Raw genomic sequence first — 418,194 nt, 5'->3', positions numbered from 1 at the left:
GAAATTGACTGGATCACGGGTTTCCAGTTGATTTCACTGACAACAACTGCATCACATGTGTCTGGTTGGTTTTGCTGAAATCAACCAGAATATGACTATCCAGTTGATTTCATCAAACACACTGCAAGAAGCTTCCATCGTTATGGAATGGGCCAATGGACTACAAGGAAGCAACAGGAGACTTGACAGAGAAGGTCTCCATTGTCAAGGGAAAGGACAGGACAACAGGAAAGGTTTCACATGCAAGGAGAGGGTCCAAGTTCAGCCAAGAAGAGGACCAAGCTCAGGAGTACACAGTAGGTTACCACACAGGGGGATGTGCTCACAATCACATGGAACTAGCCACCAGGAAGACCACATGGACAGGAGTGGGACAATAAGGATGGTCACACAGTCAGGGAGAGCCATCAGATAGGGGCCAAGAGAACAGCCATGGATTGAGAGGAGAGGGAGCTGGGCCAAGGGGACTGGCATGGGAAACATGAGGAGGATGGGCAGTGTTGAGAAGATTGACACACAGCTCAAGGGGGAGGAGGAGACAAGAGGAGAACAGGAACACTCCTCAAGAGGGGCAGGGGCAGTATTGCAGGCAACACCCTCCAAACACATAAATACTACTACTTCACCATAGCATACAAGTGGATCCTCATCCACTCTACTCTATATCTTACCTATTCTTTACTTGACTCTAACTTATGTATCATTGCAATAGCAGAGCTTTGCAACAACATCTTGATTGTGTGTGTTGTATCACCATTGGACATCAAACTGTAGGTGGTGTTGCTCAATATCTGTGGTCCAGTCAGTTACTGTAGGCAGTGTCTAACACCTGTGGTCCAGTACCTCCTGTCATCTGTAGGCAATAGGTTTATTGTGGTCCAGACAATGTCAAAAGCATCAAACAGCAGTACTATGAACACACATGCTGTATTAGGAGAGTTGTATCTAATACCACTCTCAACCAATGTGTTATGGATGTGCCACATAGCCTCTGAATGGAGTGTTCAAGGTGGTTAGTTGAAACCTACTATCACTCAACCTTACAGCTTATCTTGTGGAGATCAATCATAAGGGAAGTTTTCTGCACCTTTTGGGGAAATCAGATATATTAGGTTTTTATAACAGTTTTCATGTTTCTGGTGCATGACCACTTACAGTGGGTCATCAGCTTGTAGCTGGAGTCCAATCTCCTTTGCAATTGCAGACTTGTTGGCTCCCTGCACCAGATCATTGCTTTGATTGTCTATGAGGATTTCTGCACAGTCAGTGTGCTCTGAAAGGATGTCAGCTAGATGTTGCTCTTCAGCTCAAGTCCAGTTGCTGCACCTCCTCTTGTGAGCATCAGCTGCTGGTGTTGGTTGACATGCAGGTTGGTGTTCTTGGGTTGCTGACATGATTGCTGCTTGTGGTGTGCTGTGTAGTCAGAAAGGATGTGTGCAGAGATGAATCAAGGTATGTTTGAATCCAGGCTGACCTTTTTTTGCTGCCCAAAATGCAAAATCCAAAATGCAAAATCAGTTGAAGTAGATAAAGCTACACAAAGCGTAGAGACAGTGATGGTAGTGCTTACGGCCGAGTAAAAGGCCTGAGCATCTTAGCACGGACCACATGTGTCACAACCTACTCAAGACAAATGCTTTGTTATGTTCTGCAGTCAATGCGGCTCTCTGCTGCTCTTCTTTTGTATATATATAGACTCCTTCTCTCTCCTTGCTCTCTCGCTCTCTCCCTCTTACCATCATCATCAACAAAACTCCTCAACTCCAACTACTGACAAATGACTTTAACTGATTAAGAGTCTGAAACTCAACGCAATGCTGCCATCGACAAGAGCTGGACAGACAGGAAGGGGCGATGATGATCAAACAACCACAGGCAACGGACAGGAGGAAGGATGGCTCATGCAGGTAGTCAGGATCCTCCAGCTGGCGAACCCAGCACTAACGGCCGAGGAAGCGATCATGCGAGCTATGGGCCTCATCAGCATTAGCAACCAGACCCCGTGCAGGGAGACCAAGAAGATCCCCAAGGAGGTGTCGAGTGCCATTGCGCACATCAAAAAGCTCAGCAACAGCAACTGGCACACTTGGGAACCTACCTTCATCGACTGCCTCCAAAGAGTACATAATGCGAAGGAGATACTGTATGGCACGGTGGTGCCTGGAAACAAGGAATACGATGAAGACTTGGATAAAGCCCTCGTGGGCCTCATCCACGCCTGCTGCAACAACAGTCCAGACAGCCGTATCGACACCTACACCGTCAGGGGAGTGGATGAAGAAGTCCAGCTCGGTAGCACACTCTATGCCAAACTCAAGAAGGCACTAACACTGAACGACGCTGTAAAGCGAGCAGGACTGCAGGATTGTATTCACACAGTGCGCTTGCACAATCGAGACATTGTCAGGCTAGGCAAGGAACTCGATTCGATCTGGAACGATGCGGCACGCCTGGGAAAGCATTTCGACGAGGACCTCAAGAAATCAACTCTCTATCGCTGCACGGCCCAAGATTGGTTCTATGCCAACGCCGTCGACACACTGAAGATGGCCAGACCAGACTGTAAGTATGATGAAGCCTACCACGCACTCGCCAAGAAACAGCAGGATGGTGAGGTCACTGGCCGTATTAGAGGAGCAGCAAGGGTGGCCACAAGCACGGAACAGGTGAGCACCAACCAGGCGGAGCAAGGACCCAGGGGCAGGCGCGATCCTCGCAACCCCTCGGCCCCCCCAAAGTGCTATGCTTGTGGAGGACCTAATCACATTGCTCGGAACTGCATGAACACCAACAATAACCCTGCACCGAGTAGGGACGGACCCACCACCAATCCAGCACAAGAAGCGAGTCGGTAGGAACTCGGGTGCACCCTCCTAGCGATTGGCGGGGATGAGCAACCAACATCGGACACCTGGATCGTCGATTCGGGTGCGACGCACCACATGGTGAACGATGAAAGAATGCTGCTCACCTCGACATGCAAGGACGGTCAGATCCGTATGGCTGGAAATGAAAGGCTTCAAGTGAAGGCCATAGGAGATGCCTCCCTTCGGGTTGGCGATGTAACCATTCAGCTATTGGATGTGCTCTATGTGCCGAAACTTAATTCTAATTTATTATCAGTACAAGGCTTGATCGAGAATGGTGCACGGGTAACTTTCGATGAGTTTGGAACCATCATTAAGCAAAATGACGGCACACAAATACAATACAAGAGGAACAGAAGAAAAGGGCGGTTCGAAGTACAGGGAAAGGCACTAGCCCTGGAGTTGGAAGAGACACTCGACGACGTCCCAGAGGACAACCAGAACACAGGAAAACTAGATAATGCCCCAGAGGGCAATAAGGACACGAAGCATCAAGACAGCTACCTATGGCATGAGAGGTTCGGACACCCAGGACGAGACAAAACGAGACAAATCTGGGCTCATTACCTAGGTACCGATGAGGAAATGGAACATGAGTCGAAGCACTGTAACGTGTGCAGCCAAGGAAAACAGACTCGAGCACGGATGGGCCAATCAGAGTCGGAAAGAATGGAGGCACCATTAGAGCTGGTACATGTAGACCTGATGACAGATTTCAAAGGACATGCCAACTACCACTATGCACTAGTTGCTGTGGACGACTTCTCCTCTCTGATCTACGTGGAACCACTCTGCACAAAGAGTGCCGCACTCACGGCACTGAGGAGGTGGATAGCCAGGATGGAATGGGCAACGGACAGGAAACTCAAAACACTCCGCAGCGACAATGGAGGAGAATGGTGCAGCATAGCAGCCGAAGACTGGCAAACTCAAGAGGGTTTCAAGTGGCAAAAGAGTGTCCCGGGGATCAGCGTCCAAAATGGACGGGCGGAGAGAGCAATCAGGTCGGTCCAAGAAAAGATGCGCTCGATGCTGATTGGTCGAGCTTGCCCCAGAGAGTTGTGGCCATATGCAATCACAGCAGCAGCACACGTGATGAACCTTACCCCGTCAGCCACCAAAACCATCCCCCACGAGGCCTTTTATGGAACCACCGCACACAAGCTGGCCCAGCAGCTGCGAGTCTTCAGATGCTTGGCATGGGTTCATGTTCAACAGAAGGACCAGCAAGGCAAGTACGGGGCTAGAGCAAAGCCAGCCATCATGATTGGGTATGACGATGAACACAAAGCATGGAAGTTTTGCAACCCGGACCAGCCTGCGTCAATTCAATGGAGCAACTCAGCAATGTTCCATGAGGACAAAGGATGGAGTGATCGCCAACAAGAGGCAGTCAGGCCCGTGGTGACCGTGGAGGTCAAGGAGGAAGGTGTCATGCCAGCCATAGTGGAGGAGGAGACCAAATCAGAGGCCACAGTGGAGGATCTCCTACCAGCCGTAGACAGCACAGTAGGCGCCACCAACACAGCAATACTGAACCTGGACCCAACACTTGGGGAAGCAATGAACGGTGAGGACGCCCAGCTCTGGAAGGAGGCAATATGAAAGGAGCTAGAAGGACTCGAGGCAATGGGGACTTGGGAGGTGGTGCACCAACTGCCAGGAGTACCACTTGTGGACTCTAAGGTTGTGCTTCAGCTGAAGCTTGACGCTGATGGTGTACCTGTTAAGCACAAGGCACGACTGGTTGCAAGGGGCTTCACACAGAGAGAGGGGATCGACTACCAAGAAACCTTCTCTCCAGTAGCACCCCTCGGAGCGATCAGAGCCATCTTAGCACTAGCGGTGCAGAACAACTGGGAGGTACATGCTCTGGACATCACTATGGCTTACTTGAACTCCACGTTAAAGGAAGCAATCTACATGAAGCCACCAGAAGGATCAGGAGTAGCACCCGGCAAGGTGTACAAGGTAGTCAAGGGTCTATATGGCCTAAAGCAGTCTGGGCGAGAATGGAATCAGGAGTTCGACAGGTCTTTGTGATGCATGGGATTCTTCCAGGTAGAGTGCACTCCCTGCATCTACACCAAGGGACAGGGTGAAGATATGGCCATTGTGGTCATCTACGTCGATGATACATTAGCCATAGCACCACGGCTGGAAATGGTCCTAAAGGTTAAGAAGCAGATTGGTCAGAGATGGAAGATGGAAGATAGCAGTGAGGTCTCTCACTTCCTGGGCATCAAAATCAGTCGAGACCGTGCGATGCGCACCATGATGATTGGTCAGTCAGGGTACATTGACCAAGTGCTGGCAAAGCACCTGGACAAACATACGAAGCCGACCATGGTTCCAATGCAGAGCATACCAGAGGGAACCCTTGTCGCAAGCGCAGCACAACAGAAGGAGTATCCGGTGATTGTTGGCAAGCTGCTCTGGGTTGCCAACAGCACCTGGCCCGACCTTAGCCTTACCGTGGGTGTTCTTGCTAGGCACATGCATGAACCATCACAGGAGCATTATCAGGCAGCACAAAGGGTCTTACACTACCTCGAAAGCACAAGGCAGGTTGGATTGGTTTATAGGGCAAGTGAGTTGCCAGAGCCACTGGTCGCGCACAGCGATGCAAACTGGGCGAGCGATGCCACCATACAGAGAAGGAGTACATCGGGGTCAGTGGCATTAGTGTACGGGAATCCAGTAGCCTGGAAGTCAGCGACACAAAAATGCGTGTCATTGTCTGCTGTCAAGGCAGAGTTCATTGCAGCCACAGAAGCAACACATGAGGTGCTCTTCCTCAAGCAGCTGCTACGCTCAATTGGCATTGCCACAGGCACACCGACGGTCTACTCGGACAACACTGGTTGCATACAGGTTAGTAAGGACCCAGCACAGCACTGGAAGCTTAAGCACATCGACACCAAGTATCACTTCGTCCGTAACAACGTCCAAGAGGGAAGGGTGCAGATCAAGTACGTAGACACCACAAGAAACTTGGCAGACATACTCACAAAGCCCATTGGGAGACAGGCAATGCAGCAAGCAAGATCTGGGCTACACCTGCAAATACCAGCAGCAGTGTACGAAATGGGGTCCCCGAGCTATGCAACAGTGTTGAAGAACAGAGGTCACACCTTGAAACAACAGCATAATGAACAGGGTACATATACTGTTGAGGGGGGGAGTTGAAGTAGATAAAGCTACACAAAGCGTAGAGACAGTGATGGTAGTGCTTATGGCCGAGTAAAAGGCCTGAGCATCTTAGCACGGACCACATGTGTCACAACCTACTCAAGACAAATGCTTTGTTATGTTCTGCAGTCAATGCGGCTCTCTGCTGCTCTTCTTTTGTATATATATAGACTCCTTCTCTCTCCTCGCTCTCTCGCTCTCTCCCTCTTACCATCATCATCAACAAAACTCCTCAACTCCAACTACTGACAAATGACTTTAACTAAATCCAGGCTGGCTGAACACAGGTGCTGCTTTACTCTAATTTCTTTAGCCTGGCGCGACGACTTGAAGATCCGTAGTTTTTGGAAATAATCAGGCCTACTGTTCTGTTCAGCTGTCACTAATTTAACACGTTTCCACATGGAAATCGCTAAAAATAAGGGGAAAGATTTGGTACAGCAGAGCGCAGTAGGGGGTTTCAGTTATCTCTGAGTTTTGAAAACACAATACTTTGAAAATATGTTTGGGCCCAATTTTTGACACCCCAAGAAACTGCACAGGCCTGTGACATGTGCATCTTGGAGTTTCACTTGACTCGCCTGGTAAAAACAATCTCTGATTCCCTACACCAGGTCAAGATCAAAGTGATCATATCAGACATTGTTGAACACTATACTGAACAATGCCAAAACCTTTGATTGAAAAGCTAAAGCAAATAGCTTAGATCACACCTGTTCTGATCACTGTCTTCTGCGAGCCTCATGCTGTTGGTTTTGTCTCTCCTGCCATTTGGCAAAGGCCAATGTTGTCATTCCCATCCTTTGAGATTCTGCTGTTGTGTCCTCAAAAGGGCAGCCATGAGAAGCAAAGAGTGCAGTGAGCATCTCCTCCCTTAGATCCAGTGCTTTCTCCTGCCTGAACTTCTGGACTCGGTTCTGAGACATGCCCTCCATGGCAGCAGCCTGTTCCTGTTTGTATTGCTGCTGGTTTTCCCTTCGTTGTATCCTTGCATCTTCAGTAGCCTGCTGATATGCTTCCATCCCTGACGTGGTCTCCAGCACCTCAACTTCAGATAGAGTTTCTGATGCCTTAAGGTATTCTGCCACCTCATCTGGTCAATCATAACAGCTTGCGAATGTATGTGCAATGATACAAGCCTGGACCATATGTGCAGCTTTCTTGTGGTCCTCTTCTCGATACAGGTTGCCTCGAAATCCCATGAGACATTGGAAGCGGTTCTTGAGGTAGGCAATGCCATGTTCGGCCTTGACACGAATGCAGGAGAGTGAATAGTTGAAGTAGTGGAGATCTCTGCTCTTTGCAGCTGCAGTGTTGCTGTATGGTCCAACTGTGTAGCTGGAGTAGCCATAACCAGCATCAACCCAGACAAACTCGCCTTCATCAAGATGCAAATGAGGCTTCACAACAATACCACTGCCTGAAGCCCAGACTCACGCATCATGTGATGACCCAGGATGTCCAACCACCAACTCGACAATGCACAAGGAATGAGGGAGGAAGACAAGGGCAATGTTGAATGTATAATCACCCTTGTATGAGTAATGCTCACGAGCATTGAGTGCTGGCTTCCAAGCAAGATTGATGTGTGTACCATCTACCACCAACCATCCTCTAGACCATTCCTCAACTCCACTCTTATCAGCAACCCATGCTTTTGCCTTAGCATGCTCATCCTCAGTTGCAAAGGTTACTACCTCGCTGTTCAGCTTGTATAGGCCTGCAATAGTCCTATCTGTCCACACATGAACTGAGCCCCGACTGCAACCACAGGCAAATGCAACATCACAAACTCCACCACCATTTCCTGACCATCCAAGCCGATATAGACCAACTGCCACTTGCTGCTGAACACACCGAAAGCTTGATATTGATCTGAAGGCATTGGTTGTGCTGAGTCTGTAAGTGAGAGCTTGGAATGCATCTGGGGTCATGTGAACAGCCCCTCGAAAGAGCTTGCAGTTGATGACAGCATATTGATCAAGCATGTTGATGAGGGGATCCTTTCATTGCAGCAGTTGAAGGCATTCAACTGTGTATTGAGACTGGCTGATGATGTTGTAAGTCCTGATGAGCGCGAATGAGATAGCATGATTGAACATGTCATCATCAGAATCTTCAAGGTCATCATTAGGGTGCCAAGTGGCATCGACATCCATCAGATCAAGTTGCATCTTGGATTCCACCATCAATGAGTGCATGATGGTGGTCTCAATGTCGTCCAGGAGGTGCTGTTTGTCGGAAGTGCACACCATGGTTGAAGTAGAGGGCCAGAAATAGGAGAGGATGATGTGGTCCGAAAGAGAGTCCAAAGCTACAAACACAACACAGCTGAGTTCTGCACAGCTGGGTTCTGTGCAGCTGATTTCTGCACAACATGCATGCTCGGAACCGGGGCTACACTGATCAGCATCTTGTATGTGGAACAATTCATCACATTGAAGCAATCTACATTTGAGAGATTACTGTCAGGGGTCTCGCGCCTGAAACCCAGGTCGGTCTGTCGAGATACTCGGTGACTATCAAACTGTGCGACAGCTATTGTCTCGGTATCGGTGACTATCAAATTGTGCAGTGACAGCAGGTGGCGTTCGTGGTATATACTATCGTAGGTTTCGGCTGACCTCTGTGGACACTCCATTCAGGGGTAGCTCGGCACGATCAATATCAATGTTATGATGACACCAAGGTCTGGTGTGAGTGTTGATGATGATGAGGTTGATGGTGTTGGTGATGAGATTGGTGATGTCGATGATAATGAGGTTGATGGTGTTGGTGATAAGGTTGGTGGCGTCAACATGAGTGTCCAGTGTGTTGACTTGATGCTTGAAGTGATCCCCGGACCGCAGTGGACTACTGCCTTCGGTTCTATCTTGATCCAGACTGCTAACCTGCTATGGGCACCTTCGGACATCAGGTAGTGGTGATACAACACACACACTACGATGAGGAGCAACCTTTGATGGATTGCTGCTATGCTGACTGAAACTAATATATACTTATGCTGAAGTGATAACTAGTTATGGTGAGTAGAGTGGATGAGGATCCACTCGACCTATTGATGATGAGAAAGCATGGTTATATACCTCTTCTCAGCATCGCCAGCGATGCTGCTCCTGCTCTCTCTCCAGAGAGTACCTTCTTCATCGAGTACTGCTCAGGGGCCTCTCCTGCTTGGCACCCCTGTGCCTCTTGAGCTGTGTCGACTCCTTCGACACTGCTCCTCCTCCTCATGACCTGATGTCAACTCCTTCGACACTGCTCCTCCTCCTCATGACCTGATGTCGACTCCTTCAACACTGCTCCTCCTCCTCATGACCTGGTGTCGACTCCTTCGACACTGCTCCTCCTCCTTTGATCAGTGTCAGTTCCTTTGGCTCTTGTCTCTCGAGCCCCTGAGTGGTAACCATCTGCATGCTCCTTGAGCTTGGTCCTCTTCGTGGCTGTGCCTGCTCCTTGAGCTTGGTCCTCCTCGTGGCTGTGCTTGGCCCTCCTTTGCATGTGAGTCCATAGGAGTCCATGGTCTCCATGGAGACTGCACTATGACCATGCTCTCTACTGATCTCGACTAGATCTTCGATACCTGTGCTCCTTCCATATGAACCTGTGACCCTCCTGCTTCTTGAGCATCCAGGCCCATGACACTACCCCCTCTTAAGAGCCGAGCTCCGTCGAGGCATGCTCTGGTCTGGTCCATGCTGACTCCTCCTCCTCCTCCTCCTCCTCGACAACATCGCCAACATCATCCTTCCTCCTTTTCTCAACATCATCCTCCTTCCTCTTCCTCTCTCTACTCCTCCTGTTCTCTCCCCCTTTCTCTACTTTGTCTACTCACTCGTCCCCCCTCCGACACCTCATACTCCTGGATGAGGTCGGGACAGTTGAGGTTCTCTACTGGTTCCCATGAAGCAGCTTCCTCTGAGTACCCTCTCCACAACACCTTGTACTCTGTAGTCCCATTGTGTGAACGCTTGTCGATGAGTGCTTCGACTTCGAAGTCGAGGTCCTCATCTGGAAGTGATGGTATGGTGGGCTGTTCAGCACGTTGAGGAAGAGAACTTGTTCTTGCTGGCTTGAGCATGGAGACATGGAACACATCATGCACCCTAAGGTTTGCTGGCAATGTGATTCGATAAGCTCGGCGTCCTACCCGTTCCTGAACTGGGTAGGGTCCTGCAAACCGGGTATCTAACTTGGGTGTGGGTCTCCGTGTCTTCCAGTTATGACGGTTGATATAGACCATATCACCCACCTTAAACTCGATGTCCTTGTGCTTCCTGTTATACTGGTTTACTGATCTATGTTGTGCCTCTCTGATCTGCTCCTGGAGGTACTTGCAATGCTCCTTTCCATCCATGAGGTACTCGAAGCGACCTGGATCATTGACTCCTAGTCGTTGAGGGATGTCAGGATGAGCTTTGGGGTTCCATCCATAGCATGCAAAGAATGGTGAGACACCAATGCTGTTGTGGACCGTGTTGTTGTATACAAAGGCCACAGTGTCCAGCAGGTTGGCCCAGTCATTCTGCTCATAGTTGCAGTACATCCTGAGGTATTGCTCTATGACCTGATTGACTCTCTCTGTCTGACCATCAGTTTGAGGATGGTAAGCCATGCTAAGTGAGTGCTTCACACCCATTTGCTCTGCAAATGCCTTCCATGCTCCTGATATGAACTGCCTGCCTCGGTCCGATACCATGTGATCTGGATATCCAAAGAGTCTAACCATGTGTCCATATAGCAATACTGCAGTCTGTTTGGCCATGACTGTCTTATGGGTTGGAGCTAGTATGGCAAACTTGGTTAACCTGTCGACAATGACTAAAATAGAGTCATAGGTCTTGGAGTCATACTTCTTCGATGGTGGTAGTCCTTCAATGAAGTCGAGGGATATGAAGCCCCAGGGCCTGTCTGGTGTTGCTAGTGGCTGTAGCAAACCATATGGACGATGACGAGGAGCTTTGTACCTAGCACATACAGGACAACTTGCTACATAGTCTGCAATCCAAGCTGTCATGTTTGGCCACCAGTAATGTCGTTGAGCTGCCTTGATGGTAGCATCTCTTCCTACGTGTCCAGCAGTGATACCATCATGGCATTGGGTCATCACCATGAATCGCAGATGCTCTACAGAGAGAGACTGTCCATCTACCTCTTTGGCACTCCTCGAGTGTCGGTTGTTGGTCCTCCCTGGCATGATCACTTTGGGGATAACCAACCTTCCTCCACTGTACCATAGGTCGTCCTTGAGTTCAAAGGGCTTCTTCCTATGTATCTCCTGTAGCTCTTGGTCCAAGGGCTGGAAGATCTTGACCAGGTCTTTGAGACCTTTTGATGTTATGGACTCCATCGAGAGCATAGGGGCCACTAGGGTCGAGTCATGGTCTGCTGTCTCCTTGAACACTCGAGGAGGCAGTAGTTGCCTCACATTGTGATCCTGCTCTTCACCAGCTGGTTGCATGTCTGTCCTTCTGGTGAGAGCATCAGGTTCACCACCTTTGTCTCCTGGTCGATACTGCAATATGAAGTCGAAGTCTGCTAGTAGTATGGCCCATCGAGCCTGTCGACCTGTGATGCATCTCTGTGACTTGAAGTACTTGAGGGCTTCATGGTCAGTGAGGATGACCAGTTGGTTCGGTAGTCCAGCTAGCATGTGTCACCACTGAGTAAGGCAGGCAACCACAGCTAGGAGCTCCTTGTCATGGATTTCATAGTTCTTCTCGGCAGAAGACATCTTCCTAGAGTAGAAGGCCACTGGATGCCATCGTCCTTCATGCTCCTGCTTGAGTACTCCTGCTATAGCAAAGTCACTTGCATCAGTCTCCAACCTTGTTGGAAGATGGTAGTTGAAGTGCTGAAGCACTCCTGCTGATGTGAAGGCCTGGATGAGCTTGTGGAAGGCCTGTTGGGCCTCCTCTGGTAGCTCAAACTTCTTGAACCGTTCTATAGGCTTTACCAGTGCTGTCAAAGGCTTGGCTATGTGAGCAAAGTGGGCTATGAACCTTCGATAGAAGTTGGCAAAACCCAGGAACCTCTGGATGTCATGGATTGACTCTGGCTTTGGCCACTCCTTGACAGTGCGCACCTTTTCTGGGTCCATCTCTATGCCTGTCGGCTTGATGATGTACCCCAGGAACTCGACTGTCTTGGTGTGGAACTCACACTTCGACAGCTTAGCAAAGAGCCTGTTGCTCCTTAAGCGAGTGAGGACCTCAGTGACATGCTTCACATGTGCTTCTTCAGTGTCACTGAAGATCAGGAAGTCATCTAGGTATACTACCACATATATCCCAATGATGTCTCGGAAGATGTCATTGATGAATGACTGGAAGTGAGCTGGAGCATTGGCTAGGCCAAAGGGCATCACTAGGTACTCATAGAGTCCCAACTGAGTGCCAAAAGCTGTCTTCCATTCATCTCCTTTAGCAATCCGGATGAGGTTGTATGCTGCTCTAAGGTCTAGCTTGGTATAGATCCTTGCCTTCCTGAGTAAGAACAGCTGCTCCTCGATGAGGGGCAATGGTGCCCTGTTCTTGACAGTGATCTCGTTGAGACCTCTGTAGTCCACACAGAGTCTGAGACCTCCATCCTTCTTTGGTACGAAGAGCACTGGTGATCGTGCCGGGCTCTTCGATGGTCTTATGAACCCCTTCTTGAGGTTCTCATCCAAGTACCTCCTCAACTCAGACATCTCCTTGGGTCCCTTAAGGTATAGGGGCCCTTGAGGTGGCTTACCTCCTTCTATCAACTTGAGGTGGAGATCATGCTTGGTATGATGGGGCAGCTTGTCTGCTTCCACCTCATCAAACACATCTCACAGGTGTTGGTATGGCTTTGGTATGTCTGCAGCTGTCACCACCTTGTCTACCTCCACCTCCATCTCGACTCCTTTGTCTGCGCCTGTAGGTACAAAACCAAAGGCTGGGAGTGATGATGGTGACTCCTCCAACAGCATGAATCCTATGGGTCCATCTTCTAGAGCTGCTCGTAGTATGTGCTCTGCTGAGACAAACTCGTTACCATGAAGGGTTGGTCTCCTCATGGTTAGATCCCCTGCTCTTGCTGCTTCAGGGGGTCTCCTAGGGGGTTGGTCCTGCTCCTGAGTCTTGAACTCCAGCTGGCCTGTATCCCATTGTATGGTGGGTTTGAGCCTCCGTAGCTCAGTGAACCAGGATGAGGTCATAGTCCGCAGTGTCGGCCACTGAAGCTTCGACCACACCCAGATTGTGTGTACCAATAGATACCTGCATGCTCGCAGAACTATTGATGGAGAGTTGGTGCCTGGTGACACCATGGATCGATCTTGTTTTTATGGGTTTTGTGGGTATTTGGTACTTACTAATGAAAGAATCTGAGACTATGGACAAACCAGCACCGGTATCAGCTAGTATCCGAGCAGGATGGTCTTGAACCATTCCAGAGAGCTCCAGTACTGCTTTGCCTCCACTGGTAGAGAAACATACTTGACAATCTTGATATATACAGAGTGATGGCGAGGAGGTTTGTAGAGCAATGCATGCCATCAGTGCATCACCCCACTGACATTTCCCTCATCGTCATCATCATCATGCTCCTCCTCGTGATCAGGGTCCATGGGTTGCTGGTATGAGCTGAGGTCCATGGCCTCAGGGTCACCCATCTCAGTGCTGCCTGTATGGCCATCTCCTGAGTCGGTGGCCTCCTCGAAGGGGTCTGCTGTGGTGACCATAACCTTTGATCCCATGGGTCGAGAGCTAAGAGGGTCTACCCTCCTGCTGGGGCAGTCTCTGGCCCAATGGCCGATACCTTTGCATACATGACAGGTGTTGATACCTGATGGAGCAGGGCTTCCTTGCTTCGAGGTTTGGGTGGGTTGATGAGGAAGGGGTCGGTTGGTTGGTCTGTTTAGGTTTTGTGTAGTTGCTTGTGTAGTTGCTTGTGCTGGTGATCAAGCTGGATAAGGTTGAGTGGGTTGTCAAATGGGGATCGAACTTTGATTTGGCCGAGACCCAGTTCTTAGTGGAGGTGACGTGGCGTTTGGGAGTGAGTGTCTAGCCGAGGACTGCTGTAGTAGCATCCTCTGTCGATTGATCTCCTCAACCTCTCGATACCACTCCCATCTCTTCCCAGGTGGATTCCTCTTGAACTTCTCCTGTATGCTACGAGTGAGGCTACCTCTGAAGAGATCAATCACTAGCTCATTGTCATCTAGGTTGACCTGTCCCTCCAAGTCTCTGAACCGCTCTACATGACGTGTGGCAGCACCAGGAGCATCACTTGTGAGTCTGAGAGCCAACAGCTTGTTGTATGCCTCCATCCTAGCATTGCGTGGGTTGAACTGCTCTGACAGTCGCTCTGTGAAGTAGTGCCAATCATTGAACAACCTTCCTTCTCTAGCTCTATCAATACGGAGCTTGGAGGTCCACCACTCTCTTGCTGTCCCTTCCAGTTGAGCACCCATGTGATTGATCATCCTAGACTGCTCATACACCTGGTTGAACTTAAACCATGCTTCGGCTTCTAGAATGAAGATCTCCATGTCTCGGGGATTGAACTTTGGAAAGGGGGTGGCGATGGGCTTTGACCAGTTAAGCTCTGCCATGATGCTGGTATCCTCCTCGTGGTCCAGGGGGTAAGGGTCCGTCCTAGTCCTGCTGTAGGGGTCCAGCTTAGTCTTGACATATCTTGGCCCAGTAGGTGAAGCATACTTCTCATAGTTGATGTCCTCCTGCTCATCCAGGTTGAATGAGACTGAACGTCTTGGTCGTGGAGCTGGAGTAGGAGTATGTGGGTCTCCTATCATAGACTCATCTCCTCCTCCTGCTTGGTCTTCTGAGTGAGAGAGGTCCATTGTCTCCTCCCTGCTCAGTTGAGCTCGTTGTAATCGTTCCTCTCGATGACCCTGTCTGGTAAGCTCTAGCTGTGCTTCCAATAGAGTGAGTAGTCTATCGAGCTTATTGTTGAGGTCTGGGTCTGTCATGGTGATCGTGAGGAGCTGCTTGAACGATCCACTCTAATGTCAGGGGTCTCGCGCCTGAAACCCAGGTCGGTCTGTCGAGATACTCGGTGACTATCAAACTGTGCGACAGCTATTGTCTCAGTATCGGTGACTATCAAATTATGCAGTTACAGCTGGTGGCGTTCGTGGTATATACTATCGTAGGTTTCGGCTGACCTCTGTGGACACTCCGTTCAGGGGTAGCTCGGCATGATCAATATCAATGTTATGATGACACCAAGGTCTGGTGTGAGTGTTGATGATGATGAGGTTGATGGTGTTGGTGATGAGATTGGTGATGTCGATGATAATGAGGTTGATGGTGTTGGTGATAAGGTTGGTGGCGTCAACACAAGTGTCCAGTGTGTTGACTTGATGCTTGAAGTGATCCCCAGACCACAGTGGACTACTGCCTTCGGTTCTATCTTGATCTGGACTGCTAACCTGCTATGGGCGCCTTCGGACGTCAGGTAGTGGTGATACAACACACACACTACAATGAGGAGCAACCTTTGATGGATTGCTGCTATGCTGACTGAAACTAATATATACTTATGCTGAAGTGATAACTAGTTATGGTGAGTAGAGTGGATGAGGATCCACTCGACCTATTGATGATGAGAAAGCATGGTTATATACCTCTTCTCAGCATCGCCAGCGATGCTGCTCCTGCTCTCTCTCCAGAGAGTACCTTCTTCATCGAGTACTGCTCAGGGGCCTCTCCTGCTTGGCACCCCTGTGCCTCTTGAGCTGTGTCGACTCCTTCGACACTGCTCCTCCTCCTCATGACCTGATGTCAACTCCTTCGACACTGCTCCTCCTCCTCATGACCTGATGTCGACTCCTTCAACACTGCTCCTCCTCCTCATGACCTGGTGTCGACTCCTTCGACACTGCTCCTCCTCCTTTGATCAGTGTCAGTTCCTTTGGCTCTTGTCTCTCGAGCCCCTGAGTGGTAACCATCTGCATGCTCCTTGAGCTTGGTCCTCTTCGTGGCTGTGCCTGCTCCTTGAGCTTGGTCCTCCTCATGGCTGTGCTTGGCCCTCCTTTGCATGTGAGTCCATAGGAGTCCATGGTCTCCATGGAGACTGCACTATGACCATGCTCTCTACTGATCTCAACTAGATCTTCGATACCTGTGCTCCTTCCATATGAACCCGTGACCCTCCTGCTTCTTGAGCATCCAGGCCCATGACAATTACATGGAAGACTGGGTATGGGGTATGCTAGTCATACATATTGAGAGCTAGCTTTACAGAGAGCAATGGTACAACAAGTCGGAAACACAGGAACAGAACTTGGAGAACTCAAAAGGAACACCATTCTTGCCAAATGGTCTACTCACAAGCTGAATCGCTATTGTCCTGCTGATCCATGGCAAGAACCAGTGGGTCAAGATCAAGATTGCTTTGACTACTTCCAGCAATGTTGCCAAAGGGTAGATTAGGGTTCATCATCTGCACCATCTCCATGAGCCAACCATGCTCTTCAGTTTGCATGCACTCTTGTCTCTCACTTTCTTCCCTGGCAAATTGAATGCACATTTCCTCCCTCTTCATGCATTCCTCCTCAACCTTGATTCGTGCCTGAAGCATGTCTTGGGTGCAGGCCTGCACAATTTCTGACAGCTCTTCTCACTTGCTCTTGGAAGTGAAGGGTCGAGACTTCTTGGGTGTTGTACCTGTGGCTGGAGAATGGTAAACAGAGTCACCATCACCATTGTCCACTTCATCAGCCTCAAAAGTGGTGCTGGATGAGCGCTGGTGGGTTGGAGTGTCTATAGGGGTAATGGTGAAGGGGGTGGGGCCAATCGAAGATGGGTTGGATGAGGAAGAGAAGGGCGAGTGGGATGAAGATGAAGCAGCAGCTGGGGTGGCTGCAACCAAAGAAGAAAAAGATGAGATAACTCTTGCTCCAATGGGATCATTTTGCAACTCCTCAAGAATGGATTCCATGCCAGGAATGTTGCATTGCTGAGGGTAGTGAGCATCGCTGGCATCATTCATGTTCACATCAGCATCAACCGAGTTATTCTGAGAGGAGGCAGGGGTGGCATCATATGGGTGGCCAGTGAGAAGAACAACTGGACCAGTCTGTGCACAGTTGGTCATCATCTTGTGCCAGTGCTCAAACCAAGGGCAGCTTTGAGCAATTGATTTGCATGTGGCATAGTCCTGCAAGTTGATAAAGAAGCATAGACAGAGATATAAAGTATAAGAATGTTGGCACACTTAACATGAATCAACTAAGTTGTACTTACCAAGCTGTTGTGATCCATGTCTTGAAGAAGTACTCCAGCACCAGTCTGCTGCGAGATGGTCTTCTTGATGTTGTTGTATTGTTCAGTGAGCCAGTGAATCTTAGTCTTTACTCGACCAGCACCACCAACAGTAGACTCGTCTGGGAACAGCTCCTGCCATATCTGCCTGCAGATAACATCTTTGTTTGTCTTCAGACCCTTTTCCTGTTCCACAGTCAAACGTCCTGGCAATAGAACACATTGGTAATGATCATTATTGTAGATGATATCAACGAGGTTATTTATGTTGCTAGGCAACCAATTGAAGTAGGCAATATGATCTGTTTTGTTGAACCTGCTGCCACGAGTACTGGCTTGATGTCTGCAAGTTGCAGAGATTCAAGTTGGCCGGGTAGAGGTTTGGCGAGGCAAAGAACCAGCAGATGTGGTGGCATTGGAACCAGAAGGAGTGGAGGAGGACAAAGGGGAAGCAGGAGAGGTTGCTGGCTGAGTCGACTCAGCCCCAGCCAAGGTGCTGGAAGTTGCAGAAGGGTGGTGCTGACGAGAGCAATCAAGGTTGGACTGAGCTGACATTATTGTGTTGTGCTGTGAAGCAGTTGAAGACTGCTCTGATGCTGGAGCCAATCCAGAGGCTCGCTGCAAAGCTGTGAATAGTGTAATGTTGTTGATATGGTTGTGAGGGGATGGCATGTCCATGTCCTGGCACTGACAGGGAGGAAATGCTACTGGAGATGGTGATAGAAGTGAAGCAAGGACAGACATAACTCAAAGCATGAGAAAGTGTAGACAGTGCAGAAAGTGGAGGTCAAGGGTTGTGCACAGAATTGTGTTAGAATCACGTGATATCAGCACATGACAAAAACTCCTGCTGAAAACTCAAATATTCAGAAACCTGGGCTCACGGCAAAAATAAGTAGGGGTTTTCAAAACTTCCGAGCTTTTCTTTCCTGGCAGAGCTTACTTAAGCAGCAAGCTTTCAAAATCCAAAAAAACCATGAAAACTCGGAGTTTTGAAAACTCAGAGAAAACTGAAACCCCCTAGTCTCAAAATTACACTTGCTCAGCGAGACAGAGAAAGAGGGATATAGACTGACACGCACACACACACACGTGCTGGCTGGAAACTGTGTGTGGTGTGTGTGTGTGTGTGTGTGCGTGTGTGTGTGTGTGTCTCTCTCTCTCTCTCGTCCGAGTGTGACTTTTTCTTCTTCTTCTTCTAATCTTCCAGATTTGCCAAGTGACACGCAGACCTTCTCATCGCATTCTCAACTCAACTCGATTCACTTGATACCTCACCTCCATCCTACTTCACCTCACCTCGCCTCACCTTCAGCGCTTTGTCTTTCCATCCTTTCTCCAGCTCAGCTTCGTCATAACGGGTTCATCCACGGTCTCTTTCGCTGTTCGATCCTGTCGTACCACACTCGCTTCAGGCTTTTGGGAGAACACTTCGAACTCTCGTCGGATCGATTGTCGACTTGCTCACCCGTTGCGATCTTCATTCGCCGGACTCGTCCGCCGCTGACAACGCAGTCACTGCAGCCTCACCCCCCTCCTGACCATCAGCTAGACCTGCCACGGCACTAGGATCACGCATCAGCACCACCTTCCCTTTTCCTCTTCGCACACTACTTGCGTCCGACCTTGACCAGGTCGTAGCAGCTGAGAGATCGAAAGACGAATCGAAGCTCGATTGCTCGTCTTCTTTGAGGCCTTCACACCTGCCAAGTCGCAGGTCATTTGGCACTCCCGGCCAACTCGTGTCACTTAGCACGCTCACATATCGACAGAGCTGCACACACACTCTCTAGGTCGATTTGAGCTTCTTTTTTTTTCTTCTTTTTTTCTTTCTCTCTCTCTCTCTCTCTCTCTCTCTCTCTCACAGCCGATATACCTATCGGCAGCTGAGCATTGGCATCTCTATACATTTCCTCAGCCATGTCATCAAATTGGCAGCCCTCCCAAGAGGGGCTCACCGAGCTCGTCCAGCTCTTTCGAGACTCGCAGAGCCCTCAGATGGATGTGCAAGAGAGAATCGCTCAGGTACGTCTTGCCCAATCCCCGCTGCTTTCATCATTGCGACATTGCACGCCTTTGTCATGGTCTTTTCATACTAACCACCTTCTCCTACTTCTGTTCCAATTCCAATGTCCTCGCTGCTTCCTTCCAACAGCGCCTTGATACCGTCGGCCAGATCCCAGATTACGCAAATTATTGTGTCTTCACCTTGACATCTCTCACGACCGAAGACCTTGCGACCCGTTCCGTCGCAGGTCTCATCCTCAAGAACCACATTCTCTTCCACAATGACCTCATCTCGCCCGAATCCTTCGAATATGTCAAGCAGGCCATCATCCCCGCTCTCAGCTTGCCCGAAGACATGCTCCGTCGCACAGCTACCCAAGTCGTCTCCATGCTCATGACCATCCTCACCCCACAAGGTTGGCCAGAAGGTCTCTCCAAGCTCGGCGAACTCATGGCTTCTCAAAACATCGACGAAGCAGAAGGTGCCTTTAGCTCGTTAGCCAAGATCTGCGAAGATATCCCACGCGAGCTCGAACTCTGCGAACTCAACGGTGTCAAGCCTATCGACATTCTCATCCCCAAATTCATTCAGGCTACTCAGCACAACGATCCACGCCTCCGAATGCACGCGCTCAACTGTCTCAACCAATTCGTCCAGATCGGTTCGGCCGCGTTGCAAAACCACATCGATACTTTCCTGGCTGCTCTCTTCAAGCGTGCCAGTGACGAAAGCGCCAATGTCCGCAGATACGTCTGTCAGGCTTTGGTGCTCATCCTAGGTGTTCGACCAGATAAGCTCATTCCAGAGATGGACAACCTCGTCGAATACATGCTCTACTCAACCCAGGACAAGGACGACGATGTCTCGTTGGAAGCATGCGAGTTCTGGCTTCAGTTTGCCGAAGAACCTTCGCTCAAAGACAAGCTTCGTCCTTATCTTTCCAAAGTCGCACCCGTCTTGCTCAAAGGAATGGTCTACAACGAGCTCGACCTGCTCATGCTTGGTGGTGATGAGGATGATGCCGCTGTGCCAGATCGTGCGGAAGATATCAAGCCAAGACATTACGGTGGTGGTACACATAGAAATGAGCATCTTGACGATGCTGCTGCCAATGGAGGCGCATCCGGTACGGGCAAGTCGCGAGCTGCGATTGAGGCACAGGATGATGACGAGGATGACTACGACGAGGATGAAGACGATGAAGAAGACGACGATGGTATTTCCGATTGGAACTTGCGCAAGTGTTCAGCAGCAGCTCTCGATGTGATGGCAGTCAACTTTGGCGACGAGCTTCTGGAGATCCTCTTGCCTTACTTGAAAGAGAGGCTGTTCAGCCAAGATTGGTTGCAGCGTGAATGCGGTATCCTTGCTCTCGGTGCCATCGCCGAGGGATGCATTGCTGGCATTCAGCCTCACTTGCCAACTTTGGTGCCCTTCTTGATCAATAGTCTGAAGGACTCGAAACCTCTCGTTCGTTCCATCACCTGCTGGACACTTGGTCGCTATTCGAGTTGGTGTGTTGCAGCCGAGACTCCTGAACATCAGCAGCAGTTTTTCGTTCCCGCCATGGAAGGTTTGCTCAACATGGTACTCGATAACAACAAACGTGTTCAGGAAGCCGGTTGTAGTGCCTTTGCGACGCTCGAAGAAGAAGCAGGTCGAAATCTGGAACCTTTCCTGGAACCAGTACTCAAGACTCTCGTATTTGCCTTTGACAAATACCAGCAAAAGAACCTACTTATACTCTACGACGCCTTGGGAACTCTTGCCGACTCGGTTGGCTCTGCATTGAATCGTCCAGAATACGTCGAAATCGTCATGCCACCATTGATCGCCAAATGGCAAGGGTTGCACGATACAGACCCGGATCTGATCCCTTTACTCGAATGCATGTCATCCGTGACCATTGCAGTTGGACCTGGATTCCTCCCCTACTCTCCCCCCGTTTTCCAACGTTGCGTTGGTATTGTGCATGACAATCTGGCCGCAGCGGAAGCAGAATCCCAAAAACCAGCAATGGAACAAGACATACCCGATCGAACCTTTATCATTGTCGCTCTCGACCTTCTTAGTGGTTTGACACAAGGTCTCAACACAGCAGTGAGAGATCTTGTTGCTGGCTCCCAACCATCGCTCTTACCTCTATTGGGACATTGCATCACCAACGTCGAAGCACCCGTCCGGCAATCTGCATACGCACTGTTGGGTGATTTGGCAATTTCCTGCTTCGACCTACTCAAACCATTCCTACCGCAACTCATGCCGGAGTTGATAAGACAAATCGAACCGGAACCGAAGATCGAGAACGTCTCGGTATGCAACAATGCTGCTTGGGCTGCCGGGGAGATTGCATTGCAGTATGGATCCTCGGATCCTGAACTGGCACAGTGGGTTGAGGAGCTTGTTAAGCGTCTTGTGCCCGTGCTTTTGTCGACGAAATCGGTCAAGTCGCTTTCCGAGAATGCCGCGGTGACGATTGGGCGTTTAGGCTTGGTCCAGCCGGGATTGGTAGCACCGCATTTGCATGTGTTTATTGAGTCTTGGTGTCAAGCTCTATGGGACATTAAAGATAACGATGAGAAGGATTCCGCCTTCAGGGGCTTGTGCGAGATGATTCAGGTCAACCCAAACGGTGCTGCCAAGGGATTTGTTTATTTCTGTAACGCGGTGGTACGATGGAGCACTCCAAGTGCAGAGTTGAACGAGATGTTTGGCAAGATCTTGACCGGTTTCAGGGAGATGAGTGGAGATGAGTGGGAGGTTCAGAAACAACAGTTTCCTCCCGTCATTGTCCAGAGGTTGGCTGATCGGTATGGGTTGTAAGACTCCCGCCAAGTTGATTTTGTCGGCATAAGCGCTTGCGTTGGTAGCATTTCCTTTGGTGACAGTGCAGTTGCAAACAACAGGCAATATGTTTCTCAACAAAGCTTTGTCATTCTTGGTCTGTGTATGAGATCGGATCTGATGGCGTGAGATCATGTACTGTAGTCATACATCTGATAAGATTTGACCAAGCCATGCGGGTGGCACTGGATTCCAAGGCTCAGACTGAAATCGGTATCACTTCCTTCCGGTAACACTTCCTTCTCTTGCCAACGACGCCATCTGCATCATCCTGCCAGACTGTCGATACTCCCAAAAGGGAGCTATATAAAAGCATCGGTCACCTGCCACGACCCGTGCTCCTAAACCACGTGACGCGTCTGTGGGATTAATAAGCATGAGCTCAGCAACTGGCCGCCCGAGGCACCCACTAGGCTGATGGGTCTGTCTGAATTAGATAAGCACAACAATTACCTAAGCATAAAAAAATGCATCTAACACAGCCACCTTCCAATGCCTGCAACACCAATGCCATCACCATCACCATTGCCACCTTCCCAGATGACTGCCTCCCTCCCAAATGCTATTTTGAGCCTCAAGAAGCCTTATTTGAGTCAATCAATTCATGGGCTAAGCCAAGAGGCTATGCTTTTACCACTCAAAGGTCAATGAAGGAGAAGAATGGTACTAGGACAGTTATCTACACATGCAATCAAGCTTGCAACCCTCCTAACAGCTTAGTGGAGCATTGGAGAAAAACAACAACTTGAAAAACAAATTGCCCTCTCTTGGTTATTGCAAAAGAGATGACTGATAGCAGCTGGGCACTGAAGCATTGTCCTGATCAATGCTTTGCTATACACAACCATGAGCCAAGCCAGCACCCATTGGCCCACCCAGTCCACCAGCAACTCTCTGGAGGCATGTCACAACTTGCAAGCTTATTGAATGCTGGAATCTTGCTGAAGGAGATTCAGACACTTGTACAGCAGAGCAGCTTGCTAGCTACATGGCAAGATATCTACAACTGGATTGCAGATATATGTCAAGGTACTTGTGAAGGCCAAAGCCCAATCCATGTGCTAGCCAATCAACTCAATAAGGAGGGCTTTTGGAGCCAAATTCAATTTGCACCAGATGGCCAGGTTACAGCAGTCCTTTTTGTGCATCCCAACTCTCTCAGCTATCTTTGAGCATACCCTAACCTCCTCCTCCTCAATTGTACATACAAGACAAACAAATATGGGATGCCTCTCCTCAATATGATTGGTGTCAATGTGGCTCAGCAGTTGTTCTGTATTGCATTTGCATTCCTCAGCAGTGAGGCAGAAGAAGATTACACCCTGGGCTCTAGAGCAGTTGCAATTGCTATATGAGCAATGTAATGCTGCCCTCCCATCTGTTATTCTAACAGATTGGTGTCTTGCACTTATGAATGCAGCTTTGACTCTTTTTCCCTCTGCTGCAACACTCCTTTGCCTTTGGCATGCAATCAAGGCAGTCCTTGCCTGATGCCAGCCAGCATTTTCAGAGGCTGAGAAGTGGAAGGAGTTCTATAACTCCTGTCACTTGATCATCAACTTGCCAACCAAGGAAGAGTATACCAAATGCATTGATGAGTTCCAGCAGAAGTACATTCCAGAGCACCTTGAAGAAGTTGGCTATATCAAGGCTATGTGGCTTGTTCCATTCAAGGAGAAGCTTGTATGTGCTTGGGCTGACCAGTTGACTCATTTTGGCAATACAGCTACCTTGTGAGTAGAGGGAATTCACACACTCCTTAAGTCATACTTGAAGAGATCAACATTTGACCTTTTTGAGACCTGGAAAGCAATCTGCCTTGCCCTCCTCAACCAACTCTCTGAGTTACAGTCAATACAGGCAAAACAACAGATCTGAATGCCTCTTGAGCTTTCAGGGACTCTATACAGAGTTGTATGAGGATGGGTATCTCATGAGTCATTAAGGAAGGTTGAGGAGCAATGGAAGTTACTGGTGAAGAGCAATCCCCCTCCATCTCCAATTTGTACAGGCACTTTCTCTTGAGTCTATGGGCTCCCATGCTTACACACATTAGATGCTCATCGAGACAAGGCTCTTCTACTCAGCCATTTCCACCTGCACTGGCATTTGAGGTGGAATGGGTCACCACAGTTGCTTCTTGAGCCTTGCCAATGCATTGAGCCAATTCAAGCTCAGAGCATACTCCCAAGGTTGAGTACTAAGCAGGAACCCAGTCAGTTTGAAGTGGTTGAGGCCCAGGCAGTATGTCCATGTTGAGCTCCAAGCCAGTGCACCAAGTGTAATGTGATTGGCCACACAAGGACCTTGAAGGCATGCCCCTTATGCTATTCAGATATACTATAGGTAGTTAACTTATTCTGTTGGCATTGGTGTTGTGCATGTGGGAAGGTAGCTGTGTTAAATGCATTTTTTGGTGCTTAGATAATGGTTGTGCTTATCTAATTCAGAAGGACCCGTCAGCCTAGTGGGAGCCGCCGCCCAAGGAAGGACAGTCATCATTAGTAAGCAATATATGCTACACGAGTAAAGCACGCCAAGACGGGATGAGCGACGATATATAGCGGCTACGGTATCCTGTTTCTCGTACAACTTGCTTCCAATCGTATCCCACCTTTCTTCCCACCATTCAAAAAGGGCATGGGATTCAACAAGAAACTCGTCGTAGCAGGTCTAGCAGTCGGTGTTACAGCCTACATGCTTTATAAAGCCTCTAAGAAACATCAACAACAACAACAACAACAACAACAACAACAACAACAACAACTCGCTCACGCATCCCCTTGCCACCACCAACAGTCTTACTCGGCCGCACCCATGTCTTCGTCTGGCTCCAACTCTCATGCCTCTTCCTGGGCTGGTGCTGCTGTCGGTGGAGCTGCATATGCTCACCACCATCACCAACAGCAGCTTGCACATCCTAATCCTGACGCCAACTCGGTTGTTGCTGCAGCGAACAACCCCAACCTTGGATGGGATTCGCTTCGTGATTGGAAGCATATCGCCAACTTGCTTGCGACGTGTGTCATGGATCAGTATCTGTATGCCTTCTATAGGTTTGCTGATGTAGCGAGGATCGCTCAGGATATTGCTAGTTCCGGTGCACTGGCACAGTGTGCGGATAGTTGGCAGTTGCCTCCGTATCTCGCCCAGGATTTGGTCAAACTGGCGTTGTTCGATGTGATGTTTTTGCTGGATGACTCGGCGAGTATGCGATCCGAGGGTACACGTCGACGAGACGCTCTTGCAGGCATTCTCAAGAGAGCAGCGGACGCAGCAGCAAGGTTCGACCCGGACGGAATGGAAGCTGCTTGGATGAACTCGTCTGTTCAAACGCGCATTCATAATGTCGCCGAAGCAGACCAACTCACCTCGCAATGCGCTTACGACGGTCGAGCAACCCCGATGGGCGCTTCACTCGAGAGCAAAATCATCCAGCCTCTCGTCCTCACCCCTGCCACCCAAGATAGACTTTCAAAACCAGCTTTCGTACTCGTCATCACCGATGGTCGACCCACAGGCCAGACCGAAAGGGGAGAAAAAATCGTCAAAGTTCTCCAACACGCCAAACGTACGCTCGCCTCCACCCGTTACGGAGAAGATGCGATCTCATTCCAGATTGCAGCTGTTGGCAACGATCGTGAAGCCCAAGAATGGCTCGATGGCATCGACAACGATCCCAACGTAGGAGACTTGATCGATGTTTGTTCTGATATCGCCGTCGAGTCTCATCAAGTCCAGAAGAGCACTGGCGTGGAGCTCACCCAGGAACTCTACTGTCTCAAGCTTTTGCTCGGTCCCATCGATACGAGTTACGATGCTAGTGACGAAGATGCCAAAGAAACTCGCTTCAATGTTAAAGCTAGGAGGAGGGCGGAGAAGAAGCAATTGGACAAGATGGAAAAGGAGAATAGGTTTAGAGGTCAAATGGAAGCATTCAAGAGGGAGAGGGATGCGGCTTTGCAAGGAGCAAGTCCCTTGCCTAGTGCTGGTGGTGCGCTGCCTCCGCAACAGGTGGATGAGGGGTTGAGCGGGTATAGTCATCAGCCTTCTTATCCCGGGTCGCAAGTGCAGGCGCAAGGTGGATATCCGGGTTCGGGTGGAGGATATCCGGTACCAGGTGGGTATCAGCCATATGGGGCCAACTCTTGGGCTGCTCCCCCTCCCTATGCTAACCCGTATGGAACGGCACCACAGCCAGGATACGGGCAGAGAGATGCTACTGCTGATGGAGGAGGATCGAGTTACGCTTCTCCTCCCTCCGTAGCTCCTCCCCCCGTAGTTCCTCCCCCTGGAGCTCCTTCTGCAGGTGGTGGTGATGGTGCGTTTGTTCCTGGTGCGGGTGGATTCGCTATGCCTAACCCACACGTCAGTGGCGGTGAACAAATGTATGGACGGCAGCAGCAACCTGGCGGTGCGCCATTTGCGTTCCCGCAGGCTCGACCTTCGGCTTAGTAATTGATACCTCTTGAATGAATGATACCTTTGCACTGCAACGTATCGTCTTGTTTCCATTCCTCCTATTGCAGTGTATTCTCATTCGGAAATCATATTTCGCTCGAGCGTCGCAAGCAAGAGAAGCATGTTTGAGACTATGTTGTTTGAGACTGTGTTGTTTGAGACTGTGTTGTTTGAGACTGTGTTGTTTGAGAAGAACTAAAAGTACGGATCGCTTCGGGTATAGGAATGCCAGAACAGCAGCAAGTATAGAAGGGCCATCGATTCAAATCTTGCCGATCTTCTCCTTCACCGCCTGCAATCGACGGAGGAGCTGCCTGCGTCTCTCATCCCATCCATCATCAAACTTATCAATCTTTTCATCCACTTGATCTTCCTGTTGATTCAACTTATCTTCTTGCTCCGGCAACGTTTTCCCGGGCAAAAAGTACAATGCATATCCTCCCGCATCTCCTGCCGCTGAAGTCGAAGTAGGAATCTCGGGTGCCAACCTCTCCGCTCTCTTCCTACCGCTAACGGCAGAGGTTGTTGGGGGAGTGAACAAAAAACTAGCCATCCTTCTCTTCAACCCCCTCAAAGTCTTTCTCTGCGCATCGCCAGATGCAATTTGCTCGGCAATACCTCTCGCTTCCCATACAAGATCCTTTTTGCGTTCGGTCGCAGAGAGGACAGAGTCGGTCTGTTTGAGTTTGGTTGCTAGACGAGCTTCTATTTCTGCTCGACGTTGAGCGGCGCTGGTGGAACGGGTGGATTCGGATTCAGCTTTGAACTGGGTGAGCGTGGATGTTAGCATTCCGAATAGACGTTGGCCGCGACGTTTGACGGCTGGCTCTGGGGGTGGACGGGAGCGCTTCGTTGGGGGATATGCGTCCACCGCATGGGGGGGTGGGGAGGTGGAGGTGGTGTTCGATTCTTCGGGGACGGGGGAGACGGATGGGCTGCGTTTGGTGCCTCTACACGATGAGGGGCGGCGAGCGGGGGAGCGAGGTGAGATTGGGGCTGATGTCGAGGTTGATCCTGTTGCTGCTGGCTGTGATGGGTCTTTCGCAGAGGTAAGCGTGTCGTGAGGAGACTCGGGTGACCTTGTCGTCGGTGCTCGCGGGGAGGAGGGACCTGCTTGGGACATCTTTCTGCCTTGCTCTTCTTCCATCCTGATTGACTTTGCAGAAGGACTACGACGTTCTCAGCTGTCCACCAAGGTGATGATGGTGTTGAGCAGTAAGAAGCAAATCAAAACAGCGCTTTACAAGGGTCCAAGCGTCTCCCGACTTCCGAGAAACTCGACTCGATCTAACATGCTTTAGATCTAACATGTTTTAGATCTAACATGCCTAGGATCTAACATGCTTTAGATCTAACATGCTTAGGATCTAACATGTTTTAGATCTAACATGCTTAAGAAATAGCCAGACTTTCTGGCGGGGCTGCGTTTTAAGCTCTGCTCTGCTCTGCTCTTCTTCTTCTCAACACCATCATACTTGACTCAACAATCTTTCGACGCATCCGCAAACCCAGAAACATCATTCGACTAAGCACAGACGGAGTAGGAGTACTATCTCGGTGGGTCAAAGATCAGGAGCCGTCATCTTCTCCTTGTGTCCTATCTTCTACCGGCGCTTGGATCTCTCTGCAGTGATTGGTACTTTTTCCATGTCAGAATAGAAGTCCAGAAACAGACGGAGACATGGCCAAAATGGACGACTTTGACGACTTTGTCGGGCCCACTTCAGGTCGCGCACATGCCTCCTCCCAACAACAGCAACACCACCAAACCGATCCGTTCGCCGATTTCCACCAATCCCACGACGACAGCTTTGGCAGTCTCGGCGTCAATCAACACCAACAGCAAAGAACGAGAGGATCAGCTTCGGGCCCATCACATGTCCTCGTTGATGCAGACGATCCTGATTTGATGGGAGACGACGATTTTGATGATTTTCGTCGAGGTTCATCTCGCAATCAGGCTTACCCTCCCACTTCTTCCAGTTCTGCGCGGTACAACGATCCATTCGCTACATCAACTCTCTCTTTCGACCAACATGATACCGCCATGGGTCTCGACGCTCCTAGACCTAACTTTGGTAGACACATGCAAGGCAGTATAGACTCTGGCCTTCCATTAGCAGCCAGCGCACAGACACCGGCCGGCTACGAACACGGTCACAGCACAGAAGGCCCTTTTGCCGATGCGTATGCTGCTAGACATAGCTTCAAGAGTATCGAAGCCGATGATGAGATCTCGCCTATGGATGATGGCAAGTATCTGCCTTTTGGTGCAGGTCCGGCTGCTTCTGGTGCTCCACCTGGCAGAGGCAGCGCAACAAGAGGGTCAGCTGTTCCAGGAGCAGGTCCTACTTCCGGTGCCAGTCGCAGACCACCCCGCGATGGCCTGCTAGATGGCTTGAAGAGGAGTATGAGGACACTCAAAGCCGACGTTGATACTGTGCTGCGTCGACGCAGGCAACAAGAGAAACGAGAAGGAGATCGTATCGTCCAACTCAACGATCCGCTTGCCAACGACAAGAGCGATTTCCTCGACAACTACGTCAGCACTTCCAAGTACAACGTCCTCACTTTTGTGCCCAAGTTCCTCGTCGAGCAGTTCAGCAAGTATGCAAATGTCTTCTTCTTGTTCACTTCTTGCATTCAGCAAATTCCAGGTGTTTCGCCCACTAACAGATGGACTACCATCGTCCCTCTGGCACTCGTATTGCTTGCATCGGCCTTCAAGGAGATCAAAGAGGATATCAAGAGGCATCAGTCCGACTCGGAGCTCAATGCGCGTATCTCGCATGTCCTTGACCCTGGCACGGGCTCCTTCGAGCCTCGCAGATGGAGACACATGCGCGTGGGTGACATTGTGAGAGTGGAGAACAACGAGTTCTTCCCCGCTGATCTCGTACTGCTTTCCAGTTCGGAACCTGAAGGTCTCTGCTATATCGAGACAGCCAACTTGGATGGGGAAACCAATCTCAAGATCAAGCAAGCTTTGCCCGACACGGCGAAACTCACTAGTTCCAGTGCAGCGTCCACTCTCCGCGGCAATCTTAGCTCAGAACAGCCAAACAACAGTCTCTATACTTTCGACGCTACACTCAACATCCAGCTCAGCTCCACGCCTGGCTTCAGCGGCACACCGATGCGCAAAGCTCCACTCAGCCCGGAACAACTGTTGCTACGAGGTGCACAGCTACGAAACACACCTTGGGTCTACGGTCTCGTCGTCTTCACAGGTCACGAAACCAAGTTGATGCGAAATGCGACTGCAGCACCCATCAAGCGCACCGCCGTCGAAAAGCAGGTCAACGTGCAGATCTTGTTTCTTTTCATCTTGCTTCTCGCGCTCTCCATTGCTTCTTCGATCGGTGCTATTGTGCGCAACACCGCCTACGCATCAGAAATGAAGTATCTCTTGCTCAACGAGCAAGGCAAGGGAAAAGCAAGACAGTTTATCGAAGATATCTTGACCTTTGTCATCGCCTACAACAACTTGATTCCCATCTCGCTCATTGTCACGGTGGAAGTGGTCAAGTATCAGCAGGCCATGTTGATCAATTCGGATTTGGACATGTACTATGCGCCTACCGATACTCCTGCGCTTTGCAGAACGAGTAGTTTGGTGGAGGAGCTGGGTCAGATTGATTACATCTTCTCCGATAAGACGGGTACGTTGACGAGGAACGAGATGGAGTTCAAGATGGCTAGTATCGGTGGTATCTCGTTCACTGATGTTATTGATGAGAGTAAGCAAGGTACAGGTGAGATTGGACCAGATGGTAGAGAGATCGGTGGTCAGCGAACTTGGCATGAACTCAAAGCGATCATGGATGGTCGCACCCCGGATGATGGTAGTAGTGCTGTGATCGAGGAGTTCCTTACACTTCTAGCCGTTTGTCACACCGTCATTCCAGAGCGAAAGGGCGATAAGGTCATCTTTCAGGCTTCCAGTCCTGATGAAGCTGCTCTTGTCGCAGGTGCCGAGTCACTCGGTTACCAGTTTACCACCCGCAAACCTCGTTCCGTGTTCGTCAACATTCGCGGCGTCGAACGAGAATGGGAGGTTCTCAACGTATGCGAGTTCAACTCGACGCGTAAACGTATGTCCACCGTCGTCCGTTGTCCCGACGGCAAGATCAAGCTGTACTGCAAAGGAGCAGATACCGTCGTTCTTACTCGTCTTTCCGAAAATCAGCCTTTTACGGATCAAACGATGATCCATCTGGAAGATTATGCCACCGAAGGCTTGCGAACTTTGTGCATTGCCATGCGCGAGGTTAGCGAGCAAGAGTATCGTCAATGGTCGAAAATCTACGATCAAGCTGCAGCAACAATCCAGAATAGAGGAGAAGCGTTGGATAAGGCAGCCGAGATGATCGAGCAGAATCTGTTGTTGCTAGGTGCAACGGCTATTGAGGATAAGCTGCAGGATGGTGTGCCGGATACGATCCATACGCTGCAATCGGCAGGCATTAAGATTTGGGTTTTGACCGGCGACAGGCAGGAGACGGCGATTAATATTGGCTTGTCGTGTAGGTTGATCAGTGAATCGATGAATTTGCTTATCATTAACGAGGAGAATCTGCATGATACGGCCGAGGTGCTGAATAAGAGATTGCTGGCCATCAAGAATCAGCGCAATACGGTCGGGGTAGAGCAGGAGGAAATGGCGCTAGTCATCGATGGCAAATCGCTCACTTTTGCTTTGGATAAGCAACTTTCAAAGGTGTTTTTGGAGTTGGCAGTGCTGTGTAAAGCGGTCATCTGCTGTCGAGTTTCGCCGTTGCAAAAGGCGTTGGTGGTGAAGTTGGTCAAGAAGAACTTGTCTTGTTTACTACTTGCCATTGGAGATGGAGCCAACGACGTTTCGATGATTCAAGCAGCCCATGTTGGCGTGGGTATTTCCGGCGTGGAAGGTCTTCAAGCAGCCAGATCGGCGGATGTAGCCATCTCGCAATTCCGATACCTTCGTAAGCTTCTTCTCGTTCATGGAAGTTGGTCTTATGCGAGGTTGAGCAAGATGATTCTTTACTCTTTCTATAAGAACATTACGTTGTACATGACCTTGTTTTGGTATTCCTTCCAAAACTCGTTCTCGGGTCAGGTGGCCTTCGAATCTTGGACTCTCTCGTTCTACAACGTCATCTTCACCGTGCTTCCACCTCTGGTCATCGGCATCTTCGACCAATTCCTCTCAGCAAGAATGTTGGATAGATACCCGCAGCTGTACGGCCAGGTGTACTTTGATAAGACAAGGTTTTGGGGATGGACAGCCAACGCATTCTTCCATTCTCTCATCACCTATCTCTTTGTGACGATCATCTTCTGGGGCTCTCCACAGTTGAGCGATGGATGTGCAAGCTACAGCTGGATCTGGGGAACGACACTGTTCATGGTCGTCCTCCTCACCGTCCTGGGCAAAGCTGCACTTATCTCCGACCTTTGGACTAAATACACCTTTGCTGCTATCCCGGGCTCGTTCGTGTTCACGATCGCTTTGCTTGCTATCTACGCGCTCATCGCCCCGAGACTAGGGTTTAGCAAAGAGTACGATGGCATCCTCGGCCCTCTGTACGGATTCAGCGGCTTTTGGCTATCCATCTTGGTCGTACCGACGGTCTGTTTAGCGAGGGACTTTTGCTGGAAGTATTGGAAGAGAACGTATAGGCCGGAAAGCTATCATATCGTGCAAGAGGTGCAGAAGTATAATCTGCAAGACTACAGGCCGAGGATGGATCAGTTTCAGAAAGCAATTAGAAAGGTAAGGGCGGTACAGAGGATGAGGAGAACGAGAGGCTTTGCATTTAGTCAGACCGAAGGATCCGCCGATCTGATTCGCAAGTACGATACTACGATTGCCAAAGCTAGTGGGCAGTAGAGGGTGAGGAAGGGGGAGGAGGGGGGGGGGGGGGCAGGGGATATGTACCATTGGCCTTGAGAATACAGAGTTTTGATGATTGTAAAGTGTATGAATGTTAAGTTTGAGCTTTTGATGCGGCGCCGGCACGTGAGCAAACACGTCGCGAAATTGGACCCTGTTTGGGAGTGGTGTGTGTTGTTTAGAGGCAAATTTCATATCAAAGTGGAGGAATTGCCGTCTTGCGCTCCTCGACGCTTTGGGATGGGAGATATCTGTTTGCTTGGACTGCATTCAGCTTGACCTTGACTAACACCAACCACTGTGGTGTTGAAGATGGACATCTCATTTGCCGCCTAATCAAGAAGCACAACCCCGGACGTTGATCTCCAATCTCCGTCCTCGCGTCCCACAGGCACCGCATCGACTCATCCACACCTCCCACAACCACCATCCCAGACCCCTCTTTCGTCCAGCAAAGTGAAGCTATAGTGCGCGAGGCAAAGATGATGTCCGAACTCTCCTTGGACACCTCGGCGCTCGACGCTACACCCCCTGCGGAATCTCGTCGAATCTTGATCCCCGCCATCGCCCACGCTGACTTGTCTAGCCCCACTTGTGCAAGTGCAGGATTTCATAAGCTCAAGTTGGAGAATGTTGGCCTGTCGGGGGAATTAGCACTTACAGTGGAGGAGATTAAGAGGTTGAACCATGAAAATCAGTCGTTGCGGATGCAACTCTCTTCTTCCACTTGCTCCAGTTGTAGAGCTTCCGTGGTGGCAGGAGAAGGGGAGCAGAAATTCAGTGCAGAGGTTAAGAGTGCTAGAAGACTGCTGCACAGATTAGCGACTTTGATCGCCGCACAAGATCCGCTCACAACTCCATCCGAAGAGGCCGAGGTCGGCGAGGAATGGAAATCCTTCAACCTCGATCAAAGCCTCTACCCTGATGCAGAACGGTCTTTTATTAGCCCCACCACCCTAGTGCTCTCAACACCGAACAAAACCCAGGTGGCAAGAAGTATCAACTCGGATCTATTGGACGACGTCGAATCGGTTCGTAGTGCTTGGGAGGAGTCGGCTCGAAAACACTCTTTCGTTGCCACCGAACAGAAGATAGCTCTTGAAAATCTTACTACCATCAACCAACACCTCGCTTCGCAACTCAGCAAAAAACACAGCGAATGGCAGGCAAAGCTACAAGCCAAAGAAAAACAATTCAGCACAGTCCAAGAGAAGTTAGACCAAACCCAACTCGAACAACGCCTACCACAGCAAGCCGCAGCGACAAAATCACAAGCTAGAATCGAAGGCCTTGAACTTGAGATTCAAGAAATGCAAGCTCAATCCATGCCCAACGAACATGTTCTGCAGCTTCAAGCACAACTGACAGAAGCCAACAAACAAATCGAATCGCTTCAAGCCACACCCGTGCCACTGCCGACTTGGACGATGGAGGATGCTGAGATGAAAGCTCTCCGATTGCAAGTCACACAGTCAGCAGAGCGTGTTGGTGAGTTGCAAGCACAACTAGACTCGACACGTTCCCAACTGTCCTCTGCCAGAAGACAAGTCGAGGAGTCAGGTGCACGAGTCGCAACCCTCGAGCTTAGACTGGAGCAGCGTAATGCCAAGGCCGCTGATCTTCAGAGCATCTTTGCAGAGTTGCAAGCCAAGAAAGATCGTCTGCATTCGATCCAGATGCATACCTCTCAGATTTCGGCACTGGAACGGGTGGTTGTGCAGCAAGAGAGGATTGTTGATTTGGTGAACAGGTCGACGCAATTAGCTGAGGTGCGGGTGGAGTGCAAGGTGTATGCGCAGGAATTGCGTGCTTCTTTGGCCATGTTGAAGGGTGGGATGGTGGTGGAGAAGGAGGTGCAGAGGCTTGACGCTAGCACTTCTACCGATGCCATCATGCTCGACGAATTAGAAAAGGAAGAAGAGCATGAGGAAAAGGAGGCCCTGATCAAGAAGCTGGAGCAATCGGAAGCAAGAGTGCTAAGAAGAAACGAACAAATCGGCTCGCTTCAACGTCAACTCAAGAATGTCGAGATGGATCTGGCTAGGACTAGGACAAATCGGGTGGTGGCTGAAGAGATGGTGGCGGATTTGGGCGCTGAAAGGTCGGAGCATCTTTCTCTGATTAAAGAGCTGGAGGGTCAGATCGCTTCGTCGCAGTCTTCTGCTCCTGCTCACACTCAAGTGCAGGAGACGCAAACGACGGAGCAAGGAGAGAGGGTGGCGGAGCTGCAATCTGCGCTCACTGCCGCTGAATCCCGTATTGCCGATCTCACCTCGGTACTCGAAACTCTTCAAGCGAGCCACACGGCCCTGCAATCCCAAAAGTGCCAACTGGAGGACCAAATCTCCACCCTCACCTCTCAAGTGCAAAAGCTGCGATCCACGCTCTCCACCACAACCACCCAAGCAGCCGAAGCTGAGTCAGAACTCGCCATGCTCAGCACAAACTTTCGCAAAGCCCAAGAAAGACTCTCCTCCACCACTTCACAGCTCGACTGTGTTCAACTTGCACTTGCCGAACAACGCGAATCGTCTTCATTGGACTCGGATCGAATCGAGTGTCTCGAGACGCAGCTTTCTGCTCTTGAATCTGAGCACGACGCTCTCCTCGTCTCCTCAGCGGCGGACAAGGCAAGTTGCTCAGAGCTTCACTTGCAGATCAGGGCAATACAAACCGAGCTTCGCACCTCTACCGCAAAGCTAGCTGAACTGCAAGCCGAACAGCAAAGCAAGGCAGCAGTAGAAGCAGAGCTGGTAGAGCTCAGATCTAAACACGCTGAGCTAGAGAAAGTATCAGCCGAACGAGATGCTGCCATTGCTGTTCGCAACACCGAATACTGGAATCTCAAAGAAGAGCTTGCTGAACTGCAGGAACAAGCCGAACGTTCTCTTGCTTCTCCTCTTATCACACCGCAGGCTCTTGCCGAGTTACAGTCTCGATTGACATGGCAGGAGAATGCTCTGCTGAAGTTCAAGTCGGATCTTTCTGCTGCTCGAAGTACTGAAGAGTTTTTGAATGAGCAGTACAGCGCCGCTCAGAGGAGAGTTAGGGATCTTGAAGATTCTCTTGCTACCCAGAGTCCCCTTGAGGACACAGAAGCAAAGGAAAAGCTGAAAGCAATGGAAGAGGAGATCAAATATCTGCAAGAAAGAGTTGGCCAGTTGGAGCAAGAGCTGGGTCGGAAAGCGGAAGAAGTAGAAGAGGCTGATAGTAAGATTCTAGATGCGTTGAAAGAGAGTAAGAAGTTTGCCACTCGATATAGCAAGTTAAGTGGCAAATACGAGGTACTCCAGAAGGAGAAGAAGCAAGAAGAGCTCAAGAGGGTTGAGGTTGAGGAACAGCTTGCTAGGGTAAAGTTGCAGGCCAAGTCTCAGGTCCATGGAGTCGAGGTGGTTCGTAGCAATTCCCGATCAACCCTAGCTGGTAGAAAGCGAGCCAAACCAGACTCAGAAGAACAAGATGAGGCGAGAGAAGCACAAGAAGCTGCTATTACCCCCTCGAGCACTGCTACAGGTGGTGTGCCAGTCAAGGCTATATTTGCTCCCTCGCCCAACGCCGCCAACTCAGGAAGAACACCGAGTTCGTTCACCCCAATCCGAAGAACAGCGCTCTCCAAGTCAGCTTCTCGTTCGACTACTAAACATACCCCGATCGTAATTGCCACTGGCCTCGGTCTCGGAACACCTTGCACTACCAACATCAACACGAGCGCAACGCAGCAAGAGGGTGGGATGGTTAGGAGTACTTCAAATCCATCCGAACTCATTGCAGCCCGTTTACTCCATTCACCTGGAAAACGTTTGTTGAGTGATAAAACCAACACGGCCAAGAATGGCGGTTCGGGAACAAGCAGGTTGAGTTCAAAACCGGCGACCCTTGGAGGCCAAGTGTTGGTCAAGCCGGTAACTACACTCCTACCGAGTGAGGGGGAAAGGGAGAGGAGAAAGGAGAAAGAAGCAGGGGAGAGAAAGAAGATCTCCATGCCAGTACTTGCGAGTGCTGGAGCAGGAGCAGGAGCAGGAGCAGGAGCAGGAGCAGGGGGAGGAGCAGGAGCAGGGGGAGGAGCAGGGGGAGGAGCAGGAGCAGCGGATTTCTTAGCAAAGATGAAAGCTCAACGTGCTGCTCGTACCTGAACCCAAACGCTCGTCTCGTTCTCACATTACAATCGTATCATACTCGCTCATGTTCTTCTATCATCCATATCGTTATTGCATCAATCGCATACAATCGTTCCACTCTCATCCCCATCGCTACCTCTTTGTCTCGCCTAAAGGATTGTGTGAAAGGATCAATAATAAGCTCCTTGACCAGCATAGGCAACCCTCCCGCCTCCCCCATCACCACTTGTCGCCTCCCCACTGCCACCACCATCCATGCCCACCAAGTTGCGTCTCGCAGGATGTTGGTCACCCAACAAATGCATCTCCTCTCTACTCAAGCCTTCCCCACCTCTTCCCCTATACCCTTGGCTACCGGGACCCCACTCTGGACTCGGCAAACTATATTTCTTGACCAACAGAGCTGCCCTTCCCGCTGGAACTTTGGCTTGCACTTCAGCTGCTGGCGGGATTGGTTGGAAGGACACTGTATCGTTGAGCTTTTTGTAGCTTTGTAACCAGTGTTCGACGGTGGCGAGTTCTTGGTCCACTACTCCGCGGTCACCTGTTTTCCCGCGCTTTTTGGTTGGGAGGAGGGTGGAGGAAGAGATGGAAATGTTGCATAAAGAGGAGGTGAGGTTGCGCAGGGTAGCGGAGGAAAGAATCGAGGTCGAGAGGGAAAGCAAGGTGATAGCAGTGCCGATTTTGTTGGAGGATTCAGCGGCATCGATACCGAGCCATTTGTAGGCTATTGCTCGATGGAATTGTGAGGAGAAGGAGAGGTATTTTAGCAGGGAGGAGGTGATTTCGAGTTCCGAATTAGAGCTGGTGGTGGTTGATGGGGCGGAATAGAACCCCGCTCCCCCTCCTCCCGCTCCCCCTCTTCCTCCCCCTCCTGCTGGTGATGGTGATGGAGATGGTGATGGTGATGGGGCATCGTTCTTTCCTTTGTGGCCCAACTTGAATTTGCCAAAGAGCTTTCTCTTCCCTACCCCACCTCCCCCTCCTCCTCCTCCCGCACCACCTTCCTCGGCATCACCAAGACCCATACGAGCGATCGCATCATTAGTCTCACTTATCCGACTGGACAATTCATGTTCATAATTGGCACTTAACCCGGCCTCTCCCCCTCCTCCCGCTCCCGCGGCCTTCCTCCCCCCTACACCAGCCTTTTTGGCTTTGGATCTACCTCTTTCCCGCACAGTCCGCATCAAAGCCAAAGAAGCCTCCATCTCCTCCACGACAGACAAATGTAACTTGGCCAACAAACTTGCACTCGGATGACCCTTCTGCAAGGGTGGTCCTGGAGTAACTCTATCGACACTTGAAGCGAGACTGGGAGATACTAACTTACGAATTGCCAATGCCTGTGCTTCTGCCAAACAAACTTTGCTCAACGCCAACGTTGCTTCTTGAGTCAAATCTGGTGGCAAAACTTCCACTGATCCTACCGAGACTTTCCATTTTGGTAACAACTCTGTGCTGAGCAATAAAAGGATACCTGAAGCACGACAGAGAGTGTCTGCTGCCCATCGTAGTTTATCATCCTTGTCTTTTCTTTGTTGCCAAGAAAGCGAGCGATTTGTTTCGAAGGAGCCTAAACCATCTACTGCAGAAGCAGCCAAGTTGGATAAAGTAAGCGAATACGTTAGCAGCGTCGATGCAAGTTCGTAATACAAGCCAGGAAGTTGCATTCGGCCTGCACCACCCAAACGGGAGCAAGATATCCATGTACGCCAAGAAAAGACTGGCTCGTATCGAAGGAGGAGATCATCCGTTTGAACCGAGTTGAACACTCCTAGTAGATGCGGTAGATATTCTTCGATTCTTTTAATGATCGACAACCAATCCGTATTTCCAACGGCTCCATCCTTACACTCTGATTGACTAGATGAAGTAGCAGAGGAGGAGAAGAGGATGGAAGTGGCAGCACGATTTTCCTTCAATACCGCTCCAAGTCGTGCTCGCAATTGTGTAGTTTGTGAAACCTGTGAAACGAGATCAGTTGTAACGAGAAAGTCGGAGAATGAGATTCTTCCCGTTGTGGCTAGGTCGTAGATGTACATTCCGACGGCGACGAGAGTGTCCGAGGAGAGTGTCCCACGATGACAACCAAGTTCGAGAATGATAGTGGTGGTGATCTCAAGAGAAAAGAAGAGGGATCATGTCGTGTTCAAGACCAAGGTGCCAAGCATTGCAGCTCAGCAAGATTTACAACAGCCGCCACAGACTTGCCCACAATGACGTCCTTCTTGAAGCAGTTCGCCAAGACTTGCGCTTGGACCATCAGTATGCTCACTCTGTTCGACACACCAAAATGCAGCATGCCACTCTTGTATCTTGTATCTGCAGTCAAGTGTGAGGTGCGGGTAAGGAATGCAATGCTATGCCATTTCAAGGAATGCCTGCTCAAAGAGTGTGTGTGATGCTCGAGACGGCCTACATGGCTCTACTCATCTCGACGTTTTCCCCTTCTTGATCTTCTTCTCCCTCGCTGCGGGCCGTCTGTTGTGTGCTTGAACGGTGTATGCGCATCCCCATACTAGAATGACTGGCATTACTCTCAGCTTCGCGACTGTCCACTGCGTCCATGTTGAGATCTTCTTCATCATCGTCGTCCATCTCTCCAACCATCACTTCCTCGTCATCCTCTTCGTCCGGCCCAGATCCATCCATCATCTCAACACCACCACGCTGTGATCTTGCTCCCAGACTTTCAAGTGTGTGCGAAGGCTGCATCCTGTCCATGCGTTCTTCTTCATCTTCAAGAGCGCTTGTGACCAGTGCCTCGTCTAGCACCTCAGCAGGTGTGATGCGGCTAAAGGTGACCGGCAATGCTGTTGTAGCAGATCGTCGGCGCATTCCAGGACGTGGTGGCAAGGGATCAAAGGCTGATGATCCAACCCTTGCTTTGCCCTCTGCATTGCTCTCTTTCTCGGCGAAAGACGACACTGTGGCGCTCTGACTCTGTCTAGGCGACGTCGGATGTGAAGGTGGTGTTCGTAATCCGAACACACCCGACGAGTCGGTTTGCGTAAGAATGCGCTGTCCAGCAAGACTGGTGGTCCGGTCCATCAATGTTGGCCCCCGTGGCGATCTCCCCAAGGTCGGCAGTCGAGGCAATGTCGCCGCTTCGTATCGCCAAGAGCCGGGCCTGGACCTGTGCATGAACTCATTGTTGCTAGCAGCCAAATAGACTGGTGCTTCAGTCCAAGAAGAGTTTGACTCGCGCGCCTGATCCTCGTCCACAGTCCCAAGGGCCTTGGATGTCTGCAAATTGGAACAAGCTGGCTCGGCCCTCTGAACAGCTTCCGCTGCAGCAGCTGCATCGCTTGACGGATCTTCGTCGATCTCACCCACAACCGACATTCTTCCTGGGTAACGCGGTAGATCTTCACCCTCGTCTGCCAATCGTGATCCATCGTCGCGGAAGAGTTGCGCATAAGCAGGCAAAAGAGGCTCAGCAAATGTCGCTGGCAGGGCTGAGCTTTGCTGTGAATCAGTTGCATCCGATGCTGCCGCTGCAGAGGCCACAGCTCCTCGGACTTGGTCAGCGGTGATCGCTTCACCAGTAGCCGCAGATCGCCCACCGTCAGGCACGAGGCTGACAGGACCAAACTGCTCTTGCACCTCCTTTGGAGGCGCTTCGGTGAAACGCACTGGTACACACATGACCAGAGCCTGCGCCCACTCTTCGCCGTCCTGAGCCGTAGCAACATTCGACTTCATCCCAAAGCCGAGCTTGACTTTGAGCTTGTGTCGGACTCGCACGTAAGGGCTTTCAAAGTCAGGCATGAGTTGCGCACTGCCAGCCTTGCGAGCCGCATCCACGTCGCTAGGTACCAAGGGAAGATTGATGGTCATACGAACGCGACCCTTTGTAAGGTCCACCCCTTGACCATCATCACCTGCAAAAGCATAGGTAGCACGCAGACTCGCTGTCGCCGCTCCGTTGCTGGCAGATGATCCGGCACTAAGAGCTGCTCGAACGTCTTGGCTACTACCGTGGGTCGACGACGTTGACGGCTCCATGGGCTGCTCCAGCATCGAGCTGGCGAAAGTCGACAATCGACTGATTGCGGTCTCGAAGCGGCTCCTCCTAGGTGCTGGGCGATTTGCCGATCTTGTAGCAGTCACACTCGAGCTGACGCCCATCCTCGTAGCAGCAGACGACGACGACGACGACGATGCTGCTGCGGTCTCTCGATCACGAGACGAGCTCTCCGGCCTATCCCACCGGTCCAGGCTGTTGTCTTCGTCCGAGTTAGAACGCGCGGGAACTCGAAGTTGCTGTGAGCCAGCTTGGGAAGACGAATTTGTTGGTGTCTCGTCAGACTCTGCAGCGTCCGCGCCACTGGCGTCGACTGTGTTGCTGAGTCCTGCTGTCACCGTTGTTTCCCTCACGCCAATGTCGAACGGGATTGGTCGCCGGCTACGGCTAGGCGCGTTGGGCGATGAGCTGAACCCCGAAAGTGCAGCTGCAGTATTTGCACGAGGAGCACGCTGTATCCTGTTGGAGCCATCTGAGCCCTGGAACGCTTGTCTGAGAGACGAGCTGCTGGAGTTGTTGCAAGGTGCCAAAGCACGCGGCAGCGGTTGCATCACGCTTGCATGCGAGCTTGAGTTGACTGGTGCAGTGGGAGCAAAGGCAGCTCTGAGACTGCTTATACCGGCGCTCTGTGAAGTGCCATCAGGAGTATGAGTGCCGGAGCCTGCAGGACTGTCTCGCGTTGGGCTTCTTGCGAACCCGCTCGACCCTCGGGCGAGACTGTTGTTGATATTGACCCTTGTCTTGCCCTTTCGTGCCTTGTCTGAGTCTTGCTTGTTTGCCTCCTCTCCTGGCTTGCCAAGGGGAAAGGGCGGTGGCCCGACAATGGTGGTGCGAATGCGCTCGACATTGTGCTCGACTGGATGAGGCGCTTTCCCCTGGTTTGCGAGCGAGATATGGCTCAGAATCAGGGAGCGATCGTAGCTCTGACGAAGACGCATCTCGGCTGCTGCGGCTTGTGCATCGTCAGAGGCGACTGGCGTCTTTCGTGTAGACGTCACTACAGGCAGGTCAGCTGCGTCGACGCGGTTGGGTGGTGGCGGAAGAGGGAAAGTAGCACAGAAGGAGCGCGAGGGCATAGAGCTGTGCCTTTCGGTCTGCAGACACACCAACTCCATGTCCTTGAGCCGCAGTCCACCCCATTTGCGCAGGGCATCCCAGCCTTCTGTCCTGCCGACTTCAATCTGGATGCCGAAGCTGAGCACGTCGCTCTTGGGACCAGCAACGTGAACATGTGATGGCAGTGAGAGGGTCAGAGAAAAGTTGAGCCCGCCAGCAGCGTCCTTGTCTGGCGTCACACCAAGCTCAGGAGGCAGTTGCAAGGTGGGACGATGGACAAAGTGTCGCAGTGGCGCGGAAGATCGGCCGAGGGATGCTGACCTGGAGGATGTGCGTGGAGGCGAGTTGGCATTGCCAAAGCGGGAGTCAAAGAGAGACGAGGCGCGGCTCATCGAGCTTGGCAAGTTGGGCAGCGTTGCTGAAGGTGTCAGGCTTGACGCCGCGGCGGCGAGCTTGGCTGGATCTCTGGGTGCATCGAAAGCACTTGGGGCAGGTGGCATGATCACGTTTGGCTCTGCGCGCTCTGCCTGTCCCCAGTTGGTTGGATATGCATCAATCCTGGGAGATGGCGCAAGGGCTGGCGGAGCAGATGTGGCAGCAGCAGCGTCGGTGGAGTTGAGGGCCTCGCTCGCACTAGCATTGGGCGACAGTGAGCCACTCTCAGCACAAGGTTGAGCAACAGATGTCGGCGCGGCATGACCAACCTGGGATTGGCGATGAGCGGCTAGAGATGCGAGTGAAACAGGTGCGGAAACGGAAGCAGAAATGTGAGGGCGATTGGTAACGGCTGAGAGCGAGGAGGTGACAGCATCGGGCATCTCCTGGAGTCTGGCGAGAGCTACGATGCTCTGTGAAAGGGAAGGTGGAAGACCATCTGCGCGCAACACTTGACTTGCAGTTGCTAGCCTAGCGAGCCTTGCAACAGGCACTGGCACAACATCTCTGCAGCGCCTCACCAGGATAGCGAGACATGCACTCTTGATGGAATGCTTACCGTTCGGAAGAAGCTGATTAGAGGCTTCGGATGTCTTGGTGAAAAGTGGGTCGCTTTCGCCAGGTAGGGGCGAGGCAGTCTCCTTTGAGGCCGAGGCGGATGGGCGGCAGCTGCTACTGTGAGAGCGGGCCTGATCGGCGTCCGGACCTGTGGATTTCCTAGAGGTCCTAAGCTGAAGCTGTTTTGCTGTCTTGTTGAGCCAGGTGTTCTTGGACTTGCTTCGACTGCTCTTTCGCTCCAATGTGTTCTTGCTGATGACTGGCTCGACGAGCTCAGACTGGAGCGAGTGCGCCAGGTGCATCGCCAAAGGTTGACTGGACCCACTGTCAGAACCAAGGGCATTGAAAGCTGAGAAAGCCGAAAGAATGGCTTGACCCTCGACGATAGCCGTTGCTTGAAGACAGTAGAATGTTGCTCCGAAACGCGAACGTTGGGAGGCTGGCAACCAACCGGGGATGGAGAGGTCGAACTCAGTCTCGTACTTGAGCGACTGCTTGTTAATGTGGCACTGCGCTGCCTTGGTGGCAGGATCGTCGGTTGGAGAGGTGGCGCGCTCTTCTGTGCTCGTCTGGAGGAGCTCGACAGGGCATGAGAAGCCTTGTGGCTGAAGGAGCTCCTGAGATAGTTCTGCCAACTTGATGGCGTTGAATCTTCCTGTCGCATCGACGTAGAGAGAATAGCCGATGAAACGTACTGTCAGCGCCTCGACATGAACTGTAGGACGATCGGTGGTTGTGCCATGAGGTGCGAGCGCGGCAGCAGCAGCAGAGAGGCGTGGAAGGTTGAGTTTAGGCACTTGGACAACGACGGTGCCGGCCAGAGAGTAGTTGGAGCTAGACTGCATCGAGCCGAACATTGTGAGACGATCGAGAATAGGCTCGACACTGACATTTACGTGCTCACAGAGATCGACCTTGCTTGGCGGAAGCGTCTTGGCACGAGCGGCAGCCGCTTCAAGCCTGAGCTGTCGACTAGCTTGAACCAGAGGAATGGATGCGGGAGGCCGTTGAGCAGCTGGAGTGGAACGAGGTAGGTGTTCTGCCGAAAGACTAGCCTGTGCCAACTGGAGGGATGATGCGGCGGTTGAGTCGGCGACGAGGAAGTTGAGCATGCTCATGCAACGTTCTGCGCGAGCTTGGACCTGCTCGGGAGAGGTGGGTGAATCGAGCTCGTCAGTGATGTCGCGAGCTGCGGTTCGAGGAAGTGAACGCGGATCCGGCAGGTCAGGAAGGAGGGTTAGGCGAGCAGGCGATCTCCTGCCGAGGCTAGAGAAGCGCTGCGGAGAGGTGGCATAGGCAGAGGTGGCATAGGCAGAGGTGGCATAGGTGGAGGCGGAGGTGGATCGTGGGAGCTCTGAATCGACGAGATTGTCCTGCGATGCCGATGCGTGAAAGAGCTTGATAGGCGGCAAGTGTGATGGCTGTGTTGGAGCGGCCTCTGGGAGAGGGATGGTAGTGCTGTCGTCAGGCTGGTTGATCATGTGCGTAGCGCCAGAGTGAATGCTTGCCTCTGTTACAATGCAAGGTACAATGATAGGTGTCGGAATCGCAGAGGGATCGCGACTGCATGGCGGCGCAAGATGCAAAGGTAAGACCTCTCTTGCAGACGAGGAGGAAGGTGGGTGAGCGCTGCTCTGAGCTTGCATCTCCAGAGGACTTTGTGAGTTGGTAGAGGCATCGAGGAGATGGCCTGGAGTCGACTGGGCTGTGGTGGTGGCGGAGTCTGGTGTGAAAGGGGTGCTCGTCAATTCTGGACTCTGAGCGCCATCCTGAAGCTGTGTCTGTGCTGGTTCAAAGGCGGCATGCATGGAAGGAGGCGAAGGCTGACCTGAAATGGCGGCAAAGTGGATGCTCTTGGCATTCGCGGAAGAGCAGGTGGAGGAGGATCGTTGCACAAGCTCTATGGGTGAAGGTGATAAAGTGTTTGGTGGTGAGGAGCGGCCATGGTGAAGGCAGCGTCGCTCCGCCTCGGTTTGCGATGGGTGATGGGTGCGAGATGAAGACTGAATCTGTTGACAAGGAGATGAGATGGCGGTGCGCGTATCGCCGTGTCGCTTCATTTGCTCGGCATGATTGGAGGAACCACTGTCAGCAGTTTGGAGAGTGCGGATGCTTTGGTGAGATGTGCTTGGGGCGGCCATGGGCAGTGAGTGAGTGTGCTTGTGGGAAATGGCACTGGAAGCTTGTGGTCTGGTAATGATCGGAGCGAGCGGAGGTGAAGTTGTCCAGCTCGACTTGCCGAGCTTGTGATGATGATCATCCTTGGACTTGAGCATAGCGCCGAAAAGCGAGGATCGGCGTGACTTGAAGCTAGGCTTGGCTCTGAGCTTGGGATCGTGAGGATTGTGTTGGCGGTGATGGTTGGCCACAAATCGGATCGCTGGATGAATCGAAGCAGTCTCCCTTTCGCGGCGGGACGAGTGCGGGATTGCGTCAGCACTCGAGCTGGAGCGAGTTGAGGAGCATGCCACCGCAGCGGATTGCGATGGTGGAGGTGGATTGGCCGCTTGCATCATGTCTTGTGCCACGGGTCAAAGGAAGCAAGAAACTCTACTTGATGTGCGTCCTTCTTGCCCCGACGGTGAATTCCATGTGAGAGGGAGATGGTGGCAGAGGCAAGGTGGTGGCAGAGGTTGCGGTCGAATGGCCAGCAAGTGGTGCTTGAAGGTGAGAGAAGTAGGTATTTGCGCAGTCAGCAGTGCTCGTCTGCTTGGTACGGCGATGGCCTCGCTCCGAGTAACGAGGGCCTCGTGCCAAGGTCAAAGCGAGAGAGAGAGAGAGAGAAAGAGAGAGAGAGAAAGAGGTCAGAGTGGACAAGATAGTGACAAGAATGACGGCAAGACAAAGGGCCAAGTGACAGGGCCAAGTGACAGGGCGATGCTTTGAAACCTCAAGACAAGGATGAAGCCAAGCAGGTGCGTGCGTCATGGCCAAGCACCTCATTGTCACTACCCCAACAGATAGCGAGGAGATGGTGTTCATCTCTCGCTCTTAACCACCAAGCCTACACAGCCAATTGCTTGCGTAGCCAACAGTGCCAACTCCTTCCAGAATGTAATCACCCTCCCAATCTCAAGCACAGAAGCCTCTCTGAGATCCTTGTGACAAAGAACACAATCAAACCCTCTCTTATTGCCCTTAACCACACATACCAAAAGGAGCTGCCAACTTGAGCAAGAATGTTCATTTGCCTAACTCCACTGACTTGCCAGCCATGGCCATTACAATGCCAGCAGCATACCTACCTGAGCCTCCAGGCAAGCAGTCAGAGGTTCACAAATCACACCAGGCTCCAGTGCAGAGGTCAAGAGGTTGGTCCATATTTTTCTACAGAGCTGTGGCTGTGGTTGTCACATATCACTGCAAGCAGTCAGTGCACCAGTGTCCATGCCCTTGGATGGTAGCATCATCAGCCTTTCTTTGCAAGGAATGCCCAGAATATCCCAGGGGTGATATGCTGCAAGGGGTGAGGCAGCAGGACAGGCTGTCAGGAAACACACTTTGGGCAAACAGGAGGCTATCATCAAGAGCAAAGAGTGGAGCAGGGGATGAGCAGCCTTGGCAGATGACTGTCAGGGGTTGCACACCTGAAACCCAAAATCTGTAGTAAAAAAGACAACTACTACTGAATCTAGCAAGATCTGTGGTAAAAGCCCTTTATTATTATTCTTGCTGAAATCTGTCATAAAAGCCTTCTATGACTTTTCTCACTCAAATATGTGGTTGCTTGAAAGTTATCACAGGTTTCGACTAACTGCTGTGGACACTCTGTCTAGAGGTAGCTTGGATGTAAGCAGTTGCATGCCTGAAACCAGATTGGATGCTTCCAGTTGATTTTGGTGAGATCAACTGGGTACACCTTATTTGTTATGTTTCAGGTGAAAGTAACCAGACAGATGAGTTCTGGTAGGTTTTGGCTGACTGCCTTGAACACTCTGTTCAGAGGCTATGCAGCACATCCATAACACATTGAGGTGAGAGTGATATCAGACACCACTCTCCTATTGCAGCACAAGTGTTTGTAATGCTAGATGCTCTTGTTGTTGTCTGGACCACAATAAGACTTATTGCCTACAGATGACAGGAGGTACTGGACCACAAGTGTGTTGACACCACCTACAGTAATGGATGGGACCACAGATTTTGAGCAATGCTGCCTACAGTGATGATCTAGACCATAGGTGTTGAGGAACACTGCCTACAGTTGATGTCTGACAGTGATACAACACACACATTCAAGATATCAATGGAAGCAATCAACTTGTGATTGTGACTTTGCTGACTGGTGTCAGGGGTCTTGCGCCTGAAACCCAGGTCGGTCTGTCGAGATACTCGGTGACTATCAAACTGTGTGACAGCTATTGTCTCGGTATCGGTGACTATCAAGTTGCGCAGTGACAGCAGGTGGCATTTGTTGTATATACTATCATAGGTTTCGGCTGACCTCTGTGGACACTCCGTTCAGGGGTAGCTCGGCACGATCAATATCAATGTTATGATGACACCAAGGTCTGGTGTGGGTGTTGATGATGATGAGGTTGATGGTGTTGGTGATGAGATTGGTGATGTCGATGATAATGAGGTTGATGGTGTGGGTGATGAGATTGGTGATGTCGATGATAATGAGGTTGATGGTGTTGGTGATACGGTTGGTGGCATCAACACGAGTGTCCAGTGTGTTGACTTGATGCTTGAAGTGATCCCCAGACTGCAGTGGACTACTGCCTTCGGTTCTATCTATATCCAGACTGCTAACCTGCTATGGGCGCCTTCGGACATCAGGTAGTGGTGATACAACACACACACTACGATGAGGAGCAACCTTTGATGGATTGCTGCTATGCTGACTGAAACTAATATATACTTATGCTGAAGTGATAACTAGTTATGGTGAGTAGAGTGGATGAGGATCCACTCGACCTATGATGATGAGAAAGCATGGTTATATACCTCTTCACAGCATCGCCAGCGATGCTGCTCCTGCTCTCTCTCCAGAGAGTACCCTCTTCATCGAGTACTGCTCAGGGGCCTCTCCTGCTTGGCACCCCTGTGCCTCTTGAGTGGTGTCGACTCCTTTGACACTGCTCCTCCTCCTCATGACCTGCTTGCCAGTGTCCTAGGACTCTTGTCTCTCGAGCCCCTGAGTGGTAACCATCTGAGCTTGGTCCTCTTCATGGCTGTGCCTGCTCCTTGAGCTTGGTCCTCCTCGTGGCTGTGCCTGCTCCTTGAGCTTGGTCCTCCTCGTGGCTGTGCCTGCTCCTTGAGCTTGGTCCTCCTTGTGGCTGTGCCTGGCCCTCCTCGCATGTGGCTCGGTTCTCCTTTGCATGTGAGTCCATAGGAGTCCATGGTCTCCATGGAGACTGCACTACGACCATGCTCTCTACTGGTATCGACTAGGTCTTCGATACCTGTGCTCCTTCCATATGAACCCATGACCCTCCTGCTTCTTGAGCATCCAGGCCCATGACACCTGCTTCATCCAGTGGCGACCCCAGCCATCCTCACCACTACTCTATTTATTGTGCAATTCTCCTTGCTGTTGATCTCTGTGGAATATGTCCTATGACCTTGTGTACTGCAGATTCTGGTGGGATTTGCTATACCATTATGGCTTGTGCTGATCTAGCTGGGATCTGCCCTAGAGCCTTTCCTCCTACAGATCTTGGTGAACTCTACTGCAAGTTCCACAATCTGCCTGATTCCTCAATTCCCATGCTCCCTTCATATGACTTCCCAGATCTTCCTGCTTTCTGCGCATCCAGGCCCATGACATGCTCCTCCTCATAAGACTTCCGCTTCTCATAGGGCTTCTGCTTCTGCGCTTCTAGTCCTATGACACCAAGTTGACTTGGTCTAACCCTGACAACTCTGTCCCGCAGGTTGGCTCCATCACTTGGTCCAAGACTTATGCCGCTCTTTGCCTTGCCCACTCAAAGACAGACCTGTTTGAGATTGCATCAACCTCATCATCCCAAAAGTCAGTGGCTCTGTGTCAGAGGTCGCGTGCCCAAAACCTGATATCTGTAATAGAAATGCATCTATTACGAATCCTGTCGAGATATGTGACAATGCTAGTGGTATTATGATTCTTGTTGAGATATGTGGTAGAGGCATCTCTATCACTTTTCTCACCCAAAGATGCAGTAATGGGGTTGCTATTGCAGGTTTTGACTGACCACTGTGGACACTCTGTCCAGAGGTAGCTCAGCATGATCAATAACTGATATGAACTGGTACTAACACCAAGGTCTGGTGTGATCAAGATTGTTGTTGTCATCAACATGAGTGTCCAGTGTGTTGACTGAATGCTTGAGGTGATCCCCAGACCACAGTGGACAACTGCCTTCAGTTCTATCTTTATCCAGACTGCTGGTTTGCTATGAACCACCTTTGAACATCAGTGAGCAGTGATACAACACACATGCTACAATAGAAGCAATCTACTTGATTGCAACTATGCTGACTGAAAACTAATATATACTTATGCTAAAGTGATAACTAGTTATGTATGGTGTAGAGTGGATGGCCATCCACTCTTCTCCTACAATGGGGAGCATGGTTTTATACCTTTCTTGCAGTGTTGCCCATGACACTGCTCCCTCTCCTCATGCCTCCTTTGCTCTCCATCCACCTTGTGATGCTACTCATCAGCACCTCCTCCCTTGTCTCCTGTGGGTGGATGGGCCCCTGACTGTCTCATCTCCATCAGGGGCTAGTCCCACTTCATCTGAGTGATGATGCATGCTCCTACTTATCTTGCCCACCAGTCTCCCTTAAGTTCATCATCCAGTCAGACCCCTCCTTCATCCAGTGGTGACCTCTCCTTGTTCATTGTCATCCTCTTGCCCTATTGGCAATAGAGGCCTCTGTCAGGGGTCTCGCGCCTGAAACCCAGGTCGGTCTGTCGAGATACTCGGTGACTGTCAAACTGTGTGACAGCTATTGTCTCGGTATCGGTGACTATCAAGTTGTGCAGTGACAGCAGGTGGCGTTCGTTGTATATACTATCGTAGGTTTCGGCTGACCTCTGTGGACACTCCGTTCAGGGGTAGCTCGGCACGATCAATATCAATGTTATGATGACACCAAGGTCTGGTGTGAGTGTTGATGATGATGAGGTTGATGGTGTTAGTGAAGAGATTGGTGATGTCGGTGATAATGAGGTTGATGGTGTTGGTGATAAGGTTGGTGGCGTCAACACGAGTGTCCAGTGTGTTGACTTGATGCTTGAAGTGATCCCCGGACCGCAGTGGACTACTGCCTTCGGTTCTATCTATATCCGGACCGCTAACCTGCTATGGGCACCTTCGGACGTCAGGTAGTGGTGATACAACACACACACTACGATGAGGAGCAACCTTGATAGATTGCTGCTATGCTGACTGTAACTAATGAGTACTTGTGTTTCTAAAGTATTGACTAGTTGTATGGTGAGTAGAGTGGATGAGGATCCACTCGACCTATGATGATGAGAAAGCATGGTTATATACCTCTTCACAGCATCGCCAGCGATGCTGCTCCTGCTCTCTCTCTCCAGAGAGTACTTTCTTCATCGAGTACTGCTCAGGGGCCTCTCCTGCTTGGCACCCCTGTTCCTCTTGAGTGGTGTCGACTCCTTCGACACTGCTCCTCCTCCTCATGACCTGTGTCGACTCCTTCGACACTGCTCCTCCTCCTCTTGACCTGTGTCGACTTCCTGTCTCTCGAGCCCCTGAGTGGTAACCATCTGCATGCTCCTTGAGCTTGGTCCTCCTCGTGGCTGTGCCTGCTCCTTGAGCTTGGTCCTCCTTGCATGTGAATCCATAGGAGTCCGTGGTCTCCATGGAGACTGCACTACGACCATGCTCTCTACTGGTATCGACTAGGTCTTTGATACCTGTGCTCCTTCCATATGAACCCATGACCCTCCTGCTTCTTGAGCATCCAGGCCCATGACACTACCCCCCTCTTAAGAGCCGAGCTCCGTCGAGGCATGCTCTGGTCTGGTTCATGCTGACTCCTCCTCCTTGACAACATTGCCAACATCATCATTCCTCCTTCTCTCGACGTCATCCTCCTTCCTCTTCCTCTCTCTACTCCTCCTGTTCTCTCCTCCTCTCTCCACTCTGTCTACTCACTCGTCCCCCCTCCGACACCTCATACTCCTGGATGAGGTCGGGACAGTTGAGGTTCTCTACTGGTTCCCATGAAGCAGCTTCTTCTGAGTACCCTCTCCACAACACCTTGTACTCTGTAGTCCCATTGTATGAACGCTTGTCGATGAGTGCTTCGACTTCGAAGTCGAGGTCCTCATCTGGAAGTGGTGGCATGGTGGGCTGTTCAGCACGTTGAGGAAGAGAACTTGTTCTTGCTGGCTCGAGCATGGAGACATGGAACACATCATGCACCCTAAGGTTTGCTGGCAATGTGATCCGGTAAGCTCGGCGTCCTACTCGTTCCTGAACTGGGTAGGGTCCTGCAAACCGGGTATCCAACTTGGGTGTGGGTCTCCGTGTCTTCCAGTTTCGGCGGTTGATATAGACCATATCACCCACCTTAAACTCAATGTCCTTGTGCTTCCTGTTATACTGGTCTACTGATCTACGTTGTGCCTCTCTGATCTGCTCCTGGAGGTACTTGCAACGCTCCTTTCCATCCATGAGGTACTCGAAGCGACCTGGATCATTGACTCCTAGTCGTTGAGGGATGTCAGGATGAGCTTTGGGGTTCCATCCATAGCATGCAAAGAATGGTGAGACACCAATGCTGTTGTGGACCGTGTTGTTGTATACAAAGGCCGCAGTGTCCAGCAGGTTGGCCCAGTCATTCTGCTCATAGTTGCAGTACATCCTGAGATATTGCTCTATGACCTGATTGACTCTCTCTGTCTGACCATCAGTTTGAGGATGGTAAGCCGTGCTAAGTGAGTGCTTCACACCCATTTGCTCTGCAAATGCCTTCCATGCTCCTGATATGAACTGCCTGCCTCGGTCCGAGACCATGTGATCTGGATATCCGAAGAGTCTAACCATGTGTCCATATAGCAATACTGCAGTCTGTTTGGCTGTGACTGTCTTATGGGTTGGAGCTAGTATGGCAAACTTGGTTAACCTGTCGACGATGACTAGGATAGAGTCATAGGTCTTGGAGTCATACTTCTTTGATGGTGGTAGTCCTTCAATGAAGTCGAGGGATATGGAGCCCCAGGGCCTGTCTGGGGTTGCTAGCGGCTGTAGCAAACCATATGGACGATGACGAGGAGCTTTGTATCTAGCACATACAGGACAACTTGCTACATAGTCTGCAATCCAAGCTGTCATGTTTGGCCACCAGTAATGTCGTTGAGCTGCCTTGATGGTAGCATCTCTTCCTACGTGTCCAGCAGTGATACCATCATGGCATTGGGTCATCACCATGAATCGCAGATGCTCTACAGAGAGAGACTGTCCATCTACCTCTTTGGCACTCCTTGAGTGTCGGTTGTTGGTCCTCCCTGGCATGATCACCTTGGGGATAACCAACCTTCCTCCACTGTACCATAGGTCATCCTTGAGTTCGAAAGGCTTCTTCCTATGTATCTCCTGTAGCTCTTGGTCTAAAGGCTGGAAGATCTTGACCAGGTCTTTGAGACCTTTTGATGCTATGGACTCCATCGAGGTCATGGGGGCTACTAGGAGCGAGTCATGGTCTGCTGTCTCCTTGAACACTCGAGGAGGCAGTAGTTGCCTCACATTGTGATCCTGCTCTTCACCAGCTGGTTGCATGTCTGTCCTTCTGGTGAGAGCATCGGGTTCACCACCTTTGTCTCCTGGTCGATACTGCAATATGAAGTCGAAGTCTGCTAGTAGTATGGCCCATCGAGCCTGTCGACCTGTGATGCGTCTCTGTGACTTGAAGTACTTGAGGGCTTCATGGTCAGTGAGGATGACCAGTTGGTTCGGTAGTCCAGCTAGCATGTGTCGCCACTGAGTGAGGCAGGCGACCACAGCTAGGAGCTCCTTATCATGGATCTCATAGTTCTTCTCGGCAGAAGACATCTTCCTAGAGTAGAAGGCCACTGGATGCCATCGTCCTTCATGCTCCTGCTTGAGCACTCCTGCTATAGCAAAGTCACTTGCATCAGTCTCCAACCTTGTTGGAAGGTGGTAGTCGAAGTGCTGAAGCACTCCTGCTGATGTGAAGGCCTGGATGAGCTTGTGGAAAGCCTGTTGGGCCTCCTCTGGTAGCTCGAGCTTCTTGAACCGTTCTATAGGCTTTACCAGTGCTGTCAAGGGCTTGGCTATGTGAGCAAAGTGGGCTATGAACCTTCGATAGAAGTTGGCAAAACCCAGGAACCTCTGGATGTCATGGATTGACTCTGGCATTGGCCACTCCTTGACAGTGCGCACCTTTTCTGGGTCCATCTCTATGCCCGTTGGCTTGATGATGTACCCCAGGAACTCGACTGTCTTGGTGTGGAACTCACACTTCGACAGCTTAGCAAAGAGCCTGTTGCTCCTTAAGCGAGTGAGGACCTCGGTGACATGCTTCACATGTACCTCTTCAGTGTCACTGAAGATCAGGAAGTCATCTAAGTATACCACTACATATTCTCCAATGATGTCTCGGAAGATGTCATTGATGAATGACTGGAAGTGAGCCGGAGCATTGGCTAGGCCAAAGGGCATCACTAGGTACTCATAGAGTCCCAACTGAGTGCCAAAAGCTGTCTTCCATTCATCTCCTTTAGCAATCCGGATGAGGTTGTATGCTGCTCTAAGGTCTAGCTTGGTATAGATCCTTGCCTTCCTGAGTAAGAACAGCTGCTCCTCGATGAGGGGCAATGGTGCCCTGTTCTTGACAGTGATCTCGTTGAGACCTCTGTAGTCCACACAGAGTCTGAGACCTCCATCCTTCTTTGGTACGAAGAGCACTGGTGATCGTGCCGGGCTCTTCGATGGTCTTATGAACCCCTTCTCGAGGTTCTCATCCAAGTATCTCCTCAACTCGGACATCTCCTTGGGTCCCTTAAGGTATAGGGGCCCTTGAGGTGGCTTACCTCCTTCTATCAACTCGAGGTGGAGATCATGCTCGGTATGATGGGGCAGCTTGTCTGCTTCCACCTCATCAAACACATCTCGCAGGTGTTGGTATGGCTTTGGTATGTCTGCAGCCGTCACCACCTTATCTACCTCCACCTCCATCTCGACTCCTTTGTCTGCGCCTGTAGGTACAAAACCAAAGGCCGGGAGTGATGATGGTGGCTCCTCTAACAGCATGAACCCTATGGGTCCATCTTCCAGAGCTGCTCGTAGTATGCGCTCTGCTGAGACAAACTCGTTACCATGAAGGGTTGGTCTCCTCATGGTTAGGTCCCCTGCTCTTGCTGCTTCAGGGGGTCTCCTAGGGGGTCGGTCCTGCTCCTGAGTCTTGAACTCCAGCTGGCCCGTATCCCATTGTATGGTGGGTTTGAGCCTCCGTAGCTCAGTGAACCCCAGGATGAGGTCATAGTCCGCAGTGTCGGCCACTGAAGCTTCGACCACACCCAGATTGTGTGTACCAATAGATACCTGCATGCTCGCAGAACTATTGATGGAGAGTTGGTGCCCGGTGACACCATGGATCGATCTTGTTTTTATGGGTTTTGTGGGTATTTGGTACTTACTAATGAAAGAATCTGAGACTATGGACAAACCAGCACCGGTATCAGCTAGTATCCGAGCAGGATGGTCTTGAACCATTCCAGAGAGCTCCAGTACTGCTTTGCCTCCACTGGTAGAGAAACATACTTGACAATCTTGATATATACAGAGTGATGGCGAGGAGGTTTGTAGAGCAATGCATGCCATCAGTGCATCACCCCACTGACGTTTCCCTCGTCGTCATCATCATCGTGCTCCTCCTCGTGATCGGGGTCCATGGGTTGCTGGTATGAGCTGAGGTCCATGGCCTCGGGGTCACCCGTCTCAGTGCTGCCTGTGGGGCCATCTCCTGAGTCGGTGGCCTCCTCGAAGGGGTCTGCTGTGGTGACCATAACCTTTGGTCCCATGGGTCGAGAGCTAAGAGGGTTTACCCTCCTGCTGGGGCAGTCTCTGGCCCAATGGCCGATACCCTTGCATACATGACAGGTGTTGATACCTGATGGAGCAGGGCTTCCTTGCTTCAAGGGTTGGGTGGGATGATGAGGAAGGGGTCGGTTTAGGTTTTGTATAGTTGCTTGTGTAGTTGCTTGTGATGGTGATCGAGCTGGATAAGGTTGAGTGGGTTGTCTGATGGGGATCGAACTTTGATTTGGCCAAGACCCAGTTCTTAGTGGAGGTGACATGGCATTTGGGAGTGAGTGTCTAGCCGAGGACTGCTGTAGTAGCATCCTCTGTCGATCGATCTCCTCAACCTCTTGATACCACTCCCATCTCTTCCCAGGTGGATTCCTCTCAAACTTCTCCTGTATGCTGCGAGTGAGACTTCCTCTGAAGAGATCAATCACTAGCTCGTTGTCATCTAGGTTGACCTGTCCCTCCAAGTCTCTGAACCGCTCTACATGACGTGTGGCGGCACCAGGAGCATCACTTGTGAGTCTGAGAGCCAACAGCTTGTTGTATGCCTCCATCCTAGCATTGCGTGGGTTGAACTGCTCTGACAGTCGCTCTGTGAAGTAGTGCCAATCATTGAACAACCTTCCTTCTCTAGCTCTATCAATACGGAGCTTGGAGGTCCACCACTCTCTTGCTGTCCCTTCCAGTTGAGCACCCATGTGATTGATCATCCTAGACTGCTCATACACCTGGTTGAACTTAAACCATGCTTCGGCTTCTAGAATGAAGATCTCCATGTCTCGGGGATTGAACTTTGGAAAGGGGGTGGCAATGGGCTTTGACCGGTTAAGCTCTGCCATGATGCTGGTATCCTCCTCGTGGTCCAGGGGGTAAGGGTCCGTCCTAGTCCTGCTGTAGGGGTCCAGCTTAGTCTTGACATATCTTGGCCCAGTAGGTGAAGCATACTTCTCGTAGTTGATGTCCTCCTGCTCATCCAGGTTGAATGAGACTGATCGTCTTGGTCGTGGAGCTGGAGTAGGAGTATGTGGGTCTCCTATCATAGACTCATCTCCTCCTCCTGCTTGATCTTCTGAGTGAGAGAGGTCCATTGTCTCCTCCCTGCTCAGTTGAGCTCGTTGTAATCGTTCCTCTCGATGACCCTGTCTGGTAAGCTCTAGCTGTGCTTCCAATAGAGTGAGTAGTCTATCGAGCTTATTGTTGAGGTCTGGGTCCGTCATGGTGATCGTGAGGAGCTGCTTGAACGATCCACTCTAATGTCAGGGGTCTCGCGCCTGAAACCCAGGTCGGTCTGTCGAGATACTCGGTGACTGTCAAACTGTGTGACAGCTATTGTCTCGGTATCGGTGACTATCAAGTTGTGCAGTGACAGCAGGTGGCGTTCGTTGTATATACTATCGTAGGTTTCGGCTGACCTCTGTGGACACTCCGTTCAGGGGTAGCTCGGCACGATCAATATCAATGTTATGATGACACCAAGGTCTGGTGTGAGTGTTGATGATGATGAGGTTGATGGTGTTGGTGAAGAGATTGGTGATGTCGGTGATAATGAGGTTGATGGTGTTGGTGATAAGGTTGGTGGCGTCAACACGAGTGTCCAGTGTGTTGACTTGATGCTTGAAGTGATCCCCGGACCGCAGTGGACTACTGCCTTCGGTTCTATCTATATCCGGACCGCTAACCTGCTATGGGCGCCTTCGGACGTCAGGTAGTGGTGATACAACACACACACTACGATGAGGAGCAACCTTGATAGATTGCTGCTATGCTGACTGTAACTAATGAGTACTTGTGTTTCTAAAGTATTGACTAGTTGTATGGTGAGTAGAGTGGATGAGGATCCACTCGACCTATGATGATGAGAAAGCATGGTTATATACCTCTTCACAGCATCGCCAGCGATGCTGCTCCTGCTCTCTCTCTCCAGAGAGTACTTTCTTCATCGAGTACTGCTCAGGGGCCTCTCCTGCTTGGCACCCCTGTTCCTCTTGAGTGGTGTCGACTCCTTCGACACTGCTCCTCCTCCTCATGACCTGTGTCGACTCCTTCGACACTGCTCCTCCTCCTCTTGACCTGTGTCGACTTCCTGTCTCTCGAGCCCCTGAGTGGTAACCATCTGCATGCTCCTTGAGCTTGGTCCTCCTCGTGGCTGTGCCTGCTCCTTGAGCTTGGTCCTCCTTGCATGTGAATCCATAGGAGTCCGTGGTCTCCATGGAGACTGCACTACGACCATGCTCTCTACTGGTATCGACTAGGTCTTTGATACCTGTGCTCCTTCCATATGAACCCATGACCCTCCTGCTTCTTGAGCATCCAGGCCCATGACAGCCTCTCCCAAACTGATTCCTGTGAGATCTTATGTCATGAGCATGATATTACTAGTCCTACCTACCCTTGTAGGAGAACCCATGTTCCTACCAATCTTGACAAGTTATGCCATAGAATTGTTACTACTACCAACTTCAGTGAACTCTGCCATAACCTCCCATCTAGCCCGATCCCACAATTTCTGCACTCCTCTTCATATGAACCCAGTTCTTCCTGCACATCTGTCTGATCCCATGACACTCTGCATGCCCTTACACTGCTCTGTTCACTGTCTGCAGAATCTGACCACCACAGGTGCCCCTCTTTACCTTGGACAATGACATGGGACCCTTCCCCTGTGATAGGGTCATTGGCATCTTACGACAGCTCCTGAGTACAATGGGATTGCCAGACTCAGCATATGCCAGCCACCCCTCCTGCAGGGGGGGGGTGCCACCTGGGCTGCACACCTCAGCACATTGACCAAGGCTATTCAGGAAATGGGATGCTGGTACATTGACCACCCCCCTTCTGCGCACAGCAAACTTGCTGCCTCCTACCTCTTCTTGGCCTCTGCCCCTCCTCCCCCCCTCTTGATCCTTCCTCAGTTTGGTGTGTGACCCCTCAGTCACTGGTTCCTGTCTCCTCCAGCAAAACGGGACCTTGCTGTGCAACTGGTTTGCCCCTTGCATGTTTGGCATTTAAGGAGCCTCTCAAGCCTATGAGCACACTCATGCTCACCCTGCAACCTTAACCTCCTTTATGCTCTCCTATTGCCCTTGCTATGGTATGAATTGAAGGTTCGGATTTATGGAAAATGGGTTGGTGCTTTGGCTCGTTGCCGTGTCTCAACGCAATTCAGAAGGAGTTGCGATCGGTGATGCAACCATGGCTTGAGACAGCGACATAGATGGGAGAACACACACTTGCAATCTGGGCTCTGTGGCGCTGACTCACACGGCCGTAAGATGAGAGTACGGTCGAAACAGAAAACGATACGGGAGTCCTGTTAAATTGCAGGTCAGCGAGGTTGGCTCGCTGGCTCCAAGGCTCAAAGGCTCCAAGGCTGCCAGCCTGCGGTGAAGGTCCAGCTCAGATGGGCACGCCAAGTCACGTGCAGCACACACACTCACACTCACTAAATCTTACTTTCGTTTCGCGTAACTCTCATCTCCACCTTCTCATCTCCACCTTCTCATTCATCGTCCTCCTCATCCGCTTGTCTTTATCATCTACATCCGCCATCTTTCTCATTCACCTCTTCTTTTGGCTTCTAACCGCTCTCGTGATCGAGATCTTTACTCTGTCTCGATCTCATCCGATACGCTCTTATCCGATACGCTCTTTCCCATCCGCTGTTCCGTTTTCGATCGCATCTTTATTACAGTTCTTTCACCCCTCTAAGTTTTGCAATCCTGTTCAGCACTCGTTGTGTCGAGCCTTGGCATCTACGAACGTGTCTTTCTTCGTCACTGTCCTCGACTACGAACATCTCTCTTCCTCTACTCCATTTTGAATCTCTACCGCCAAGCGATCAGGTATCGATAACTCCATACTTGCCCACAATGCAGTCAATCATGGGTGCAACGCCCATGGCCAATGCGCCTTCCAACCTCGGCATCTCCGCCAGTCCAAATGCTTCCAACACAGGCACAATCACAAATGCACTCAAAGGCTCCAATCCACCCGTCTACAGTAGTGCAGAGGCAGCCGCCAATGCGCAAGGTCTCGTCTACCCTTCACTTCACCTTCACCCTCTCAACGACACTTTCGCACCAAAACAGATCAGCCTTGCACCGCCAGGTCCCAACAACCGCATCAAGATCGGCCGTCAGACGAATGCAAAGACAGTGCCAAATCCCACCAATGGCTACTTTGACAGCAAGGTCCTCTCGCGTATGCATGCAGAAGTATGGAGTCAGAACGGCAAAGTCTACATCAAGGATGTCAAGTCTTCCAACGGCACATTCATCAACGGCGAGCGTCTCTCGCCAGAGGCACAAGAGTCGGATGTCTTTGAGCTGCACAACGAGGATATGGTCGAATTTGGTATTGACATTGTCGGCGATGACAACAAGACAATCATCCACCACAAGGTCGCCTGTCGTGTCTACTTGGTCTTGACTGCAGAGGATGCGCTCAGCCTTCGTCACGACTTTGCAAGCCTGTACAGAGGTGGCATGCATGGAGGTCCTCTCGGCAGCAACGGCGTTGGCCCCGGTGCCGAAGGTGGACTTCGCAGAAGTAAAGCCGGTTTCAGCTTCGATCATGTGCTCAGCAAGCTGCAGAGCGAACTGCAAAGGAGCAAGGACACCTGGAACGATCTCGGTAGCCTCACCACAACGATGCACGACATCCACGAGACACTCGGTGGCAGTGCACCTCCGCTTTCGTCAGCTCCCTACCCACACCTCGTGCCACTCCTCCCCGGCGCTGTCAACGCTCAGCAGCAGCAACAGCATGAACAGCAACGTGCCAAAGATGCCGAGAACCAAGCAGCCACCAACGAATCACACTCCGCAACCATCTCGGCCCTGCAAACACAGCTCTCAGAGACGCAGTCGTCCTTGGCTGCTCATGTCGACAAGATCCGCAGCCTCGAGTCCATTCTATCCGAGCACGACTCGATCAAGCGCGAAGTTAGCAGTATCAAGATGCAGATGGAAGAGGCAAAACGCGAGATGGAGGCAGCTGCCATGTCTTCTGGCTCCCAGTCCAGCATCAACGGTTTCGGCACCATCCGAGGTACGCCCAGTTTCAACCGTTCGCTTGAGCACGATAACTTTGACGATGGTGCTAGCGTAGCCAGTGTCGAGACGGTGACGCAGAACAACGATCAAGATTCGTTCGGCCCTGGTGCTTCTTCAGGTGCAGACCATGTCGGACCTCGCGCACCGCCCGACATGCCATCTCACCTCGTGTCGGAGGATGCCGCTGACGTGGGCTCTATTCGCGCTCCCGAGGTGTCTGAAGCGTCTTCTGCCAACCTTGGCAAATCAGATTCTCACTCTAGAGATCTTGCACCAGCTGCAGCCCTCACATGGCAAGGTCTTGGCAAACATGGCGAAGAACGCGATGTCGAGCTTCGTGCACAGAACGAGGCACTCTCGGCGAGACTCGAGCAGCTCGCATCGCAGCTCGAGCAGGCTTTGGCACTCAGCCGTGGTCTTCAAGACCAGCATGCACTGGTCAACGACACTGTCAAGACGTTGGAAGAGCGTGTTCATACTCTCGAGAAGCAAGTGGAGCAGAAGGCTGCTACTGCACCGCCGGAAGAGGCGACAGCAGCGCTGCTCAAGGGCATTGAGGGTCGATGGACTGAATTCCGCAGCGACTTCGAGGAGAGCTGGCGCAAGGAACGCGAAGGAATGCAGACCGAGCGGGAAGAGCTTCGTCAGGTGGTACGTGCATGGGACGAGGCCAATCGACGTATGGAGGACGAGTTGAATGGCGATGCTGCCGATGACTCGAGCCAGCAAGGCAAAGAGAGCAGCGGAGCCGACGCAGTGCCGGAAGATGCTGCGCCGTCCGGCAGCAGCGTCGCTGGACCGTCTTGTTTGCCTGCTGCAAACGGCCCGAGCAGTCGAGGCAAGAGAGGCAACGGCAGCCGTGGAAAACGACATGTCAACAGTGCGCTACGTTCGCTTCTATACGGTAGTTCCGCTGCCGGTCTCATTCTCGAGGCAGACGGCAGAGATCTGGACGAGGATGAGAGATGGAGTCACACAGCGCGATCACGACCTTTGGGTCGGAATCCTGACGACGATGCCCTGTCCACCAGCCAGTCCGTTCGAAGCATCGCCGACTCGACATCTACAAGACCGTCGACATCAACAGAATTGACGACGCCTGACCTCGGCCCTGATGCGTCAAGAGGAGACGCTGTCTTGGATCCTCCTTCACAGAATAAGCATGATGGTCACTACAATCGCTCGCGTCACGGCCGAGAAGGCGGAGCAGACGGCAGCCATCGGAATGCGCAGGCTGTAGCGCCTCGGACAATAGCTGCTGCCGGTGTCGTCTTTATCGGTGTCACAGCATGGATCTTGGCCGGCAAAGATTTGACCCGACTCAATGTGGCGTTATCGGGCAAGTCTTGAGACCTTGGCACTCTCCCTCTTTTGACTTGCACATTCGACCATCTTTGCAACTGTCCCAGTATCTATTCTTATCAACCCATCGTATTATTGACTCGTCTGTTGACTCGTCTATAACAGTGTTTTTTGTTCTCATGCCCTTCCACGTCGATACCATATCAATCATGATCCTGTTGTTCTACTGCAAGCCAAGCCGGGCCTGAGCGTGTCTGAGATCTGGATTGCAGTGCGAGCTGTTCAGAGAGCAAGGTATCAGTCTCTGTGAGTCTTGCAAAAGCTCTCAGAGCAACTTAGGCTGGCTGAGAATGTGAGAGGCCAATTTCGGCTCCGAAATGAGGAAGCGCACAGGACACGGACGCGTCTCGAGATCTCTCTCTTTCTTCTCTTCCCTTTTCGAGCGTTGTTGAATTTCCCGATTTGCTGCCGATCTGCACTTTGGCTTCGAAAAGATCTCTATTTGTGTGTCAGGGCTGCTTGACATTCAGACCTTCAACCATCTCCATCACTCTCTGCCTTTGTAGCATCTCTCCTTCTCCATTACGGATTACCATCTGACACATTGACGAAACATTCAGACGAAGCGACGAACTCAATACACACACATACACACACACACACACACACACACACACACACACACACACAAAATCTATAACCACAATGGACGTCAACATGCGAGACGCAAACCGTAGAGGTAGTGGACGCAAGAATGGACCCGCAAACTCCCGCGCTACTCGTCGCAGTGATCCATATGCTCGCGACTCTCGAGTGCGACCCAACGCCCCTATCGCCCAGGCTCAAGAATCCAGCCAAGCTCAACCTCAGGCCCAGTCAGGCATATCTTATCCTCCCCCTGAGCTCAGCATTCGCGGTTCTAGCGGACCCACTTGGATCATCGTTTCAAACCTCGTCGTTGGTACATCGAACGAAGATGTTCGTCTCACCTTCAGCGCTTTTGGTCGTGTTGATGAAGTCAAACAGCGACCTCGTCCGTCGGCCAACCATCCCACGGTATCGTTCGAAGTAGCCTTCGATCGTCGAGAAGACGCCGAAATGGCAGTGGACAAATTCAACGGAGCTCTTGCCGACGGAAGAATCCTACAAGTTTCAATCAAGAAAGCGGAAGTGCCTCGGGATGCTTATAGCCAATTCAACCGGGCTACTGCACAAGCAGCTGCACAGAGACCAAGAGAAAAGGGAGGGGCTAATTTGATCCCAGCTCCTACTCCTTTACCTTATACACCTACTCCTGCGCCTGCGGCAGCGGCGGCTATTCCCACTGGTCCTGCTAGTATGCGTTCTCGTGCTAGAACAGCCGGTCTTGTTGAACCCAGTGCTAAAAAGTCTAACGGTGCCACTTCTCAAAAGGCCACCGCTGCTGGCAACAACAGGCAGCAACCAAGCAAAGCAGCCATTCCCACAGGACCCAAAAAAATGCTCGTCGCACAGCAAGCCGCTGCACCAACAGCTCCCAAACCTAAACCTTTGGCACAACGCATCCCAGAACCACTGGCAAACCGTCTTCTCACCCCAGCTCAAGCACAGAAACTTCGAGCAGAAGAAGCGAAGAAAAAAGCTCAACAGGAGCAAAGAGCTAAAGCTATTGCTGCAACAGGCAAAAACACCGTTTTGGGTAAAAGGTTGGCTGGTTTGCCACTGGCACAACGATTGACGCAGCAGGCGGGAACTCCAAAGTCGGATCAAACAGCAATCAAGGCTGCAGCAGAGAAGAAGAAGCGAAAGAAGGAATTGGTTAGGGCGAAGAAGGCTGAACAGCCAAACAAGCTTGGTAGTTCGGCTGCCATGGAACTTGATGGTTGAGGAGCAGAATGACGAAAGGTTATGATAGTATACAACACCATTCTCGATCGTAGGTTTTTATGAACATCAAGTCGAGCCCTTTTCAGCATAGCCCTTTTCAGCATAGCCCTTAATGATGAAGCTTCGAGTGGGTGAGATGATGCAATGTGAGTGATTGGTGACTATGGTGATGGTGATTATGGTGATGGCAGCCAGTCATACAAAAACGTCACATCGCGTCGCGTCGCGTTTCCACTTTACGTCGCCATTTCGCGTCGTTCAGAAAAAGTGTCACTCGACTGAGCCTTGGAACGTGTTGCTCTCTTCCTCAGCTCTGCCGCCTTGGGCTCGCGTTGATTCTCTCCACTGTCCAAGTGCCTGTTGGTTGGTCATTTCTCACCATCTGCCACTTCTCTCATCATCATCATCATCCTCCCACTTCCCTCCTTTCTTCTCTGGGCCGCTCATCTCACCCAGCTCATCAAGGTCCGCGCTCATCGTCTCCCCAACTATCTATCCTCGACATCGAGCCACGCTCCGATACCTTTTTCGCATTATTCTAGATCTGGTCAGATGCACATCAAGACTCTCACCATCCAGGGCTTCAAGTCCTATAGAGACCAGATTGCCGTAGAACCCTTTTCACCACATCACAATGTCGTCGTCGGTAGGAATGGTTCGGGCAAGTCCAACTTCTTCTCGGCCATTCGATTTGTTCTTTCTGATGCATACACCTCCATGTCTCGTGAGGAACGACAATCACTCCTGCACGATAGCTCCAGCTCCACCTCAGCAACCCTCTCCGCATTCGTAGAGATTGTCTTTGACAACAGCGACAACCGTTTCCCTACCAACGGAACCGAAGTCATCCTCCGCAGAACCATCGGTCTCAAGAAGGATGAATACAGTATCGATCGCAAGTCAGCCTCCAAAGCCGACGTTGCCAACCTTCTCGAGTCGGCTGGCTTCTCTCGCAGCAATCCATACTACATTGTACCGCAGGGTCGAATCACTCACCTCACCAACGCCAAAGATCACGAACGTCTCGGCTTGCTCAAAGAGGTAGCAGGTACTCGAGTTTACGAACAGCGCAGAGCAGAGTCCATCAAGATCATCGAAGACACTAGCGCCAAACGATCCAAGATCGATGACCTTCTCGAATACATCCAGAACCGTCTTCGCGAGCTCGATGATGAGAAGGAGGAGCTTCGTGAATACTACGAAAAGGATCGAGAGCGCAGGTGCATCGAATACAGTCTCCACCAACGAGAGCTCACCGAATGCGCAGAGCTGCTCGAGAAGCTTGAAGATGAGCGAAGACGCGATGTGGATGCTTCCAATGTCCGAAGGTCCGAGTTCAACGAGCGCGAGAAGCTACTTGCACGACTCGAGGCCGAACTCGCCGCGACCGGTCAAACCATCGAGCAACGCAACCTCGAAAAGAACCAGCTCGAGCAGGAGAGACGAGACATTGCCAAACACCTCGCTCAGATCGAGTCACTCGTCGAAGAGCTCGAAGAGGATGGCGAGAAGCGAGCCGATCGACGTGGTGCTCTCGAAGCCGAGCTCGGTCGTATTCGCACCGAGATTCAGCAGAAGCAAACTCAACTCGACCAGCTCCGACCCAATCTCGACACTCTCCAAGCTGAAGCCGAACAGCTCCGTGCCACCTTCGAAGAGACCAAGGCCCGTATCTCTGCTCTCTACTCCAAGCAAGGTCGATCAGCTCAGTTCCGTACCCAGCGCGATCGTGACGAGTACCTACGCTCTCAGATCGGTGCCCTTGATCAGTTCCTGCGTTCGCAGCAAACACGTATCGACGAGACTGCTCGTGAGCGTACCAACATCACCCAACGACGCAACGCCGCCTTGCAAAAGATCGACGAGATCGAAAGCAACCTCGACGGTCGTAAAGAGACCTTCCAGCAGCTCGCAACCGAGTATGCAGCCAAACAAGCTCGCCGCGATGAGCTCTCGGAAACACGCAAAGATTTGTGGAAGGAGGAGGAGTCGCTTCGATCCTCGCTTGCCTTTGCTGGCAATGAGCTTTCCAATGCCCAGCGCAAGCTTGCTGGTATGATGGACAAAGCCACCGTTCAAGGTCTGCTCGCTGTTGAGAAGATCGCTGCTAGCTTGGGACTTGAGGATAATGTCCGGGGTCCCATCTACCAGCTTTTCTCTGTGGATGATAAGTACAAGACTGCCGTGGAGACGACTGCCGGTGCCTCTCTCTTCCATGTCGTCGTCGACACTGACGAGACTGCAAGCAAGCTTCTCGAAGTGATGAACCGCGACAAGAGCGGCCGAGTCACCTTTATGCCTCTCAACCGTCTTCATCCTAAAGAGATCGATTTCCCCGCAACACAGGATGCCATCCTCATGGTCAAGAAGCTTCAATTCGACAGGGCACTTGCTCCTGCTTTTCAGCAGATCTTCGGTCGCTGCATCATCTGCCCCAACCTCGAGATCGCTGCCGCTTACGTTCGCAGTCATGGCGTCAATGCAGTCACTCTCGACGGTGACAAGGTTGAGCGCAAGGGTGCTCTATCCGGTGGTTATCATGATCCCAGACGTAGCCGATTGGATGCAGTCAACGAGGTACGCAAGTGGAAGACGCAGAGCGAGCACGACACAGCCAAGCAGAACGAAATCCGACGTCGACTCACGGAGATCGAGCAAGAGATCACTGCGCTTGTCGGTGAAATGTACCAGCTACAGCACCGAAGAGATGACGCAAGAAACTCGCGTGGTCCTTTGCTTGAAGAGCTGCAATGGGCTCGTACCGAAGCCGAGGATCTGGCTCAACGATTGCAGAGCATCGAGCGACGTGAAGCTAATCAGAGTTTGGAACTCAGAGCGAACCAGACCAAACGTGCTGGCCTTGAAGAGGAGTTGCGTACACCCATGACTCAAGGTCTAACACGACAAGAACTGGCTCAACTCGAAGCGCTCAATGCACAAGAAGATCAGCAGAAGCGAGAGCTAGCCGATAAAGCCAATGCTCTGGCTGAGCTTAGCAAGCGTCGTTCGATTCTCGAGATTGATCTCTTCGAGAACTTGCGCAGACGGAGGGAGGAGATTGGATCGCAACTCGAAGCGCTTGGAGAGTCACTTGGTGGTGATGATGCGGGTACTGCTTCTGGTGTTCAAGATATTTCGGCACGCAAGCGCGAGATTGATGCCTTGCGACGCCGTATTGCTGATCGGGAGAAGCGTATCAAAGCAATCGAGAAGGAACTCGACCAACTCATGCAATCCATTCAAGATACGCAAGGCAACTACGACAAGACCAAAGGCGATCAAGCCGAAGAGGCGCGTAGCATCGCACGTCAGCAGAAGAACGTCGAACGATATCTCAGCAAGCGTTCGCGTCTTGTCGAACAACGCGATCGATGCAACCAAGACATTCGTGATCTTGGTGTTTTGCCGGAAGAAGCGTTCGAGAAGTACATCAACACGAATCCCGATCGACTTGTCAAAAACCTACACAAGGTGAATGAGAGTTTGAAGAAGTTCTCCCATGTCAACAAAAAGGCGGTTGAACAGTACAACTCGTTTACCAAACAGCGAGATCAGCTTTTGGAGAGACGAGGAGAGTTGGAGCAGAGTGCAGAAAGCATTCAAGAGCTGATCGATGTTTTGGATCAGAGGAAAGATGAGGCTATCGAACAAACTTTCAAACAAGTCAGTAGATACTTTGAAGAAGTGTTTGAAAAGCTTGTTCCAGCTGGAAGAGGTAGGTTGATTATGCAACGAAGAGTTGATCTTGCGCCTACCACCACTGGCGCCGCGGAGGAATCGGAAGAAGAAGGCGCACGTGGTCAAGTGGAGAACTATACCGGAGTGAGCATCAAAGTTTCTTTCAACTCGAAACATGACGAAGGACTACGTATCCAGCAGTTATCTGGTGGACAGAAATCCTTGGTGGCATTGGCGACGGTGTTTGCGATCCAAAAATGCGATCCTGCACCTTTCTACCTCTTTGATGAGATCGATGCGAATCTCGATGCACTCTATAGGACGGCGGTGGCGAATATGATCAGGGAGCTGGCGGAGAATGCTCAATTTATCACGACAACATTCAGACCAGAGATGGTTCAGGTGGCCAGGAAGCATTACGGTGTACTGTTTGATGTGAACAAGGTTAGTAGTATAAGGAGTATCAGTAGGGATGAGGCGAATGAGTTTGTAGAGGCTGCGGCTACCACTGAGCCTGCCAGGTAGAGATGGTCAGAATGGGCTTCAGTTTTTCTGTCTGTATCTCCAATGTCATGCTTTGCTCGTCTTGATTGTATATTGTTCCAACGTTGGAGTGTGCGATGTATGAGGTGATGTTCGATAGGACCTTCGAGGGGAGACTCAGAGCACGATGTCACTACTACTTTTACGGCAGAAACATGTATACTCAATTCACTAAACAACATGGTGAGGACCTAGTGTGCTCAGCTTGATATATATACAACTAAGAGGTGCCTGCCGAATGTGCGAGTATGCTCCCTTCATGTCCTAGCTTGACAACGAGGTGGGACTATGTAGCACCCGATCTCCAGACAGATCTGATCGATCCGATCTTGATTGCATTTATGTCAGCATGCATCATCATTTCGGAACGCTTCCTTCGGCATAGTCCGGCAGCGAAATTTAAAACTGGATGCACGGGCCAACTGAGCGCTACTTGAGTTGCACGCTTCAACGCTCACTTGTGCCTTAGACTTTGAACACGCCACCATCACTCAGCTCTTCTAGCAACTTTGCCGTGCTTGCTTCGGTGTTCCTCCTTGTCGCCATCGCTTCTGCGCTGCTTTGGTTCCACCTTGAAACTGCTTCGAGCCTTTCAGCAGGGGAAAGAGTGAGAGAGGATGTTAGCAAAGGTGGAATTGATCGTTAACCCGGCTTCAGGCTCTCAGCTGGCAACCTCTCTCTGCGAAAGAGACATACAACCTCTGATCCTCTCCGCTCTGTCTTCGCCATCACAACTCAGTATCCGTAGAACAAAATGTGCACAAGATGCAGTCAGAATGGGTCGCGAGATCATTGGTGATTACATTTGCAACGTTGGTTCAAAGCGCGAGTATTTAGATTTGGTGTTGGTGGGCGGAGATGGAACAACGCATGAAATTCTTAATGGTTTCTACATTGCCCCTTCTCCCTCCTCCGATGAGGGGGACGAAAATGTTGTGTTGCCGAGGGTGAGGTTGGCAATTGTACCAGCGGGAACAGCAAACGCTTTGTACTCGGCAATGTATCCCAGCGAATGGACACAGGAGGTACAACAGAAGGTAGCAGCGGCTAAAACTGTTGATCAACTGAGCGAGGAGGTGGTGCAGATAATGCTCTCTTCTGTTCGTGCCCTTTGCAACTGTTTGAAAGGACAAGAGGATCGGTCAAGGTTGCATGAACTACCGTTGATGCTAAATCAACTACGACGAGAGGAGGACGAGGAGGGGGAGAGGCTAAGTGTCAGTCATTTAGTCACATCGCATGCACTCCATGCGAGTATTTTACATGATGCCGATAGGCAGGAGATGAGGGATAGATATGGTGGCATTGAACGTTTTAAAGTTGCTGCTCAACTTAATGCTACACGCTGGATTGAGGGCAGTTTGATGCTTTTACCCCTTGCCTCTTCCACGGACGAAGGAGGTGGTGCCGTGTTACAGTACTCGCCCAAAAGCAAAACATTCGAACAGCTCAAGTGCGGAAAAGTTGAGCTGCAAGGCCCATTCCTCTACCTCACAACAATGGTAACAGATCGGTTGGAAAGTTCATTCATCCCTGCACCCCTCTCTTGCGCGTTGAAAGGCAAAGCTCTACCCACCGATGCCGTCGATGTGATTGTCATCCGACCCACTCGTGACCCAAGCCTAAACGGGAGGGATACTCGAAAAGCCAAACTGGAATTCGCACAATCCAGACTAGTCGCAATCACTCAAGCAATGTACAGCGGTGGATCCCACATCGATCTGACCTACGACGGGAGGGAATCGATAATCGAATACCTCCGTTGCTCAGGATACTCCTTCAAGCCAGAAGACAAAGGAGACCAGGAGGAATGCAAAAAAGCTCGACTAGTTTGTACGGATGGCTTTATCTCATCTGCTTCTCAGACCCAGGTTCGAAGGTGGACCGCAAGTTGCACCTACGCATTGCCAGAAGGTCTTGGACGTTTGCATGCTCCTTTGATCTGGTGTTGAAAGCTTGCTAGGACGTGCAATGCAGTTGAATGTTGTCTGTCAATGTCTTTGGTTTTGCTGTTACGCCGTCTGGCCACCTTTCTCAAAAGCTGTGTAGGTGTCGCTGGTGTAAGTCGGAATGGTGAACAGCTTCTCTGGGAGGGATATAGATGCTAAAACAGGATCCTTAGGTCACCTCGCTTCTTTTAGAAGAGTGACTTGATGCTTGGCTTTAGAAGACCAATCGGTGATAACTTTTTTTTTTTTGACATTAGCGCAGGGCGGGGTTAGGATTTGGTGTTGCTACGCATTATTACATTTGGCTTGCTCGTGTCTGTTGATGCTGGTTTGGCTGGCCAGCACCATTCTCTGACGTCGCAATAAGGCTTTCTGTTTGCAACCTAAATAGCACCTTGCCTCTTCCATCCAGGCGCCAGACAGAGCGTGTAGGCCTAAAGGCCAGAGTATGCAGTGAACGCAGACGAGCCAGGCAAAGGGCAAAGAAGGCGGATGGTTTTATGCTGGCAACTCGAACTTTTCCCCCTTCATAACTTTTGTGAAGTAGACTATCGTTGGCAACACCGACAAAGAAGAAAACCAAGGCGATCGTGTTAGTCGTCAAAAACACTTTCACTTGGGCATGTAGCTACGGGCAAATGCGTTTGTACATACCATAGAAGAAGTCGAGATAGAGACCGGTTTGAACCAGACCACTCAAGATCGAGATTGGGTCGATTTGATTTTCCGAGATGTACCTGCCATATGACATGCAAACGTCCAAGAGCATTAGTGACTCTTGCCTTATATCTCTTGCCGCTTTGGTTGAGTTGTTGGGGATGGGATCCTCGCTTCGGTCGGAAGTACTTACCTATACAGCCAATTGGGGATATAAAGCGCCCTATAAGCACCCAAAGCAAAGATATAATGGGTTGTTATCGCCTCCGCTTCTCCCGTCCTCTGCAACATGAATAACTGCGGCAAGATGGCGACAGCTTCCAGATAAATGCTGAAAGTCCACAAAATTTCCATCAAGTCAAGATGATAATGGAACAACAAGGCCAGCAGAGCGCAAGGACCGATCAAATATTCCAACCTGATCGTATCGATTGCTGGATCATGAGTTGGGCGGAATTTAACTTTCATGAGGTAAAGGACGTAGATGGAGGAGCCGATGAAGAAGAGCTTCATCAGAAATCGATAGAGTGAGCTTTCATGGAATATATCGAGATAGCGAGTGATAAAGACGACGGTGTAGAGAAGTTGCGTTCTGAAGGAAATACCACGACATGATCTGGATAGTTGAATTTTATGGAGAAGGATGAAAATCGAGGCGAGATGGGCAAAGTCTCCGGCCAAACGGAAGATATTCATTTCGAGCAAGGCAATACGAGATGATGCAAGTGATCGAGGTGATGGTGGAGGTGATGGAGATGGTGGAGATGGTGGTGGAGAAGAGGGAGGAGGATGGAAGGAGTCAATCCTCTCCTCTTCTCGCCTTGTGTGAGAATCGCACGAGAAGAAAGAGGGGATGGTCCGTGCCTTTCTTCATCCCTCGCCGGCATGGGCATTTCCTGTACTGAGCTCCGAGGTGCATCGGCGTTTTGGCTGCATTTCTGACACGTAACAGTTGAATTTTGCTGCGTGCCAACCAACTGTAGCCTACATCCCTCATCTGATCGGGCCCCCCCCCCCCCATCCCAATTTCAACCACATCGGGAGATCTGTCCTCAACAGTCGTTCAACCGCACAGCTTGACACACACCAACACCAACTTGAGCGATTGGGCAGCAATGACATTCCAACCAGAAGCATCATACAAGCAGCACAGAAGAAGAGAGCATCGCACCTAGACCTTGCGCAAAGGTGAAGGAGCGAAATGATGCAGTATCGTAGCTCGAGCTTGATCAAGTGCAGTCTGTTTGCGAGTACGACGACGTTGAGCCAACCAGAGGATGAGATCGAGCATGACGATCCACCAGATTCGGTGCATTGAGTCGCCTTTTTCAAGTAGCAAGAGTGAGCTGCTCGTGTTCGAAGCTGTCGTGGAGCAAGGTGCAGCGGAGGAGGAGCTTGTGGGTGCAGAGACTGATGTTGACGTAGGCATCGGCGGGAAGAGAGACGTCGACAATGTGGCAGAGGCCGTTGGGTTAGGAGGGGCGCTGGAAGAAGCAAGAGACGCTGAACTGCTCCAGACAGTCGGCGACACGGCGGGGAAGAAGTTGTTCTGCCGCTTGTCAAGTCTCGTCATGGAAGCAGTTGCACTACCTGCTCGCCCTGGGTCTTCTGACGGGCGCGGTGATATGTCTCTGTCTTGTGTTGGAGCGGGATCAATGTTGCTCGTTGTGTTGGTTGCATTTGAACTTGTTCTCTGTCGAGTGCTACTGGCAATGTCGCTGGCTAATGCAGTGGGTGCAGCATCACTTGCACTGCTACTAGTGCTAGCATTCAAGGCCGCCATCGATGTTGAGCTGGATGAAGCTGCGGCAGCAACTGTCGTGGAAGAGCCCAAGCTGGTGGGCAAAGTATTCACTGGACCTGCAGCAAACTTGGAATTCAGCACGACAGCGACCCCAATCGAGCCCAACGCTGAAAGAAGCAGCAGCGGAACTAGCAATCGTTTCGCTTTACGAGAGATGCTGATCAGTGCAGGAGTTGGCATCGTCGCATAGTCACGCTGAGCTCTTGCAACAGGAAGAGCGGCCGCCGCTGCTGGCTCAGCGTATCCCGGCGGATCAACAACCTTTGCATCCGCATCAACATGAGCCTTTTGCACAACCTCGGCGTCTACAAGGGTCGCTGAGCTCTCCTTGGGCGGCATAGCATGACTTGGCAGCATAGCATGACTTGGCAGCATAGCATGACTTGGCAGCATAGCATGACTTGGCAGGACAGAGTCTTCTGGCTGAGGATGTAGTTTGGCCGCAAGAGAAGGCAGCAAGGCATCCAGATCGGAGCAGATGTGCAAGACAAGTGCGATCAGATGCACCAGAGCAGCACAAGCAATCGTGAGACCCATCCACAGAGGCAAATCTGTCGCAAGTGTTTTGCTACTCGCACTCGACCCCAAGCCCAACGCTGAGGTGTTGCCGAAGAAGCTACCATTCCCAACTGCAGCCCAAGTATCGTTGACCGTCGCTTGACCAGCAAGCGTCGAGTTGGTAGTCGGAAAGAGCTGTTCCAGCTGTTGCTGCAAAGTGCCCAACGCATTGAGATGCTCAGTGTAGTCGGGCTTGAATGTCCATGAGTAGGGAGAGCAAGAGCTTGAAGTAGGCAAGCTGGTCAGCCATGCTTGCACTGCCGAGTTGGAAAGGTTTGCGCTCCAAGCAAGCTGCTTGGCGGAGAGATCGGGTAAGGTGATGCAAGAGGACATCGGTCCAAAGGTGAGCAACGTTACCAATGCCTGATTCGAGGGACTGGTGGTGGCGTTGGCTGATGTCATGTTGGCTTGTGTACTGTTGCCCATCGTCGTACTGGTCGAGTTGGTGGCGAGGGGAGGCACAGAGGAGGTGGTGTTGGTGTCGTTCGACATGCTGACCAATCTGAATGCGGCGTAAGCTTGTCAAAGCGCAGAGCAAAGTTGACAAAGAAGGGCCAAAGAAGGGCCAAAGAAGGGGCGTCTCGAGTGCTTGGAGTCGGTTGGCTTGGTTGGGAGTAGATGAAAGCGACTCGTTTCTACTCGAGCGCTTCCATTATATGATGCATTGCCCTTCTGCGCCCTGTCGGTAGCCCTTGGTCAGCCATGTTTCCAGCTTGCTCGGATGAGCTTTGAATGCTTGTGAGGAGAAAGGACAAAGGGAAGATCTGGTATCAACGGCTTTCTAGAAGGAACAAAGGGGATATCCCGATTGCATTGACACCTGCGATGCGAACCAGCTGCACGCCCTGCAGCCCCGGATGAAGTCGACAACGGAACAAGTTCAACAAAGGGCATATCCAAGCTCAAACGCTTTGACAGCGCTGTGAAGAAGTTGCAATGTTAGTGGGACAGGAACAAAGACACCAAGACGTCTAGTGACACCTGCGTTTCTTGAAGCTTTCAAACTGCCATATGGTGGGGCAGAGAAAAGCGAGACAAAGACTGCCATCCCTTTGTCCTTATTCACTGCTTCACTGATGCACAAAGGGTAAGAGTATGAAAGATGTCCATGGCCAAGCTCGTTGTCCAAAACCGGAGTACAAGAAGGACACGGAGGTTGCTGTTGGACGGAACCAAGGCATCCAAAATCCTCGACACCATCACCTTGCAATATGCTGACCGCCATCCGAGGCAGTCCCGTCATCAGAGCCAAAGAGCGTATCGTAGCATGGCTGCTGCTGATATTGCACGCTCTCGTCCTCTCTATCTCGGTGCTCTTACTCCTAAGCCCGAACACCATCTTCAATCGTCACAGCGGCTTAGCAAGTGTCAGTCTAAACATGGCGGCGCTTTCTCAATCGTCGCCACTCGAATCTTCACTGTCGAGCAATCTAACATGCTCTCCCTCTTGATCAACGGTCCATAGACTCCATCTGCACAGCCTTCACAAGAGCACACTCTCACACGACGGCAATGTCCTTCAAACCGCCTTGGTCTTCTTGCTACTACGATGCCCAGTGCGTCAGCTAAAGCAGCGCTTGGGAGCACACTTCCCGACAAGCTCGTGACCGCTTGAGGCCATCCTCCTACTTTCAGCACTGCACACACCATTGTGATACCCATTTGATTGCCATCCATCTCTTCTTGGCTCTCAGCGAGTTGGATGCTGTGCATCATCAGTGAGCGTTTGGCATGACTATGAGGCCAAAGTGTCGTGACAAAGTAGATGTGGGCCTTCTGCATCCTCCCTTGAACAATGCGAACAAGGCCAGATTTGATAGAAGCGTGGGTGTTGAAGGGCGTGCGACAGATAGCGTTGGTCACAGGTATTGATTGCGATAATAGTTATCAACCAAGTACTGAAGAAATTGAGGTCGTATGAGGTCCCGATACTGGTGATCGGGGATGGTCTAAGTACAATGTCACTACTTTGTTACAGCAGAAACATATACTAAATTGACCTACCAGAATGTGGCAAGAGCCTAGTGCTCTCTGTGAGATATATATACATGTGAGCAGCACAAGCCAAAGGTGGGACTGCTCCTACTTAATGATCTAGCCTGACAATGAGCAAGACTTGGTTGTACCCAATCCTCAACAAGCTCAATTGTCCCTGATCTCCAATCTCATTGCCCTAGCATCATTTGTTAGTGTCATCACTGGATCATTACTTTCAGCACCCCCTCTCAATCCAGTATGCTTCTTTGACACTATCAGACCAAACAGCTCCCATATGTGCACCAGCATCAGCATCATGAGTGGCTTTGTCAATATGTCAGCAATATTCTTGCAACTCTGGACTGGGGCAATCGTGAGTTGCTGACTAGCCACTTCATCCCACAAGAAGAAGTGAGCAATATCAATGTGCTTTGTCCTCTTGAAGTGTTGTGGGTCACTTGCAATGGCATGCACTCCTGATGAATCACTGTACAGGATTGGAACATTTCAATTGAAGGCTAGCTCACCCTCTTGTGAGTAGATGGTCATAGTTCCAGCACTCATGCATATTCTGGTCATCAGCAGTGTTTGTTGTTGCAGCTCATGTAGGAACATCAATGTCCATAGTAGCTCTCTAGCAGCTCCTGCTAGGGCTACATATTCAGCTTCCACTGAGCTATTTGCCACCATTGGTTGGAGGCATGATGACCAACTACACACTAGTCCCTCAATCATGAAGATGTATCCTGACATCAACCTCCTGCAACTGTGCGATCCTGCCCAATCACTATCTGCCCACCCAGTGAGTGTTTGCCTGCCAGTGTGTGTTCCTACAGAGAGGCTGATTCCTATTATTCCCTTGAGGTACTGTAATATGTGTTTGGCAGTGGTGAGGTGTTCACCAGAGGGGTTCATGACAAATTGGGTGCAGCAGCCAACAGCAAATGTAATATCAGGTTGGCTGCCTTGAGCGATCCATAATAATGATCCTATAAGTGAAGCATAGTGATGAATTTCTTTGGCACTAGCTGGATCACCTTCCCATGGTCCAAGAGTATTAATGGCTTCAGTGGCTGATGTCAATGCTGCCCAGGCTTTGTCCATCCCAAACTTCATTAGTATTCCTTCAATGTATCCACTCTGATTTATCAATAGCATACAAGCCTTTCTATCATAATCCACATTCAGGCCAATGATATGTGACACATTTCCTTGGTCCGTGATATTGAAGACACTTGCGAGCTGCTGTCATACAGATTTGACATGTGATTCTGTTGCCCTGATGACTAGGAGGTCATCAACATAGACCACGAGTAGTGTCATTGCATTGTCTGATCCATGCATGTATACACAAGGTTTGGCCCTGCAATGCTTGAGACCAAACACTTGAAGTTGTTCATCAAGTGCTGCATGCCACAATCTGCCAGCCTGCTTGAGCCCATAGAGAGCTTTCTTCAACCTATAGCATTTGTTCTTGGTTGCTTTTGTTTCAAACGTCAGCAGGATCCATACGTACACATCCTTATCAATCTTACCATTCAGGAATGCCATACTGACGTTGAGTTGAATGGCATGCATTCTGTATCGGTGGGCAACAGCAAGTAAGATTCATACTGTTTGTAAACAAATGACCAGACTGAAGGTCTGGTCGTAGTCTAATCCCTGGTGCTGAGCATATCCCTGTGCAACCAGGCATGCTTTGTATCATGTGGCATGGTGTTGGGTGTCAAGCTTGAGTTTGTATACCCAGCAAACGCTGATGAGTCTGCCATTTGCCAGTATGTCCACCAGGTCAAAGACATTCATTTTATGCATGCTGTCCATCTCGCTCATCATTGCCTCTTGCCATTTCGGCCAGTCATTGTGTGCTTTAGCTTCATTGAGAGATAATGGTTCCAACAAGATACCATCAGCACTCTGAAGGTGTTGGCCACTAGCAATTAATGCAGTACTGTCCATTATTGCAGCTGCAAATGCCATGTGGTCCAGATGGTGACTGCTGACTACAGGTATGCAGGTAGCAGGGTTTGGTGTGAGTGAGCACATTGTAGCAAAAGCCATGTATTCAAGGTCAATTGACAGGTCCAGTGGTTCTGTGTGGGTGATGTCGAGCACAGAGACATCATCATACATGTCTGCTGTCATATCACTTTGTGGCATATTGAGTGGGGACACATTCTCATGATTCTCATCATGTGGCAAGCCTAGTATCATATTCCCCCTTTTGGGTTGCACCATGTCGAGTTCTGCTCCGAGTTCTGTAGCAATTGCATCTATGTCTATAACGATCTCACCAGCCTCTTCAATGTCCCCCATCATTTGGTCCCATTCATGGCTGTAACTTGAGACGTTTGAAGAACTTGAATTGGAATTGATGGTATGCTGATGAGAATACATTGGTTGTGATGAGTGAGTCATAACACCTGTTTCCATTTCGTCCGTTGCTTCATCTTGGGGGAACCAGGTGTAGGAACATAACAGCTCATGATCGCCTGCAAGGACACATCTGTGGAGAGGTTGAGGATCTGCACCTGGCTGTTCAAGTTCCGAGAATCTAACGTCTTTTGCAATGACCACATGGTCAAGCTCTGGAAGCCAGACTTTGTGGCCTTTGACCCCATGTGGTTCATCTGAGAAACCTGTCAGGGGTCTCGCGCCTGAAACCCAGGTCGGTCTGTCGAGATACTCGGTAACTATCAAACTGTGCGACAGCTATTGTCTCGGTATCGGTGACTATCAAGTTGTGCAGTGACAGCAGGTGGCGTTCATTGTATATACTATCATAGGTTTCGGCTGACCTCTGTGGACACTCCGTTCAGGGGTAGCTCAGCACGATCAATATCAATGTTATGATGACACCAAGGTCTGGTGTGAGTGTTGATGATGATGAGGTTGATGGTGTGGGTGATGAGATTGGTGATGTCGATGATAATGAGGTTGATGGTGTTGGTGATACGGTTGGTGGCATCAACACGAGTGTCCAGTGTGTTGACTTGATGCTTGAAGTGATCCCCAGACTGCAGTGGACTACTGCCTTTGGTTCTATCTATATCTGGACCGCTAACCTGCTATGGGCGCCTTCGGACGTCAGGTAGTGGTGATACAACACACACACTACGATGAGGAGCAACCTTTGATGGATTGCTGCTATGCTGACTGAAACTAATATATACTTATGCTGAAGTGATAACTAGTTATGGTGAGTAGAGTGGATGAGGATCCACTCGACCTATGATGATGAGAAAGCATGGTTATATACCTCTTCACAGCATCGCCAGCAATGCTGCTCCTGCTCTCTCTCCAGAGAGTACCTTCTTCATCGAGTACTGCTCAGGGGCCTCTCCTGCTTGGCACCCCTGTGCCTCTTGAGCTGTGTCGACTCCTTCGACACTGCTCCTCCTCCTCTTGAGCTGTGTCGACTCCCTCGACACTGCTCCTCTTCCTCAGGACCTGCTTGCCAGTGTCCTATGACTCTTGTCTCTCGAGCCCCTGAGTGGTAACCATCTGAGCTTGGTCCTCTTCGTGGCTGTGCCTGCTCTTTGAGCTTGGTCCTCCTCGTGGCTGTGCCTGGCCCTCCTCGCATATGGGCTCAGTGCTCCTTTGCATGTGAATACATAGGAGTCCATGGTCTCCATGGAGACTGCACTACGACCATGCTCTCTACTGGTATCGACTAGGTCTTCGATACCTGTGCTCCTTCCATATGAACCAGTGACCCTCCTGCTTCTTGAGCATCCAGGCCCATGACATGACTCTCCTGCTTCTTGAGCATTCAGGCCCATGCATCGGAGACAGGAGTGTCAGCTCGAGACGGCGTATCCATCTTGTTGATGTCAACTCTAATTGGGCTGGGCGTCTCCACCTTAGTATGATGTTGTTGCTCAAACGGCCCCTCGATCTTGAAGGCAAGAATGTGACCAGCATTCCATTCTTTGTTGGTGAGGAAGTTATTTACTCTGGTTCGCATTGCTCTTCCTATTTACTCTGGTTCGCATTGCTCTTCCTAGTTCGATTTGGCTCGGGAATGGGCCTAGGTCATGCATTCCATAATACAGTTCACTGACACACTCAATCATGATGGAGAGAGGTGAGATGACTTGTTTGTTGTCACTGGTGATGGTGAATTCTAGAAGACTCCCTTCCTTTGGAGTGTTGGGTGTGCCATAAACTTCACCAGCTATCATATGATTGAACTGATTTTGAAGCATTTTCAGTAGTTGTGGGAGGAGGTCTTCCATTGGACTAATGAAGTCATCATAGAGGGAGTAGTTTACATTGTTGAGGGTGAGTTCAAGGATGAGGTAGGGCTTTGGTTTGGGCTCATAACCTGAAGAAATTGAGGTCATATGAGGTCCTGATACTGGTGATTGGGGATGGTCTAAGTACAATGTCACTACTTTGTTACAGCAGAAACATATACTAAATTGACCTACCAGAATGTGGTGAGAGCCTAGTGCTCTCTGTGAGATATATATACATGTGAGCAGCACAAGCCAAAGGTGGGACTGCTCCTACTTAATGATCTAGCCTGACAATGAGCAAGACTTGGTTGTACCCAATCCTCAACAAGCTCAATTGTCCCCAATCTCTGATTTCATCGCCCTAGTGTCACTTGTTAGCGTCATCACTGGATCGTTACTTTCAGCAAGTACAAGATGATTCGAATGTATATACATCTCCTCCAGCGTTCTGTGTATATGTGTATGATACAAGGATGATAAGGCTGAAACACGATGGGGAAACTATGTCGGATGTCGGATGTCGGATGTCGGATAGCCGATATGCCAATGCCTATTGCGACAGTCGATCCAGGCATTATATTACCTATCCGATTGAGCAAAGTTGGTGAAAGTGTGAGATCGAACTAGGACTCACATGCAAAATTCATCGGAACTCGGATTGCTGTTAACGTCGCGTTTAACTTGAACCCTTTTTCACCCAACTTGCTTCTCCTTCCTCATCAACCACTCCGACCCACCCCCATCACTCACCCCTCGAACCGTCACAGCCATGGCACCCACAGCAACGGGTCCAACTCCCTCCACCACCACTGCTGGCACCACCACTGCTGGCACCACCACTACCTCCGCCACCCCTGCCACCGCCTCCACCTCCAGCCTAGAAGAAGCAAACCAACGTTACCAAGCCACCAAACTCTCCCTTCGAACCGGTCTGGCCACTAAACGTCTAATCGATCGATCTCTCATCGACCTCGAATCTCAAATCTATCTTTTTGAAGGCTCCTACCTACAATCCACCTCCACATCCGGTGGTAACATTGTCAAAGGATTCGATAGCTATCTCAAAAACTCTTCTTCTGGTGCAGGTGGAGGTAGAAGTAGTAGTTCGAACAATGTTTTACTTGATATCCCGCTCGAGGATCGCATTTTCAGTTTGTCGTCAGCAACGTATCAGAAAAGTTTAGAGTTGAAGGCGAACGAAGGCTTAGAACCGGAGGAACCCGCGTCCAGTAGTAATACGCCAAAGGCGAATAAGAGTGGGGGTATCGGAGAGGAGGGGATGGGGACAGGGGGGAAGAAAAAGAAAGAGAAAGAGAAAGAGACGGCGGTGGGGACTCCGGCGGGAGGGAAAGAGGGAGGAGCGGGGGGAGTCGTGGTAGGGGGAACGGGGAAGAAGAAGAAAGATAAGGATGGGATGAAGGAGAAAGAAAGAAGCCAAACTCCTAATCTCAAACTAACAAGTGGTGGTGGCAAGGCAGGAGATGGAGGCGGTAGTGCCAGTGCTACTCCTACAAAGGGGACATGTGGGGGTGGGAAAGCGATTGGCTCCACTGGGACAAAGTTGAAGCGCAAGATCACAGATGTAGGCGCCGGTGCAAGTGAAAAAGGTGGAGCGACGCCCGGTGGGAAAGCTGGCAAGCGGAAGAAGGATGATGATTAGCCTCGTACGCCTTCTTGGTCGTGCTCAGGGCTGCTGTTTCGTCTTTTATACCCCGATCGATCTCATTGCCTGCGAACGATGCTTGAGTTGAGCCATCATGTCCCTTTAGGCCTCTACGTGTATTTCTACTTGTTCCCACTCGAACCACTCGAACCATTCAGATTTGCTATCACCCTTTTGCCACACTTGACCAACATAACTATGCTATGTGTTCCGATTTGGTCTTGATGTTACACAGAACGAAGAGATTGGTTTGATAATACATTGGTAGCCATCTCCTAGACTGACTATCCCACAGACCTCCTCCCGACGCTTTCTTTCGACCCCAGAGTTTGGCTTAGTCAAAAGCTCCAGGACGATTGTTGAAGCGATCCTGTCTCCTCTGGTTAATCCAAGCTTTCTTGCATTCCCTATACTGTTTGAAAATATCTCCGCATTTGCTCCTATCGTAAGCGTTATCATCGAGACACTTCATGGAGAGTTTTGCAGCATGTGCGCAAGGGTCGGTGAATTTGGATGGAGTTTTGTGCGACATTACCGAGATGAAGTCTTCTGGTTTTGATGGGTCTCCTTCTCTTGCCTTTTCAGATGAGCCCGAGCTTTTGGAGCGTGGGGATGAGGAAGAGAGATAGGATGAAGTCGAAGGGGTGGTCGCTTCTTCTCGTGTTGGTTTGTATTGGGATGACATTGTCTCGTGTCGCAAGCAGCAATGCTTCAGGGGTGATGATGGGGGGTTGCAAGAGAAGGGTCCAAGAGAAGGGTCCAAGAGAAGGGTCGAAGAGAAGGGTGCAAGAGAAGGGTAGAAGAGAAGGGTAGTACTGCTACCAGAAGAGGATCTCGAATTTGAAGTCGAAGCCATTATGGACAAACGAGTCCATAACCACCAACTGGAATACAAAGTGCTCTGGCAAGGGTACCCGGAAGAAGCAGCATCATGGGAACCAATTGACCTTCTCAATTGCCCAACCCTCATCCAGGAGTATGAGGTGTTGGCAGGGGGACGTCTATAAAAGCTCCCAGAGACACCAGAGACACAGACAGAGAAGAGCAAAACAAAACCAACTGGAGGCAAAGATTCTGGTTAATTTCAGTCGAGATCAATCAGACAAAGCACATCTGTTACATCTCACAGAAGCCAACAAGAACAACTCATTCAGTAGAACCTATGGAATGGCCAAAGAGGAGAAGATTGGCAACCACACCACATGCCAGGGACAGGACACAGTCTCGAAGGAAAGGAACAGGGAAAAATGGAATTAAGGATGTGGGAAAAAATGGAATTAAGGACATGTTGCTACACATTGCCATCACCAACAGGGGCAGAATGGCCACCAAGAGAAGGACAAACCCACCATCTATCGAAGGTAGGGCCAAGATGTTCACCGGGAGCTGTGACAGATTCATGTGGACAATGCTCCAAGTGCAACTTGTCGTGGTGGTCAAGGTACACGAAAAGCACCCAGAGGATAGGAAGTGCCAATGATCGGTTGGGTAGGCACCAGAGGTCAGCCATAGCTGACACCCAATCCTCAGAAGTAGTGGGATCAGTCAGTTGATCATTGGCACAAACGAAACCCAGACCATAACCATTGGCCACAGTCAAATGTGCATGCTCTGCTTGATGAGCACCTAGAGGCTGCCTTCCAGGGGCACCATCACCTAAGTACTCCATGTCCGGAGGAGTAGGTTTCATCTGATAGCAATGTGCCATGTTGCCGAGGTGGCAATGAGTGCAAGAATGAGGAAGACAACTATGGCCACTGAATGGGTTAATGAATGCAGAAGGGAAACAACTACAGAAAAAGGGTGAGGTCAATAACAAAAAAAAAAGGGAAAAGTCAAATGGAAGGAGTACTTATGGAAGACTAAGGTCAGAGCACTGGTTACACTGCCAGCTAGGCCAGGGCATACAACCCTCAGTCAAATGAAGCATGACCAAGCGGTGCAGCCACCACTCAGTTGCAGAACCTTTAGCCACCTCCCAGCCTGGAGGGTAATCCCCAGTAGTGACCTGCACCACCAGCCTAGCCACCATCAATCCTTCAGACCAACCAGCTATCTCACCATTGGTTGGTACATGACAATCAGGCAGAGGCAGGGATGGGGTACATACCAAATCTACCTCCTCAGCATCACAATGGTCTGAAGAAGTCGAGGTCACGTGCTCCATATCGATGTCAGGAGAGTCGAGTGCTGGAAGAAGGGGTCCAAGGGATGAACACAGTGAGAGCAAGGAAGCAGTTGGACTCAGGAGAGCAGCGTTGTCATCAGGGAGGGAAGGCGAGGCCAAAGGGGGGGGTTGCTGATAGATGGAGTTGGACTTGGGAGAGTGGCGTCATCATCAGGAAGGGGAGACGAGGCCAACAGGGGGCCGGGGGGGGGGGTATTATTGGGAGACTCTGCCTTGCCCATCGCAGCAGGAGGGGAGGGGGAAGTTTTCGTAGGCCGAGAACGAAGGTAAAGGGGCATACCGAACAGGGTATTGTTGGTTGCATGGAATGGTAGGAAGAGAAGAAAAGAGGAGATGGAAAGAAGGACGAAGGAGAGCTTATAACCTCGACGGAGCTCGGCTCTGGAAGGGGGGGTAATGTCACAGGGTCAGCAGGTCAGCATATGAAGTGTGTGCCAAATTGATCGGTGGCAATCATCGGGAATTGATGATCTAATTGGGTTGGTAGCACATATGATTGGCAAGATCAACCAAACTCTGGGATCCTGGTTAATCTCACAAGGATTGATCAGAATCAGCCTGATCAGCATGTTTCAGCAAGTCGGCTGTTATGAGCAAGCATCAGGAGATCCAGGAAGGAGGAAACTGGCATCAGAAGGAGAAGCATATGGGAGATAGCCACATGCAGGAGTGGGGACTGAGCTCAGCATCACGCGGATGGTTACCGCTCAAGGGGTATGTGCATATAGCCACATAGGACCGAGCACAGGGGTGACCAGATGATCAAGGGGCTCGGCAACAGGGCCCAACAGCTGGCTAAGGGATTCACAAGATAAGGTCGAGAAGGTGGTCACCAGTGAAGAGAGAGGGAGCTGTGTCAAGAAGACTGGGGATTGGCTATGAGGAGGAGGAGCTGTGTCGAAGGGGTCGTCACACATCACCAGGCAAAGAAGAGCACAAAGGCGAAAGGGCAGTGTTGCACAAACCAATACGCGGTGCAAACAGTAGAGGCACAGCATCAAAGGGATCAACACCAGCAGGAGAGAGTGTGTCAAAAGGCGACAAAGGCCTCTCAGGAGGAGCAGGAGGGGTGTCGCGGGCGACACCCATCAAATGCATAAATACTCTCATTCTATCATAGCATACAAGTGGATCCTCATCCACTCTATATTCTATACTTTACATACTCTTTACTTGACTCTTAGTTACATATCATTGCAATAGCAGAGCTTTGCAACGACACCTCAAACATGTGTGTTGTATCACCATTAGGCGTCAACTGTAGGTGGTGTTCCTCAACACCTGTGGTCCAGTCCCTTGTCATGGGCCTGGATGCTCAAGAAGCAGGAGGGTCACTGGTTCATATGGAAGGAGCACAGGTATCGAAGACCTAGTCGATACCAGTAGAGAGCATGGTCGTAGTGCAGTCTCCATGGAGACCATGGACTCCTATGTATTCACATGCAAAGGAGCACTGAGCCCATATGCGAGGAGGGCCAGGCACAGCCACGAGGAGGACCAAGCTCAAAGAGCAGGCGCAGCCACGAGGAGGACCAAGCTCAGATGGTTACCACTCAGGGGCTCGAGAGACAAGAGTCATAGGACACTGGCAAGCAGGTCCTGAGGAAGAGGAGCAGTGTCGAGGGAGTCGACACAGGTCATGAGGAGGAGGAGCAGTGTCGAAGGAGTCGACACAGGTCATGAGGAGGAGGAGCAGTGTCGAAGGAGTCGACACCACTCAAGAGGCACAGGGGTGCCAAGCAGGAGAGGCCCCTGAGCAGTACTCGATGAAGAAGGTACTCTCTGGAGAGAGAGCAGGAGCAGCATCGCTGGCAATGCTGTGAAGAGGTATATAACCATGCTTTCTCATCATCATAGGTCGAGTGGATCCCCATCCACTCTACACTCACCATACAACTAGTCAATACTTTAGAAACACAAGTACTCATTAGTTACAGTCAGCATAGCAGCAATCTATCAAGGTTGCTCCTCATCGTAGTGTGTGTGTTGTATCACCACTACCTGATGTCCGAAGGCGCCCATAGCAGGTTAGCGGTCTGGATCAAGATAGAACCAAAGGCAGTAGTCCACTGCGGTCCGGGGATCACTTCAAGCATCAAGTCAACACACTGGACACTCGTGTTGACGCCACCAACCTTATCACCAACACCATCAACCTCATTATCATCGACATCACCAATCTCATCACCAACACCATCAACCTCATCATCATCAACACTCACACCAGACCTTGGTGTCATCATAACCGAAGCATTGATATTGATCGTGCCAAGCTACCCCTGAATGGAGTGTCCACAGAGGTCAGCCGAAACCTACGATAGTATATACAATGAACGCCACCTGCTGTCACTGCACAACTTGATAGTCACCGATACCGAGACAATAGCTGTCGCACAGTTTGATAGTCACCGAGTATCTCAACAGACCGACCTGGGTTTCAGGCGCGAGACCCCTGACACCGATCTGATCAGAGATTCAGGGGGACTGATCTGGGAAGAGATCAGGTACAACACAGTCCTGCCAGTTGTCATGGTAGGTCATTAGCTAGGGGTAATCCCACCTCTGGGAAGTGCAACACAGATGTATATATAGCACACTGAGAGCACTAAGCTATCAACACTTCCCTCTAGTCAATCGAGTATATATGTTTCTGCCTTAAAGAAGTAGTGACATTGTACTTAGACTCTCCCCGATTGCCAGTATCAGGATCGAAACTTCTTCAAACTTCAACAACTACTTGCTTAGGGGGTATCAAAGTTTTTGCGTTTTTAAAAACGCGGGTTTTTTGCAGAGCACGTTTTTCAAAAAAAACGCAAAAGCTTACATAAGCTGCGCCAAATGAAAAACAAAACTGCGTTTTTGAAAACATGGCTTTTTCGTGCGTTTTCAAAAACGCAAAACGAGTTCACTCCACAACAGTGAAAGTATGTGAGCACTACTTCGATCTCACACCTTCGCCACCTTTACACACTCGGATCCATAGCAAGTTGTCGAAGCCAGTCCCGCGTATCGGCATGCGTCAGGCCCGATCATCGCCATCGGCATCGGCACACCGGCTATCTGATACCCGAGGTGGAGAAGATAGGTGCCACATCATGTTTCATATGCTTATTGTTAGGTTACGTCTCTTATCGGCCGTATGATTCATGCTTCATATGCTTACTTTTAGGATACGTATTTTATCAGCCGTATGATTTCATCGCATTTTTGGAAACCCGCTTTTCCTTAAATGGGGGGTTCAACTTTGCTCCAAAAATGCGCTTTTCAAAAAACCCGCGTTTTTAAAAACGCAAAAACTTTGATACCCCCTCTTGTTCGTGTGCATATAGTTGAAGTCATTCGTCAGTGGTTGGGGTTGAGGCGTCTTTGTTGATGATGATAAGAGAGAGAGAGAGCGAGAGAGCGAGGAGCCTATATATATATACAAAAGAAGAGCGGCAGAGAGCCACATTAACTGCGGAACATAACAAAGCATTTTGTCTTGAGTAGGTTGTGACACATGTGGTCCGTGCTCAGATGCTCAGGCCTTTTACTCGGCCGTAAGCGCTACCCTCACTGTCTCTACGCTTTGTGTAGCCTTATCTACTTCAACTCGTATCGCCAAAATCGGAAGAGTCGATCGGATCGGGCAAAGTGTTGGTTGCGTGTGGTGCGTGTATGTGGAGGCTCAGTTTTGGTCGACAATATACCGCCACCATCACCACCACCATCACCGCCACCATCACCGCCACCATCACTGCCAGCATCACTGCCAGCACTGATTGCGCTCCTACCCTCCCTTCCAACAACTGCATCGCACAATTTGATTCCAATGCTTCCTCCTACGCTCAACCCCGGTTCTTCTCCTGCCTCTCCCGTCGTGTCCACTCCGCCACATGACGCGCCGTCTTTGCCGAGCCTGCCAGGCTTGCCCGCATCACCACAAAAGAAGCTCCTTTATGATACACTCAAGAAGCCATTCGATGATCAGGATTTCAGCGTCATAATTTGGATTCAGATGCTCAAAGCAGCAGCCCTGCCCAATACTGATCGCCAGATACGTCTATATACACTCAAGTGCTTTCTCGATCACGCATACTTTGATCGGCTCATCAATGAGCTCAAATCCATAGCCGATCGGCTTCCGGAAAAGTTTGTCCATAGCTTCTTGCACGTTTCCGGCTCCGGAGCCGATCCCTCTGCAAGTCTCAGAGATCGGTTCGACGCCAAAACTCTCTTGACACGCATCGAGAAATGCGCCTTCTTTCAACCTACCTTCGACCCTGTCGACCGCCTTGCACATGTCTTGCAGTATGCTTTCATCCCAGGTCCCCTTCGTATGCCCAGCCCTCCGGCCCGTGCGCCTCTCTACGACTTTACCTCCACCTTCAACGGTCAAGCTCTCGAAAGACTTGTCGACTACATCAAGGTACACAACCAGCTCTTTCCCCCTTCCTCATCATCTCCGCCTCCCGTGCATGTCGCCCGTCTTGAGAACTCTCCCCCTTTAGCCGACCACACTCACCACCAACAGCATCAGTCCGTGCCCGAGCAGACTCGCAAGCATCATTGGTCCCTGCCCGAGCAAACTCGCAAGTACTATGCCAAGGTGCTCCCCATAATCCAGTCCTCAGGCTTTGGCAAAACCAGGCTCTGCGTCCAACTCAGCACCGTCAGTCCCGGTATGCTCGTTTGTCTCAGAGAAAGCTCTCTCCTCACACAAAACTATGCTGTCTCGGAGCCCCCGCAGGACAAGCCAGTCTATGACTACTTTCAACGCATCAAGCGACTCCTCCCTGGGTCATTAGAAACCAAGGATCAGCCCCATCCCACGCCCAAAGGCGACCAAGAACACATGAGGTTCAACCAAGCACACCTCTCCATCCTCGCTTGGCTTTCCGTCTACTGCCAGACTACAGCCTATTACCTGATCCAGCTCCAACATGCCTCTGGTTGCTTTGACCCGCCTGCTCACCACCAAGATCCTGCCGCGTGCTGGCGTGCCGTCGTCTTCTACTATGCCCGAACTACCGGCTTGAAAGAGGGCTCGCTCTTCGAGACTCCCTCTAACATCTGCCACCAGAGCCGCCTCCCACATGTCTGTTCCACAGACATACCTCCTAGCACCGACAATCCGCTCACTCATGTCCACCCCGCCAACCAAGCCGCCGATCCTCCGCCTAGCCTTTTGGCAACCCCGCGAGTTCGTGAAAAGATCCTTGATTACATCTGTGAAACGGCCACCACTCTCGCGTCAACCATGAAGGGACAGTACTCTTGCCAATTGTCTGATCATGAGTTGCTCACCCATGCCATTCGAGATCATCTCAAGCCTCGCCTCCAATTAGTGGAGCATCTCCTTCGCAACGCTGACCCTAACTCGTTCTTTTTCCTCGCATTGGACGAATGCAGTAGCATGGATACATTGCTGCCATACATACGTCGAGTGTGGTTCCATGCCATGCCAGAGACCACGTGGATCCTCCTCATCGACACTAACTCGGATCTGGCACCGCTCGCCGGCAAGGAAGCTCGTCAAGGCTCGCGACGCATGTCAGAATTCGACACGCATTGTCTCACCCAGGCGTTTTCGGCGATGCCTCTCGACCTCAACTTGACTAGTCAACATCTTCGCACGCTCTCCCCCTCGGGTACCTGCCAACTGACCATGCGAGATCTCGACGCATTCCTTCCTCGCTTCGGACGACCGCTGTGGATGGACTCACGCTATCACAGCGACGGGTTCATCATGCCCACGACCATCTTCAGGAAACTAGTCTTGCCGAGCGAGTGGACGTGGCCGGAGGTATTGCAAGACATCCAGCCCGATCCGCTCAACGAAACCAATCAGAATCTGATCGCGCTTGCCTCCCGACGCCTTCACCTCGACCTGTCGAGCAAAGCTGGCCCGCAGCATTGGTACCACTTTGTCTCTCGCCAGATTGCTCACCACCTGCGCTTCGTCGGTCGAATCTATTCCACCTCGGACTCGATCAAGTCGGGTACACCTAGTGAAGCACCTCTTAGCCTTGCCGTTGCTTGGAGCGTTCGATCCAAGCCCGAACTTGTAGCTGTCAAGTGGTCCATGATGGTGCAGGCTATTATCCATGCCAGTGCACCCGTTGGTCTCAACGTGGGCGCTCAAGGCGAGCTCGGCGTCGCTCTCCTATCCACCATGGCCATCGACCTGGCTATGAGCCAGAGGTACTCAAATCACCTGCGTTACTACATTTCCTCATGGCCTGTTCCCTCGGCCGAAGCCAAGTATGCCGCGCTCTACGGCCTGGTCAGTGTCCACGACTGGCTTTGCACTCTTACCGGCTCCAAGTATGTAGAGTGTGCACCAGCAGTCAGCGGGTCCAGCAGCGGCTACCCTGGAAGTGAGGATGGCGACCAAGTCATGGCGGATCAAGACCAAGCCGATCAAGGCTTGCCGTCGCAACTGGCTTCGTGGGCCCGACGCGCATGGCTCAACTTTACGCATTCCGCCGTTCTGCCCAATCAGATACCGCATAACCGTCGCATTGGGACAGATTTGCTTTTCGAGCTCTGGATCCGTCACGCCACAGCGCAAGGCGTTAGCAATCAAGTTGGATGGGATTTGCTCATACCCGTTTATGAGTCTCACAGCGACCAGCCTCCGAACGGCGCTGACAAGTTTGACGAGACCAAGTTGTCGTACATTGCTATCCAAGTAAAGAACTGCATCAACCGACCTACCCGAGAGGTCAAAGAGGCGGCAGTAGGGCCCCGTCTTGCTGTCAACCAAGAGAAGCAGTGCCTCGAGCTCTTCTTTGATCTCAAGGGCCCAGAATCTTGCCGCGGTCACGAGTACTCGCAGCGACGTCATCCAACCCGAGCATCCAACAAGCAGCGGGCGCCCAAGATGAAAGAGCAAGAGGAAGAAGATGCAAAGAGTCGTCTTCTGCTGCGACATCACGTGTTCATAAGTGGTCTCACACCTGAAGGCTTACCATTGCTGAAGCAGCTCCAGGGCCCCGCCGCTAAGCAGGTGAGCTTGCTATTTGGCGATGCAGATTCGCTTGACACGGTCGAGTTCGACGAGACGCATGCCAACTACGTCCGCCGCTTACCATCGGAAGAGCATCGCAGAACTTGGGATGAAGCACAGACGTGCGTGGAAAACAGACTGATGTTCTTTCGTCATCTTTGTTGACGTGATTGATTTTGACACTGATCGAGTCGGAGCTGGACCAGTCAATAGCTTCTGCACTGTTATCTCATTGCTGGTGAATGATGGACGAGAAAGAAGATTGAAAGCAAATAAGATTGTGATATATGCATGTCGCCACCAACGCTCAGCCATTCGCTGTCAACTCATCTTGAGAAAACACACATCAGCCAAAAGGAATGGTAGTTGGTTGACGTCTTCCAACGTCATCGCTACTCTGATTCAGGCCCAGGCAATCGAAACAAAACAAAATACTAAAACAAGACTGTGATGGTGCAGATGACAGCGACCAACCGATGGTGATGCAACAAGGCATGCAAGAAAAGAAAATGGCAGTTCAATAACTGACTGTCCAACTTGGCGTCCAAGTAAAGCTACTCGTGCAAGAGAGGGTTATCGAATTGGAAATTCGAATCATTTTCAAGAAATTGGAATCGCCAATTTGGATTTGGGTATTCCTTGCAATTTTCCATTTTTGACCTCAAATGCAGACACGTGTCTCTTTCCTCTCTCGTGGCTAACTACTCACAAAGGTAATGATCAAACATGACAATGGAAGGTGACGCAAGCCAATGGTGGAGGAATCAGGACAAACTGATCTGATCAGAGATTCAGGGGGACTGATCTGGGAAGAGATCAGGTACAACACAGTCCTGCCAGTTGTCATGGTAGGTCATTAGCTAGGGGTAATCCCACCTCTGGGAAGTGCAACACAGATGTATATATAGCACACTGAGAGCACTAAGCTATCAACACTCCCTCTAGTCAATCGAGTATATATGTTTCTGCCTTAAAGAAGTAGTGACATTGTACTTAGACTCTCCCCTATTGCCAGTATCAGGACTGAAACTTCTTCAAACTTCAACAGGTTATGAGCCCAAATAGCCCTACCACATCCTCGAACACACCTTCAATGATGTCTAACATAGACTACTCGATCTATGACAACTTCGTCGACTCCATGCAGGATCTCCTCCCACGCCTGCCAACAATAGTCCAGAACCATTTGTCATGGGCCTGGATGCGCAAGAGGTAGGAAGAACCATCAGCTCATATGAAGGGAGCACAGGAATCAAGGAATCAGGCAGATTGTGGGATTTGCAGCAGAGTTCAGTGAGATCTGTAGTAGAAATGGTTCTATGACAGATCCCACCAAGATCTGCACAAGCAAGGTTAGTATCACGAATTCCACCAAGATCAGTGGTAGAAGGGATCATATAGCAGATTCCACGGAGATCAGTGGCAAGGATGATCATATGACAAACTCACATGCGAGGGGGACCAAGCTCTGCCAAGACAGGGACCAAGCCCAGAAGCATGCAGCTGGTTACCACTCAGGGGTTCACAAGATAAGAGTCAGGAGAACAGTTGCCAGTTAGGAGGGAGGAGAGCTGTGTCACTGACACCAGCATATAGGTCATGAGGAGGAAGAGCTGTGTCAAAGAGGTCGACACACAGCTCAGGAAGGACAGAGGGGTTGTACAGGGACTCCCACACAGTACTTGACGAAGAGGGTACCCTCTGGAGAGAGGGCCCAGGCAGTGTCGCAGGCGACACTGCAAAGAGGTATAAAATCATACCTTCTCGTCATAGGTGAATGAGTGGATCCCCATCCACTCTACACCATACATTACTAGTTATAGCTTTACACATAAGTATACATTAGTACTCAGTCAGCAAGTTGCAATCTCAATAGGTTGCTTCCATTGTAGCGCGTGTGTTGTATCACCACTCACTGACATCCAAAGGCAGTTCATAGCAAACCAGCAGTCCGGATAAAGATAGAACTGAAGGCAGTCATCCACTGCAGTCCAGGGATCACTTCAAGCATACAGCTGACACACTGGACACCCATATCGGTGTCACCAAACATATTGCTCACACCAGACCTTGGTGTCAGTACCAGTTCATATCAGTTATTGATCGTGCTGAGCTACCTCTGGATGGAGTGTCCACAGTGGTCAGTCGAAACCTGCAATAGCAAAACCATTACTGCATTTCCGAGCGAGAAAAGTGATAGAGACATCTCTACTACATATCTCGACAGGATTCGTAATAGACACGACTCTATTACGGATATCAGGTTTTGGGCGTGCGACTGCTGACATAGATGAGCAATCCCTCTCGGTGGAACATTTACGATTCATGGTGATGTCTCATTGTCACGATGGCATAACCGCTGGACACATCGGACAGGATGCCACTATCTGGTCTACCCAAAGGCACTACTGGTGGCCTAATATGACAGCTTGGATCACAGACTATGTAGCAAGTTGTCCCATGTGCACACGATACAAGACACCTCAACACCGACCTTACAGTCTTCTCCAACCATTGTCCACACCAGAAAGGCCATGGGGATCCATATCATTGGATTTCATCGAAGGACTGCCATTGTCAAAAGGTTATGATTCCATCTTGGTCATAGTAGACTGGCTGACCAAGTACACAGTCATGATCCTGACGACAAAGTCCATAATGGCAGAACAGACAGCTGTATTGCTTAAGACAAATCTCTTCCCTCTATTCGGCGCCCCAGACCACATCATCTCAGACCATGGACAACAGTTCATATCCAAGTCCTGGTCTGCATTTGTTAACAGCCTCGGTGCAAGACACTCACCTAGCACAGCTTACCACCCACAGACTGACAGGCAGACCGAATGGTTAAACCAGGTCATGGAACAGTACCTTCGAATGTACTGCAACTATGAGCAGAATGATTGGGCCAATTTAATTCACATGGCGGCATTTGTGTATAACAACACTGTGCACACCAGTATTGGCATATCCCCATTCTTTGCTTGCTATGGCTGGAATCCCAAGTCGCACCCAGAGATACCTGGAAAACTTGGGGTAAACAATCCAAAGCTTGCTGAATACTTTGTGGACAATACTGATTGCACCAAGTACCTTCAAGAACAAATCAGACATGCACAAAGTCGAGTGGTCGACCAATACAACTGCAAGCGAAAGGACATTGAGTACAAGGTGGGTGACTTAGTATATACAGCTCATGCGTAAACTGTCCCATGAATTTACATGTCACCATACATCACTCTAATGCTCAATAGCCATAAGTTGTATTGCCACACTGTCTGATATCATCTGAAAGCCCTGCTTTGTCTCTCCAAGACTGTGTAATTGATATTGACATTGACTGAGAAAATTGTGCTATGAAGAAGAGCCGAGATTTTTTTTATTGTGGGACAGATTATGGAGCACTCCTCAACAACACCTTAGTACTTTGTATTCCCTCCTTTGGCCTTCAGAGCCACCTTGATGTGGCCTGGCATACTCTCTATTAGGGTCCTACATGTCTCTGGAGTGATCGCTGTCCATTCAGCTTCACATCTCTTGAGCAGTTCATCCCTGGACTTTGCAATTGTACTATACTGTGAAAGTTGCATTTTGAGATGGTGCCAGAGGTGTTCAATTGGGTTTAAGTCCGGTGACTGCACTGGCCATTGCATAACCTTAATGCTATTGCTTTCCAACCACGTTGTTGTCTTCTTTGACATGTGTTTTGGGTCATTGTCTTGCTGAAATGTGATGTCAGTGTATGCATGCTGAAGCCGCAAATCTGAGATCATTTTCACAAGCTTGTCATTCAAGATATCAATGTATTGGTCTGAATTCATTGTACCCAGCACCAAGCGCATGCCTCCCACCCCTTCCCATGTCATACAGCCCCAGATCATGATGGAGCTGCTGCCGAACTTGACTGTCAGCCTGACAAGCTTGCTATTGAAGCTGGCATTCTTAATCCAACAGAACTGCTTACCATCCAGTCCAAAGAAGTTGATCTTTGTCTCATTGGACCATATCACATTCTTCCAATCCTCAACAGTCATGTCCTTGTGCTCATTAGCAAATTTGTGATGGGCTTTGTAATGTCTCTTGAGTAGCTTTGGTTTTTTCACTAACCTCTGTGCTTTGTAACAACAGTAATGAAGTGCTTTTCTTACTGTGGTTGGGCATGCTTTGACTTTAAATGTCTCCTGCAGTGCATGACATGCTTTCCTGACTGTGGAGGTGGAATTGAGCTCGAAATAGTGGTCCAGGAAGCAAACATGATGATGCTGGAGTTTTCTCAGCTGGCCCCCCTTTGACTTTGGAACATCAGCGGAGGCGCTTTTGCTGATGCGATTCACAGTAGACTTGCTCAATCTGAGTTGCTCGGCAACTGAATGGGTAGATTCCCCATTTTGGAGGTGAAAGATTGCCGATCAGCACTTCTCTGGGGTGGTTTTTGGCATGATGGTATAGATATGATGGTGTCAGACTGGAAGCACTGCTGGATCACTTACAGTCATCTGATTGAGCTGAAACTTTCCACATCACTACTTTTGATGTGTATGAAGGTGCCCACCAAGTTAAATTGCAAGTTTCATTGTAGTCAAAAGCCCACAAGGTCAGGAATGGAGCAGTGTCACTATTTGGGAGCATGCTCCATAAACTGTCCCACAATAAAAAAAATCTCGGCTCTTCTTCATAGCACAATTTTCTCAGTCAATGTCAATATCAATTACACAGTCTTGGAGAGACAAAGCAGGGCTTTCAGACGATATCAGACAGTGTGGCAATACAACTTATGGCTATTGAGCATTAGAGTGATGTATGGTGACATGTAAATTTGTGGGACAGTTTATGCGCGAGCTGTATCAACCAGAGGAACTGGAAAACAAGGCGACCGACTCCAAAGTTGGACACGAGGTTTGCAGGTCTGTACCCAATCAAGGAAAGGATTGACCGGAGGGCATATCGCATCAGTCTACCAGTAAACCTTCGAGTCCACGATGTATTTCACATGTCAATGTTGGAACCAGCCAGGACGAGCACACTCGCACACCGCTCGCAGGTGCCAGTAGACCCGCGGAGGCAAGAGGAAGGATTTGTGGAGTAAGCAAAGGAATTCGTGAGCATGTTAGATTAGGGCTGGGTAATCTCGTGCGAGAAAAGAGGTGAGAGTCGTGAGCTGGAACGCTCAGACAGCAACGTGGGAGACATATTCTTGGCTGTCTTGGTGATCTATCTTGTTGCTCATCATCATCATCCTACTCCATCCTTCATCGGCCTCACCGCCAGTCCTACACCTTTGCTCGCGCTCATCACTGAGTGTGCTTGTAACCGGCAGCCGGCTGCACCTTTACCCTCCGCTATCACGAGCAACATCTCATCGAACACGTGTCACACGACCAACCTCCTTCCTAAAAGTTAGCGCAAAGTCCCCACTGAAACCTATCCGAAAGGGCCTCTTAACGATCGACGGTCGAATTCACTTGGCATCGCACGAGATCCTACCGCATACGGACGAGCACTCGGTTGCAATCATGACCGTCACAACAACGACGCCGTTTCGAGCGGTGCTCTCCCTGCTCCTCGCTTCTCTGATCATCCTCGTGCTATCACCATCCCAAGTATCGGCCGCAGCACTAACAACCCTCGTGGAACCCCACGAACGATCCTGTTTCTACGCGTGGGTAGATGCCGCAGGCGAAAAAGTAGGTTTCTATTTCGCCGTTCAATCCGGCGGTCAATTCGATATCGACTACACCGTAACCGACCCAGACTCGAAACTCATCATCGGTGGGCACAAAGAAAGACAACTGGATATCATCTTTACCGGCAACACTGTCGGAGAATACACGTTTTGTTTCGAAAACGCAATGTCTACCGTCGCTGAGAAACTTATCGATTTCGATATCACCGTCGAATCCGAACCCAGACTCGATCTTCCCATTACTCCAGCGAAACTCTTGAAAGAGCACAGCGCACCACTGGAAGAGGGGATTTCAAATATGGCCGACAAGCTAACGCAAATCACAAGGACACAGAGATACTTTAGGGTGAGGGAGAATAGGAATTTCGACACGGTCAAGAGTACGCAGAGGAAAATCTTTTGGTATTCAGTGGTGGAAAGTGGAATGATGGTAGGAATCAGTCTTGCGCAGGTTTGGATTGTCAGGGCGCTGTTCGAGAAGGGAGGTACTAAGCGCTATCGCGTTTGAGCACGAGGTAGCGAGGATAGCGTTGGCAAGCTGGCAAGTGTTAGAAATGTTCCCTTTCTAACAGCTCCTTGGACAGAATCTTGCTCTCCGTTTCGCACAACTTGCCCAGCATATCGTTGGTTCAACACGATTGTATCCAGTCAATTCACATGTAATGGCAGGCGAATTGTATGAGATCATGTCAGTTGAGCCCATGTCGCCAAGTGTTGCTCGCAGATCGAAGCCAAAGATTCGCTTTTCTGTCAACATTCCATCACACAGACACACGCTTCAAACCACGTTCGTCCGTGATCACACTGTTGCTCATACCAACACTTGGCTGTTTCTATATCCTGTACACTGAAAAATAGGCAGCCTCTCTCTCTCTCTCTCTCTCTCTCTCTACTCTACTCTACTCGTCGCTCTTAAACACAACCAATCGAGTCGCCTCGGCCACCATGCCCCCGACCTTGCATTTGCCACTGACACTCTCAACAACAGCATCCCTATTCGCCTTGAGACTGATCTCGGTCTTCATGGCTTCCAGAATAATCAGGGTCTCGCCTTTCTTCACTTTCTGTCCTGCTTTGACCTTGCAGTCGACAATCTTGCTTGGCATGGGACTGATGAGCGCGTTTTCGTTTGCGACTGCGGCAACATCCGAGATTTTCGAGAACCAGCAAGGCGGTTGGAGGGTAAAAGAGGTTACCACACCTGTTGGTAGGAATACGGTATGCTTTAGTGCAGTCGTTGGGATAGTTGTTGTGCCTGTTGTTCGCAGACTTTTGAATTGCACTTGATCTTTTTCGTTGTCGTTTTGAGTGCCGGAGTGGGAGGAGGGGGGGGAAAGGGTTACGTCGAAAGTACCTGAGATCGTTTGTCTCACAGAAACCGAGAGGTCGCCTAGGGTTTTGTGGTGTATGGGCATCGTTCGAGTTTGAAGCCGAGTGAAAGCAGGGTTTGTCCAGATGGAACCTTTGCCTTGGGCACTAGCCAAACCACTCTTAGCAGAAGCCTCGAGATGGCGTTGGTAGAGATAGACGGCACCTTGGGCGACGGCTTCATACAACTCGGACTCCTTGGTATACGGATCACCAAACAAGCCTTCTTTGCCATACTTTTCAATGAAGCCAGTCTCCAGGTCAGCCTGGAGGAACTTTTCATGTCGAACGAGATTCTTTAAGAACTGGATATTGGTCTGCGGCCCCACCACTTGATACTTGTTCAACGCATTCTCCATTATCCGCAGAGCTTCTTTTCTATCTCTACCCTTAACAATGAGTTTTGCAATCATCGGATCGTAGTGTACGCTGATTTCATCGCCGCTGATAAAACCAGTATCCACCCTTACTACCGCTTCTCCCCTTTTCCCGCTCTCAACCTCCCCTGCTGCTCCAGTAGGCGAAGTAAGCGCCGGGTTGGAATGGGTGATGGTAGTAGTAGGCGGGAGAGAAACGTGGATTAATTTGCCGCTATCAGGAAGGAAATTTGCCTCTGTATTCTCGGCATAAATCCTCGCCTCAAACGCATGGCCTTCTATCTTCAACTCATCTTGGAGCAGCGGTAGTCGATTACCCGCTGCTACTTCCAACTGCCACTCGACCAAGTCAAGACCGGAAACCATTTCGGTGACGGGATGCTCGACTTGGAGACGGGTGTTCATTTCCATGAAATACAAGTTCTCCGGTTTTTTAGCATCGAGGATGAACTCTACAGTTCCAGCACCTACATATCCCACAGCTTTGGCTGCTGCTACTGCCTTTTCCCCCAACTCTTTACGGAGGTGATCGGAGAGGTTTGGCGCGGGAGCTTCTTCGATGATCTTCTGATGTCGACGTTGTACTGAACAATCACGTTCGGAGATGTAGACAGCGTTGCCGTGCTTGTCTGCGAATACTTGTACTTCGATATGGCGTGGTGCGGTAAGGTACTTTTCGATCAGCACGGTAGGGTCCCCGAATGACTTTGCAGCCTCCCGTTGCGCCGAACTTAGCGCATCAGCAAACTCGCAAGTGTCTTGGGCAACTTTCATCCCCTTACCTCCGCCACCCTTTACCGCCTTGATGAGCACTGGGTACCCAATCTTTTCCGCCTGAGCTGCCAAAAACGCTTGTTCTTGGTTGCACCCATGGTATCCCGGCACACAAGGCACACCGGCATCCAACATAATCTCTTTGGACGCGGACTTGCTTCCCATTGCATCAATAGCGGATGATGGAGGACCGATGAACGTAACGCCCTCGCACAGCTCCAGCAGCTTAGCGAATGAGGCGTTTTCAGAAAGGAATCCATAGCCCGGGTGGATCATACTGGCACCAGTCTTTTGAGCGATAGCAAGCATCTTATCTTGGCGAAGGTAGGATTGGGAAGAAGCAGCTGGGCCAATACAGTATGCTTCATCGGCGAGCAGGACGTGCTGGGAGCGAGAGTCGGGTTCGGAGAAGACTGCGACGGTGGAGATGCCTAGACGTCGACAGGTGCGGATGATTCGACATGCGATTTCGCCACGGTTTGCGATCAAGATCTTTCGAGGTAAGGCGTTCAGGCATTCGGAGGCGATGGTGGGAAGAGTGGATGCATTTCCAGCCTGAACAGGTGCAAGCGAGAGTGAAGCACTAGCACCAGCAAGACCAATCCCATCTTGACGAGTGCCCGTGTGAAGCTGTTGCAAAGCAACACGACTAGCGATATGAGCGCCAAAGCCCCCAGTACGAGCAACGGCAAAACGAGGCTTAAGAGCCAACTGCCAAATGCGCAACATGATTGGTCGAGACGATCGCTTCAATTCTGCTTGAGTCTGAGATGGCCCTTGTAGATGAAAAAGATAGACCAGACTTGAGGTTGCAGACGAACGAGCAAGATGATGGACGCAAGAGAAAGAGACGACCTTGTGTGTGTGCAACTCTTGTTCCTCTGTGTCTTTCTGCGTTTGCAAGCGCCAAATCCAGCTGAAAACTTGCCGAGAGACAGCACAGAGCGAGCAAAGTCCGTGTAACGTCCAACAAAGCCGGTGCCCCGCAAATCAATTCCCGCCCACCCATTCTCCGCAGAACCAAACGTGTGTCCTGTGCGTTCGGCCCCGGTTTACGGCTTAAACGGTCCTTGCCTCATCTCGAGCCGCACTTGACCCCTCCTCCTGATATCCCTCAACAGCCCTGGCTCTTCTATCTCACTTGACACACTGTCGAGCAGTACAAGTGTCGCAAACATAATCTTATCTCGAAAAGGAAAACAATAATACAATAATCCCCCCTCATGGAGGGGCTGCATTCCCAACACTCGGACTCTTCTGCGCATCGTTTCCCCCCTCTCCACCCGCTGTGGAAGGAGGCCCGCTATTGCCATACACCCTCTTGTTGACGTTTGCCCTATGCAGTCTGTTTCGTAGATGAATTTCAAAATTGTTGAGGCTTTCACCTGGTCCAGGCGTGTAGAGTTTGCCGGGACAGTCGAGACATCTTACTCTCCATTCCGGTTGGGGAGGTGCAGGGACACCAGCCGGTCGAGGTCGAGCTTGGATTTCGAATCGATCGTTAGGGTAGCGAGCTTTCAGTGCTGCGCCTGATTCTGAGAGCCAGTCGGGAGGGGTGGCGTTGCTGGCCATGGAGGCTAGACGGGGGGAGACGTTGGAGGTGACAGCCGGAGCGGTGGTCGAGGTTGAGGTGCGGATGGACGAGTGAGAGCCAGCAACACCAGGAGCTGAAGTGGCGGTCATGCTGGATTCTGTGCTGGTAGCAGAGGCATCAGCGGTGCTTGCTGGTGCACCACCGCTTTCGCCAACAGCAGCAGCTTCAGAGGTAGTCGTAGCTTCTTGCTTGACCTCACCTCGCTCGTTCGCTGCTGCTGGTGCAGCCTCTGCAGTGGCGGAAGCATCACCATCAGCAGTAGTGGTGGAAGCAGACACTTTCTCCCTCGCATTCTCCGCCGCAGCCCTCCTCGCAATTGGCGCCGCTCCACTCTCATCATCATTCCCCTGCGAAGCCGACGCTGACTTCCTCGACCTCTGCACCGGCTCGGCACTGCTCGATCTCGAACTCGAATCACTATCATCTGGACTACCCACCATCTCAAACGGCAGATCCTCTTCATCCGATCGATCGCCTCCATCTCCATCTCCACCCCTACTGAGAGCGCTAGACGACGCTGGTGGCCTTCCTTTCCTCCTCACACCATTCCCCTCTCCACCTGCCGTAGCATCATCCGCCTTAGGCGTATCCGCAGCGCTCGTCGGCTCTGTCGAATCCTCCTGTTCACCTAACGCATTCAACAACGCAGTATCGATCAAAGGATTCGAGATACCCATCTTGCGGTTCAACGCTTGCTGCTGCTTCATATGGAACACCGGATCGCGCGTATACTCGAGGAAAATCACCTTGCGATGTCGGTGGTAGTACTTTCCGCAAGGACCGCACAACGATTTGTCTCCCAAAGGACCTTTTCGTCGTCCTGGTGCAAGCGTGCCGGGAATACCGCAGTTCGAGCAATACCACATTCCATCGTGGAAGTTCGGGTGTTGTCTCTCCAGATCCTCGGGTCGGACGTTGTTACGTTGAGCATACGACAGAGAGACGAGCTTGGGTGCTGCTTTCTCTGCTTGAGAGCCAGTCGCCTGGTTTTCGGGCGATCGAGCACGCTTCTTGGCCTCTTCCTCGGTGTATTCGGGTGCGAACTTGGGTCCTCCTGGATCTGACTTGCGTCCCAAACCACCGGGGAAGTCAAAGTGGATGGCGTGATGGTTGACCTTGGGCTTCTTCCGATCTGGCAGGCCAAGACCCTCGGGACCTGGTGTAGGCGTTCCGTGATCGTGGGCTTGCGAAGGTGCGATCGATGCATTGGCAGCAGCTGCAGCAGCTCGTCGTGTTGACATGCCTCCGTATCGGTCGCTGAGGCCATTCGCGTTCTGCAGAGCCGAAGCCGAGTCGGTTTGAGCAGTCTGAATGCCGAACACGGCGGGTGTCCGTTGCGTCTTTTGCGGATCGCGATCAGGCAAGTTGACACCACGACGTCCACGTGTCTGACGACGCTTTCTTCGCGCTTCGCGCTCGCGTTCGCGGTCCAGACGCTCGATCTCGGATTCGGTAAGCTGCATCAAACGAGGCGTAAAGCTGTACGACTCGAGCTCGCTTCGCGACAGGTTGGCTTTGCTGACCGGTCCAAGGAACGCAGCACGCAGTTCTTCGTCGGCGATCGGTCGTCCGTCGAATGTGTGCCCGGTCATGGCAAGCGACTTGACATGCACTGAAACCTGCTCGCGAATCGAGTGAGCAATGGCCGTCTTGAACTCGCCAGAAAGACCCAAGTCGGCAGCAAACGTCTCGGCAAACTTCTCAGCAGCGGCAGGATCCGAATCATTGGCGTCCCATTCGAACTGGTCGACCAGGTTCATGCTGCCAACGGTGATGTCGAGCTTGATCATCATGCGCAACTCCTCAGCTGGAGTTGTGTCGACGATCTCTGGCGGTTCCGATCGTGCCTCTTCCTCCTCGCTGCTGTTGTCGTCCACGTGCATGGCGACATCTTGTCCATCCTCTCCTTTGGCAGCAGCAGCATTCGCAGTGTTGCTGGGCTTGTTGCCGAAAGGCAAACGCTCGACCTGACGTCGCCACTTGGACCACCAGCGCAGGTCCTTGTCCTCGAGAGATCCCTTGCCCTCTCTCGTGTCGGCGTTAAAGTCGAAAGTAGGCTTCGCCTTGAACGCGCTCGTCGTCTGATGATCCATGATCTGCGTGGTGATCTGCTCCTTGATTTGAGGAACAAACACTGTCGCAGGCAATCCAATATCCTCGCAGATCGACTGAGAAAAGGCCTCGACATTGATGTGCGAGTCCTGAGCATTCCACGTAAACGTGTCGCGCAACTTCCAGTGCTCGTGATCGATCTCCAGTCGGATGGGCACCAGATCTTCGCCCTGCTGCGAAACAGACTCCATGATGGATCGCTTGAGAGGGATGTGAGGACGGGCACCACGCTGACCTTGGTCGAGGTCGGCACGCTTTTGATTGGGGAAAAGCACGCCGAAGGGCTTGAACATGTCGCGAGCCAAACCCGAAGTGTCTTCCTCCTCGGGACGCTCCCACCAGGCTAGAGGCTTGGGCTTGGTGATGGTGCCGTCCGTTGCTTTGCGTCGTGGAGGTCGAACAGCATCGATGCGTTCTTTCACCGATTTCTCCATCTGCTGCTGTTGCTGTCGGAAAAGCTTCTCGTACTCAAGGTCTCGCTTCATGATCCCGACCAACTCTGCTTCTTGCTCTGCACTGAGTGGCTTCCAGATCTCATCGTCCTCCTTGTCATCGCCGTTCTTGCTGCCGGCATCGCCCTTGCCATCAGTAGCGGCACGCTGAGGTCGCATAGCATCGTCGAGCTTAGTCACGCAAGTGTTGAAGTGAGTGATGGGCGTACCGACTGCGGACTCCTTTGGTGCAGGACCACCGAGGAGCATGGGCATGTTGGCCAAGTTCGAGGGCACAGTCTGTGCGAAAGCTGGAGCACCACCTGCCAAAGTCGTTGGCTTGCCTGTCGCAGACGCAGCGGCTGCAGCTGCATCAGGGAGCGACTGTGGCTCGCCTCCAGGGATGGCAGCGCCGGGCGGTGTGGGAACGACTGGAACACCAGGAGCACCTGAATGAGTCGGCAGTGCAGCCGATGAGCCCTTTCGACCTTTGGGTGTGGGTGTAGCTGCACCGCCAAAGCTTCCAATCAGTTGCTGCTGAGCCGATGGCTGTCCTGCCGCTGCGTTGGCTGCAGCCATCATCGTCGGGTCGGGTGTAGTAGCAGCGACGCCGTCCATACCGGGCGGGGCTGTACCTGGGATACCACCAGCAAGGGAAGGTCTCCTGTTGTCCGGCGTGCCCATCATCGAAGAATCCTGCACCATCGAGGGACGACGACCTTGCTGCTTGAGCATCTGGGGAGTTCCATCGGGACCCATCTGAGGTGCGCCGGTCCCCCCGAATCCTGGTGGCATTTGACCAGCCGGACCACCTGGCATCATTCCCTGCAGTGGCATGGCCATTCCTGGAGCGATGCCTGGTGGCAATTGACCAGGAGCAGGTGGTGGTGCCATCAAGCCTTGTGGCCCTCCCTGTTGGAAGTTGGGTGGAATTGGTCCTGACCGCGAGTCGGGCCTGCCCGATCCACTTAGAGCAAGACTGGATTGACGAGGACGGGACTTGTTGGCCATGCCCGGGCTAGATGTGGCTCCTGCGGGTCCCATAGGCGAAGGAGCTCGCATGCTGGAAGGTGAGGCATGCTGACCAGCGGGTGTGGAAGGACGCTGACCGTGCGGGTGACCAAGTGAAGGTGCGACGAGGGGTGGCTGGGGTTGTTGATGCTGTTGTTGCTGCTGTTGCTGCATTTGTTGCTGTTGCTGCTGCAGGTGCTGTTGTTGCTGCTGCTGCATGATGAGTATCTGTTGCTGCTGCTGAGGCGTCATGGGAGGCGCTCCGAAGCCTTGTTGCTGAAGCTGCTGCTGCTGTTGCAATGTTGGCGGCTGTTGCTGTAGCTGTGGTGGCTGCACTGGCATGGACGACATGGAGGGTTGTCGCTGCGGCTGTCCCGGCTGTCCCGGCTGTCCCGGCTGGCCTGGTTGTCCACTTTGCTGAGGGATGAGACCAAGTCCACGAGCTTCATTGATCGTCAAAACCATACCTCCGTTGGGCATCATGGCTGGATGAGATCCACCAGGCAAGCTGGAAGCCTTGAGGAATAGGTAACCCATCTGCATCAAAGTGTGCACTGGAGTGAGACCGGAACCTTCCTGCGCCTTAGCAAGTGCCAATGCTCTCGACAGAACCGCCTGCTGCTGCTGCGGGTTGAGACTTGGTGCCCAGTTGGGTGGTACGATCTGCTGAGACGGCGGTTGTTGAGCCGGTATGCCCATCTGCTGCGGCTGCAGCGGCTGTGAGATAGCCTGCATCCCTGGCGGCAAAGTGTGCATCTGAGAAGGAGTACCTTGTCCACCAAGCGAGACACTAGGAGATCTTGTGTGACTTCGAGAGCGCTCAAACGCACTGCCGGGTAGCGAAGCACCTTGAATGCCAGCTATTGACGAAGCGCTCGGTGACTGCTGCATGCTGGAGGTACCTGGAGCGTTTGCATGCTGCATCACAGGTGTCTGGGATTGCGACGCTTGCGCTTGTGCCTGTGCTGCTTTGGTCGAGGACTTTTTCTCAGACTTCTTCCGTGGCGGCTTAGGCTTGGAGGCTGGCGTGGGAGTGGAAGGGACAGTGCCATTGTTGCTATTGGCTCGGCGCTGCTGCTGCGGTGTTCCTGGTTGCTGATGCGAGGGAGCGGGCGACGACTGACCAGGTTGCATTGGGTTCTGGTTACCAGCCTGCAAGTACGACGGAAGACCGTTGGGAGCCTGCTGCTGTTGTTGCTGTAGGGCAGAGTTGGGTCGAACCGGAGAAGCACCACCGGGGAACATGTTCATCTGCTGTTGCTGCGGTTGCTGTGACTGCTGCTTTGGTGTACCGCCCATGAGCGCCGAAGGATCTAGCATACCTTGCATGTTTCCATTCTGTGCTTGCTGAAACATGGCAGCTGACTGACCCGGTTGTGACGATTCGCCGGCCTGATTCTGCTGCTGTTGTTGTTGTTGTTGTTGTTGCATCATGAGCTGGTTGAAAGCGCCTGGTGGGATGGCTCCCGGATTGAACTGACCAAGGGCTTGCATAGCCTGCAAGGCTTGCATCGGATTCTGCTGGAACAAAGCCATCGTCTGAGGATTGAGACCGAAAGCAGCAGGGTTGAATTGACCTGCACCGAACTGCATTTGCTGCGGTGGTTGCTGTTGAGGCTGTTGAGGTTGTTGAGGTTGTTGAGGCTGCTGCGGTTGACCCATGCCAGCCATCTGACCAAAATTGTTGAACATGCCTCCTCCACCGTTCTGTAGCTGTGCGAGTAAGTTCTGCTGCATCTGTTGTTGTTGTTGTTGTTGTTGTTGTTGTTGTTGCTGCTGCTGCTGCTGCTGCTGTTGTTGTTGTTGTTGTTGCTGTTGTTGTTGTTGGTTTGGCTGTTGCTGTGGAGGCCACCGCGACGCTTGTCCACCAGGCGGTTGTTGCTGCTGTTGCTGTTGTTGAAGTTGTTGCAAGAGCATCTGTGGATTGAAGGTGCCCATAGGACTGTTGACGCCACTGGCAGCAGCGGCCTGCATGTTGATGCCGCCTGCACCAGGATTGTTCGGATCGAGACCCATCATGGCAGGGTTGAACATGGCAGGGTTGAAGCGTGACTGCTGTGGTGTGCTGGGCTGTGAGGGCTGCTGTTGCTGTTGTTGCAATAGGGCTGCGGCCAGCTGTGGGTTGTTCTGGAGCGTGCTCAGGTCGAAGCCCCCGAACATGGCAGGATTGACCATGTTAGGGTTAGAGCCGTCCATCTGTCCACCACCAGCATTGGGCTGTGGTTGCTGCTGGCCAAATATGTTGGCAGCAAAGTTGTTGCCAAACATGTTGGGATCCATGACGCGCCAGAGAGCGGGGAGGTCGACTCAGCGCGCGTCGGCTGATCGACGAGGAAGCAAGGGTATCGGTGCAAGAGGAGTTCCGGTGAGACTGAGGAGTAAGTGTAGTTTGAGCCTGGAGTAGACGCTTTTCGATAGATCGAGATTCGGCGTTTCACAACGTCAGCGTCGTGAAGAGAAGAGATGCTGGTGAGCGACACTTGCGAGCATGTAGGTTGAGACTGATTGATCTGAGTAGAGAGAGACGCAAAATGAACAAGGACAGAGGATGGTGCTCATCGACAGTGTCGTCGAGATGTTTGCCGCGTTGAAGAGTGGTAGGTGGGGTAGATGCGACGGAGGATGCAGCGATGCACCGCTCTATCTAGTGACGCTTGCGACGGTTGAGCAGACGTGACCTGTAATCGATTGCAAATGCTGACGGATGCAGGGCCCTGCTATGAAGATGCGATCAACCAAGATTGAGAGCCGAGGTGAAGCAAAAGGAAAGGAGCCGGTCGTGTTGTTGAAGCTGGGATGACCAAAGAACAGAGACCGAAAGAAGAAAGAGAGGGAGATGAAAGGGCGGGGGGGGAGGGGTCGGATGATGAAAGCGGTCGAGGATGGCGATGATGATGAGGAGGAGGAGGAGGAGGAAGGAGGAGGATGATGGTAATCAGGAAGCATTGGCAGGCATGTCTCCAATTCGGCGTCTCTGGCTCACTCTCTTGCAACTCAACGCGCCTTTCGATTTGACTCTCCAGAAAGGCGACCGAAAGCGAGAATCTGACAGAACCGCCGACGCGCTGAGTGGCCCCAAAAGACCCTCCCCCCCGATTCGACCTCAAAGATTGGGCAGCAGCGCAGAAGAGAGCGTCCAAAATCCTGCCAATTCCATCTCATTTGGCTTGGGCCCCGATCTACGACTGAGCCAGATCGCAGCTCCGTCTCGCTCTGTCCTATCGCATCCCCCCCCCCCCCGCTTTCTGCTCAGTTGCAACGCATCACAGCATGCAGCCTTATCCCTCACAAAACACATGCATAGGTATCAATGATCTAGGCTTGCTTTGTACAGAGCCACGAGTATACTTGCTTCCATTGTAACAAGATGAAGGAGGTGGATGAGCAAGTAAACGCTCTACCATCGACTGGCAGCAGTCGTTCCTCTGCCTTTGTAGATGTGATCCAGCAAATCCTTCACCTTGGCTCCACCCGTCGTTGTCGTTGTCGTTGTCCTTGTTGGTGGCGCATCCGACTTGTTCATTCCATTCCCGTATTCATACTGGCACGCTGCACCTGCAACTGCATCGGAAGGAAGGATCGAAGCTGTACTAGCTTGGACAGGATCCCAATCTGGATGATTCGCTTTGAACCCAAGGATGCTTTGCTCTATCTTGCCCTCCTTGATTCCATTTCTTATCGCTCGTCTTCCGTTACGCTTTGGATCTTGGTACATCTCCCTCGCCGCAGCACCACCCGTCGTACTGGCTGTTGGTTGACGTGCAAAGTCAAACACGGCAAACCAACATACATGTCCCAACCCGTCCACATGGATCGTATACTTCCTTAAAAAGTCGATCAGCTCGGGCGCACATGCTGGTAAAGTCAGCCACAGTACAAACGGCGTTGTCACTACACTGAGCAACTCTTGCAAGAAGATGTAGATCTTGAGCGTATACAGCTGTCCGAATGCCTGATGCACTTCAGCTGAATGGAAGCGACCCTTCCACTCCTGGGGCAGGTAGTGGGTGTGTTGAATCACTTCGCGCAGCACTGCTTCGGGTTCGAACACCAGATGTTCGTCCGGTATCATACCGCGAGCAACGGCTAGAATGGCACCAAACACCCCGATGTAGAACAGCACGTTGCGCTGAGGTGTAATGTCAAAATGCAGGAACAGATCCGGATCAATCACCGATGCAAGGATAAGCACGGCAGTAAACGAGCCAGCGACGAATGCCACGAACCGCGCAACGATGGCTGTCTTCTCCTTGGGGAATTGGTCAATGTACTTTTGCGCAGGCGCATAGGAGGTATGACATCGTCTCCGGAAGAGATGCGGCAGCTCGTTGAACTCGCGCAACTTCCATCGTGCGTATTGCGTGTATTGTCGAGATCCCAAGTTGGACGGGTCTTTGTGATACTCTTCAAAGTAGCGGAAGAAAGAGTAGACCAACAAGTAGAGCACGATGAAAGGTGCAAAGATGGCATTGACCATCGCCATGAACAGCAAGCGTCGTCGTAAACCTTCAATCAGATCAGCTCGATAGCCTTCCGACAGGAACTGGTGCCGTACTTGTCCATTCGAGTCGAAAAGGAAGCCTAAAAGGCAAAAGTTGAGATTCCACTCGAGACTTCGCGTCAGCGCTGGACTACGATTGCGTAGGCCAGGCACCGAGAGGTCAAGGATGTTCTCGTTGAACAGCGCGATGAGATAATTCTCCTGACGCATGATGCGGTTAGCTACATCGTGTGCGTCCAGTCGCTGTTGCTGTGATGCACTTGCTCGATCCTCAAGCTCAATCTCGTCCGCTGAGCTGAGCGAGGTGTTGGGATGCTGTTCACGCAGAGCCGAGATGCGGTTGACTACTTCGTGCCACGGGATGGACTGCACATCCGCGTCCGGGATGCCGAGAAGGTGTTCGTAAAATCCGTGCATCGCTCTCAGTCTCGATAGGCCAAGCAGGAATTGTACTACTTGCCAGCCGAATGCTGCGACCAGCAGAAACACCATCACCCTGGTACCTGGAGAGAAGCGGGCTACGCAATGGCCCACAATAACATCGCCTAGTTGACCGTCGTGTCGAATCGCCGAATAGTCAATGCATCCTAACAAGAAGGTGGAGAAGGAGATGACGAATGCAACTGTGAGGAGGTTGAGCGAACGTGAGAGTGCAATGCAGATGGCACCTCGTCCAAGATAGTAGGCGTATACTTCTTGCAGGAAAGCGTCGAGATTGTCGACGTTAGCCCACATCCACAGTGCCTTCTGCTTGGCGTTGAGCCCTCCGACCGCAGATGCTCGAGAACGTGGATCTGATGTGTTTGTGCGGCGCCTGCTGGATCTACTCGAGGAGCGAGATGATCTGGTGGGCAGTAGCGATGCTTTCGACCTTCGAGCATCTTTTGCGATAAGGCCGATTTCTTCATCTGAAAGTAGGTCCTCGGGATCTTGGTCGTCGGCATTGTCACCTTCTGCAGGGCCGGCAGCATCGGTACTGTGGCCCTCGATGCCATCCCCATTCGTGGCGGCGTGCCGACTGCTGGATGCTCTGCCAATGGATGCAGCACTTGCTTGCACGCTCTCGTGAAACGACTCTTCGCGGATGTCATCCTGTCGAGACCGACTTGGGCTTCTGTGCTGACTTGTTGATGGATGGACGATGCGCGACTGCTCAAAGATACAAGACTTGAGGCTGCCCGAAGACGTTGGCGGTGGCAATGGCTCTGGACCATCTGGGTCCGCAAAGGGCGAGTTAAGATCCATCCTGGCTCATCCTTGTCGTGGCCAGTCGCTTGTGCAAACGAGATTTCCGCTGCAGGAAGGGCAGCGGAGCTTTGGCGCTGAATCGAGGGATCGAGAGGTGTTGATGAAAGCTGTTGAGGGTGGTGGTGGTGGATTGGTGATGAATGGCGGTGAGGTCTATGCTTTGGACCCTTGCTTGCTGCTTGAATCGTCAGGGTCTGCAAAGAGCACGTGATAACAAGTCACGCGCACAGCCTCTTTGTTTCGGTCTTTGCCTGCAATCCACTTAGTATATACGATTTCGATTTTGTTTCGTGCGATTGAGTCCAGGCGGTAAATTTTTGGTCACGCGTGCCTCCACTTTTGGCTGCAATTTCGCACCTCCGCTTTCGGCGACTGTTTTTTCTTTTTCTTTTTCTTTTTCTTTTTTTTGCGCTCCAGGGTCTTTGTTTATTACTTTGATCTCACATGTTCATCTTGTGGCAGACACACGTGATGCTGCTGCGGTTTGCTTTTGAGAAGATTTTGGCAAAAGTTGCGAGAATAAAGGATCAGCAGAAACCGTTGATCCTCCTTTCTTCTTCTCCTTGTGCAGCAAACTTCTGACCGCCTAGTGTTGCTCCCTCGGCCTGAAGTGGTGATCTGTTCGCGGATCGCTACTTCGCAGCACTTCCATGGCCATGAGGTGAGCGTCAAAGGTGGTCTAGATCAACTCGCGACTCCAGGGGGCTCGATATCTTATTCCGTTTGCTGAGCCCTCGCACCGTCACCGCCCAGCCGCTTGACCTTGGACGTTCTCTTGGCAGGGCACGTTCAAGAGGTTGGGTTAGGTCCGCGATCCAACGTCTCAGCACCCGTGCTTCCTTTTGCTCCCCTTCTATCAGGCCGGGCAAGGAGGTGGGTCGGTGGTTGGCACATTCCTTTCTTCAACTCTGATACATCTTTGTTCTCTTTTCGTTCGCATTGCAATCGATACAATCCTTAAGCAAGCAGCAGGAGCATCACCAACGTCTGCCTCAAGACTATGTGCAAGATACTGGCCATCCAAAGACAGTCATGCTCTCAAACAGACTTTATTATCCTTCCTGCCTCTCCTCTCCTCTGCACTGCACCGATCGATGCAGAGACATCAAGGTCTCTTGAAGCGGTGCTGTCTTGCGTTAGTGACCCCAAGGCTATGCTAGGACCTGAGTCCCCTTCTACAGGCTGAATCAGGCGAGCGTATACCGGGACCCTGTCGCATTGGGTTCCCACTGCGTAGAATTTCGTATACCTTAGCGCGGTCTGAGTGTGCAGTGTCAACAAAGCGCAAATCACGAGGACCTTTTCTTGATTACGAATTATGTCAGGTTTTGATAAATGCAATGTGCTCCTCCTCTCTTATCGAAGGCAAGATGGCCGAGTGGTCTAAGGCGTAGCATTAAGGAAGATATCCTGCACAAAATCAGGAAGACCTGCTATCTTCGGGCGTGGGTTCGAATCCCACTCTTGTCACCATTCCTTTTTCTTGTCCATTTCTTTCGCCACCATGAACGCGGAATTCTGAGGGGAACACCCTCACCAAATTTCGAACAAGATTCATCAGACAATGAATGAGTAATGGTGTTTAAACCCTTTTGAGATGATGGTTCTTGATGCTTGTTAAACTCTGCCATCTGCAACACTGCAAACCCCTTACACACCAACTCTTCTGGCCTAATACAATCATCTTGACAACACTCAGTGCAGGCCAACACCACAGATCTGGGGCTCCAACCCCCCCCCCTTTTCCACCACACACTGCCCACCTTGACTTTCTCATCCAAGACCCACCTAACATGATTGAATCTTGAACAATTCCCACCCCATTTTTGGCTACACACGACTTTAGAGCGACGTTGGGGTGCTTGCTCTCAGATGGAGTTTAAATGGCATTGTTTCTGGCTTTCTCGCTCCTTTGACCAGGCAGTTGTCATAGGGCTGGATGTGCAGAAGCAGGAAGATGTCACAGGGTCAGCGGGTCAGCATATGAAGTGTGCACCAAATTGATTGGTGGTGATCATCGAGAGTTGACAAGTTAATCAGGTGTCATGGGCCTGAATGCTCAAGAAGCAGGAGGGTCACTGGTTCATATGGAAGGAGCACAGGTATCGAAGATCTAGTCGATACCAGTAGAGAGCATGGTCATAGTGCAGTCTCCATGGAGACCATGGACTCCTATGGACTCACATGCAAAGGAGGACATGAGCCACATGCAAGGAGGGCCAGGCACAGCCACAAGGAGGACCAAGCTCAAGGAGCAGGCACAGCCATGAAGAGGACCAAGCTCAGATGGTTACCACTCAGGGGCTCAAGAGACAAGAGTCAAAGGAACCATCACCAGTCAAAGGAGAAGGAGCAGTGTATAGGAAACTGGCAAGCAGGTCCTGAGGAGGAGGAGCAGTGTCAAAGGAGTCGACACAACTCAGGAGGCACAGGGGTGCCAAGCAGGCAGGACAGCAAGGAGGAGGAGCAGTGTCAAAGGAGTTGACACAGCTCAAGAGGCACATGGGTGCCAAGCAAGCAGGATAGCTCAAGGAGGACAGGAGTGGTGCTAGAGGGGCCCCTTGTACAGTACTTGATGAAGAAGGTACACTCTGGAGAGAGAGAGCAGGAGCAGCATTGCTGGTGATGCTGTGAAGAGGTATATAACCATACCCTCTCATCATCAAAGGTCAAGTGGATCCTGATCCACTCTACACCCATCATAACTAGTTATCACTTCAGCATAAGTATATATTAGTTCCAGTCAGCATAGTAGCAATCTATCAAGGTTGCTCCTCATTGTAGTGCATGTGTTGTATCACCGCTACCTGACATCTGAAGGCAGTTCATAGCAAACCAGCAGTCTGGATATAGATAGAACCAAAGGCAGTAGTCCACTGTGGTCCAGGGATCACTTCAAGCATCAAGTCAACACACTGGACACTCGTGTTGCCTGGCCCTCCTCACATATGGGCCCAGTCCTCCTTTGCATGTGAGTCCGTAGGAGTCCATGGTCTCCATGGAGACTGCACTACGACCATGCTCTCTACTGGTATCGACTAGATCTCCGATACCTGTGCTCCTTCCATATGAACCAGTGACCCTCCTGCTTCTTGAGCATTCAGGCCCATGACACCGAGCTACCCCTGAACAGAGTGTCTGTCATGGGCCTGGGTGCGCAGAACGAGGAAAGACCGAAGTTCATATGAAGGTAGCGCAGGAATCATGGAATTGGGTAGATTGGAGGAGCTGTGACAAAGTTCACTGAGATCGGTAGTAGAATCAGCTCTATGGCAGATCACAGCGAAATCGGCACGAGCATCATCAATATCACAAATCCCACCAGAATCTGCAGCAAGCAAGATCATGTGGCAGATTCTGTGGAGATCGGTAGTAAGGATGTCCGTATGATGATTCACATGCGAGAGGGACCGAGCTCAGCGACATGCAGTCAGTTACCACTCAGGGGCCCACAGGACAGGAGTAGAAGAGAACTGTCGCCAGTCAAAGGAAGGAGATCTGTGTATAGGACACCGGCGAAAGGGACATGAAGAGGAGGAGCAGTGTCAATGAAGTTGACACAGCTCAGGAAAGACAGGAGGGACAAGGCTTGAAACAGAGAAGGTGCCTCCTTGGAGATCCCTGTGCAGTACTCGATGAGGAGGGTACCCTCTGGAGAGAGGGAGCAGGAGCAGTGTCACTGGCAACGCTGCGAAGAGGTATATAGTCCTACCTCCTTGTCACAAATGGTCGAGTGGATCCTCATCCACTCTACTCTCATCAAATGAACTAGTATTACTTCAAGCAATAAGTATCATTAGGTCACAGTCAGCATAGAAGTAATCAACAGATCGCTCCTCATCGAAGTGCATGTGTTGTATCACCATTTCCTGATGTCTGAAGGCAGTTTGTAGCAACCAGCAGTCCGGATAACAATAGAACCGAAGGCAGATGTCCACTGCGGCCCGGGGATCACTTCAAGCGTTAGCCAACACACTGGACACTCGTGTTGGCGTCATCAACCCATACTCACACCAGACCATTGGTGTCAACATCAAGCTCACTTAGAGTTGTATCATAGTCTGATTGTGCCGAGCTACCTCTGGATGGAGTGTCCACAGCGGTTAGTCAAAATCTGTCATAACGATAATACAACTACAGATTCTAATGAGAAAGGTGACAGAGAAGGCTCTGTTGCATATTTCACTAAGAATCGGAATACCATTAGTGCTGTTGCATAATTCGACAGAATCGGTGATAGTACTGATACTACTACTGATCTCAGGTTTCAGGCGCGCGACCGCTGACAGTGTCCACAGAGGTCAGCCGAAACCTACGATAGTATATATAACGAATGCCACCTGCTGTCATTGTGCAACTTGATAGTTGCCGAGCGACACAGCTTGTCAAGACCGATACTGAGACAATAGCTGTCACACAGTTTGATAGTCACCGAGTATCTCGACAGACCGACCTGGGTTTCAGGCGCGAGACCCCTGACATCAGGTTGGTAGCACATATGATTTGTGGGATCAACCGAACTCTGGGATCCTGGTTAATCTCACAAGGATCGATCGGAATCACCCTGATCAGCATGGTTCAGCAAGTCAGCCATCATGAGTAAGCATTGGGAGATTCAGGAAGGAGGATACCAGCATTAGAAGGAGAAGTGTACAGAGATAACCACACATGGGAGTGGGGTCCAAGCTCAGTATCATGTGGATGGTTACCACTCAAGGGGTATGTGCATATAAGCCACATAGGACCAAGCACAGGGGTGACCACATGATCAAGGGGCTTGGTCACAGAGCCCAACAGGTGGCTAAGGGATTCACAAGATAAGGACGAGAAGGTGGTTGCTGGTGAAGAGAGAAGGAGCATTGTCAAGAAGACTGGGGATTGGCTATGAGGAGGAGGAGCTGTGTCAAAGGGGTTGTCACACATCACCAGGCAGAAAGAGCATGAAGGTGGAGGGGCAGTGTTGCACAAACCAATATGCTGTGCAAATGGTAGAGGCACAGCATCAAAGGGGTCAACACCAGCAGGAGAGAGGGTGTTGAAAGCAGATGAAGGCCTCTCAGGAGGAGCAGGAGAGGTGTTGCAGGCAACACCAATCAAATGCATAAAAACTCTCATTCTACCATAGCATATGAGTGGATCCTCATCCACTCTACTCTATACTTTACATACTCTTTACTTGACTCATAGTTACATATCATTGCAATAGCAGAGCTTTGCAATGACACCTCAAACATGTGTGTTGTATCACCATTAGTTGTCAACTGTAGGCAGTGTTACTCAACACCTGTGGTCCAGTCCCTTACTGTAGGCAGTGTTTACTCAACACCTGTGGTCCAGTCCCTTACTGTAGGTGGTGTTTGCTTGACATCTGCAGTCCAGTCAGTTATTGTAGGCAGTGTCCAACACCTGCAGTCCAGTAACTCCTGTCCTCTGTAGGCAATAAGCATATTGCAGCCCAGATGACATTAGAGAGCATTAGCAGCAGTACTATGAACACTTGTACTGTAAAGGAGGGTGTATTACTCTCCCTCCAAAGAATAACAGATGTGCCATGCAACCTCTGAATGGAGTGTTCAAGGCAGTCAGCTGAGACCTACCAGTACAAAGCCATCTGGTTACATTTAGTCAAAACATCCCAAGTAGATCTTACTCAATTGTCCTCACCGATACCAATTGGAGGCACCCAATCTGGTTTCTGGTGCATGACCGCTTACAGAAGATTAGAAGCCATATGAGGAGGAGTGCAGGAATCACAGGATTGGGCTAAGCGAGAGTTTAAGGCAAAGTTCACTGAGATCTGTAGTAGAAAAAGCTCTATGGCAGATTATGACCAAATCAGTACAAGCAGGAGGTTACAGCAAAGCCCACCAGAATCCATAGTATCACAATTGTACAACACATCCTGCAGGGGACACCAATCTCACGAATCTCACCACAAGGCAGACATTGAGGACATTGAGTTGCCACCCTGATGAAGCAGGGGGCCGACTTGATGATGAACTCAGGAGCAAAGGATGGGAGAGATGAAGGAGGGTGTGAGTTGCCACTCCAATGAAGTGGGGAAGGCCCCTATTGGTAATAAAGTGGCACAAAGGCTTTCCATCTGCTAGGAGCAATAGATGCAGTGTTAAGGAGCAGAACAAGCAAGACTGCTAGGAGGAAGAGTCAAGAGGAGGAGGAGCAGTGTAGGAGGAGATCACAAGGGGTACAAGTGGTGTTGCCAGTGATACAACAAGGACATCCATATAACACACACTTGTTCCTCATTGTGGTAGTTGAGTAAATCCCCATCCACTCTACACCATACATTACTAGCTATCACTTTACAAATAAGTATACTTAGTATTCCATCAACAAATTGCAAACACATAGCATTGCTTCTACTGTAGCGCATGTGTTGTATCACTGCTCGTTGACATCATCCGAAGGCGGTACCAACTGCGGTCCAGATATCGATTGAAACCGAAGGCGGTGTCAGAGGTCGCATGCCCAAAACCTGAGATCTGTAATAGAAACGCATCTATTACAAATCCTGTCAAGATATGTGGTAATGTGCTTTGTATTACTATTTCTATTGAGGTATGTCATAGAGAAGCCTCTATGACTTTTCTCACCCAAAGATGTAATAGCGGTTTTGCTATTGCAGGTTTTGACTGACTGCTGTGGACACTCCATCCAAAGGTAGCTTGGCATGATCAATAGCTATAGGAATGTGGTACTGACACCAAGGTCTAGTGTGAGTGTGATTGTTGGTGGTGTCAACATGAGTGTCCAGTGTGTCAACTGAGTGCTTGAGGTGATCCCCAGACCACAGTGGATGACAGCCTTTGGTTCTAATCATTATTTGGGCAGCTGGTTACTATGAACTGCCTATGGATGTCAGTGAGTGATGATACAACACACACACTACAATGGAAGCAATCAACTTGTGATTGTGACTTTGCTGACTGGAAACTAATATATACTTGTGTGAAGTGATAACTAGTTATGGTGTAGAGTGGATGGAGATCCACTGAACCACTTATGATGGGAAGGCATGGTTTATATTCAACTTTGCAGTGTTGCCTGCGACTTTGCTCCAGCTCCCTCTCCAGAGGATATTGTCTTTGTCAAGTACTGTGGTAGAGGTCTCTACTGAAACGTCTCATCCTTGCTGAGCCCTGCTTCTCCTGCTCCTGGGTCAAGGAGAGCCAGCATCATCTCATCGTTGATAGGGGTCGCCCCACCTCATCCTAATGATAATGCACACCCCCTCTTCCATCTACCTCCTGACTTTGGCACCCATCTCCTTATGCTGACTTCATCATTGTGTAGGGTCCCTACCTCATCCAGTGGTGACCTCAAATGTCCTTGTCACTAATCCCTACTGGGTCTGTCATATGATCATTCTTGCCACTAATCTCTGTGGTATATGCCATACATTCTTGTTTACTACCAATCCTGGCAGGATTCATGATACCATCTTTTCTTGTGCTGATCTGGGTGAGATCTGCCATAGAGCTGTTTCTTCTACAGATCTTGGTGAACTCTTCTGCAAGTCCCATGATCTGCCTGATTCCTTGATTCCTGTGCTCCCTTCATATGAGTTGACAGATCTTCCTGCTTCTTGCGCATCCAGGCCCATGACACTTGCTTCCTGCGCATCCGGCTCCCATGTCACCAATGTCCTCAATGTCTGCCTCGTGGTGAGATTCGTGAGATTGGTGTCCCTTGCGGGATCTGTTGTACAATCATGATACTACAGATTCTGGTGGGCTTTGCTGTAACCTCCTGCTTGTACTGATTTGGTCATAATCTGCCATAGAGCTTTTTCTACTACAAATCTCGGTGACTTTGTGTCATGGGAGCCGGATGCGCAGGAGACAGGAAGAAGTGAAGTCATATGAAGGAGCACAGAAATCGTAGGATCGGGCTAAACGAGAGCTTAAGGAAGAGTTCGCTGAGATCAGTAGTAGAAATGATCCTATGGCATAACTCAGTAGGATCTGTAGGAATGATGTTGTTACAACAGAGTTTGGTGGGGATCATAATATCATGCTGGGTATGACAGATCTCATGAGAATTGGTCAGAGAGGCACCCCATCACTGATAGGATGAGGGGAGGACACTGTACAAAGGGGGGACATCACTGGATGAAGCAGGGACCTGGCATGATGATGAAGTCAGGGCCAACAGGTGGGTGCTGATGACAAGAGAGTGATGAGAGGGGGTGTGAGTCACACTCAGATGAAGTGGGACTGACCCCTAATGGAGATGAGACAGCAGGAGATCCATCCATCTGCAGGAGGCTAGGGAAGTGGTGCCAACGAGTGGCATTACAGGGACAGATGGGGAGGATAGCAGGGAGGAGGAGAAGGAGCAGTACCATGGGCGGCACTACAAGAAAGGTATAAAACCATGCTCCCCATCATAATAGAGGAGTGGATTGCCATCTGTCATGGGCCTGAATGCTCAGGAAGCAGGAGGGTCACTGGTTCATATGGAAGGAGCACAGGTATCGGAGATCTAGTCGATACCAGTGGTGAGCATGGTTGTAGTGCAGTCTCCATGGAGACCATGGACTCCTATGGACTCACATGCAAAAGAGGACTGGGCCCATATGTGAGGAGGGCCAGGCACAGCCACGAAGAGGACCAAGCTCAAGGAGCATGCAGATGGTTACCACTCAGGGGCTCGAGAGACAAGAGTCAAAGGAACTGTCACCGGTTAAAGGAGAAGGAGCAGTGTATAGGAAACTGGCAAGCAGGTCCTGAGGAGGAGGAGCAGTGTCCAAGGAGTCGATGCCACTCAGGAGGCACAGGGGTGCCAAGCAAGCAGGATAGCAAGAAGGAGGAGCAGTGCTAGAGGGGCCCCTGTACAGTACTCGATGAAGAAGGTACTCTCTGGAGAGAGAGAGCAGGAGCAGCGTCGCTGGCGATGCTGTGAAGAGGTATATAACCATACTTTCTCATCATCAAAGGTCGAGTGGATCCTCATCCACTCTACAAACATCATAACTAGTTATCACTTCAGCATAAGTATATATTAGTTTCAGTCAGCATAGCAGCAATCTATCAAGGTTGCTCCTCATCATAGTGCATGTGTTGTATCACCACTACCTGACATCCGAAGGCGACCCATAGCAGGTCAGCAGTCCAGATATAGATAGAACCGAAGGCAGTAGTCCACTGCAGTCCAGGGATCACCTCAAGCATTCAGTTGACACACTGGACACTCATGTTGGCACTACCAATCATCTCACTCACACCAGACCTTTGGTGTTGTGCAATACATTCAAGTTATTGATTGTGCTGAGCTACCTCTGGACAGAGTGTCCACAGCAGTTAGTCAAAACCTGCAATAGCAAAACCATTCCTGCATCTTCAAGTGAGAAAGTGATAGAGACATCTCTACTACATATCTCGCTGAGAAGCATCATAATACCACAAGCGTTGTCACATAACTTGACAGAATTCGTAATAGGTGCGGCTCTATTACAGATATCAGGTTTTGGGTGCATGACCTCTGACACTTTGCCTTAAACTCTCGCTTAGCCCAATCCTGCAATTCCTGCACTCCTCTTCATATGACTTCGGATCTTCCTGCTTCCTGCGCATTCGGTCCCATGACGAACGAGTTCAAGGTCAGCGAGCTGGTTTACATCAACTGCCAGAACTGGAAGATGAGGCAACCTGTCAGGGGTCTCACGCCTGAAACCCAGGTCGGTCTGTCAAGATACTCGGTGACTATCAAACTGTGCGACAGCTATTGTCTCGGTATCGGTGACTATCAAGTTGTGCAGTGACAGCAGGTGGCATTCATTGTATATACTATCATAGGTTTCGGCTGACCTCTGTGGACACTCCGTTCAGGGGTAGCTCGGCACGATCAATATCAATGCTTTGGTTATGATGACACCAAGGTCTGGTGTGAGTGTTGATGATGATGAGGTTGATGGTGTTGGTGATGAGATTGGTGATGTCAATGATAATGAGGTTGATGGTGTTGGTGATAAGGTTGGTGGCGTCAACACGAGTGTCCAGTGTGTTGACTTGATGCTTGAAGTGATCCCCGGACTGCAGTGGACTACTGCCTTTGGTTCTATCTTGATCCAGACTGCTAACCTGCTATGGGCGCCTTCGGACGTCAGGTAGTGGTGATACAACACACACACTACGATGAGGAGCAACCTTGATAGATTGCTGCTATGCTGACTGAAACTAATGTATACTTATGCTGAAGTGATAACTAGTTATATGGTGAGTAGAGTGGATGAGGATCCACTCGACCTATGATGATGAGAAAGCATGGTTATATACCTCTACTCAGCATCACCAGCGATGCTGCTCCTGCTCTCTCTCTCCAGAGAGTACCTTCTTCATCGAGTACTGCTCAGGGGCCTCTCCTGCTTGGCACCCCTGTGCCTCTTGAGCTGTGTCGACTCCTTCGACACTGCTCCTCCTCCTCATGACCTGATGTCAACTCCTTCGACACTGGTCCTCCTCCTCATGACCTGGTGTCGACTCCTTCGACACTGCTCCTCCTCCTCATGACCTGGTGTCGACTCCTTTGACACTGCTCCTCCTCCTTTGATCAGTGACAGTTCCTTTGGCTCTTGTCTCTCGAGCCCCTGAGTGGTAACCATCTGCATGCTCCTTGAGCTTGGTCCTCTTCGTGGCTGTGCCTGCTCCTTGAGCTTGGTCCTCCTCGTGGCTGTGCTTGGCCCTCCTTTGCATGTGAGTCCATAGGAGTCCATGGTCTCCATGGAGATTGCACTACGCTCTCTACTGATCTCGACTAGATCTTCGATACCTGTGCTCCTTCCATATGAACCCATGACCCTCCTGCTTCTTGAGCATCCAGGCCCATGACAGATTGCTGCTATGCTGACTGAAACTAATATATACTTATGCTGAAGTGATAACTAGTTATGGTGAGTAGAGTGGATGATGATCCACTCGACCTATGATTATGAGAAAGCATGGTTATATACCTCTACTCAGCATCGCTAGTGATGCTGCTCCTGCTCTCTCTCTCCAGAGAGTACCTTCTTCATCGAGTACTGCTCAGGGGCCTTTCCTGCTTGGCACCCCTGTGCCTCTTGAGCTGTGTCGACTCCTTCGACACTGCTCCTCCTCCTCATGACCTGATGTCAACTCCTTCGACACTGCTCCTCCTCCTCATGACCTGATGTCGACTCCTTCGACACTGCTCCTCCTCCTCATGACCTGGTGTCGACTCCTTCGACACTGCTCCTCCTCCTTTGATCAGTGACAGTTCCTTTGGCTCTTGTCTCTCGAGCCCCTGAGTGGTAACCATCTGCATGCTCCTTGAGCTTGGTCCTCTTCGTGGCTGTGCCTGCTCCTTGAGCTTGGTCCTCCTCATGGCTGTGCTTGGCCCTCCTTTGCATGTGAGTCCATAGGAGTCCATGGTCTCCATGGAGACTGCACTACGACCATGCTCTCTACTGATCTCGACTAGATCTTCGATACCTGTGCTCCTTCCATATGAACCCGTGACCCTCCTGCTTCTTGAGCATCCAGGCCCATGACACTGTGCTCCTTCCATATGAACCAGTGACCCTCCTGCTTCTTGAGCATCCAGGCCCATGACACCGTCACTGGTCAAAGGAGAAGGAGCAGTGTATAGGGAACCGGCAAGCAGGTCCTGAGGAGGAGGAGCAGTGTCGAAGGAGTTGACACCACTCAGGAGGCACAAGGGTGCCAAACAAGCAGGATAGTAAGGAGGAGGAGCAGTGTCGAAGGAGTCAACACAGCTCAAGAGGCACAGGGGTGCCAAGCAAGCAGGAGAGGCCCCCTGAACAGTACTCGATGAAGAAGGTACTCTCTGGAGAGAGAGCAGGAGCAGCATTGCTGGTGATGCTGTGAAGAGGTATATAACCATGCTTTCTCATCATCAAAGGTCGAGTGGATCCTCATCCACTCTACACACATCATAACTAGTTATCACTTCAGCATAAGTATATATTAGTTTCAGTCAGTATAGCAGCAATCTATCAAGGTTGCTCCTCATCGTAGTGCATGTGTTGTATCACCACTACCTGACATCTGAAGGCGACCCATAGCAGGTCAGCAGTCCAGATATAGATAGAACCGAAGGCAGTAGTCCACTGCAGTCCAGGGATCACCTCAAGCATCAGTCAACACACTGGACACTCGTGTTGATGCCACCAACCTTATCACCAACACCATCAACCTCATCAACATCAACACTCACACCAGACCTTGGTGTCATCATAATCTAAGCATTGATATTGATTGTGCTGAGCTACCCCTGAATGGAGTGTCCACAGAGGTCAGCTGACACCTATGATAGTATATACAATGAATTCCACCTGCTGTCACTGCACAACTTGATAGTCACCGATACCGAGACAATAGCTGTCGCACAGTTTGATAGTCACCGAGTATCTCGACAGACCGACCTGGGTTTCAGGCGCGAGACCTTTGACAGACGGTTCCTTTGACTCTTGTCTCTCGAGCCCCTGAGTGGTAACCATCTGCATGCTCCTTGAGCTTGGTCCTCTTCGTGGCTGTGCCTGGCCCTCCTCGCATATGGGCTCGATCCTCCTTTGCATGTGAGTCTGTAGGAGTCCATGGTCTCCATGGAGACTGCACTATGACCATGCTCTCTAATGGTATTGACTAGATCTTCGGTACCTGTGCTCCTTCCATATGAACCAGTGACCCTCCTGCTTCTTGAGCATTCAGGCCCATGACACTGAGCTAGCTCTGGATGGAGTGTCCACAGCAGTCAGTCGAAACCTGCAATAGCAAGACCATTACTGCATTTCTGAGTGAGTAAAGTGATAGGGATGTCTCTACTACATATTTCGCCAAGAACTGTAATACCACAAGCACTGTCACATAATTTGACAGGATTTGTAATAGATGCGACTCTATTACAGATATCAGGTTTTGGGCACATGACTGCTGACACTACCTTCTCGACCTTATCTTGTGAATCCCTTAACCACCTGTCAAGCCCTGTTGCCAAGCCCCCTTGATCATGTGGTCACCCCTGTGCTCAGTCCTATGTGGCTGTATGCACATACCCCTTGAGTGGTAACCATCCATGTGATGCTGAGCTTGGTCCCCACTCCTGCATGTGGTTATCTCCTGTATGCTTCTCCTTCTAATGCTGGTATCTTCCTTCCTGAATCTCCTGATACTTGCTCATGTTGGCCAACTTGCTGAGACATGCCAATCAGGCTGATTCCAATTGATCCTTGTGAGATTAACCAGGATCCCAGAGTTCGATTGATCTTGCAAGTCATATGCACTACCAACCCAATTAGATTGTCAATTCCTGATGATTGCTGCAGATCAATTTGGCACACACTTCATATGCTGATCCGCTGACCCTGTGACAGTGCCAACCTAAATTTCAGCATATTCTTTTGTGGGACCACCCTTTTTTTCTCACATATTCTGATAGCAGGCTATCCAAGCTTTGCAACCATACCATACAAAGTGGGTGTTGCCAAAGAGAACAAAGAGTACTGGTCACCATCATGAAAAGGACCTGAGAACACCATATCAAATTAATTAGATGCCGGGCAATTTTGGATGCGACTGTACTTAGAACAGCACCATCACAGCAATTCTGAATGCCTCAACTTTCTGTCATCCTTTTTTGTTTTTTTTGTTTTTTTGTTTTTTTGTTTTTTTGTTTTTTTTCCAAAAGATCGTCGTTGTGGCACGGACCACAAAAAAAGGCCGCCGAATCGGCAAGGGTCTCTCTTTGGTTCTTGTTTGGAAGCTGGAGACCATCGCACGCTCAGATCCATTTTGGAAGACTTGCAACTGCATCGTATCTCCGCACTCGTTCTCCCTTCCTGCCACCACCACATCTTTACCCTCAAGATTCCTTTGAGAGGAGAAAGGCACCCAGCAAGGATGCCTTCTAACAAACGAAAGGGCAGCACGCCCAAGAAGCCTTCAGCAGCAGCAGCGACTCCTGCTTCCGCTTCTGCCTCCACCCCAGCTGCTATCAACGGCGCCACACCCACCCGCGGTACTACCAGCGTCAACGGCAAACCTCTGACAAAGACCCAAGCTGAAGTCGTCGCCGAGTACCGTCGCTATGCAGAAGAGAAACGAGCTGGCCAGATTGACCCCAAAAACTACGCCCGCACTCCCAAGTCGGGTCTTGTTGTCCTTGTCATTCTCGCCATCTTCTCATTCCTTGGCGCCGCCACGCTTCATCTTCACTACAAGCTTCCGACTCCTCGTGCCTCGACAACCATTCTCGCTTCCGGTGTGACACCTGCTGATGCTGCTGCGTACCACCCTCCCATTCCAGGTGTGGTCCCTGCCAATGCAGCCGATGAGACCGACAAATTCCACGAGCTCTTCTCTGAAGGCAACGCCGTTGGCGTCATGCACCACCTCTCCGTCGATGTAGGCTACCGTATCGTCGGGACAAAGGAGCATTTGGAAGCCGAGAATTGGCTCGAAGGTGTTCTCCGTCGCTTCCAAGGTTACCACAACACTGGCACTCCCGACAAACCAGGTCGAACCCAAGTCGAGGTGTACAAGCAGATCGGCGATGGCGCTCATCGTTTCGATTTCATGTCCAACGTCGTGTGGAAGCGATACTACTCCATGTCCAACCTCGTCGTTCGTATCTCGGACGGTACCGATGAAAGCAAGACCAACAGTCTCCTGCTGAATGCTCATCTCGACAGCACCCTCCCCAGTCCAGGTGGAGCTGACGACGGCGTTGGTGTCGCTATCCTCCTCGAAGCTCTTCGTGTCTTGACTCTGCCCAACACCGGTCGCAAGCTTTACAACTCTGTCGTGCTACTCTTCAACGACGGCGAAGAATCGCTTCAGGATGCAAGCCATCTTTACATCACTCAGCACAACGAGACCAACTCTGGCGTTAAGGCGGTTGTCAACTTGGAAGCTTGCGGTACCAGTGGTCCTGAGCTTCTCTTCCAAGCTACAAGTCAAGAGATGATCGAGGCCTACTCGCACGTACCTCATCCCTTCGGCACTGTTCTTGCCAACGACGTCTTCTCCACTGGTCTTATTCTGTCGGATACCGACTTCCGCCAGTTTGTCGAGTACGGAAAGGACCTCACGGGACTGGACATGGCTCTGGTCGGCAACTCCTACCTCTACCACACACGCAAAGACATTCCTACCTACCTTGAACCAGGTGCGACCCAGCATTTCGGCGAAAACACATTTGCTATCATCGAACATCTCTGTCTCAAAAACTCCAGCTCCACTCTCCTCCGTAACATTCAACCCTACCAATCACGTCACACCCTTCCCGTATACTTCTCGATCGCAGGAAAATACTTGATCCTTATCCAGAACAAGGCCTTCAAGAGTCTCGTCATGGGTTTGTCCGCGTTTATCAACTTCCAGCTCTCCTCGATCGTTCGTTCGGAGAAAGATATTGGTGCGCTCAACCTTACCATCTTGAGTGCCATCTCTGTGATTTTCTCCATCCTCGGTGCAGCGCTAGGAGCCAACGGTGTTGCATTTATTATGACAAAAGTGCTTGGAAAGGGAATGTCTTGGTACACGCACGAGTTTTTGCCTATCCTGCTCTACACTCCTCCCGCGATTGCGGGTCTGCTTGTTGCCCAGCTGCTCACTTCGAAACTTGTCAAGCCTCACCGACGACCCTACTTGGAACGATCGAGTCTCTCGGGCTTGGCGATTTTCTTCAATCTCAGTCTGCTCGCGATGAACGCGTTTGGGATCGGTAGTGCCTATCTTATGATGCTTGCTTCCTTGACGTTTACTTTGGTTACAACCATCAACGACTTTGTGCTGATTGGGATGGGACAGATAGAGGAGAAGCTAGTGGCACCTGACAACCGCGTTTCGCCGTGGGTGTATGGTATTATGACCATCATTCCCGGTATTGTTGGGGTTGAGGGTATGGCGAGTTTCTTGGACCTTTTCGTTCCTCTGACGGGTAGGATGGGAGAGATTTCACCTGCGGATCATATCATTGCCAGCATTGTTGCTGGGTTGGCGTTTATGTCTTTCCCCTTTGCGATTCCTCTTGCGCATAGGTATACTTGCCAAAACCTGAAGAAGACGATCCTGGCGCTACTGGCTATCACTGCGGCAGTGATGGCAGTTTTCGCCAGCCCTGGGTGGAAGCCTTTCGATCAAGCCCATCCTAAGCGACTCTTTGTGCACCAGGTGGAAAACATTACTTCAGGAGAATGGTTTATGAACGTTGGTGCAGCAGACCCTGCTCCGGGATTCAAGAACCTCGCTAACGAGTTGCAATCCGAACTCGGCATCGCCACTGAAAGCCAAGCCCAGCTGAAGGAGATGAACGATTACAACTCGGACTTTGACATTCTCTATCCCGTCTCCGCCTTTGTTACCCCTTACAAGTTTCAACTCCCCCCTCCTCCCTCCTCTTCTGGCTTCACTACAAAATACGCCTCCCCTGCGCCGGAATCGAATCACTTCACCGTCAAAGCCAGCAACGAAATCCTCGATCTTGAATCCAACACACGCAGTCTCACACTTGAAATGAAGCACGCTGGCATCATTTGGCCTGTCGTTGCATTCGATGCTGAAATCCTCAGCTGGAACCTTCCCTCTGCTCCACCTACCGGATACCAACGTCATCACCTAAAGAGTGTTGCGAGACACGGCATCCATTCTTGGTCTGTAGACCTCGTTCTTCGTCTCCAACCAGACGCGGCTGAAGCGGCGAAGAAGAGAAGCGGTATCGTTTCCAAGTTGAAGAAAGTTGTCGGCGGAGAAGGAAAGTTGATCTCGACAAAGCAGGGAGAAGGGAAGGTGGATAGAGATCCTTCCAGACTGTGGATCGACGCATCTGGGTTGGTGGCGGATGAAATGTTCCCTCAGCATAGGGAGGTTGCTGGGAGGGAGAGACCTGCGATGAACACTTTTGTGAAGATGGACGGGTGGATGCAGGAGAAGCATCCGGAGGTGGATGTGATGATGTTGACTGTTGTTGCTGGTGTCTTTGAGGCCTGATATCCTGGCTATTGATAACATAGTATGTACATTATTCGTCTTGTAGATGTATTCAGACGATGCAAAGATGCGCCGGCATCACATCAGCCTGAGAAAGTCCGCTTCTGCGATGCAAACTCTTGCCCATATGCCTCTTATCAGCCCGAGATCGAGATGATGGAGTCTAGCATGCGCCGAATTTCTGCCAAACTTAACAGTCATAGACCCGGCGCAAAAAAAAAAAAAGAAAAAGAAAAAGAAAAGAAAAAAAAGAAAAAGAAAAAAAAGAAAAAGAAAAAGAAAAAAAAAAGAGGGTCCTTGCGAAGCTCAAAATTTCCACACAGGCACAAGAAGAAAGAAAAAAGTGGCCCGTTACTTCTCCACACTTTCTTGTCACCTTCAACACTCTCTTCCTCACTACCCTCACAACCCTCACAACCCTCGCCAATCAACACTCACCCAGGTTTGTCAAGATGGTGCACAAAGACTCCGAAGGATACATCTCCGACTCCTCCTCTTCCGCCTCTTCCGCCTCGGAAGACCTCGACAATGACTTTGGCGATTGGCAATCCGATGCCTCCAACCCACCCTCCCCTACCTTGTCCCTTTTTCCTGACCCATCCACCGGCAAACTCCTCTCTTTCAAGTCTCCTATCGAAGCTCTCTCCCACTCGAAAACCCTCGGGTGCGACTTTGTTGCGCTCGTCTCCCGTCTTGAGCTCGACACTTTGCAGGTCATCCGATTGGTCAATCATATTCGACGAAACAAGCTCACCCCTGACCAAGTCAACGCCGTTCAACAGGACGATAAGCTTCTCATTGACGATGCAGAATTGAAGCCGGTGGAGGGGTTCGAAGATGACGGATTGCTTCAAGTCAATTTCGATCTTCTCTCCACCCCCGCTGCCCCTACCGGAAAGGAAGTAGGAAGTGAGACAAGGCGGGTGAAAGAGTTGGAAGAACAACTCTCCAACACCCTCTCTGCATACAACGAACTTCGTTCGATCCACGCTGCCACCCTAGGTCTATCCTCCACCGATCTCACTGAATCTTCTGGCGATTCGCTCAACATGGAACAACGCTGCAAACTAGCCTCCTCCTCCCTCGCCCGCACAAAACGCGGAGCGAACCAAGCAGAAGATGACATGCTCTATTTCGACTCCTACTCCACCAACTCGATCCATCAGACTATGATCACTGATTCCGCCCGTACTCTTTCCTATGCGCAGTTCCTCCTTCACCCTGCCAACTCGGATTTGATCCGGGGGAAAGTGGTAATGGATGTGGGATGCGGTACAGGCATCCTATCCCTCTTTGCTGCCCGAGCGGGTGCGAAACAGGTTATTGCGATTGATGCGAGCGCTATTGTAGAGAGGGCGAGAGAGAATGTGGAGAAGAACGGATTCGGACATATTGTAAAGGTGCACAAGGGCAAGTTGGAGGATTTGCAAGGAGAGTTAAAGCAGTGGGAGGGGAAAGTGGATGTGTTGGTGAGCGAGTGGATGGGGTATTTCTTGCTATATGAGAACATGTTGCCTAGTGTGTTGGTTGCGAAAGAGAGGTATCTCGAGAAGGAGAGCGGTGTGCTGGCTCCGAATAGGATGACAATGCATTTGGCGGCCTTTAGAAGCGATGCATTACTGCAGACCAAGTTGAAGTTTTGGGATGATGTACATGGCTTTAACATGGCTAGTATGACGACCGGCTTGTTGGATGAAGCGTTTGTCGACGTTTTGGATGCGAAAGAGGTTGTGTCAGATAGCTACATCTTTGCTGATCTCGACCTTCCTACCCTCCCCCCAAAGCAGCCAGAGCCGGAGAGTGATTTCGAACTCAACATCACGGACGAAACCGATACGGTTCACGGGTTCATTTCTTGGTTCGACACATTCTTTTACCCTTCCTCCACCGTGGCCCAGGGCGACAGTACGGATTGCTCGGCGTTCGATTTGACAGAAAAGGACGTCTACGGGCTAGACCTGAAGAACAACCAAACCACCCAGCCTCAAGAAGGAGGCCAGGGCAAAAGAGTACTAGTAAAATTCTCCACTAGCCCATACAGCAAAGAGACGCACTGGCAACAGACGCTTTTTGTCCTCAAAGAACCCATGACAGATGTAAAGAAAGGCGACAAGATCAAAGGAAGAATTGTCGTACGCCAGGATCAGAAACATCTTCGACAGCTGCAGGTCGATCTGCATTATCTGCACGTCAAGCCGGAGAAACAAGGTGGAGCGGAGGGAAAGAAGAAAGTAGAAACGATGCTGGTTCAGATGTTTATGGTTCGTTAATCAATACGGCCGCTTTCGCATCCATACAGTGCATCGTCTGTTCACCCCCTCGTGTCAAGGTGGTGTTGAGCAGAATAAAGCAGTCTGATGAGCAGGCTTGAAGTTTTGCAGCAACATCCGAACGACAATCGAAGCACGCAAGAATAAGTGAGACTGAACCAAGCTTTTCGTAAGGTTGCACAACAAACGAAACAAAGCTGCATGCTGTATTCACACAGGCCATACTAGCTACACTAGCTACGGAGGAAAGAGTCTACAACTCAATCTTGCCCTTGTTTCCTCCAATAGCATTCTTGTAAACAAAGTCAAAACTCTCCTTCACGGTCACCGCAATCTCCTTTACCGTCGACCAAGCCTCTCTGGTCACTGTTTCATACATCGCCACCAAGGCCACCCGAATCGGATCAGGTCCATCCATAGTCCAATACCAAGCCGCTTCCCAGGTAATCAACGCGACCAATCCCATGAACAAGGTCATACCTCCTAGCATCAACACAAAGAACCACATCATTTCATCTTTATCTTTCTTATCCGCCACTCTCCTCTCCTCTTCTGTCATTAGTTCTCTTTGGTTGATGGGTTGTAGTTGCTCACTTTCTGGGTTGTTGGAGTATTTGAGTGCGAGTGCTTTTGCACGGCGGTCTTCAGACCAGGTTTTGAGAGACGCAGCACGAGCATCGGAAAGGTTGCCCTCTGCTGCATCGGCTACGTAGGATGGATAGTAGGTTTCGCACCACTGTTCGATGCGTGCCAGTTCAACAGACCATCGGGTGAAGTTGGGGTCGGAAGGGGAGAGACGACTGTGGATACGACGGGAGTAGTCGAGGAAAACATAGGCTACATCGCGAGGGTTTACCGCCTTGAGGATGAGGCCTACGGCGATTCCTTTTCGGATTTTAACGTTTTTCTTGAATACGTCCGGGTTGTTGAACATCAATTCCAACGTAGCAATAGCCATTACTTGCGGGATGGCGCAGAAGTTGAAAATGCTTTGCTCTCTAAGCAATGCCAAATAGTCCAAGGCGGACGTAGCGTGGGACATGGCATCGAGTAGCATCGAAGATAAGACGTACATGCTTCTTTGTCCTAGCTCTCCCTCCTGCGGCTTGAACTTGTTGCTTCCAGGTTTAACCTCTACGATACCAGATGCGACTTGAGCTTGCGAGGAAAACCGAGCGTAAGAGTCACCCCAACATCGTCTTGGCCAGAAATGTCTGCCTTGTTGGCAATCTTCGGCGTAGTCTCGGATGATGTTTGTTTTCTGCAAGAACAATCCCATGTGGTTGGAAAGTTGCAGCTGGTGGCCAAGCCAGGGCCGTTCGAGTCTAGACTCACTAAACAACCTCGACAAACCTTCACCCACCAAGCCTGCAACAAAGTGACAGTACAAATCAAAATCACCCCAAGTTGCCACACTCAAATCCTTTCCGGCACTGAGCTCGATATAACTAGCCATACCGGCACCCATCTTAGCGGTGATATCGCTGATCACTCTCCTGTACCCTTCATCCAGCAACTGATACTCCGCAACGACCTTGTCGAACTCAACCAAAAGCAGTCGATCCTTTTCGTTCGGACCAGATTCGTTGAAGTTCCAACCTGGTTGTTCGAGATACTTGAAAAAATCGACGAGGAGAGGGATCTTGCGAGAAGCAGGGATCGTCATGTCGTCTTCAATAGTGTCGAGAGCGCGAAGGACGAGATAGAAGAGACAGACGACTCGGGAAAGGTCGCCTTTGAGTTCTTTAATGACAGCAGCAAAGGAGCGAGAGGTGAGATCGAGGAATGTCCAGCAATCACGCATTCGTTCGCGATCCCAACCGGATTCGGCGGGGTTGGCTTTGATATCGTTGAGAGGGTCTCGCCAGACTTTGTATCCGATCATTGCTCTGAGTTCGGATGGATGGGTCATGCCCAGAAGGATATAGGAGAGGATCGCCATCTTGAATGATCTGAAGGGATGAGGTTGAGGGAGGTGGTGTTGGTGTGGAGAAGAAGAAAGCGGCGAGGGGAAATGCAAGATCACTTGAGGCAGTTCAGGGCTCGGTCAATTCTGGTTGGTTGGCTGGTGCGCGCGTCGATGTTATGTTTCTTTTCGGTGACAATGCTCTGCTGAAAATGACGATCCAATGAGATGGTAAAAGAACGACACGGAGTCGATCTGATCTTCGATCAGATAGGGCCGATCTGGTTGAGCTACCAATTCGATCGTAGATTAGGTCAAGTAGATCTCAGGAGAAATCAGGTGCAACACAGTCCCACTTGTTGTCATGATAGACCATGAAGTAGTAGTACCCCCACATCAGGCAAGTGCCACTCACATGTATATATAACTCACAGAGAGCACTAGGCTCTCGCCACATTCCCTAAGTCAATTGAGTATATATGTTTCTGTCTTTTAGCAGCAGTGACATAATACTTAGACTCTCCCCGATCACCAGTATTGGGACCTAAACGATGTTTATATTCAACAGGTTATGAGCCCAATCTGATAGCCTCCTTCACACTATCAGCAACACCAACGAAAAGTATCCCCTTCAATATGTCTAATCCAATCTACTTGGACTATGACAACTTTGTCGAAACGATCCAGGATCTCCTACCACATCAGCCAAAGATCCTCCAAAACAGGTTCAATCGAGAGATAGCGAATGAAACCTATGGTACCCCTACTGCCCCAAAAGATGGCACACTACTGAAGTATGCTATGGAGGAAGGCGATGAGGAACAAACCATCTCACCTCTATCCATCCTAATCAAATGTGTTAGTAGCCTTTACAAAGCAATGCACAACCTTGGCCCATTCACTAGCCAAATTGAACTTGGTAAAGGGATGCAAGCTAGAGTGGTCCCCTTCCTCACCAATGAGGAGTGGGATGTGAACTGTATACTTGACCTCAAGGTTGAGGGTCTGGTTGAAGCTGCCTGGAATATTGAACAACACTACCACCCCATTAAGAGTGAAGCGCCAACGTCAGCTAGAGGCAACACTCCTGCTCTAGACTTAAATGTCACCAGCCGTCATCTCGTTGGGTATGAAGCTACGCCAGGGCCTACTCCAGAGCTTAATGCCATCACAAACCATCACCTCAAGGTACTTTCAGGTCTCAATGACAGAATGAAGTGGGACGAATGAGACCTCCTCGATCTGAGGGCAGTCTCCATGCACATTTGGCGACGCAAGATATTCACCTTGTTGTCAGTTGTCCCTTTCGCACAAAATGTTCTTGACCGAAAAGTGGTGACTTTTGAGGATGCTGATTCTATACTTAGCCCAATCATCATGCATAGCTTCTCAAATAAGTTGTGCACAGAATACTTTGCTGAATATGGTGATCGACCAATACTGATCACTGTAGATCTATTCGAATGGGCACTAAACAAGTGTAAAGCATACTCCGCTGCTAAAGAATATGAGCTCTGCAGCACCACCTATGGGTTACATTGGGACCAGATTGGAAGTCATGCTTATGACTTCCTAACCAAATGGGAAGCCCATGTGTCGGAGCTTCATATGTACCTACAGGAACCTTGGATGCCGGATAATTGCTACAGGACACTCAAGCATGCCCTACCTTCAGACAAGAATGCACTATTTAACTCAGTGTTTATATTGCATGAGAAACTCAATGGAAAGGATCAAACAGCCGAAAGTGTGGCTGACATCCTAAGTCAGTGCTATGAGCTTGCCGCTGAGAGTGCACCTGTGCATCTATCCCCTATAGCCGAGGTGTCTGAACTTACTGCATTGTGAGCAGCTACATTGATTAACTGCTGGGCTTGCGGGGACCTTGGCCACGCAGCTAATAGATGTCCAGATGCCGAAGCCCATGTGTGATGGAAGCAAGAAAGGATCAAAGCGACACCCAAAGGCCATGCAAACGCCTGCATCGTGTTGCCTATGGAAGGGAACCGGGAAGACTAGGATGTGGCACCGGTCTTGGCTTTCTTTACCAAAGTTAAACCGGCACCCATTAACCTACCTCCCTGGTTCGTTCCCTTTGTATTTGACTCAGGAGCATCCTGTGTCATGGTCAACTCTTCTTGACACAGGAAAGGTTGGAGGGATATGGAGGGTTCAGTCAGCATCACTACTGCTGATGGAGGACAACTGGTTGCCACCAAGATGGGGGGCACAGTCAGCCTTCTGAGCTTCAGCCCTCAGAAGCGGCAATGGGAACAAATGATCTATAAAGACTGTCTGCTTGTACCCGGCCTTGTGATGAACCTTATCAGGACGAAGTCGGTAACGCATGCACAAGGAAAAGTTACCTTTGAGAAAGAGGTCATAATGGTACAGGATAAGGACAGACATGCAATTGGTGTACCAACAAGTGGGGATGGCTACCCTGCCATTGCCATGATGATATGGGACGACAGCATGCCCAAGCCCTCTGTCTCCCTCACTTTCACATCCAGGATGGTGAATGCAACCCACTCCTATGGGTCCTGCAATAAAGCAGATCTCTGGCACCAGCGATTGGGTCATGCCAGTCATGATGCCATCATGCAGACATGCACAGTGACCCTCTTGCACGATATCCCATTGTTTACTGCCACCAAGACTGGAACTCTATGTGACATATGTGTGCATAGCAAAGCCACAGCAAAGAATACTGCTCACCCCAGGCAATTAGAAACACCACTCGAGCTGGTTTCGATGGATGTGATGGGACTACTTTGTGGTAATGAGAAGTTTGTATACAGGCTCATCATACATGATGCATATTCAGGCATGATCTGGGTATGCGGTCTGACAAACAAAAAGGAGGCATCTCAAGAAGCCGCATGGTGGCTAGCGGAAATGCATGTCGCCATGCATAGGAAACCATTGGAGGTCATCATTGACTATGGAATCAAGGAAGTCAGGGTTGACCAAGGCGAGCTATGGTCAAACGCCTTTCGAGATGTCTGCTCATCAATGTCAGGGGTCTCGCGCCTGAAACCCAGGTCGGTCTGTCGAGATACTCGGTGACTATCAAACTGTGCGACAGCTATTGTCTCGGTATCGGTGACTATCAAGTTGTGCAGTGACAGCAGGTGGCGTTCATTGTATATACTATCGTAGGTTTCGGCTGACCTCTGTGGGCACTCTGTTCAGGGGTAGCTCGGCATGATCAATATCAATGTTATGATGACACCAAGGTCTGGTGTGAGTGTTGATGATGATGAGGTTGATGGTGTTGGTGATGAGATTGGTGATGTCGATGATAATGAGGTTGATGGTGTTGGTGATAAGGTTGGTGGCATCAACACGAGTGTCCAGTGTGTTGACTTGATGCTTGAAGTGATCCCCGGACCGCAGTGGACTACTGCCTTCGGTTCTATCTTGATCCGGACCGCTAACCTGCTATGGGCGCCTTCGGATGTCAGGTAGTGGTGATACAACACACACACTATGATGAGGAGCAACCTTGATAGATTGCTGCTATGCTGACTGAAACTAATGTATACTTATGCTGAAGTGATAACTAGTTATATGGTGAGTGTAGAGTGGATGAGGATCTACTCGACCTATTGATGATGAGAAAGCATGGTTATATACCTCTACTCAGCATCGCCAGCGATGCTGCTCCTGCTCTCTCTCCAGAGAGTACCTTCTTCATCGAGTACTGTTCAGGGGTCAGGGGCCTCTCCTGCTTGGCACCCCTGTGCCTCTTGAGCTGTGTCGACTCCTTCGACACTGCTCCTCCTCCTCATGACCTGTGTCGACTCCCTCGACACTGCTCCTCTTCCTCAGGACCTGCTTGCCAGTGTCCTATGACTATTGTCTCTCGAGCCCCTGAGTGGTAACCATCTGAGCTTGGTCCTCTTCGTGGCTGTGCCTGCTCCTTGAGCTTGGTCCTCCTCGTGGCTGTGCCTAGCCCTCCTCGCATATGGTCTCAGTGCTCCTTTGCATGTGAATCCATAGGAGTCCATGGTCTCCATGGAGACTGCACTATGACCATGCTCTCTACTGGTATCGACTAGGTCTTCGATACCTGTGCTCCTTCCATATGAACCAGTGACCCTCCTGCTTCTTGAGCATCCAGGCCCATGACACTACCCCCCTCTTAAGAGCCGAGCTCCGTCGAGGCATGCTCTGGTCTGGTTCATGCTGACTCCTCCTCCTCCTCCTCCTCCTCCTCCTCCTCGACAACATCGCCAACATCATCCTTCCTCCTTCTCTCAACGTCATCCTCCTCTCTCTACTCCTTCTGTTCTCTCTTCCTCTCTCTACTCCTCCTGTTCTCTCCTCCTTTCTCTACTTTGTCTACTCACTCGTCCCCCCTCCGACACCTCATACTCCTGGATGAGGTCGGGACAGTTGAGGTTCTCTACTGGTTCCCATGAAGCAGCTTCTTCTGAGTACCCTCTCCACAACACCTTGTACTCTGTAGTCCCATTGTGTGAACGCTTGTCGATGAGTGCTTCGACTTCAAAGTCGAGGTCCTCATCTGGAAGTGATGGTATGGTGGGCTGTTCAGCACATTGAGGAAGAGAACTTGTTCTTGCTGGCTCGAGCATGGAGACATGGAACACATCATGCACCCTAAGGTTTGCTGGTAATGTGATTCGATAAGCTCAGTGTCCTACCCATTCCTGAACTGGGTAGGGTCCTGCAAACCAGGTATCTAACTTGGGTGTGGGTCTCCGTGTCTTCCAGTTTCGACGGTTGATATAGACCATATCACCCACCTTAAACTCGATGTCCTTGTGCTTCCTGTTATACTGGTTTACTGATCTCCGTTGTGCCTCTCTGATCTGCTCCTGGAGGTACTTGCAACACTCCTTTCCATCCATGAGGTACTCGAAGCGACCTGGATCATTGACTCCTAGTTGTTGAGGGATGTCAGGATGAGCTTTGGGGTTCCATCCATAGCATGCAAAGAATGGTGAGACACCAATGCTGTTGTGGACCATGTTGTTGTACACAAAGGCTGCAGTGTCCAGCAGGTTGGCCCAGTCATCCTGTTCATAGTTGCAGTACATCCTGAGGTATTGCTCTATGACCTGATTGACTCTCTCTGTCTGACCATCAGTTTGAGGATGGTAAGCTGTGCTAAGTGAGTGCTTCACACCCATTTGCTCTGCAAATGCCTTCCATGCTCCTGATATGAACTGCCTGCCTCGGTCCGAGACCATGTGATCTGGGTATCCGAAGAGTCTTACCATGTGTCCATATAGCAACACTGCAGTCTGTTTGGCCGTGACTGTCTTATGGGTTGGAGCTAGTATGGCAAACTTGGTTAACCTGTCGACAATGACTAAGATAGAGTCATAGGTCTTGGAGTCATACTTCTTCGATGGTGGTAGTCCTTCGATGAAGTCGAGGGATATGGAGCCCCAGGGCCTGTCTGGTGTTGCTAGTGGCTGTAGCAAACCATATGGACGATGACAAGGAGCTTTGTACCTAGCACATACAGGACAACTTGCTACATAGTCTGCAATCCAAGCTGTCATGTTTGGCCACCAGTAATGTCGTTGAGCTGCCTTGATGGTAGCATCTCTTCCTACATGTCCAGCAGTAATACCATCATGGCATTGGGTCATCACCATGAATCGCAGATGCTCTACAGAGAGAGACTGTCCATCTACCTCTTTGGCACTCCTTGAGTGTCGGTTGTTGGTCCTCCCTGGCATGATCACTTTGGGGATAACCAACCTTCCTCCACTGTACCATAGGTCGTCCCTGACCTCAAAGGGCTTCTTCCTATGTATCTCCTGTAGCTCTTGGTCTAAGGGCTGGAAGATCTTGACCAGGTCTTTGAGACCTTTTGATGCTATGGACTCCATCGAGGTCATGGGGGCCACTAGGAGCGAGTCATGGTCTGCTGTCTCCTTGAACACTCGAGGAGGCAGTAGTTGCCTCACATTGTGATCCTGCTCTTCACCAGCTGGTTGCATGTCTGTCCTTCTGGTGAGAGCATCGGGTTCACCACCTTTGTCTCCTGGTTGATACTGCAATATGAAGTCGAAGTCTGCTAATAGTATTGCCCATCGAGCCTGTCGACCTGTGATGCGTCTCTGTGACTTGAAGTACTTGAGGGCTTCATGGTCAGTGAGGATGACCAGTTGGCTCAGTAGTCCAGCTAGCATGTGTCGCCACTGAGTGAGGCAGGCGACCACAGCTAGGAGCTCCTTGTCATGGATCTCATAGTTCTTCTCGGCAGAAGACATCTTCCTAGAGTAGAAAGCCACTGGATGCCATCATCCTTCATGCTCCTGCTTGAGTACTCCTGCTATAGCAAAGTCACTTGCATCAGTCTCCAACCTTGTTGGGAGGTGGTAGTCGAAGTGCTGAAGCACTCCTGCTGATGTGAAGGCCTGGATGAGCTTGTGGAAGGCCTGTTGGGCCTCCTCTGGTAGCTCGAACTTCTTGAACCGTTCTATAGGCTTTACCAGTGCTGTCAAGGGCCTGGCTATGCGAGCAAAGTGGGCTATGAACCTTCGATAGAAGTTGGCAAAACCCAGGAACCTCTGGATGTCATGGATTGACTCTGGCATTGGCCACTCCTTGACAGTGCGCACCTTTTCTGGGTCCATCTCTATGCCCGTTGGCTTGATGATGTACCCCAGGAACTCGACTGTCTTGGTGTGGAACTCACACTTCGACAGCTTAGCAAAGAGCCTGTTGCTCCTTAAGCGAGTGAGGACCTTGGTGACATGCTTCACATGTACCTCTTCAGTGTCACTGAAGATCAGGAAGTCATCTAGGTATACTACCACATATATCCCAATGATGTCTCGGAAGATGTCATTGATGAATGACTGGAAGTGAGCCGGAGCATTGGCTAGGCCAAAGGGCATCACTAGGTACTCATAGAGTCCCAACTGAGTGCCAAAAGCTGTCTTCCATTCATCTCCTTTAGCAATCCGGATGAGGTTGTATGCTGCTCTAAGGTCTAGCTTGGTATAGATCCTTGCCTTCCTGAGTAAGAACAGCTGCTCCTTGATGAGGGGCAATGGTGCCCTGTTCTTGACAGTGATCTCGTTGAGACCTCTGTAGTCCACACAGAGTCTGAGACCCCCATCCTTCTTTGGTACGAAGAGCACTGGTGATCGTGCCGGGCTCTTCGATGGTCTTATGAACCCCTTCTCGAGGTTCTCATCCAAGTACCTCCTCAACTCGGACATCTCCTTGGGTCCCTTAAGGTATAGGGGCCCTTGAGGTGGCTTACCTCCTTCTATCAACTCGAGGTGGAGATCATGCTCAGTATGATGGGGCAGCTTGTCTGCTTCCACCTCATCAAACACATCTCGCAGGTGTTGGTATGGCTTTGGTATGTCTGCAGCCGTCACCACCTTGTCTACCTCCACCTCCATCTCGACTCCTTTGTCTGCGCCTGTAGGTACAAAACCAAAGGCCGGGAGTGATGATGGTGGCTCCTCCAACAGCATGAACCCTATGGGTCCATCTTCCAGAGCTGCTCGTAGTATGCGCTCTGCTGAGACAAACTTGTTACCATGAAGGGTTGGTCTCCTCATGGTTAGGTCCCCTGCTCTTGCTGCCTCAGGGGGTCTCCTTGGGGGTCGGTCCTGCTCCTGAGTCTTGAACTCCAACTGGCCCGTATCCCATTGTATGGTGGGTTTGAGCCTCTGTAGCTCAGTGAACCCCAGGATGAGGTCATAGTCTGCAGTGTCGGCCACTGAAGCTTCGACCACACCCAGATTGTGTGTACCAATAGATACCTGCATGCTCGCAGAACTATTGATGGAGAGTTGGTGCCTGGTGACACCATGGATCGATCTTGTTTTTATGGGTTTTGTGGGTATTTGGTACTTACTAATGAAAGAATCTGAGACTATGGACAAACCAGCACTGGTATCAGCTAGTATCCGAGCAGGATGGTCTTGAACCATTCCAGATAGCTCCAGTACTGCTTTGCCTCCACTGGTAGAGAAACATACTTGACAATCTTGATATATACAGAGTGATGGCGAGGAGGTTTGTAGAGCAATGCATGCCATCAGTGCATCACCCCACTGACATTTCCCTCATTGTCATCATCATCATGCTCCTCCTCCTCGTGGTTGAGGTCCATGGGTTGCTGGTATGAGCTGAGGTCCATGGCCTCAGGGTCACCTGTCTCAGTACTGCCTGTGTGGCCATCTCCTGAGTCGGTGGCCTCCTCAAAGGGGTCTGCTGTGGTGACCATAACCTTTGGTCCCATGGGTCGAGAGCTAAGAGGGTCTACCCTCCTGCTGGGGCAGTCTCTGGCCCAATGGCCAATACCCTTGCATACATGACAGGTGTTGATACCTGATGGAGCAGGGCTTCCTTGCTTCGAGGGTTGGGTGGGATGATGAGGAAGGGGTTGGTTTAGGTTTTGTATAGTTGCTTGTGTAGTTGCTTGTGATGGTGATCGAGCTGGATAAGGTTGAGTGGGTTGTCGGATGGGGATTGAACTTTGATTTGGCCGAGACCCAGTTCTTAGTGGAGGTGATGTGGCGTTTGGGAGTGAGTGTCTAGCCGAGGACTGCTGTAGTAGCATCCTCTGTCGATCGATCTCCTCGACCTCTCGATACCACTCCCATCTCTTCCCAGGTGGATTCCTCTCGAACTTCTCCTGTATGCTACGAGTGAGACTACCTCTGAAGAGATCAATCACTAGCTCGTTGTCATCTAGGTTGACCTGTCCCTCCAAGTCTCTGAACCGCTCTACATGACGTGTGGCAGCACCAGGAGCATCACTTGTGAGTCTGAGAGCCAACAGCTTGTTGTATGCCTCCATCCTAGCATTGCGTGGGTTGAACTGTTCTGACAGTCGCTCTGTGAAGTAGTGCCAATCATTGAACAACCTTCCTTCTCTAGCTCTATCAATACGGAGCTTGGAGGTCCACCACTCTCTTGCTGTCCCTTCCAGTTGAGCACCCATGTGGTTGATCATCCTAGTCTGCTCATACACCTGGTTGAACTTAAACCATGCTTCGGCTTCTAGAATGAAGATCTCCATGTCTCGGGGATTGAACTTTGGGAAGGGGGTGGCGATGGGCTTTGACCGGTTAAGCTCTGCCATGATGCTGGTATCCTCCTCATGGTCCAGGGGGTAAGGGTCCGTCCTAGTCCTGCTGTAGGGGTCCACCTTAGTCTTGACATATCTTGGCCCAGTAGGTGAAGCATACTTCTCGTAGTTGATGTCCTCCTGCTCATCCAGGTTGAATGAGACTGAATGTCTTGGTCGTGGAGCTGGAGTAGGAGTATGTGGGTCTCCTATCATAGACTCATCTCCTCCTCCTGCTTGGTCTTCTGAGTGAGAGAGGTCCATTGTCTCCCCCCTGCTCAGTTGAGCTCGTTGTAATTGTTCCTCTTGATGACCCTGTCTGGTAAGCTCTAGCTGTGCTTCCAATAGAGTGAGTAGTCTATCGAGCTTATTGTTGAGGTCTGGGTCCGTCATGGTGATCATGAGGAGCTGCTTGAATGATCCACTCTAATGTCAGGGGTCTCGCACCTGAAACCCAGGTCGGTCTGTCGAGATACTCGGTGACTATCAAACTGTGCGACAGCTATTGTCTCGGTATCGGTGACTATCAAGTTGTGCAGTGACAACAGGTGGTGTTCATTGTATATACTATCGTAGGTTTCGGCTGACCTCTGTGGACACTCCGTTCAGGGGTAGCTCGGCACGATCAATATCAATGCTTCGGTTATGATGACACCAAGGTCTGGTGTGAGTGTTGATGATGATGAGGTTGATGTCGTTGGTGATAAGGTTGGTGAGTGTTGATGATAAGGAGGTTGATGGTGTTGGTGATAAGGTTGGTGGCATCAACACGAGTGTCCAGTGTGTTGACTTGATGCTTGAAGTGATCCCCGGACCGCAGTGGACTACTGCCTTCGGTTCTATCTTGATCCGGACCGCTAACCTGCTATGGGCGCCTTCGGATGTCAGGTAGTGGTGATACAACACACACACTATGATGAGGAGCAACCTTGATAGATTGCTGCTATGCTGACTGTAACTAATGAGTACTTGTGTTTCTAAAGTATTGACTAGTTGTATGGTGAGTGTAGAGTGGATGGGGATCCACTCGACCTATGATGATGAGAAAGCATGGTTATATACCTCTTCACAGCATCGCCAGCGATGCTGCTCCTGCTCTCTCTCCAGAGAGTACCTTCTTCATCGAGTACTGTTCAGGGGTCAGGGGCCTCTCCTGCTTGGCACCCCTGTGCCTCTTGAGTGGTGTCGACTCCTTCGACACTGCTCCTCCTCCTCATGACCTGTGTCGACTCCCTCGACACTGCTCCTCTTCCTCAGGACCTGCTTGCCAGTGTCCTATGACTCTTGTCTCTCGAGCCCCTGAGTGGTAACCATCTGAGCTTGGTCCTCCTTGTGGCTGCGCCTGCTCTTTGAGCTTGGTCCTCCTCATGGCTGTGCCTGGCCCTCCTCGCATATGGGCTCAGTGCTCCTTTGCATGTGAATCCATAGGAGTCCATGGTCTCCATGGAGACTGCACTACGACCATGCTCTCTACTGGTATCGACTAGGTCTTCGATACCTGTGCTCCTTCCATATGAACCAGTGACCCTCCTGCTTCTTGAGCATCCAGGCCCATGACATGATGGTTCTTCCTACCTCTTGCGCATCCAGGCCCATGACAAATGGTTCTGGACTATTGTTGGCAGGCATGGGAGGAGATCCTGCATGGAGTCGACAAAGTTGTCATAGATCGAGTAGTCTATGTTAGACATCATTGAAGGTGTGTTCGAGGATGTGGTAGGGCTATTTGGGCTCATAACCTGTTGAAGTTTGAAGAAGTTTCAGTCCTGATACTGGCAATAGGGGAGAGTCTAAGTACAATGTCACTACTTCTTTAAGGCAGAAACATATATACTCGATTGACTAGAGGGAGTGTTGATAGCTTAGTGCTCTCAGTGTGCTATATATACATCTGTGTTGCACTTCCCAGAGGTGGGATTACCCCTAGCTAATGACCTACCATGACAACTGGCAGGACTGTGTTGTACCTGATCTCTTCCCAGATCAGTCCCCCTGAATCTCTGATCAGATCAGTTTGTCCTGATTCCTCCACCATTGGCTTGCGTCACCTTCCATTGTCATGTTTGATCATTACCTTTGTGAGTAGTTAGCCACGAGAGAGGAAAGAGACACGTGTCTGCATTTGAGGTCAAAAATGGAAAATTGCAAGGAATACCCAAATCCAAATTGGCGATTCCAATTTCTTGAAAATGATTCGAATTTCCAATTCGATAACCCTCTCTTGCACGAGTAGCTTTACTTGGACGCCAAGTTGGACAGTCAGTTATTGAACTGCCATTTTCTTTTCTTGCATGCCTTGTTGCATCACCATCGGTTGGTCGCTGTCATCTGCACCATCACAGTCTTGTTTTAGTATTTTGTTTTGTTTCGATTGCCTGGGCCTGAATCAGAGTAGCGATGACGTTGGAAGACGTCAACCAACTACCATTCCTTTTGGCTGATGTGTGTTTTCTCAAGATGAGTTGACAGCGAATGGCTGAGCGTTGGTGGCGACATGCATATATCACAATCTTATTTGCTTTCAATCTTCTTTCTCGTCCATCATTCACCAGCAATGAGATAACAGTGCAGAAGCTATTGACTGGTCCAGCTCCGACTCGATCAGTGTCAAAATCAATCACGTCAACAAAGATGACGAAAGAACATCAGTCTGTTTTCCACGCACGTCTGTGCTTCATCCCAAGTTCTGCGATGCTCTTCCGATGGTAAGCAGCGGACGTAGTTGGCATGCGTCTCGTCGAACTCGACCGTGTCAAGCGAATCTGCATCGCCAAATAGCAAGCTCACCTGCTTAGCGGCGGGGCCCTGGAGCTGCTTCAGCAATGGTAAGCCTTCAGGTGTGAGACCACTTATGAACACGTGATGTCGCAGCAGAAGACGACTCTTTGCATCTTCTTCCTCTTGCTCTTTCATCTTGGGCGCCCGCTGCTTGTTGGATGCTCGGGTTGGATGACGTCGCTGCGAGTACTCGTGACCGCGGCAAGATTCTGGGCCCTTGAGATCAAAGAAGAGCTCGAGGCACTGCTTCTCTTGGTTGACAGCAAGACGGGGCCCTACTGCCGCCTCTTTGACCTCTCGGGTAGGTCGGTTGATGCAGTTCTTTACTTGGATAGCAATGTACGACAACTTGGTCTCGTCAAACTTGTCAGCGCCGTTCGGAGGCTGGTCGCTGTGAGACTCATAAACGGGTATGAGCAAATCCCATCCAACTTGATTGCTAACGCCTTGCGCTGTGGCGTGACGAATCCAGAGCTCGAAAAGCAAATCTGTCCCAATGCGACGGTTATGCGGTATCTGATTGGGCAGAACGGCGGAATGCGTAAAGTTGAGCCATGCGCGTCGGGCCCACGAAGCCAGTTGCGACGGCAAGCCTTGATCGGCTTGGTCTTGATCCGCCATGACTTGGTCGCCATCCTCACTTCCAGGGTAGCCGCTGCTGGACCCGCTGACTGCTGGTGCACACTCTACATACTTGGAGCCGGTAAGAGTGCAAAGCCAGTCGTGGACACTGACCAGGCCGTAGAGCGCGGCATACTTGGCTTCGGCCGAGGGAACAGGCCATGAGGAAATGTAGTAACGCAGGTGATTTGAGTACCTCTGGCTCATAGCCAGGTCGATGGCCATGGTGGATAGGAGAGCGACGCCGAGCTCGCCTTGAGCGCCCACGTTGAGACCAACGGGTGCACTGGCATGGATAATAGCCTGCACCATCATGGACCACTTGACAGCTACAAGTTCGGGCTTGGATCGAACGCTCCAAGCAACGGCAAGGCTAAGAGGTGCTTCACTAGGTGTACCCGACTTGATCGAGTCCGAGGTGGAATAGATTCGACCGACGAAGCGCAGGTGGTGAGCAATCTGGCGAGAGACAAAGTGGTACCAATGCTGCGGGCCAGCTTTGCTCGACAGGTCGAGGTGAAGGCGTCGGGAGGCAAGCGCGATCAGATTCTGATTGGTTTCGTTGAGCGGATCGGGCTGGATGTCTTGCAATACCTCCGGCCACGTCCACTCGCTCGGCAAGACTAGTTTCCTGAAGATGGTCGTGGGCATGATGAACCCGTCGCTGTGATAGCGTGAGTCCATCCACAGCGGTCGTCCGAAGCGAGGAAGGAATGCGTCGAGATCTCGCATGGTCAGTTGGCAGGTACCCGAGGGGGAGAGCGTGCGAAGATGTTGACTAGTCAAGTTGAGGTCGAGAGGCATCGCCGAAAACGCCTGGGTGAGACAATGCGTGTCGAATTCTGACATGCGTCGCGAGCCTTGACGAGCTTCCTTGCCGGCGAGCGGTGCCAGATCCGAGTTAGTGTCGATGAGGAGGATCCACGTGGTCTCTGGCATGGCATGGAACCACACTCGACGTATGTATGGCAGCAATGTATCCATGCTACTGCATTCGTCCAATGCGAGGAAAAAGAACGAGTTAGGGTCAGCGTTGCGAAGGAGATGCTCCACTAATTGGAGGCGAGGCTTGAGATGATCTCGAATGGCATGGGTGAGCAACTCATGATCAGACAATTGGCAAGAGTACTGTCCCTTCATGGTTGACGCGAGAGTGGTGGCCGTTTCACAGATGTAATCAAGGATCTTTTCACGAACTCGCGGGGTTGCCAAAAGGCTAGGCGGAGGATCGGCGGCTTGGTTGGCGGGGTGGACGTGAGTGAGCGGATTGTCGGTGCTAGGAGGTATGTCTGTGGAACAGACATGTGGGAGGCGGCTCTGGTGGCAGATGTTAGAGGGAGTCTCGAAGAGCGAGCCCTCTTTCAAGCCGGTAGTTCGGGCATAGTAGAAGACGACGGCACGCCAGCACGCGGCAGGATCTTGGTGGTGAGCAGGCGGGTCAAAGCAACCAGAGGCATGTTGGAGCTGGATCAGGTAATAGGCTGTAGTCTGGCAGTAGACGGAAAGCCAAGCGAGGATGGAGAGGTGTGCTTGGTTGAACCTCATGTGTTCTTGGTCGCCTTTGGGCGTGGGATGGGGCTGATCCTTGGTTTCTAATGACCCAGGGAGGAGTCGCTTGATGCGTTGAAAGTAGTCATAGACTGGCTTGTCCTGCGGGGGCTCCGAGACAGCATAGTTTTGTGTGAGGAGAGAGCTTTCTCTGAGACAAACGAGCATACCGGGACTGACGGTGCTGAGTTGGACGCAGAGCCTGGTTTTGCCAAAGCCTGAGGACTGGATTATGGGGAGCACCTTGGCATAGTACTTGCGAGTTTGCTCGGGCAGGGACCAATGATGCTTGCGAGTCTGCTCGGGCACGGACTGATGCTGTTGGTGGTGAGTGTGGTCGGCTAAAGGGGGAGAGTTCTCAAGACGGGCGACATGCACGGGAGGCGGAGATGATGAGGAAGGGGGAAAGAGCTGGTTGTGTACCTTGATGTAGTCGACAAGTCTTTCGAGAGCTTGACCGTTGAAGGTGGAGGTAAAGTCGTAGAGAGGCGCACGGGCCGGAGGGCTGGGCATACGAAGGGGACCTGGGATGAAAGCATACTGCAAGACATGTGCAAGGCGGTCGACAGGGTCGAAGGTAGGTTGAAAGAAGGCGCATTTCTCGATGCGTGTCAAGAGAGTTTTGGCGTCGAACCGATCTCTGAGACTTGCAGAGGGATCGGCTCCGGAGCCGGAAACGTGCAAGAAGCTATGGATAAACTTTTCCGGAAGCCGATCGGCTATGGATTTGAGCTCATTGATGAGCCGATCAAAGTATGCGTGATCGAGAAAGAAGTCGAGACTTTTTACACGTGTCTTGCGATCAGTATTGGGCAGGGCTGCTGCTTTGAGCATCTGAATCCAAATTATGACGCTGAAATCCTGATCATCGAATGGCTTCTTGAGTGTATCATAAAGGAGCTTCTTTTGTGGTGATGCGGGCAAGCCTGGCAGGCTCGGCAAAGACGGCGCGTCATGTGGCGGAGTGGACACGACGGGAGAGGCAGGAGAAGAACCGGGGTTGAGCGTAGGAGGAAGCATTGGAATCAAATTGTGCGATGCAGTTGTTGGAAGGGAGGGTAGGAGCGCAATCAGTGCTGGCAGTGATGCTGGCAGTGATGGTGGCGGTGATGGTGGCGGTGATGGTGGTGGTGATGGTGGCGGTATATTGTCGACCAAAACTGAGCCTCCACATACACGCACCACACGCAACCAACACTTTGCCCGATCCGATCGACTCTTCCGATTTTGGCGATACGCACACGAACAAGAGGGGGTATCAAAGTTTTTGCGTTTTTAAAAACGCGGGTTTTTTGCAGAGCGCGTTTTTCAAAAAAAACGCAAAAGCTTACATAAGCTGCGCCAAACGAAAAACAAAACTGCGTTTTTGAAAACACAGCTTTTTCGTGCGTTTTCAAAAACGCAAAACGAGTTCACTCCACAACAGTGAAAGTATGTGAGCACTACTTCGATCTCACACCTTCGCCACCTTTACACACTCGGATCCATAGCAAGTTGTCGAAGCCAGTCCCGCGTATCGGCATGCGTCAGGCCCGATCATCGCCATCGGCATCGGCACACCGGCTATCTGATACCCGAGGTGGAGAAGATAGGTGCCACATCATGTTTCATATGCTTATTGTTAGGTTACGTCTCTTATCGGCCGTATGATTCATGCTTCATATGCTTACTTTTAGGATACATATTTTATCGGCCGTATGATTTCATCGCGTTTTTGGAAACCCGCTTTTCCTTAAATGGGGGGTTCAACTTTGCTCCAAAAATGCGCTTTTCAAAAAACCCGCATTTTTAAAAACGCAAAAACTTTGATACCCCCTAAGCAAGTAGTTGTTGAAGTTTGAAGAAGTTTCAATCCTGATACTGGCAATCGGGGAGAGTCTAAGTACAATGTCACTACTGTCATGGGCCTGGATGCTCAAGAAGCAGGAGGGTCACTGGTTCATATGGAAGGAGCACAGGTATCGAAGACCTAGTCGATACCAGTAGAAAGCATGGTCGTAGTGCAGTCTCCATGGAGACCATGGACTCCTATGGACTCACATGCAAAGGAGAACCGAGCCACATGCGAGGAGGACCAGACGCAGCCATGAGGAGGACCAAGCTCAGATGGTTACCACTCAGGGGCTCGAGAGACAAGAGTCCTAGGACACTGGCAAGCAGGCCATGAGGAGGAGGAGCAGTGTCGGAGGAGTCGACACCACTCAAGAGGCACAGGGATGCCAAGCAGGAGAGGCCCCTGACCCCTGACACAGTACTCGATGAAGAAGGTACTCTCTGGAGAGAGAGCAGGAGCAGCATCGCTGGCGATGCTGTGAAGAGGTATATAACCATGCTTTCTCATCATCAAAGGTCGAGTGGATCCTCATCCACTCTACTCACCATACAACTAGTCAATACTTTAGAAACACAAGTACTCATTAGTTACAGTCAGCATAGCAGCAATCTATCAAGGTTGCTCCTCATCGTAGTGTGTGTGTTGTATCACCACTACCTGATGTCCGAAGGCGCCCATAGCAGGTTAGCAGTCCGGATCAAGATAGAACCAAAGGCAGTAGTCCACTGCGGTCCGGGGATCACTTCAAGCATCAAGTCAACACACTGGACACTCGTGTTGACGCCACCAACCTTATCACCAACACCATCAACCTCGTTATCATCAACACTCACCAACCTTATCACCAACGTCATCAACCTCATCATCATCAACACTCACACCAGACCTTGGTGTCATCATAACATTGATATTGATCATGCCGAGCTACCCCTGAACGGAGTGTCCACAGAGGTCAGCCGAAACCTACGATAGTATATACAACGAACACCACCTGCTGTCACTGCACAACTTGATAGTCACCGATACCGAGACAATAGCTGTCGCACAGTTTGATAGTCACCGAGTATCTCGACAGACCGACCTGGGTTTCAGGCGCGAGACCCCTGACACTATGCTGACTGAAACTAATATATACTTATGCTGAAGTGATAACTAGTTATGGTGAGTGTAGAGTGGATGAGGATCCACTCGACCTATGATGATGAGAAAGCATGGTTATATACCTCTTCACAGCATCACCAGCGATGCTGCTCCTGCTCTCTCTCCAGAGAGTACCCTCTTCATCGAGCACTGCTCAGGGGCCTCTCCTGCTTGGCACCCCTGTGTCTCTTGAGCTGTGTCGACTCCTTCAACACTGCTCCTCCTCCTCATGACCTGATGTCAACTCCTTCGACACTGCTCCTCCTCCTCATGACCTGGTGTCGACTCCTTCGACACTGCTCCTCTTCCTCAGGACCTGCTTGCCAGTGTCCTATGACTCTTGTCTCTCGAGCCCCTGAGTGGTAACCATCTGAGCTTGGTCCTCCTCGTGGCTGTGCCTGCTCCTTGAGCTTGGTCCTCCTCGTGACTGTGCCTGCTCCTTGAGCTTGGTCCTCCTTGTGGCTGTGCCTGGTCCTCCTCGCATGTGGCTCGGTTCTCCTTTGCATGTGAGTCCATAGGAGTCCATGGTCTCCATGGAGACTGCACTACGACCATGCTCTCTACTGGTATCGACTAGGTCTTCGATACCTGTGCTCCTTCCATATGAACCCGTGACTCTCCTGCTTCTTGAGCATCCAGGCCCATGACACTTGGTCCTCTTCGTGGCTGTGCCTGGCCCTCCTTTGCATGTGAGTCCATAGGAGTCCATGGTCTCCATGGAGACTGCACTACGACCATGCTCTCTACTGATCTCGACTAGATCTTCGATACCTGTGCTCCTTCCATATGAACCCGTGACCCTCCTGCTTCTTGAGCATCCAGGCCCATGACAATCAACAGGTGTGAAGATAACCGCTTCACCCACCCAACATCATAAGGACAATGCCTTCGCTGAACAGGCCTTCCAGACTGTTCAGAAGATCACACGTAGTCCACTGTATGACTCAGGAATGAATGAGCCCTGGTGGCCCCATGCTGTTGCACAGGCGGCATTCATCCACAACAGACTAGCAGGCAGTACTCATGGCAATGTGACTCCATATGAGCTATTCTATACAAAATGCCTGGAACTACACCACATACGACATTTCAGATGCATGGCATACGTTGTACTCAGAGGGAGCACTCGCTCGACATGGCTCCGAGACCATGCAGTTGTGAGCAAACATCTCCATCCATGTGCCCTCTGGGGGAGATACTTGGGTTTCTCAGATGCACCTTGTGCAATCAAAGGCCATAAGGTTTGGCTACCTGAGCTTGACCATGTTGTTGTTACCAGGGACATCCGTTTCTCGGAACTGGAACCATCAGACACTGTCGCCCCCCCCCCCACACACACCTATCTTCGTCGGCAACTGCGATCTCCTGTGATCTTACACCTGGCTCTCTCCCAATCCCACATTGGATGAGACAGAATCGGACAATGTCGTACCTTCCTCACTGCAGCCATACTCTCATCAATGACACTTGGCAACTCATTCAGAACCCCCGAGCTTCGATCATGAGTGGGATTGCATGATGACGGCCATCGAAGAGGCTGGGGAGATCATCATTGACCTCGATGCTATTGCTGCCAATCTGAGAGTAGACCTGGAGGTGATGATGTCCGAGGGGGGGAAACACTTACTGGACCTCACAAGCACTCTCAATGGCACATCACTGCTCAAAACCCCTCACAGTGATGCTACGGCAGACGTGTATGATGACATCTCCATGCTCGAGACACCTCACACAGAGTCACCCGGTCCTGTCAGCTACACAGCCTTCACCACGGCATGCTCTGACACACTGGCACCCACCATCAGCGTTCACCACTTAGATCGTATGGTATTTGTGACCACCGTGATGACCAGCACTGCCCTCATTGCAAGTGGACAGCAGATATGCAGTGCAGACGGCATCCTGCTGGAACCACTCTCCCTCAACGAAGCTAAGACTCGCGACAACTGGTACAAATGGCAGGAAGCCATGGTCAGCGAGATGGACAGCATGCACAAGATGAATGTCTTTGAGCTAGTCGACATTCCCAAGAGTGGCAAGTTAATCAGCGTTCGATGGGTTTACAAACTCAAGCTCGATGCACAATGATGAGCGACAAGGTACAAAGCACGACTCGTTGCACAAGGATATGCTCAATGCCAGGGTCTGGACTACGATCAGATGTTCAGCCCAGTTGTCCGTCTGCAAACAGTCAGGATACTGCTTGCCATTGCATGATGATATGGTTTACATGCAATACAACTCGATGTAAGCACTGCATTTCTGAATGGAAAGATTGACAAAGACATGCATGTCCAGATACCTCTGACATTTGAAGTAAAGGAGACTGAAGGAAAATGCTATAAGTTAAAGAAAGCCCTTTATGGTCTTAAGCAAGCTGGATGACTGTGGCATGCAGTGCTGGATGAACAACTACAAGCATTTGGTTTCAGACGATGTAGAGCAGAACCATGTGTGTATACACGCAGCTCAAAGGATGCAATGATACTCCTAGCCATATACATAGATGATCTACTCATCATCGGAGCAACTGTTTCACAAGTACAGTCCGTACATCAACAACTCTCGAGCATGTTCAGCATCACCGATCAAGGAAATGTATCTCACATTATCAGGCTGAACGTAAGCTACAATCAAGAAGCTTGCATGCTCTCCATCGATCAGAGCGGATACATCGAGGGTGTCATAGCAAAGTTTGGAATGGACCAGGCTTGGACAGCCTCGACACCAGTGATGGAGAGCATCAACTCCCTCAAACCGCAAGGAGGAAGCATAGCAAGCGCTGAAGAGACTCGTTACTATGCCTCACTTGTAGGATCACTGCTGTGGATAGCTCAGGGCACAAGGCCAGATATTGCATTCGCAGTTGGTAGATGTGCACGGTTTGTAGCGAACCCATCTGGAGAACATCTTGTGGCTGCTAAGCACATGTTAAGATACCTGAAAGGGATGATAGGGATTGGCCTCTCAACAAGAACATCAGGCAGTGGACCATTACTCTCAGGATGGGCAGACAGTGATTGGGCAGGATCATGTGACTGTAGAAGGTCGATGACTGGTTACGTTTTCACAATTGACAGTTTCACATGCAGCTGGGCCTCATGACTACAACAGATGGTGGCAAACAGCTTGGTAGAGGCCAAATACATAGCATTGGCAACAGTGGCCAGAGAGCTCTTATGGGCCATGATGTTCCTGCAAGAACTGGATCAACCAGTGTTGAAGACGACAGGAATACATGTCAGTATCCGAACATTGAATATCTATTCCCATGATGGAGAGCTCACCTTCGATCAAGATGTACTGGTCCTACATAGCGATTCATCAGGTGCTTGGGTTATAGCAAATGACCCTCAACACTTCAAGAGGACAAAGCATATCGACATAGCTCACTTCTTCCTGCGTGACGAGATTGCGAACAAACGACTTGTGATTGCTCCTGTTCAGAGTTGCGAAAACTTGGCCAACATCTTGATGAAGCCACTCGCCACGCCAATGCTCACACACATTCGACGACTACTTGGATTGACCATTTCATTGGAGAATGTTGGATTGAGGGGGGGTGCTGAAAATGACGATCCAATGAGATGGTAAAAGAATGACATGGAGCTGATCTGATCGAAGATCAGATAGGGCCAATCTGGTTGAGCTACTGATTCGATCATAGATTAGGTCAAGTAGATCTCAGGAGAAATCAGGTGCAACACAGTCCCACTTGTTGTCATGATAGACCATGAAGTAGTAGTACCCCCACATCAGGCAAGTGCCACTCACATGTATATATAACTCACAGAGAGCACTAGGCTCTCGCCACATTCCCTAAGTCAATTGAGTATATATGTTTCTGTCTTTTAGCAGCAGTGACATCATACATAGACTCTCCCCGATCGCCAGTATCGGGACCTAAACGACGTTTATATTCAACATGCTCTCCGCTCTGCTCTTAGATCTCCTTTCGACAGTATCGGGCTTTTTCACCTTCCCGATACCCCCCGATTCCCCCCCCTAAACCCCCTTCTCACACAGTCTATCACTCAAACCGTGGCGATGCTATGGTATTACGTCGTCAAATGCTGCTGAATCCAAGCTTTGGCCTCCAGACTACAACTGTAAGCGGCATCCAACCGCTTCATTCCGAACTCCACCCCCTCTTGCCCTTCTGCTGGTTGATGAAGTGAGAGGGAAGCAAGTCCCAAATACGTATGCAACGAATCTGGATGTTCACCAGGAACTTTACTTATCCCTCCTACTCTACTTTGTGCGCTTAGCACGTACGCAGTATCCTTCTGTGCGTCGATGAGTGAGTGGTGGGAGAGGATGGAGAGTGCGGCACCGTTCCAAAATGAGTAGCAGACGTCTGCGGGAAGTTTCGAGGGTCGTCCTTGGAAGCCGCCTCCCAACTCTTCTTGCTCTTCTTGCTCTTCTTGCTCTTCTTCTTCTTCTCCGTTATGTGTTTGAGGATCTGGAGGGGAGGGGGAGACTTGTCGGTGTATTATCCACGATAGAGTTTCGTTCTGACGTGGGAATGGGGAGGTGGAAGAGGGGAGAAGTGAGAGGGCAGCAACGCAACAATACGTCATCCCCGAATGAGACTCGTGCATGCCACTTGCTCCAAATCCTCCATCATACCTTTGACACCCTTCCAGATACTCCCTTGCTTTCGCTATATCAATCGAACTCCACTCTCCTAGCATTGAACAAATTGCTATTGCGCAATAGGTGAATCTTGGATCCCTATCCACCCCTACCCCCATCCCTTTACCCTCCTTTTCTGTCCCTGTAACCTCTTCGGCTGCAAACCCACCTCCTTCTCTATCCTGCAAGGAACCGATATACCGCTGCAATCCCACTCTGTCCAGTCTTTCGAAATCGTCTTTGAGGATGGCCAGAATGAGTAACGCACTGTAAGTCATAGCAACGTTTGCTCCTGCCTCGCTCGTCGATGGCCCACCTCGAAACCCGCCGTGGAGGCTTTGTTGTGCGTAAACCCAATTAAGAAGCTCCTCTCGTTCATCGCGAGGTATGCGGTCCATGCAACTGAGCAGGTCGAGCGAGGCGAGAGTGAAGTAGCCTAAAGTCATACGTTGGTCATCTGCCGAAGTGTAAGGTTGTGGGAGGAGGTGAAGGCATCTTAGCAGAAACGAAACGTGCCTTTTGACTTCTATCTTATCGTTCAAGAGCATCCTTGAGCCAAGTGGAATGAGCTTCAAGTTGTGCTGAGAGCTTGAGGTGAGGGGGTGGCGGAAAGAACAACACTTGCAAAGTGACACTTTTGCAAGCACGAGCCTCGCTGCGGAGCAGAAATTCGGAAGTCGGACGTCGTAGTTCGGAGTTCGGAAGTAGGAAGTCAGAATACGGAATTCGGAATTCGGAATTCACCCTCTCTGCCAACTTTTCGGATGAGACGATTTCAACACCTCGCCAACCCTTCGCTTCTTCGTACAACAATACGATCAACTTCCGATAGCAACAAGGTAGACAGCATGTCGACACCGAGACCCAGTCCAAGATGGTTCGCCCCGTCATCAATACCACCCATCTTGCTGTTGACGGCGGTTACATCGTTTGCGTTTAACCATGCTCTCATCTCTACGCAACGCAAGCAAGATTTGCGTGATCATCGTATACGCGTTGCCCTTCTTACCGATACTATTGGCTACAATTCGAGGTTGTTACACCACCTAAACCCACCCTCTAAGTCCAATTCATCTTGGTTCGGGACCAGAACTCCAAAACAACGAGAAGTGGTGGAGGAAGAATGGGCGAAGGGAGAATGGGCGAAGGAAGAAAGAGCGGTGTTGATGCGACGGTGGAGAGCGTTGGGAACGGACCCTGTGCGGGAGAAGTTGCTTCCTCAGTCAAGACAAGGAGAGTCGGTGGAGGGAGCTGAGAGGGTATTAGAAGGAGGAGTAGGGGAGGGAAAGAGGCTGGGGCCAAAGGAGGTGACATGGAGTGAAATCTTCCTTGGCAGTAAAGAGAAAAGATCAAGTTTGACGGAGCGGTGGAAGAAGGTTACAGCGGGAATCAAAGATTCATTTACCCTTAACACCAACTCTACACCACCAGAAACAAGAACGACGGAAGAGGAGGAAAAGGAACTGGAACAACTGTCAAAGTTATGGTCCAGCGCTACTAAAGAGCAATAGACCCACAACCCCTCACAAACACTCACTTATACCCGCACACCACACAATGCAAATCAGTCAAGCGTCATAGAACCAAGATCCCTTCAAGGTAAAAGTGAGATTCACGATGCACGCAATGCAACAGCTCGTTGAGCGACCCTATTCGCCTCCACGCCCTCTTCGAACTGCAATCTCGTCGCAAACAGTGCTTGACTCCTATCTTGGTTCAAATATACACTGAGCAACACCCTCTTCTCCCCGCCTTGCTTGTTGGCTTCTTTCTTCGGCTCCCAAACCAACCCACAAACCCCCAAATTTGTCACTCCACCATCATTCAACCTCACCTTTCCCACGCCACCGTCCCAATCAGCACCTTGCAATTTCAATCCTCTTAACGCGAACACTCCCTTTTCCAACCCCGCCGCTTTATCATTCAACCTCAGTCTTAATTCCAAATTCTCCAAACTGACTTTGCTTTCCTGTGCAACGCTCTGTCGTGTCGCAGTAAGGTACGCACCGGGGGCGAAGAGAAGTCCGAGTATTACCTCTGCCATATCGTATGTTGAGCCGAGGGAGGAGGATTCGCGGATAATGCGACCGAGTTGGTCCAGACGTGCGCGGAGGTCGAGGATCCATTCGGCCAGAGTCGTGGATTTGGGCACTGCGTAGCGACGCCATGTTGACGGGATCGTGGATTTGGGCAGGTCCATGAGCAGGGTTCGATTGTGGTTCGTTTGGCGGGAAAGGCCGTCACATACCGAGACAACTTCTTGGAGATCCGAACGGACCGTAGAGAGGAGCGAGGATCCGGTACGGTGCTCTCGTGCCCAGAAACGATACAAAGGGTCTTGCACTGAGCCGGAATCAGAAGCAAGAGGCGGAACGGTGGAGGGAAGGAGTGAAAGCCACTGTTGAGCGTTTGTTCGGAGAGATTTCATCCATCCAGGTTGAACCGATGCCGCACCCGCACTCGCACCCGCACCCGCACCCTCTCCCGCTGCTGTGTTCGCAGAAGAATTCTGAGCTACACCATCGATGTTCTCATCATCATCATCATCATCATCATCATCAGCCAGCTGTTTCATCTTAACCAACTTATTCATCAATGCTGTACCCTGCGCTGCTGCAATGACCTTCTCCGCACTCGGTGGCAACGCAAGCCACTGCGGAGGCTGCTGCTCCGGCAAAGCCTGCACCCAACTTATGAACGTTTCCATCTTGGTACCCTCCGGAGCCACCAATGGATCCTTCTCATGCTTCACCAGCTGAAAATCAACATCATACGCCGCAGCACAGAACAACTCGTCCACAAACGAATCCAACAACGTCTGATCCGGCGCATTATCGATCTTACCACCATACACACTCTGCTTCAGCAACGACCTAATTGCATCCCAAGGCAGTTGCTGCGGATCAACATTAGCTCGACCTTTTGCGACCTTTGCCACCCACCCTTCAATGATATCCAGTGCCGCTTCCGCATCTGAATCGTTGAACTCGAACGGTTTAGACCAGCCCAATGGCGTGTACCGCAACCGCTCAGTCAAAGTTGCGTGGAAGAAAGCAAGCAAGAAGTAAAGTCGTGGTGTTTCGGCAGGTCCACGTTGCAACCGACTAGGTGCAATGGATTTGAGACTGTCGAGCATGCTAGCGCGAATCCCCGGTGGTGGTTCGTTCATCAAGATGCGTGATGCGCGCAAGAAGTTGACCGGGATTGAAAGCGAGGTTTCGCAGGTGAGGAAGAGCCGGAAGTTGCGGTTAGGATTGAGGCCGTGCATCTTCTTTTCCAGCTGTGAGAGCCAGCTGGGTGCAAGGTGAACGTTCTTGAGCAAGACCCAATTGCCTGTGCGTGCGGCTGAGGTGATGGCATGATCTGCTAGAGCAAAACCTTCTTGAGATCCCATGGCGACAGGCGTACATCTTGCGCTGACGAGCTTGACTAGGTGGTCAACACGGTAACTCGCGTCGTAGCCTGGGACGGAGCAGAGCGCGATAGATGTGCTTGCGTCCACCTCTTCGTGAACGATCTTCCCCAAGTCATATCCGGGATCACCGAGAACATCCTGACCGAAGATGCGCGAGGTGAAAGCAGCCATAGCTTGGACGATGCGGTCAGGACGCAGACACTTGACGATAAGCATCTTGCGGACCTGATCCGCCAAGTCGTCGCTAGCGTCTCCCTCTTGTGACCAGAAGTTAGGTACAGCTGTTTCTGGACTGTTGGAGGTGAGGAAGGCGAGCCACTTTTCCGTGTGGGCTTCCATGTGCTCTTCAATGGTGCGGAAGAAGTTGAGACGTTTGAAGACCTGAACTCGGGCCAGCTGCTCTTCATCAAGCATAGCTTCGACCACGCCGTCGCCTCGACGCTGTGCGCTGCCATTTGTCTGTGCAATATCATTGCTCCCACTAGCAGCAGCCGCAACATTGCCGCCCTCTAGCAAGAACTCGTACTCCTCGCTGTCGAGTGTATCTGCGTGACCCTCTTCACGCGCCTTGATCTGAGCCAGTAGCATAGCAAGCATGACGTGGTCGTGGTGGGCAAGCGCCTTACTCGTCCTCTGGAAGACGACAAGGAAGAGATCACGCATCAGAATATCAAGTCGCTGCTTGGGATCTGTGACACCATTCAAGTGCGGGTTGCGACGCAAGACAAAGTCGAAGATGTCAAGGAAGAAGCGCAACGAGAACTGGTAGAAGTGCGAAATAAGATGAAGCTGATCAAGCACAAAGAAGACCGAACTGCATGCTTTTGCGAGCGGAACGTATTCGGCAGTGACCTGGTCAACCTCTTGCATGATGGCATCGGTCTCCTCGACCTTGGAAGTGACTTCAGCTGCCTCCTTCTTAAGCGTCTCGAGTGTGTCAATGACCTTGTCGTCGTCGAGGATGTTGCCTTCGGACTGGTTGAGAGCTGTGAGAAGCGAGCGTTCGAGATGCCTGAGTCGCAGACGGAACTCTCCCTGCAGCTTCATAAGATCGGTTCGCTTCCGGTCGGTGTCAGGGCGTTCCACCTTGAGAACCTGATCAAGCGACTGACTTTGCAGACTGCTCCGTGTCATGGTAAAGTTGACAAAGGTGACTCGACTGCAAATGTCGGGCGAGAACTCGACCGAAGGATCACGTGTTGTGAGGAACATGTTGAAGGAGGGCGAAAAGTCGATATCTTGACTGCCGAGACGGATGAGAACACGACCACCAGTCCTTCGAAGCTCTTTGTTGAGGACAGGGTTGAGAATGGGATCCAAGTACTCGACATCCTGGATGAGTAGCGGATTGCCGAAACGAAGCGAACTCTCAAGAGCTTTGAGGAAAGCCTCGTCGAGGAAGCTGGTCACGGTGAGCTTTTGCACTTTGTATTCGTTGAGCAAGAACTCGACAGCCTGTCCAGAAGGGTCGATGATGAGCGGATATCGGTTCCAGCGCTTGAGCATGATGGCATTTTCTGTGCATAGGGTATCGGCGGGAAGTGACTTTGCTTGCCATTCGAGACGCTCGTCTGCTGTGGAGAGATAATCGGCGAAGGAGAGCTCTGGCTTGAACTTGATCTCGGCCTGTCGAAGGTAATCTGACCAATACTGCCACATAGATTCGCGATACTGCTGATCAAAGTAGCCAGCGTAGGCAAGCATAGCAGCCGAGAGCAAAGCATCACCGATAATGGTGCTCATTTGATCGTCGAATGTTCGACTGCCTGTTTGCCAACGGTGCTTTTCGGAAGAAAGACTATCGAGCAGCTGCATGGAACGTGAGACACGGTTCTGAACACGCTCCATCTCGGCCTTGATGGCTTGTGTCTCGCTGATGAGAGCAGCATACTCGTCTTTGTATGTGGCGATACTGTTCTCGAGCTCTGCAATCATGTCGACGATTTGACTTGCTTGGAGTTTGGTGTCTTCTGCCTGCTGTTCAAGCGACTGCACCTCATCACGAAGGGGGCCGACTTTGTCGAGGATCTCGGAGAAGCGAACTTGAGCAATGACCCATTTGGCAAGTGGACCACAAGCCTTACTTGCACGGTTGATAGTCTCGAAGTTGTAATCTGGTTTCGACAGGTAGTCGCGGATCATCTTGTCGCGGATCTGACGAGTCATCTGACGATCGGTGTCAAAATTGACGATGGAAGCGATGAAGTCATCTCTGCGAATGATAGCCTGGACCGTCTTCCAGCTTTCGATCTTATGACCGAGGATGATGCAGACCGACTCCATGGCGTTTTTGACGGGAAGAGGTGGGTTACCCATGGATCGGACTTCTGTAAGGTGTTGCTTCTTGATGTTGCTGACGCTTGCTTGCGCATCTTGAACGGCGGGTTCCGCATCTGCCAAGTCGGCCATGACGACCTGTCTACGCTGTCCAATCTCTTGCTCCTGATTTGCTAGAGCTGCTTGGATCTCGATGGAAGCTGCGCGCTTCTGCTCTGCCTCTTGCTGGTCTTTGACCATACTCTGCAGCTTCTGGTTGGCCTGGGCATCCTTGGCTTCGAGTTGGGTTCGTTTGACTGCAAGGCTCTTTTGAAGCTCTTCGACCTGGTCGACTGTGGACCGAAGCTTGTCGAGACCGACGAGAAGGAAGCGCTGCTGATCTTCCAATTCGTCTCGTTTTTGGTTCGAGACTTGGACATAGTATTCGATAAAGCCGAGGAAGTGGCGTGGTGATTGATGGAACCTTCGACCTTGGCGTCGTCGCAATCGCTCGGCAAAGGTATATACGGAGAAATGGATAAAGACGAGTGCTTCGACGACGGACTGACGATTCGCCCCTAGATCGAGTGTATTGGTGAGTTCGGCAGCAACAGTACGACAGGCATCGGGCGACCAGTCACCTGGCGCCTTTTTCGCGCCATCGACGTGGACTGCGTCCATGTTTGGACGTTTGCGTTGCTAGCCGCAGTTGCGATACGGCGAGGGACAAGGTGACGAGGATGTGGTGGTGATGGTAAGCAAAGTGAGACGTGCTGAGCTGTGTCAACGTGTGAGTGTCAAAAGAAGCGTTGGTCTGTGCGTTTTCGAGTGAAAACGTGTGTGCGTGCCTGTTGGAAATAATCTCATTCAAGAATGTTAGGCTATCCATGCTCACAGAAATTCCAAAAAAAAAAAAAAAAGCTTGGCTCTGTTCTCGTGAATACAACAGCATCGCTAGTCATGAATACGCCATCACGTGCAAGATGAATTCGAATCAGCCTTGACATTCACAACACTGAAAGAATTCTTCTTGGCGGCAAATGCTGAAGAAAAGTTAGCACCATACTGAAGCTGAAACAGCTATCCTTCTTTCTCTGTTCTCCTCGTCATTCTCAGCCCTATCAACTCCTTCACGGAACAGCATTCTCACACTCCACACGTCATCCTGCCCTCGAGGAGCGTCGCACGCATCTCGGTCGTACTAGCCACACATCTGCACACTACTGGACTGTAGCAAGTGCTCCTCTCCCTAACCTTCTACAGCTGTTCCTACGACCTAGATCGGCATTCGCCTGTTCGTCATGTCCGAACCATCTGCAGTCCCTGTCACAGCCAGCGAGGCTACCACTCAATGGGCCTACCGAGCTCAAAAATCCATCGGTCTCAACACCGGCTCCCCCTCCTACACTTCCGTCAACGGCTTCGACCAGGTCCAAGGCAGCACTCGTGTCTTTCAATACAGTCCCGATGGATCCACTTTCGCCGCTGCCATGGACGATTTCACTCGTCTCGTCGACACTCGTTCCGCCTCCACTTCTTCCGTCAAACGTGATCTCCCCTGTCCCAGAGTCGTCGATCTGCAGTTCTCTCCCAAAGGTGGTTTCCTCTCCACATGGCAACGTCCTTCCAAGCTCGAAGATGGTTCCGCAGCACGCAACCTCAAGATCTGGGACACTGAAACTGGCGAGACTGTCGCTTCCTTCGAGCGCAAGTCGCAAGAAGGTTGCTTTTTCCAGTTCACTGCTAACGAGCAGTACTGCGTACGACAAGTATCGACCGAGTTACAGATCTATGAATCTCGTCATATCGCCGACAAGGGTGTTATTGGCAGATTGCGTCTCGAGGGAATCACCAGCTTCGAAGTCGGACCTGGCGATAAGCCCAGCATTGCAGTGTTCTGTGGTGAGAAAAAGGGCGCACCTGCTTCAGTCCGCGCGTACTCGCTCGCCTCACTTGTTCCATCCCCCGAAACTCCACCTGCGCCTTTCTCGCAAAAGACCTTCTTCAAAGCAGACAAGATTCAAATCAAATGGAACAAAGCAGGCTCTGCACTCCTCTTCATGACTTCCACCGATCACGACAAGACTGGCAAATCCTACTACGGCGAAACCAACCTCTACCTCATGTCCGTCCGCGGCGACTTCGACTGTCGTGTAGCCCTGGACAAAGAAGGTCCCATTCACGATTTCGAATGGAACCCCAACTCGAAAGAATTCATCGTGCTGTACGGATACATGCCTGCCAAAGCCACTCTTTTCAGTCACCGAGTCAACGTGATTGCTGAATTGGGAACACAGCCGAGGAACTTTGTCGCATTCAACCCGCAAGGTAGACTGTTCTGCATTGCTGGATTTGGTAATCTTTCCGGTACAGTGGATGTTTGGGATCGGGAGAATATTGCAAAAGGCAAAGTGTATTCGATGGATGCCAGTAACAGTAGTGTCTGTCAGTGGTCGCCGGATGGTCACTTTCTGTTGACGGCTACGCTTAGCCCGAGGTTGAGGGTGGAGAATGGAGTCAAGATTTGGCATTGTACGGGAGAGTTGGTGCATGTGGATATGATCGATGAGCTGTATCAGGCTGGTTGGAGACCTGGGTCGAATGCTGGGGTGACTGCTTTCCCTGATCAGATTCCGGCTGCGCCAAAGCCGTCGGATGCTGCTGCTTCTTACCTTGCGACGAAGGCGGCGACCAAGCGCCCCACTGGAACTTACCGTCCACCTGGAGCAAGGGGACAGAATACGCCTGATATGTACAAACGTATTGATGAAGGTGGTTCGGGTGTTACTACTCCTACTGGTGGTGCTTCGGCGAATGGGACTTATCAAGCTCCAGGTTCGGGTAACAGGAAGAGGACTGTACCCGGTGCTCCGGGTGCTGCTCCCAAAAACAACGGCGCCAATAACACTAATGCGAAGGAGGGCAAGAAGAAAGGTGGAAAGCAACAACAGAACGGTAAACCGACAGCTGCTGCTCCTGCTGCCGTCGCAGAAGCTGCTGCGGCTCTATCTGTATCTTCAGGCGCTGCTGAGGTAGGAGGTGACTCAGGCGCAGCCAACCTGGAGAAGAAGGTCAGGAACTTGAACAAAAAGCTGAAAGCGATCGAAGAGCTCAAGATGCGTCAGGCGGGAGGTGAAAAGTTGGAAGCGATGCAACTGGCAAAGATCGCTGCTGAGGATGAGGTCAGGAAGGAACTTGCTACCCTTGAGTAGACTTGCTTTGCATTCGGTTAGACGCTCCATTGAGACTGGAAGCAGTGCAATCCTACAGCCATCACTTGTAGGGATTTGAGAAATGTTTGACTTTCAGATGAGAAAGAGGATGTGGGGTTTTAAGGGCTGGTGGCCTTTATTCCCCATCGAGAGGATAAGTGGGCTTAGTATCATCAACCTGAATTCCACCTCTCCTCTTCAGTGCGTTATCAGGATAAGCATTCTCCCAACCGCCTTGTTGCGTCGGGACGGCCAACCATAACCTGTATAGATGTCTCCTCGGCGCTGGCGGTGCAGGATCCTTGTACTCCGTCCTAGCATGCAACACGTGTACATCACTAACGAACTGGATATCTCCCACATCTAGCACCATGTGCAAGCTCAGCTGCTTTGCTGTCTCTTCCAACACTTGCATTGCTTCTTTCTGCTTTTCCGAGAGCGGGGGGATGTGTCCAGCATCAACGTGGCGCTGGATCGACTTGAGGTAGTAAGGGTCGTAGGTCAGGATGAGACGGTTTTCAGGCTGACCCTTGACGAGGTGAAAGATAGGTCGGGTAAGCCATTCTTTCTGAGGCTCGTCAGGGGAGTAAGGGTTGGAGGAAGAAACTTCTCCTTTGCGATCGAAATGCCAGATGTTGGATGCGAGAAGTTCGGCAAGATCTGGTCGGTGGGCTTGCAAATGGTTCCAAACAGCATGAGAGGAGACAATATCGCTCTCTCCGCCTTCAATCGCTTTGTGAAGACAGAGAAGGCCAACGATACCACCGGATGAATCAGTGTGGAAGAACTGGCGTGCGTTGGTGCGGTAGATTCTAACCTTGTCGATCTTGGTTGGGTCCTCGCCCAAGTCCTTGACGTGGCCCAAGATGTGGCCGTATCGGTTCTGCGATACTACATTACCCAAGTAGGAACCCAGACCGAGGTATGCAATCGCGGATAGGCGGTTACCCCATCGCTTGGTGGGCAGGCCTTTGAAGAGGTAGAATCCATGGCCCTTGACCAAGCGTTCTCGAAGTTGGGTAAGAGTAGCAACAAGGTCAGAAGGGAGTGGGAAAGTGGAACGTTCAACCTCGCCCAGTTCACGACCGGATTCGAGCCAGAGTTGAGAGGCAGATTCGAGTTGAGCAATTTCGGTTTCGGTGAAAGTGTGCACCCATTTGGAACGGTTCGCTTCACCTGAGTACGAGGCTGCATCCCAGACGGTAGGGCCGGCGATTTGTTTGGGCAGTTCTGAGTAAGTGGTGAGGAGAGAGGGGATGGCATCGTGCTGACCGGAAGTGAGCTCTGGGATGGAGGATTTGAGAGAGCGCTGAGCTTCGATTTGCGAGACGGAGAAACCGCCAGATCCACCACCGCCTTGGCCGGAGCCTGTGTTCGAGGCAAAGTGGTCCGTGTTTGGTTGGAGAGTGGACAACATCTTGCGAGTGTCAGCCAGTGTGGGGTATGGTTGGTGGAGGAAGGAGGAGAACAAGTGGACAGCAAGCCTTATAACGGCGGTGAGCTGCCAAGAAGAACAATCGGAGCGACAGAATATAGCACGCAACTTAACCCACTGTCTCTCGCTCACATGGCTCTGCTTCGGACAACTAGGCCAGGCACAAAGCTTCCTTGCTCATCACCTAGATGCTGAGCATCGGAATGTCATCATCAGAGCAGAAAAGTCGGTCAGAAAGACAGCTGCACCGCAAGCCGGCTATCTCTCTTCACCTCGGTGCAGTCACGAGGCAAGCCAACCATATTTCACAACGGCGTCGGATGGCGTGCCAGGATGACACAGACTGTGCAAGCGCTGCAGGTTGGGCTGTGCGCCATAAGCGGTGGTGAATGTCTGAATAAGGTCTCCTTGAGCCGAGGTCAAAGATGGCGTGCTCAGATGTCAAGATGGAGAAAGGAAAGCGCACTCTTGGACGTTTTCCCCGCACGCAAGAGCGACGGCCGCGGTGGAGAAGATCACGTGCTTTTGTAGAATGCCGCCGCTTGCAACTATTACTAAGCTTGACAGTACTGCTAATGGTTGGTCTTGTCTTTGTCGATAATCGCGATCTAACATGATAAATAAGTAAAACAACTCTGGCAGCTGTGACCATGTCTTTTCATGACAAGAAGCAACTCAAAGACGAAGCCAGCGCGAACACAAACTCAAGCAAAGAGGAGAAGAATCCGATACATATTTGCCTTGCACGACAAGGAACACATCCGAAGATGGTCCCTACATCATGAGAAGCGCCGAGAGAGAGAAAGAGAGAGAGATCTATGCTACATATAGAAAACGAGAAACGAAACGATTTCAAAAGAGGTTGGAGAGGAGGGAGGGATCTGGGGCAAAAACATTACAGGCTTACTCAAGAACCAGCCTTGAAAGTGACTGTTGTCTTCCCGACCAGACACACCATCCCTATCCTTCCTTTTGCTTACTTAGTGCGTTGAGTCTGATAAACTTTCACGCTGTTGATCAACCAGTAAGCCTGGCTAAAGTCAACATCCTTACTCTGCACATAAGCCTGGCAACTGCTGTAGCCTGTCATCGCCGCACAACTCTGCTTCTGTCCGTTCCATGCGTTGTTCCAAAGCTGCTTATCACCCGCCCACTCACCGCAGATCGTGTTACTGAACACGCTAACGTGGTTGAAGAAGAACTTTGTCGGATCGCAGTCCTGCGCAGGCCAGCTTCCCTGTGGTGGACCCCAACCAGACGGATCCGGCTTACCAGCAGCAATATCAGTCGGAGCAGTAGTTCGCGGGAAGAACCAAGACTTGATACCCAAATCCTTGTCCCATACCATAGCATGAATACCACCACCGTTCGAGTTGTATCCAGCACCGAAATCAGTGCGCAGGGAAGACTGAACACCGCAACCTTTATTTCCAGTTTCGGAAGAGGCGCAGTTGGTTGCCAGGGTGACGTTGGAGAGTTGGTAAGTACCCCTTTGCGCATTTGTGGTTGAGTTGACTCGGCAACCGGGGACGGTGTGGACTGAGTAGGTGTTTTGGTTGGTGTAGCCGATTCCTTCGACAATGTCGATCTCGCCTCCGTTGGGCCAACCACCAGCAGGGTTGGTAGGGACAGTCCACCAGGATGGCCAGATACCGCAACCAACGGGCATGTGGGAAGCATCGAGGATGAAGACGCCGGTGGTGAAGCTGTCGAACGAGGAGATCCGGATGGATTTCATGTAGGGGATAGGAGCGGCCGAGGTGGTGGTGGAGGCCGAGGTCGAGGTCGAGGTGGAAGAGGTGGTAGAGGAGACGGTGCCCGTGGGGGAAGAGGTGGTGGTTGATGCTTGCACGCTTACAAAGGAGGCAGTGGAGGTGGATGAGGCAGAGGAAGAGGAGGAGATCCGACGCCGCTGCATAGGAGCCACTGCAGTCGAGACAGCGGGGTAGACACGAGAAGTAGCATAGCCCATGTAAACCTGACCACCGTTAGTCGTCTTGATCAGACCCAAAGAAGAAGCTTCATCCTTGCCAACAAAGTCAACAAGACCCTTGGTGGGGTCCTTGAAAGTGAAAAAGTACATGTTGTCGTAGAAGTTAGCTCCCTTGTAGTCCGCCATCAGGCTGTAGACCTTGGGTGTGGGAGCCGCAGTGACGGTGCTCGAGCTGCTTGACAAAGTAGTGGTCGAAGAAGAAGTAGTAGACGACCAAGTGGTAGCAGTGGAGGAAGATCGTGTAGTGGGAGCAACTACGACAGACCTAGTCGAGGACGAAGAAGTGGTGATGGCACGGTTGGTGCTCGACGAGGAAGAGGTCCAAGTCGAAGTGCTCCTGGTCGAGGTCCTCGAACTTTTCGTCCAAGGCTTAGGAGAGGTCGAAGTAGTGCTGCTCGAGCTTCTCCTCGTTGAAGTCGTTCTGGTAGTAGCTGGCTTGGGCGTGGTCGACGTGGTCCTAATCGAAGTGCTGCTAGTAGTCACCGGCTTAGGCGTAGTCGAGGTAGTCTTGACAGAAGTAGTAGCAGACTTGATAGGAGTCGAAGTGGTCCTCTTCGAAGTAGTACTAGCCCGCTTGGGAGTAGTGCTAGTAGTTCTCCTCGAGCTTGTGCTTGTAGTCCTCCTCGGGCTTGTGCTAGCCGGCTTGGGAGTAGTGCTTGTAGTCCTCCTCGGGCTTGTGCTAGTAGTCCTCTTCGAAGTAGTGGTAGCCCTTCTGGTGCTGGTAGTTGACCTCCTCTTGCTTGTGGTGGTGGGCTTCCTTGTACTCGTGGACCTTCTCTTGGTCGAGGTTGTCTTTCTCTTAGTCGAAGTAGTCCTTCTCTTGGTGGTAGTAGCACGCTTGACGTATTGAGTGCACCTTCGATAGACAGTCTCGTAGATAGTCTTGGTTTTCCACAAGGTGACGGTGCGAGTCCGGGTTCTGTACTTGACTCGAGGATCGCGCTTGTCGTGTTGACCAGGGTGAGCGGTTTGGGCCGCAAGCTCGCGGCGTTGACGACGAGTGTGCTGAGCAGGGCAAGGTGTGGGACCAGCACGCTTGTGGAGAGGGTTGGTACCTTCTTCCTCTTCACCCTCTTCAGGAAGGAAAATGGTGATGATCTCGAGCTCGTCGTATTCGTCATCTTCATTGTCGTCTAGGGTCGAGGAAGGAGGAGGCTCGCGCTTAGCAGGCATGTCAGCGTGTTCGAAGACAGCCGGAACAGCAGTGTGAGCTTTGCGTGGAATGATCATACCGTCGTTGTTGCCAGCGCCAGCTTCGAGACCAACTGGACGACCGCGTCCAAAGAAACCCATGGCAGGCGCAGGGGCGTTTTGCAAGGCGAGCAAAAGAAGTGCTGCCTGCACCATTAAGGTCAGTTTGACCGTAATATTGACCATCTTGAACTGTTCTTTCGAATGTGTTGGTCTCTGTGTAAGTGAAGTATCAAATAGCTAGCTGGGGTGGTGGGTGGAATAAACGAATGTGGTTGATCGGTTGATTTCGATCTGTGGTAAATGGATAAGAGAAGGGAAGGGGGGAGCTTGGAAGGGAGGGGTCAGAGATGGGGGGAGGATGGTGGATGGAGGGAAAGATCAAGCCCCTTCCAAGAGCCGGACTCTGAAGGCCTTTCTATCTTATACTCTGATCGATCCTTCACCAGCTATCGCTCACGGAACGGGATAAAGCCTTCCAGGGGTGGATGAACTCGAGCAAGTTTCTTGCTCATGCAACGCTGGCATAGCGACAGGGTATCATCGGTCAGAACGCCAAGTCGGGACAGAGAAGCAAAAGGAACTCATGCGTCCTGTCTCTCTTGCCACTTTACGAAAGAGGATGTGGATGTGCCGGTAAGCCTTGATTCCTGCCGAAGCGGAAGCCACCAGACTGACCGACTCACCATACTGCAAAAAAGGGACAAGGGACAGCGCTAAAGTGTCGGAGTCAGCTAGTACAGTCTGACTACAGGGTCTAGCCTAGAGTACTGCTATAGTAGCTGCTGAGCCCGGAGAGGCTGGCAGCAGAAGCCCGAGCAATTGCCACACCTCATGCGTCAAATATGGACAATTGGAGCAGGGACATAATTAAACGCACTGTGGCTTTCAAGTATTGGGGCCTGGCGACCGAGGTCGTATCATAGACGGGTACTTCTTGCCATCATTGTGCCAGCCCAAAGAAGCAGAGAGAGGCAGAGAAGGGATCTACGACAGTGTACCAGTGTGGTAGCGATGCACACCACGTGAAATGATCGTCTGTCGACCATGAAATGACACCGAGCTGCTTCTCTTCCTGGCTATCCAGATGGCGTTTGGAGGAGATGGAAGCATGTTGGCCGAAGTGGGACTAACCCTTTGCGGCAAATTTTCACTGCCTTGATACTGCCATTTTGAGCTCCGCCCATCTTAGCTTTCCTCGCATGGCCATTGCTTTGCCTCGGCTTCAACTTCTTCCTTCCTTTTCCGGCCTTTCACTGCTTGCTTGAAGCAAAGACACCTGGTTTTACGACTTTTGATGTTATTTAGCGAGCTGATAGTCTTGCCATGGATGCGAGCTAGAAAGTGAACAGAAGTGAGAAGGATAAAAGGATAGAAAGAGGAGGAGGTGTCAAAGAGAAGGCGTGGTGATAAGCCTCGGTGTTTCGGAGAAGTCGCATTTTTTGACAGCTGCACTTTCACCAAAATCTAATAACCACGCGCCTCTGAATACAAAATCGACCTGTCGTGAATACAAACCGTCCCCAGTAATTTGAATTCGACGTCCGGACGCAGTGCATCTTTGCCTCGGAGATCTTCTCCTCACTATTGCCAGCCCTAAGCATCCATGACACTATCACCTCTGATGCTCAGAGCAGACGTGCTTTTCCAAGGCCAAAGCCCATATCGGGCCGATCTGATGTTCTAGTCATCAAATCAGACAAAGACTTATGTTAGCATAGTGACATTGCCACAGGAACAATAGGAGCAAGGACAAAGGTCCCATACAACGCAGAGTGCACTAACGAACCTCGTGGGCAGTCTGTTCATCGTGCGGCGTTCTAGAAGGCCTCCTGGCGACATTGACCACCGCCACATCCTGCTGTCCTGCTTGCTTCTCTATTTCCGCTGTAAGCGTGTTCACCACTGCAGCCTTCGTCATCTCTTCTCCCTCCCTCTCCGCCTCTGCCTGAGTCTGTGCGGTTGCTTCGTCATCCAACAAAATCTGTTGACCTTCTCCTCTCAAATCCACCTGACCTCCGCTATCCTTCATGAAATTTTCTTTCAACCAAATGCATCTTTCATCACCCTTCTTTTCCATCTCTACCAAATTCGGCTTATGGCTGTGGTTCGGGAAGAATACCAACATGGACCTCAATCCGCCCAGAATACACACTAGACTGTACATGAGCTTGTAGATCCCGAATGTGAGCATATCCAGCATGTGTGGATGAAGATCGGGCCTATTTCTCGTCTTGATGAATCTATACGGAAGAAGAGGTACGATGGGGAGGAAGAAGATAAACGCAAACGAGCGTAACCAGAATTGACCGCTACCGCCGAGTAGAACAAACATCGGCAAACGGATCCAGTCGATGAAGTTAGTGGTTGAGTTGTAGAACTGTGTGAACTTTTGCCATCCTATTGCGACCGGGGTGCGTGCACCATTGAGGGAGAAGAGGAAACGTTTGGAGAATTGCCAGTAGAGGGTGTGGCGGGCCATCTCCCAAGAGCGGACTCGTTGGTGGTAGTAATTCGCCGTACCATTCGTGGGGGGACCCAGGAAAGTTTCAGGAGCGACGGTTTCGAATGAGATACTTCCATCGATACCCATTCTCTGTCCCAGTGCTTGGAGTTCGAGACCCATCTTTACATCATCTGCGAAATAGATCAGATCGTGTCTGCGTAAAATCGCGATCATCGTCTCCCGCTTCCAGAACGAAGCGGCACCGTGGGGGAAGAGTACACTGCACATCTTCGACTCTGCCATCTTCGCCAATGCTGACATCTTATACTCGATATCCTGCCATCCCACGAACAAAGGACGGTCACCTCTGTGATCTACGGCGGTGATGGGGTAGCAAACAGCCGTGACGGTTTCCGAGATAATATGCATCGGAGCAGCGAAGTTCGCAGGGACGATAACGTCGTCGTCGATGGTAAGGACGTAGTCGAGGTTGAGAACTGCAGCTGCTTTTGCACCGACGAATTGGGCGATGTTTTTGTTTCCGACCGGAAGCCAGATGTAGTTGACACGGGAGAACATGGGTTGGGATCGGATAGAGGATTCCATGTCTCTGGGTGGGAGAGGAGAGTTGCCGTTATCGACGATGAAGATTTGCCAGGGTTCGAAATGGACGAGAGCTGCGAAGAGAACTGCTTTGAGTACTTCGACGTCGGCGTTGTGACAGGGGATGATGAGGGCGGTGCTGCAGGTGAGGGAGGGGTGGGTGAAGGTGTCCATGTCGATGCCGATGTCGGCGGCGTCGGGCTGGGAAGACTCGAGGGGAGCGGCGGATTGGATTGCTTTCTTTTCGTCTTCGATCTCGTTGCTGGAAGTGCTGTTGGTGGGGAGGAGGTCTTTGCCTTCCTTTTCGTCGATTATAGCATCAGTAGGTTGGGCAGGAGTAGTGGCGCCAAATCGAGCACCAGCAGAAGCAGCGACAATACCAAAATACGATCCTCTTCTCGAATCTCTACTTGCCGTCCTAGCCAACATCATCTGATGCGAAGGATCACTGGGCCGACGGGACATCTGTTTCTCCAGCTCAGGACCAATGTTGTTGAAGTTGATCGGCTCGTGCAGGATGATAGTACTTCTCCTGTTCTTTGGGTCGAACCCGGGTGTTCTGGGCACCGGTGGAGCGTTGTGTGAGTTGGAAGTCGCTTCACTTGGTCTCCTCTCCCCACCAGGCGCGTCTCCAGTGTTAGCTGACGCAATAGTGACACGTGTCGACAGCCTTCGCATTGAAGGTTTTGTCATTGCAGACCACCTTTTCGTCGCCAGACCCTCTCTGTCCACAATCCCGCTTTCCTGGTCTTGTATCTCGCTTCCACCCTCAAATTTGCTTTGGCTGTCGCCATGTTCCTCTTCAAGAATAGTTGAATACATCTGAGCTGCCATATCTTCCGGCGCGACGTAATTCGAGTCGTCATTGCTGATACTATGCCTCGATCCATTCTCCTGAACGGGATAGGAATCGGTGCTGTCACTTCCACGAGGCACGAGCACAGTTCGATCAGGAACAACCCTCGCATCCGGGACCCTAGCTACCAGCATAATAACAATGATCATCATCGGTTCGAACCCATATAGCACACCCATAATCGCCAGATTCTTCCCGTGCACTGCTCGATCGAGTTTGTCCCACCAGTGATAGTGCTTGTCTAGCAGGACTAGCAACGTAATAACACCACCGTAGATGAACCATAGCGCAACTTTGCGGAATGTGATCGGGAAGAGGATCTCTCGGAGATCGCACATCGACATTACGTACTTTGAGTCGATCTGCTGCTTGACCAGTCTGCCTGGAGTGCAGATGTAGTGCAGAGTCTGCTGCTTCCATGTCAATGGCTGGACCTGGAGAGGGTGAACAGAGACAGCAACAGTAACAGGGTCTCCGAGGGGGTTCGGCTCTTCGACTTCCAGAATGCCTTGCGGGAAAGCAGTTGCGGGAGTCTTCGGGAAGAACAGTTCTGGTGTGCGAGGACCAAGAGGCGATGGTGTACCTGGAGGCAGATGACCGACATTAGCGGCGGATTCGTTGACGGGAGCATCGTTAATAGCAGAACCAGAAAGAATAGCTCCAGCTGCAACACTAGCTTGTCTCTCCGCCTCCATCAGTCGAGCTTGCTGGAAGACGGAAGCTGCGTAAGTGGGGCGACGCATAGCAGTGGCTGGTCTCTTTTCCTCCATGATGTCCTGTGCGGTTGTGTGGTTGCCGATGGAAGGTCTGTGGGTAAGGATCCATCGTTTTGCATCGGTGATGTTATGGACTCGTCTGTTCATTTCATCGACGATGTCGTTTTTGGTTTCGTCCTCGTTGTCGGGTTGCATTGAGCTGTCTCTTCTACCGCGCATGAATGTGGGCGCTAAGGACATACGTAGGTCTACGGAAGACTGATGATACGACTTGGCATCGTTTGTAACGTTAGGCATCGAGACACGACGTGACATCTGAGAGCGAGTTGAAAGGGCAGCAGTGGTTGTTGCTCCTGTATCGCGTCTCTCGCGACGAGAAGATCGGTAGGCGGAAACGCTGTTTACTGCGCTACTTCCTCGGCGGAGAACTGGCTTACCACTCACAGAGTTGAGCTTTCTGGTGAGTTGCGAGAGAGCTTGCGACCTAGCAAAAGCAGAAGTGCGAGGAGAATAGTCTTGGTCCTGTCCCTCCTTCTCTTCGCCCTCCTCTTTCTCGTCGGTCTGGCGAGCAGTAGCAGCAAGCGAGTACCCCTGGCCCTGCGGTCCACCCATAGCGTAGAATTGAGACGCACTAGGACGCTGCAACACGCGCAACTCAAGACGAGGAATGACCTCGTTCGCACCACCCCTGACGAAGCTGCGCAACTCGGTGGCGATACTTGCACTTCTGTTGCTGGTCTTTCTTGCTGCAGCAGTGCTGGACTCTGCAATGGAGCCCTGCATCGGTACCTTGGGATCAGAAGGAGCATGGGTAACTGTAGTGAGCAGCACACCTTGGTAGCTTGCACCACCAGCAGACCGGGGCGTCTGTGGCAAACGAGCAGTCACTGGTGTCCTTGGCGTCTGAGGTGTACGTGGAGTGCTGGGCATTTTGTTCGACATTGGCGAACGATCGATTGGCGCACGAGGACTTAAGGGTGTGGAAAGCATACGGTTCGCGTAGAGCATAGACTTGACTCCTCCTTGCGAGCTGCCTCCGTTGTAGGTCGGAGAAGGTTTAGCTGGCGGAGTGTCATCTTTGCTCTTCGATGTTGTGGAAGCACCCAACGCAAATTCTGGGTTGAAGCCGTACCTGGGAGTAGAGAGAAGAGGCTTATCTGAACCACCACCACTGCTTTGCCCACTCGAGCCAGGACTGGTCGTCGCAGCAATGGGGCTGAACTTGGTAGCATCAGCAAGAGGACTGCTCTTGGCAGGAGCCCACCTGATACCAGCACTATCCGGAGTTTGTGGTCCCAAACCGGCACTACCCGTAGGAGAATCCTTCTTGCTTTTACTAGGCAAAATCTCTGCCGCATTGTCCGATCGGTAAGATCTGCTTCGAGTAGCAGCCTTGGTCCGCCTCGCAGGCATCTCAGTCGGCGGTGTTGTTCGAATAGCTGGAGTGCTTGAATCACTTGCAACCCTTAGACTGCTTGAGCTGGCTTTCGGAGGACCGTGGACGCTGATAGTGAGCTTCTTGTCGTTGATCATACCTCTTCTGCGCACTTTTAGCGGCGTAGAGGCGTCAGAAGGATCCGAGGCCCCGGAAGCGTTGGCCGCACGTCGATCCCATGTTGCTGAAGAGGGTGGCTCGTCGTTCCATTCTGAATCCTCACTGGCAATTCCTCTGCCATAGGAAGAGCCAGTGGAGATGTCTTGACCATGGAATGCTGGCTCAGGTGTGTCTTGACGGAGGTGGAGAGGACGAGCAAAGCTGATGGGGGCTGAGGATTCGGGTGCGCTTTGACGGATGCGAGAATGACGTGCGCTTTGAGAGGGTGTTCTTGCTGGCGGTGAGGATGTGTTGTCAGCGGGTGGTGCCTGGGGCTGTTGGGAGGACGCTTCGTCCTTCATGTTTGCACTTGTTCGACTGCGGCGAGCAGCAGAGATAGGGGAGAATGAGTCCTCGCAATGTCTATTGTTCCCCCTATGTTGCCGAAGGAGTGAAACGAGATGTTGGGGAGCGATTTAGAACAAGGATAGGTTGGGAGCGAAAGAGAATGGTTCTCGCGAACTTGTCACATCGGCTTGAGCTTTTAAGGAACCCCCTCCTCTTCTCTGGAACAATGGTCCGGAAGGGCAGCGAAATAGCCCTGCTCTGGCAATTCCCTCCTTCCGACGGACCACCTCGTCACATCCACACATCACGAAGCCTGTAGCATAAAAACGCTGCCACAGCTGGGGAAGGGGTGCAGAGAAGAGGGAGGGGGGCTTGTCTGGCCGGAAGGAGCGAACCAAGAGCGGAGTATAAGTCGGAGCTCAACGAGATGGTGGGAGTCGACTTAAGAAAAGGGTAGAACTCATGGGAAGGGGGGCTTTTGTATGACATGTGTTCTTTCGCTTGTTACAGTATGACAGGACAAAGGAGAAGGATACATTCGAGAAAAGAATCAGCTGAACAAAAGGTTTTAAGCGAGGGTTAAAACCCCGGTCAAGTCGGAGAGTTAATTTGCCCATGGTGATCCTCATTGTGCAGAGAGCAAGCTTGCGGGGATTGGAAGGATAGAGAGGGAGGAGGAGGGAGGGAGGGAGGGGGGAGGAGGGAGGAAAGAGTGAGGTGAAGTTTCAGACGGCCGGATATGGGAAGCCTGTCTTGAGCTGCAGGTACACGATGATCATCAGCGCCTAAGCAGAGTGAGCTCGGCTGGATGCGTCCGTGATGCTGGATTTCAAAGCCCGAATCCATCGTCCTCTCTAACTTACCTCCCTCTCTGTCCTCCCTTCCCGGCTGTTGTGACTTTTGAACAGAGCAAACAAGTGTTTGGAACTAATTGAAGGATGGTTTGAGACGTCTGCGCTATTGTTGAACTGATTGGTGGTTTGAGATGAGCTAGAATGTTGGTGCAGGAAATGGCGATCAAAATTGAGGTCGGGGAATCAGAATTTCCTCGCTTCCCTGTGTCATGATGCACGCCATCGCAATTAGGCTCGATCAATAGAGGATGACGTCTCGCTATCGGGCATATCAAGCGCCGAAGACCTTTACCCACAGTTCCTTTTCTGAGATGGTATTGATCTGCATTACTACGAGAGAGAGGGGATAATGTTACATGATACAGGCGTGGTCATTGTAGTCTTTGTTTCCATTCCTTCGGTCCAAGATCTGCTGGTTCTGAAGAATCTAAGCTCTTCGCTTCTTGGCAGTTGTCGCCCCCCCATCCTGCTGATCCTCTTCACCATCATCGTTCGCCCTCTTACTCCCGCTATTCCCATTCTCACTCTTCCCTACTGGAAACGTACAATTGGGACAATGCCATTCACCATCCGGGATCTCGGTCAGTTTCGGTCTCAAACAACCCAAATGCCAAGGATTCTCACATTTCTCACATTCCAACAAGGCATCACCCTCTCCACCCTCCCCTTCCTCCTTGCCACACACCATACACACCTCTTGACTCTGCACTACCTCTGGCCATCTTGGCAGTTCTCCATATCTCTCGCCTAGATTCCTCGCAAGATAGAAGGTTGTGTTTTGACCGGCGGCGAGATCGATGATGGCAATGCCGTCTAATGTTTCGTTGCGGAGTGGTTTTGTGGCGGAACGAGGTTTGCCTTCGCCGAGACCGAGTTCGCCGCAGTTGGCGTTCTGGCCCCAACAGATGTTCATTGTCGCTCCGTGCTCGCCTACGACAGAAGCCTCTTCAATTGCGGTGCAGAGCAGAGTAACTCCGCCAAGGGCGGCATTGGTGATTTTGACACCCATTAGATCGGGAAGATATTTAAAAGTCATAAATCCTTGACCAGCACTTCCGTCTCCAGAAGTCTTCCATTTGCCCGCGAGCCAAAACATGCTCTGACCGTCGACGACGGCTGAATTCGTTGGCCCGGCATAAATCGCTTTTGCTCGCATCACCACATTCTCCCTCGCGAACTGCGGCACTAGCGTCGGTGTGAGTTGATCTTGTTGTGAGCCCAGCCCCAATCGGCCGTAACCGCCGAACCCCCAGACGTAGACATATCCGTCTTCGTCCATCGCAATGGTGTGTTGCTGTCCACAGGCGATCTGAGTGATTTTCTTATCTGCGAGCTGTTTTACTAGGAAAGGTTCGGAGAAGGTGTTGAACGCTAACCTGTTGCTGCTGGTAAAGTGTTCGCCTGTTCGCCCGTTCCCCAACTGACCCTTTTCGGAAGAGCCCATGGTGTAGACTTTTCCGGAGGCGGTGAGGAGCATGGAGAAGGTGAGACCGCAGGAGGCGGCGATGATAGGATCGCGTTCTTTAATGAAGGGTGCTGTTTCGATGCGGGTGAAGATGGGGACGGTTTGGGATTCTGGATGAGCGCATTGACCGGAGGTGTTGAGGCCTGCGGAGTAGACGGAGCCGGAAGAAGTGATGAGCAGGGTATGCGATCGACCGCAGGCTGCAAAGACAATTTGGCCTTTGGATCCGGAGGGGAGGGCGGGGGAGAAGTCGGTGGATGGGTCGAGGAGGTAGGCATCCCACACTGCAGGCCCGGAAGGTTTGGAGGAGGTGGGGATGCGTTGGATAGGAAGACCGCATTGACCTTGTTCGTTGCGACCGATGATGTAGGCGTCTCCATCGACGGAGAGGAGGACGGCGTGACAGGAAGAGTGAGAGGAGAAGACGCGCTTCATGCGGACATTGGAGACTGAACGGAGGATGTGTGGTGCTGGCAAGTCGGGATGGTCAGGATTGACTGTGAGAGGTGGACCGGCTTTGGATGCTTTACGACCTAGTGTAGGCCAGTCGATACCGCCGGCGACGAGCACTCTGCCCCATTGGGGAAGGTCTGCTTTCGACATGTTGCTATGTGTATGGCGGATGCGGGCGATACTGTCAGGAGCAGAGGCTACGGTGTAGGGAGCGTTCTGTGCCGGAGATAAGTAGATGAAGTGGAGATAGGAATTGAGAGGTGTCGAGAAGAAATGATCGAGAACGAAGCGCGGCCTTAGAACAAGAGAGACGGCGGCCTCGACGTTCGAGAGTGTTGGCCTTTTGGCTTCCTTTCATTTGCCACGGAAAAGAGACGCGTCGCGCAGAGTGAGCAATCTCGATATTCAACATTCTCGTGCGAGAATGCGACGCGTCTGAAATTTGTAATTTCATCTGTCCAAAAATGCCGTCGGAGCCAAAGCCAAGATTATTCTGAGAGCGTGTTATGCGTGTTGATGTGTTGGTCTCTCCTCCATCCTCGCACAGGCAAGCAAACAACAACACCACCACCTCGGTCAACACCATCTCGGTCAACACCACCTCGGTCAACACTACTCGGTGTCGCCTAACTCAGCTCCAACGGCTCTGATCGGGATGCGAAACATCTGCATCGGGTCGCCTGTCGAAGCTATTGTTCGGTATGGGCGACAGAGACGGTTCTCGCAATGCAATGTTGTGTCTGGTAGGACGACGCTATGGAATGCTTTTGTTGCGTCAGTCTCAGTTGCTTCTTCCGTAAGAGGATAGAGGGAAGGATGATGGGGGATAGAGGTGAGGGAGGGGAACGTGGGAGCAAAGCAGGGTAGGACAAAAGGCACGTGGCGTGTATACTGTACCATCATGCGCCCTCGACAACTCTTGCGGTTTGCTATCATTTGCATCTCCCCTCCAAAGTCCCCTCCAAAGTCCCCTCCAAAGTCCCCACCAGTCCCCTCCAGTCCCCTCCAGTCCCCTCCAGTCCCCTCCAGTCCCCTCCAGTCCCCTCCAGTCCCCTCCAGTCCCCTCTTCTGAAATTGATCTGCATAGATGCAAGTTTCAGGAACGCTCTTGCCCCTCCCTCCCTTCTTTGCTTGCAGAAGTTGAAGATACGCTGAAAATTTCCAGGGTTTATTCAACGTGGGGCGAATCACGAGCTGAATCAGGCATGTGAAATGCATCAAGGTTGACATGGCAACGACTCAGGACTCTGCAGGAGGCACTCGACTTATCTCAGTCCAACGTTCTCAGAGATAGTGCCAAGGTATATACTGTATGTGCTCATGTAGTTCCACTCCTTTATAGCAATGTGAAGAATCCAAGTAGCTATACATCTGTACGAAGGGAGCCTGATCGTGGCCCCGAAGTGGGGTTTATACTTCTCTATATTTCAACTGCAGGTCTCTTTCTCGTGTTGCGCAGAACCCTGCATCCCCGCTTACCCTCTTCTTAAGGCAGAGCATTTGAATATATACAACCCCGACTCTCCGTTCCTGCTTTTCTTTCTTCTTCATCCTCTCCTCTCTCTTCTCCACTCCCCTCCACTCTCCTCCCCCCCAACCCTCCTTCCCTGCCTGCTGTTCGCAGCTCTACACTCATTAGCAATGAAATTCGCCACCCTCCTCACCAGCGCAATGCTGGTAGGCTCAGCCCTAGCCGCCATCCCCTCTGACGTCGCCGTCAAAGTCCAAAACCCAGTCACCACCGCCAACTCCCTTGGCACCTCGGACATCAAACCCAAAGTGATCGTCGACCAGACCATGGACATTCCAGGCATGAGACGTTATCGTCGTAAGCTCAACAACCAGGCCGAGTCCACGCACGAAAAAAGAGCTCTCCCGCCCCTCCGATGGCCTTACAACGATAACAGTCGCAAAGTCCGCGGTGTTTCGCTCGGCGGTTGGCTTGTAGTGGAGAACTTTATCACTCCCAGTATTTACGGTCAGACTGGAAACGATGCTATCATTGACGAATGGACATTCGGATCTCTTCAGCCTAGGGACCAGGCGAGGAGGATTCTGCAGAAGCATTTAAACACTTTCGTTACTGAGGACGATATTAGACAGATCGCAGCTGCCGGGTTGAACCATGTTCGTATCCCGATTGGTTATTGGGCGTTCGAGGTAAGGTCTGATGAACCATTCTTCAAGTTGAACCAGTGGGATCTTTTGAAGCAGGCTGCTCTTTGGTGTGGGAAATACAACCTTAAGGTTCTTGTTGATCTTCACGCCGCACCGGGCAGCCAGAACGGGTATGACCACGGTGGACGTCGTGGTGTTAGCGAGTGGGCCGGTAACGCAACCGACGTTCAACGCACGATCAATATCCTTCAGACTATGTCGAGCGAGTTCAGCCTTGCTAAGTACCAAAACTCGGTTGCTGCTTTCGAATTGCTCAACGAACCCGTCACAGACCGAAACGTAGTGATGGACTTCAACCGGCGAGCATACGAAGTTGTACGATACCCTAACGGTCGTAACGCGGCCGAATCTCCTCTTCTCATTGTAGTCAGTGACGAATTCACCAGCCCAGCTTACAGCGATTACTGGAACGACAAACTCCTCCCTCCCAAATACCAAGGTGTTTCTATCGACTCGCACATTTACACTATCTTCAACGACAAATCTCTTCGTCTCTCCTCAAAGGACCGCATCAACTACTACTGCTCGCTCAAACCCAAATGGGCTGCTGCCAACAAAATCCACTACCAAATGGTCGGTGAATGGACCCCGGCCTTCACGGATTGCGCTCAAGGCATTAACGGTCGAGGCAGAGGTAGCAGATACGATGGAAGCTTCAAGCATAGCCAGGGTAGGATTAACAGCTGTTACGCTAAGAGTGGTGATGCTAGGACGTTCACCGCCAACTACAAAAGGTTGTTGGGTAGCATGTGGGAGGCGCAGGTGGACGCGAACGAGGGTGGTATTGGTTGGATCATGTGGACTTGGAAGACGGAAGCAAAGGCGGCGGAGGAATGGAGTTATCAGAAGGGTTTGCAGTATGGTTGGATTCCCAGGGATCCTACTAAGAGGCCTAATGGGATTAGGTGCTAAGCCGACAGCCCCGGCGCTCGAGTTGAAGTCGTTTAGGCCAAAAAGCTCCCTTGGAAACAGCTTGAGCGCCCTATCATCGCATCGCATTCCGAAGAATTTTCTGTCTCTCTCACTATCTTTACGAACTATTCATCTATTCACCTTGTAGAATCAGAGATCGCACTTCAGTCTTCTATCCGTGTTCAATCCTGTGAAAGGTGCGATATTGCAATGCTGAAGCTACATCAAGCAGTCGCTGCATTTTCGTCCTCTTCAACTCCCTGTTCATTTGCCCTCCGAGACCGCAACAATTCCACCAGAGTCTTAGCCAACGTCTGCGTCCCTTGCTTCTTCTTAGCTGACAGAATCACCACCTTCATCGGCTCCCCCTCCTCTCCTTTCACCCCAGTATCCCACTTCTGCAGTGCCCTCTGGTCCTGCCAAATCTCCCTTGCCTGCCTCTTAATCTTGTCCACCTTTTCTTTCGCCATCTCGATCTCCTCCGGCTTCTCGAACTGGTCTGCTTTATTCACAATCACCAGTCTCGCCTTCCCTGGCAGATCCTCCCTGTACTCCGCAAGCTCGTTATACAGCACTTTCAAATCCTTCCACGGTTCCGGTTCCGTCAAGTCCAGTACGTATGCTAGGAGGGAACATCGTTCGATATGACGCAAAAAGGTATGTCCCAAACCCCTATTTGCCGCCGCTCCATCGATCAACCCGGGGATGTCGCTCAGAACTAGCCTGAACTCCTCTTCTCCCTCTCCACCCTCAGGGGAGAGGAGCAGGTCAGCACCGTACCCTTCGCTCACCTCAGTATTGTCGACACCGATGACAGAGCCATCAGACCCAAGGCGGACGACACCGAGATTGGGGCTGAGCGTGGTGAACCTCCAATGACCCACCTGAGCTTTTGAGGCGGAGATGGAACGGAGGATGGTGGATTTACCCGCGTTAGGAAGTCCAACTAGACCAATATCCGAGGGACGTTTGAGTTCCAGTGTGATTTCAAGACTTTCACCGTATTCTCCGCGAGTGGCGAATTTGGGGGAACGGTTGGTGGAGGATAGAAATGTGGGGTTACCCAATCCGCCGCGACCGCCGGCAGCGAGGAGGACGCCAGCAGAGTCGGGTGGGGTGGGTTCGTCTAGGTCGATTCGCCATGGCTCTCTATCCTCAGATGGCGGAGGAGCTTCGGAGTCTTCATAGGGAGTAACAGACGCAGCTGAAGGTTGATCCGAAGAAGAGTTGGAGAGGGTGGAAGCGGCGGTAGATTGTGCTAGGTAGCGGCGACGTCTACGACGGTCAAGAGCAAGCCGCATTTCAGCTGTTCGGAATTCGGTTCGACGATAGTTGGTTTCTTCTGCACGGGGATAGTGGCGCCAAACGCGATCTCGGAGGATTTGGAGTTGATGTGCGATGGTGGGTTCGAGAAGGTCTTCTCCGTCAATGTCCTCCTCTTCTGAGTCTTGCTCTTGGGTTTTCTCCAGCTCACCATCCGCGCTGGCCTCGTCTGAATACTCAATCTCGGGTGGCGGAGGACGCGACCGCGCCAACCGCTTGCGTTCTGCTTCTTCAGCGGCCAACACTACATCCTCTTTCGCAACTACTCCTGTCGGGTCCCAATTGGCTTTCGCGGCACGCTTGAGAAGGTCAGAATAGTACTCTTCTGCCTCCTCTTGCTCAGGTATCCTCAACCTGCGCGTTGCGGTTACAACCGTGCCGACGGGAACGTCGATGTACTTGTCTTCAGCTTTTCTGCCATGCAGAAAGCTTCCTTGACCATGTGGGCCATCCGCACCACGAAAACGACGTGAGATACGAGCTAGCGTAGTGGGACCATCAACCGCACGAATGTAGATTGAACCTCCTGAACCACCGTTACCGCCAGAAGGTGGGCCAAACTGAACGAACTTTTCGCGATGAAAAGAGACGCAGCCATCACCGCCCTTTCCGCCTGTGACGCGGAGAAAGATTTGATCGACAAAGTTGGAGTGTCGGTTGCGTTGCCATTCCGCCTTACGTCTTGCTTTCACGATCTCAGCGTTGTGAGTGATGGAGGTGGTTGAGAATGATCGAGAGGATCGGCGGGAGAAGGGGGTAGAAGACGAAGATGAGCGACTGCTGGGTCGGCGGTCGGACGCTCCGCCTCCGACCGAGCGTGGTTGCTGTTTGGGTCGTCGAGGCGTGTCGGAAGGTGTATTCGTATCTCTTTTTTCAGTAGCAGAATCACGAAGAAGATTTTTCTCGGTGATGACATTGCTGAATCCGCCAAACTGCTGCAGCGCTGCCCGTACAGCACGAAGTCGACTACTGAGGAAGGGATTTCCATTGATCCTATCACCCGGTCTGGACACCATGGGGGAAGTACGACGTTCTATCTTGATCTCAATCGGTACGGGATCTGTAGAAAGGTAGAAATCAGAATCGTGCTTAATGATGGCATCTTCCGGTGTGTCGTCTTTGGCTTTTTTCTGGTCGACAAAATAGGAGGTTTGTGTTGCAGCTTCCATGTTGCAGAGTGGTGCTACGTCGTTCCAACCTGGACGCATTGCTGCGGGATTCTGAAGCGAACGAGAGGAAAGGAATGTTTGAGAGGCGGATGCCTGTTTACTGGGAGCCTTGCAGCTGATGAGTGGACCCATGCCTACCAGCATTTCGTGCTCTTTGTTTGGAAGGTAAGAGCGAGGAGCTCGAGAGGGGACGATCGGTGGGAGGACGACCGTGTGGATGCCATCGTTGGTGAGTGCTTTTCGTAGACTCCCCTTTTCGGCGAATGTGACACTGCCGTACCCTAGCAGCCTTTGTGAGATAGGACTGCGGGGGAAGTGAAAGTGTTGAATAGGACCGAACTTGGACGCGAGCTGAGATAGGAGGGAGAGGGTGTGAACGACCGAGATGAGATGCTTGCCGTTTACCGTGCGGACAAATACGGATCGCGCCAAGCTTGTGTCTGAAGCTGCTGGCTCACGCTTCTCTGGGAGAGTGGATGAGGATGAAGCCAATGGCGATCCTGATGAAGAAGAACGCGAGGGAGGATGCGGTGTCAAGTACTCGTCGAACTTCCAGTTATCCGAGCGCGTTGCACAAGATGCAAAGTGTCGTACCGAACCAAGTGCGCCATGCTGCTGTTGCTGAAGGACGAGCAAAGGTTGCAGCCTTAGCAGGGTTCGCTTTGCTGCCATACCTTGTTCTGTAGAGTCTTTGTACAAGGTTGTTGGATGGCAGGCAAGAAGGACGATGTGACGGAGCGACTCAAAAAGCTTGACATCTTCTCAAGCTTGTTCAAGGGTCCTTTCTGAGTAAGAAGATTTTTGTTTGCGAAAAGAAAATATCGGCCCGATTTCTTTCTAGAGACCGTGTCACGTTTTCCGATTTCCGATTTCCGTTTTCCGAATGGAAGATCTCGAAGCGCAGTGAGATGGTACTGAGAAGATGCTTTTCCTGACCATCACAGTCTAGAGCATTGTGGTCTTGGCAATTGTTGATTGCCAAGACTGGATGTCAAGGCAATGGTCCTCCTCATTGCTGAGTGATCATCATACACATCATTTCAATGAATACATTGCAATCCTCCAAGCAAACACATTCTTCACACTCCCTTTCCTGAGCATGAAGACATTCTTCTTGCTCCCTTTCCTTGCACTTGTGCTGTAACCACAATTCTTCCTGCTTGGTGTGCTCTGCTTCTTGCTTGGTGCACTCCTGTGCAAGCTTGAGGCAAATTAATAGGCTTTCTATTGAAGGTTGATAGAAAGCCTCTGCAAGGGAATCCTGCTTCTGTTCAACTTTGTTATGCTTGCACTTGTAGCCATTTGCTTGTGAAGATGAGGCCCAGTTTGAGAACATTGATGGACTTGAGACCAGGGCATCTGATTGGATGGGATGTGGGGGTGGTGTTGAGATGTCAAAATTGGTGCAATCTCCAGCATTACTGGGAGCAGCATCCACCAGGTCATGGATTGGGGGTAGGTTCCAGGCATGCACTGTGTGGTTGAGGTCTGCATCACTGGATTCCTTCATGGGATTGCTGCCAGGGAGCACATTATTGGAAGCCTCATTGCCAGTAGCATCCAGGCTAGGTGTTGTGAGGAGGATGGCTGGCCCTGCCAACACATGTTCATTCATCATCTCGTGCATCTTCTCAAACCAAGGATACTTGGCTGAGAGAGCAACCCAAGACATGTAAGACTGTAGAGAGAAAGTGTCAGCAAGTACATATTCACAAGTAATATAACCAATGGTCTTAAAGTACTTACAGGATTCATTGCATCCATGTCCTTCAGCAGTGTTCCAGCTCCCATAAGCAAGAGAGCTTTCTTCTCCCAATGGTAGGTTTCTTGAAGCCAGTATACCTTGAACTTGATGCAAGAGGGATCAACAGACCTGGCAGGGAAGACTGACCTGCTGAGGTCATGATAGACCATATCCTTGTGAAGCTTGTTGGTGGGCTCATTGGCTTCATTGCGATGAGAAGGGAGAATTGTGCACTGATATGACTTGTTGATGTAGATCATGTCTACAAGGCACTCGATGTCCTGAGCCTGCCAGACAAAGTTCTTCTTTGCCCCATTGTCGGCAGGCCTGGTGGATTGGGTGGAAGGTGTACCAGAGATCTGATTGATTGGGGAAGTGACAGGAGAAAGCACAGGAGGTGCACCTTGTTCTTGCTCTGTGTTGGATGGGGGAGTTGGAGAAGCAGGAAGAGAAACATCCCAGCTTCCAGCTTCAAATACTTTGTCAATGAATGACATGGCACACCAGTGTGATGAAGTAGTCAAGTTGAGGAGGTGAAGCAAGCAGATGTGCATCCATCCACAAATGTGCACACTTTTCAAAGGTGTGCACAGCACTCTACATGCACAATGCTTTGTGCAATGCTTTGCACCATCTTTCTCGCTCCTCTCTCTTCCTTCTTCCTTCTTCACCAACACCATCACCTTCACCTTCCATTCCAACCATAACCCCCTTCCCTTCCTCATGGTCCTCTACACCATGGTGTGCTTCAGCACATAACAGGACCAGCTCAATAGCATCATTCAAACTCTGGAAGTATCATTGCCCACTGAACTTGATCAGTATGCAGAAGAGTTGCAAAACCCAGACTTTGATACAGATGATTATGATAGCAGCTCTGACACTGACAATGGCCCAACACCTCTTTCAGCAGGCCTCATTCACATGTATGCCCTCATCGCCCAGCAGTGATACTTGTCATGGGCCTGGATGCTCAAGGAGCAGGAGGGTCACTGGTTCATATGGAAGGAGCACAAGTATCGAAGACCTAGTTGATACCAGTAAAGAGCATGGTCGTAGTGCAATCTCCATGGAGACCATGGACTCCTATGGACTCACATGCAAAGGAGGACCAAGCCATATGCGAGGAGGGCCAGGCACAGCCACAAGGAGGACCAAGCTCAAGGAGCAGGCACAGCCATGAAGAGGACCAAGCTCAAGGAGCATGCAGATGGTTACCACTCAGGGGCTCAAGAGACAAGAGTCAAAGGAACCATCACTGGTCAAAGGAGAAGGAGCAGTGTATAGGGAACTGGCAAGCAGGTCCTGAGGAGGAGGAGCAGTGTCGAAGGAGTCAACACCACTCAGGAGGCACAAGGGTGCCAAACAAGCAGGATAGCAAGAAGGAGGAGCAGTGTCGAAGGAGTCGATAGCTCAAGGAGGACAGGAGTGGTGCTAGAGGGGCCCCCTGTACAAGTACTCGATGAAGAAGGTACTCTCTGGAGAGAGAGCAGGAGCAGTGTCGCTGGTGATGCTGTGAAGAGGTATATAACCATACTTTCTCATCATCAAAGGTCGAGTGGATCCTCATCCACTCTACACACCCATCATAACTAGTTATCACTTCAGCATAAGTATATATTAGTTTCAGTCAGCATAGCAGCAATCTATCAAGGTTGCTCCTCATTGTAGTGCATGTGTTGTATCACCACTACCTGACATCCAAAGGTGGCCCATAGCAGGTCAGCAGTCCAGATATAGATAGAACCAAAGGCAGTAGTCCACTGTGGTCTGGGGATCACCTCAAGCATCAGTCAACACACTGGACACTCATGTTGATGCCACCAACCTTATCACCAACACCATCAACCTCATCATCATCAACACTCACACCAGATCTTGGTGTCATCATAACCTACACAGTGATATGTGTCAGGGGTCTCGCGCCTGAAACCCAGGTCGGTCTGTCGAGATACTCGGTGACTATCAAACTGTGCAACAGCTATTGTCTCGGTATCAGTGACTATCAAGTTGCACAGTGACAGCAGGTGGTGTTCGTTGTATATACTATCGTAGGTTTCGGCTGACCTCTGTGGACACTCCGTTCAGGGGTAGCTCGGCATGATCAATATCAATGCTATGATGACACCAAGGTCTGGTGTGAGTGTTGATGATGATGAGGTTGATGGTGTTGGTGATAAGGTGGGTGGCGTCAACACAAGTGTCCAGTGTGTTGACTTGATGCTTGAAGTGATCCCCGGACCGCAGTGGACTACTGCCTTCAGTTCTATCTTGATCTGGACTGCTAACCTGCTATGGGCACCTTCAGACGTCAGGTAGTGGTGATACAACACACACACTATGATGAGGAGCAACCTTGATAGATTGCTGCTATGCTGACTGAAACTAATGTATACTTATGCTGAAGTGATAACTAGTTATATGGTGAGTAGAGTGGATGAGGATCCACTCGACCTTTGATGATGAGAAAGCATGGTTATATACCTCTTCACAGCATTGCCAGCGATGCTGCTCCTGCTCTCTCTCCAGAGAGTACCTTCTTCATCAAGTACTGTTCAGGGGCCTCTCCTGCTTGGCACCCCTGTGCCTCTTGAGTGGTGTTGACTCCTTCGACACTGCTCCTCCTCCTCATGACCTGGTGTTGACTCCTTCGACACTGCTCCTCTTCCTCAGGACCTGCTTGCCAGTGTCCTATGACTCTTGTCTCTCGAGCCCCTGAGTAGTAACCATCTGAGCTTGGTCCTCTTCGTGGCTGTGCCTGCTCCTTGAGCTTGGTCCTCCTTGTGGCTGTGCCTGGCCCTCCTCGCATGTGGCTCGGTTCTCCTTTGCATGTGAGTCCATAGGAGTCCATGGTCTCCATGGAGACTGCACTACAACCATGCTCTCTACTGGTATCGACTAGCTCTTCGATACCTGTGCTCCTTCCATATGAACCAGTGACCCTCCTGCTTCCTGAGCATTTAGGCCCATGACAATATGGATCATGCTGAGCTACCCCTGAATGGAGTGTCCACAGAGGTCAGCCGAAACCTACAACAGTATATACAATGAACACCACCTGCTGTCATCACACAACTTGATAGTCGCCGAGCAACTAGCTCTTTGAGACCGATACCGAGACAATAGCTGTTGCACAGTTTGATAGTCACCGAGTATCGTGACAGACCAACCTGGGTTTCAGGCGCGAGACCCCTGACAATACTCAGTCTCACAGATTCACACACAGGGCCGCTCCGAAAAGCTAATCGAGCTCCTGGACCGATATGCCACAACGAAGCCAGCCCTTTTCCAAGGCTTGGTACAAATGACACCTTTGGCTTTTGAGGAGCTGGCAAAATGCCTTCAACAAATGAAACCATTTAACTCTGGTCAGGTCTTGATCAAACAGTGCAGATAAATCCTGTCAGTGGCTCTTTACCAGCTTGGGCAATCAGGAAATGGAGCTGGAGAGTGTGATGTTTCCCTGCAATGTGGCTACAGCATTGGAACTGTGATAGGCTGGACTGAACAGAGTGTCTGCAGACTTCTCAAACTCAACAAGGAGGTTATGCGATTTGCATCAGAAGTGGAGAGGCAAAGTGCTTCTGCATGGGTGCAAAGGACTACTGGAGTAGAGGAATGGGGAAAAGGCTGGCTTGTGGTCAATGGTACTCATGTACTGCTTGCATGGAAGCCAGGGATGATGAGCCAGGAGCACTTTAGCTACAAGGGCTTTTACAGCATGAATGTCACCCTGGTCATCCTACCTCATTCTCTTTGCATTGTGGAGTCAGTTGTTGGACAGCCTGGTAGTGTCCAAGACTCAAAGGTTTGGACTTCAGGCAGCAATATCCTCAAGAAACCTTGATTGTACTTGGATGATGGTGAGTTTATCTGGGTTGATGGAGGGTATGGTCACTCTGCCTTCATGGTTGGACCTTTCTCACACATAGCTGCTGTGAAAAGCCATGACCTGCATTTCTTCAACCACTCTCTCTCTCAAGTCCAGGTCTGGGTTGAACATGCCATTGCCTACCTCAAGAATCGATTTCAGTGCCTGAACAGGTACAGAGGGAACATGTATCATGTCAAGGATTGTATGACAGCAGCAAGGACTATCCAAGCATGCATTGTCACCCATACATTTGCAAGCCAATATGATGGTCCAGACATGGTTGCTGAACTCCTTTGCCCATCCTTCTCTGAGGAAGTAGTCCATGATGTTGTTCAGACTCTCAGCACCAACCCAAGCCAGAGTGGGAATATGCAGAGTCAATGGCAGACAAATCAAACTCAGTATGAGGAGGAGAGCATGGCAAGTATGCAAAGCATGATGCAGCCTGCCTTGACACAACTTTGCAGCTCATTGGCACATGATCTTCAAGAGCAAATGTTTCAGGTGCTGTTCACTTCCACTGGCTGACAGCAGGAGGACACAACCACATGCTCCAGGTGCCATGAGAGGATGGCCAAGGACTACAATGCAATGTTGGCACAGGGCCAGTTGTCCAGGCAATGTCACCAATTGTCAACACCTTCACATCCCTAGCACCTGTTCATTTTCATCCTTAGTGAAATGTTTCCACAAAAGACTTGATTGACTATGACCATCTGTAACAGTGTGAAGCACATGCTAACATGATACTGATGAGCTTCAGTATTAATAACATACATGTTAAAACAAACCAAATGTCACATTTGCTGCAGATGTGTTTTTAGAAACACATGTTTTTTGGATCCTTAAAAGGGGTGTTCAAAAATGGGAAAAAGTCATCAAAATTGAGAAACACGTGTTTCTAAAAACACTCGAAAATTGATACCCCCTACTGCTATTTTAGACAGAAACATATATACTCAATTGACTGAACAAACGTGGCGAGAGCCTAGTGCTCTCAGCTTGATATATATACATCTATGTGGCACATGCCGAATGTGGGTGCTTCCTACTTAATGACGATGTCTGACAACGAGCGGGACTAGGTTGTACCCGATCTCAGACCAGATCGGGCCTCAGTCCAGATCGGCTCTGCGTCATCCTTTAGCATCTTACTGGATCGTAATCTTCAGCATGTATGTGTGCTTATGCTTCGCAAGAGCGTGGGAAAAGAAGAGCAAGAAAGTTAAAGTTTGCGCAAAGCTCCTAATTTTTCCCACGTTCTGCGCTCCGATTTGGCCTGCTCGCTGACGCCACAAATGCTCGTCGGGCGTGCCGGTAGCGCATACACAGGCTCGATTCGATACAGCTTTCCATCTGGAAGCTTCCATGTCTCACAAGGGTCTGTCGCCTAGAAAGAGGAAGCGGCTATGGAGGGGAAGTGAGGCAGGTTGCAATGAGGCTGAGGAAGGATAACGGGACAAGGCATGCCAACTTGAAGCATAAGAAGGAGGATGGGATGATGGTGTGCGCCTGTTTCTGCGCTTCTACCAACCCGGTGCAGCGGAATACTTTTCAAGGAGACGAGAGGAGAGGCTCAGTTCGGTTCGGTTTCTTTTCCGACCACCACCATCCCCATCGACCGCACCCATCGACCGCACCCATCGACCGCCGGACAAGATATGTTAGATCTTCAACTCAGTCTCTCATCCCCAGCCCTACTTGCTGCCTTGCTCGCGCTTATTGCCAGCTACCTCCTTTTCTCTCGATCAAAGCTCAGCAGCGCCCCATCTCCCTCATCTTCCCCCTCTGACGCAGTCCCGCTGATCCCTCTGGTCGCCGACCTACCCTCCGCCGGCAATTTCCGAGATGACTTCCTCCTCCGACGTCGCATCTACGGTTCAGTCCATCGGGTCACCGAACCCAACGGAATGATCAACACCTACATCGGCGACCCTCTTGCCATCAAGGACATCATTGAACAGCCCGATATTTTCGAACTGGGTCCTCTCCATTCCGGTGCTGCACCCATGTGGCGTATCTCCCCCACTGCCGGTCAGTGGTTCGCTCAAGTAGGTGGACAAGCTACCGTCCGTCATTCCTCCCATCTCTTTTCCGGATCCCGACTGGCAGCTTTACAGAAGCGATTTGTGGAAGCGACCAGGAGGCAGTTTGATCGATTGAAAGCGGGGAGGAAAGAGGATCTCTTCGCAACAGTGAGCGAATTGTTTTTTGAAGCAACTATGGAAGCTTTGTTTACGGATAGATGGCCCAAAGGTGAATATAAGGAGTACGAGAGATGGGATGCCGAATTGACACCCTTTTGCATGGGAATGGCGAGTGAGAGAGCGATAGAGGCGAGAGATAGGTTTTGGAGATTGACTAAGGAACAAGTGGATGAATGGCTAAGTGACTGTTCCTTGCAGGCCAGGGAACAGCTGTTGGAGTTGGAGAACAAGTATTCGCTTCCGCATGATGATGCAGTGGCCATCGTGCTCCGTACTGCATGGCTGGGGTCGACACAATCGCCACTCTCTGCAGGCTGGTTGCTGTGTTTGCTCTCCCATCGACCTGATGCGATCGACAAGATCCGAACCGAACTCTCGCAGCTCCAACAGAAGCTAGCAATCAACACGGACGATATTGCTTCCAATCCTGACCTTCTCAAAGGCGAGAACCTGCCCACGCTCGATAACTTTGTCAACGAGCTCCTCCGCGTCTTCTCCGCCCAAAGTGTTCCTCGATTCTGTCACAAAGATACCACCATCCGCGCTCTCGGGCCCAACAACACCGTCCTCCATTACCAAGTCAAGCAGGGCGACATCCTTCAACTTCTCTACTGGAACGTACACGATGCTTCCTTCAACCCCCAGTTCTGGCCTGGAGGAGAGCAGGGAGAGACGTACCAAGAGACCCTCCAACCTTTCGACGAAACTCGGTTTGACGACGCAGACCGCAAACTACCCGTGTTTAGGATCAAAGAGAACAACGAGACGGTCAAGACATGGACGCCTTTCGGGTACGGTGTTAGGGTGTGTCCAGGGAGATATTGGGCTGTGGCGGAAATCAAGGCCTTCGTCTTGATGTTTTTGCAAAGGTTTGATGTGCGTGAGATGGGCAAGCTTCCAAGGCCGGATGCTGGGAGATGGTTGGGTGTCTTACATCCCAAAGATGGGATGGCTGCTACACTGAGCGCTCGCTCATAGAACCGTCTTGTTCACACACAACACTCACACTGGGCTTTTGAGAAGGGACAATGCAATGGATGAAATGAATTGCAAGCAATACAAATGTTGTGGGTGCGTGATGAGGGACCTTACTTCTTCTCCCCCTCAGCGCCACCCTCATCAGCTTTGAGACGCATTCTTTCCTTCTTACCCAATCTCTTCTTCTGTGGTTTCTCCTCTCCCTCCTTGTTCTTACTTGTGTTTCCGTAGACTTCTCTTCTGAACTGACCCAACTTCTTACCCAAGTCCATTGGCCTGTTCTTTCCTCGCTTATACGGCTGCAAGTTCTTCAACCCAACTACGTTGTTCAACTGTTCGTCCTCAGCGAGCAAGATGTCGACAGCAGACATACCGTAGTCTGCAGGAGCGACTTGAGCGTATTTGAAACGCGTTGGAAGATCGCCGATCATATCTTCATAGTCGAGGTTGTAGTATGAATCGATCATCTCCTTCGCCATTGCCTTTTTATCCGCAGGCTTGGAGGGGTTGGCGGATGAAGAAGGGGCTGCGTCGGCGTCCATTGCTTCTTCGTCCACCCCATCCGCTTCGTCATCCGAGTCAGAGGCATCGCCTTGGGTGTTGGAAGAAGACTTGGACAACGCAGCTTTGAGTTTCTTCTTCAGCTTCTTCCTATCCTTCTTGCTCAACTTCTTATCCGCTAGCCTTGCCCGGAGAGCAGCTTCTTTGCTTCCTGCACCAGCACCAGCATCGGCAGTGGCAGAATCGTCGAGGAAATCAGCATCCATCTCAATCCTATCCTCCCCGTCCTCACCCGTGTGACTCTGCTTCGCCTTCTTACTCTTCTTTCCGCCGGCTCCCACCGTCGCTTCATGCTCCTGAATAATATCATCAATCTCAATATCATCATCCCAAACCGGCTTCTCTCCCTCATCCTCCCCCTCATAATACGCATCCCCAAACGCCTTCTGCATCGCCTCATCGTGCGCATCTGGATCAAACTCCCCCTCTAGATCCAAATTCTCCAGCTCTACCGCACTTGACCCAGTGACCTCCCTCAACTTCTTCAGCTTATCTACAATCTCCTGCCTCTTCAGATTCTTCAAGCGCGAAAGCTCTTGCATCTTGAGACGCTTCTCTTCTTCTTTGCGTGCAGCACGTTCCTCTCGCTTGCGTTTGCGCGTGTTGTCTTCACGACGAGCAGAGTCTTTCGGTGTACGAGAGTAGGTGGGGATGGTGAGCGATTCAGGGCCTTGTTCGAAACGGAAGTTGTAGGCGGTTTCGAATGCGTCTGCTTTTTCGTCAAAGTCGGAGTCGTCGGATTCGAGAGCGGCAGCTTCGGCTGCCCAGTCTCGACCGTATGCTTTGCCTTCTTCCTTGGCCTTTTTCGCTACATCGTCGGCATCGCCGTTTTCAGCGGGGGCGGAGGAGTCAGCGTCGTCGGTGGATTTCGACTTGAGCAAAGACTTGTTGAGGCGAGGCTTGACCGGTCGTTGCTCATCAGCAGACTTATCGATCCAACCGCGATTGAGGATGTAGTTGAGCAAGAAATCTTCGTTTGCCTTCTGATCCGTCTCGCCGTGAACAGCGATAGGGGTGGATGCAGAGGCTTCCTCGTCATCAGCAGCTTTCTGACGTCGAATGGCTTGTCGAATCGTTTCTTCGTCTGCGTCTGGTCCAAGCGATGCGATCACTGCATCGCGATACGAGGTTGAACCATTAGTCTGAGCTTCAGAACGCTTGACGAAAAGATCGTCTTCGTCATCCACGGTAGAGTGGAAAGCTTGGGAGACTTGCTTTCTCAACTCCTCCTGTTCTTGTGCAAATGGCACTCTTTCCTCCTCCGCGTCGTAGAAGATTCCTTTGGCTTTGTCGCTAGTGGTCGCATCAGCAAGTGCTTCGGCTGGGTTCTCTGATGTCTTTATCAATTCTTGCACTCGTTGACGCTGGTAGTCTTGCAGAGTGACTTTCTTTTCTTTCTTTGTTGTGCCTTTCTTGCCTGCTGCTGATGCTGCTGAAGAGGTACCAGAGGCACGAGCGGCTCGTTCAGCTGCTTCTGCCTCCTGTGCAAAGATATTTGTCTTGGAATTGTACAGTGCTGCATCCTTGTTGCGAATACGTTGCAGCGTGCGGAAGATAGCAGCATCAACATTGGCATTGATCTGATCACCATCTTCATCTTCTGTTACATCACTCTCGCTATCGGTTTCGGAATCGAGACCGTCGTCGTCGGAGGCGAGAGCATCTTTGCCATACTTGGCTTCGAGCTGGTGAAGTTCAGCACGCTGTTTGTTGTGGACGTAGCGCTCAGCAAACTCTTTGTTGATGGTGAAGTGGTTGAGTGATTCTTCGGGTTTGGTGCGGATGTCTGGCTTTGGAGCCGAGTCGTTCAAGTCGGCGAAGAGATCCATGGCGGTCCAGATAGTGAGCTGAGAAGCTCTGTGTGGGTGGTGGCGCTGCTTTGCTCCGAGAGTTGTTCACTGGGTGTGTGTATCTGCAGGTCAGAGCAAGAGATGGGCGGCTACGTCTTGCAAAGCGGTATCGATTGTCGCTTGCTGTTGGGGTAGGGTATGCGATGGCAATTGCGGTGCTTGCTGCCTCTAGCGTCGATGAAGAAAGGTGAGCTGTAGGGTGCGGTACGAAGGTGAAGTCAAGGCAGCTCATAGAAGCCAACACAAATTCCAAAAGTCAGGGTCAAAAGAAACTTTTTCTCACACTTTTTTGAACGTTGTTCTGTTACGGCATTTTCGCAGAGATTCAGATCAGACACACCAAACCTGTCTGCCCCGCACTTTACCCCCAGAGGGGGGCAGGACCCCATGCCCAGGGCCCCATGATAATGCTATGTAATGCTACATCAAAGATAAAGGAGTCCTACAGATAGCCTTGATAAGCATATTGAAAGTGCTGTTGTGGTCACCTTCTGCCAAGTAGAGGTAGGTTGGGCATTGGAATTGTTTACTTGAACCTAGCCTCTCATTGAGATTGCCACACTGAGAGCAGGTCTTTGATGTATATGCTTCTGGCTGTGTAAGAAGCACTGTTGGCTGCCCACATTTATGCAGGTAGCACAGATCATGAGCAACATTGTGGCATTTGACCAGCAAACGGTTGATGAAGTTGCAGTGTCCCCAACCCAACAGCCTCTGATGGGTGTTTTGGTGCAAGTTCCCATTCTTCCTTTGTATCATTTTGCAAACCTCCATTCTTGGCATGACCACAATCTCAGATGAGGTTGCTAGATAGTTTGCCATCTGGCAATGTAGTTCATCAATAAGCTGCTGCAGCTTTTTGTGGACCTTTTTTGAGTGCTTTTGAAGCTTGCAGCATTGCACAGATGACAAGGCAAATTGCAGGGCTGGATGGCATTGGCAGGCTTCCTGAGGCTGAGCTTGGGCTTGCTGAGACAATTGAGGAGTGGAAGTCATTTGCAGTGGTGGCAGTGGCTGTTGATGATTTGGTTGATGTTGTCAGGGGTCTCGCGCCTGAAACCCAGGTCGGTCTGTCGAGATACTCGGTGACTATCAAACTGTGCAACAGCTATTGTCTTGGTATCAGTGACTATCAAGTTGTGCAGTGACAGCAGGTGGCATTTGTTGTATATACTATTGTAGGTTTTGGCTGACCTCTGTGGACACTCCGTTCAGGGGTAGCTCGGCACAATCAATATCAATGTGTAGGTTATGTTGACACCAAGGTCTGGTGTGAGTGTTGATGATGATGAGGTTGATGGTTTGGTGATAAGGTTGATGAATGTCGATGATAATGATGTTGATGGTGTTGGTGATGAGGTTGGTGGCATCAACACGAGTGTCCAGTGTGTTGACTGATGCTTGAGGTGATCCCCAGACTGCAGTGGACTACTGCCTTTGGTTCTATCTATATCCGGACCGCTAACCTGCTATGGGCGCCTTCGGATGTCAGGTAGTGGTGATACAACACACACACTATGATGAGGAGCAACCTTGATAGATTGCTGCTATGCTGACTGTAACTAATGAGTACTTATGTTTCTAAAGTATTGACTAGTTGTATGGTGAGTAGAGTGGATGAGAATCCACTCGACCTTTGATGATGAGAAAGCATGGTTATATACCTCTTCACAGCATCGCCAGCGATGCTGCTCCTGCTCTCTCTCCAGAGAGTACCTTCTTCATCAAGTACTGTTCAGGGGCCTCTCCTGCTTGGCACCCCTGTGCCTCTTGAGTGGTGTCGACTCCTTCGACACTGCTCCTCCTCCTCATGACCTGGTGTCGGTGTCCTATACACTGCTCCTTCTCCTTTGACTGGCGACAGTTCCTTTGACTCTTGTCTCTCGAGCCCCTGAGTGGTAACCATCTGCATGCTCCTTGAGCTTGGTCCCCTTCGTGGCTGTGCCTTCTCCATGAGCTTGGTCCTCCTCATGGCTGTGCCTGGCCTTCCTCGCATATGGCTCAGTGCTCCTTTGCATGTGAGTCCATAGGAGTCCATGGTCTCCATGGAGACTGCACTACAACCATGCTCTCTACTGGTATCGACTAGCTCTTCGATACCTGTGCTCCTTCCATATGAACCAGTGACCCTCCTGCTTCTTGAGCATCCAGGCCCATGACAGATGTCTCCAATGACAACTGCTTTGGACCTTGTTGTTACATTGGTGGAGTTGCTCCAAGCAGATACTGTTGTCTTGAGAGCCTACATCGAGCATGTGTAAGCGGTCGCACACCTGAAACCTGAGTTTGATGATCTGTGTTGATCTTGGTGAGGTTGTCCAAGTGAACTCTTTCTGAACTGTTTCGATGAGAAGGACCAAGAGACTTGATCCTGGTAGGTTTTGGCTGACTTCCTTGAACACTCTGTTCAGAGGCTATGTGGCACGTCTGGGGATTTAGGTTGGGAACACTATAAGGTGTAGCCTTTTGTATCAGCATGAGTGTTTGTAGTGCTGTTTGTTGCTTGTGTCATGGGCCTGAATGCTCAAGAAGCAGGAGGGTCACTGGTTCATATGGAAGGAGCACAGGTATCGAAGAGCTAGTCGATACCAGTAGAGAGCATGGTTGTAGTGCAGTCTCCATGGAGACCATGGACTCCTATGGACTCACATGCAAAGGAGCACTGAGCCCATATGCGAGGAGGGCCAGGCACAGCCACAAAGAGGACCAAGCTCAAGGAGCATGCAGATGGTTACCACTCAGGGGCTTGAGAGACAAGAGTCAAAGGAACTGTCACTGGTCAAAGGAGAAGGAGCAGTGTATAGGAAACTGGCAAGCAGGTCCTGAGGAGGAGGAGCAGTGTTGAAGGAGTCAACACCACTCAAGAGGCACAGGGGTGCCAAGCAAGCAGGATAGCTCAAGGAGGACAGGAGTGGTGCTAGAGGGGCCCCCTGTACAGTACTTGATGAAGAAGGTACTCTCTGGAGAGAGAGCAGGAGCAGCGTCGCTGGTGACACTGTGAAGAGGTATATAACCATACCTTCTCATCATCAAAGGTTGAGTGGATCCTGATCCACTCTACACACACCATAACTAGTTATCACTTCAGCATAAGTATACATTAGTTTCAGTCAGCATAGTAGCAATCTATCAAGATTGCTCCTCATTGTAGTGCATGTGTTGTATCACCACTACCTGACATCCAAAGGTGGCCCATAGCAGGTCAGCAGTCCAGATATAGATAGAACCAAAGGCAGTAGTCCACTGTGGTCTGGGGATCACCTCAAGCATCAGTCAACACACTGGACACTCATGTTGATGCCACCAACCTTATCACCAACACCATCAACCTCATCATCATCAACACTCACACCAGACCTTGGTGTCATCATAACCTATGTATTGATATTGATTGTGCCAAGCTACCCCTGAATGGAGTGTCCACAGAGGTCAGCCGAAACCTACAATAGTATATACAATGAATGCCACCTGCTGTCATCACACAACTTGATAGTTGCCAAGTGACGTAGCTCATTGAGACTGATACCGAGACAATAGCTGTCACACAGTTTGATAGTCACCGAGTATCTCGACAGACCGACCTGGGTTTCAGGCACGAGACCCCTGACAGTCCCCCGCTCCTACATGTGGTTATCTCCATATGCTTCTCCTTCTAATGCCAGTATCTTCCTTCCTGAATCTCCTGATACTTGCTCATGTCAGCCAACTTGCTGAGGCATGCTGATCAGGCTGATCCTGATTGATCCTTGTGAGATTAACCTGGACCCCAGAGTTTGGTTGGTCTCATAAATCATATGTGCTACCAGCCTGATTAGCTTCATTGATTCCCAATGATTTGGTTGATGTTGTCAGGGGTCTCGCGCCTGAAACCCAGGTCGGTCTGTCGAGATACTCGGTGACTATCAAACTGTGCAACAGCTATTGTCTTGGTATCAGTGACTATCAAGTTGTGCAGTGACAGCAGGTGGCATTCATTGTATATACTATTGTAGGTTTCGGCTGACCTCTGTGGACACTCCATTCAGGGGTAGCTTGGCACGATCAATATCGATGTGTAGGTTATGATGACACCAAGGTCTGGTGTGAGTGTTGATGATGATGAGGTTGATGGTGTTGGTGATAAGGTTGATGGTGTTGGTGATAAGGTTGGTGGTGTCAACACAAGTGTCCAGTGTGTTGACTGATGCTTGAGGTGATCCCTGGACTGCAGTGGACTACTGCCTTCGGTTCTATCTATATCCAGACTGCTGACCTGCTATGGGCTGCCTTCGGACGTCAGGTAGTGGTGATACAACACATGGACTATGATGAGGAGCAACCTTGATAGATTGTGTCAGCGATCGCATGCCTAAAACCTGATATCAGTAGTAGTATCTGTACTATCACCGATTCTGTCGAATTATGTGACAGTGCTAATGGTATTTCGATTCTTAGTGAGATATGCAACAGAGCCTTCTCTGTCACCTTTCTTGTTAGAATCTGTAGCTGTATTATCGTTATGACAGATTTCGACTAACCACTGTGGACACTCCGTCCAGAGGTAGCTCGGCATGATCAAACTATAATATGACTCTAAGTGAGCTTGATACTGACACCAATGGTCTGGTGTGGGTATGGAATGTTGACGCCGACACGAGTGTCCAGTGTGTCAACTAAATGCTTGAAGTGATCCCCGGGCCACAGTGGACGTCTGCCTTCAGTTCTATGATTATCCGGACTGCTGGTTGCTATGAACCACCTTCGGACATCAGGAAACGGTGATACAACACATGCGCTTCGATGAGGAGCAATCTGTTGATTACTACTTATGCTGACTGTGAACTAATGTTACTTATTGCTTTGAAGTAATACTAGTTGCTTGATGAGTGTAGAGTGGATGGATCCACTCGACCATTCATGACAAGAAGTTATGCCTATATATCTCTTCGCAGCATCGCCAGCAACACTGCTCCTGCTCTCTCTCTCCAGAGAGTACCCTCTTTGTCAAGTATTGTACAGGTGTCTCCAAGGAGGCACCTCCTCTGTATCAGACCTTGTCCCTCCTGTCTTACCTGAGCTGTGTCAACTTCATCGACACTGCTCCTCTTCTTCATGTCCCTTTTGCCAGTGTCCTTTACACAGCTCTCCTTCTTCTGACTGGCAACAGTTCTCTTTTACTCCTGTCTTGTGGGCCCCTGAGTGGTAACCATCTGCATGTCACTTGAGCTTGGTCCCTCTCGCGTGTGAATTGTCGTACGGACAACCTTGCTACCGATCTCCATGGAATCTGCCACAAGGTCTCGCTTGTCGCAGTTTGTGATATCGACAATGCTCGTGCCGATTTCGCTGTGATCTGCCATAGAGCTGATTCTACTGCCGATCTCGGTGAACTCTGTCACAGCCCCGACGATCTACCCGATTCCACGATTCCTGCACTACCTTCATATGAACTTCGGTCCTTCCTCGTTCTGCGCACTCAGGCCCATGACAGATTGCTACTATGCTGACTGAAACTAATATATACTTATGCTGAAGTGATAACTAGTTATGATGTGTGTAGAGTGGATCAGGATCCACTTGACCTTTGATGATGAGAAAGTATGGTTATATACCTCTTCACAGCATTGCCAGTGATGCTGCTCCTGCTCTCTCTCTCCAGAGAGTACCTTCTTCATCGAGTACTGTACAGGGGGCCCCTCTGGCACCATGTCAGGGGTCTCGCGCCTGAAACCCAGGTCGGTCTGTCGAGATACTCGGTGACTATCGAACTGTGCGACAGCTATTGTCTCGGTATTGGTGACTATCAAGTTGCACAGTGACAGCAGGTGGTGTTCGTTGTATATACTATTGTAGGTTTCGGCTGACCTCTGTGGACACTCCATTCAGGGGTAGCTCGGCACGATCAACATCAATGCTTCGGTTATGATGACACCAAGGTCTGGTGTGAGTATTGATGATGATGAGGTTGATGACATTGGTGATAAGGTTGGTGAGTGTTGATGATAATGAGGTTGATGGTGTTGGTGATAAGGTTGGTGGCATCAACACGAGTGTCCAGTGTGTTGACTTGATGCTTGAAGTGATCCCCACACTGCAGTGGACTACTGCCTTCAGTTCTATCTTGATCTGGACCGCTAACCTGCTATGGGCGCCTTCAGACGTCAGGTAGTGGTGATACAACACACACACTATGATGAGGAGCAACCTTGATAGATTGCTGCTATGCTGACTGAAACTAATATATACTTATGCTGAAGTGATAACTAGTTATGGTGAGTAGAGTGGATGAGCCTCCACTTGACCTATGATGATAAGAAAGCATGGTTATATACCTCTTCACAGCATCGCCAGCAATGCTGCTCCTGCTCTCTCTCCAGAGAGTACCTTCTTCATCAAGTACTGCTCAGGGGCCTCTCCTGCTTGGCACCCCTGTGCCTCTTGAGTGGTGTCGACTCCTTTGACACTGCTCCTCCTCCTCATGACCTGGTGTCGACTCCTTCGACACTGCTCCTCCTCCTCATGACCTGGTGTCGACTCCTTCAACACAGCTCCTCCTCCTCAGGACCTGCTTGCCAGTGTCCTATACACTGCTCCTTCTCCTTTGACCGGTGACAGTTCCTTTGACTCTTGTCTCTCGAGCCCCTGAGTGGTAACCATCTGCATGCTCCTTGAGCTTGGTCCCCTTCGTGGCTGTGCCTGCTCCATGAGCTTGGTCCTCCTCATGGCTGTGCCTGGCCTTCCTCACATATGGCTCAGTGCTCCTTTGCATGTGAGTCCATAGGAATCCATGGTCTCCATGGAGACTGCACTACGACCATGCTCTCTACTGGTATCGACTAGTTCTTCGATACCTGTGCTCCTTCCATATGAACCAGTGGCCCTCCTGCTTCTTGAGCATCTAGGCCCATGACACACCACTCCTGTCCTCCTTGAGCTATCCTGCTTGCTTGGCACCCCTGTGCCTCTGTCGACTCCTTCGACACTGCTCCTCCTCCTTGCTATCCTGCTTGCTTGGCACCCCTGTGCCTCCTGAGTGGTGTCGACTCCTTCGACACTGCTCCTCCTCCTCAGGACCTGCTTGCCAGTTTCCTATACACTGCTCCTTCTCCTTTGACCAGTGACAGTTCCTTTGACTCTTGTCTCTCAAGCCCCTGAGTGGTAACCATCTGCATGCTCCTTGAGCTTGGTCCTCTTCATGGCTGTGCCTGCTCCTTGAGCTTGGTCCTCTTCTGCATGTGAGTCTGTAGGAGTCCATGGTCTCCATGGAGACTGCACTATGACCATGCTCTCTACTGGTATTGACCAGATCTCCGATACCTGTGCTCCTTCCATATGAACCAGTGACCCTCCTGCTTCTTGAGCATTCAGGCCCATGACACCGATCAATTTGGTGCACCCTTCATACACTGATCTGCTGACCCTGTGACATTACCATGATTGCCGTTGGTCAATTTGGTGCACCCTTCATACGCTGGCCCGCTGGCCCTGTGACACCTACCTCATCAGGGTGTGGAACCCAATGTCATCACTGTATGTCCCATTGTGAGATCTGTGAGAGAGGCATCCTCTAACCAGTTTCTGTAAGATCTGTCATACAGTCATGATACTACTGATCCCAACAGACTTTGCTGTAAGATCATGCTTGTACCGATTCTAACAAATTCTGTCATAGGGCCTCAATACTACTGATCTCGATGAACTCTGTCAGAACCCTTCATTTGCCCGATCCTGCGATTCCTGCGCATGGTCTTTCCTCATATGATTCCAGTCCTTCCTGCGCATCCGGTCCTATGACACAACACCACCTACAGTGAGAGACTGGACTGCAAGTGTTAAGGAACACCGCCTACAGTTGACGTCCGACGGTGATACAACACACACGTTCAAGATGTTGTTGCAAAGCTATGCTATTGCAATGATACATAACTACGAATCAAGTAAAGAGTAAGTAAAGTATAGAGTAGAGTGGATGAGGATCCACTTGTATGCTATGGTGAAATGAGAAATCCTCTGGTCCCTTATCTTGTGAATAGTATAGGGTTCGATAGAGCTTGAGGAGATAAAGAGAACGAGCAGTATATATACGACACTGCTCCTGCTCCTTCTGAGGGGAGCATGGCCTCTGCCATACTGCTCGTCCTCCTCCTGTTCCTCTCACTCGGTGGTTGGGTGAGATCGATTGACCTCATCAACCCCTAGGGGTCTCTCCTACTTGGCGTAGTCCTCCTCTTTGTACTCTCCTCATACGTTCTTTGTCACCATCAGCGATGGCGATGCTCCTCTTGCGCCGACTTCATTCGATGTTCTCAGGAGTTCCTCCCACTTCATGCGAATTGGCGTAAGATGACGAGGTAAGGCCAGCATAAGAAGCCGAAGTTGCTTGCGGAAGGTGGGCTGTCGAATCACATTCAAGCGTAACATCACACACAGAACACAGTTCGACCATCTACTTGGATACCCATTCCACTATATTGACCAAATGCTGCGGAATACGAGACTGGCGAAGAAAGAAACGAATGCGTAAACTATCTATTTGACGGGTAAGGACTACTGAAAAACGAAAGTATCTGTGATTAGAGGGAACCTCGATGGGCTCCCAACTTGTTGAGGATGTTGGAGCTGAGCTTCTTGGTCAAGATGTGACCTGCGGAAGGTCTCCTCTGCTTGCTGCCAAGAGCGTTAGAGTCAAACACCTGGCTCTGGTTCTGGTGAACAAAGGAAGCAGATGGCGAGGGAGCGGGAGATTGAGTTGCAGCAGAAAGCTGAGAGAGTGGGCTTAGGTGATGAAAGAACTCTCGTGCTGCTGGTTTGGCTGGGCCAACATCTGAGCGTGGGCTCGGGACCCGAGTCGGAGTCGAGTAGCCAGAGACCACTGCGCCTTCCTCAGGGATGGCAAGAGGAGGCGAGGCAGAGGGGCCGAATTCGATAGAACTCATTGCTGGACTGTTGGCAGCTGAGTGCGAGCCTTCTCCGCCAGCACGAGGGAGGTTCCTCTTGTGAAGGGAGGGAGAGGTGATCTTCTTCACCTCTTCCTCGGACATCTCGACGGAGCGAAGATCGGCATCAGCAGGAACGGTGAAGAATCTTCGTTGGGCCGGTATCTTCCTGTGGAGGCCCTCTGGTCGCAAGGCTGGTGTGGCACCTTTCTTGAACCTGGCAGCAAGCGGGACATCGACTGCAACGACGTGGGTTGTCGAGTTCTCCCAAACGCACGCAGCCATTACAGGCACCATGTCCTTGCTCTTACCCTTGCCGCCCTTCAGCATCACTGCCTGACTTCGAGCCTCGGTGAGCTTGAGGATCGAATCCCACAATGTCAGAGTTGCTGCAGCTCGAACCTTGTCGTAGTTGGGCTCGAAGTTCAAGGAGTCGTCGAACTGAGGGAAGAGCGTCGAGACCGGCACAGCTGGCATCTCGACACGCTTGACGAACACATCGACGAAGAAGCCGTACTCGCCTGTACCAGTACCCTCGCACGAACGGCAGTCCGACTTGAGGCTACCGTGGCAGGTGTTGCACTTCAGCACACCGGCACCTTGGCAGCGGCGACACCAGGCTTGGGCGCGAGTCTTCTCTCGGCCCGTACCAGAGCACCAGAAACATTCGTCAGCCTGTTCGGCCTTGCAAGTGACACAAGCACCGAGTCCGCTCCCGTCGCACTTGACGCAGCAAGCGTTGATGCGGAGTGAGGCAAGCTCGATTGTCTTCTTCGACTTGCCCTTGATCTGGGCTACATCAAGCTGTTCGTGGTGGATCTCCATCGACCATGGGCTGGGCATGGGTGGAAGGCGAGCGACTTCAGTTGGGGATCGGGGCGACACCTCACGCGACGGCTGCTGGTGAGAGATCACCGATGCAGAGGCGCTGTTCGTGTTGTGGTTCGAGGGGTTGAAGGGTCCGATCCGCTTCCAAGATGCTGAACGGGACTCCATTACCACCATTGCCTTGATCAATGAAAGACGCTGCTTGGCGCAGAACTGTACTCGAAGCGCTTGCTTACGCGCCTGACGCTCTTCAGCGCTAGTCTCTTGCTTCTTAGTGGGAGGTAGAGGCTGGCCATCTTCGCCAAACTCGCGAAGAGGAGCATCACAAAGCGTTGGGTAACGCGAGACAATGCTATTGACGCAGTCTTCAGCTGTGAGACGTTGTTCCGGGCTGTGGTTTATGCGATCGGAGTCAAATGTAAGTTGTCGTCGCATCAAAAGCTTGAGTGAGCAAGGCATATCCAGGTTTCAAGTGGTGGAGCTGAGAATTGCGCACAATGACATGTCCGCATGAACGCAGCTCAACGCCACGGTATGTCATGCCTTGCCATCCGCGGGTCAGATCCAAGCTGAGCCAACGGCGGCAATTAACAAAACCGGATCGGATCAAGTGGGTTGCAGTGAAACTTACATTGTTGTAGCGCTGAATGCGATGTCTTGAGGACCTAGTCGACTGAAAGGCTTGTTGCTTTCGTGGATAGCAAAGACCGAGGAGCTGTGTCGACTGAGCCCGAGGCTGTGAGCAGATTGCGAAGAAGCGACAGACTCGTTTTGCCAAGGAGTCATCTTTGCTTTACCTGCCGCACGTCTCAGTGCGTGAACATTGTCGCTGAGCAACTCGATCTCGGAGCTGTTGCCAATCTGGTAACGCGAGAAAGCTTCCTGTGGTTCGGCACGATACTGCGAGAGGTGTGCCTGGCGGAACTGAGGTCGAGAGGGCTGGAAGGGCGAGCCCAGCTGAGGAGCTTGTGCTGCTACAGGTGTGGCTTGGTTGGAAGACGGGGTCGAGGCTGGAGCCTGGTGTGATGGGATGGGCGATCGCTGGGCTGATGACTGAGGAATAGCCCTTTCGTGCGAGGCGGGACCATCAACCGGCTCGAACCTCTCGTAGCTGGGCTCGGGTGGTGTTCGGAGCTCATCGTCATTGGCATCACTGGAGCTCCTGCCCAAAGTTAAGCCATCAGAAGGAGGCGAGTCCCTGGTTGAAGATGCCTCGAGACTACCCTTGTCCTGGGAGTCTTGACTACGCTCGAATGACCTCTGATGGTGACGAGGACGCTGCTCTCTGTTGGCATTATTGCCATCCTGAGCAAGCGATAGCTGCGCATACGAGCTGTTGATCCAAGCTGTCTCGTTGGCATCGTCGACTGCCTTAGCACCGTAGTCCACGTTAGGATCCACGTAACTATCCGCTGTATATGCGTAATGATCCGCGCTGTTGCGTGTGAGTGCTTCGAGATTCATCCTGATCGAATCGGTGAAGCTGAGTGCACTGAGAACTTTGAGGTCTTCTTCGTCGTCCTTTGATCCGTGAAGATTGAGAGGAAGCGAAGCGAAACCAAAATTGTTGGTGTTGTCTTCGTCTTCTAAATGTGTTTGAGCAAGGCTCGAACTTTGAGGTGCTGCAAAGCCGTCGAAGAAAGAGCTGTAATCTTCTGCTTTAAATGCTGGCATGCTTGAAGACGAAGACGATGAAGTGCTAGACTGTCCTGGCTGGCTGTGCTGGTGACCGATGCGTTGTACGGGTGCAGCGAGAAAGTCGAGGTCGGGAAGCCTAGGCGAGCACGTGTTGCGAAGATCTAAAGTTTTTCGTGTGGTGGTATGAAACCTGGGTACACTAGCGCCGGAAAATGTGAGATTAGCGTGCGATGGTGATGGAGATGAGGAAGGAAGAGGAGAGAAGGTGCGAGCGGTAGCATTCGCCATCTGCTGGCTTCGATTGGCGGGAGATCGAAGCGCATGAATGGACGACTCTGGCGTGCGCATGCCTATCTCCGGAGGTCTATTCGTCTGTGCGGCAAGCATGATTGCGAGCGTCGAGACTGCTGTGCAAGGCTACTGATGGGTATCAGAGACAGGTGAAAAAAGGATGAGCAAGGGGCAAGCCAACGGAAGAGGAGAAAGTTTGGCGAGATAAGGCGATCGTCGATGCTCAGAGCATGTACAAGCTGCTACGATTGCCTTTGCAGAACAGCTCTATGCACGAGGAAAACGTTGCCTTACAACATGAGCAACAGGGCTTGAGTAGGGAGAACGTTTGTGCTGGCAGAAGATAAGGGCATAGAGGGTATTGTCCGCGGCTGGAGAGGGTGATGTCGTGGCGCAGGGTCGGGAGGAAGAAACGAGGGTGATGGTGATGTTGTAGGCTATGCTGGCATGATCAACGATGAGATCACAATAAAAGGTTGCCATCCGTGCTGCAAGGCGTTATGACAAAGCAGCGGTTACCGGGCAAGGAGAGTAGACCTCGAATAGCGCTCTCGCAATCGAACTGTGACTTCGTAGAGAGGGTTGCAACTAAGACAGACTAAAAAGTGCTAACGGTGACCGACTGCTATCTGATGATGGCAAAGTTTGCTACAGTGCAAACTTGAGATGAGTCTGAGAGTTGGCGGCCGTAGTCGAGGTGCTGAAAGGAGCAAAGGTGTAGGTAGGGACCAAGTAGCCTTCTCATGCGCAAGGTGCGAGAGAGGTATAAGCGGTTCAATGATGCTGCTCCACTTTCTGAAAATAGTAGACAAGGTTTTGAGGGTGCCGTAGGTAAACGAGTGATGTGACTTTGCGGCAGGGAGGCAGGGAGGCAGCAAGGTGGAGAGGAAGGAGGGGGGTATCAGACAGAACAGCAACAAACGCATGCTGAACCGCCTTGACAGCCCTCTCAATTCAGCAGAACAGAGCTCAGCTGAACGTGGACTCGCCTCGTGGTTTGGAAGTGTTGCAGATGTAAAACGGCACTTGTGTGTCGGCTGGATTCTCCTGTTCAGGCTTGGAAAGGAGACACAAGAGGGTCGAACAGCAGACTCTTCATTCTGTGCATCTCTCACGCCAACGCACAGATGTCGTTTCACCGACGCACAACTACTGCTGCCTGAAGGGTTGTGTTGGGTGACTGAGCGGCGCAAAGGAAAGAGCTTTGGTAGCCTAAAATAAAATATAGCCAAGCAGCAATACGCAAATCCTCGTGGCTCTGGCTCTGGCTCTAGCAAACACAAAAGAGAAATAAATGTTTTATACATCTTTATTTGTGTAAACTGTTTGTAGTTTCTAATCTGAAACCCGGATAATCAAACACGGCGCAAAAGGGTTTGTGTTTGCGACCCTCTCCGTATGCTCTGTCGACGACAAGCAATACATCAAAAGCCAACAAAGCAAGGCTCCTCCACCCTTTCTACACTCAGAAGACGACTTTAGAAATGGCTTCGGCAACGGTGACCGCGGTAGCGATGGAGAAAGTTTGAGCTAATGGCTTAGCTCGCAACGGCACACACGAGACCAAACTCGTTTTAACGAGGGAAAAAACCAACAGGCGAGCCGAAGAGATCAGATTTTGCCGTCTTGAAGGTGCCAAGTCATAGTCAAGTCTGATCATGTTCTGGTGTCTAGACATCGATCAGGAGGAAAGCAGAGCAAAGAAGAGCAAAGCAACCGGTTGTTTCCGGTGATCTCTCTTCCCAACTCTGAAAGCAAGATGCTATCATGACGACGGTATCGCATGAAAATAGTCTCCGTACTTGCAGCAGCTGAAACAGGCTAATGGGTGCTAACACAACGTGGTCGAAAGCTTTGGCAGTTGCAAAGTTTGACACTTACATTACTTGGTTCGCTAGACGGCTAATGCTTGAACACCAAGGTCGACAAATTGGCCCCGGTCCCGCAAGCAGAGATAAGGGTGGTAAGGCGGCTTTCGTCAGGATCACAAGTCACGTTACTACGGCGACGAAGATGTCGGATTTCAAAGACCCGGCGTTGAGGGGCGGTGATGGCAGGGCTTTGGTCAGGTATCTCTAGGAAGTGAGAACAATTTGCAATACCTCCCATGACCAAGCAAATGCTGCAAGATGTGTTCTATGCGAGTCCAGGACGGAGGTGTGGCAGGGATCATTCTCCTTTCGTATATCTCGCAGCATGCAAAGGAGCTTCTCTTGTTTCACAGCCAACTCCCCCTCCATTAAAGAATGGGAGCCAGTCGACTTGACCACTCTAAGAGCAAAGGATGTCAAGGAAGCGTCACCCTCGCTTGCAGATCTTTCTAGCGCTCAACGCCATGCGAGTACATCACAGCCTCGGTTACCTCCAAACCCAGTAGATCGGATTTTCGGACCCAGATCGAGTCGAAACATAAAAATTGAACGGGAAAAAAAAAAATGTTTTGTGCGTCAGATTGTAAGCGGACCGGTCTGAATGACTATACAGATCAGTTTGTCGTTTCTCCTCCTCGAACTGAAGAGAGACACATGGCGCAGATCTTGTCTCACACATACCAGTACAGTATGCCATGCTCAGCGTGGTCCCTCAATGATGGCGTGGCTGCACCCATGCCACGCCAGCCTGGGTTGTCTCAGAAAGCCAGGTGAACGTCGCGCAATCTTAGGTCACGCTGGCAGTTATGCTGCCAGATGAGAGCTTCGCTGTATTTCACTTAGCCTTGGGATCCAGTAACAAGAATGACAACGGTATGCGGTGCTATATTGAAGGCAGTATGAGTAACCTCTGGTGGATTTCCGTTGTGCCTGTGCGTGAGCGAGGTCCAAGTTTAGAAGCAGTGCTGGATGAATGATGAAACCATGTGCTTGCTCGCAGCGATGTTTGATCGGGAGATCAAAATGCAAATTGATCGAGATGAAAAGAGCAAAAGTTTTGAAAGTTGTCGGCTGAGAAAAGCAAAACTTTTGAAACATTTAGAGCTCGGAAATTCCAAGTCCGACCGACCTTCTCCCGACGCAGTTCACTGCGAAGAATGTTCTCAATCAGCCCCTTCAACGAGGTCCAAACGCATAGAACATCGTAGGATGTACAAAGCTTGAACCATAGGATGTACAGCTGGCTTTAGAAAGAAAAAAAAAGAAAAAGAAAAAGAAAAAAAAAAAAAAAAAAAAAAAAAAAAGAAAAAAAGGGTAAAGCAGCAGGAAAGGATGATAAGCTGTCAAAGAGGGCGGAGCGAAATGAACAGGCGCGAGCATGCAAAGAAGGGCGTCCAGGCGTCTAGGCTGGATTTCGCTGTCGGCGTGCAGCAAAGCAAACATTCCAGAAATCTGTGTAGCCTGTTGCACACCTCCCTGCAGATGAGCTTGCCGTGTTGTCCGGCTTCTTTCATTCATTCGTCCGGCGTCTGATTTCATTTGCATGCTTCTTGGGTTCCCCGCTGCGGTCTGCTGCACTACTGCAAAAGAAGACTCCATCATCTTTCTAGAACCTGCGGAGATAGAGGTGACTGTAGGAGCAATCTTCTGTTTTCCTTTCAATTGATTTTACCAGGTTCGCAGAAAGCTTTATTTTGGGGTTCTGACGACATCCGCAGGAAGCAACGTGCGCTCTTCTGTACAGCAAAACGTTTTGTTCTTTTCTGGCAGAGCGAAAGCAGCAAATGTCGCATGAAAAGCAGCGTGAGGTTGCGATGATTGACGCCTTAGTGGCTCGAGGTTGTGCGCCTGGTCGTCCAACATGCGGGTTAGCGTTTTCATGCTCTTCTGTTCATTCGAGATTGATAACAGGCAGTAGCTATATCAGGATATCGATATCGTCATGGTTTTGGTTGACCTGCTTGTCGGTTCCGATGGCATTCGTCCCTTAATTCATGGCATTTTCGCAGAGATTCAGATCAGACACGCCAAACGTGTCTGCCCTGCGCTTAAACCTTAGAGGGGAGCAGGACCCCATGCCCAGAGCCCCATGATAATGCTATGCACTGCTACATCTGAGAAGATAAAGGAGTCTTACGGATAGCCGTGATAAGGTTAATCCAACAGTTGTGCAAGGCTGTCCCTTTGCAGCCGAGAGGGGGAAGCGAGGAGCATATAGCCATACAGGCCTTCGCTTCCTAAAGTGATCTCCATGCAACAGTGGCCTTTACCTGAACGACATTCGCAACATTGTAGCGTAACGTATGGGATGCCCACTCCTTGTATGACCGCATCGGAGTTGGATTTGTTCAAAGGCCCTCGGCTGTCGGGTTCAACTCGTGAGTTGACGAGCTGCTCGGTACTGAAAGACGAGGTGTTCAGCCAGTTTTTCGCCTACACTTTCATACGCATGGTGCTTCTATCTTTCGCAACCTCACTCTGTCGGCACCCTGTCAGGATCGTCCATCTCAGCGGCTCATCGCGGCTTGGAAGGCTTGAACCCCAATGTGATCGGCAGTCGAAGTGAGCGTTGTCGGGTTGATGCTCATCCAGGTCGGGCCCACAGTTGTGGGTTTCAAGGCTTCATGAAGCCAATTAATCTCTTTTAAGATGGCAAGGTAAGGCCAACATGAGAAGCCGAAGTTGCGTGGGGAAGGTGGGCTGTCGAAACATATTCAAGAAGCTTCCGCTGGGCAGACTTGTTCACATGATTCTCAATACTGCTGATTGCCGACTGTCAATGGCAGATGAGTATTGTACTGCTCAACATTACCTGTGAGCCTGAATGAGCTCTTGTGCTTGCCTCGTCTCCCACCTGGCTGTCAGTCATGTCTTTGAACGCAACTCTTTTCTTCGGTCCACCGAGACAATGTTTGCCGTCACCGTTGGATCTGATGCCAAGAGAGCACAAGGTGGTGCCCTGCCTTTCGCTTCTGCATTCGCCTTTCTCAGTCCTGACTACGTTCTCTGCCAGATGGGCCGAAGCTTAGACGTTCTGGCGCAGCATTCTCACATGGATTTGTAGCGTCTGCATCGGCACTCTATACGGCTGCAGAAAGTTGAGTTCTCTCAGTCACGCAACGAAGCGATGGAAGATGTCGACCGGCTCCGGGTGGTCATGACCTTCTAAGTACACCCGGCTTGATTTGTTTCAGACGGTGGCCGAAGTTGCAAACTTGCCTCTGGGTGGCGCATCAAAGGACGTTTCTGTTGCAGCTTGCAACCAAAACTGGACTCTCGTGGGGTTGGACTCAAAGGCTCTGAATCTCTCAGGCGTGCTCGCAAGCATGTCTTTCCAACACGAGGATGGCTCGGCCGCAGGTAGGAGGGTCTGGATCGTTCACTGACGACGAGAACAAGGATGGCATTGAAGCGACTGTTGGCGACCAGCGGCTGGCTTCGATGATGAAGCTGAGTTCCGACGACAGCAGCCTACACTACTCTAATCGCGAGCCCTTTATGTTGATGCGATATCGAGAGCTCAAAGCATGAGGATGGACGGAAATCGGGACTTTCCAAAAACAAACCCGATACGATTAGACGAGGCTGAAATAGACGAGAGAGGCAAGCAGACGGTTTTGCTCAGGCTATAGGCGAACGAGGCTAGACGAGCGACAGACGGTGATGGTCGCTGCAGTGGCCATCTGACCCTCCTTTGTGGCTTGAGTGTGAGATTGAGCGATTGCAAACAAATCAACCCGCAACAGAGAGTGCAGTCACGAGACCGTGCCGGCAGCTAAGTTAATTTCAGCTTGCTCCACATCAGACTGCAGCCTCGAGCGCCAACGCCTGCCGACACCGCCGTAGACAGAAATAGCAGAAATCAATAATGATACTTTTGAAAAAGTCACACTGACACTGTCTTCACCTGCCTTGTAAATGCATAATGTGATTGTACGACCTCGTGGTGTTCTGGCTTGCGACAGGCGGAAGCAGCTGTCTGCTTGACTTGGCTAAACAGAGCGAGCAAACAAGCCACATCCGCCAACCCGGCCTCGGAAAGCCCTGACCTGACACGGCAAACGCAGCAGACAGTGAGTCCCTCGATCTGAGCAGCGCTTGAGCCTTCCCTGTGATTAATGAGCTTGACTGTCGATCCAAACCCTCGAATGTCATTTGGTCAAGCAGAGCAATCACACCTGCATACAGATTGAGCTCAAGAGTACGGTGACCCCTCTCTTCCCAGCGATCCGGGCAGATTAATTCAATTTACAGCCGCCGCACGCTCGTCTGTTCAGCTGAGCTCCTTATCCTGCGCCCGAAATCGCAGACTCGGTTGGGATTGCCGGCTTGAGAGTGAGAATGGTAAGCGTCCTGGTGTGATAGGCTCGATGAGCGAAAGGGGTTTTGCTTCGGGTCTCAGTTGACAGTTCGGGCTGTGTGGTGATTGCGGTTCATCTGTTCCTGGTATGCAATTTCTAGGGCGCTTCTCTGCGTCTCCTCTTCCTCCTTGTCGGCTTGAAGGTCTACTTGGCGCTGCTCGAACTCTCTCTTCTCCTTACCCAATCAATATAACCAACCCTCTTCGCTCCATCCTTCCCGACCAAATCCTTCATCCACTCCATACCGTCAAGTCCATATCCTTCACTCCATCTCTTCGGGACTCGTTTTGTTTCTGTTAGCCTGCACACCGCAACTATCCCTCGTTGCAAATCAGCTTTCTCTCCTTTGCTCAGCTTTAGCAGGTTCTGCCTCGAGATCCTATCACAACCTCGATTAGCGACCAAGCAGAAAGCTCAGCAAACCACGGCGTCTCAACATCTTGGTTCGTAAGATCAGCTTGGCACTACATTCAATCAGCTTCTCTCGAGGTCTCTGCTTGATCTAGACGCTTGGATACAGGATCGCATATCCCATACCACAGTCACTTGCACACGGATCACCGCTTCGAAGAGATTTGCAAAATGGCTCCTCAGATTCTCACCTCGATTTACCCGCCTCTGCCCAAGGCAAGCTACTCGAACATCTTTGACTATGTCAGCTCAGAGTCCGAGTCTTGGCTTGCCGACAAGGTCCAATTCGTTCGCCAGGATGGAAAAGAATACACGTAAGTGCCTACACACACCACAAGCTCTTAGCAGCCTTCTCTGGCTTTGTTGTCTCTCGTTCGTCCTAGTCTCTCGTCGTGGGGTTCCTCTCTCTATTGCCATGCTAAGGCCGTCGTGGCCTCAGTGATCGGCTTTGGATGATCGCTCTCCATTGTCTCGTATGGATCATTCGCTTTACCCTCCTGGCTCGGCTGCCACCGACGCACCACAGATATATGGTCTCTACATCATGCTGCTGCCTGTCGTGGATCTGTGGATCAGGGCCAATAGCGATGTGCTTTGTCAGCATTGAAGGTTGGAAGGGAAATGCTGGCCCCTGCAGAAAGCACGCCGTGCAAGCCGAAGAATATGGGCTGCAGTCGAAGCAAGCACCCTGTTGGATGCTGCTCTACTTTGGGCTGCCTAGCTGCACTCTGTTTGCTTGCTTCTTCTGTGCCTTGCTTGCTCTGATCCAAAGGGCTTAGCGCGAAGCCGTCCATCATATCGCCGACTGCACGATTGCAGGTTGTGGCAAGAGTAACCTCAGTTTTGCTTTTCTGGCAGCAGCAGAGCGCGCGTCTTTGGCGATTTGGTGAAGATCCGGCACTGGAGCTGCTCTCTCCCTTTTTGCCCTTGCGCTGGAGAGCGACGTCAAAGCGTGAATTGTTGGTTGCAATTTTCAAGCGGAGTTGCGGCGACATCTCTCTCTCTCTCTCTCTCTCTCTCTCAACACTTCCAAGCGAGGATCGCATTACGGATCGGCTATCAGGTTTCAGCAGCCACTCTTTCCTCCACACCGTTGCTCGTAGGCTGTTGCTTTCCTTCAGCGTGCTTGGCAAGGACGAGAGAAGGAGCAAGAAAAGAGAAGGAACAAGAAAAGAGAAGGAGCAAGAAAAGAGAAGGAACAAGAAAAGAGAAGGAGCAAGAAAAGAGATTCTCTTTGTTTCCAAGCCCCTCTCGAAGTTTCTTCTTGCTATCAATATCAATTCAACCTCCGCTCACCGGTCAAAGAGAAGATGACGTTGCGGTAGTCACCGTCCAACCATTTGGTTGCTTCAAGCCATGATTGGTGGCTCTTGTTGGTATTCACTTGGCATCGCCTCGCCTAGTTTGGGCTTGAGCAAGTGATGCGGGGGGAAGCGGGACCGAGTTGCGATCCGGCCAGTCTTGATGACTGGCGATGGCGCCAAGAAGCTTGTGCTAGGCAATCTCGTACTCTGAGACCCGACGACCAGTGATGACGACGACGACAACCATTGGCTCCTTGCCAGACCACCAAATTTTGGGGACCTCAGTTGTCCACCATCGCGCTATGCAACGAGCTGCATGCTGATACCCTCTCCGATTTATTGATTTATTGATTTATTGATTTATTGATTTATTGATTTTTTTGATTTTGATTTTTCACGCCTTTTCCCTCGTGGACCCTCTTTTTCGCCAATCTCGATATGCACCCGATCACGCGCCGATTTCACATTGACCATATCGACGTCCACATACCACAACATCAAACGTGACATGATGTCCCAATATGACATTGCAGTCACGGCCAAGTCGTCCGCGAAGCCCGCCGTCTGGCCTGGACTCTTCGACACAAGCTTGGCCTTCAGCCTCGTCAGCGTGTCGGAGTGATCTCGCCCAACCACACCATGTACCCCATCTTTGTCTTTGCTGCCGAAGTTGCCGGTCTTGTTACTGCACCCGTCAACCCTGCTTTGACCGTCGGTGAACTGGCCAAGTCTCTTCAGCAGGCATCTGTCGACATTGTTCTCGCCCATCCTTCTTGCCAGGAGAACGCTCGTGGTGCTTGGGAGCAGGCTAAAGCTGGAATGGGACGACCCACTTCCGCTCCTAACGCCCCTAGCGAGGGCTTGTTCATGTTCGACGATGCCGACAACCTCGTCACTGGTGCTCAGGGTGAGCCTGATCTCCGAGCCGAAATCACCGATAACCAACTCGAATCTTACCGTGTCGAGAACCCCGCCACCGAAACCGCCTTTATTATGTTCTCCTCCGGCACTTCGGGTTCCGCAAAGGGTGTCGAGATTACACACTCCAACGTGATCCACTCTGTCATGGCTCTCGTTGCCACTCACGACGATTATTTCGGACAAAAGGATGTTCAGGTTGGATTCTTGCCCTTCTACCACATCTTCGGTCTCATCAAGCTCATGCACCACCCCTTCTACTTGGGTATGAAGATTGTCATCCTGCCCAAGTTCACTCTCGATCTGTTCTGCGAGAAGATCCAGGAGCACAAAGCAACAGCATCGTTGGCTGTTCCTCCTGTGTTGTTACAGTTGGCAAAGAGTCCTGTTCCCGAACAGTACGACATGTCGAGTTTGAAGTGCGTCCAGTGCGGTGCAGCTCCTCTTTCCGCTGAACTTTTCCAACTTCTTGAAAAGCGTTATCCGGGTATGGCCGTTCTCAATGGATACGGCTTGACCGAGTCTTTGCCCTCGGTCATCTGCTCTGGTCCTAAAGAGTTGCCCAACTCTAAGGGTGCTGCTGGACGTATCGCACCTGGTGTCCAAGTCCGTCTCGTCTCCGAAGAAGGTCACGATGTTGGTCAGGAGCAGGGTCGTGAAGGAGTCCCCGGTGAAGTCTGGCTTCGAGGCCCCACAATCATGAAGGGATACCTCGACAGCGCAGAAGCCACCCGCGACGCTTTCACTGAAGATGGCTGGTTCAAGACGGGTGATGTTGCTATCATGCGCAACACCGAGATCTTTATCGTGGATAGGATCAAGGATTTGATCAAATTCAAAGGTTTCCAAGTTTCTCCTGCCGAACTCGAGGCTGTTATCACTTCTCACCCCGACGTTGCAGATGTAGCCGTTTTCGGTGTTTGGTGTCCAGCTCAGATGACCGAGGTCCCCCGCGCCTGCGTCGTACCTAGGGACTTGAGTCTGTTGAACAAGCCAGAGGAGTGTATGGAATTGGAAAAGAGGGTCAGGGGACATATGGAGAAGCTTGTTGCTGCGCATAAGAAGATTCGAGGTGGAATGGTTTGGGTTGCCAGCATCCCCAAGTCTCCGAGTGGAAAGATCTTGAGGAGGTTGTTGAGAGACGAGGCTGCAAGGCAGGCGGTGAAGGCTGATGAGAAGAACAGGCTCACGAGTACACTCGTCACGAGCTTGTCGGCGGTTAATACTCAGAACAACGGAAACAGCAAGGAGGAGGAGGACCCGAGGGATAACATCTTCAGCCCGATTTCGCCTGTTGCTGCTGCATAATGCCTTTCTTCTTGTCGGTCTCTATAGTTTTGTTGCGTATCGTATCGGTTTCTTGCTAGTTCTGGCTTCTTCTTTTGCATCTTCTGTTTCTCGGACAATCTCTTTTTGATACGCTGCATCTGATCATATTCGCTGTACCTTTATCAGTCCCCCGCTCTGATCGCAATCGAATCCTAATTGAATCTAGGCGTAAGTGTTTGTCGTGTCTCTGTGTCGTGTGGCAAACGAAGCTCAGTTTTGGTGCGCTTGGTTTGACTGTGTGGCGGGTGCACATAGACTTACTCTTCGTCTCGACTTGTGACTAGCTCTGCACTCTCCGCTTTCGCTCCGGACTCAGACAGAAGGATGTCTGTCGTAGCTCACCCTTAAACACACACCACTGATTCACACAAAAATTGGATAACAAAAACAAAAGAATATCTATATCTGCAAAGCTATCACATCACCATCGATCGAGCCTAGACACGGATCCATTTGAACATCCAATTAGCGACCCACAACCCAGCATCGTCCACAATCCGACTATACACTTCTGCCAGTACGACACTTGCTGGGATTAATACTACGAACAAGAGGGCCAGGATACGACCTTCACCTGTCCAACCGAGTGTTTGCACCAAATGATGTCTCAATAGACTTCCCAAAGATAACATTAAAGTAGCTGTAATCAGTGTGATGCTGAAACTCCACCTTCCCATGTACGCTAGTGGTTTGCTGCTTAGAATACGTTTGGTAGCGGGGGAAATTTCGATAAGGTAAAGAACTCCGGTTGCTACAAGCCAGTTATCATAGCGCGGGTAAGCAACTTGAGCAGGATCAAGAGAATAGTTGAGTTTGCCAGTATTTCCATCTACGTGTGCGATATATTCTCTATTTGCAGCTTCTGGGAATGCAGCAATGCACAAATACTTGAGCAAAGTGCCCCCAAAGAGGAACACAGCTCCAGGGACCCAAGTTGGGCAGTGGCGGGAACCTTGTCGGTTGATAGGAATGCCCTTTTTAGGCAGCAGTTGCAGGTAGATTGTACTCCATTCAGCGAATAGTAGGCCTGTTAGGGTATACCAGCTCCATTTACCCACCCAGGCAGTAGTGAGGATTAGAAGGATCATTCCGAGGTTCTTGTACCTTAGTACTGTGTAGGGTAGGGTGAAAGCTAGGATGATTAAAACGTATGTCTGTTGGAATAGCACGGGGATGATCCAAAGTGTGGCGCCAGGGGGGATGAAGAGCGTAGCGCGGGCAGTTTTGTAGTATGTAGGCGTGGAAAAGAAGAAGAAGATCGAATTGAAGAATTCCAGGGCGGAGGTCCACTGTGCGGGTGGCAGTGCGGCTTGGTTTTGCAATGTTGTCGAAAGCTCTGATGCGTAACGGAATCCGTTCACGCCGATGACAAGCGTAACTAGGGAAAGGGTGACGACAACGGGGATGAGAAAGCGCAAGGGGCGTTTAAACGCAGGTCCTGCGAGTCCCGTAGCTACTCGCCGTTCGATGAATGTCTGCAGGCTGCCTCGACCAGAGAGGATGACGAAGAATGCTGCTTGCAGTTCTCCGTCGAATAGAAGTGGGGAGAGGACTTTTCGCAGTACAGTCTGCCAGGCGGGTGCAACGGAAAGGAATGAGGCTGGATAAACTCCGTCCATGTCCCTGTCTGCAACCACTGCCGGAGCGAACAAGCGGAAGAAGGTCCAAATCAATACCTGTAACCCCAAGATCCCCCTCACTCCTTCCAAGTACGCTAGACGAGCAGAACGATTAGGTCGACCCAAATCATTCTCCTTATTAAGCGAGAAAGGCCGAGAGGTAAGGCCAAACCTTTCATCCGGTACAGAAGGGCTTGTTGTACCAGGGAGAACGAGGTATCCTCGATCGTCGTAGACTGGATCCGAAGAGGAGTCGAATTCCGACTTCAAGGTTGGTTGCTTAGGTGCATGACGCGAGCCTCCTCTGCGAAGGGAGAGGTCGCGACGGATGGTTGTGTCTGCGTTGTTGGCGGTGGGCGCCGGTTTAGCCCAAGCCGAGTGTGGGTTGACGGATAGCCTCTCCTCTGCTCCAAGCTGGTTTTGTGTGGTCGTAGGAAGGGGGTTGTGTTGCGTGGTTTGGTTGCCGCTGCGATCGAGTGATTTGCGCGTGGCCGGTAGCTCGGCGGTTAGGGTGTAGTTCGAGGCCATGTTTGCAACGCCTCTATGGGTCCGTATCCAAGGGAGAGGTGGTGTTGGTGGTGGTGAGAAGAAAGGACGGTTGATGGCGAAAAAGTATTGTTCTCTCAAGATGAGAGTGGTAGGTGGCAGGCTACAAAATTCTAAACAGCGTACAAGTCTCAGCTAACAGAAAGAGAGGGAGGGTGTATGCACAAGAATGAACAGCGTGCAGCGCCCTCTCCAGCTACACAACGACGTTGGAACCCCTTCGACGCTTGGTCTGAATTCGAGAGTCCAGCATCGACTAGGCAAAGTAGTCTAGTCTGAGCGTCTCTAAGCGAACAAGGGGACTGGGCTTTGCACGCACCTCTCAATGATAACCTCGCGGACCGCAGCTTCAACTACTCAAACCTCTCTGTTTGAGTGTATTGAACCATGTTTCTCCATTTAACTCCCTCATTCTGACTGGAAGATAGACTCCTATCAGGACAAGTGCGTTTGTGCGTGAAGCATCAGTTGTTTCGGAGAAAAGTCTGCTATCGTTACACATACGAGACATTCCGAAGCCGAGCGAGAGGTGAAAATCGTGACGCAGGCCGCCTAACCCCTTTTTCTTTTTTTTTTTTTTTTTTTTTTTTTTTTTTCGCGCCCTGAAATAAACTACTGCGTAAGGTTAGAGACTTCTGGGTCCGCTGTCACCTCCAGCTTGTAACGCCCACTACTCTCGCCTATTTTTTTCTTTTTTCTTTCTTTTTTTTTTTCTTTTTTTTCTCTTTTTTTTTTTTTTTTTTTTTTTTTTTTTTTTTTTTTTTTTTTTTTTTTTTTTCTTTTTTTTCTTTTTTCTTTTTTCTTTTTCTTTGGTGGTGGGCGCAAATTTGTAGATCTCGCTTCCCTCGAACCGAAACTCTCGCACTTAGCACCTACTCTTGCAGGAAAAGGAGCATACAGTAGCGATATCGCTTCACATCGCCGAACAAATCATCCCCTATCATACAACGGAGCTGCTGGTGTTAGATAAGGAGTTTTGAAGGCTTGCGATCCTCTAGGAAGATGCATCCTCGGATCTGAGGGTGACTAGATTGCATGGAGAAGGTCTCGCCTGGGAAGTGTTCGGCCTCTTGGCTCGAAGACGGCAGACAAGTAGATGGTGTGTACCCTTATCGTTTGTAGCTGGGCGAGTGCCGGAGTATACTTCCGCGAGTCAAGATGGATCGGCGAATCGCTCCAAGGGCCGACTGCTCTTGATCATACATCGTAAGAGGCTTGCTCGCGCCGAGGTGATGGTGTTGATCCGCAGAGATCAACGTTCGACACATGGTACACTTTTGTGCCAAGGCCAAGTCTTACCACACCAAGCCAGTGAGGACAAAGAAAAGCGTTGAAGCATGGTGCTTTTCTCGGAGCGTTCAAGGTCAAGCGACGTCTTGGATGAAAACCGCAGAAGAGACAGGGTTCATGTATGACAGTATACATCAAACAGCGGCAGCGCTTCCCGTTTGTCGTCTTCTTTTGGCTTGCAGTCTTCGATGCTCCGCTTTCGACTTGCCACTAGCAGTGAGAGTCCTCCGCACTCCCGAGCGAGAAGATTGATGTTCACCTCCACTCCGCCGATAGCCTTGGGTCTTTCCTGATCACTTCCTCTCGTCCATCTTTTCTCTGACCACCACCCGGTCACACCACACTCCAACTTTCGAGCCGTTCTTGACAAGATATCAGGACCTCGACAGACACGCGAAGGTAGAACCAGGACCACACTTACTTCACACGAACCCTTCCTTGTCATTTGGAGATAGATCAATTATCAACCACCAGCATGTCGGTTTACGGTGCACCTCAACGAGGCCGCAGCGTCGGTACAGAAGCGAATCTGTACTCAGACAAACCGCTCTCCAGCGGTGCTGCAACCCCAATTCTCGCCACTCACCACACCACCTTCCCTCCACCACCGGCTCAACATCGCAACAAGTTCTCAGTATGGTGGCACTCCCAGTCTCGCACGCGGAAGATCCTCTACCCGCTCATCCTCTTCATCATCATCCTCGCCATCATCCTTGGCGTTGCACTCGGTCTCACCGTCGGTAAACCAAAAGAAGATCCCAATCCGAGCTCCGACTACGTCCCAACCACCATTTCCGGAAACCGCACCTCACTCCTTCAACCCGGTTACTGGTACACCGCTCCTAAGGACGGAACCAACTTTGCGTGGACTTCTGCTGATCCTCAACTCGGCAACTATCATGCTGAAAGCCAAGGGGTCGATATCATCATCAATACCTCTCAGAGATTCCAGGAGATTGACGGATTTGGTGGAGCAATGACCGATAGCTCCGCGTATCTGTTGACGAGAATGAAGCAGAGAGAAAAGAATCTGTATGGACGGGTGATGGATTTCATGTTTAGCAACGCTACGGGGATCGGGATCACAAGAGCTAGTCTGGGTGCGAGTGACTTTTCTATCGGTCAGGAGTATTCTTATATTCCTCAGCCACTGGAGTTCGCTGCTGCTGCGAACCAGCTTAACAATCCGAACTCGCTGCTAAGTAGCTTCAGCGTTGATGGAACACAGTCCAGCCAGTACACAATCCCTGTGTTGGTGGATGCGATGAAGCGCAACCCCAACCTCAAAGTCGTACTGACACCCTGGAGTCCACCGGCGTTCATGAAATCAAACAACACCATGAACGGCGGTCGACTTCGCAACGATGACTTCATTCCCCTTCTTGCGCAGTACTATGCTCAGGCAGCCAACACTTGGACCCGCGCAGGTGTTCGACCGTACGCGTTGACGCTGCAGAATGAACCCTCGCATATTGCTTCGTACCCTTCAATGGGTATGGATTCCTCTCAGCAGTCCAAGTTGGCTGTGGCGCTCAAGTCCAAGCTCAGTCAGAGCGGGTTGAGCGGAGTGCAAGTTTGGGCGCACGATGACAATTATTCTGGCTACGACAACGCTGCTGCTATTGTAAACGATAACTCTTCCGCGATCGATGCAGTTGCTTTCCACTGCTACCGTGGTGACCCTTCCCAAATTGCTCAGTTCGAGAGCGCCCTTCGTGGCGCAAGGAAAGACGTCCACATGACGGAATGCACAGGTACCAGCAGCCCAGCAACTCGTTGGGAAGGAATACAAGGCTGGCTCAACCGTGTCTACTGGCCTGTTTCCCAGCAAAACTCTCGTAGCTTTATCCAGTGGAATATCGCCCTTGATTCTGGGTTCGGCCCTCATCTCAAGAGCTCCTACTGCTCAACCTGTACAGGTTCTTTGACCGTTTCGTCGCAGCAAAACCCGTCTGATCCATACGTGGACTTCAACGATCAGCTCTACCTCAACGCACACTTCTCTGCCGCCACTACGGATCTGACCAATGTTGGAGGAGGTAAAGCCGTGAGAGTGGGTGCAGAGCAGGGTAGCCAGCACTCGTTGCAGAGTGTTGATTGGGAGTGTTTGGATTGGTTAGCGTACGCAGCACCACTCAGTGCAAATGAATTGCAGAATGCAAGCAACCAGAACAATGCTCAGCCTACAAGGAGGCTTGGATTGGTGATTGCCAACACTTGTGAGGATACGAAGAATGTTGTCGTTTCAAGTGATGGTAGGAGAACGACATTGCCTGTCAGGAACGGAATGTCTTCTTTTGTTTGGACTGCTCCCTGACAAGGCTTGTCTTTGCTGAGGTAAACGATCCAATATGATGATGCAAGTTGATGTAAGCCAATATGGAACGGATCGGGGGAAACCGATCTGACCGGAGATGGAGCAAGCACCGATCCTATCAGAGATCGGGTACAACACAGTCGCGCTCGTTGTCAAGCTAGGTCATGAAGTAGCATACTCCCACGTTCGGTATGAGCCTCACAAATGTATATATATCAAGCTGAGAACACTAGGTTTTCACCACGTTCTTCAGTCAATTGAGTATATATGTTTCTGTCTAAACCAGCAGTGACATCGTACTTAGACTCTCCCCGATCGCCAATTATCGGGACCAAAACATCTTCACCTTCAACAGTCTTCGGCTTTGATCTTTGCTCTCTGTACTCTTCTTGTAGCCTGACGTTATTTCACAATCACACTTGTACATCAGGATTTTCAGTCTGTTGAAAGTATGCGGATGCAATTCGATAGGATGCTAGATTGAGCACTGCATGTGACATGCAAAATGAGATTGTATTGTGGTTACGTCCTTCTAGCGCGCTTAGTCTTTCCACTTCCACCAGCCTCTCTCTTCTCCAGGTTGACCTGATTCCTCCTCTTCCTAGCCATGTGATTTTTCTGATTCCTCTTCTCGTTCCTCTTCGCCTGCAACTCTGGGTTCTGAATACCCCTCATCAATCTCTCTGTCTTCCTCTGTTCCCGCTTCGCCTGCTGCCTCCTCTTCAGCGTCGAGTAGACCTTGTTGAACTTGCTCACATCGACCAGACCCTGCAAGTGGGTTTGCACCTCGATAGCGAGTGCCTTGAGCTCGTCACCACCATGCAGCGAAGTTTGAGCGGTGGAGGGAGACTCGACGAGTCGGATAATTGGGGAAAGGAAGAGCGGAAGTAGATGGGGAAGGAGATCGGAAGGAAGCGAGGCGGAAAGGGCGGCAAAGAAGCGCAGGATGGAGGAAGGTGCAATGGTCCAGTTCTCCGGCTTGGATTGAGCGAGAGAGAGACGCGCTTGGAAGGAAAGACGAGAGACAAGCCAGCGCAAGGGATCGTTAGCAATTGCGGTTGGGGCGTCCATGGCTGCTTCACGGTCTTTGGCACCTTCGACCATTGATTCGTCATCTTCCTCTTCCTCTCCTTCCTCGTCGTCGCTAACATCGTCGTCTTCCTGGTCATCAGACGCTGTCTTATCCTCAGCCTCCTCATCTCCATCGTGAGAGCGCTTCTTTGTTCCGTTCTCAGCTTCAGCAGGAACATCCTCCAAAACGGGTCGGTCCACAGGGAAGAGCGCAAACGAGCGACCCATCCATACTAAGTTCTTGACGACTTGCAATGCCAACGTATCATCAAGCTTATCAGATCGCAGCTGCAAGCATGACTTCTTGGCAGCATCCACAAGCGCGGGCAGACTGGCAACGGGATCCTGTTGGATCGGAACCATGTTAGGCGAGGATGGCTCACGAAGTGCGTAAAGCCCCCCGAGCATGCGCGACGAAGAGATGCGGACCCATTTGTGGGGGAATAAAAGAAGTCTTCGTACGGCATTGTTGGCTTCAGCGGCCTTTGCATCACCTGCACCAATGATCGATGTGATCCGACCAAGGGTCTGCAGCGAGTGGTAGGGCAACTGCCACTCGAGCTCGATGCCTTCGAATCCGAATGCGCCGGCGTCAGAGTTCTCTAGCGACTCGAGATCGTCTGCACAATCCATCAGGACCTTTGTAACGACGTCCAGCGCCTTTTCGGCCCAGTCCGCGCCTCGATTGGGCAATGCTTCGAGCAGCAAACCGTAAATCTGCACTCCGACGCGTGCCAACTCAGGCTTAGCCTCCTGACGAGACCAAGCATCGACCATGAGCGCCGTTTTGTCCTGCTGGACGTTCGTCATTGCCTTCAACAGCGTTCTGATTAGCGAAGCCGACTTTTCGCGACACTTTGAGCTGCTGTCGTTGGCGAGTACCATGGCGAGCGCGACGAAGAGCATTTCTGCATACTCCTGCAAGAGCTCGTCGCCGAACTTGTTGAGGATAGCATCGGTGATTTCGAGGACCGACAGACGCCCTGATTCGTGTTCATATGCCATGTTCTTGGCAAGGAACCCGATCTGGTTACGCAGACGCTGCTTGCCTTGCGGGTAGTCGAGCAAGAATTGCAAGTAGGTCGAACGGCAGAGATCTCGAACTGAGTCGCTCTGGTTGGTGACCATCATCTCAGCCACCTTGTCCATGGTATCGTACACTTCGGAAACGACCAGACGGCGGCTGACGATGGCTCGGAGCAGACCAAACAAAGTGCCTTGCACCGCAGGCTCCTCGAGATCGGGTGCGATGAGCTTGAGCAGACCGCTGAGGTGGGTCTCGGACAGAGAAGCTTGCTTGCACTCGCGCAGAATGGCAGTGAGGGTACGGAAAGCGGTCTGCACGATCTGCGACTGTGGCGAGCCGTACTGATGGATGATGCCGAAGATCTGCTTGATGAACACGGGCAGTGCCTTGTCAACACGTGAGACAGGCACCTTGACGATCTGAGCAATGGCACGCAGCGACAACTCCAGCACTGAAGACTCGTTTGCGTAGGCTGCTTCACCGACGATGTTGACCATGGCGTTGAGCTTGGCTAGCACCTCCTCATCCTGGAAATCAAAGCGCTCTCGGCGCAGCGAGGTGACGAGCATCTCGAGACCAAACGCGACAAACTTGTGGGCGTTGCGCGAGTAGTGGTCCTTGCCGGCAGTAGCGCCTTCCTCGACATCCTTGCGCTTGAGGAAGACAGCATAGTTGTACAGCGTTGCCGACTTGTGTCGGGACGCCGCTTTGGTCTCGGCCTTACGGGCCTGCAGGAAGACGGCATCTCGTCTGATGAGGGTGGCGCAGAGTGAGAGGAAGCGATTCGAGTCAAACTGCGGGTTGGCGGGAATACCACTAGAGATGCGACGCAGACACTCTTCCACTTGGCGAACGACCTTCGGAATCTCGGTCTGTTGCAGAATATCGCGCAACGGCTGGAGTACTTCGGCCATGCGATTGGGTACAACGATACGCGAGACCTGTTCGAAAGTATCCATGCTCTTGCTGTGCTTGACCTCGCGGTAGGTGGTCTTGTTGCCGATCGACTCACGATCGTCAGCAGTGGCACCAAAGATGTCTTCGACAGCGATCTCGATGATCTCCTTTGCTCCTTGATCGAGTGACATCAATGGCTCGTCCTTGCTCGTCATCAGATGCGTCAAGACCGAGTGGACGGTGAAAGCAAGAACAGCCTTCTGTGGGCCACGCATGAGAGATCGGCGCATCTCACGCAGAAATTCGGGCAAGTAGCGCGCGCCAAGCGTTGACATGACTTTGCAGGCGGTTTCGCGGGCCAAGTCACGGGTGTCCTGGGCTTTGGCACGGAAGACGTTGGCAAGTGTCTTGAGAAGCTTAGAGATCTGTGCCTGACGTTGCTTGGCGGGAAGGCACTGAGCGACGCGAACAACACCGACGGCAATAGGCAATCTGGTAGAAGCTTCGGTCTCATCCTTCTGCTCAAGATACGCCATGAGTCGAGGAAGCAAACGAGTAGTGACAGCATCGAGGATCTTGACTCGTTCAGCCTCCTTACCTTCCTTCTGTGCTTTAGTCGAGGCCTTGGCCTCTTCTTCATCTTGTCCTAATTCGCCATCGTTGGCACCATCCGCATCGACATCGTCATCGTATTCCTCGATGATGGTCTCTTCCTCCATGCCAAAGTGGAAGTTGTCCAAGATGGCCATAGCAGTTCGCACCATGACACGCTCCGACGGACCTTTCTTGTTGGCAAGCTTCAGGTACTGCCACAACAGTGCGTTGTATGGACCCCAGGTGAGCTGGCCAGCAAGAAGTCCAAGACTGGTGATGACCTCAGTGATCAAATTGTGATCATTTGTCTCAACGCAGCCAGGCATCAGGAAGTGACCCAGAACAGGAGCAAGGATATCGCTGATGGTGCGACTCTTCATGCAACCCTTGGCAGCCTGTTCAGGCAAACGCTTGACGGCACGAGTGCGACGGTGCAGCTGGATGTGGTGGATGTTGTTGAAAAAGTTGACCTCGGCATCGCCTGCGCCAAGCAGACCAGAAAGCTCGGCCATGACTTCGCACTTGGCCAAGTTTTCGGTAGCCGAAGACATGACAGCAAGCACATCCCTTCGAACCAACTCAGATCGGTTGCGAACTGCCTTCTTGAGCCCGGGCCAGACAGCCTGCATGAACAGCTGCATCAGCTCCGCCTCGGTGTTGGAGCCAGCGTCGCATTCGGCAGCAGTCTGCTTGATGAACTTGACGAGCGAAGCATTTGCGTTGCTGCGAATCGATAGCTCCTCCGGGTCCAAGATGAGGAAAAGGAAGTTGTGTACCAGCGGGTGCCATTCCCTTACATTGACCACCACGTCTTCGGCGTTGATCAAGTCGAAGGCGGCAAAGAGCTGGTCGAAATCACGCTCTTCGACTCTTCGCTTGCTGAGCGCATTGAGCTGCGTGCACCACTTGGCGACACGGCTCAACTCCGAGTCCACCTCAGCGCAGCGGTTGAAAGCGGCACTGAGCGTCTTACGGGCCTCGGCAGAGCGGAGAAGCGAGAAGAGACCACTGAACATGGCGAACATGCTCTTGAACATTTCTGAGTTTTTGTCCCGGAACTCAGGGATGAGCGACAGGAGACGCTCGAAGATGGCCAGGAGCTCGGTCTTGGTGCGCTCGGGCACGAGGAAGTTGGATTTGCGCATCATCGGGCTGAGCAGCTTGACGAGATGGCTTGCATCCTTGGGACCAGTAACGAAGGGCGACAAAGCTGCGAGGAGCGAGATCTGGCGACGGAGCAGATCGTCTCGTCCCATGGCGGTAGCTGCGGGTCCAACCGCAGACGAAGCTTGCTCGATCAAGGGAGTGACGCTGTTGAGGAATACGGAGGCGTGTGGCCTCACAAGCAGATCTACCAAGGGCAGCTTCGAGCCGTTGCTGTAGTCGACATCGGAGCTGACGTCCATCGCATCTGTCTCGGCATGTGCAGCAGCGAGGACGCGCTCGGCAATGTCGAGCACGGATCCAACGACGGATGACTTGACGTATGGCGCAGCAAGGATCGCAAAGATGCTTGGTAGCACTGTCAGGTCGTAAGTTCCGAGCAACGGGATGGTTTCAGTCTGGCCAGACCAGACATGGAAGAGCTCGAGCAGCGCTGACGGACTCTGGCTCGACTCAACCTTCAACGCGTCCAGACGCGGAGAGATGAGCTCAGCGAACATGGCAGGCAGATACTTGGTCCACTGAAAGACAGAAGCGGCTTGCGGCTTGCCAAAGAAGTCGCAGAGACGCTTGTAGCCGGCCTGACGCACCAGCCGAGCTCGTGAAGTGCGGGCAGTCAGTGGCTTCGTGGTGCTTTCCGACGAGTCGGCTCCGTTGCTCTCGGTGTGCACCTGCACGACGGCATGGTGAGCGTGATAGGTCAGGTTGAGAGAAGCAGAGATCAGGCGGTCCCAGTATGGCAAGAGGTTGGCACCGATCTGCTTGACGACTTCACCAAGCAGTGTGAGGTAACCAACCTGGCGGCGAGTTGAGGCAACAGGTGCCTTGGTGACGAATTCGAACTTGCCATCGGTATCCGCGGGGGTACGAGCTTGGTCGCCAAAGGGAGCCAACATGAGGTCGACCAAGGTGACAAGCTCCTCCGAACCTACGTCGGCCAGTGCAACGAGCACAGCACCACGTCGAGCTCGTTGACCTGCACCGCTAGTTCGATTGCCGCGCCTCGAGAGCAAAGCACCGAACAGAAGGCGAATGACGAGTGGCATCAGCACAGGACGATGGTACGGCTGAACGACGTTGGAGTCCGAGGAAAGCGTGAAGGTGGTCAGCGTGTCTCTGAAGTTGCCAGCCTCGAGCAGATCCTTGAGCTTAGCAGCATAGGGAAGGACGGCCTCCTCCTTCCATGTCAAGATCGCATCGAGCGCAAGCTTTTGCACAGAGACCTCAGCCGTGGCGCAAAGACTGAGCAGGTAGTCGTGCAGCTCTCCAGAGCGGGAAAGGGCCTTCGGGTTCTTCAGCTTGCCGAGCACTTCCAGATAGGCATTGAGCTGTGCCTGACGGTCCTTTTTACCAAGGTTCATTGCGGATGGATCTTCTGCCTTCTTCTGCCTTGCGGCACCATCGTCCTCCGCTTCATCGTCTTCCTCGCCATCATCGTCGAGGGGCGACAGCAGCACGCCTGCGAGATTGCGCGGCCCTGCATCACGGAAGAAGATGTAGACGAAGCGGGCATTGTTGCGCTCAACGATGGGTGCCACATCACCAAGGAGTTTGAGGATCTGGTGACGGTAGTTGACGAGGTCCAGTCGTGCGTCCGGCTGCTGTGCATCGATACAGGCCTGAAGGGTCGTTGTGAGCGCGGTGCTGTGAGTGGTCTCTTTGAGACCCGAGCTGATACGAGCATGCTCAATACAGCTTCTGACAGCCTTGCGGCGCTCGAGGAGAATGCCATCCTGGAACTGCTTGTCGTCGTCGACGCCTGCGATGTCGCTCTCATCCCGCAAGACACGATCGGGCTCTACCTCGTCCGACCTCACAGCCTCGGCTGCCATCTCGCTGTCCTCATCGCTCCCACTCCGCTGAGCCCAGACGCCCGGTACAGATCGTAGCTCTGAAGCGTAGAGCTGGCGACCAGCCTCGAGCTCGGCAATGGCGATGCGGAAAAGAGCATCCTCAGCCTCACGCTGACCAGAGCCAACAATGTCGGAAACGGTGTTGATGGCCTCAGACCAGACTGGACGCAAGTTGACCTTGAAATTGGCAACAAGGTAACGAAGGACAAGAGTGTCCCGCGGGGCAAAACGTTGTACATCAGCTGCCTTGTAGAGGGCAGCAGCCCGGCCGAGGTCTCTTCCGACGCTGCGCATGCGGACATTACGATCTCGGATCGTGGCCACGCCAAGTGGGGTGCGCTCAACCTCCACGAGCTTCTCGATGAACAAGCCGTGACCTTGAAGTTCTTTCGCTTCGATCATGGATATGATCTCGAGTGCGGCGAGACGGATGACTTGGTCAGAAGACATGATTGCGTCTGACAGGGGTTCCAAGACCTCGTCCAGCTTTGGAAGCTGAGGTCGCTGACGAGCTGGGCAAGAGGCGAGGTACTTGCTCAGGCCGCGGAGTGTGCCTCTGTGCCAGGACGCGCATCGGATGACACGCTCAACAGACAGATTGTCCTTAAGCTGCTGAGCGGTGGCATCGAACTCCTTTTCTGAGCTCCTCTCCTGCAGGATGGCAAGCGACTCAAAGGCGAGTCCGGCGAGCAGAGCTGGGTTGACAATGTGCTCGTCATAACTTGCGCGCATCTGTTCTCGTGATGCAAAGTGCGCGTCCGAAAGAAGACCTTCGAGGAGGAGCTGTGCGATCTGGCTGCTGAAGCTGGCCGCCGACACCGTCTTGGGAACAGTCGAGAGGCGAAGGGCCGGGATCAGTGGCTCAAGGCCATTTTGGTCAGCCAGAACGCTCGGCTTTGCGTCCTTGGCTTTGCCTTTGCCTGCCTTTGAAGTGGCGCTGCAGAACAGCGAGACGAGCTTTCCAACTCGGCCTTCGATCTCGGCAGCAATGTGCTTGGACCAGCGGATCAGCGAGGGGCTGGGATGCGAACTGCGAAGATCGTCGAGCTGACCAAGCTGCTCGAGTCGCTCGAGCAGCGTGAAAGCCTGATCCTTGCAGTGTGAAGATGTTGATGTTGATGCGACAGTTTCTGCTGTCGAGGTGAGAACCGCTGGAAGGACAAACTGTTTGAAGCCGCTCCACTCGAGCGTTGGCTGTGCAAGAGCTTCGACAAGACCATTGAACTCGGGCCAAAGAGCCTGACGCTGTTTGAGGCTGTCTTTCGCTTTTGAGACCAATGGAACAGGTGCAACTGAGTCGACGAGCTTGATGCCTGGACCAAGTAGATCCTGCAATCTCCCAATAGGGATGGAGAGGGCAAGCAGCGAGACGAGCGAAGTGCGCAGCGCAGCACCTCCGGACGCTTGGACGGTCTCGTGAAGGAATAGGGGTGACAAGCGAAAGAGCAAAGCGAAAAGAGCTGGCTTGGCGGAGTCGTGGACTCGAGTACCCTTCCTAACACCGACAGCGCAAGCCAGCCACTCGACGGACTCCGTGAGGTGAGCGACATCTAGAGTGGTGCTTGCCTTTGTCGTCATGCGTGACTGGTTGCCGTCGACGAGACTGGACAGGAATTCGAGAACGGGGGCAAAGTGAACAGCGTTGCAGTGGTGGACAAGGGCTGTGATTGTGAGACGACCGAGAACAAGACGCGTAAGATGACGATAGTTGGCAACGGACGAGTTGGGCGCTGTGCGAGTCGGCTTGAGTAGAACGCTGAGCAAAGAAATGCACTTGGAATGGAGACGTCGGTCAAGCGACTTGCATCCTTCAACCCAAATACCGGCAATACCTCTTGAGAAGCGCACGGATGGTCGACGGGAAGGCTGACGACGGTAGCGAACGTGGCGATCCTCGTCGAGCAGCATTGTCTCGAGATCGGAAAGGATGAGCGAGGTCATGCTCTGGAGCTGACGGCCACGCGTCTTGCGAAGGAGATGTGCAAAGGCTTCAGAGGCGAATCGGCGTGTGAAGGGCGAGATACGCTGAACGTTGTTATTGACAAATGCAGCGGCTGCAGCGTCGGTGGCTGCAGTGCTCTTCTCGCTTTCTAGCTGCTTTACTTCCTCGTTCTCATCGCCTTCTTCCGCATCCTCATCGTCGCTGTCCTCCGCATGGGAGGAGGGAACCTTGTGTCTCGCTTCCTTTGCGTCAATGCGCTTCCAGCCCAAGTACGGGCGAATGACATTCCAAGTCTCTACCAGGCGTCGTGTCCTTTCGTCGACTTGTTCTGCTTCTGCTTCTTCGTCCTGCATCTCTACATCGACCTGTTCCGCTACAGCTCCATCTTGTTCCTCATCCAGGAGGGCATCATTTCCAGACCTCGAGGCGATCTCCTTGCTGACAATGAACGGGCTGACGGCTTTGAGGATCCATGCAGCTGACTGGAAGCCGCGCTCGACGAGGTTGGCGGCTGCGCGCTCGTCGCCGTTGGTGGTGTCCTTGGTTGTTGTGGTGGTATGCACAGCGCTTTTCAGCATGGGTGGATAGATTGGCAAGAACTCGGATCCAAGGTCTTTGGCGAGTCTGGGAAGGAGGTCAAGAGCGGCGTCCCATGCCAGCCACTGACTCGGTGACGAAAGAGTCGTTGCAAGGATGCTGGAGATGTTGGTACGATGGTGGATGAGCTGTGGCAGGGACTGTGTGATAGGGTTGAGCTGGCGGTAAAGGTGGTGAAAAGCGTTTGAAAGGTTGAGATCAGTCCACGCTTGCAAGGCGTGTGAGAAGGACGTCCTTGCATGGAGTGAAGAAGAAGCATCCTCGTCTTTCTCGTCTTCCTCGTCGTCCAACAGCTGTTCTTCACCTTGAAAGTCCTCCTGGACGGGTATGCGCGATGTCGTGGCACTGGATGAAGATGCAAGTGGTGCGTCGAGGCCGGAGTAGGGTCGATAGCTGGTACTTGCGCTAACGGCAGCTGGTGCGAGGTGAACGTCCTGAAGACGCTGATTGAAGGAAGCATACCGGAAGCGAGTGGAGACCTTTTCGGCATTCTTGTTGATCTGTTTGAGTGTCTTTTGCTTTGCGCTAGCCTGACTTCCACTGGCATCGAGCTGAACTCTTCGAACCTTGGAGGCCTTCTTGTCGGCCTTCTTACGTTGCTGCTCTCGAGTGGGCTTCTTGCCCGCCTTGCTTGGCTGGGGCAATGATGTGGGAGCCATGATTTGAGTGTTGAAAGCTCAGCCTGACATCAACAGGGCGGGGAGAGCAGTGTGGATCTGGCTCTAAACGGTATGGAGAACAGGGATGAGAAGATGCCGAGCTATGTTGGTGTGGAAGTGTGTTGAACCTTTTCGTCAAGAAAGGAAGAAGAAAGTGCAATTCTGCAGCGTGGCGAATCGAATTTTTTGTGCTTTCTTCTGCTGTTCACCGTCAAAAAAAAAAAAAAAAAAAAAAAAAAAAAAAAAAAAAAAAAAAATCCTTTCCCGAATTCCGAGCTTCCTATTCTGCTCAGCCCAAAAAAAAACAAAAAAAAAAAAAAAAAAAAAAAAAAAAAAAAAAAAAAAAAAAAAAAAAAGAAAGAAAATTTGGAAAGTGGAATTGCAGTCGAAAGGGTCCAATTTTTTACTCCAATTTTTTACTCCACACCCTCGCCGCGGCAATTTTCGTATCTCGTAGCCATGTCGCTGCAGCTAAGCTACAGTAACATGGTGAGACTCAGGCAAAAGGTCAGCCTTTCGTCGTCACATACTACTGAGCGGGCAATCGTACGTTGAACTTGACAGACCTCTATAGATTGCTGTGACAATGACACATATCATGCATGGGTTCAAGAACGAGAGAAAAAGCTAGATGCCTGCGATGATGTTGGCCACTGCGTTGGGCTCGTCACCCAATGGTGCCCAAGGATTCTGCTGAGGACCTTCCTGCTGCTGCTGCTGCTGTTGCGCTTCTTGTTCTTGGCCCTCAGTCTGGTGCTCATCCTGCTGTTGTCGTCTTTCCCTCCTCAACTGCAGTTGCACGTTTTGCCTGACGTATGCTAAATACGCCAGCACACCAAGTGCAAGAATGAGCAATCCAGACTCGATCATGTCATCTAGACCTTCGTCCGTCTCTCCATCCCGTGCCGCCCACGTTTCCGGCTCGTTGGGATCACCGTATCCTCCGCCCTGCTCTTCGGAAATCCTTTTCAGCTTCTCCTCCGCTTGCTTCTGTCGATCAGCGGCCTGCTCCTCGGCTTCAGTATACGCTGTGTTGCGATTTGTAGACGTGTACGACGAAAGCAGCGAGATGGCGCTCTGGCTCGACTCCGAACGGAACAGTGCCGCCCATACCGCCCGAATGTGCAGTTTGACAAGACTCAAAGCAACAGGAAGGTACGCTTCGACGTTGGTCTCGACCGCCGTGTCGTAGTATCGCTTGGCAAGGTGGAAGTCTTGTCGTGCAACGCCAATACCGTTCTCGTACATCCAGCCCAAGTTCCAGAATGCCAACGCAGAGACACCTCGATCAGCAGCAGCCGAGTAGCACGCTGCAGCTTTCTCGTACGCGGGTTGCCCGGGATTACCGGTACCGATACCGTAGAAGTAGTAGTCGCCCATCTTGACCATTGCGTCCACGTTGTTTTGTGCTGCGGAACGTGTCCAATGCACGAGTGCGAGGCGGTCGGTAAAGTTACCGTCCGTCTGCGGTTTGGTGGAGATGTCAAGGATGCGAGCGTGAGAGTTGGCTCGGTCAAGCATGTAGGCCACGTTGTTCTGCGCCGATTCGTAGCCCATCTCGCCCGCCAGTGCCCAGCCAAGAAGCGCCTTCTGTCGCTCGCCACGCCGCCATGCATGCTCCGCCTTGTGCGAGATGCGCGTCGACCAGTCGCCCATTTCGGCAGTCGCCTTGAAGCCGGCCAGAGCAGCTCGACATTGCTGGTTGGACTGCTGCGTTCGTGCCAGTTTGGCGTTGATTTTGGCGAGCAAGTGCTTTGCCTCGAATCGATGCTCGCCGAAAGAGGCAATCGTGAGACACTTGATTGCGCTGTCGACGTCACCCATGTCCATGTGGATCTTGGCGAGATTGACGTTGGCTCCGCTGTGTCGTGCCTTTGCTGCAGCTTCAAAGTATGTAGTCGCTGTGGCCATATTGATGGATGTGCCCAGACCGTCACGCAGCATAACGCCGAGGCCGTTGTAGGACTCAGCATCGCCTGTGCTCTGCCCGCGAGAGAACCAGACCCATGCGCGTGTGAAGTCCTGCTTCACGCCTTCGCCACGAAGATACATCTGACCGATCATGCCGGCTGCCGATGCAGCCTGGACAAGCATACTGTCATCAACCTTGAGTCTCACGTCTTCGCCCTTGTCTCCAGGCTTGGCTGTGTATCCTGTTGGACCGCCAAGATGGACCTCATTCGCCTTACGAGGCCACACCTCGCGCGCCACTCGGAAGAGCCACTGCAACGAACGTTGATAGTCACGACGCACTGCTCCGGCCGCATCGCCCGCCGAATAGATGCTACCGCGGTAGTACACTTGCGCCAAGAAGAGCATGCTCCTCACATCGCCATGCTCGGCCAAGTAGACATGATACTCCAGCAAGTCTTCGAGCGCGGAGGGGTCGCGTGCTGAGCCTGGCTGACGGTTGAGGGCGGCTTGAACTGCTGAGTTGAGAGCGGCATATCCCGTCGATGCGACTGAGGCGCCTGGTCCGAAGGCACCACCATCGAGATCCGAGATGCTGATCTTGGTATAAGGAAGTGTGAGACCACCAGGTGGGCCAGCTTGGAAGCGCTTGTATGCATCCGCTGCCGCTTTCTCGTAAAGGTCGAGTGCCGTCCAGCAGGAAGGAGCAACGCCGATACCTTGCTTGTAGCGAAAGCCTAGTGCCATCTGTGAAGGGGCATGACCTGCATTGGCAGCGATCGTGTAATGCAGCACTGCCTTGGCCTGCCTCTGACCATCGTCGGTCTTGAGCTGTGCAAATAGCTTGCGTCTTCGTCTCCAAGCGGCTCGGGCGTCTTCGAACGTTGGAGAAGATGTGAAGGAGAATGAGGTGCTGACTTGGTTCGGCAAAGGCTTCCAGTCGCCTCGAATCGTCGACTCCCAGCCACTGCCTTCGAGGAATGCCAGACGAGCATGAGCACTAGCGTTACCAGCCACAGAATGGCCAAACTGGTCATGGCCCAGATCAGCGAGACGCTGATAACAGGCACGTGCACGCGCAAGGTTGGGTTGGCTGCCGTGAGTACCCCAAAGCGAATGTTCGCCGAGCAACCAGAGGGCATCTGCTAATGCCGGAGAGTCTGCCATAGCTGCAGGCGCCTTCGAAGTAGCCAACTCTGGGAAAGCTTCTCGCAGCAGGCTGGAGCCATTCCGAGCTATCGAAGAGTAGGCTTCGTGTTGCCAATCGATAGTTTCGCGGCCCCAGCCAGCCTTGGTGAGTAGTGAGATCGCTTGACGCCTGTCGGGATCATCGTCGTTCTCGCCTCTGCTGCTGCTGGTTTCATCATCGCCAGCGGATAATGTCAAGTCCGATGATGCTTTGCTGTTGCTCTTGAAGGGACCGAACATGATACTTTCCCAAGGGCTATCGGTTGGATTGAATGGAAGAGCACCCTCGGGAAGTCTCTCCCAATCCGGCCATAACGGCAACGGACGGGCACTAGGCCATTGTGATTCATATTGAGAAGGCCCAGTGGGGGGACCCTGCCAGCGATGTGCTCCATCGCCCTTCGATGGGCCGGCGATCTTTGCCTTGGTGCTCAGCGCTGCTTCGGCCGCAACATCGCTGGCGGCAGCATCGTAGATATCAGCAGCCCATCGACGCAGCGTACGAGCAGCTCCAGCGATGTTGAAAGCCTTGAAAGTGCTTCCTTCTGCTCCGCTCTGCTGCTTCAAAGCCGATTGTGCGGACTTTGAGCCGCCTTTACCGCTGAGCTTGGAGCGTGGAGCCTTGGTCTTGATAGTGCTCCGTAGTAAGCGAAGTGCTTCTTCGTAAGCTTCCTGTGGTGTGTAACCGTCGATCTGCTTTGCGTCAGACGAAGCGTGGGAGATTTGTGATGGTGTTGTGAATGGGACCTGCTCGGCATGTGTTGCTCCAAGCACTGACAAGAGGCTTGTTGCCACGAGCAGCGCCAGCAAAGCCTTGCTTCGACGGTTTGAGCGGCGGTTGGATGCTGCCATGGTATAGTCGGATGTGCTCGAGGAGCTCGGAACTGACGAGAGTTGAACTATTAAGAGAGCATGCTTCGGTTCGTCGGTGCTTGTTGGTACACTGCCAAGTGTTCAGTGGTGTAGTAATGTCAAGCGAACAGATTTGAGAGGCAAGTGTCAATCCGATATACAAGCTCGAGAAGGGTCTGTGCTGAATGTGATGGAGAGTGGCTGGCAGTTTGGCCTCCACGCTGTAACCTTCTTTTTCCTCAGCTACTTTACGAAGGTGTGTATTTAACGTCAATCTCACAAAGGTATTCAATGCTGAAAATCATGCCGTCCTCCCGAAGACACCTTGCCTCACTCTCACTGGCACCCTCATGACTATCTCCCACTGAGGCACAAGCAATGCAAAGCTAGCTGAGCTACATATATGCGGAAACCTCTGTTCAACGATTACTGAAAAGCGAAAGTATGATGCATGTGAAGAGACAAGAAAAGAGTGTGAATCTATTGAGTGATGCGTGAAGATGGAAAGACAGGCTCTACTTCCTTCCTAGACCTCCTGATGTAGCTCTCCAAACTGCTTTGGACAAGAGACCACCCCAGGTATCAAAGGTTGCTGTGAAGCACTCTGACACCATGAACAGCAAGCCATACGAAGTGACAAAGACAACCAAGATGGTTGCCCAGTATGGTGCGCCAGCAGCGAGCATGGTCAAGCATAACCATGCCGACCACGTCCAGAAGACAACACCGTGCATTAAGAAGACGGCAAATGCGTGCTTGCCGATGTACGACCAGATGCGCAAGCGGAAGAAGGCTCGGAGCAAGCTCGACAGGTCGGTGAGCAGGAGGAAGCTGAACGACAAGACCCAAGATGCGACACGTGGATCGGTGTAGCTGTTGCCACCGCCATCGCTCCAAGAGTGGGGTTCCTCGGCCTTCCAATCGGGATGGATCGCATGCTCCCGGTTGTCGAAGCCTTGGCCTGGCGAGGTTGGGATCTGCGACAAGTACTGCTGAGTCCAGCCGGCAAGGAACAGTGCCCAGGCGAACACCTGACCATGGAGGCGCAGCTTGGAAACACGCTCGGGAAGGTGCAAGCCACGACGAAGCACTTCAGGAATGATAGGAACACCCTTGGCCGCCCATTCCTGATAGTTGAGCTTGCTATCAAGATCAGCAACGACGAGACCGGCCATGAAGAAGAGGTCCCAAGTGTTGGCGTACCAACTGAGAGAGATGCAAAGCGCGTAGAAGGTGAAGCGCTTGTATGCGTTCTTGATCTCGTGAGCTATGAGGGCGCAGATCAAAGTTGTCCATGTACCCTCCACAATGACGGGGATGGTCCAAAGCACACCGGTGGCGTAACCGGTGACGAGAGCAGGCTGGATAGGTGGTGATGACCACCAGAGCGAGATGAAGGCATCGACAAAGACCATGACATTGTCAAAATTCTGCCAGTAGGACCAGGTTGACCATGTACGCGAAGCCAGTCGAGGAACCCACTTGAAAGCGCCAATATCCATGAGGAAGTAGTTGGCAAGCACGCCTCCGGCAACGGGTAGCGCCAGACGCGGAATACGTCGAACAGTGGCATCACCCATGCTTTGCAATCCACCCTTGAGCAGATATCGGTTGGTCATGGTACGCGAAGGAAGCATGAAGAAGATACCGAGCTTGAGACCTTGGTTGACCACGATAGGACCAATCAGCGAGCGGAACCAGAACTCGAACTTGGGATAGTGGTGAGGCGCACGGGGCGTGGTGATACCGTAGTAGTAGATGAGCATGAAATGGTGGAACGAGACCAAGAAACAGGCGAAACCTCGCAAGCCATCGAGGTAGTCGATCCTTCGTGCACCAGTCGAGGTGAGCTGGGTAGTGCCCTTGATGAAAAGCAGTTCGTTGAGGCGGCGAAGAGCAATCTGGATGAGCGACTCGGGAGGCTTGACACCACCAGCACCAGCACCAGCACCATCTCGGGCTTTGCGTCCCACGGCGTCACCTAGCTCAGGCTTAGCTAAAGCACCGACTTCACCATCTGCAGCATTGAGATCTCGCTGTTGCCACTGAATGATCTGCGGACGCTGGAATGCTTCGTGAGTTTCGGATCCGTAGACTTCATGGATCGAGCCTGGTCGGGAGGTGCCCTCGTGCTGGAAGCGGTACATGAAAGAAGCCGCGGCGGCGCTGCGCATCGAGGAGAATGACGCTTGACGCGATTTGTGACTGAAGAGTCGGTCATGCGTCATGTGCGTTCCGTGGTCAGCACTCAAAGCAGCAGGAGGATAAGCGAGATATGATGCATCACGACTGTGTTCGTCGTCGCCTTGGTCGTCCATGAGCTCGACCTCGTTGTAGTCGTCCTTGGCACTGATGCCCTCGCTCAAAGACTGTCGGTGACCAGACATGCTGTGGGAGTAGACCGAGGAGGCAGGCTCGCCAACGTAGCCGGGAGCAACGTATGGAAGTGCCTGAGTTCGCTTCATGTCCTCGATCCAACGCGGTGTCTCGGCACCATTGCTGAATGCAGGCGAGTCGCGACCTTTGAGGGGAGTCGGTGTCCTGAGGCTGGCAACAGAGTCATAGCGTGGAAGCATTCCCTTGGGGGAATGTTCAAGCTCCCTGACACTGCTGTAGGATCGTGTGTCCGAGTTGTCATCGTCATCGTCGCTGTTGTCGTCTGAGTCAGAGTCAGAACCGTACATCAGATCAGGCGAACTCCAAAGCTGCACGGGTTTTGTGGCGAGCGAAGTGGCGTCATAGGTTGGACTCATGTTGCCTGGCGTACCGACAGGCGTGAGACCGAACATGCGGACTTTGTCGTCCATGCTCTCGACATCGTAGGGTGTGTGAGGAGGGGTGTCACTGAAGCTGGAGCCGCTGGATGCGAATGCAGACACGCCTGGAGGTGCGGAAAGACCCGCAGAGGATGCAGACTCGCGCTCCTTCTCCTGTGCAGCGATGGCAGCAGCTCGCTTCTTGTCCTTGGCCTTGATGGAACGGACGACAAGACCGTGAGCGATGGTCATGATGAAGAGGCCAGCGGCGATTGAAATCATGATGATGCCGTACAGTGGAGCATGGAAAGGCTTCTTGGCTAACTTTTGCTTAACAAGTGCAGCGAGGACAAAAGGGGTGCTGTCGCGGAGGGTCATATCGTCGGTGCTGCAGACCGCGTCGGTGTTGGCGCTGGAAGCTGAGCATTGCCACTCGAACTGCGACTGACGCTCTTCAAGACTCGAGTTGAAGAAGAAGCGGGTGTAACGGATGTGTGTGAGCAAAGGTTCGCGGAGAGGAGGACCTTGCGACTGAGACGCTTCCCCGTTGGACCAGGCCTGGAAGCTGATTGGTACAGGTGTAAGGGGGAGATGTGAGGCGTTGACGCCCTTCTGGATCGCGTAGAAGTTGGCACTTTGGTTGGAAGCAGCGTTGCGCCACTGGAGCAGCTCGGGCTGCCAATCAAAGCGGTGCTCGAGGTAGTCGGTGGTGCCAAGCGAGGAAATGTTGACCTTGACGGGGTCGTCGCCGTGGTTGTAGGTAGAGTAAGACCATTGCAGTGTCGAGTTGGCGGGGTCGTTCGAAGTGTAGACGCCAATGCTGATAGTCTCGGAGTCATTGTATGTGGCACTGAATTTGAAGGCAGCACCACGGCCGCGCGAGATAGCAGGCTCGATCTGTGCTCGGAAAGAACCATAGAGGATATCGCGTCTTCTTGTGACGATCTGTGAACCGTTGACGATGCGATGTGTTGGCTCAGCTGGAGAGACCTGAAGCGCAAGCGCGTTGTCGTCAAGGAAGGTGTTGTTGTAACTAACGGCGCTGCGATAGGTGGCGACGAAGCTGGTCTCCCACTTGTTGATCAGATTGCCTACAAGCGACCAATCTTGCTGACCATCGCCGGTTTCACCAGCTGTGGCACCGCCATAGATGCGAGGAGATACTGCTGGAACTGTGACGACATCATTGAGGCCGGACTCGTTGAAATATGTGATGGTTCGATCCGTCCAGAGCGCGTTTGTGAGTGGGTCCCTGTAGCCACACTCGCATGCGGCTTGGACGAATGGTAGTAATGACGCTGCGAATACAAGCGACGAAACGACTAGGGTCGCTGGCGTAGAATTGGTGAAAGCCACCATTCCGGGCTACAACTGGTCTCGATGACCGGTCGGCTCAAGACGAATCAGAGCCTGAAGAAAACTGTCTAAGTCGTGATAGTGAGGATGATACTAAAAAGAGCTCGGTTGCAGTGACAGTGAATCGGGCTGGATAAGAAGGTAGGTGATGGAGAGAGAGCAACAAGATGGAGTCAAAGGTGTCGTCGGCGAAACGGCTTCGGCGTCGACTGTGATGGTCAAGGAAGACAAAAGAAAGAAGGTGGAAGGATGGAAAGGTCTGCAAAGATTTACAAAAGTGGCCGAGGTAGCTGGGCTGCGGTTGAGAAGACGATGGAGCGAGTGATTCAAGCGCTAATGGTCGAAGTTTGGCAATCACAGCTACACCGCGCGAGAGACGACAAAGAGGTTTCAGAGCGTTGAACCGCGCGGCACTTGAAGCAGTGTGATAGTCGAGGGAATGCACAGACAGCCGGCGGAGAGAGTGTGAAGAAAGAGCGATGCTAATGGGAAGGTGTAGCGACCTTTTAGTGGCCGAGCTTGTCTTGGGGTCCCTGAATTTTGCGAGACGTTTGATGATTTTTGCAACTTGGGTCGGTTGGCCGACAGGAGGTGGTAAGCAGCCAGTGGTTCACTCGAGTTCGAGGGCGTGCGGCTACAGCGCCAACATGAGCAAGATAATGACGGATACAGTGAAGGGGTGGAAAGGGGGTGCTGCAAAGTGATTTTGGTTGACAGCAGGGGCGCGGCAGCAATGACAGCAATGGAACGACAAAGATAGCAAGGAGGGCAGCAGCAGCACGGCTTCTGGGCGGAGAGACTTGCTCGAAGAAAGGGCTGAAACACAAACCAAGAGGCCATTGCAGAGGAGAAGGTCCGGCCAGGGGAAAGCAGTGCTCGAGCATGATTTTCTGGGTTATGGTCGGTTCTCGACAGCGCTCAATTTGGCAGGTTAAGGAGGTGCTAGGCGGAGAGATTGCGTCTTCTTGCTTTCATGTCAGGAAATTCCACATATTACGAGGCAAAGCAAGATGGTAAGAGTCATTATTTCATAGTTGAAGGGAGCATTCAGTGGTGAGCAGACCTAAGCGTCAATGTCTCTCCTCTCTGCGAACACGCACAAGGCGGAGACATAGATAAAGAACAACATCCTGAAGCGGGCCGCGTATGGTTTGCATTTCTCGCCTCCTCTCGGCTGTCAGATGCGATTTTTGCTATTTTAACGTCAAGCAAAGCAATTTGACGCAGCCTCGGCTTAAGTCGAAGCAAAGGTAGACAGGCTGAAAGGGCAGCGTCGCCATAGCGCGTACAGTGAAGGACACGCGCGTACGCTCAACTAAAGCCAACGCATCACAATACAGACGCAACGGCGGTTCTTCTTCTGGGTATAATGATGCCACCGAGGCTTTCCGAGACTAATGGTTTGGCGAGACAAGCTGGCCTCGTTAATTGCTTCAGGCCACCAAAGGGTGACTGCTTCGCATCATCCTCGTATATCTTGGTATAGCTGCTTGGTTGCTTGCTGATCCGCGGCTCAACCTACGCAAATACGGCTCCCTGATGTTGCAAAGCTGTGAGAAAGGGTTACGACATCCCGTTTATTGTTTCATTCATGTCCAGTCTTGCATGGTGTCTTTCATCCCTCTTCATTCTTGTTTTTCTTTGCTGTTGTGGCTGTTGTTCGTGAAACAGAAGTAGAAGCCCGACCAGAAATCTGCGACAATCCTGTTTGTTGTCTCTCGCCTGTTTTCTTTTGTTTGGATGACGCCCGCGCCTCGTTACGCCCCCTTCTTTTTTTCTTTTTTTCTTTTTTTCTTTTTTTCTTTTTTCTTTTTTTCTTTTTTTCTTTTTTTCTTTTTTTTCTTTTTTTCTTTTTTTCTTTTTTTCTTTTTTTCTTTTTTTTTTTTTTTTCTTTTTTTCTTTTTTTTCTTTTTTCTTTTTAAATGTGAATTACGCCCATCTCGCAGCGGCTGTCTCACCTTTCGGGCCTCGTTTCTCCTTGTGCCCTCCCTTGGGCGCTTGCTGCCACATGCCAAACAACGCCTCTCCTTTGATTTTTTGATTTTTATTTATTTATTTATTTATTTTGTACTTGAGGATGCGACTTTGCACTGAGAATGCCGTGGTGTGCTACAGTCATACTATCGACCGTTCAGCGCCCAGCATAGATCATGTTGGAAAATCCCGCACCGCTTTCCAGCGTCCATATTCTCCTGAACCACAGGCAAGCAATCGATTTGTGACACACAATTTCGTGTGTTGCCCGTTTCCGAAGTAACTTAGTGCTAGCCTCTCCTATATGCGTCAAAGGGAGAGAGCCTCGGTATCATAGTGATTTCATACCCGCTTCACTGTTGCTCCTTGGACTTCCCATGCTCTCGACCGCCAACTGGTTCCACTGATGCTCCTCTTGCAAAGCTTTACGCTGGCCAACTCCCCTGCCGCACCCTCGAACAATCTTATCGGCCGCTTGACCTGGTGTCTGCTACACCGTTCGTCTTGACTCGCGACCTCTTGTCCAAGCTTGCAGCTTCTTCATCTTGGCATACCCCTATACCGCTTCTACCATCATCACCAGCTTGTACTACGCTTTTTTTTTTTTTTCTGCATACCACCCTGTCTCCTCAGACATTTCAACGAAAGCGTCCATCTTCTCTGGCATCCATCAACTTGGCCGCAAGACGCAGCCTCTTATATTCAGAACGGTCACAAAAGCAGTAGGGTCTCCTAGAAGCCTCCTTTCGACCATCATGGGCTCACAAGACGCCATGAGTGGCTTATTAGGCAACCTGTCCGCCTTCATCTATGGCTGGACGCCCGCCATCCTCCTTGCCAGCTACTGCGTCTTTAGCTTCTTCTTCTACATTGTCATCCCACCTGTTCTTCAAGAGATCCTTTTCTACATCTACCTTGCCCTTCAAACATTCACAGCGCTTTCCGTCTCCACCGAGGCAATGCAATCCATTAGACCCTCTGTCAAGGCCAGACGCGCTTTTCGCAAGACAGCCAAGCAAGGTTGGGGCGAGACCGAGGATGGCAAGCCCTGGCCCAAGATCGACGTCGTCCTGGTAGCTTACCTCCCAAACGAACAGGAGATCATCTTGCGCCAACTCAGATATGCGCTCAGGGAGATCAACTATCCTAGCGACAAGCTCATGATCAATCTCGTCTACAACACACCCAAGCCTATCGAGCCAGTCGAGACCGAGCTGAGCGAGTTGGAGAAGGCACATGCCAGATTGCGTGTTATCAAGGTGCCCAACTCGACATCCAAGGCCGACAACATCAACCACTACCTCTCGCTCGACTACAGGTGCGATATCATCACCCTTTACGACACGGATCATTACCCTGACCCCAACGCACTTCGATGGGTCGCAAGGCGATTCTTGCAAGGTGGTATCGACATCATTCAGGGTCGATGCTGTGTCTACAACTACAACCAGACATGGCTCACAAGGCTCGTAGCAGCCGAGTTCGACATGATCTACGGTGTCATGCACAGTGGACGTGCTGAAGTTCAGGGTTATGGCTTCTTCGGTGGCTCAAACGGTCACTGGAATGCATCACTGCTTAAAACGCTCGGTATGCAGAAGCACATGCTCACTGAAGACATTGACAGTTCCATGCGTGCTATCATCTCTGGCGCAAGGATCGAGTATGATCTCAAGGTGCTTTCCTACGAGCTTGCCCCAGAGACAGTACCGGCATTGACCAAGCAGCGCATGCGATGGGCACAGGGCTGGACCCAGGTCGCCTTCAGACACGCTTTGCCTGCCGTACGTCGAGGAGCATATTCGGACGACAACGGTTGGAGGTCCCGTATTGGTCTTTTCCAGCTCTTGGTCTATCGAGAGGCCTACTTCTACATCAACACACAGCTTCTCTTTATCCTCATCTCTTCGCTCATCCTCAGCTTCCCGCATGAGGGTCTGAGAGAATGGTTCAGCGACTTTGGTGGCTTCGCCCTCGCCATGTGGGCTCTGAGTGTCAACTTTATCTGCCTGTTCATCACCATCTGCATCACGCTCAGGAACAGGTCGAACTTCACCCATCCTCTCGGCATCATTGCATTTGGCTTCTTGGCCCCTTTCTACTTCAGCATTGTCAGCTTCATGTCGATCTTCTGCCACTTCCGAGAGTTTATCAAATTCGAAAAGTGGAACCCAACAGCGAGGTCCAACAAGAAGTAGACTCCGCACATCTTCCAATTCGTCTTGGCAAGTTTGGCATTCTTTTGTATTTATCACAGCATAGCTGCATTGTTTATCAACTGAATCGCATTCATTCGCTTGCTCCTGCTTAGATGTGCTGGTTGACTGTGAGAACGAGGACGTTTGGTGAAAGTCTGATCAGACAGGATCACGCCCGATGCCTTGATCAGATCATTGCACGAATCCTCAATCGGGAACACCTGTCAACTGGCCCTACCCAAGAACCTGCGAGTGCGTCTGCTGGCGCCTGGAGTGAACCTTGAACAGGCGGTCGGTCTCTGTTCTCCGTGCCGACAGGGCAGGCATGATACAGCGGCATCTCCTAACCTGAACGGTGGACTCCTTCAGCTGCTCCGACTCTGTTCATCTTCCTTGTCCCGGCAAACGATGAGGTGTAGCCGTAGCACCACCATGTAGGCTAACCGCAGGATGTAGCTTTGCGATAAGCCTTACGACACGATAGCCGCTCACATGAAAAAGGATGCCTCGGCGAAGGAGGGGACGGGCGATAACACCGAGCGTCCAGTCGCACAGACCTTTATGGCAGCAAGCAATTGGTATAACTTTGCCATTTCGCAGGCTACATGTTTGACAAGATGGGTTATGGCGTTTGCTTGTTCTTTGCGAGTTATATGGTTTGTAGTGTTGGAGAAACAAGCCCCTTTACAGAACTCAGCTTTCTTGTCGCATTGTCATTTCTTCTCCAACCAAAGATCAACATGACCGCAAACCTGTTTAAAACCAGCATAGGCTTCGTTCATATCAAACAACTTCTCTCCGCCGTTTGCCAGAGCTGCCCTGAAATTCCAATCCACGGCCCTCCCACTACTTGCTGCCCAACTTAGATGAAAACAGCTATCCTCGGAGCCACCGGGTTGGTAACGCAACCCTATGCCTTCTGCAGTATAATTGATATAATATTCCATTCTAGTGTCGAAGGTGAAGTCGGTCAAGAAACCGTCTTTGATGATAGGGCCAGCAAGGATTGATTCATCTTTTTCACTAAAGGGAGGACCAAAAGTGATGTTGGCCGAGTGAAGCGAACCAGAGACATGATGGAAGCAAGGAGAAATGGTGGTGGAATCGGCAGAACAAGCTTTGTTGAAATCCGAGTTGCGAGGGAGAAGTGGGGTGAACTTCAGCTCACAGTTTTGGGCAAAAGCCGCAGAAAGGGCGCTGAGAGTGCTGAGGAGGAGAATGAGCCGAAGTGAGTTCATTCTGGAAGCGAATTCGATGATTGCTACTGGAAGATGGAGGAAGACGAAAGCTAAGTAGGATGGGAAGGTAGGGGTTGCTATCATTGAACAAAGAGGGGGCTTAAAATTGTTGAGATGGCGAGCCTTAAAAGGCTACATGCCTGGCGGGGCCAGAAGGTGAGCCATGTCAGAAACTGGCATCGATTCGGCGTGCTGTGGTTGAGAACTGTGGAAAATGCGCCCCAGGCGGAGTCTTCGTTGATGAGGTCGACCCACTTCCAGCTGCGTGGGGCTGTTTCAGTTGCTGTCGCGTTGCGAGCCTAGATACAGCTTCAAGTCGACAGTGCCACTGTAACGGTGGGAAATGCGCCACTAGTGGAGTCTTCGTTGGTGAGGTAGACCCACTTCTTCAATCGATGTCGCGTTGCGAGCCTAGATACAGCTTCAAGTCGACAGTGCCACTGTAACGGTGGGAAATGCGCCACTAGTGGAGTCTTCGTTGGTGAGGTAGACCCACTTCTTCAATCGATGTCGCGTTGCGAGCCTAGATACAGCTTCAAGTCGACAGTGCCACTGTGAACCTTTAGCCACCTTTCATCTGACCCATCAGTCGACTGAATCTCTACTGTATAAAATTGATGCAACGAGGCTTCGCAGCCACCAATGACAACCCACCCGACTTCATCGCGAGATCCAAAGGTCAAAGAGGTGCACGCATGTAGCTTCAGGCTCGACAGGGAAGTGTGCAGGCCCCACACATGTTTCCGAAAGTTCTCCCTCCGGAGGTTCAGGCAAGCAAACCGTTCTCAACAAAGTGAAGCAAATCGTTCTCAGCGAAGGCAAGCAAATCGTTCTCAATGAAGGCGAGGAGGTGACATGGGGGATTATGACAGCTTTGGTCAAGCAGAGTTGAGTCCTTTTTTCCTCTCTCCTGTTCTTCTCCACAGTGACATTGAGGAGGTGTGTTTCTTTCCCAAGTCACATCAAGCAACACAGGCACAGACACATGAATGCATGGACACATGGATGCATGCCAGGCAGGCAGTCAGTCAGTGTTTGGCCTATCCATCTTGCTTCTGCTCCTCTTGTTCCTTTCCATACTACTCCTTGTTCTTGTCGATCTGGCAGCTGAGTCATCTCATTGCCTTGTCTCAAGCCAAGGCCACATGGCTCAGCAACTCAAGTGTCACATTGGTGACTTTGGCTATGATGGGATGGCTCAGCTTCAGCTTCAGCTTCAGCTTCAGCTTCTCTCCTCCTCTTCTTCCCTTCAGCACCTCAGCCAATGATGAGTGGTCCAGGCTGGCTAGCTGGACAGCTTGGGTGAAAGCATTGACCTTGCTCAGCCTGGCATGGCACCAGTGTTGCCCTCAGGAAAGGGAATGATGCCCTCTCCCTTTGGCAGGACTTGCTCGCTGCTGGCTTTTCATGGCACATATAAGGGGCCCAGATTGTTCCCACATCCCAGATTTGCCCTTCCTTTCCCTCGTCTTCCTTGACCTTCATCTTCTTTCTCTCAGCTTCACTCTAAATTTGTCTGTAGCATCCCTCTTGCAACCAACCAAGCCAATCAAATTCACTTTCAGCACTGCTTTGCTTCCAAAGTGGCACTCTCTTATGAATGTGCTCCTCCTCTGGTCACAGAAGGTACCACTTGTTTGCCATCAAACTCTGCACCTTGTATCCTCTTCTCTCTACCATGTCAAATGCACCTTTGCACCCTCTTTGGGGATTTGGCCAGGTAGTGCCAACAGGAGCAGGTCATGTTGGCAAGTTCAGTGACCACACCTCCCTCACAGAGGAACACCTTGTCAGGTGGGCCAAGGAGGTATCGAATTACTTTGATGTTAATCCAGCCTTCTTGGAGTTGCACAAGAATCTAGCTGAGGTGGAGCAAGACCTTAATGATACCTTCCATGCACAACAACTCTCACCTGGCATCCACTTGGGGAATGCTGTGGTGGAGCAGTTCTTGCATACTTTTTGCAACAAGGTTTTCCTCCCACATGCTTATGGTCCTCACTCAATCATCACTGCTGATGACATCCTCTCATCCCCACCTAGACACAATGTCTCAGCTAATTGCTTGTTTTGGAAGATGGTTGCCAAATTCTGCATCTATTGTCAGAAAGAGTCATTTGTCAACCCAGAGCAGAAGTGACACCTATCTATGGCACACAGCAGCTGGCAGTGCATCAAGACCATCTATTACTGTCTGACACACAAGCAGATTGACAATAACATTGCCTTGGAAGTGTTGGCACTGATTACAGAGGAAAGCATCCACAAAGCAAAACCCAAACCAGTGGCACATTATCGTGATCTTGTCACTTTTATCACAGATGGCATCTTTGGCAATCATCTTTTGCTTCATTGTCCTCACAAACAGCTGCAGCTTGCTGCTCTCCACCTCATCATCTCATTCTGCACAGCTCAACCTGGTGAGGTGGCACTCACTGACCTTGCAACTGATGCCCTCAAGTATTGTGATCTAGAATTCTACCTGACACTCTGGGACAATGATGACAATGATGAACAAGATGATGATGATAATGAGTTGATGGAGGATGATGGTGGCATGCTTGTTGTTCAGGATTCAGGTCATGAAGTGCAACCTTCACAACATTGATGAACCTGATACCACCTTGGCTGTGAGGTCACCCTCTGTAATTTGAAGGGTGGACAAACCAATCCCAAAATGTACTGGAGTCAACCCCTTTATGACAATGGTGGTCCAGCCTGCATGGAGCCAGCAATCATCCTTGCCCAGCTGGCCAAAGAGGATGGCATCTTTGACCATGGCATCAGCATTGCCAGCATGATGGAGACAGCTGATCCAGAACACTTTAAAAATGTGGATGAGTGTCAGGGGTCTCGCGCCTGAAACCCAGGTCGGTCTGTCAAGATACTTGGTGACTATCAAACTGTGCAACAGCTATTGTCTCGGTATTGGTCTCGATGAGCTAGTTGCTTGGTGACTATCAAGTTGCATGATGACAGCGGGTGACATTCATTGTATATACTGTCGTAGGTTTCGGCTGACCTCTGTGGACACTCCATTCAGGGGTAGCTCAGCACGATCAATATCAATGTGTAGGTTATGATGACACCAAGGTCTGGTGTGAGTGTTGATGATGATGAGGTTGATGGTGTTGGTGATAAGGTTGGTGGGTGTTGATGATAATGAGGTTGATGGCATGGGTGATAGGGTTGGTGGCGTCAACATGAGTGTCCAGTGTGTTGACTGATGCTTGAGGTGATCCCCTGACCACAGTGGACTACTGCCTTCGGTTCTATCTATATCCAGACCACTGGTTTGCTATGAACCACCTTCAGACATCAGGTAGTGGTGATACAACACACACACTATGATGAGGAGCAACCTTGATAGATTGCTGCTATGCTGACTGTAACTAATATATACTTATGCTGAAGTGATAACTAGTTATGATGTGTGTGTAGAGTGGATGAGGATCCACTCGACCTTTGATGATGAGAAAGCATGGTTATATACCTCTTCACAGCATTGCCAGCGATGCTGCTCCTGCTCTCTACTCCAGAGAGTACCTTCTTCATCGAGTACTGTTCAGGGGCCTCTCCTGCCTGCTTGGTACCCCTGTGCCTCTTGAACTGTGTTGACTCCTTTGACACTGCTCCTCCTCCTTGCTATCCTGCTTGTTTGGCACCCTTGTGCCTCCTGAGTGGTGTCGACTCCTTTGACACTGCTCCTCCTCCTCAGGACCTGGTGTCGGTTCCTTTGACTCTTGTCTCTTGAGCCCCTGAGTGGTAACCATCTGCATGCTCCTTGAGCTTGGTCCTCTTCGTGGCTGTGCCTGGCCCTCCTCGCATATGGGCCCAGTCCTCCTTTGCATGTGAGTCCATAGGAGTCCATGGTCTCCATGGAGACTGCACTATGACCATGCTCTCTACTGGTATCGACTAGATCTCCGATACCTGTGCTCCTTCCATATGAACCAGTGACCCTCCTGCTTCCTGAGCATTCAGGCCCATGACACTACCCCCCTCTTAAGAGCCGAGCTCCGTCGAGGCATGCTCTGGTCTGGTTCATGCTGACTCCTCCTCTCCTCCTCCTCATTACCTCTTTGACAACATTGTCAACATCCCCCTTCTTCTCCTTCCTCCTCCCCTCTCTCTACTCCTCCTGTGCTCTCCTCCTCTCTCTACTCTGTCTACTCGCTCGTCCCCCCTCCGACACCTCATACTCCTGGATGAGGTCGGGGCAGTTGAGGTTCTCTACTGGTTCCCATGAAGCAGCTTCCTCTGAGTACCCTCTCCAAAGCACTTTGTACTCCATAGTCCCATTGTGTGAATGCTTGTTGATGAGTGCTTCGACTTCGAAATCGAGGTCCTCATCTGGAAGTGATGGTATGGTGGGCTGTTCAGCTCATTGAGGAAGAGAACTTGTTCTTGCTGGCTCGAGCATGGAGACATGGAACACATCATGCACCCTAAGGTTTGCTGGCAATGTGATTCAATAAGCTTGGCATCCTACCCATTCCTGAACTGGGTAGGGTCCTGCAAACTGGGTATCTAACTTGGGTGTGGGTCTCCTTGTCTTCCAGTTTTGACAGTTGATATAGACCATATCATTCACCTTGAACTCGATGTCCTTGTGCTTCCTGTTGTACTGGTCTACTGAACTATGTTGTGCCTCTCTGATCTGCTCCTGGAGGTACTTGCAATGCTCCTTTCCATCCATGAGGTACTTGAAGCGACCTGGATCATTGACTCCTAGTTGTTGAGGGATGTCAGGATGAGCTTTGGGGTTCCATCCATAGCATGCAAAGAATGGTGAGACACCAATGCTGTTGTGGACTGTGTTGTTGTATACAAAGGCTGCAGTGTCCAGCAGGTCAGCCCAGTCATTCTGCTCATAGTTGCAGTACATCCTTAGGTACTGCTCTATGACCTGATTGACCCTCTCTGTCTGACCATCAGTTTGAGGATGGTAAGCCATGCTAAGTGAGTGCTTCACACCCATTTGTTCTGCAAATGCCTTCCATGCTCCTGATATGAACTGCCTGCCTCGGTCCGAGACCATGTGATCTGGGTATCTGAAAAGTCTAACCATGTGTCCATATAGCAACACTGCAGTCTGTTTGGCCATGACTGTCTTATGGGTTGGAGCTAGTATGGCAAACTTGGTCAGCCTGTCGACAATGATGAGGATGGAGTCATAGTTCCTTGATGGTGGTAGTCCTTTGATGAAGTCGAGGGATATGGAGCCCCAGGGCCTGTCTGGTGTTGCTAGTGGCTGTAGCAAACCATATGGATGGTGACGAGGAGCTTTGTACCTAGCACATACAGGACAACTTGCTGTCAGGGGTCTCGCGCCTGAAACCCAGGTCGGTCTGTCGAGATACTCGGTGACTATCAAACTGTATGACAGCTATTGTCTCGGTATCGGTGACTATCAAGTTGCACAGTGACAGCAGGTGGCGTTCGTTGTATACACTATTGTAGGTTTCAGCTGACCTCTGTGGACACTCCATTCAGGGGTAGCTTGGCACAATCAATATCAATGCTTCGGTTATGATGACACCAAGATCTGGTGTGAGTGTTGATGATGATGAGGTTGATGACGTTGGTGATAAGGTTGGTGAGTGTTGATGATAATGAGGTTGATGGTGTTGGTGATAAGGTTGGTGGCGTCAACACGAGTGTCCAGTGTGTTGACTTTGATGCTTGAAGTGATCCCCAGACTGCAGTGGACTACTGCCTTTGGTTCTATCTATATCCGGACCGCTAACCTGCTATGGGCACCTTCGGATGTCAGGTAGTGGTGATACAACACACACACTATGATGAGGAGCAACCTTGATAGATTGCTGCTATGCTGACTGTAACTAATGAGTACTTATGTTTCTAAAGTATTGACTAGTTGTATGGTGAGTAGAGTGGATGAGGATCCACTCGACCTTTGATGATGAGAAAGCATGGTTATATACCTCTTCACAGCATTGCCAGTGATGCTGCTCCTGCTCTTTCTCCAGAGAGTACCTTCTTCATTGAGTACTGTTCAGGGGCCTCTCCTTCTTGGCACCCCTGTGCCTCTTGAGCTGTGTCGACTCCTTCGACACTGCTCCTCCTCCTCAGGACCTGCCTGCTAGTGTCCTATACACTGCTCCTTCTCCTTTGACTGATGACAGTTCCTTTGACTCTTGTCTCTCGAGCCCCTGAGTGGTAACCATCTGAGCTTGGTCCTCTTCGTGGCTGTGCCTGCTCCTTGAGCTTGGTCCTCCTCGTGGCTGTGCCTGGCCCTCCTTGCATGTGGCTCGGTTCTCCTTCGCATGTGAGTCCATAGGAGTCCATGGTCTCCATGGAGACTGCACTATGACCATGCTCTCTACTGGTATCAACTAGGTCTTCGATACCTGTGCTCCTTCCATATGAACCAGTGACCCTCCTGCTTCTTGAGCATCCAGGCCCATGACAATATACTGCTCCATTGTGCAACATTCCCATGACTGCCATTGATCAATTTGGTGCACTCTCTTGCGCTATCCTTCTGACCCTGTGACAGTATGGTGACATGTAAAATTGTGGGACAGTTTACATGCAAGCTGTATATCAAACGGGGAGCTCGAGGCTCCCACCACGTTCTTTAGTCAATTGAGTATATATGCTTCTGTCTTATAGCAGCAGTGACATTGTACTTAGACTCTCCCCGATCGCCAGTTATTGGGACCAAACTCCATCAATTCTATGCTGGTCAATGTGCCTTCCTTCAATGTGGTGTTAGGGGGGGGGGGCCGGTCTTGCCTCCTCTTGAGGCTAACAACAGAGCTTGATGCGCCTCTGCAGTCAACTTCAAAAGCAAAGCACTCTCGAAATGTGTAGCATATGCATCTATCAACAGCTGTAGCTGAGTCATGCAGGCCGAATGCGATATACAACCTCGGCCAGATGGTAAAGGCGAAGGTGCAAGGCTCCGCGAAAGTAGCATTGGGCCGATTTGCAGTCAATATGGATGTGGAGTTTGTTGAAATGTGTATTGGCGATCGGGGAGAGTCTGAGTACGATGTTACTGCTGCTATAAGACAGAAGCATATATACTCAATTGACTAAAGAACGTGGTGGGAGCCTCGAGCTCCCCGTTTGATATATATACAAAGTGTCGGCATATGCCAAAGGTGGGAGCATTCCACTTAATGACGATGTGTGTCAACGAGCGGGACTAATTTGTACCCGATCTCTGATTAGATCGGGTCTTCCCGATCTCTTTCTTATCCGCTTACGTCAACTCGCATCATCATAGTGACTCAGGAAAAGTGGAAAGTCAGGTGTTGTTCTCTATCCAAAGACGCGTCGACTGGCAGGCTGCCTGCATCGTCTAGATTGTGTGTTGGTCCATTGAGCCGGTGTCAAGTCAAAGGCATACACGCCCCTGAATCCCCGATCGTATCAGTTTCACTTTATGAGCAACCATCATCCTGGCACCTTTGCTCGTCATCATCGTCGTGGCACAGCTGTGCATCCCGCACGACTCAATCATCCGCAGAAAGTGCTGAAACACCCCTGAACCTGGTGCAGTACTCCAACTTTGACTCTTGCTCCGCCTTGATATCGCATTGACAATGTCGTCCTTCTTCGGTCTCTCCAAGACTCGCACATTCAAGCCCAAGCGCAACATCCCCGAGGGCACAAAGCAGTATCAGCTGAAGCGATATGCTGAGGCTACACTTGGAAGCGGCAACCTCCGCCTCGCCGTCGTCCTGCCCGAAGGTGAAGATCTAAACGAATGGCTTGCGGTCAATACGGTCGACTTTTTCAATCACGTCAACATGCTCTATGGTACCATGACCGAATTCTGCACACCCACAGAATGTCCTGTGATGTGCGCTGGTCCACGTTTCGAGTACCACTGGCAAGATGCTAACTCGGCACTCTACCGACGCCCGACCAAGATGTCAGCACCGGAATACGTCGACTGCCTCATGAACTGGGCGCAATCGCAGCTGGACGACGAGGAGCTCTTCCCAAGCAAGGTCGGTGTGCCTTTTCCCAAGAACTTCGCGGCAGTAGTCAAGTCGATCTTGAGGAGACTGTTCCGTGTTTATGCACACATCTACAACCACCACTTTGCTCAAGTATGCGCACTCAGCATCGAGGCACATCTCAACACATCATACCGCCACTTCTTGTTGTTCATCACCGAGTTCCAGCTGGTCGAGCGACGAGAGTTGGCACCATTGGTGGAGCTTAACGAGGCAATTCTTGGCGAAGCATGATGGCTGCTGTTGTCACAGTCAGCTTTTTGGGACACCTTACGAACTCAATCACCACATCTCACGACGCTCTCAGCTATTCTAATCTGTACATATTCTTGGCCTATCGTCGTACTTTTGGCTTCCATCTACGCCAGCTATACCCTATAGACTGCCCAACTGTGCGTCCGGCTGTGTTGCGTCTGATGGATGGATGAGAAAGGCAAGCGTCGAAAAGAAAATCTGTTAGGCCGATATCAACAACAGAATTGATTCTTGAGAGAAATAAACAAGGCTCAGCTTCCACGTCTCTTTGATTGATTTTTCTTTCCGCGCGAAGAGAGTCGGAGTTGGGCTTGGGCTCGGGCTCGGCGTGGCAGCTCATACAGGGAATCGGGGCAGATCGCAGGCAGTCTTGCAAATGTGCCAATAATTTCTGCAGTTCGGCAGCGCGTTGCCGTCTTGACAGAGCATTTCTGCTGTTGCTTTGGTGCTGTTGCTTTGGTGCTGTTTGAAGAGAGAGCCAAGAGAAATGGCAGCAAATGTGAATTGTATTGCGCTTTGACCGGCACAGCTTTCATCTTGTTCGGCACGTTTTTGCACACACACACACACACACACACACACACACCCCTCTCTCTGCTGTTGCTTCCTTCCCTAACATCAACAAACCGCTCCTCTTTGCTAGAAAGGATACGGACCGTGCCCATCATGGCGGATCACGAGGTCAGTGCCGCAGAAGCCTCCTCGAAACCACACCTTCCTTCAGCAGGCACCAGCCTCGTAGACCCTACACCTACTCCTGCTGCTCATTCAACACAAGTGTCAGGAGAAGCCGACCAACAGGTACAAGCCGCCGATCAGGAGGACCAAAGTGCTCAACAGGCCCACGCAACTGAAGCAGAGCCAGTGTCAAAAGACCAGAAGCTGCCACTACCAGCGTCAGAAGAAATCTCATTGGGCGAATCAAAGCCTTCAGAGACCGAACAGAACAACACTACCGTAGACCTACCAGCGATCGGCATTCCGGAAGCTTCCGAGAGCACTGCTGTAGATGGTACCGCTCCCAGTTCAGATCGCCAAGTAGGAGCAGAGGCAAACGGAGCCGCCGCAGCTCATCACAATGCCAGCAACGGAGCAGCCGACAATGAGGCTGTTGCTGAGCAGTCACCAAGCAACGCGACCGTCACCACACAGCCACCGGAGTCTCCTACAAAAGAACCATTACCCCAGCAGGAAACACGTCAGACTATCCTCCCCAACGCCCAAGCAGCTGCAGATGAAAGCGCAGATCAACCTTCACCGCTCCCATCTGCCGAAGCATCGAGTTCGCGAGTCAGCATGGCTAAATCCCGTCGATCCTCCTCTGTCTCAACGACAGCAACAGCCGCCACTACAGTCCACTCTCGATCTAGTCTCAAGAGTCTCAACAAGGGTAGTGCTGTCTTTGTTATCTCGGCACTCGAGACGCTCGCCAGCTCGAAGGAGGCCAGAAAGGATAAGGCGCTCAAAGAGGCAGCTAATACCGCGCTTGACATGGTTAAAGCCGCAGCTGCGTTTACAACATCATCACAGTCAGCCGAACAGCATCAGCCTCTCCTCGATCCACGCGTCGTCTTTGAGCCTCTCCGATTGGCATGCAGGACGCGCAGCAACAACCTCACCATCACCAGTCTCGACTGCATCGGCAAGCTTGTCAGCTATGCTTTCTTCGCCGAGGATGATCCGACTGCTGTCGCCAGTGCAATTGTCGCTGCTGGTCAGCCGCCACAGACGCTTGCCGACTTGGTCACCGAGACGGTTTGCGACTGCTACCACGAGAACTTGGACGACAAGGTTGCGCTGCAGATCATCAAGGCTCTTCTCGCTTCCATATTGTCGACCGTAGTGCACGTCCACCAGTCCAGTCTGCTCAAGGCGGTGCGTACGGTCTACAACATCTTCCTCATGAGCAAGTCTCCCGCCAATCAGGCAATTGCTCAAGGAAGTCTTACGCAGATGGTCCATCACGTCTTTGCACGCCTCCCTCGCAGCGGCTTTTCTGGCTTTGGCATGCCTTCGACCTCCAACAGCACAACTGACGTCACACAAACGCATTCACGTTCCAACGGCAATAGCAACCGCAAGGGGTCAGAAGAAGAGGCAGCAGACACACGCCAGGATCACAATTGCAACGCAGCAAACGGTTCGAATGCCGGCGCGGGCCAAGTTGAAAAGATCACACTTCAGACGCTCGAGAACCGCAAATCCTTCGAAGGTGCATCGGAACGCGACAATGCTGGCAGTCTTGCTAACATGAGCACTGCCGAGCTCTTTGTCAAAGACGCCTTCTTGGTCCTTCGAGCACTCTGCAAGCTCACGATGAAGCCCCTTGGTGCCGAAAGTGAGCGTGACCTCAAATCACACGCCATGCGATCAAAGCTTCTCTCGCTTCACCTCATCCTCACCATCCTCCAGTCGCACACGGCCATCTTCACCGACCCCAGCGTCATCATTCACAGCACCACCACGGGAGAACAGACACAATTCGTTCAGGCAGTCAAGCAGTACCTCTGCCTCAGTCTAAGCCGAAATGCCGTTAGCAGCGTCAATCAGGTCTTTGAAGTTAGTTGCGAGATCTTCTGGCTTGTTCTCGACGGAATGCGCACCAAACTCAAGAAAGAAATCGAGGTGTTGCTCAACGAGATCTTCCTGCCCATCTTGGAGATGCGCACTTCGACAGCGAAGCAAAAGTCGATTCTGTTGGGTGTCATGATCAGACTCTGTCAGGACCCGCAAGCGTTGGTGGAGATCTACTTGAACTACGATTGCGACAGGACAGCGTTGGACAATATCTACGAGCGTTTGATGAATGTCATCTCCAAGATCTCGCAGGCGCATGTTTCGGCGAGCGCGGATGGCAAGGATGGTGCCTCGTCTGGTGGGTCATCTTCTGGCTCGGCGATGCCCAAGACGAGCGGATCTGGATCTGCCATCCCGCCTACACTCAGCACTGCTACGTCGAGTGAGATCGGCTCTCAGGACTCGGCGCTCAATTCGTCTGTTGCCAATCAGTCGGTGGAAGCAAGATTGAAGCGACAGAGTCTGGACTGCTTGTGCTCGGTATTGCGCTCCCTTGTTGCATGGTCCAGCCGGGCGTCGGTTGCAACTGACCCGCAGGGACAGGTTCTCAGCAATCATCCAGGCGACAACACTGGCTCGCCTCGTGCAAGCGAGGACATCCGCATCGGCAATGAGACCATCACTGTCGACAGCGAGAATCTCATGGACTCCAGCGGTCACCCAAGCCCCGCCATGGGCACTCAGGGCTCCTCGCTCACCCTTGGTTCTCACACGGGCTCGGAGATCACACGCGGCCACACTCCCGAGCCCCAAGATGACCCCAGTCGCTTCGAAAACGCCAAGCAACGCAAGACGGTCCTCCTCGAAGGCATTCGCAAATTCAACTTCAAGCCAAAACGCGGTATCGACGATCTCGTCAAGAACGGCTTCATCCCTTCTCGTGAGCCTGCCGACATTGCCCGTTTCCTTCTTTACGCCGATGGTCTCAGCAAAGTCCAGATCGGCGAGTTCCTCGGCGAAGGAACACCAGAAAGCAATGCTATCATGCACGCCTTTGTCGATATGATGAACTTTGAAAGTCTCGGCTTCACCGACGCACTCCGTCGATTCCTCCAAGCCTTCCGTTTGCCAGGAGAATCGCAAAAGATCGATCGATACATGCTCAAGTTCGCCGAGCGCTTCGTGCACGGCAACCCGAACGCATTCGCCAATGCAGACACTGCGTATGTTTTCGCGTACTCAGTGATCATGTTGAATACCGATGCGCATAATAAGCAGGTGAAGCATAGGATGACCTTGCAGGATTTCATCAAGAACAACTCCGGAATCGATGACGGGCAGAGTTTGCCAGAGGAGTATCTAAAGTCGGTTTATGATGAGATTCAGAACAATGAGATTAAGATGAAGGATGAGGTTCCTGCTCCTGCGCCTGTCACGCCGTCGTCCGGCCTGGCCAACGCTATCGCGACCGTCGGAAGGGACCTGCAACGTGAAGCATACGTGCTTCAGTCGGAGGGAATGGCGAACAAGACCGAAGCTCTGTTCAGGACAATGGTTCGCGCTCAACGTCGTATCGATCCTCAACAGAGGGCTGCAGCGGAACAGTTCTTCTCCGCATCCCACTTTGAGCACGTCAAACCTATGTTTGAGGTCGCCTGGATGCCTTTCCTCGCCGGCATCTCCGGTCCGTTGCAAGAATCCGATGATGCCGAAGTGGTAGAGAAGTGCTTAGAAGGGTTCCGGGACGCGATTAAGATCGTTTCGCTCTTCGGACTGGAGTTGGAGCGGAATGCTTTCGTGACGACCCTGGCCAAATTCACTTTCCTCAACAACTTGGGCGAGATGAAGAGCAAGAACGTTGAAGCGATCAAGACTTTGCTCGGTGTAGCGCATAGTGAGGGCAACTATCTCAAGGGTAGCTGGAGAGAGGTGCTCACCTGTGTTAGCCAGCTGGAGAGATTCCAGCTTATCGGTGGTGGTATGGATGGTCGACAGCTTCCTGATCTTGGCAGGCGAGGAACCGTTTCCGGAGGCAATGCAGCTGGAGCAAATGGCAACAGAGCCAGACAGCCTTCTCTGCCGAACAGCGAAGTGGTGCAAGCTGGGGCGTCGTTCGAAGTCACGGTTGCTGCGGATATGGTCTTTTCCTCCAGCGCCTCCCTTTCAGGCACGGCGATTGTGGACTTTGTGCAAGCCCTCTCCGATGTATCATGGGAAGAGATTCAGTCTTCAGGTCTCACCGAGCACCCACGCATGTTCTCACTGCAAAAGTTGGTCGAGATCTCGTACTACAACATGGGTCGTATCCGCATGGAATGGTCAAACATCTGGGCCATCTTAGGAGAGCACTTCAACATGGTTTGCTGTCACCCCAATGTCCACGTCTCTGCCTTTGGTCTTGACTCGCTCCGTCAACTTGCTATGCGGTTCTTGGAGAAGGAAGAGTTGCCGCACTTCAAGTTCCAGAAGGACTTCCTTAAGCCGTTCGAGATCACCATGCAGAGAAACCGCAACCTGGAGGCGAAAGAGATGGTCCTGCAGTGCTTGGAGCAGATGATCCAGTCACGTGCTGACAACGTTCGTTCCGGATGGAGGACCATGTTTGGCGTGTTCGGCGCTGCGTCTGTTGCTCCTTCTGAACGCGTGTCCACTTATGCGTTCGATCTGGTCCGTCACTTGAACGCCAAGCATCTGGGCGCTATCATTGTCAACGGCTCTTTCGCGGACCTTTGCATCTGCGCTACCCACTTCGCCAAAGCCAACAAGCAAAAGATCAGCCTTCAAACAACCGAACTCCTCCGCGGCCTCGTAGCCTCAATGCTCAACGCCAAAGAGTGCCCCATCGAAGAAGGTGGTGACCCTGGCCCAGCCGTCAGAACACCCATGTCCGATGATCCTATGGTTCGATTCTGGTTCCCAGTGCTTTTCGCATTCCACGACATCATCATGACGGGCGACGACCTCGAAGTGCGCCGAGTAGCACTCGACAGTCTCTTCTCCATCCTCAAACAATACGGTCGATCCTTCCGATCTGATTTCTGGGATACAGTCTGTCAAGAAATCCTCTTTCCCATCTTTGCTGTCCTCCGATCCCGTCAAGACGTCACACGGTTCTCTTCGCACGAAGACATGTCTGTTTGGCTAAGCACAACGCTCATTCAAGCCCTGCGCAACCTGGTGGACTTGTGGACGTATTACTTTGATATTCTGGAGAGGTTGTTGCCTGGTTTGTTGGATCTGCTGTGCGCATGTATCTGTCAGGAAAATGATACATTGGCCAGGATTGGAACGAGCTGTTTGCAAGGATTGTTGCAAAAGAATGTGAGCAAGTTGACCTTGGAAAAGTGGGGGTTGGTGGTGGATACGTTTTTACAGTTGTTTAGGACTACTACGGCGCATCAGCTTTTTGAGCCGGCGTTGAGGATGGATGGTGCATTGGCAGAGTCGCCGGCGAATGGAGTGGCTATGCCGAATCCGCTTTCGCCTGGTCCAGAAACGCAAGCCCTGCCCGAGGCGGGAAGTGAAGGTGAGGCGGAGAAGCAAAAAGTTCGACAGCAACCAATGTCAGGTTCGGAACGCAGAAGAGCGTTCAAGCAGATCATCGTCAAATGCGTTCTGCAGCTGCTTCTTATTGAGACTACGCACGAGTTGCTGCAGAACGAGCAAGTATACCGAACCATGCCCGCTGCTCAGCTTCTACGACTTACTGGAGTACTCGAAGACTCGTATTTGTTCTCGAAACGGTTTAATGCGGATAAAGACCTCCGTGTAGCGCTCTGGAAAGTCGGATTTATGAAACAGCTACCCAACCTTCTCAAACAAGAGTCCTCATCCGCTGCAACTCTGGTCCACATCTTGGTTCGCATGCACGGCGATACGCGAGCCGAACACGTCGCTCTTCAATCGCAAATCCGGGAGAAACTCGTTCCACTCGGGCACGAGATCGTCTGTGGCTTTTTGCCACTCGAACCGGAAACTCAGGCGAGGAACATTGCTGCTTGGAGCCCCGTTGTCGCGGAGATCTTTACTGGTATTTGCACCTTCGACCAAGGTGAAGGAGAGCAAGCGTTTACGCAGCATAGTGCGGCCTTCTATGCGTTGGCGGTGGATCTGTTGAGCAAGGATCCTTTGCCGGGCGAAATTGCGGAGGCGTTGAGAGCGTTCTTATTCAAAGTGGGCGTGACGAGAGGAATGATTGATCCGAAGAAGGAAGAGGAGAGGAGGAGAAAGATTGTTGACGGGAAGGAAAAGGAGAAGTTACTTGGAGAAGGAATGAGAAGGTTGAGTGGTCAAGGTGCTGCGGCGGTGCGGGGGCAGGGTCAGGGTTAGGGTCAGGGTCAGGGGAGGAGGTGAGAAGGCTTGAGTGAAGACACTCTTTGAGCGATTTCACTTCGAAATGCAAAAAAAAAAAAAAAAAAAAAAAAAAAAAAAAAAAAAAAACCCCACTTTCTGTAGACTTAGAAGCCTGTGTTCTGACAGTGTGTGCCTGCAGCTCACGTTTGCATGAGACTGGCTGTGAGTGTTTCATAGAGTTGTGATTGGCGACGCCGATCGTCTTTCTGGTGACACAGATATGTATCCTTGAGACAATCGAAAGGCTTTCTTGAGCATGAGATGAGTTGATATCGACTGTGAGACTAAACAGAACATTTGTGCCACCATCCATGACTATTTCTCCCCTCCAGCGCTTTCAATAGATCCTTCATCTTACACAAACCATCCTTGCGCTCGCCACACTCCTTGTACTGTCTCAACGGTATCACTGCATCATTCAACTTGAACCTTACCCAATCTCGCTCTCCCTCCTCTTCGGCTTGGTCATCACAGTTCCAGACCTCGACGACAAACCTGGCAGCAAAAGGAACGAGCTTACTCGTGACAAAGTTCCTCTGCCTAGTTACGCCTTTGCCGCGTTGTGGCACTTTCAACTGTTCATCAAACTTGGGCAGGTTCAATGCTGCTAGCACTGAAATGATGGTGGAATCGTGTGTGAAGTCGACATAGAAGCGTCTGTCTATGGGGAAGGTAGTTTGGTCTTTGTTCAGAGTTGAGTTCTCTGAAGTCTGTGTAGCTGAATTCCATGGTGTATGTTGAAGTCGGGAAAGCAACTCGTTGAGCCAACCCAATCCATAGGCGTGACCCAAGGGCGAAGTAGGACCATTGGTATTCATAAACTTTAAATCCCAGGCATATTCATAATCCAGCCATTCTTGCTTGGTGAACAAGGCGCAAAAGTCGCTGTATCCAAAGGCGACCGTATCGTAGGAACACATCTGTTGCATACCGAACAATAGCGTTGAATTCAGATAGGCTCCACTGATATCATTTTTCAAACGTAAGATGGCATCAGAGAGATAAGTCTCCGCCCAACGATCGGCCATGTGACCGCCGGGAGAGTTGTCGGATTTGTTCCATGCAGGACAAGCAAATTCGGGTGCAGTGGTGGTATTGTAGCCTGGTTCTTCGATTTGTATTTCAAATGAAGTGGTTTGGGTCCAGTTGGCACCGAAGAATCCGTTGAGCCAGGCTAGACCGGAGTCTACGATCCGTTGTTGTGATCCAGCACGGGCGAACAAAGTTTTCGGCTTGCCCTTGGCGTCCTTCTCCACTAGATCTGATGCGACGAGTTTGCCGTACAAAAGGGCGGCCTTTACACCAGAATCATAGAGCTGACCACGTCCGACGGGAGTAAGGAGTTCTTCACCGACACCGAACTTGTAGTTGTTGAGGAAGGAGAGTTGGCCAGTGTAGCGTAAGCTAGGGTTGGCGTCGAGGAAGTTTCGCAAGACACTGGGAGGACCGCCTGCAGTGGGGTAACGTGCGCCGTGACGGTGAAGCATGTGAGCCTGGGTGAGGGAGCAGAACTTTCCGGATCCGGGGGTTGTGGCGGGTGTGCCGGCGTACTTGGCATCGTCAATGCCCCAGCCTGAGGATGAGACGTAGGGTGTTAGTGGACCCATATGCTCGAAGGGATTGAAGTTTGCATCTTGGAAGCCGGGGATGGTGGTTTGGATTGGCGATGAACCGATAGTTTGTGTCGGTGCTGCGGCTGTTCGTGTCATATGTTCTGCAAAGTTGGGAGGTACGCCAGTGGTGTAGAACCCAGGATAGCCAGGTGACTTGTTGAACTCGAATGGGATCACTCGGCTGTCTCCGTACCATTTGTCACCCATATAGTCGTAAAACCCGGATGGTGAGACACCGACTTTGGGACCAAAGGCAAAGGCAAAGGCACCAATGACGAGCAACCCACCGCCAATGAGCATACTCAGACGCATACACCTCGCTCGCTGTTGTCTGTTACGTTGTGCCATGGATGCAGACATGCCTACACCTCTTGAGTTGAGACCAGGTAGATCGCCTTGGAGAAGACCGCGAAACCATGCTGGACGCCCAGTCTTATCGATACGCGTTGAATTGTTAGATCCCTCAAGCACGCCACGAGCGGGAAGCTTCTCCATGCGTTTGTCGTCGAGGTCATACTCGTCGTCAAGATCATCGTAGGCGTCTGTGACGCGATGTGTTGCGCTGGTGTCGCCAAGGGACTGTATCCGTGATGTGCCGGAAGCATCTGTGGAGAGACGATGAAGGATGAGGGATTCGGCTTCGAGGTCGTCGTCCTCTGAGCGGCGTTCTTTGTTAGAAGGCGATGGCATGATGGCAGAGCCCGGCTTGACTGCTTGCTGATGCGTCTATTCCAGACTTGCTTTTGGGGACTGAAGCGGCCTACGTGATAGGAAGGGTCGCTGAAGGTTGTGGTGAGTCGAGTATGGTGAGTCGAGTATGGTCAAGGTGTTTGACTTGACAAGTTGGCTCACGCGCTATCAACTGCAGGGTCCTCGGTAGTTAGCCAGCTGGCGATGGAGATCGCCGAGTCCCGAGCAGGCAACATGCAACTCTGCAACAGCGATGGGGACGGCGAAAATGAGGTAAATGTGAGACTCTCACACCTAACAATAATTTTTGGCGAAAATGAGGTTAGGTGTAAGACTTTCACATTAAACAATGATTTTAGCTGCCATCGAGCGGTGACAGTTACCGCCAAATGCGAGGCGGCAAAGCGGCGAGTGTTGGTCGTCTTGGCCAGCTTTCTTCCTATTGTTCTTATCAAGCAAAAAGACGATGTGGAGAGGTGGAGCAGCTCTGAGACGGGACAAGGAAGAGGGATTGATGATGGCCGCAACGCATGCAGGCGTAGGCTGGAGGATGCGGACGGAGAAGCATGCAGACCTTGGGTTGTGGCAATTGCGCAGGTCGCAGGTTGAGAGGGTCTCCTCAAGAAGCATCTCCATGACAGTTGGGCGAACGCTGTTCCGATCTGCAACCAATCTGAGCATCCTTACTTATCGGCCCCATAATCGCTGGGCGCTTTTACATCTGTGAGAGTGAGGTGAGTGGCTGACGAACAAGACCTCGTTGCCCCTCTCAGTATCGCAAGGCAAACAGCCGCCTCGGGACCAGCTGACCTATCTTTGCGAATCGACTGGGGCAAAGAAGCGATGGTGGACGAGTGGATTGGCGGTAGGATAAGCTAAAACCCACAACACCTCGCTACAGCATTGATGATAGTGTCCAGGAACAAACATCAAGACGAATCCTTTTCAGCCAATCACCAATGATCATTGTGAAGGGGCGCAAAGCGGTGGTCTTGGTGGTTGTCGAGGGTTAAAATTCGGAAGACCTTGATCCGTAGCTTGCAGGGATTCATGCAGGGCGCAGAGAAGCATGCCTCTTGGATATGATTGGACGACAATCGAATTCGAACATCTGATTGCCTCGGTTGTTAGCGGCCTGCAGTATCCAGTCTGCGGTTCAGTTGGTAAATTGGTTTGGGGCCAGCCAATAGTATTAAATACAAATGTGAAAAGAGAGAGAAAGAGAGGGCAGCAGGGCAGCAGGGCAGCAGGGCAGCAGGGCAGTCCAGCCCACCTCTGTTCGCTGATTTAACCAGCCGCCGCTCCAGATTGCCGTAGAACCTCGTTCGAATCAAGAGAACAAATTCGAATTTCTGCGGCAAAAGGGCAGAGGAAGAGAGGGCTGGGAGAACCGCCGCTTCAATGCACTACACCGGTCATGTATACCGTCGGGGGCAATCCGACAGGGTCAATTAACTCTGCATACATTTGCATTCAGGCGCCTGGCAGGTCACAGTCTTGCCTCCATCTCGAATCGAAGCTACTCTAACCTCGGCTGTGGATTTCGTGTGCAACTACTTGCTAACCTTGTTCATTCAGACACTGGCCTGTCCCTCTGTTTGGTTAGGAGCCCTTTTTTATTTTTTGAAATGAAACCGAGGCTAAAGTTCAAGCTCAGCTGCAGTTTCGGTACATTCTGACAAGCGCTGCTTCGGATGGCCCACGTCCGAACTTGTTTGCCCTCCTGCCAGCCTATCTCTTGTTTCGCTCCTTCTCTCGCTTGTGCTGTCTCAATGCATTGTCCCCACACATCTGCAACGAATCAGAATGCACTACAATCCGCTTTCTCACGCAAGAGAGCAACGCTGCTTGTATTCTCGTTGCCCTCTGTCTCATAGTGGGATGCCTGCGCAAGATTGTCAGCCGTCGGTCCGCTTTTCCTACTCCTCCTCCTCCTCCTCCTCCTCCTCCTCCTGCTGCTGCTGATAGCGCTGACTTGCCGCTTGCCTTCTTCGGAAGCGCTAGAAGGGTTCCAATCACATCCTTGTTTTTCGCATCCCTGCCATCTCAGCCTGTTCCCACAGATCGGCCAAGCCGACTCAGTGGCACTTGCTCTATCTTCTGGCTTTCCACCTTCCAGCCTTGGCATCTGCCCGGATCACTCCTTCCCCTACTTGAACTGCTCTTGCTTGAATCGACCACCAAGCGCCCCGAGGGTTTATAAAGATAAGACACAAAAATTCCCTCCCTCAGCCGCTTCTGCCTTATTTCCACCCACCTTTTCCGTGGACCCCTACTTTCCGTGGCCCCCCCCCCCCCCCCCTACTTTCCATCGCACTCTCTCTATCCTCCGCCCCTACCTTGGGTTGCGATAGACAAGATGGTCAACGATATCGACATCGCTACGACTTCGAGCCATGGCAGCTCCGACCAGAAGGATTCCTCCAAGGAGGATCTCGGCAGTCCCGGCATTACTCAACTAGACAATGTCGAGAAAAACCTCAAAACCGACTTCCTCGACCACCGCATCAACGACCCCAACATGGCCACCGAAAAGATCGATGCCGTCGAGCATGTCATTGAACAGGGCGACTACAAGGCTGAGGCCCAGATCGAGGATGACCTTGAAGAGGATTCGCCTTATCCAGAAGTTCGCGCCGCCGTTTCCAACGTCGATGACCCTTCCATGCCTGTCATGACTTTCCGTACTTGGCTTCTTGGTATGCTTTTTACCATTGTTATTCCAGGTGTTAATCAGCTTCTCAGCTACCGATACCCCACCGTGACAATCACTTCATTTGTCGCCCAGTTGCTCGCATACCCCATGGGCTGCTTTATGGCCCGCCTTCTTCCTACCAAAGTCTTCAAGACCCCCTTCGGTTCCTTCACTCTTAACCCTGGTCCCTTTAATGTCAAAGAACACACCGTCATCACTGTCATGAGTAACGTTACATACCAGCGTGCTTACGCATCCAACGTCTCCGCTGTCCAGCGAATCACTTACGGTTTCGATTGGGGATTCGGTTACATCATCCTTTTGGTTCTCAGTTCCCAGCTTATCGGTTTCTCCATGGCCGGTTTCTTCCGTCGATGGCTCGTCTGGCCTGCTGCCATGATCTGGCCTGCCAACTTGGGTAACACTGCCTTGTTCACTGCCCTTCACCGACAGGTCGACACTGGAAGCAGCCACATGTCGCGATACAAGTTCTTCATGATCGCTTGCGCATGTGCCTTTTCTTGGTACTTTGTCCCAGGTTATCTCTTCGCCATGATGTCTGTTGGTAACTGGTTCTGCCTCATTGCTCCGGACAATGTTCCCCTCAACCAGATGCTTGGTACTCAGCAAGGTCTCGGTCTTATCCCTCTCACCTTCGACTGGAACCAGTACTCGTACAACGGCAACCCCATTTATACACCTTGGTGGGCACAAGCTAACGTTCTAGGAGGTTTCGTACTATGCTACTGCATCATCGGACCAATCCTATACTACAAGAATGTCTGGAACTTTGCCTATCTCCCATTTTCTACCAGCGGCGTTTATGACCGTTTTGGAGAGAAATTCAAGACTACAAAAGTCACAAGTCCTAACCACCTTCATTTCGACGCCGCCGGTTACAACGCCTATTCCGAACAATATTTCTCAGTCACCTATGCTATCTCCTTTGCCCTCTCCTTCGCCTCGATCACTGCCATCATTGTGCACGTCGGTCTCTTCCACGGCAAGCAGATCTACAGACAGTTCACCACCTCGGTCAACGACGAGCGCGATGTTCACGCCCGACTCATGCAGAGGTACCCTGAGGTCCCCAAGCTCTGGTACGCCATTCTCTTTGTCATCTGCTTCGCTATGGGTGTTGGATGCACTGCTGGCTACGAGACCGACTTCCCCGTTTGGGCTTTTGTCATTTCCCTCATCATCGGTGCCTTCTTCATGCTTCCCGTTGGCGTCGTTTACGCCATCTCCAACGTCGAGGTTGGTCTTAACGTCATCTCCGAGTTCATTATCGGCTACATGCACCCTGGTTCGGCTACCGGTATGATGATGTTCAAGGTCTTCTGTTACATGGCTGTCTACCAGGGTCTCTCCTTCACCGCCGACATGAAGCTTGGTCATTACATGAAGGTTCCTCCTAAGGACATGTTCATTGCCCAGGTTACCGCTATCGTCGTCTCGTCCTTTGTTGTTCTTGGTGTTCAGAGCTGGGTCTTCTCCAACATCGAGAATGTTTGCACACCCGACGCTTCTGACAACTTCACCTGCAACTATCTCATCGTCTTTGGTACCGCCTCTCAGATTTGGGGTCTTATCGGCCCTGGCGCCGTCTTCTCCCCCGGAAAGCAGTACGGCAAGCTCTTATGGATGTTCCTCGTCGGTGCCATCTTCCCCGTCATCATCTGGGCTCTTACCAGGAAGTTCCCTCGCTCGTTCATGCGCAAGGTCAACTCGCCCGTCATCTTCACCGGTACCGGTCTCATGCCTCCTGCCACCGGTATCAACTTCACCGCGTGGGCTCTGTGTGGTTTTGTCTTCAACTACCTCGTCAAGAAGTATCGCACCGGTTGGTGGACACGATACAACTACGTCCTCGGTGCCGCCTTGGACACTGGTACCGCTATTGCTGCGGTTCTCATCTTCTTCTGCCTTATCTTCCCTAAGGGCAGTCAGAGCGACTTCGCCTCGGACGGATGGTGGGGTAATACAGCTCCGTACAACACTGCCGACGGTAATTTGGCTTCCTACCTCACTGCTCCCGAGGAAGGCTTCATGCCTGCACCTGGACAGTTCAGGCCTTACTATAGTTGATTTTACCATGTCTTTATGATTTCTTTCTTATTACTTTGATTCCCAAGCTTCTCTTTGCAGAGGCCTCATGCATGTAGTATTGTAAAGGTTACAAGGATTTCTTTTCGTCTGCTTGTATGTTTGTGTGTTTGTGGGTGTACATGAGAGTGTGGCGCGTAAGTGACATTGGAAATCGTATAGGTCGGTCCTTTTGCAAAGGTGACGTTGGTCGTGTGTTTCACGTCGATATGAGTGAATAGCACGCATCCTTGGTGCTGACACTCAAACCGGCAATCATCACATGAGCACAGACACGAGGGTATGCTGATAAGCCACGTCAGAAGTCTGAAAAGGATAATGATATTGTAGATACAATAAGACATTATGCAGCCGAAACCTTTGCCTCGCTCTCCCCATCCGCCGCCATAGTAGCATCCTCAGACCCAGGTTGAGGCCCCAGCATATCCATGAATGTCGCCAATCTCGCCCTGTTCCCGCCCGCTTTCGTCGTCAAATACTCCACCAACCCAGTCCTCAAATCCGGCTGTCTACTGACCACCTCCCTCAACTGATCTTTCGGCAATTGAATCAAAGCCCCAAACGAACTTGGGGCTGTCTGTTTAGCACAAAGAATAAACCCATCCCAAAGCGGAGGATTTTGCCAAATCTTCTTTGTGATCAATCTCGACAAAAGATTCCTTGCCACATAGCCAGAGAGAGACTTGTAAGTCGAAACGGCCATAATAACGGTACGCATGAACAGCATTGGCAAGTTCTGGTCTTCCGAAATCTGGTTGAGAACAGCAGCGAGGACTTCGGATCGATAAACGTCTGTCATACTGAAACAGATTTGGATCGCTGCAACTGTGTTTTTCAGTCCAATATCTCGTTCGGCGTGGTGGAGTAGACCCATGAGTTCGACGGGTGTCAACAGCTCCGTCTGCCTGACGCGAGGAAGGTTGGAAGAGACCGAACCGAAACCTTGCGGTGGCATCTGAACGATACTTTGGAAAACTGACTTGATCAGAGCTCTATCCTCCGGTGCGCGTGATCCTAGGATCGTCACAACCCGCGGTAGGCGTTTCATGATCTCAGCTTTGTCCAAGTCTGCCATGATCGGCACCAAGAATCGGGGATCCACATCACGCGTGTCGACCAACTCCTTGACCAATGATACGAGCGCAGGAGTACGGCTCTTCTCGGTGAGCGTCTTGAGGATGCACAGTGCCAATGAGTCCGCACCGTCTGGGAAGTTGCCTAGCAAGGTCAAGAGACGTGGATGGTTGGGTCCGAGCGCCCGGATGAGGTTGACAATGTGCGTCTCAATAGCGTCTTGTACAAACTTGGGTGTTCGAGGGTAGGCCATAAAAATCTCATCCAGCATGTCGGCGATCTTGGTGCACAAGGAGAAAGGCAACTCGACGAAGCGTAGCACATCATCGCCATCGATTGGGTGTGTTGATTCTCCTTTCTCTCCCTCTGAGGCTTTCTCTCCGTTCTCGTTTGTCTTCGTGGCGGCCTCTGCGTCGTCTTCGGTCTTAGTTGATCCATTGATGCCATTTGCATCTGCTGCGTCCCCATTGGTGGATTTGTCCTCGGTGCTGGCCTTCTCCGCTTCTACGCTCTTAGTCGGCTCCTGCGTCTCGATGAGGATATCAAGGTTTCTGCATGCAAAAGCAAGAATAGTAGCTTCAAGCGTACTATTAGTGACGGCGCACTGCTTGATCGCAATGATTGCCCTTGCTCGTGTGCTTCTTTCGCTTGTCCTAGTCAACTGCAGCAACTTATCCGCCGACTGCTCTCGCAGCGCAGGTCTCGAAATGCATATATCCTGCAAGGTCGACATACCAGCGACCATCTTGATCTTGTCCTTGCTCAGCGCAGCCACCAAGTCGAGCACTGCGGGCGGAATCTCGGGGAGATCAGCCAAAAACTTGGCGAGCGAACGATCTTTAGCATCTATGTCTGGGATCCAGGCCTGAACGAGCTTCTCCAGCCATATCGGGTACTGATCCTTGGTGGCAGCGCCGGAAGACGCGGCTTTTCTGCGTCGCACGCGATCACAGAACCACTCTTCCGCCATCCACGTGACAGCGAAACGTGTTCTGCGCGCAAAGTCGGCTTTGACGAGCTCGAGCATGAGGGAGCGGATGATGTCAGCTTGTGTTGAAAGTGTTCGCATTGGTTCGACGCCGCCGACAGCCTTGGTTTCAGGCTCGGTGGAGGCGGATGCAGGATCGGCGATGGGCTCGGCGAATCCTCGAGTTGCAAGACGAATGACCAAGGAAGACCAGAGAGCTTGCGTTCCCATTTCCGGCTGCGTTGTGGTGGCCAATGCTGAAGATGCAGCAGATCCGAAACCGCATATCCTTGCAATGGTGTCTTTGATCAGCGAGTCGGATTCGCTCAATGAAAGGTATTCTGGCGGTGCGAGAGCAAAATTCTCGATAACAGCCAATGAGAGCTCTTGCTCTTCTTGCTCTTCTGCTTCTTGCCCAGCTGATCCGGCTCTGGCATCCCGCTCTCGACCTTTAGCTTCCAATGCTTCAAGATCCTCCTCGGCAATGTCCATGGCCAGTGGATCTTGGACAACGTCCTCTGCGGTATCTTGCGCATCCTCTGCCTTGACAGCTTGCGGTGTGCCATCGCCATTGGCCTGTGCTTGGTGCGCCATCGGAGGAGGTCCGGGTGGCGGGCCGGGCGCGGGACCAGGAGGAGGCGGTGGTGGTGGTGGTTGCGTCCGGGTTGCGTTGCCTGTTGATGGTTCTGGCTGTGCTGACGTGGATGCATCTGGAGGCAGATTCGCTCGCATGTTGGCGATGGCTGAATGCAAGTCGCTTTCTGATAAAGCTTGCAGATTGGCAACGATAAGCTCGATCACGAGGTTGATGGGCAGCGTCTTGACGTCGAATGCGGCTAATGGATTGCGTTCGACGCCGCCTGTTGTTCGAACAGAGGCATCGCGAAAAGCCTCGGCCGAAGCATGGTCGCCTTGCTGATTGGCTGATCCGTCGGAGGTGCCAGCTTGCTGATGCTCGAGCTTGATCTTCTTGGGCGCTTCGAGCTCTTCGTCGATCCTCTCACGTTTGCGTTTGGCTTCGGCTTCCTTCTCTGCTTGGTATTTCTTGGCAGCTTCTTCCATGCGACGTTGCTGCGTCTCGAGTGCCTTTTGTAATGAGCTTGACTCTGGACCGGCGAGCTGGTTGCGAACAAAGTGTAGGTAGAAGACTCGAACGGTCTTTTCCACGTTTCGTATTTGTGTGTGGGTGAGGTTCGAGAGACTGGCGGGTGTCCAGGTAGCCATTGCTCGAAGAATAACCGAGCCGAGTTGCGGCCGTGCTTTAGCCAGTACAGCGAGCGAATTGATAGAGGCCATGATGAGATCGGTGACATCGCTGGTGAAGATGAGTGTAACGATCTGTGCGAAAAGGCGATTACCTTCTTCTTCGAGGCTGGCAGCATTGAGGAAAGGATGCGAAGAAGGTATCTGGTTGAGGCCGACATCGTTCTTGAGCTGAGCACGAGGGTCGGTCGAGCCGCGCGACTGAAGCTGCACAATACGCTGGTAGCATTTGATGACAGCAAGCTTGGTTCCCTGACTGCCGTGATCAAAGAGATGGACTACTTGCGCCTTGATGGTTTGGACTGTTTGCCAGAGGCTCGACTTTGCACGATCATTGCATGCAAGACGGAAGAGGACAGGATACATGCTTGCAAAGCATTGAGACGCGATCTTTGTCAGACGCGGATCTCTGTCCTTGATGAGCAAGAGTATCGCTTGCGGTGCATGAGTAGCTAAGTTGGCTTTTGTGTCTTGGGCGAGAGCAGGTCGGCAGAAAGCAAGGTCCATGACTTGGGCTATCCATGTTCGCAATGATGTGCTGGCTTTTGGCAGAAGCGAAATAAGTGATGGTAAGAGGATGGGGATGTTGCCTGGCTGTACCTTGAGAAGGTTGTACAGCTCCGAGAGATGCTGAGCTTCTTCGTTCTTGTCGGACGAGTTGAGCGCGGCGCTCAGCAGGCCTAGCGCATCTGTGTTGGCGGGAGCCGCCATTTCGACTGCCGATGAACCGAGTAATTCGTATCGGATTGTATCGGAATGAGCGAAAGGCCTGAAAACGAACGATGAGTCGATGACGAGCTATGTGAAGCTGTAGTGGTGAGATCCAGCAGCGTGCCGGCTGTGACTGATTAGCAGAAGCGGCGTGTAAATGGCATTTGTGTCGGATGCCGGCGACCAAAGAGCGTCTACGAGAATGAGCGATAAATCAGCGCAGTCGAATGTGCCAGAGCATAGAGCGAGACAACGAGGGAGCGTGATCGAGGTGGTGTTCAGAAGATCCGGTTCGAGACGGCCAGCAACGCGGGCGAATAAAAAATAAATAAAAAATGGACGGGACGAGTCGAATCTGCCTCTAGCGTTGGTAGATGCAGGTTTGGTTGGAGCTGGAGATAGCGCTACAGACCTAACAGCTTGTGTATGGTGAGAGGGAGAGGGGATGATGGTGAAACAATGCAGAAGAAAGACTTCCAGTGTCGATGGAATGAATCAGTCTGTTGAGCCCAAAGTGTCCTTGAATTTCGTCGCCAAGACGGGCTTCGACTTTTCGGGTCTGTTCACACTGGTGGTCTGTGAACGAGAAGGCTCTGAGACTGTGATGTTAAGTCAAATCGAGAATCAAATCGGGAGTCAAATCGGGAGTCAAATCGGGAGTCAAATCAAACAATCGGGATGCCAAGCGCACGGATGCACAAGGCACGAGGCAAGGAGCGTGTCGCACTTTTGGCCACTACAGCTCAGCCCCTCAAGCTCGCAGCCATTGGATTTCGCAGTCATCGCCTCCACCCATCCTCGCTCGTTTCTGGTATCGTCGCTTTCGTAGAGGTATCATCACCAACACATTCCATCTTCTCATCACAGCTGCACATATACAATGGTAAGACTCAAAGATGACAGCATCATCAGCGTTCGCTCTAGAACCTTGGGCGGCTCGGTCTACAGAAAGGAGCAATCACTTACCAGTTTTCATCCTTTCTCGATGCCCGAACTGCTCTCATTCTCCTCTCTGATCGACACAGGCCGCACAACAATCACAGGGTATCCAGACCCTTCTCGAAGCTGAGAAGGAGGCCGCAAAGATCGTACAGAAGGCACGAACATGTAAGTGCTATTCCCCTTACAGCCGCGAGCCTAGGCTCTTGCTATGCATCAACCTTCATCTTGCAGGCGCTTGGTCACAGTCAGAAGCGTTTCAGCAACGAGCTTTTAGCAGCACAAAGCATCGAGATCGACTGATCTTGAGCTTTTGTCGCATTTTTTGCCTATTTTCATGACGTTTTGCCCACCACAGACCGAACTCAGAAGCTCAAGGACGCACGTAACGAGGCATCAAAAGAGATCGAGCAGCTCAAGTCCAAGAAGGAGAAGGAATTCAACGACTTCCAGAAGGAGGTAAGTTGCAATCCGATGATATACCCGCCAACTAATCTAAATGGTCGCTCAGGGTCTGACCCTCTTCGTTCACCTCCACTTATTCTCTTCATCTGCATTCTGATCTTTACTAGCACGAGGGCTCAACCTCCAACTCGCAGAACACCGTAGACAAGGAGACTGAAGAGAAGCTCGAACAACTCAACAAGGCCTTCGAGGCGAACCGCGAAGAGGTCATCAACAAGCTTCTCGATCGAGTCGTCGATGTCAAGACCGAGCTTCACAGGAATTTACAGCTCAAGCAGCAGCAGCAACAGCAGAAGGCTTGATTCTCGCTACATCACAGCCTACATTGCAGCGTAGCGGCATCTTATTCGCCTACTGCATTGAGGTTCGGATCCCTGCAGACCTTGCGTGATCGTCTTTTAGATGGATAGTACACAGTCGGGTCTTTGCATGCATGTGTAGCACACACATGTAGATACATATATCCTTCTTCCGAACGTTTTTTCCGTGGTTACGTCGCTGTGGTTTTGCCTCAGGGCCAAATCTCATGGCTTGCTTGCCTGCTTGCTTGTGAGAATGAGCAGACCGTTGAGCTGCGGCTGGAGTACCTTGGTGAGCAAGATCCGTACTTGACAGTGAGCCTAAAGTTGCAGCGCGATTCACCTACCCTTCGGAAGTTGGCAAGGCTCCTCGCCATACTGATTCTGACGCCTTATCACGCACCACATGCCAACGTGGTGAGCAGCGAGCCCCGTGTACCGAACTGGGGTCGTCTGTCGCCGAAAACGACACTTGGATCGCTGCGTCCAAGTCTCTAGTCACAGAAGAATCCGGAACAAAGGTGCTTGAATAAGATGTCTTGCCCTCGGTCAGTTGCGGTTCTGTATATATATGTTCAAAATGATCGCATTGTCAAAAGCAGACAACTCCATCCCGATTAGCTCAGTCGGTAGAGCGTCAGACTTTTAAAGCTAAGTCTCCGAGCACCAGCTTGGATTACATTAATCTGAATGTCAGGGGTTCGAGCCCCCTATTGGGAGTCATTCTTTTTTTGCATTTCTTTTTTTGCATTTCTTTTTTTGCATTTCTTTTTTTGCATTTCTTTTTTTGCATTTCTTTTTTTGCATTTCTTTTTTTGCATTTCTTTTTTTGCATTTCTTTTTTTGCATTTCTTTTTTCAACATTTGCAACTGGCATCATAAAGGCTTGATTTCGTTTCGTGAAGTTAATTTTCTCACCCATCTAGCCTAACTCATTGAAAGGAATTTTTTCGGTACCCTCGCAAAAACAAGCTGGACAATGGCTTGAGCATGTCGTTGATCATCGGCTTTGTTTTCAAGTAGGAACTTGTCTTCTGTAGCTGAACACTGTCCGAGCAACGAGAACTGAGAAAAGATGCACTGAGAACGAACGAGCAGTGACATGGAAACCGGTGCGGAGATGGTTGCGACATAGGATCTTGCTGTCCACATCACTGCAGCTTGATGGACCAAATCTCTGATACAGTTCAAATACGCAATAGGAGCTCCAATGCACAAGATGGTTTCATGGCGCAGTTGGTTAGCGCGTCTCCTTAACAATTCCGATTTCGGATCGTTGAGGCTTACGGAGGAGGTCGCCGGTTCGAACCCGGCTGAAATCATTTCTTTTTGCCCTCCAAACCTGCTTTTAGCTTTGGTTCTTCTGGCACCCGTTTGTCAATTACAACCTTTGGATCACATCTGCATAGACGAACTATTCAAGTCGGGTTTCCCAAGCGTTTTTGAACTTCTATTATGATTATACAGGAGTGCTAATTGGTATGACGGCGAGCAATAGTCTCCTCCCTGACATGTTGTTCCATCTGTGGGTTCCAACAAGCCACCGCCTTGCGTTCTCCAAAGAAGTCCGCTCCCAATGTGGCCGTTCCCAACGCGCCCTTCGTGTCCCTGCTCTGTTTTTCCAGAACGCTATGGAAGTCGGATAGACTGGCTGCACTACTGCTGCTGCTGGTAGTTGAAGTCAAGCCAAGTTCGAGATCCAACAAATCACGCCACTCTTGTTCGCGAGTGAGGCTGTTGAATTCCTCTAAAGGCGAGTCGGGATCGTCATCGGAGGAGAGGGTGGAACGGAAAACGCCATGTGAACGGAGGAACTCGTGTACTGCTTGACGATCGTATGACACTATTGCTGTCGTTGCTGAGTCCGCGGAGACGTCCGAGGAAGAAGAGTTTAAGGCCCCGTCTTCGCCGCTTGATACCGTCTCTATTGTCGAAGCGACTGCTAGCACCGAGCTTGACTCGACCACTGGTTCTGCAGAGCAAGCAGTATTCGTCACTTCCGCAGCAGCGATATGTACTTCATTAGAGATCTCTGCTGACGTCGGCGTGGCCTCCGCAAACAACGTACGTTCAACAGGAGAAGCCACACCTTGCTGCCCTACCATCTTCGCCGCTGCCCCACTGGCCGCTGTACCCAGGATAGACCTCGCAGCAGCCCTGACCTTAGGCGGCATAAGGAAGACCAACCTTGCATGTCTCAGCTCTGTCTCGTACTCCCTGATCGATAAATCATCTGGTGGACGGAACTTTTTCGATTCTTTGCGAAGTATGGTCGAGATTGAGCCATGCTCTTTGAGCAACCGCAAGCCTGTTTTGGGTCCGATTCCTGGTATGGTGCGGTTGAAATCAGTGCCACAGAGGAGAGCGAAGTCGAGCATCAAGGCGCGAGTCGTTCGATCGTACGGTTCGGCGTTGCCAGAGGTCATGGCGGTGCTATCGCTCCCTGTATGAAGCTGCATGAGCTTTTCGACTTCAGGCTTGGGAAAGAGGCCTGTGCGGACACGTGTTCCGCAGACAACCTCAAGCTTTCCCCTCCCAGCTTCTCGAGTCAGCACTCCTGGACTGCGAACACCGCCCATCAGACCACGCAAGAGAGGGGCTTCATAGAGAAGAACATCGCTGTCTTCGCTCGCAACGAGATCAGCAAAGCCTGATCGGACGAGAGAGGCAGCGTAGGCTTCTGCTTCATGAATCCTTCCTCCGCCTGTGCGTGTGCCATCTCCTGTCCAGAACACAGGGACTGCCATGAGTGAAGATAGCGTGGCGCAGTCTTGATATATTGAAGCGGACAGAGGTGATGTTGCTCGATTATACGTCTTTGTTAGGGAATGGTGCATGGCGTTCAGCGAGGATAGAGGATGCAAGGGAGTGGCATCTGTTGTTCCGATCGCTGTGTCTAGCCCTTCTTGTATCGGTGGCAGCGGCTGGGGCGCCTCGCCAGACTTGAGCTGGGCAGCGATCGTGTGATAGATCTCTTGCTCAGCTTCAGCCAGCACCTTCTGCCCTTTTGACTGACTTGAGACGCCACTACGCAAGCTTTCTTCGAGTTGTAGCCAATTTGTGTGCATGCTGTAAGCCACCGACTGTGGTTTTGTGGGTGCTTCTGGGAGTGGTGGTGGTGTCAAAGCTATTGACTGTGGTTTTGCGGGTGCTTCTGGGAGTGGTGGTGGTGTCAAAGCTATTGACTGTGGTTGTGATGGCGGAGCCGTGGAGGTCGATGGTTGACTGAGCTTCTCGGACAGCTTTTGTTGTGATTGCTGTCGCCATTCATCGAGTAGGTCTCCGACTTGCCGCCTCTCGGATTCTTGCAGTGTTGACAAGGCGTCCAGATGTGCCTGAAGCTCTTGCAGACGGCCGCGTCGCTCGTGTTCTAGCTTGCTGCGAATCTTGTCGAGTTCGCGCTTGTTCCTTCTCTTGACCTGCTCTCGATCCTTCAGAGCTAGTCTCTTGTGAGGGTGGTCAAAAACCATGATTGGCATGACGCCATGTTGGCGCAGTGACGAGATGAGGCGGTAAAAGCCGATGACGTGTCGGGAAGGATGCGGGTCGTCGGCGAAGTGAAGCCGTTGTACGAGCAGCGTAGCATCTATGGCCAGCCGCAAGCCCTGAAGCGCCGGAAGTGCAAAGGGCGGTGATATCGCATTCGGCACCAAGGTTCGAATGAGTGGGAAGATGCCCCGAATGCCATGCGAAACCGATGAGGCACGCATGATGAAACCTTTGCCTCAGTCGCCGCCGAAAGGAAGAAGCCGGTGCTAGCGTCTGGCGTCTGATGCTAGACCAGCTAGCGAAAGTATCCTATCTTGAAAGAATGCCGGTCATAAGTAGTGAGTGTGGCAATCAGTGTTGGTAGTTCGTGGTTGTTGCTGAGCACATTTTAAAGTCGAGAAGGTCATGCTTTCAGGTTCCAATGTTGCTGAGTCGAAACTAGTTTGCTTGCAGATGCAGATGTGGAGCCTTGGCCAAAAAGAAAGAAAAAGAAGAAAAAAAGAACCCTTGCTGACACACGCTGTCTTACGCGTGACGTTAACCAAAAATAAAAAAACTAAAAAAACTCCCAACGTGGGGCTCGAACCCACGACATTCAGATAGACTCCGAGACATGCTCGGAAACCCTTGTAACTAAGAGTCTGACGCTCTACCGACTGAGCTAGCCGGGACAGAGTTGTACTTGCGAAAGTGTATTATCAATATAATGTAACCAACTTTTCTTAAGCCTCTCCAGACCCGATTTTTTTTCGTTATTGGAGTGAAATCACACGACCTCTTTTCTTCGCTCTAACATGTCCGCCAACCTCGTTTACCGTCGTCACTCATCTTCACCCACCAACTCTCATCAATGCTCATCATCACCCACCAACGTTCATCAACGCCCATCATCACCACCAACGCTCATCATTACCCACCAACGCTGCTCATCATTCAAGACAACACCCCTTTACCCTTATCACGATAGCACGCAATCCTACGTGTCACCTCACCCCACACATACACACACTGACCATTGGTAGAGACATATATATCTAGCATTGCTTTGTACTTAGTCGCCTTCTCCTAACGACAACGATTGCTATCCGTTTTGCCGCCCCTCGCTTGTGTATTCCCCAACAATTGGGACACATGCTTGCACTCATACGGCATTGCGCTGCTTAGAATACAGACGAATCAGCCTTGCATTCGTGCCAGACGCTTGCAAAACACGGAATGAGACCAAAAAAACGCGAAGAAAATTGGCGCCCGCGCCAGCAAAAGAAGAGATGCCGCAACGCACCCGGCTTGCACAAAGATCATGAGCGAGAGATGGAAGCAAAACAAAAAGAGCGTGTGATGGAGTGGGGCAGCCAGCTGACGGAATGTGGAAGAGGTATAAAGTGAAACTGAACAATGATGAAGAAAGATGCAGGAGAGTGAGGACAGCTGGTGTTCCTGGAGCTGACAGAGAGCGCGAAGAAACCAAATCACTTGCTTCAACTGCCGTGCTTTTCATTGGCAGAGCAGGTGGAGCGTAGTTGAGGCATAGGGCGAACTGCAGGGACTTGATGCTCGTACTCCCCCTGCACGTTTCCAGGCGGGTAGTACTCGCAAACAATGTACATGGCGGCCTTCTCATTTGTGCCGTAGCCTTGCATGAAGTCTTTGCGCTGGGCTACTGCACAGCCGACGAACAGTGTGTCTTTCCAAACAGTCTGCGTCCAGTGACCGGTGCGTTCGCTCATCTGAGGGTTCTGTGCCCAGTTGCGATCTTCGTCGAGGAAAGCCATGATGGCATTTTTCATGCCTTCCAATGGGTTGCTGTAGCAAGGATCGCCAAGACCCATGGCGATGTTCTCGCCCGTAGCACAGAAGTGATCCTGGGAGTGACCGTATGCCTTGAGATCAGCCCAACATGCGGCCATATTGGCTAGCTCGACATTCCACTGCAGTGGTCGGAGACCGTAGCGAGCACGTTCGTTGTTATGCAGATCGAGCGCCATCTTGGAAACAGGGTCCAGAGCCTCTTTGGAGAAAGGCTGGCTGAAGCGGTGGTCCTTTTCTTCGATTGTGTACTGCCGACCAGTGAAGGGGAAGCGACGGTTGCAGATCTCGGCTCTGGCAGGACGAGGGATGGGCTCACCAATCTCGGCAAAGGCTGACAGAGCGACAGCTTGAGCAGGCGAACGCATCCATTCTACCTGAGCGTTAGAGAAAGGTGCGATGTTGCTGGACGGTTCAGTGTGACCGGCCATGACATAGTGGAAGACATTCGAGAAGCGGCTGTAGGACGAATGAGCCGAAGAAGAATGCGATCGAGCGATAACAGTGTGATCGACGACGCGGCCATCCTTGTTCTGAACTGACTTGGTTGTTTCATGAGTACTGTCAGATGTGTCCTGACCGTGGCTCGAGCGAATCTCAGTGTATCTTTGAAGCGGTTGAGGTGGCTGAGATGTTTTTGAAGGCTGACCTTGTGTGGGTGGCTTCTGATGCTGGTCCGACTGGCCTAAGTGACTGATATATGGGCTGGTAGAGCCAAGGCTGGTGCCGTCATTTGTTGACGATGTTGATGAAGACGAGGATGAGGAAGAAGAATGCGACGACCATGACCATGACCAAGAATGAGAGGATCCATTTGGACGGGTCGAGGATTTCACCTTGACCTGTACATGTGGGTTTCCGGCGGTGCCGGTCAGGTCTCTCTCCGCTACTTGCTCCTGGCCACCTTTCTCTTCGGAAGCCGAAGAAAGCTTCTTAATCTCATCACCAACATACGAATTTATGGCACTATTGCTCTCTGGGCAGTCTTGAACCTCTGCAGATGCTCGCTTGCCAACGAATGCTCGATGAAGGGCTCGATGAGAGTGGCGAGGAGAGCGCGGAACTAGATCTGCTAAAGCGTAATTAGTGACGAGAAACACGACATACAGCATGGCGACCAGCGCCACACTGAGGCCTTTCAAGAGCCTAGCCATCGTAGCCGGAGTGAAATGGGAAGGAAGGGGAGAAACTGTATGGAAAAGGAAGGTGAAGGGCCAAGACAAAGAGAGATCAGGAAGCCGGAGTATGTGGTAGTATAGTAGCAAGTTGGTGCCAGTCGCAATTGTAGCTGGTTCAGTTCGTATAATAGACCTGACACAGCGGATCCTGTGCAATCGTTTCGCAATATCGGTGCGACACCTGTTGCCACAAAAGGCTTGGCGTCACTGGACAATGCTTGATGGGAGCTGCTTGTAGTCGCCAAAACTCTGCCGTGAACCCCTGTGAAAATTGCTCATGCCCAGACGCCCTTGTTTAGACGAAGATCATAGGCACACCCCACGTTCAGCCGTGACCGCTCTCTGAGAAACGCAAATGAGATGCAAGCTCGTGGGAATTGCGGACATGAGCCTGGGAATTTTTGAATCGAGGCTCGACAACTCGCCACCCTACAGTATCTAGAGCGATCGCGGCCTGCTTGCTTTGGGATGCGTGCGAGGTGGTGGGCAAGATGCGCCCAATGAGGGACAATGTGGTCGAAATGAAGCCACCGACGTGGCCGCTCGGTCCTGATGCAACAAATGGTTGCAACACCGATATGAAGTGGGGGGAGGCTGGTTGGTGGTAGTGGTCCAACGTTGTCGCAGCAACGAGACTTCATTTGAAAACCAGACCCTCTCCCACCAAGTCTCTTAAGACCAAGAGCTCTGCTGTCCTGACTCGTCAGGACTTCAACAGAAGCGATCGAGGTCAGTGTCTCGTCTGATGCTCCTAACTTTTCGGATAATTCGAGTTCGTTTCGAACAGGCTGTTCTCCATCTCATTCGCACCCACATGTCCGCTGATGCATATCGACATCGTTTTCGAGCACGAAAAATTGTCGTCTTCAGACTAGCATGTCGAAAATGAGCCTTGTGGAGCTTCTATCTATCAAGTCTGCGGAAACCGACCGTCCCTGTGCTATGCCTCATTGCATCGATATATTTGTAGGAAGGCTGCGCCTGTATCGACTCTTATCAGGCCGAGGACCTCGGCGTGTCCGATGACCATATCGGGGAGAGATAAGGGCCATGAGCTCTATCGCTGAGGTTCTCTTGCACTGCCTCGTCCTGTTTCAGACCCATCTTCCGTCTCAGCATGTTACTGAATCATTCACAGGGTAAGACGTATGAAAGCACCACGTTCAGTTAGTTTGTTCTCCGTTAGCATCCAATCCATCTGTCTATACATACTGTTCATCGTCGACATACGTAATAAGCCGCGTCCAACCATTCAAGTCTGCCACTCGTTTCAACAATATTGACCACTACGTGTCCACCCGTGATGCTCACGAACGAAAAGTCACTGTTTCATTCCAGCACAAACGAAATTGGACCGACGAGCCGGCCAGGCAGTGCAGCACACAAGTGGGGCAACTTTCGGTCTTCATCTCCAATGCATCTCTAGGAAGCTTGCGAGTCTAATGATGCTCCATGCCTTATGCAATGTGGGTTGTCACGGAGACGCAGCCGTGAAGTTGGGTGGCTCAGCTAGCTGTTCGACATCAGTGTCCCTCGAGGATGCGTGTTTTTTTTCTAACCCATCACCATCGCACTTTAAGAGGCTGGACATTACCTCCTCAAGACACTCTCGCAAACAATACCGAAGGGTCACGATAACAATCCAGAGGCTGGCCTCGTCATCCTGCTACAGCTGACCGCCACGCAGCAGTCCAAACCTCATCATGCGATTCGAGCTTTTGCTCTTTCTTAGCTTGGCTTGCCTTGCGTTCACAGCGCAGACAGCTCCGGCCTCAGCCAAAGACGCGCTACAGGAGCAAAAGCATAAGCAGCGCGACAGCGAGCCTCACAAGCACAAACCGAAGTCTGGACCACGTCTTCACCGACATCCTAAGCAGCATCACTACAAGTCTTCCCATCTTGGCCATGGCAACAACCTTAAATACACCAGAGGTCTGACGAGTTATAGTGTGGAAGTGGTGCAAGATACCAAAACGTTATTTGTTCCAGAACATGAATCCAAACTTCGAGCCAAAATCGATGCTATAGAGAAAACATCCCTCGAAAAAGAGAAACTGAAGCAACACGAGATCGAGCGCGCAGATATCATTGAAACTGCCAAGCATGGCGCAGTACCTCCGAAGTTCCCACTGGTCACCGTAAGCATCCAGGCTTGTATTGACGCTTATTCGCTTATCCCAGTCGCTGACGTTTGGATTCCTACTTTTTGGTGGCTTGCCGTATTCAGAGAATTAGCAGCTTTATCGGTATCGTTGCAGCAATCGCCAACGTCGCTAACTTCATTTTCGCGGTCAAGACTACTGCTTTAGCAACGAAACAATTCTCCGCGCCCCCAACTCCGCCTACCTTCATTGATACGGCTGGACGCTGGGATGGCCAGCAGTATCAGCTGATGCCTTTGCCTCAAGAACCAGACGATACAAAGTCTGCTAGGAAGAAACGCAGTCTGCCAGATGAGTGTGCAACTGTGCCTCCGGCTCACAAGCGCATGGTCAAACGCAAACGACCCCATCACACGGAACAGTCCCAAAAGCTCGATGAGGCTCAGCACGATCCGAAGCTGTCGAAGAGATTCGTCACAGCTGCGGGCGTCGGGCTCCTTTTGGGAGGAGCCATCTCACCTGGTATGCCTTCGCTTGTCATGGGGTGGAAGCCCGAAGTGGACAAGACTCCTTTCGATCCTTATGATCCTAACGTCCTCAAACCCAAGGATCCGTTCGCTGTCGCTGCTGCTGATCCGGATCATGCATTGCCAGCTCTGCCCATGCGGAAGCCTGCTCCGAGTGGCTCCTCGAACGGACTACCTTCGCTTCGCAACATCGTCTTCCCCGCATCAGCTTATAGCTCTTCTGCTACGAGCATTTTGCAACAGCAGCAGCAACAGCTTACGGCTGCGACCGCTCAACAAGGCAGTGCCATCAGCTCCGCGAATGTGCCTGCCAGGGGAAGTTCGACCGCATCCGCATCCGATGAGGTTCAAACAGTTCTCCGCAAGAGATCCGTAGAGGCTAAACACAGCACTGAAATTGAGCACCAAGTGAGGGAGTCATCAAAACCTCTAGAAAAGCGTTTCTTGTTCGGCAAGGGACCTGTGGGCAAAGTGACAGGCGCTGTAGCCCTTGGCAGTATACTTTATGTTCTTTACAAGGGTGTCTCGCACTCAAGATGGCGACAAGAGAACCCGCGTGACCGCGACATCCTCAAAGACTTGGATGACACGCCGATGTATGGCGCCGTTGGTGTCCCCAAGCGCATTCCAGGACAGCTGGCGACGAAAGCTATGCCAGGGTACAGCGACTACGTTGCCAAGCTTGCTGCTCAACAACAGACACAGCAGCAGGCTGCAATGCAGCAGCAGCAGTGGCAGCAACTAGCCACTACGCAGGCCCAAGCACGCGATGCTCTGACCGAACAGGCAATCGCAGCGCAGTCCAGCAGCGGTGGTGTAGGTGTCGCGGCGGCTGATGCGGGCAGCAATGATCCTGTGCTGCGACGTCGCAGCAGCGATGCATCCTCGGCTGTATCTGCCAAGCCGGTGTTCGGCGACGCAGGCCAGACTCGTCTGGATAAGCGTGGCGGCAGAGCCGTTCTGATTGGAGGAGGCCTCACCGTCATTGGTATTGCTTTGGGCTATCTTCAGTCAGCCACCATGTTCCCGACGGACCGAGACGAAGAAAAAGATAAGAAGAAACGGGAGCGAAAGAAGCAGCAAGAACAGCAGCTGTTGATGCAACAGCAACAGGCATTAGTGCAGGGCCAAGCTGCTCAGTCGGCTGGTATGGGCTATGCGCCTTCCGGAGCATCCGCTCCGCTGGTATCCTCGTCAGATGGAGGAGGTATTGCCTTCCCTAGCAGTGCCTACAGCTCCTCAGGCAGTACTTATCCTCCTTCCATGGGAGCAGGCTCCTTCTCCTCCAGTGCTGGTACTGAATCGTCCACAGGAGGTGCTTCGTCAGCGAGCGCGGCGCTTAACGCTGCTGCTGGCTACTCCTCGGCAGGCGGCAGCGCAAGCGGTAGTGTCCTCAAGAAGCGAGACATCTCTGGCCATCCTGATCAAGAATCCGAGACTAGATCGCTGTCGAAGCGATCACCTGGTGTCGGCTCCTTCCTCTCAATCGCAGGTACGACCATGTTCTTCGGCACACTTGCCGGCAACCTTATCGTGGGCGAAAAGGAAAAGCACAAGCCGGTACCTTACGTAACTCCCAATGCGGATACTCGTGGTCCAATGGTTCCTGGTGGTGAATTGTACACGCAGTATCTGCAGTCGAAGAGACCTCCATCGACATCTGGCGACGCGTTCGGTGATGTTGGAGCAAGTCTCGCTACGGGAACGCCAGCGTCAATCACCGGCCAAAATATGGCGCCTGCTTCTGCTCCCGCTTCGATTTATGGTCAGACTCCGGTCGTGGGCTCTCAACTTGGCGCTAACACTGGTACTGCCGCTAGTCCCAATGCTCCTGACGTGGGCAGAGGTGGTGAAGCGGACCCCGTTCTCAAGAAGCGCCATTCCCCCAGACTCGAAAAGCGTGTGCCTCTGTCATTCGCAGGAGCCAGGGCAGAGGCGGCTGCTGGATTGCTCACCAAAGGCGTCCCCATGGTCGAAGCTGAAGTTGGCGCAGCATCGGCTCTCAGTAGAAGCGCAGCTTTATCTGAAGCAGGTGCAGCTTCTCGTTTCGCACCCACCACCCGCTTCAGCAGCTTGTCAGGCGTACGTGGTGGAGCAGCGGCCTCAGAAGCCGGCTTCGCTGGACTCGGTCGAGCCTCTATGGCTGGTGAGGGTAGTACTGCTGCGAGGATCTATCAACCCAACGCAGCGGCTGTAGGATCTGCTCGACCTGCCATGCTCTCCGATCTTGGAGGAGCGTCAGGAAGAGCAGGGACGCCCGCCACTTTCGCAAGGTCCGCATCAACTCGTCAGCTCAGTCCGGCGGAAATGCAGGGGCAGCAGCAAAGGGTTGCTGCTGGACAAGCTGCGGACATGAACCCTGGCGTAAAGGGGATGTCCGGCCAGGCACCCGAAGAGGCGAAGAAAGGGTGGACGTCGCAGAAAGTTTTGGGCATTGTCGGCGGTGCTGCTGGCGCCACAATGCTCTTTCCTGGTGCTGGTTGAGCCGATGATTCGCTCCTTTCCAGAGCACCGTTCCTTGTTCAACGATCTTATCTTACTTCCGTTCTTCCTTTTGCGCTATACCCGCGCGCTTCTATTCAGATATGCATTTGTCAGGTCCCGCTCTGCTTGAAGTGATCATCTTCATTCTTTTAAGCGCTCTGTAGATGATCCACTGTCCTTGTCCATACTCTTCGAATCACACAGTCCTTTCTGCTTTCCTATAGAAGTGAAATGTTCATTGAAATTGCATGGGTGACACTCGACTTCAGATGTTTACTGCCCAAGCTTCAAGGTGAAACGAAAAGAGACAGGGGGTTGGTAGGAAGGTGCAGGAATGAGCAGGAATGTGCAGCAATTGGGTAGTGTGCATCGACCTTTGGGCCGTTGTAGACCTAGTCGATACACGACCTTTAATATTGCTATCTTCTATCTAGGCTTACTTTTTGACCCCAATGAATCAATTCAAACAACCTATCAGCCTGCAATCCCCTGATCTCCGAAGAGACGGTGGGGAGAGGCTAGGTTATGGGGCTTCGAAAGAGCCAACTTCGTCTGATGAGCCAGCGAAGAGAGGCGAGAGGGTGGAGGAAGGGAAAGGCAAATAGGGAGATAGGGAAATAGGAGCGAGGAAGCGAATAAATTGAGGTTCTCAAAGCTGGGTTGGACCAGGAAGGTGTCAATGCAGACTGTTGCGCTTGGCGTTGAAGGTAGGGAGTGGTTGGTATGAGCTTGGAAGGAGATGCAGGATCGACACGAGGTGGACGGGACGGAACCGTGAGGCTGGGCGAGCTAGGCGGACTGAAATAATCCATGCACATGCAAATTGTCTGACTTGCTGACATAAAGTAGCTTGGTGATGGTTGGGGTCGGTATAGTCCACCTTGTTGATGATGGAGGGGAAACAAGGGTGGACGAACATGAAACATCGATCGAATCTTTTCTCGTCAGCTGTCCATTCTCAAGAAGAAAGGCGGAAGAAATTAACTATAAAAAAAGGGGGCTGCTGCGGGCGACAGAGAGATGGTCGGAATAAGGATTACATAATACACCTTCACCCCACCTTGTATCCCCTTAGGACTTCCGAAACACACCACTACGGGTCGGTCAGCAATCATTGGAGCGAGACAAAAGGGCCTCAGCTAGCAGAGAAGGAGCTTGCATGTGAGGGAAAGCTTTTTGATTGTATTGTACAGACAGAACAAATGCTGAAAGAAATCATACGCTGGCGGTGTTGGGCGTCTGAGCACGGGCTTTGACCACATCAGCCTGTTTCTCGATGACATGCTTGACCGCGGTGATAAGTCCATCCAGGCCAGGCTCACCCTCTGGCTTGACACTAATGACCCTCCTCTCCTTCTCGAGCAGACCGATCATCTCCTTGGGCAGCACATCACGCTCAAAGTCGAAGGAGGCGCCCGCTGATTCGAGACTGGATGTGACTGCTTCCGCGAACTTGGCAGGGTGTGCGGTTGAGAGAACAATCTGGTGTGGCCTTGAACCGTCCTTGGGGGCAACATTGGCGGCAGCCTTGAAGCCGACAGCGGTGTGAGGGTCGACGAGGTAGGAGCCAGATGGGTAGGCCGATGTGGGCTTTCTTGTGAAATATTGCAGGACGACATCGCGGATCTCTTGGTCGGAAACACGCTCAGCGGCAAAGTCGCGGCGAGCAATGCTGAGCTGCTTGTCGTCCAGGATGATTCTTGCCTCAGTCTTCAAGGACTGCATCCACAATGCGAGCTGGCGACCGGCTGCCTCCTCCTTCTCCAGTTGCGAGGTATTTGCGTTAGGCTCGGCTTGAGACTCGTACGCAATGTACCAGAGCAGACGCTCGAAGTTGGAAGATACGAGGATATCCATTGCGGGTGAGAGTGTGGCCCGAACACCACCCTGCTGTGCGCCATCGGAGGAGCCTTGTGCTGGCTCGGTCTGTGCTGAAGAGGGAACGGTGGTGGAGGTGCTGGCAGCACCGGACTTTTCGTATCGACCAGTGGCCCAGAATCGCTGAAGGATGTCATTCTCGTTGGTTGCAACGACGAGGCGCGAGATAGGAAGACCCATACGCTTGGCGTAGTAACCGGCAAGAATGTCACCAAAGTTTCCTGTGGGGACGATAAACTCGAGGTCCTTGGGTGTGGGTTCGGACTGGGAAAGACCGAGCTGCTTGCGGAAGCTGAAGTATGCGGAAAAGTAGTAGACGATCTGTGCGAGGATACGAGCCCAGTTGATTGAGTTGACGGCACCGAGGCGGTGCTTGGCGTTGAACTCGGCGTCAGAGAAGAGAGCCTTGACGACGTCCTGACAATCATCGAAAGTGCCCTGTACGGAGAGGTTGTTTACATTGTCATCGAGAACAGTGGACATCTGAGCCTCCTGGATAGGGCTAACACGGCCATTTGGGAAGAGAATGAAGATGCAAATGTCCTCTTTGGACCTGACAGCCTGAATGGCAGCACTGCCAGTGTCGCCACTGGTAGCACCGACGACGGTGAGCTTCTCGCGCTGGTGCTCGGGCTTACCCTTGTTTCTTCGCTGAAGGAAGTATTCGAAGAGATTGCCGAGAAGCTGGAGAGCGACATCCTTGAAGGCGAAAGTAGGACCGTGCCAGAGCTCGAGACACCATTCCTTATCGTCTAGGCGGACGAGCGGTGTGGTATCGTTGTGTCGGAAGGTGGAGTAAGACTTGTTGATGACTTGCTGAAGGTCGGCGGATGGGATTCCACCCTGAGCCGGGTCGTCGGGAATGTAGAGTGAGATTACACGGTGAGAGAGTTCAGAGAAGGAGAGATTGGCCCATTCGGATTGCCAGTTGGCAGGGAGCTGTGGCACTTGGGCGGGGATGAAGAGACCACCGTTGGGAGCAAGACCTGTGAGAACAGCCTCCTCGAAGGTGAGACGTTCGGGGCCTCCCCTTGTGCTAAGATATTTCATGATGCGTGCGCGGCGAACAAAGGTGAATCGATGAAGGCAGGAAGGAAGTGATGCCTTGTAATCAGAATCAGAATGCGAGCAGGCTGCAGAAGCACAGGGCAATCACATGCCCAAGAATAGAGGCCGGCACGTGACCTACCTAATATCAGAGCGAATGAATTTTCGTGGCTCTTTTTCTGGCTGGAATTTCCTTATTTTTTATTTTTTTTATTTTTTTTATTTTTTTTTATTTTACTGATTCTACCTTGGAGCAACAGAAACATCAATTCAGATAGCTACCGACGTTGAAAAGTGAAGACGTTTGGGTCCCGATACTGGCGATTGGGGAGAGTCTAAGTACGATGTCACTGTTAGTTATAGACAGAAACAAATATACTCAATTGACTGAAGGAATGTGGCGAGAGGCTAGTGCTCTCGGCTTGATATATATACACTAGCGTGGCAACCGCCAAAGGTGGGAGTATCCTACTTAATGATCTATCATGGCAACGAGCGGGACTGTGTTGCACCCGATCTCTGGTGAGATCGGCCCCGCGTCATCCTTTGGCGTCGCACTGGATCGCAATCTCCAACAACCTAGTCTAAAAGGAGAGATGCCAAAGCATCATCATCAATTCATCAGACAGCGAGTGTCTGTGACGGTGAACTTGTTCGGCGCATTGCTCTGCCGTGTTTGTCTTTTACAGACTGGCGTGCAAGGGACGCAAAGGCTATGCGAAGCCATGCAGAACATCGTGACTCGATCTGCTTGGCTTTTCCGACGACTGCATTAGAGACATCCGAGTGGCAGTGCCATGCAGCAGAGTGCACATGGTGATCATACGGTGGCATAGAGTTCCGATGACTCAACAAAGCGGTCACAAGGGGCAGCCATCATCTGTGCCCTGCTCGCATGGCAGAAGCACAAGACGGCGAAACTAGGAAAACAGCAATCATCGAGTTTATCTGGGCTCGCGTATCAGAGTTGACAGCTTGCCCTTGACTGTCCCACAAAAGCATGGTCAAGATCAAGGCATGGATGGCTCGGGAAACGGAAGGATGAGGATGAAGGAAAGCGGGAAAGGTAGGGTGATCAAGAGGTGTGCCAAGTCTTGGTTGAGAGGTCAATCCAAGGGAATCCCAACTCCGACCGAAACTCAGCATCGCCGATCCTTTCACATGCCCATGTGATTCGCAGTACAAGGAAGGGCAACCGCAATTTATCTGCGGGACCAAGAGAAGTCGGCGGCGGCAATGGCGGGGGCCAGTGCGGCAGCTTCAGTGTAGATGGTCATGGTTCAGGATGTCCATCGATTTCGAGCGTGAGAGGGTGATAATGTGTAGCGAGCATGAGTCGAGTCGAGAGCTTTGATGGTCGTCGATAAGTTAGCTGCAGACGCTGTAGCCGCAGCTTGCGAGACATGAGCAGCCGCAGCGGCAGGACATCAACGGATCACCAGGATCGCTTGCAGCTGCAGAGAAGGATCGCTGTTGACACTTTGTCGCGAGTGGCGGTGCTGAGCCCTCTTAGCATCGGTCGTGTGAGTGGCAATTGCTCCGATGGGCGTTGTAGGAAGATGCTGCCCACAGTAGCAGAACCATGTGGCAGTCAAACGCCAAGGGGAATGGATCGTCTGATTGTCAGATGGCGATTCATCTCATTCAGTTTAAGCAAGGGCAGAGAGCAAGTTTGCCTAGGAGAGACATCGATGAGGAGCGCCGCTTCATCGTCGCAGCAGATATTGCAAGCCAGTCTTCTCGGCGCACAAGTACGCCAGTGTGAGTAGGGCAGGCTTATGCTCTCTCATTCGCCTGACGATGTGGATGTAACCAACTCTGACTCAATCTCTGTCAAACAGGAGAGCAAGGCAACTTTGCTCTGGAAGCGTTCAGAATATCCACCGAAATTGCTGCAACAACGCTTGGTTTCGGTGCAGTTGCTCAGCCAATTCACCGGGTGCCACTTGTTTGAGCACGGACAGTCTGTCAGTGCGCCTGTTCATTTCGCAGCTGCAACTCTTTCTGCTCTCCTCTTTCTGCTCTCCTCTCCTCCTCTCTCTGTCTCTCTGACTCTCACCACTCCCGTTGCTTTCGACAGTCAACTGGCTTACTCTCTTCCTTGCAAAGATTGTGCTCCGCCTATTCCCTGGTCAACACCAACTTGCCAGCATCTTCCACCACCACACCGATCTTGATCGCCGCCTCCCAACACCCCCCGCTTTCGCAATCACTGCAGCACAAGGCTTCTCTAAATCTTTGCGTTGCATCAACAACCTTGCTATCTTTCCTTGCCCGCAATCTACCCTCGCCATTTCATCCTATTGGGCCTCTCTGAGTCTATCTACACCACCACCGCGCTCACAATGTCGGTTTCGACATCAGAACAGGCAGTCAAGTCGCCAGCTAACCCAAATAGCCGCCCCGAAGTCTGCGGTCCTCACGCTCCTGAGCGACCATACCCTATCTACCTTCGCGGCAAAGTCGAAAAGGGTTTTGGTCGTGGCTCCAAAGATCTAGGCTGTCCCACCGCCAACCTCCCTTCCAAGGTTGTTGGTCCCGGCTCTCCTCTCACACGAACCGGTGTCTACTTTGGCTTTGCCCGTGTCTTGCCTCAAGATCCTGATGACCCCACTCTCACCGATTCCGAAGATGTCGATGCAGATTACGCTGCGCAGAACCCCGTCGCTGCAGACTCGCTCGATGATGAAGACAATGAAGTAGTTCTCGGAGCAAGTCCGATCCGCGATCTTGATGAGGCATTCGCCGACAGTGGATTGCCTCGCCCTCGTCAGGCTAGCCGTGCACTGCCCAGTCCAGCTTCCGTACTCGAGGCAGACTCAAGGAGACCTCACAAGGAAGCTCAACTCAGCCGGTCCGAGCTCAGAAATGGCGCCCGCGACCCACCCACTGGCTCCTTGCATGGCGCTACAGCATCTTCTTCCTCATCTTCAAGCAGCCTTTCCGCTGGTCGACCGAAGAAGTCCAAGCGCGTCCATCTGCGACCAGAGGACTCGCACGTTTTCCCAATGGTCATGAGCGTCGGTTGGAACCCTTTCTACAAGAATACACACAAGACTGCCGTAAGTAGCACACCGCTATTATCACACCTCCTCCAATGTGCTGTGTTCGCATACTGACTCTTTCACTTCTTGTCTCTCTGAAACGCAGGAGGTCCACATTCTTCACGAGTTCGGCGCTGACTTTTACGATCACGAGATTCGCGTTGTGGTACTTGGCTACGTACGACCTGAGTACAACTACGAGTCGATGGGTAAGTACACTCTTTGCTGTGCTATGCCAATGGCACTACTAAATGTTTTGCATGATCGCTGATCAAGTCTTGTCTCTTCTGCATTGCGACTGAACCCCTTCTCCGTCACTCCTACCAACAACCGCTGTTACCGCCGTCCATCGTTTCGCCCAACTTTGTTACCCCTGGCTCCGGCTCTTCTACACATTGCCATCATCTGCACTATCATCATCGCTCATTGCCATCCCCGCCGCCGCCACCACTCTTCGTTCCCGTCAACGTCTGTCGCCATCCGTGATCACGCTCACTCACCACCATCACCCTCCACGCCCCGCCTATCATCGCTGGCCGCCATGACTCGCTATCGCTTCGTCAACCCCTTGCTCGGCCAACAGACGCACTGATCGCCGATATCGAAATGGACAAGAAAGTGACTGTCAACTCACTCAATCGTCCGCTCTATCAGGACTACTCACAAGATCCATTCCTTGGTCGTTGACCTCATTCGAGAGTGCTCAACTCCTCTATCCTTATCGCCTCCACTCTTCTCCTCCTATTGGTTTCCATTCGCTCACTCTCTGTAGTTCTTATTGGGTTCGTGCTTGAAAGCACGCGCGAGGCGTTGTATGTAATTTCATTTTGCTTGTAAACGTTCTTCGCCATTGAATTGAGTGTACTTCGCGCGATCAAGTGACAATCTAAGCAGGTGTTCTGCTTCTGCGCACGCATGCTCGGCCAACCATAGTCTCGACAAATGACAAACAGCCTTAATGAAGAACGATGCAATTACTTGTGAACAGAGACCGATGGAGAGGATAGAGGACGCATATCACCGAGAACCATAACGACCACGCCCGAGCCATGTCACACCATACCGCAAACAAGACCCTTCCACCACACCGCCTTCGCTCAAGGCAGATCGATCACTTCTTGCGTCTCCGAGATCTGTTGCCTAGCTACTTGCACCGCCCGTCTGATATCCTGACAGAACCTGCTCTCTGGCAAGGCAACCTGTCCGTCGAAGCGGAACCCGCAATCTGGGCACACCTTCATTGGGCTCTTTTTGAAGGTTCCGCATCCAAATTCGTCCATAGATATGATGCGCAGGATGTAGGCGTTCGGGCCGTAGTTGAGAAGGAAGCGTTGTCGACAAACCAGTCCTTTCGTGGATGGTCGAGGTGGTTCTTCCGAGTCGTCGTACGGAAGGCGTGCAAGCATGAGCCTCGGATCGATGTCACCCTCCGACTCGTTGCCATCGTCATCGTCTGAGGCGTCTGAGGCCTGCCTAGCATGATTATCCTCTTCGTCACTATCGGAAGCGAGCGTGTGGTCGTTCATGTCAACGTCGGTGTTCTCGTCGTCTCCCGACTCAGATGATGTGTCTGATGCAGTTTCGACGTCGACGTACCGAGTGCCCTCCTTCTTCAACCCGACCAAAAGGGTCAGGAGAAAGATCTCCCACGGGTCCGTATTGCAGGTCGTGCAAGTTGAAGCGGACCGAAACTTGCCGGACCAACGTGCCAAGAGGTCGTCAATCTCGGCTAGCCTCCAGAGGTGCAGGCGATAAAGCCGCTTGACTAGGGTCGAACCGATTCGCTTCTCGTCCTCCTCAGAGAGTAAACCCCAATCGGCGCCGAGTGTCAAACGCGAGCAGCTCTGTACGATCTCGGGCGACCGGACGACTGCGCCGGCTTCCACGATATCCGCAAATGCGGCGAAAGGATTCCAGCCGATGATTTCCTTCGGATGGTCGAAGCAATTCATAAGCTCATCGAGAGCTTTTTCAAATCCCTGAAGAAGGGAAGAGCAACCTTGTCTTTAGTTCATGGCCTAGTACGAGCAATGTGAAAAGGCACTTACGTGTAGCAGGTTTTGATCTACATTCCGAAGGCGCGTTGCCCTGACGTAGTGGCCATACTGTAAGAACGTGTGTCGATGAGAAGCAAGGGTCAATAACTTGTTGGAGTGGCTTTCAGATGGATGGCAAGGAGTGATACTTACAAAGTTGAGAAATTTCTGTGCGCGTTTTTTGATGAACGTCTTGCTGATGGCTTTTGGGACCTGAAGCGAGCGGCGCATGTCCTGCGGCACAAATTCGCTGAATTCCTTTCTGAGCAAGTCGGAGCGTCTGACGGAATCGAGGAGAATGGCATAGAGAGTCTCCAGGTTGTCCGGGCTTGTGCCGTTGATTGCTTTGCGTGGACTGAGCCTTAGAGGCCCCTCAGCCTGCGCAACAATCTGGCTCGCTTGCGTCGCTGCTTTGGCAATATCGCGGAAGAAGGCAGGATCGTTGATCAAGTCATCATCCATGGGCTTGTCGCTGTCCGGCACAGAGCATGATGAGGATGCAGCCCTGCCTCGTTGGTCGACGTCCATGCCATCGTCGGAAGAGTCAGTGTCATCTTCCTCTTCGTCCTCAGACAAAGACAGACGACGCGGAGGAGGAGGGGAGTGCTGACGCTGACTGGACCTCGTCGACCTTTGAGTTGAACGTGCCATTTTGGCAAATGAGTCGGACCGATAAAGTTGTTGTGTTGGTACGGCTGCGGTAGTCCTCGGTGCCTGGGTAATGGTGGTAGGTGGTAGGTGGTGGTGGTGTACTTTTCGCTGCTGGAACGAAGATGGTTGGGTAAGCAGAAATAGTCCTGTGAGTCGTCGAGGTGTCGGATTTCCTTTTCTCAAGCCTACCAACAGATTCAGAAGCAGTCTGGCTGTGAGCTTGGAATGTGTCAAGTCGCTCGTCCATTCGGATGATTCCTAGCCATGTCTTGTTGTGTCGGAAGAGCCGTGAATGGGAGACGACTCGCTCGGTGCACATCAGCTCTGCTCTACACCTCCACTCTCGTTGAGCGCAGAATCGCGTTCGGGATCGCAGGTCGCAGGCGCAAGATGAATCCAAAAAGTAAGCGCGGGTGTGCCGCCTATCATCGCGCTGCCTGATTACTCGTGCGCCAGGCCTTGCCAGCAACTTCGGCGTCGCCGTCACGGAGCGGCGTCGGTCCTGTTTGCCTGTCAACTCCTCGACCCCATCTCTGTCCAAGCTGGTCCATCCGATCGGGGCGCCGATTCCTTTGTGATCACGGTCGTGAGGGAATGTAATCATCCGCATTAGAATTGCCGTACCAGGTGCAAGTGTTTGAGGCTTTGCGATTCTTGTGGCATTGCAGTGGTGAAAGGTCAAGACTGTGTCGATTCCGTTCGAATCTATTCCATAGGATTTGTGCGACCAGCCTGTTCAAGGTGTACGCAAGAAGCAGCAGGGAGGAGGGCGAGATGGTTAGCATCCCATTTAACGTGTCCATAGGAAGGTCGTTGAGAATGAAACTTACCTGTTCGTCATCGTCATAATCATGTTGGCATCCACATAGAAGTTCAGTCCACCACGGCTTGCGAGCCTCTTCTCGTTCCTGTGCGTGTTCTGTGACACGCATCTTCCGGCTGCTTTGCGTCTTGCCCATAGTTCTGCCCATTGTCTCTATCCAGTCTTCGCCTTCTGTGATGCCGAGCTCTCTGAACTTTGAGCTGCTTGTTGATGTTCTTGTTGGCTGTGATCGGATCACATTGTCCGAATCGAGCGTGCTCTCGCCCAAGTCGCCATGATCATCTAGGCCTCTTGCTCCTCGCCCAGCTATCTCCATTGCCATTTCCTCATCCAGTCCTCCCTGATGTATCGTTGTCGAGATTGCGGCTTTGCCCCGATGGTGATTTTCAACAGAGGCAAAAGGGTTCTCTGGACGCCATGAAGTCAACTCGTCCGCATCAGCCTCAGTGTCTGTCGCGACAATGGTTGGCATCGATTGGCCCTTTCCTTTTCCTTTTGAATTGTAACTTGATTCCAGTGCTCTCCGCTGAATGCTGGAGGCGCGCCCGACGGCCACGATCGGCCGCGAAGCAGTCGGTGTGGGTCGGAGAGACGAACGCTTGCGTGAGAGATCGAGGGATGTCTCACCAGCGCTTCGGTCCGAAGGATCACGGAAGGGATCGCGCGCACTTCCATTCAAGCGAGCAGAGCCAGCTCCGTTGAACGACCTTGAACTGCCTCCGCTGCCATCCCTTGCATGATTTGCAGAGGTCACGCGTGAGCCGATGGGTGGAAGTTTTCGATTTGGACGATGATCGTCAGACACCAGTGAGCCGAGCGATTGCGAGCTATCAAATGACGACGAGCTGGGAGATCGTTGCAAGCCTTGGACGCCACGCGTAGATGAAGTCAATGACCCTCGTCGAGCAGTCGAATCCCTGCTTTGGTCTCCCATGTTGGAGTTGTATGGAATGCTGGGATCTGCACCAGGACCATCTGCTAGTCTCTCGGAGGAAGGTCCGGCGCCAAGGTTGTTGGTCTTGGTGTTGTTGAAGCCAGCGGAGCGCAGTATGGATAGACGTTGTGTCAGACCACGGCCACTAGATATGGTCGAATTGCGATTGGACAGGATCTTGGATGAGCGTTGCGCTTTGCGTCTTTGTCGCTCTTCAGCTGCCCAGCGTTCCAAGTTCTGCTGCACGCGCTTTGCTTCCGAGTCTTCTTCGCTCGTTGGTGGGTAGGTGCTTGGTGAGTACGGTGCTTCGTCCATGTCTGCCCGATCGACTCGTACATGCCCGCCGTAGGGTCGGCTGCTATCGTGATGAACGTAGCCGTTTGCTGAGGAGCGATAGGGGTCTACGTATGCGTAGGAGGAAGCGCTAGCTGCGGAAGTCTCGTCGATGGTGGTGAGTAGGCTGCCTGACTTGTGGTGATCCTGTTCGATGAGGTGACCATTGCTGGGCTGCTTGGCCTTGTGCGAACTGGCCGGCTTCATAGACTGCGAGGGGCCATCGGCGTCGGCGTATACTTGTGAAGTGGTGTACTTCGATGAAGCGTTGTTGTCACCATTGCTTAGCTCCACAGGAAGAAGGTCGGAGGTGGATGCTTCCAAGAACGCTGGCACGGCCAAGTCCATGTCCTGGTCGTCGGTTAGTGTTGAGTTGAATGAGACCTCGGGGAACTCTGAAGCATCTTGATCACGAGCACGGTGGCCATTTGCCTCTGCAAGAAGTGCAGCATCGGCCCTGATCTGGGTCATGATGGCCGATACTGTCTTGATGTCGATCGCAGTTGATGTGCTAGCTAAGGGTGGACATGTGTTGCGGGGGGGTGGGCCGCCCGAGACAGGCTCATGAGTTGGCGCACGGATAGACAGGACAACTCGGTGATTTGTGCGCTGACAATGGATATTGACGATCCAGAGAATAGGAATGGAAATGAGGCGGAAGTAGCTGCTTGTCTGCGCGTATCACTCCATCCGAATGCTGTCGGAACAATGTCAATCAAGATTGAGTGAGTAACGTGACCGACAAGGCTGTGACAAGTTGGCGGTTGCTGGAAGAGCGGTCGGCTATGTTGGTAGGAACAAGATCAATGATGGGAAGGTCAAGGTCGCACAAAGGTGATGGGCGTGCAAAGGCCGAAACGTAGAGAGACCAAGAAAGAGGTCCGGGGCTCGGCTTCTGCTGCATCTGCTGTGCTGTGATGCGAGAGCAACCGCAGAAAACGGCGGTAGCAGAGAGCGATGGAAGCGGACCAAGAGAAAATATTCAAAATCAAAAACGCTTTCTGATTCACCACACACAAAAAAGCGCGAAGCGCAAGAGAGAGAAAGAGAGGCAAGGCAAGACAAGGCAAGGCAAAGGCAAAGGCACCTTTCGCAGCTTCGAAACCGATCTGCACTCACTCAGACTTGTGTCATTCTATGGCAGGAGGAAGGTGGTGGCTCGTTTTGCTTCCGAGCCCACCGCGATAGAATCATGCAAAGACCTCCACCTCTCCATCGCTTCCGTGATGAAGCCGGCTAGTTACTATGACTGTAGTTGTCACAGTTCTCAGCCAGCATCGCATAACTATCGTGCTGCAGCACCTTGAAGATAGCCTTAGCATTGTCAAACACTGAGGTCGGCAGCCAACCTCAAAAGTGTCGTGCCTGCTCTCGATAGGCGAGGTCGCCCTAGAGGCAGGCTATTGCATCACCCACAATTTTCTTGAAACTGTTAGACTGGCTTGCCCTAACAGCTTTGCAGCTTTGTAAAAATTGTAGAAGCCGAACGGACGCGTCTCGAGACTTGCAGCGAGGGTGCAGCAGCTTCTTGGCTCTTGGTATCAAAACACGCTTTTCCTCCAACGACACGCCTGGCAGAATCGAGAGCCTCCTTATGTAGAATCACGCGACGAGCTGTGCGACTAACAATGCCAAATCCACAACGCCTTCTCAACCTCCATCACTCCTCCCTTATCTCCCCTAAGATCACCACCCGCCAACGACTCGTTCGCTGCTAGCAGAGTCGGCTGTTCCGTAAGCACGGACTGAGCAGCAGAGCATCCGTCTGTCGCCTGGTCGGGTCAAACGCTTTTCGCATCCATCCTTCCTCCACCTTTCATACCCACGCAGGCTGCATCAGCTTCGGCACCTCCGACCATCGCAGCTCAGCAGCCATACCACGACGAGCATTACAGTTTCGCTTTTGCTATCGATCGGCAGCTTCCGATCGACAGATAGACAGCGCAGCCATCACGGTGGACAACTGCCTTCAGGACCAACACTCGACAACTCTGTCCGTTGATCAGTCACAGATGCTACGCCTCACGCCACTCCTGTACTCTATCACATTATCACTAAGCGTGCTCACCTAAGGCAGCATGCCCACATCATCACAAAGAGCGACACGGCTCAGCACATCCGCCTCGTCCGATGTGGCTGAGCATCTCACCTCCACCTCCTCTAAAAGAAAGATGGCAGCCTCCTCTTGCTCTGCATCTTCATCCAATAGATCTTCGGCTGCATCTTCCGGCGTCATTCCAACAGTAGCCGCGCGCAATGCTTCCAACAAGAATATCAACAGACAAGAGCGTCGTCTCGAAGATCTTTTAGACGACACCTTTGCAGCAGATGATACTCGCAGAATGGACATCAGCATGGGCGCTTTTCAACCCCTCAAGACGGCATCAAAGAGGAGCAGAGAAAATGCCGAGGCTGCTGCGCGCAAGCTCAAACAAGCGACCAACAGACGCCAAGAACCAGCCAAGGCGAAACGCAAGCTTCGTCAAAGTAAGCACATGAAATCCTTCAGTGAACAGTCCTGCTCGACTCTTCTGATAGCTAAGGCCCAACTTGCTCCCTCCTACCTATCAACAGCTCTGGGCGATGACTCTGACGACGACTTCATCTTCAGTCGTGAGCCTGCCCAACGCAATGCACCCTCTTCATCATCCTCAGCCTCAGCAGCGGCGACAGGCAGCGCTGCAGCTGCAAGGGCACAGCAATCTCGCAACGGTACAACAATACCCTTCTCCAGCCGTACCGTTTACGAGCCATTGCCGGATGCTGCAGCTGGCGAAACACCAATCATCAGAAGAAATCAAGCCTTCCGAGCAGGCTTGGAGAATAAGCCAAGGCCTCCCACTGGTCGTGAAGCCGAGCAACAATCTCGTCGCACCAGTCTCACTCTTAAAGGCCAACGCCGTGTCTCGTCCTTACGCGACGGAACTGCAGCATACCCTCATGACGATGTGCCAGACTACGAACTCTTCCGACATTGCAGTGACCAGCTGCCTCCCGTCGTACGCATGAAACATTTGGTTGGCTGGATTGTCAAACGGTCTCTTGACATTGCACATGGCAAAGCGGAACTGCCCCTTAGAGCGAGAGATGCAGCAAAGAAGGCAAAGGGCAAGGCGAAAGAAGCCAACCAACTGCCAGTCTTCACAGACGCCGAGTCAAAGCTCCTCGGATCAAGAGAAGCAGAAGTCAGAGCGGTGCTAGATCAGATCCTCTCAGACCTGAATGACGGCGTTTTCGGCATCAGCTGGATGGGTGAATCCAACGAGACAGACAAGAAGCATCTTCAACCACATCCACGGAACGAGTCGAACCGCAAAGCCGCCGCTCAGTTGTCAGCGATTGTAGAAAACATGCGCAACGAGTCGCAAGCTTGGAGCAAAGAACAAACTCGACTGGAAGACTACGAAGCGGAAACGAGCAGGCTAGAAGCCTTGTTGCAGGAGAACAGTGCTGCCGAAACAGGCGACATTATTGCATGGGATCGCAATGATTTAGACGAAGTTGGCTTGCAGCAGTTGCGTGATGCCGAGGCAGCCATCGACTGTTTACGGCAACTTGAACATGGTGAGGGCGCAGAGGCCCCGAAAGCCAAGCCGCGTTCCAAAGGACGCACGTCGAAAGCTGCCAACGCACGACAAGAGCATGGCGCAGAACCCAAGGGAACAGAGCACGACCCACGATGGGCCGATGTTGAGTTCAACGTTGATCTTCTGCGTTCACGCTCACATCAATTTGCACAACTCGAATCTCTTGCAAGCAGATACGTCCGAACCGTCTCAGCTCACGCAGCGCAAGCACTCCGCGACCGTACCTCATCCTCCAGTGCACTGGCCGGCACTTCCTCCTCCAGTGCCAAAGATGGACGTCGCAAGTCCGCAACTGGCAGCAAGAACGGTCACGGCGGCAGCGAGCGTCTCGAAGTGTTACTCAGCGGCGTACGAGAATCGCGCTCTATCTCGCAACCTTTGGCGGATGGCAAGCCGGTCAATGCGGCGGATCAGAGTGTTGCAGACGTTAGCGCAAGCATGGCTACAGTTGAACCGGATGAGAGTGATCCCACCGATTTGTTACGAGCTTTGGCTCGCATGTAAAAATATGAACCCTGCTAAGATACCAATCATTATTATCCTTTGGAACCATCTGCCTGTAATGTATGTGCTCTTGTGTTCCGTGTCAATGCGTTTGTTGCTGCTGCTCTCTCAACGAGACTGAGCCTGAGAATTTAAGAGACGTTGTCCTGCTTGGCTGATACTGGCTATCTGCTGGCGTGTGGCGATCATGAGCAAGAGTGAGAGGTAGGACTATCGCATTTGCAATCGATAGGAGCGGATCAATGTAACGTAAATTGCAGAAGCTGATACAGGTCAAGTGGCGACAATCATCCTCGCTCAGCAACCTTTGGCTCCCATGCCGACTGTCATGTGAACAAACATCAAATCATGAGCAGGTTAGTTGTTGCTCTCTTCCAGTAGCGTACTCGTGGTGTAGTATTGTGATGACGTACGGTCTTAGGCTTGACAGTGTTGTAAGTCTTGAAACCGCCTCGAGTACCTGTGATGTTCTCTCGTGGGGTCTGTTTCGCATCATCACAACAAATACAACAGTTAGCCTGACTGCTCTTCTCGCAAACATACCCCTTTGCGTGCAGTTGGGGGCGATTGGCACTTACGGTCATCCAGCTCTGACTCATCTTCTGAATACCAGGATCTTCATGTGGTGGCAATTGACGAATATGGTGCAACCAAGAGTGCCACAGAGGATCCACCTGCGATGCGTTGAATTCGTTATCGGCAGCGTAGTCGACCCAACGATGTCTCAAGTTGAGCTCGTTATGGTTCTCGTAATACTTATTGCCATTCCTATCGTCCCGTACCATCGTATGAGATGTCAGCAAAGCTCCGAGACGAGAAGTATGAGGATGGGGTGGTCGAGCTTACCTGTCAACACCGACAAGACGACCGGATTTGGCGTCACCGATGTAGTTCAAATCCCTCCAGAACTTTTTGATTCCTTCCTTTCGGATATAGTTGATTGTTCGTGCGAGCGACATCTTGTGTTGATCTCTACCTCCTCGAGGTGCATGTGAAGATGGTGATGACGATGGTAAGGAGACGCTTGGGAAAAGGGAGACGCGCGAAATGTCAGCAATGCGACGGTTCTGGCAGATTTGATTCGCTTCCGAATTCCCGTATCGCCGATCCTAGACTCAGGCGAGGAAGATCGGAATCGGGTGGAAGCGAGGAAGCGCGCGGCAAACAGGAAAGCGTATTTCCGCACTTTGGGTTATGCACGCACGGACGAAGTGAGATAAATGTACTCCGCAAGACGATTCTTGCTCCGTGCCTCAACACTCCTGATAATTATTATGTTAGATTGTGTTCTTCCGGCAGCCGAGATGGCGTCCTCTACCTGACCGACGAGTGACCGTCCAGGGCAGGGTGGGAGACAACTGAAGGAGGGGTACGACGGGATAGCCGACGGCTTCGTCGGCATGACCGACGTCTCCGTATCGGGCCAAACACTTTCGGTCCACCCGACGATCGAATCAAGCCACACACCTCGGCCCTCCGACGACCGTATCAGCAAGAGATAAGGTCGGCAGGAGGTGAGGGTCGGGAGGAGATAAGAGACTGGACCCTGTCACTGTATAGGCCCTTCTGCACTGCCTCATCGGGATTCAGACTCCTCCTCCGCACCAACATGTCATTGTATCATGTCCAAGCTACGATGTATAAAAGCACCCGAGTTAGTTAGTTCCTCTCCGTCTTGTCATCCATCTGTTTGTATATACAGTTCACCGTCGACACACGTAATACGACCGCGTCCTACCACTCAAGTTGTCATTTGTTCCAACAACAACGACTTGATTAACCCAAGGTACGACTCCAAAGAGTGTCCCAGGGAGTCACTGCAGTGAACTCCTCACCCCGTAAAAAGAAAAGGTGGTCAAATCTGTCGACCTTGAACCGAACCGATCGGCCGCGAGATCAGGTTGAACTGATCCCGCACAGGTGGATCGTAGAGATCGTCGTCGTCTCAGTCTTTCAGATGAAGTTGAGACGGAGGTTGCTGGGAAATTTTGATGCGAGCTAGTGAAGCCGTTGGACTTGATGTTTTGCCAGGTCACGATGCTTACGTGTTCTTGTGAGTTATGCCTGCTGCGGCTATCGTTACCAAGTGAAAGGGAAAGGGGAAGGGGCTCTAACTGCAACGCCCAATGAGCGCTCGGATATACGGCTTTTACTGTAGATGACTGAGGTTCTTGAAGAATCAAGAGATATCGGAGCTTTGCCCCTAATCCCCGTTTCCTCTCTCACCTGCTTGGTTCGTCGCGCAACCTTGTGATGTCGAGAGAGGCCGAGATGGCCAAGGAACTTCTCATTCGGGGAGGTATGAAGACCGCAGCTGGAGGCCGAGATGCGGGGTCACAATCGCCCTACGTAAGGAGAGGAGGGTTAGGAAGAGATATATATATCACCTTCGCCGGCCACTTCTCCTCATCACCGTATCAACACAACCGTACTATTCAATCTTCGCACGAGAAAACACCACTCACTACTCAAAATGTCATTCAACGGCACCAAAACCGAGGCCTCCCATTTGAAAGACCCTTCACTCTTCATCACACAATGCATCATCGGCTCAAATCGCGTCCCCTCCCATTCCAGCAAAACTTTCGACGTCATCTACCCAGGTGATCGAAGCATCACCATCGCCTCCATCCCCGAATGCAATACCACCGACGTCAACGATGCAGTCTCATCCGCCTACTCCACTTTTCAAACTTTCCGCAACACCACCGCTCGCCAGCGATCTGACCTTCTCCGCAAACTAAACGACCTCACCCTCGCTAACATCGACGATCTCGCCACCCTTATCGTCCGTGAGAACGGCAAAACCCGCACTGAAGCCGAAGCCGAAGTTAAATACGCCGCTAGCTTCCTCTCCTGGTTCGCTAACCTAGCTGAAGTTGGAGCGCAGGGGGAGACGATTGCAGCTGCGAATCCGAATATGAGAGTGCACACGATTAAGCAGCCTATCGGGGTAGTGGCTTGTTTGTTGCCATGGAATTTGCCGCTGGCTATGGCGACGAGGAAGATCGGGCCGGCGTTGGCTGTGGGGTGTACTTGTGTGGTGAAGCCAGCTGGTGAAACACCGTTGTCGACGTTGGCATTTGCGGAGTTGGTGAAGAGGGCTGGCTATCCGGATGGTTGTGTGAATGTTGTTACGACGTTGGATAACGTGGCGGAGGTGGGGAGGGCGATCTGTGAGCATAAGCACATTCGTAAAGTTTCACTCACCGGGTCTACTCGGGTGGGGAAGCTCATTGTTGCTCAAAGTGCCAGTACGCTGAAGAAGCTGAGCATGGAGTTGGGTGGAAACTCTCCTGTCATTGTCATGAACGATGCCGACCTCGACAAAGCCATCACCGGCGTGCTTCTCGCTAAACTTCGCACTTCAGGCCAAACTTGCGTTGCTGCCAATCGAATCCTAGTCCAATCCGGAATCCACGACAAGTTCCTCTCGGCCCTTGCCGAAAAGATCAAAACGTACAAACAAGGCGATGGGGAAGACATAGAAGTTCTCTTGGGTCCACTCATCACCGATCGAGCTGTCGAAAAATGCCGCTCTCATGTCCAAGACGCACTCGAAAAAGGCGCCTCGCTTTACTATGGCCCCAAACCACCCTCTTCATTCCCCAATTCAGGAGGTTACTTCTACCCTCCAACAATCTTAACCGGACTGAAAGACGATATGCAAATCTGCACAGAAGAGACTTTTGGTCCTGTAGTAGCTATCCGAAAGTTTGACACGGAAGAGGAGGCACTGAAACTTGCAAACGATTCAGATGTCGGCCTAGGTGCGTATGTTTACACGAACGATCTAAGGGTTGCAGCTAGAATGTCGACTGGTATCGAAACGGGTATGATCGGAATCAACACGGGAATGCTCAGTGCTTGCGAGAGTCCATTTGGAGGTGTAAAGGAGAGCGGGTATGGAAAGGAGGGAAGTGTTCATGGTATGGCCGAGTATCAGATTATGAAGACTATTACCACCGACGTTTCTGGTTAGGTTCTCTTTGTGAAGGCAAATGCAATCCAGGATCTCCTTTTCACCTATCCACGTGCTGTGCTCGCGTTCATGTTCTGTGGTTGAAGTTTGGGAAGATGATCTAATTGAGCTGCAATAAAAGTACAAATGAGTGGAGGCTGGTGACTGGGACGAAGAGTGTAAGATGTGTTTGCGTTATTTGAATGATAGAGTAAGGGACTTGAAAGAGCTGCCAACTTCACGCCGAAGGACTGCCATAGGGAGTCTCCAATTCAGCCAGCTTTCCTCTCGGCCTGAAACCTTCCCTGGCCGAACCTGGACCGTGATGCCATCCTTGAACTGGACTGCTAGCACGCGAAGGAGGAGCCCAAGGCGGCGGTGGAACATTTGCATCTGTATTCTCAACCCAGGCACCTGGTGCGGTGGGGACACCTTCCAACAGCCTCTGCTCTGCTTCGGTGAGCTCCTCTGTCGTGCGGCCGCAGTTGCAAGTCGCGTGCGATGTACCGGTTCGATCGGGAAGATAGCTGACCGCCCAGGGCACGTTGTCCGGCAACGAACGCGGTGTCGAGTAGCCGTGATTGCGATGGCTACCATTCTGATCGATGTGACCTGCAGAAGCAGGAGTGAGAGCATGCAGACCGATACTGCTCATACCGTTACCCGAACGACCACGGTTGTTGCGTGTTGGACTCGAGTTGCGGCTCTTGCGTCCCGAACCTGGGAAGTGGGCAGCAAAGCCATGGCGTGTGGGCGAAGTATCGCGTGAACCAGCGCGAGAGTTGGCGGCGGAGTTGAAAGCAGAACTACCTCTTGAGCTGGGAAGCATGTGGCCGAGAGTGGTGGTGCGCTTCCAGTGTTCGAGTTCGGGATGCGAGTCGCGTAGTGAGGAAGGCGGTGTTGGCGAAGAAGGCCTTGAGTTGACTGGCGATTCGAGCGAGTAAGGAGGCAGATGAATGGTGTCGAATGTACAACAGCAAGATGGGATGGTGGTGGCTCTGCGCATGGAGAAGACTTGCACTTTCGGTTTGCCGAAGCTGTCGCTCTCTTCTCTTGTGTCCAGAACATCCTTGCGGGAGAAGAAGATTTCGGCACCCATCTCGTGGCTGACACGGATCTCTGCTCGAGAGCCTCGTACAGTGCTGGGTCGAAGGATGTTGTCGTCTGGCAGACGAACGACCGACTTGATCCTGTATCCGTTTTCGACATGCATGGGTGTACTTGGCTCCATTGGAGTGACAGGAGCCGAGACTGATCCGTTGAGTGGAAGACCGAAGGGTGAGAGGTTGGCAGGTCCAGGTCCAGCTCCACGACCCGGTCGGCCAGTGGCGCCGTTCTCCGTGTCACCAATCCATATGGAATCCTCGGGTCCTTGCGCATCTGTGTGCTGCTTGGTCTTGTATGGCATGTATCCTTTCTCCCAGAGTCGAAGCTTTTCGGTGGGAAGCTTGAGCCAACCCTTGCGCACCTCGCTGTAGAGCTCGAAAGTCTGTTCGAGGAAGACGCGGATCACGTGGACGTTGAGTCCTGCCGGTGGATCGGGGTGGTAGACGTTGAGATTTGCTGTGCCTCCTACGGTTAGTGATGCTGATGTGAGGGAGACGGAAAGGGGACCAAGCGCTTCGTGTACGTCGTGATACTGAATGTCGAGGGGAGCGGGACCGCCGTCCGAGTTGACATGAAGCATGATAAAGATCTCCTTCCAGGTTGAGATGTTATTGCGAGCACGACCTGCACCGAGAGCAGTTGCTGTGAGGATGTAGCGAACACGACCATGCTTGCTTCGCTCAAAGGGTGGAGTGGAGGCAGGGATGATGAAAGCAAACTCGAAACCATGGATGCCCTTGTCGAGATGGATGCCTTCGTTTAGGTTGCAGTTCTTCTCCTTCTCCTTCTCCTTCTCCTTGCCCTTGCTGGACCGCGATTGGCGGACAGGGATAGCGGCTGCTGTACCGTCGTTCATGATCTCGACCGTCTTCTCCATGATGACCTTTTCCTCCCAACGGATGGAAGCAGCAGAGGCAGAAGAACCTTCTGGGATAGCAAGGGTCTGCACAGCCTGTAGGGACATCCTCACGCCTTGAATATGACGCTCGCTGGGACATTTGATCTCGACGAGGCCGCGAAGAGTCTTGTCATCGCCAGGATACTCGGTGTTGGGTGGTGCTGGATGAACAAAGATATCTTGCGAGACGAGGTGAAGCGAGATCTCGCAAGGATGGTGGACAATAGAGCTGAACATGGTGGCAGTGGTGGCTGATCAGCCAGGGCTCGATGGCTGGAGGGTTGATAATCGACGCTCCCTGTATAGCTTTAAGCAAGACCTGTGGTGTCGCGGCGACAAAAGGAAGAAAAGGTGCGAGGCAGTGTTTGCGAAGGATCCTCTATGGAGGCGTAGCCCAGGCTGGTTCGTGTGATCTTGATTGGAAGAAGAAGTCCGGATGTGTTCCGTCGAGAGCAGAAGGTGAATAGCCGAATGTTCAGCTAAGGAAGTGACTGAAGGTGATGATGGTATGCGGTCTGCAATCGTGACTGAGCCTTGACCAACGATGAAGATCTGATCAAGAGAGCGTCGGTGAGAGCATTGACTGTGCTATGCTCGGTGATTTGCGTTTGGTTTATTGTGACTGTATCGCTGGTGGGACTGACCTTGAGCTGCAACCTTATCAGTAACAGCAGCAGCAGCAGCGATTTCAAGTGAATCGCGTCTGCTTATGCTGATCTTCTGCAGGGGATATACGATCTTGACGCGTACTGCAGCAGGAAAGCGACTTTCCAGACTCAGAGATAAAGTTCAACAATTTTAATTTTTATTTATTTATTTTCCCTTTCCTTGCCTTTCATGGCTCAGTCGCGTGAAGAAGAGCGGCAGAGAACGAGTCAAAAGTCAAGTGGAGTTGTTCCAGCCATAGGGGTTTTTTTTTTTTTTTTTTTTTTTTTTTTTTTTTTTTTTTGATTTTTTTCCTTTCCGGAAAAAGAACTTTTTACAGCTTTGTTCGCTTGCGGATCGGTGGTCCGCCAAAATTTCGGAAGAACCCTGGACAATCAGGGCAATCAAGGAAACTTAAGTGTGAGCACAGCACAGACGCGGTTGATAGGATAGCTACCACCCGGGATGAGTCTTTCCCACAACCCTTTGCTCCCACTTTGCTTGTGTGGTTAATTGAACCACAACTTGCAATGCGTGCGAATGCCCAGTCTAAAATTGCAGTCGCTGTAATCGTGCCTTATCCGATGACTGCCATTTGTTGTCTTTGAGACCGAATCGATCGCGTTTCCTTGCAGCACTGCATTCCAGATTGAAAGCTGCCGAGCCTCGGCCAACAAGCGCTATCAGCTCATCTCGGCAATCTTGTGTATGTGTGTGTGTGTGTGTGTGTGTCCTCACTTCATAAGACCCTTCCAAGTCGATGTTCCGGGCACGACAAAGAGTTGGCTGTCGATAAGCTTTCAAGACAAGCATCGGCAGCGTTTGACTTGAAGCCGGCGAGACACCGAACTGAACAGCCAATTTTAGCTTTAGACGCCACTCGGCGAATTCCATCGAACTCCCTGAAACACCGTAACTACACCATTCTCTCGATGGGGATGTCCGAGCTTGGAAAGTAGCCACTGCTATCGTGATGCTACATGGCGATCTTCTATTGATGAGGCTGACTGGCTTTGGCCTGGCGGAATGGCTCAAGCCGCAGCGGAAAGCAAACCGAAGGGTTTTTTTGACAAGCAAGGAAAAGTTTCCTAGCGAGATGCAGGGTCCAAAATCTGTGACTATGATTTATGAATGTTCAAACTCGCCTCGAAGCTTTGGCGTGCTTGCGTGGTTGCATCACACGCTCTGTAGCATATACTCGTAAGTGTTCCTCCCGCCAAGCCTCAAGCCCAGAACAGGACAGCCGCTAATGAAACCCTCCGACCTCCGACAAGAAGATCAATCTTTCTTGCCGACCTGTCACTCTGATCCATTGTGATGACCAGCATATCGATATTGTCGCTATGACATCCTCAGTGGGATCTTTATTGTTGCTCCTCGCTCTCAATTGATCTCCCGCTACAACCGTACCCGGTAACCAGTCCCTCTTACCATTCGCCTGACTATCTCAAGCGATTGCGATTGCATCCTGCAAGCTATTACCCCTTCTGATGCATATGGCAGCCTCCTTTGCGGCGGAAAGAATGAAAAGAGGCCAGGTGACTTTCATTTACTCGAGGACAGAAGAAAAAAAAAGAAAAAAAAAAAAAAAAGGGAAGGATGGATGGTCCTGATGTCAAAATCGATAAGCTTGCCTGTCGCCTTGCTGTGCTCAGCGGCAGCGAAATTTTCACTGATTTGACGCAATTTTTTTCAACGGTCCTGCACAGCACTCTCGTGTTTGGTGGGCTTTCATCGTGCACAACTGACAGCTCGACTTGCATCTCATAGGCTTCCGAGCATGCACTTCTCACTGCCAGCCATCAACTTTGTTCTTTGATTGCCGAAATCTAGCTTGCCGACTGCCGAAACAGCCCACCGAGGAAAGATGGAAATCGGTCCGATCGAACGGCGTCATGCGGATCACCCCGATCTTTTCAGCTTTCCGTTCCTCATCAAATAGATCGCACTCCTTGAAGCCAGTCTTGCGGCGACAATGATGCTCCGGACTTGTGACCTGCGACCTGAAAACTCGAGTGCAACACAGTCCGACGAATGCTTTGCAGAAAGACATTCAAGGCTTGGAGCATCGCAGAGAAGTACGCGCCCGTCACTGTGGCATGTCCGAGGTTACTTTCTTTTTGCAGGCAGAAGATGACGACACTACCGCAATTGTTCTAGATCTCTCTTATCCTACAGAAGTGATCATTGAGATAATGACTGCTTGTCCTCCTGTAATGGGAATCACGCTCGATTGAAAGATCCGGCGATTCGCAATAATATACCAAGACGCTACAGGCTGTGGCGAAAGATGTGTTCTTATGATTTCTATGACGGGGATGTCCAGGGCTATGCTAGCGCAATATGGATAGAGATGCTGCTAATGTATGCAAGTCCTCGTCTCGGGTCGATGGGAGGAATGTCGAGCCATTCTCTGCTCCGGCTTTTTGCCTTGTATTTTGACCTTGCCTAGAGCCATCTCCTCTCGGCACTTTTCGGGAGAAGGCTTAGCGCTCGCACCACACCGCGACTGTCAACGTCTCATCAAATGCGAAATGGCAGATCGAATCACCTCTAGATGAGAAAGTTGGTTGGATCTGCTTGCCTTTCGAGCATCACCCAGTCGGTATTCTTGCCATCGGTCATTATGTTGATGACCCTTTCAAATTGTTGCAAGGAGATGAGCGTTTCTTGGGTTTCTCCAAATAGCTCTAAGATATGGCGCAGTAGATCAATTATATTATGACGGAAGTCGAGTTGATACTGAATGTGTTGAAACGAATGGCAGACTCGAATGGTAGGACGCGGTTGTATTATGTATGTCGACGGTGAACGATATGTACAAAGGATGGATGCTAACGGAGAATCAAGCTAACTGATTGTGGTGCTTTTATACGTCTTACCCTGTGAATGATTCAGTAAGATGCTGAGGCGAAGGATCAGTCTGAAACATGACGAGCCAGTGTAAGAGCACTTCCAGCGATAGAGCTCAGGCCCTTATCTCTCCTTGGCCCTTATCTTTTCCCTGATATGGTCATCGGACAGCCCGAGGCCTTCGGCCTGATACGATCATCGGATGGACTGAAGTGTTTGGCCCGATACGAACATCGGCCATCCCGATGACCAGCCTGATACGAGTCGATAGAGGCACAGCCTTCCTACAATATCAAGATACTCTCTTTGTCGGTAGCTTTCGCACTTTGCACCACAGCACTTTCCTACCTTCATGTCGCCGTGTCTAAATGCACCAACCGAAAAAGGGTCCAGATCTCTCCATGTTGCCTCGCGCCCAAATTCGCTCCAACCCTGTCCACCTCTGTAGTCGCAGCAGAGAAATTGGTTCGGGTGGATCCTTTCGTTCATGCTAACCATGTACATCAAATCAGCCCTCGACGATACAATTCGACTACCGAACCTGCCAAAAAAGACCAAGTTTAAGAACTTGTCCGTTGGCCTCTCGCTCACAGCGCTCTCATGTGGTCTCACGAAGATTGGCATTCGAAGTCTGGTGACATGTTGGATCGTAACGGAATGAAGCGAATATGCACACCCTGCGCACATGATGCACCTTCTATCGAACCTCGCCAAGTGACTGGCTTAGGACCTATGGAGCGTACAGAAACCGGCGATATGTTGCATTTCGGTCCCCGCCGAACCATATTGGCGTGGGGGAGAGAGCTGGCATCAGCGCCCACATTGATTCTGAATTGTGATTCTTGCCGGTGGCACAATCTGACAGCCCCTCACCTCATGCTGACAGCATCACCCGTGTCGATGGCGGTCGTCTTCGCACGACTCCTAGCATGTCCAGCATCCAGCTTATGCATTGCAGCGATGACAGTCTGCTCCGCCAGCTGGTCACGAATCGCACTCTGAAGCAGCTCGTCCGTCTCTCCATGCAGGCTGGCGTTGTCTTCATTTAGCAACACAATACCTTCTCTTCTTCGAGCGACCCAAGTCTGTATCGCCTTCTTCTTCCTGGATGACCGACGTCTTCGTATCGGGCCAAACACTTTCGGTCCACCCGACGATCGAATCAAGCCACACACCTCGGCCCTCCGACAACCGTATCAGCAAGAGATAAGGTCGGCAGGAGGTGAGGGTCGGGAGGAGATAAGAGACTGGACCCTGTCACTGTATAGGCCCTTCTGCACTGCCTCATCGGGATTCAGACTCCTCCTCCGCACCAACATGTCATTGTATCATGTCCAAGCTACGATGTATAAAAGCACCCGAGTTAGTTAGTTCCTCTCCGTCTTGTCATCCATCTGTTTGTATATACAGTTCACCGTCGATACACGTAATACTACCGCGCCCTACCAAGTCTATCACTTGTTTCAACACCCTCTAGACACGGTCCATTTCCAGCATATCATCCCCTATCTCGCGCAAGTTCCGCACCTCCACGGATCGCTGCCCACTCTCGCATCCAAACACACGCTGGCAAGCACTCATGATTTAAATCCCTACGAATGTGCCTTGAAATTGCTGAACAGAAGCAGGGATGAATTTACCGATACCACCAAGTCAAATATCATACCGTGTCACGTCAATCACTTCCAACTCAACCTTCCATGTATCAGCAAAACTCACTTTCTCTTCCAGCTTGACTCCTCCACTCTTCTGATCCAGTGAAATATGCTGGAGATGCAGAGCCAGTGTGCGAAGACTGGAGAGAATGCGTGCTTTGTCGTCCAAGAAGTGCGTCGTTACACGTGCCGAGCTTGACGGCGTAACAAAAAACAGCGTGACGTCGTCGAGGCTGAGTGCATCGTGGTGATCTTTTGTGTGAGGTACGCAGAGGGATAAGATGCCGTAGCCGCTGTCATCTTTTGAATTGCCTTTGGTGTAGAGCTGTTTCTTTGGTTTCTCGGGCGATGGTGGAGTCTTTTTCGAAGGTGATGCTCGACTTGGTGAGTTGAATACGCGGTCGTCAGATAGCGCTGCAGGATGTGCGCAGAGAATGGAGGACGGGATGCTTGCTGTGAGTAGCCTGCGTCCTACACTCTCGCTTCCTTCGGCTTTCACTGGACCCGATGCTGAAACTGCTTCATGATCTTCAGCCTTGATGCTCGAGCCCGGGCCATTGAAGCTATCACTGCGCTTGAACGTGGAGCCTGAAGTCTGTCGCTGTCCAAGAGTTTTGCCCTTATCGATGGCGCCCACTTGCTTCAGACCTTTGAGGAAAGCCTCCGAAATGCCCTTCCCCACAAAGCAAACCGTCTTTGGCTTCCACTTGCGTATCTTCTCCAGCAGGATCGGCACACCAGCAATCAGCTCTCCTGGCAGCAGCTCGTTTCCCTCTGCCGTCGGCCTATGCGCTAGATTTGTCAGCCCAAGCGACAAGGGCTGAAGGTAAGGGAACTCAACATCTTGTTCCGGCTTCATTCTCTGCTCCGTGATCCCCGCCAAGTGCAGGGACGGGTAGAAGTGGTTGGAGCGATGGGCAAAGTGGTGACCTGATTGGGAAGACTTGACACCAGGATTGATCCCGCAGAACATTATGTCGTTGTGCGGAGCAAAGAGATCGGGTAAGCCTTTGAGATGCGCATATATGCTCCCGGCTGCTGAGGTGGGGTCGTCTCTGGTTCGGCGGATTTTTTTGCGCGGCTTCTTGGTGCCGTTTTTCTTAGGCAAACCTTGGTCATAGAAGTTGTCCGAGCCGACTTTAGGTGCTTCGGCTTTCTTTAGGCTTGAAGAGGATGCTTGTCTCTGTTGAGTAGGTTCGTGGTCGCTATCATTGGTGAGAATATTTTGAAGATCCGCGTACCTTGATTGCCTTGTGCGGGAGCTCCGGCGTAGTGAGATATTCTGATCAGAGGTTGGCGTCGTTATAGTCGCTGGAACCACCAATGAGGATGTTTTTGGGGAACTGCCTGCCCTGCTTTCCCCTGCGTACTCGAATGCGGATGCAAAGTGGACGGGAAGTCGTGCTTTTGATCGAGGTGGCGAGGAGCTGTCCTCCACCGAAGGCTTTTCAGAGTCCGCTCGACGCCGTCCGTTCGGCATGATGTTCAGGTTCCGGCATGCGCTGATGGCCCATTGCCCATGGGGATAGGCCCTCGATGGTGTTGCTGGTATGTACACTGTGAGGCTCAAGAAGCTCAGTCATGACGAGGCCTGATCGAATGCCGGGTTCTGCCAAAAGTGTGGAGGCTTCTCGCCGACTTCCGAGCTTTGTCAAAGATGACACTGTCAGATCGTCATTGTTCACAAAGTGCATTTTCGACACTTACGAACTGACAAGCGAGATTTCTTGGAGATATCGAGGATGCAACGTCGGCGCGTCTCCGCGTTGCATTGCAGCTGTGCCATGTTGGTAATGCTGTAGATTACGATCCGGTGAGACGCTAAAGGATGACGCAGAGCCGATCGGATCGGAGATCAGGCAGAGGACCGATCTCACCAGAGATCGGGTACAACCTAGTCCCGCTCGTTGTCAGACTAGATCATTAAGTACAACAACTCCCACATTCGGCATGTGCCACGACGATGTATATATATCTGTCGAAAATTTGACGTTGTTTGGGTCCCGATACTGGTGATCGGGGATAGTCTTAGTACGATGTCACTACTCTTTTAAGGCAGAAACATATACTAAATTGACTGTAGAAATGCGTCGAGAGCCTAGTGCTCTCTGTGAGGTATATATACAAGTGAGTGGCACATGCCGAATGTGGGAGTTGTTGTACTTAATGATCTAGTCTGACAACGAGCGGGACTAGGTTGTACCCGATCTCTGGTGAGATCGGTCCTCTGACCAGATCGGCTCTGCCTGATCTCCGATCCGATCGGCTCTGCGTCATCCTTTAGCGTCTCATTGGATCGTTATCTTTAGCAATATCAAGCTAGGAGCTCTAGGCTCTCACCGCATTCTCTTAGTCAATCGAGTATATACGTTTCTGCCCTAAAACAGTAGTGACGTTGTACTCAGACTCTTCCCGATCGTCAGTTATCGGGACAAAACTTCATCACTTTGTATCAGGTAAGACACATAAGAAATCAAGAAATGATGGTTTTGCTGGCTGAAGAGCGGCTAAAATCGTTACCATGAGGCGACGACAACAGCATTTTGATATAAGTCTCGCCGCACGCAGACATACCTCTCGAAATCGGCGGAAAAAAAAACAGAAAAAAAAAAAAAAAAAAAAAGAAAAAAAGAAAAAAAGAAAAAAAGAAAAAAAGAAAAAAAGAAAAAAAGAAAAAAAGAAAAAAAGAAAAAAAGAAAAAAAGAAAAAAAGAAAAAAAGAAAAAAAGAAAAAAAGAAAAAAGAAAAAAAGAAAAAAAGAAAAAAAGAAAAAAAGAAAAAAAAAGAGGGTTCAAGCGTGCTTCTGAGTCCAACACTTTCCTGTCTCTTGCTCTCGCACAATCGACCGCTGAAACAGGGGGGACCCAAATTCCAGACTGTCCGCTGTTGTGTAACGTTAATGCGTCGGTCTGTTGTATAAGGAGTGTGCGCCCTTTCCTTTTGATTCTCAGGAAATCACGCGCTACACCGGCGTGTTACACAAAAGAAAGGAGAAAGCTGCAGCTTCCACCTCCTCAAATCTCGAGTTGCACAATTGGCAACATTACACACACTCCTCACAAACTCACACGAAAGAAGCCACACTAACTTACAACTCGGCGTAAGGTTGCACAGACCCTTCTCAGCATATCACATCACGCTTTCAAATCTGTTCTTTGCTGCAGTCACTTGGGTTTGCGTTCCTGGCTAAAAACAAAAACCTTGCTCAGCTTCAAACCAACATCAAGCGACACACTCGAGATCGTTAGCTCCCACGGCTAGATAGCATCGACAGTCAAGACAATCTTGCTTCACTCCAGAATGCTACTATCGAAACGAACATGACAACACCTTGATACCAAGTCAACTTCAGATCAGAACGTCAGCAACGCAGGACGGCTTGGCAATCTCTACCATCACAGCATACACAAAGCAACCATGAGCACCCTCGCCTTCCCCGCTTTCGAGCGGGCTCAACAGGAGCATATGGGCTTTGATCGATCCGCTGAGGCGCTGTATCAATCGGTCGCTGATGCAGTGAATGCCCCTCCGAGCAGCGGTCCTCCAACAGACCGCCATCGAAGCGTCTCGGACGCGGCTTTGATCGATAAGGTCGGCTCGTCATCACAACCAGCATTGGGCAACAGTCAAACCGAACCAACAGATCCTCCGAAGCCCAAGATCACCAAGCGTGTAAATGCTCGTCTTCAGCTCGCAGCTGCCCTCATCGAAGCAGACAACGACCGCATCCTTGAAAAGGCTCAATTCTGGCACATCTACCATCCACCACAGACGATCGAACCTCTCCGTCCACCACCACCTCCACAACCCGCACTCGCAAGCCAGAGTGCCATCTTTGCTCCCTTCAGGGAAGGCGCGAGTCTCGCTGTCAAGCGTCACGTTCGAACATGGAGCGCCGCTACCCGTCTTTCTCGCCTGATCGATCCCGATGATGATGGCAGGCGGCCCAGCATCGACTTCCTTGGCGTTGCTCTTCCCACGGAACAAAAGGCCCGCAGCCGTGCTGGCAGCAGTGTTGCTGGTCTCATCGGCACAGAGGGTCCTCGCAGTCGAAGCAACAGTCTTTTCTCCAATGCTGCTACTTCGGTCCTTGGTCGTACTTCCAAGCTTGGATCTCGCCCTGCAAGTCTCTTGGACCCAGAAGGCGCGGGTGGCGCTGACGTCGATGCGGACGCTCTCACCGATTGGGGAGTCGACAAGTTTCTCAGCAAAGAGGAGAAAGAGCGAATGGCTGCAGGTCAACGCAGTCGTGCTCAGAGTCTTGCCGGTAGCAACGGTGCACGTTCTTCCTTCGAGCAGCTCACACCTTCGCTCACAACTCGTAAGTCCTTAGACATCGATCGAGCTGCTCCTCAATCGGCACCCGTGCCCAACAGAGCCAGTTCTGAGATTGTCGGCGCATCGGCATCCACTGCCGCAAACGGCTCTGTCCGGGATTCCAAGCTTGAATTGTTAGCAAAGATCAAGCTTTATCGAGAACGTCAAGAGAACCTCCCTCCTTCGGAATGGGATGGACCCGGCCCGACAGCCACTAAGGACGAGGTCGTCGAACATATCATCGCTTCCTCGGATGGCAACAAGCGCGTATCTCTTCGACAAGCTTCTCGAGAATTGAGCGAGGCTCCCGCTGCATCGACAACGACTGCAATTCAACAGGATCACGGCCTCACGCAGAGCACTCACACTACAGGCTCTGTCACAAGTCAACCCCGTCCTTCCTCGCGCGCCGACTCAACCTCCTCCTCGGCCTTCTTGGCAGCGCCGACCGTAAAGGAATCAGAAACAGTCGCTGTTCCTGAACCTGACGCTGGGCCCAGCGAAGCTGCGACCACAATGCATCCTCCGTTAGCTTCAACTTCCGAAGCTAACGCTCTTGGTGCTCAAGCTCAGCCAGCAGCGTCACAAGACCCCGCGCATGCCTCTGACACTACACCCGCACTGACGATGAACCTTTCGCAGAGTCAGGCTATTCCCATCCCGACATCAGGACATATGGCTCCAGCAGAACAACCCGGCGACGCAGAGGTCCTCGACATGGTCGGTATCGGCTCCTACTCTAGAAGTCAATCACGACGCAACTCCTTGCTGGGAGGGCCAATGTTCAACCCGCACGGCCTCAGCACTAGCCCGTTGGCAGGTAAGGGCGCAGAACAGTCGAACCTCATACCCTCCTCCCCATTTCAGTCTTCCGTACCAAAAGCACCGTCCCCTTTGAACCACACCAGGCTTCCTAGTCGAGGATGGGTTCAAGATCAGTTTGCCGAGCATGATCTTGGTCTGGGTCCCAGCCCATTTGCAGCTGCGCTTCAAGCCGCCAGTCCCAGTTTTAACAACCTCGCCGAGTTTCGCAACAACGATGCAGGTCCGGGTGCGAATGTTGCTGCCTCTCCTTCGATCGACTTCAACAGCCTGAGCACTCGCCAGCTGCAGAACGTGGCGCGCAACTCCACCTTCCCTTCCTTCCTCGGCATCAATCGTGATTTGCTGGCAGAGGAAGAGATCGAAGGCCCAGATGCTCTGCTGCAAGGCGACGAGATTGGTCCGGTCTCGAAGCGCAAGCGCCAGTCGTCTTTCGACATCAATTCGCTCGCCCAGGACATCGCGCAGACTGGCGGCGAGAACTTTGAGATTCAACTTGGTGGCGGAGCAGCACCAGATCTATCATCAGCAAACTGGGGAAAGCCTCGCAAAAAGTGGTTCCGTCTCAGCATGATGATGGACGCAAAGGGCAAGCCATCCAAGCCGAAGAAAACGACAGCCACAGATGGTGCAGAGGGAGACGGCGAATCTGATGCCGAGATGTTCCATGGTACTGCTGCAGCGGTCGATCAACCAAAGGCGACGGAAGAAGATGGTGGCGACCGTTCAGAGCTGTATGCTGCCGAGCCAGCTGCCGACATGTCCGCTGAGGCCGTTGCACCTGAGAACGACAACGACTCGGACGGCATCGACGATGACTACATCAGCCCGCCCCGAAAAGGTCCACTTCGTCCCCGCGGACTAGCTGTTCGCATGCCAAAGACCATCATCATGCCACAACCCTTGCAAGGTACTGAGTTCGCTCCCAAACTTCGCCTCACCGATGCCATGCCTACTGCCATGGAAGATCCAGTGCAGACCAAGCGTCACAGTTTGCACGTACCCGATGGCTTTGTACTGCATGACAGTCGAGGTGGATTGCCACCCATGCGCAGCCTCGTTGTGCACAGTGCAAACGGCCCTCAACCCCTATTCACAGTGAAAGGCGGCAAGAAGAAAGATAAGCAGACTCCAGCTCAGCTCAAGGCTGTTGAAGTTGGGCGAATGGTGCAAGTGCCGGCAGCCGCGCCCCGAGGCATTGGAAGGCGAGCTGCCGCGCCGACAACTGCTCTCTTCCGCAACCATCTCGTCCAGCACGATGACGAGCGCGAGGGTTGGGGCTGGGAGGCAGGCACGCGTGTCGACGACATCTTCAATCCTGACAAGGATACCGATTCTTCTGACGATGACATGCCGCTTGCAGATATCAAGAAGCAGAGTCGCTCTGCCAAACGCGCTGCCAAACGCCTTGCCAAGGAGAAGCGCAAACGCAAAGCTGCACGAAGGATCCGACGCGCAAAGCGTGAGGAGGCACTCAAGCAGGGCAAGTCGTTCGAGGAAGTCGGTGTCGAAGAGCTCAGTCCAGACGAGGATCTCGATCTCAGCAGCACTACTAGCGAAGAGGAGGGTACCGAGACAGACACTGAGTCAGACCTCTGGGCTAGCGATGACGACAAGCGCTGGGTCGATGACAGCAAGCCGGCCGGCAAGCTGTATGGCAAGAGTCTTCTTGACCTGGCTACCGAACGCAACACCGAGCGCAAGTCGAAGGCTCGATTCTACGGTCAGGTTCAGCTTGAAGACGGAGAGACAACCATGCTTCAGGTCGATGGAGATGACGGTAAAGCCGTTTCGCAGCGCAATGGTGTTTTAGGCAATGGAGCTTCTTCTGTCTACGACGATGGAGCGTCGGTGGCCCCGAGCGTTGCGCGCAGCTTCAGAGACAAGCCAATTGGCTACAACGACACACGTGAGCGTATGGAGGCTGTCTTTGGTGCTGATCAAATCTGGGCGCGAGAGATGGCCAAGAGAGAGGAAGAGGAGGCTCGCGAGGCGCAGGAGGCCAAAGCAAGGGCTGAGGCCGAGGCAGCAGCTCAGCAGCAAGCGGAGGCTCTTGCGAAAAGCAAGAAGGAGCGTGGCCTCTTCACAATTGGCAAGAAGAACAAGAAGCAGCGTGAGACCGTGCTCGGCATGTCGAACACTTCGGCTGTTGGCAGCACCGTTAGCGTCGTCGCTTCTAACGCTGGTGCTCCTTCGTTTGCTCCATCTCAGGCAATTTCGCACGAGCGCAAAGACACGGATGAGGCTGGTTTGCCTACTCGAGTTCAAACACCAGTGGAGCCACCTGTCATCACACTGGATATAGGAGACGCCGATCAGGAGCTCATCGAAGGTCAGCGAGGTCGAAGGACGCCCGCATTACTTGCCGGAGAGGAGATGGCCGCAGAAGAGTGGCTCATCTCCTCGGATGTCGAGGCTGAGTATGCAAAGAACAACGACTCGAGCGACGATGACATTCCCCTTTCTCAGGTCAAGAAGAACGTAGCATCGCGTCCGGTCTCGCTGGCTGCTGGCCTCTCGCTGCAGCCGAATGAGGCAGGCGATGGCGAGTCGTCCGACGAAGAGCTGCCTCTAGCGGCGCTGAAGGAGAAGCGTACTCGTCAGTCGATGCTTCTGGGCGGAGGAAAGCTGAATCTCGACTTTTCGTCCATGAACCAGAGCCCAACCAAGAACGCAAACCTGGCGGTGAACTTGGGCTCTCCGTCGGTTCATTCCGGCAGTGTTCGAGAGAGCTTTGCCCCTGATGGAGCCAGGTCGCCTCTTGCACAGGGAGCATACGCAACAGCGGCCAATGCAGGAGACGACGATGATTCTGACGAGGACCTGCCTCTCGGGCAGCGACATCCTGGAGGTGACGCGGCTCTCTTGACCATGCGTACAGCCTTGGAAAATCAGAAGCGGGCACTCAAGGAGGCCAAGCAAGCTGAAAGGGCAAAGAAGCGGGCTGCCAAGCTTGCGCGCCAAGTGAGCACAGACGATGCTGGCGCAGATGGGGAAGAGGCAGAGGTGAATGCAAATGGCCACACGGAAGATGGCGGCGACGACGCGAGCGATGACGATGACGATGACGATGACGATGATGACAGCGAAGACGATAAGCCGCTGGGTTATGTGCACCCGCAAGCTGCCATCATCGCCGAGCAAGCTGCTATCATCCGCCAACTGCAGTCAGAAAAGGAGCAACAGCCGCAACAGCAACGGCAATCCCCCTTGGCCGGGCTTTCACCATCTGGTTCTGGCATTTTGTCTCCGTCCGGCATGGATGTGCGTCCTTCGGTCATGTTGAACCGTATGAGCGGACTGCCAAGCATGGGAGCCATGGGCGGATTTGGAGGCATGGGTATGGCTGATCCTCGACAGTCAATGATCGGTCTGCCGATGACTGGATCGATGATGATGGGTGGTATGCCTCAGTGGGATGGTATGCCAGCTCCTTCGTCTGGCTTGCCAATAGGCATGTCGATGCCGATGGGGATGGGCGGAGCATCGCCGATGGCATCCGGGTCTCAGATTGGCGTTTCGGGAGCCATGTCACCAGCCATGACGATGCCTATGATGGCTGGTACTCCGCAGATTGGTGCACCGATAACACCGGGCGCAATGACGATGATGCTGGATCCAAAGGTGTCGTCGATCCACAACTGGCGAACGCAGGTGCCTCCCGATGCTACAGCCGCTGTCACTCCTCCTGGCGGCGCTTCGACTGTCAACTCTTCCTGATGAGCACGTCGCTCTACATACATAGCTATACTGTAGCTTGGTTGGCTTACATGGACTGGATCATGTGCATACTGATCATCACTTATTTCAAACGCATAGAGCTTCAAAGGTTCAAAGCAGCTGTCTCGTCGATACGTACGTCGACCTTGTTGTTGAGGAAAGCACAATCAGGGACGGTCAAGCAAGTGGCGAATCGTTAGCATTCAAAGGGAACTAAGTACAAAGCAATGACAGAAGTATATATGCCTCTACTGTCGGTTGATGTGTGCGTATATAGATGAGGTGACACGTATGAGGGTGTGCTGTTGCCGAATGAGATAGGGGCGTTGGTGAGAGCTGATGGGTGGCGACGCTGAGTGAAGTTTGCGGTCGTGTTAGAGCATGAGTACGCGGTCATGTGATTTCACTCTTGTGACGGATTTTGCCTGGATTTTGTGTGTGAGCAATGTGTGGCGTAACACTTCCAGATAATAACCGAAGATTCTCGAGGACACGAGAGCACGAAAGAAGCTTAAAGACGAGCGTCGAAAGTGGAGGATGCAGGATCGGAAACAGCAGCAGCATGACGCACAGTCAATTCGCAATTTCATTGCGCTTCCATGCGCTCCTCAGTGTCTTTCTTTCCGCTTCCGCCTGCCGCTTCCGAAACAGTCAAGAAGAGCACGTTGCAACAAGCTGTTCAGTTTCCAGCTTGTTTGCTATCCTTCCCTCCCAACTCTTCTTCCGCACATCATCTTCTCACCATCACTATATACCGCTAAGCGTGCACTACCTTCTTCAGCGTCTCACTCTCTCATCACAACACACTTTGCTAGCATCGTAGCAACACACACGAAGTTTCTCACTACACTTCTTCTTCATCCGTGAAGCATCTCGAGTCGTTGGTTTCGACAACACCATCTTCCCCGCACTTCCATCTCGACTCCTCACACTCATTAAGCATCCTTCGATCAGAACAGCATTCCTTCTTCACCTTCACTGACTGCTGTCCTCATTTGAAGCCAGTTCACATCCTGACCGCTAGAGCATAAGCTAGGCTTCCCGCACTTCCGTTTCCGCTATTTTTTTTTTTGATTTTTTTTTTTGATTTCCCCCCCCCCCCCCGAGATCAAAAGCACATCCGCTTTCGAACCGAGCCCAAGATTAACGGCCACAACTCTCACACCAACCACACACGACCTCACAAGAGGCAACGAACCAAAAGCAACACAATGGGCAAAGACTATTACAAGATCCTCGGTGTCTCCAAAGATGCCGACGAGGATACCCTTAAAAAGGCCTACAAGAAGGCTGCGCTCAAATGGCACCCAGATCGTAACAAGGACAACGTCGAAGCAGCCAACAAGAAGTTCAAGGAAGTTGGTGAAGCGTTCGAGGTCCTAAGCGATAAGAACAAGAGGGCGATCTATGATCAGTTTGGAGAGGAAGGGTTGAAGGGTGGTGGACCTCCTCCTGGTGCCGATGGCGCCGGATTTGGAGGGGCCCCTAGTGGCGGAGCTGGAGGATTTGGTGGATTCCCTGGTGGCGGAGGAGGAAGGACGTTCACGTTTACGAGTGGTGAACCGGGGATGGGCGGTGGTATGGGTGGATTCTCGCCTAGTGATCCGAATGACATCTTCGCTAGCATCTTTGGTGGAGCTAGTCCGTTTGGTGGTATGGGAGGAATGGGAGGAATGGGAGGAATGGGAGGCATGGAAGACATGTTTGGCGGCGGTGGAGGGGCACGCAAGAACGCTAGCGCGGGTGGAATGCCAGGCGGATTCAACTTTGGAGGGCCAGGTGCAGGAGGCCCCGGAGGCCCCACTCCAGCGGACGAGAAACCATCCGATGTGGAAAAGCAACTTCCTCTCTCCCTGCAAGACCTCTACACGGGCACCACCAAACGTCTCAAAGTCGGCCGCAAGCTCGCCTCGGGTGGTTCCGAGGAAAAGATTCTTACCGTTGAAGTCAAGCCCGGTTGGAAAAAGGGTACTAAGATTCGCTTCGGTGGTGCAGGACACGAAGTCTCGCCCGGTTCATTCCAAGATGTTGTCTTTATCGTCGACGAGAAGCCTCATGCACACTTCAGGCGCGATGGTGACGATCTCAGGGTGACAATACCTCTCAACCTTGTGGATGCACTGGATCCCCCCAAGGCTGGAACTCCGGGATCGAGAAAGCAAATCTTAACATTGGATGGGAGAAAGATCGATATCCCCATTCCTCAGCCTACGGGAGGAAAGACGAGTGTTACGCCGGGAAAGACGACCAGGTTGGCCAATGAAGGTATGCCAATTAGTAAGACTGGCGGAAAGAGGAAAGGTGATTTGGTGGTGGAGTGGAGCGTGCAACTGCCTGAGACGTTGACTTCGGCACAGAGGGAGGGGGTCAGGAAGGTGTTGGCTCCCTAGGCGAACCGTCCGCTAGTCAAGTATGACGGAAGTCGTTCGTGGTAACCCTCGTCACCGAAGCAGTGTAGTTGGAAAAGTTATGTTTTGCAATAGTTTTCAACATCATTATCAAATCTCAATCTTGCAATGTTCAAAAGTCCCCAAGTCTTCAATCGTCGGATGTCCTGCGTGCTTTTGCGTCGTTCTTCAGCTGTTTGAGCATCTTTGACGTGTGAGTTGAGGTTTGCGCAAGAGAGCGATCCAGTCGTCTTAGCGTTATGCGTTTGAATGAGATTTTGATTGCTTTGACTGCCTATCTAGCCCAGAATGATGAGATATACTACGACAACAATGTTAATCACCACGAGCGGAACTGTCATCACACACAGAGAGAATCAGCTTGATCAGTACTCTTAACTTTCATCTGTTGGGGAGATTCAGGGTAGCGGACTTACTTCGCATCAGAGTCCTAACAGCGCTGATTAGATTGATGAGTCTAGCTTTGATCGTAACGTTATCCGCTGCGTAGGGGTTGGATTGAGACGCAGAGCCGAAACCTTGATCGAAAGAATGCGATTGGCTTGCTAGTGCGTGTGATGACCAGCCGACTACACTCCAGACACCCATGTAGCGGGAAGTAGAGAAGCGAGAGGAAGGTGTTAGTGAAGCAGGACCTAGGGTGAAGAGAAGAGGGTAAAAGGGGGGGAGCTTACCTCGTGCAAGAAATCGTTCCTCTGATAACACAGCAAGGGCATTTGTGATGAATAGGATCAGGTAGAACGCCGAGCCTAGACCGAACATTCTGAGCTACTATGCGTGATGCTGCTGGAGGGGCTGTGGGTCTGTATGCTGCGAGCTTGCAAGAGTTGCGAATGAACGAGTTCAAAACAGAGCTTTGGGGGAGATGCCGAGAGGCTGCCAATTGAAGAGTTCAACGTCCTTTATTGAGCTGTTACGGATACGCAGGGTTGATCAATCAGCTGAGCAAGTGGCAAATGCAGTGCTTTTCAGAGGCTGGTCGCCTGCTGTGTTGAGGTGGTATTGACGCTTGAAGTGAATGGGTGACAGCAACGACAAGAAGAAAGCAACACAACACACGCAAGAGCACAAGGTTCGTGTGGAGCTTTGGTGGTCTGTGTTAAGGCCGAATTTCCCCTTTGTTAGATTCGGCCTTTTTAAGGGCACGTGACAGAGAGCACACTCGACAGGATGTCAAAGTCTCAAGCTCAACGACGATGACAAGGACAGCGAGACGGCACACGGATATGAGGAGATGGTGATATATGAATGCTACGCAGGTACAAATACAGAGTTGTAAAGGTGGAAGCTAGGCGCCATCGAGGCTTTTGAACGAATGAAAATCCTACTAGCAAATGGGTAGGAGGATTCGTCGACCATGCGATGTAAGATGAGTTCTGGATAATGTTCGAGCCGAAGGAGACATAGGAGTGAGGGAAAAAAGTTTGATCTTACGACACTCTAGCAACAACTTCGCCACCGTACCCTCTCCTAATCGCATCCCTTACCTCCCACCACCCCTTCTCCCCACAATCCACAATCCCGATCTCACCCATATCCAATGGCTTGACGAACTTCGCCCTTCTACCGGTTGCAAACCTAAGCAGCTCGTCCTTGTCCATCGTCAGCTTTCTCGAAGGCTTGGAAACAACGTTCATCTTTTCCAGCACTGGTCGGTCGTCAGGTCTGAACTTTAAGTCGACCCAAAATCGGCGTGCTGCAGGGCTAGCATGCGTGTATGAGATGGGTGAGGGGCCTGTTTGAGTACCTCGTACTACGTTGTGGATGAAGCCGTGTTGGAGGAGGATGGAGAGAATGGAGAGGTTGTCTTTTGTGGAAGCGATAGGGATGGAGCGGAGGCGTGCTCGGGAGGCGTTTTGCAGTATTGTGCAGAGGTCTGCGTGGAGCGGCATTGTGACGTTATGATGGGTGTCGACTTGCTGTTATGTGCGCTACTACGAAGATGATGAGTTGGAGAGGTTGTAGAGATGTGATGCCAATGAGAAGATGGTGTTGGAAAGGTTTGGGGTGAAGAAAGTGTCAGTATGGAGGTTCTTCTTGTAAACCACAAAAATCTCGGCGCGATTCGGATCCGATTTGAGTCAAGATTTTGGGTCTGTTACACCGTTCTTGATTTACATGGTTGTGCAAAAGGAAACCTCCACTCTGACCTGAACCCTACATGATACGATGTTCTTGACAGCTAGACCGCTTCCTTCTGCCTTCCAGCTCGTCCAACTTTCGCAGCTGTATACAGGGTCCAGCCTCATCGCCAGTATCGGTCCACAGTGGGGAGATAAGAGGTGGCCTGAGATGCCCATCACAAGCCGGGCGGTCCAGCTGCCTGCATTGACGCGGCAGAGCTTCTCGTCAATGCTCAAGTGCGGTCGCTCACGAGCAGCTGCGCTCCTGCCCCAAGGGGTTCAGTCGGGTCGAAGATACTCTTCAAAGCCACCAGAGACTGAGAGTATCAATGCATCAGGAGGAACGAACTCACCCTTTCGAGTATACAGATACGTGGTCGACGTCCACGGCCAGCTATTCTTGCACGACACAATACCGAAGAATCTGACTAGCTGTAAGTGTCGATCTGTGCTGCTTTGATCCTTCGTCTCACCGACTTTTGCTGACATTGAACAAGGTGAATCTTCCAGGCTTCAAGAACACTGAGTTCCTCGACTTCTTCTTCAAGCGCATACATCCCAACCCGGCCTCAATAACAGCGAACCCTGACTACGCTCACTCAGGCACCATTTCACGCCATGACATCCTACGACCTGCACCCAACAGCCCTCTACCAGAAGACTGGAGCGACGTTACACCGTACAACGGCATCATCTCTTCATCCGAATCTAGCTCTCGCGATGAGCTCTACGAAGAAGCATGCAAACTAGGCAACAGCGAGGGATACGAATGGATTTCGCCCTGTGGACCCGAACTCAACCTGCTCCGAAGTCAAGATACACCCATCGTCTATCGTGAGCTCAGTGAAGAAGACGGGATGCTGAAATGGGCAGGAACATTGACAGAGCCTTTCCAGCCAGAAAAACTGGTAGTGGATTCGAGTAATGGGTATGTGTACCATCCTTCTCCGCAGCCTTCACGGCGGAGACGGAAGGGAGCTGAGGGAACCGAGACGGGGAGTAAGTATGGGAGTTTGAGTTTGTTAGGTTCGAACTTGGTGCTGAGCAGACTAGCCGAAGGTTTGGAGATTGATCCATATGCTTTTGAGAAAGGGTTAGGGGGTAGTATTGAGTGGCAGGGCAGGCGGTATAATCTTGGCTTACTTGGTCGAACCTGAACGATGCTGTAAGCGTTGCAACAACACAGAAGAGTCGCTACGGTCGATTGTTGAGTCCAGCGCAGACGGACAGGCCTTCATGACTGATCACGTGATGCACTAAAAAATAAAAGTGTCCAATTTGACCGCATAAAAATGGAAATTCTGATGATCGACATGTTCGTTTCAGCTGGACGATGGGCAGCGGATGTGTTGCAATCCCCTGTCCTCCCGCTCCTACTGCTTCTTCGCTTCCGAATCTCGTTTCATACAAGATCCCGTTCAGAACTCCGGTTAGACAATGGCAGGAGAGAGCTTGAACCTCGCACTCAAAGTAAGTTGTTGCGGATGAGAAGAGGTGCGGGGTGATGGCTCGCTGCATTTCGTAGTGGGATGCACCAACTCGGCTATTGGCCTCGTAGAGCTGCAGAAAAATCTTTGAGAGAATTATAGCACGCGAGGAGGTGGCACCCATTCGCCGTCAAAGCGTGGGTCCATTAGATTAGGGGTATAGCTTCTGAAGAAAGGCTCTGGCCTGCTAGATGAGGTTGAAGCGAGAAGGCCATAGCTGGCTTCACATTGATGACAAGCCTTTCGACCAGTATGGGCCACGCACACCATTAAGCGGATCAGGAAGGTTGACAAGGTTCGAGATCTCTCGAGTGACTACGAGCTGCAAGATGAGCCTGCTCCCAAGTCAGAAGGACAGACAGGCACGACGGGTCTCACAGAAGCAAACCGCCGGGTCGAGTGGGCATCGAGATGTTGGTCGAAAGCGACGAATGAATCTGATGATGCTGTTGCTGCTGCTGTTGTTGTGTGTGACCATGCTAGAGGTGCAAGAGAGGTGCGAGAACAGAATATTCTGCTGAAGGAAACGATCCAATATGATGATGCAGGTTGACGTAAGCCGATACGGAAGGGATCGGGGGAAGCCGATCTGATCGGAGATGGAGCAAATGGCCGATCTGACCAGAGATCGGGTACAACACAGTAGCGCTCGTTGTCAAGCTAGGTCATGAAGTAGGATACTCGCACGTTCGGTATGAGCCTCATAGATGTATATATATCAAGCTGAGAATACTAGGTTCTCACCCCGTTCACTTAGTCAATCGAGTATATATGTTTCTGCCCTAAAAAACAGTAGTGACATCGTACTCAGACTCTCCCCGATGGTCAGTTATCGGGACCAAACTTCTTCACAGTTCAACATCTTCTGGCTTTTATTTAATTCTTTCGTTTCTTAGAAAAAGAGAAAAAATATCGATGGGCAAAGCAACTGTGCCTTCTCAAGCCGAAAATTTGTATCGCCAAGCTTGGTGTGCGACAAGGCGCAGGAAAAAGGAACGCGATTGCGAGCCGAAAAAAAAGATGTCAGTCAAGCGAACGAAGCGCATCATTTTAAGGAGAGAGGCGAGATGGCTTTTGCATGCCCTTCTCATCAATCGATGTCCAGGATTAAAGTCACACGTCTTCGAAATTCAGCAGCATCTTGGAGCTTCATCGGCTTCCTCCCTTAACTCGTTGCAAGCTTGGCTCATCAAGCTCGTCCCTTTTGCACTCGTGGTAGTAGCTGGGAGACTGGCAAACGGTCTCAGCCGCGATTCCAATGATTCGAAGACTCAAAAAGGGTGAGAGCGCAGATTGAAAGAGGAAGAAGAAAGTCATTGAGGCAATGGATGGCGGTCTCACAAATGCAGCTGACTGCGCTCATTGTCCCCACCATTCCACTAAGCCTTGGAGACTCCTGATCCAAGTTGGCGCCTGCCGAAAGGGATGAACTTGTTCAATGCTGGATCTTGCTGCCGCCGCCTCCAAGCCTCCAAGCCTCCAAGCCTTGCGTCTTTTCTTTTGCTCGGGGACATTTCTTTTTTTATTTTCCTTAAAAAAAATAATCTCAGTTCTCGTTTCGGCGTGACTTTTTGAAGGAGCAGGAGAGGCGTGTGCGCTGTTTTGCGTGTGTGAGACTTTTTTGGTGTTCAATTTCGATTCTGTCAGCCCTTGGCGAGGAATCGCTTGTTGTCTGTCTGCCCCTCTCGTCTTGGTCTTCCGCGCTCCACGATGAATTCCACTCTGTTGCTCTCTTTCTCTCTATCACACACAGCCGCTCGCCTCTTGTTCGGTACTGGATCGACTGAATCGGTGCCACATCAAATCTCTGTCACCTCTTTGCTATCTCTGCCTGCTATCTCTGCCTTTGCTCGTCACCTAACCTTTTCGCCGTCTCTTCCTGTATCCACACCTATCGGCTTGTCCGACCCATCACCTTCTGACATTACCGCCGACAAAGCGTGTTGGTGTTGTAGAGGTGCCATACTCTTCCATCCTTCCAACAAGGTCAAGGCCTCGACTAGCTCCTGTCCACTGTATTCAGCTTCTGTCTGACACGTCGTCCACAGGCTTCCAGCTGATATCGCTTCATCCGACATCGCATCTCGTAGTCCCAGCGAGCACCTCTGACGATCAATATCGTCTGAACGCGCGACGGTCCACCTCAGCCTGCCAACTTCCAACTCGGATCACCCGCAACTTCCTTCCTGTTACCCTGTCTTAGTCCAAACAGACGCCTTACTATTGCTCAGTTGTACATCTGATCGACCCTACCTCCCCACCAACCCTGCCCGATCCTTTAGATCAGCTTCTGTCCCTCCTGATCGCCTACACTATCGACACTACCATGCACCTCGTCGGTGAGAGCAGCAGGTCCAAGCTGCAGAGCAACGACAAACGCAATGCTGCAGCACTCGGAGCGCCAGGCAGTAACGACCTGCGCAAACGTGCGCCAAGTCCGTCTCCAGCACCAGCACCAGCACCAGCACCAGCACCAGCACCTACAACACCACCAACACGTCAAAGTCCGCACGAGCCCGAGCACAGGCTGGTGCCCGCTGACGAATTCAACAAGCGTCTCTCCGAGAACCAAGAAAGAGCACAGAAACGCGAGGAGATCCTAGGGCCCTTCTGGGCGCGTGACATGGATCAAGTCGTGCAGATCAAGCGGGATGTCCTGAGGCGAAGATCAAAGCGTCAACTTGTAGATCAACCAGAGCAGAGCCCGATACAGCGTCGTCAAACCGCAGGAGAGGAGAGGTGCTATGTTGGCAATGAAGATCTCAGCTGTTATCCCGATGCCGGCACCACCATCGCTCAAAACACATGGAGCAAGTTCATTTGGAACGCCAACTACCCGCTTTTCGCTCAACGAGGCTACGTCGATGTCTATCTCTTCCAACAGGACACCGACCGTCTCGTCACCTCTTGGACCTCACAGGACAATGGTCAAGGTCGACTATCTTTCGAGCCTACCGACAGCTGGTGGGCAAATCGTCCTGCGGCCAACAATATTCAGCCGGACCAGAACATCTCCTGGCCGTTCTACTTTGTTGTTCTCGCCTCGGGACAACCACTTTCCGGCACTACCTCGCGCTTGGCTACGTTCACAGCAGTACAAACCACCTTGCCCGTCTCGATAGCTCAGGCTCGAGCCTCTTCCTCCAGTGCTGCTGCTGCCGCATCAGCATCTTCAGCCAGTGCTGCTTCGGCATCCGCAGCGAGCGCTTCAGCAGGCGCAAGTACCGCTACTGCAACAATAACAGGCAGTGCTGCCGCTGCATCTGCCTTACAGTCCAGTCTCAGCGCAGCCCTCGAATCTTCGTTGCGTGCCTCCGGTCTCAGCGGCACAGAAACCCTCGCGGGCACCACCACAGCGACGCTTCCAAATGGTTCCGCCATCACAGCCACCGCGACAGCACAGGCAAACGGTGGCCGTCTAGGAGCCAGTGCCAACTCTCGCAACTCGAATGGTCTTGCGCTTCCGACTTATGCCATTGTCCTCATTGCCGTACTCGGCTTCCTCGCCATCGCTGCAGCCATCGCAGGCGCCTACTTCAGCATGGCTGCCTTGCGAAGACGTCGACAGCGCCAGGCTGGTGACGGAAGTCATCGAAGCTCTTCGCCCATGATGGCAGCCGCTGCTGGCTCTTTGGCGGGACATGGTACTCATGATGGAGGATACGGTGCTGGAGAGACTTCTCATATGCTCGAGGCCGAAGATGGCGGTGGTGCCTCAATGTACCCAGCAGCAGGCGCCGCAGGTGTTGGCGCTGGAGGTGGCACTGCTATGATGGCCAGCAATTCCAAGTCAAGTCGATTCTCGGAGGAACAGCCTTTCACTTCGGATGAAGCGTCAAGAATGGCCGATGCTTTCAGGAACGCTTTGCGCAACCCCGAGTTCGCACCAGGAATAGGAGGTGAATCGTCAGGTGCCGACGGCGAGAGTCCAGGTGAAGGGGGAACTTCCCGTGCTTCGGCACTGCTTCGAGAAGAGCTCGCTGCTGAAGGCAAGGACCTTCGCGATGTTGGCGATCGCAAGAAGCCTACTTGGCATGAAGAGTAATCTCGCTCTCAACGGACTATCACTGGACCTTGCGTCTTCATAAGTGCTTATAATCCGAAGACACTTTCCTATCGTCACGGACACTATTCGCTTTCTTATCGCAACTAGAAGCTGGGCCGGCCATCACCAAATGCCAGGCCCCGACCAAGTTGCATTCTTCTTTCGTTTTCACTCTTAGAGATTTTGTCACTATGCATTTGTCATATATTCTCTCGCTCTCACTTCTTTTTGGTTCTCTTTCTTTCTTTCTTTCTTTCTTTCTTTCGCACTTTCACTCGTTGCAGTTTGCAATTCAAGCATCTTCACACGTTACGTTGAACCCCATTATCATTCTGTGTTACACTGCGCTATGGTTGACCGGTGCGATCCTTGACTCGGTCCAAAAAGTCCTTGCGTTCTAGATAGCCTTTCATATCACCTAATCCTTTACCGCCTCCTCGCGTCTGATTCTCTAATTCATCGAGCTCTTGCTGGGAGAGCTGGGCCGAGTTGCCTTTGTATTGGTCCCAGTCGAGTTTGCTTTTCTCGAGCGTGTTCAGTTTGGTCGGCTTGGAAGTGGCGGCTGCGGATAAGGCGGCTAGCGAGGATCCCTTCTTGCGTCGAGGGCCTGGTGGTGGACGCGAGGCTGAAGCTGTGCTTGTCGCGGGTGTCGACGACAATGCCGGGCAAGGCGCAGAGGAAGAGTTTGCGGATGCGGCGGCGGACTGGGTGAGATACTTGACAGCGTCTGGGTGCGAGCGAGGTAGCAAGCGTGTGGTGGTGTAAACTTCGCCTGCAAACTTGTAAGTATGAGGTATTGAGATCATCTCTTCTTGGCGCAGACCGTCTTTTGGCGTGCGTTCAGCCGATGTTATTAATAATGTCCCTGCTGGTGTTGATGCCTTGTCCGAGTCTTTCATCACTGCCCATTCGGTTTCGGCTTTTGCTTTGAGTACGTTTGCCTCATCGTTCGCTGCTGGCCCCGCTGTTATCTTGGTGCTCGTTGCTTGCGCCAAACGCCTCCGTTTCCCAAGATGATCCTCTCCTCCAGCAGCAGCCACAAGCTCTGCTCGTTCTCGCTTCAGCGCTTCCAGTTCGTCTGCGTCAATCTCCTCTGACTGAGCGGCCACGCCTGCCCCTTTTGCTTCGTCGTCGGATCCATCGTCTTCCGATTCCGAATCGCCGTCGACCTCTGTTCTTGCCTTGGATCGACGCTTGCCTGTTGCTCCGGATGTGCTTGCTTCGCCGAGAGATGGCTGGCCAGAATCTTTAGGGACGAAGTCGTCGTCTTCGGAGTCGCTGCCCGAGTCGGAATAGTTGCTGGGCTTGATCTTGTCCTTTGCCGTGTTTGACATCTTGACCTGGTTCCTCTAACTTCTGAAGCAATATGTCGCTGTGCATGGTGCAGGTCGAGGAAGAAGGTTGAAGAGGAGCGAAAGAAGGGTCGAAAATGGTTGCCGCGGACAAGAACCTCCACAAAAACCGCTGCGTGGGAGAAGAGGCTTCTTCTTCTCGCTTCTCTAACAAAACCAAAAAAATGCCCGCGTGTCGGCTGAAGAGCGCAGTCCAACAAGGGTCCGTGCGGCGCATGAGAAGGACGCTTGCGACGCTCAACAACTCGACCGTCACTACTCAGACCATCTCTTGAACTTCTTGCTGCTTACCAGTCCTCTCACAAAACTCTCAGCCTTTTTGCGTACTCCGCTGCCGAAAGATCCTTTCTACAAATCAACGAAAGGCAAAAAGAGTTCAGCAAGGCTTTGGATCCGCAATCGTGCTGTGCGACGATCCTCCTCGCCTTACGTCTGGAGATTACCAGTCCTTGCCGCCATGCTAACCTCCTTCGACGAGTGGCAGCACGCAGCTGCCTCCACCATCTTCAATGTTACTCTTGGCCGGTCGGAGGCAGAGGCGAGCGGCTGGGAAAAAACTTACCTCAAAGAGCTCGCAGATGAGCTCTCTTCCGAATCACAAGGGTCAACTCCCAAGCTCTCCTCCTCAATCGCAGACCAGATCCTCATCGCGCGACTCTCCCTCGACCCAAATGGTGATGTCATGAGCGACGATGCCGAACACATCCTCATACTTGCGAGCTTACCGAAGGGACAGACCTCATGGGACTACCTCATCGCTTGTTGGAAGAAGGCAAGGACAGAGGAAAGCCGCGTGCGTAAGACGCTCTCACTCGCTGACCAGCCCAAGGCGCTTGCAGCCTTGGAAGAGATCCGAGCTCTTCTCATCTCATACGCAGGTCTCGTTTTGCAAACACCCGACATGTTCCCCAACGCCACAAAGCCGAACGGCACCCCGCTCTCGCCGATGGTTCTGGTCGACAGCCTCACGCGCGTTTCATCTTCCATTTCCTCTTTGGGCTTCTCCAGCTCCGACGTTAGCTCTTCATCACACAGCGCCACAGACCTTACAACAAAGTTCGAGACAGTCGATGGAGACGATCTTTCCGTCTTTCTCAACGAGCTCGCTGCCAGGTTCGGCAATGACGAGGGACTTGACGAGATTCTGGGACCTGCATTCACAGAGTTGACAAGGAGGATTCGAGATGGGGACCGAGGCCCGGACACTCCTGCTCCTTCAAACTCCATAACCAACGCGCTACCCGGGAACGGTCGAGTAGATGCAGCTGCGCTTGGACAAGCTGTGGCCAACAACAATGTCCAACAAGTCCTCGCTGATCTTCTGGCAGGTCGCATCCCGGGCGGACGAGCAGGCGCCGGTCCACAAGGAACATTCCAGAAACCAAACGAAGGTCTCACCATTGCTGGTCTCGAATGGCGTCCATATGTCAACGCCGTCGTTGAGGCAGTCGAGATCAAGCCCATTGCTAGCATGCTAGCGCATCTGCCTAACTTTGACCCGCCCAACACGATCGGCTCTCGCATCGAGCTCGACTCGCTTTTCGGACCGATGCTTCGTCTCTCTGCATTCCCTGACGCCTACCCTAGCATCGTACAGCACTACTTTGCGAACGCGGCTAGTCAAAACCAGCAAGAGGCGGATAGCAACTTCCGCAGCATCCAGAGCACTATGGAGATCGTCCACACGCTCAACTTCCGCATCTTCAACGCTCTTGTTCGTTCCGGGCCACAGGCGCGTGAAAAGGTGCTGGCCTACTGGGGTCACGCTTGCGCCCTGAATGCGAAGCGAGGAGCCATGCAGGTGCAACAGGAGCTTGTAGCTAGTGACGGGTACATGGTCAACCTTTACGAGATGCTGCTACGCTTTGCAGATCCGTTCATCGATGCAGGGTTGACCAAAATCAACCGTATTGACCTGGAGTACTTGCGCAAGCAGATGCGATTCGACATCACCGATCTCACCCGCATCAATGCCACGGAAGCCGAAGCGAAGGAATGGACAGAGCGAGGGCGGGCAGAGCCAGCAGGTGCACCTGCCAACTTTATCACTGAAGTCTTCTACTTGGCTGTCAGGCTTAACAATCTTGGTCTTGGCAAAGCAGTGCGCCGCATCGACGAGAAAGAGAAGGAGATGGGCCGTTTCAAGAAGCGCATCGCAGAGACGGAAGCTGATCGGGCGATGTGGTCTGCTTTGCCACAAGCACCGCAGTATGAGACTTTCCTCAAGCGAGCCAAAGCTGAGGTGGATCGTCTGCATGGCGAAATCTACGCTGCTCAGAGTCAGTTGATGGCGCCTGACTTCTTGCAGAAGGTGATCACGTTCAACTGTTTCCTCATGACTTGGCTCATTCGTGTCGCTGAGCCCAAGGCGACGCATCCTCACCCGCAAGTTTCGCTTCCACTGCCGCAAGATGTACCGACACGATTCCGAATGCTTCCAGAGCACATGTTTGAGGACATTTGCGATGTGATGCTCTTCGTCTCTCGTGTCAGTGCGCCATTATCAGAAGCAGGCAAGAACGATTTGGTCACTTTCTGCACTACCTTTCTGAGCTCTGGTTGGTACATCAAGAACCCTTTCTTGAAAGCCAAACTTGCCGAGATCCTCTTCTACAACGTCATTCCCTGGGGCCGCCACACGAACGGTATTCTCAGCGATACACTCAACATCCATGGTTTGGCTCTGCAGCATCTGGTTCCTGCGCTGATGAGCTTCTGGATCGAAGCTGAAAATACGGGCAGTCATACGCAGTTCTACGATAAGTTCAACATCCGTTACCATCTCTCGCAGATCTTCAAGTCGATTTGGAGTAATCGCAAGCACAAGGAGCAGATTCATCGGCAGGCGCAAGCGAGCGAGTCGGACTTTGTTGTATTCATCAATCGATTGATGAACGATGTGACTTACTTGCTCGATGATGCGTTGGACAAGTTGCAAGAGTTGCACACGAAGCAGTCTGAATCCGAGCAAGAAGCTGGAGGCTCTGCACAGGAACAACAGGAGCGAGAAGGACACATTCGTGGTGTGGAACAGACGATCAAGTCTGATTTGCAATTGGGAACAGAGTTCATGCGGCTGCTTATCGACTTTACGGGTGAGACAGCTGATGCTTTCATGACTGCAGAAGTTGTCGACAGATTAGCAGCAATGCTAGACTACAACCTGGACTTAATGGCAGGACCCAAATGTCAAAACCTCAAAGTCAAAGATCCCAAGAAAGTGCACTTCGAACCGCGCAACCTGCTTCGAATGATCATGTCGGTCTACCTCAACCTTTGCTCGAAAGGCGAATTCGTCGCTGCCATCGCCCGCGACGGTCGTTCATACTCGAAACCGGTGTTCGAGAAAGCAGGTGGTATCGCAGCGAAATACATGCTTAAATCCCCACCCGAACTCGATGCTTGGGCTGGAATGATCAGTCAAGTGGAGGAAAAGAGACAGATGGAACAGGATGAAGAGGAAGATTTGGGCGAAGTGCCGGATGATTATCTGGATCCGTTGATGGCTACGGTGATGAAAGATCCAGTGTTGTTACCGAGGAGTAAGACGGTGGTGGATAGATCGACGATCAAGGCACATTTGCTGAGTGATTCTACGGATCCGTTCAATAGGTCGCCCTTGAAGATTGAAGATGTGATTCCGGATACGGAGTTGAAGCAAAAAATTGAAGCTTGGATTGCCGAGAGGAGGCGCAAGTAGTAGTATACAGGTGGTTGGAATGCTGGGAATGTAGGGTATACTGTAATGCAGTTGTTTTGCTGGCTGAATCAGTGTATGACTGTGGCCGCTGTGAGCTGTTGAGTTTGATTCGAGCGAGAAGGAGAGATTGACAGTTCTGACGAGATGCTTTGATGCCACCGTATAGCTCTGACAAGCTCCGTGAACTGCGAGAGCTGAGGCAAAGCAGTTGCGACTACTCAACGATCTCTCACATCGGCATCGTCGCCATACTGCAAGATCGAAGCAGTTGCGAGAGCTCTTATTTCCATGCGCCAAGTCGCACTTCTGGTCGATGTCGTTCAGGACTTGATCAACTTCTTTCTTTCAGCCTTAGCTTTGTTGACTACGAACTTCTGATTGGTCTTGTCTGCCCTTTCGATCGCTTTTGCCTTCTTCGCTCTTGCTGTCTTGCCTAGCGCCACTGATCCGTCCTTTTTCCTCGGTGCGGACGACTGCTGCTGTGAATGTTGATATGGCTTGTAAGGCTCTGCAGGCTTCTCGGTGGTGGGAGTAGGTTCAAAGTCGACTTCGATACCTGGTTCGGGTGCCCTCCGTTCAGCGCCTGTTGTACAACGATGGAAGCTGAGTCAGTGAGGTGAGGAGAGCAGCGAGTAAGAATATGGAAGAAAGATGCTCACGCTTGAGCTTGTTTCGTTTGACCATCTTTGACGCTTTCGAAAGCTGGTTGACGATGAGAGCAGGTAAGAAGAAAAGGGTTAGCCTACCGAAATTTTTGTTTGAGATGTGGAAAAAAAAGACAAGCTTATGCCGAAGGAAGCGATCCAATACGATGATACGTGCTGACATAAACGTAATCGGGACATGGGGGGGGTTAGATCTACACAGAGATCGGGTACAACACAGTCCCGCTCGTTGTCAAGATGGATCATGAGATATTCTCTCTCTTGAGTCAATTGAGTATACACGTTTCTGTCTAACAACAGCAGTGACATTGTGCTCAGACTCGCCCCGATCACCAGTTATCGGGACTATACTTTTTCACATTTTCTCAGCTTATTTGCCTCTGATTGCAGTCAGTCGAGAGCAAATCAGTCGAGAGCAAACAATCTTGCGACTGCTCATGGGCTAGACTTGAATGTTCAGACCAATGCTGTCAGCGACAAGTCATCTTGTGCTGCTCTATGATGCCATTAGGAGACCTTTTGTCCGATTTCACACTCCGTCTTGTTTCCGATGTTCTTTGTGCGTGAGGGTCGAGTACTGTAGATTGGTCCAACAACCATCGTTAACTGAGACGGGGGGGCGGGAGAGGAGAGATGTTTTTTTTTTTTTTTTTTTTTTTTTTCCTTTTTGACGGCGGCGGCACGCCAAAGGAAATTTACTGCAGTCTGCCCCTTTTGAGAAATGCACACTTGTGCAGTGCCGCCTCTGTGGATTGGAAATTTGCGGCCCCTAAACACCCGCCAAAGCTACTTGAGCGGCAGGAGAACAACACTTTTCTTTTCATAAGCGCGTTGCGTGTGTGTTGCTTCTTTTCTGGCGCAGCTCCACACTTTACAGCGCAGCTACAACGGAAGTGCCGATTTGGTTTAGAGAGAACAGGGCGCCCGTTCGCTCTCCCTGCCCCTGCCTCTTGATCGGCCAACAGTTGCTCTACCCTTCAGCTACCACGTCCATTAACTCAGGTTGAAGTTTGGGATTCTCTTGTCTTCCTTTCTGGTTACCGACCACGGCCACAGCATCATCATCAGCAGCACACAGCAACACCAAAGAGCACTGCTGCCACGAGCATAGTAAACTTGGTATACCAAGTCGATTGATAACAACAGCCAGAGGATCTCTTCGGATCATCCGCCCTTGCTGACTGGCATCCACGATGAGCGATCCTCGCAGTGATGCGCAGAAGCGCTCTTCGGCAGTCTCCTCGTCATCGGGTCATCCGACGGGCGAGCAGAGGCACAGCGACGATTCTCACACGCCATCACTCAGCACAAGAGCCACACAATCTCATCTTCAAGCCATCCCTTGCAATCCTTCTTCTGCCACTAAACCGGCTGGATCGACGCTGAGAGCCAACACTGCTCTTCGTCCGCTCATCCCGCAAGATACTCCTTGCTCCACGACTCAGCCTCAGCGCCAGTCTTGCTCGACCACCAGCGACCGACAAGTAGGCTCGTATGATGATGGCAATCTCTCCACTATCGGTCGTGGTCAAGCTAATGTGAGTCCGCAACGCACCACTTGGCTCGACGCTTCCGTCTCTATGCGCACCGACAACGATACTGACACTTTACTTGCTTTCTCATCTGTCCGCTTCAATCGCCTCTGTAGCCCACGCTAGGCACAACGCAAACACGCCCTGCACTCGGCAGGCAAGGCTCTCACAATCAGCGCTCCGTCTCTTACGCTACCTCCGACTTTGAGACCCTCTCAGCCATGTCTGCTTCCGAGTACAGTTCGGGTGCTGAAGACGACGCTGATCAGTGGCGTCGTCGATCTCAGAACAGAGGCCGTTCTGCTGATAACGCTATCCGTCAAGGCACCTCCATCGGCCGACCTGGCTTGCTTGTAGAGACTTTAGCTACCGCTCGCTCTGCTAGCGCAATCACCGTCGCTAGCTCCCACCAGGCCCGCCCTCCCTCCGCCAACACCAGAGACTCGAGCAAAGCACGCAGACAGAGCCGTGCTTATCGCGGTGACGATGACTATCTCGATGCCGCCGAGCACGGTCGCTATTCCCCACTCGATGAACAAGACGATGAAGTCGAGCCGCACGACAGAGGTGAAGAGCTCGTTCGTCGTCGTATCAAGGCTCGTCAGCGCGAGAAAGCTATGCGAAAGAAAGCCGAGAAGGATCGTTCTCGACAGTCGGTTGCTTACCCGAGTGGATCTGCCATTGCTGCGCTTCTCTCACCCAGCCTCAAGCCTAGTTCTGCCATCCTTGGTCAGCGTCCCAGCTCACCTTCACCCAGACCCGATCGATCCGGTCGACCCACCACCATCATGCTCCCACCTCCTCCCTTCCCAAACGCTGCCCAATTCGGCCCTCTTTCGCCCACTTCTCAGCCCGCCTTTCCTAGCCCTGGAGGTGCTGGTAGCAGGCTCTCCTCCGCTCCTGCCTATCCCTCACCGCACGGCCACATTCGTCGTCCCAGCTCCAACCAGAACAGCGCACAGAATCGTTTCAGCGCTCTCAGTCATGGCCAGCAGAGCACCGTAGGTCCACAAAGTGCCAACCAAGCTACTCCCAGTGCTGCTGCCAACCAGGACCCCTTCTCTGCCGTTGGCGCTGCTTCCAACAGCGGCCGCACTGCTACCGACGCTAGCTCCAGCCTGGCAGAAAGTGAAAGTAACGACTTTGACCAAGACGAAGAGCGCGACACCATCGTTAGCCTAGCTGGTGGACGTCGACGTGATCATGGCGACGAGCATGACCAGGATGCCACAAGGCTCCAAGTCGATGACGATGACGGTGAACCCGAGTATGGCAACAGCGCCGGAGATGACGATCAAGACGATGACCCTCTTGATGACCAGGATGTCGAGTATACCCTCAAGGATCGTCAAGACGCCATCAACATCGAACATCCTTTCGGTCTGCCCATCTGGAAACCAGCCCTCTACAAAAAGTCTCGCTCTGTCACCCGCAACGCCGAGATTGCTCTTCACTCCATCCCCAGTGCTGCTGCAGAGCGTCATTTGCTTCCTGGCAACATCCTCTGGACCATCTTCTTTGGTTCTTGGCTCTCACTCATCTGCTACGCTTCTTCCATTCTCATCAATCTCAGCCCGCTTGGAGGCTCGAGGTATGCTCGAGTCGTTTGGGAGCTCGGTGGATACCTCTTCTGGCCATTTGGCAAGTATGTCGAGGTAGAGGTGGGCCCGGACAGCGCCGACCGTACTGCATCCAACGCCGACGTTGCCGACCCCACAGCCGACTCGCAGTGGATCGAGAACTCGTTCACCCCAGTTGCAGCTCGTTTCCCTCACGATCACTCACATGTTGTTCCCTTCAACTCTCGTCCCCAATCCCTTCTTTCCACTCCTCGCGAAAAGCTCAACAGCAGCCAACACGAAACCATCCGTAGCGGTGATGATGGCGCTCGTCACAATGCCGATGCTGGTTCGTCCAGCGGCTCGGAAGCGCGCAGGTCTACTCCTCGTGCTTCTGAGCAAGGCGAATCCAGCCCTACTTCGCAGCAGGAGCAGGATGAGACAAGCTCGCTCAAGGGTAAGAACAAGGCCAACGGCTACGGTGCCATGTACGATAATGAAGCTGGACGACCGCTTACCGACCTGGAGCGTATCGAAGCTGAACAGCGTGTCTATGGCTACGTCCAGGATGATGAGGGTCGCAATGTCGGTGCTGCTCAACGCATTGGCGGTCGAACTGCCTTTGGCATCTTTTACGCTATCTTGCTCTTCCCGCTGATGGGTCTTGTTTGTCTTGCATGCTGGGGTATGGTCTTCCCCATTCCTATGGCTAAGCTGACCTGGGTACTGCTCAAGAACCTTGCCACTCGTCCGCTGGCACTCCACTTCCGCTCTGCACCTGGTATTGAGAAGACGCACGACGAAGACGGAAACGAGATCGCTGGAGCAGCGAAGAAGTTCTTCCTCCCACTGAAGCCAGGTGAGCCTGCCCCACGTCCCAAGTCCATCAACGCCGGCAAGGTAACACTCCAGCGACGAAGCAAGATTCTGCTCTGCACTTACCGAGCTGTGGGTAGCCAGTACTACAAGTACACCGTCGGAGGTGTCAACATCCTCTTCGTCAACACACTTCCTCTTGTCTTTTTCACGATCTTCGACTTTTTCCTCATCGAGCGCTTTGTCGAGCACCACCAGATCAAGCACGGCTTCTTGGCCTTCATCTCTGGCCAAGGTGTCATCTTCATGCTTGCCTTGGCAAGTGTCATTCCGCTGTCGTACTTCATTGGTATGGCTGTCGCCAGTATCAGTGCTCAGAGTAGTATCGGTATGGGTGCGGTCATCAACGCAACTTTCGGTTCGATCATCGAGATTATCCTCTATGCTATTGCTTTGACGCAAGAGAAAGCAAGGTTGGTCGAGGGCTCGTTGATCGGATCGATCTTGGCAGGTGTGCTGCTGATGCCTGGTCTATCGATGTGCTCAGGTGCGACGAGAAGGAAGGAGCAGCGATTCAATGCTAGGTCGGCCGGTGTGACAAGTACCATGCTGATCATGGCCATCATTGGAATCTTGACTCCGACGCTCTTCTATCAGATCTACGGTACATTCCAGTTGACTTGTGAGGGTTGCCCGACGGGTAATGTTCCAGGTGATTCTTGGAGCTGCAGGCGATGCTTCTACGAGCACGTTCCACCGGCAACGGATCCTTTCTTCCAGCAGAACGTGCGAGGGTTGATGTACACATGTACGGTCATCTTGGTGCTTTCGTACGGTGTCGGTCTTTGGTTCTCGTTGCGTACGCATGCTTCGCAGATTTGGCAAAACCCTCAGCCGGTGCAGCAGGGTCATGGTATAGCCGTCAATCAGGCGACTCTGGCTCATTTGCCTTCTGCGCAACGTGCTTCGATCTACAAGCGACTTGTACCGGCTGCTGTGATGCAACAGTTGCTTCCGACTACTCATCCTGCTGGTGGAGACCGGGCTCAGGGGCATTCGTCTGCGGTCAGTGGAGCTGGTTCTGCTCCTGGAACTGTGAAAGGTCCCTCCTCTAGTCACGCGCGTCAGCCAACAGATGCTACTCAGGAGGGTGGGGCACCACGACCTTTGCACCTCCCCGAGCACTTCAGTCAAGAAGAGTACGACCGAGCTGTGGCCCTTACCGCTTCGGCATTCCACAACGTGCTTCAGCAGCAACATCAGCACGAACAGGCCGCCAACACCACCGAGCGAGGAGCTCACCATCACAACTCGATCAGCGCTGCAGGAAACCACGGCAAGCATGTCTCTATGCACGAAGACGCAGCTGGTGAAGAGGCGGAGGGTCACGGTGGACACGATGCTCCTTCGTGGTCTCGTGGTACCTCTCTCACCGTTTTACTCTCTTGCACTGTTCTTTACGCCATCATTGCCGAGATTCTCGTCGATGTAGTCGATGTTGTGCTGGACGGATCCGGTATCGACGAGAAGTTCCTCGGCATAACTCTCTTCGCTCTTGTACCGAACACCACCGAGTTTATGAACGCGATGTCCTTCGCTATCAACGGAAACATTGCCCTCTCGATGGAAATCGGTTCCGCCTACGCACTTCAAGTCTGTCTCATCCAAATCCCCGCTATGGTCGTCTTTAGCGCGTACTACAATGCCGGAGTATCAGACGACAACCTCATTCACCGCAGTTTCACCCTCATCTTCCCGCGATGGGATGTCATCGCGATCATCTTCTCGGTATTCTTGCTCACCTACACGTACATTGAGAGTAGGAGTAACTACTACAGAGGTACGATCTGCATTCTTAGCTACATGGTACTAGTAGCTGGATTCTACTTTGCTCCGTCGACAGGTGATGTTGAGGATCCGGGTGATGACAATCGCGATCCCACAGCAGGCGCATTAGGCGGGTTAATGGGCACCAATGCGTTGGCGGTGGCCGGACTGGTTGGAAGCGGGATGGGCAGCCTTTGGAAGAACAGCAGCAGGTTCACGAGCTTCAGCGTAGCAGGAGGGAAGTTTGGTGGTGCTGCTCAGGGCGTTACGCGGGCTGGTGGCTTCGCGGCTGCAAAAGCTGCTGGCGGGCTCGGCAAGGCAGTTGTAGGAGGAGGAGCGATGCTTCTGCCAGAAACGCCGCTATTTTTGCCCAGACTGGAGCTGGTCCAGTGGGCCTATGCTCTATGGGCTTCTCTATGGGCTCGCTAGTTCTTGCGTTCTGACAGCTCTCAATACATATCTCATATCACCTATCACCTATCACGCGATTCCGTTCTTGTCATGCATTCGTAATGTTCTCCTTTGTTGTTGCTGGTGTCTGGGTGCTTCTGGCCACGTAACTTTGTAACCAGCGAGCACTGTGACTGTGTGAGCGTTGTGAAGAAGGAATGGTTGACCGGCCCCTGGTCGACACCGTCCTCACTTGCAGAGTCGTTCCCGGCTTTTGGCAACCACTGGTAGCCGGCGCTCCGGCGCAATTCGTTTCATCCTGCAATGTGCGTGGCCTCCACTTGGACACGGAGGGGCTGACAACAACGTAGGTCTCATCCTTTGCTATTGGGGATCGACGTCAAATAGCGTCTCAGGAGAGTTTGGCGCATGTCATCTCTGTATTCCTCTGTGCAGAAGAGTGTTATGGCTGCGAGCTTGGGAAACACGAACAAACGACTTCGATGTACAGTGATACACTCGTCATGAGCTACACGACAAGAGTCTCCATACCTCATCGGAACTCTCAAAGTGCAGGCTTCTGGTCGGACGAGTCTCAACGTTGAAAATGTCCGTCACTTGGCTTGGTGACGAACGATTTCTACGAGCACACATGGTGACATTGTCGGAGCGGATCTCAAACTTTCTTGGTGCGGTCTGAAGAGCGTTTGCAAGGACTCGGAGCTGTTTTTGTGAGGTCACATGACCTCGATTCCGTTCCAACATTCCCGCCAACCTCGCTCTCCGTCGTTACTCATCATCACCCACCACCATTGCTCTGATGAAGTTTGGTCCCGATAACTGGCGATTGGGTAGAGTCTGAGTACGATGTCACTGCTAGTTTTAGACAGAAACAAATATACTCAATTGACCAAGTGAACATGGTGAGAGCCTAGCACTCCCAGCTTGATATACAGTACACACATAAACTGTCCCAAGATTTTACATGTCACCATACATCACTCTAATGCTCAATAGCTATAAGTTGTATTGCCACACTGTCTGATATTGTCTGAAAGCACTGCTTCTTCTCTCCAAGACTGTGGAATTGATATTGACATTGACTAAAAAAATTGTGCTATGAAGAAGAGCTGAATATTTTTTTATTGTGGGACAGTTTATGGAGCATGCTCCCAAATAGTGACACCACTCCATTCCTGACCTTGTGGGCTTTTGACTACAATGAAACTTGTAATGTAACTTGGTGGGCACCTTCATACACATCGAAAGTAGTGATGTGGAAAGTTTCAGCTCAATCAGATGACTGTGAGCGATCCAGCAGCATGTAAGCGATCGTGCGCCAGAGACTAACTGAGGTTGATTGAGTAAGGTCTACTCGATATGTTTCGCCTAAACGTAACCAAGCATCGTCGCCTAGTAAGTCTCGACTGACTGCCTTGAACACTCCATTCAGAGGTTGTGCAGCACAAACGTTGTTTGTTGGTGAGTGGGTGATGTCATGGGCCTGGATGCTCAAGAAGCAGGAGGGTCACTGGTTCATATGGAAGGAGCACAGGTATCGAAGATCTAGTCGATACCAGTAGAGAGCATGGTCATAGTACAGTCTCCATGGAGACCATGGACTTCTACGGACTCACATGCAAAGGAGGACTGAGCCATATGCGAGGAGGGCCAGGCACAGCCATGAGGAGGACCAAGCTCAAGGAGCAGGCACAGCCACAAAGAGGACCAAGCTCAAGGAGCATGCAGATGGTTACCACTCAGGGGCTCGAGAGACAAGAGTCGAAGGAGTTGACACCAGGTCATGAGGAGGAGGAGCAGTGTCGAAGGAGTTGACACCACTCAGGAGGCACAGGGGTGCCAAACAAGCAGCAGGATAGCAAGGAGGAGGAGCAGTGTCGAAGGAGTCGACACAGCTCAAAGAGGCACAGGGGTGCCAAGCAGGCAGGAGAGGCCCCTAAACAGTACTCAATGAAGAAGGTACTCTTTGGAGAGAGAGCAGGAGCAGCATTGCTGGCGATGCTGTGAAGAGGTATATAACCATGCTTTCTCATCATCAAAGGTCAAGTGGATCCTCATCCACTCTACTCACCATACAACTAGTCAATACTTTAGAAACATAAGTACTCATTAGTTTTCAGTCAGCATAGCAGCAATCTATCAAGGTTGCTCCTCATCATAGTGTGTGTGTTGTATCACCACTACCTGATGTCCGAAGGTGCCCCATAGCAGGTTAGCAGTCCAGATATAGATAGAACCGAAGGCAGTAGTCCACTGCAGTCCAGGGATCACTTCAAGCATTAGTCAGCACACTGGACACTCATGTTGATGCCACCAACCTTATCGCCAACACCATCAACCTCATTACCATCAACACTCACCAACCTTATCATCAACACCATCAACCTCATCATCATCAACACTCACACCAGACCTTGGTGTCATCATAATCTACGCATTGATATTGATTGTGCTGAGCTACCCTGAACAGAGTGTCCACAGAGGTCAGCTGAAACCTATGATAGTATATACAATGAATGCCACCTGCTGTCACTGCGCAACTTGATAGTCACTGAACAACTAGCTCGTTGAGACAGATACCGAGACAATAGCTGTCGCACAGTTTGATAGTCACCGAGTATCTCAACAGACCGACCTGGGTTTCAGGCGCGAGACCCCTGACAGGTGATACACCCTCTCCTACAGTACAAGTGTTTGTAGTACTGTTGATAATGCTCTTGGACATCATCTGGACTGCAATATGCTAATTGCCTACAGAGGACAGGAGTTACTGGACTGCTGGTGTGAATCACTGCCTACAATAACCGACTGGACTGCTGGTGTCGAGCAACACCACCTACAGCAAGGGACTGGACCACAGGTGTTGAAGAACACTGCCTACAGTTGTCAACTAACGGTGATACAACACACACATTGAGAGTCATTGCAAGAGCACTGCTATTGCGATGATACATAACCGAGTAAGTAAAGTATAAAGTAAGTAAAGTCAGAGTGGATGTGGATCCACTTGTATGCTATGGTAGAATGAGAGTATTTATGCATCTGGTTGGTGTTTTCCCTTGACACCTATCCTGCTCCTCTTGAGGGGCCTTTGTCCCCTGTTAGGCACTGTCTTGTCCTGCTGGCACCAATCCCTTCGATACTGCACTCCTACTGTTTGTATGGCATAAGGGTTATGCAACACTGCCCTCTCACCTTCATGCTCTCCTTCTGCCTGATGTGTGATGCCCCCTTTCGACACAGCTCCCTTTTGACTTTATCTTGTGAAACCCCTTTAGTCACTTGTTGAACCTCATGACCATACCCCCTGGTCATGTGGTCATGTTGGCACAGTTCCATCTTGACTTGTCTTGTGAAACCCCTTTAGTCACTTGTTGAACCTTGTGACCCAACCCCTTGGTCATGTGGTCATGTTGGCACAGCTCCAAATACTTGTTTGTATCAGCTGACTAGTTGAGGCATGCTGATCTGACTGACCCTGACCAATCCCATGAGATTGATCTGGATTCCCAGGGTTCGATCAATCTCGTAATTCATGTGTGCTGCCAACCCAATTAATCTCATTGATCCCCAATGGTTTTTGGCTCTGAACAATCTGGCACACCCTTCATATGTTGATCTTCTGTGCACCCTTCATATACTGCTCCATTATGTGACATTACCATAACTGCCGCTGATCTTTTGGCGCACTCTCTTGCGCTGGCCAGCCGTCCCTGTGACACAGCACTTCCAGTCTGACACCATCATATCTATACCATCATGACAAAAACCACTCCCAAGAAGCACCAATTGGCACTCTTTCACCTCCAAAATGGAGAATCTACCCATTCAGTTGCTGAGAAACTCAGTCTGAGCAAGTCTACAGTGTCTCACATCAGCAAAAGTGCCTCTGCCAATGCTCCAAAGTCAAAGGGGGGCCAGCCAAGAAAACTCCAGCCTCATCATGTTTGCTTCCTGGACCACTATTTTGAGCTCAATTCAACCTCCACAGTCAGGAAAGCATGTCATGCACTGCAGGAGACATTTCACATCAAAGCATGCCCAATGACAGTAAGAAAAGCACTTCATTACTGTTGTTACAAAGCATGAAGGTTAGTGAATAAACTGAAGCTACTCAAGAGGCATTACAAAGTGCATCTCAAATTTGCAAATGAGCACAAGGACATGACTGTTGAGGATTGGAAGAATGTGGTATGGTCCAATGAGACAAAGATCAACTTCTTTGGACTGGATGGGAAGCAGTTCTGTTGGATTAAGAATGCCAGCTTCAACAGCAAGCTTGTCAGGCCAACAGTCAAGTTTGGCAGCAGCTCCATCATGATCTGGGGCTGTATGATGTGGGAAGGGGTTGGAGGTATACACTTGGTGCTGGGATCAATGAATTCAGACCAATACATTGATATCCTGAATGACAAGCTTTTGAAAACAATCTCAGATTTGTGGCTTCAGCATGCATACACTGACATCATGTTTCAGCAAGACAATGACCCAAAACACATGTCGAAGAAGACAAAAATGTGGTTGGAAGGCAATAGCATTAAGGTTATGCAATGGCTGGGGCAGTCACCAGACTTGAACCCAATTGAACACCTCTGGCACCATCTCAAAATGCAACTTTCACAGTATAGTATGATTGCAAAGTCCAGGGATGAACTGCTCAAGAGATGTGAAGCTGAATGGAAAGTGATCACTCCAGAGACATGTAGGATGCTAATAGAGAGTATGCCATACTGCATCAAGGTGGTTCTGAAGGCCAAAGGAGGGCATACAAAGTACTAAGGTGTTCTTGAGGAGCACTCCATAAACTGTCCCACAATAAAAAAAAATTGGCTCTTCTTCATAGCACAATTTTTTTAGTCAATGTCAATATCAATTCCACAGTCTTGGAGAGAAGAAGCAGTGCTTTCAGATGATATCAGACAGTGTGGCAATACAACTTATAGCTATTGAGCATTAGAGTGATGTATGGTGACATGTAAAATCTTGGGACAGTTTATGTGTGTACTGTATACATCTCTGAGGCTGATACCAAGTGTGGGTGCTATCTACTTAATGATGATGCCTGACAACGAGCGGGACCAGGTTGGCTCCGATCCCTGGCGAGATCGTCTCTTCCTAATCTCCGATCAGATCTGCTGTGCCTGATCTCTCTCGGATCGCCTTATGTCTGCTTACATCACCATGATGGATTGTCTACTTTCCACATGGGACACGATGAGATCGCTCTCTGGAGTGGAGTACAATGACACAAGCTTCACTTCACCTATAGAGAGGACTACTGAGGTTGTATATGCTGTAAAGATACGAAACGACTGGTGCTCGTCAGACGTGCAGTCCGATCAACACGGTAGTCAAAAGAGACGTGCTGAACACAGTCCTGGCGTCGATCGAGCGGGCAAAGGATTCGGCAGTCTCAGGTCGCCTTCTCCACAACATATCATCTAGACACAGCAGGTCAAGTTGTTGGAGAGGCGTCTAGACCTCGGACTTCCAGACGCGACTCGGTGCCAGCAAACACAGAGAGCGAGATAGGAAAGCCGCTCTGCCTTTGAGATGTGTTGGAAGATGTGTTGTCGAGTGTTGGTTCTCTCTTCTTGTACTAACTCTCTCGCACTTTACACGCCAACACAACGCGTCAAGAAAGCGCGTCTTCAAGTCAAGATCAGAATTCGAGGTTTCCAACTCGGACAAGAAGAGCGGCGGTGGAGAATACGGAATTTCAACAAGAGCACAGCGCGTTCGAACAAGTCAAATTTCAAGCTTCGGATTCCAGTTCAAAAACGCAGTCACGTCTTCCCAGTCCGAGATTCGAGATTCTTTTTTCGTCACCGCGTCTTTACCTGCCTGTCTCTTGGCTGGGGTGAAGGGTGGGGGGCGAGCGCCATCGCGGTTTGACTCAGCCTGGAACGCGACATGCGTTGGTGTAAATGAGTCAACGCCAAGTTGCTCAGCTCAACTGCTTCTTCGCTGCCTTGTAGAGAGTCGCAGAGAGCAACACACAACATGGAATTTTCCTCCCCTTCAGAGTAGCACAGAGACTCGCCAACATATAATGCTCAGCCGTGCTTCCGTTCGACGTCTTGTCCTTCTTCATCGTCCCACTGGTTCTTCTCCACCATACCCCCTTCTCCTTAGCATCTTCCACTTGTCATTCACGCCAACACCGTGCGCACGTCTCTACCCCTTCATCACCGCGCGCTTTGCATTGCATTTCTTCATCGCCCATCGCCACTTCGCAACGTGTTTCCCATTCCATATATACCACCAGCATTCTGCGCTGATTGACATCGCCGTCAGACTCACAACATGATCTATGTATACAAGCGAGGTAAGCATCATCGCTATTGCACGGCGCGGCACGTCTCGCCCCCGAATATCTAGCTGACAACGCGCTCTTTTCCCTTGCTCACTCTCAATAGACGGCCGCAAGGAGGTGGTCAAGTTCGACAAGGTCACAGCTCGTATCTCCAAGCTCTGCTACGGCCTTGACCAGAACTATGTCGACCCCATCGAGATCACCCGCAAGGTCATCGACGGTATCTACGAGGGCGTTACCACCGTAGAGCTCGACAACCTCGCTGCCGAAACCGCCGCTTACAAGACAACAACGCACCCCGACTACGCCGTCCTCGCTGCCCGCATTGCCATCAGCAACTTGCACAAGGAGACCAGCAAGAACTTCAGCCAGGTCGTACAGGACCTTTACGAGTACGTCAACCCCAAGAATCGCAGACACAGTCCCATGATCTCTGATGCCACCTACAAGGTCGTTATGCAGCACAAGGACCAGCTCGACTCGGCCATCATCTACGAGCGCGACTTCCACTACAACTTCTTCGGTTTCAAGACCCTCGAGCGATCCTACTTGCTCCGTATCAACGGCAAGGTCGCTGAGCGTCCCCAGCACATGATCATGCGTGTTGCTGTCGGTATTCACGGCCAGGACATTGAGAGTGCTATTGAGACGTACAACCTCATGTCGCAAAAGTACTTTACTCATGCCTCGCCAACGCTCTTCAACGCCGGTACCCCCCACCCTCAGCTCTCGTCGTGTTTCCTTGTCACCATGAAGGATGACTCGATCGACGGGATCTACGACACCCTCAAGACCTGTGCCATGATCTCCAAGACCGCCGGTGGTATCGGTCTCAACATCCATTGCATTCGTGGTACCGGCTCTTACATTGCCGGTACCAACGGTGTCAGCAACGGTATCGTGCCCATGCTCCGTGTCTTCAACAACACTGCTCGTTACGTCGACCAAGGTGGTAACAAGCGTCCTGGTGCCTTTGCTATCTACATTGAGCCTTGGCACTCGGATGTCTTTGAGTTCCTCGACTTGCGCAAGAACCACGGTAAGGAGGAAGTTCGTGCCCGTGAGCTCTTCTACGCTCTTTGGGTCCCCGATCTCTTCATGAAGAGGGTCGAGCAGAATGGCGATTGGTCGCTCATGTGCCCCAACGAGTGCCCCGGCCTTGCCGACTGCTACGGTGACGAGTTTGAGCGTCTCTACGAGCGCTACGAGGCTGAGGGACGCTGTAAGCGAACCGTCAAGGCCCAGAAGCTCTGGTACGCCATCCTCGAGTCTCAGACCGAGACCGGTAATCCTTTCATCCTCTACAAGGACGCTGCTAACCGCAAGTCCAACCAGAAGAACCTCGGTACCATCAAGTGCTCCAACCTCTGCACCGAAATCATCGAGTACTCTGCCCCCGATGAGGTCGCTGTCTGCAACTTGGCCTCCATCGCCCTCCCCACCTTCATCGACCCTGTTACCAAGGTCTACGATTTTAAGCGTCTGCATGAGGTCGCCAAAGCCATCTGCAAGAACTTGAACAAGATCATCGACATCAACTATTACCCCGTTGAAGAAGCTCGTCGATCCAACATGCGTCACCGTCCCATCGGTATCGGTGTTCAGGGTCTCGCCGATGCATTCATGATCATGGGGTATGCCTTCGAGTCCCCTGAGGCGCGTCGTTTGAACGTGCAGATCTTCGAGACCATCTACCACGCCGCTCTCGAGCGATCGTGCGAGTTGGCTCAGGAGCACGGCACCTACGAGACATACCAAGGTTCGCCCGCTTCCCAGGGAGAACTTCAGTACGACATGTGGGGTGTCACTCCCTCCGACCTCTGGGACTGGGCTTCGCTCAAGGCTAACATCGCCAAGCACGGTCTTCGTAACTCACTTTTGTTGGCACCCATGCCCACTGCTTCGACCAGTCAGATCTTGGGCTTCAACGAGTGCTTCGAGCCCTACACTTCCAACATCTACTCTCGTCGTGTACTTGCTGGTGAATTCCAGGTCGTCAACCCCTGGTTGCTCCGCGAGTTGGTCGAACAGGGACTTTGGAACGACACAATGAAGAACCGAATCATCGCTCACGGTGGCTCCATCCAAAACGTCCCCGGTATCCCCGACCGTATCAAGAAGCTCTACAAGACTGTCTGGGAGATCTCGCAGAAGGCCATCATCGACATGGCCGCCGATCGAGGTGCTTTCATTTGCCAGTCGCAGTCGCTCAATATCCACCTGTCCGCTCCTACGTTCGGTCAGCTCACTTCGATGCACTTTTACGGCTGGAAGAAGGGTCTCAAGACGGGTACCTACTACCTCCGTACCAAGCCAGCATCCAACGCTGTTCAATTCACACTCTCCGTTGCTGAGGTCAACGAGGCAAAGGCAGCAGCCAACAAGCGGTCCCCCACACCCTCCAAGAAGATTGAGGACGCTACCCCTGCTCCCACCTCTCCTGCTCCGGCTTCTGCTGCTATTATCCCTTCCCAGTCCTCCATTGAGAGTCTCACCTCAGGTGTTGGTCAGCTCGGCATTGACGGCACAGTCACCAAAGACGGACCTGGATCTGACGAGCTCAAGCGCATCGCTGATGCCCAAGCCGCCGCCGAGACCGAGGCCGCCAAGACTGCACAGCTCGAGGAGGCTGCAGAGGGTAACGAGGTAGATCCTGGTTTCGCTGCGGCACTGGAGAGGCAAAGGCTGCGTCAGCTGGAAGCTGATCAGTTGGTATGTTCGATCGCTAACAAAGATGCGTGTTTGATGTGTTCTGGTTAAGGAACAAGCATCACTATGCTTGATTCCATCTGTATATCTGCTTTCCGAACTGTACTTTTAGCTACCATCTGTCTTTACACGGCCTTTTCCAATGTTTCGCCATTACATGTATTTAGTCGCATTTTGAATGGCATTGTCCTCTCTGCTGATTCTTGACTGACAGAGGAGGCTTTGTGTAGGCCCTTGTCGGTGTCCGCCCACTTACAAGTCTTACTGGAACGGCTGCAGTCGTAGACCAAATCCCTTGGGCTGTGTTGTTCCGTTCACGTGCGTAGATGTTCCGTGACCAAACGGAGGTTGAACCCTCAACGAGCAGGCTCGTGAGCGTCACCAAACCTTAACACTCATGTCGTCAACGCAACTCTCATGTCTTGATCTGTCAGCAAGCGGGAGTGTTCTCGTCATTTTCACTCTGAGATCACAAGACTTCATGAATGTCGCAGTTCTCGATCAATTCGTTGGCTGTGTTGTATTCCGTGAACAAGCGGAGTCAGTCCGTTGACGAGCGGGGTGTCAGAATTCTGTCAACGGAAAGCGTACCTTCCTCACGGCATTTGACCTCACTGCTGCAACGATGGAACCCACCAAAACTGTTGAAGAATGTGCAGGTGGAGAGCGGCGAAAACGGTTAGCAATTGCGATAGATAGAAGACGACTAAGTACAAAGCAATGAGAAGCATACAGCACGTGCGTAAACTGTCCCATAATTTTACATGTCACCATACATCACTCTAATGCTCAATAGCTATAAGTTGTATTGCCACACTGTCTGATATCATCTGAAAGCACTGCTTCTTCTCTCCAAGACTGTGGAATTGATATTGACATTGACTAAAAAAATTGTGCTATGAAGAAGAGCTGATTTTTATTTTATTGTGGGACAGTTTATGGAGCATGCTCCCAAATAGCAACACCACTCCATTCCTGACCTTGTGGGCTTTTGACTACAATGAAACTTGTAATGTAACTTGGTGGGCACCTTCATACACATCGAAAGTAGTGACATGGAAAGTTTCAGCTCAATCAGATGACTGTGAGTGATCCAGCAGCATGTCAGGGGTCTCGCACCTGAGACCCAGGTCGGTCTGTCGAGATACTCGGTGACTATCAAACTGTGCGACAGCTATTGTCTCAGTATCGGTGACTATCAAGTTGCGCAGTGACAGCAGGTGGCATTCATTGTATATACTATCATAGGTTTTGGCTGACCTCTGTGGACACTCCGTTCAGGGGTAGCTCAGCATGATCAATATCAATGCTATGATGACACCAAGGTCTGGTGTGAGTGTTGATGATGATGAGGTTGATGATGTTGGTGATAAGGTTGGTGGGTGTTGATGATAATGAGGTTGATGGTGTTGGTGATAAGGTTGGTGGTGTCAACACAAGTGTCCAGTGTGTTGACTTGATGCTTGAAGTGATCCCCGGACTGCAGTGGACTACTGCCTTCAGTTCTATCTTGATCCAGACCACTAACCTGCTATGGGTGCCTTCGGATGTCAGGTAGTGGTGATACAACACACACACTACGATGAGGAGCAACCTTGATAGATTGCTGCTATGCTGACTGAAACTAATATATACTTATGCTGAAGTGATAACTAGTTATGGTGAGTAGAGTGGATGAGGATCCACTCAACCTATGATGATGAGAAAGCATGGTTATATACCTCTTCACAGCATTGCCAGCGATGCTGCTCCTGCTCTCTCTCCAGAGAGTACCTTCTTCATCGAGTACTGTTCAGGGGCTTCTCCTGCTTGGCACCCCTGTGCCTCTTGAGCTGTGTCGACTCCTTCGACACTGCTCCTCCTCCTTGCTATCCTGCTGCTTGTTTGGCACCCCTGTGCCTCTTGAATGGTGTCGACTCCTTTGACACTGCTCCTCCTCCTCATGACCTGGTGTCGACTCCTTCGACACTGCTCCTTCTCCTTTGATCAGTGACAGTTCCTTTGGCTCTTGTCTCTCGAGCCCCTGAGTGGTAACCATCTGCATGCTCCTTGAGCTTGGTCCTCTTCGTGGCTGTGCCTGCTCCTCGAGCTTGGTCCTCCTCATGGCTGTGCCTGGCCCTCCTCGCATATGGCTTGGTCCTCCTTTGCATGTGAGTCCATAGAAGTCCATGGTCTCCATGGAGACTGCACTACGACCATGCTCTCTACTGGTATCAACTAGATCTTCGATACCTGTGCTCCTTCCATATGAACCAGTGACCCTCCTGCTTCTTGAGCATCCAGGCCCATGACACTACCCCCCTCTTAAGAGCCGAGCTCCATCAAGGCATGCTCTGGTCTGGTTCATGCTGACTCCTCCTCCTCCTCCTCCTTGACAACATCGCCAACAACCCTCTTCCTCCTTCTCTCAATCGTCATTCTTCTTCCTCCTCCTCTCTCTACTCCTCCTGTTCTCTCCTCCTCTCTCTACTTTGTCTACTCGCTCATTCCCCCTCCGACACCTCATACTCCTGGATGAGGTCGGGGCAGTGTCCCATTGTGTGAACGCTTGTCGATGAGTGCTTCGACTTCGAAGTCGAGGTCCTCATCTGGAAGTGATGGTATGGTGGGCTGTTCAGTATGTTGAGGAAGAGAACTTGTTCTTGCTGGCTCAAGCATGGAGACATGGAACACATCATGCACCCTAAGGTTTGCTGGCAATGTGATTCGATAAGCTTGGTGTCCTACTTGTTCCTGAACTGGGTAGGGTCCTGCAAACTGGGTATCTAACTTGGGTGTGGGTCTCCTTGTTTTCCAGTTTCGTTGGTTGATATAGACCATATCACCCACCTTAAACTCAATGTCCTTGTGCTTCCTGTTATACTGGTCTACTGATCTACATTGTGCCTCTCTGATCTGCTCCTGGAGGTACTTGCAATGCTCCTTTCCATCCATGAGGTACTTGAAGTGACCTGGATCATTGACTCCTAGTTGTTGAGGGATGTCAGGATGAGCTTTGGGGTTCCATCCATAGCATGCAAAGAATGGTGAGACACCAATGCTGTTGTGGACCATGTTGTTGTATACAAATGCTGCAGTGTCCAGCAGGTCAGCCCAATTATCCTGCTCATAGTTGCAGTACATCCTTATGTACTGCTCAATGACCTGATTGACCCTCTCTGTCTGACCATCAGTTTGAGGATGGTAGGCTGTGCTAAGTGAGTGCTTCACACCCATTTGCTCTGCAAATGCCTTCCATGCTCCTGATATGAACTGCCTGCCTCAGTCCGAGACCATGTGATCTGGGTATCCGAAAAGTCTAACCATGTGTCCATATAGCAACACTGCAGTCTGTTTGGCCATGACTGTCTTATGGGTTGGAGCTAGTATGGCAAACTTGGTCAACCTGTCGACAATGACTAAGATAGAGTCATAGGTCTTGGAGTCATACTTCTTCGATGGTGGTAGTCCTTCGATGAAGTCGAGGGATATGGAGCCCCAGGGCCTGTCTGGTGTTGCTAGTGGCTGTAGCAATCCATATGGACAGTGATGAGGAGCTTTGTACCTAGCACATACAGGACAACTTGCTACATAGTCTGCAATCCAAGCTGTCATGTTTGGCCACCAGTAATGTTGTTGAGCTGCCTTGATGGTAGCATCTCTTCCTACATGTCCAGCAGTAATACCATCATGGCATTGGGTCATCACCATGAATCGCAGATGCTCTACAGAGAGAGACTGTCCATCTACCTCTTTGGCACTCCTTGAGTGTCGGTTGTTGGTCCTCCCTGGCATGATCACTTTGGGGATAACCAACCTTCCTCCACTGTACCATAGGTCATCCTTGAGTTCGAAGGGCTTCTTCCTATGTATCTCCTGTAGCTCTTGGTCTAAGGGCTGGAAGATCTTGACCAGGTCTCTGAGACCTTTTGATGCTATGGACTCCATCGAGAGCATAGGGGCCACTAGGGTCAAGTCATGGTCTGCTGTCTCCTTGAACACTCGAGGAGGCAGTAGTTGCCTCACATTGTGATCCTGCTCTTCACCAGCTGGTTGCATGTCTGTCCTTCTGGTGAGAGCATTGGGTTCACCACCTTTGTCTCCTGGTTGATACTGCAATATGAAGTCGAAGTCTGCTAGTAGTATTGCCCATCGAGCCTGTCGACCTGTGATGCGTCTCTGTGACTTGAAGTACTTGAGGGCTTCATGGTCAGTGAGGATGACCAGTTGGCTCGGTAGTCCAGCTAGCATGTGTTGCCACTGAGTGAGGCAGGTGACCACAGCTAGGAGCTCCTTGTCATGGATCTCATAGTTCTTCTCGGCAGAAGACATCTTCCTAGAGTAGAAAGCCACTGGATGCCATCATCCTTCATGCTCCTGCTTGAGTACTCCTGCTATAGCAAAGTCACTTGCATCAGTCTCCAACCTTGTTGGAAGGTGGTAGTCGAAGTGCTGAAGCACTCCTGCTGATGTGAAGGCCTGGATGAGCTTGTGGAAGGCCTGTTGGGCCTCCTCTGGTAGCTCGAACTTCTTGAACTGTTCTATAGGCTTTACCAGTGCTGTCAAGGGCTTGGCTATGCGAGCAAAGTGGGCTATGAACCTTCGATAGAAGTTGGCAAAACCCAGGAACCTCTGGATGTCATGGATTGACTCTGGCATTGGCCACTCCTTGACAGTGCGCACCTTTTCTGGGTCCATCTCTATGCCCGTCAGCTTGATGATGTACCCCAGGAACTCGACTGTCTTGGTGTGGAACTCACACTTCGACAGCTTAGCAAAGAGCCTGTTGCTCCTTAAGCGAGTGAGGACCTCAGTGACATGCTTCACATGTGCTTCTTCAGTGTCACTGAAGATCAGGAAGTCATCTAGGTATACTACCACATATATCCCAATGATGTCTCGGAAGATGTCATTGATGAATGACTGGAAGTGAGCCGGAGCATTGGCTAGGCCAAAGGGCATCACTAGGTACTCATAGAGTCCCAACTGAGTGCCAAAAGCTGTCTTCCATTCATCTCCTTTAGCAATCCGGATGAGGTTGTATGCTGCTCTAAGGTCTAGCTTGGTATAGATCCTTGCCTTCCTGAGTAAGAACAGCTGCTCCTCGATGAGGGGCAATGGTGCCCTGTTCTTGACAGTGATCTCGTTGAGACCTCTGTAGTCCACACAGAGTCTGAGACCTCCATCCTTCTTTGGTATGAAGAGCACTGGTGATCGTGCCGGGCTCTTCGATGGTCTTATGAACCCCTTCTCGAGGTTCTCATCCAAGTATCTCCTCAACTCGGACATCTCCTTGGGTCCCTTAAGGTATAGGGGCCCTTGAGGTGGCTTACCTCCTTCTATCAACTCGAGGTGGAGATCATGCTCAGTATGATGGGGCAGCTTGTCTGCTTCCACCTCATCAAACACATCTCGCAGGTGTTGGTATGGCTTTGGTATGTCTGCAGCCGTCACCACCTTGTCTACCTCCACCTCCATCTCGACTCCTTTGTCTGCGCCTGTAGGTACAAAACCAAAGGCTGGGAGTGATGATGGTGGCTCCTCCAACAGCATGAACCCTATGGGTCCATCTTCTAGAGCTTCTCGTAGTATGCGCTCTGCTGAGACAAACTCGTTACCATGAAGGGTTGGTCTCCTCATGGTTAGGTCCCCTGCTCTTGCTGCCTCAGGGGGTCTCCTTGGGGGTCGGTCCTGCTCCTGAGTCTTGAACTCCAGCTGGCCTGTATCCCATTGTATGGTGGGTTTGAGCCTCCGTAGCTCAGTGAACCCCAGGATGAGGTCATAGTCCACAGTGTCGGCCACTGAAGCTTCGACCACACCCAGATTGTGTGTACCAATAGATACCTGCATGCTCGCAGAACTATTGATGGAGAGTTGGTGCCTGGTGACACCATGGATCGATCTTGTTTTTATGGGTTTTGTGGGTATTTGGTACTTACTAATGAAAGAATCTGAGACTATGGACAAACCAGCACCAGTATCAGCTAGTATCCGAGCAGGATGGTCTTGAACCATTCCAGAGAGCTCCAGTACTGCTTTGCCTCCACTGGTAGAGAAACATACTTGACAATCTTGATATATACAGAGTGATGGCGAGGAGGTTTGTAGAGCAATGCATGCCATCAGTGCATCACCCCACTGACGTTTCCCTCATTGTCATCATCATCATGCTCCTCCTCGTGATCAGGGTCCATGGGTTGCTGGTATGAGCTGAGGTCCATGGCCTTGGGGTCACCCATCTCAGTGCTGCCTGTGTGGCCATCTCCTGAGTTGGTGGCCTCCTCGAAGGGGTCTGCTGTGGTGACCATAACCTTTGGTCCCATGGGTCAAGAGCTAAGAGGGTCTACCCTCCTGCTGGGGCAGTCTCTGGCCCAATGGCCGATACCCTTGCATACATGACAGGTGTTGATACCTGATGGAGCAGGGCTTCCTTGCTTCGAGGGTTGGGTGGGATGATGAGGAAGGGGTCGGTTTAGGTTTTGTATAGTTGCTTGTGTAGTTGCTTGTGATGGCGATTGAGCTGGATAAGGTTGAGTGGGTTGTTGGATGGGGATCGAACTTTGATTTGGCCGAGACCCAGTTCTTAGTGGAGGTGACGTGGCATTTGGGAGTGAGTGTCTAGCCGAGGACTGCTGTAGTAGCATCCTCTGTCGATCGATCTCCTCAACCTCTCAGTACCACTCCCATCTCTTCCCAGGTGGATTCCTCTCGAACTTCTCCTGTATGCTGCGAGTGAGACTTCCTCTGAAGAGATCAATCACTAGCTCATTGTCATCTAGGTTGACCTGTCCCTCCAAGTCTCTGAACTGCTCTACATGATGTGTGGTGGCACCAGGAGCATCACTTGTGAGTCTGAGAGCCAACAGCTTGTTGTATGCCTCCATCCTAGCATTGCATGGGTTGAACTGCTCTGACAGTCGCTCTGTGAAGTAGTGCCAATCATTGAACAACCTTCCTTCTCTAGCTCTATCAATACGGAGCTTGGAGGTCCACCACTCCCTTGCTGTCCCTTCCAGTTGAGCACCCATGTGATTGATCATCCTAGACTGCTCATACACCTGGTTGAACTTAAACCATGCTTCGGCTTCTAGAATGAAGATCTCCATGTCTCAGGGATTGAACTTTGGAAAGGGGGTGGCGATGGGCTTTGACTGGTTAAGCTCTGCCATGATGCTGGTATCCTCCTCATGGTCCAGGGGGTAAGGGTCTGTCCTAGTCCTGCTGTAGGGGTCCAGCTTAGTCTTGACATATCTTGGCCCAGTAGGTGAAGCATACTTCTCGTAGTTGATGTCCTCCTGCTCATCCAGGTTGAATGAGACTGATCATCTTGGTTGTGGAGCTGGAGTAGGAGTATGTGGGTCTCCTATCATAGACTCATCTCCTCCTCCTGCTTGGTCTTCTGAGTGAGAGAGGTCCATTGTCTCCTCCCTGCTCAGTTGAGCTTGTTGTAATCGTTCCTCTCGATGACCCTGTCTGGTAAGCTCTAGCTGTGCTTCCAATAGAGTGAGTAGTCTATCGAGCTTATTGTTGAGGTCTGGGTCCGTCATGGTGATCGTGAGGAGCTGCTTGAACGATCCACTCTAATGTCAGGGGTCTCGTGCCTGAAACCCAGGTTGGTCTGTCGAGATACTCGGTGACTATCAAACTGTGCAACAGCTATTGTCTCGGTATCGGTGACTATCAAGTTGTGCAGTGACAGCTGGTGGCGTTCGTGGTATATACTATCATAGGTTTTGGCTGACCTCTGTGGACACTCCATTCAGGGGTAGCTCAGCATGATCAATATCAATGCTATGATGACACCAAGGTCTGGTGTGAGTGTTGATGATGATGAGGTTGATGACATTGGTGATAAGGTTGGTGGGTGTTGATGATAATGAGGTTGATGGTGTTGGTGATAAGGTTGGTGGCGTCAACACGAGTGTCCAGTGTGTTGACTTTGATGCTTGAAGTGATCCCCAGACCGCAGTGGACTACTGCCTTCGGTTCTATCTATATCCGGACCGCTAACCTGCTATGGGCGCCTTCAGACATCAGGTAGTGGTGATACAACACACACACTACGATGAGGAGCAACCTTGATAGATTGCTGCTATGCTGACTGTAACTAATGAGTACTTGTGTTTCTAAAGTATTGACTAGTTGTATGGTGTGTAGAGTGGATGAGGATCCACTCGACCTATTGATGATGAGAAAGCATGGTTATATACCTCTTCTCAGCATCGCCAGCGATGCTGCTCCTGCTCTCTCTCCAGAGAGTACCTTCTTCATCGAGTACTGTTCAGGGGCTTCTCCTGCTTGGCACCCCTGTGCCTCTTGAGCTGTGTCGACTCCTTCGACACTGCTCCTCCTCCTTGCTATCCTGCTGCTTGTTTGGCACCCCTGTGCCTCCTGAATGGTGTCAACTCCTTTGACACTGCTCCTCCTCCTCATGACCTGGTGTCGACTCCTTCGACACTGCTCCTTCTCCTTTGATCAGTGACAGTTCCTTTGGCTCTTGTCTCTCGAGCCCCTGAGTGGTAACCATCTGCATGCTCCTTGAGCTTGGTCCTCCTCATGGCTGTGCTTGGCCCTCCTCGCATATGGCTCGGTCCTCCTTTGCATGTGAGTCCGTAGAAGTCCATGGTCTCCATGGAGACTGCACTACAACCATGCTCTCTACTGGTATCGACTAGATCTTCGATACCTGTGCTCCTTCCATATGAACCAGTGACCCTCCTGCTTCTTGAGCATCCAGGCCCATGACAGCAAGCTGCCCAGTGTGTGCCTGCTACAAGGCGCCCCAACACAGGCCCTATGGCCTCTTGCAGCCACTGTCGACCCCGTTGAGACCATGGGGCTCCATATCCATGGACTTTATCGAAGGATTGCCCAAGTCGGAGGGTTACGATTCGATCTTCGTGATCATCGACCGGTTAACCAAGTATGCCATTTGTCATGGGCCTGAACACTCAAGAAGCAGGAGGGTCACTGGTGTCAGGGGTCTCGCGCCTGAAACCCAGGTCGGTCTGTCGAGGTACTCAGTGACTATCAAACTGTGCGACAGCTATTGTCTCGGTATCTGTCTCAACGAGCTAGTCGTTTGGTGACTATCAAGTTGCGTGATGACAGCAGGTGGCATTCGTTGTATATACTATCGTAGGTTTCGGCTGACCTCTGTGGACACTCCCAACCTTATCACCAACACCATCAACCTCATCATCATCAACACTCACACCAGACCTTGGTGTCATCATAACCTACGCATTGATATTGATCGTGCTGAGCTACCCCTGAATGGAGTGTCCACAGAGGTCAGCCGAAACCTACAATAGTACATACAATGAACACCACCTGCTGTCATTGCACAACTTGATAGTTGCCAAGCGACTAGCTCATCAAGACCGATACTGAGACAATAGCTGTCACACAGTTCGATAGTCACTGAGTATCTCGACAGACCGACCTGGGTTTCAGGCGCGAGACCCCTGACACCATTCTGGCACCGACGTACAAAACAATCATGTCGAAACAAACCACAGAGCTGCTCAAGGACCAGGTCATGAGTCGCTTTGGAGTACTGGACCACATAGTCTCTGATTGTGGCTGCCAGTTTGTCTCAGCAGCATGGAGAGAGTTCATGAAGAAGCTGGTTATTCACCACTCGCTCAGCACAGCACAGCCTACCACCCACAGATGGATGGACAGATGGAGCAGGTCAACCAAGTGGTGGAACAGTACCTCTGCATGTACTGTAACTACGAGCAGGATGACTGGGTTGCTTGGCTGCCGATGGCTGCATTTGTGTACAATAACATGGTCCACAGCAGCATAGGAGTCTCTCCTTTCTTTGCATGCTACAGGTGGAACCCAAAGTCTCACCCAGAGCTTCCAAAACAAGTTGGAATACTCGACCCGAAGAAGAGCAAGTTTGCCACCTGCAGAGAAGACTTCATGGTGTATTTGCAGGACCAGATCCGGCAGGCCCAGAGCCGAGTGGTGGCACAATACAACTGGAAGCAGAAGGACATGGAGTTCAAGGTGGGTGACATGGTCTATGTCAACCGGAAGAACTGGAAAATGGCGAGACCTAGCCCCAAACTCGACACACATCTAGTGGGTCTGTTCCCTGTGCTTGAATGCATCGGCAGATGAGCATATTGACTGCAGCTGCCTGCAAGTCTGCAGGTACATGATGTCTTCCATGTCTCAATGCTTGAGCCAAAGAAGACCAGCTCTCTACCACAGTGTTCAGAGCTTGAGGTCACACCACAGCTAACAGATGAAGAGTTGGAGTTTGAGGTAGAAGCCATTGTCAGGAAGTGCAGACACAGTCTGCAGTGGGAGTACAAGGTGTTATGGCAAGGCTACCCAGAAGAGGCAGCCTCATGGGAACTGGTGGCCTGTCTCAATTGCCCCAACCTCATCCAGGAGTATGAGGTTTCAGCAGGGGGAAGGAGATAGTAGCACAGATGACAATGAGGGATTGTGAAGAAATGTATTCTGGTCAGTGACCTTGACTTGGGGAATTTCCACGAGATCTGCCAAATAATACTGGGCACAACAGAGAAATGAGATCTGGTCAGAGACCCTGACTTGGAGAATTTCCACAAAATCTGCCAAGCTGTGCAGGAGTCAATGGATCTCAGGTCTGGGAGGTGACACATGTCAACAGGTATTGTGCCATGGAGTAGTATGGACTGTTTCTGCGACCATGGCTGCACAACCAATTTCACACAAGGTTTGACGAGAAACAAGGCACTACTATTGCTGAGACTTTACATATCGATGTAGCCAGTGGGCATGGTCAGCTCCACCAACTCAGCGGTGGATGAAGACTTGTCAGCAGACAAGGGCTCATCAACAGGCAGAGTTGTATTGACAGGGGCAGGGCTGCTGCCAACAGCCTCCAACCTCTCGAAGGGGGTGTGCAGGGATACCAGTCACAACTGACGATGGAGGTATCTCTTGATCATGAGCAGGACTGGCTCTCATACTGAGCAGGGTGAGGCACCCCAGATGATGCACATTGCATAACCCCAGTTGTCATCCTCCACAGGGTTCAAGAGGCAATCTTGTTTGTGCACCACCCCTGAACCTTTTCCCTGGGCACCAGTTAGATGAGCACACTCGACACCATGCTTGCCTGGACACAGGTGTCGGGGAGGAGCATCACTGTAGTACACCATCATGGGCAATGCACTCACCATGTGCTTGCATCTCTTGTGGCCACCTAGATGGCAATGCACACAATTATGCTAGACCCAGCTCCTACTGCCGGTGGAGAGCATATCGGCGAAGGCCGACAGGAAGCAGCTGAAAAGGGGTAAGAGGTGAAGTCAGCAGCAAACTTGAGGGGTGTGAGAGGAGGAAACAGGGCAGCACCAACTTACAGGATTCCAAGTTTGGTGCAGCGAAGGCATTGCCAGCTTGGCCAGGGCATACACCCCTTGGCCAAGCGAAGGAGGACCAGACAATGGAGTCATCCAGCCACAGGTGAGCCCTCTGCCACCACCCAATTGCTGGGCCAAGCCTGGCAGGCCACCAACACCAACAACACCAGAGCTATGAATCACTCTGCCCACAATGTGACCTTGCAGTTGTTGGGCACATGCTCCCCCACAATTGAAGGAGCAGGTGATGGTGTGGATGGGTACACAACCAGCAGCAGTGTAACCCAGGTGGGCATCTCAATGAACACTGGCATGTCTTCACATCTGAGTTCGAGTATGGCATCCACCACCTCATTGGCAGTGGGTGGCAGAGTCTCTGATGCCTCCAACAGTGCTCTATACTCCAACTCGTGCTCCTCAGTCATCACCCTTGCATGACGAGCCGCAGGTTCCTCTACCGTCTCGCTGACCTCCTTCTCCTCCAATTCCCCCACTTCCATCTCCACCACCTGTCGTTCTTCCTCCTCCTCACTATCAAGGAACGTTGGTTCCTCCCCTTCACCACCAAGGAACAACAGTTCCTCCTCATTGCCACCGAGGAACAGCAGTTCCAAGCAGGGACGAGCCTCAGAAGCGAGGGTGACCAGCAGCTCGGTGGCTGCAGTTTCAGAAGGCTGCTCACTGGCAGCAGTTGTAGGTGAAGCTGTGGCCATGGGGCCAGCAGCAGAGGGACCTGCAGGAGGGGCGGAATTGCATCCAAGTAGCCTGGCGCTATGGCACACAGGCTTTCCCAACCCAGAGGTGGGCAGGTTCTGGCTGGGTGGTTGAGACAATGCAGCAGAGCAGGAAGTGTTACAAGTGCATGCCATCTTGATGATCATGTGTAGTGCTGTTGGTGGAACAGCAGGAAGTAAGGGATTGCTGGTGGACATACCTAGCCTTGATGGAGCTCAGCTCTCGAAAGGGGGGTAGTGTCATGGGAGCCAGTCAGCCAAAATGGAGTCTGCACCATCTGCACAGACAGAGAGGTTAAATTGGCTGAGGGCCAGTGTAAGAGCCTGACTTGGCAGATCCCAGGGAGATCCAGTAGATGACTGTAGCTCACTGGACAGACATCAGGGACTACCGGTAGCAGGAACAGATGGGAGGGTTGTTGAGCAGTGCCACCCTGTTGTACATGTGGGAAGTCGACATCATTGATCGATGATGATTAGACATGTGATGTATTGCTAGGGAACAATCACTCTGGAAGTGTAGTTGGCTTGGCAGCTCAGGAAGGTGCTGAAGTCAGCATTACCAAGCAAGGCCTGAGCAGTGTCACATGCAGGTCATGTGGTAGTGCTAGATTGTGATGTCAGTACAGCTTTGTATATATACTATCTTTCCATGCTACTGGATGAGTGGAGACTCATCCACTCTACTATACCTTCACAGTTATCATAACCATATGTTATACTACATGAACAGTAATATTCCTTATACATTGCACATTGCAATACCATCTATTGTGATCATTACAAGTCTGAGCCTTCATCATCAAATGAAGAGTATTGTAAATGATGTCATCAACACCTACATCGATGCTGTAGCACCTCAACTACAGGTGGAACCTCCACCACGGGCCTGGAACCTCTACCAGTCCCTATAACCCAACTGCTGCCAACAACATCAGCTGAGCACTAGCTCCGTTGCTCTCAGTACTATGTCAACATCTCGACACTTGTGCCAGTGTTGTACTACACCATTGCTAGGAGCTGAACTTGCCACATTACCTCTGTATGGAGTGCCAACAGTGGTTAGTCAACATCCGTTCCCTGGGCCTCACTCATTGGGTATCATGGTTATCTGTTAAGGAGAGCCGCCTCACCAGTTCTCCGAGAAGTACACTCAGTCAACTCTCCCTACCGGAACTCGCTGAGATCCGCTGAGATGGCCCATGTCATGGGCCTGAATGCTCAAGAAGCAGGAGGGTCACTGGTTCATATGGAAGGAGCACAGGTATCGACGATCTAGTCGATACAATTAGAGAGCATGGTCATAGTGCAGTCTCCATGGAGACCATGGACTCCTATGGACTCACATGCAAAGGAGGACCGAGCCCATATGTGAGGAGGGCCAGGCACAGCCACAAGGAGGACCAAGCTCAAGGAGCATGCAGATGGTTACCACTCAGGGGCTCAAGAGACAAGAGTCAAAGGAACCATCACTGGTCAAAGGAGAAGGAGCAGTGTATAGGGAACTGGCAAGCAGGTCCTGAGGAGGAGGAGCAGTGTTGAAGGAGTTGACACCACTCAGGAGGCACAGGGGTGCCAAACAAGCAGGATAGCAAGGAGGAGGAGCAGTGTCGAAGGAGTTGACACAGCTCAAGAGGCACAGGGGTGCCAAGCAAGCAGGAGAGGCCTCCTGAACAGTACTCGATGAAGAAGGTACTCTCTGGAGAGAGAGCAGGAGCAGCATCACTGGTGATGCTGTGAAGAGGTATATAACCATACTTTCTCATCATCAAAGGTCAAGTGGATCCTCATCCACTCTACACACACCATAACTAGTTATCACTTCAGCATAAGTATATATTAGTTTCAGTCAGCATAGCAGCAATCTATCAAGGTTGCTCCTCATTGTAGTGCATGTGTTGTATCACCACTACCTGATGTCTGAAGGTGACCCATAGCAGGTCAGTGGTCTGGATTAAGATAGAACTGAAGGCAGTAGTCCACTGTGGTCTGGGGATCACCTCAAGCATCAGTCAACACACTGGACACTCATGTTGATGCCACCAACCTTATCACCAACACCATCAACCTCATTACCATCAACACTCACCAACCTTATCATCAACACCATCAACCTCATCATCATCAACACTCACACCAGACCTTGGTGTCATCATAACCTATGTATTGTTATTGATCGTGCCAAGCTACCCCTGAATGGAGTGTCCACAGAGGTCAGCCAAAACCTACGATAGTATATACAATGATCGCCATCTGCTGTCATCGCACAACTTGATAGTTGCTGAATGACTAGCTTGTTGAGACAGATACCAAGACAATAGCTGTCGCACAGTTTGATAGTCACCAAGTATCTCGACAGACCGACCTGGGTTTCAGGCGTGAGACCCCTGACAGCCCATTCTGCAGAGAGTCAGGTGTTAGGCACACGACCACTGACATGAAGCTGAATGGAAAGTGATCACTCCAGAGACATGTAGGATACTAATAGAGAGCATGCCAGACTGCATCAAGGCAGTTCTGAAGGCCAAAGGATGGAATACAAAGTACTAAGGTGTTCTCGAGGAGTGCTCCATAAACTGTCCCACAATAAAAAAAATTTCAGCTCTTCTTCATAGCACAATTTTTTTAGTCAATGTCAATATCAATTCCACAGTCTTGGAGAGAAGAAGCAGTGCTTTCAGACAATATCAGACAGTGTGGCAATACAACTTATAGCTATTGAGCATTAGAGTGATGTATGGTGACATGTAAAATCTTGGGACAGTTTATGTGCATACTGTATATAACTAGCTGAGAACACTAGGTTCTCGCCATGTTTATCCAGTCAATTGAGTATACATGTTTCTGTCTAAACCAGCAGTGACATCATACTTAGACTCTCTCCAATTGCCAGTTATCAGGACTCAAACATCTTCACCTTTTAACATCCCATTGTACCCCATACTATCTTGGGACATGTTCCTGCCTGGCTTAACATGGTGCCTACACCATCACCTTACAGGAAGGTGCTTCTCGATCTCTGGATTTATGACCGCACGGGAGATTGAGCGCTGGGCAGGATGCGATGGTCAGACAGTTCACGCATCGTCCCGATTCAGCAAGTGTCTATTTCAGATTCTTCGATGTCAAAAAAAAAAAAAATAAAAAAAAAAAAAAAAAAAAAAAAAAAAAAAAAACGCGTTTTGGAAGCTGGTTCGCGTAACTCGGCGCTTAAAAAGCTTAGCAGGGCGGGTCGCGCTTAAGCTTTAGCCGAGCATTAATGAAAAGCTTTCTGTCTGTCTCTCTCTCTCTCTCTCTCCGTCTGTCTCTGTTGCTTGTGTCGACCAACTCCGCTGTTCAGGCAAGATCTTGACCACACGAATGCTGTTGGAAGCGAAAGAAAAGCTGTCAAATTTCCCAGGGCGCGAGGCGGACTGCCAGCTGGGGCTGCGTCTTTGGGCGCCAACTGTAGTGTAATTGAACAGCCGCTTGAAAGTCGGGGCCTTCTTTCGGATGGTTCATGCTTGCCCCGTGCCACTTTTCCTTCACTTTTTGTCTGTTTCTCTTAGCACTGCCTCCAGGTATGACTTGTTGCTGTGATGTTCGACTGACTGATTGAATGTCTGAGAAGCTGGCTCCGGGTGAGAACTTCTAGAGTGGCCGGATAGTTTGAGTTGTACATATCTGAACAACAATCGCCAAAAAAAAAAATTAAAAAATGAATTGGACAGCTCTTTATTTCTTGCTTGTCCCACACAAGGTCGCTCAAAAAGCCCACGCCACAGTGGGCGAGATGGCATTATCTGTCCAAGGTCGATGGGCTGTCAGCCAAGAAAATGGCAAGCAACCTGCTGTAGCTGCCGCTACATGGCAACCATGTCCAGGTTTGAGCAACCTGTCTACTGAGAGATGATATAGCGGTTGAAGAGGTTGTTATACTGCACCGGCACGCGGCACGCCGCACATGGCTCTGCTGGTGGGCATGTTGCGTGAAAGAGTTGACCAGTGTTGCAGCATACAGCAACAGAATCAATGCTCGACTGCGAGATGCTGTTACATGAATGATGCTGCTGCTGTTCAGCTGTCCAACAGGCTGCATCGAGGCTCCGCACAAGCACGTCAGCAATATTATTGCATTGATTTGATTGCTTTCCAGGCTTGTTGCCGGAACTCCATTCTCCGCCCCCTTTTCATCACCAGAATCTTTGCAAAAGTCGCATGATTTGGATATGTGGCGAAAGGGGGAGGCAGCAGTCAACGGAAGCCTTCGAATGAAAGCCACCGACGGAGAGGAGCAACGGAACGAGCACCACTGAGACTCTTGCCTCAAATTGCATTCATTTCAACTGTTCCCATGGCAATTTGGCTTGGAACGGGTCGTGCCGACAAGGCGCTTGGATGTGCAGATGCCGTGTCGACAAGTTGCAACGCTCATTGCAGTGCAGTGAAGGTTGCTGTGTCGTGTTGTGTCGTGTCGCGTTGTGCCGTGTCGTAGATTCTGCGGGCTTGTGTTGTGCTGTGCTGTGTTGTGCTGTGCTGTGTTGTGCTGTATGCGTTAGGCGAGACGCAGAGACGGTTAAACTAGAAAGTGAGAAGGCCAAAAAGAGGCAGGTCGACCTGCCTCTCTTGCTGCACCTCGATTATAAGCGAGAGTCCAAAGAGGAGCCAAAGCACACAACTCTGAATCAGTTGCCGTCAGGCGAAAGCTTTTTTTCTTCTATGTCTGTGCCTTTCACGCTGCTAAGCACACAGTCTGGCGGTGCGAAGATCCAGCCCTAGCCCGACTCTCCAAACTTGTTCGATTTGATTTATTTTTTTTACTTTTATTTTTGACACCGGTTGGTCAGTTCCACCCTGAAAGCTTCTGTCCCTTGTCTCGTGCCTCTTGGGCCTTGGCTCTCAGCTTCTGCTTCAGCTTCTGCACCTCTCGCTCGCTCCTACTGCCGACACGCGTGCATCTTGGATCTCGACCTCGAACCTCGAACCTCGACGTTCGACCTACAACTTTGCTCCATCGGCCTTGCTTCCTTCTTTCCTTCAGAACCCCTGCGCACCCTCGAGCCTCGTTTCCTTTCTCACATCATCAAATCCTTGTCCTGCGGAACATTTCCCTTCTCATCTGACCACCATTACAGCGAAGTTCGAGATTAACGTTTCTCACCCACATCCCACATTGACATCACCTCATCTCGGCTACTGTCAAGGCATTGTTTCCGGTCGCATTACAACCTCAGCACCGATTTCCTACCGAGCAAACACGGATACATTCAATCGGTTCGACGGCAATAGATCGTCATCATTCGGAGCCACTAGATACCCCTTATAAGCTGACTGCATCTCGCCTCTGCAAGCATACCTTGCCCCGCCACACTCCGCAAGCTTGGACCCCTCCAGGTTATTCTCAGTCGCCTTTCCAGAATCAGACGAGCTCAAGCGCTCCAACGACGCTCTAGCCGCCTTTCCCCTTTCCCCTTTGCTCCACAGCTCCAGCCTCTTTTACACGCTTTCTCTGCTCATCCGTGCCCCTTCTTACAGCACGGTGCTCTTCGCATCTGCACATCTTACCCTGCCAGTCAACACGTATCTCGCAAAAGCCACATCGCCGCTACCTCAAGAGCCGCTCTGGCATGGAAACCTGCTTTCTGAGCATTTTCAGAATTCTGGACATCGTCGTGACCATCTCTTTCCGCCATCCCTCTCCCCAGAGTCGATCCTAACAACCTGCTACCACAACCATTAACTAGCCAATATGCGTCTTTTCGACGTTGGCCCCCTCCGAAGCAAAAAGCTTTCCAACGCACGCGATGTAGCAAACGCCGATGCAAAGGCAGTACGACGTCAGAACGATGACAGGCTCGCTGCCAATCTCGGCATCTACTCGGACTCACGTCACGGTGCTTCTACACACTCCCTCTCTGCGAACCATGCCTCTGCGTCTCAGCATGCTCCCAACACTCTAAACGTCAAGCGCAGCGTCTCGGGCATCACCTCCAGCGATGCAGCAAGGCAGACCAAGCTCGAGCGTATGATGGGTGCTGGTGTTCCTCAGATCCACGTCGTCAGCCGTCAAGATCGTCACATGTTATCAGCCTATGGCCAACATGCACAACCTTTAGTCGATTCTTATCACCACCGCAATCAACTTTCCCAGTCCACCATCCGCAGCCCCGCCATCAGTAGGACCAAATCCGTCTCTGAAATGAGCGAGGCTCACTCTTCCTACTCCAGGACCTTCTCTTCTGACATCTCCAACACTGTCGGTGGTGCTACAACGTTCACCGAGATGTCCGAGGTTGACTGCCCAGTCTGCCTTGAACCGCTCTCGCATCGACTCTCTGGTGAGAAGCCCCACGTCGTGCCCGCTTGCGGCCACGCCCTTCACAATGCCTGCTTCACTGCTATCTACGGTCCTCCCCAAGCTTTGCTAGCTGCTCAGAGCCCTGGCAGTCGTTTGCGTGGTGCTGGAGCTTCAGCCAGACACAGTGTTGCACCTCCCGGCATGTGCGGTGTCTGCCGCAAGCCCATCGCTCTCGGTGATGCCAACTCGAGCAAATCTCACAAGCTTGCAGGCATCAATGGAATCGCCGTTGATTCGCCCAAGCTTCGTTCCACCCTCTCCTTTTCCGACGATGGTGAGAATTCTCAGGCGCACACGGACGATCCCGTCGAACAGTCGCAGTCAAAGCAAGCAAGGCATACTATCAGCTCAGCCGCTTCCTTCTCATCTACCTCGTCCCACAACCACACGCTGCCCATTTTGCGAGCTAGACCCGAGTTCCCCACCATTTACTGCAAGCCCAACGGCAAGCAAAGCGCCAAGCTCAACGTTGTCTCAGTGCTTTCCATCGAGGTGCCAAGCCGTCGCTCTCCTTCCGACATCCGCGACCACGCCCTCGATACCATCTCGGACGAATATGCCCAAGACAACAGCACCAATGGCGCTCGCAAGGATGACGATTCTTACTCGGATGATCTCAAGCAAAGTGGCTCTGGCTGGCACGTCAATATCTCCGACAATGCCGCCACCATCGATCACAACCGAAGCCCTATGCCAGAAGCTCGTCTCGGCTTTACCGAACAGGGTGACAAGCACAACGTCATTGCCCCAATCGACTCGCCCGACGAGCCAGGCTTTTCCTTTGGCGCCGCTCCTGCCGGTCTTCCAGCCTTGGACCCCAATCGTGCCATCCTGGATGACCTGCAACAGCGTGTAGCTGACTGGAAGGGTCACTCGATCGAGCACTTTGGTCCTCTCGTCCTCCACGACTTGCTCAACATTCGACAGGACTCGGTCGTCCGCGAGTTCCACATCTACCTCTTTCAAGAGGCGCTACTCTGTGTTACTGAAGAAAGACGCAAGGGCATGGGTCGCTTCATCTCCAATGGAGGCGCTGCCAACAGTGTTGGCCCAAACGAGGCCGAGACCGGCAAACCTGCGCTCAAACTCAAAGGTCGTATCTACTTGCGTCACATCCGACGTGTTCTCCACTCGTCCGTTGCCGGCGAGCACAGTCTCAGCATCACTATGGATGATGAGGACTTGGATCAGTTCGTCTTGTGCTTCCGCGAGACCGGCACCATGGCCGTATGGCGAGCCCGATTGACAGAGTTGACCGAAGGTGACGGAGGAAACTCACCTGCCATCTCCGCTTTTGAGGCCCCTGCAGCCACTCCCGTTGCGCAGTCTTCGAATGATTTGCTCGAGCAGCAAAAGTCGATAGCAGTACCAGGACTGTCTCCCAACCGCCCTACCGCCACGCAGCCGCTGGCGAGTGGCTCCGCATCCGTCTTGAGTGGCAAGTCTGGCTCTCATCATGGGTCAGCAGCTGCCATGCATTCGCGCAATAGTCGACGTCTGTCAGCCGTCTCCTCGAGCTACCACAGCCATCACGGCAACGGCTCTGTTGCCGGCTGTCGAATTTCGGCATCGAGCGACACTGTATCTTTGTACCAGCAGTGGTCCAGTTCGGGCGGTCTTGACCCACGTGTTCCGCCACCTAGCATGCTGCCGCACACTCCCATCGACCTCGTGCTGATGATCTCGGTGCCTTTGGTGCTACCCGAGCACATCTCGGGCTCCATCAGCTCGTCTGCAGCGCTCAAGCTCCGCCTCATCCGATCCTCGCTCGACTTTATCATCCACAGCCTCGGCCCCATCGACCGTATCTCGCTCGTCGCTTTCACTGTTGGCATCGATGGCGAGGTCAAGCGCACCGGTTTGCTCAATCCTCATCGCGATGCCAGCCGTCAGCTCTTGGAAGAGTTCGTTCAGAACATTGGCCGTCCTTGGGACAGTCAAGACTGTGACCCTTTCAGTGTCGATCTCAGCAAGCTCGGCGGCTCAAGCGAGCGCATCGACTCGGTCACCGCCGTCAACGTTGGTCTTGACGTTGTGCTCGGCAGGAAAGCCAAGAACTCAGTCACAAGCATGATGCTGGTCAATGACACTTCTGACGGTCCCAAACGTAACCAGATGGACCTCGTCATGGCACGTGCTGAAGCTGCTAATGTTGCCATTCACTGCTTTGGCTACGGCAAGACGCATGACCCTTCATCGCTCTGGTTGATCTCCAACCATACTCGTGGCTCATACACTTTCGTGCGCGAGTGGTATCAGTTGCGAGAGTGTCTGGCGGGCTGTTTGGGTTCGATGATGTCAGTTGCGCTGACCGATGTCAAAGTGCACATTGGCGTACCTCAGGACAACTGTTTCAGGATTCGCAAGATTGCCGGTTTGCCAGGCGCTATCATTTCGAGCTCAGGCAAGGATGTCGACATTGACATTGGTGAAATTAAGTTCGGAGAGGCCAAGGATCTGCTGGTCGAGCTTGAATTGGATCTGGAAAGTCTTCTGCCAACCCTGATGGAGAACAGAAGGGATGGCAAGAGCATTGGTCCCGGTCCCATCGAGCAAGGCAGCGCAACGGACGATTTCATGCAGAGGATGGGGATCCAAGATCTCAGCTTGGCTGACTCGGATGGAGCCGATGGCTTCCTCGAACAGATGGTCGAAGAGATCGCGGTCTTTGAAGCCGATGTGAGCTTCAAGGATCCCGCCACTGGCATGATCACTTCGCGACTGCCGAACCCAGGTATTCTAACACTCGAGATTGATACTCACTCGACCGATCCACTCACCAATGGACCACCCGGCTTGGCTGCAGTTGTGGCAGAACCCACCGTCACCCGCCGACGCCTCGAAGTGCTCGTCTCTGAGATGATCACCCGATCTCTCCTCCTCATCTCGCGCAAAAACTACGGCCAAGCACTCAAAGTCATCACCGAAACCCGTCGCATCATCGACACGGTAGTCCAAGCACTCAACGGACCCAACCAGTCCAAGCGTAAATCGCTTGTCATCCACCGCTCCAACCATCGCTGTGTCCGCGAAGCCGCTAACCAACGAACCATCGCTTCCCTCGTGGCAATGATGAGCGATCTCGACGTCCTCGGTGAAGGGTTGGAACACCAACATCGCTCAACCTTTGATCGGGATGGAAGGAACTTTGGTGCTCAACAGGCGATGATCTTGAGAGATCAAAAGGCGTGGACTACAAGGACGGATACCGAGTATCTGTACTTCAGAGATGATAACGCGGCTGCGTTTACTGCTTGGTCTGCTAGCTTCGCTTCGATGCGATGAGGCAAGCGGAGCGAGGCAATGGAAGCTAAGGGCCACTTTGGCGAGGGATAGGTTCTACACAATCGAATCAATATACCAGGTTTATCCACCCTAGCGATGCGATGCCATCCGTTACACACCTTCGTCTTCTTATTCGTCATTTACTTTCGGCTAAGGCAGCCGCTGTCACTCTGTCACAACTTGATACCTATTGCACTGTCATTTCACTGTTGGATCTAGACTGAGATGCTGCATCAGCAATTCTCTGTGCTGTCGAACTGTGATGCCAAAACAATGAATAGAACGTAGCCATGAGAGAGGGGAGCATGTTTTATGTGAGAAGGAAAAAGCTGGGCTCCACCTTTGGCTGTTGAAGCCCGAAACATGCCAGAAGCCCGCACCGACGTGTCAAACTGTTACAAACCTGCTGGACTGACGGTCTCGCCAAGGTTTGGAGGATGATCGCATCCTATACTGTAGCCGAGGCTAGCTCGGTCTTGGTTCGAGAATCACTATCTCGTCTCTTTTGTCCGCACCTTGGCAAAGGTGATGCTTTGTTCAAAGTCAAAGATGATAGCTTGGACCCTGGATGTTGCTCAATTGCTCGATGGAGAAGATGAGGTTGAGGCAGCCAAGAGAATGATCCGTTAGCGTGGGTTTGGGGTGCCAAGAAGTAGAGCCAAGCTGTTTTGGCGCAGCAAATTGTGAGAGGTGAGAGGTTGAGTTGCCTTCAACAGCTCCACACCTTTTCTTTTTTTGTTTTTGTTCTTTTTTTCTTAGTGCGAGCCTGAAGCTTGGCTTGCATACTGCATTCCTCAACACCATTCACTATAACGGGCCAAGAAGTGAGAACTGCTCATGAGGAGAGAGGTGAACTTGGCATCCGGATGTCACGTGCGAGGCAAGGCTGATAGACCCTCGGGCTATTCCACCCAGCCTGCCTTGTTCTTTGTCTTATTCTCGGGTGTGGGCTTCGAAGAGCCTTGGCTGCCTGTCACAGAGACAGGGGAGAGCGGAGGCTGAAAGTGAAATCTGTCCAGCTGTTACACAAGGTGTGCTTGAGTGAACACTTTCGAGCCCGGGAGGCTGATAGACCCTGAAAGCAGCTGTTACGATGTTTCATCACTCCTTGAAGGATAAGCTGGTACGAAGTCATTGCGGAGAGATGAAGAGGGAGGGAAGGAAGGAAGGGAGGGAAGGAAGGAAGGGAGGGGAGGAAGGAAGGGAGAGGAGGAGAGGAGAGGTTTTGCCAAGCACCCGTTTGCTGCCAAGAATCGTGGAAATAGCCAAATTGCGCCCTCTCGCTCTTCCTCTTGGCTGTTGCACTGCGCTGGTGGTGGTGCCAAGAAGCTTGGGATGGTTGACCCGGCACTCACGCTTTTGCAGTGTCGCTGTAGTGTGCGCTTTGCCAAGTCGGACAGCTCTGGTTTTTTTTTCTTTTTTTTTTTTTCTTTTTCATGTACAATTTTCAAGCTTTTATCTTTTCCTTTTTCTTTTTCTTTTTCTTTGACTGGCCAGCTGCCTCGCATCTGCTCTGCTAGGATTGAAATTACAGCATTACTTTTTGAAGTCCTGGTGACAGAAGCGGACAGCGTAGAAGAGAGATGCGATTTCAATGCCAAGAAAAGAAACTTGCTCCCTTGGCTGCCCAACCACAAGAAGTCGATCCGTAGCTTGCTGTATGGCAGTAGGAGTGTATGTAGGATGTGTATGCCATCAACCAGAGTCTTGGTCGGGACTCTGTATAATGCGCTTTCATGCCTCATGCTGCTGCTGCTGTTGCTGGATGAGCGTTACCGAAGCCGAGTCTTTTTGGGTTTGATTGAGGCGAAAGATATATATCCCTACCTCGCCATCTTCAACTGCTCAACATGCCCCGTATCCGCCCTCCCACAGTCGCTGCTCGGCATTGCAGACACTTTCCACAAACATCTAGACCCATTTGCAGCTACAGTCGACTTCGTGGAGCTCTTCGAGAGACACGCACCATAGCACAATATGCCTTTGCTTATGTCTCGAAAGTCGCCAGAGTCAGAAGCCTCTACCTCCTTCCGAGCTCGCTCTAGCGGCTCCTCATCACATCACCGTTCTGAACGACCATCTTCACAGAAAGCAGCTGAACTTCGCGCACGATACGAAATGGCACAAGCTATTCAAAAGCCCTGGCCGCTTCACCTGCTCGAGAACGGTGTCAAACCTGCTGCTGCCTCATCCTCGCCACCCCCTTCCACTTCTACCGCCGCGGCTACTAGCAGCTCTCGAAGCACACGATCCTCTTCAGCAAACAAGTCTTCCACGCGATCCTCTTCAGCAAACAAGTCTTCCACGCGATCCTCTTCAGCAAACAAGTCTTCCACGCGATCCTCTTCAGCAAACAAGTCTTCCACGCGATCCTCTTCGTCAACACGACGCGAAACTCGATCTGGTGCTGCTGCCGCGGTTGCTTCCACCCATGCCGAGCTAGCCGCAATGGACGCCGACGCAAGGTCAAGCAAGAAGAAACGCAATTCCGCCAACTCTTTGGACAAGTTGTCGCTCTCTCCAACACTAAGCAACTGGATCAAGAGAGCTAGCAAGGACTCGGACAAAAGCACGAGCAGCACAAGTAGCAGCGGTCGATCTAGCAGTCCCCCTTCTTCTTTGGCTACTTCGCCGTTGTCCTCTCCCAAGGACCTTTAAAGGTGCCTTGAGTTTGATTCTTTATTGTCATGGTTTTACTTGTTATTTAGCGTAGCCATCATACCCTTCATACATACCCGCTCGGTCCTTGTCACGGCTTTGCAAATTCCTATTGCGTTTCGCGACTCTGTTGCAATTGCATACTTTCAATGTTTGTATACTATCAAACTAAACTTGTGAGAGACAACTTGTGTCTTGAGACGTAGGACTCTTGACTTGTGCATGAGATCCTCGTTGAGCCAGCTGCTCTGTGAGATCACGAGTGAAGCCAGCTTCATCGTCATCGTCATGGCTCAACTCTTGTTGGTCGTCTAGCATATCGCATCAGGACAGCCATCACAGAGATCGGCTAGATCTTCCATCGGGACAATGCCAAAAAAATCTGAGGCAAAGAAACATGCGATCGAGAAGTGTGCTCCACAAGTCGCAGTTGTCTCTTTATCTACCCTAGGGTTTGTGCTGGAGGTAAAGATTGACTAGCTGGCTAATTTACATGAATAACGAAGACCATCTGCTGGAGCTGATCTGCTCGGCGTCGGGCGGAATGCGAAAGCCCTTCCTTTGACTTGCCTTTTGGATGAAAGACGAGGGTGATGCTGTGGTGTCGGGATTGCGGTATCTATTGGTCCTCGAGGGCAAGCTCAAGGTCAGCGCCGTAAAGCTTGGAGTTGAAGAAGCCAGGGTCGAACCAGTTGACTCGAACGTAACCGTCCTCTCCTCCCGAAGCGTATGCAATGCCGGCGGGGTGAATGGCGATGGTGTTGATAGGACCAAAGTGGCCAGGGAGACGTGCGCACTCCTCCTCAAAGACCTTGTGCCAGAATCGAGTCTCGAATCGACCTTGTCGTGCCGAAGTGGTTGTGACGTTCATAGCATCCTGACCACCACCAACAATGACGAAAGGCTTGGTTGGATGAATGGAAGCACTGTTCAATGGTGTCTCGGTGGCGTATGTCTTGATCACTTGCAATGTCATGGAGTCGATGAGTTTGGAGGTCTTGTCTCTGGAAGAGGTGACAAAGTATGTGCGGTCGGCGCTCATCTGCATGTCCGAGATCATCTCGCCAGGGTGTGCGTCGGTGGACTGCTCCTCAAGCTCTGCGTCGATACCGCTCTCGGGCTCCTTCTCGTCGTGATAGTAGGCTGCAACCTTGCCGTTCTCGTGGCCGGTGATGATGTATTGGTCGCAAGGGGCGAAAGCAGCGACAACGGCCTTGGGGCCAGAGAAGGTGATGGTGCGGGTGGGTTCAGGGTCCTGCTGTGTCCATGTGGCGGGGTCACGGTTGATGCGGAAGACACGCAGCGATCCGCGGTAACCCATACGCTGTTCTGTGACTACGAGAACCTGAGTGCAATCTTCAGACCAGGCAACACGCTTGGCAGCGGTGGTGAACTCCCAGGTGAAGAGGCACTTGCCGGTAGCCACCTCCCAAAGACGCATCTGGTTGTCGGCGGATCCGGAGATGAGGAGTGTGGACGTGGCTGATGTGCGAGAATGCGAAGGTCGGTGCAATGTGCAGATTAAGGTCGAGAGGTGATGCGAGGTCGAAAATGCGAAGATGCGAAGATGCGAGGTGTTTTGGGTAGTTGAAGGGGATTGATGGTGATGGTGTGTTGGCAACGAGGTGGCGGTGATAGAGATGGTCAGTAAAGCGTAAGTCAGATCGCGCATTCTTGTCGGAAGTGATAGTGAAACTCACAGTCTACATCAACGGTCCAGACGGTACCGTTGTGACCCTCGTAGGTGCCGAGACGCTCGCCATTGTGAGAGAACCAAGCGTTAATGACTGGATCCTTTGCGACGGAGAAGAGCAAGTCACCTTCACGGTTGAACTTGACCTGGGTGAGCGAACGCTCGTGTCCAGAGAGGAGAATGGGCCGCTATTGAGTGTCGAAAAAGGTCGAGGTGCATGAGACAAGATGCGATATAAACAATGCAGATGAGGTCAGGAATGTTGCTCTTGTGCTATGAAGCGTTGTCGAGTGCAGTTGCAGATGATACATACCATGATAAGATGTCTGTGGTGGATCAAAGATGGTGGAGAACAGCTGGAAGATATCGAAAGTTGAAGCGCGGTAACGGCCAAGAGAAGATCTCGAAAAGAGTTCTCAGACAGGGCTGGCCCAGCGCCAAAAGCCAAGAAAGAGGAAGAAAGACAGCGCGGTGTGAGGCACGGCTGAGTCTGCCTATGTGTCGTGCTTTTTCTTTTTCTTTTCTTTTTTTTTTCCTATGATTTTTTATTTTTATTTTTATTTTTTTTTTTTTTTTTTTTTGATTTTTTGATTTTCTCACACAGGGAGAATGGGGTCTTTGTGAAGCGGCACAAAGGAAAGGGGGGGTTTTTTTTTTTTTTTTTTTTTTTTTTTTTTTTTTTTTTTTTTTGTGCCTTCCTCCTCAAGATTCAACACTTTTGAGGTCGATGTCTTATTTTTGAAGTCAAGCCCTCAGTCGAGTTGAAGATGCGAATAGAATTCGTGTTGTATTCGGACTTGAAATTCTTGAGACGCGGTCTTCAAAAGGCACGATTCTGTATTTGCACCTTGAAGGTACCACTCGTGCGAGTACCAGAGAACGAGGCCGCGTCAAGGGTTTAGTTCTTCTGATGAGAATTCGAGCTCTTCCTCGCCTCAACTCGCTTCTGGCCTCGCTTCCACACCTTCTTTGAACTCGGATACGCTCCTTATGGCAATCAGAAGGCGGCGATATCGGATTGCTTCATCTCTAGACACTTCAAGACGAGCCAAAGCTGAACTGCAGACTCTATGTGCTTGTTGGGAAGAAGCGACATTTGTCACTCACTACTGACTGCAAAAGCCAGACGGAAATTGGTTGAAAATCCACAGAGGAAGAGACTGGTCGCCTGTGGTTTTCCAAACTATAACCTAGCCATTCTCTAACGGCACAGTTTTTTGCATCTCCGGAGCACTGGATCAGTCAGTCCCCGGTCGCAATCAAAACAGCTGACTGCAGTCGTAGCGCCTCTGACTGACACTCAAGTGAGACTCACGGTCAGGCTTGGGACAGGGCTGTCTGGAATCTAGACCCAGACCCAAGCGATCCCTATCTTTCAATCAAATCACACATACATGCACGCACACACTGACGCGATGCACTCTTGCCGTCTCGTCGTCTCACCGTCTCGCTGTCTCGCTGTCTGTGGTTGCTGTTGCTCTGCTGTTGTTGCCGCTGCTTAGGAGTCGAGACAGAAACAGAAACACGAAAAACGAGAACAGAAAACACGAAAAACGAAAAACGAAAAACGAAAACAGAAACAGAAACAGAAACAGAAAGTACGCACTACAACACACACACACACACACACACACACATGCACACATACAGTCAGTCAGTCCCAGTCCGATGAACCTCCATCCGCTGTTGCTGCTGCTGTTTTCCGCACTCAATCGTCCAATTCTGACTCTTCAAGCAGACGTCGCCTCTCCACCGCTTTGATCCGTCGCCAACCCTTCTTCCGCTCTACTTTCCTGTCGTTCGCCACCACCATCATCTACCCTCCGTCCTCCCTACCGTCGACGTTCCTTCTTTCGGGTTTTCTCTTCATCTTCTTCTGGCGTCTTCTTACCGCTCGTCCCCTTCGCTGTTGTCTCCTCGGTCTTGCATTATACAAGCAACGAAAGGATCTCAGTCTGACGAATCGGCTCGCATCTACAGACTTGTCAAGCTGTTGGCGAAGACGAGATTCATCGACGTTCCCCTTTTCAACCATTTGGGTCGCATCTCCGCATCTCACACTACCACTCTCGATCTCTTGGTTTCCTTCGATCGTTCTTGATCGTTCAATCCACACCTTCCACTCAATCGCCATTGCGTTTCTTCGCCTGGCATCTAAATCCTCAGCCCCTCTATTCGCAGACTCTTCCAACCAGTTCGATCCAGACGAATTCCATTTCTACACAATGGGTCAATCACTATCAGAGCCCGTCACCGACAAGACCACCTCTTCCGGCGGCAATGACTCTCTTCTCTATGCTATCTCCGACATGCAGGGTTGGCGTATCAGCATGGAGGACTCGCATGCTACAATCCTCGACCTTAAGAATGCTGAAGGTGACATTGTTGGCAGCTTTTTCGGTGTTTACGATGGACATGGAGGTAAGTTGCCCCATCTACCTCTTGGCGCGATATTCAAACGACGTGCAGATCTGACCCTTTGACTTTTCCTTCAACATCCTTGCGTGATCGTCAGGCTCGTCTGTCGCCCAGTACTGTGGTCGCAACTTGCACAACAACCTCACCTCTGAGGAAAATTTCAACAAAGGCCACTATCTATCTGCATTACAGGCGGCTTTCTTAAAAGTCGACGAAGATCTCAAGGAAGGTATGTTTGAGCGCTTGCTTACCTCGGCCATTCAAGGAACACGTCCATGTACTGACTAAACTCGAACCCTCTTTCGCCATTTTCTTCCGGCACGCTTCCAATTCTATCTCACAGACCTAGAGTATGTCAATGATCCCTCGGGATGCACTGCTGTCACCGCATTCATCCAGACCGACAAAGATTCGAAGCGGATTGAAAGAGTCTTCTGCGCCAACGCCGGCGACTCTCGTTGCGTTCTCTCGCGAGCAGGACAACCCATCGACATGAGTACCGATCATAAGCCTACTTTGAGCTCGGAGCGACAACGTATCGAGGCTGCAGGTGGTTACGTCAGTGAGGGTCGTGTCAACGGCAACCTGGCTCTCAGCCGAGCCATTGGTGATTTCGAGTTCAAGAGGACCTTCAGACTTCCAGTAGAGCAGCAGATCGTCACCGCTTTCCCCGAAGTGCGCAATATGGAAATCCTCGAAGGCCAAGACGAGTTTCTTGTCCTTGCTTGCGATGGTATCTGGGATTGTCTCAGCAGTCGGGAGGTTGTCGATATTGTTCGACGATCCATCGCCAACGGCATAGAGCTCAAAGACATCTGCGAGGACCTCATGGACCGCTGTCTCGCACCAGACTCGGACACCGGCGGCATCGGATGCGACAACATGACCGTGTGCATTGTAGCACTGCTCAACGGCCGGACCAAGCAGGAATGGTACGACTGGATCAAGGAGAACATCGAAGTGCTACAAGACGGCTACCGCGTAACACCTAAGGATGTCGCGCCGGTCTTCAAGAGCTCACCATTTACTTGGCGAGGTCAGAAAACTGGCATTGACGGCCCTGTCAGCATTAAGTCGCTCTTGTCTGGCAGTTTGCCGCGCAACGATGATGACGATGATGAGGCAGGAGGACAACTTCGATTGCCGGGCGGTCTCGCCGGCGCTCTCACCGGTGCTGGCATTGTTTTCCGTCCTGGCGGACGCTCGGAGGAAGGTGAAGTTGTTTACGAAGCACACGTTGTTGACGAGGACGACAGCGGAGACGAGCAGTCCGAGACCTCAGGACAAGCTCAGGCCGATGGCGATGCCAAAACTAAGACTTCCACTACAACCACTGACGCAAGTGCTGAGCAAGAGCCAAGGCTAGTCGAGTCTCCTCGAATGGACGCCAAGCCAGCCAGCTCTAGAGAAGAGTCTGACAAGATGGAGGTGGACAACGAGACCGAGACATCCGGCAAGAACAAGTAAAGCGTAGACAGGTAGCCTAGCGTCGAAGCTATGTCGGCTTCCGCCGTTGTCTCTTGACACTCAACAACACAATCGTGGTTCTGGCGCACGACGCAGCACCGTTTTCTTTTATTCGACACAAACATTTCCTCGATCCATACGATTCAGAATTGCGAGCAATCTTAGCATTTCCCAATTTCCCAAAACACAAGCACTCTTCCTCTGCGCGAGGTTTTGACATTGTAGACAATACGATACCAGCTTTGCCATATGCACGAGACGACGCGGAAATGTCAGCACAAATTTTCGTTCCTGTTACTAGCTTCAGACCGTCTTGACCGATCGGTGAACGTTTGTGGAAGTTGAAGAGCGTGCGTCAGATGTCGTTGATCACAAGTGTCGATTGCGATAAAGGATGCTTGCTAATTACAGGATGATCCGACTGTTTATATACATCTCAATGCTCTTTGTATGTGTGTATGATACTTAGCATGGCGAGGCCGAAAACATGAGTGAAACTACAGAGAAACTACACCAGCTATCTACTGGCCAGCATCTTGATGTCCAACAGTCAGTCTGGATAACACACTAAACCCAAGTGAGCGAGGTTGGTGATTGGATATGAGCTTGGCATAGAAGTTGCATACTCTGAGAGATCACATGCTTCTACACCAAGACATCACATGCTTCAACTGTCCCCCTCGCCAACTGAGCAAATAAGCGGTCCAATGTTGGTCATTCCTAGGTGTTGTCAAGTGTGAGTTGAGTGATGTTGGAATACTGGTTTGGTGAGGAAATCCACAACGTTATTGTCAGTTTTAACATATTTGTAAGCGGTTGCGCACCAGAAACCTGAAAACTGTTATAAGAACCTAATATAACTGATTTCCCCAAAAGGTGCAGAAGGTTTCCCTTATGATTGATCTCCACAAGATAAGCTGTAGGGCTGTGTGATAGTAGGTTCCAACTAACCACCTTGAACACTCTGTCCAGAGGCTATGTGGTACATTCAAAAGGTAAGGTAGACTTGTTGTGTCTATACTGACTAGAGGCTGGAGGTTGATGTCTGTTGTGGCACAAATGTTCTTAGTGCTGACAGTCTCACAATGATAATTGAGTGGTGTCCAGTCCACAATAAGGTTACTGCCAACAGATGGAATTGGAGCACTGGGCTGCAGTATGATTACTGCCTTTGGTGGATGACTGGTCCACAATGTAAACACTGCCTACAGTTGTTGTCTTAGCAGTGATACAACACACTCACTTGAGATGACTTTGCAATGCTCTGCAATTGCAAATTGTACAAACAAGTAAAGACTAGACTAAGTGATAGATAGAGTGGATGAGGATCCACTCATATGCTATGATGGAATGAAAGTATATATGTGTTTGCGCATTGTTGCCTATGACACTGCTCCTGCTCCTCCTGGAAGTGTAAACACTTCCTGAATGTTGATGCTCCTTCTTCTGAACAGTGTCAATCCCTTTGACACTGCTCCTCTTCCTCCTGGGTGATGTGTTGGTCTCCTTGACACAATCCCCCTTCCCCTTATCTTGTGAATGCTCCTAACCTCATGAACACTTCTATTGTTCACTTCCCATCCTTGTGGACACTTCTATTGTCCACCTCCAGTCCTCATGGAAACTTCTATTGTCCACCTCCTGATCTGCATGCTACCATCTCCCTGTGTGGTAACCTCACTGCATGCTCTTATGCTCGGACCCCCTATGTGCTTCCAAGCCCCTTCATGTGGTTTGCGTGACTAAAACAGTTGAACTAGCTTGTTACAACCATTTTTACTGAAAACGATCGTAACTCAGCAATCCAATTGTTTTCGCTTTTTTGTGCACACACTGCAAATCCATGCATGTTCAGGGTCTCCTGCGCAGACCCTGTGACAATATTGCATGGCGATATCACCCTCCTGAACGTGGTCACACAGGAGATGGTACTTAGTGTCGACATGTTTGAGCTTTGAGTGCATCACAGGATCCCTTGCCACCTGAATGCAACCTGTATTGTTGGTGAACACTGTGGGTGTGTGATCTCTGAATCCGAGGCCTCGGAGAAGGTGCCTGTGGAACAATATGTCAGCGGTTGTGTGCCTGAAACCCGAAGTTTACTGGGAAAACCGATTTCGACCAGTTTCAGTGAACTCTCTCGAGAGTGCTCTTTCCAACCACTTTCACTGAGACTGATTGTAGAGCTGATTTCCAACAAGTTTTGACTGACCGCTGTGAACACCCCTGTAAGCGGTCGCGCGCCAGAGACTAGCTGAGGTTGATTGAGTAAGGACTACTTGATATGATTCACCTAAACGTAACCAAGCATCATCACCTAGTAAGTCTCAACTGACCACCTTGAACACTCCATTCAGAGGTTGCATGGCATGGATGTTGTTTGTTGGTGAGTGAGTGATACACCCTCCCCTACAGTACGAGTGTTCATAGTACTGTTGGTAATGCTCTTGGACATCATCTGGACCACGATATGCTAATCACCTACAGAGGATGTGAGTTACTGGACTGCTGGTGTGAAACACTGCCTACAATAACCGACTGGACCACTGGTGTTGAGCAACACTGCCTACAGCAAGGAACTGGACTGCTGGTGTTGAAGAACACTGCCTACAGTAATGAACTGGACTGCTAGTGTGAAGAACACTGCCTACAGTAATGAACTGGACTGCTAGTGTGAAGAACACTGCCTACAGTTGTCGACTAATGGTGATACAACACACATGTTGAGAGTCATTGCAAGAGCACTGCTATTGTGATGGTACGTAACTGAGTAAGTATAGAGTAAGTAAGTTGAGTTTCAGAGTGGATGTGGATCCACTTGTATGCTATGGTAGAATGAGAGTATTTATACATCTGGTCAGTGTTTTCCCTCAACATCTATCCTGCTCCTCTTGAGGGGCCTTTGTCCCCTGTTAGGCACTGCCTTGCCCTGCTGGCATCAACCCCTTCAATACTGTGCTCCTACCATTTGCTCGGCATAAGGGTTATGCAACACTGCCCTCTTGCCTACATGCTCTCCTTCTGTCTGATGTGTGATGCCCCCCTTTCGGCACAGCCCCCTTTCAACTTAATCTTGTGAATTCCCTTTTGAACCTTGTGACCATACCCCCTGGTCATGTGGTCACATCGGCACAGTTCTGTCTCAACTTGTTCGGATCAGCTGACTAGTTGAAGTGTGCTGATCCGACTGACTCTGACATTGGCACAGCTCCGAATACTTGTTCGGATTGGCCGACTAGTTGAAGCGTGCCGATCTGACTGATTCCAACTTCAGCACAGCTCCAAATACCTATTCGGATTGGCTGATTAGTTGAGGCATGCTGATCCAACTGCCTCCATCATCGGCACAGCTCTGAGTACTTGTTCGGATTGGCTGACTTGTTGAAGCATGCTGGTCCGGCTGACTCCAACTGATCCCATGAGATTGATCTGGATTCCTGGGGTTCGATCCATCTTGTAAAACATGTGTGCTGCCAACCCGATTAATCTCGTTGATCCCCAATGGTTGTCGACTCTGATCAATCTGGCGCACCCTTCATATGTTGATCTTCTGCGCACCCTTCATATACTGCTCCGTTACGCGACATTATCATAACTGCCGCTGATCATTTGGCGCACTCTCTTGCGCAGGCCAGCCGTCCCTGTGACAACCCCATCCAGTGGTAGCACAGCAGAATCATATAATCTAATTAACTTGCTAAGGCTACCCCAGAGTATGGTATGATAATGTCTGTCTCAACACAAGTGTTCATAGTGTTGACCGCTGCACATTTGTATTGGAATGGTTGTTGTCCAGACCATAGTGGAAGAATGCCTTTGGTATGAGATTGAGGGAGCCGGATGTCAGCGATCGGGAATCGGGTAACCACACCGAAACATAGTGAGCAGCAAAACCACTACACCAGCTAGTCCCTTAGCTGGTGTACCCAATTCACACAACACTGAAGTATAGGCATTGCACTCCCCAATGCTCCAAACTCAGAGAACGAAATTCCATTCCGGTGACATGTATGTGGTTGTGTATTTGGATGACTTCCTGATCTTTAGTGACACAGAAGAGGAACATGTACAGCATGTCATGGAGGTCCTCATCCATTTGAGGAGCAACTGACAGTTTGCCAAGCTGTCTAAGTGTGAGTTCCACACCACCACAGTTGAGTTCTTGGGGTACATCATCAAACCCACAGGGGTGGAAATGGATCCAGAGAAGGTGTGAACTGTCAAGGAGTGGCTAATGCCAGAGTCAATCCATGACATCCAACAATTCCTAGGCTTCATTAACTTCTACTGGCAATTCATAGCTCACTTCACCCAAATTGCCAAGCCATTAATCTCACTGGTGAAACTGATGGAATGTTTCAAGAAGTTTGAGTTACTGGAAGATGCTCAACAGGCTTTGCACAAGCTCATACAGGCATTCACAATGGCTGGAGTGCTAAGGCACTTCAATTACCATCTCCCAACAAGGTTGGAGACAGATGCAAGTGACTTCACCATTGTGGGAGTACTCAAACAAGAGTGTGAGGGATGTTGGCATCCTGTAGCTTTCTACTCCAGAAAGATGTTGTCAGCAGAGAAGAACTATGAGATCCACAACAAGGAACTCCTAGCATTAGTAGCCTGTCTCACTCAGTGGCAACACATGCTTGCAGGACTGCCAAGTCAGCTAGTCATTCTCACAGATCATGAGGCACTCAAGTATTTCAAGTTGCAGTGCCACATCACAGGGCAACAAGCAAGGTGGGTGGTATTGCTGGCTGATTTCAACTTTATACTACAATACCAACCAGGAGACAAGGGTGGTGAACCTGATGCTCTCACCAGACAAGTCAATATGCAGCCAGTTGGTGAGGAGCAAGAGCATAATGTGCAACAACTACTACCTTCCCAGGTATTTGAGAAGGTGGGAAACAAAATCAGTGAAAGAGGCAGGTGTCACAGGGTCAGCAGGTCAGCATATGAAGGGTGTGCCAAATTGATCGGCACCAAATCATTGGGAATTGACAAAGCTAATTGGGTTGGTAGTGCATATGATTTATGAGACCAACTGAACTCTGGGGTCCAGGTTAATTTCACAAGGATTGATCAGGATCAGCCTGATCAGCATGTCTCAGCAAGTCAGCTGACATGAGCAAGCATCAGGAGATTCAGGAAGGAGGATACTGGCATTAGAAGGAGAAGCATATGGAGATAACCACATGTAGGAGCAGGGTGTCAGGGGTCTCGCGCCTGAAACCTGTCATGGGCCTAGATGCTCAAGAAGCAGGAGGGCCACTGGTTCATATGGAAGGAGCACAGGTATCGACGATCTAGTCGATACCAGTAGAGAGCATGGTCGTAGTGCAGTCTCCATGGAAACCATGGACTCCTATGGACTCACATGCAAAGGAGGACACGAGCCACATGCGAGGAGGGCCAGGCACAGCCACGAGGAGGACCAAGCTCAAGGAGCAGGCACAGCCACAAAGAGGACCAAGCTCAGATGGTTACCACTCAGGGGCTCGAGACACAAGAGTCAAAGGAACTGTCACAGGTCATGAGGAGGAGGAGCAGTGTCGAAGGAGTCGACACCACTCAAGAGGCACAGGGGTGCCAAGCAGGAGAGGCCCCTGAGCAGTACTCGATGAAGAAGGTACTCTCTGGAGAGAGAGCAGGAGCAGCATCGCTGGTGATGCTGTGAAGAGGTATATAACCATGCTTTCTCATCACCAAAGGTCAAGTGGATCCTCATCCACTCTACACTCACCATATAACTAGTTATCACTTCAGCATAAGTATATATTAGTTTCAGTCAGCATAGCAGCAATCTATCAAGGTTGCTCCTCATCATAGTGTGTGTGTTGTATCACCACTACCTGACATCCATAGGCGCCCCATAGCAGGTTAGTGGTCCAGATATAGATAGAACCGAAGGCAGTAGTCCACTGCAGTCCAGGGATCACTTCAAGCATTAGTCAGCACACTGGACACTCATGTTGATGCCACCAACCTTATCACCAACACCATCAACCTCATTATCATCAACACTCACCAACCTTATCACCAATGTCATCAACCTCATCATCATCAACACTCACACCAGATCTTGGTGTCATCATAACTGAAGCATTGATATTGATCGTGCCGAGCTACCCCTGAATGGAGTGTCCACAGAGGTCAGCCGAAACCTACGATAGTATATACAACGAACGCCACCTGCTGTCACTGCACAACTTGATAGTCACCGATACCGAGACAATAGCTGTCGCACAGTTTGATAGTCACCGAGTATCTCGAAAGACCGACCTGGGTTTTGTCAGGGGTCTCGCGCCTGAAACCCAGGTCGGTCTGTCGAGATACTCGGTGACTATCAAACTGTGTGACAGCTATTGTCTCGGTATCGATCTCGATGAGCTTATCGCTCGGCGACTATCAAGTTGCGCGATGGGTGGCGTTCGTGTATATACTATCGTAGGTTTCGGCTGACCTCTGTGGACACTCCGTTCAGGGGTAGCTCGGCACGATCAATATCAATGCTTCGATTATGATGACACCAAGGTCTGGTGTGAGTGTTGATGATGATGAGGTTGATGGTGTTGGTGATAAGGTTGGTGAATGTCGACAATAATGAGGTTGATGGTGTTGGTGATGAGGTTGGTGGCGTCAACACGAGTGTCCAGTGTGTTGACTTTGACGCTTGAAGTGATCCCTGGACCACAGTGGACTACTGCCTTCAGTTCTATCTATATCCAGACTGCTAACCTGCTATGGGGCACCTATGGATGTCAGGTAGTGGTGATACAACACACACACTATGATGAGGAGCAACCTTGATAGATTGCTGCTATGCTGACTGAAACTAATATATACTTATGCTGAAGTGATAACTAGTTATATGGTGAGTGTAGAGTGGATGAGGATCCACTTGACCTTTGGTGATGAGAAAGCATGGTTATATACCTCTTCACAGCATCACCAGCGATGCTGCTCCTGCTCTCTCTCCAGAGAGTACCTTCTTCATCGAGTACTGTTCAGGGGGCCTCTCCTGCTTGCTTGGTACCCCTGTGCCTCTTGAGCTGTGTCGACTCCTTCGACACTGCTCCTCCTCCTTGCTATCCTGCTGCTTGTTTGGCACCCCTGTGCCTCCTGAATGGTGTCGACTCCTTTGACACTGCTCCTCCTCATGACCTGGTGTCGACTCCTTCGACTCTTGTCTCTCGAGCCCCTGAGTGGTAACCATCTGCATGCTCCTTGAGCTTGGTCCTCTTCGTGGCTGTGCCTGCTCCTTGAGCTTGGTCCTCCTCGTGGCTGTGCCTGGCCCTCCTCGCATGTGGCTCGTGTCCTCCTTTGCATGTGAGTCCATAGGAGTCCATGGTTTCCATGGAGACTGCACTACGACCATGCTCTCTACTGGTATCGACTAGATCTTCGATACCTGTGCTCCTTCCATATGAACCAGTGACCCTCCTGCTTCTTGAGCATCCAGGCCCATGACAGTACTCTCTGGAGAGAGAGAGCAGGAGCAGTGTCACTGGCGACGCTGTGAAGAGGTATATAACCATACTTTCTCATCATCAAAGGTCAAGTGGATCCTCATCCACTCTACACACACATCATAACTAGTTATCACTTCAGCATAAGTATATATTAGTTTCAGTCAGCATAGTAGCAATCTATCAAGGTTGCTCCTCATTGTAGTGTGTGTGTTGTACCACCACTACCTGACATCCGAAGGCAGTTCATAGCAAACCAGTGGTCCAGATATAGATAGAACCGAAGGCAGTAGTCCACTGTGGTCCAGGGATCACTTCAAGCATCAAGTCAACACACTGGACACTCGTGTTGATGGCACCAACCTTATTACCAACACCATCAACCTCATCATCATCAACACTCACACCAGACCTTGGTGTCATCATAACCTACACATTGATATTGATCATGCTGAGCTACCCCTGAACAGAGTGTCCACAGAGGTCAGCCGAAACCTACAATAGTATATACAATGAATGCCACCTGCTGTCATTGCACAACTTGATAGTCGCCAAGCAACTAACTTGTTGAGACCAATACTGAGACAATAGCTGTCACACAGTTTGATAGTCACTGAGTATCTTGACAGACCGACCTGGGTTTCAGGCGCGAGACCCCTGACACATACCTCAACTCCACACTCAAGCATGTGATTTACATGAAACCACCAGAGGGTGCTAAAGTGCCAGATGGGAAAGCTTACCAAGTTGTCAAGGGGCTTTATGGCCTTAGGCAATCAGGGCAGGAATGGAACATGGAGTTTGACAAGTTCCTTTGGCACTCAAATTTTCACAGGCTTGACTGTGCCCCATGCATTTACACCAGAGGAATGGGGAATGACTTTGCAATTGTGATCATTTATGTTGACAATACATTGATCATAGCCCCAAAGCTGGAAGTAGTCAAGTGCATCAAGGAGGAAATAGGTAAGAGATGGAGGATGGAGGAGGGCAGCAATGTATCCCACTTCTTAGGAATCAAGATCTCCAGGAATCGAGAAGCAAAGACCATGGACCTTGAGCAAACCAGCTACATCAAGCAACTGCTAGACAAACACTTGGACAAGCACAGAAGAAAGTCCAGCATACCACTTCAAGACATCCCAGTCACAGAAATGGCAGCAAGCATTGCAGAGCAAAAGGAGTACCCACAGATTGTTGGCAAACTTCTGTGGCTCTCCAATGGTACATGTCCAGACATCAGCCAAGCCATTGGAGTCCTTGCATGCTACATGACACAGCCATCAAGGGAGCACTACAATGCAGCACAGAAAGTGCTCCAATATCTAGACCACACACAGGATACCCATTTGCAATATGGCAGCAACAAGCAACAAGATTTCTTGACAGCCCATAGTGATGCAAACTGGGCAAGTGACACTACAGCACAGTGTAAAAGCTCATCTGGCTCAGCTGTGTTTGTGTACAGCAATCTGGTGGCATGGAAGTCAGCACTGCAGCACTGCACCACATTATCAGCAGTGGAAGCAGAGTTTGTGGCTGCAACAGAAGCTGCACAGGAAGTCCTGTTCTTTGAACATCTTTTCAAGGCCATAGGAATTGACATTGGTATCCCTACAATCTTCTCAGACAACACTGGTACCATCCAGGTTAGCAAGGACCCTGCACAACATTGGAAGTTAAAGCACATTGACACCAAGTATCACTTCATCAGAGATAATGTGCAAGATGGTAAGGTCAAAATCAAGTACATTAACACCACAGAGAACCTGGCAGATATCTTTACCAAGCCAGTGGGGAAGGATGTGCTACAGCATGCACAACAGGGGCTAGGGCTAACAACTCAGCAAGGTGCAGCAGCTCAGCAGAGCAGCTCAGCAGTCTCCTGCTTTGCCACTGAGGGAGGCAGTGGAGGGAGGTGTGACAATGTAGGAATTCTGCTGTTGAAAATTTTTGCAGCAGTCCAGCCCACATGCAAATGGAGAGGGGGACTTGGGAACTTCTAGGCTTGAACTTGCCAAAACAGCCAAGTCCCCCTCTGGACTTGAGTTTGTACTTAGATCATCACCATCACAGCAAATCTGAAGTACCGCAACTTCTTCTCCAAAGCCAGGCATACGATCAACAGCCTGGTGTCAGCAGTTGCGCACCCAAAACCTGATATCCATAATAGAACTGCATCTATTACAAATCCTGTTGAGATATGTGACAATGCTTGTGGTATTGTGATTCTTGCCAAGATATGTAGTAGAGACATCTCTATTACTTTTCTTGCTCAAAAAGGCAGTAATGGCTTTGCTATTGCAGGTTTCGACTAACTGCTGCAGACACTCTGTCCAGAGGTAGCTCAGCATGATCAATAACTTGAATGTATTGCAAGACACCAAAGGTCTGATGTGATTGAGATAATTGATGTTGTTGACATGAGTGTCCAGTGTGTTGACTGAGTGCTTGAGGTGATCCCCAGACCACAGTGGATGACTGCCTTTGGTTCTATCTTTATCCAGATTGCTGGTTTGCTAGGAACCACCTTTGGACATCAGTGAGCAGTGATACAACACATGTGCTACAATGGAAGCAATCTACTTGATTGCAACTATGCTGACTGAAACTAATATATACTTATGCTGAAGTGATAACTAGTTATGTATGGTGTAGAGTGGATGGCAATCCACTCTCTTGCTAGGACAGAGAACATGGTTATATACCTTTCTTGCAATGTCACCTGTGACACTGCTCATCCTCCTCATCCCTCCTATGCTCCCCATCCACCTTGTGATGCCACTCATTGGCACCACCTCCTTGCCTCCTCTGGATGGGTGGCCTCTGGCTGCTTCATCTCCATCAGGGGCCAGTTCCACCTCATCTGGGTGGTGACTTGCACCCTTTCATCCTTTCTTTGTCTTCAGTGCCCACCTTCTTTTGCCAGCTTCATCACTGTAGTGCCCCTGCCTCATCTGATGGTGTCCCCTCCTTGTTTGGTGACCTCTTCTTGCTGTATCAGCAATGGGGTGCCTCTCTGACCAATTCCTGTGAGATCTGTCATACTCAGCATGATATTGCAATTCCCACTGAATCCTGTAGTAGCAATGTTGTTCCTACTGATCCCAACAAGTTATGCCCTAGGGTTGCTTCTACTACTGATCTCAGTGAACTCTTCCTTAAGCTCTCGCTTAGCCTGATCCTGTGATTTCTGCACTCCTTCATATGACTTCACTTCTTCCTGCCTCCTGTGCATCTGGCCCCATGACACCTGGTTTGTCATTATTCACCCTCCCTGTTTACACCCTCCCTTGCTGCTCGTTTCTGTGCTCGGCCGGCCCCTGTTACGGCGGGCTGGGAGCCTCCTTGTCGAGCTTTGAGGACCTCACGGGTCTTTGCCTGCAATCCACTTTGTTTTTCAGCATGTTAGTATAGTCATTTCTGTTTCGTTTCGTGCGAATGAGTCCAGACGGGATCCGCAAAATTAGATGCAAGTTGCGCAACACGCATGTCCGCTTCACTTTTTCAGTCTGAAATCAACATAGACCCTGCGTGGTCTCGCTAACCTTGACCTCGCTGTTGTCGACCCCTGACTGGACGCATCTGCTGTCACTAACGCTCCTCGTCGATCCTTTCCTCTGTCTCCGAATCAAGCCATCTCACCAGCTGCATCTCTCATATGGGTTCCTCACAGCTTAGTTGAGGCAGAGCAATGTTTGCTTCCGACCTTTCCACCATCTTTTCCGTTCTCAACATCGATGGGAGTTGAGGCTCAGACTTGGCCGGCCTCCTCAACGTTGAACAACACTGATCGAAGACAAGGCCGTCATAGGCACCGAGCCGGCTAGCCTGTTCTATCCAAATTGACAAAGATGGGCTTCAACTATGGCTTTTTGAGCCACAGCGATCCGTTGGTGTTCGATCCCACCAACTACATCTTCATGACCAATGGTTTCGGTCTCTTTCTTACACAGATCATCATCATCATCATACTATGTCAGCTACTCGGTAAGCTGTTCAAACTCGTCGGTCAGCCAGCTGTCGTTGGCGAGCTGCTCGCCGGCGTTCTCCTCGGTCCAACTGCTTTCGGTAACATTCCAGGCTTCACCAACACAATCGTGCCAAAAGAAGCGCTCGGCCTCCTCAAGCTCATGGCCAACATCGGTCTTTCCTTCTTCCTCTTCCTGATCGGTCTCGAGACTGATACAGATTTGATGGCTAAGTACTGGCAAAAAGTCATCCTGATCACAATGCCCGGCATGGCCATCCCATTTGGTATCGCGGTTGGTATCTCCAGGCTCATCTGGCAGCTCGAGACAGATCAGACCGTCAACTTCACCACCTTCTTCCTCTTTGTCGGTACCGTCATGGCCGTCACTTCACTCTCGGTCCTTTCGCGGATCATGGCCGAAATGCACATCCTAAACACTCGCCTTGGCTGCATCACGATCGCATCTGGCGTGTGCAACGACCTCATCGGATACGTCCTTCTCGCACTCGGCTCCGCTTTGGGCACAGGAGGCAAGCAGATCAACGCGCTCTACCAACTGCTCGCAGCTGCAGGATACATTGCCGTTCTTTGGTTCATTTTCAGGCCCATCATGAATAGGCTCATCGATCGCAGCGGATTTGACATGACAACGGGAGCTGAAGACCGCGTCCCAGAACACCTTCTTGTCATCGCCCTTCTAGGCGCGCTCATCAGCGCCTTCTTCACCGATGCTGTGGGCGTACATCCTATCGTCGGCGCCTTCAGCTTTGGCGTGTGCTGTCCACATGGCAATTTTGCCGTCAAGGTCACAGAGAGTATCGAAACGCTCGTCATGCTCGTGTTGTTGCCTCTGTATTTCGTCGCCAGCGGTCTCAGCACCAACTTCAAGCTACTGGACGATGGCACCACCTGGGGTCTCATCGTCTTGCTCGTCGTCGGTATCTTTGTGAGCAAGTTCAGCGCCACCGCTGTTTCTGCCAAGCTTGCCGGGATGACATGGCGCGAGTCAATGTGCGTTGCAAGTCTCATGCAGAGCAAGGGTATCATCGAAATCATCATCCTCAATGTGGCGCTCGAGCTCGAGGTGGTCAGTCCAAAAGTCTTTGCCATGCTCGTCATTTGCTTTCTCTGCACCACCATGTCGGTTCGACCACTCTCGAGGTATGTCTACTTCTCCAGCCTTGCAGAGCAAGGTGCAGCATCGGAGAGGGGTCACGCGGACGAAAAGTACACAGACTCGAATGACGAGAAGCTACAATCTCGGCGTGGATCGAATGAGGAGCCGGATCGCTCCGACTTCCCGATTACTATCGCCATCGCATCGCCAAGTCCAGCAACCAAGACACTTATGTTCCTCCTCGACCTCATTGGTCAGCATCAGCTCAAGGGGCATCTTGACACGGGCAGCATAAGCAGCGACGATGACAGTGCTACAAGTCAGATCGCTGTCGATCTTCTCCGCTTGCTGCCGATCGAGTATACCACATCGTCCATTATGCAGCTGATCAACTATTCCGAGGAGCGCCATCGTGACGAGATGATGGAGAGTCTGAAGCAGGTTCAGCAGCTCTGTAGAGTACCCACATCCGCCATGCTAGCACGCGAAAGAAGATTTGGCTACTTGTCTACCACTGCGACAATGCCTGGCACCAGGAGCGACCCCGACACTGCACTACCGCCCGATACCTTCATCGTTCCGAGCCACGACATGATCAAGACGATTGGACAGCAGAATGCAAAAGCGCAACATAGGCTAGGTCATTCAGAACCAACGACTTCTGAGCTTGGACAAGGCTTGGCGCTCGTCACTTGGGAAGCGCATCACTCTTACGGTCGAGGTCTGTCATGGCTAGGCGCAGCTGCTGCTGCTAGTGGTCTTTCCTTCTCAAAGACGATGAACGAGGAAGATGCAGCTATGAGCTTCTGGCAGGCCAACTCGGACGCCCAATCGCTGCCCGCTCGGCTCTTCCGCAGCCTTCGCAAGCAGTGCTCAACAGGTGTCCTCCTCGATCCGAGCATGTCTCGCATCTCTGCCATGCCGCAATCTGATCGAGACTTGACTGCTCTGCGACGTGAACTCGAGCAAAGCCACGGGCTGCGCAGGACGCCTGGGGTCAGACGCATCATTGTCCCCTTCTTTGGAGGTGCAGATGACCGCGCAGCGGTTGAGCTCTTGCAGAAGATCGTGTCGACTTCGGACGGCGGTGTGCAGGGGTTGGTCCTCGCATTCACAAACGGGGAAAGTGAGAGCGGTGAAAGGTTGTTCGCAGAAGACACGTTGCGAGCAGCGACAGCAGCGGCGGCAATGCCGACTGACACCTTGGCAGCAGACGAAGAGTACATCAACTCGATCAACTTGCAGACCATCCATCAGCAAGACGCTGCTCGAGTCGATGCTCGCTTCCTCTTCCACCAGCAGGATGCATCAGCGACCATCAAGTCTATTCCAGAAGAATTTGTCAGCAACGCACCCGCCGAGTCTCCTTCCGGCCCTCAAGAAGAAGCTCCTGCCAAGATCCAGCCAGCCACCCCGCACACAGAAGCAGGAATCGTATTCATCAACTTGCCCAACAACTCTGAAACTTCCAACAAACCGGTTAAGACAATGGCCAAAGTTCTTCTCCCCCTGCTTGACGAGCACAGCGATATGGTCTTCATGGGTCGAGGAAAGTGGAATCAGCGTCCGAAAGAGTTCAGAGCGGAGGTGGAAAAAATGCACGCCGACGAGCAAAAGATGTCAGAGGAGACAAAGGAAGAGTTGCGGTCTGTGGGAGGATGTCTTGGAGCTGTCACTCAGGGCGTGATGATGCTCGGGCTGAGGAGTTGCAGTGTTGTGGTTCAGGCCGCTGCACAGCGGTGATTCGGTTCGATATTGGTTGCTTGCTTAGCATAAGATTCAAATATGACCCTGAATGCCACTTTATATGCCAACATTGTCCTGGCAATACCAGCATTTCACGAGTTCATGACCAGCAATACAGATTCATCTCCGGATTGACTTGCGTGATGTGACGGTGTGATGCGGCCACGAGGGAATAGAGTGCTGGAGATTGCGATCCAGTGCGACGCCAAAGGATGACGCGGGGCCGATCTGATCAGAGATCGAGCCGAGCCGATCTCACCAGAGATCGGGTGCAACATAGTCCCGCTTGTTGTCAAGGTAGATCATTAAGTAGGAGTACTCCCACCTTCAGCATGTGCTGCTCACATGTATATATACAGCATGTGCATAAACTGTCCCATAATTTTACATGTCACCATACATCACTCTAATGCTCAATAGCTATAAGTTGTATTGCCACACTGTCTGATATTGTCTGAAAGCCCTGCTTCTTCTCTCCAAGACTGTGTAATTGATATTGACATAGACTAAAAAAATTGTGCTATGAAGAAGAGCTGAAATATTTTTTTATTGTGGGACAGTTTATGGAGTGTGTCAGGGGTCGTGCACCTGAAACCTGAGATCGGTAGTTGTATCAATACTATTACTGATTCTGTCGAGTTATGTGACAGCACTTGTGGTATTGCAATTCTACACAAGATATGCAGTAGAGCCACCTCTATTACTTTTCTCACTCGAATCTGTAGTTGTGATGATGCTATTGCAGATTTCGACTGACCACTGTCAGACACTCCATTCAGAGGTAGCTCGGCACAATCAATAACTATGTGAACTTGCTGATGACACCAAAGGTCTGGTGTGAATATGGATTGGTGGCATTGACACAAGTGTCCAGTGCATCGACTATGCTTGAGGTGATCCCCAGACTGCAGTGGACAACTGCCTTCAGTTCTATCGATATCTGGACTGCTGGTTTGCTAAGAACTGCCTTCAGACATCAGGAAACAGTGATACAACACATGTGCTTCAATGAGGAGCAATCTATTGATTGCAACTTTTGCTGACTGAAAACTAATGAGTACTTATGTTTCTAAAGTATTGACTAGTTGTATGGTGAGTAGAGTGGATGAGGATCCACTCGACCACTAGTGATGAGAAGGCATGGCTTTATACCTCTTTGCAGTGTCACCAGCACCACTGCTCCTGCTCTCTCTCCAGAGAGTACCTTCAGCATTGAGTACTTCACAGGAGTCTTCAATGAGGCTCCTCCTCTTCACTGCGCTGTCCTGTCTGTCCTTCCTGAGCTGTGCCAACTCCATCGACACTGCTCCTCCTCCTTATGTCTTCCTTGCCGGTTTCTCTTACACTGCTCTCCTTCTGTTGACTGGCGACAGTCCCCCTTTATTCCTATCTGGTGTGCCCCTGAGTGGTAACCAGCTGCATGCTCCTGAGCTTGGTCCCCTCTTGGTGGCGCTCGATCCCACTGCCTGCATGTGAAGCTTCACCACACTATCATCCTTACCACTGATCTCTGCAGAATCCATGATAGGATCTTTCCTACCACTGATCCTGGCAGAATCTGCCATACCCTTTCTTCTATCACCGATCTTGGTGTGATCCATAGTACCATCCTCTCTCGTGCCGATCTTGTCATCATAGTGTCATGGGCCTGGATGCTCAAGAAGCAGGAGGGTCACTGGTTCATATGGAAGGAGCACAGGTATCGAAGACCTAGTCGATACCAGTAGAGAGCATGGTCGTAGTGCAGTCCCCATGGAGACCATGGACTCCTATGGACTCACATGCAAAGGAGAACCGAGCCACATGCGAGGAGGGCCAGGCACAGCCACGAGGAGGACCAAGCTCAAGGAGCAGGCACAGCCACGAAGAGGACCAAGCTCAGATGGTTACCACTCAGGGGCTCGAGAGACAAGAGTCATAGGACACTGGCAAGCAGGTCCTGAGGAAGAGGAGCAGTGTATAGGACACTAGCAGGCAGGTCCTGAGGAAGAGGAGCAGTGTCGAAGGAGTCGACACCAGGTCATGAGGAAGAGGAGCAGTGTTGAAGGAGTCGACACCAGGTCATGAGGAGGAGGAGCAGTGTCGAAGGAGGCGACACCACTCAAGAGGCACAGGGGTGCCAAGCAGGAGAGGCCCCTGAGCAGTACTCGATGAAGAAGGTACTCTCTGGAGAGAGAGCAGGAGCAGCATCGCTGGCAATGCTGTGAAGAGGTATATAACCATGCTTTCTCATCATCATAGGTCAAGTGGATCCTCATCCACTCTACTCACCATACAACTAGTCAATACTTTAGAAACATAAGTACTCATTAGTTTTCAGTCAGCATAGCAGCAATCTATCAAGGTTGCTCCTCATCATAGTGTGTGTGTTGTATCACCACTACCTGATGTCTGAAGGTGCCCCATAGCAGGTTAGCAGTCCGGATATAGATAGAACCGAAGGCAGTAGTCCACTGCAGTCTGGGGATCACTTCAAGCATCAAGTCAACACACTGGACACTTGTGTTGATGCCACCAACCTCATCACCAACACCATCAACCTCATTATCATCGACATTCACCAGCCTTATCACCAACACCATCAACCTCATCATCATCAACCCTCACACCAGACCTTGGTGTCCTCACAACCTACATATTGATATTGATCGTGCCAAGCTACCCCTGAACAGAGTGTCCACAGAGGTCAGCCGAAACCTACAATAGTATATACCCAAACGCCACCCATTGCACAACTTGATAGTTGCTGAGTGACTAACTCGTCAAGACTGATACCAAGACAATAGCTGTTGCACAGTTTGATAGTCACTGAGTATCTCGACAGACCGACCTGGGTTTCAGGCGCGAGACCCCTGACACATTGATTCCTGTGCTCCCTTCATATGGACTTGACAAATCTTCTGGCTTCTGCGCATCCATTCCCATGACAGAGTGCTCCTCGACAACACCTTAGTACTTTGTATTCCCTCCTTTGGCCTTCAGAACTGCCTTGATGTGGTCTGGCATGCTCTCTATTAGCATCCTACATGTCTCTGGAGTGATTGCTGTCCATTCAGCTTTGCATCTCTTGAGCAGTTCATCCCTGGACTTCACAATCATACTATACTGTGAAAGTTGCATTTTGAGATGGTGCCAGAGGTGTTCAATTGGGTTCAAGTCTGGTGACTGCCCCAGCCATTGCATAACCTTAATGTTATTGCCTTCCAACCACATTTTTGTCTTCTTCGACATGTGTTTTGGGTCATTGTCTTGCTGAAACATGATGTCAGTGTATGCATGCTGAAGCCACAAATCTGAGATTGTTTTCAAAAGCTTGTCATTCAGGATATCAATGTATTGGTCTGAATTCATTGATCCCAGCACCAAGTGTATACCTCCAACCCCTTCCCACATCATACAGCCCCAGATCATGATGGAGCTGCTGCTGAACTTGACTGTTGGCCTGACAAGCTTGCTGTTGAAGCTGGCATTCTTAATCCAACAGAACTGCTTCCCATCCAGTCCAAAGAAGTTGATCTTTGTCTCATCAGACCATACCACATTCTTCCAATCCTCAACAGTCATGTCCTTGTGCTCATTTGCAAATTTGAGATGCACTTTGTAATGCCTCTTGAGTAGCTTCAGTTTATTCACTAACCTTCATGCTTTGTAACAACAGTAATGAAGTGCTTTTCTTACTGTCATTGGGCATGCTTTGATGTGAAATGTCTCCTGCAGTGTGTAAGCAGTTGCATGCCAGAGACTTAGTTTTGGGGTGCTATTGAGTTTGATTGAGTAAGGTCTACTCAATATGTTTTGCCTAAATGTAACCAAGCATCACCACCTGGTAAGTCTCGACTGACTGCCTTGAACACTCTGTTCAGAGGTTGTGCAGCACAAATGTTGTTCATTGGTGAGTGGGTGATACACCCTCTCCTACAGTACAAGTGTTTGTAGTACTGTTGATAATGCTCTTGGATGTCGTCTGGACTGCAATATGCTAATCACCTACAGAGGACAGGAGTTACTGGACCACAGGTGTGAATCACCACCTACAATAACTGACTGGACTGCTGGTGTCGAGCAACACTGCCTACAGCAAGGGACTGGACTGCAAGTGTTGAAGAACACTGCCTACAGTAAGGGCACTGGACTGCTAGTGTTGAAGAACACCACCTACAGCAAGGGCACTGGACCACTAGTGTTGAAGAACACCACCTACAGTTGTCAACTAACAGTGATACAACACACATGTTGAGAGTCATTGCAAGAGCACTGCTATTGCAATGGTACATAACTGAGTAAGTAAAGTAGATAGAGTAAGTAGTATAGTATGTAGAGTGGATGGGGATCCACTTGTATGCTATGGTAGAATGAGAGTATTTATGCATTTGATTGGTGTTGCCCACAACACCTATCCTGCTCCTCTTGAGGGGCCTTTGTCCCCTGTTTGACACTGTCTTGTCCTGCTGGCATCAATCCCCTTGGTACTGCACCCCTACCATTTGCACAGTGTAAGGGTTATGCAACACTGCCCTCTTGCCTTCATGCTCTCCTTCTGCCTGATGATGTGTGATGCCCCCTTTCGACACAGCTCCTTCTCGACTTTATCTTGTGAATCCCTTCAGCCACTTGTTGAACCTCATGACCAAACCCCTTGGTCATGTGGTCACTTTGGCACAGCTCCTTCTCAACTTTGTCTTGTGAATCCCTTTAGCCACTTGTTGAACCTCATGACCAAACCCTTGGTCATGTGGTCACTTCAACACAGCTCCTAGTACTTGCTTGTATCGGCTGACTAGTTGAGGCATGCTGATCTGACTGATCCTGACCAATCCCCATGAGATTAATCTGGATTCCTGGAGTTCGATCAATCTCATAATTCATATGCACTGCCAGCCCAATTAATCTCATTGATCCCCAATGGTTTTTGGCTCTGATCAATCTGGTGCACCCTTCATATGTTGATCCTCTGTGCACCCTTCATATACTGCACCATTGCATGACATTACCATAACTGCCGCTGATCTTTTGGCGCACTCTCTTGCGCTGGCCAGCCAACCCTGTGACACAGTGCATGACATGCTTTCCTGACTGTGGAGGTTGAATTGAGCTCGAAATAGTGATCCAGGAAGTGAACATGACGAGGCTGGAGTTTTCTTGGCTGGCCCCCCTTTGACTTTGGAACATCAGCAGAGGTGCTTTTGCTGATGTGATTCACTGTAGACTTGCTCAGACTGAGTTGCTCAGCAACTGAATGGGTAGACTCCCCATTTTGGATGTGAAAGAGTGCCAATCAGCACCTCTCTGGGGTGGTTTTTGGCATGATGGTATAGATATGATGGTGTCAGACTGGAAGCACCACTGGATCACTCATAGTCATCTGATTGAGCTGAAACTTTCCATGTCACTACTTTCAATGTATATGAAGGCTCCCACCAAGTTACATTGCAAGTTTCATTGTAGTCAACAGCCCACAAGGTCAGGAATGGAGCAGTGTTGCTATTTGGGAGCATGCTCCATAAACTGTCCCACAATAAAATAAAAATCAGCTCTTCTTCATAGCACAATTTTTTTAGTCAATGTCAATATCAATTCCACAGTCTTGGAGAGAAGAAGCAGGGCTTTCAGACAATATCAGACAGTGTGGCAATACAACTTATAGCTATTGAGCATTAGAGTGATGTATGGTGACATGTAAAATTATGGGACAGTTTACATGTGTGCTGTATATCTCCCCAGCATCCTGTGCATGCATGTGTCAAATGAGGTCGCCACGGGCGATTACATGCTGGAACAGTGGGACAACATTCTACCGATCCAAGTGAGCGAAGGTGGCGAAAATGTGAGATCGAAATAAAGGTCATGTAATTTCACTCTCTCACTGCCCTTTCACCATCCTATCCTCTTCCCACAGAGCATCCGGTTTCTACAAGCGCAGCTGTCGGCGCTACTGACACAATCGAAGAAGGATGGTCACTCTTACGCTGCTTCGACAGACGACTCTGGTTCTTGCTCTGCTCCAGCAAGTCGCTTCCGCCTCCGCATCAGGAAGCTTAACGATCCAGGGTACATCCGATGCTTCCCTTGATGGCATGGGTTGGGCGCCAGTCCATCGCAAATCCGCCAACGCTGAGTCCTCAACCTCTCACACCTTCAGACCTCCTCGTTCCAAAGCAGGTCAAAGTCGCAAAGTGGCCATCATCGGCGCCGGCCCCTCCGGCACATCAGCAGCCTACTTTCTCAAACACGGGCAAGATCTGCTCTCCTCCTCCAACACCTCTTCCGACACAATCGAAATTACCATCTATGAGCGCAATACTCGCATTGGAGGTCGAACAGCCATCACTCACCCCTACGACGACTCAACACTAGAGCCAATTGAGCTCGGTGCGAGCATCTTCGCCGATGTCAACCTCAACCTTCGCCGAGCGGTCAAAGACTTCTCCCTCGAGACTGGCGCACATGTAGGCTTGTCTGGTCAGACGGCTATTTGGGATGGTCAGCAGTTCCTTTTCGAAGGAGATCAGAGTAGTTGGTGGACAAGTGCCAAGTTCTTCCTTCGATACGGATATAGTGCGATTACGGCTGAAAACATTGTCAAGAAGCAGCTTGGGTACTTTGCCGGTCTTTACAAGCCGAGTTTCTTGCATTCTAACAAAGCTGGTCAGGCGAATGGATGTGGATCAAGATACCCATGGAACTCGATCGAGGATCTAGCTGATGCCATCAATGCTACTGAGCTGGTGGGTACGACCGGAATGCAGTTCTTCAAAGAGAAGCGGGTTTCTGAGCTGTTCATCGAGGAAATGGTCGAGGCAGCGACCAGAGTCAACTATGCACAAGATACGGATAGGATCCATGGATTCGGTGCGCTAGTCAGTCTCGCAGCATCAGGGGCAACGGGTGTCAAAGAGGGCAACTACCGTATCTTTGAAGAGTTTGCACGTCGATCCCGCGCACGTATCCTTACTGGTGTCGAGGGGGAGGTCACTGGTATCGTGCGGTTCAAAAGCGTAGATCGACCTCCAAGGGGCGAGACGGATACCAGCGAGAAAGGTCTGAAGACCAAAGTTCAGTGGTACATCGGCGCCAAGAATGGCGAAGGAGAAGTGTACGACGCCGTCATCATCGCCACTCCGTGGCACAATGCTGATATTACTCTTCTCAACACACCGGAGAGGGTCAAAGGCAAGCCGTTCGTCCATCTACATGTGACGTTGTTAACGACAAGTCGACCCAGTCCCAACCCAGAGTACTTTGGTCTTGGATCGCAAGACGCCGTCCCAACCACCATCTTGACTTCCGACGAGAGCGTTCGTAGGGCTAGCGAGAAGAAGAAGCCTACCGATGACGATGGCAACAAGCCTGCCCCTGAAGATCCTGGCTCAGAACCACCTCTGCAAGCCCAAAAGCAGCTCAAAAAGCCAGTACTAAACTTCTACTCCCTCAACTATCTCCGTTCCGTCGAACCCCAAACCGCATCCAACAAAGACAAAGAGTACGTTGTGAAGATCTTCTCCGCAGCCCCGATCTCCGATTCGCAGCTCGATCGCCTATTTGGCCTATCTACCATCAGCTGGGTGAAACGACACGAATGGGACTCTTACCCACTCCTCATTCCCACAGACCGATTCCCTAAAATTGAGGTGGATGAAGGGTTGTACTACTCGAATGCAATGGAAAGTCTCGTTTCCACCATGGAGACGAGCACTGTTGCTGCTAAGAACACTGTTGGGCTGCTGCTCAAGAAGTGGTACGGAAACGACTTCGTTAATGGCAAGGACTGCGAGTATGGTATTGAAGACGAGGCAAAGGATCCGATGAAGAACAGGAATTGGGCTGGATGGGGTTGTGATTCTGGTTAGACCCCAGCCCTGATGTTTTGTTGGTTTGCAACGATCGGCATTCCTCTTCTTTCTCCTGTGTGACCGCATGAAGCTTTCTAAGGTTTCGTTTGAGTCCACTCTATGTTGAAAGTAAAGACGTTTTGGGTCCCGATACTGGCGATCGGGGAGAGTCTAAGTACAATGTCACTGCTGCTAAAAGATAGAAACATATATACTCAATTGACTAAGGGAATGTGGCAAGAGCCTAGTGCTCTCGGCTTGATATATATACATTAGCGTGGCACATGCCGAGTGTGGGAGCATCCTACTTCATGACCTAGCTTGACAATGAGCGAGACTGTGTTGTACCCGATCTCTGGTGAGATCGGTCATCTAACCGGATCGGCTCTGCGTCATCCTTCAGCGTCTCACTGGATCGTAATCTTCAGCAGTGTTCGCCGTTATTCGCCGCACGTTCTGCAACAGAGAGCTTGCAGCTTACCTCTACAAGTCAGCGTCCGAAACTGGGCCCAAGCTGCGCACAGACAGGTTTGCATCCTCCCTCTGCAACCAAAAAAAAAGCCTTGCGCGCGTGTGTACAGTAAAATCGGACATTAAAAAGGCGACATAAAATGAATGTCGAAATGAACCAGAAAGACATGCTTTTGCAGTGGTAACAAACAACCACAGGCGATGATACGTCGAAACAAATCCTCGCGCTACCACGAAGGACAACCCGAGGCCTTGAGAATCGACAAAGCAATTAAAATCTACATGATTAGCACATCAGCAAACTAGGTGACCATGAGAAGGACTAGGGATAGGAGAGTCTAGAACGGGCGAGATGATGAACGTTCAGCTGAGCCAACATGGTAACAGACGGTAACGAGGAGACCCAGGAACGATGAGAAGAGACGGAGCCTAACGAGCAGATGTACTGCAAGCAGCTCCTCAAACACGAACAGCAGAGTTGACTAGCGACTTGTTGTCGAGACGGTGCCAATCTCTTGGCTTTTCTAATGCGGGCGAACGTAGCAAAGGTGATCGTGGAGGTGCAATGGCAGTGACATAGTTGGCTCCAACAGGCGAACGCTCAACGTCGTCTTCCTCGCCATCCGAGACCCGTCGGCGAGAAGGCTCGCGTTGACCCTCATCCGAATCCTCCGCCCAGCGCTTCGCAGGGGCGCCGTTCATGTTCCTGGCTGCATTCTTGGAAGGGTGAGGCACAGGCGGAAGATGGGGCGGACCGTACTGAGGATATCCTCTGAGATGGTGTGAACCACCGTGGATGGGAGGGTAACCATTGGCAGCGCCATGACCGTAGGCGTTGGAGGGCAGACCACCGATCCTTGGACCGGGACCAGCCTCGCTGCTGCTACTGCTGCTACCGGTCATCTTCCTGTTGGGACCACGACGCTCTTCATCGCCACTGGGGCGACCAAAGCGACGGAAGTCATCTTTGTCATCAGGCGGGCTGCGGTTGCTGTAACCACCGCCAATAGCACCGTTCTCAAAGGAAGGACGATGTTGACGTTTAACGACGCACTCGAGCACTCGAATGTATTCGAGTGCACGCTTGAGGATGCTGGCTTTGCTGTCCTGACCATCGCGGCATGCAGGGATAGCCTGACGAAGGTCCTCAAAGCCCGTGTTGATTGACTCGCGACGTTTTTGCTCGGAGAGAAGATGAGCGACTCGCCTGTTGGCATTGACTGCGTTGGTGGTTGAAGCTGGCTGCACTGGTGCCGCAGAAGCAGCCGTAGATGCAGTGGGCATGACACCGAGTGTCGAGGCAGGTCGAGGTGGTTCCATGCCAGCCAGCATGCCCGGCCTCATGTTCGCTTGGGTGAGTGCAGTGCTGTGGCTTCTGGACTCGGGCGGACTGTAGGTGTCAGAGCCATAGGGACGAGCACCGGGAGGTGGATATCGTTGAGCAGCTGCATCGTCATCGGCCAAGCTGGAAGTCGCACGTCGACGAATGCGTCGACCATCGTCCATGAGATCAGGATCGAGTGGGCGACCTGCACTTCGCGGGTCATGTGAGTAAAGACTCATGGAAGGATAGCCTGAACCTTGATCGTATGGATATATGGGACGGCCACCACGCTCTTCACGCCATCTCAATTCTTCCTCCCTTGCGCGTTGGTGTGCAAGGACGTCGGGATGCATGTCGGCGCGGTCACGAGACGTCGATGCGACCCTCCACGGACCATCGTCAGACATGTTGCTTGGAGGAGCTGGCATACGAGGTCGGTGTGGATCTTCGGACGAGTGTGGCCCAAAAGCAGGTCTGGCTTCATCTCGGGCAGCGTAGGGTGCCGAAGTCATATGCGGGCTGTAAGCATCTTTGGGAGCAAAGCGTGGATCGGGCCTTTCGTGCGAAGATCGCCAAGGACCTTCGTCAGAGACAGGAGAACCGCGTTCGAGATCGCGGTGGAAGGGCGGCGGCAGTGGGCCAGAGCGAGCATATTGAGGCGGATTTGCAGATGCTCCGTAAGCCTCTTCAGCTGACTGAGGGAAAGATGGCTTGCGAATGGGCTCCATTTCACGCTGGGGACGTGGGAGTAAGCCAGCCAGAGGAGACCGATGGTGGTCTAGTGCCGACGAAGGCCTCCGCATAGGATCGTCATACATAGATTCTGCTTTTGTAAGAGGAGCACGCAATGATCGGTTGGCTGAGTTATCCTCTCCTCTCATATGTGGATCGGATCTGCGGAAATGGTCATCGTGAGAAGAAAGTGAAGAGATGGGAGGCAGCGTATTGCGTTCGCCTTCGGAGGACCTGTCGAGAAACATTGTGATGATGATTCTGTTACAGCTGAGTGTTGTGGCCAAGAGCAAGTGATCAGACTTTTGGTGAGATTAGTGATAGCAATCGGCGTTTGTCCGATGAGACGAGTATAGAAGCAGAGCTGGGTTGGGAAGAGCCGCCGGTTGGTTGGATATCGGTCAGCGGTGACGAGGCGCGAGATGTGATTGCTAATGACATACGAATCAGCGTTCAATGCGGTGGGAGGTGATGGTTATGCTGGTCAAGAACAAAGTGTCGGGATGGTACGATGAAGGAAAGAGAGCGGATATATGGGCAAGGGAAACAGGAAGATCAGTCGAGGAGGTGCGTCGCCTTTGAGGAAAGGAGGGGATTAGGCAGGTCGGCTTCTCGAGATCAACGGCAGCCAAGACTCTTTTGCTTGTCAGCAGCAACTGCCTTCATTCATGGCAGGAAGAGAACGATAGAAATCAGTGAAAAGAGCAGGCTACAGACAACTCGAAAGTGCCAAAGGAGAGGCAAGAAGCAGAAGCAGCAGCAGCGGCAGGAACATGGAGGGTGAAAGCGAACCGAAAACGTCTAGGTCGAGTTTAGCGAGACAGACGAGATGCAGAATTCACCAACGACATGGCCGAAACCAACAACAAAAGCTTCCCTTGTGAGATGCCAAACTGCACCGGCAAGGGCAGGAGAGGCAAGGGAGACGAAAGACGTTCTCTAAATAGAACTGCGCAGAGCATGTGCATCAGTTCGGCAACAACAACATCAAACCCGCAAGCAAGCAAGAGGGAGATATGGGTTGACGACAGCAAAAGATAATTAAATAAAACGAATGCTGAGCGGCGGTGTCGTCAGATGGGTTGCTATACGTTCAAGTGTGGATCCAGCACAAAATGAAGAAGGAGGAGGAGGAGGAGGAGGAGGAGGGTTAGGCTGCTGATGCGGATGATGTTGACGCTGCTGATGATGATCAGATGGGTCATATGCATCGAACCTGGGTCAAGTCTTGCGGATCGCGTTCCGCAATGCGTTGAACGTAGCGCAAGTCACCCCACTTCCGACTCAGGGAACAGTCAACTTACCTCACCAGAAGCTGATTTCATTGCTGTGTGTAAGAGAGAGAGAGACAGAGAATGTGCGAGTTGAGTGTGTGTGGGTCGAAGCGGAAGCGCGGAGGGAGAAATCATTGTTCAGCTGCTCTTGCGCAAGAAGCAGACAACAGTCAGACCTTGCAAGCGTGATACTTGATAGCCGAAATTCAGACCCTTTTCTTTTTCCCGTTTCTTTTTTCTAATTAAAATTCGGGCCTTCTGTTTCCAAGCCAACTTTCCATGCAACGGACGTGTCAGGTGGCATGGAAGCAATCAATCTCTCCCTCTCTCCCTCTCTCCCTCTCTCCCTCTCTCCCTCTCTCCCTCTCTCCCTCTCTCCCTGGCTCGCTATCTGAAATTCGCAATATATTATTCGATTTTATTCTGACGCTGGAGCGCAGCTTCCTTCTCCGAAATTCACTCTCCGATGCTACGCTTCTCGAACCAGTTGGTGCAAATCAGTCCAATCTACATGCGAGATGGGAACCATTGTTCTGCTGGGCACGCTTCTCTATCTTTGTGTTCATCCCGGACTCCGATGTGCGTGTGTGCGTGTGTGCGTGTCTGTGTGTGTGTGTGTGTGTGTGTGTATGTGTGTGTATGTGTGTGTGTGTGTATGTGTGTGTATGTGTGTGTGTGTGTGTGTGTGTGTGTATGTGTGTGTGGGGATTGTCGTTTGTTGTGAGAGGCTGCGATGTCCAATGATGAGATCTTGAAGGCGCTTCTGAATGTCTCTCATTCCCTATTGTCTCCGCAGTTGCGACGTTCAGGATCATTCCCGACACCCGACAACGGCAGGCAAATGGAAAAGGGTTACAATCAGTTGAAATTTCTTTTCTTTGTTGAAGATGGCGATTCAGCAGATCTAATCGAGGAGCAGATGGACCCAAGCTAATCGGAGAGAGAATAGATCTGATCTATTCTGGAAATCAGACAGAGCCGATCAGAGAGAAAGGATGGACGCTATTGGGTCCCACCCGTTGTTGGACTCTGTCATTGAGGGTGATACTACCACGTATGGGATGAACCAGCACTTTGTATATACAGTATGTCAGGCAGAGTGCTCGAGGCTCTCTCCATGTTCTTCTCTTAGTCAATTGAGTATATTTGTTTCTGTCTACAAACCAGCAGTGACATCGTACTCAGACTCTACCCGATCGCCAGTATCGGGACCGAAACGTCTCCAGTTTCTATCATTCTTATTTTCTTTTCTTTTCTTTTCTTTTCTTTTCTTTTCTTTTCTTGTTCTTTTTGCGCTTCATGCTGTTTTGAGGTCGCGATCCTGTTCCTAGCGAGTGGATCATGCCGGGCTCGCAGGATGGCTGTGTGCATGTGTGACGTGCTTGCGGTTCTGCGGAACAGCATGCAAGCCTCCTTATTGTTGTCCTTCTCTCCTGTATCCCCACTTTTTTCTTCGTTCGTTCCCATGCCGGTTTCATTCATGCAAGACTCATCCCCATTTCCAGCCAAGTTACACCAAATGCAAATCCTTCATTAAGGCATACCATTTCAAGCAGCATGAACATACCGCACATCCAGGCCGGCCTACAATACACCAGAACGTGGCCCTGGAAGCTCATGCGTTCATGCTCTTATTGTCATCCTATCCATGGATCGTTTGAAAGAGACGACAGCGCATGGCAGCTGGACGCGGTCCGCTAACCATTGCAGCTACCACGGGCCAAGGATGACGGGTCGAATCGCCACGAGGCAGGCCGAGTTGAAAACATTGTTTCAAAACCCACGGCATTCGTATCTCGTCAGAGACAAGTTTGCAACCCTTTCTGCAGCAATCGAATGCAATCGAGCAATGACACGCACACCCTTCTCCGTGCGGTTTCGGATGCTTCTGCGTTCGCTCGCTAGGGGAAAACAAAAGGTGCCAACACTCGGCTCCTCCTCCTCTTTTCCTATCCAGTTCACCAGCGATACACTTCGTTGTAGCGTATTAGGCCGTTGCAACGAGAGCTCTACAAACAAGCTCTGCATTTCGCTATGATCGTTGCGCACTACTGTCAACTATGAAGCTGATCGTCATCTCGTGTAAACATTGGCTACACTGGCTACACTAATGACAAAGATCGTCGGTTTGCTGTGAAACAGGCGATGCATGGATTGGAAAGAATATCATGCGCTTGCATCCATCGGGTGCGACAAGCGTTGTCCTCATTGGCCTGGTGCGGTGAGACATGGTGCTCAAGCGATGGCGCCATCGCTCGGGGCCTTTCCATCAAGACGAAAGCGTCGAGCGGACAAGGAAGAGAGAGGTCCGGCATGAATTGCCTTTGCGTCTGAGGACCTCCAGTAGTCAAGCCCGCTCAGGAACGCGATTCAAAGCCAGTCGGAAGCAATTCTGTTTCAGTAGTTATGCACAGATAGATGTATGTTGCGCCTACTTCCACGCTAGGCGGACAGTTGCCATGATTGACCCGCACAACCGTCATCAATCAACCTCGAATCAACACCGAAAGCAATTCGCTCTGAAACTTTTGCGACGGCCAGAGTGTCACGCCTGGGCACTTTCTCTCGTGCGAATAGATGTTGCACGAGAGCGTTCGAATTCTCATCGTTGCTTTGCCTTTCCCGCAATCCACTTGGTTACTCCGATACAACGTGCATATAACCTGCGCATGTGACACAGAGTCACTTTGTGACACAAAATCTGAGAAGCAACTTATGAATAAGCAATGATAATTGAGAATCCAGAACACGTCGCAAGGAAGATGATGTGGAAGGCAGCATATTTCTTGATTTTTCTTTGTCGTCCGTCCCTCACATACATGGCCTAGAAATATCAGCTTGTGCCGTCGTTTACCATCCCTTTCATGGTCAGTGCATTGCTGAAATTCGCTAGCCTCGTCACCAACCAGCTCCGCGAGTCAATCTGCATTGTGCTGTCCATTGTTCTACTTCCTCCGTCTCACACAGTATAGCTTGGAACGGCAGCAGTGCATTGTTCCTTTCGAGGCAGCTCAATCTTAATCTGCACGGCGGCGACCACTTGCTTTAACTCTGCAGCCCGGCAGTTTGATCTCGAGCTTCAAACGCCCCCGGATCAGGCCAACTCTCATTGTTGTCGTGGGTCAGATCTAGCGTGTCCTTCGGACAGAACTGTGATCATAGTCTCTGATACTGGGAAAAAAAAAAAAAAAAAAAAAAAAAGGGTTAATGCAGCTGCCATCATTGGTCACCCTATCGAAGCTGAGCGATGCCTCATATAGGGCAACCTGCATGGTGTCTCCGACGAAAGCGGTGGTTGACAGCGCGGGGAAAGGAGTATCCCGCCTTGCTGTTAACTTGAATCACTTGATTCCGCCCAAACTGTTCTGTCACATTCATGTTGCTGCATCTAATCGTTGCATGCAGAATGGCATTCTCGCTTTCAGAGATGGCCGCTGTACTGCTGAGGCAGAGGACTGGGTGACATGTCATTTGACAGGCCTCAGTCTCGCGAGTAGGATCTGTCTCGAGCTGGTCGCTGTCGATGACCTGGCCTTGTGATGGACGTGTTCACGACGTGGAGCGTCCAAAGCGGATTCATTCCCGTTGCACAGGCTCAGAGAGATGCGTGCTTTGTCATGCAGCACCCATGGGAAAGGGTCGTTCGACATGATAAGTCTAGATTTAGTTGCATGCGACCAGGGACAGCAAAGTTTCGGCAAGCGCACATCCGCATCGCCTCAACCTCGCTTGAGGTGCATGTCACACTACCTGTCAATGTGGTCGAACCTGTGTGCCGTGGATGTCCATAATCAGGCTAAGAAGGGCACGGGACTTGGACTGGCAGAGATGCGGGCCTGTCACGCGCATATCATACGGCAACACAGCGTCTGCACGTGTGACTCGCTGTTTGTAAGCGAGCTTCTGGGCCTCACTAGGCAATCGTCAGATCAAATCACCGCTTTTGAGACCCCGTGTGCTTCGGTAGAGGCTTGCGATCACGATGTCCAATTCAATGCGAGTTCAAGCTGTCTTTCCTTGCGGTTCATTGTCGGCCAAAAATAGAAACTTCTCTTGGCTACTGATAAGAGGTTCCATTGCCCGGCACGGCAAGGCACAAACCCAAAGAGTTGTTTGGAATTCTCTTCTCTGGAATCGCTAGGTTGCCTCTCTTGCTATGGCCAACTTATGATAAGTTGGTGTAGTTGCAGCACCAAACTGAGAAACAGTAGGCCAAGATCAGGATTGAGCTCGCTCGCCTCCTGAGACTAAAGGTCGCTTCAACACAAATTTCGAGTCGACACTTCCGCTGCAAGCCACGCTCGCTTCCCTTGGCGTCAAACCCAGATTCATTAACCCTTCCCAGTTCGTACCAGGTCAAGATGGCCAAACTTGGCAAAATACGCCCAATCCAAAGCGTGTCGACAAAATATGGACGAGAAAGACTTTAGATGACAAGCAAGTCAATGTTGTTAGCCACCTCAAAGCTGTGCCCCAAGGCTATCTATATCGTCCTCTCGCGCTCATGTCAGGCTTAGGGGCTACCAACTGATGCCAATGGAAATGCCTCTTTCCGTTCGGCTTGGCATTTGGCGTCCCATTCTCGCTTACGTTGATTTCGGAAGAACACAATGTTCCGAGGTTCAGTTTCGGCACCGCTTCTTCGATCACTCGGACGAGAAAATTAAGTTGAAGATGCGTCGGCATCTCAAGCAAGATGCACGTGTTACGGCCGAGACACCGAGGCACGGGAGGCTTATTTAAGCGAGAAGCACAATGAGGTACATGATTGTTGTCATGGCGACAGCTCAGTGGCACTCAGTATCATAGCAACACAGGAGTACGAATGAAGTGACACGTCCTGTCTCGGATAGGACTAGAGCGGCAAATGGAGTATATATATGCATTTGTCATTTAGGTTCACACTATGAAAACTAAGCATTACATAGAACACACGGCTGTGGTAAAGGGAGTCTGATCGTGACCCCGATAACGCCGAGTATTAATTGTTATCTTCAATTAATTACCTGAATCGTCGAGTTGGGTGCACCATATCGTCGATCTAACAGCTGAATCTTGACTCTTTACCTAACATTCATTCTCTCCATAACATAACAAATCGAGTACAGAGTTAATAGAGGTGAAGAAGTTTTGGTCCCGATACGGGCGATCGGGGAGAGTCCAAGCAACGATGTCACTACTACTTTAGGGCAGAAAGATGTATACTCGATTGACTGAAGAACATGGTGAGGACCTAGTGTCCTCAGCTTGATATATATACAACTATGAGGTGCGTGCCGAATGTGGGAGTAATCCTCCTTCATGACCTAGCTTGACAACGAGCGGGGCTATGTTGCACCCGATCTCCAGACAGATCCATTCCATCTGATCGCCGATTGTGTTTATGTCAGCATGCATCATCATATCGGATCGCTTCCTTCGGCACAGAGGCGTTAACTCTGAACTTGAGATGCAAGTAAAGCTTGAAATGGTTTGCCTCCAGTTGCTTAGTCCACCCCTATTATTTGGTTGATCATGTATCCACCATTTGGAATTCTTCCGCGTCTCGTTGAATTGCAAGAAGGACCTGACTGTATTCGAGTTTCAATCGGTGATACGATCGTGCCTTTGGGCGTGAGCATCAGCCGCGTCCATCTCTTTTTTCAAAGCCTCTGAGCGAACCGCACGCGGTGTTGGTCTTGAGCCAGCAGCGACTCCACTCCCAGCAAAGCAAGCAAGCAAGCGCAACACAACACAGCCCGCACGTCCTTGATCCGAGCGTGTTATCGCTTCGGACACAGCAACCATCTTTGCTCCTTGCTCTCATATCCATATCTCCCGCCGGTCCGCCTCGCCTTAACCCACCCTCAGTCTCCCGTCTCGTCAAAATGGTAAGTGCACTAGCAGCCTCATCAGGATCGAGGCAGCTAGCCTTAGTCGTCAATAAGAATACTAATCGCAAAGTGACATGCTCTTCTAAAATCTCCCGGATCCGCCGGTTCCACGGATTGCTTGCCCTCGACGCTCTTCTCGCTCACATTCGCTGGACGATGCTCGACCTCACATTCGTCTTCAATCCTCTCAACGCCCCGACGTCTTCTGAACGATAGTCTTCCGGTGTCGCAGTCTCTCAAGAGTGCCTGGCTCAATTCCAGGAGCTCAAGCTTGGCAAGAAGATCAAGTACATCATCTACACTCTCAACCAGAACAACACCGAGATCGTCGTCGCAAAGGCCTCCACCTCTTCCTCGTACGACGACTTCATTGCCGAGCTTCCACCTGCCGAGTGCCGTTACGCCATCTACGATTTCGAGTACGAGAAGGGTGACGAGGGCAAGAGGAACAAGATCTGCTTCTTCACCTGGTCGCCCGATGATGCCAAGATCAAGCAAAAAATGGTCTTCGCCTCATCAAAAGATGCTCTCAGAAAGGCGCTCGTCGGCATCTCTTCCGAGATCCAGGGTACCGACTTTTCCGAAGTCAGCTACGAGACTGTCCTGGAAAAAGTCAGCCGATCCACCTTCTAGATGCGCTCTGCACCCAGCAATGCACGCCTTCAATGTTGTTTACTATCCCTTGCGAGCTCGCTTCAAAGCCACGCCAAAAAAATCAGCTAAGCAATGACAATGCAATGTGACGATCCAAAGAACACTCAATGCCTCTCGCTTTTGACAAAGCCACGGCGTGTGTTGCGACAACGAGCCGGAATGTCAGACCAGACTCGTTATCGACGCCATCTCAGACGATGATGCTCTCAGTTTCGCCAGCGACTACACTCGGAGGAATCGCCCGTGGCAACAATGCTTTCATTGCTCTGAGTACAAATACAGAGTGGAACAGCCTTGCAAGTCGGGCTACTGAAGAACTGAGATGCCCCGCTCCGCCCAGCAAACAATTCTGGTCGGAGCGAAGCTGGTATATTGTTCATCTCCTCACAATCTCTTCTCAACAACTATTTGAGACCCTCGCGGATGGCGGCAGATCGAAGTTTGCTTTGCAGGAATGCCAGGCGATCCTGGTACCGTCTCACTACCGCACTTTTTTGTGTGTAGATGTGCGTGAGCTCTGCTTCCAAGGTTGCAACATTTTGAGCCGTCACGACATCGCCATCCGATCCGCCATTAGTATGGCGAGGCGTACGGTAGGAGGAAGGAGGTGGTGGCCTCTGGCCGCGAGGACTTGCGTCTGTGTCTTCCAACCGAGTGACGGAAGCTAGTGGGTGCGACTCTCGAACTCTTTCGACCGCTCTTTTCATGACGGCTGGTTCCAGCACAGCGTGTTTCGCCAGCAACGTCTCCTCGAGCGTTGAAAAGGTACCCAGCATCCGATCACCTTCGGCCTGCACGACGCCCATCTCAGCCTGGATCTCTGCAGAGGACTTGTCCCCATACTCTGCCCCGTACATACTCGAGGGAGCCATCTCGGCACGCAGCGAAGTCGGCGACCGATCGTACGTGATGCCATACGTGCTACCAGCATCATGGATGGACATGGCCTTAAGCGAGCGAGCGGTCCTTTCGGCTGAAAAGGCTTCCTCCATCTCACGAGCTGCAAATTCAGCTTCGACGCGCCTTGCTTGGCTACCAGCTCTGAGGCGTCCGAACGTCGATGCGCGAGAGGATTTGGCAGCGGAAGACCATTGTGTGCGAAAAGATGGAGCACGTTGAGAATGACCATCGCCGCTGGAAAGTTGAGAGGAGACGCCCTCCGAGTCACGACGTATTGGACGAACTGGATGATTGATGTCGCGCTGGATGTGCTCCTGACTGGATTGCGAATCTTGACTTGTCTGCGAGTAGATGTCTTTGGAGCGCCTGGCACCTTTCTTAAACATGTCAGCGACATTCTGAAAGCCAGACGACTTGGTACTCTGACCACTGCGGATCGAAGAAGGCCGATGTTCGCCGTGACTTAGCGTTGATCGCGAACGGCCCATTGCTGGGGCGAGCAATGTGTTCGGTGAAGATGGAAGCGCGCTGGGAGTTACGCTGTAGGCGTTCGCAGAGTCCAGGTCTCGAACATGTCGCGGCATGCCGGGGCCTGGCAGACTGTTGGGTGAAGGTGGTGCCATAGAATGTTTTTCGGTGTGCAGCATGCAGTCGAATACAGCTTGACGAAGAGTGCGGTATTGATCATCAGAAAGAAGGCCGTCGGCATTGGCTACAGCTAGCTCGTTGAGCCTGGAAGCCAGCTTTGCCGATGACGTTGCAGAGAGATCGGCCTTGATTGGCGCGGGAGGAGACCTCATCACTTTGTCGTCGATCGACGCCGACGAGAGGTCAGGAGCCGCAGGAGGCTGCCTGAGACGCGAAGTGGATAAGTGCGACAGTGCATCTGAGGCATCATTCGACGTTGAAGAATCTCTCCTGCTGGTGGTGGAAAACTTTCTGACGAGACTGCGAGTCTTGCCACCGGAGGATGTCGATGGCTGCATCGGCTCTCTGTAGCTAGATGGAGGATGTGGCGAGCGCATGGTCGGTGTTGTGGTGCTCGATCCCGTTGCTGAGGCCGGCAACACTTCTGTGACGCTGTGGTGCGAGCCCTTATGCCGCGCATCTGGACTCCGCAGCGAGGCTGACCATTTCGTTGTCCAAGCGCCATTTGCGGGAGCGGTCTTGGAGGAGGGATCGAATGTAATTGTCGGCACATCTCCTATGCCTCTACCAGCAGCGTCTAAAGACGAAAAGGAGGGCTGAGTGGTGGGAGCAATTCTCGTAGATGGTGAGTCGAACGACGACCTGAAGTGGGTCATGGGAGCTTCGTCTCGTCTGTCGACGTTGGCACGCCTGCCGAAGGTAGAGAAGATTGCCTTCATCGCAGGAGGCTGAATTCTGAATCAGCAACGTCTGGCTTCTGGGGATGCGAAGTGTCACGTCGAAGACACTGCGAGATGGACTCTCTGGGAGCGAGTGTTGAAAGCTTCAAGTTGTCTGTGAGAAGGATGGCATGATGACGGCGGTTTGGAACCTCTGAGTGATTGGACAAGGCTCCGGAACCAAGAGCGAAGATGCAAGTGGAATGGCCGGACCAGCCGGTGGGTCGATGATGACGGGTTTGGAAGTGGTAGTAGCGCACGCGCTAACGATGACGGAAACGGTGCCAGTAGGGATGGTGATGGTGATCAAAGCTGCACGATGTTCAAAGATGCTTTTGCTTTGCGACCTTGGGTCGACTTTCTGGCGGGGCGGTCTTGGCGTGGGCGTCGACATGTGCAGGTGTGCGCATTTTTCGGCTGCTCTACTCACTTTGCAGTGTGTAGAGAGAGGAAAGAGCGCTAAACCGGCGCGACTTTTTGCACGCGTCTTGTGGATTTTACCGAGCTTTGATAGAGTTGTCGCTGGCCATATGAGACTGTAGCGTCACTGTATGTAGATGCTAAGCTTGGTGCCTTGCGTCGAAGCACCAGCTGAGGAGCGAGCGCAGCCTCCGGCTTCCGGCTTCCAGCTCTCCCACATCTTCTCTGCTGTCTTCATTCGAAAGAACCAAGCGGTTTTATTTCTTGAAAACACTGGCCAGAAGCGAGCCGATGGTGCCGAAGCGTGAGAGTTTCATCGCTGCCGTTGCGACCAGTCCGATATCAACAGCATGACCAGCCATGACCCTCAGCTTTCCACTTCGGAAGCTGCCGACAGGTGGCAGCCAGGTTCAAAGGAGGTATTGTTGGTTCATCAAGTGTGTGAGCTACTACTGTATGTGAGGCCACCATGGGAGCATCGGATGCTCTGCCGATAATTGGACCCGATTTCATAACCCTCAGCAGCACGCAACAACAAGAACAAGGGTCTTCAGAGTCGAGGACACGGTCAGGTGTTGGTCTCTCGCTTTCTCACACACACACACACACACACACACACACACACACGCGTAGAATATGGCTCGAAATTCGCAGCACTTTACGCTGTTGACGCTGTTGGATTGAAGCTCCAAGGGGAAAAATTGCGGGCGGGCGGGCGGACAGAGTGTCCCTGCAGGATAACAAATTCTCGAAAAGTAACACACACACACACACACAAAGCCCAAAAAAAAAGAATAAAAAATAAAAAATAAAAAAAAAAGAAAAAAAAAAAAAAAAAAGAAAAAAGGGCAGTGCAGAATGCCACTACTCTTCTGTCGAAAGTGGAGATGTTGGTCTCGCTTTGCGCCAAGGGACGGAACCTTGCTTTGCATAAGATCACTTTTCTTCACAGCATCATCTCTCACCATCACATTCCCACGCATCAACGGAGACTTGCTACATCACCCTCGGCATTTCCGAGCTGCTAATCTGCCGTCCACACGCCACCTCCATTCCTCGCGAGCTTCTAGGGTCTTTCAGTCGAATCACAACAGTCGCCATCACAGCGCGCGCCCCGCGGAGAGTGAAAGCGATGGCGTACAAGAGGTCTTCTGTTCTCGTCGGCTTGCCCGATCAGGACCGTGGCTGGGAAGAAGTCCAGGCAAAGACATTCACAAAATGGTAAGCACATCAGCACACTCGCTTCTCTTGACTTGATTTGCGCGTTCTTCCACTGATGTCGGCTTGCTACCTTCTATTTCATCTCTCTCTTCCTGCACAGGCTCAATACCAAGCTCGAGTCGAGGCAGATCCCGCCAATGCGCTCTTTGGCGACAGATCTCTCGGATGGCGTCAAGCTCGTCCAGTTGATGGAAATCATGGGCGATACCTCTCTCGGTCGCTTCTACATGAACCCACGCATGCGTGTGCAGAAGGCCGAGAACGTCAATCTCGCACTCGAGTTCATCAAGAGCAGAGGCGTTGTGCTGACCAACGTTGGAGCAGAAGACATCGTCGATGGCAATCTCAAACTCATCCTCGGTATGATCTGGACTTTGATTCTCCGCTTCACCATCGCCGATATCAGCGAAGAAGGTGTCACTGCCAAAGAAGGTCTACTCCTTTGGTGCCAAAGGAAGACAGCGCCGTATCAAGAAGTCGACGTCACCAACTTTACCACATCGTTCAAGGATGGTCTTGCGCTCTGTGCCCTTATCCATCGACATCGACCTGATCTCCTCAACTACGACGCATTGCCCAAATCCGACCCCCATGCTTGCACAAGAACAGCTTTTCAGATAGCCGAAGAGCACCTCGGTATCCCTCAGCTCCTCGACGTCGAAGATCTTTGCGATCGTTCCAAACCAGATGAACGCAGTGTCATGACCTACGTCGCCCAGTACTTCCACGCCTTCAGCTCCATGGAGCAAGCCGAGGTCGTCAGTCGCCGTGTTGCTACTTTCGCCGACGTCATGCAAGGCGCGTGGGTCATGCAGCAAGACTACGAGAGAAGAGCTCGTCAGCTCGTCGATGCAATGAAGCACCTCCAGAACGGCTGGACTGCAGCGACTTTTGCAGGGACATATGCCGATGCCCGAGCACAGTTGACCCAGTTCAACGAATACAAGATTGGCGTCAAACGTGAACTCGTACGCGAACGCACCGACCTCGCAGCTCTGCTGGGCAACATCCAGACCAAGCTCAAGACCTACCACCTTCCTGAGTGGCTCCCTCAGCCGGGTCTCAGGCAAGCTGACCTGGATGCCGCTTGGTCCACACTTGCGCTGGCCGAAGCAAGTCGCAGCCGATCTATCAATGCAGAGATTCGCAATGCCAAGGAAAATTTGCGAATCAAGTTTGCCGAGGCTGCCAATGAATTCGAACGGCAGCTGCGAGAAGTCGCAGGCGGTATCGGTACGCTTGAAGGCGATCTGGAAGTACAGCTTGATATGGTCAAGCATCTGCTCGCGCAGTTGGACCCGATCAAGGAACGTCTAACATCCATCACTGCACTCGAACAAGAATGCGCGGACGCCAAGGTGGAAGAGAACGATCACACCATCTTTACGGTGAGCGATTTGGCTTTCGAATGGGAGCTTGTGCGTGCCAGCGTCTCTAAGAAGCTCGCTTTCATCGAGAACCAAATCGTTTCCAGGCAGCACACCAACCTCACACCAGCACAGCTCGAAGAGTTCGAGTCCACCTTCCGTTACTTTGACAAGGACGCATCCAACACGCTCACAGTGCCCGAGCTTGGAGCTGCTCTTGCCAGTCTGGGTATCATCTACACCGAAGACGACATCGAGCAGATCCATCTACAACTATGCGAGACTTTTGGCGCCGTCTCCTACGACGCCTTTCTCACGTTCTTGCGAGAGATTACCGAAGACACCACCTCACCGGATCAGCTTTTGGAAGCGTTCCAGGGCCTCGCTGGCGACAAGCCCTACGTTACCGAACTCGATCTGCGTCTAGCACTCTTGCCGCAGGGTTCAATCGACTATCTGAAAGCAGCCATGCCTCAGGTGCGCGTCGAGGGTGTACAAGATGCTGTCTACGACTACGAGGGCTACTTGACTGGTCTCTTTGGCGTTGCACAGGCATGAGATCGATCTCATTTTTGCAAATTGACATGCTTCACAGACTCCACACTTGCTGTACTATAATCAGGCACTCTCATTCGATCCACTCTACAGAACTGATGCTCGCGAGCCGAGCTGATATGGCTCGAGTGCGTGATGCAGGACGTGAAGCGGCCTGGCTGGGTGGAGAGCTCACACCTCTATCACCTGTTTGCTATCTTATGCGGCCGAATGAGAAGCAACGCTGACCCTGTCACCGAAGAAAGCAAGCTACGCACGGTCTCTGTTCGATTTTCGACATTTCCATTTCGACCTTTCGCGTTGCAGAACTCCGAAAGGCCTTTAATTGAAGATTGCAAGTAAAACACCGCCAATTGGAGCTACTAGCAAGCTCAACTTCATGGGTGTATAACTTTAAGAAAAATGCTTCATATTTCTATTTGTGAGTGCTACAACATGAGTGTGTATATATACTTGATTGTCATCCTTAACACCTGCTATGTCATAATGAACTCTTCTTTCATATGGCCCCTGTGTTGTCACTTTCTGGTTGTTGCCTCTCCCTGAGTGTTATGGCTGTATCATTTATACATCCCACATGCATGTCAATGCATGTCGATATGCAACTATGACTCACTATTATCTAACTTGAACTCCACGGACCCCATAATTCATGTTAGGATGCTGATGCATCTTCAACTCCCTCCCTCGATGGCATCATCAACCCTATCAGACATGCAATCTGAGATGTGGCCAGACCTTTTAACGGTTTCATGAGGATATCTGCAATGTTGTCTGCTGTCCCAACAAAATCGATTTTGACTTCTCCCTCCTGAACATGGTCTCTGACAAAATGATATCTTGTGTTGATGTGCTTCAATTTCCAATGCTTAGCAGGGTCTTTGCTTACCTAGGTACATTCTTGGCTGTCTGTTAGTAGTGTTGGTGGCTGAGCCTCAATTCCCAAGTCCCTGAGGAGGTATGAGAAAAAGAGGGCCTCTCTTGTTGCTTCCAAGGCAGCTACAAACTTGGCTTCTACTGCTGACAGTGCTACACACTTTTGAACATGTGACCTCCAACTAACTGGACATCCATATATATATGTTACTCCTCCTGATGTGCTCCTTCATCTGTTTGTTGGGTCTGATGCCCAATTCACATCAGTATATGTGATGATATGTTGTCCCAAATGTTTGTTCATTCTGTCTCCAAAAACTAGCTTGTACTTGCCAGTTTGATTGAGGTACTTTACCAAGTGTAGTGCTGCCTTCCATGCATTGTTCATTGGGCTTGACATGTATCTTGCAAGTGCTCCTACAGTAAATGATATGTCAGGCCATGCAGTGTTGGACACCCATAAAAGTTGTCCAACCAGTTCTTGGTACTGCTTTGCCACTAATGGGTCACACTTGTCACCACCCATAATACCCATTAGGCTCTGCATTGGTATCCATGACTTCTGATTGGTTGTTTGTAGCCATTTTCTCACCATGGCCTTAATATAAGCTGTTAAGTCAAGTGTCATCCTCTTTTGTACCCTGTCTTGGTCTATGCTTATGCCTAGGAACTCCTTCATGGGTCCTTTATCCTCCATTCCCCACTTTGCCATTATCTCATTTTTAGTGCAATCTACTTCTGTATGACTGGGTGATGCTATGAGCATGTCATCCACATATGCTGTGATGATTGTCATGCTATTGCCTGTTCCTCTTGAGTATAAGCATGGGGTGCTTGGCATGCAGTGGAAACCTATTCTTTGTAGGTGTGAGTCTAGCTCTACATTCCATTCTCTACCTGATTGTTTTAAACCATATAGTCCTTTCACTAGTTTTAGGGCCTTTCCAGAGGAAACCTTCATCCCAAGCAGTGGTTTCAAGAAAATGTCATGATGCAGCATTGAGTTCAGGTATGCCTGCTTAATGTCGACACAATCTACTTCCCAGTCTCATATGGTTGCCATAGCCAAAACTCCTCAAATTGACTGGATAGGTGCTACAGGAGCGAAAACCTCCATATAGTCAATACCCTCTCTTTGAGTGAAGCCCCATGCCACTAACCTTGCTTTGAACTTGGTTGGGATTAAGTTTGCATCTGTCTTGATCTTTAACACCCAATGTGTGTCAACAGTAGTCATGCCCTTTGGGAGATCAGCAACTTCCCACATGCCCATGGCTTTAAGTCTGTCCAGCTCCTTATGCATTGCTTCCTCCCAGTGTTTCTTATCTTCTCTGGATAGTGCCTCACTAACAGTTGGATCCATGTTCTTCCTTTTGTTGTTGCTGATCGCCATAAATCCAGAAAGTTTATCATCATTCCATCTATTGGCAATGGGGTTGTGTTCAATCATTTCCTTGGCAACTTCATTTGAGATCTGTTCCTGGTCCATTTCATCAATGTTCTCCATGTCCATGTATTCCTGCAATGGTTCCTTCTCCCTCTCATCAAAAATGTTCTCATCTGTGTATCTTAGATCATTGAAGTTTTCCTCATTTGCTAGCACTGGTGGTGACTGTGGAGTCACTGGTTGCCACTCCATCCTGTCAGACCAGCACTTGATCTCCATGAACCTTGCTGAATTACTCCAGAATATGTTTGGGCTGTAGAAGAGCCAACCTCTCCTTTCTAAACTATATCCTAAAAATATGGATGCTATGGCCCATTGGTCAAGCTTCTTATTATCTCTTTTAGCTTTAGGAATGTTTACCCATGATAAACATCTGAACACACATAGAAGTTTCATAAGCCATTTTGGCAATCTCCCAAACATAGCCTGATATGGGAGGTCACTGTCTACACTCAGGGTGAGGTTCATCTTGAATGCCATGGCCCATATTGCATACAGCCAAAACCTTTTTGGCAATTGTCTCTGCATGAGTAGAGCCTGCATTCTCTCACCTAAACTCCTATTCATCCTTTCAACACATCTGTTCTGTCTGCTATCATAACCTACTGTCATTTGCCACTCTATACCTTTGTCATGTGCCCATTCATGAGCATCGTTACTCCTCCATTCAGTACCTTGATCAGACCATATTGCTTTCAGGCTCTTTCCTGTCTGTGTTTCAAGGTATGCTACTATTGATTTTAGCTCCTTAAAAGTGTGGCTCTTCTGT

The 418,194-nt window shown here is 51.3% G+C and overlaps 103 protein-coding genes and 4 non-coding genes across 107 annotated transcripts; 55 read left to right on the top strand and 52 right to left on the bottom strand.

The window, feature by feature from the left end:
* Positions 1–4,496: 4,496 nt before the first annotated feature.
* On the top strand, positions 4,497–6,056 carry UHO2_04505 (uncharacterized protein; the record flags this gene model as incomplete). Its single annotated transcript, XM_041558497.1, has 2 exons — positions 4,497–4,838; positions 4,959–6,056. The coding sequence occupies 2 exons, from the start codon at positions 4,497–4,499 to the stop codon at positions 6,054–6,056; spliced, it is 1,440 nt and encodes a 479-aa protein (XP_041414431.1).
* Positions 6,057–9,713: 3,657 nt separating this feature from the next.
* UHO2_04504 (uncharacterized protein) lies at positions 9,714–13,101 on the bottom strand (the record flags this gene model as incomplete). The annotated part of the gene is made up of 5 exons (XM_041558496.1): positions 9,714–9,818; positions 9,895–10,966; positions 11,279–11,574; positions 11,740–12,858; positions 12,916–13,101. The coding sequence occupies 5 exons, from the start codon at positions 13,099–13,101 to the stop codon at positions 9,714–9,716; spliced, it is 2,778 nt and encodes a 925-aa protein (XP_041414430.1).
* A 3,569-nt stretch (positions 13,102–16,670) lies between these two features.
* UHO2_04503 (uncharacterized protein) lies at positions 16,671–17,314 on the bottom strand (the record flags this gene model as incomplete). Its single annotated transcript, XM_041558495.1, has 2 exons — positions 16,671–17,210; positions 17,297–17,314. The coding sequence occupies 2 exons, from the start codon at positions 17,312–17,314 to the stop codon at positions 16,671–16,673; spliced, it is 558 nt and encodes a 185-aa protein (XP_041414429.1).
* Positions 17,315–19,234: 1,920 nt separating this feature from the next.
* Positions 19,235–22,145, top strand: UHO2_04502 (uncharacterized protein; the record flags this gene model as incomplete). Its single annotated transcript, XM_041558494.1, has 2 exons — positions 19,235–19,339; positions 19,470–22,145. The coding sequence occupies 2 exons, from the start codon at positions 19,235–19,237 to the stop codon at positions 22,143–22,145; spliced, it is 2,781 nt and encodes a 926-aa protein (XP_041414428.1).
* Positions 22,146–22,633: 488 nt separating this feature from the next.
* UHO2_04501 (uncharacterized protein) lies at positions 22,634–22,915 on the top strand (the record flags this gene model as incomplete). Its single annotated transcript, XM_041558493.1, has 1 exon — positions 22,634–22,915. The coding sequence occupies one exon, from the start codon at positions 22,634–22,636 to the stop codon at positions 22,913–22,915; it is 282 nt and encodes a 93-aa protein (XP_041414427.1).
* Positions 22,916–24,806: 1,891 nt separating this feature from the next.
* On the top strand, positions 24,807–26,621 carry UHO2_04500 (uncharacterized protein; the record flags this gene model as incomplete). The annotated part of the gene is made up of 1 exon (XM_041558492.1): positions 24,807–26,621. One exon carries the CDS (start codon positions 24,807–24,809, stop codon positions 26,619–26,621), a length of 1,815 nt encoding a protein of 604 aa, XP_041414426.1.
* A 268-nt stretch (positions 26,622–26,889) lies between these two features.
* On the bottom strand, positions 26,890–27,750 carry UHO2_04499 (uncharacterized protein; the record flags this gene model as incomplete). Its single annotated transcript, XM_041558491.1, has 1 exon — positions 26,890–27,750. The coding sequence occupies one exon, from the start codon at positions 27,748–27,750 to the stop codon at positions 26,890–26,892; it is 861 nt and encodes a 286-aa protein (XP_041414425.1).
* Positions 27,751–28,317: 567 nt separating this feature from the next.
* On the top strand, positions 28,318–32,499 carry UHO2_04498 (putative P-type ATPase (amino-phospholipid-translocase); the record flags this gene model as incomplete). The annotated part of the gene is made up of 1 exon (XM_041558490.1): positions 28,318–32,499. One exon carries the CDS (start codon positions 28,318–28,320, stop codon positions 32,497–32,499), a length of 4,182 nt encoding a protein of 1,393 aa, XP_041414424.1.
* A 485-nt stretch (positions 32,500–32,984) lies between these two features.
* Positions 32,985–36,635, top strand: UHO2_04497 (uncharacterized protein; the record flags this gene model as incomplete). The annotated part of the gene is made up of 1 exon (XM_041558489.1): positions 32,985–36,635. The coding sequence occupies one exon, from the start codon at positions 32,985–32,987 to the stop codon at positions 36,633–36,635; it is 3,651 nt and encodes a 1,216-aa protein (XP_041414423.1).
* Positions 36,636–36,790: 155 nt separating this feature from the next.
* UHO2_04496 (uncharacterized protein) lies at positions 36,791–38,665 on the bottom strand (the record flags this gene model as incomplete). The annotated part of the gene is made up of 1 exon (XM_041558488.1): positions 36,791–38,665. The coding sequence occupies one exon, from the start codon at positions 38,663–38,665 to the stop codon at positions 36,791–36,793; it is 1,875 nt and encodes a 624-aa protein (XP_041414422.1).
* A 373-nt stretch (positions 38,666–39,038) lies between these two features.
* On the bottom strand, positions 39,039–45,215 carry UHO2_04495 (uncharacterized protein; the record flags this gene model as incomplete). Its single annotated transcript, XM_041558487.1, has 1 exon — positions 39,039–45,215. The coding sequence occupies one exon, from the start codon at positions 45,213–45,215 to the stop codon at positions 39,039–39,041; it is 6,177 nt and encodes a 2,058-aa protein (XP_041414421.1).
* Positions 45,216–50,771: 5,556 nt separating this feature from the next.
* On the bottom strand, positions 50,772–54,398 carry UHO2_04494 (uncharacterized protein; the record flags this gene model as incomplete). Its single annotated transcript, XM_041558486.1, has 1 exon — positions 50,772–54,398. One exon carries the CDS (start codon positions 54,396–54,398, stop codon positions 50,772–50,774), a length of 3,627 nt encoding a protein of 1,208 aa, XP_041414420.1.
* A 107-nt stretch (positions 54,399–54,505) lies between these two features.
* Positions 54,506–55,930, bottom strand: UHO2_04493 (uncharacterized protein; the record flags this gene model as incomplete). Its single annotated transcript, XM_041558485.1, has 1 exon — positions 54,506–55,930. One exon carries the CDS (start codon positions 55,928–55,930, stop codon positions 54,506–54,508), a length of 1,425 nt encoding a protein of 474 aa, XP_041414419.1.
* A 2,652-nt stretch (positions 55,931–58,582) lies between these two features.
* Positions 58,583–61,117, top strand: UHO2_04492 (uncharacterized protein; the record flags this gene model as incomplete). Its single annotated transcript, XM_041558484.1, has 1 exon — positions 58,583–61,117. The coding sequence occupies one exon, from the start codon at positions 58,583–58,585 to the stop codon at positions 61,115–61,117; it is 2,535 nt and encodes an 844-aa protein (XP_041414418.1).
* Positions 61,118–61,774: 657 nt separating this feature from the next.
* On the top strand, positions 61,775–62,935 carry UHO2_04491 (uncharacterized protein; the record flags this gene model as incomplete). Its single annotated transcript, XM_041558483.1, has 1 exon — positions 61,775–62,935. The coding sequence occupies one exon, from the start codon at positions 61,775–61,777 to the stop codon at positions 62,933–62,935; it is 1,161 nt and encodes a 386-aa protein (XP_041414417.1).
* A 552-nt stretch (positions 62,936–63,487) lies between these two features.
* Positions 63,488–67,138, top strand: UHO2_04490 (putative SMC3 - required for structural maintenance of chromosomes; the record flags this gene model as incomplete). The annotated part of the gene is made up of 1 exon (XM_041558482.1): positions 63,488–67,138. The coding sequence occupies one exon, from the start codon at positions 63,488–63,490 to the stop codon at positions 67,136–67,138; it is 3,651 nt and encodes a 1,216-aa protein (XP_041414416.1).
* A 635-nt stretch (positions 67,139–67,773) lies between these two features.
* On the top strand, positions 67,774–69,108 carry UHO2_04489 (uncharacterized protein; the record flags this gene model as incomplete). Its single annotated transcript, XM_041558481.1, has 1 exon — positions 67,774–69,108. The coding sequence occupies one exon, from the start codon at positions 67,774–67,776 to the stop codon at positions 69,106–69,108; it is 1,335 nt and encodes a 444-aa protein (XP_041414415.1).
* A 495-nt stretch (positions 69,109–69,603) lies between these two features.
* Positions 69,604–70,458, bottom strand: UHO2_04488 (putative ERD2 - ER lumen protein-retaining receptor; the record flags this gene model as incomplete). The annotated part of the gene is made up of 3 exons (XM_041558480.1): positions 69,604–69,653; positions 69,760–69,842; positions 69,956–70,458. 3 exons carry the CDS (start codon positions 70,456–70,458, stop codon positions 69,604–69,606), a joined length of 636 nt encoding a protein of 211 aa, XP_041414414.1.
* Positions 70,459–70,933: 475 nt separating this feature from the next.
* UHO2_04487 (uncharacterized protein) lies at positions 70,934–72,616 on the bottom strand (the record flags this gene model as incomplete). Its single annotated transcript, XM_041558479.1, has 1 exon — positions 70,934–72,616. The coding sequence occupies one exon, from the start codon at positions 72,614–72,616 to the stop codon at positions 70,934–70,936; it is 1,683 nt and encodes a 560-aa protein (XP_041414413.1).
* A 610-nt stretch (positions 72,617–73,226) lies between these two features.
* Positions 73,227–73,589, top strand: UHO2_04486 (uncharacterized protein; the record flags this gene model as incomplete). The annotated part of the gene is made up of 1 exon (XM_041558478.1): positions 73,227–73,589. One exon carries the CDS (start codon positions 73,227–73,229, stop codon positions 73,587–73,589), a length of 363 nt encoding a protein of 120 aa, XP_041414412.1.
* A 5,522-nt stretch (positions 73,590–79,111) lies between these two features.
* On the top strand, positions 79,112–80,002 carry UHO2_04485 (uncharacterized protein; the record flags this gene model as incomplete). The annotated part of the gene is made up of 1 exon (XM_041558477.1): positions 79,112–80,002. One exon carries the CDS (start codon positions 79,112–79,114, stop codon positions 80,000–80,002), a length of 891 nt encoding a protein of 296 aa, XP_041414411.1.
* A 337-nt stretch (positions 80,003–80,339) lies between these two features.
* On the bottom strand, positions 80,340–80,690 carry UHO2_04484 (uncharacterized protein; the record flags this gene model as incomplete). Its single annotated transcript, XM_041558476.1, has 1 exon — positions 80,340–80,690. One exon carries the CDS (start codon positions 80,688–80,690, stop codon positions 80,340–80,342), a length of 351 nt encoding a protein of 116 aa, XP_041414410.1.
* Positions 80,691–81,296: 606 nt separating this feature from the next.
* On the bottom strand, positions 81,297–81,713 carry UHO2_04483 (uncharacterized protein; the record flags this gene model as incomplete). The annotated part of the gene is made up of 1 exon (XM_041558475.1): positions 81,297–81,713. One exon carries the CDS (start codon positions 81,711–81,713, stop codon positions 81,297–81,299), a length of 417 nt encoding a protein of 138 aa, XP_041414409.1.
* A 3,979-nt stretch (positions 81,714–85,692) lies between these two features.
* On the top strand, positions 85,693–89,349 carry UHO2_04482 (uncharacterized protein; the record flags this gene model as incomplete). Its single annotated transcript, XM_041558474.1, has 2 exons — positions 85,693–85,732; positions 85,865–89,349. 2 exons carry the CDS (start codon positions 85,693–85,695, stop codon positions 89,347–89,349), a joined length of 3,525 nt encoding a protein of 1,174 aa, XP_041414408.1.
* Positions 89,350–91,842: 2,493 nt separating this feature from the next.
* On the top strand, positions 91,843–92,388 carry UHO2_04481 (uncharacterized protein; the record flags this gene model as incomplete). The annotated part of the gene is made up of 1 exon (XM_041558473.1): positions 91,843–92,388. The coding sequence occupies one exon, from the start codon at positions 91,843–91,845 to the stop codon at positions 92,386–92,388; it is 546 nt and encodes a 181-aa protein (XP_041414407.1).
* Positions 92,389–94,697: 2,309 nt separating this feature from the next.
* UHO2_04480 (uncharacterized protein) lies at positions 94,698–95,375 on the top strand (the record flags this gene model as incomplete). Its single annotated transcript, XM_041558472.1, has 1 exon — positions 94,698–95,375. One exon carries the CDS (start codon positions 94,698–94,700, stop codon positions 95,373–95,375), a length of 678 nt encoding a protein of 225 aa, XP_041414406.1.
* A 391-nt stretch (positions 95,376–95,766) lies between these two features.
* Positions 95,767–98,115, bottom strand: UHO2_04479 (putative methylcrotonoyl-CoA carboxylase biotin carboxylase chain; the record flags this gene model as incomplete). Its single annotated transcript, XM_041558471.1, has 1 exon — positions 95,767–98,115. One exon carries the CDS (start codon positions 98,113–98,115, stop codon positions 95,767–95,769), a length of 2,349 nt encoding a protein of 782 aa, XP_041414405.1.
* Positions 98,116–98,607: 492 nt separating this feature from the next.
* UHO2_04478 (uncharacterized protein) lies at positions 98,608–104,814 on the bottom strand (the record flags this gene model as incomplete). The annotated part of the gene is made up of 1 exon (XM_041558470.1): positions 98,608–104,814. The coding sequence occupies one exon, from the start codon at positions 104,812–104,814 to the stop codon at positions 98,608–98,610; it is 6,207 nt and encodes a 2,068-aa protein (XP_041414404.1).
* Positions 104,815–105,931: 1,117 nt separating this feature from the next.
* Positions 105,932–108,280, bottom strand: UHO2_04477 (uncharacterized protein; the record flags this gene model as incomplete). Its single annotated transcript, XM_041558469.1, has 1 exon — positions 105,932–108,280. The coding sequence occupies one exon, from the start codon at positions 108,278–108,280 to the stop codon at positions 105,932–105,934; it is 2,349 nt and encodes a 782-aa protein (XP_041414403.1).
* A 1,367-nt stretch (positions 108,281–109,647) lies between these two features.
* On the top strand, positions 109,648–109,753 carry tRNA-Leu(AAG). Its single transcript has one exon. It is a non-coding gene; the product is annotated as a tRNA-Leu (tRNA).
* Positions 109,754–122,181: 12,428 nt separating this feature from the next.
* On the top strand, positions 122,182–125,271 carry UHO2_04476 (uncharacterized protein; the record flags this gene model as incomplete). The annotated part of the gene is made up of 1 exon (XM_041558468.1): positions 122,182–125,271. One exon carries the CDS (start codon positions 122,182–122,184, stop codon positions 125,269–125,271), a length of 3,090 nt encoding a protein of 1,029 aa, XP_041414402.1.
* A 452-nt stretch (positions 125,272–125,723) lies between these two features.
* UHO2_04475 (uncharacterized protein) lies at positions 125,724–127,541 on the top strand (the record flags this gene model as incomplete). Its single annotated transcript, XM_041558467.1, has 1 exon — positions 125,724–127,541. One exon carries the CDS (start codon positions 125,724–125,726, stop codon positions 127,539–127,541), a length of 1,818 nt encoding a protein of 605 aa, XP_041414401.1.
* A 253-nt stretch (positions 127,542–127,794) lies between these two features.
* On the bottom strand, positions 127,795–129,483 carry UHO2_04474 (putative farnesyl-diphosphate farnesyltransferase; the record flags this gene model as incomplete). The annotated part of the gene is made up of 1 exon (XM_041558466.1): positions 127,795–129,483. One exon carries the CDS (start codon positions 129,481–129,483, stop codon positions 127,795–127,797), a length of 1,689 nt encoding a protein of 562 aa, XP_041414400.1.
* Positions 129,484–130,083: 600 nt separating this feature from the next.
* On the top strand, positions 130,084–130,677 carry UHO2_04473 (uncharacterized protein; the record flags this gene model as incomplete). Its single annotated transcript, XM_041558465.1, has 1 exon — positions 130,084–130,677. The coding sequence occupies one exon, from the start codon at positions 130,084–130,086 to the stop codon at positions 130,675–130,677; it is 594 nt and encodes a 197-aa protein (XP_041414399.1).
* Positions 130,678–133,277: 2,600 nt separating this feature from the next.
* UHO2_04472 (uncharacterized protein) lies at positions 133,278–137,219 on the bottom strand (the record flags this gene model as incomplete). The annotated part of the gene is made up of 5 exons (XM_041558464.1): positions 133,278–133,583; positions 133,803–134,073; positions 134,118–134,140; positions 134,220–135,705; positions 135,796–137,219. The coding sequence occupies 5 exons, from the start codon at positions 137,217–137,219 to the stop codon at positions 133,278–133,280; spliced, it is 3,510 nt and encodes a 1,169-aa protein (XP_041414398.1).
* A 134-nt stretch (positions 137,220–137,353) lies between these two features.
* On the bottom strand, positions 137,354–138,919 carry UHO2_04471 (uncharacterized protein; the record flags this gene model as incomplete). Its single annotated transcript, XM_041558463.1, has 2 exons — positions 137,354–137,440; positions 137,513–138,919. The coding sequence occupies 2 exons, from the start codon at positions 138,917–138,919 to the stop codon at positions 137,354–137,356; spliced, it is 1,494 nt and encodes a 497-aa protein (XP_041414397.1).
* A 2,229-nt stretch (positions 138,920–141,148) lies between these two features.
* On the bottom strand, positions 141,149–144,493 carry UHO2_04470 (uncharacterized protein; the record flags this gene model as incomplete). Its single annotated transcript, XM_041558462.1, has 1 exon — positions 141,149–144,493. One exon carries the CDS (start codon positions 144,491–144,493, stop codon positions 141,149–141,151), a length of 3,345 nt encoding a protein of 1,114 aa, XP_041414396.1.
* A 3,472-nt stretch (positions 144,494–147,965) lies between these two features.
* UHO2_04469 (uncharacterized protein) lies at positions 147,966–148,535 on the top strand (the record flags this gene model as incomplete). Its single annotated transcript, XM_041558461.1, has 1 exon — positions 147,966–148,535. The coding sequence occupies one exon, from the start codon at positions 147,966–147,968 to the stop codon at positions 148,533–148,535; it is 570 nt and encodes a 189-aa protein (XP_041414395.1).
* Positions 148,536–150,505: 1,970 nt separating this feature from the next.
* UHO2_04468 (uncharacterized protein) lies at positions 150,506–151,630 on the bottom strand (the record flags this gene model as incomplete). The annotated part of the gene is made up of 1 exon (XM_041558460.1): positions 150,506–151,630. One exon carries the CDS (start codon positions 151,628–151,630, stop codon positions 150,506–150,508), a length of 1,125 nt encoding a protein of 374 aa, XP_041414394.1.
* Positions 151,631–151,930: 300 nt separating this feature from the next.
* Positions 151,931–152,593, top strand: UHO2_04467 (uncharacterized protein; the record flags this gene model as incomplete). The annotated part of the gene is made up of 1 exon (XM_041558459.1): positions 151,931–152,593. The coding sequence occupies one exon, from the start codon at positions 151,931–151,933 to the stop codon at positions 152,591–152,593; it is 663 nt and encodes a 220-aa protein (XP_041414393.1).
* Positions 152,594–152,694: 101 nt separating this feature from the next.
* On the bottom strand, positions 152,695–157,434 carry UHO2_04466 (putative cytoplasmic dynein heavy chain 2; the record flags this gene model as incomplete). The annotated part of the gene is made up of 1 exon (XM_041558458.1): positions 152,695–157,434. The coding sequence occupies one exon, from the start codon at positions 157,432–157,434 to the stop codon at positions 152,695–152,697; it is 4,740 nt and encodes a 1,579-aa protein (XP_041414392.1).
* A 620-nt stretch (positions 157,435–158,054) lies between these two features.
* Positions 158,055–159,965, top strand: UHO2_04465 (uncharacterized protein; the record flags this gene model as incomplete). The annotated part of the gene is made up of 1 exon (XM_041558457.1): positions 158,055–159,965. The coding sequence occupies one exon, from the start codon at positions 158,055–158,057 to the stop codon at positions 159,963–159,965; it is 1,911 nt and encodes a 636-aa protein (XP_041414391.1).
* A 136-nt stretch (positions 159,966–160,101) lies between these two features.
* Positions 160,102–161,382, bottom strand: UHO2_04464 (uncharacterized protein; the record flags this gene model as incomplete). Its single annotated transcript, XM_041558456.1, has 1 exon — positions 160,102–161,382. The coding sequence occupies one exon, from the start codon at positions 161,380–161,382 to the stop codon at positions 160,102–160,104; it is 1,281 nt and encodes a 426-aa protein (XP_041414390.1).
* A 994-nt stretch (positions 161,383–162,376) lies between these two features.
* Positions 162,377–164,770, bottom strand: UHO2_04463 (uncharacterized protein; the record flags this gene model as incomplete). The annotated part of the gene is made up of 1 exon (XM_041558455.1): positions 162,377–164,770. The coding sequence occupies one exon, from the start codon at positions 164,768–164,770 to the stop codon at positions 162,377–162,379; it is 2,394 nt and encodes a 797-aa protein (XP_041414389.1).
* Positions 164,771–166,364: 1,594 nt separating this feature from the next.
* UHO2_04462 (uncharacterized protein) lies at positions 166,365–171,101 on the bottom strand (the record flags this gene model as incomplete). The annotated part of the gene is made up of 1 exon (XM_041558454.1): positions 166,365–171,101. One exon carries the CDS (start codon positions 171,099–171,101, stop codon positions 166,365–166,367), a length of 4,737 nt encoding a protein of 1,578 aa, XP_041414388.1.
* Positions 171,102–172,368: 1,267 nt separating this feature from the next.
* On the bottom strand, positions 172,369–174,009 carry UHO2_04461 (related to SRM1 ### nucleotide exchange factor; the record flags this gene model as incomplete). Its single annotated transcript, XM_041558453.1, has 1 exon — positions 172,369–174,009. One exon carries the CDS (start codon positions 174,007–174,009, stop codon positions 172,369–172,371), a length of 1,641 nt encoding a protein of 546 aa, XP_041414387.1.
* A 1,491-nt stretch (positions 174,010–175,500) lies between these two features.
* UHO2_04460 (uncharacterized protein) lies at positions 175,501–176,949 on the top strand (the record flags this gene model as incomplete). The annotated part of the gene is made up of 1 exon (XM_041558452.1): positions 175,501–176,949. The coding sequence occupies one exon, from the start codon at positions 175,501–175,503 to the stop codon at positions 176,947–176,949; it is 1,449 nt and encodes a 482-aa protein (XP_041414386.1).
* Positions 176,950–177,173: 224 nt separating this feature from the next.
* UHO2_04459 (uncharacterized protein) lies at positions 177,174–180,113 on the bottom strand (the record flags this gene model as incomplete). The annotated part of the gene is made up of 1 exon (XM_041558451.1): positions 177,174–180,113. One exon carries the CDS (start codon positions 180,111–180,113, stop codon positions 177,174–177,176), a length of 2,940 nt encoding a protein of 979 aa, XP_041414385.1.
* Positions 180,114–186,720: 6,607 nt separating this feature from the next.
* On the top strand, positions 186,721–188,244 carry UHO2_04458 (uncharacterized protein; the record flags this gene model as incomplete). The annotated part of the gene is made up of 1 exon (XM_041558450.1): positions 186,721–188,244. One exon carries the CDS (start codon positions 186,721–186,723, stop codon positions 188,242–188,244), a length of 1,524 nt encoding a protein of 507 aa, XP_041414384.1.
* A 110-nt stretch (positions 188,245–188,354) lies between these two features.
* Positions 188,355–190,634, bottom strand: UHO2_04457 (uncharacterized protein; the record flags this gene model as incomplete). Its single annotated transcript, XM_041558449.1, has 1 exon — positions 188,355–190,634. One exon carries the CDS (start codon positions 190,632–190,634, stop codon positions 188,355–188,357), a length of 2,280 nt encoding a protein of 759 aa, XP_041414383.1.
* An 8,573-nt stretch (positions 190,635–199,207) lies between these two features.
* On the bottom strand, positions 199,208–202,423 carry UHO2_04456 (uncharacterized protein; the record flags this gene model as incomplete). Its single annotated transcript, XM_041558448.1, has 2 exons — positions 199,208–200,789; positions 201,030–202,423. 2 exons carry the CDS (start codon positions 202,421–202,423, stop codon positions 199,208–199,210), a joined length of 2,976 nt encoding a protein of 991 aa, XP_041414382.1.
* A 2,033-nt stretch (positions 202,424–204,456) lies between these two features.
* Positions 204,457–205,422, top strand: UHO2_04455 (uncharacterized protein; the record flags this gene model as incomplete). The annotated part of the gene is made up of 4 exons (XM_041558447.1): positions 204,457–204,484; positions 204,552–204,781; positions 204,990–205,071; positions 205,199–205,422. The coding sequence occupies 4 exons, from the start codon at positions 204,457–204,459 to the stop codon at positions 205,420–205,422; spliced, it is 564 nt and encodes a 187-aa protein (XP_041414381.1).
* Positions 205,423–209,141: 3,719 nt separating this feature from the next.
* On the top strand, positions 209,142–212,500 carry UHO2_04454 (uncharacterized protein; the record flags this gene model as incomplete). The annotated part of the gene is made up of 2 exons (XM_041558446.1): positions 209,142–209,284; positions 210,808–212,500. The coding sequence occupies 2 exons, from the start codon at positions 209,142–209,144 to the stop codon at positions 212,498–212,500; spliced, it is 1,836 nt and encodes a 611-aa protein (XP_041414380.1).
* A 458-nt stretch (positions 212,501–212,958) lies between these two features.
* On the bottom strand, positions 212,959–214,668 carry UHO2_04453 (uncharacterized protein; the record flags this gene model as incomplete). Its single annotated transcript, XM_041558445.1, has 1 exon — positions 212,959–214,668. The coding sequence occupies one exon, from the start codon at positions 214,666–214,668 to the stop codon at positions 212,959–212,961; it is 1,710 nt and encodes a 569-aa protein (XP_041414379.1).
* Positions 214,669–216,451: 1,783 nt separating this feature from the next.
* On the top strand, positions 216,452–218,293 carry UHO2_04452 (uncharacterized protein; the record flags this gene model as incomplete). The annotated part of the gene is made up of 1 exon (XM_041558444.1): positions 216,452–218,293. The coding sequence occupies one exon, from the start codon at positions 216,452–216,454 to the stop codon at positions 218,291–218,293; it is 1,842 nt and encodes a 613-aa protein (XP_041414378.1).
* A 522-nt stretch (positions 218,294–218,815) lies between these two features.
* Positions 218,816–228,097, bottom strand: UHO2_04451 (related to UTP20 ### component of the small-subunit processome; the record flags this gene model as incomplete). The annotated part of the gene is made up of 1 exon (XM_041558443.1): positions 218,816–228,097. The coding sequence occupies one exon, from the start codon at positions 228,095–228,097 to the stop codon at positions 218,816–218,818; it is 9,282 nt and encodes a 3,093-aa protein (XP_041414377.1).
* A 627-nt stretch (positions 228,098–228,724) lies between these two features.
* On the bottom strand, positions 228,725–232,048 carry UHO2_04450 (ubiquitin ligase complex subunit HRD3 family protein; the record flags this gene model as incomplete). Its single annotated transcript, XM_041558442.1, has 1 exon — positions 228,725–232,048. One exon carries the CDS (start codon positions 232,046–232,048, stop codon positions 228,725–228,727), a length of 3,324 nt encoding a protein of 1,107 aa, XP_041414376.1.
* A 515-nt stretch (positions 232,049–232,563) lies between these two features.
* On the bottom strand, positions 232,564–236,163 carry UHO2_04449 (uncharacterized protein; the record flags this gene model as incomplete). The annotated part of the gene is made up of 1 exon (XM_041558441.1): positions 232,564–236,163. One exon carries the CDS (start codon positions 236,161–236,163, stop codon positions 232,564–232,566), a length of 3,600 nt encoding a protein of 1,199 aa, XP_041414375.1.
* Positions 236,164–238,889: 2,726 nt separating this feature from the next.
* Positions 238,890–240,332, top strand: UHO2_04448 (uncharacterized protein; the record flags this gene model as incomplete). The annotated part of the gene is made up of 1 exon (XM_041558440.1): positions 238,890–240,332. The coding sequence occupies one exon, from the start codon at positions 238,890–238,892 to the stop codon at positions 240,330–240,332; it is 1,443 nt and encodes a 480-aa protein (XP_041414374.1).
* Positions 240,333–241,045: 713 nt separating this feature from the next.
* UHO2_04447 (uncharacterized protein) lies at positions 241,046–241,570 on the bottom strand (the record flags this gene model as incomplete). The annotated part of the gene is made up of 1 exon (XM_041558439.1): positions 241,046–241,570. The coding sequence occupies one exon, from the start codon at positions 241,568–241,570 to the stop codon at positions 241,046–241,048; it is 525 nt and encodes a 174-aa protein (XP_041414373.1).
* A 7,577-nt stretch (positions 241,571–249,147) lies between these two features.
* UHO2_04446 (putative MOB1 protein) lies at positions 249,148–249,801 on the top strand (the record flags this gene model as incomplete). Its single annotated transcript, XM_041558438.1, has 1 exon — positions 249,148–249,801. One exon carries the CDS (start codon positions 249,148–249,150, stop codon positions 249,799–249,801), a length of 654 nt encoding a protein of 217 aa, XP_041414372.1.
* Positions 249,802–250,488: 687 nt separating this feature from the next.
* Positions 250,489–256,668, top strand: UHO2_04445 (putative SEC7 - component of non-clathrin vesicle coat; the record flags this gene model as incomplete). The annotated part of the gene is made up of 1 exon (XM_041558437.1): positions 250,489–256,668. The coding sequence occupies one exon, from the start codon at positions 250,489–250,491 to the stop codon at positions 256,666–256,668; it is 6,180 nt and encodes a 2,059-aa protein (XP_041414371.1).
* Positions 256,669–256,976: 308 nt separating this feature from the next.
* UHO2_04444 (uncharacterized protein) lies at positions 256,977–258,995 on the bottom strand (the record flags this gene model as incomplete). Its single annotated transcript, XM_041558436.1, has 1 exon — positions 256,977–258,995. One exon carries the CDS (start codon positions 258,993–258,995, stop codon positions 256,977–256,979), a length of 2,019 nt encoding a protein of 672 aa, XP_041414370.1.
* A 2,359-nt stretch (positions 258,996–261,354) lies between these two features.
* Positions 261,355–263,778, top strand: UHO2_04443 (putative isp4 - oligopeptide transporter; the record flags this gene model as incomplete). Its single annotated transcript, XM_041558435.1, has 1 exon — positions 261,355–263,778. The coding sequence occupies one exon, from the start codon at positions 261,355–261,357 to the stop codon at positions 263,776–263,778; it is 2,424 nt and encodes an 807-aa protein (XP_041414369.1).
* A 361-nt stretch (positions 263,779–264,139) lies between these two features.
* On the bottom strand, positions 264,140–267,811 carry UHO2_04442 (uncharacterized protein; the record flags this gene model as incomplete). Its single annotated transcript, XM_041558434.1, has 1 exon — positions 264,140–267,811. The coding sequence occupies one exon, from the start codon at positions 267,809–267,811 to the stop codon at positions 264,140–264,142; it is 3,672 nt and encodes a 1,223-aa protein (XP_041414368.1).
* Positions 267,812–268,691: 880 nt separating this feature from the next.
* On the top strand, positions 268,692–269,517 carry UHO2_04441 (putative vacuolar atp synthase subunit g (vma-10); the record flags this gene model as incomplete). The annotated part of the gene is made up of 4 exons (XM_041558433.1): positions 268,692–268,694; positions 268,855–268,918; positions 269,109–269,209; positions 269,323–269,517. 4 exons carry the CDS (start codon positions 268,692–268,694, stop codon positions 269,515–269,517), a joined length of 363 nt encoding a protein of 120 aa, XP_041414367.1.
* A 608-nt stretch (positions 269,518–270,125) lies between these two features.
* tRNA-Lys(TTT) lies at positions 270,126–270,234 on the top strand. Its single transcript has one exon. It is a non-coding gene; the product is annotated as a tRNA-Lys (tRNA).
* Positions 270,235–270,441: 207 nt separating this feature from the next.
* UHO2_04440 (uncharacterized protein) lies at positions 270,442–270,837 on the bottom strand (the record flags this gene model as incomplete). Its single annotated transcript, XM_041558432.1, has 1 exon — positions 270,442–270,837. One exon carries the CDS (start codon positions 270,835–270,837, stop codon positions 270,442–270,444), a length of 396 nt encoding a protein of 131 aa, XP_041414366.1.
* tRNA-Val(AAC) lies at positions 270,736–270,836 on the top strand. The gene has a single exon. It is a non-coding gene; the product is annotated as a tRNA-Val (tRNA).
* Positions 270,838–270,986: 149 nt separating the features above from the next.
* UHO2_04439 (uncharacterized protein) lies at positions 270,987–273,224 on the bottom strand (the record flags this gene model as incomplete). The annotated part of the gene is made up of 1 exon (XM_041558431.1): positions 270,987–273,224. The coding sequence occupies one exon, from the start codon at positions 273,222–273,224 to the stop codon at positions 270,987–270,989; it is 2,238 nt and encodes a 745-aa protein (XP_041414365.1).
* A 344-nt stretch (positions 273,225–273,568) lies between these two features.
* On the bottom strand, positions 273,569–273,674 carry tRNA-Lys(CTT). Its single transcript has one exon. It is a non-coding gene; the product is annotated as a tRNA-Lys (tRNA).
* An 807-nt stretch (positions 273,675–274,481) lies between these two features.
* UHO2_04438 (related to Fruiting body protein SC7 precursor.) lies at positions 274,482–275,963 on the bottom strand (the record flags this gene model as incomplete). The annotated part of the gene is made up of 1 exon (XM_041558430.1): positions 274,482–275,963. One exon carries the CDS (start codon positions 275,961–275,963, stop codon positions 274,482–274,484), a length of 1,482 nt encoding a protein of 493 aa, XP_041414364.1.
* A 1,727-nt stretch (positions 275,964–277,690) lies between these two features.
* On the top strand, positions 277,691–281,100 carry UHO2_04437 (uncharacterized protein; the record flags this gene model as incomplete). The annotated part of the gene is made up of 2 exons (XM_041558429.1): positions 277,691–278,125; positions 278,215–281,100. The coding sequence occupies 2 exons, from the start codon at positions 277,691–277,693 to the stop codon at positions 281,098–281,100; spliced, it is 3,321 nt and encodes a 1,106-aa protein (XP_041414363.1).
* Positions 281,101–282,315: 1,215 nt separating this feature from the next.
* Positions 282,316–284,028, bottom strand: UHO2_04436 (putative THR4 - threonine synthase (o-p-homoserine p-lyase); the record flags this gene model as incomplete). The annotated part of the gene is made up of 1 exon (XM_041558428.1): positions 282,316–284,028. The coding sequence occupies one exon, from the start codon at positions 284,026–284,028 to the stop codon at positions 282,316–282,318; it is 1,713 nt and encodes a 570-aa protein (XP_041414362.1).
* A 2,342-nt stretch (positions 284,029–286,370) lies between these two features.
* Positions 286,371–287,756, top strand: UHO2_04435 (uncharacterized protein; the record flags this gene model as incomplete). Its single annotated transcript, XM_041558427.1, has 3 exons — positions 286,371–287,087; positions 287,176–287,278; positions 287,653–287,756. 3 exons carry the CDS (start codon positions 286,371–286,373, stop codon positions 287,754–287,756), a joined length of 924 nt encoding a protein of 307 aa, XP_041414361.1.
* A 2,705-nt stretch (positions 287,757–290,461) lies between these two features.
* Positions 290,462–292,317, bottom strand: UHO2_04434 (uncharacterized protein; the record flags this gene model as incomplete). The annotated part of the gene is made up of 2 exons (XM_041558426.1): positions 290,462–290,488; positions 290,587–292,317. The coding sequence occupies 2 exons, from the start codon at positions 292,315–292,317 to the stop codon at positions 290,462–290,464; spliced, it is 1,758 nt and encodes a 585-aa protein (XP_041414360.1).
* A 1,607-nt stretch (positions 292,318–293,924) lies between these two features.
* On the top strand, positions 293,925–295,937 carry UHO2_04433 (uncharacterized protein; the record flags this gene model as incomplete). Its single annotated transcript, XM_041558425.1, has 2 exons — positions 293,925–294,333; positions 294,421–295,937. The coding sequence occupies 2 exons, from the start codon at positions 293,925–293,927 to the stop codon at positions 295,935–295,937; spliced, it is 1,926 nt and encodes a 641-aa protein (XP_041414359.1).
* A 287-nt stretch (positions 295,938–296,224) lies between these two features.
* Positions 296,225–296,896, bottom strand: UHO2_04432 (uncharacterized protein; the record flags this gene model as incomplete). Its single annotated transcript, XM_041558424.1, has 4 exons — positions 296,225–296,260; positions 296,351–296,419; positions 296,516–296,705; positions 296,784–296,896. The coding sequence occupies 4 exons, from the start codon at positions 296,894–296,896 to the stop codon at positions 296,225–296,227; spliced, it is 408 nt and encodes a 135-aa protein (XP_041414358.1).
* A 1,514-nt stretch (positions 296,897–298,410) lies between these two features.
* On the top strand, positions 298,411–299,919 carry UHO2_04431 (uncharacterized protein; the record flags this gene model as incomplete). The annotated part of the gene is made up of 1 exon (XM_041558423.1): positions 298,411–299,919. The coding sequence occupies one exon, from the start codon at positions 298,411–298,413 to the stop codon at positions 299,917–299,919; it is 1,509 nt and encodes a 502-aa protein (XP_041414357.1).
* A 217-nt stretch (positions 299,920–300,136) lies between these two features.
* Positions 300,137–302,140, bottom strand: UHO2_04430 (uncharacterized protein; the record flags this gene model as incomplete). The annotated part of the gene is made up of 1 exon (XM_041558422.1): positions 300,137–302,140. The coding sequence occupies one exon, from the start codon at positions 302,138–302,140 to the stop codon at positions 300,137–300,139; it is 2,004 nt and encodes a 667-aa protein (XP_041414356.1).
* Positions 302,141–307,054: 4,914 nt separating this feature from the next.
* UHO2_04429 (uncharacterized protein) lies at positions 307,055–308,536 on the bottom strand (the record flags this gene model as incomplete). The annotated part of the gene is made up of 1 exon (XM_041558421.1): positions 307,055–308,536. The coding sequence occupies one exon, from the start codon at positions 308,534–308,536 to the stop codon at positions 307,055–307,057; it is 1,482 nt and encodes a 493-aa protein (XP_041414355.1).
* Positions 308,537–310,472: 1,936 nt separating this feature from the next.
* On the top strand, positions 310,473–315,914 carry UHO2_04428 (uncharacterized protein; the record flags this gene model as incomplete). The annotated part of the gene is made up of 1 exon (XM_041558420.1): positions 310,473–315,914. The coding sequence occupies one exon, from the start codon at positions 310,473–310,475 to the stop codon at positions 315,912–315,914; it is 5,442 nt and encodes a 1,813-aa protein (XP_041414354.1).
* A 1,211-nt stretch (positions 315,915–317,125) lies between these two features.
* On the top strand, positions 317,126–318,304 carry UHO2_04427 (uncharacterized protein; the record flags this gene model as incomplete). Its single annotated transcript, XM_041558419.1, has 1 exon — positions 317,126–318,304. One exon carries the CDS (start codon positions 317,126–317,128, stop codon positions 318,302–318,304), a length of 1,179 nt encoding a protein of 392 aa, XP_041414353.1.
* Positions 318,305–318,600: 296 nt separating this feature from the next.
* On the bottom strand, positions 318,601–319,084 carry UHO2_04426 (uncharacterized protein; the record flags this gene model as incomplete). The annotated part of the gene is made up of 3 exons (XM_041558418.1): positions 318,601–318,656; positions 318,739–318,891; positions 318,997–319,084. The coding sequence occupies 3 exons, from the start codon at positions 319,082–319,084 to the stop codon at positions 318,601–318,603; spliced, it is 297 nt and encodes a 98-aa protein (XP_041414352.1).
* A 668-nt stretch (positions 319,085–319,752) lies between these two features.
* Positions 319,753–320,214, bottom strand: UHO2_04425 (uncharacterized protein; the record flags this gene model as incomplete). Its single annotated transcript, XM_041558417.1, has 1 exon — positions 319,753–320,214. One exon carries the CDS (start codon positions 320,212–320,214, stop codon positions 319,753–319,755), a length of 462 nt encoding a protein of 153 aa, XP_041414351.1.
* A 277-nt stretch (positions 320,215–320,491) lies between these two features.
* UHO2_04424 (uncharacterized protein) lies at positions 320,492–321,602 on the top strand (the record flags this gene model as incomplete). Its single annotated transcript, XM_041558416.1, has 2 exons — positions 320,492–320,879; positions 320,956–321,602. 2 exons carry the CDS (start codon positions 320,492–320,494, stop codon positions 321,600–321,602), a joined length of 1,035 nt encoding a protein of 344 aa, XP_041414350.1.
* A 280-nt stretch (positions 321,603–321,882) lies between these two features.
* UHO2_04423 (uncharacterized protein) lies at positions 321,883–322,485 on the top strand (the record flags this gene model as incomplete). The annotated part of the gene is made up of 2 exons (XM_041558415.1): positions 321,883–321,915; positions 322,207–322,485. 2 exons carry the CDS (start codon positions 321,883–321,885, stop codon positions 322,483–322,485), a joined length of 312 nt encoding a protein of 103 aa, XP_041414349.1.
* Positions 322,486–324,258: 1,773 nt separating this feature from the next.
* On the top strand, positions 324,259–325,977 carry UHO2_04422 (uncharacterized protein; the record flags this gene model as incomplete). Its single annotated transcript, XM_041558414.1, has 1 exon — positions 324,259–325,977. One exon carries the CDS (start codon positions 324,259–324,261, stop codon positions 325,975–325,977), a length of 1,719 nt encoding a protein of 572 aa, XP_041414348.1.
* A 347-nt stretch (positions 325,978–326,324) lies between these two features.
* UHO2_04421 (uncharacterized protein) lies at positions 326,325–327,311 on the bottom strand (the record flags this gene model as incomplete). Its single annotated transcript, XM_041558413.1, has 1 exon — positions 326,325–327,311. One exon carries the CDS (start codon positions 327,309–327,311, stop codon positions 326,325–326,327), a length of 987 nt encoding a protein of 328 aa, XP_041414347.1.
* A 475-nt stretch (positions 327,312–327,786) lies between these two features.
* UHO2_04420 (uncharacterized protein) lies at positions 327,787–331,029 on the top strand (the record flags this gene model as incomplete). Its single annotated transcript, XM_041558412.1, has 1 exon — positions 327,787–331,029. The coding sequence occupies one exon, from the start codon at positions 327,787–327,789 to the stop codon at positions 331,027–331,029; it is 3,243 nt and encodes a 1,080-aa protein (XP_041414346.1).
* A 320-nt stretch (positions 331,030–331,349) lies between these two features.
* Positions 331,350–331,713, bottom strand: UHO2_04419 (uncharacterized protein; the record flags this gene model as incomplete). The annotated part of the gene is made up of 2 exons (XM_041558411.1): positions 331,350–331,612; positions 331,689–331,713. The coding sequence occupies 2 exons, from the start codon at positions 331,711–331,713 to the stop codon at positions 331,350–331,352; spliced, it is 288 nt and encodes a 95-aa protein (XP_041414345.1).
* A 1,174-nt stretch (positions 331,714–332,887) lies between these two features.
* UHO2_04418 (uncharacterized protein) lies at positions 332,888–337,857 on the top strand (the record flags this gene model as incomplete). Its single annotated transcript, XM_041558410.1, has 2 exons — positions 332,888–333,232; positions 333,343–337,857. 2 exons carry the CDS (start codon positions 332,888–332,890, stop codon positions 337,855–337,857), a joined length of 4,860 nt encoding a protein of 1,619 aa, XP_041414344.1.
* A 6,288-nt stretch (positions 337,858–344,145) lies between these two features.
* Positions 344,146–346,915, top strand: UHO2_04417 (putative RNR1 - ribonucleoside-diphosphate reductase large subunit; the record flags this gene model as incomplete). The annotated part of the gene is made up of 2 exons (XM_041558409.1): positions 344,146–344,167; positions 344,259–346,915. The coding sequence occupies 2 exons, from the start codon at positions 344,146–344,148 to the stop codon at positions 346,913–346,915; spliced, it is 2,679 nt and encodes an 892-aa protein (XP_041414343.1).
* Positions 346,916–349,587: 2,672 nt separating this feature from the next.
* UHO2_04416 (uncharacterized protein) lies at positions 349,588–352,483 on the bottom strand (the record flags this gene model as incomplete). The annotated part of the gene is made up of 5 exons (XM_041558408.1): positions 349,588–349,614; positions 349,694–350,116; positions 350,168–350,348; positions 350,661–351,179; positions 351,270–352,483. The coding sequence occupies 5 exons, from the start codon at positions 352,481–352,483 to the stop codon at positions 349,588–349,590; spliced, it is 2,364 nt and encodes a 787-aa protein (XP_041414342.1).
* A 3,966-nt stretch (positions 352,484–356,449) lies between these two features.
* UHO2_04415 (uncharacterized protein) lies at positions 356,450–357,286 on the top strand (the record flags this gene model as incomplete). The annotated part of the gene is made up of 2 exons (XM_041558407.1): positions 356,450–356,942; positions 357,078–357,286. The coding sequence occupies 2 exons, from the start codon at positions 356,450–356,452 to the stop codon at positions 357,284–357,286; spliced, it is 702 nt and encodes a 233-aa protein (XP_041414341.1).
* Positions 357,287–358,394: 1,108 nt separating this feature from the next.
* UHO2_04414 (uncharacterized protein) lies at positions 358,395–359,084 on the bottom strand (the record flags this gene model as incomplete). The annotated part of the gene is made up of 1 exon (XM_041558406.1): positions 358,395–359,084. One exon carries the CDS (start codon positions 359,082–359,084, stop codon positions 358,395–358,397), a length of 690 nt encoding a protein of 229 aa, XP_041414340.1.
* Positions 359,085–364,677: 5,593 nt separating this feature from the next.
* Positions 364,678–368,571, top strand: UHO2_04413 (uncharacterized protein; the record flags this gene model as incomplete). The annotated part of the gene is made up of 1 exon (XM_041558405.1): positions 364,678–368,571. The coding sequence occupies one exon, from the start codon at positions 364,678–364,680 to the stop codon at positions 368,569–368,571; it is 3,894 nt and encodes a 1,297-aa protein (XP_041414339.1).
* A 1,977-nt stretch (positions 368,572–370,548) lies between these two features.
* On the top strand, positions 370,549–371,229 carry UHO2_04412 (uncharacterized protein; the record flags this gene model as incomplete). Its single annotated transcript, XM_041558404.1, has 1 exon — positions 370,549–371,229. One exon carries the CDS (start codon positions 370,549–370,551, stop codon positions 371,227–371,229), a length of 681 nt encoding a protein of 226 aa, XP_041414338.1.
* Positions 371,230–371,848: 619 nt separating this feature from the next.
* UHO2_04411 (putative TIF34 - translation initiation factor eIF3, p39 subunit) lies at positions 371,849–372,901 on the bottom strand (the record flags this gene model as incomplete). Its single annotated transcript, XM_041558403.1, has 1 exon — positions 371,849–372,901. One exon carries the CDS (start codon positions 372,899–372,901, stop codon positions 371,849–371,851), a length of 1,053 nt encoding a protein of 350 aa, XP_041414337.1.
* A 2,246-nt stretch (positions 372,902–375,147) lies between these two features.
* UHO2_04410 (uncharacterized protein) lies at positions 375,148–376,807 on the top strand (the record flags this gene model as incomplete). The annotated part of the gene is made up of 3 exons (XM_041558402.1): positions 375,148–375,343; positions 375,438–375,569; positions 375,684–376,807. 3 exons carry the CDS (start codon positions 375,148–375,150, stop codon positions 376,805–376,807), a joined length of 1,452 nt encoding a protein of 483 aa, XP_041414336.1.
* Positions 376,808–384,977: 8,170 nt separating this feature from the next.
* UHO2_04409 (uncharacterized protein) lies at positions 384,978–386,285 on the top strand (the record flags this gene model as incomplete). The annotated part of the gene is made up of 1 exon (XM_041558401.1): positions 384,978–386,285. One exon carries the CDS (start codon positions 384,978–384,980, stop codon positions 386,283–386,285), a length of 1,308 nt encoding a protein of 435 aa, XP_041414335.1.
* A 1,848-nt stretch (positions 386,286–388,133) lies between these two features.
* On the top strand, positions 388,134–391,112 carry UHO2_04408 (uncharacterized protein; the record flags this gene model as incomplete). The annotated part of the gene is made up of 1 exon (XM_041558400.1): positions 388,134–391,112. One exon carries the CDS (start codon positions 388,134–388,136, stop codon positions 391,110–391,112), a length of 2,979 nt encoding a protein of 992 aa, XP_041414334.1.
* Positions 391,113–397,066: 5,954 nt separating this feature from the next.
* Positions 397,067–398,962, top strand: UHO2_04407 (uncharacterized protein; the record flags this gene model as incomplete). Its single annotated transcript, XM_041558399.1, has 1 exon — positions 397,067–398,962. The coding sequence occupies one exon, from the start codon at positions 397,067–397,069 to the stop codon at positions 398,960–398,962; it is 1,896 nt and encodes a 631-aa protein (XP_041414333.1).
* A 912-nt stretch (positions 398,963–399,874) lies between these two features.
* Positions 399,875–401,719, bottom strand: UHO2_04406 (uncharacterized protein; the record flags this gene model as incomplete). The annotated part of the gene is made up of 1 exon (XM_041558398.1): positions 399,875–401,719. One exon carries the CDS (start codon positions 401,717–401,719, stop codon positions 399,875–399,877), a length of 1,845 nt encoding a protein of 614 aa, XP_041414332.1.
* A 6,893-nt stretch (positions 401,720–408,612) lies between these two features.
* UHO2_04405 (putative COF1 - cofilin, actin binding and severing protein) lies at positions 408,613–409,251 on the top strand (the record flags this gene model as incomplete). Its single annotated transcript, XM_041558397.1, has 2 exons — positions 408,613–408,615; positions 408,835–409,251. 2 exons carry the CDS (start codon positions 408,613–408,615, stop codon positions 409,249–409,251), a joined length of 420 nt encoding a protein of 139 aa, XP_041414331.1.
* A 425-nt stretch (positions 409,252–409,676) lies between these two features.
* UHO2_04404 (uncharacterized protein) lies at positions 409,677–411,539 on the bottom strand (the record flags this gene model as incomplete). The annotated part of the gene is made up of 1 exon (XM_041558396.1): positions 409,677–411,539. The coding sequence occupies one exon, from the start codon at positions 411,537–411,539 to the stop codon at positions 409,677–409,679; it is 1,863 nt and encodes a 620-aa protein (XP_041414330.1).
* Positions 411,540–413,091: 1,552 nt separating this feature from the next.
* Positions 413,092–415,105, top strand: UHO2_04403 (uncharacterized protein; the record flags this gene model as incomplete). The annotated part of the gene is made up of 2 exons (XM_041558395.1): positions 413,092–413,180; positions 413,281–415,105. The coding sequence occupies 2 exons, from the start codon at positions 413,092–413,094 to the stop codon at positions 415,103–415,105; spliced, it is 1,914 nt and encodes a 637-aa protein (XP_041414329.1).
* Between the last annotated feature and the right edge of the window lie 3,089 nt (positions 415,106–418,194).

This window comes from Ustilago hordei (assembly GCF_900519145.1).
Source record: "Ustilago hordei strain Uho2 genome assembly, contig: UHO2_contig_09, whole genome shotgun sequence".
NCBI classification, from domain to species: Eukaryota; Fungi; Basidiomycota; class Ustilaginomycetes; order Ustilaginales; family Ustilaginaceae; genus Ustilago; species Ustilago hordei.
The sequence above is the reverse complement of the archived record's forward strand: the minus strand, read 5'-3'. Positions and strand labels throughout refer to the sequence as shown.